The 576,716-nt window shown below is 43.7% G+C and overlaps 3 protein-coding genes and 2 long non-coding RNA genes across 7 annotated transcripts; 3 read left to right on the plus strand and 2 right to left on the minus strand.

Annotated features, from left to right (window-relative positions):
• The first annotated feature begins 23,516 nt into the window (after window positions 1-23,516).
• Window positions 23,517-76,939, plus strand: MMAA (metabolism of cobalamin associated A). Its single transcript, XM_040418515.1, has 7 exons — window positions 23,517-23,612; window positions 27,215-27,683; window positions 36,905-37,027; window positions 39,803-39,973; window positions 49,380-49,465; window positions 51,812-51,961; window positions 75,914-76,939. The coding sequence occupies exons 2-7, from the start codon at window positions 27,311-27,313 to the stop codon at window positions 76,199-76,201; spliced, it is 1,191 nt and encodes a 396-aa protein (XP_040274449.1). The 5' UTR covers window positions 23,517-23,612; window positions 27,215-27,310; the 3' UTR covers window positions 76,202-76,939.
• An 11,116-nt stretch (window positions 76,940-88,055) lies between these two features.
• On the plus strand, window positions 88,056-222,463 carry LOC120990016. Of its 2 annotated transcripts, none has more exons than XM_040418519.1 (7): window positions 88,056-88,360; window positions 95,638-95,714; window positions 98,370-98,437; window positions 98,630-98,699; window positions 102,130-102,221; window positions 103,453-103,525; window positions 222,098-222,463. In XM_040418519.1, the coding sequence occupies exons 1-7, from the start codon at window positions 88,104-88,106 to the stop codon at window positions 222,115-222,117; spliced, it is 657 nt and encodes a 218-aa protein (XP_040274453.1). In that variant the 5' UTR covers window positions 88,056-88,103; the 3' UTR covers window positions 222,118-222,463. The 2 variants fall into 2 exon arrangements, with proteins under 2 accessions (XP_040274453.1, XP_040274452.1); XM_040418518.1 differs by lacking the exon at window positions 222,098-222,463 and adding an exon at window positions 133,169-133,422.
• Window positions 157,229-430,864, minus strand: ZNF827 (zinc finger protein 827). 2 transcript variants are annotated; one of them, XM_040418516.1, is made up of 14 exons: window positions 430,441-430,864; window positions 373,063-374,058; window positions 356,145-356,317; window positions 354,131-354,587; window positions 292,224-292,448; window positions 228,802-229,035; window positions 227,800-227,854; window positions 226,612-226,709; window positions 190,925-191,062; window positions 189,988-190,159; window positions 181,488-181,654; window positions 174,112-174,303; window positions 166,435-166,612; window positions 157,229-158,718 (listed from the first exon to the last, which is right to left on the minus strand). In XM_040418516.1, the coding sequence occupies exons 1-14, from the start codon at window positions 430,481-430,483 to the stop codon at window positions 157,911-157,913; spliced, it is 3,936 nt and encodes a 1,311-aa protein (XP_040274450.1). In that variant the 5' UTR covers window positions 430,484-430,864; the 3' UTR covers window positions 157,229-157,910. The 2 variants fall into 2 exon arrangements, with proteins under 2 accessions (XP_040274450.1, XP_040274451.1); XM_040418517.1 differs by lacking the exon at window positions 292,224-292,448.
• On the plus strand, window positions 183,191-187,496 carry LOC120990018. Its single transcript, XR_005776356.1, has 3 exons — window positions 183,191-183,453; window positions 183,547-183,548; window positions 187,486-187,496. It is a non-coding gene; the product is annotated as an uncharacterized LOC120990018 (long non-coding RNA).
• LOC120990017 lies at window positions 260,459-278,207 on the minus strand. Its single transcript, XR_005776355.1, has 3 exons — window positions 278,196-278,207; window positions 277,027-277,028; window positions 260,459-260,790 (listed from the first exon to the last, which is right to left on the minus strand). It is a non-coding gene; the product is annotated as an uncharacterized LOC120990017 (long non-coding RNA).
• Window positions 430,865-576,716: the final 145,852 nt, after the last annotated feature.

Raw genomic sequence — 576,716 nt, forward strand, 5'->3', positions numbered from 1 at the left:
ACTTCAGACCTGAACTGGTCCCTAAAAATTGGGTTTTTGAAAATTTCTGAAAAATTTCAAGATTTGCTTCCAAACTTCTAAGCCTTGTAACATCCCTAAAATATAAAATATCATTCCCAAAATGATCCAAACATGAAGTAGACATATGGGGAATGTAAAGTAATAACTATTTTTGTAGGTTTTACTATGTATTATAGAAGTAGAGAAATTGAAACTTGGAAATTAGCAATTTTTAAAAAAAATTTGGTAAATTTGGTATTTTTTTATAAATAATTTTTTTTTTTTTTTACTTCATTTTACCAGTGTCATGAAGTACAATATGTGACGAAAAAACAATCTCAGAATGGCCTGGATAAGTCAAGCGTTTTAAAGTTATCACCACTTAAAGTGACACTGGTCAGATTTGCAAAAAATGGCCTGGTCCTTAAGGTGAAATAAGGCTGTGTCCTTAAGGAGTTAAAATTTTGGTGTGTTTTTTTTATTTTTAATATTTTTTATTTAATAACTATTTCCCCCCCTTAGGGGCTAGAACCTGGGATCTTTTCATCCCTTGTCCTAGTCACCCTGATAGACTTTACACTGTCCCTGCTGCCCTGTGCATAATGCACACAGCAGCAGAGAGCTCACCATGGCAGCCAGGGCTTCAGTAGCATCCTGGCTGCCATGGTAACCGATCGGAGCCTCAGGATTACACTGCTGGGGCTTCGATCAGGGACTGCCACTGCACCACCAATGAGGAGAGGAGAGGGGACTCTGACCACTGCCACCAATGATTTTAATACTGAGGGGGGTGCGCACTGCGCCACCAATGATAATTAACCTTTAATACAGGAGGCGGGTGCTGGCAGCACATCAGCGGCAGTTTAACCCCTCAGGTGCCACACCTGAGGGCTTAACTGCCGCTGATCGCAGCTCCCTGTCAGAGGCTGGGTCCCGGCACCTGCCTCCTGTATTAAAAGTTAAAGACGACCTTTCATGGGTCCGGATCATTGGTGGCGCAGAGCACCTGCCCCTCCTCCGCCCCTCTTTATCGGCAGCGCAGCCAAGTATCGAAAAAATGGAAATCCGATACCGGGACAAAAGTATCGATTGGGTATAGTGTGGTCAAGTCTGAAGGACTCAATGCAGTCATTTCACCTTGTGTGCGTAAGGATTGTTTTTGTCATCCTTTGTTAAACTTCATTTATTAACTTTTTAACCACTTCCAGATCGCCCATTGACTATAAATGTTTGACTGGTCCATTCTTATCTCTGCAAGGATATTCCTGAATGTTCTTACAGAGTTAGGGTCTATTCACACGTCCGTTTTTTCTTTCCTGATCTGTTCCGTTTTTTCAGGAACAGATCTGGACCAGATCTGGACCCATTCATTTTCAATGGGTCCTGGAAAAAGACGGACAGCTCAATGTCTTATTTTTTCCAGGACCCATTGAAAATGAATGGGTTCAGATCTGGTCCAGATCTGTTCCTGAAAAAACGGAACAGATCAGGAAAGAAAAAACGGACGTGTGAATGGACCCTTAGCAGCTGCATGCCAACCACGCAGCTACAGCAGCAAGGAACCCAATGTCAGTGACAGTAGTGCTCCACATAGAGAAGGCAGGACCTGACGAAATGCCGGGTGACCCAGATCAGCTCTGCAGTGAGGCTTTACAGCATTGCAAAACCTCAGGTCCAGTTATAAGAGAAATCAGCAATAAAAAAAAGTATAAAATAAGATAAAAAATAAAGACAAATTAAAAAAATAAACACTGCAACCTCTAGCCCCACCCCCAGACAACCTTATAACCCACACATCCCCTATAGCAAAACAACCATTATGGAAAGGAGATATTACTTTTAAAAAAAAAACATTTTTGTTGCACTTTGTGCTAGTAAAATAAAATTTTGTTAAAAACAGACAATTTTTCCATTTTCCCAGGTATAAACATGAAAAATAATAAAATAAAAATAACACAAAAATAATGGCCTATATATTACCGAAAAAAGGTGCAAAGGCAATTTACATAACTGAACAGGAAAAAAGATATGACTTTCAAAGACATATGAACTAAAAAAAGAAAAGTGTCAGGAAGGGGTTAAATTGTCCAGTCTTGAACTGGTTAAAGATGTTTAGAAAGTGAGAAATCGGAATCTCCAGAGATTAGTGGATAGAGAAGACAGCTGTAGATCACTAAAATAAATGCTGAGAAGCATATGAAGAGTTTGGCCTCCTTCGGGGGTGGGTTGGATAACTGGAAATCTCTACAGGAACATTTTGCACTTTACAGAGAATGCCTCGTGCACATTTAATAAAAATTAACAGGATATGGCTACATCCACACGAACGTTGTTTGTTTCAGTGTCCGTTTTTTTTTGCGGATAGCATGCGTTCCGTAGCCCCACAAAAAAAATAGAACATGTCCTATTCTTGTCTGTTTTAGGCATTGTTACAATGGATCCGCAAAAAAAAAAAACAACGAATGGCATACGGATGTCGTCCGTTTTTTTTTTGCGGATCCGCAATTTGCAGACCGCAAAACACATACGGTCGTGTGCATGTACCCTAAGGCTACATTCACACCACTGTATTTTTCTGTCTGCAAAATGCAGACGCATTTATTTCAGTGGGGCCACAAAAGATGTGGACAGCACACTGGGCGCTCCGCATCCGCACTCCTGTTCTGCGGCCCCGCAAAAAATATAGAACATGTCCTATTCTTGTCCATTTTTGCAGACAAGAATATGCATTTCTATGGTGGAGAAGGACATTCTGATGATTCAAAAACTGATACGGTTGTGTGAATGTAGCCTTAACTTGTAGTTAGTTAGTGTGTAATAAAAAAAGTTATCAGATTGCTTCTAAAGAATTAGGCCTCATGCACGCGACCATTTTGCAGTGTTTGCGGCTCGCAAAAAAAATATAATATGTCCTATTCTTGTCCGTTTTGCGGACAAGAATAGGCATTTCTACAATGGGCCGCCTGTTCCGTAAATTGCGGAAGGCACACAGGTGGCGTCCGTTTTTTGCGGATCCGCGGTTTGCGGACCACAAAAAATGGCACGGTCGTGTGCATGAGGCCTTATTCAGAGTAATTTGTGACCACCCTGAAGATCTGTATTGTAGTCCATGCACCATCAGTTGCCAGGTGCATTAGTCCTAACATGTCAGGTACTCTGCTTACTGAACTGAGGTTTTGGAAACACTTATAATTTGATTGTTGCCCCCCATTAGTTTCATCGCACACGATCGCTTTCCAAGGATCGTGCTGTGTATTGAATCCAGTATGTATCATCAAAATCAGTTGTCCTGCCATTTTCCTTTTTACTTTCTGAGGGTAGGTCTGTGGGACATGTATAGGTCTGACACCCAGGCTCCAGATGCTCTGTGCAAGTCATTTCCTCCACGCTCAGGCTTATTGCTGACTAAGGGGCCCAGCCATGTGTATGGATCCTGCTACAACAGATGTTCCCTTTTCAACATGTGGTTTTCGAAGTACAACATATTTCATTGTTCTTGTGATCCCCCCCGTCCGTCCCCCTTAACAATAAAATCTGTTGTTTTCTTGAGAGGCATATATGTCACTAAACAGCTGTATTTCCCCTCAGGAAAGAAAGAAAATTGCCAAAATCTCATGGCATGTCAGATAGACAAAGAGAGACTTTAGGGAGTCATTTATCAAACTGGTGTAAAGTAGAACTGGCTTAGTTGCCCATAGCAACCAGAGTCCACCTTTCATCTTCCAAATGAACTGTGAAAAATGAAAGGTGGAATCTGATTGGTTGCTATGGGCCAGTTCTACTTTACACCAGTTTGATAAATGACCCACTTAGAGCTTGATCTGCAAAACACCAACTTATTCAGGCGGCTCGACACCCACATACTCTCACAATACAGTCCTCTCAAAACTAAAAAAGAAACCGCAAAGGACCTGAATTTGTAAATCCAGTGTACTAACAAATTTTATATTGATCCTAAATGACAGCCTGTATTATATAGCAGAGCTGTACTCACAATACTGCTAATCACCACCGGAAACAATCCGCTTTAAAATGGTGTTCAGAAGTGCACACATTAACCCCTTAAGGACTCAGGACGTTCCGGTATGTCCTAACTTTAAATCACGATTGCGGCGCGGGTTAATCGCAACAGGATGTCTGCTGAAATCATTCAGCGGGCATCCTGTCAACGCCAGGGGGGGTCCCGTGACCCCCCCCCCAATTCAGACCTGCGGTTTGCGGCTTTTACTTTATCCGGCGTGCAGCGGGCGGCGGTGCCATCGGGTCCCCATACGGCTGTAGGGGGGACCCGATGGCATGGAAGGCATCGCGCTGCCTTCCGGTGACGAGCCTGTGAGATCCAGCCCCCTGGATCTCACAGGCCGGAAGCTGTATGAGTAATACACACAGTATTACTCATACAGCCAATGCATTCCAATACAGAAGTATTGGAATGCATTGTAAAAGGGATCAGACCCCCAAAAGTTGAAGTCCCAAAGTGGGACGTAAAAAAAAAGTTGAAAAAATAAAGTCCCCCCCCCCCAAAATTAAAAGTTTCAAGTGAAAATAAACAAAAACGTCATTTTCCCCAAATAAAGTTAAAAATAATTGGTAAAAAATAGACATATTAGGTATCGCCGCGTCCGTATCGACCGGCTCTACTTGCCCAACAAAATAGTACCAATCTAACCGTCACCTCATCCCGCAAAAAGTGAGCCCCTACCTGAGACAATCGCCCAAAAAATAAAAAAAACTATGGCTCAGAATATGGAGACACTAAAACATAATTTTTTTTTGTTTCAAAAATGATATTATTGTGTAAAACTTATTATTAGGTAAAACTTGACATATTAGGTATCGCCGCGTCCGTATCGACCGGTCCTATAAAAATATCACATGACCTAACCCCTCAGATAAACACCGTAAAAAATAAAAACTGTGCTAAATAAACCATTTTTTGTCACCTTACATCACAAAAAGTGTAATAGCAAGAGATCAAAAAGTCATATGCACCCCAAAATAGTGCCAATAAAACCGTCATCTCATCCCGCAACTATCATACCTTACCCAAAGTAATCGCCCAAAAACTGAAAAAATTATGGCTCTCAGACTATGGAAACACTAAAACATGATATTTTTTGCTTCAAAAATGAAATCATTGTGTAAAACTTACATAAATAAACAAAAAAGTATACATATTAGGTATCGCAGCGTCCGTAATAACTTGCTCTATAAAAATATTACATAACCTAACCCTTCAGGTGAATACCGTAAAAAAAATTAAACCGTGTAAAAAAAGCCATTTTTTGTCACCTTATATCACAAAAAGTGTAATAGCAAGCGATCAAAAAGTCACACGCACCCCAAAATAGTGCCAATAAAACCATCATCTCATCCCGCAAAAAATCATACCCTACCCAAGGTAATCGCCCAAAAACTGAAAAAGTTATGGCTCTCAGACTATGGAAACACTAAAACATGATTTATTTTTGTTTAAAAAAAGAAATCATTGTGTAAAACTTACATAAATAAAAAAAAAGTATACATATTAGGTATCGCCGCATCCATGACAACCTGGTCTATAAAAATATCACATGATCTAACCTGTCAGATGAATGTTGTAAATAACAAAAAATAAAGACTGTGCCAAAACAGCTATTTCTTGTTACCTTGCCTCACAAAAAGTGTATTATAGAGCAACAAAAAATCATATGTACCCTAAACTAGTACCAACAAAACTGCCACCCTATCTTGTAGTTTCTAAAATGGGGTCACTTTTTTGGAGTTTCTACTCTAGGGGTGCATCAAATAGGACATGGTGTCAAAAAAAACAGTCCAGCAAAACCTGCCTTCCAAAAAACGTATGGCATTCCTTTCCTTCTGCGCCCTGCCGTGTGCCCGTACAGCGGTTTACGACCACATATGGGGTGTTTCTGTAAACTACAGAATCAGGGCCATAAATATTGAGTTTGATTTGGCGTTTAACCCTTGCTTTGTAACTGGGAAAAAATTATTAAAATGGGAAATCTGCCAAAAATGTGAAATTTTGAAATTGTATCTCTATGATGTTCCATTAATTCTTGTGGAACACCTAAAGGGTTAACGACGTTTGTAAAATCAGTTTTGAATACCTTGAGGGGGTGTAGTTTCTTAGATGGGGTCACTTTTATGGAGTTTCTACTCTTCGGGTGCATCAGGGGTGCTTCCAATGGGACAAGGTGTCAAAAAAAACCAGTCCAGCAAAATCTGCCTTCCAAAAACCGTATGGCATTCCTTTGCTTCTGCGCCCTGCCGTGTGCCCATACCGCGGTTTACGACCACATATGGGGTGTTTCTGTAAACTAAAGAATCAGGGCCATAAATATTGAGTTTGGTTTGGCTGTTAATCCTTGCTTTGTAACTGGAAAAAAAATATTAAAATGGAAAATCTGCCAAAAAAGTGAAATTTTGAAATTGTATCTCTATTTTCCATTAATTCTTGTGGAACACCTAAAGGGTTAACGACGTTTGTAAAATCAGTTTTGAATACCTTGAGGGGTGTAGTTTCTAGAATGGGGTCATTTTTGGGTGGTTTCTATTATGTAAGCCTCGCAAAGTGACTTCAGACCTGAACTGGTCCCTAAAATTTGGGTTTTTGAAAATTTCAGAAAAATTTCAAGATTTGCTTCTAAACTTCTAAGCCTTGTAACATCCCCAAAAAATAAAATATCATTCCCAAAATGATCCAAACATGAAGTAGACATATGGGGAATGTAAAGTAATAACTATTTTTTACTTTCAATCATTTTTTATTGAATATTTTCAACACAAGCGATGATTAAACACCATCAGATACAGAAGATAATTGGTCAAACATATGAGTGTGCATAGATGGTGCTGCATTACCATCAGCAGTATGTAATTTAATACAAGTAAACAAGTGTATAGGGAGCATAGAAAATAATAAAAGAAACCAACGAAAACACAAAAGAAAAGCAACAGAAAATACTCATTGCCTTTATACGAGATAGCAATATAGTCATGCAGAATTTAGACAACATCATAGTGACATGTCATAGTGACATGTCATAGGGTTGGCCAAGGTCCCCAGGCAGGAACTGCGTCCACGACTCCCATTGGTACAAGAACCTATCCACTCTATGTTCCCTATAAGCCATAGCTTTCTCGTATGCACAATTATTATGAACTCTAGCTACTATTTCAGCCTCAGATGGGATAGAAGCTGATTTCCAGTATTTAGTTAGCGTTAATTTAGTGACTAACAATAAGTGCGCTACTGGAATTCTGCACTTAGGTGGGACTTCTTGTATATCCCTGAAAAATAAAGCCGTGAACACACTTTTATTGACCGTGCTACCACAGAACTTAGAAGCTATCTTGAAAATATCAGACCAGATTTTTAATATCAAGGGGCATTCCCAGAGAATATGCAGTAATGTACCAGAGTTACCACAACCACGCCAACAGAGATGTGACGTGCCAGGGTACATTTTGCTTAATCTGTCAGGGGTATAGTACCATCTCAAACATGACTTAACGGCCGCCTCATACAAGGACGTGCTCCGAAATGTCTTGGAGATAAATTTGAATGTCGCTATCCAATCTAACTCAGGGATAACTACTTTCAACTCCTTATCCCATGCCTGAAGTGGTGCAGATTTAGAAAAGGTGGATTTCAAGCCGAGAGCTTGATATAGAGATCCAATCCCTTCTTTGCGGTCATTACTAGTAGGACGGGCCCATATCTCAAATATCCCCTTATGCGCAATCACTTGGTAAGGTGGTTTTGATTGCAGGAGGTGTCTAACCTGCAAGAATTTAAAGAAGTCTCCCTTGGGGATTCCAAATTCTTCTTGTAGCTCGCTAAAGGATTTTAAAGCGCCATTGTTATATAGTTGACTAAGCGTGTCGATACCTAAGAGGCCCCATGATGATAGATCCAACTCAGAAATATGTAATTCTACTAATTGCAGAGGTGCCGTTTCTAACAGTGAGAGAGGAGTCGGATTACAGTTTTTATGAAATAGACACCAGTGATGTAGTGAAGTTTTCATTACAAGAGGTAAAGGCAGGGCCTTAGATTTGGAGACACTTAAGCTGTTAATCAAAAGAGCTTTGAGATGGCCACTTGGGGCTGATGCAGACTCTATTTGCACCCATGGAGTTTGCATTTCTAACGTCCACCATTTCTTTAGCACCTGTATCTGGGTGGCCAGGAAGTAATCCTTAAGATCTGGAAGATTAAGACCTCCATTAATTTTACTTTTTGTGAGAGTACTAGTAGCAATTCTAGGCCTACTTCCAGACCACACAAAAACGCTGAGCAGGCCTTGCGCCTTCTTAAAAAAGAAGTTGGGGACTTTAATAGGAACCATTCTGAAGATAAACAGAAGCTTTGGCAGGATAAACATTTGGAAGGTTGCTATGCGTCCAACCCAAGATATTTCATACTTGCTATATGAGGCAAAGTCACTCCTAATCATCTCCAGCAGAGGGAGATAGTTCACCTTGAACAGCTTTGGAAGAAACGGGGGTAAATTTATACCTAGGTATTTAATGCTATCTTCTCTCCAATCGAACGGGAAGGAGGCCTTTAGGGATTCTACCCGGTTGTTTGCCATATTTAAAGGGAGAATTTGGGACTTAGATTCATTTACCTTATAATACGATAACCGACCATATTCTTTTATTATAGAAAGTGTCACTGGAAGGGCAATTTGAGGTGATGAGAGTGTCAAGAGCACATCATCTGCATACATAGAGATGCAGTGTGTGCACCTCCCAATCTGTATCCCAGGGATATCTGGGTTAAGTCTAATGGCCTGGGCCAGAGGTTCCATCGCTAATATGAATATCAGGGGAGAGAGAGGACACCCCTGACGTGTTCCATTAGTTAAGGGAAATGACCCAGAAAGTGCCCCATTAATAAATACTTTAGCCGAGGGGTTAGAGTAAAGGGCTCGCACTCCCTCCGTAAACGCCTCCCCCAATCCCATTACTTTCAACACAGAGAAGGCGAATGACCAGTTCAGTCGGTCAAACGCCTTCTCTGCGTCTAGGGCCACTAGCAGCGCACTAGTCCCCTTACGATTAATAGTATCTATGATGTTTAGAATCCTGCGGGAATTATCAGTGATTTGTCTACCCTTGACAAATCCTGACTGGTCCGTAGATGTTAGGAGTGGTATAATGTCTGCTATTCTAGTTGCTAAGATCTTAGCATAAGTTTTCACATCTGTGTTTAACAGAGAGATAGGTCTAAAATTTTGGGGTCTGTCTGGCGTTTTGCCTGGTTTTGGCAGAGCTACTATGGTAGCAGATAGCATCTCGGCTGGAAGTGAACCCTCTGTGAATGCTTTATTAAAGACCTGTGAGAGATGGGGAATAAGTTGGTCTTGAAAGGTCTTATAGTAAATATTGGTTAGACCATCCGGGCCAGGGGATTTATGAGGCTGAAGGGAGGATATGGCTTTAGCAATCTCGGAGGTATTAATAGGGCTAGACAATTTATTCCTTTGATGGATGTTTAGGGCCGGGAGGTTTAGCTTCTCTAGATAAGTGTTGATCTCAAGGGGCGATATGGATTCTGTCTCGGGGGAGTCTTTTAGATTATATAGGGCCGAATAATATTCTACGAATTGATCTGCTATAGCTCTTGGGTCATAGATCTTATGCCCTTTGGTCGGGTGAACAAGGTGAGGGATTCTAGCTTTGGCAGCTCTCATTTTTAAGCGACGGGCCAATAGTTTCCCTGCTTTGTTGTCTTGTGAGTAGTAGCGGGCTTTAGAGGCCCTCAGGTTTTTTTCATATTTAAAGAGAAGACATTCCCTAAGTTGCGCTCTCAGGACACGTATTTGTGCCACCCTTTCCGCAGATAAGGAGGATTTATTTAGGGATTCTAGGGATGTAAGTTGGGATAGTATGCCATTTAGTTTCTGTTCTCTTAATTTTTTCGCCTGGTGGCCCAGCTTGATAAAGATACCTCGGATGTAGGCCTTATGTGCATTCCATAAGCTACATGGATTAGATACTGAGCCCACATTCAGTTCAAAATAGTTAGTTAGTGCCCTATTGATTTCTGCTTTATATTCTGGGTTAGAGATTATGTAAGGGCTACATCTCCAGAGAGTTTCACGTACATTATATGTTTCCTGGATGGATAGGGAGATAGCAGCATGGTCTGACCATTTTATGACCTCTACCGTAGTCTGAGTGGCTAATTGTAGGAGTGATCTGCTGATCAAGAAAAGGTCTATGCGGGAGTAAGAATTATGTACAGGTGAGAAAAAGGAGTAATCCCTTTCAGATGCGTGCTGAATTCTCCAAATGTCGTACAGCTCCTCTCGTCTCATAAGAGGACTCAGAGTGGGATAGGAACTTCTGTTCTTGGCCGAGGAGTCAATCTCAGCGTCGGGTACTAAATTAAAGTCTCCGCAAATCACTAAGTGACCTTGTCGTAGTTTCTCCGTTTTTGCTAACACTTTATTAAAGAAGTGCAACTGATGCTTATTTGGAGCATAAACGGCCACTATAGTGTACACTATATTGTTCAGAGTGCATGTTAGGATAATGAATCTACCGTTTTGGTCTATGAACGTATTGCTTATTGAAAAGGCAACAGAGTTTCTAAAAGCCAGAATGACCCCTCTTTGTTTTTTGCGATAATGAGACTGTACGACATATGGGAATAGATGATGTTTAATCCTATGCGCATCCTTACTTAGCATATGGGACTCCTGAACACATAAGATATCTGCATTAAGGCTAAGTGCTTCTGACCACATAAAGGACCTTTTCTGGGGGCTATTTAGCCCTTTAGCATTCAGAGAGACTAACTTAAGAACCATGGGAAATAACCATAAGGCTAAGGACACGCGCTGCAATCTTTTTGGGAGCAATAGAATGCCCCTCTTCATAGCCCCCTCCGTTCCATCTAATAACATTGTCTGATGCATGACTATGACTGTATAGGCAAATGACAAATAATAAAGAACAAGAACAACAAAAACATAATAATAATGATAAAGGAGGAAGAAGGAAAACAGACATCATTCAAACCGGAGTAAGTATTCACCCACAAAGGTGTAAATCCGGTTTTTAGGACTTAAAGGGGAACTAGTCCTGTTTGATGCCAAGCACTAGAGTGCACTCCTGTGCACAAATGAATAAGACATTATTAATGCTTGGTGCCCCTCTTAGCACCGACTGTGCGCCATTCTGCATTCAAGTGGCGCGGATGCGACGATGGGAGGTCTTCATCCGGAGGTAAAGGAAAGTTCCATAAGCTCAGCAGGCGTCGACCCTCCTCCACAGATGCGATGCTGTGTTGCTTGCCATTATGGGTGAGCAGGAGCTTCACGGGGAACCCCCATTTATAGGCTATACTATGCTCTCTGAATACGGTGGTAATAGGAGCCAGTAGACGCCTTTGCCGTAATGTGGCTGCCGATAAATCAGCATACAATTTCACTGGCTGGAAAGGCGCGGGCATCTCTGACAGCTGACGGGCCGCCATTAGTACAGCCTCCTTTGTGCGGAAAAAGTGTATGCGGGCCAGAGTGTCTCTGGGAGTGTTCTCCGGTAGGTGCCGGGGTCTAGGGATCCGGTGTGCTCTGTCTATCATCAGGTCTTGATCTGCAAGTGAGGGCAGTAGCTTTTTCATTAGGGATTTTATATAGTCCATCAGCTCCGAGGGACTAATGTCCTCTGGAATGCCCCGAAATTTAATGTTATTGCGCCTAGAGCGATCCTCTAGGTCATTTAACTTAGCTTGGATGCGGTCAATGTCCGCTTGCATGACCTCTTGGTTATCTATTAGCTGGTTGTGCGAGGTCGCAAACTCTCCCATCTTGACCTCTACATGCGCCACTCTCGATTCCAAGCCCGCGACAGACGATTTTAGCGGGGTAAGCAGAGAGGAAAAATCTGAGTGGAGGGCTGCACTAAATGCAATCAACATCTCCTTCAGGAGGTTGCCCGACGCAGGCTGGTCAGAGGTGGGTAGCCTATGTAGGATTTCTGTAACAGATTGGGTTCCCAGGCCCTCAGTGCTCACCGCTCCCTCTGTAGCCGTTTGGAGTTTAGGCCTCACCTGCTCCCGATTTCCCGCGCTTGAACTGCATAGCGGCTGTGCTTGTGCGATCCCGGATAAGGGCGACGAAGCAGCGGAGCTGTCCGACGATGTAGTCCGGTGCTCAGGCAGGTGAGGGCTGGAGTCGTTCTCCAACTGTGGTGTTCCTCGCTGACATGTAGGAGAAGATGCAGGATCCTTCTCGGCCTCACGAGGTAAAGATGGCGGGGCCGCTGGGCTCTGCTGAGAGGCGTCCGCGTCCTTTTCGAAGTAGAAATCTAACTTGCCCTGCTTGGCGGGTGCTCTCTTGCCCCTAGGCATCTTGTGGAGGTCTTAAGGCACTATGCGGTGTATGATACCAGGCACTTTAGAGGGTATACCTTGCTAGTATAGTCGCTTTGTGCAGGAGCAGCAAGTTTATGCGGCCATCACGTTCGGCTGCCAAACCACGCCCCAGTAATAACTATTTTTAAAGGTATTACTATGTATTATAAAAGTAGAGAAATTGAAACTTGGAAATGTGCAATTTTTTTACAAATTTTTGGTAAATTTGGTATTTTTTTATAAATAAAAATGTTTTTTTTTTACTTCATTTTACCAGTGTCATGAAGTACAATATGTGACGAAAAAACTATTTTAGAATGGCCTGGATAAGTCAAAGCGTTTTAAAGTTATCAGCAAGTGACACTGGTCAGATTTGCAAAAAATGGCCAAGTCCTGAAGGTGAAATAGGGCAGAGTCCTTAAGTGGTTAAATAAAATGACATTTGGATGGACACTTTCAGCAAGTAAAATATCACTGAAAGGTACACAATGATATTTTGAAGATCTGTCCTGGAGTAATTTTTCGTGAGGGGCGTTTTTAAAAGAAAGCTGTCACCATGATCTTGCACTATTATCTACGGTAATACATGAGTAGAATTGCAAATAAAGGAACCCAGATCACTATCTTTTATTTTCCTACTGCCCGACTCCCTTCTCCCAGCATATAAAAGGAATATGTCATCAGAAAATGACCCATTGTTTAAATCGTGTTTTTATTTGAAACATATTTTTAACGAGTTTTTGGTGAAGTTATTTTGAATTTTTCATGTCAATATCTATATTAATCCTGCGGGTTTTGTGCCAGCCACTAAGCCTAATAATAGGCGCCACTTCTTCATCTGTGCAAATCCCTGTACTACAATTATCGGCTTATCATTAGAGGCAGGATTAGAACAACAGACATCACCTGTATACAGATAACACAGGATCCACCATTCACAATAAGCGATTATTAAAGCTTAGATATTCTTTCCTTTCCCAATCACCTCTGCACTCCAGACACTTGTGACTATGGCCCATGTGCTTGCTGTAGTGTAAAGCATATCTCTAAATGCTGTTAAGAACAGCTCAAGCAAGATGGCCGTCTCTATAATTATGTTCAAACCTTATAAGAAAATATGCAATCGGAAAATAAAAACAGGTTAGAATAAAAGGATATGTGAGACTATATGGTTTTATCTGTTTACCCCCTTAATGACTCAGCTTTTTAATTTCCTCCCTGCCTTCCAATACCCATAACTTTAAAAAAAAATATATTTACAAAGACCTATGAGAGCTTCTTTTTTTGCAGGAAAAATTGTAGTTTTTAATGTCACTATTTAATTTACCATAGTTTGTATGGCCCCCCCCCCCCCCCCCCCCCCCATACAAACTATGGTAAATTAAATAGTGACATTAAAAACTACAATTTTTCCTGCAAAAAAAGAAGCTCTCATAGGTCTTTGTAAATATATTTTTTTTGTGGGGTGAAATTGAAAAAAAAAACACATTTCATGGTTGTCATGGGTCGTTTTTTTTTTACATTCACTGTACGCTAAAAATTACACAACCTTATTCTGCGGGTTAGTACAATTGCAGCAATACCAAATTTATATAGTTTTTATTATGTTTAACTACTCTAAAAAAAATGTAAAACTTTGAAAAAATAAACTTTTTATTTGCATCCCCATAATCTGACAGTCATAACTTTTTTTTTAATCTTTTCATCTATGGAGCTGAGCTGTGGCTTGTTTTTTTGCAGAGAAAAGGGGGTTAGTCAGCACATCCCAATGCGCAGGTGCACGCTGCCGTGGCTGAAAACATAAAGAAAAAAGACAATGCAACAGCATTCTGCAAACCATATAAAGTACAATAATGCCATAGTCACAAAAAATGTTATAGTGCTAATACTACGCTTATGAGATGCTTGGCAAATTCATTTTGTACAAAACCGTCTGCCGAACGTCAAGGCGATCTCTGTGTAAGATTGGAACCTAACACTAAATACTACCTGTTATGCGCCATAATGGCCGCCATAAAGTTCAGGGATCCACTCTGTCTTTTACCACTTTTGGTGCCAAAATGGCCTCCATTACTTCCAAGGAAGGCAGGTACCACCATGCAGGCCGAGCCCACTCCATATTCCAATGAATGTAGTGAGAGCAGGCCACAGCTTTATACTGAAACTAATTTAAAAAAGTATGCAAGGCCTTCCCTGAAAGAGACATTGTCATTGGCATTACAGGATGGTGGAGGGGGAGGACTTTACTGGCTGGAGAACACATTATAGTCTGGAGCACTACAGGAAGGTATTATAGGCTGAATCACTAGAGGGGGGCATTACAGGCTGCTGGAGCACTACTGGGGGGGCAATGCAGGCTGCTGGAGCACTAATAGCTGGAGCGCTACAGGAGGGGAATTATAATACAGGGGACACTAACGGAGGCATTACAATACAGAGGACACTACAGGGGGTTGTAACTGCAAGTGGGCATTATAAATACTGGAGGCACTACAGGGGACATTATAAATACTGGGGGCACTACGAGTGGCTTTATAAATTCTGTGGTCATTATGGGGGGGCATTATTACTACTGGGGGCTCTATACAGAGGAGCCTTGTTACTACTAGAAGCACTATAGGGGGCCTGGAGAACTACAGGGGGGAATTTATACTGGGGGTACTATGGTGGCATTATTACTATTGGGGGTACAGTAGGGGCATAATTATTGGGTACAATATGGAGGGCATTGCTACGGGGACACTCTTGGAGAGCATTATTGCTATTGAGGGTACTGTGGGGGCACTATTATGTTTGCAGTATAGTATTTGGGGGCATTGGGGAGCACAGTATATGGGGGTAGCAGCAGAATAACAATGTTGAAGCAGCAGGAGCAGGTGTGATGAAAAAGTGAGGAACCTCTGGAAAGTCTGTGTGCCAAAATCTCAGAGAGAGACACGGCTGAAAAAAGTCATCAAGGCAGTCTGGGCCGAATGGAGAAGATGAGGAAAGAGAACGTCTAAAGCAGAGGAGACATCACTGGATGCAATAGGTATGTGGTGCTGTATTCTTTTGTTTGTTTTGTAGTGCTGTACATAATTTTATCCACCCAAATCTGTCTTTAACAGTAGGCTTGGGCAGAGGCGTTGTGTGAGGAATATGGATTATCATACTGGCAGCCCTGATTGTCATTTGATTCACCTTTTGGCATGTACACAGTCAGTGTACATGCAAAATATGTTCTCACCCCCCAGCCATCTGCTGTCAGCTAGCAAGGGAGAAAGCCCCAGGGGTCCAGGCTTCAAGGAGGCCCCAGATAGATAAAGTCACACCTCAATGAGCCAGTTTGGAGGCAAGCTAATCCTGCAGGAAAACCCCCAGCAGGAGGTCTCAGCCCTTGCCCAGGATCAATGATACCTCCCAGACATGTTGGCACCTACATTTCATAAGGAATTATGAATCGTCAGTCCATCCCAGGCATAATTTGGTTATCTTTTTGCAATCCTGGGGCAAAGCCAAACATCCACGTGGTCCTGGCTTGATGCTAGGATGCCTGGGAGGGGAGATATACATATTTCTCCACAGAAACCAAATAACGGTACCATGCTTGGACTCTAGTTGTAGCCGGAACCCAGGCGGATCAATTGGGCCTGGAACCATCTTCCTGCGACATTCTGGTCTGGGGCTATGAGCCCTAAGGGGTTTTATGGGTAATTTTCTGCCAGGGCCAGAGAAGGAGGAGTGGACCCTACCCATGGGCAGGGAGGGGAGCGGCCGGCTACAGGTCATAAGCCCATGCAAGCCAGCGGGCGGTGTTTTTTTCTGAAAGGGGGTCACATCATGCAAATGTGTTTGGAGAGACCTGGAAACCGCTGACATCACCGCCCCCACATGACTGCAGCCAAGGACTATTTCACCATCATAACCCCAAGGAACTTTCATCTACCCGGTAACTGACTTTTGCTCTGCTTAACCCTGTTGTACCTATATAACCTGTATCTGTAACCTCGGACCGCTGTATATATTCCCTGTGTATATTGTGTCATCTAGTGTGCCCTTAAGGCGATTAAATATATAATTTAATCTTGTGCTATCTGGTATCTCGATCACGAATCCCCAAGTCCGTGTTTCAGCCTAGTTATAAGCTACCACGGGTTGGTTTCTCACCCTATATAATTCCGTTAGCGGACCGGGCTTATATCAAACGAGAAGCTGGTGGCATGTTACCCGGGCTGAGGAGGCGCTGTTTCACGGCGGCAGTGAAAAGGCTCTCTCAGCTTGTTGCCTCTCAATACCCGTGTGGACAAGAGGTGGCTGTGTAAACTACCAAGATGACCTTATGTGCTCCTCTGGAGGGCGTAACGTCACGCTTTGGTAACAAGTGACCATACAGCATCTCGTGAGCTCAACATAGGTGACGTCAAGCGGGCACGAGGCGTGGTATCCGTCACATGTTGGATTGCTGTAAGCTGTGATAAATTTATGAAATGCTGCATATTTGATACATTTTGTGCATATTTAAGTCTAATACTTTCTATAATATCCTTTTACTAGAGAAAGAGTGAAGCAATTTTAGCAGCAGATAAATCAGACAAATCAGCTTGACAGGCTAAACATGTTCACTTTCCCACCCACTTTTTAAAACTGGAATGGTCTAAAAATGCAAATATTGTAAAATATGTGGTGCGGAGGGATCACGGACCTATTCAAGTTGAATGGGTCTGCATCCATCTGCAGAGACCGCACGGGTTTTGCCTGTGCATTGGGGACTGCAAATTTCGGTCCCCAATACATGTAACAGCCGGGCTACAGCCATGTGCATGAGCCCTTACAGTGATTACCACTAGATTCCACCACAATGTGCTAACCTAAATCACGAGAATACATACCTCAGCCAATGCAAACCGGCACAACAATGCTAGTTGACCAGTGACTAAAGATCAGAATTGTTTATACCTTCTGTACGTTTTCTGTCTGGAGCCCGGAGATTATGGGAAAGCAACCAGCAGCAGTTCTGCAGTTTCTGCACCAGGATCCTTCACACTAGTCTGAGGCTGACCAAAATAGAAATGATCATTCTTTGAGTGTAATTTAAAGGGGTTGTCCCATTTGGTACCATTGGGAATAGAGAGTAGGACATGCATGTCTGGCTCTTTGCTATAGTACTTCCAAAAATACATGAGTACATGTGCACAACTTTATATATATATATATATATATATATATATATATATATATATTTTTTTTTTTAAGCCCCATAGAATTAAATGAAGACAGCTATGTGAAAGGTGGAATTTGCGCCTATCGGATATTTATAGCATATCCTATGGAACTGCCATAAAAGTCCATGGTGGGACAACTCCTTTAAATGTCAACAACTAACAATTTAAAGGTGTGGTGTCAGGGGTGCACCTTGCCTTTCTGCTGCCTGAGGAGAATATTGAAACTGTGTCCTCCCAACATGCCAGATTCTCAACGTTGCTAATTCTTAACGTAATAAAGCACCACATACCTCTACATACCGCTTACATCCAGTGATGTCTCCCCTGATGTAGATGTTCTCTTTTCTCATCCTCTCTATTCAAACCAGGCCACTATGATGGTTTCTTTCAGCCATGTCTCGTCTCTGCAGAGTCTGACAAACAGGCATATTAGTTTCCTACTTTCCCATCATCCTCCCATCTTCTGAACACCCCATCCTACCACCCCCAATACTGTGCCCACTGTGCTCCCCAATACTATACTGCAGAAACAGTACACCTGAAAATACTAGTACCAGAAAGATAGTGCCCTCTTCAATAGGCTACATGCACACGACCGTACGTGTTTTGCGGTCCTCAAATTGCGGATCCGCAAAAAAAATGGATGACGTTCCGTATGGCATCCGTTTTTTTTGCGGATCCATTGTAATAATGGCTATCCTTGTCCGCAAACTAGAAAAAAATAGGATATGCACTATTTTTTTGCGGAGCAACGCAACGGACATACTAATGCGTTTTTTGCGGACCCATTGAAATGAATGGGTCCGCATCCTATCCGCAAAAAAAAACGGAATGGACACGGAAACAAACAACGTTCGTGTGCATGAGGCCATAATTGGCACGCAGTATCCTAAAAAATAACTGCGCCAGCAAATAGTATACCTGACATCAATAGTACCGTAAACAATGTCCCCTAAAAACAATTGTGCTAAGCTGATACTGTGTCAGTGCCCTCCACAGCATTAGTGCTTCCAAAAGTCCCACCAATAGTAATAATTCTCTGCCAGAGTGCACTTAGTAGTAATAGTGCCCCCTATAGTGTTCCCTATAGTCTGTCAGTAGTAATAAAGCTCACCATAATTCCCCCAGTAGTAATAATTCTCATTATAATGTGTGACAGTAGAAAAATGCCACCTAATGAGTGCCAGTACAAAAAATACCCCTTTATAATGTGAGCCTGTACAAAAATACCCCCTTAGAACTCATACACAAATGTATTTTTGGTCCGCATCTGATCCGCATTTTTCGCAGGTCGGATACGTACCAATTAACTTTAATGGCAAAAGATGCAGACAGCACGCTGGTGTGCTGTCCGCATGCGTATGTCCATTCCGCGGCACCGCAAAAATATACAACCTATCCTATTCTTTTCCATTTTTACAGACAACAATAGGACAGTTCTGTAGAGGTTGGGACATTCCATTCTGCAAAATGAGGAACACACACAGCCGTTATCTGTGTTTTGCGGATCGCATAAACGGCTACGGCCATGAGCCCTTATAATGTGTGCCAGTACAAAAATGCTCCCTTATAATGTGGGGCAGTACAGAAAATACCCCCTTATAATGTGCGCTAGTACAATAAATGCCCTCTTATAATGTGTGCCAGTTCAAAACATGCCCCCTTATAATGCATGCCAGTGCAATAAATATCTTCTTATAATGTGCGCCAATGCAAAAAAATCATGTAAATGTGTGCCTGTAAAAAATAAAGACCCGTTATAGTGTGTGCCAGTACAAAAAATGCTCCTGTGCTGTGTGCCAGTGCAAAAAATACCTCCTCTTAGTGCCCCCAGTGACCCCCTTCTATGTGCCAGTACCTGTTAGTCCCCTCATAATGTGTGCCAATGCCCCTTGTGTGTGCCAGTACAAAATGCCCCTATATATTGACCCCAGTAGATGCCCCCATAGATGCTCCTCTCCCTCCCTCAAAGTGCCCCAACAGCATGTTGCCAAATAAATAAAAAAAACACTCATATACTTTGCAGGCCTCTTCTGACCTGTGTCCCTCGCTGTATGTTGCCCAGCTCAGACCTGCACCAGCCTCTGATAGTCTACAGCAGGGGTGGCCAACCTTACCGACACAAGAGCCAGAAAGAAAAAAAAACATATGACTGCCAGGAGCCACAAACTATACATTTACACAAAGATGCGTGCACACGACAGTATTACTACAATTGAGTTATCAAACATTTAAAAGTCCATTTAAACCACCTTTAGTACCTGTAGTGTAGACAGCTTTAGTGAGACTTCTGGCAACCTTTGTTTTTCACAATGTGTTTCAAGATTGCTCAGATGACACCCTCATGCTCAGATGACACCCTCATGCTCAGATGACACCCTCATGCTCAGATGACCGCCCATTCTCAGATCACTGCCCTATGCTCAGATGACTGCCCATGCTGAGGTGACGCCCCATGCGCAGATGACCGCCCATGCTCAGATGACTGCCCCATGCTCAGATGACCCCCCATATTCTGAGATCATGTGTGATTTGACATAGGGGAGATGTGAGCATGGGGTGTCTGATTTTTGGTGTCTTATGTGAGCACTGGGGAGGCTTATTTTGTAGGTCTGATGAGGATTTGGGGGTCTTATCTGAGCTCATACTACCCCCATGTCAGATAAGACCCCCATGATCAGTACTTTAATTTAAAAAAAATATGTAGGATGCTTATCCTACCTCTGCTGCCGCTGCTCTGAGGACTGTGGCGCCCTCTCCACAGTGACCTGATGTGCACAGCATCAGGTCAGAGCGGAGGCCCCCACGTATTAATGGGGGGGGGGGGGGGGTGCACTGCGCCACCAATGACAATTAACCTTTAATACAGATACAGGAGGCGGGTGCTGGCAGAATCACATAGCCGACACCTGGCCTCTATGACGTCGCTGCGATCCCCGGCAGTTAACCCCTCAGGGGCGGCACCTAAGGGGTTAACCTCCGCGGATCTCAGCTACCTCTCATAGAGGTCGGGTGCGGGCTATATGATTCTGCAGCCAGGACCCGCCTCCTGTATTTGAATAAATGAGTGAGTTAACTTTATTGGTGGCAGTGGCCACAGCCCCTCCCCTCCTGTTCCCCTCTGCGTTCTCATTGGTGGTGGCAGCAGCACAGGGGAGAGGGGGGGGGGGGGGACTGCTTCCTTCTTCCCTGTGCTGCTGATATTTAGATACCTGCGACATCCCTGGCCCGCTCCCCTGCGAGCCGCATATGTAGAGGAGAGCACACTCCTCTGAGAGCCACAAATAAAGGTGCGAGGAGCCGCGGGTTGGTCACCCCTGGTCTACAGGCACTAGGCCTAAAGCCTACCAAAGGGAAGGCCCCCGCCGCAGCATTCCTGAAGACAGTGGAATATAGAATTCTCATTTCCCACGGCCCTGCTGCTGCCCCCACTTATCTGCAGGGTTATACCTGAGGCGATTGCCTCCCCTTAGCTAATTGGCAGTGCAGCCCTGCGTGGTGTCTCAGAAGGGACCACCTGGGCACTGAAATGCCATATCTGTGGAATACAATTTTTATTTTGCACAGTTCCCTGCTCAATCATTTCTGCAAAATACCTGTGGGGTCACAATGCTAACTCCACCACTTGAGGGGTGTAGTTTCCAAAATGGGGTCATTTATTGGAGGTTTCTGCTGTATGGATACTTCAGGGGCTCTGTAAATGTGATGTAGCACCTGAAAACCATTTCAATGGCTCTGCTTCCCTTCTGAGCCCTGCTGTGTGCCCATACAGCAGTTTAAATCTACATTTATTCACAGAGGAAATCCACGGCACACCATTACAATTTTCATCAATAAATGGTTTTTTAATTCATGATAGTTCATACATAAATTTTTTTGTTCCATCCAGAGTAATTATTCAAGCATTATAATTAATTCAGTAATACACCCAACGTTTCGGTCGATGTCGACCTTTATCAAGTGATCTGTGACTCAGGATATGTAAGAGATTCTCTGGAGGTCCTCCAGAGCATCTCTTACATATCCTGAGTCACAGATCCCTTGATAAAGGTCGACATCGACCGAAACATTCGGTGTATTACTGAATTAATTATAATGCTTGAATAATTACTCTGGATGGAACAAAAAAATTTATGTATGAACTATCATGAATTAAAAAACCATTTATTGATGAAAATTGTAATGGTGTGCCGTGGATTTCCTCTGTGAATCAATTGACGTTTGTCCTTCACGAGCACTCAACATCTAGGGTGTGCGGATCTCAAACCCTTTTTCTGTAAATCTACATTTATGGCATTTCCGCACCTGCCTATTAATTTAAGTAGTGTGGTGTGAGTCTCAGATGGCACCAGCTGGGAACAGCATATTGAGCCCTGTGAAATAATTGCAATTTTCACTCTGCACCATCCGCTGCGCTTTCATTTCTGCAAAATACCTGTGGCGCCAAAATGCTCAATCCATCCCTGAGGCTGGGTTCACACCTGAGCGTCTTTGATATGCGCGTTTAACGCGCGTTTTTGACGCGCGTTTTTGACGAGCGTTTTTTGCAATAGTAAACGCGCGTTTGACGCGCGTTTGTGTGATTGACTGCAATGTCCTATGGCCACAAACGCGCGTCAAAACGCCCCAAAGAAGCTCAAGTACTTGTTTGAGCGTAGGGCGTTTTACAGCGCGTTTTTCAGCGCTGTAAAACGCTCAAGTGAGAACCAGGGCCATAGGGAAGCATTGGTTTTCATGTGTTGAGCGTTTTACAGCGCGTTTGAACGCGCTGTAAAACGCTCAAGTGTGAACCCAGCCTCAACACCTTGAATGACATCAGTTTTGAATAATTTGAGTGGTGTAGTTTCTAAATAGGGTCATTTATGGGTGGTTTCTATTATGTAATCCCTCAAAGTCACTCCAAAACTGGCCCTTAAAAAGTCGGTTTCGGAAATTTTCTTAAAAATTTTGAAAATTCTAAGTCTTCTGACGTCCTAAAAAATAACATGACATTTACAAAATGATGCATATGGGGAATGGTAATTAATAACTAATTAATAACTATTTTATGAGGTATTTTAGAAAATTGCTAATTCTTTCACATAAATTTAGGATTTTTAAAAAAAATAAAGGTAAAACATATGCCCCCCAATTTACCACTAACATGAAGTACAATGTGTCACGAATAGTGTTGAGCAAACTTGTGCTTTCAAGTTCGGCGTACAAGGTTCGGGTTATCTAAGAATTCCGTCATGGATTCCGCTTCCACGGACCATAAGTTATGGTAGCGTAATCCATAACGGAATTCTTAGATAATCCGTACCTTGTACGTCGAACTTGAAAAAACTAGTCACGAAAAACCAATCAATGGCTTGGATAAGTAAAAACGTTCCAAAGTTATTACCACCTAGACACGTCAGATTTGCAAGATTAGGCTGTCAGGAAGAGGTTAAAAAATCCTGGCGAACCCTTAGTAAAGCAGCGATCAGCAACCTTCTGCACTCCAGCTGCTGTGAAACTACAACTCCCAGCATATGCACTTACTCAGCTGTCCTTGTAACTCCTATAGAACTGAAAGAAGGATTCTGGGAGTTGTAGTCTCAGAACAGCTGGAGTGCCGGAGTTTGCTGATCCCTATTTTAGGCCATAAAGCTTTTCCCTGAGAAGAAGGCTGCAGGACTCCCAGGACAATATCCTCCTCATGAGATGGCTATGCCTTCTGAACACCCCCCCCCCCCAAAGCGCCCTGTTGTGGGCGGAGCTTACAAATACAGTTTCCTGGTGTGCAGAAGGCGCATTCTCATAAATTACTGAGCCGACAGGAGACTTTCAGTCACGTTACACGTGTTGGCTGTGTCAGTGCATCATGGGAGATGTAGTTTTGTGTGCGGCAGAGGCACTATGCATTTCCTCATCTAGAACTACATTTCCCAGGAGCATAGACCGGCTTGCTGCGCCCGGGGCCAATCGCTGCTGTCAAGTTCCTTCGAGGGCATGGTAGAAAGCAGGAGGGCAGGCATGGAGGAGAAGGGGTGTCCGGGCTTGTCATATTGGAGCAGGTAACTGGTGCAAGCATGATGTGCCATGGTCAGATGTGTGTGTGGCGTGCGGGCACAGGTCACCAGTCTCGATATGACATGTATTACACATAGGGGCTAATAACTGTACATGGAGGGGTTGTTTGCCTGTGGAGCGTGTATATAGAATAGATCTATAGAAATACTCCCTCCATAGATGAGGAATGTGAAGGAGATGGATCTCAAGTCCAAATCTATAATATGTGTGTGTGTAATATATATATATATATATATATATATATATATATACATATATACCGGTATATAGTGTTTATATATATATATATAATGTCCTGTACTAATGGCGGTGCAAACCCCAATAACACAGAAATCAATGGTGATCGCGATGCCACGGGTCACCAGTAAAGTCTCTGAGAAGCCTGACTTGCCATCATACAGGCCTGTCATAGTGCTGCTTAGGCTGGCTTATGCCTATGGATATTTGTTGGTGTATAGACACGTCAATATATTATATTGGGAGGATCACAATTAAGAATCTATTATGGCGACTGAAATATTTTAAAAATATATAAAAAAGTTGTTTTCATAAAGCGCGTGTGATGGTTGGGGGTCCAGGTACTGACATGCCCCAACATTTCAGCATGCTGGAGGTTGTATTATTTTTTATTCCCTGAGAGACATGCATGCTCTATAAAATATATAGAGCCCATACACAGACCTCCAAGGGTGTATTCACACACAGCAGATTGCCGCAGGAATTTCTTGTATACATCTGAATGAGGTTGCTTCCGTTGTAGGTGGATGGATTTCTACAAGACCCCATATGAATGGGAAAATCTGCCCTTCGCTGAACAAGTGAGGGTAAGGCTGGCCATACACCTAGGATAGCTGTTCACTGGACACTGTCTCTCCTGACCCCTCCATACACTTGCATGCTCTGCTCAGCCTACATATACAGTACAGACCAAAAGTTTGGACACACCTTCTCATTCAAAGAGTTTTCTTTATTTTCATGACTATGAATGCATCAAAACTATGAATTAACACATGTGGAATTATATACCTAACAAACAAGTGTGAAACAACTGAAAATATGTCATATTCTAGGTTCTTCAAAGTAGCCACCTTTTGCTTTGATTACTGCTTTGCACACTCTTGGCATTCTCTTGATGAGCTTCAAGAGGTAGTCCCCTGAAATGGTCTTCCAACAGTCTTGAAGGAGTTCCCAGAGATGCTTAGCACTTGTTGGCCCTTTTGCCTTCACTCTGCGGTCCAGCTCACCCCAAACCATCTCGATTGGGTTCAGGTCCGGTGACTGTGGAGGCCAGGTCATCTGGCGCAGCACCCCATCACTCTCCTTCATGGTCAAATAGCCTTTACTTTCAAAGTATTCCCAATTTTTCGCCTGACTGACTGACCTTCATTTCTTAAAGTAATGATGGCCACTCGTTTTTTTTTCTTTACTGCTTTTTTGTTGCCATAATACAAATTCTAACAGTCTATTCAGTAGGACTATCAGCTGTGTATCCACCTGACTTCTCCTCAACGCAATTGATGGTCCCAACCCCATTTATAAGGCAAGAAATCCTACTTATTAAACCTGACAGGGCACACCTGTGAAGTGAAAATCATTTCAGGGGACTACCTCTTGAAGCTCATCAAGAGAATGCCAAGAGTGTGCAAAGCAGTAATCAAAGCAAAAGGTGGCTACTTTGAAGAATCTAGAATCTGAAATATTTTCAGTTGTTTCACACTTGTTTGTTATGTATATAATTCCACATGTGTTTATTCATAGTTTTGATGCCTTCATAGTCATGAAAATAAAGAAAACTCTTTGAATGAGAAGGTGTGTCCAAACTTTTGGTCTGTACTGTATATATATATAAAAAAAAAGGGAATAAAAGGAAGGAAGGAAAAGAAAGAGGACCGCGAAATGGCTCCAAAAGCTAGTAGGCGTTCGGCAGACCTCTCTGGCCAGAAATTGGCCATTAAATCCTTTGAAGGGACAAAAATAGATCAATTCCTAAGGTCCCCAAGGGTTAATACGAGAGGTGGACAAAAGGACACTAGTTCCAAAAGAACTGACAATTTTGAGGTGATGGAAGCAGAATCACAAAAAGTTCCTGGGTACCCTCAAGGGGAAGAGGGAACAGAGGGAGAAGATGTGTCTAATGTCAACTGTTCCCCGCTAAAAGAAATACTATTGGCAGTAAAACAGAACGGGGATCTAATACAAGGTATCACAACCCAACTCGGGTCTATCCAAGCTGATGTGGAACTGATTAGAAAGGTGGCTACTTTGAAGAACCTAGAATATGACATATTTTCAGTTGTTTCACACTTGTTTGTTATGTATATAATTCCACATGTGTTAATTCATAGTTTTGATGCCTTCAGTGTGAATCTACAATTTTCATAGTCATGAAAATAAAGAAAACTCTTTGAATGAGAAGGTGTGTCCAAACTTTTGGTCTGTACTGTATGTGTCCTGAGAGGAAGAAAGCAGCTGCCAGACTCCTAGTAGTGGCTTATCTTCCATCCTGACTACTCAAGGACTGGGCAGTTGAAATCCAATTGCCTTATCTTTATTTCCTCCAATATTTGCTGTCGGGGAGAGTCGGGAGATCCCCATACACATTGGCGGGTTTGGTCGACATTTATCTGATGCGTATGGCCATCTTAAAGTGGTTGTCCAGTCTCATGATATTGATGACCTATCCACTGGATGGGTGGGCGTCTGACTCCTGTCAGCCCTATAGATCGGCTTTCTGAAGAAGATTTGTTGCCTGTGCAAGTGCTGCAGTATTTACATGCACACTGTCACCGTTGTAGTGGCGGTACAGTATTATGGGGCGCCGGGAGTCAGACCCCCCACTGATCTGATATTGATGACCCATCCTGAGGATGGGTCATAATTTTCATGAAACTAGACTATCCCTTTAAGTTTATATGCGGAAGATGTGCTGCACAAATGTCTACGACTGTCCCTTTCACCTGAATAGAGCTTGCTGAAATCCATATGCATGATGCAGAGCGACTTCATTCACCAAATCTGCCAAATGTGAACAAGAGCCAAGGCTTTACACAGACTTGATGAAGTTGTAACAGTGGGAATGGGTGACACAAAAAAAATCTTCTGATTCTTAAAGGTTATGTACACCTTCAAGAGCAATTTCTTTATGATTGCATTTTACTCATTTTTGTCTAAAAATCTTTTTTTTAATTGGTCTTTATTAAAAATATTGAGCCTTTCTGTTACAAAGGGTTAACTGTTTATCTAGCTGTTTGAATAGTACTTAAAGGGGTTGTCCGGGTTCAGAGCTGAACCCGGACATACCTCCATTTTCACCCAAGCAGCCCCCCTGACTTGAGCATCGGAGCAGTTCATGCTCTGATGCTCTCCTTTGCCTTGAGTCTTGATGGCACATACCACATTAGACCTCTCAGAAACATGGTTACTACCAACAGATCATATGCCTTCTTTTGATCATATCACAGCTTCCAATTTCTGTGTATATCCTCTACCTAGTTTCTTCGTCATTATTAGATTATTATGTGATCAGTGAGTAGTAACGTTTTCAGCCAGTATTTTAATGACACTGCTTTTTGATTTGCATTTACAGCTGAAGAGCTCATCTGAGCAGATCCCTGTCCATTCTTCTCGTGGAGAGTTGTCATCTAGTTCATGATCAGACTCTCTCAAAGAGCAATTTGCTAATATGTCCGGGTTAGCCTTTTGCCAGCTCCGCACGTTACATAGGACTGCTTTGCTGCTAGCATCTACACAGAGATCAGGCCCTGAACGATGTCCATCCCAAAGAGACTGTTTTGGTTCTAGAAGGACCGTGTGTATTTCCGCCATATCACAGCCAGAAGGCGAGCCTCTAGCAGGGAAAGAACAGAGACTGCTGAATAACATTTATGGAGGTCTAGTAAATGGACAAAGAGCCTGCCTGGCTGAAGCTATAACACTAATCGAGTCTACTCATCTGCGGAAAAGGCAGATAGCCCAAATACTGTTGCAGAAGGTACTATCCCATCACCGGGAACAGGAGCGATTAAAGAACGGAAAACCTCTAGCGTTTAGAGTGGGTCAGTGTTGTGTTCTGTGCTTACATTTATAATCAGCCATTCGGTTTGCGTGTTATCAATGTTACCCGTATGTGGTACGGTTGAAAAAAGACATATCCATCAAGTTCAACCAAAAGATGGGAGGGGATGTGGATGAAGGGAAGGCCGTGGGAACCAGAATTCTACCCATTTTCATGAGCATTATTAAGGGCATCTGTCCTTGTACCTATGACACTGGCTGACCTCTTACATGTGCGCTTGGCAGCTGAAGGAATCTGTGTTGGTCCCATGTTCATATGTGCCCGCACTGCTGAGAAAAATGAAGCTGTAATATATGTAAATGAGCCTCTAGGAGCAATGTGGGCATTGCCGTTACTCCTAGAAGCTCTGCGCTTTCTACAACTGCCACGCCCTCTCCACTTTGACTTTAGGAGAAGTCAGGTGCTGTCAAAGTGCAGAGGACGCAGCAGTTGTAGAGAGAGCAGAGCCTCTAGGTGTAATGGCAACGCCTCCATTGCTCTTAGAGGCTCATTTACATATAATAAAACATTGTTTTTCTCAGCAACGCTGGCACATATGAACATGAGACCAACACAGATTCCTTCAGCTGTCAAGTGCACATGTAACAGGTCAGCCAGTTTCATAGGTAGAAATCAGCTGACAGATGTCCTTTAAGATTATTCTGTTCTAAGAAATCATCTAAGTCTGTTCCTACCGCATCCTGAGGTAGACTATTCCACAGATTTACAGGTCTTACAGTAAAGATGCCTTGATGCCTCCCTAGACTGAACTTTATATTCACCAGTTGGAGGCTGTGACCCCCTTATTTTTTTACGGGATTTTACATGGAACAGCTTTTCACCATATTTTTTGTGCGGGCCATATAGGTTATTCATGTACCCAATTAGATGTCTGGTTTCAAGACTAAATCAATTAAATTCCTTTAGGCCCCATGCACGTGATCGTATGTGTCCGCAAATCGCAGATGCCAGCAGAGTGCTTGTTGCCATTTTTTTAACTCCTGTAGAAATGTCCTATTTTAATAATAGATAATCTGCCTGTTTAGCCACAGAGTTGTATTTTACAGCATTGTGCATAAATTATTGCTAGGAGTTAGTGTTTCCAGAGATGGGCATCATCTATTAGGGTTCTCTGCTATGTATAATGTGTTTTTCATTACACTTTTCTACTTTCGTTGTATTAGTGCATATCTAACAAAAACTTCATCCAGTATTACTCCTCACTTATGAGACGTTATTGGTTGAGTAGACTAAAGGTGGCCCTTTATAAAACAATTTGCTCCCAATATTCCTATATTTTTCATTACTGCATCTCAATGTTGGTTCACAGCTCCAGTTAACTGATCCAGCAGGCTGTTCCGGCAGAGTTCACCGGGTCTGGCTGAGACAGATACTGCTGTTCACCACTGGACCCTATTGACTATAATGGGGGCTGGCAGCAGAGGCAGTATCCAGCTAGGGCTTATCCAGCGAACTCCGACAGGATGTTCTCTGGCCAAATCCGTTAAACAGAGGTGTGAACCTACCCATAGTCATTAAAGAGGTCGTACATTTCAACATGGTGGTAGCAATCATTAAGAAAGGGAATCTGTCACCATGAAAATACAGTGCAATCTGCAGGCAGCATGTTATAGAGCAGGAGGAGCGGAGCAGATAGATATGTAGTGGGAAAAGATTCAGTAAAACCTGTTTCTCGTACATTCCATTGGGGGACATAGACCATGGGTATAGCTTAGGGCTCTTTCACACTTGCGTTGTTCTGTTCCGGCATAGAGTTCCGTCGTTGGGGCTCTATGCCGGAAGAATCCTGATCAGGATTATCACCATGCATTCTGAATGGCGAGAAATCCGTTCAGGATGCATCAGGATGTCTTCAGTTCCGGACCGGAACGTTTTTTGGCCGGAGAAAATACCGCAGCATGCTGCGCTTTTTGCTCTGGCCAAAAATCCTGAACACTTGCCGCAAGGCCGGATCCGGAATTAATGCCCATTGAAAGGCATTAATCCGGATCCGGCCTTAAGCTAAACGTCGTTTCGGCGCATTACCGGATCCGACGTTTAGCTTTTTCTGAATGGTTACCATGGCTGCCAGGACGCTAAAGTCCTGTTTGCCATGGTAAAGTGGAGTGGGGAGTGGGGGAGCAGTATACTTACCATCCATGCGGCTCCCGGGGCGCTTCAGAGTGACGTCAGGGCGCCCCACGCGCATGGATGACGTGATCGCATGGATCACGTCATCCATGCGCATGGGGTGCTCTGACGTCATTCTGGAGCGCCCCGGGAGCCGCACGGACGGTAAGTATACTGCTCCCCACTACTACTATGGCAACCAGGACTTTAATAGCGTCCTGGCTGCCATAGTAACACTGAACGCATTTTGAAGACGGATCAGTCTTCAAATGCTTTCAGTTCACTTGCGGTGTTACGGATCCGGCGGGCCCTTCTGGCAAATGGAGTACACGACTGATCCGGACAACGCAAGTGTGAAAGAGCCCTTAGAGGTATTACTAGGAGGGACACTATGCAAATACAAAAGAGAGCTCCTCCTCCTCGGGCTATACCCCCAGGCTCCACCAGGAGGAAGTCAGTCTTTGCTTAGTGTCCGGTGAAGGAGGATGACACTTTATTGATTCTACTCCATTTTGTTATTTTCTTTCTAGATGGGGACACAGGTCAGCATTGTGCTTTCCTGGTCCCCCGTGGAGTGCCCGCCGCCATCTTTTGGACGCTGCCTGGCTGCCTCCATTTTCCCCCCAAGAAGACAAGTGGATCCAGGCTCGACCTGTTAGCTCCGGCATCCCACCAGCTCCTGGGTCACCTGCTGCTGCCCTCCTTCAGAGGTCTGAAGAGGTGAGCCCTGCTGGTAATGAACAGAGGGAGAAGACTGCAGGAGCAGATAAGTATGACTTCCGCTCTGCGCCCCCCCCCCCCCCTTTGCCCTGACACCGCTACCTATGGGCCGCCGGTGAGCTGGGGAATGGGTGTTCGTTTCTGGAGGTACTGGGGCATCTGGAGGCACTATACCATGACGGTATCTTCCCTGCTGGGGCTCTCATCTCCCATCGAGATCTGGTCTATGGGCACGGCTGTTCTCAGCACTGCGCCGGTATCGGCACTGCTACTACCTTCTCCCCGGCAGCACCCGCCAGTGGCAGGCCCCCCGCTTTTTTCTGGGGCCTCCGACATTAGGGGACAACCACCAGCCCTTCATTAACCCCCTCATGCCGCGTTCGGTGCCGGGGGACATTTATTCAAAAGCGCGCGCACGCTCCTTTCGCGCTTCTATGACGCTTCCTGGGGGCGGAGCCCCAGCGCTTCGCTCTGGCGTCTTCCTCTGCTTGCTGCAAAGCTCCCCACATGCGTGGCTGCTCCTCTGGTGGACTTCTGTGCTGTTGCCTGGGTGGTAGGAATTTTAGCCTTCTTGCTGCAGCTAGTTGTGGTTGCCATCATGCCTAAGCCTGGGGCCCCCCTTAAGTCTGCCAAGACCTCTTCTCTGACTGCCAAGACCTCTTCTCAGATCCCAATGGGGTCCTGTATGAAGTGTCTTCTACCACTTTCTGTCACTGGTATCTGTGCCTCCTGCCCTGTTTCTGGACAGGATCATCCTTCTCCTCCTTCTCTTGCCCAGCCCAGTCCCCCCCCGTCCCTGCGGAGCCTGCGGTTCCCGCTTGGGCATCTGCCATGTCTAGTGCGGCCGCTGATTTGGCCTTAGTCGCCAAGGCAGCCATGTCCTTTATGGAACGTGTGGCAGTTTCCAATACTGTGGCGCCAACCACTCCATCTCCTCTCAGTGGTTCCCACAGAGGACGCTTGACCGCTAAGAGGCAGCGTGAGCGGCAGCATCCCTCCTCGGATGACTCTGTTTCCCCCCCTCGTCTAGAGGCACGTTCGGACGACTCTCCCCCCCCCCCTAGGGAGCGCAAGTCTGAAGGGGAATTGTCCGGCTCAGACGAGGTCATGGAGCGGGACCCCTCGCCTAAGCTCTCCACCATGGTGGCTGACTTAGTGGCGGCTGTCCGTGACACCTTTAATCTCCAAGGGGATTCTCCTCCTTCCACTAGTCGGGAGTTCGCCCTTTTCCCGCCCAAGAAGCCGGAGGCTGCCGTGTTTCCTGTCCATGAGGAATTCTCCGCGGTCATATCCAGGGCCTGGGACCGTCCTAATCAAAAGTTCTCTGCCACCAAACGCATGGATACGCTTTATCCTTTTCCGACTGACGGTGTGGAGAAGTGGTCTTCTCCCCCCAAGGTGGATCCCCCGGTGGCCAGGTTAGCCAAGAACACGGCCCTCCCTGTCTTAGACGGCTCCTCTCTGCAGGACGCTGTGGACAGGCGCCTAGATTCTCTTTCCAAAGCCATTTTCTCGCTGGCGGGCACGTCCCTGCGGCCTGCTTTTGCCTCGGCATGGGTGGCCAGAGCCCTCTCGGTGTGGTTTGGTTCTCCAGATGTCTCAGGCTTCCAAGTTCCTTTGCGAGGCTTCCATGGACATTGCTTCCCTCTTTGCCTGCATTTCAGCCCTCTCGGTCATTCAGCGCAGAGAGGTCTGGTTAAAGGTGTGGGACGCCGACGCCTCTTCCAAACGTTCCCTTGCTAACCTCCCCTTTGGGGTTCCAGACTTTTTGGGGCTCAGCTGGATGAGTTCATCTCTGCCGCTACAGGGGGCAAGAGCACTCATCTTCCCCAACCAAGGTCCAAGCGCCCCTTTCGGACCAGGTCTTCCGGTACCAGTCCTTTCGCCGCTTCTCTTCTAGCAGGACGTCGCCTGCTTCCTCCGCTGGGGGGTCTCAGGACTCCCGCAAAAAGCCCTCCTTCAAGCCCCAGCCTTCCTTATCCCTCGGGCACAGTCGGACCGCCCTGCTGCTCCCAAGCAGTCTTCCGCATGAAGGGGCGCCCCCACCCCTCGTGGTGGGGGTCGCCTGCTCTCTTATCAGCAGGTTTGGAGGGCTCATGTTCAGGACGCATGGGCTCTAGAAATTGTAACGTCAGGTTACAAGATAGAATTCGCGTCCAGACCGCCCTTCCTTTCGGGTTAGCAACCGCCCCTCGGGTCTTTACCAAGATCCTGGTGCCGCTCATGGCGCTTCTTCGCACCAGGGGCATTCCTTTGCTACCCTACCTGGACGACATCCCGATAAAGGCCCCCTCGCTTCCGCAGGCAGAGGACAGCGTCCGGATCACTGTTCAGACTCTGGAACAGTTCGGCTGGCTGATCAACTTCCCAAAATCCTCTCTCCTTCCTTCCCAGAAGCTCTCCTTCCTGGGGATGGTTTTGGATACCTCGGCCGCCAAAGTTTTTCTTCCAGTCTCCAAGTCCTCCCAGATCCAGGGGGCAGTGTCGCACCTGCTGCGCTCCCCGTGTCTCTCCATCCGGGAGTGCATGCGGGTCCTGGGTCTTATGGTAGCCTCTTTCGAGGCCGTACCATATGCCCAGTTTCACACTCGTTCGCTACAAAGGGAGATCCTTTCCCTCTGGGACAAGACCTCTCGTGGTCTACTCTGGACGCTGGCATCCGCCTGTCTCGGCGGGTTCGGGTAGCTCTTCCTTGGTGGCTGTCCCCTATGAACCTCACTTCGGGAAAATCTTTCCTCCCGTTCTCCTGGACGATCGTCACCACAGATGCCAGCCTCCTGGGTTGGGGTGGCGTTCTGTCCCGCACGGTTCAGGGGATTTGGTCGGCGGCAGAATCTCGCCTCCCGATCAACATCCCGGAGCTGAGAGTGATTTTCCACTCCCTCTCCCATTGGACTCCTCTCCTTGCCGGCCGCCCGGTGAGGATTCAGTCGGACAATGCCACGGCTGTGGCTTACATCAACCATTAAGGCGGGACCCGCAGCCGGGCGGTGATGCAGGAGGTGAGGAGAATCCTGCTGTGGCAGAGTCTCATGTTTTGGTGTTGTCAGCGGTATACATTCCGGGAGTAGACAACTGGACAGCGGACTTTCTAAGCCGCAACAAGGTGGTTCCAGGCGAGTGGTCTCTGCATCCGGATGTATTCGAAGACGTCTGCCGCCGGTGGGGCCGTCCGGATGTGGACTTGATGGCGTCAAGGCTCAACAACAAGCTCCCGGTGTTCCTGGCTCGCGCCCGGGATCCGAAGGCGTACGGGGTGGACGCGCTGGTGTCTCTGTGGCAGGACTTCAGCCTCCTCTATATCTTCCCTCCACTTCCTCTGCTGCCGAAGGTTCTATGCAAGATCGAGACGGAAGGGATTCCGACTGATCGCCCCGGATTGGCCTCGCCGCGCATGGTTCTCGGACGTGGCTCGGATGCTGGCGGACGCCCCATGGCCTCTTCCCGACAGAGAAGATCTACTGTCTCAGGGCCCGCTTTTCCACCGGAATTTACGGTCACTTCGTTTAACGGCGTGGCTGTTGAAACCGCCATCCTGAAGAAGCGGGGGTTCTCGTATTCGGTGGTTAGAACCATGATCAGAGCGAGGAAGCCGGCTTCTTCCCGGATTTTCTATTGTACCTGGAAGGCCTTCCTTGCCTTTTGCGAGAACTCGGGTTTCCCTCCCCTTCGTTTTTCCATCCTGATGGTGCTCTCGTTTCTTCAGTCCGGCCTCGAGATGGGACTGTCGCTGAGCTCCCTGAAGGGTCAAGTTTCGGCTCTGGCCGTCTTTTTCCAAAGGTCCCTTGCTCTCCTGGGTCCTGTGAGGACTTTCCTGCAGGGGGTGGCGCATTCGGTCCCTCCGTACTTCCCCCCCTTTACCTCCTTGGGATCTCAACTTTGTCCTGTTCGCCCTTCAGACAGCCCCCTTCGAGCCTCTGAGGGAAGTCTCCCTGATTTTTCTCACCTGGAAAGAGGTCTTCATTGTGGCCATAACTTCCATCAGGCGGGTATCGGAGCTGGCCGCACTTTCCTGCCAGGAGCCTTTTCTGTTTTTTTCACCAGGATAAGGTGGTGCTCCGTCCGGTTCACTCCTTTTTGCCCAAGGTGGTCTCCCCCTTCCACCTTAACGAGGATCTTGTCCTGCCCTCCTTTTGTCCTTCTCCGGCAAACCCCAAGGAACGCGCTCTCCATTCCCTGGATGTCGTCAGGGCCCTGAAGGTGTATCTGGCGGTTACCGCCTCCGTTCGCCGTTCAGACTCCCTCTTTGTGATTCCCGAGGGACCTCGTAAGGGTATGGCGGCTTCCAACGTCACTATGGCGCGATGGATCCGCTCGACTATCTCCGCGGCTTATCGTGCTCGTGGCAAGATTCCCCCGGCTCGGATTACCGCTAACTCCACTAGGGCGGTGGGAGCTTCCTGGGCTAGGTGCAATCGTCCCTCTGCGTCTCAGCTGTGTAAGGCGGCCACCTGGTCATCCTTACATACCTTTACGAAGTTTTATCAGTTGCATTCGCTAGCTTCGGCTGATGCTGTCTTTGGCCGCAGGGTTTTGCAGGCGGTGGTTCCTGTTTGACAGTTGGACGTTCCTCCTGGCGGTGCTGTTGTTTTTTCCCACCCCATGGACTGCTTTGGGACGTCCCATGGTCTGTGTCCCCCAATGGAATGTACGAGAAAAGGAGATTTTTTGTGAAACACTCACCTGTAAAATCTTTTTCTCGTCTTTCCATTGGGGGACACAGCTCCCACCCATTCTGCCTGTTGCAAGAGGGGTTCAGTTCAGTTCAGTTCTGTTGGTGGTTGAGCCTCATGGTTTTTGGTCCGATGGCTTCCATTGTTTTGGCTTTTCTCCTTCTCCTACTGCTTTTGCAACGCCTAACTTCCTCCTGGTGGAGCCTGGGGGTATAGCCCGAGGACAAGGAGCTCTCTTTTGTATTTGCATAGTGTCCCTCCTAGTAATACCTCTAAGCTATACCCATGGTCTGTGTCCCCCAATGGAAAAGACGAGAAAAAGATTTTACAGGTGAGTTTCACAAAAAATCTCCTTATTTCATTCATTAAAATTCCTACTCATTCTTGGCTTTGAAGTCAAGGAGGCGGTCCTATCAGTGATTGACAGCTATCTATGTATACACAGTCATAGAGGGAAGGCTGTCAATCTCTGATAGGACCGACTCCATGACTTCAAATCCCAGAATGAGCAGGAATTTAAATAAATAAAATAAAGTTTTACTGAATCTTTTCCTTTAAAACTAGATATCAATCTGCTCATCTCCTCCTGCTCTATAACATCAACAGCTCAGACACTATGTTCCCTTTAATATACATTTTCTTCTACAATAGCTGACACTCTGGCTAAATAACACACTGGGCGCTGGTAACCAGGCCTGACTTGTAGATCTTCTGGTTTGTAGACATAGTTGATACTATGGAGAAATTAGTCATGAGGGGCATATCTGAAGTCAGGTTTACCTGAGTCTTTGTTGGATTATTGTGAGCCAAATTTATCAAATGTCACGTTATTTGTTACATTTGGTCTTTAAAGATGACCTTTCATGGGTTCGGACTTAACTAAGTAGCAGGACATTTAGGCCATACATGGGGGATGTCCCTGCACTTATTATTATTTCTGGGCGCCGCTCCGTTGCGCCGCTCTGGCCCCCATTACCTTGTCCCGTGCTGTATGCTAATCACTAGCATCGGAACACCAGGGAGGAGACATCAGCTTCTCTCCTGGTCGTTCCTTCTCCCTGGCTGTAGCGCTGCGATTGGACAGCGCTACAGCCAGGGAGAAGGAACGACCAGGAGAGAAGCTGATGTCTCCTCCCTGGTGTTCTTATGCTAGTGATTAGCATAAAGTGTGGGACAAGGTAACGGGGGCCGGAGCGGCGCCCAGAAATAATAGTAAGTGCAGGGACAACCCCAATGTATGCCCTAAATGTCCTGCTACTTACTTAATCAAATCCGGACCTATGAAAGGGCCTCTTTAAACCTAACCATTTGTCTAGAAATGCTACTCCAGTTTCTACACCATCACACTACTGGACAGACTATGGGACTTTTTTTTGCAGTTGCAGTGATAAATCTGGAGTGAAACTCATTGACATAGCTAACCACAACCACTTTTCCACCTACTTTTCAAGTCTAGAGTGAGTGTATAAAAATGCAAAAGGTAAAAAATGTTGTGCAAGTGACCTCAAAAAATTGTGAAGGCCCTGTTTTGTGACTTTTAGAAGGCAGAATTATTTCTGGAGTTCAAGCGTGATAAATCCACCCTTTAAGTCCAGTGAAGGAACTGCTGCAGAGCTCTTCATGTCTTTCTCCATGTCTCAGTAACTGTGTGCTGATGTGTATACCAAGTTCATTTTGTTTCTTATCATCTTGGCCTCAGGTCTGTCCGGTCCTCCAGGTGCTGGAAAGTCCACGTTTATTGAATACTTTGGTAAAATGCTGACCGGAGAGGGCCATAAAGTTGCGGTTTTAGCTGTTGACCCTTCCTCAAGCACCAGTGGTGGTAAGTTGAAGGATTTTTCTCTTTCTCAGGTGCTGCTCATTGATTTTAAAATTTAAATAAAGTTTGACCGTAGGAGTGGTATGTATCACTATTTGGCGAAGCAGTAGCACTATAAATACAGCATGTTCTTGTTCACACTAGCACTAAACTGTGAGAGGAACAGCCTGCTCGAGATTATAGCATCTGAAAAAATGCCGTAACCGCCAGGCGTAGCAACCGGCCTGTTTCCGGCATTAGTGGCGAGACTCGGCTGAACAAATACAGCTGCAAGAAGCAGTTTTTGTCCGGCACAAATACGGGAAACAGGCCTGGATCCCTGCCGGGCCCCATTATAGTTAATAGGCTCCAGCAGGGAAATCTATTTTCCAGCTATGCCGGATGCGATGAACTCCAGCATGCTGTTTTCTCTACCTGAACAGTTTAGCGCTACCTTAAGGCTGTATTGAAATACTTGTAAAATATAGTGCTAAGTCCAGATTGTGTCCATATTGATTAAACTTTTAAATTTGAAGTGTTTTGTCAGGGGCTTTCAGCCCTATTATATCCTGTTTTGTGGCCATAAGTTCAGACATAAATATGGTTAAAAAAGGAGACTTTATACATGTTGTATCGCCATCTAGGAGACCATAGGCCCAAGTATGTAGTAACTTCAAGCAAGGGATGCCCCACCTATGACACATGGTTATCACTTCACATCCCAGCGGCACCCTGGTGGGTCATATTCCTGCGTTCTCCTAACTTCAATTTGGGGAAAAGGGAGGCTGCATTTCATAGAATATCGCTGCACACAAAACCTTGTATAGCTTGTATAGCTGACATCGTAGATTTGGCGCAGAATTCAGTACAAGCTTATTATTCTTATACATTATTGTTCCTTGACCGGCCTCCAAATATCTTGTACTTTGGGGAAAAGGGAGACTGCATTTTATAGAATATCACTGCACACAAAACCTTGTATAGCTTGTTACGCTGACTATCAATGGTTTTGCCTGGCCGTGGGGGCAGGTTACTATTAAAGGGGACCTAAACCTTTGGTGATGTCATGATGGTGCAGCAGCGATTCTCTCTGCACTGATGAGTTTACCTGCTCTGCTCGGTGTTTCCAGAGTGCGAAGTATGGATCCGATATATTTTTATTTTCTGTGCATCCGTACTCATGCTGGGAATGCTGAGTAGAGCCGAGGAAACCCAACAGTGCATAGCGCTCTGAGAAGTGCTGCTGCACGATTATGATTTCACCAAAGGTCCCCTTTATTTGCCAGGCTGGACCTGCAGCGGTTATCCACCTGCGGGTCCTGCATCCAGACCCCACAGCCGGGCTGCACCGTGTACACACAGATTGAGTACGGATCCACAGAAAATATATGGGATCCATACTTCGCACTCTGGGAACACCGAGCAGAGCAGGTAAACTCATCAGTGCAGAGAGAATCGCTGCTGCACCATCATGACATCACCAAAGGTTTAGGTCCCCTTTATTAGTAACCTGCCCCCACGGCCAGGCAAAACCATTGATAGTCAGCGTAACAAGCTATACAAGGTTTTGTGTGCAGTGATATTCTATGAAATGCAGCCTCCCTTTTCCCCAAAGTACAAGATATTTGGAGGCCGGTCAAGGAACAATAATGTATAAGAATAATAAGCTTGTACTGAATTCTGCGCCAAATCTACGATGTCTTGAATGTGTGTGCCGGGGTATCTCTTTGTACTGTTTATACCCCTTGCTGTGGATATCAGTTAGTTTCTATAGTGTCCCTACCTACCAGGCAACAAAAAGGTAAGTCATAACTTCATATGGTGTGTATTCAGGGGCGTAGCTATAGGGGGTGCAGAGGCAGCAGTCGCTACTGGGCCCAAGAGCCTGAGGGGGCCCAAAGACCCTTGTGCCGCGTAAGAAGACACCAGTGTTTTGCACTGGGGCCGATAATCTTCAAGTTAGTCCTCTGGCTGGAGGGAAGAGGTTAGGTCAAGAATTTGGTTGGTTTAAATTTTTGTCTCAGGCAACAGGAAGTCTATGTGCTCCCTCTGCCCCTTGCCATAAAGCACTGAGGGAAGGGGGGGCCCAAGATGAATTCTTGCACCAGGGCCCATGAACCTTTAGCTATGCCTCTGCGTGTATTTCTACATTGACTAACGCAGACTACATATCCAGAACCTTCCAAAGAAGGAGTCAACAAAAACAATTGTGGAAAATTAGACGTACTTACAAGGGAAGCTGCAGCACCAGTAATAAAAAAAAATCTGAGGCTGTATTTCATTGTGTCTTTGTGGGGGAAGTTGTGACACGTCTTGTGGTTCTGTAGTTTTCTATTGTTGTTTACATTCCAGCGTTAGGTTTCAGTGTAGTCCTGCTGCCAAAATATCCTCATTCATAGATAGCAATAATGAAGAGGGTCATGATATTTCTTAGATATTATTTTAGGGGTGGGGGTAGGTGGTTTTCCTCACAGCTCCCATAGACTTTGTTACCCAACTTTCTGGTAAACCTGCCCTGTCTTGCAGAATTACAGGAATGATGGACCTAACCCCGTATTTGTTGCCAGATTGGCCTTCGAAGTCAAGGATGGCTGAATGAAAGCGTCTCTAGGAGCTATTATAACCTCTATACAACCAGCTTTTCTAGAAAAATAACTATATTTGAAAAAAAAAAGTGTTTTAATTTTTCAGTTATCGGGAAAATTGATCTTCATACTGTATTGGGATGCTAGGTAGGTGGGCAGGTAGGCTGGAGCTGCAATGCTAAAGTTCATGAAATCCTTTTCATGTGGATTTTAGGTTCCCTTCTTGGAGATAAAACCAGAATGACCGAGCTGTCTAGAGATATGAATGCTTACATTAGGCCCTCTCCAACCAGGGGGACCTTGGGAGGAGTCACCCGGACAACTAATGAAGCCATTCTACTGTGCGAGAGTGGAGGCTATGACATTGTCCTTGTGGAAACTGTAGGTAAGGACCAAATTTATAGCTACTTGCTGTTGGCAAGGGTATAATCATATTAACCATGCTGGATTTCTTATGGCAATAACGATATTTAAATGCTTCCTCTCACTGCAAATAATCATGGTCTACTGCTACTGTACCACTATCCAAAACAACCATCATCCTCTCACAGCATTCCAGTTCTTCTCACTTCCTCTGTCTCTTTACTGATATTAGCCACTGCCTACACTTTGATACCAATCTGTGATCACCTGTCACGGATGAGGATTAGGAGGAAACACCAAACTGACAACCAGGAGGGAAAGGGAAAGCCACTAGGCCTCAATGCTAGAGACAGGAAAAGGTCACCTCCTAGTAACCCTACTCCTGGCCCTGACTCCTAACTGTATGGGAACCCCTTGAAGGTAGAAATGCCCATAACCTAGGACCCTGAAGACCCTAGAGAGCCCTAAGAATATTGTCAGGGCTGAGGCACCCCGTTCCTTCCCCGATGAAGGAACAGGCGTCTCCCTGAGGCCTAGTAACAACAAGCAAGGACGGGAAAACAAAACAAACGCAAGACTTAACTTCTGTAGTGACGAATGAGACGTTCTGTAGAGACGACCTCACACCAGCTCAGCCAAACCCAAATGAAGCTATCTACCGCACAGTCAGAAAGGTGGGGCAACACTAAATAGGGTACAGTAATGAGTACTAAGCTACACCTGAAACAGGGGATGAGGTCACAAACAAACACTGAATAAAGAGTAATCAAAGAGGCTGTTACATTCCTCCACGCTCCGCCAGTCTCCTTGATCTCTTGACATCTGTCACAGAAGGGACCGTGACATCACCATGATTAAACCCTACAGTGCTGATCAAAGCGCTTACAAATGGATGGGGCAACGCTTATCACTTTTTTGCCAGCCTCATCATTGGGGTTTGCTGGATATAATAAATAATCGAATACAATACATTTTTTTTATAAGAAACAGAATAAAATACAATGATGGACATGCTTTCTTTTGCTTTTATATAAAAAAAAAATCATAAATATTTAGCACTAACTTATGTGCACCCCCAAAATAATGCCTACAAAATCTCCAACTTGCCCCACAAAAAAGGTCTCAAATAGCACAGTAAAAATAAAATCATTGACTGCAGCAGTACGTGTGACCCCATCCAGGGGTGCACCTAGCCTTTCTGCTGCCTCAGGCGAAAATTAAAAAAGCAACCCCCTCCCATACCAAATTCTCAACTTAACCCCTTCCCTCCTAACATTACATATATCACTACAGAACATACGGGGTAATACAGCGCCACATACCTCTTACATCCAGTGACGTCTCATTTGATGTAGATGTTCTCTTTTCTCATCTTCTCCTTTCAGACTAGACCACCATTTTGCAGCCATTTCTTGTCTTTGCAGTTTGACAAAAAAAACCTTAGTTTACTACTTTTCCATCATTCTCCCATCTCCTGGACAAATCATCCTACCACCCCCAATACTGTGCTGCTGTGCTCCCCAATATTATACTTCAGAAACAGAATAACCCCCTGATAATACTAGTCCCACCCAGATAGTGCCCTTCAAAAATTATTGGCACGCAGTGTCCTAAAATAACTGAGTTCAGCAAATAGTGCCCCTGGGGACTCAAATCGCTGTGACCCTGTATTCTGCAGTCTCAAAGGCTCGGGAAAATAGATGGGTTTTTAGCTTTATCTTAAAGCTGTCCACAGAAGGGGCCTCTCGCACTGATTGTGGGAGTGAGTTCCACAGAGTAGAGGCTGCATCGGAAAATGCCCGTACCCCAAATGAATTTAAGTGGATCCTGGGAATAACCCAATTCATCCTATTGGCGGAGAGGAGGGGGCCCCAGTAGATTCCCTCAGTGTCCCCCATAATTTGCAAGTATAAAATACTCCTTCTTAGTGCTCACGTCGATGACCCCATAGTACTCCCCTTCCCCATAGTACCCATCATAATATGTCCCAGTATAAAATGCCCCAATACAGAGCCCTCTATATAAAATACCCCTTCTTTGTGGCCTCAGTAGATGCCCCCATAGTGTTCCTCTTACCCCTTCCCCTATAGTGCCCCCCATATAAAATACCCTTTCTTTGTGGCCTCAGTAGATGCCCCCAATAATTTTCCAGTAAGAAGTGCCCCCATAGTGCCACCCAATAATGTGCCAGTAAAAAGTGCCCCCCAATAATGTGCCAGGAAGAAGTGCCCCCATAGTGCAACCTAATGTGCCAGTAAAAAGTTTCCCCCAATAATGTGCCAGTAAGAAGTGCCCCTATAGATGCACCCAATAATGTGCCAGTAAGAAGTGCCCCCATAGATGCCCCCCAATCATGTGCCAGTAAGAAATGCCCCCCCCAATCATGTGCCAGTAAGAAGTGCCCTCCCCCCAATCATGTGCCAGTAAGACGTGCCCTCATAGAGCTCCTCTCCTGTATTGTACCATATAACAAAAATAAACTCGCATACTTACCTCCATTGGGCTGGCAGCGATGTGATGCAGGCCTCTTCCGGCCTGTGTCCCGGCCGCCTGCATCGGCCTCTAATAGGCTGCAGGCCTAGTGCCTGCAGCCTATCAGAGGAACGGGGAAGGGAGACACCTCTCCCCTGCCCCACAGCATCCATCTGTATCACTGTCCTGAGGACAACAATACAGATGACTATGGAGATGAGCGCTTCCACAATGGAAGTGCTCATCTCCCTGTGCCCTGCCGCTGCCCCCCCACTTGTTACCAGGGCCGCGCCGCCTGAGGCGATGGCCTCACCTCCCCTGATTGGGTGTGTGGCCCTGACCCCATCTGTCTGGAAGTTTCCAGAATTGGAACCAGAAGCCAGCTGAAGGGAACTGGAATGGAGCGGTGGGAAGCAGGTAAGTATAATTTTTTTAGTAGGTGCAACACGGTGGTGGGAACAGTTAAAGTCCAGAAGGACAACCCCTTTAAGGGATTATTTACACTTCTTGCTAATTACTACAGTGGACCTGACCTTGAGAAGCATATTTTCCAGGACGTCCCTCCATGACGGCACCACTGGAGGATGTCCTATTGATCTCTGTAGGGACAGGAAGCAAGAGAGATTAAAAGGCCCCTCCCCGCCCCCGCTCTCCAGTGTTCTTCCTGTCCCTACAGGGATAGGGAGCAGAGAAGGAGTCCCTGCTTAGGGATGAAGAGGAGAAGTACCCTATTTAGGAAAAGAAGGCTGAGGGCGAGTCGGGGGATTTATGCCTCCTCACAGTCTCCGGTAGCCTAAGCTAGCACCCCTCTGGGAAGGGGTCCCTTAGCTCTTCCCCGATACCTGTAGGGAGCTTGGTGAAGGGTCCGATCTAAAACTCCTGCATCATCTCTGTGGAGGAAGCCACGGTATCGGGGAAGTCGATGCCGCTTCTCCTGAGGGAGCTCTGGGCTCGGCTGCGGCTCCTCTGGGCTTGCGTCTGTGCACGCGATTGCCGATCAGGTCACGTGGGCGGAAGTGTGGGCGCATGCGCTGGAAGAGTAAGTCCATTTATATGACAGCAGCTGAGGGGTTCAATCTGTGCATCATGGAGGTCCAGGTATCTGGAAAGCATGAGCCTAGTACAGATTGCCCTGCCCAGGTTTATGTAAGTTACTTTCCCTGTCCTGTTTGTCCGGCATAATGTATGGACTATAGGAATCTCTTGTTCTCTCTCTCTGCTCCCTTTAGGTTGAGAAAGAGATAGGACACAAGTCCCATGTAGAAACAAAAAAGAAGGCTAGAAAGTGTGCGACCTGTTCTAAAAGACAAACAATTATGCCCTGAATGCCTTCCAAAAATTCTTAGAGGAGCAGCCTTCTTTTTTGTCAGACTTGAGAGTTATGATAAGAGAGGAAGTTCAGGCGTCTTTGTCTAACCTGGTTCCATCCCCAGTTCCCTCTCCGCCACCGTCTACGAGACCCAGGTTTCAAATGGGTTCCGACTCTGAAGACAATGGCTTATGTTATTCAGAGGGAAAATTGGAGGAAGATGATCAGCGTTTCCCTTCATCCTTTTAGGAAGAATCGAGGAGGTACCTATTTTCCTGCGAGGATCTAGATCCCCTTCTAACTGCAGTAAGACAAACTATGGCGGTAGAAGATGAGGAACAGGCCCGAACTATTCAGGATGAGGTGTTCGGGGACCTGAGAGCGGAAAAGAAGAAACTCTTTCCAGTAAACTCAAATTTTAAAGAATTAATAAAGGAGGAGTGAAAAGTAACTGTATTTACCGCATGAATTTAAATGCAGACTTCTATTCAATCTAGAAGAGACAAAATTATGGGAAGAAATCCCTAAAGTCTACATTCAAGTAGCAAAGGTGACAAAGAAAACTACGATTCCCTTTGAAGACTCATCTCAGATTAAGGATCCGATGGATCGTTAGAGAGATGGATTATTAAAGAAAGCGTAGGAACACAAATATTGTTGCCACATCAGTAGCCAGAGCAATGAACCTTTGGCTAGAGCAGCTTGAAAACCATCTCAAATTCAAAACCTCTAGAGATGAGATATTGGCGACTTTACAGAACAGTCGTAAATCAGTAACTTCGGCCATATACAAAAAGATTTGGAAGAAGTTTAAATCCTGGTTGTCTCTTAATCATCCAGATAATGCTTTCCCCTCAATAGGTAACATTCTGGATTTTCTTCAGATGGGATTTGATATGGGACTAAAACCTAGTACCCTAAAAGTTCAGATTTCGGCATTAGCCTGTTTTCTGGACACTCCGTTGGCTGAACATAGATGGATAAAAAGATTTGTAAAGGCAGTGTCTAGGATGAGACCTACATTTAGACAGACGTTTCCAGCATGGGATTTAAATGTAGTCCTAAATGCCCTTTGTAATACAGAGTTTGAACCAGTAGAACATATATCTGATAAGCTTTTGTCCCTCAAAGCCTTGTTCCTGGTAGCTATAACTACAGCCCGTAAAATAGGAGAGATTCAGGCCTTGTCGATTGCTGAACCATACTTGAAGATCTTAGACGACCGTATAATACTAAGGCTGGCTCCGTCTTTCTTACCAAAGGTGGTCTCTCCTTTTCATAGAAAACAAGAAATAATTCTTCCTTCCTTTTGTGCCTCCCCCAAAAAGCTGCAGGAGGAGCATTTCCATTGTCTTGACGTCAGAAGAATAATCCTGGCATATCTTCAGAGAACAGAATCCTGGAGAAAATCGGCTAATCTTTTCATTCAGTTCGGTGGAAGGAACAGAGGCAGCAATGCCTCAAAACAGACCTTGGCTAGATGGATAAAAGAGACAATCATGGAATCCTACAGACTTCAGGGTGTATCCTGCCCTTTGACTGTGAAAGCCCATTCGACCAGGATCATGGCCGTCTCGTGGGCAGAGAAAAGGCCTCTGTTGATCAAATTTGGAAGGCAGATACTTGGTCTAGTTTTCTTACATTCGCTAAACATTATAGGCTAGACATACTAGCCAACCAAGACCTGGCATTTGGACGGAAAGTCCCCCCTAGTTCTGTCTAATTTGATAGTTCTCCAGTGGTGCTGTCATGGAGGGACGTCCTGGAAACTAAGATTGTCTAACCGGTAAATGGTTTTCCAGGAGTCCGACATGCCAGCACGCGGTATTACCCCGCCTTATTTCTTTTTGTTCTGACTTTATGGATCAATGTGATTTTAAACATTGTGAGTTCAAATAAATAAGTTGGATTCTATCCAGTGTAGTAATTTGGAAAACACTGGAGAGTTGGGGCGGGGAGGGGCCTTTTAATCTCTCTAGTTTCCTGTCCCTACAGAGATCAATAGGACATCCTCCAGTGGTCCTGTCATGTCGGACTCCTGGAAAACCATTTACCGGTAAGACTAAATCTTAGTTTCACTTATTTTACCTATTTATTACCTATTTCTACTCCTCAACATTGAAATTGCAACACCAGGAAAAGTCGTAAAATTAAGGAAATCACAGGATCAATTAATAATATGCAAATGATGAAAATGGAAACAAAACATATGGTTGCTGGTGCACTTTGGAGAAATGGCCGTACCACTGGTTCCACGACCAAATCAATGTAACATAGTAACATAGTACATAAGGCCGAAAAAAGACATTTGTCCATCCAGTTCGGCCTGTCATCCTACAAGTTGATCCAGAGTTCAGCATTCAGCATTTCATCTGACAGTTTATTTTCCTCAGTGAATACACTGGAGAAAAAAATATTTAACAGCTTTGCTTTCTCCTCGTCGCTCTCTGCGACTCCCCCCTCATTACTCTTTAAAGGGCCGACACCTTCAGATTTAAACTTTTTAACATTTATATAATTGAAGAACATTTTAGGGTTAGTTTTACTCTGTTTGGCAATTAATCTCTCGGTCTCTAGTTTGGCCGCTTGTAATGTAACACCGAGCTGTTAGTATACCTAAAATATGAAGACTTGAGGGGTCTGGCATTATGCCTCCCCACACCATAATTCCAGGAGTAGGACCGGTGTGACATTCACTTGTAAAGGCCTCTTCATGGTTTTGCCAACGTGGTCTCCAGACTCCAGTCTCTAGCTATCATTGTGCCTGAGACCAAAAGGGAACTTATTGCTGAAGAAGATAGACCTCCATTGCAATCCTGCTGTGTACCATGAAAGCATTTGAGAGTGGTAGCATGAGCTCAGTGGAACACCTGCAGCTGGATGTCTTTTATGCCCCTCCTATATGCTACGGATTGGCGCTAGGTGCTTGAAAACTTGATAATCTGCAGATCTTAGCGACACCTGTTACTTCCTTGATTTGCATAACCTTACAGCTTGTCCTTCTTGGTGTATATAGCGCCAGCATGTTCTGCAGCAACAGATATTGTCATCACTTGAGAGTGCAGGAGGAACTGGATTACCCAGAGGTAAACCAGGCAAACACAGGCGGAACATACAAACCTCATGCATATGTTGCCCTTGATTGTCCATGTAAAAGGACTGTTAGGCCATCAAACTATTTTATTCTTCAATTATTATTATCTCCAGGTTTGATTTAAGTTTGCATATATTTTTCACACACATTTTGAGATTTGTCTTTCAGGCCCATCATTGTCTTAGCACCAACTGCAGATTTTTATTTATTTTCTCTTCACAGTTTTTAGACTGTCAGTAGAAGGTCAGTTATGGGTTTTGGTAGATTGTATGCCATCAGCTTCTCTGAGTGCTCTTGATTTTGGGAAGTTAGATCACGAGAATGACATCCTTCACCTTCACAGCTTCCCTGATGTGCTGAGTAATATAGAAAGTCTCATTTCCGTGTAGACGATGAGAGTTCCCAGCATTTTGCATTGGTCTTTTCAACAACCATGTTAACTACAGGAACAAAAATCAATAATTCTAATATATATCTTAGTGGTGTCATCCAATAAGCGTTTATTGTCACTGGTGAAGCCACTGGCTCAGGGCTGACTGGATTCCATTATATTTTGGTCTTGAGGCGTATTGCAATTTATTTGGAAATTAACTTTTAGTGGTCATTCAGACTTCTCCCTCTGTCTTTTCATGTAATGATTGGTTTTACAGTATTCTATTCACAAACTGTGGTATTGCACCATGTGTTTGGTTGGGTTTCTTAAAGAGGTTTTCCGTGACTCTTATAGTGATATCCTATCCTCATGATAGCTCATCAATATTAGATCAGCGGCGGCCCGACTCTAGGAACCCCACCGATCATATGTTTGAGGAGGCCACATTGAGCAATGCAGCCTCTTCACAGCTAACCAAGCACAGTGTTGTACATATCCCCCACCCCTTGCTTGGGCAGCAGGAACTGCTAAGCATGGACCCCCTTGTGCTTGCTAGCGCTTACATCACGCTGTACATTCCTGTACAGCGCCTCCATGTTGGCACTTAATGCGGCAGTAGCGGCCACCCACAGGTTGGATGAAGCAGGAGAAGCTGAGCCAGACGCATAAGTTAGTGCAGCAGTAGCTTCTACTGCTACACTCCTGAGTACAAGACATAGTGGAGTCCCCCGCCTGGTACCACTCACACCATGCTGCACAGTGCTTCAACATGGGCACTGACTGTGAGTGTAAAAGGAGCTGCTCTCTGCTACACTGGTGAGTGGTTGGCACAGCATCGTTTTCCCCCTTCCCCTGGTTGGTGAGTGCAAGACACAATGTCAACAGTATAAACAATTAGGTGTCAAGTCCCCATCTGTTGGCGCACATATATACCTTATCTTCCAGATTATAAGATGCACCCCAGGTTTAGACAACAGAAAATAAGAAAGAAAATACTTTTAACTTTTTTAAACCTTCCCTGGTGGTTTAATCAAGTGGAGGGCTCAAGGTCAGTAACTTACACACATACAGCACTGCTACATACACACCTGACAAACACAGCTCTTCTACACGGCTGACTTACAAACACAGCACAGCTGCATACACCCCATGACAAACACATATCTGTAACACAGCTGACTTACAAACACAGCACAGCTGCATACACCCCATGACAAACACATATCTGTAACACAGCTGATGTATACATGCACACCACATTTGCATACACGCCGTGACAAACACATATCTGTAACACAGCTGATGTATACATGCACACCACATTTGCATACACGTCGTGACAAACACAGCCTGCTAAATGCTATAGACACCTAAAAACACCACTCTGCTGCATATAAATCTTTCTCTCAGTTGCACTTTATTATTTTTATTAAAAGATCTCATTTCTCTGCACTTACACCATAGTTTTCTCTTCCTGGTTCTGGCCCCTCTGACTCATGACATCATCAAAGGTCTTTTAGCTTTCAGTGATCAGAGTTTTTTTTTCTCTCCTTTCACTGTATCTGATGACTTTTCAGCATGGAGATGGCTGTGTTCTTCAACACTGTGCACCCTCCTGCCTGCACTGATCATACAGATCGGTGTCAGGCAGGGAGAGAGAGAGAAGTGTGCAGACGCACACCTCATACAGCACTTTCAGTGAAAGAGTGCTGTGTCAGATCATTAAGGAAGCAGTCAGGGAGGTCTGCCACTGCTGGACCAGCCTGACTGCGGTAAATGCCTTAGTGTGTCATGTGGTCATCCAACCACATGGTGGGAGTATTTCTGTTTCAAACCAACACAGGACAACACTAATACATATGTGTGTATGTATATTTATATATATATATATATATATATGTATATATTCAGTGTATCTCTCTTTCTCTCTCTCTCTCAATATATATATTTTATTACTTGACTTTCTCGTCTTCATCTCATTACCACCTCTCTAGGGTGCTCGATCACTTTCCTCCATCCTCACTCTACTAATCTTCATCTATTACGGTACCTCTTTTACTTACCCCTTTATATCTTCTCCTCTAATGTATGATCTGAGCATCTCGCAGACGAGTTTCCTATGTGCCCGGTACACAAACCAAGAATCTTGACATTTATTGTTGTATTTTGTCATCCTGCAGGAGTGGGGCAGTCAGAATTTGCAGTGGCGGACATGGTCGACATGTTTGTGTTGATGCTGCCACCAGCAGGGGGCGATGAGTTGCAGGTATATTACTCCTTTTCATTTATAGGGAATCCCGACATTTACTAAAGAATGTGCCTCCCTTTTATTATCGTACAGGGTTTACTATATATTACATTACCAAGAAAAAAAATAGAACATATCCTGTAGCAATGTTGTTAATCTGCATTGGTTCTAATAAATTCTCTCTGTTGTCTCCTCTTTAAATATTTATCCAGCGGGTTAGCCAAGGAATATAAATCAGCTGCTTTTGCTCCAGAAAGCTGACCATATGGGAGCAATCACTTAGGTTCCATGTGAGTTAGGCTCGATGACTTGTAATTTGCATTAGCGTTCACCTCTGTCTGCTTCCTGTAGTGCACAGGAAGTTTTATGTGGCATTAGTTTGGAAATGATCTTTTAAATCACTGTAAGTCACAGACGCTGTACAAGTGAGTATGCAAATCAAGCCCATGCTTTAGACCTTCATCTGGATTATCGAGGCTCCTGCTTTCTCCTCTGCCTTCCTGTTGCAATCATGGAGGAACTGAAATGTGTGCCGCAGATTGGAACCAGGTGTTGGCTTGTTTGTATAATGTACAAAGAGAGAACATACATTCAGGCAAAGTCCGTCCCCGTACCTCTCCCCAACTGGAGGGAGTCCATTATGTGTGGAATTAGTTGTTTTCTGTAATGTTTCCTAGATAGATTCCATAGGGCAGGGGTACTCAACTGGCGGACCACGGTCCAAATACGGACCGCCGACGCCAGCTGTCCGGACCCCTGCCATGCCTTCCGTAGGAAGCGCAAGAATGGGAAAAAGATAGGTGCGTGTGTTCCCCTTGAAAGCTCAGATGGTATCAGAGGGGGGGGGGGAAGAAAAAAAGAGGACGCAGGGGCGCCAGGAGAGCGGTGTAAACAATGAGGTGGAATATATTGAGTCAGAATGATACAAATTATTCAACAACAGAACGAACTTTGAGGACTTTATGGTCAATTATGAGATATTAGGACAAGTAAATAATGATGGTGTAGCAATGGAATATTAAAAAATAAATAAATTAAAAGGTATAGCAATGATACATCGAGTGGGGGACTTACTTCACCAGGGAGGGAGGTATAGGATAAGCATAATACACCTAATACACCTTCTCCTCCCCCGCCGAGAACGCTCGTCAGATCAGGTGGTATCAAGGTATCTGAGCAGTCATTTACAGTCATTGTGTTCCTGGTGACAGAATGGCTTCCCCACAATGAAATTGTGGGAGATGTTTAGTTGTTTTGGCAGCTTTGGGGCTTTTGAAGGCTCTTATGCCTGTTGAAGTGTAGGGGTGACCTATATAATTGAATGTACCGTAACTGCACCAGCTGCAGCAGGGTGTGTCTACTCTGACCTCATATGAGACACACCCTGCTGCAGCTAGTGCTGAGACAGGTCCCTCCACATGCAGGCACCGGGACTTGTCTCTCTTATGCCTCATTCACACGTCAGTGTTTGGTCAGTGATTTCCATCAGTGATTTTGAGCCAAAACCAGGTCCGGCTCTAAACACAGAACAGGGGCAGATCTTTCCCTTATACCTTATGTCTGTGGAGGCTCCAATGCTGGTTTTGGCTGACAATCACTGACAAAAACACTGACGTGTGAATAAGGCTTTATCGCTTTCATCCGTCGCCTGCACGTGGAGGAAGCTGTCTCTCTCAGCGCGCTCAGTCCCTCCTCTCCTGCAGCAGCGACATGTAAGGGAGCTTCAAGCTCCAAAGGACACTTACGTGCTGCAGGAGAAGACATTGCCACTGCCAGCCTCAAAAGAGGTACTATAAAACACCGGCTCTGCTAAGCCACGCCCAAGATCGGTTAGGCCACACCCCTCCCATGCCACAGCCGACCGGTATTAAAAACTCAAGGTAAAATCAACTTAGGGGGTGTGGAGGGGACTGAGGGGTACAGACAGGGCAGGAACGCATCGCTGACCGCAGGAAAGGACTCCACAGTGTCAGTGGCATGTTCCCATCTTGCCTGTGCCTCTCTCTGTAAGGCTACTTTCACACTAGCCTTTCTGTTTTCCGGTATTGAGATCCGTCATAGGGTCTCAATACCAGAGAAAAATGCTTCCGTTTTGTCCCCATTCATTGTCAATGGGCACAAGACGTAACTGAACAGAGCGGAATGCTCCAAAATACATTCTGTACCGTTTGGTTGCGTTCCTATACCGGAGAGGAATGGTATGAGTATAGCTTCTCTATACTCCTGAGTGGCAGATAAGTCTAGTTATGCAGTGACACATCGCCTTTATTATCTCTGCGTTACTCTGCAGTTTCCCTGAATATTTTTTAAATGCAATGATTTTTGATTAAGATTCCACGTTCATAATGATCTGTCTTTCCTTAGGGCATAAAACGGGGAATAGTCGAAATGGCCGACCTAGTTACTGTAACCAAGGCTGATGGAGATCTGCTTATTCCTGCACGCAAGATTCAGGCCGAGTATGTGAGCGCATTAAAGTTACTTCGCAAGCGATCCAAGACTTGGAAACCTCAGGTAAACATTGAAGATCAAAGTGATGTTTAAATGTGCTTTTTTTGTTCCTATTACCTGAGCATTATGCATTCCGCGTTTGCACCTGCCCATATTCAGGTTACTAGGTCTTCTGCTATGCATGGTCATGATGACATGCCTCACCTGCAGCCATGTTCTTTACATCTGGCAGTCAGTATTGGCCTGACTTTATAATAAATCCTTAAAATCCTTTTACTGAACTGTACTAGAACTGATTTAATGAGGCTTTTTATTATGGTGTGGCGTAAAGTCCACACAACCAAAAAAGTACCAAAAATGTGGGAGAAAAGGACGTAAAATGCAGTTTTGCCAGAATGAAGTACCACATGTGAAAACTGTGGTCATGGTTTTCATAGGTGATTTTTGACCAAATGGGAGATTGAGAAACATTTTCCACTGTGGCATCAATACAAAAACCTGTTGGTGGTTCTGATATTGGATGCAATGTAGGGAGTTTTTCTGACACATTCTGTTAGATGACATGTGATGTTCTCCTCCTCTGCTATGGGTTACTACTCTTTGGTTAAAGGGGTTGTCCGGATTGTCCCTGAGGCTAGCATCGGAGCATCTCGTGCTCCGATGCGCTCCCTTGCCCTGCACTAGATCCCGCAGGCAAGGGCTCTTTTGTTTATCAGTGTTTTCGGTGACATCACCGGCTCTGATGGGCGGGCTTTAGCGCTGCCCTAGCCATTTTACTGGCTAGGGCAGCGCTAAAGCCTGCCCATCAGATCTGGTGATGTCACTGGGCTTCCTGGCAGCCCCATGGAGAGCCCGGTATGTCACTGGAACTCCTAAAAATGCCTTTGCCTTGTGCGATTTAGCACAGGGCAAAGGAGAGCATCGGAGCATGAACTGCCTCTATGCTCAAGTCAGGGGGGCTGCCTGGGTGAAAATGGAGGTATGGCAGGACGCGTATAGAAGGAGCTCCGCTGCCAGCACTGCAGACTTGGATAAATCCTGGCTAAGTCATAGCCATTTATAGTGGACACAGACCCCTGCTCGTGCCCTGCAGCATACAGTGTCCAGCGCAGAACAGATTTGTCTGGTGGAGGCACGGAGGGGGCCGCATTGAAAGCCACGCCGGGAGTCGGGAATGGCGAGCCACATCGGAGGTCTGGGCGGAGGACCTGCGGCATACCCAGACGCAGCAGATCAGTGAGGAGTAAAGGGGGAACAATTGGGAGGCAGCGGGCATAATACCTGAGGTGGAGAAGCGGGGACCGGCCACACACGCAGGTCCCCTCGGTTTCCCGCCAGTCGGCCATTTTGGCGACACCTCCGCAGCGCTGGCAAGGAGCCCAGACAGTTACAGGTTCCTGCCTAAGCAAACTGCGCAGCATCCCTCCTCACTATACTACGCAGACACAATCTTTTGCACAAAAGCACCAAAGAGGTGATTATAGACCAGGCATCCTCAAACTGCGGCCCTCCAGCTGTTGCAGAACTACAACTCCCAGCGTGCCCGAACAGCCTACAGGTATCAGCCTACAGCAGGGCATTGTGGGAGTTGTAGTTTTACAACAGCTGGAGGGCTTCAGTTTGAGGATGCCTGTTAAGATAAGATGCCTTTATTGTCACTGTACAATACAGTGTAATACAATGTACAATACAATGAAATGTTGTTATAGACTGTCTGACAAGATAACCAGATCGCTGCTTTCGCATAACAGTATAAGACAACTCGAAGGCGCATACTCTGAACTTGCCAGCATATTTACTATAGTGAAATACACTGTACCTCCTGGATTCTGCCTCCTCAATTGCTCGCCGGTTACTATTTTAATATAACAATGGGGCCACAAAAAACGAAGAGCGCCACTGAAAAATTACGTGAATTCGCAAGACAACCTGAAGAAGGTGCGCGGTCACCACTACCGCAGCGGATTGTGCACACCAGAGCAAGTACAGCATCGGAATTGCCAACTACTATAACCTCCTCTGAGGAGGACCATGAAGAGCCAACCCTCAAACAAGCAACTGCACAAGTCCTGGAAGCCATTACTGCATGTAAGATGTCCCTTACAGGAAAATTGGATGAAGTCAAGATTGATCTGGGACTGCTACGTCAAGACCTGCATAACCTGCGAGAAAGAGTACAGCATACCGAGGAGCATATTTCACGCATTGAAGATGCTACTGCCACTGTTTCAAGATCTATAGCTGACCTCAATACTAAAGCGGAGATCTTAAAACAGAAAGCAGATGACCTAGAAAATAGGCTCCGTAGAAACAACATTAGAATCATTGGCTTGCCCGAAAGAGCAGAAGGTCGCACACCAGATGAGTTTATAGAAAAATGGATGAAGGAATTTTTTCCAGATGGAGACTTCTCCTCGGCATATGCGGCTGAAAGGGCTCACAGAGTACCAGCAAAACCTCCTCCACCGGGAGCCCCACCGCGTCCCATGCTTGCTAGGTTTCTCAACTGCAAAGACAGGGACCGCATACTGGCTTTAGCCAGAAGACGGCAAGAAATTAAATATGACAACGCCAGGGTATCCATCTTTCCAGACTTTTCCATGGAATTACAGAAACAACGTGCCACTTTCATGGATGTCAAGAGGCGGCTGAGAGAATCCAACATTCCATACTCCATGGGATACCCTGCAAAACTCAGAGTGGTGGACGGCGACAGAGCAGTCTTCTTTACCTCTCCTGGAGAAGTCTCTCAATGGCTGATCTTACGGCGATGGCTGACCTTGAGACTTTCAATATGCTTAAGGACTAGTCTCCAGATGACGTCAACAAATTGGTTTGATTTACTTTATGTTGGGATATATTTCACTGCAGTTTCTTGATTACACTAGCTAATGATATAGGGCATTAATGACTATACACAAATACTTAAATGGACACACCAATACTGTAGATGCAGCCCGCATGCTTCTACCAATCACTATCGTAGGCAGAGGCATCCCAGTTTTACTGGCCTACAGTCTGGAGTAAGAAATTACTCCAGACATACTACTACACTTGCAGTTGCATAATGTTAGGAATTTTAGGTTGTTTTTCTGGTTCTACAACTATGTTTTATTGGTTTATTACTGTTATATATATGATACTGTCACACATTAATACACCCACAGCGCTATTGTCCACTCCTGATAACACATGTTTGCTTTGGAGGATATGGCTGAGCTAAAAATATTATCGTGGAATGTCAGGGGATTGGGTACACAGCAAAAGAGATCCATGGTACTGACCTTTGTCAGAAACTCTAGTCCACAGATCCTGTGTCTCCAAGAGACACATCTTACTGCCAATACATCGCAGGTCTTAACGTTCCTCTCCTAATACATAAACAATTACGCTGGGAGGTGAAAGATCTAGTCACTGATTCAGAAGGCAGATATGTCTTTGTTCACTCTCTTATTGATAATGTACCATATACACTATTAGGCCTTTATAATCCGCCTCCCGGCTCTATGCAGATTTGGCACCTAGCAGCTACTTTTGCTGCTACCTATCCACAGGCCAGGGTAATTTGCATGGAAGACCTAAACATGATGTTAAACTCCTCTCTAGATCGCTTTCTGGATATGGCAGACCCGGCAGATGCTGGGAACCCCTCGCGACTCAACAGATTACTAACTGAATTTAGATAGCTAGACCTCTGGAGAACTAAATACCCCAGAGATAGGGTATACTCCTGCCACAGTGGTGGTCAAATTCCCTAACCCGAATAGATTATATGTTGGGCAACGAGATTGCAAAGCTAAATCTCTGATCTATAATATAACTACCTAGGGGGATATCAGATCACCCACCGATACTAGGTACCCTAATGCATGGCACTCCTTCAGTAATGTATAGAATGAACATCCATCCATTTTGGCTGAACCTTTTAGGTTCAGCAGATGTGACCTCTTGCCAGCTAAACAAGTTCCTCAAAATACATGCAGATGAACCCAATTTAGCTCTAGTGTGGCACACTTTAAAGGATAAAACTTACCAGGAAAGGTTAAAGGACCTTAATATGTATAGCTTGGAAGAAAGAAGAGACAGAGGGGATATGATAGAAACTTTTAAATACATAAAGGGAATCAACTCGGTAAAGGAAGAGAGCATATTTAAAAGAAGAAAAACTACCACAAGAGGACACAGTTTTAAATTAGAGGGGCAAAGGTTTAAAAGTAATATAAGGAAGTATTACTTTACTGAGAGAGTAGTGGATGCATGGAATAGCCTTCCTGCAGAAGTGGTAGCTGCAAATACAGTGAAGGGGTTTAAGCATGCATGGGATATGCACAAGGCCATCCTTCATATAAGATAGGGCCGGGGGCTATCCATAGTATTCAGTATATTGGGCAGACTAGATGGGCCAAATGGTTCTTATCTGCCGACACATTCTATGTTTCTATGTCTATGTTTCTATGTTTCTTCGCGGGCTCCTACATTCCAGTATATCCTATATAAAAAAAGACACTAAACGCTTGGAATTGGAGCTGGGAATCTCAGTGTACTACACTGGAGCAGAAATATATCCAACAGACACCAATAGGAATAATTGGCTCTAAGCAGGGAGACAATATCTGACCATACTTAAAGATAAAGCAGATAGAAAACTATTTTTTATAAAACAGGCAGTGTTTGAGCTGGGCAATCAGTCAGCCAAACTACTGGCCCAATTAATCCATCATAATTCACCCTCTTCAACAATTTAAAAAATCAAGAATTCTGCAGGACAAGAACTCTGCACGACAGAAGAGATTCTTCAAACTTTTACATGTTTTTATAAAGAATTAGCTTGGAAGAAATAAATCAAGCCATATCAGACCTTAATAATGGGAAGTCTCCTGGCTCAGATGGGCTCCCAAAAGAAGTATATGCCAGGTATACAGAGGTACTGGGCCCTCAATTGTTAGCCACCCTGCCAGAATCATTTATGGAAGCCATTATTATACTTCTACTCAAACCAGATAAAAGTCCTTTAGAATGTAGCTCCTATAGACCCATAGCATTGCTTAATGTAGATTATAAAATTATGACCAGAATTCTGGCTACTCGTCTAAATCGGGAAATCCTGTCATTGGTCCACCAGGAGCAAACGGGATTCATGCCAGGGAAGTCTACTACTGAAAATATTAGACGGGTTCAGGTAATTACGCAGATGGGATACTCTTTGAATATGGATTGGGCCTTGGCCTCACTAGATGCAGCCAAGGCATTAGATTCTATAGAATTGGCCTACCTGAATAACTGGCTGAGAGGATTTGGGTTTAGTCCACAGTTCCTCAGATGGATTGCTATTCTATACAGTAACCCGTTAAGAAGGCTATTGATAAACTTGGAATTATCGGAAAGTTTCCCTCTTTACAGAGGAACAAGACATGGCTGCCCCCTATCCCTGCTTTTGTTTGCACTGGCAGTCGAGACGCTAGCAATCAGGATTAGAAGCAGCAACAATATAACTGGAATAGCCATGGGAGAAAGAGAAGTCCGTATAGGACTATATGCGGATGACATGATTTAATATTTATCTTCACCTGACACATCCCTTAGTAATGCAGTGGCTCTGATTGAGAAGTTTGGGGAGTTCTCAGGTCTACGAATCAATTGGGAGAAATCAGTATACATGCCATTGGGCCGGGCAAATTGGACTGGTCCCTCCCACGTGAGACAGTTGAAAGTGGTAGATACATTCAAGTACCTGGGAGTAGGTTTATTTCGATACCAAAATTTTGATTCGGTTTCGATACCATTAAAAAAGTATTGCGATACTCGATACCACGCGAAAAAAATAAAACGCCTAAAAAAGCAGCGTGCATTCCGCATTTTATGGAATGTCCGGCCCATAATCGAACAGTCCTATCCTGTTTTTTGGGGGGACAAGGTGACTAAAAAAAAATTGCGAATTGCACAGTTTTTATTTTTATTTTTATTTTACGGCGTTCACCGCATAGCAGATATTTTTTAATATTTTAATAGTTTGGACTTTTCGAACGTGGCGATATGTATATTTTATTTATTGTTTATATATTTTATATGTAAAATTGGGAAAGGGGGTGATTTATACTTAATATTTTGGTGTGTGTTTTTTTTAAACTTTTTTAACGGTTTATTTAACCACTTCCCGCCACGCTAACGCCGAAAGGCGTCATTTCTGCGGCGCTCCCAGGTCACACTAACGCCAATAGGCGTCATCTCGCGTGAGCCGAGATTTCCTGTGAACGCGCGCACACAGGCGCGCGCGCTCACAGGAACGGAAGGTAAGAGAGTTGATCTCCAGCCTGCCAGCGGCGATCGTTCGCTGGCAGGCTGGAGATGTGTTTTTTTTAACCCCTAACAGGTATATTAGACGCTGTTTTGATAACAGCGTCTAATATACCTGCTACCTGGTCCTCTGGTGGTCCCCTTTGTTTGGATCGACCACCAGAGGACACAGGTAGCTCAGTAAAGTAGCACCAAGCACCACTACACTACACTACACCCCCCCCCCCCGTCACTTATTAACCCCTTATTAGCCCCTGATCACCCCATATAGACTCCCTGATTACCCCCCTGTCATTGATTACCCCCCTGTCATTGATTACCCCCCTGTAAAGCTCCATTCAGACGTCCGCATGATTTTTACGGATCCACTGATAGATGGATCGGATCCGCAAAACGCATCCGGACGTCTGAATGAAGCCTTACAGGGGCGTGATCAATGACTGTGGTGATCACCCCATATAGACTCCCTGATCACCCCCCTGTCATTGATTACACCCCTGTCATTGATCACCCCCCTGTAAAGCTCCATTCAGACGTCCGCATGATTTTTACGGATGCACTGATAGATGGATCCGATCCGCAAAACGCATCCGGACGTCTGAATGAAGCCTTACAGGGGCATGATCAATGACTGTGGTGATCACCCCATATAGACTCCCTGATCACCCCCCTGTAAAGCTCCATTCAGATGTCCGCATGATTTTTACGGATGCACTGATAGATGGATCCGATCCGCAAAACGCATCCGGACGTCTGAATGAAGCCTTACAGGGGCATGATCAATGACTGTGGTGATCACCCCATATAGACTCCCTGATCACCCCCCTGTAAAGCTCCATTCAGATGTCCGCATGATTTTTACGGATGCACTGATAGATGGATCGGATCCGCAAAACGCATCCGGACGTCTGAATGAAGCCTTACAGGGGCATGATCAATGACTGTGGTGATTACCCCCCTGTAAAGCTCCATTCAGATGTCCGCATGATTTTTACGGATGCACTGATAGATGGATCGGATCCGCAAAACGCATCCGGACGTCTGAATGAAGCCTTACAGGGGCGTGATCAATGACTGTGGTGATCACCCCATATAGACTCCCTGATCACCCCCCCTGTCATTGATTACAGGGGGGTAATCAATGACAGGGGGGTAATCAATGACAGGGGGGGTGATCAGGGAGTCTATATGGGGTGATCACCACAGTCATTGATCACGCCCCTGTAAGGCTTCATTCAGACGTCCGGATGCGTTTTGCGGATCCGATCCATCTATCAGTGCATCCGTAAAAATCATGCGGACATCTGAATGGAGCTTTACAGGGGGGTAATCACCACAGTCATTGATCATGCCCCTGTAAGGCTTCATTCAGACGTCCGGATGCGTTTTGCGGATCCGATCCATCTATCAGTGCATCCGTAAAAATCATGCGGACATCTGAATGGAGCTTTACAGGGGGGTGATCAGGGAGTCTATATGGGGTGATCACCACAGTCATTGATCATGCCCCTGTAAGGCTTCATTCAGACGTCCGGATGCGTTTTGCGGATCGGATCCATCTATCAGTGCATCCGTAAAAATCATGCGGACATCTGAATGGAGCTTTACAGGGGGGTGATCAGGGAGTCTATATGGGGTGATCACCACAGTCATTGATCACGCCCCTGTAAGGCTTCATTCAGACGTCCGGATGCGTTTTGCGGATCCGATCCATCTATCAGTGCATCCGTAAAAATCATGCGGACGTCTGAATGGAGCTTTACAGGGGGGTAATCAATGACAGGGGGGTAAAGCTCCATTCAGACGTCCGCATGATTTTTACGGATGCACTGATAGATGGATCGGATCCGCAAAACGCATCCGGACGTCTGAATGAAGCCTTACAGGGGCGTGATCAATGACTGTGGTGATCACCCCATATAGACTCCCTGATCACCCCCCTGTAAAGCTCCATTCAGATGTCCGCATGATTTTTACGGATGCACTGATAGATGGATCCGATCCGCAAAACGCATCCGGACGTCTGAATGAAGCCTTACAGGGGCATGATCAATGACTGTGGTGATCACCCCATATAGACTCCCTGATCACCCCCCTGTAAAGCTCCATTCAGATGTCCGCATGATTTTTACGGATGCACTGATAGATGGATCGGATCCGCAAAACGCATCCGGACGTCTGAATGAAGCCTTACAGGGGCATGATCAATGACTGTGGTGATTACCCCCCTGTAAAGCTCCATTCAGATGTCCGCATGATTTTTACGGATGCACTGATAGATGGATCGGATCCGCAAAACGCATCCGGACGTCTGAATGAAGCCTTACAGGGGCGTGATCAATGACTGTGGTGATCACCCCATATAGACTCCCTGATCACCCCCCCTGTCATTGATTACCCCCCTGTCATTGATTACCCCCCTGTAAAGCTCCATTCAGACGTCCGCATGATTTTTACGGATGCACTGATAGATGGATCGGATCCGCAAAACGCATCCGGACGTCTGAATGAAGCCTTACAGGGGCGTGATCAATGACTGTGGTGATCACCCCATATAGACTCCCTGATCACCCCCCTGTCATTGATCACCCCCCCTGTCATTGATCACCCCCCTGTCATTGATCACCCCCCTGTCATTGATCACCCCCCTGTCATTGATCACCCCCCTGTAAGGCTCCATTCAGACATTTTTTTGGCCCAAGTTAGCGGAATTATTATTATTTTTTTCTTACAAAGTCTCATATTCCACTAACTTGTGTCAAAAAATAAAATCTCACATGAACTCACCATACCCCTCACGGAAACCAAATGCGTAAAATTTTTTAGACATTTATATTCCAGACTTCTTCTCACGCTTTAGGGCCCCTAGAATGCCAGGGCAGTATAAATACCCCACATGTGACCCCATTTCGGAAAGAAGACACCCCCAGGTATTCCGTGAGGGGCATATTGAGTCCATGAAAGATTGAAATTTTTGTCCCAAGTTAGCGGAACGGGAGACTTTGTGAGAAAAAAATTAAAAATATCAATTTCCGCTAACTTGTGCCAAAAAAAAAAAATTTCTATGAACTCGCCATGCCCCTCATTGAATACCTTGGGGTGTCTTCTTTCCAAAATGGGGTCACATGTGGGGTATTTATACTGCCCTGGCATTCTAGGGGCCCCAAAGCGTGAGAAGAAGTCTGGTATCCAAATGTCTAAAAATGCCCTCCTAAAAGGAATTTGGGCACCTTTGCGCATCTAGGCTGCAAAAAAGTGTCACACATCTGGTATCGCCGTACTCAGGAGAAGTTGGGGAATGTGTTTTGGGGTGTCATTTTACATATACCCATGCTGGGTGAGAGAAATATCTTGGTCAAATGCCAACTTTGTATAAAAAAATGGGAAAAGTTGTCTTTTGCCAAGATATTTCTCTCACCCAGCATGGGTATATGTAAAATGACACCCCAAAACACATTCCCCAACTTCTCCTGAATACGGCGATACCACATGTGTGACACTTTTTTGCAGCCTAGGTGGGCAAAGGGGCCCACATTCCAAAGAGCACCTTTAGGATTTCACAGGTCATTTACCTACTTACCACACATTAGTGCCCCTGGAAAATGCCAGGGCAGTATAACTACCCAACAAGTGACCCCATTTTGGAAAGAAGACACCCCAAGGTATTCCGTGAGGGGCATGGCGAGTTCCTAGAATTTTTTATTTTTTGTCACAAGTTAGTGGAAAATGATGATTTTTTTTTTTTTTTTTTTTTTCATACAAAGTCTCATATTCCACTAACTTGTGACAAAAAATAAAAACTTCCATGAACTCACTATGCCCATCAGCGAATACCTTGGGGTCTCTTCTTTCCAAAATGGGGTCACTTGTGGGGTAGTTATACTGCCCTGGCATTCTAGGGGCCCAAATGTGTGGTAAGGAGTTTGAAATCAAATTCTGTAAAAAATGACCTGTGAAATCCGAAAGGTGCTCTTTGGAATATGGGCCCCTTTGCCCACCTAGGCTGCAAAAACGTGTCACACATCTGGTATCCCCGTACTCAGGAGAAGGTGGGGAATGTGTTTTGGGGTGTCATTTTACATATACCCATGCTGGGTGAGAGAAATATCTTGGCAAAAGACAACTTTTCCCATTTTTTTTATACAAAGTTGGCATTTGACCAAGATATTTATCTCACCCAGCATGGGTATATGTAAAAAGACACCCCAAAACACATTCCTCAACTTCTCCTGAATACAGAGATACCAGATGTGTGACACGTTTTTGCAGCCTAGGTGGGCAAAGGGGCCCATATTCCAAAGAGCACCTTTCGGATTTCACTGGTCATTTTTTGCAGAATTTGATTTCAAACTCCTTACCACACATTCGGGCCCCTAGAATGCCAGGGCAGTATAACTACCCCACAAGTGACCCCATTTTGGAAAGAAGAGACCCCAAGGTATTCGCTGATGGGCATAGTGAGTTCATGGAAGTTTTTATTTTTTGTCACAAGTTAGTGGAATATGAGACTTTGTATGAAAAAAAAAAAAAAAAAAAAAATCATCATTTTCCACTAACTTGTGACAAAAAATAAAAAATTCTAGGAACTTGCCATGCCCCTCACGGAATACCTTGGGGTGTCTTCTTTCCAAAATGGGGTCACTTGTGGGGTAGTTATACTGCCCTGGCATTCTAGGGGCCCGAATGTGTGGTAAGGAGTTTGAAATCAAATTCTGTAACAAATGACCTGTGAAATCCGAAAGGTGCTCTTTGGAATATGGGCCCCTTTGCCCACCTAGGCTGCAAAAAAGTGTCACACATCTGGTATTGCCGTACTCAGGAGAAGGTGGGGAATGTGTTTTGGGGTGTCATTTTACATATACCCATGCTGGGTGAGAGAAATATCTTGGCAAAAGACAACTTTTCCCATTTTTTTATACAAAGTTGGCATTTGACCAAGATATTTATCCCACCCAGCATGGGTATATGTAAAAAGACACCCCAAAACACATTCCTCAACTTCTCCTGAATACAGAGATACCAGATGTGTGACACTTTTTTGCAGCCTAGGTGGGCAAAGGGGCCCATATTCCAAAGAGCACCTTTCGGATTTCACAGGTCATTTTTTACAGAATTTGATTTCAAACTCCTTACCACACATTTGGGCCCCTAGAATGCCAGGGCAGTATAACTACCCCACAAGTGACCCCATTTTGGAAAGAAGAGACCCCAAGGTATTTCGTGATGGGCATAGTGAGTTCATAGAAGTTTTTATTTTTTGTCACAAGTTAGTGGAATATGAGACTTTGTAAGAAAAAAAAAAAAAAAAAAAAAAATCATCATTTTCCGCTAACTTGTGACAAAAAATAAAAAGTTCTATGAACTCACTATGCCCATCAGCGAATACCTTAGGGTGTGTACTTTCCGAAATGGGGTCATTTGTGGGGTGTTTGTACTGTCTGGCCATTGTAGAACCTCAGGAAACATGACAGGTGCTCAGAAAGTCAGAGCTGCTTCAAAAAGCGGAAATTCACATTTTTGTACCATAGTTTGTAAACGCTATAACTTTTACCCAAACCATTTTTTTTTTTTACCCAAACATTTTTTTTTTATCAAAGACATGTAGAACTATAAATTTAGAGCAAAATTTCTATATGGATCTCGTTTTTTTTGCAAAATTTTACAACTGAAAGTGAAAAATGTCATTTTTTTGCAAAAAAATCGTTAAATTTCGATTAATAACAAAAAAAGTAAAAATGTCAGCAGCAATGAAATACCACCAAATGAAAGCTCTATTAGTGAGAAGAAAAGGAGGTAAAATTCATTTGGGTGGTAAGTTGCATGACCGAGCAATAAACGGTGAAAGTAGTGTAGTGCCGATTTGTAAAAAAGGGCCTGGTCTTTAGGGGGGTATAAACCTGTGGTCCTTAAGTGGTTAAAGGGGTTGTCCTGGTTCAGAGCTGAACCTGGACATCCCTCCATTTTCACCCCGGCAGCCCCCCTGACTTGAGCATCGGAGCAGTTCATGCTCCAATGCTCTCCTTTGCCCTGTGCTAAATCGCTCAGGGCAAAGGCATTTTTTGGAGATCCGGTGACATACCAGGGCTCTCCATGGGGCTGCCAGGAAGCCCGGTGACGTCACCGCCAGTGATGGGTGGGATTTAGCGCTGCCCTAGCCAGTAAAACGGCTAGGGCAGCGCTAAAGCCCGCCCATCAGAGCCGGTGACGTCACCGAACACACTGCCGGGCGGAAGTTTCCGCCCGGCAGTGTGTTATGATAAACAAAAGAGCCCTTGCGATTTAGCGCAGTGCAAGGGAGCGCATCGGAGCATTAGATGCTCCGATGCTAGCCTCAGGGGGGCTACCTGGGTGAAAATAAGGGTATAATAATAATATTAATAACTATTTCCCCCCTTAGGGGCTAGAACCTGGGATCTTTTCATCCCTTGTCCTATTCACCCTGATAAAGCTCTATTAGGGTGAAAAGGACTTCACACTCTCCCTACTGCCCTGTGCATAGTGCACACGGCAGCAGGGAGCTTACCATGGCAGTCAGGGCTTCAGTAGCGTCCTGGCTGCCATGGTAACCGATCGGAGCCCCGGGATTACACTGCTGAGGCTCTGATCAGAAGCTGCCACTGCCACCAATGAGAGGAGGTGAGGGGACTCTGTGGCCACTACCACCAATGATTTTAATAGTGGGGAGGGGCGCACTGCGCCACCAATGTTTTTAATACTCTGGAGGGGGGGCAGGGCGCACTGTGCCACCAATGTTTGACACTGGGGACGCACTGCGCCACCAATGATAATTAACGTTTAATATACAAATACAGCCGGCGGCAGAAACACATTGCTAGCACCCGACCTCTGACAGGGCGCTGCGATCAGCGGCAGTTTACCCCTCAGGTGCCGCACCTGAGGAGTTAATTTCTGCGGATCGCAGCGCCCTGTCAGAGGCAGGGTGCCAGCAATGTGTTTCTGCCGCCGCCTGCATTTGTAATGTATTAAACGTTAGTTATCATTGGTGGCGCAGTGGCCACAGCCCTTCCCCTCCTCTGCGCTCTAATTGGAGGCGGCAGCAGCAGCACAGGGGGGAGGGAGGGGCTGCTTCCTTCTTCCCTGTGCTGCTGAGGGAACATGACGCACGCTGAGAGCAGCACGATCCATATTCTCTGATACTGGGCTGTGCAGTAGCACAGCCTAGTATCGATAAAAGACAAAGTATTGATTGGTTATCGAAAGTTCGATACCCGAAACAACCCTACCTGGGAGTACATATCACAAAAAAATATCCCCAGGCCCTGTCACTCAATATTCATCCCTTAAAGGGGTATTCCCATCTCAGACAATAGGTGCATATCGCTAGGATATGCCCCCATTGCCTGATAGGTGCGGGTCCCACTGCTGGGACCCGCACCTACAATGAGAACGAATCAGGGAGCGCTGTGGCTGGAGGACCCCGGATTTCCCGAGTTCCATCCACCACCAAGCGCTGCTCCCATAGAAGTGAATGGGAGCGCACCGTGCATGCGCGGCCCATGCTCCCATTCATTTCTATGGGGCGAGCTAGTGCTCGGCTATTTTTGGCGGCCCCATAGAAATGAATGGAGGGCGGCTGCACATGCGCAGTGCGCCCTCTGTTCATTTCCCCTCTCCGTTCTTATTGTAGGTGTGGGTCCCAGTGGTGGGACCCGTACCTATCAGACAATGGGGGCATATCCTAGCGATATGCCCCCATTGTCTGAGATGGGAAGACCCCTTTAACTGAGCAGATCAGGAGCAAGCTTCAAAGTTGGAAGACATTGCCTATCTCGGTAGCTAGGCGTATTCATTTAATTAAAATGATAATTCTTCCCAAGGCTCTGTATGCCCTTCAGCACTCAGAGGTGCACATACCCAAATCGGTATTTAGAGAAATAGATTCCTTCACTAGAATTTTTATATGGGGTAGACCCCGCATTAAAGTAAGCCTTGATACACTAAAGCGCCCCAAAACAGAGGGAGGCATGGCTTTACCGAACTATTATATCTATTATCTAGCGGGCCAGCTGAAGCTCATTAATACCAGCTGAAGACTTACCCACTTCAGAGTACTTTTTAAAGTGCTACCTAAATTGCTACACACTATGGTCAGTTCTGGAAATATCTCCTAAATTCCACAAACCCAGGGCTCTGGAGTCGGTAGATTAATGCTCTAACTCCGACTCCTCAGTTTTTGGTACTTCCGACTCCTCTGTATTTAATATGCAAATGTATTTTATACATTCCTTGAAGGAAAGAAAGGCAACATACAACTGTTCCACCAAGTTCTTCTAAGCTCTTATAGCAGAGAGAGGTAGTTGGGCAGAAGCTGCTGCCTTCTCCTTTGTGTGCTGATCTTCTGCTGAAGATAGGGTAGTGGGAGGATCCAGGAAGGGGCAGGGGAAGGGGCATTTATTTTAAAACATGATTTCCCTAGTAGAATCTCATAGTCATGTTTAAAGGTTAAGCTAACAATCTGAGTTTACAAGTTTTTATAGCCTTAGCTGAATGACAGCAGTTTTTCAAATGGTTTACAGCTTCAGTCTTGAGCTATTGACTATCCATTCCCTTCACTTATACAAGTGTCTAGTCCTGCAAAAAACATATTTACTTAAAGAGGACCTTTCACCGATTATTACACTATGAACTAACTATACAGACATGGAGAGCGGCGCCCGGGGATCTCCCTGCACTTACTATTATCCCTGGGCACCGCTCCGTTCTCCTGCTATGCCCTCTGGTATCTCCGTTCACTAAGTTATAGTAGGCGGAGTCTGCCCTTGTTCTTCTGTAGCGCTGGCCAATCGCATTGCAGAGCTCACAGCCTGGGAGAAAATAACCTCCCAGGCTGTGAGCTCTGCGCTGCGATTGGCCAGCACTAGAGCAGAACAAGGGCAGACTCCGCCTACCATAACTTAGGGACTGGTATCTCCGCCTACTATAACTTAGTGAGCGGAGATATCGGAGGGCATAGCAGGAGAACGGAGCGGCGCCCGGGGATAATAGTAAGTGCAGTGAGATCCCCGGGCGCCGCTCTACATGTCTGTATAGTTAGTTCATAGTGTAATAATCGGTGAAAGGTCCTCTTTAATCAGTTATCAGTGAGAGGCTTGGTTAACTATGGGCGTTGCGTTCCCTGTAACAGCGGAACACAACACAATGGAAAGTATAAGTATTGCCGCTCCTTAACTGTGCGTTGCGTGCCATATAGTGAAGCATATGAAAAGCATGCTTCTTCATGGTCACTTAACGTGTTTGTTTTGCGGTAACGTGACGCACTGCATGCATTGGCCTTTATTCTTAGGCCTCTTTCAGACGACAGTATGGCTTTTTCAGTGTTTTGCGGTCCGTTTTAAACGGATCCGTTGTTCCGTTTTTGTTTCCGTTCCGTTTTTCCGTATGGCAAATACAGTATACAGTAATTTCATAGAAAAAATTGGGCTGGGCATAACATTTTAAATAGATGGTTCCGCAAAAAACGGAACGGATACGGAAGACATACGGATGCATTTCCGTATGCATTCCGTTTTTTTGCGGACCCATAGACTTTAATGGAGCAACGGAACGTGATTTGCGGCCAAATATAGGACATGTTCTATCTTTAAACGGAACGGAAATACGGAAACGGAATACATACGGAACACATTCCGTTTTTTTTTGCGGAACCATTGAAATGAATGGTTCCGTATACGGACCGCAAAAAACGGCCCGCAAAACGGAAAAAAAAAAACGGCCGTGTGAAAGAGGCCTTACAGTAGAGAAGTAATTAAAGGGAATTTGTCACCTGCTTTTAGCATTTTAAGCTTTCAACTTTGCCATGTTCAATAAAGTACCTTATTTCCTGCAGTGGTCTTCTTACTTTATTTCGTTGTCATTTTGATAAAAAAAAGCTCTTTTTCTGATATGCTAATGAAGCTCCACGGTGCCCAGAGGGGCGTTTTTTTCCCTCTCTGGAGCCCTGTGACGCCCTCCTGCAGTGCCCAGCCCGCCTTAATTTGAAGCCCAAGAACGCCTCCTGATGCTGAAATAACCTCCCACAGCCCCAGCAAACGGTTCCGCCCCCTCGCCACGTCATCTTCGACCTTCAAGAAATGCCCCGTTCTTCTTCCTGTCGGTCGCCAGAAATCTCGCGCAGGCACAGCACCGCCTGCGCGATCATCAAGCACCTGAGGGCAGCAGCCTCAAAAGTCTCACTGGGCATGCGCCGAGCCCAGTGACATAATCCTGGGCATGCGCTGTTGCCTCAGGAGCTTGATGATCGTTCAGGCGGTACTGCGCCTGCGCGAGATTTCTGGTGGCCGACAGGAAGAAGAACAGGGCATTTCTTGAAGGTAGAAGAGGGGGCGGAACCGTTTGCCGGGGCTGTGGGAGGTTATTTCAAGATCAGGAGGCGTTCTTGGGCTTCAAATTAAGGCGGGCTGGGCACTGCAGGGGGGCGTCACTGGGCTCCAGAGAGGAAAAAAAACGCCCCTCTGGGCACCTTGGAGCTTCATTAGCATATCAGAAAAATACCTTTTTTATCAAAATGACTAAATAAAGTAAGAAGACCACTGCAGGAAATAAGGTACTTTATTGAACATGGCAAAGTTGAAAGCTTAAAATGCTAAAAGCAGGTGACAAATTCCCTTTAATTATAACTTTTTGTGAATTGGGACATTTAAACTTGCTTTTTTAGTCCAATTCAAATTTAGTAGGAGTCGGAGTCGGTTCATTTTTGCCGACTCCAGGTACCCAAAATTGCCTCCGACTCCTCGACTCCACAGCCCTGCACAAACCGCTGCTGCCGCTGCATAGACGGCACAGACGGTTTGGAAAGAAGCTAAATTATTGACCTAATTTACTGACATATTCTCCGAAATACCTCTGTGGGCTAACCAATCACGGCCACATATGCAGGTGGTTATGGGAGTGGACAGATGGCAGTCGGCAAAGGTCAAAGCCATTGGAGATATATATAACCAGGGAGTGGTCACTTTTTTCATACTTACATCAGCCATACAGAGTAAATTCCCGCCCACCAACACCACAGTTTCTAATACCCACTCATAGGAATCGTCAAAACTCAAGGACCCAGAGGACTAGTTTCAGTAATCTACTCACATTTAGTACAAGCAAAGGTCAGAGCTAAACCCCTCACGGTCATAGATAAATGGAAAAGACTGATACCCGCACTCACAGATGAACATATCAGATTTTTTATTTTATTTTTTTAAAGAAATTTTAATTTTTTTTCCAAAGGAAAGACAAATATAAAGTACAATTCAAAGCAATGTATGTCGGTTGCAAATCATTTTCATAAAACATACATTGATGTCTAGTTAGACAGCAAAGATTCAAAACAATTTGACCCTCAAAGTCAATTAACTCAAAACCCTTCATTTAAGTGTCTTCCCCCCCACCCAGATCTGAGAAGACCTAAACACCCCCCCCCTCCTCCCAACCCTAAACCATAAAAAAATAACTTTCATCCTGCCAGAACAATTACCATACCTCTTGACAGACATGGGCTAAAGGTATTATGTCGACATACGAGTAACGTCTCGAACGGTCATAATAAACATGTCATTGTGCCAAGCGACCTAGCGTCCCTTTCAACTGCTCCTCTAGATACCACTTCGTTAGTGCAAAAGGTTTCATGATATTCTCAATTTCGGAATCAGAGAAGAACTGTGTCAGGAAGCCTCTCCATTTCTTGAGAAATTTGCCTCCCTTCCCTTCCTTATGTTTTATTACATCCCCTCGCTCCAAGGTCAGTAACTCTTTGAAACAGGTTAAAATGTCATCCCTAGAGGGGACTGAAGGCTGAAGCCAGTGTTGCAATATGCTCCTTTTGGCTACCATACAAAGTGCATGGAAGAGGGTCGGCAACCTACGTTCCATAGGGACCCCATCCTTCAGTTCCTCCCAGTAATGAAACAAGAAGATCACAGGGCTCAACGGGACCGTCAGATTCCAACTATCCTTTAAAATCTGGGCTACCTGGATCCATAGGCTTTGTATTTGAGGGCAGGACCATAGACCATGAAATAGGTCGGTGTGCATTACCTTACATTTTGGGCAACTAGTGATCCTGTCCGACCTATTAGGAGCTGCCGGGAGATTGAAAGCATAGATGGCATTATGCATTATCCTGAAATGCGTGTCCCTCCAAGTTTCATTTATGACTGAGTTCCTCAAAGCCCACCATCCTTTCAAGATCTTCTCCCCTGCCTCATCGTCCTCTAAGATACGGGCCCATGGGCGAAAAGCCAGGTGTGGCAGACCGTCCCCCAAAGTCTCCCGTAACTGGGAGTATAAGAGAGATATGGATTGTGGGCCTGTGCCCTTTAATACTATCTTGTCAAACTCATTTTTCGTTATTTCCTTAGAAACATCTCTCAACCTATCGGTCAGGAATTTACTGACTTGGGTGTATTGTTGGGTGTATATAGTTTGAAAAGGACTCAGGTGAAAAATGTCCCTAACTTCCTGACATGACAGCCATCTATTCTCGGTCTTATGCAACAACTGCTGGGCCGTTAGTATTCCCTTCTGTTTCCATTCTTTAAACAAGGCATTACTCCTTCCCTGCTCGAATTCCGGATGTCCCCACAAAGGCAAAAATTTCGAAACCCTCTGACAGAGTCGCAAATTCCTCCTAATACTTCGCCACGCTGCCCAAGTGTGACGGAAAATAGTCGAATTCCGCAGGTGCATGGGGAGGGCTCTCAAGGCCGTGTGTAACAGGGTGCAAGGATCCCAAGGTGCGCAAAGTTCCTTCTCTAAAGCATAGTCAGAGTGAAAACTTGTGTGACGCAGCCAGTCAATAATGTGTCTGAGAAGACACGCATGATTATATATTCTAACGTCAGGCATATTCATTCCCCCTTTAATTTTAAGGGCCATCAGCTTCCTCAGACTTATTCTTGGTCTCTTCCCTTCCAGATAAAACATGCCACCTCACCATGAAGTTTGCTGACGTCCACATGTTTAATCAGCAAGGGCAACGTTTGGAGAGGATAAAGAAGTCTGGAGAAGCTGATCATTTTGACTAAATTAATTCTGCCTAGTAGGGGTAGATTCTGCCACTTACGCAACTCAGAAGTCACCTTGTTTAGTAGAGGGGTGTAGTTTAGACCATACAAGGATTCTGCTCTGGGACCTATCTTGATTCCTAAATATGTAATGTGGTCTTTAGCCACCGGTATTCCACTTATATCACTCCTCGAGTTCAATCTTGTCCCCCCCCCCCCCCTCCCCAGTTGTAAAAGAGCACACTTGGATGTATTTATCTTAAAACCTGAGAACTGACCAAATTCTGCTATGCTGTTCAATACCACCTGTAGATCTGAAATGGGGTTTTCCATAAATAAGAGTATGTCATCAGCGAAAAAAATAGCCTTCAGTTCAGAATTCCCTATTCTAATACCCTCAAAAATCCCACCCGAGTTTAGGAGACGAACCAGTGGCTCCACAGCCAGGTCGAACAGCAAAGGGGATAATGGACAACCCTGCCTGGTTCCCCTATGTAAGCTAAAAGGGTCAGAAAGAAAGCCCTGCATGCCTATCCTGGCCATAGGAGTTGTGTATAGCTGAGAAAGGTACTCCCTGAAAGAGCCCCTTACCCCAAATTTGTCCAACACCCTCCATAGCCACTCCCAGTGTATTTTATCAAAAGCTTTCTCAGCGTCCAAGGTGACTATGGAGGGTGTCGATCCATCTCCCTTTCTCCGACCCACCTCGTCTAAGACCGCCAAGACTCGACGTATGTTGGTGACCGCTGATCGATTTCTTATGAAACCAACCTGTAGTGGGCTGATCAGACTCGGGAGGATGCGTGCTAATCTGTTGGCCATAAGCTTCGATAGGATTTTAACATCCTGATTGATGAGAGATATCGGTCTGTACGACGCGGGGTCCTCTGTTGGTTTACCCTCCTTAGGGAGCATGCGTATATGTGCCATGTTCATTTGAGCGGATAGTCTTCCCCCCTGTAAAAGGACATTACCCAAACTAGATAGTACCGGTGATATTTGTACTTTTAGGGCTTTATAGAAGTCACCCGAATAACCGTCAGGTCCCGGTGCCAGGTAATTGTGATATCGTATTCAGAATTTCCTCTTCCGTGATGGGCATATTAAGCTGGGCCAGATCCTCCTGTGTGACCATTGGGAGATTTAAGCCATCTAATAAACTGGAGTCTGTCACTACATTATCAGGTGGTCTACTATACAGGTCAGAGTAGTAACTTCTAAAGATTTTCAAGATGTCGGGGGGTTGGGACCTCAAATTTCCTACGGAGTCCCGTAAATGGGTAATTGGGGTTGTTTGTCTACGCCCCCTTAGCCAAATTGGCCAGGAGTCTACCAGCCTTATTACCAAACTTGTGCAGCTCCAATTCCCACCTAGCTTTATGAAAACTCTCCTTTCTCGTTGCCCAGAGCTCAAAATCCCCCCTAGCTGCAATCCATTTGTCTTTGTTCTCTAATGTTGGAGATTGCACAAAAGCCCTGTAGCAACTCTGCAGCATATCCTTGGATCCTATGCACTAAATTCTTATGTACTAGAGTGACTACACCCGCTTTGCCCTGTACTGCTGGAGACCCATAGACATTTCCTACCCATAGCCTTGACATTCTCATAAAATCCGCCTCTAGGAGATGGGTTTCCTGCAGAAACGCAATATCTGCCCCCAAGCGCTTCAGATGGCGCAGCACCATTATGCGTTTCTGCGGGGAGCGCAGGCCCTTGACGGTCCAAGTTATAATCTTAATCATTACCCCACATTTTTAGTAGGTTCTTCCCCCCCGCTGTCACATGTATAAACCTTGAAGATTGGCAGGACAATTCTAACATAACTGAAACATGAAAAAAGAACATAAAAAAAACATCCCCGAGTAGCCTGTGAAGGCAAGTGAACAAAACATCACATCCTGGGCTTCACTTTTTTCTGGTACCATATTACATTACCACAAACTTCCCTCTGGTTAGTTGACATCGGAGGATTAAAACTACCAGATCAATCAGCCCCCTCATTAATTTCTTTCTCCCCCCTTTATGGAGGTGTTCATGTATGATGCATAACGTCCCTCACTTTCGCTGGTTGCTAGACGAAAAATGCAGGACCTCTTCCTTCCGTTGCGACTTGTCACGAGAAGTCCCTTGCGAACCAAATTGTGGACTCTGTGATCCTTTTCTCCCCTTTTCTGCCGGATCCTCGGGTTCGGGGATATATGGGCCTTGTGAAAAAAAAGCTGTAGCATCTGATGCATTATTAAAGTTCCTATAGACTCCGTCTGCGCACTTCACTTTTAAAACTGCCGGATACAGTAATTGGAAACGGATTTTCCTCTGGAACAATGACGTGCATATTTCACTGAAACCTCTCCTTTTCTTTGTGATCACTGCCGAGTAATCATTGAAGAGCATGATTTTTTGCCCCCTATAGGTCAGAGGTTCTTTTCGCGCCCTAAAAGCACGTATAATGTCCTCCTTGTCAGAGAAATCGAGGTACTTCATTATGACCTGTCTGCCCCTCTGCGGATGATTTGATACCTCCTTGGATCCCCCAGGAGGGCTTTGTAATGACCCCAATCTATGCGCTCTTTCCACTTTGCTGGGAATAGACAGTCCCAGCGCTCTGGGGAGTTCTGACTCGCATATGTGTTTAAGTTCTGAGCCCGGTATTTCCTCTGGGAAACCCACTAACCTGAGGTTACTGCGGCGTGAGCGGTTTTCAAGGTCATCTACTTTATCTTTTAACTCATTCACCGTCTGTAGCAGCGTTTTCATTCGCGATTGTGTGCCTTGCATATCTTCTTCCACGCAGGACGTCCTCTGTTCAAGTTCGTCTATGCGGTACCCCTGCTGGCTGTAGGCTTCTTGCAGCTCTGTAAGGGATTCCTGTATCGTCGCTGCTAGCGTGGATTTGAGATCAGGTGCCAAGTGGGCCGCAACCTCTATTGCCAGCCTCTTGAGATCCGCAGCTGGTAACGGGGTATGCTGGAACAAGTCCTCCTGTGAGGATAGCAGAGGCTGATTCAATTCAACAGCCCGCGGCGTGGCCTCAGTCTCGGCCGCCATCTTGGCCTCTTTATGCAGCCGCTTCGGCCGCGGCTCGTCTCCGTCCTCCGGCTTCTTCCCGCTACGTAGCAGGTACCTCTCCATACACGGTATGCTGTCTTCCGACACTTACCACACTTCGTGTGGTTAATTGAGCCCGTAGGTGGTGATCAGAGGGTGAAGTTGTCCGGGAAGGTGGCGGAGCTCCGCTAAGCGCGTCTCCTCATACCAGCGCCGGAACCCCATATATCAGATTTATTCGAATCGCATTTACAAGTATCGCCAGCAGTTAATAATAAAATGATTCAACTATATATTATTCACCAAACATATCTCACACCGACCAGACTGTACAGAATGGGCAGAGAATCATCCACAGCATGACCAAGGTGTGGGGAGCTGGAGGCAGATTTCTGGCACATGATGTGAAGATGTAGCCCGATTGCCGCATTCTGGGGGGAAGTGACTGCTTTTCTTTCTAACTTGCTGCCGGTCCAAGTGGCCTGTACCCCCGAAGTTTGCCTGCTGGGAATATTGAAAGAAGATAACTGGGATCACTAGATGACAATATTCTTAAGAGAGTCGCTAATTATGGCACGTAAATGTTTTGCTTTAAGATGGTACAACCCCAATACACCGACCTTGTCCATGTGGAAATCACAGGTGAATCAGATTCTACCATATAATGTTGGTGTTTAAATACCGCAACAAACCTCAAAAATTTGACAGGGTTTGGGCCCTTTGGAGCCACACGATGTACTCAACCTCGAGACTGTGACAAGCATTGAAAACAGCTCGAGGGTCCATGGCTCAATCGGTTTGATGGGGTCACATATTTGTATTATATATTGCAAAGACAGTCAAGGAGATAGAGGGTTCGCAGTGGGTGATTGGAGCAACGAGATTAAAAGATTTGCTATTCCTGTTTGTATAATGATATGTAACAAGAGTGTATAATGTCACTGTTATTTCTTTGATGTTAAAGGGGTCGTCCGGGATTGAGGACTTTGTTACATTAGTACAAGACAGACATACATATAACATACATCCATGTCCTACCTTTTCACATGTTTCTGAAGCCCCGTTTTCTTATAGAAAATTCTTTGCCGGAAGTGAACTTTTCTTAGACTCGGTGACGTACCGGGTCCCTTGCAGGAGCGCTGAAGCCTCTTCTTCCGACTGCTCAGGGAGCCCGGTGACATCACCGACACTGATTGGCGGGCTTTAGCGCTGCTCTAGCCAGTAAAACGGCTAGGGCAGCGTTAAAGCCCGCCAATCAGAGCCGGTGACGTCACTGAACACACTGCCCAGCGGAAGCCTCCGCCGGGCAGTTTGTTATTGTAAACAAAAGAGCCTTTGCCCTGCGCAATTTAGCGCAGCGCAAAGGAGAGCATCGGAGCATGAACTGCTCCGATGCTCAAGTCAGGGGGGCTGCCTGGGTGAAAATAAAGGTTTGTCCGGGTTCAGCTCTAAACCCAGACAACCCCTTTAATAAAAGAGTTCTAAAAAAAAAAACTGTGTGGCAGTTTTTGACCCTACCCTCAGTCACAGATGAATGACTTTGAAGATGGTCGGTCAAAGTTGTGTGCTGTAGGCCTTTCGTGGTGCTAGGGAACTACAGTCTTTCCATTCCATATTCTTGACCAACTTTAACCATTACTGAAATTCTTTCTGTTCCAGGTTCTACGTATTTCTGCTAAGACAGGAGAAGGTATTGCGGAGCTGTGGAAGATGATGGCAGAGTTCCAGAACAACATGCTTCACAGCGGGGAACTTCTAGCCAGGCGCAGGAATCAGCAGAAGGTCTGGATGTGGAGCCTTATTCAGGAAAACGTTCTCCTGCACTTTAGGAACCATCCTGCAGTTAAGCACCAGATACCTCTAATGGAGGAGCAAGTCCTCGCTGGAGTCTTGTCACCAGGCCATGCAGCAGACATGCTACTCAGAGCCTTTTCTAAAAGCAGCTGAAATATCAGATACATTCTTGTAAATAAAATGACCACATTAATTATAATTGAATGGCAAATGATGATTACCAGTGCATTCTGGAAGGCTCATAAATCTGAAAAAAATTCTAATGAACATTTTTCATGTTTTTTTTTTCTATTAACGCACAATAACTAACGTATTTTAAGTTGAAGTAAATATAAGGAGATGATTACATAATGCCTCTTATTCCAGTTCAAAACAGTTACAGTAAGGCCAGGTCTAGAAGTTGCGTCAATTTACAGTACAATGCATGTGGATGGGGTTTTTAAAATCCTATTTGCAATTAGTGGAAAAAATCTGTGGAAATATGAGCATGCTGCAGATTCATCACAAGTTTTCATTTCAGATTTCATCCTTTGCAATGCATGGGGTGAGATCCACAAGCAGTCATGCAAATTTTGTCACAGACTCTTGACAAAATCCTATCCGCAGCATAAACTAGCCGTTGCACATTGGCATGGTCAACATGAGGGTAGATCACGCCACTGCTATAGGGGCCATGATGAGAAGGGGTCCGGCACTGAACGCTTCCTGCTTCCCAATGTAGAGCATTTTCTAGCAGCTCAATGCATACAGATTTTTACTAATTCCTTTGAGTTCAATGGTAGTTGATTAAATTCATATGCACTGAGCACCCCCAAGTGATGGCTGCAGCCTGACAATTATATCAAGGGATACAAGTTAAAAATTGTGTGGATGAGAAATATTAACATATTTATATCAGTGGTTTGGTGTAAATAAACTGAAGAAAATGTTCAGACGGAGCACCATATTTATGAAGTCAGTGTGGTACTGAATGCTATCCAGAAAAGTGTTGGAGAATATCTGACCTGGCATTTTGAGTCTAAGCCAGATCCATCAACAGGGCGTGCAACCTGCTGATAAATGTGTTATACGTTGCACAAGGTAAAGATATTGGCGCACAGGTATTGACAGAGCTCTCTCTATTGCGAACATTAAAGGGGTTGTCCAATTTATTTTTATGGATGACCTATCTTCAGGATAGGTCATCAATATAAGATAAGTGGGGGTCTGCCACCCCCAGAATTAGCTGGTTGAAGAGAAGGCACATGCCATGCCAGTGCTGCCTTCCCTTCATTGTTTATCTGCTCGCAGTCACAACAGCAGCGGGGAACAGGTGTAATTACACCTATACACTTGAGTAGGAACGAGCCATCCTATTAAAGTGAATTGACTTAGGTGTAATTACAGCTGCTCACCGCTGCTGTTGTGACAGCGAGCAGATAAACAATGAAGGGAAGGCAGCGCTGGCATGGCATGTGCCTTCTCTTCAACCAGCTAATCCTGGGGGTGGCGGACCCCCACTTATCTCATATTGGTGACCTATCCTGAGGATAAATAAAAATAACTTAGACAACCCCTTTAACTTATTTGTCTGGGCTGTTGAGAAGGGGGGCATAATAAGTTTTGCTATGGGGCTGTATTATTTCTGTGCACTCCCCTGTCACAGCATCTAGTTATATTTCTTATAGTTTAGCTGAAATCCCACATCACACACCAAACCAGCAGATGAAGAGCACAAGAGTTGCATACAGAGCTGACTACTTTTCTAAATTAACATCCATTAAATATTATGTATAATCTGCAAACTGTTCAAAGGGGTGGCTTTGACAATATGATTATTTGTAATTTCAGGCAAAAGTGTACCATCTATTGGAAGTAGACACTTGAGGTGTTTATTACACAATAAAAGCACACAGAGCTATGGGTACTGGGTATTGCGGATGTGCTAGCGGCCATCTAGCAACCCATGTCCTCAGCTCTATACCCAAAATCCCGGTGACAGGTTCCCTTTAAGGGGTTGTACGGAGCATGCTCATATACTGAGCTCACTCGATATATGGCAGGTGACGGCTGTCGATGACTCCAATCCCTGTCATTTGTACCCCCAGATGCTGCTGTCAATAGTAACCATGGCATCTGTGGGGTTAGACAGAAGGAGGGGGCTCCATCTGTCATCCAGTGGGATCCTACCAATAAAATCTACAGCTCATCCTGCTAAAAACAAGCCCTCACACAGCTCAGTAGATGGAAATATAAAAAAAAGGTATGAGTTTCAGAAAATGGCAATGCAAAGAATTTTTTTTTTTCAATGTTTTTTTAAAAAAAGAAGTAAAACAATAAAAAATGCTAATTTGGCATAAGGACATTGTCATTTTTAGCACAGTAATAATATCAAAATCCTTAGTGGAATTGTTATTTTTTTTTTTTCTTTTCAGTTTCACCCCACAATTTTACCCCATTCCCCAATACAAGATATGGTAAATGAAAGGCTGCAATTACAAAATATAACTTATTATATAGCTATGTGAATGGAAAATTTTAAAAGTTATGGTTCTTGGAATGTGGGGAAGTAAAAAATGAAACCGCAAAAAGGAAACTTGGGTCCCTAAGGGGTTAATAACCAGTATGTTGTTTATTTTTATTGTAATGCCACTAGTTTCCTTTTCATGGTTGCATACCGACAGTCTCCCATTGTTCCTACCTTACTGCTGTCAGCCGTGCACAGGTAATGTTTTATCATTTTCCTTATACATGAGAGAAGACCGCATAAAGCTGGCACAGACTTTATCGGAGAGGTGAGGGCAGTCACGTATACAGGTGGAACAGAAGGGAGCCATCAAGGTACACTAGTTTGGGGAGAACTGAATTGAGTTTTTTAAGTGGAGTAGAACAGCTATGCTTGGATGCAACTACAAAATAAAAGTCTCACCTGTTGCTTTTCACACGTATGTACATAGGAGAATTCACACCCAGTGAATTAGTGGCAGGTTTACAGAGGGAGCTCATTCCACCATAAACATGCCAATCACTTCTTCTGTATTATTACACTGCCAGCACAAATGACCGTCAGAGGCAAACAGAAAGACAAATTAAATATACATATAACCACATCTTGCAAGTTATACCAGATTTGTTGGCTGCACTTTTACAAGTACAGAACAACCTGTGAAAATACAGTGAAACGGTAGCTTAAAAAATGTAAGACCTAATCAAAAGTGTGAGAGATCAGTGAGAAAGAGAGCTTGGACCCCCGCTGACCTCCGACAGAAGGACCTTGTGCCTTTTCAGACTTTCCTTGGAAATCTATTTGTCTGCAAAGATCTCCAAGCAAAAAAATAAGTTTAGGACTTAAGGGCCCTTTACACTGGCCAAGAATCCTAAAGATAATCGCTAACAAGTGTGTGGCGGTGTAAATGTACACCCGATTACCCGACGAACGAGCAAAGCGCTTGTTTATTGGATAATCCTACGTTTGTGCACACACAAAAATTGTAGTTTGCCGGCAGCAGATCGTGCTGTGTAAACAGCGAATCATTACGGGGGCGAACGATAGCATTAGTTATCGCACCTCCCCATACTCTGGAGGAGATCTCTGCATGTAAATACAGCGTTCTCCTCCAGCGAGCAGCAGATTGTCGGGAAGGAAGTGTCGTCCCATGTAAAGGGACCATTAGGGGGAGGACAAGGTGTGGACCCATAAGGGGTGCCGTGTGCCCCTTCAAGCTTTAGTAGGAAGATTATGGGAAGACGGTTCTGGCCACATGGTTGGAGATGTCAGCAAGGCTAGAGGCTGTTTGGTGAGGTTTTGTCTCAACTAGGGAGTGGGAGAGAGACAGATGGTGATTGCGGGATTAGGAGTCAGGAGGGCCCTGGTGGGATACAGGAGAGGATTTGTCAAAACTGGTGTAAAGGAAAACTGGATTAGTTGCCCATAGCAATTAATCAGATTCCACCTTTCATTTTCCAAATGAGCTCTAAAAAATGAAAGGTGGAATCTGATTGGTTGGTATGGGCAACTGAATCAGTTTTCCTTTACACCAGTTTTGATAAATTCCCCCCCCCCCCCATAGTGTGAGCTTAGTATCACACACAGCTCAGCTGTGACTGAGAAATCGCTTCAATACGTGGGAAGGGATTTCTATAAACCCATTCAGATGAATGAAAGTCACAGAAATGCTTGCAACAAATCTGCCACATGTGAATTTGCCTTAAAAAAAAGTTGCAAAACCATGGTTTTGTGACTTTTTCCATGCCATTGCAACTTTTTCATCACAGCTAGCATTTTATGCCAGAAACTGGCATAAATAATGACCGAAATCTACAGTAGCTCTGAGCTGCCATAGATTTTAGTTTGGCACATGGACTGCCCGGAGGGGCCATGTAATTTACGGTGAGGACTGCGCCAAGTCATTAATTACACACCTTCTCCAGCAGCGCTGGTCTTGATAAATCGGGGCCACGGTAGTCATTTTATTATAGCTAGCCACATAACATGTTTTCCTGTATGTTATACTACTGGACAAAGCTTTACCTCTATAGGTCTGCAAAAGAGGTACTTATTTATTACAAGACCAGTAGTAAGAAGACTATAGCAGTCTATTCCGTCCCTCATTTTCAAGCTCTGCTTCCGTATATATGTGAAAGGCGTAATAAGTAAATACAGACAATATATACATAGAACTAATAAAACCTTTACAAGAACATCGAAATCAATAAAATCTTAATTGATATGAAAAATATAATATGACTCTTGGGACCCATTATGGTGAATTTTCAGATTCTGTTTATTTTATAGCATATAGTTTTAGCATTTATAATGATACTAGCTGAAGGAACCGGCTTTGCTCGGGTATATTTAATCTATTTCATTTAATGTTTGTGCGTGTCGTTAAAAGATATCAACACTATCCATCTACGGCACCCTGCCCTAAAAACAGTGACCTCCACAGCCCCCCACCCCTTAACACTGACCCCCCCCACAGTGCCCCATCCCTTAAAATGGGACCTCCACAGCAGCCCACCCCCTTAATTTTGACCTTTATAGCAGCCTTCCCCTTTAACAGTGACTTTCACAGCATACCACCCCCTTGACAGTGACCTCCACAGGGGTCCGCTCCCTTAACAGTGGCCTTTACTGGATCGGGGGGGGGGGGGGGGGGTCCTTTTGAACAGCTCACTCTAAGACTGCAGCACTGTGCTGTCTGAGTGTAAGCTGCAGGGAGAAAGTCACCCTCCCTCCCACCCCTGCAGCTGACAGAAGTTGATTTTTACCTTCATTTTTTCAATCCCCGTTGGCTCAGGAGTGGAAAGGAGCCTGGCCTAACCGGATCAGGGGCATGGCTTAGCGGGACCTGGGGGTGGTTTTAAGTCTTTTGAGGGTGGACACATTGTGGCAGGGGGCTTGTCTGGGGTCCTTCCTGCAAGAGTGACGCCCTTCTAGGCACCTTACTGGCTCATTTGCATACCAAATAAATTGGATTTTCAGAGGATAAAAACATCTATTGCTGGAACAAAGGCACATCTTGAAATAAGGTACTAAGGCTCCATTCACACGTCCGTGGTGTGTTGCGGATCCGCAACACACCCGCCCGGCACCCCTATAGAAATGCCTATTCTTGTCCGCAAGCTGCGGACAAGAATAGGACATGGATATGTAGAGAGAATCTCTAAATCGCACATCCTCATACCTATGCTTCTGATATACAACTGTTTTCAATTATCAGCATTTCTTATGATAAAACATGGCTATACAGCGATGCTATCAATCATTTGCTGTGCACTATAAAGAGACAATTAGTATACAGTTTGATCAAAGCGCATAGGCCCACTTACCGCGACAAGGATGCCTCTTGTTTAAGTGGGAACCTACTCTAACCATGGCGCAGAGCCGTGCGGCGACCAACACGCCTCCACACCGCTCCAGCAGGCAATGGGATCCAGCAGCCGCACAGCGGCCCCACTGTACAGTGAGGCCACATGGGCCCCGGGTCCCATCACTCCACCAGCACGGCACAGAAGCAGAGACGGCCGCCGTCCAGCGCCGCATGTGAACTGGTGCAAATGGCTCACCTGTTCACAGCCTCTCAGGAACTCCAACTGAGATGTGGTAGGAATTTATAGACCCTTTGCAGACTTCTGCTAATTAAAAAGCACCTGAGCCACATGGGGAGGAGTGCTCATTCAGGGGAGGGGGGAAAAGAAGTTTATAGCATAAATTGTATGGATATGTAGAGAGAAGTCTGCAAAGGGTCTATAAATTCCTACCACATCTCAGTTGGAGTTCCTGAGAGGCTGTGAACAGGTGAGCCATTTGCACCAGTTCACATGTGGCGCTGGACGGCGGCCGTCTCTGCTTCTGTGCCGTGCTGGTGGAGTGATGGGACCCGGGGCCCATGTTGCCTCACTGTACAGTGGGGCTGCTGTGTGGCTGCTGGATCCCGTTGCCTGCTGGAGCGGTGTGGAGGCGTGGTGGTCGCCGCACGGCTCTGCGCCATGGTTAGAGTAGGTTCCCACTTAAACAAGAGGCAACCTTGTCGCGGTAAGTGGGCCTATGCGCTTTGATCAAACTGTATACTAATTGTCTCTTTATAGTGCACAGCAAATGATTGATAGCATCGCTGTATAGCCATGTTTTATCATAAGAAATGCTGATAATTGAAAACAGTTGTATATCAGAAGCATAGGTATGAGGATGTGCGATTTAGAGATTCTCTCTACATATCCATACAAGAATAGGACATGTTCTATCTTTTGCGGAGCTGCGGACCTGAAGATCGGGGTCGCGCTCCACAAATGCAGATGCTGACAGCACACTGTGTGCTGTCCGCATCCATTCTGTCCCCATAGAAAATGAATGGGTCTGCACTTTTGCGGGAACAGATGCGGACCCATTTGCGGACGTGTGAATGGAGCCTAAGTGCTATTAGGCCATGGCTTTACTTCAATAGCAATTATCCTGGTGACAGATTTCCTTTAAAGCTCTCCTACAGCAGTGAAGAAAAATGGCTGGGTTGTTATGAAAACCTGGAGTAAAACTGTTTATGTGAAGGGTGGAGGACCTGCGAGCTTCTATTGGCTGATAAGGGTCATGTGACCAAGCTTCTATTGGCTAATGCATTTTTTGGGAATATCTCAGGAACTAGAGAGCTGAGACTTGGTCTAAAACCTTTCCGGACACCTGATGTACCTGTGTGCCAAATTTCGTGATTGCAAATGCGACGGTGCGGATTCCTTTAGCGGACATACATACACAAACACATACACTCAGCTTTATATATTAGATATACTTGGGGCAGAGATGAACAATAAATGATTCATAGTTTATTATTTAACACCTTTAGGCCTCTTGCACACGGCCGTTGTTGGTCCGTTCCGTGCATTGGGGACCGCAATTTGCAATTCCCAATGCGCGGGCAATGTCCGTGCAGCAGCCGGGACGGATCAAGAGCCATTGAACTTGAATGGGTCCGTGATCCGTTAACGCCGCAAAAAAAATGAAACAAGTTCAAATTTTTTGCGGCACGGAGGCATGGACAGAAACACCACGGAAGCACTCCATAGTGCTTCCGTGGGGTTCCGATCCATGCTTCCATTCCGCATCTCCATGATTGCGGACCCATTCAAGTGAGTGGGTCTGCATCCATGATGCGGAGTGCACACGGGCCGGTGCCTGTGTATTGCGGACCTGCTGTATGCGGGCCGCAATACGGCTACGGGCACACAACGCCCGTGTGCAAGAGGCCTTAGAAATACATTTTTAGAATTTAATATAATTCTTAAGATTTCTTCAGGTAAAGGGCCCTTTATTTGAATGTACTTGTTCTGAAAAAGTATTACAAGAGTAGTCAACTAGTGGAAGATCAGAGTTCTGTAGCACCACCTGCTGGTCATATCAGGATATACACAACATTGTTATTTATGGTAAAGGAGGGCTCCAGAAAATGTATAATTAAATCATAAAAGTAAAAAAAGAAACAAAGTTCCATCTCACCGATGCAACCAAATATCCCTAGACAATAGAGAAACAAAAATTGATCCGGCACATATTAAAATCCGCTGTAGTGTATTCGTTATGGCATGTCTGATGCTCTCAGCGTCCTTAAGCTACAATTAAATTCTGACGTGGTGTTTTGGCCTACAATTGCTATCATAACACAACGTTTCTGTGTTTAAGCCCTTCAAGACCCTGCCATTTTTCACCTTAAGGACCAGTCCATTTTTGCATATCTGACATGTGTCACTTTATGTGGTGATAACTTTAAAACGCTTTGCGATAAATATGTTGGTTTTGGGTTGCAGTTTGGGCAATCATTCTCGTCATCACTGGTATAAACCTATGGGTGACCAAATAAGTATTTATATAATCTTAAAAAATAAATAAATGATTAAATATATATATATATATATATATATATATATATATATATATATATATATATAAAAACACAGTTAAATCACATTATTATGACCACCAGCTAATATCCAGAGTAACCGCCACGTGCAGCGCGGACAGCAGCTAGACGGGCTGTGATGCTTAATTGGGCTCAAGTCTGGAGAAATAGAGGCCAGGGTAGTAGTTGGAAGTCTTGGTCATGGAAGTCTATCGTATACACCAATATACGATATACCATACAGTATATAAATTACACATAGGCTACACTTACAGTAGATTTACCTACTCCATATAAATTTTATACACATTTTGTACCTAGCGCTAAAGACATCTTTGCATACACATTATATTTAGTGCTATCAAACATACAGGAGAATACAGCACCACATACCTCTTACATCCAGTGACTTCTCCTCTGATGTAGACCTTCTCTTTCCTCATCTTCTCCTTTCAGATCAGACCGCCATCATGATTTTTCACCCATCTCTCGTCTCTGCAGTCTTTGACGAAATGACATCTTGGGTTCCTATTTTTCCAATTCTGTACTTGCTGTTTTCCACAATACTATACTACAGAACCTGTACACCTGAAAATACTAGTACCACACAGATAGTGCTCCCAATACTGTGTCCACTGTGCATACTACCCAGCAGAAACAGATAAACCCCCCTGATAATACTAGTACCACACAGATAGTGCCCTTCAATAATTATTGGCACACACTGCCCTAAAATAACTGCACCCAGTATTATGTCCCTGAATTACTACTGGGGGACCATGGGGAGCATGATTACTATTATGGGCACTATGGGAGCATTATTACTTCTTGGGCACAGTGGGGACATTATCACTACTAAGTGCACTCTGGAAGAGAATTATTACTATTGGTGGGACTTTGGGGAGCACTATTACTGTGTGGGGCACACTGGCAGACTTAAAATGCTCCGTCCCCTTCCCCATAGTGCTCCCATAATGTGCTTGTATGATATGCCCCCATAGTGTTCCCCCCCCAACCCCATAGTGCTCGATAATGTGCCAGTATAAGATGCCCCCATAGTGTCCCCCATAATGAGTCAGTATAAATTTCCCTTCTTAGTGCCCCCAGTAGATGCCCCCTTAGTTTGCCAGTATAAATGACCCTACTTAGTGCCCCAGTAGATGCCCTCCATAATATGCAAGTATAAATGAGCCCAGTATATGCCCCCATAATGTGCCAGTATAAATGCGCCTTCTTAGTGCCCGCAATAGATGCCCCCCATAATCTGCCAGTATAAGATGCCCCTTCTTAGTGCCCCCATAATGTGTCAGTATAAGATTAAGACACCCCCATAGTGTCCCCCCCGGGGCGTAACTACCATAGCGGCAGACCATGCGACTGCTATGGGGCCCAGGGCAAGAGGGGGCCCAGTCTTAATTGGAATTATCTCCTCATCTACTGGAGGTGAAAACTTGGTCAGGACTCTACCGTCTAAAGCAGGCATCCTCAAACTGCGGCCCTCCAGCTGTTGTAAAACTACAACTCCCACAATGCCTTGCTGTAGGCTGATACCTGTAGGCTGTTCGGGCATGCTGGGAGTTGTAGTTTTGCAACAGCTGGAGGGCCGCAGTTTGAGGATGCCTGCTCTAAGGGAGCACATTTTAGCAAATAAGGCAGTGGAAAAATGGCCCAAGTGTTATTTAAAAGGGTTTAGGCAGAAACCCTTCTGTCCTGCGTGATGGGCCTGGTTTGATCCTTGCTATGAGGCCCTTACTTCTCTGTGTATGCCACTGTGTCCCCCATTATGTGCCAGCACACAATTCCCCTAATCAGTGTCCCCATAGTGCAGTATGCTGCCCAGCTCAGGCAGTCTATCACAGGAACAGAGAAGGGAGACGCCCTCCCTTGCCCTGCTGCAGCATTAATTTGTATCACTGTCCTGAGGACAGCCATACAGATGAATCTCCCATTGCCCTGCCGCCGCCAGAGCACTGGATTGGGACTTAGGCCTCTTTCACACTTGCGTTGTCCGGATCCGTCGTGCACTCCATTTGCCGGAAGTGCCCGCTGGATCCGTAACACCGCAAGTGTACTGAAAGCATTTGAAGACGGATCCGTCTTCAAAATGCGTTCAGTGTTACTATGGCACCCAGGACGCTATTAAAGTCCTGGTTGCCATAGTAGTAGTGGGGAGCGGGGGAGCAGTATACTTACAGTCCGTGCGGCTCCCGGGGCGCTCCAGAATGACGTCAGAGCGCCCCATGCACATGGATGACGTGATCCATGCGATCACTTCATCCATGCGCGTGGGGCGCCCTGACGTCACTCTGAAGCGCCCCGGGAGCCGCACGGACAGTAAGTATACTGCTCCCCCACTCCCCACTACACTTTACCTTGGCAACCAGGACTTTAGCGTCCTGGCAGCCATGGTAACCATTCAGAAAAAGCTAAACGTCGGATCCGGTAATGCGCCGAAACGACGTTTAGCTTAAGGCCGGATCCGTATTAATGCCTTTCAATGGGCATTAATTCCGGATCCGGCCTTGCGGCAAGTGTTCAGGATTTTTGGCTAGAGCAAAAAGCGCAGCATGCTGCGGTATTTTCTCCGGCCAAAAAACGCTCCGTCCCGGAACTGAAGACCTCCTGATGCATCCTGAACGGATTTCTCTCCATTCAGAATGCATGGGGATAATCCTGATCAGGATTCTTCCGGCATAGAGCCCCGACGACGGAACTCTATGCCGGAACACAACAACGCAAGTGTGAAAGAGCCCTTAGCCAGTAACACGGTTCTCCAATCCGGCTGTAATTTTAACAACCGGATCTGGAGAACCGGCTGAATTCCATGCCTGCTTACACACCTTTATAGCTGAAGTTCACCTCTCATATCAATGGCACATGGTGCTCCACAGTTTCCACGTTGCTTATTCTCAATGGTGCCATTTGTCCACCCACGATACACTTTAATCACAGCAGCATGGGAACTATTCACAAACTGCGCAGGTTCAGAAATACTGCCAATAATCATCCCTTTTTGTAACTCTGATAAATCGCCCCTTTTACCCATGACAGCAATGAGGGATGCAAACAGCCTACATATAATCTTGCAAAATATAGTAAAACCAGTGTAAACAAGTGGGTATGGAAATGTGCAGCGGTGCAGTTATAGGCCTATATACAGCTATATAAAAGAAGAAAGACATCATAAGTGGGTACTGTGGAGGCGTAGCATAAATGTACCTGGGGCCATGTCACTATGTCAGTGAATAAATTAATACTGCACATAAACCCTATAAATGTTATGTTAGTCTTATATAAACTTTGCACTAGTGCCGATGGGTTTCAGGCTTGCTTCCTGATGCCAGGATTTTTCTAAGATTTTCTAATAATTACTTTGTTCTTTTAGAATATTATTGCTTTCTCATTTGACATTTCTTTCTTCAGGACAGTCTGGATTCTGTGCATTAGTCATCTGAGAGATTGTTATTCCATTTTGTTCTCACTCTGCATAGTAATTGATATGTAGTGTTTGCTCGGGTACACCTTTTGATGTGAAAGCCACAGAGGAACAAGGGTCAAGTAGCGTGCAATAGGAGTGTTGCTAAGCAGCAAGGGACAACAGCACAGAGCTGCTCCGAGAGGTGAGTGTCCTAGAGACGAGGACATACAATTGTCACGTATTCTCTCTACAACTTCTCAGCCCGACAATGGCAAAGTATTCCCTATACCACAATGCCAACTTTCAGTCATTTGTTAGGTTTAACTACCCCAGTAAGCCCGCCAAAGAAAAATACGATGAGATTAGGGTCGAAGCACAGCTACAGCATATCCATGAAGGAAGAAGGAAAGAGAAAAGTGCCACAGCATATGCTGGTGACTACAGGAAGAAAGAGCTGGATGAAAACTGCCGGTCATTAATACGACCAAGCTCCCCCACCAGGATGAACAAGCCTCACCCACCAGAGTAAGGAGAGAATGTGTGTGACCTGTGGACCTAAGGCTACTTTCACTCTTGCACTTTCCTTTTCCGCTATTGAGATCTGTCATAGGATCTCAATAGCTGGGGAAAACGCTTCCGTTTTGTCCCCATTCATTGTCAATGGGGACAAAACTGAACTGAACGAATCAGAGTGCACCAGAATGCATTCTGTTCCTTTTTGTTGCGTTCCTATCGCGGACAGAATAACACTGCAAGCAGCATTTTTCTGTCCGCCATGTAGTGCGGAGCAAGACGGATCTGTCCTGACTCACAATGTAAGTTTATGGTGGTGGATCCGTTTTCTCTGACACAATAGAAAACTGATCCATCCCCCATTGACTTTCAATGGTGTTCATAATGTCTTGGTTATTTTAAAGATAATACAACCGGATTCGTTCATAACGGATGCAGGCGGTTGTATTATCAGAAAAGAAGCGTTTTTGCTGATCCATGACGGATCCAGCAAAAACTTTTGTGTGAAAGTAGCCTTAGATATACTGTATCGGGAAGTGGCCAACAGTAATCAATATTGGGTTTGTCTTAATTTGCAATACTGCCCCAACATTGCCCACTATAACCAGTTCCCAGCTAACAAGATCACTGGCTCATACTAAAGGTCTTGAAATAAAGCCTCAGTGCGATAATGTATCCCCTGAGGCTGTGCCACATCATGCTCCAGTATGCCAAAGCCTTTATAGAATCTCATATCATTGCTATAGATACTATTCATTATTAACCAGTTCAAGACCAAGCCATTACCCCACAGCAGTCCTGACCAGACGCATTTTCTTAGTACATGCGTCTTTTAAAGTCATTTTTTTTCTGTTTGCTTATGTAAATAATTTTCTACGTTTTTTAAAATTATTTTTTAGAATATATATTGTCATTTTTATATATCAGATGTGTGGTTAATGCTTATGGCTTTTTTTAATTTTAGTTAACACTTTGTGTCCCCCTTTACCACTTCCGGACCAGGCCATTTACCCCCTTCCTGAACAAGCCTAATTTTGCGAATCTGACACGTGTCATTTTATGTGGTAACTTTGGAATCCTTTTACTTATCCAAGTCATTCTGAGATTATTTTTTGTAACAAATTGGGGGAGATTTATCAAACTAGTGTAAAGTAGAACTGGCTTAGTTGCCCATAGCAACCAAACAGATTCCCCCTTTCATTTTTCACAGATTCTTTGGAAAATGAAAGGATGAATCTGATTGGTTGCTATGAGCAACTAAGCCAGTTCTACTTTACACCAGTTTGATAAATCTCCCCATTGTATGTCATGTTAATGGTAAATATGAGCCAATATGTTTTACCTTTATTTAGAACAAAAACAAAAATTTACTATTTTCTAAATTTGAATCTGCTTTTAAGACAGATAGTGATACCTCATAGAATAATTATTAACATTTCCCATATGTCTACTTTATGTTGGCGTAATTTTGGTAATGTTATTTTATTTTTTAGGATGTTAGAAGGTTTAGAATTTTAGAAGCAAATTTTAAAACTTTCAAGAAAATTTCCCAAATGAACTTTTTTAAGGACTAATTCAGTTCTGAAGTCACTTTGATAGAAACAACCCACAAATTACCCACAAATACCCCTCAGACTATTCAAAACTGATTTTAGAAAAGTTGTTAACCCTTCAGGTATTTCAAATTTTTTTTTGCAGATTTTCCATTTGAATCAATTTTTTTTCCTGTAACACATCAAGGCGTAACAGCAAAACAAACCTCAATATTTAACCCTGAAATACCCCTACAGTGGAAACCCCCAAAAAGTGACCACATTTTAGAAACTACTCCACCCAAGGAATTTTTAAGGGGTGTAGTAAGCGCTTTGACCCAACAGGCATTTCATAGAATTGATAACACTTGGCTGTGAAAATGAAAAATTACCGTATTTCAATGTCCTCTGATGAACATCTTGTATAGTATTATTCATTAGTTGAAATCAAACATGAGAAAATGTATCTAAGGATTTGTTATACACATCTCTTGCAGTCTTCCAGTCCTCTCCCTCTCTCCACATCTAGAATCAAGTCTTTAGAGGGGTTATTTGATGGGCATACTTCATAATCTAGATCAGGGATGCTCAACCTGTTTCCCTCCAGCTGTTGTAAAACGACAACTCCCACCATGCCCTGCTGTAGGCTGATAGCTGTAGACTGTCCAGGCATACTGAAAGTTGTAGTTTTGCAACAGCTGGAGGGCCGCAGGTTGGGCATCCCTGCTCTAAAGGTTTGTCTATATTGTATTCCTCCTTATGTACCACAATGTCTTACAATAAACTGGATTTTACATTAAAATGGGAAGAACTAAGAGATACTTTTCCCGTGGCGGACTGGCATGACAAATTTTTTTTTTGGCTGTATTTAGCTCAAACTGCATTAACCATGCAGAACAAAATCGTAATATTAAAGGGCATCTGTCAACAGATTTGTACCTATGACACTGGCTGACCTGTTACATGTGCATTTGGCATCTGAAGGCATCTGTTTTGCCCGCATTGCTGAGAAAAATGAGGTTTTCATATATGCAAATGAGCCTCTAGGAGCAATGGGGGTGTTGCCATTACACCTAGAGCCTCAGCTCTATCTTCAACTGCGCACACCCTCTGTACTTTGATCAACAGGGCCGGGCAGTGAAAACATCATCACACCTGGCCCTGTCAATCAAAGTGCAGAGGGCGAGGCAGCTGCAGAGCTTCTAGGTGTAACAGCAAAGCCCCCGTTGCTCCTAGAGACTCATTTACATATACTAAAACATCATGCGGTCACCTATGAACATGGGAACAACATAGATGCCTTCAGCTTCCAAGTGTACATGTAACAGGTCAGCCAGTTTCATAGGTAGAAATCTGCTGACAGATGCCCTTTAGGCCTCATGCACATGGCCGTTGTTTAGGTCCGCATCCGAGCCGCCGTTTTGGCGGCTCGGATGCGGACCCATTCACTTCAATGGGGCCACAAAAGTTGCGGACAGCACTCTGTGTGCTGTCCGCATCCGTGGCTCCGTTCCGCGGCACCGCTAAAAAAATATAACATGTCCTATTATTGTCCGCAATTTGCGGACAAGAATAGGCATTTATATTGCCGGCGCCCGTTCCGTTCCGCAAATTGCGGAAGGCAACACGAGCGGCTTCCGTTTTTTGTGGATCCGCGGTTTGCGGACCGCAAAAAACGGCATGGCCGTGTGCATGAGGCCTTAAACTCAGATGTATCTGACCCTGGTCAGACTGGCTCACATAATTCCAGGTTATGATACTCTGTTAGTGTACTTTTGGAGTGAGGGGAACCATAGCCCATATGTGGTGGTTATACTCCCTTATCCTTCCCTACTGTAAAGATGTATTTGACCTTTTATCTTGCATTTTGAAAATATGGCTTACACCCTCACCAGTGTTGGTGGTACAGTGTTTAAGCTTCACCTCAATTTTTTACAAATCTAGATTGGTAGCTGCTCATATTCTTACCACTACCCAGGAGGTCATTGTGTGAACATGAAAACCTTCTATTACACCAAATATTTTGGATGTGCATAACTTGGTCAACCGACATATGCAGCACAAACGTATTTATGCTTCCAACCTTCATCTAGGTCTAAAATTTATAAATGATTCTAGTTTGTAGTTACCTGTTGCTAGTTTGTGATTATAACGATCAGCTCCCTTTACATCTGCGTGCATTGTACTGTGGGTCCCTCTACCAGTTTTATATCCGCTGGTATGGTCATCCTGCTTTGCATATTGTCCCCACAAGCCATTTATGGGAGCTAAGTATCCATCATATCTATTATTTTGATTTTCCCCTACAATTATTTTGATCTATCACCCCCTGAAGAACCGCCGGGTGCGGGTGAAATACGTCGGTGTCTATACTTAGTTTATTTATTTCTTTTCATTAGGTGTCTATATTTATTAAGGTATACAAAAAGGTTTTGGCAGCACTACTGATCCCATTTGGGAAAATCATTAAAGATACCTTTAAAGGTGGTAGTGCACACAGATGGGGATCTTGGCCAGTGGTCCCAACGTTTAGGTAAAATACAATAATCCGCAGCACTCGCCAGTGTGGAAAATCAGAGTGGTGATTTATTCACAAATCAGCATGGTACAAGCGACGTTTCGACCTTCATAGGTCTTTCTCAAGCAGTCCTTTATATTTTTTAAGGGCTATTTTTTTTGTCTTATTGGATACAATATGTACACATTATCAATGTACATTGATGTAGGGCCATAACAGGGTCAAGCTTATACTTAGGTACGAGGACAGGGTGCCTCCACCATCAGGGGGTATCCCTGGGCAAAGGATATTCCAGGGTTCAATAGGGACAGTTCCCTTCCCCCTGACCCAGTTTCCTTTGATACCTTTAGTAATATCTACTTTATCCCTGTGAATATCTTTGTAATCCTTTTTGTTTCTTTTGTGGTTGGAGTCCCTAAAGGATCTTCCTTTAGATATTTGTTATCACTAGGGCATTATTTGCTCAGTTTCCCTTGAATATAATTAATAAAGGTAGTTTTAATAAGCACATTTTTTCTGATACATATAACTTTGTGATTATAATGACCAGATCTATAAAAGGATCACTTTACTTTTCCTGCACGGTGAACAGCAAAAAAAAAACTATGGTGGAATTGCAATTTTGCCCACTTCACTTCCCAAAAAATGGTATAAAAAAAGTAATAAAAAAAAAGTAGGGTGCATCAGGGGGGCTTCAAATGGGACATGGTGGCTAAAAACCATTCCAGCAAAATCTGCCTTCCAAAAACTATAAGCCGCTTCTTGCCTTCTGAGCCCTACCGTGTGCCCATACAGCAGTTTGTGACCATGTGGGGTGTTTCTGTAAACTGCAGAATCAGGGTAATAGATACTGAGTTTTGTTTGGCTGTTAACCCTTGATGTGTTACAGAATTTCTTTTATTAAAATGTTAAATCTGCCAAAAAAGTGAAATTTTGAAAATTCATCTCCTTTTTCCTTTAATCCTTGTGGAACACCTAACCGAAGAGTTATACTTACCTGCACTCTGCCACTCTCGTCCTCTGCACTGCCCCGACTGCCTCCATCTAGTGGTCTCTGAGCTGTTTACACCTGGTAGTGCATAAGCATAGTCACATGCACCACTCCAGCCAATGACTGTTTTTTGTGGTGATGTGGCCACAAGTAGCGTGTCAACGCTGAAGCTAATCATTGACTGGAGCTGTGTATGTGACCAGGTCTATGCACTACTAGATGTAAACAGTGCAGGGAGTGGAAGATGGAGGCAGCAGGAGCAGTGTAGAGGACTGGAGCGTTGGGGAGAAAGTCATTCAAAATCTTCTATTTCAGGGGCCATGCTGCGTAAAAAATCTTTTTTAACAGAAAAACCCGGAAAAATGGCGACATTTCCTTCCATGTTGCCTCCTATTCATAAATCAGCCCTTTCCGTCACTGCAGAGGACTGTGCAGTATTAGTGACTGACAGCTATCTCTGTATACACACTTACACAGGGAATGCTATCAATCACTGATAACACCTTACACGTGTACAGCAATCTCTGTATACACACTTACACAGAGAATGATATCAATCACTGATAACATCTCCACTATAGACAATTATCTATGTATACGCACTTACACAGAGAATGCTATCAATCACTGATAACACCTCCCCTGTGTACAGTTACCAGTGACTGACAGCTATCTCGGTATACAGACTCACACAGAAAATGCTATCACTGATCACATCGGCTCCGTGTACAACTATCAGTGACTGACAGCTATCTGTGTATACACACTTACTCAGAAAATGCTATTAATCACTGATAACACCTCCCCCATGTATGGTTATCAGTGACTGACTGCTATCTATGTATACACACTTACACAGAGAATACTATTAAATCGCTGATAACACCTCCCCGTGTACAAGTATCGGTGACTGGCAACTATCTATGTATACCCACTTACACAGCGAATACTATCAATCACTGATAACACCTTACACATGTACAGTCAGTGACTGACAGCCATTTCTGTATACACACTATTTTAGTATACAGACTTACACAGAAAATGTACAGCTGTCAGTGACCAACAGCTATCTCTGTATACTCAATTACACAGATAATAATATCAATCACTGTTAACACCTCCTCTGTGTACAGTTATCAATGACTGACAGTTATCTATGTATACACACTTACACAGAGAATGCTATCAATCACTGATAACACCTCTCCTGTGTACAGATATCAGTGACTGACAGCTATATATGTATACACAATTACACAGAGAATACTATTAATTACTGATCAAAACTCCCCCATGTACAACTAAAGTCAGACAAAGCAGAGATTTCTCTGTATAAGTTACAAGTTTTACTGAATCTTTTCCCACAAAATTATATATCAATCTGCTCAGCTCCTTCTCCTAAGGCCTCATGCACACGACCAATGTGTGTTTTGCGGTCCGCAAATTCCAGATACGCAAAACACGGATGGCGTCCGTGTGCGGAACGGCACAGACAGCCATTGATATAACGGCCTATTCTTGTCCGCAAAACGGACAAGAATAGGACAGGTTATATTTTTTGCGGACCATGGAACGGAGCAACGGATGCGGACAGCACACAGAGTGCTGTCCGCATCTTTTGTGGCCCCATTGAAGTGAATGGGTCCGCATCACAAAAACTGCAGCTCGGATGTGGACCAAAACAACGGTCGAGTGCATGAGGCCTAAGACTGTAAAAGGAGCAATCTGCCAGCTCTGGCATGGACAAGAAGATTTGGCATAGCTTTATCAGCCTACAAAGGTGCAGATGCTGGAAGCTCTGTACTTGGCCCTGACTTGAAGATTTTTTGGTAGCAGTAATAGTAGAAACATAGAATGTGTCGGCAGATAAGAACCATTTGGCCCATCCAGTCTGCCCAATATACTAAATACTATGGATAGCCCCTGGCCCTATCTTATATGAAGGATGGCCTTATGCCTATCCCATGCATGCTTAAACTCCTCCACTGTATTTGCAGCTACCACTTCTGCAGGAAGGCTATTCCATGCATCCACTACTCTCTCAGTAAAGTAATACTTCCTGATATTACTTTTAAACCTTTGCCCCTCTAATTTAAAACTATGTCCTCTTGTAGCAGTTTTTCTTCTTTTAAATATTCTCTCCTCTTTTACCTTGTTGATTCCCTTTATGTATTTAAAAGTTTAGTTCCCTTTAGGAGAAGATTAGGATGTGTTCAAGTATATATGTTTTCTTTGTCTTCATTAGAGTATTCCTGGTTACTACACTACATAACATCCCGGGTCACTACAAATGTAAGGAGAAAATCTCTTCAGAAGGAAAAGGTAATCATAATCAGGAAATGTTGAATGCATAGACACACATCAAGGTTCACAACCATTTTATGTGCCTCCGACACCCCCCCCCCCCCCCACACACACACAAAAAATAAAAAAATTAGAACGATATTGGTGAAGTTCTCTATATGCATTGCATGTGTTTCCATCTTGCTTCCATTGCACATATTGTTTCAGTCTATGACAAAAAAATACATAATATAAAAATAAAGCCTTATATATTATACTGGGAAAACATAGTTTATGTCCATTGTATGTGTAATAAAACTCCATAAAACAGAATTCCATATGGCTATGGACTACTGATAGACCAAGACATCGACTGGGTGAGAATGGCATCCATCTATGTTATATCTATTTTCACGCTAATATCTATTGCTCAGCTAGTCACATTTTCTGGTCTCTTTTAAATCACATTACATTTTTTGCTTTAGGGACAGCATCATTTATTTAATTTTAGGGAATTGGATCTAAAAAGTTAGCATCACTCTGTATCTGTCCCCCCCCCCCCCCTCCCATATAGAATCATATGTAAAATGATCCAATATCACATATCTGTGAGGGGCAAACATATGCGAACCTTTGCTTTTAGTTAAACTGATCACTTTTTTGTTTCACCTTAACTAAAGCAAAAAACGGTGTGAAAGAGCACTAAAGTAAGATCAGTGCAAGGTTTTGCCTTCCTTCTGTAGATATTCGATCACGGGTAGGCAACCTCCGGCACTCCAACTACAACTCCTAGCATGCATACTTGCTCTGCTCTTCTAAGAACTGTCATAGAAATTAATGGAGCATGCTGGGAATTGTAGTTTCACAACAGCTGGAGTGCCGAACATTGCTGAAGCCTGTACTAGATGGTAGGACATATTGCAGCATTTTGGTGTCCGTCTGACGAAACTGAGCCAATCGGATCCGTCCTGACACACAATGTAAGTCAATGGGGACTGCTCAGTTTTCACTGACACAATATGGCACAATAGAAAACTGATCCATCCCCCATTGACTTTCAATGGTGTTCAAGACAGATTCGTTTTGGCTATGTTAAAGATAATACAAACGGATCGGTTCTGAACAGATGCATGCGGTTGTAATATCTGAACGGATGTGTTTGTGCAGATCCATGACGGATCCACACCAAACGCGAGTGTGAAAGTAGCCTCACATTGTGTTTAAACGTGACCAAACTTATACTTACATACCTTGACCTTGGAGTTCACCTCTAATCTCTTTGGAAGTTGTTCTTGACTCTTTGGTTACCATTTGTATTATCCATCTCTTCAATTTATCATCAATTGTCTCTTGAGGCCACGTCCAGGGAAGTTGGCTACAGTCCCATAGACTTTCAAATTCTGTTCTAAAAAATATGTGCAACTATAGTAACAGGAACATCATGCTGTTTGGAGATGTCTTACAGTCTTTACCATGTTTGTCTATAATTTTCTTTCTAATCTCCTGAGACATCTCTCTCCTTAGCTTTCTTTGGCACATGTTCACTGTGGTATCCACCATGATACCAAACAGCACAATGACTACTTTTAATCAGACTGATTACAAGTTTGAAGACACCCGTGATGCTAATTACAGGACACACCTTAGTTTAAAATATCCCTGTAGTCAAATTATTTTCAATCTTTTTTTAGGGCTACCATCAATTTTGTCCAGGCCAGTTTCATTAGTTTGTAAAATTAGAGTGTTGAACCACAATTCAAAAGCAATGTCTGATTTTCATTAGCTGATTTTCAGTAAATTTTATATATATTTTTTAGAAGCACAGAGCCCTGCAATCAAAGGGGTTGTCCGGGAATTTATATTAATGGCCTATCCTCTGGATAGGTCATCAATATCAGACCTGGGAATCAGCTGTTAGAAGAGGTTGGCTCTACACGAGCGCCATGGCCTCTTTCTGGGCCATGTGATGTCGCCGTACATCGGTCACATGGCCTAGTGGCTGCTCAGCCCTAGTCAATGGGGCTGAGCTGCAATACCAAGCACAGCCGCGATACAGTGTACGGCACTGTGCTTGGAAAGCTAACGGGAGGCCGCGGCGCTCACCAGAGCTTCGGTGAGCGCAGCAACTCCCTGAAACAGCTGATCCTATGCTGAGGATAGGTCATCATTATCAATTGCTGGATAACTCTTTTAATTAATGCTGTGTAAAAATATATAATAAAAATAAATATTAATAATTATTAATAAGGGGCTATTCATACATTGTCTCTTTAGGGCTGTTCGCAGCTGTTTTTACTGTACGACAAGCGGATACATTAGTAAACCGAACAAAAAAACGTACAGAAATGTATTGCTTGACATACCTTTAGACTATAATTAGGCAAACCTAATTCAAAAGTGCATAGTTTTGACTATGTGCCCGCAGTTTATTGCTGTGACCACACCAAGAAAGGACCTGTAATTTCCTGGTGCAGTAGCAGCCATAAGCCACGGCCTCCCACTGAAAACAATGGAAGGCAGCTTCTGCATGGCCCCCAATGCTTTTTGGTACGGAATCATGTGAATAGCTCCTTACTGCTCTCTCCCATCAAAACAAACGTGGATGCACGGCTGGACTGAGTATACTACAGCGTTGCCAGATCTAGATGTGATTTTACCAGATGGGATATTAACTAAAACAATGGTTTCTTGCAGGTAAAGCAAAAAATGTTACTTCGTCTCCCAGTAGACCGAGAAAAGGCCATTATGGGGACAAAAGCCAGGTATAGTATGATGGACGCAGTCATCTATAAATCACACTGTTTTTTGTTTCTCACACCGAAACGAGGGTTTTGATAATAATGCTTCTTCAAATTCAGCTAAGCGTAACATAGTTCTTAATAATATACATTACTTTTACTACAAAACCTGTGGGAACATGACACCAGAAACATCAGTCCTCTGTATTTTCACAGGTACACGTATTCAGTGATGTCAGCTCCAATGTAGCAGCTCAGGCTTGGCTCAGACTTGCTAATAGTGAAGGTAAGAGGAATATATATGCAACTGACACTGGGGTGTGCCTAGAAAAGGGTCTGAGGGAATGGTAAAAACCACAGAGATTTTCTCCGTAGTGTTTTTTAAATCTTTGTGTCATAGACCACTCCATGGTGCAGAACAGTGCCATATACAGTCAGGTCCATAAATATTGGGACATCGACACAATTCTAACATTTCTGGCTCTATACACCACCACAATGGATTTGAAATGAAACAAACAAGATGTGCTTTATCTGCAGACTGTCAGCTTTAATTTGTGGGTATTTACATCCAAATCAGGTGAACGGTGCAGGAATTACAACAGTTTGCATATGTGCCTCCCACTTGTTAAGGGACCAAAAGGAATGGGACAATTGGCTTCTCAGCTGTTCCATGGCCCGGTGTGTGTTATTCCCTCATTATCCCAATTACAATGAGCAGATAAAAGGTTCAGAGTTCATTTCAAGTGTGCTATTTGTATTTGGAATCTGTTGCTGTCAACTCAAGATGAGATCCAAAAAGCTGTCACTATCAGTGAAGCAAGCCATCAATAGGCTGAAAAAACAAAAAAACAAACCCATCAGAGAGATAGCAAAAACATTAGGCGTGGCCAAAACAACTGTTTGGAACATTCTTAAAAAGAAGGAACGCATTGGTGAGCTCAGCAACACCAAAAGATCCGGAAGACCATGGAAAACAACTGTGGTGGATGACCGAAAAATTCTTTCCCTGGTAAAGAAAACACCCATCACAACAGTTGGCCAGATCAAGAACACTCTCCAGGAGGTAGGTGTATGTGTGTCAAAGTCAACAATCAAGAGAAGACTTCACCAGAGTGAATACAGAGGGTTGACCACAAGATGGAAGCCATTGGTGAGTCTCAAAAACAGGAAGGTCAGATTAGAGTTTACCAAACGACATCTAAAAAAGCCTTCACAGTTCTGGAACAACATCCTATGGACAGATGAGACCAAGATCAACTTGTACCAGAGTGATGGGAAGAGAAGATTGTGGAGAAGGAAAGGAACTGCTCATGATCCTAAGCATACCCCCTCATCAGTGAAGCATGGTGGTGGTAGTGTCATGGCGTGGGCATGTATGGCTGCCAATGGGACTGGTTCTCTTGTATTTATTGATGATGTGACTGCTGACAAAGGCAGCAGGATGAATTCTGAAGTGTTTCGGGCAATATTATCTGCTCATATTCAGTCAAATGCTTCAGAACTCATTGGACGGCGCTTCACAGTGCAGATGGACAATGACCCAAAGCATACTGCAAAAGCAACCAAAGAGTTTTTTAAGGGAAAGAAGTGGAATGTTATGCAATGGCCAAGTCAATCACCTGACCTGAATCCGATTCAGCATGCATTTCACTTGCTGAAGACAAGACTGAAGGGAAAATACCCCAAGAACAAGCAGGAACTGAAGACAGTTGCAGTAGAGGCCTGGCAGCTGCATCACCAGGGCTGAAACCCAGCGTCTGGTGATGTCTATGCGTTCCAGACTTCAGGCTGTAATTGACCGCAAAGGATTTGCAACCAAGTATTAAAAAGTGAAAGTTTGATTTATGATTATTATTGTGTCCCATTACTTTTGGTCCCTTAACAAGTGGGAGGCACATATGCAAACTGTTGTAATTCCTACACCGTTCACCTGATTTGGATGTAAATACCCTCAAATTAAGGCTGACAGTCTGCAGGTAAAGCATATCTTGTTTGTTTCATTTCAAATCCATTGTGGTGGTGTATAGAGCCAAAAAATGTTAGAATTGTGTCCATGTCCCAATATTTATGGACCTGGCTGTAGTAATACCTCTATGACAGGGATGCTCAACCTGCAGCTCTCCAGCTGTTATAAAACTACAACTCCCACCATGCCTGCTGTAGGTTGGTAGCTGTAGGCTGTCCAGGCATGCTGGGAGTTGTAGTTTACAACAGCTGGAGAGCCGCAGGTTGGGCATCCCTGCTCTATCAGATGACCACCAAAAAGTACATTAAAAAGTGGTTTCTGAAGGAGTGGTGGAACTAAAAATCTAGCCTGGATGGGTGGTCTAGGGAGTGGTCTTTCGGAGAGGTTTCACTGTATATAACTAGGAGGTGTAACGTGTTCCAGGTTTGGTGCAGCACAGTAAGGAGCCGAATAGCTTAGATATTGTAAAAATACTGTATCAGTACAGGTATCTCAGAGGTTGCAAAGAGAAATGTCATGTTTTTTAGTTGTTGTAGATTCATGTGTCTTAAAGGGACACTATAATTTTTTTTTTATCACAAACTGTTTTACCAATATATGTGAATATTATATGAACATTTTTTCCACAAAAAAACTGGTGAATGGTTTACTGGATATAATATTTTTAAGTAACTCCATGTATTCCACTTCCTCTATTGTTTGGACTTTTTCAGTCAGACCATTCACTGTGGCAAAAAGAGAGAATTTTTTTTGCGGTGCGGAGGCACGGACAGAAAACCCACGGAAGCAATCCGTAGTGCTTCTGTGGGCTTCCGATCTGTGCCTCCGTTCAAGTGAATGGGTCCGCATTCCGTGATGCGGGGTGCACCCGGCCGGTGCCCATGTATTGCAGACCCGCTATTTGCGAGCCGCAATACGACCACGGCCGGGCAACGGCTGTGTGCATGAGCCCTCAATCAGAGCATCACACTGACAACTGTAATGCTGTTTTGTGGGCATCTTGATCTAGGCCTATGAAATGACAAATAAAGCTATCATACGTTTATCCTAATTTTACTAACCTACTATTTTACTAGCAGATGATATCTTTCCCTGACAGCAGCAGTAAGCTACAAATGGGTTCCCTATTTATATAGGAGTTTTACTTCTCTATGCTGACTTCTAAAGAGGGAAAACATTTTGGGGGGAATTTATCATTTATTCCCTGAATACCAGTTTTCTGATGTAAAAAATTCAACGTGTTTGTGACTTTTTCCTGCAACCTGTCCTATTTTTTTTACACATTCCCAAAAAGCAGGCATGGTGAGGTCAGGAAGGGACAGCTGGTCCAGTCCATTTATCTTCTTTTAAGCTAGGGGCTGGCACAGATTTCAGTTTAGGCACATGGACTGTACGAGGCTGCACCTAATTTGGCTATTCATACCATTTGTTTGATAACATAACCTTTTTTATCCTATCTGTTTCTATCCATTGCTATGTGCTCCATTCCTGTCTTATCCATTCAGTTCTTGTCTTTTCCTATCCATTCTGCATCCGTAACTATTTTTATCCATTCTTTTCTATCTGTTGCTATCAGTTGAGTTTCTATCCCATCTTATCCATTTCTATCCTATCTTATTATTAGTTGCTCTCTGTTCTTATCCTATCCATACATGCCCTATCTGTTCTGTACACATTCTATGCTCTTAATTTGAATTTATTATTTCCATATTTACTAAACTGTTCTTTGTTCTTATGATAACGTCAGACTATTCTGCTGTAAAGAAAATGATACAGTTTGTAAATGACAAACAAGCTATGAAGGAGGATACAAGTGCAATGAAGAGTACACTTTACCAAGTAAGGGTTTTCATACATTTTTTACATTTTGATATATTAGTAAAAACTATTAAACATTAGATTTGCATTCCAGATACATATAAATGTAATTATAACCATCTAACAGCTAACCTACCTTTTAGCTTACTGTTACAACGGGTGCATTATCCATGAGGGATGTAGGGCTGTTGGGATATTCAACCCAGGCATTGCTTTTAACTGATTGCATTGAAGAAACCTTTTTAAAGCTAAGGGTTGCCTGGAAGTGGGAAATATGTTCTTTTAGTAAAGAAGGAGGCACTAACAAGTCATTCTGCTTTGGTAAAGGTTACAGACACAAAACTATATTTGCTAATTAAACCGTAGAGGAAACAGCTATCCTTGTAGATATACCATCCTAGCAGAACCTAGTAGGGTATTCTAGTGCATCCGTCTCTTGTGTAACTTAAAATTCAATCCTTTATTTCATCTATCCATTAAAAATAGATCTTCAGCATGGAAGACCTACGTGTTTTGGCCGATTGTAGCTGTTTTAGTCATGACTAGGATTGAATCTTAGTTACATGCTGGATCCTCCTTTTTTCAATGTGGACTTCTTGAGCCTGAATCTGCTTTGGATCTGTGTCATGGATTGAATCATTGCATGTGAGCAAGGTGTTTCCTTTTGTTACTGATCCTTCTCTTGTGCCAGTCTCTGACCTCATTGCAAGGCTGCTGGTACTATGATGAGTATTGTCAGGAATAAGGGCCCATGCACACAAACGTATTTTCTTTCCGTGTCCATTCAGGTTTTTTTCGCGGACCGTATCTGGAACCATTCACATCAATGGGTCCGCAAAAAAAACAGAAGTTATTTCATGTGCATTCCGTTTCCGTATGTTCGTATTTCCGTTCCGCAAAACAATAGAAAATGTCCTATTATTGTCCGCATTACGGACAAGGATAGTAATAGGGGCCAGCTGTTCCGTTCCGCAAAATACGGAATGCACACGGATATTATCCGTATTTTTTGCAAATCGGTTTTTTTCGGACCGCAGAATACATACGGTCGTGTGCATGAGCCCTAACTATAAGGAATGGAAGGGCTTTCAAAGGTGGAGATTGCATCCAAAACACTAGTCTAGGCATGGTGTGTGCCCTTTCCTATGTACTTTTTTTTTTGGGGGGGGGGGGTGCACTTTTCCCTTCTGGTTGTAGAAAGAAAGTGGGTTACCATCGTTCTATAAGATATAACATTTGATCTTTCAAACAGGTATTGAAACAATATATGAAACCTAAATACCTTCCCTCAGCCCAGCGGTGGCTACTGAATGCTCGGCCTGAAGGTAAATAATATTACGGTTGACATGATGACCTCTATATAGAGTTCGTATGATAAATCATACAGAGGCAGCTCACTCATGTGTAGATAGGACATGAACGCAATCACACGTTTCAGTATCAGTTTACCAAGATTGCAGTTATTTATTCTTAAATATGTATCTCTGTACGAGATATGAACATTTTGTAAATGACCCTTCAGAAGTGTGCCTCACACCTGTGATTTTTACATAGTAAATATAATATTAAGTACTGTAGCTAATATATAGTTTCTAGTGTCATTTGCAGGAGGGAGATGATGCAGTGTGTTGCCTGAGGCCTTCATGTATTTTTTTTCATGCAGTTTACTACATAAAAAAACTGAAACAAGCGGTAGCACTCAAGTAAAAAAGTGGCACAAAATCTGTCACAGAAGCTAAAGCCAATTTTGTGTAGTACCATGGTAATCTGCCAGTAGGCCATCGCTGATTTTGCATTTGTAGATCGGTTTAAAATGGCTTATATATAGTAAAGTGAACTATGATAAAGAAGACTATAAGCAGCACTCCCCAAAGGCACATACAGTTGCAAGAAAAAGTATGTGAACCCTTTGGAATGATATGGATTTCTGCACAAATTGGTCATAAAATGTGATCTGATCTTCATCTAAGTCACAACAATAGACAATCACAGTGCTTAAACTAATAACACACAAATAATTAAATGTTACCATGTTTTTATTGAACACACCATGTAAACATTCACAGTGCAGGTGGAAAAAGTATGTGAACCCCTACACCAGGCATGCTCAACCTGCGGCCCTCCAGATGTTGCAAAACTACAACTCCCAGCATGCCTGAACAGCCTACAGCTCTCAGCCTACAGCAGGGCATTGTGGTAGTTGTAGTTTTACAACAGCTGGAGGGCCGCAGGTTGAGCATGCCTGCCCTAGACTAATGACATCCCCAAGAGCTAATTGGAGTGAGGTGTCAGCCAACTGGAGTCCAATCAATGAGATGAGATTGGAGGTGTTGGTTACAGCTGCCCTGCCCTATAAAAAACACACACCAGTTCTGGGTTTGCTTTTCACAAGAAGCATTGCCTGATGTGAATGATGCCTCGCACAAAAGAGCTCTCAGAAGACCTACGATTAAGAATTGTTGACTTGCATAAAGCTGGAAAGGGTTATAAAAGTATCTCCAAAAGCCTTGCTGTTCATCAGTCCATGATAAGACAAATTGTCTATAAATGGAGAAAGTTCAGCACTGCTGCTACTCTCCCTAGTAGTGGCCGTCCTGTAAAGATGACTGCAAGAGCACAGCGCAGACTGCTCAATGAGGTGGAGAAGAATCCTACAGTGTCAGCTAAAGATTTACAAAAGTCTCTGGCATATGCTAACATCCCTGTTAGCGAATCTACAATCTGTAAAACACTAAAACAAGAATGGATTTCATGGGAGGATACCATAGAGGTAGCCACTGCTGTCCCAAAAAAACATTGCTGCATGTTTACAGTTTGCACAAGAGCACCTGGATGTTCCACAGCAGTACTGGCAGTACTTTGGAAGAAACACACAACACTATGTGTGGAAAAAAAGGTAGGTCACGCACGCTCCTCCCTCCGGGCGAACTCCCGGCCCGATGTGAAATCGTACCCGAGTGAAGCTCCTCTGGCCACTGCTATACCCTCCCCCCCTCCCCTCTTGCTCACCGCCTTGACACGCTGCTACAACGCGGACGCTGTCATCTTGCGGACCTGCCGCTCGGCTGCTTCTCATCTAGCTGCCCCGTTCCTTTGAGGACATAGAAGGATACAACAAGTGGAGTCGATTGCGGGGCTGAGAAGCGACGGGAGAGGCAAGCTGATTCGGTGGTGTGGGGATGCTTTCCCCCCCCCCCCCTCCCCCGCTGCAAGGATGAGGTGAGATGTATTGTGCCTTTTTCTTCTCCTCTGGAAACCTGAGAGCAACAAGCTGAGACAACAGCGGTGAAAGGGCGCAGGCTGAGGGGTGTTGGATCGGGGGCCATGAGAACTGGTCATATAAGTATAGCAGGCTGGATTCCCAGCCTGCATTTGTGGGAGGGGCATAGGGTATTTAGCCGGCACACGCCCTCCCTCTGGTGTCGGCATCGCACAGTGCCTCTCGTATTCCGGTGATGTCATTCGAGTGCGACTTCCGGTTCCGGCTAGACTGACGAGGCAGAAGCTGCGGCGGTACGCTTCTCCCGGGCGGCGGTCCCTCGTGGTAAGTTACTCCGGGCTGCTTCGCCGCCGCACTCCATCTCCGGCGGCCCACCTCCGGCTCCGCTTCCCCCACCGACGCGTCTCCTCTGCTGCGCTCCTCTGGCCGCGCCATCTAACTCCGCTCGGCCGCGGCCATCGCGCCCGGTCTGGGGGAGCGCGCATTCCTGGCGTGGCCGGCGGGGGAGCGGTGCAGCAGGAGACGGGACGCCTGGTGGTTCGCTCAGGCAGCGCTGGGGCAGATTTCGCTGGGGCACACCGAAACTGGCTGCATCACGTTCCCCGCGTCCGGTCTCCACAGCACGCCATTTCTCCCAGCGTCGCCTCGCGGGGGTCCCGCGCGTCTCCCCCCCCCCCCCGGGCTGATTACTTCTCCTTGTTCAGGCCTTGGGGGGGCAGCAGGCGGGGACGCTACTCCACGACTTCCCCGATGCGTTCCACGGTGGAACGCATCGGCATGCACACTTCCGCCCATCTCCCGGAGCTCCACCACTTCCCCGGTGCGTTCCACGGTGGAACGCATCGGCGTTCATGCATCACTTAGTCATGAGGAAGCCTCCCATATTCCCAACCTTCCCTGCGCTCCACCGTGGGGGCACCCAGGGGGAACCCCATCAGCCATATCCTGGGCTCCAATATGGAAGGCTACCACGCCTACTCCTGGTTCCTTGACCACATTTCTATTTCTCCCATGTGTTCAAGGAAGTGTCACATGAAAAGCCCAGAATAAGCTTGGGCAGGCACGTTGCAGGGATGCCGTGGCCGGGCGGCTCGGTCTTGCGGTGCGGCCGGGCGTCCCGGGAGCAGCTGCGTGTGCCGGTTGCCAGGCACGCCGCGGTTCCGCCCTGAGAAAGAGAAAAAAAAAAAAAAAAAAGGTCTGCTCAGATATGTTCCGTTTTCTTTCACCTGGAAAATGCAAATGTGATCGCACACTACATCCAGCACTCTGCCCTCCATGCTGGATGAGACATTGGTTTATATTTTGGCCAAAGCATAGTAAGCCACTCACCGCGTCAAGGCTGTCTCATGAGTGGTCCCTAACTCTTGTTCCTACCTGTTCATGGGCCATGACAGCCACATTACTATGCTTTGGCCAAAATATAAACCAATGTCTCATCCAGCATGGAGGGCAGAGTGCTGGATGTAGTGTGCGATCACATTTGCATTTTCCGTTTGTATATGTATTTCGCCATAGTGATGTGCACCTGCAGCAGGTTGTGCTGACCCAACCCCTTATTTTTTTCTTTGTAGTATATATTGGAGGCGTGGCGATCTCCTTGGAGTCATTGCACACCTGACCAGTTAATCTGTCCTTGAGGCTGGTTTTAAAGTCAGTATAAAACTGAGTCTGCTTGTATAGAACCTACCATTAGCCATCTGGCTCCAGGAGAAGTATATGGTAGGTTCAGCATGCATGTTGGTACTTGCATCCCTGGATCCGACGAAAGCTGTAATGGCACCGGACGGGGTTACAAGCAAAGTGTACTTGGCTTGCATGCTGACCTGCATTCCCTGGATTTTATGTGGCTGTCATGGCCCATGAACAGGTAGGAACAAGAGTTAGGGACCACTCATGAGACAGCCTTGACGCGGTGAGTGGCTTACTATGCTTTGGCCAAAATATAAACCAATGTCTCATCCAGCATGGAGGGCAGAGTGCTGGATGTAGTGTGCGATCACATTTGCATTTTCCGTTTGTATATGTATTTCGCCATAGTGATGTGCACCTGCAGCAGGTTGTGCTGACCCAACCCCTTATTTTTTTCTTTGTAGTATATATTGGAGGCGTGGCGATCTCCTTGGAGTCATTGCACACCTGACCAGTTAATCTGTCCTTGAGGCTGGTTTTAAAGTCAGTATAAAACTGAGTCTGCTTGTATAGAACCTACCATTAGCCATCTGGCTCCAGGAGAAGTATATGGTAGGTTCAGCATGCATGTTGGTACTTGCATCCCTGGATCCGACGAAAGCTGTAATGGCACCGGACGGGGTTACAAGCAAAGTGTACTTGGCTTGCATGCTGACCTGCATTCCCTGGATTTTATGTGGCTGTCATGGCCCATGAACAGGTAGGAACAAGAGTTAGGGACCACTCATGAGACAGCCTTGACGCGGTGAGTGGCTTACTATGCTTTGGCCAAAATATAAACCAATGTCTCATCCAGCATGGAGGGCAGAGTGCTGGATGTAGTGTGCGATCACATTTGCATTTTCCGTTTGTATATGTATTTCGCCATAGTGATGTGCACCTGCAGCAGGTTGTGCTGACCCAACCCCTTATTTTTTTCTTTGTAGTATATATTGGAGGCGTGGCGATCTCCTTGGAGTCATTGCACACCTGACCAGTTAATCTGTCCTTGAGGCTGGTTTTAAAGTCAGTATAAAACTGAGTCTGCTTGTATAGAACCTACCATTAGCCATCTGGCTCCAGGAGAAGTATATGGTAGGTTCAGCATGCATGTTGGTACTTGCATCCCTGGATCCGACGAAAGCTGTAATGGCACCGGACGGGGTTACAAGCAAAGTGTACTTGGCTTGCATGCTGACCTGCATTCCCTGGATTTTATGTGGCTGTCATGGCCCATGAACAGGTAGGAACAAGAGTTAGGGACCACTCATGAGACAGCCTTGACGCGGTGAGTGGCTTACTATGCTTTGGCCAAAATATAAACCAATGTCTCATCCAGCATGGAGGGCAGAGTGCTGGATGTAGTGTGCTATCACATTTGCATTTTCCGTTTGTATATGTATTTCGCCATAGTGATGTGCACCTGCAGCAGGTTGTGCTGACCCAACCCCTTATTTTTTTCTTTGTAGTATATATTGGAGGCGTGGCGATCTCCTTGGAGTCATTGCACACCTGACCAGTTAATCTGTCCTTGAGGCTGGTTTTAAAGTCAGTATAAAACTGAGTCTGCTTGTATAGAACCTACCATTAGCCATCTGGCTCCAGGAGAAGTATATGGTAGGTTCAGCATGCATGTTGGTACTTGCATCCCTGGATCCGACGAAAGCTGTAATGGCACCGGACGGGGTTACAAGCAAAGTGTACTTGGCTTGCATGCTGACCTGCATTCCCTGGATTTTATGTGGCTGTCATGGCCCATGAACAGGTAGGAACAAGAGTTAGGGACCACTCATGAGACAGCCTTGACGCGGTGAGTGGCTTACTATGCTTTGGCCAAAATATAAACCAATGTCTCATCCAGCATGGAGGGCAGAGTGCTGGATGTAGTGTGCGATCACATTTGCATTTTCCGTTTGTATATGTATTTCGCCATAGTGATGTGCACCTGCAGCAGGTTGTGCTGACCCAACCCCTTATTTTTTTCTTTGTAGTATATATTGGAGGCGTGGCGATCTCCTTGGAGTCATTGCACACCTGACCAGTTAATCTGTCCTTGAGGCTGGTTTTAAAGTCAGTATAAAACTGAGTCTGCTTGTATAGAACCTACCATTAGCCATCTGGCTCCAGGAGAAGTATATGGTAGGTTCAGCATGCATGTTGGTACTTGCATCCCTGGATCCGACGAAAGCTGTAATGGCACCGGACGGGGTTACAAGCAAAGTGTACTTGGCTTGCATGCTGACCTGCATTCCCTGGATTTTATGTGGCTGTCATGGCCCATGAACAGGTAGGAACAAGAGTTAGGGACCACTCATGAGACAGCCTTGACGCGGTGAGTGGCTTACTATGCTTTGGCCAAAATATAAACCAATGTCTCATCCAGCATGGAGGGCAGAGTGCTGGATGTAGTGTGCGATCACATTTGCATTTTCCGTTTGTATATGTATTTCGCCATAGTGATGTGCACCTGCAGCAGGTTGTGCTGACCCAACCCCTTATTTTTTTCTTTGTAGTATATATTGGAGGCGTGGCGATCTCCTTGGAGTCATTGCACACCTGACCAGTTAATCTGTCCTTGAGGCTGGTTTTAAAGTCAGTATAAAACTGAGTCTGCTTGTATAGAACCTACCATTAGCCATCTGGCTCCAGGAGAAGTATATGGTAGGTTCAGCATGCATGTTGGTACTTGCATCCCTGGATCCGACGAAAGCTGTAATGGCACCGGACGGGGTTACAAGCAAAGTGTACTTGGCTTGCATGCTGACCTGCATTCCCTGGATTTTATGTGGCTGTCATGGCCCATGAACAGGTAGGAACAAGAGTTAGGGACCACTCATGAGACAGCCTTGACGCGGTGAGTGGCTTACTATGCTTTGGCCAAAATATAAACCAATGTCTCATCCAGCATGGAGGGCAGAGTGCTGGATGTAGTGTGCGATCACATTTGCATTTTCCGTTTGTATATGTATTTCGCCATAGTGATGTGCACCTGCAGCAGGTTGTGCTGACGCAACCCCTTATTTTTTTCTTTGTAGTATATATTGGAGGCGTGGCGATCTCCTTGGAGTCATTGCACACCTGACCAGTTAATCTGTCCTTGAGGCTGGTTTTAAAGTCAGTATAAAACTGAGTCTGCTTGTATAGAACCTACCATTAGCCATCTGGCTCCAGGAGAAGTATATGGTAGGTTCAGCATGCATGTTGGTACTTGCATCCCTGGATCCGACGAAAGCTGTAATGGCACCGGACGGGGTTACAAGCAAAGTGTACTTGGCTTGCATGCTGACCTGCATTCCCTGGATTTTATGTGGCTGTCATGGCCCATGAACAGGTAGGAACAAGAGTTAGGGACCACTCATGAGACAGCCTTGACGCGGTGAGTGGCTTACTATGCTTTGGCCAAAATATAAACCAATGTCTCATCCAGCATGGAGGGCAGAGTGCTGGATGTAGTGTGCGATCACATTTGCATTTTCCGTTTGTATATGTATTTCGCCATAGTGATGTGCACCTGCAGCAGGTTGTGCTGACCCAACCCCTTATTTTTTTCTTTGTAGTATATATTGGAGGCGTGGCGATCTCCTTGGAGTCATTGCACACCTGACCAGTTAATCTGTCCTTGAGGCTGGTTTTAAAGTCAGTATAAAACTGAGTCTGCTTGTATAGAACCTACCATTAGCCATCTGGCTCCAGGAGAAGTATATGGTAGGTTCAGCATGCATGTTGGTACTTGCATCCCTGGATCCGACGAAAGCTGTAATGGCACCGGACGGAGTTACAAGCAAAGTGTACTTGGCTTGCATGCTGACCTGCATTCCCTGGATTTTATGTGGCTGTCATGGCCCATGAACAGGTAGGAACAAGAGTTAGGGACCACTCATGAGACAGCCTTGACGCGGTGAGTGGCTTACTATGCTTTGGCCAAAATATAAACCAATGTCTCATCCAGCATGGAGGGCAGAGTGCTGGATGTAGTGTGCGATCACATTTGCATTTTCCGTTTGTATATGTATTTCGCCATAGTGATGTGCACCTGCAGCAGGTTGTGCTGACCCAACCCCTTATTTTTTTCTTTGTAGTATATATTGGAGGCGTGGCGATCTCCTTGGAGTCATTGCACACCTGACCAGTTAATCTGTCCTTGAGGCTGGTTTTAAAGTCAGTATAAAACTGAGTCTGCTTGTATAGAACCTACCATTAGCCATCTGGCTCCAGGAGAAGTATATGGTAGGTTCAGCATGCATGTTGGTACTTGCATCCCTGGATCCGACGAAAGCTGTAATGGCACCGGACGGGGTTACAAGCAAAGTGTACTTGGCTTGCATGCTGACCTGCATTCCCTGGATTTTATGTGGCTGTCATGGCCCATGAACAGGTAGGAACAAGAGTTAGGGACCACTCATGAGACAGCCTTGACGCGGTGAGTGGCTTACTATGCTTTGGCCAAAATATAAACCAATGTCTCATCCAGCATGGAGGGCAGAGTGCTGGATGTAGTGTGCGATCACATTTGCATTTTCCGTTTGTATATGTATTTCGCCATAGTGATGTGCACCTGCAGCAGGTTGTGCTGACCCAACCCCTTATTTTTTTCTTTGTAGTATATATTGGAGGCGTGGCGATCTCCTTGGAGTCATTGCACACCTGACCAGTTAATCTGTCCTTGAGGCTGGTTTTAAAGTCAGTATAAAACTGAGTCTGCTTGTATAGAACCTACCATTAGCCATCTGGCTCCAGGAGAAGTATATGGTAGGTTCAGCATGCATGTTGGTACTTGCATCCCTGGATCCGACGAAAGCTGTAATGGCACCGGACGGGGTTACAAGCAAAGTGTACTTGGCTTGCATGCTGACCTGCATTCCCTGGATTTTATGTGGCTGTCATGGCCCATGAACAGGTAGGAACAAGAGTTAGGGACCACTCATGAGACAGCCTTGACGCGGTGAGTGGCTTACTATGCTTTGGCCAAAATATAAACCAATGTCTCATCCAGCATGGAGGGCAGAGTGCTGGATGTAGTGTGCGATCACATTTGCATTTTCCGTTTGTATATGTATTTCGCCATAGTGATGTGCACCTGCAGCAGGTTGTGCTGACCCAACCCCTTATTTTTTTCTTTGTAGTATATATTGGAGGCGTGGCGATCTCCTTGGAGTCATTGCACACCTGACCAGTTAATCTGTCCTTGAGGCTGGTTTTAAAGTCAGTATAAAACTGAGTCTGCTTGTATAGAACCTACCATTAGCCATCTGGCTCCAGGAGAAGTATATGGTAGGTTCAGCATGCATGTTGGTACTTGCATCCCTGGATCCGACGAAAGCTGTAATGGCACCGGACGGGGTTACAAGCAAAGTGTACTTGGCTTGCATGCTGACCTGCATTCCCTGGATTTTATGTGGCTGTCATGGCCCATGAACAGGTAGGAACAAGAGTTAGGGACCACTCATGAGACAGCCTTGACGCGGTGAGTGGCTTACTATGCTTTGGCCAAAATATAAACCAATGTCTCATCCAGCATGGAGGGCAGAGTGCTGGATGTAGTGTGCGATCACATTTGCATTTTCCGTTTGTATATGTATTTCGCCATAGTGATGTGCACCTGCAGCAGGTTGTGCTGACCCAACCCCTTATTTTTTTCTTTGTAGTATATATTGGAGGCGTGGCGATCTCCTTGGAGTCATTGCACACCTGACCAGTTAATCTGTCCTTGAGGCTGGTTTTAAAGTCAGTATAAAACTGAGTCTGCTTGTATAGAACCTACCATTAGCCATCTGGCTCCAGGAGAAGTATATGGTAGGTTCAGCATGCATGTTGGTACTTGCATCCCTGGATCCGACGAAAGCTGTAATGGCACCGGACGGGGTTACAAGCAAAGTGTACTTGGCTTGCATGCTGACCTGCATTCCCTGGATTTTATGTGGCTGTCATGGCCCATGAACAGGTAGGAACAAGAGTTAGGGACCACTCATGAGACAGCCTTGACGCGGTGAGTGGCTTACTATGCTTTGGCCAAAATATAAACCAATGTCTCATCCAGCATGGAGGGCAGAGTGCTGGATGTAGTGTGCGATCACATTTGCATTTTCCGTTTGTATATGTATTTCGCCATAGTGATGTGCACCTGCAGCAGGTTGTGCTGACCCAACCCCTTATTTTTTTCTTTGTAGTATATATTGGAGGCGTGGCGATCTCCTTGGAGTCATTGCACACCTGACCAGTTAATCTGTCCTTGAGGCTGGTTTTAAAGTCAGTATAAAACTGAGTCTGCTTGTATAGAACCTACCATTAGCCATCTGGCTCCAGGAGAAGTATATGGTAGGTTCAGCATGCATGTTGGTACTTGCATCCCTGGATCCGACGAAAGCTGTAATGGCACCGGACGGGGTTACAAGCAAAGTGTACTTGGCTTGCATGCTGACCTGCATTCCCTGGATTTTATGTGGCTGTCATGGCCCATGAACAGGTAGGAACAAGAGTTAGGGACCACTCATGAGACAGCCTTGACGCGGTGAGTGGCTTACTATGCTTTGGCCAAAATATAAACCAATGTCTCATCCAGCATGGAGGGCAGAGTGCTGGATGTAGTGTGCGATCACATTTGCATTTTCCGTTTGTATATGTATTTCGCCATAGTGATGTGCACCTGCAGCAGGTTGTGCTGACCCAACCCCTTATTTTTTTCTTTGTAGTATATATTGGAGGCGTGGCGATCTCCTTGGAGTCATTGCACACCTGACCAGTTAATCTGTCCTTGAGGCTGGTTTTAAAGTCAGTATAAAACTGAGTCTGCTTGTATAGAACCTACCATTAGCCATCTGGCTCCAGGAGAAGTATATGGTAGGTTCAGCATGCATGTTGGTACTTGCATCCCTGGATCCGACGAAAGCTGTAATGGCACCGGACGGGGTTACAAGCAAAGTGTACTTGGCTTGCATGCTGACCTGCATTCCCTGGATTTTATGTGGCTGTCATGGCCCATGAACAGGTAGGAACAAGAGTTAGGGACCACTCATGAGACAGCCTTGACGCGGTGAGTGGCTTACTATGCTTTGGCCAAAATATAAACCAATGTCTCATCCAGCATGGAGGGCAGAGTGCTGGATGTAGTGTGCTATCACATTTGCATTTTCCGTTTGTATATGTATTTCGCCATAGTGATGTGCACCTGCAGCAGGTTGTGCTGACCCAACCCCTTATTTTTTTCTTTGTAGTATATATTGGAGGCGTGGCGATCTCCTTGGAGTCATTGCACACCTGACCAGTTAATCTGTCCTTGAGGCTGGTTTTAAAGTCAGTATAAAACTGAGTCTGCTTGTATAGAACCTACCATTAGCCATCTGGCTCCAGGAGAAGTATATGGTAGGTTCAGCATGCATGTTGGTACTTGCATCCCTGGATCCGACGAAAGCTGTAATGGCACCGGACGGGGTTACAAGCAAAGTGTACTTGGCTTGCATGCTGACCTGCATTCCCTGGATTTTATGTGGCTGTCATGGCCCATGAACAGGTAGGAACAAGAGTTAGGGACCACTCATGAGACAGCCTTGACGCGGTGAGTGGCTTACTATGCTTTGGCCAAAATATAAACCAATGTCTCATCCAGCATGGAGGGCAGAGTGCTGGATGTAGTGTGCGATCACATTTGCATTTTCCGTTTGTATATGTATTTCGCCATAGTGATGTGCACCTGCAGCAGGTTGTGCTGACCCAACCCCTTATTTTTTTCTTTGTAGTATATATTGGAGGCGTGGCGATCTCCTTGGAGTCATTGCACACCTGACCAGTTAATCTGTCCTTGAGGCTGGTTTTAAAGTCAGTATAAAACTGAGTCTGCTTGTATAGAACCTACCATTAGCCATCTGGCTCCAGGAGAAGTATATGGTAGGTTCAGCATGCATGTTGGTACTTGCATCCCTGGATCCGACGAAAGCTGTAATGGCACCGGACGGGGTTACAAGCAAAGTGTACTTGGCTTGCATGCTGACCTGCATTCCCTGGATTTTATGTGGCTGTCATGGCCCATGAACAGGTAGGAACAAGAGTTAGGGACCACTCATGAGACAGCCTTGACGCGGTGAGTGGCTTACTATGCTTTGGCCAAAATATAAACCAATGTCTCATCCAGCATGGAGGGCAGAGTGCTGGATGTAGTGTGCGATCACATTTGCATTTTCCGTTTGTATATGTATTTCGCCATAGTGATGTGCACCTGCAGCAGGTTGTGCTGACCCAACCCCTTATTTTTTTCTTTGTAGTATATATTGGAGGCGTGGCGATCTCCTTGGAGTCATTGCACACCTGACCAGTTAATCTGTCCTTGAGGCTGGTTTTAAAGTCAGTATAAAACTGAGTCTGCTTGTATAGAACCTACCATTAGCCATCTGGCTCCAGGAGAAGTATATGGTAGGTTCAGCATGCATGTTGGTACTTGCATCCCTGGATCCGACGAAAGCTGTAATGGCACCGGACGGGGTTACAAGCAAAGTGTACTTGGCTTGCATGCTGACCTGCATTCCCTGGATTTTATGTGGCTGTCATGGCCCATGAACAGGTAGGAACAAGAGTTAGGGACCACTCATGAGACAGCCTTGACGCGGTGAGTGGCTTACTATGCTTTGGCCAAAATATAAACCAATGTCTCATCCAGCATGGAGGGCAGAGTGCTGGATGTAGTGTGCGATCACATTTGCATTTTCCGTTTGTATATGTATTTCGCCATAGTGATGTGCACCTGCAGCAGGTTGTGCTGACCCAACCCCTTATTTTTTTCTTTGTAGTATATATTGGAGGCGTGGCGATCTCCTTGGAGTCATTGCACACCTGACCAGTTAATCTGTCCTTGAGGCTGGTTTTAAAGTCAGTATAAAACTGAGTCTGCTTGTATAGAACCTACCATTAGCCATCTGGCTCCAGGAGAAGTATATGGTAGGTTCAGCATGCATGTTGGTACTTGCATCCCTGGATCCGACGAAAGCTGTAATGGCACCGGACGGGGTTACAAGCAAAGTGTACTTGGCTTGCATGCTGACCTGCATTCCCTGGATTTTATGTGGCTGTCATGGCCCATGAACAGGTAGGAACAAGAGTTAGGGACCACTCATGAGACAGCCTTGACGCGGTGAGTGGCTTACTATGCTTTGGCCAAAATATAAACCAATGTCTCATCCAGCATGGAGGGCAGAGTGCTGGATGTAGTGTGCGATCACATTTGCATTTTCCGTTTGTATATGTATTTCGCCATAGTGATGTGCACCTGCAGCAGGTTGTGCTGACCCAACCCCTTATTTTTTTCTTTGTAGTATATATTGGAGGCGTGGCGATCTCCTTGGAGTCATTGCACACCTGACCAGTTAATCTGTCCTTGAGGCTGGTTTTAAAGTCAGTATAAAACTGAGTCTGCTTGTATAGAACCTACCATTAGCCATCTGGCTCCAGGAGAAGTATATGGTAGGTTCAGCATGCATGTTGGTACTTGCATCCCTGGATCCGACGAAAGCTGTAATGGCACCGGACGGGGTTACAAGCAAAGTGTACTTGGCTTGCATGCTGACCTGCATTCCCTGGATTTTATGTGGCTGTCATGGCCCATGAACAGGTAGGAACAAGAGTTAGGGACCACTCATGAGACAGCCTTGACGCGGTGAGTGGCTTACTATGCTTTGGCCAAAATATAAACCAATGTCTCATCCAGCATGGAGGGCAGAGTGCTGGATGTAGTGTGCGATCACATTTGCATTTTCCGTTTGTATATGTATTTCGCCATAGTGATGTGCACCTGCAGCAGGTTGTGCTGACCCAACCCCTTATTTTTTTCTTTGTAGTATATATTGGAGGCGTGGCGATCTCCTTGGAGTCATTGCACACCTGACCAGTTAATCTGTCCTTGAGGCTGGTTTTAAAGTCAGTATAAAACTGAGTCTGCTTGTATAGAACCTACCATTAGCCATCTGGCTCCAGGAGAAGTATATGGTAGGTTCAGCATGCATGTTGGTACTTGCATCCCTGGATCCGACGAAAGCTGTAATGGCACCGGACGGGGTTACAAGCAAAGTGTACTTGGCTTGCATGCTGACCTGCATTCCCTGGATTTTATGTGGCTGTCATGGCCCATGAACAGGTAGGAACAAGAGTTAGGGACCACTCATGAGACAGCCTTGACGCGGTGAGTGGCTTACTATGCTTTGGCCAAAATATAAACCAATGTCTCATCCAGCATGGAGGGCAGAGTGCTGGATGTAGTGTGCGATCACATTTGCATTTTCCGTTTGTATATGTATTTCGCCATAGTGATGTGCACCTGCAGCAGGTTGTGCTGACCCAACCCCTTATTTTTTTCTTTGTAGTATATATTGGAGGCGTGGCGATCTCCTTGGAGTCATTGCACACCTGACCAGTTAATCTGTCCTTGAGGCTGGTTTTAAAGTCAGTATAAAACTGAGTCTGCTTGTATAGAACCTACCATTAGCCATCTGGCTCCAGGAGAAGTATATGGTAGGTTCAGCATGCATGTTGGTACTTGCATCCCTGGATCCGACGAAAGCTGTAATGGCACCGGACGGGGTTACAAGCAAAGTGTACTTGGCTTGCATGCTGACCTGCATTCCCTGGATTTTATGTGGCTGTCATGGCCCATGAACAGGTAGGAACAAGAGTTAGGGACCACTCATGAGACAGCCTTGACGCGGTGAGTGGCTTACTATGCTTTGGCCAAAATATAAACCAATGTCTCATCCAGCATGGAGGGCAGAGTGCTGGATGTAGTGTGCGATCACATTTGCATTTTCCGTTTGTATATGTATTTCGCCATAGTGATGTGCACCTGCAGCAGGTTGTGCTGACCCAACCCCTTATTTTTTTCTTTGTAGTATATATTGGAGGCGTGGCGATCTCCTTGGAGTCATTGCACACCTGACCAGTTAATCTGTCCTTGAGGCTGGTTTTAAAGTCAGTATAAAACTGAGTCTGCTTGTATAGAACCTACCATTAGCCATCTGGCTCCAGGAGAAGTATATGGTAGGTTCAGCATGCATGTTGGTACTTGCATCCCTGGATCCGACGAAAGCTGTAATGGCACCGGACGGGGTTACAAGCAAAGTGTACTTGGCTTGCATGCTGACCTGCATTCCCTGGATTTTATGTGGCTGTCATGGCCCATGAACAGGTAGGAACAAGAGTTAGGGACCACTCATGAGACAGCCTTGACGCGGTGAGTGGCTTACTATGCTTTGGCCAAAATATAAACCAATGTCTCATCCAGCATGGAGGGCAGAGTGCTGGATGTAGTGTGCGATCACATTTGCATTTTCCGTTTGTATATGTATTTCGCCATAGTGATGTGCACCTGCAGCAGGTTGTGCTGACCCAACCCCTTATTTTTTTATTGTTTTCTTTCACCTGTTTTATATTTCACCTGGCCGCCATGTTTTTTCTTCCAAGGATGTCCAGGTGGTCTTCTTTTCCTGTCTTGCATTAATATGGTTCTCTCCGTGTCCTGTAGCCTGATACGTTCAGGTTCCTTTTCGGGGTCTCGCCCGATTCATCCAGGCTCACTGCCTGTCCAATCACCTGATACGTTCAGGTCCGGTTGCCTGATACGTCCAGGGTTTTGCTTTCATCATGTCCTCCCACCTGATCCGTTCTAGTGTCTTTTCCGATGTGTCCAGGATTGGCTCCACGTCCCCCTGCCTGATACGTTCAGGATGTTCTTTGTGCCTTCGGCCTGATACGTTTAGGTTTCTATTTTTCATGTCTGTTTGCCTGTTACGTCCAGGTTTCCGTTTTCATGTCCGTCTACCTGATACGTTCAGGTTTCCATCTTCGTCACTGTCTGCCTGATACGTTCAGGTTTTCCGTTTTCATGTCCGTCTGCCTGATACGTTCAGGTTTCCATCTTCGTCACTGTCTGCCTGATACGTTCAGGTTTTTTCGTTTTCGTGTCCATCTGCCTGATACGTTCGGGTTTTCTGCTTCTGGTTTTTCTGCCTGATACGTTCAGGCCCTCGTCATGTCCTCTTGCTGGTCAAGCCTTCATCATGTCCTCCCTCCTGTTACGTTTGGTTCATGTCCCGTCTGGTCAGTCCTGTTTGTGACTTTTCATCTTTTTCAGGGTCATTTCTTGGGCTCGCCTTCTCACTCCGTCATTTTTCTCTCTTACTGTCCTGTTGCATCTTTCTCCTTCCCCAGTGTACCTATCACGGTCAGTTCAGGCTTCTTTATCTGTCACGCTTGGGGCCTGTTGCTCGCCATTGCCATCACGCACGGGTCATGTCTCCTCACTGCCTGCCACACTGGTCAACTCCATGCTGGCAGCCAGTTGGGGCCTCGTTTCCAGACGCGTCTCGGCTCTCGGTTTGTTCAGGGCCCGGCGTTTTCATTCACTTGTTCACGTCAGGTCCTTTTCCTCACTACCTGACACGCTCAGGCCGCTCGGTTTTCGTGTTTTCTTTCAGGTTGTCCTCCCATCGCCTGATATCGTTCAGGATTTCTTGCGTTTTCGGCCTGCCACCTTCAGGGTTCATTTTCGTCCTGTTTCATCATCACGTAAGTTTCGTCTTGTCAGCATATGTTGGGGTACATCTCCCCGCAGGTACCAGTAAAAATTTCCTCCTCACTTACCAATCCCAGATTCGCAGGGTGAAGTTCACTCTATCCGCGGACATTTCCGAGTTTTGTTCGTTTCCAGGTTTCCTAACTTTTTCCATCCTAAACTTTCTGAGGCTCCAGGTAAGTAAAAAAAAAAAAAAGAAAAAAAATTTTTTTTGGGGGGTTGTCAATTCACGTCAGATCCTCCCACAGGGTCCGGTCTTCTTCGTGCAACATGTCTCACGTCTCGGATATTGAGGACTCACTGTCCATCCCTGAGTCAGCGGTCTCGGAGGCAGCCAGCCGCGCATCTTACAGGCATTGGACCATCCCCAGGATGCTCGCTGAACTGAAGAAGAAAGGGATCCGCCATTCGGCATCCGCACGAAAGGCAGAACTATATCATCTGCTCTTCCCTGAATCTCCCAGGACTCCCGAACCACCCGGAGCCTCCGAAGATCTGGTCTCCATGTCGACCATTCAGCTCTCCCTGACCCAACTCCATGCGACCATCAACAACATGGCGTCTTCGATATCACACATCGACTCCAGGCTCCAGGCCGTCGAGAGCAAGATTGCTACGCCTCCTCCTCCGCCAGAGGCCGAAGCCGTGCCTTCTACTTCCCAGGCCAACGTCCCAGGTACAGGTCTGGCCTCTCCCGACATCGCCCCAGCGTTCTTCGTACCAGAGAACATCAGGCGGGATATCCTGGCGGGAAAGGATATCAATTTGGCCGCCATCCTAATCTCCACCCATGATACGGTCGAAAACCAGACAATCGCCTGCGGTGATGTGTCGGTCGTGCTGAGGTCTAAAGACGTCCGCCTCAACAAGAAGCTGTCCATCCCCGAATTCATGCTGACCTTCAGCCTGTACAGGGACATAGTGTGCTCCATTCATCCCCACCGCAGGGTAGAATTGGACACATACATGTACAAGGTCACCGAGCTGGGTTACAGATATGGCGGTACCGCCTTCTATGAGTACCATTGGTCTTTCTCTGCCAAAGCTGCAGCGGCTTTCCTCCAGCACCAGCATGTCACCAACTGGGCAGTGTTGGACATGGAGATTTTTAGCAGGCACTTCGCCGGGCAAAAATCCCCAGCCTGTGCCGGTTGCCAATCAGTCCTCCATTCTTCTGATTGGTGCCCCCATGTCACCAACCCATCTCCTGCCAGGCCAACGTCCAGCTCAGGGGCGCAGAAACCCAACCCCGCCACGGACAAACTCGGCCGTCCCATCACCTTCTTAGGGAAGAATCAGCTCTGTAACAACTTCAACCTGGGTTTTTGCAGTTATGATAAATGCAAGGCTTTGCACATCTGCGCCATCTGTTTCAGGGCCCATCCTCAGTCCTCCTGTTCCCAACGGACGGCAAAACGCTCATGACTAGGCGGGGTCAACGTTGACCTGTTACTCTCCCTCCTCCAACAACATCACGACCCCAGTTTTGTCCAGTTTCTCACACAGGGTTTCTCGGAGGGTTTCCATACCGGGCTAGTCACCCTTCCGCAGGTCACTCATGAGTGCCCCAACCTCCTCTCTTCTCTAGCGGATCCCGGGGCGGTGGACGCTCTGCTGGAGGCGGAGTTGCAGAAGGGCTTCATGATCGGTCTTTTTGCGGAATCCCCTTTCCCTCTGTACCGGGTCAGCCCCATAGGTCTGGTGTCCAAAAAATCTTCCAATAAAAAAAGATTAATCTATGACTTGTCTGCTCCTCATGCATCCACCACCCCCAGCCTAAATTCCCTGGTCCCGTCGGACGAGTTCTCCATGCAGTACTCGTCCCTGGATGAGGCCGTGGAGCTCATCTTACAGGTCGGGGCAGGAGCTTGGTTGTCAAAAGCGGACATTGCTGATGCCTTCAAGTTGCTGCCCATCCTGCCTCACCTGTGGAAGTTCTACGGCATCAAATGGAGGGCAAAATATTACTTTGCCACCCGCTTGACGTTCGGGTCAAAGAGCAGTCCCTGGCTCTTTGACCAGTTCGCCCAAGCACTGCATTGGCTCTTGGTCAATCATGCCCACTGTCCGAGGGTCATACATTACCTGGATGACTTCTTGCTCATCGAGCAGGCCGAACGCGCCCCGGACAGGTTGGACAGCCTCCTCAGCCTGTTCAGCCGCCTGAATGTTCCGGTGGCTTCAGCCAAGGTCGAGGGCCCCTCCAGGGTAATCACCTTTCTGGGCATCACCCTGGACACAATCAGAATGGAGGCCAGCCTCCCCCTGGACAAATTAAACAGGTTAAAGGACTCCGTGGCCAGGCTCGTGGGCACCCGCACGGTGTCAAAGTTGGAACTCCAGTCTTTATTGGGGTCTTTCAACTTTGCCGCCAGGATCATGCCCCAGGGCAGGTCTTTCACCGCCGGCCTACTCAGACTCCTTCCAGCAGCCTCAGATCAGCATGCCCTCATCCACCTCGGGCGCGACGCGCTGGCGGATCTGGCCATGTGGTCTTTGTTTTTGTCCAGCTGGAATGGCATCTCCCTCTTCGTTCCTCAGTGGAACGAGGCCTCTCCCTTGGTATTCTCCGATGCTGCTGCTTCCCTCGGTTTCGGGGCCATCTGCGGGGATCAATGGTTTGCGGGTCCTTGGCCCGCGCAGGTCTCCTCAGACCAGGAGGCTGCCAGGTCCTCCCCCCTGCTCGAGGTATACCCCATCGTCGCAGCCGCTCTTGTCTGGGGACAGTCATGGAGTAACAGGCCAGTGTGCTTCATGACTGACAACCAGGCGGTTGTTGACATCCTCGCCAGGGGTAGGTCCAGCTCCCCCAAGGTCATGCGTCTGGTTCGCAGGCTCACCTGGCTGTCCCTTCAAAGCAACTTCCGCATCATTTGCAGGCACATAGAGGGCAGGAAAAATACTGCTTCTGATGCTCTGTCCCGTTTAAACTTTAATTTGTTTTTCCAGGTCATGCCGGGAGCTCGGAGAGTCGGGATCAACCCTCCGGGGTTCGAAGCCCTGATCATGGACTAGAGGAGTACGTTTCCGCAGCCCACGGTCTCATCCGCGAGTCTCTCTCGGCTAATTCTGCCCGGAACTATTTAACAGGGTGGAACACCTTCAGGCGGTCGCCCACCTTCACCCCAGGGGAGTCTCCTTCGTCCTGGCCTTCCTGGCGTACTGCCACAAGGAGCTCCACCTGTCCCACAACACCATCAGACTTTATTTAGCGGGCATCCAGCACCACCACATGATCAGTCATCCCAGTCATACCTCCTTCTTTTCCTCCCAGGCGGTCAAGGCGGTTTTGAGGGGCATTCAGAAGCTCTCTTCCCCTGCCATTCCCACCAGACAACCAGTCACAGGGGAATTATTCCAAAAAATTTCTGCCGCCCTAGATGGTAATCCCTTTGGCCCTTTCAGAAGTTTGATCCTCAAAGCCGCTCTCTACCTCAGCTTCTATGGGTTTCTCAGGCCGGGGGAATTCTGCTGCACCTCAGCCCGGAATCCAGGGCCAGTTATCAGCCAGCTCCTCCATAGTTTAGACCACTTCACCTTCTCTCTTCCTTCCTCCAAAACCTCCCAAGTCGGTCCACCGGTACAGATCGAATACTTTAAGTCGTTCAATCCTTGGTGCCCAGTGTCCGTGTTCAATCAGCTGCTCTCCACTCTCCAGGACAGAACTCCCGATAGCCCCCTACTGCCATTTCCCGTGCTGTCACTGAAATCCGCGCAGTTCCTCAGGCACATTCGTTCCATAGCTTCGGGTCTGGGGTTCCACGCTGCTTCCATTTCCGGACACTCCTTCCGAATCGGGGCCGCATCGGCAGCCTCCAAACATGGCGTCCCCGCTCACGTCATACGGAAGATGGGACGATGGCAATCTTCCTGTTTTTCCCGTTACATCCCTCATCCACGGGTCGAGATTGCCAAAGCGTTTTCCAGTCTGGTTTTGTAATCTCCAAATAATAAACTGCCTAAATTCATGTTTTGCCCCCTTTTTTGGCTACCCGCGTCACGTGGCTAAAGGCACACCACTAGCCAAGTTAGGTCCTACCGTGTCCAGTGCACACCCTCTTCCCAACACTCCCCCCGGAGCCTTGACCACAAGTATAGCAGGCTGGATTCCCAGCCTGCATTTGTGGGAGGGGCATAGGGTATTTAGCCGGCACACGCCCTCCCTCTGGTGTCGGCATCGCACAGTGCCCCACCCGACCCTCCCTCTTTTCCAGCTTCACTCAGCTCAGACTCCCTGGGTTAGCCCCCTTTTTTGGCTACCCGCGTCACGTGGCTAAAGGCACACCACTAGCCAAGTTAGGTCCTACCGTGTCCAGTGCACACCCTCTTCCCAACACTCCCCCCGGAGCCTTGACCACAAATATATATGTATGACATGGGTGGTGCACCCACCCCCCATGGAAGCCTGCGCAAAGGTTGTAGGAGGATAGAGAAGAAGAAAGGCTACTAACCCTGGAAGAGGACAGCGCAGTGGTCTAAGTTGGAGGGCCGTATCAGCTTGATTCATTTACAGTTCATGAACTTTGGGGTTGGGGGGGGAGAGCAAAAATTGGCTCCCTTTGAAATGGGGTTGGTGGCGTGTGGCTTATTGCATTGCCTAACACCAATGTCTGAGAAGGCTGGTTTTGGAAAACTGGAGGTGGCCTGGCTACGTTAAAGGAAGATCCGCTAGCCCTTCAACAATTGCATTTCTTGGTTTTATATATTGCTCAATGGTAATTGGTTGGAAGAACTGAGTCTATAAATTAACTTAACTAATTCAACTAACCAATTAAGGGACTGTTGCTAACCTTAAGCCAGTAACTGTACCTGTATTAGCATTATAACCACGCAGCTCTTTAATCAACTAACCGACTATAATGTATAGAGGCAGAGATGGGTATTCAGTGGTTATATGGACGCATGAAATAATGGAACCAGCTGACTATTTATATGAATGTGGACTAATGTATTGTTGTTTTGGATTTATATGCTGATTTTCCTCTTTTGGCGGTTTATTTTGATAGAATATAGCAGAGGCGGTTAAGGTGAGGTGGGCGGGGAAAGGGGGAAAATGGGGTTTGAGGAAAGTGGGGGAAATTCTAAGGATGGCCATGCAGGGGGCGGGGAAAAAGGCTAAGGGCCAAGTGGAGCTAAATACTTCAATTTCCCCTATGATAAAAAAAAAAACAGAAAGAACCAAGCAACTACTCTTGACTAACATGCGTGGACAAAGGAGTCCCTCCAAAAAAAAAAAAAAAAGAGGAGGTGCTTCTTTGTCAAGAGGATGAATCCATCTTAGAGGAAAATTCCGGCTTGAGGGTGTCCGAGGTGAGTTTACATTCTGGAGAAGGGGGAGGTAAACAGTTAAAGGCGTTGGAGGAAAAAGACACTAAAAAAGAGGAGCAGGTTCCGAGCTTGCAGGATATATTTAAAGAAATAAAAAAATGTAGCTTGGCAATTCAGGACCTCTCTCTCCAGACTGGAAATACTAGGGAGGCGGTGGGACTCCTCAGAGCGGACGTTCAAAAGTATAAAGAAAGGCTGATAGAAATAGAGAAAAGAACGTCTGACTCTGAGGACCTCTTGCAGACAATTACTGAAGAAAAGGATTCCTTTAAGGAGGAAAACAGGGCATTGAAAAATAGAATACTGGATTTAGAAAATAGGTCCAGGAGGTTTAATCTGAAATGTCTGGGAATCCCAGAGGGGGTGGAGGGGCAAGACCCCTCCGCTTTTATACAAACTTGGCTGATGGAACAACTAGGTCAGGGCATCTCGGATGATAAAAACTTTGTGGAACGAGCCTATAGACTCCCGTCAAAGAAAGCCCCACCCGGAATGAGACCAGAACCTATAATCCTTAATTTGTTATCGGTTAGGGATAAGGATGAGATAATGCGCAGGTCAAGGAGGAAAGGGAAATTAGAATATTTAGGTGCAACTGTAATGCTATTTCCTGATTATGCAAAAGAAACGGTAAAGGAAAGAAGCCGGTTTATAGATGTGAAAAAAACCTTACGTTTAAATAATGTCAAATACTCAATGAGGTTTCCAGCTAAACTGAGGGTTGAATGGGAAAATAAAAATTGTTTTTTTGATACAGCGGAAGCGGCCAGAGCATGGGCTAGAGAAATGATAAGGAGTTGAGGGGTACTAAGCTGGGGGTCGGCTGGGAAGGGGAAATGCTAAGATAGAGAACCAGGATTAGTGTATCCTGGCTCATTCAGAAGGGAGGGGAGGTGGGCAGGGGAGGGAATTTCGATGTGCTGCTTGGTTTTGTGTTTTTTTTTTGTTTGCTTTTTAAAAAAAATTATAATAATTTCTCCTCTTCTCTTCTTTCTTCCCTCTCTCCCCTCCCCCCCGGGGGCTTTCCAAATACATTTTGGAAATGGGCAGATATATAAATAGGCTTCTATGAGAATCATCTCTTGGAATATTAGGGGCTTGAGTAGGGGTGTAAAGAGAGTTGCAGTTTTCGATGCAATACACAGATTTTTACCTGCAATAGTTTGTTTACAAGAGACACATTTGACAGGAGAAACGATAAATGGATTGTTTAGATCGTGGATACAGCACTCCTTTCACTCAGTTTACTCATCATATGCCAGAGGTGTGAGTGTATTAATACACCGGGATGTGGATATTAAAATAGGGGAAACAGCTATAGATGGGGAGGGTCGATACGTTTTGATCGACTGTTTTTTGGAAGGAAGACCAAGGGTAATTGAAAATGTTTATATACCGCCACCTTTTAAGCTGGAGGTCCTATTAAAAATTCACGATTTTGTACTTAAGGTAGGGGATAAACCACTTTTAGTTATGGGTGATTTTAATAATGTTATGGATAGTAAAATAGATAGATGTAGAGTTGGGAATGCTCAAATTCTTAGCACAGGATCTAAATTAAAAAACATTACAGAGGAATTGGGTTGGATAGATATTTTGAGGGTTATGCATCCCAAACTAAAAAAATACTCATGTTTTTCAGACCCATAGGAGCCTATCACGGATTGATTTAGTTTTCACCAATAATAAAGGTTCATCTGATATCGAACAGGTTAAATATAGACAGAGTGGGATTTCTGACCATAACCCAATTATTATAAATATAAAAGCAAGAAATAAAAAAAGAAGAGGGATGCACATAAATATTGGGTGGATAAATATAATGGGGATACATGATACAATTTTGAAAGAGATAAAGTTTTTTTTATTGGAATAAAAGGTTCAACAGCAACCAATATAGTATGGGAGGCCGCAAAGGCCTATATTAGAGGGATTTTCCCAAAATACACAGCAGTATATGAAAAAGGGGTAAGGAAAAAAATAATGGACCTGGAACAAGAGGCGGGAAAATATGAAAATAAGTATATTGGAAACCCTATAGATAAAAACTATAAAGAATGGATAGAAGCAGTATCTAAATTGGAAGATGAGCGGCTCTTACTGGCACAACAACAAAAAGAAAACTATGTGAGGGATAATTATATTTATGCACATATACAGAGCAAAAAGTTAGCGGCCTTGGTGGTGACCCAGATTAAAAAAAAACAACTATATTCATTGTTTAACAGAAAAATCAGGTCATAAAATTACTGAACAAGTGGCTAAAATAGAACTGCTTATAGAATATTTTCAAGATATGTATAGTAGTAGGATTAATAAGAACTTGACACAAATTCAACACTTCCTGGAGGATATTACTATCTCTAGGCTAACAATAGAGCAAGTGAAAAATTGGAGGCCCCCTGGAAGTGGATAAAATACTGTCTAGGATCACAAAAAATAAGGCCCCAGAAACAGATGGCATCCCGTTTGAAGTCTATGCTCAATATAAAGAAATATTTATTCCAAAACTATTGACAATGTAGGAGGACTCGAGGAAGGCAGGGAAGCTGTCAGACTCATTGAGAGAAGCCCTAATTACACAGATTCTAAAACCGGGGAAAGACCCAGCCCTTCCGGACTCATATCGTCCCATTTCACTAATTATTACCGATAACAAAATACTGGCCAGGATTTTGGCAGCTAGACTCAGAAGTGTTGTCTCGGGACTTAATCATGAGGATCAGACGGGATTTATGTCAGGCAAAACTACAATCGATAATATTATGCGTTACTTTGTGAACACCCAGCTTGAACCCACGAATTGCGGCAAACGACTAATTGTTACCATAGATGCCTCAAAGACATTTGATACTATAGAATGGCCCTCTCTGATTATAACATTGAAGAAAATGGGATTCGGCGATAATTTTATATCATGGGTAAGGCTGTTATATACTGAAATCTCAGCAAAAGTTATATTAAATGGGGAATATTCTGATAACATTGATATTGGTAGGGGGGTTAGACAGGGATGTCCCCTTTCCCCCCTGCTTTTTGCCATAGCTATGGAGCCGTTGGCTGATATGATCAGGCAAGATGATGAAATCATGGGGTTCAGGTTTGGTGAGCACGAGGAAAAAATTGCTCTATATGCGAAGGATATTATGTTGTTTGTAGGTTCACATAGATCACTTATGAAGATTTTTTAGGTATTTGATCAGTATGGCAAACATGCCGGGCTCAATATAAATTGGTCTAAATCGGCCTGTGTCCCGATTGATCCTCTGAACAATTTTATACCAGGAGCACTGGAAATTAAGAAGAGTAATGAACCCGTTAAATATCTGGGTATTCAAATAACCCCAAATCCTAAGGAATATGTCCAGCTGAATGTGACTCCCAAAATACAAGAAATGTCTCGATGGCAGGTCGGATTTCCTTAGTGAAAATGTGTCTACTACCTTCCCTGAACTTCATTCTGTGGAATGCACCGGCAACAATCCCTAAAAAAATATTTAAAATAATAGCTAGTCTTTTAATGGACTTGATATGGCGAGGGAAAAAACCAAGGATAAAAGCACAAATATTGTGTATCCATGAGGGAGGGTGGACTATCAGTCCCAGACTTGGAACTTTATTTTATCTCTGGCCATATAAAAAACATGATAACGTGGAGTAACACGCAAAGATATAAGTCCATGATAGTAGGGATAAATGAAAGGCTAGAGAACTGTACTATCTTCCAGCTTATAGAAGAGGGTGTTTTGGCACAACAGGGAAGTAGAAAGATACCACTATTTGAGCTGATGGAAAGGGTTTGGAAGGAATTAAGGGCTTTGTGGACCCAGGCTGGACTCCATGCTGACACCATACTGTGGGATAATACCCACCTAATAGAACTAAAGGCAATTGAACAAGAGTTTTGGTGGAAGCATTGAGTCTATAAACTGGGCCAGGTATGGAGACATGGGGATATAATACAGTCCTGATCAAAAGTTTAAGACCACTTGAAAAATGGCAAAAAATCATATTTAGCATGGCTGGATCTTAACAAGGTTCCAAGTAGAGCTTCAACATGCAACAAGAAGAAATGGGAGTGAGACAAAAAAAAATTTGAGCATTCAATTTAATGAAAACAACGAATAAACTGAAACAGGCTGTTTTTCAGCTGATCAAAAGTTTAGGACCACACAAAAAAACGAAACCCCCCCAAAACAGAAATCCAACTTCCAAACATGAACTCTGTAATGAGTAGCTCCGCCGTTATTGTTTATCACTTCCAAAATTTGTTTCGGCATGCTTGATGCAAGCGTTTCCATGTGGGGAGTGGGAACATTTCTCCAAGTGGTGAAGACGGCCGCACGAATGCCATCTACTGTCTGGAACTGTTGTCCATTTTTGTAAACTTCCCTTGCCATCCATCCCCAAAGGTTCTCAATTGGATTTAGATCAGGGGAACACGCAGGATGGACCAAAAGAGTGATGTTATTCTCCTGGAAGAAGTCCCTTGTCCTGCGGGCATTATGTACTGTAGCGTTGTCCTGTTGAAACACCCAGTCGTTACCACACAGACGAGGGCCCTCAGTCATGAGAAATGCTCTCTGCAACATCTGGACATAGCCAGCGGACGTTTGACGCCCCTGCACTTCCTGAAGCTCCATTGTTCCACTGAAGGAAAAAGCACCCCAGACCATTATGGCGCCCCCTCCACTGTGGCGCGTAGAAAACATCTCAGGTGGGATCTGCTTGTCATGCCAGTAAAGTTGGAAACCATCAGGACCATCAAGGTTAAATTTTTTCTCATCAGAGAATAAAACTTTCTTCCACCTTTGAAAGTCCCATGTTTGGTGCTACTTGAGTCCCATGTCCCCGGGCTACTTGAGAAACCTTGGCGTGGTGCCCGGGCTTAGACATGTTCTACAACGTAGAACATGTTGACTAATCTCTCAATTTTAAAATCAGTTTGAGGGTTTAGTGAGACTACAGAGTGCACCTGTGTTTGTTATTATTTTGTTATATTGGTGCTCTCTTGCAAAGTCCAAACGAGCAGTTCTGTGGCGTTCAAGGAGACGAGGTCTTTGAAGACGTTTTTTGTTTTTGAAGCCCTTCAGTCTCAGATACCATCTGATGGTTATGGGGCTGCAGTCAGCACCAGTAAGGGCCTTAACTTGGGTCGAGGATCATCCAGTGTCTTGACGGACAGCCAATTGGATCCTCCGGCTCAGTGCTGATGAATTTTTTTGGGGTCTTCCACTTGACTTTTTTTTGTTCAATAACCCTCAGGATCATTTAAGAAATTACAAATGACTGTCTTACTGCGTCCCACCTCAGCAGCGATGGCGCGCTGTGAGAGACCCTGCTTATGCAGTTCAACAACCCGACCACGTTCAAAAAGAGAGTTTTTTTTGCCTTTGCCATCACAACGTGTGACTACCTGACAGAAAATGACAATGAATCCACATCTTTGTACAGATTTGGCCTTTTAAAGGCATGTGGTCCTAAAATTTTGATCAGCTGTTTCAGTTTAATCGTTATTTTCAATTAATTGAATGCTCAAAAAATGTTTTGTCTCCCTCTCATTTCTTCTTGTTGCATGTTGAAGCTCTACTTGGAACCTTGTTAAGATCCAACAAAATAAGATTTTTTGCCATTTTTCAAGTGGTCTTAAACTTTTGATCAGGACTGTACTATACGAAGATCTTAAAAAAGGAGTATGGTCTGAGTAATACAGAACTATGGTTTTTTCATCTACAACTAAAACAAGTATTGAGAATGCTGCTGGGGAGGGGTACACAAATTGTTGCCCTTCCACAGCCGCTAGTTGATATTTCTGGATTAATAACAGGGGGGAAATTAGTTTCTAAAATATATCAATGTCTGTTACAACAAAAGACTAAGAAAATAGCAGCTAACAGGTTAATGCATAAATGGCAGGATGCTATAAACCCCCAGCGAGAAGAGTTCTTGGATTTGGCTATACAGGAAAAAAATAGGATCTCAAAGAACTTTTCCCATACAATTATCTAATTTAATATACTATATTGCCTTTATTATTCCCCCAAGTTTTTAATGAAGTGCTATAAACCTAAAGTCTTTAGATGCTTAAAGTGTGGGGAGATAGGGGTTGACGATGTTCACATACTTTGGACATATCTAAAGATCCAAGAGTTCTGGAGAAAGGGTAGGGATAGAATAGAGCAATACCATCGGATTAAAGTCCCTAGCCAATTTGAGATATGTATATTGGGGGTGATGGATAAAATGGACATCCCTCAACATCGATAAATAGCTTCCAAATTACTTTTTCAAGCTAGGAAGTGTATCATTCGACACTGGGGAGGTAGTGTTGTACCCACGATCAAGGAATGGGAGAAGCTTATTAGAATTTCACTTGTTTGCGAGGAATCTCATCTGGTAAACAATAAGAAAAATATAGATTTTCTAGAATATGGCAGAAATGGTTGGCATAGCGACTTTCTCTGAGAAGATGGGAACTATCATGAGTTGGGGCCAGGGGACGGAGGTGAGGGAGAGAGGATGATTAGAGGAGCGAGGTAAGAGGAGGGAGAGACTTGTGTTTTTATTTTTTTTGTGTTTTTTTATCTCTCTTTGAGAGAAGCAGCCAACGAATAAGGGTGAAGGGTGGGGTATGCTATGGATTATTAAATGTTACTAAACTAAAAGATTGTAAAAATTCTTTTTGTATGTTAAATAATAAAGATTTATAAAAATAATTTAAAAAAAAGATGCTGTGGCATCACTTCAAGATTTACACCAGACATCCGAAGAATATTGCTGAACTGAAACAGTTCTGTAAAGAGGAATGGTCAAGAATTACTCCTGACCGTTGGCCACGTCTGATCTGCAACTACAGGAAATGTTTGGTGGAAGTTATTGCTGCCAAAGGAGGTTCAACCAGTTATTAAATCAAAGGGTTCACATACTTTTTCCACCTGCACTGTGAATGTTTACATGGTGTGTTCAATAAAAACATGGTAACATTTAATTCTTTGTGTGTTATTAGTTTAAGCAGACTGTGTCTATTGTTGTGACTTAGATGAAGATCAGATCACATTTTATGACCAATTTGTGCAGAAATCTATATCATTCCAAAGGGTTCACATACTTTTTCTTGCAACTGTATATACCAAATGCAATACCTCTACCGGTCACAGACTATGACCGTCAAAATAAAAAAACAGAAATGGTAGGCAGCACTCCAGCTCAAGTGAAAAAGTGGACTTCTCTATTCACTCATGCTTCTGCAACGTTTCAGCTCAACTCAATGGCCTGACACTTGAAAAAATCTCCATTGAATTGAGCGGAAACGTGATCCTGAACACTCCTTAGCGCTAGTTTTTCAAACGACAGTTGGCCGGAATGGCTGAAATCTGCCATTCCAGCCAACTTTAATCTTATGTGTGTGGGCATCTTAAGTTTAGGTTTCTGAGAACACATGGAGAGGTGAGCTTTTGAGATCTGTTCACAAAGTGCAGAGCTGCATGGTGGCTGTTGCTGCTCGTTGTGCTGTGCCTGTGGTTTGGTGGGGCCCAGTGCTTTGGGGGCTTAGCCTGATAAAAAGAGGTGTTGCTGGGTTGCTGGGTCTTGTCACGTGCGGGTGCTGTGTTGCACCAGTGATGTTTAATATGTGGTGCTGCATCAAATTAGAGTAGGGACCCACTCATAAGAGGCCACCTTGACATGGTGAGTGGGCCTATTCATTTTGATCAAAACGTGTGCAAATGCTAAAAGCTGTGTGTGAACAACCTTCAGGGCTAATTTACATGACTCTGCTCAGTAGGGAAAACACAGCCCATGTGTCGGCCGCATCTACCAAACTGACTGCATCATAGTAATTTATGACACAGTTTGTATCTGATCGCGGGACTATTGTGCTGAGCTCACATGATGATGTGAGTACAGTACAATAGACCAGTAATCAGATAGGAACTGACTGTATCATAAATCACTATGATGCAGTCAGTTAGGGTCAAGGGAGACTTAGTCGGTCTGGGAGATGTGGCTGACACACAGGCCTAGTTTCTTGAGTGTGGTCATGTGAATCAGGCCTTACAATCAGTTTAGTTTTATATTCTTACAGATCTCCTTTTTAATTTTAATTTGCTTTTTGCTTTTCCTAATACTTACAATAAGGAGTACATAGATTGTGTGCTATTGTAATAGTTATATTCATATTTAACACATAATTATACTTCATTTCAGAAACCAAAGCTGTGGAGAGATTGCTTTGGACCTTATCCACGGGACCTCAGACAGGAGACCTGAAAGAAACTTCTGGAACCTGCTCAACTGTTTACCGACCACAAAGAACAGAATATCTTATACACCCAGACTGGAGGTCTCAGAGTTAAACTGTATTGCTATAAGTTAACCACTGTGGGGTTTCACTCTGGTAGATAATGTAAGCGGACGCAGTACAGAGGCAAAAGACAAGTTCTTAACGCAAAACTTCAGTGTTTTATTCACACTTGAGGCAAATGCACAAAACAATGCGTTACTTTGCAGTCTTGGTGTTTATTTCAATGGAAAGTACATCTTGGTGTTACTTCACACAAACCGGAAAGTTCATATAAGACAACTCACCTTGATATCAGTTCTGCCTCCAGCAGTCCACAGCAGGCTTTAGGGGGCCTGTATCCTCGGTCCATGGGTCTCAGCCCTCCAACCTGGCACCAAGCCTAAGATCCCAACACAGAGATCCTGCTGCTGAGCCCAGCTGCCTATTTAAGAACAGCCAGGTGCTGCCAAAAACCCAGACCGGCAATTAAAATCCAGTCCGGTATTTGACCCCACCTGGAGGCAAATCAGCCCAGCAGCACATGCTGGGAGGAAAATACCTGTTTTCCCAAACCATTACCCTCACTATGTCACATACCATCTCCCCTCCCCCCCCCCTTTGTTCAACCCTGAGGGGGTGAACACTCGCCAGACAATGTACTCGGGACAGGGCATCCACGTTTCCCTGCAACCGGCCTGCCCTGTGTTCCACTGTAAATTTAAAGTTCTGTAGGGAAAGGAACCATCTGGTGACCCAGGCATTTCTGTCTTCGGCCTGGCTCATCTACTTGAAAGGAAAGTGGTCGGTTACCAGGCAGAATTTTCTCCCCAACAAATAATAACGGAGAGACTCGATAGCCAGGCACTCTCTCTCCAGTATACTGTACCTGGTCTCGGCTGGGGTGAGCTTACGGCTGAGGAAGACAACGGGATGCTCCTCCCCGTTGTTTTCCTGAGACAGTACAGCACCAAGGCCTACTTCGGAGGCATCGGTCTGTACTATAAATTCCTTTTTGAAGTCGGGCGTCACCAAAACTGGGGACCCACACAGGGCCGACTTCAAAGCGGAGAAAGCCCCTTCCGCCTGATCATCCCAGTGAACCATCACCGACCAGCGTCCCTTCAAGAGCCCAGTCAATGGCAAGGCCACCGTAGAAAATTAGGGGATAAACCTCATGTAATAGCCCACCATTCCCGAGAACGACTTTGCTTGCCTAGCAGTGACAGGTCGGGGCCAATTCTGTATCGCCTCGATTTTGTTCACTTGGGGTTTGAGGACTCCGCGCCCAATGACATACCCCAGGTATTTAGTCTCCTCTAACCCTATCACATCCAAAGGGAGTCCACTACGGCCTGCACTTTGGGTAGGTGACTTTCCCAGTCGGTACTGTGGATGACAATATCGTCCAGGTAAGCCGAAGCGTACCGACGATGTGGACGAAGCACAATGTCCATAAGTCGTTGAAAAGTGGCGGGGGCACCATGCAGACCAAAGGGTAACACCTTATATTGGTACAGCCCCTCTGGTGTGATGAAGGCAGTTTTCTCTTTGGCAGCCTCCGTCAAGGGTACTTGCCAGTACCCTTTGGTGAAGTCCAAAACAGAAAAATACCAGGCTTGTCCTAATCTCTCGATAAGCTCATCCACCCGATGCATGGGATATGCATCGAATTTTGAAATCTCGTTTAGTTTACGAAAATCGTTACAGAACCGTAAAGTTCCGTCTGGTTTGGGTATTAAAACTATAGGACTGGCCCACTCACTTTTAGACTCCTCAATAACGTCTAGTTGCAGCATTAGCTGCACTTCCTCTGAGATGGCTTGTCGCCGAGCCTCGGGCACCCTGTATGGTTTTAATCAGACTTTTGCCTGAGGCTCAGTGACAATGTCATGCTGGATTATGGACGTGCGTTCAGGAAGGTCTGAGAACACACCTGTGTTCCGACTAATGAACTCCCTGGCCTCCTGAGTCTGTTTAGAGGAGAGGCTGTCAGCAATTTTTACTGTGGCAGCCGCCTCTCTTGCAGCAGACAGAGGGGCCGGTACCTCTTCTCCTAGAAAACCCGGCCGTGGGCTGTCTTCTGTACAGGTTGCCCTATCTTTCCATGGTTTGAGTAAATTCATATGGTAAACCTGCTCCGGCTTTCACCGCCCTGGCCGGTGTACATCTCCAATTTTCTTGAGTACCTCGTAGGGCCCCTGCCACCTAACCAGGAACTTACTGTCGGCACCAGAACCAAAACCCGATCACCCGAGTCTGCCGAATATAGACCCGACTCTGAGCTCGCTGAGCTGCCTGCATATGCTCCCTGACAAAGGCAACACTGTTTCTATCCGATCTTGCATCTGGGTAACGTACTCAATGACACTTTTATATGGGATGGGTTGTTGCTCCCACGCCTCTTTGGCTATGTCCAACAGACCACAAGGATGTCTGCTATATAGCAGTTCGAAGGGCGAGAACCCAGTAGAGGCCTGGGGCACCTCTCGCACTGCGAACATAAGATAGGGCAGAAGGAGGTCCCAGTCCTTCGCATCCCTAGACACCACTCTTTTTAACATGTTTTTTAATGTTTGGTTAAACCTTTCTACCAGGCCGTCAGTTTGCGGATGATAAATGGACGTCCGTAGCTGTTTGATGTGCAGCAACTTACAGAGTTCCCTCAGGACCTTGGACATAAAAGGTGTCCGCTGTTCAGTCAGAACCTTTTTAGGTAGCCCCACTCAGGAAAACATCTCCATTAACTCTTTAGCTATAAGTTTGGCCAATGTATGTTGCAGTGGCACTGCCTCCGGATAACGAGTGGTGTAATCTAGGATGACCAACAATTGTTGGTGTCCTCTAGCGGAGTTCGGTACTAGACCTATGAGGCCCATAGTGATTCGCTCAAACAGTACCTCGATGATCGGGAGAAGTACTAAGGAACTGCGGAAAAGGTGCTGGGGGGTAGTTGTTTGGCAGGTCGGCAAGACTTGAAAAACTCGTTCACCTCTCTAAACACACTGGGTCAGTAAAACCGTTGTAATATCCTGTCCTGTGTTTTCTGCATTCCCAGATGACCCCCGAGAACATGTTGGTGGGCTAACTCTAACAAGCGTTTGCGATAAGCCTGGGGCACCACCAACTGTTCAATATGTTCACCCCGCAGCTGGTTTATCCGATACAGCATATTCTGATGAACCACAAAATGGGGAAACATTGACTTGGCCCCAGGTTGTTGTGGTTCACCATCAGTTATTGCCACATTCTCCCAGGCTCGGGATAGGGTTGGGTCCCGGTGTTGTGCTGTACCGAAATTTTCCCTGGAGACGTTGAGGTCTGCCAACTCAGGGACATCGATGTCTCCAGCGATGTCTCACTAGGTGGCCCTCACACTGGAAGATGGAACAACCAGACAAGGAGCATAACTCCAGCAGACACCAAGGCTGGAGTACAACTGACTCCTGGCCTTAAAGGGAACCTGTCACCAGTTTTATGGTGTCCTAACTAAGGGCAACATAAATAAGTGACTGATTTTCTAAGCAAAATGCTGGGTCACTTTCTTTAATTGACCCAGTCAATCTGCCAACATCTTGTATTGAAAAGCTCCAGCTCATAATGATGAGTCCTGAATATTCACGAGCTCCTGACTCTTCCCGCCTACCTGCTGCTGAATGACAGTTTTTTTCCATATGAATCTGCAGCAGGTAGGCAGGGGAGTGGCTATAGCTCTGAATTAAATAACCGCTGGACTCAATGACATCACGCTGGACTCAAATCAGCTCATTAGCATGCGTCATGCAGCATCTTTGTGTGTATATTATGAGGTAACCATCTGTCACACCAGTAAGTGAATACATCTAAGGTACTTTTTAGTAGTTAATGATTGTATATAATTAGTTAGGTATAAGAAGCACCTAGTGACCACACCCACCAAGGTAGTTAACCCCTCCAGCACCAGACAGAGGAGGAACCAGGAGAAGGGGAGCAAAGCACACACATGCAGACAACCACGTGTTGCCCCTGGCAACCGGCATGTACGGCAAACGTGTCACAGCGCACAACACCGAGGCCGTGACAGGTGAAATAAGTCATAATACTGGGGTCTAGCGGGCTCAGCCGGGTTAAACCCCCACTGATGTACCCTCTGGGCCCGGACCAACACATTCACCCCCAGTCTTGACAGAATCTATCTCTTTACTTTCTGGTAGTCAGCCACTTGATCGTCGAAATACACCCGCTGAGAATCGGATGCCAGGAACAGAGAGACTACCTCAGCCCACTGGTCTCGGGGTAGTTTCTCCCTTGTGGCCACCTTCTCGTACATCGCCAGGTAGGTTTCGACGTCATCTAAGGGTGTCATCTTGGGGATCTCTGCACGGACCGCTTTCTGGAAATCATGGACGCATTGGGATATTCCTGCCCGATTGTATAGCCATCAAGTGTTGTAACAGCAGCTGGTTTGTTTCTTGCTGCTGCCTGTTAGCCTCCCGTTGTTGCAGGTTGGTTTCTCGCTGCATCTGGTTGCCTCCACAAGAGCCTTCATTATGGCCTCCATTTTGTCGAGGGTCACGGGTTGAAATTTATCGGGTTTAATGCAAGACATACAACCGTTCCCTGAGCAAAAATAAAAAACAACAATACTTCGGCGATCACGCCTGCCTCCTCCACCAATTGTGGGGTTTCGCTCTGGTAGATAGGGTAAGCGGACGCAGTACAGAGGCAAAAGACAAGTTCTTAATGCAAAACTTCAGTGTTTTATTCACACTTGAGGCAAATGCACAAAACAATGCGTTACTTTGCAGTCTTGGTGTTTACTTCACACACAATGGAAAGTACTGGTGTGACTTCACACAAATTGAAAAGTTCATATAAGACAAGTCCCCTTGATGTCAGTTCTGCCCCCAGCAGTCCAAAGCAGGCTTTAGGGGACCTGTATCCTCGGTCCATGGGTCTAAGCCCTCAAACCTGGCACCAAGCCTCAGATCCCAACACAGAGATCCTGCTGCTGAGCCCAGCTACCTATTTAAGGACAGCCAGGTGCTGCCAAAAACCTGGACCGGCAATTAAAATCCAGTCTGGTATTTGATGCCACCTGGCTGCAAATCAGCCCAGCAGCACATGCTGGCAGGAAAATACATGTTTTCCCAAACCATTCCCCTCACTGTGTCACACCACATAGAGATTGTATTTTTAGACCACACTTTTAAACTGCCAAGAGGTTGCACAATATGTTTGATGTCCCTATTGCTTTCACTATTTTTAGTCAAATTGCAAATAGATGACAATAGAGCGAAAAAGGAGAACATTTCCAAAAGAATGGTTTTCCATATTCCCTGCTGGAATCCTTTCCTATGTGTGGAAAAAAATGACTTATGAACATACCTGTATGGGCACCAAATACACTAGTCCTAAAGTACAGAATATACTTTATAGTATATAGCTCATATGCTTATACCTGTACACAGCTACACAAGCTTAGGCTCAGAACTTATACACGTCTATCTGTTCCTGAAATCACGATTTTTCTAGCGTGAGCTGAAGAGCAGGGTGGGTCTCCTCCTCTTAATATTACTTTACACTCTGGCCTTACACTTAATGCTATCACTGGATATTTACACAGCTGTAAGGAGGTGGTGATGGAATTAGAAATTAGTCTACATGGACCTGTGTCAAAGTTTGTCTTTGAGTTTCCCAAAATTTCATTTCACTAATTCTCATGGTATTGCCAGCAGACATGACATAGGCTTAAAATACTGTTTAAGAAAATGATCAGACTGTGGGTGGCTGTTTATAAGGTCCAGAAACTGGAAACCATATCACACATAAATACATAAATATAATGAGCTTTCCGCTTCATCGAGTTGTAGTTTGATACAGTAATATTGCTTTAAAGTGCTTGCCCAGGATTAGCAAAATATGTATGGCTGCTATCTTCCAAAAACAGTGCCACACCTGTCCAAAGGTTGTGTGTGGTATTGCAACTCGGTCCCATTCAATGACACCAAGCTAGAATACCAGACACAATCCATGGACAGGCATGGTGCTGTTACTGGAAGAAAGCAGATGTTTTTCTAAACCTGGACAACCCCTTTAAAGCAATCCTACTATATGAAACTACACCTCAGTGAAGAGACCTTTACACATCAGGTCATGCAGCCTACATTGGAGCTTCTGCCTGGAGGGAGCAGAGAATAAGACTGCACACGATTGGAAATACAAATCATAGAAAAAAAGCTATTTTGTCCAATATCTTTGACAGAATCTGCAACAAAGGCCTCTAAGGAGCCCTCCAACACAAATATGAACAAAGCATAAACTAAAACAAAAAACGTGATGTGAACAAGGCCTAATACAGGACGACTACTTTAACTCTAGCATCTAGTAGAGAAATCATCTTTGCCCTGGAATGTTCAACATTAAAATAATGAAACTACATCAGAATTCTATTCTTCTGTCAGGCTGCAGCCATGTATTCTCCCCCTCCCTCTCACCCCTCTGATGCTAGCGTACATGAGCCAGGAAGTTTGTATTTAGTCTGGATAGTTTCTTGTCTACACAGTGAACATCACCATTTTATTGGAAGGAATCTCCTAGTTACAGTACCAATAGTATAAAATAAAAACTGTGCTAGCTGTAGTACCAAAAGTAACAGGTGCAGTATATACACAGAACCAGGCATAGTACATAAATAGCTAATCTGTTGGCTATAATCGTAGTTATGCAGTGATAATTCCTCCCTACACTGCATAATTGAGCAAATTTGTCTTTTATCAGCTTTGGAAAGCAGGGTAGCCTGTGGTGGTATACTGGAGACCAAACAACATATATAGTATATACACATGACTGTCCTGATACTAAGAATCCTAGTGACAAATCCTCTATACTGTAGCAGACAGATTTGTCACTCAGGGTCCCGGGTAACACATTATGTGGAGCTGTAATAGGGACTGCTAAATACTAAAGGGGAGATTTATCATAGACCGTGCTTTTACACTGGTCTATGATATCCCCTGCACTGCGAAAGGATACGCCTAATTGATGACGAGGTGCATACCTAGTGATGAATTAGGCGCATCCTCCGGCAGCTTGTAGATGCCATAGGTTTGCCTCATTTTATGGCAGAAACCTGGCGTAAAATAAGATAAATTCACTGGGCCCACTGGCCCTGCCCCCTTCTTTGCCAATCCCTATTTTTGTGAAAGTGTCGAGGACAGCATAGAAATGCCACTTATGACAATATTTTGTCACAATTTCATTTAAAAAAGTTGCAAACACAGTGTTTGCAACTTTTTTTCTTCCAAAAACTGGCACAGTTTATACTCTACCTAAATAAAATCCCCTCCTCACTCCTAAATAATGCTATAGCTAGGTAGGTTTGCCTTCCGGGGCCCTGGGAAAGCTGGGTCACCACCATGTGGAGCTGTAACAAACCACAGAATACCAAATCTACTAAGATAAATCCCCTTCCCATTGCTAAATAGTGCTATAGCTAGTCGGATTCGTCTTCCAGGGTCCCGGGTCACCTAGGTTACCACCATGTGGAGCTATACTGGAGAATACAGAATACTACATTTTCCAAGGTAAATCCCCCTCCCCACACCAAAATATTGCCATAGCTAGGAAGATTTGCCTTTTAGGGTCATAAGAAACCTGGGTTCCTACCATGTGGAGCTATAATAGAGACTACAGAATAGCAAATGTACCAAGATAAATCCCCCTCCCTATTCCTAAACAGTGCCATAGCTAGGGAGATTTACTTTCAGGATCTAGGAAAAGCTAGGTTACCATTATGTGGCACTGTAATAGACTGCAGAATACTAAATCTACCAAGAGAAACCCCCCTCCCATCTCTAAATAGTGAAATACCTGGGCAGATTCAGGATGCTAGAAAAGCTGGGTTACTTGCAAAGTGTAAGGATAACACTATATGGACAGTGTGTACAGCTCCACACGACTTGTAATCCAGCTTTCCACCACTAATGAATTTCTCTATCACAGTGCTCTGAGTGTCTATTTAAGTATATTGGCGTTAAGCTCTGCCCCTTTCCCAAACTTAATGTTTTACTTGTGAGGTCACAGTAGTGTACAGGAAGAGATAACAGCCTGTCTTCAGCAGCAGAAGGAGGCACTGGGAGGAATGAGGCACTTGTCTGACTGCAGGAAATCTCATTAAAAAAAATTCTGTAGCACCTTGCCAGTATCCACAGAGAAAAAGATGAAGACAAACTTTTTTTTTTCTTGATTTTTAGGGTTTAGTGTCCCTTTAAAGACAATCTGTCACCAGATTTCACTGTACAAAATGCAGCAGCAGCAGGGGAGGAGGTACACTAAAAGAAGCTTGTCAGGCTAAGTGGGTGTAACGGTCACGTCCACACACACACAGGGGGAAGGATAGTGACCACTGCGCTCCACCCTCACCCCTGGCCCTGCCTACTTGCCTCACGAGTCCTGATGACAGGGGACAACTGGACGACAGTCCCTAACTTAGGATATGTGCAGGGAAGACAGACAAGACCAAATACGGAACATGAACGGACCGGGTCAGAACCAAGAGAGCTACGCAGTACAAAGGATTAAACAAAGAATGGTCAGGAGAAGCCGGGGTCAAATACCAGGAGAGCAGAGAAGTACAAGAGGAGTCCTAAGAGAGTAGTCAGGTGGGAGCCGAGGTCACAATACCAGGATGGATGCGCAGTACAGGAGGAGCAGGCAAAAGGATGGTCAGGGAACACGATCAGGTAAGTATTCAGCAGTCCAACAAATAGCCAGGAACCTAGAAATTAACAGGCAACCTGTAGCCAGCAGGCTGCCTGTATTTATAGTGGGGAGTGAGGGTCATGTGATGTGGCCAGCGTCACATGACCGACAGACCAACCAGTCGAGCAACGAGTGATCAGCTCGGCGCTCAAGGCAGACTAGGAGCAGGGAGCCACCCAGCTAGTAAAGCCGCCCTGGGAATGAGGTCAAACACAGATCCTTATTCCCAAAGCTAAGCAACAGGTCCGCGGGCAATGGGGGACCGAGTGCACCTTCGGAACCCCGTGACAGTGGGCAGAGATTGAGTTTAGCTCATAAATATGCTTGGACTCATAAGCACTGGCAGGCTGTTGCTGTTCTTTTAAAATGAGGTACACAGGTTATACAGCCTTAAAATAGATTAAATTATTTTATTGTGAAATATGGTGACAGATCCTCTTTAATTAAAGCTATGTACACTGTTGGGGGCAATTTTATTTATTAGTGCATTGTACACATTATGAGCTAAAATAATTTTTTTCAATTGGTCTTTATAAAAAATTTGGAGTCCTGTATGGAGCTGAGATACTCTACTAGCAAGATCTGAATTTCCTCTCTGCTCCGTCAAACAGGGAGCTGAAGGGCTCCTAATCTCTGCTCTCAGACCTTATAAATACTCATCAATGCTCAATCCTTATTTTAATGATAAGAATGTGGCTTAAATAAGTATTTATGACCTCTTGGTAATTTAGAGATGACAATTATTATATGACTGGCACAAAGTGAACGAGAAGTAACCTAGAAAAGCAGTTAACCCTTTGTGACAGAACGGCTAAATATTTTTAACGAATACCAATTGAAATAAATGATTTTATCCCCAAATAAAAAATGCCATCATAAAAAAATTGCCCCCAAAGGTGTACACAACCTTTAAGCTGATACCTTATGAATATATTTCTTTAGTGTTGATGCTTTTAGCTCAGCTCCATTGGTGCACAGCGATCTGTGAATCTACAATTAGCTGCATGGTAGTCAGAATACCCTTCATATGCAATGGAGCACAGCCAACCTTGTTTCCACAGCTCCTATTCAATTCTTTTGGAGTTACAGAATGCCACAGTTGGCTCTTAGTTTAACCCTAGCCATCTCTTACCACCACATGAATAGCTGAGGTGGGAATATTCATTTAAAGGGGTTATCCAACCCCTATAATGCCCCCAAAATGTCTGGGCACACAATACAGGTTATGCTTACTCCGCTCCCCAGCACACGCATCACTCCTGATGCCTGCACGGCCGCTGCATCAAAACATCCGAAGACAGGGGGTGCAGCCAATAGCAGGCCGCGACGGGGACGGGCCTCCCTAGCGTCGCGGGCGATGCTAGGGAGGCTTGTTCCCATCACGGTCTGCTATTGGCTGCCCCCAGCAAACCCCCACCCTTGTTGACGGATGTTTTGATCTGCGCGACGGGGAAATGCAGTAGAGGCCGTGCGGGCATCAGGAGTAACGGGGATTGGGGCTAGTTATAACCTGTATGTGGTGCCCGGTCATTTTGGGGGGCAGCAGAAGTAAGGCCAACAGCGTGGCTCAGTGGTTAGAATTGTTAACTTGCAGCTCTGGAGTGGTGAGTTTTAATCTAAAGACAACATTTACATTTTTATGTTCTCCCAGTGTTTTTCTTTAGCATTCTAAAAACACACTAATAGGTCAGTCTGAAATGTAACTGCACAGCAGTGTGGAATTTGTTTTGCTATGTAGATATATACTGGGCAAGCTCCAGTTGCATGTGACTAAACATTTTCCAGACACAAATATAGATATGACGATGTTTGTGGTATATAGTGACTTACCAGTACATGAGGAATAAAGCTTGGGTGCAGTTCCCACTGTGTCCTGCAGAGAGCACCTACACTACATAAGAGAAAGCTGGTTGATTTCACTGGTTTTGGCTAGCTGAAAAACTCTTATGGCTCAATGCAAGCTATTAGGAGACAGCGGAATATATCCACCATCAAGCTGTAAGCTCTGAAACCAAACACTGTCCCTACTCTGCATGGCCTTGTCAACCTAGGGCAGTGATGGCGAATCTTTTAGAGACCGAGTGCCCAAACTGCAACCCAAATCCCACTTATTTATTGCAAAGTGGCAACACGGCAATTTAACCTGAATACTACAGTCCAATACAGTATATCTTCCATGTACATTATCATTTAGCTATAATAGCCTGCCTACATTTAATGCGCTGCCTGTGCTGTTCATAGCGTACCCTGATGAATAACAGGAAAGGTCACATTGGCATACCTTAAACTTTTTTCAGGGTGTGGGAGCCCACAGAGAGGGCTCTGAATGCCGCCTCTGGCACCCGTGCCATGGGTTCGCCACCACTGGCCTAGGGAATAGAGGACGGAGAGTCAGTGACAAAAAAAAATGGGTAGATGTAAGTGCAGTGGTTAACAATACGGACCATTTACACAGCCCAAGGCCTCATGCACACGACCGTGTGCTGTCCGCATCAGTATGTCCGTTCCGTTGCTCCGCAAAAAAAATAGTGCATGTCCTATTTTTTTCTAGTTTGCGGACAAGGATAGGCATTATTACAATGGATCCGCAAAAAAAACAGATGCCATACGGAGTCATCCGTTTTTTTGCGGACCGCAAAACACATACGGTCGTGTGCATGTAGCCCAAGGATGAGGAAATTATCATGAATGAGCATTCGTACGTGATAGTTTGTTCCTGATAATTGGCCCATGTAAATATTCTGCCGATCACTTGACGAATGCGAAAACACTATTTGGTGATGGCATCTTTTATGACGCAAAAAAAATAGTGCATGTCCTATTTTTTTCTAGTTTGCGGACAAGGATAGGCATTATTACAATGGATCCGCAAAAAAAAAAATCCACAAAAAAAACGGATGCCATACGGAAAGTCAGGTTTTTTTTGCGGATCCGCAATTTGCGGCCCACAAAACACATACGGTCGTGTGCATGTAGCCCAAGGATGAGGAAATTATCATGAATGAGCATTCGTACGTGATAGTTTGTTCCTGATAATTGGCCCATGTAAATATTCTGCCGATCACTTGACGAATGCGAAAACACTATTTGGTGATGGCATCTTTTATGACGCATAAAAAATTCGCATTCATCAGTAGCATATCGACCTGATTGACAAACAAGAAAACTGTATGGGGTAAGATGATCGTAGTAATGATCGTCCTTTCCCTCATCCCCAATCATTGCTTCAAGCAAATGCAGCTAACACATGGGCAATGATCAGGAACAAACATTCATAGGAACATTCAGTCCTGATCATTGCCTGCTCTCTTGGTCCCTGTAAAAGAGCCTTTAGTGTGAACTTTCATTAAGTGTGCAAGGTTGGCAAGTTCAGCCAATGTTCTTACTGAAGAGGCCTCCTGACATTTGCTGGATTTCAACTTGAACGATATGTTGCTCCCAGGAAATATAATCTGCTGCCAGCAACCCATTTGCCTCTCACCTTTGTAATAAATTTGGACGTCTTTGGGGGAATTGAGATAGACAGCTATTTATCAATTTTTTGACAAAGAACTATAGTGTGTGGTCAGCTTTAAAGGGAGTCTGTCACCTCCATATGGCCATATACAGTGCTTACATTGCCCTATAGCACACCTATACATGAATGTAATGGTACCTTTGTCTTTACACTTGCAGAAGCTGGAAAAACGAACTTTGATTGATATGCAAATGAGCACTCGCAAGTGCCCCGGGGGCGGCGATCACTGTGTTGGAGCCCAGGCTGCTCTGCCTTTTTTCATTGTTCCGCCGCCCCAGCCTCTGCATATGCCCGCCCTCCTATTCCCTTGCGTCATCCTAAGGTCCGGCCGAGATCCCGCGACAGTGCACTGCCTCGCCGGGCTGGAGAATGCGCACTGTGATGCCCATTGTGGGCACAGCATCGCTTTAACTACTGCGCATGCTCCGGCCAACGGCGCAAAACCAGCCGTTCGCCGGAGCATGCGCCGTAGTTAAAGCGATGCCGTGCCAACAATGGGCATCGCAGTGCGCATGCTCCAGCCTGGCGAGGCAGTGCACAGTCGCGGGATCTCGGGCCGGACCTTAGGATGACGCAAGGGAATAGGAGTGCGGGCATATGCAAAGGCTGGGGAACAATGAAAAAAGGCAGGGCAGCCTGGGCACCAACACAGTGATCGCCGCCCCTGGGCACTTGCGAGTGCTCATTTGCATATCAATCAAAGTTCGTTTTTCTAGCTTCTGCAAGTGTAAAGACATAGGTACCATTACGTTCATGTATAGGTGTGCGATAGGACAATGTAAGCACTGTATATGGCCATATGGAGGTGACAGACTCCCTTTAAGATGTGAAAAGATACAATGCCCCAGACAACAATGCTGATGCCTATCAGCATGGGCATTTTACTGGTAAAACACCAATACTACCTGTCTAGTATCTCAGTACTAAAATAATTGCCCTCTGTCTGTATCAAGATAAGTTGCTCTTTTGGACGCCAGGTGAGGGCAGCTCCATTTTATTTTTCTGGTACATGTGTGTATTGTACAGGACCCTTATGAAGCTCCTGTCCTCATCACAAATAGTGATGTGTTTCGGATTGTTAAATTAAGTATAACAACTGTCTGTTTATCTGCTTATTTTCCTTGAAGGCTATTAACAATTTTGGGGGCAATTTTTTTATGATTGCATTTTACTCATTTTGGGCTAACAATCATTTTTCAATTGGTCTTTATTAAAAATGTTCATGAGTTTTTGTGTTACAGGGTTAAATTTCAGTCTATTTGCAGACTGTCAATTTCTGTTTTACACTAAGTCTAATCAGATGATGGCTACAGTGAGGAACATAAGTATTTGAACACCCTGCGATTTTGCAAGTTCTCCCACTTAGAAATCATGGAGGGGTCTGAAAATCACATTGTAGGTGCATTCCCACTCAGAGACAGAATAAAAAAAAATAATCAGGAAATCACATTGTATGATTTTTAAAAGAATTTATTTGGCTTGCACTGCTGAACATAAGTATATGAACACCTGAAAAAATCTGTGTTAATATTTGGTACAGAAGCCTTTGTTTGCAATTAGAGGTCAAACGTTTCCTGTAGTTCTTGACCAGGTTTGTACACACTGCAACAGGGATTTTGGCCCACTCCTCCACACAGATCTCCTCTAGATCGGTCAGGTTTCGGGGCTGTCGCTGAGCAACACAGAGTTTCAGCTCCCTCCAGAAATGCTCTATTGGATTTAGGTCTAGAGACTGGCTAGGCCACTCCAGAACCTTGATATGCTTCTTACGGAGCCACTCTTTGGTTATCCTGGCTGTGTGCTTCGGGTCGTTGTCATGTTGGAAGACCCAGTCACGACCGATCTTCAATCCTCTAACTGAGGGAAGGAGGCTGTTGCTCAAAATCTAGCAATAAATGGCCCCATTCATCCTCTCCTTAATACAGTGCAGTCGTCCTGTCTCCTTTGCAGAAAAGCACCCCCAAAGCATTATGTTACCACCCCCATGCTTAACAGTAGGGATGGTGTTCTTGGGATGCAACTCCTCCTTCTTTTTCCTCCAAACACGAGTGAAGTTTAGACCAAAAAGTTCTACTTTGGTCTCATCTGACCACATGACTTTCTCCCATGCCTCCTCTGGATCATCCAGATGGTCATTGGCAAACTTCAGACGGGCATGGACATGTGATAACTTGAGAAGGGGAACCTTTCGTGCAATGCATGATTTGAAACCATGACGGCGTAGTGTTCTACTGACAGTGACCTTTGAAACTGTGGTCCCAGCTCTCTTCATGTCATTGACTAGCTCCTCCCATGTAGTTCTGGGCTGATTCCTCACCTTTCTTATCATCAGTGATACCCCACGAGTTGAGATCTTGCATGGAGCCCCAGTCCGAGGGATGACTGATAGTCGTCTTTAGCCTCTTCCATTTTCTAACAACTGCTCCAACAGTTGATCTATTTTCACAAAGTTGCTTGGCAATTGCCCAGTAGCCCTTTCCAGCCTTGTGGAGGTCCACAATTTTGTCTCTGGTGTCTTTTGACAGCTCTTTGGTCTTGCCCATCGTAGTAGTTGGTGTCTGACTGACTGTGGGGTGGACAGGTGTCTTTAAAGAGCTCAGACAGGTGCTACTAAGTTAGATTAATGAGTGGAGTAGAGGTGGACTTTTTAAAGGCACAGTAACAGGTCTTTGAGAGCCAGCATTCTTGCTGTTTCTCAGGTGTTTAAATACTTATGTTCAGCAGTGCAAGACAAATAAATTCAATCATACAATGTGATTTCCTGATTTTTTTTTATTCTTTCTCTCAGAGTGGGAGTGCACCTACAATGTGAATTTTAGACCCCTCCATGATTTCTAAGAGGGAGAACTTGCAAAATCACAGAGTGTTCAAATACTTCTGTTCCTCACTGTATGTATAGCCCTTATCTCTAAATTCATGAAAGCTCAAACACTCATTATAGCCATTATAGCTAAATTTGTATCAAACTGATACGAATTTAGATTAAAAAGTGTTTACAAGCTATTAGGAATTCAGAGATAAGAGCTATACATAGCAGTCACCTGATGGAACGCAGTGTAAAACAGGAAGTAACAACCTACAAATAGATTGAATTTCAAGCCTGTAACACAAAAACTGCTGAACATTTTTAATAAAGACCAATTGAAAAATGATTTTAGCCCAAATTAGTAAAATACAATCATAAAAAAATCCCCCAAGGTGTTCATAGCCTTTAATCCCCATTACCTGTTATTTTGGGATGCCATTTTGGCGCTTTGGAACCAATTTTAGAACCATAGAGTTATAATCTCAAGTTGCAATGGTTTCAATTTACAATGGTCTGGACAGAACTAATTAATATTGTAACTTGAGGGACCACTGTAGATAGTGTATAATGCCAGTGAATGTGCGTCATTGATAATTCAGAAAATAGGTACACTAAAGTGTACGCATGTAGTAAATGTGTTTTATATATGTTTGGATTGTATGTACAAAGTTTGTTAAAATGAATTATTGCATGTCGTGTGTATATACTGTATAATTTATATGAGACAAGCATGAATAAATATTACTTAGGCATTTTATAGTAAGTGGGCAGTGTTTCTATAGAGTATGATAACAGTTCAGTGATTCTGCCAAAGAGTGTATGGATATAGTGCGTAATAAGAGCATAATTAGTGAGAGTTGTGAGGGATCCATGAATATATAATGTTCTTGGACTATATATGATTTGTGAGTTATGTATGATGTGGGTATAATATTGGATGTCTGTCATAGTTATTATATATACTATAACACTATATACCAGTGGTGGCGAACCTATGGCACGGGTGCCAGAGGCAGCACTCAGAGCCCTCTCGGTGGGCACCCACACCCTCGAATAAGTCTATGGTGTACCAATATGCCTTAGACTTTTCATGCCATTCATCAGCGCAGGGCGCACTATGTACGGCACAGGCAGCACACTGAATGTAGGCAGGCTATTATAGATAAATGATAAAGTACATGGAAGTTATACTATATTGGACTGCAGTATTCAGGTTTAATTTCCGTGTCGGCACTTTGCGATAAATAAGTGGGTTTTGGGTTGCAGTTTGGGCACTCGGTCTGTAAAAAGATCGCCATCACTGCTATATACTATAACAATAGGGTGGCCATTTTGGCACAGTTGAGCAGCTTGCTGTGCATTCCAATTTTACTTCTATTTTTTTCATATTCAAAAATGTGAAGCTGTGTATACATAAATAAGAAGCTCAATAAGCCTGTCCGGCTCTCTTGGTGAAGGAGTACTGCTCATATCTTGCACTTTTTTTTTCAATTCACCCGCCTGTTCTCCCGCTACGGCTCCCAGTCTGTTTTGGCACCCAATATGTAAATCTGTAGTAAAGATACAGGGAGCAGGAGACCTCAACTTTTCTCAGTGGGCAATGCCTTTAACTTTGCTGTAAGGCTAGTACTTGAATTTTTTGCGACCTGCGCTGTGATCCCATTAATTTCTATGGGATCACCTCTACTCTGCGATCCTGGCAGCGACAGCTGTCTTGCAATTAGTGTAGCCCTAAGCCTAATGCTGTCCAATCAACTGGGTGCAAAAACTGAGCTGAAGCTGTATCGGGAGAACAGCGGAGCCGACTGAAAAGTTAAAACAAAAAGGGGCTGGAATCCAGAGACCATCAGAAACAACAAAAGGTATTAGATTTAAAAAATAATGATCACATTTCCTCTTTAAGTATGTGGAGAAGTATATTTGAAAGTTTTTGTTAAATATATTTGGAACTCAATAACTTGTAAGAGGATATAAATGATAATCCAGGTTGACAGCAAAATGAGGGAATAATCTAATATAACATAAGCTTTCCTGATGCCTAGCACCAAAGCCAAGTTCTAAACCACGTTGCGTGATGTCTAATTTAAATCCCATAGTCTTATTTCTGCCTGTAAAGAAACCGTCCAGTTCAGGAGAAAAAATAATAACACTAACTGGGGAATTAAGAGAACACTTATGGTGCCCTTTTCATCCTTTTAGTTGCAGATCCACTCTTCACATGAGCACTGCTGTCCAATCCAAGGGTAGCAGGAAGTACCTTGGACTACCAGAAACACAATATGCAAAAGGTAGTCTGAAAAGCGGTGCAGCCACCTTAGAAGGAAGAAGAATGGTAGTTGGAGAAGCGGTGCAGCCACCTTAGAAGGAAGAAGAATGGTAGTTGGAGAAGCGGTGCAGCCACCTTAGAAGGAAGAAGAATGGTAGTTGGAGAAGCGGTGCAGCCACCTTAGAAGGAAGAAGAATGGTAGTTGGAGAAGTGGTGCAGCCACCTTAGAAGGAAGAAGAATGGTAGTTGGAGAAGTGGTGCAGCCACCTTAGAAGGAAGAAGGGTTCTGTTTGTTCCCCAATGAATATGAATTTTCTTTCTTGAACCGGAGGGTCACTTTAATGAATGATATGCAGAGCCATTATATTGAAGACACAATAAATACAGAAAACTGAAAGCTTTAATTGTAAACATATTTGCTGCTTTATACCTAGTCAGGTAACCATTCTCCCAGAGAAAAGGCAAAAAAAAAAACAATGAACCATTTTTAATATACCCAGTCTGTTCCATGCTCGAAGGTGAGCAGAAATAAAAGGACACAGTGCTGTGAATAGCAATAATATCATATAGAATAATATCATATAGGAAAGCATTCATATACACCAAAGTGTTTATGGTATCAGATGGGGAAAAAAGTCTCAGTTCATAATACATTACAGTTCACTTTTTGAGCAACATACATAATATTGTCAAAGTAATTTCAGGCTTTCTGGTCTGTTTAACAGAAGACAAAGTATACTTTATTAAAATCCTCAAAAGTACTGCTAAGTTTTTTTTTTCCAGAAAAAACATTTTTATTTCCTTTTTTTAAGGTTACGTATCAATACTAATAAATGTTATGCAACCGTTGCTGCCTCAGCTAGCAGTAAAGTGCAAGAAAGTTGCCACATTTAAGTTATAACCATGCTTTTAGCATCACTTACAGAGGTTTAATCTCACACCTCAGTACAGGTAGAGTAGGGTATTCACTTTACTAAGAAATAAGTATCAGTTGTCAGAAAGCCAAGCTTGTGAGCTTATCGTTGAGTCCCTTTCTTATCATATATCAAAGTGCCTTGTGGTTAGCCAGCCTCACACAGCCTCGTTTTCTGTAGGATGTATCTAAGCGTATACACTATTTGCAACTTGCAATTTCCCTCTGTGTGTGTCTATCCAATGACGTGTGAAATGGTGCCTGAGAGATTACAGTGGAGTGCAACAAACACAACTGCTGCTAAAAAATGGTGGTCTGCAAGCGTCATCACACAGTATAAGTACATGCTGCATGTAACAATGGGTCTTACCAGCAAAGTGACGTCTCTGACGGATGTGTTTAATGAGAAGCTATACCGACAACAAACAATGCTCACATTTCTAAGACATTTCTATTCAGTGGAGCAGGGGCTCTGTTGCAGAGGTCTAAGAGTTAAATCTCTATGCTTACAGTGCGGTGACATTATGTAGAGAGTTAATGCTCTAAAGAGGAAACCCTTTGAAATATTCGTAAGAAATTGTGAAGTAATAGAGGTGGAACCCTCACAATTCATCTACTAGCTAGAGTGAAGAGCGGCGACATGAACCTTTGTTTACCTTGTGTCATACCCCCAATCTCTAATGTTGAGGACTTCAGCAGGGACCGGTTCTGTTTATATCTGTTACCATTGGGAGTATATTATAGCAATATAATCTATTGCCCTCTAGTATCAGTCACTTCATGATAGGAGGCTATCTTTGCTATTCTTCCATGGGATTACTCACATGGTGACTAGATTAATTTCTACAACGTGATCACTACTTCACCTCATATCTAAAGTGTTGAGAACCTAATGATATTAGCAGCTCTTTCCAGAAGACTTATGAATAAAAGGGAAGAGCCATCTTAGCATAATGGAGATTGCCATACAGTATACAGTAAAATAGAATAGTAAGGTTGAAAAAGATGCAAGTCCATCTAGTTTAGCCTATATTACTGCAGTACTCTTGATATTGGTGGAGACAATGTTCTAAGAACCCTATAGCTCTGGCTATTGAGGTGCCAGAGAACCCTTTTAATGTATTACAGCAGGATAAAACTTAGTTGTAACTAGCTTTACAGCTTCGCTTCTTTAGAAAGCCACGACACCTTCTGACAGATAATACAGATACTGTATTAGCATTTTATGTTTTTTAGTTTTCAAGCACATGACTACTGCCAGCACGGCGTCTGTTATGGATGTCCAGGCTGCTCCAATAGTGCCCCTTAGGACTTTCCATATTAGCTCTGTATGCTTCTGTTTCGCATTGAATAATTTCCGTATGCTCTTAGTATGCCTTAGTTCAGAATAACCCCTTAATCAGCACCCATTGTCTTTTGCAGATCCTCAGTCTGTAGTGACATCTTTTGGCGTCGTTGCAGTTGAGGGTTGTTAAGGACTGCCGGAGCACTCCTGCGCTAAGAACTGGCTGTTAGTCACAGCCTGAGTTCTTAGCGCACGCTCCGATTTCACAGCCTGGCTCGGACAAAGCTGCATTTATGGCTGTTCATGCTGCTCTCCATACTGCTACATGATCAAGGGGGACTCCACCCTTTCCCTGTGATTGGTTCAGCGGGTTTCCGGATGACTCAATCATAGACTGGTGGAGTGATCAGCAGTTAACCCTGAGGACCTATGAAGGACCCCAGAGCTGTCTGTGCAGTAACCCTGCTGTTTGTGCACACTAGTGTTGCCCTAACAGCAGCCTGTGTCATACAAGAGTATGTTAATATATCATGTCTGAAATAAAGTTATAAAATAGTAATCCAATAGTGGGATTTAAAAAAATAAAAAATGTTCTAAACAATGTAATAAAAGAATAAATAAAAATGCAAACCCCCCCCCCCCCCCCTGGAAAAAATATTGTCAAATACACTTCATGGTGCACACGTTAAATAAAGCTAAAAATACACATATTAGTTATCCACATGATAATTATCAGGTTATTTCTAAAAAAACTAAAATAACTTCTATTTCGGCAGCAAAAAAAATTATATAAATTACAGTGAAATTTATATATATATGTACCCCAGAACAAAGCTAAAAAATAACATTTCTGCTACGCACAACAAGGCCTCAAACTGCCATGCCGATCAAAAACAAAAAAAAAAGCTATGGCTGCTAAAATGCAGAGAGGAAAATACTAAATAATTTAAAGGGGTTTTCCAGGCTCCTGAAATTGATGACCTATCATTAATATCCAATCATTGAGTGTCCAACATGCTGCACCGCCACTGAACAGCTGCTCCCTGCTGCCTCTGGAACTAGCACTGTGAACGGAACAGGAAGCACAGAGATGAGAGAGTTGATTCTACACAAATTTTTATGAATTTCCCAAATGATTCTACTTTTGGCGAACTTTTGTGATTGCTTCTGCATAAATCACTAAAAATGGCATCCACCGTTTTACAAGTCAGAAGACAGAAAAGAAGGTATCTACCACCAAAAATGGATAATTTTTTAACCCTTTTTTATTAAAAAAAAAAACAGGCTGTTTGTTACCATTCATCTGTTCATATATATATATATATATATATATATATATATATATATGTCACTTTGACATTACTAATGCGGTCTTAAAGACCTTGAAAAAGGTAAGATACAGTCCTGTGTCATACATGATTTTTCAGGAAAATTGGAGCACTTTCGATTCAGGCCGAATATATCTGAACCAAACTAAATCTGACCGAAAACGAATTTTGAGAAATTTGCTAATTTGTAATCCCAAATTTATTCATGTGTATGAGTGGTTATATGAAATGTTATGTTGTTATTTCAAATGAAAAAAAAAAACAAAACATATATTTAAGAGACCATTGCAATACTATCTGAATGATAAATAGCTAGATATAAAGACAAAATGCCACATTTACCGTCAGGAGACTTTAGAAACATAAATGTGTGTGCAATTAATTGTAAAAGTGCTAAAAGTTGTTTAATAGCCAGTTACTGTCATTTATCGTCAACGTAATGAGCAGTTTAGCAGCTGTGAAGCAATCTATGATTGACAATAATTGTAGCAGAAGAAGAATTGCAAGAGGTTATCTATTCAGAAATACTAATGGCGTCCAAAGTAATTTACTCCGCCAGCTTAAAAAACCCTGCAGAGAAATGCACGTCCCATGGACCTGAATATTAATCCATCAGCTTATGAATACTGCATGCATCATGCAATGTATTGCTCCCACTACTTTCCTGGTATGACCAGTGTTGTCTGGGCAGCTCACAATGTCGTCCCAGCGGTTTTCCCTGCACGATTCAATCTGGCCTTGTAATGAATCTGAACAGGGCTTTGATGGATGGGGAGAGTTTTCCATAATGAAATGAGCAAACATCAGCCAAGGTTTGTGAATTACCAACTTTCGGGGACATTTATCAAAACTGGTGCACAAGAGAAGTAGAGCAGTTGCCCATAGTAGCCAATCAGAACAAAAGAACCTGCATTTGACCAGTTGCTATGGAAACTTCTCCACTGTACACTAGTTTTGATACATCTCTTTTTGGTATTTAAAAAGCCAAAGGAAAATCACATCCATTCATAGCTGGCTACCACTACATATGGAAACCACACAGCTGTTTAATATAATGAGGGACATTTACCAGGACTGGAGTTCCAATACACCAGAGTAAGATGCGCCTAATTTATTTAGAGGCAGATGACTCTTTAATAAATTAGTTGCATCTCTGGCAGTCCCAGCTAGGGGCTGGCGGAGACTTCAGCTATAACTTACACCAGTTTTTGTGTGAGTTGTAGCAAATCTGGCGGACCGCGCAAAGCCCTGCCCCTCCTACAAAGCCCCACCCTTTTAATCACTACTTAAAAAAGTATCGAGAAGCTCAAAAAGTCACACACTATGGAGAAAATATGGAGTGCACCATAATTTGCGACTTTTTAATGTGTAAACACTTTAGTACATTCCCCTCAGTGGGTTTAAGAGCTCTTGTTTGCTGTACATAAGACCACTTCTCATTAAATGTGTTCCGTCAAATCATCATGAACAAATATACCGTATATGTCTAAAAAGATACAAGCTTTGATCCACATACGGGAACCACGTGGAATTCATAAAAACAAAATGTTTAATTTGTACATCTGATGTATATCTGGACTGTAATTTCAAGTCGGAAGCTAAATCATTTCTATCAAAGGTATTTTATGGTTCAGTAAATGAGATCCATGAAAAAGTGCAAGGCAAAGCACTGTGCAAAACTGCCTTTTTAACCTGGGTGCACCAACCAGCCTGCCTCCGACTCCCTTTACTAGATGGAATGACACCGATTTCTACTGATAATATACACTTCAGTACAAAAAGGCACCCACTGCATACTCACCATATTGAACTCATTCTAGTGAGATGAAGATTGCAGACAACCAGGGGAACCATGATTGGGCTAAATTATTTGCCCCAACACCACTGTAACCATGAATTCCACACAAACATCTTAAGACAATAGCAGTACAATGTATTCTTCAGACCCGCTGGATGGGCCCTTGACCTGTTTACCAGCAGGAAGATGCTTAGGCAAGTGCATTTAAAGAAAAAAAAACGCATGCAATAGTATGTCTGGATTTATGTACACAGCGTACACAGCTGCCAGTTCAATATCCGGCATTGTCTGTCAGTCAGCAATCTCTGCACGTTTACATTTGTCTTACAGAACTAACATCGGTAATTTACTCAAACTGAAATAGCAGAGCAGCAAAGGGTTAACTGGATCTTTTTTTTATTTAGACGTGCCGTGAGGTGTGTAGGTAATAGGAATAAATGAACAGAATAGACTGCAAATCAAATGTGATTTTCCAAAAAACAAACTATATATAGTAGTGTACGTGCATGCAGAAGCACCCAAGGACAACCACTCTGACCTACTGTTCTGTATATACGCAGCAGATGAGTGGACTTTCTCTGTAATGTACCCTGTATATTAAGGGATTTTTCAATTCCTAAATTGCTATACAAGGTAAGCAGTGATTTTATGATCAATGGTGTCATCAATTCCTAGTGAACTGCAATTTAGGTTGCAAAATGGCAGCCTCCAGCGCAATTACCAGAGAAATAAATAAGCTACCACTTTCTGGCCTGTATTTTTTAATGTGAATGAAACAAGAAAATGCTAAATGTGTGGCAAATCACAAGCATCTCACATCTTAAAGGGGTTTTCCAGGATTACTGTGGTTTTAAAAACAAGGTATGCTCATGAAATCCCTTCCCTGTGCTAATTTTTTTAATTTAGACTCCTCTGACCAGTTTTCACCATGTAAACGAATCGTTCTGGTTTGTTTCCACCCTGTATGTAGCACTTCCTGTTGATGTGTCCAACCAAACCCATGATGCACTTCTCCTTCCCCTGCCACAGCTCCAGCACCGCCCCGAACACCCAGCTATAGTTACTTGAACAATTTGTTCTCATTGCCCCTGTTTCTGCGTTGACACCCCCATGGACATAACAACACAGGACATAGTCCTGTGACCACAGCCCAGAACCGAAGATAGGAGCAATAAAGGTAAAACAAATATATTACACCAGGCATACTCAACCTGCGGCCCTCCAGCTGTTGCAAAACTACAACTCCCATCATTCCCTGACAGCCTACAGCTATCATCCTACAGAAGGGCATTGTTTTACAACAGCTAGAGGGCCGCAGGTTGAGCATCCCTATATTACACAATTACAGCTACCTTCAGAAGTGATTTTTTGTAAAAGGATGTTGAGATGAAAACAGGAAAACCCCTTTAAGTTCTCCATAACCAGGAATGGATAGATTTGCGATACCTTTATCTGCAGGAAATATGTATCGCAATTACGTGAAAGGTCTTTATCACGGAATCCTTGGATGATTATTTTAAGTTCCCCATGAAGCACCAATGCAGATGCACTAAAGACAGGGGATAAAAAAAGCCCATAATAAATATCAGGAGTGGTGCTTGACGGAATAAGAAAATATAATGTATACAATTCCATACATGATACTGAACTGGTTTTGGCTATGTTCAGCGTGCACATAAAAAGACATCCCACAGTACTTAGATTGTGTGTGTTACCTGTTTATCTCTCAGGCAGACAGATACTTGTATACAACGAAACACATGGAACTATGGTTTTATAAGTGCAGAAGCCTTCACCGTAAGCAGAGGCATAGGTGTGCCAGCCCCATGATATGCAGTAGTTTCCCTCTGTGAATATGTAGGTAAGCAGCTTTATGTAAATGCAGTAAGTATACACACAGAGCCCAGTAACTAATCTTGCTATTGATATACAGTACATGTTTCCATACCGTTCAGACTTCTATTTTGCAGCAATGTGAACCTGCCAGGTTGCGGAGACAGGATAAGGGCCATTCTTAAACAGTTTTTGCCCTTTCTGTCAGTCCAAGGTAAGCAAGGAAGGAGTGCTTCGGTGTGGTGACACCAGGGGGTGCCGTCTGAGGTCTGGGAGGATGGAATGTGACATCGTAATGGTTCTTAGGAAAGAGCATTGTTAAGGGAATGAGATGAGCAAATTCTGAGTTCTGGTACCTATCCAAGCATGATAAGTTACCATTTACTGCAAAGGCTTTAAGTGCTAAATGTGTCTCCATGCCACTGCTTTGAGCAGCAGACATAGCCACTGTTTGGAGAGCCTGCGAGGCAGACATGACAGAGAGAGGTGACAAGAGGCTCCTAGTGTCATTGACGGGGAGCAATAGGGTAGCCTCTTTCTGGTTTGTGGTCTGGGTTTTCTTCTCTTCTTCCAAGAATTCACCATTTTGGTGCTTCTTAACATGACGGCTGAAGACAAAAGGGTGGGTGGTCTTAAACAGGCACTCCTCGCAGCTGAAGGTCTGGCGGGGAGAGTGCTTGAGCTTTTTGTGCAAATTGAGATTGTCTTTGCGCTTGCAGCTATAGCTGCACTGGTCACAGTGAAAGGGGCGCTCTCCGGTGTGGACACGCACATGCTCAATCAGCTTATTGGCCGTCTTTGAGAGGTAGCCACACTGGTCACACTTGTAATGATTCCCGAGCCGATGCTCACGGATGTGCACTTCCAGCTCCAGCTGGTTAGCCTTGACCGTCTTGCAGATCCGACACTTGTACTCCATCTTGTAGTGCGTTTTCAAGTGACATTCGATGGCTGCAGGGCGGTTTGTGGAGTAAATGCAGAATGGACACCTAGCGAGGAAGCCAAAAAGAGCATATTGACAGTGTTATTCTTACCAGCTTGTGTATAACATCATTACATAATGAAGACACACATAGATACACATTGACTGTGCTTTCCTATGGTGTAATACTGACAGTTTACCGGAAACTTACTGACATCTACCACTTAGCTGCTACAGCAACCCAATAATACCATTTAATGTCTCAAGGAATTATCTGCAGGAGCCTGTTTCTGGAAGCCTGTAGTCTGTGACTGCATACTAGTTGGAGACTGATCTGCAAGTCAGCCTTAAATTACATACAACCCCTAATGTTAATGGACTGTTCCTGAAGGTAAAAGCGTTGTTCAGGAGTAGGAAATATATCTACTTTCTTTCACAATCAGTGCTATACCTTGCTAAGGGTTGCATCTGATATTGCATCTCAGCTCCACTGTGAGCAGTGCCCTGACTCCCTTTAAGAAGCCGTGAGACGAAACCAGACAAGCGAATTGGGAATTTTGGGCTTATAAAATGTTTTTAGAAAAGTTTTTATCTTGTAAGTATAATTAATAAAAGGAAGCATAGCAGTGCCACTCAGATTTTACACAGGGCGTCTGCTCGTTGTTTCCTGATTACCAACTCAGGTGGATCCTGTGGTGGGTAAGGAGACTCACAACCGTAAGTCTGAAGGTGGATTTAAAGCTAAAGCAGAGTGGTGAAGTACTGGAGCAGTGTAAGAGCTCGGCTTCTGGAAAGAGAGATACACCACACGTGGATCAAGACCCACTGTTGAGTTCAGCCATCACTAATGGAAGCTGATCAGACACATCAGGTTACAAAGAGAGATCATTGAGGAGAGGAAAATAAAACGGCATAGGGACTAAAAGCTTTTATTCACTCTGAGTTTCACAAACACTTTTTATAAGTGAGCAGGTTGAACTGTGGACAGGTGTGGCACTGTTTTTTAAAAAAATCCTGGACAACTCCTTTCAAGTAATTCTAGTCTACATTAAGGGCTCTTTCACACGAGCGGAAGCTGTGCGGGTAATCCGCTGCGTTTAAGAGTGCCAAGCCCCGCTCTGGACAGCAGAGACAGGGAGCATTAACATGATTGATAACGCTCCGTGCCTCTCTGTAATCTTTTTGCTACAAAATCACGGTGACAACTTTATCTCACTGTGATTTTGTAGTAAAAAGGTCACAGAGAGGCACGGAGCATTATCAATCATGTTAATGCTCCGTGTCTCTGCTGTCCAGTGCGGGGCTTGGCTCTCTTTCACGCAGTGGATTACCCGCACGGCTTCCGCTCGTGTGAAAGAGCTAAAGCTATAACACTATATTTGAGTAATTGGCATTTGAAACTATTTCAGATCTTCTGTGCTATTCTACATGAGAGCAGAATAGTGTAGGAGAGTTAAAGCTTGGGGATATAGATATTCATTAGGGATCGACCGATATCGATTTTTTAGGGCCGATACCGATAATTTGTGAACTTTCAGGCCGATAGCCGATAATTTATACCGATATTCTGGGAATTTTCATTTTTGGAAAAAATTCCTACACAAATCTGCTGAAAATTAATATGTTTATTGTTAACGTGTATTTTTATTTTTTGTAAATCTTTCTTTTTCATTCATACTTAATATTTTTGTGTTTTTTATTTTTTATTTATTTTTTACTAACTTTTAGAACCCTTGTCCTATTCACCCTGATAGATCTCTATCAGGGTGAATAGGATCTCACACTGTCCCTGCTGCTCTGTGCTTTGTGCACACAGCAGCATGGAGCTGAACATGGCAGCCAGGGCTTCAGTAGCGTCCTGGCTGCCATGGTAACCGATCGGAGCCCCAGGATTACACAGCTGGGGCTCCGATCGGAGGAGCAGGGGAGAGGGGATCCTGTGGCCACTGCCACCAATGATTAATACTGAGGGGGGGGGCTTGGGTGGGGGGCGCACTGCGCCACCAATGATTAATACTGGGGGGCTTGGGGGGGGCGCACTGCGCCACCAATGAAGAGAAATCTCTCATTAATTCATATACAGGAGGCGGGAGCTGGCTGCAGAATCACATAGCCGGCTCCCGACCTCTATGAGCGGTAGCTGCGATCCGCGGCACCTAAGGGGTTAACTACCGCAGATCGCAGCTACAGATCATAGAGGTCGGGAGCCGGCTATGTGATTCTGCAGCCAGCTCCCGCCTCCTGTATATGAATTAATGAAAGAGTTATCTTCATTGGTGGAGCGGTGGCCACAGCCCCGCCCCTTCTCTTGTCCTCTCTCCTCTAATTGGCGGCAGCAGCAGCACAGGGGGAGGGAGACACTGCTTCCTTCTCCCCTGTGCTGCTGAGGGAACACAGGGAGCGCTGAGAGCAGCGCGTTCTGTGTTCCCAATATGTTATCGGTATATCGGCAAAATAGTTGCCGATACCGATAACTGTAAAAATCCTCAATATCGGCCGATAATATCGGTAAAACCGATAATCGGTGGATCCCTAATATTCATTATATTTAGTATTTTCCTGCGTAGATGCTGGAAGGGCTCATAGAGAAAGCTTGTGAGTCCTGCTCCCCCACCCGTGCACTGCTGATTGCCAGATTTTCCTTTATGAGTTTGTATACAGGGAGAACTGTCTATCACTCTGTGTAAGTGAGGGAAGCAGGAGTCACAAGCTTTCTTTTAGTCCGGCCAGCATTTATGCAGCTTTTCGCATGACAATTTTAATATATTAAATCAACTCATTGAAATGTATGTATCTCCAATCACACAGCCTCACATGTACAGGGGTACTTGAACATAAAGATAGATGAGGATAACCAAATAAAACAAATGAGTCAAAAATATTAGACTTGTTCAAATCATTTATTTGAGGAAAATTATCCAATATCACGTCTGTGAGTGGCAAAAGTATGTGAGCCTTTAGAATTAGGAGATAATAATTTGAAGGTGAAATTTAGAATCAGGTGTTTTTCAATGGGATGACAATGAGGTGTGAGTGGGCAACCTGTTTTATTTAAAGAACCAGGATCTATCAAAGTCACAACACATTTGTGGAATAAACAAAGGAGATTTCTGAGGATCTCAGAAGAAGAGTTGTTGATGCTCATCAGACTGGAAAGGGTTAAAAAACCATTTCTAAAGTCTTATGTCTCTGGAGTCTGGACCCCACCAATCCATAGTCAGACAGATTGTGTATAAGACCTTTATTACCCTCCCCAGGAATAGTTGACCAACAAAGATCACTTCAAGAGCAAGGCGTGTAACAGTCTGTGAGGTCACAATGGAACCCAAGGTAACCTGTAAGCAACTAAAGGCCTTTCTCACATTAATTAAGCAGGAGGATAGAAATTTCTGGTTTAAATGAGAAGAGTTGTGTTTGGAGAAACTCAGGAACGCAGCTTCAGATCCACAAAAGAAAACAGTGTTTTAATCAGGTGAACTACAGCTATTTGTGTAAGCAGTTGGACAGGGAGACCTGACATTCGCTTTATTGTTTTGGAATGGCCAAGTCAAAGTCCTGGCCTCAATCCAATAAAAATGCTGTGGAAGGACTTGAAGTGAGCAGTTAATGGGAGGAAACCCACCAATATATCAGAGTTGAAGCTGTTTTGTACAGGGGAATGGGCTAATTTATTCCAAACCAATGTGCAGAATTAATCAACAATTAATGGAAACGTTTAGTTGCAGTTATTACTGCACAAGGGGGTCACACCAGATACTGAAAGCAAAGGTTCACATACTTCTGTCACTTACAGGCATGTAATATTGGATCATTTTCTTCAATAAATAAATGACCAAGTCTAAAATGTTTAATCTGATTATCTTTATCTACTTTTAGGACTTGTGTGATGTTGTTTTAAGTCAAATTTATGCAGAAATATAGAAAATTCCGAAGGTTTCACAAACTTCCAAGCACCACTGTAGGGCTGCATTTACAGTACAGACCAAAAGTTTGGACACACCTTCTCATTCAAAGAATTTTCTTTATTTTCATGACTATGAAGGCATCAAAACTATGAATTAACACATGTGGAATTATATACATAACAAACAAGTGTGAAACAACTGAAAATATGTCATATTCTAGGTTCTTCAAAGTAGCCACCTTTTGCTTTGATTACTGCTTTGCACACTCTTGGCATTCTCTTGATGAGCTTCAAGAGGTAGTCCCCTGAAATGGTCTTCCAACAGTCTTGAAGGAGTTCCCAGAGATGCTTAGCACTTGTTGGCCCTTTTGCCTTCACTCTGCGGTCCAGCTCACCCCAAACCATCTCGATTGGGTTCAGGTCCGGTGACTGTGGAGGCCAAGTCATCTGGCACAGCACCCCATCACTCTCCTTCATGGTCAAATAGCCCTTACTTTCAAAGTTTTCCCAATTTTTCGGCTGACTGACTGACCTTCATTTCTTAAAGTAATGATGGGCACTAGTTTTTCTTTACTTAGCTGCTTTTTTCTTGCCATAATACAAATTCTAACAGTCTATTCAGTAGGACTATCAGCTGTGTATCCACCTGACTTCTCCTCAACGCAACTGATGGTCCCAACCCCATTTATAAGGCAAGAAATCCCACTTATTAAACCTGACAGGGCACACCTGTGAAGTGAAAACCATTTCAGGGGACTACCTCTTGAAGCTCATCAAGAGAATGCCAAGAGTGTGCAAAGCAGTAATCAAAGCAAAAGGTGGCTACTTTGAAGAACCTAGAATATGACATATTTTCAGTTGTTTCACACTTGTTTGTTATGTATATAATTCCACATGTGTTAATTCATAGTTTTGATGCCTTCAGTGTGAATCTACAATTTTCATAGTCATGAAAATAAAAAAACTCTTTGAATGAGAAGGTGTGTCCAAACTTTTGGTCTGTACTGTACATATATAACCACTGCCACTATTTCTACTTTTGTGTCAGTCATTAAAGTTTGTTTTGGATTTGAAGATATTGAAGATCAGATTGGTGGGGGTTTAACACCCACCTATTAACGCTTTTAAGCTGCCACTGGCAATGGAAACAAAACAGTAGATGAACCAAATGCATAAGGCCCAGTCCACTGTGTAGTGACTGTACAGTTGCACTGCCGCCAGTGCTGGACTGAGGTTCCTGGGGCCCCCCAGAGGAAATTATTCTTGAGGCCCAACCACTATATCATCAATAAAGTTTAATATGTTTTGTATCACAGAAATAGAGGAGTGATTGGCTCCAAAGGCAGCCAAATGTTTTATTTTTTATCTCCTGGATCTTTGGGGCCTATTATGGTATCAAAGCCTGGGCCCACTGGATGATCATTCGGTACTCTGGTGGGCCAGTCCAAAACTGATTGCAGCTAAGCTCCCATTTAAGTGATCAGTGCATTTCATTCCCCATCATTGCAGATTGATGCGTGATATCCCAGAAGCCTCTATTGGTAGTTGGAGACTGTCAGTAAACAGATGATGTTGAAGGCTGCCTGTCAACAGTGCAAATTGCTATGTGAATGAGTCTAGAGAGTTATTCACACTGTGCTCGCACTAGGAAGCAAATAGGATTGCTTTCTCTGTGTATTATTGAAGCTCTGGGGTACATCAGGATTGCTAAGAGATTAGAAAATGATCCCATTTTGTAAAGTTTTGAAATGAAGAAAACTAACATTCATTATATGATACAGAAAGAAAAACACTTAGCAAATAAGAGCTTGTGTGTATGTGTCCTATATCATTGTTATTAAAATATGTGTGATTATTTATTAACTTACATGTGATAATATACATACACATGTGCACTTTTTTTCTGAACTTATAATTGTTGCCTTCAATACACAAACTACTGCATTGTGCTTCAGCAGTGCTGGTGCTCACACAGATAGGAAGCTGAATGTCACACCGAGGACAGATACATCCCATGAGTGCTCTCTGGCTTGCCAAATACTTGGGATTATGGAAGACATTTTTAGCATTTAAAGTGAACCTGTTCAATCACATCAGTGCTGGATCAGTGGTGGTTTAACAGGTGAGTACTACTGCAGCCAGATTTTTTTTTTTAACTCCTGGACAACACCTTTACTGGCCTTATCCCCCCTAGCCAGCAATTGTCATAAATAATACTCACCCATTTTATCCACCACCACTTCCAGCGCCCCTCTGATCCTGCAGCCATGATGTCATCTTCTGAGACCTGACCATGAGGACTTGAAAGATTGTGCTGAAAGCAGCAGGGGATAAACTGGGCGAGTACACACATCTTTATTATTAAAGGGGTACTTGAATACTTCCCATCTGGGGCATTTATGACATATCAATAGGATATGCCATAAATGTCCAATAGGTGCAGGTCCCACCTCCCCTATCTCAAAGATGGGACTCTGAAATGAATGGAGAGCAAGCGATGCTATAAAACTTCTGAGAATAACTGGCTTGGCTGGCTACTGCACATGTGCCACATGCTCTCATTTTTACAAAGGGGGTCTGTTCTTGAGAAAGCAGCAGATTCCCAAGGTGGGACCCCACCTTTCAGACTTTTATGGCATATCTTATCAAAATTACAGCCATGCCGTCCCATTCATTTCAATTGGATGGCTCGTTCCTATACACTTCTATAGGAGTGATCCGTCCCATTGAAATGAATAGGACGGCATGGGTGTAATTACACCTGCTCACCGCTGCAGGTGCAACGGCGAGCAAGTAAACAATGAAGAGGAGGCAGCACTGGGACAGCTGATCAACGGGGGTGCCTGGTGTTGGACCCCAGCCATTCTGATATTGATGACCTATCCAGAGGATAGTTGAAGTAGAAAAGTCGCAGCAGCATCTCCGTTTTTTCTTTTTATTGCGAAAACTTCACAGCATATACACAAATAAAGTGCAACGTCTCGGCTGTTACCAGCCTTTATCAAGCATGTTAATGCTTGACAAAGGCTGGTAACAGCCGAAACGTTGCACTTTATTTGTGTATATGCTGTGAAGTTTTCGCAATAAAAAGAAAAAAAAACAGAGATGCTGCTGCGACTTTTCTACTTCAACTTTCTGGTGTGACCGCTGTGGATCCGTGGTCCTCTTGGCGGCTGTTGCATTCTGGTGACCCGATGAGACCGTGTGTGCTGCTTTCATTCCTTTTTCTACTATCGAGAGGATAGGTCATCAATAAATATAACTTGGACAACCCCTTTAGGACTTTTGTAGTTAAGCACCCCTTCATTATATAGCAGGCTCCCATTCTTAAAACAGATGCTTTGGAAAAAGAGCTCTTTGGTGATGTTGGCACCTTCACCTCAGAATTTTCTAAGTAATCAGTTTGTTACATAGAGAATATGGTGGCAGAAAAATACCACGTGGTCCATCTGGTCTGCCCTTACACTTCCTTTTAATTTTTCTTCTTAAACTCATTGAATGTGGGTTTCCAAACCAAATCTGCAGAAAATGTATTCTAAGCATCTACTGCTCTTTCAGTAAAATCTGATTTTCTAACATTGCTTCTTATCCCCCTCCCCCCAGTGTATGACATGTTCCTTGTACTAAAAACTATGCCAAGACAAACTGAAGTCCTGCTAAAACTACATGAACCATGTTTAGACAAGTGTAAAGGACAGAAAAAGTGGGACAAATAACATAGTACTAATTTTATAAGAATTTACCTTAGATTATAAAAACACTGTGACTGATGATAGTTTAGCAATAAGAAGTAAAATCAAGCAATAAAATAATCATTAAATACAACAGGATGTTACATATGCTTAACACAGGAAAAGTTTTTGTACTTGCTTTCCTTACTTGAGCCCACCGGTAGGGACTGTGTGGCATTTCTTGTGTTCTACCAGCTGTTCCGGTGTCTTCATGAACTTATGGCACACGTCACACTCGTACATTCGAGTAATCAGGTGAATCTGCAGGTGTCGTTCAAACATTGGTTTTGTTTTGCAGACAAAATTGCAGAACACACATTCAAAACCTGCAATAAGAAATTACATTAGTGTAGGACCAAAGTAAATTCTGATACCTTGTTATGAAAAAATGAAAAGAACGCTGGGTGTGGAGAACATGGTGTGGAATGAGGGGCATTGTAGGGCTGTAGTGGCAATTTCTGGACGGGGTTGCCCTGATCAGGATGGGTGCTCTATATTTAGGCTACTTTCAAACTGGCGTTTCTGGGTCCGCTTGTGAGATCCGTTTCAGGCCCAAAACGGATCAGTTCAGCCCCAATGCATTCTGAATGGATAAGGATCCGTTCAAAATGCATAAATTTTGCTGCGTTTGGTCTCCGTTGCGTTTTTTAGACGGTCACTAAAATGCAGCTTGCAGCGTTTTGGTGACCTTCTGACTATGCGGAGCCTAACGGATCCGTCTTGACTTACAATGTAAGTCAATGGGGACGGATCCGTTTTTCACTGACACAATATGGTGCAATTGAAAACGGATCCGTCCCCCATTGACTTACAATGTAAGTCAAGACGGATCTGTTTTGACTTAGACTTTTTTTTTATGAATAATGCAAACAGATCCGTTTTGAACGGATACAAGCGTTTGCATTATTGGTGCGGATCCGTCTGTGCAGATACAAGACAGATCCGCACCAAACACGAGTGTGAAAGTAGCCTTAGATTGGCGGGTTACATTAGGGTCCCTGGCTCATAACGTAGGTACTTTCAGGGACAGTCCTATCTGCTCAGCACACTGTTGGGAGATACAGTCCTGATCAAAAATTTAAGACCACTTGAAAAATGGCAAAAAAATCATATTTTACATTGTTGGATCTTAACAAGGTTCCAAGTAAAGCTTCAACATGCAACAAGAAGAAATAAGAGTGAGACAAAAAAAATGTGAGCATCCAATTAATTGAAAATAACGATTAAACTGAAACATGCTGTTTTTCAGCTGATCCAAATTTTAGGACCACTTGCCTTTAAAAGGCCAAATCTGTGCAAAGATGTGGATTCATTGTCATTCTGTCGGGTAGTCACACGTTGTGATGGCAAAGGCAAAAAAACTCTCCCTTTTTGAACGTGGTCGGGTTGTTGAACTGCATAAGCAGGGTCTCTCACAGCGCGCCATCGCTGCTGAGGTGGGACGCAGTAAGACAGTCATTTGGAATTTCTTAAAGGGCTTCTGTCACCCCACAAAAGTCATTTTTATTTTTTTGGATAGTTACATTCCTTATAGCGCGATATAGGAGAATATAATCTTATCACTTACTTTCATGCGGCCGTTTCTTTAGAAAACGAAGTTTTATAATATGTAAATCCGGTCTCTACCAGCAAGTAGGGCGTCTACTTGCTGGTAGCCGCAGCAGAAAACCACCCCCTCGCCGTGTTGATTGACAGGGCCAGCCGTGATCTCCTCCTCCGGCCGGCCCTGTCAGTATTTCAAAAATCGCGCGCCTCTGTTCATTCGTCGCAGGCGCTCTGAGATGAGGAGGCTCGTCTCCTCAGAACTCCCTCAGTGCGCCTGCGCCGATGACATCACCTAAAGAGCAGACGTCATCGGCGCAGGCGCACTGAGGGAGTTCTGAGGAGATGAGCCTCCTCATCTCAGAGCGCCTGCGCCGAATGAACAGAGGCGCGCGATTTTTGAAATACTGACAGGGCCGGCCGGAGGAGGAGATCACGGCTGGCCCTGTCAATCAACACGGCGAGGGGGCGGTTTTCTGCTGCGGCTACCAGCAAGTAGACGCCCTACTTGCTGGTAGAGACCGGATTTACATATTATAAAACTTCGTTTTCTAAAGAAACGGCCGCATGAAAGTAAGTGATAAGATTATATTCTCCTATATCGCGCTATAAGGAATGTAACTATCCAAAAAAATAAAAATGACTTTTGTGGGGTAACAGAAGCCCTTTAAATGATCCTGAGGGTTATGGAACAAAAAAGTCAAGTGGAAGACCCAAAAAAATTTCATCAGCACTGAGCCGCAGGATCCAATTGGCTGTCCGTCAAGACACTGGACGATCCTCGACCCAAATTAAGGCCCTTACTGGTGCTGACTGCAGCCCCATAACCATCAGACGGCATCTCAGACTGAAGGGCTTCAAAAACAAAAAACGTCTTCAAAGACCTCGTCTCCTTGAATGCCACAGAAATGCTCGTTTGGACTTTGCAAGAGAGCACCAAACATGGGACATTCAAAGGTGGAAGAAAGTTTTATTCTCTGATGAGAATTTTTTTTACCTTGATGGTCCTGATGGTTTCCAACAATACCGACATGACAAACAGATCCCACCTGAGATGTTTTCTACGCGCCACAGTGGAGGGGGCGCCATAATGGTCGCTACAGTACACAATACCCGCAGGACAAGGGACTTCTTCCAGGAGAATAACATCACTCTTTTGGCCCATCCTGCATGTTCCCCTGATCTAAATCCAATTGAGAACCTTTGGGGATGGATGGCAAAGGAAGTTTACAAAAATGGACAACAGTTCCACACAGTAGATGGCCTTCGTGCGGCCGTCTTCACCACTTGGAGAAATGTTCCCACTCACCTCATGGAAACGCTTGCATCAAGCCTGCAGAAACTAATTTTGGAAGTGATAAACAATAACGGCGGAGCTACTCATTACTGAGTTCATGTTTGGAAGTTGGATTTCTGTTTTGGGGGAGTTTAGTTTTTTTTTGGAGGTGTGGTCCTAAACTTTTGATCAGCTGAAAAACAGCCTGTTTTAGTTTATTCGTTGTTTTCATTAAATTGAATGCTCAAAAAATGTTTTGTCTCACTCCCATTTCTTCTTGTTGCATGTTGAAGCTCTACTTGGAACCTTGTTAAGATCCAGCCATGCTAAATATGATTTTTTGCCATTTTTCAAGTGGTCTTAAACTTTTGATCAGGACTGTACATGCAACCTGACCCAGTCCTGGAGCTACATTCCATGAGTGGATGAACTTGCACAGGTAACTTATCATCAAAATCCTTGGTTACTGGTAAGACCTCTCCTCCATTTCCTATGATTCTGATATATATATATATATCTGTGATCTTTAACGGGGTTGTCTCATTTCAGCAAATGGCATTTATCATGTAGACATGACAAGTTAATACAAGGTGCTTACTAATGTATTGTGATTGTCCATACTGCCTCCTTTGTTGGCTTGATTCATTTTACATTGCATTATACAGCGCTCCTATCCAGGGGTTATGTTCACACTGCAATCCAGCAGTGGTGGCCGTGCTTGCACACTGTTGGAAAAAGCGCCAGCCTAGGCACACTCCACGGTCCCAGCCACCAGAGAGACCAGCGCCTTTTCCAATGCTGTGTAAGCATGGCCAAGCATGGATAAGAGGAGTGTATAAAATGTGATGGAAAAACAAATCAAGCATGGACAATCAATATACATAGCATTAACTTTCTCTACATGATAAATGCCGTTTGCTGAAGTGACACAACCCCTTTAACCTCCTCACAGTCACATTAAAATTGGAAAAACCCTCCAAAAAATTTAACTTTTTTTTATTGTAGATTTTTAATATGTGTCTGAAGTAAATATTGTTGGTGCACAACTCAGGGGACACAATTGTATTTTTAACTCCTTAGTGACAAAATTAATTTTAGCCTTAAAGGGAACCTGTCACGTTGAACATGGTGTTTGAGCTGCAGGGAGCATGTTATAGAGCAGGAGGAGCTGAGCAGATTGATATATAGTTTTATGGGAAAAGATTCAGTAATTCTTATATTTCAGTTATTTAAGTTTCTGCTCATTCTGGGCTTTGAAGTCAGGGAGGAGGTCCTATCAGAGATTGAGAGCCTTCCCTCTATGACTGTGTATACATAGATAGCTGTCAATCACTGATAGAACCACCTCCCTAACTTAAAAGCTCAGAATGAGCAGGAATGTAAATGAATGAAATATAACTTGTACTGAATCTTTTCCCACAAAACAATATATATATCTGCTCAGCTTCACCATCTCTATAATGTGCTGCCTGCAGATTATTTAGAAATTTCATGGTGACAGGTTCCCTTTAAGGACCAGTAACATGTTCCCCCTTTGTGTTCCAGCAGTCATAACTTTTTAACTTTTTCTTCTAATTTAGCATTTTATTTTGCAGGATGAGTTGTGTTTAGAACCATTTTGGGGTATATTTAGTGTATTAACCTCCCTGGCGGTATGATTATGTCAGGAATTTTGTACCAAAAATGGTACAAATTTTTGCATGGAAATTTGGTGTTATGTATTGTAGGACTGCAATTCTTAGTAATTACTTACTTAAACCTGACCAAACAAGACTCTAGTAGACATCCCAGATGTGATAAAGTTTGAAACGCAAAATCATGAATTATAATCTAATAAATATTATAATTTTATTCAATAATGTAATAAAAAATTATGAAATTTGTCAAACAAAGAAAATTCAATAAACATCCTGAGTGCGATAAATTTTGAAACATGGGACTGCACAAAGTCCAACGTCACAATCAGGACAATGGAACCTGGTTTCTTTTCTGACTTTCTTTCCATTGCCATCTCTCTTTGAGCAGCAAACCACGCACATCCTGGTAGGTGCTGCCTTTTTTGCGGTTGGCGGGATGTAGTCCATAAAGTGATGACCAGTCAGGCGTTCTGGTTTGACAACGTCAACAGCACGATGTCCAGGTCTGTTCACAGCTGTTTACAGCTACTGATGGTTGATAAAAATCCGGTCAACCACCTTCCATATAAACTCAGAAGGAACAAGAGGCTTGTCACTCTTTGCTCTGTGCAGGATATATGCATTCCAAAGGCATTGTTCCAGAAGATGCCTGAAGATCTTCCTATAATATTTTTTTTTGCTGTTTGCACATAGCCGGATAAAATGTCATTGCCTGATCGGCTCTGTCGACACCTCCCATGGTGTTATTATAGTCTATCACGACTTGTGGCTTCAGCACATCTTTCCCACCTTTTGTGTGGACCATGGCAGTAGAGGTATTGTGCACAGTACTCATGAGACACACGTCCTTCTTGTCTCGCCAACGCATTGCCATCATCTTACCCTTTTGCCAGGCAACCTTTTATCTGGTTTTGAGTTTTTTCTTGGCAAACATAGATGGCATGTCACGTCGGTTAGGCCTAACGGTACCATATGCATCAGTCTTGTTTTGTAGCAAAACCTCAGACAGTTCCGGAGATGTGTAGAAATTGTCCGTGGTCACACAATACCCCTGGTTCAGCAATGGCTCCAGCAGTGTAAGGACAGATGATGTGGCCATCCCATAGCCGCTGTACCTGGGGTTGAACTTTGTCCCTTTACCGGTGTAAATGACCGAATTCCAGATGTACCCAGTGGATGACTCGCAGAGCATGTAGGATTGATGCCAAACAGCGCTCTTTTGGATGCAATGTACTGTATCCAGCTTAGGCATCCCTTGTGGGCCATCAAACTTTCATCTACGCTGATGTCCCTTTCTGGCACGTAGGTCCGCTAGAAATTGGTCACAATAATTTGGCATACCTCCCAGATTTTTTTTTGTTTGGGCGCAGGATGCGTGGCCTCATCAAATTCTTTATTGTTCGTGAAGTGGAAATACTTCATGGTGAGGGAAAACCGGTATTGTGACATCACGGTGCCAAAAAATGGAGTGGCCAGTAACTTATTGGTGGTCCAGTACCATTTCTGGAGCGGTTTCCCCATCACCCCCTGAAGAATGATGAGTCCCAGAAACTGCCAGATATCCTCTTTGGTCACCGGTTCCCACTTTCTGCTTCTGGAAAACCTGGCATGCAGCATAGCGGATTGCTGCTCTTGGTAGCAATTTGTCTCCGTGACAATAGGGCACCAAGTGCGCACATCGCTGAGGTTAGGTGCAGGATCATCGCCGTTGTCACTTGCCAGATCAGTGTCAGACGACAAATCTCCCCGCAACTCACTATCGCTCAGTTCTGCGAGCACCTCCGTGTCACTGTCACTCAACTGGTCCAAAAGCGCTTTTGTAGTAAAGTGGCGCTTTTTTGATGCCATGTTATAAATATTTTATGTGCACAAATGACAGTAAAATGGCAGTAATCAAGTGTCAGATCTGAGGTGATACAGTGTAATCCTCTCAGATTACAATGTATCACCTCTTTTATGTGTGTGTGTCACTTTTATGTTTAAACTTTTGAATTTACCGCCCAGTTCCGCTCCCATGCGCCGCTGCTGCTCGCAGGGAATGTAACCGGGAAGTCAAATGCCAGCCGGCGCTCTCAGTGGAGGACATCACTGGATCGCCAGGAGAAAATAAGGGGACTCCACTGACAGCTCTGCAATGTTACCCCGAGCGTGACTCGGGGTTACCGCTCCTGGCAGCGAAAATTAACCCTGAGTCACACTCGGGAATACCGCCAGGGAGGTTAAATGGCTTTCATTATTTCATTTTTGGGGGAATAATAAAAAACATTAATTTTTTCATTATTTTGTGGAATTAATTTATGGCATTCACTGTGTGGTAAAAAAAAAAAAAACATAACTTTATTATGTGTGTTAGTACAATGATAATAATGCCACATTTCTATATGTTTTTACTATTTTTCCTTTCCCCTTGCAGACTGTCATCTCTGCAACTGCTCCCCCTCATCCTCCAGACTGAAGGGGAGGCTGGCTGCTTTAGCTGCTCATATCTCTGGATTGGTAGCAGCTAGATTTATTATATTGTTTGAAAGCTGGTATTGCAAGCTTTTAAACTATACAAAAATAACAGAATTATCTTCAGTACATGGGAAGATATGGCTGTTAGAAATCGGTATGCAGTGAATGCAGCAGATAGTGAAAGTAAAAGCAGGTTTTACCCGCGTTTATTCCCAACTCAATTTCTAACAGCGATATCTCCTGGTGCTGATCTGCTAATGCTGAACTCAGGCAAAACATTTATATGGTTAAAGCTGGGCACAGGTATGTATGTAGTTTAATTTGCTATTGTACTGGATTGGTTATATTGTGCTCTTTATGTTTATCTATTGACGGTTTTTATACCTGGATTGTTGGTGTGCTATACACACAGGGGAAGCAGTGACTACTTTATACCCCCTTCTTTTTTTAAATAATATTTATTAAAAGTTTTATTTTTATTTTATAGCTCTCATTTTTGTTAATATGCACAACATACTGTTGTCATAAGGGATTAGACAATACTTTCAAATAATAATCTGAGAATTAAACTTTACATCTTGCAAAAACATATTAGCCTTCCAGAGATGGCCTAAAGTTGCAATAAATGAAACAGATAAAAAGAACCACTGTGGTAAGGGAGATCTCACTTTGAGCAATGCAAGATCACCATCTTACCGTCCTATTATTGTAGCTGTTATATAGCTCACAATTACTTGTATATAAATGGTAGTAATGTAGAATATACATTTTATATGAACATGACCCCAGTCTATACTACATTATAGAGCTACCTACAGATTATGTGTGCACAAGCAGGGCTGCGAATGACCCTGTCACTAGACATACAGATAATAATTGTGTAATTTTTCTTTCAGTCTATGTGAACAACAATTACCTTTGTCAGATTTCTCTTCACTGCTAACAAAAGGCTGGGAGCTGTGTCCTACAGAAATGACCAACAGGCTGTTTGAAGTCTGGTTTCTTAGTGGGGTGTCCGAGTCTTCTTTACTGTTGGCTGAGTCACTAAGTGCTGACAATGAGGAAGAAGAAGGGCTTATGGATTCACTGGGGGTCTTTCTTTCATCTCCTATAGAAAGGAAAACACCCATATAAGTAGCACAATTATTTTGAATCATGTTCCCAGTTACAGGGTTTTATATGTCAGACATGGACTAGATACACAAGTTGATTTCCATAATGGCCAAGATACAACAGTATTTCCTACGTTAGAAGCTGTTATGACTTCAAAATAGACTCCAAACATGCCTGCCTTGTATTCCCCATGAAATAATGCTGGAGAACCTTTTCTCTGCATTGTGCCATTCCTGCTGGAAATGTATGAAAACAGTGAGTGTTACCATTCCAGTTGTACACTGTCAGCACTGAACGGAAAAGGAGAAAAAAAGAACACCTGTGTGTCAATTTATTCGTACATTTCCAGGAAGAGTACAAGAGGAATGGCACAATGCAGGCTATTGAGAAAATATTTACCAATACTGACTTACGATAATTTTATTTTTTTTTTTGCATTTTAACAATTGCTCAGGAATGAATGAATCATGGATGATTGTAAATGGCTCACTAAGGCTACTTTCACACTAGCGTTTTGGCTTTCCGTATGTGAGATTCGTTCAAGGCTCTTAGAAGCATTCCAAAACTGATCAGTTTTGCCCTAATGGCAGACACCAAAATGCTGCCTGCAGCGTTTTGCTGTCCGCCTGACGAAAGCGGAGCCAAACGGATCCGTCCTGGCACACAATGTAAGTCAATGGGGATGGATCCGTTTTCACTGACACAATCTGGCAAAATAGAAAACAGATCCGTCCCCCATTGACTTTCAATGGTGTTCATGACGGATCCGCAAAAAACGCTAGTGTGAAAGTAGCCTAAGGAGCATCTGTCAGAAGGATCAACCCAATTAAACCAGGCATAATGCCTGGTTGAGTTGACTGCTGATTATTTTAGCCGATTCTTTGCGCCGCTACTGAATAATACTTGTTTTAACCCCTTCAGGACCCTGCCATTTTTAGCCTTAAGGACCAGGCCATTTTTTGCAAATCTGACATGTGTCACTTTATGTAGTGATAACTTTAAAATGCTTTTACTTATCCAGGCCATTATGAGATTGTTTTCTCGTCACATATTGTACTTCATGACAGTGGTAAAATAGAGTCAAAATTTTTTATTTAAAAAAAAATCCCAATTTACCAAATATTTAGAAAAATTAGCAAATTTCCAAATTTCAATTTCTCTACTTTTATAAAAGAGATAGTAATACCTCCAAAACTAGTTATTACTTTACATTCCCCATATGTCTACTTCATGTTTGGATCATTTTGTGAATGTCATTTTATTTTTTGGGGACGTTAGAAGGCTTAGAAGTTTAGAAGCAAATCTTGAAATATTTCAGAAAATTTCCAAAACTCACTTTGTAAGGACCAGTTCAGGTCTGAAGTCACTTTGTGAGGCTTACATAATAGGAACCACCCAAAAATGACCCCATTTTAGAAACTACACCCCTCAAGGTATTCAAAACTGATTTTACAAACTTTGTTAACCCTTTAGATGTTCCAAGAGAATTGATGGAAAATAGAGATGAAGTTTCAGAATTTCACTTTTTTGGCAGATTTTCCCTTTTAATAAATTTTTTCCAGTTACAAAGCAAGAGTTAACAGCCAAACAAAAGTCAATATTTATTGCCCTGATTCTGTATTTTACAGAAACACCCTATATGTGGTCATAAACTGCTGCGGCATTGCGCAGAAGGAAAGGAACGCCATACGGCTTTTGGAAGGCAGATTTTGCTGGACTGTTTTTTTGATACCATGTCCCATTTGAAGCCCCCCTGATGCACCCCTAGCGTAGAAACTCCAAAAAAGTGACCCCATTTTGGAAACTACGGGATAAGGTGGCAGTTTTGTTGGTACTATATTAGGGTACATATAATTTTTGGTTGCTCTACATTACACTTTTTGTGAGGCAAGGTGACAAGAAAAAGCTGTTTTGGCGTCGTTAAAATTTTTTGTTATTTACAACATTCATCTGACAGGTAAGATCATGTGGTGTTTTTATAGAGCAGGTTGCTACGGACGCGACAATACCAAATATAACTTTTTTTGTTTGTTTGTTTTAGATTTACATAAAGCATTTTTGAAAAAAAAAAGGATTTTTTTGTGTCTCCACATTCTGAAAGCCATAGTTTTATTTATTTTTTGGGCGACTGTCTTGTGTAGGGGCTCATTTTTTTCAGGATGAGATGACGGTTTGATTTGTACTATTATAGGGTGCATATGACTTTTTGATCACTTGCTATTACATTTTTTTGTGATGTAAGGTGACATAAAATGGATTTGTACACTTTTTTTTTGCGGTATTCACCTGAGGAGTTAGGTCATGTGATATTTTTATAGAGCAGGTTATTACGGACGTGGCGATACCTAAAATGTCTACTTTTTTTATTTATGCAAGTTTTACACAATGATTTAATTTTTGAAACAAAAAAAAAAATCATATTTTAGTGTCTCCATAGTCCAAGAGCCATAGTTTTTTCAGTTTTTGGGCGATTGCCTTAGTTAGGATATGATTTTTGCGGGATGAGATGAGAGTTTGATTGGCACTATTTTGGGGTGCGTATGACTTTTTGATCGCTTGCTATTACACTTTTTGTGAGGCAAGGTGACAAAAAATGGCTTTTTTACGGTATTAATCTGAGGGATTAGGTCATGTGATATTTTTAAGAGCAGGTTATTACGGACGCGGCGATATCTAATATGTCTACTTTTTTTAATGTAAGTTTTACACAATGATTTCATTTTTGAAACAAAAAAAAAAATCATATTTTAGTGTCTCCATATTCTGAGCCACAGTTTTTTTTATTTTTGGGCGATTGTCTTAGGTAGTGGCTAATTTTGTGCGGGATGAAGTGACGGTTAGATTGGTACTATTTTGGAGGGTATAAACCTTTTTGATCGCTTGGTGTTGCATTTTTATTTATGTAAGGTGACCAATTTTTAAAAAAATTTAGCACAGTTTTCATTTTATTTATTTATTTTTTGACGGTGTTCACCTGAGGGGTTAGGTCATGTGTTAGTTTTATAGAGCTGGTCGATACGGACGCAGCGATACCAAATATGTGTAATTTTCTTTTTTCCCCTATTTTTTACAATTTTTTTTCCTTTATTTTCTCAAAAGGATATTTTTTTTTTTTTTACTTGAAACTTTATTTTTTATTTTTTAAACTTTATTCATGTAAAAAAAAATTCACTTTGTTTTTTGTCCCACTCTGGGACTTCAACTTTTGGGGGTCTGATCCCCTTTACAATGCATTCCAATACTTCTGTATTGGAATGCATTAGCTGTATGTGTAATACAGTGTGTATTACACATACAGCTTCCTGCATGTGAGATCCAAGGGGCTGGATCTCACAGGCTCTCCCCATGAAGGCAACCACGATGCCTAAGGAAGGCATTGCGCTGCCTTCCATGCCATCGGGTCCCTGTCACAGCAGCACGGGGACATGATGACAGCTCCGATATCCACGAGGACATCGCATGTGCCGCGATCAGCGCTGACCACGGCACATCAAGGGTTAATGCACCGGCATCAGTGCCGCGGATCGGGCGGGCGCATCTCCTGCACCTGCACGATCACAGCGCCGTACATGTACGGCGCGGGTCCTCTACGTGTTTATAAATATGAAAATAAGGGCTTAAAGAGGACCTTTCACTAGAATAAAACATCTAAACTAACTATACAGACATGTAGAGCGGCGCCCAGGGATCCCCCTGCACTTACTGTTATCCCCGGGCGCTGCTCCGTTCGCCCGGTATAGCCTCCGGTATCTTCATAGTTAGGCTCCACCCAGTTGAGCCTGCCGGCGTCTCATTCTCCCATGCTGTAGCGCTGGCCAATCGCAGCGCTCAGCTCATAGCCTGAGAGGCTTTTTTTTTCTCTCAGGCTATGAGCTGAGCGCTGCGATTGGCCAGCGCTACAGCATAGAAGATTAAGACGCCGGCAGGTTCCCCTGGGTGGAGCCTAACTATGAAGATACCGGAGGCTATAACGGGAGAACGGAGCGGCGCCCGGGGATAACAGTAAGTGCAGGGGGATCCCTGGGCGCCGCTCTCCATGTCTGTATAGTTAGTTTAGATGTTTTATTCTAGTGAAAGGTCCTCTTTAAAAGGGGTTTTCTGAAATGTTATTTACCGATTACCTATCCTCTGGATATGTCATCAGTATCTGATCGGTGGGGGTCCGACACCTGTGACCCCTGCGGATCAGCTGTTTAAGAATGCACCGGCACTCCTGTGAGCGCCACATCCTTCTCTCTGCTCACCAAGCACAGAGCCATACATTGTATAGCGGCTGTGCTTGGTATCGCAGCTCAGCTCCATTCACTTGAATGGGGCTGAGCAGCAACTATGCCATGTGACCGATGAATGTGTTGTCACTTGGCCTAGGCAAAGCTGAGAGAAGGCCACAGCACTCACAGGAGCTGCCTTCTCAAACAGCTAATGGGCGTGGGTCCCGAGTGTCGGACACCACTGATCAGATACTGATGACCTATCCTTAGGATAGGTCATGAGTAAAAAAAATCTCAGAAAACCCCTTTAAGTGCACCAAGTACAGGCCCTAGTCACTTGGTGCATCTTAACACCCCTGCCTGTTATACAGAGGTATGTAGAAGAGACATAGTGTGTACAGAGCCTTATCTGTGTGCATATAGTCTTGCTATCCTACCTTATCTAGTGCTCAAGCAGTACAAGCGCTCGACTATTTCTAGCAGCGCCAGCACACACTCGTGCCCACCGCTGCATTCAAACTGGGGAGCACAGGCCCCTGTCCGGGAACAGGAGGAAAGTTGTTTTAATGGGCCAACCCGCTTAAGAGTACTGCATTTTTATGGACTTGGTTGTAACTTTCTGGGTGAACAATGTTCTATTTTTGGACTTCCAATTTGGAAAAAAGATTCTGAAAAAATAAACTGCTCTGATTCTTTAGGATTTTACTAGTCTGCTCATTCTTCTCCATTCTATACAGAGAAGCCAGGGGCATACACAGTATGCGTGCATCAAATGTTTTTATTGAACACACCATGTAAACATTCACAGTGCAGGTGGAAAAAGTATGTGAACCCTTGGATTTAATAACTGGTTGAACCTCCTTTGGCAGCAATAACTTCAACCAAACGTTTCCTGTAGTTGCAGATCAGACGTGCACAATGGTCAGGAGTAATTCTTGACCATTCCTCTTTACAGAACTGTTTCAGTTCAGCAATATTCTTGGGATGTCTGGTGTGAATCACTTTCTTGAGGTCATACCACAGCATCTCAATCGGGTTGAGGTCAGGACTCTGACTGGGCCACTCCAGAAGGCGTATTTTCTTCTGTTTAAGCCATTCTGTTGTTGATTTACTTCTATGCTTTGGGTCGTTGTCCTGTTGCAACACCCATCTTCTGTTGAGCTTCAGCTGGTGGACAGATGGCCTTAAAGGGACACTGACAGGGCCAAAAAGCATATTAAGGTATATATATGACCGTACAGGTCTTATAAAGTGTATAAGAATCATGTAAGTATCCCCCCTGTCCACCTTATAACTACAGTAATGTGAAGTTTTATAACCTGCTGGAATCTGGTTCAATCTGCCCAAGGGGCAGTGTTTCACCTCAGCTTGCGCCCAGCCAGCCTCGCCACAACTGCCGTTTGAAGCGCCGCCCAGCTCATCAATATTCCCTTCGCTGGGCGGCTACTAGTGTCCCCGGCTATCTTCAGCGCATGCGCCCAGCACCCTCACTGGCCGGGATCGCATCGCGCCTGCGAAGTGAATATTGATGAGCTGGGCGGCGCTTCAAACGGCAGTTGTGGCGAGGCTGGCTGGGCGCAAGCTGAGGTGAAACACCGCCCCTTGGGCAGATTGAACCCGATTCCAGCAGGTTATAAAACTTCACATTACTGTAGTTATAAGGTGGACAGGGGGGATACTTACATGATTCTTATACACTTTATAAGACCTGTACGGTCATATATATACCTTAATATGCTTTTTGGCCCTGTCAGTGTCCCTTTAAGTTCTCCTGCAAAATGTCTTGATAAACTTGGGAATTTTTCCTTCGATGATAGCAATCCGTCCAGGCCCTGACGCAGCAAAGCAGCCCCAAACCATGATGCCCCCACCACCATACTTCACAGTTGGGATGAGGTTTTGATGTTGGTGTGCTGTTCCTCTTTTTCTCCACACATAGTGTTGTGTGTTTCTTCCAAACAACTCAACTTTGGTTTTATCTGTCCACAGAATATTTTGCCAGTATTGCTGTGGAACATCCAGGTGCTCTTATGCAAACTGTAAACGTGCAGCAATGTTTTTTTTGGACAGCAGTGGCTTCCTCTGTGGTATCCTCCCATGAAATCCATTCTTGTTTAGTGTTTTACGTATCGTAGATTCGCTAACAGGGATGCTAGCATATGCCAGAGACTTTTGTAAGTCTTTAGCTGACACTTCTTCTTCACCTCATTGAGCAGTATGCGCTGTGCTCTTGCAGTCATCTTTACAGGACGGCCACTCCTAGGGAGAGTAGCAGCAGTGCTGTACTTTCTCCATTTATAGACAATTTGTCTTACCGTGGACTGATGAACAGCAAGGCTTTTGGAGATACTTTTGCATAAAGCTGGAAAGGGTTATAAGTCAACAATTCTTAATCGTAGGTCTTCTGAGAGCTCTGTTGTGCGAGGCATCATTCACATCAGGCAATGCTTCTTGTGAAAAGCAAACCCAGAACTGGTGTGTGTTTTTTATAGGGCAGGGCAGCTGTAACCAACACCTCCAATCTCATCTCATTGATTGGACTCCAGTTGGCTGACACCTCTCTCCAATTAGCTCTTGGAAATGTCATTAGTCTAGGGGTTCACATACTTTTTCCACCTGCACTGTGAATGTTTACATGGTGTGTTCAATAAAAACATGGTCACATTGAATTCTTTGCGTGTTATTAGTTTAAGCAGACTGTGATTGTCTATTGTTGTGACTTAGATGAAGATCAGATCACATTTTATGACCAATTTGTGCAGAAATCCATATCATTTCAAAGGGTTCACATACTTTTTCTTGCAACTGTAGATAGCCGCATTACAAAAATATGCACCAAACTATTAAATATATGTTTAGAATAAAAAAAATTAAATAATATGTAAAAAAACAATCAGAGGCACTGTAGTATTCTTAAGTTTTTGCTCCTTTGCTTTTATTGCTCACAAGAAAAACCTCCTTTCCTTACCTGAGTGTTTGGCGCTGACGTGGGTCCTCATATCAACTTCCTCCATGGTGACAAAGTCACAAGCACTGCAGCAAATTGAATACATCCATTGTTCCTTGTCTACATGAAGAGACATGTGGCTCACAAACTGGACATTCAGCTCGGTCTCAAAGCCACAAACATGACAGCTATAGGGGATGTAGAAAAAAATTGTCATGTCCCTCACATCCCTAAAACCACAAATACTCCATAAAATAGTTCCAATTCGAAATGCAAAATGAAGCTATTCTGACAATATTTTAAGGGAATCTGTCACCCCGATTTTAAACCATTATCTACAGTAATACATGGATAGTGCTGCTGATATGGAGTCCAGATCACTATTTTTTATTTTCCTACTGTCCCCCGTTCCCCCTGCTGTCAGTGTTCAGAGCTGGGTTGAAATACATTGTCAGGACTGCTGTGCATGCGCTCATGACTCCTCTCCATTAGGTTAGAACAGCGGAGCAGTCCGGACTGTGTATTTCAGTGCAGCTTTGAATGCTGACAGCGGGGTAATGGGGGGCAGTAGGAAAATAAAAAACAGTGATCTGGAGTCTTCATCTGCTGTACTACACATGTATTACTTTAGCTAATGGTCCAAAATTGGGGTGACAGATTCCCTTTAAATGTGTATTATTTACAGACAGTGCATAATACAAGGAAATTATTTTTTATACTGAGGGATGGAAATGCTTCATGTTTTTGACAATCTATGGATCAACTGCAATATCTGTAGTCTTGAAAAGCAATAGCATTGACACAAAGCCAGAATAGACAAATTCCATGAAAAACACATAAAATGGTCCTAAGGATTCTTGGACATTATAACAAAGGATTAATAATGCTGCTTGTTAACCCGTGCAGTACTAGAGGAATAGACAGTACTTCAAAGAGGTGCCCTCTTCCAAGTATATAATTTTCAGGATGTGTATAATGGCATTATACTGTAGAGTATAATGATGATGTTAATTGGGAACTACATGTTCCAGATGCTGCACATCACCTAGCGGATTCCTCTGGGCAACAGAGAAGCAATGTAGCCCTGCCAAATACAGTTGTAAAGGCTGGTTTGTTGCTAAGTAGAGAGCACACGACACCTCAGAAACCAATTCAAACATTCTGGACAGATTCCCAGGTTACGCTGCACTAGTGCACAAGCTTCCAGGAACTTCATGTCCCAGTCAGTGCTAGATCATGAGCACAATGCTGCCACCGGCTGTTATTTAGTGAACAGGACATGCATTGTGGAAGAATCCAGTTCATTGTGCTGCAGAGCAAATGGACAGGTTCATTGCTCATTATTAACCATGGACACCGGGCAAAAGATATTAGACTTCCGGGAAGTCTTAATTACAATGATGTTTACTAAAAAGTAAGGGTTATAAAACATAACCCTTACAGTGGACCTAATGTGCAGTGTCTGGACAGTGCCCGCGCTGTGGAATATGTTAGTGTTATTTATATATGCACCACAAACAATACAGACGTTTACACCGGACAGCAAGATTTCCACAACACAAGACATTTTACTGAATAAAGTAACTGCATGCATTTCAATTAATATTTATGGGCTAAGATTTTTTAATGTCAAGTTGGCAAGGGTAAATGCACACGTTCAGGATTTATGTGCAGACAATCCGCACTGAAATCTGAAGGCGTTCGCAGGGAAATCCGTCAATTGGTGAGGATTTGCAAGTGGATTTGGTGTGGATTTTACTGTCCCCATTGAAGTGAATAGAAAAAATCCGGACAGGAAAAATAAAATTAATTGACATGCTGTGGATTTTAAAATCAGCACCGTAGGTCAAAATCCGTACGGAAAAAAATCTGTATCGTGTGCATGAGAATTTCAAATTCTCATAGAATACAACATACATGACCTATGGTGCGGATTTTCTGCACGCAAATCTGCATGCAATCCTGATCGTGTGCATTTAGCCTAAGAGTTTTAGTATCAAAGGCAACTTGATTTCGATAAGCAATGTCACATCATGGAACTACCTGCAGTTAACCAATTGGCAAAAGGCAGAGAAAGCAGCAGTCAGAGCAGGACAATTGCCAATAGCCATTTCCTGGAGTACAGTGCCTTCTACAAGAAGTATCCACAACCATAACCCTTTCCTTTCTAAGGACATATTTCATATGCCCTTCACAGAGTGGCACTTCAGTAGCCAAGAGCACATCTCATATGTCTCTGATACTGATCACTAGATCTCAGGTTGCCTAGCAGCTATAGATATGAGCTAATCTAAGCTTTAAAACAACAATGAGAATGTATTACTAGCTGCAAAACTTACCAGGATACAGTGGTTAATGCCGAATGCACACGGCCGTGTTCCGCGGTATGCCGGGCTGGATTCCTGTTCAGAGCAGGAGCGCACGGCGTCATTGGTTGTTATGATGCCGTGCGCTTCATGCCGCCGCTGCACTACAGTAATACACTCGTATAGTGTATTACTGTAGTGCAGCGGCGACATGAAGCGCACGGCGTCATAGCAACCAATGACGCCGTGCGCTCCTGCTCTGAACAGGAATCCAGCCCGGCATATCACGGACCGCTCTCGGCCGCGGAACACGGCCCTGTGCATTCGGCCTAAACATGGGTCTCAGTAAGAGCTGCATAAACCTGCAGCTTCCACTCCCAACGCAATTTATAATCAGCTGTATCTTGGGCACTATGGTGGCTAGCACTGCAATTCTGGTCTTGTTTACTTACATTGTCTGCTTTAAAACAAGATCTAGCTCATATCTCTAGCTGCTATACAGTCTGAGATATTCCAGGATACAGCAGTCTCTCTTTTCAGACTGCGGTGATCTCAGCCAGCATGGGTAGGGGGAGGAGTAGTGGTGGACATGCTGTAAGGCTGCATGGAGAAGACGAGATAATCAGATCCTTTTTTTCCTGTCTAACTGAAAATGGGGAGGGTAACATTATCAATCCACCTCTTCAATCAGAGAATATACATGCTCTCTGATTATACAGTATATTTGGAGGGGTCTTTTTTTCAGAAAAGGAGTGAGAAGATGAAAACTCATCTAATCACCTCTCTCTGTCTAATTAGTCTATTTACTGATGCCATGACCGACCAAGACATTTACCAGCGGTCAGATCACAGCATCAAATTAATTGTTAGAGTAAAATATGCTGACCACTTCTCTAGTCATACCAGTTATATACTACAGTAATAGTTACAATGATTATCACTACAGAATGATATCTATTTCTGATGGATGGAAAAGATTTCCAGAAAAGACATGATAATCATGTAGATTGTAAGCCCTCATGGGCAGGGCCCTCTCTCCTTCTGTACCAGTTTGTAACTCGTCTTGTTTATGATAATTACATACATCCGAAATTCCATTCCGCATTTTGCGGAACGGAATTGCAGACCCAAATATTTCTATGGGGCTGCACGACGTGCGGCCCCGATCCGGAATTGCGGACCCGCACTTCCGGACCCGCAATTCCGATCCTGAAAAAAATAGAACATGTCCTATTCTTGTCCGCAATAGCGGACAAGAATAGGCATATTCTCTTAGTGTCGGCAATGTGCGGTCCGCAAAATGCGGAACGCACATTGCCGCTGTCTGTGTTTTGCGGATCCGCGGATCCCTTACAGTCAGGTCCATAAATAAATCGACACAATTCTAACATTTTTGGCTCTATACACCACCACAATGGATTTGAAATGAAACTAACAAGATGTGCTTTAACTGCAGACTGTCAGCTTTAATTTGAGGGTATTTACATCCAAATCAGGTGAACGGTGTAGGAATTACAACAGTTTGCATATGTGCCTCCCACTTGTTAAGGGACCAAAAGTTATGGGACAGAATAATAATCATAAATCAAACTTTCACTTTTTAATACTTGGTTGCAAATCCTTTGCAGTCAATTACAGCCTGAAGTCTGGAACGCATAGACATCACCAGACGCTGGGTTTCATCCCTGGTGATGCTCTGCCAGGCCTCTACTGCAACTGTCTTCAGTTCCTGCTTGTTCTTGGGGTATTTTACCTTCAGTTTTGTCTTCAGCAAGTGAAATGCATGCTCAATCAGATTCAGGTCAGGTGATTGACTTGGCCATTGCATAACATTCCACTTCTTTCCCTTAAAAACACTCTTTGGTTACTTTTGCAGTATGCTTTGGGTCATTGTCCATCTGCACTGTAAAGCGCCGTCCAATGAGTTCTGAAGCATTTGGCTGAATTTGAGCAGATAATATTGCCCGAAACACTTCCGAATTCATCCTGCTGCTTTTGTCAGCAGTCACATCATCAACAAATACAAGAGAACCAGTTCCATTGGCAGCCATACATGCCCACGCCATGACACTACCACCACCATGCTTCACTGATGAGGTGGTATGCTTAGGATCATGAGCAGTTCCTTTCCTTCTCCATACTCTTCTCTTCCCATCACTCTGGTACAAGTTGATCTTGGTCTCATCTGTCCATAGGATGTTGTTCCAGAACTGTGAAGGCTTTTTTAGATGTCGTTTGGCAAACTCTAATCTGGCCTTCCTGTTTTTGAGGCTCACCAATGGTTTACATCTTGTGCTGAACCCTCTGTATTCACTCTGGTGAAGTCTTCTCTTGATTGTTGACTTTGACACACATACACCTACCTCCTGGAGAGTGTTCTTGATCTGGCCAACTGTTATGAAGGGTGTTTTCTTCACCAGGGAAAGAATTCTTTAGTCATCCACCACAGTTGTTTACCGTGGTCTTCTGGGTCTTTTGGTGTTGCTGAGCTCACCGATGCGTTCCTTTGTTTTAAGAATGTTCCAAACAGTTGTTTTGGCCACGCCTAATGTTTTTGCTATCTCTCTGATGGGTTTGTTTTGTTTTTTCAGCCTAATGATGGCTTGCTTCACTGATAGTGACAGCTCTTTGGATCTCATCTTGAAAGTTGACAGCAACAGATTCCAAATTCAAATAGCTGAGAAGCCAATTGCCCCATTACTTTTGGTCCCTTAACAAGTGGGAGGCACATATGCAAACTGTTGTAATTCCTACACCGTTCACCTGATTTGGATGTAAATACCCTCAAATTAAAGCTGACAGTCTGCAGGTAAAGGACTTGTTTGTTTCATTTCAAATCCATTGTGGTGGTGTATAGAGCCAAAAATGTTAGAATTGTGTCAATGTCCCAATATTTATGGACCTGACTATATAATTCCCAATATTTTGCATTCCAGCATTTTTTCAAATTGTAGACATGTGTGGTATGTATGAACTATTCACATCTTACAGTCTTTTTGCAGAGTATATTTTAATTGGACAAGGACCCTGCTAGGCTTCACATTTTAGGCTACTTTCACACTAGCGTTCGGGGTTCCGCTTGTGAGTTCCGTTTGAAGGCTCTCACAAGCGGCCCCGAACGGATCCGTCCAGTCCTAATGCATTCTGAGTGGAGGCGGATCTGCTCAGAATGCATCAGTCTGGCAGCGTTTGTCCTCCGCTCCGCTCAGCAGACGGACACCTGAACGCTGCTTGCAGCGTTCGGGTGTCCGCCTGGCCGTGCGAAGGCAAACGGATCCGTCCAGACTTACAATGTAAGTCAATGGGGACGGATCCGTTTGAAGTTGACACAGTATGGCTCAATTTTCAAACGGATCCGTCCCCCATTGACTTTCAATGTAAAGTCAAAACGGATCCGTTTGCATCATCATGAACAAAAAAAAATAATAATAATAATTTTTTTCTTTTTTTTCTTCATGGTAATGCAAACGGATCCGTTCTGAACGGATCTAAGCGTTTGCATTATAGGAGCGGATCCGTCTGTGCAGATACCAGACGGACCCGCTCTGAACGCAAGTGTGAAAGTAGCCTTAGCTGCAAATTTGATTTTTTGGTTTTGTTTATGATCACTGTTTTCTGCAAAGCTGCGTGAAGATGGTTGTGTGCCATAAATTACTAGTTTATCGTTTTATACATAGTATTTTGATAGCATAGCAGCTGTTTGCCATGTACAGTACATATTTTTAACACATATGTGGTTGATGACCATGAATGACACGGTCTCTGTTTCACTATTTTTAAGAGCACAACTCTTGTTGATGTATATGCGTGTGGTATATATGAGTTTTGCACACCTTAAAATATTATTTTTACATTGTTTTTATGTATGAGCTTCTGCTTCAGTGGGAGTTTTAGGTCTAAATGTTTGTGTTGATGCATTTTTTTTTATTCCTGTTTGTCACAAAGTCACATGAAAGTGGACATGGTTGTTAACAGTTCGTCAAGGCAATGGCAACCATCTGCTTTCAGGAAATATACAGGTTTTGGGGTGCACTTACTTTTTAAGGGATGTAGTCCCTGTAATTTATAGGTTGTTACTTTATTTTTTCATCTTAAAACCAGATGAAGATATGTGCATCTAAATTTATGTCTAAACAGTATGTATGAACTCTGCACATGGGAGGTGTGCTACGTATAATTATCTACTTGGGTCACACTTTTACCCATTAATATAAACTTTTATGCAATTTTTATGAAAATAAAAAAAATTTGATTTAAAATGCCATGAAAACTTTAAGAAAATATATGGGTATGGGGTGTTAATATGATTTTTATTTAGCAATTTAAGCTTTATTTGTACATGTCAAAACTGGAAAATTGTCCTGGCTATTAGAGGTACAAAATGTCCAAACACCTACCGTATGGCAGTGAAAGGGTTATAGACTATGGACATGCTTCACAGCATTTTTTTTTTTTCATTAATGCATTCTACTTATTCTGGACTAAAAATCTTTTTTTTTCTGTTGATCTTTATTTAAAAATTTCCTAAACTTTTTCCTCTAAAACTTTCAGTTTCAATGCATCTGTAGACTGTTGCTTCTTCTTCTCAGTAATCTGTAGACCTTATCTCCACTGACAGCTCATTAACACTCACTATGCTAAATTCTTAAGGCTCTATTACATAGGCAGATTATTATTAAGAAAGCTTGTTAGTGTAATACTGCCGCCATTGGGTAATCGGGACCTTTTAACATGTTAGAAAATCCTGATTTGCCGGTGGCAGATCACGCTGTGTAATAGACGCTCTGCTGCCAGCAAACAATGAGACAGTATAGGGACGAGCGGTGCATTAGCGATTGCTCGTCCCTTTACCGAGGAGGAGATTGCTGCATGTAATAGCCGCAGTCTACTCCTCTAGCAAACAGACTATTGCCGGGAGGGAAGGCTTTGCTCCCGACAATTGTCTGCTCTATCTGCCTGTGTAATAGAGCTTTTACCAATTTGATAAGTATTTAGCTTAAATGAGTGTTTATGAGCTGTTAGTAAAGATAAGGGCTACAGATCAAGCCATCAGAGCAGCTCTCTGACAGATTCACTGAGAAGGAAAATAAACAGTCTGCAGATGCAGTAAGACTGAAGTTTTTAATTGTTTTTTTACCTTTAATTCCATAAAGTTATTTAGTTATGTTTATACCTGGCCATATTTCTGCAGTACGAGGTAACTGTACATGCATACTAACTAGGAGGGACCAGGAGAGTAGAAAACACTTAGGGGGTCATTTATTGAGACCAGCGCCGGCCCTTACATAACTTCGGCACATCCACCACCGGTCTAATTATAAGCCAGCTTCGTTGCTGGCTGAAATTTAGACAATTTTCTATGCCTAAAACAGGTGTAGAAAATGATAAATGAAACAGGCCTGCCAGCCCGTCCCCTTCCTAACATGCCACCTTTTTTTGACCTGGCGTGAGCAGGGAAAAGTCGCAGATTGCGGCGCAAATAACCTTTGCGCCGCAATCTGCGACAGATATACACCAGAAAACTGGCATATATCTGATAGTAAATGACCCCCTTACTTTTGGAACAGAGAGCTCAGCTCCATTGAACACAAACTTTTGATCTCACGATAATACAACTGAAGAGAAAAAAGTTTTGCAATTTTTTTTTATTAAAGACCGACTGAAAAATTATTTTAACCCAAAATAAGTATAATATAAAAAAAAAATTGCCAGCAAAGATGTCCATAGGGTTTATGTGATTTGGGGGAAACCCCGCCAACCCACAGCGGTCCATGGTGACACAATTTTGCAGGTAAAACCAAGGTATTACCTACAAAATCTTGCAGCATTTGCCCTCAAGGGAGCCCCATGTTTTGGCCACATGTGGCATAATAGGGTGTCTTACTACAGGGACTCCAAATAATTAGCTGCAAGAGGTACTTTAATGTATGACTTCATGAACCCAAAGGGCTGTCCTTATCATGAACAGATTTTGTGGGTACTATAGACTTCAGATGCTCTTCATTCTATATAATTCAGAGTAGTTACGAATGGAGATAACTTTCTACAAATTCAAATAGAGTTTCCTAAACCACATAATCCCCAAACATGAATATCAATTTAACATTTGACATTAGTAATCCATTAATCAATCGTTGACTTCATGGTTGAAAACATATTACTTCAGAGTATATGCAGTACTGAGAAGAGCACACAAGTATATCAGTGTGTCTCACCTATAGTAGTATGGGTTCTTCTTCTTCTCATTGGTATCACAAATGACTGCACTGACGATATCTTCAGTATCAGTGCTTACCAACTTTACTGCATGAACAGTTAGGTGCTGGTTCAGGTTTGCCCGGCACTTTGCAGCATATGGGCACAAATGGCACTTATACTTCCTCTCTTCTGTATAGGAAATACAAAAACAAGAATAATAAGCAATATAAGCTACAATAGGCTATGGAAATCAGTTAGGTACTTTTCAATTTTTAGTCTTCCACCACGTGTGCAATATTATATACGAAAAGTTAAAACATCTACCCAATAAAAGGATGAGAGAAATCCTATCTATTGCTGTCCATGTACACTCTGGTATCACAAAATACAGAGATGGTACAAATGGGATGTTCACTATTACGCATTTTTTTCCGACAGGAAGCTAAGGGGAGCACTATGATTTTTTACAGATATGCTCATGTAGTTGCTTACTTCATGTATATCTTCCCCATGCTTTTTCTTTTTTCAATGAGTACTCTCCTTACCTGTTTTCACCATGTAGAGAAATAATTTTGGTTTGTTTCCACCCTGTATGTAGCACCTCCTGTTGCTGTATCCAACCAAACCCATGATGCACTTCTCCTTCCCCTGCCACAGCTCTAGCACTGCCCCTAACAACACCCAGCTAGTTTTTAGCTTTTCCCCTCCACTAGTTACATACACGCTCTCCTATCACTGCCCTTGCTGTTGCTTTGACATGTCCATGGATATAAGATCACAGGAAGTAAGAAAGACCTACATGGACATGGTCATGTGACCACAGCCCAGAATGGAAGATAGGAGCACTAAAGGTAAAAGAAATGCATTACAAAATTACAGTTACCTTCATAAATAATTATTATATTAACATTTTAATAGTGTTCATTGCAGAATTCAAAATAATAAAAGCTGTACCTGTGTGCAATAACAGATGTCGAGATAAAGTCTGCTGTCGACCAAATACTTTTCCACAAACATCGCATGGGAAGAGCTGTTCATTCAGCTTCCAGGCTGCTATCCCACTGCCTGCATCTAGTCCAAGTATCTCTGTATCTGAAACAACGGGGGGGAAAAAATAAAAGGATATATGTAGGTGTAGACTGGAAGTAAGAAAAAAAAAAATCAGGCAGTAATTGCACTGCTCATACTTTACTGAATATCAGGTAGAGCCAGGAGAAATACTACATACAGTGGAAAACCAGAGCAATAACACATACCGGCTTCTGCTCATCGTTAATATCAGAAAAGGTATAGCATTTGCAAAATATTCTGCAGAATAAAATCACATTATGATCATAAAATTTTCAAGGCTTTGCTATGAGAATGGATGCCAAGTCCTATGTTTTTATTGGGGCCCAATTGTCAAAGGACACATAATTTATAAGAGGATCCATGAGATCTGGCCGGCACATGTACAGTTCTCATGTCTGAGAGACATACCACCTGGACAGTCATCAAAAGAAATGGTTTCTGGTTCAAAAACAGATGTTCTTGGCCAGAGAAGACACCAAGCATTTTATGTGTGTAATCAGCTTACAGAGGACATCAAAGACACAGCAAGAACAGCTTCTGAAACACCATTGTTCAGGCACTGATACCAAAAATACACCACCACTGACATTCCAAGATACCGTATGTCAGGCAAATCGATTCCAAGACGGTTGATGAAACCTTTTTTTACATATCAAGCCATCATACTAATGTAAAATACTGTCAAGTTATAAAACTATTCTCAGAAGTGGTACATCATTCCGGCATGATATAAAATGTGCAGCTTTACTAGAGAAAACTCTGACTGTAAGCTTCTTTAATCAACCCTAGCAGAAGTGGCAATAAATTTTAATGTATCAAGTTGACATTATGAACTGGTTTAGCTCTGATTCTATCAGTGCTATACGGAGTGTAAACTAGCATTGTTAATGCAAGAATACAGGAATGAATGTCAGCCATAATGTATGACGTATGCTTTCCAATGAGTTTTTACACTGTCAAAAAATTTAAAAATTACTATTTGTGGGAAAGATGTGACAAGCTCTTATCTTTAGAGGAAAAGGAGTGCTACTTCTATTACTGAAGGAATCATGTTTGTCAGTTATAGAGCATTAAAGGGGTTCTCTGTTTTCATAATGATTTTTTCATATCTCTCAAAAATACTGCAGATGTTTGCCCCATATAACTGTTTTCCATGTCAGCACTTTACTTCTGTCACGGCTGTATGTGAGCAACAAGAGTATACACAGTAAAAAGAGCTACTGACCGGACCCAAACTAGGGAGGATAAAGGGTGACCCCTGTCAGACCCTCAAAGCTCTCCCTATGCTGCTAAAGCACATGCCCGGATCCAAATGGCGGAACGAGGCATGCCCGCGTACCTAAGACTGATGACCACTGTAACCCCTACAATAGTGGAAGGGGCACGGCCACCGGTGCCCTGCTCAGTATATGGAGGGAACCGTGGCCACCTCAGATCCAGTCAGAAAATAACCAGGTACACAACAATGTCTGCACACTTAGCTGAAGGAGCTGCAGCCGCAGAGAAGACGGATCCAAGGACAGCTGGCAATATCCGGAGTGCTTGCTGCAGCAGAACACAGGTCCAGTGAACTGATAGCTACAAGTGAAGATACTCAAGCAAGAGCTACAACTGAAATGAGAAATATAATCCACGCCCTACAATAGGAGGAGGGGTGATTTAAAGGTAGGGAAATCAAACGCAGGAGGAACAGCTGGGAGGAAGGAAACAGAAAGTAAAGACTTCATCACAGGGGCGGAGAAACAGAGCAGTGAGAACTCCTCCAAGCTCTAGTAGTGACATCATCACAGGGGTGGAGAAACAGAGCTGTGAGAACATCTCAAAGCTCTGGTAGTGACAACTTGTCCTTTTGTCAGCATCACTGCATCCTGGCAGAGAACTTCCTGTTTTCATCAGATTCCTGTTGGCTTCTCTACCTAAAACCAGCATTCTTTAAACTGTACTATCTCAGAGGGCTTGCTCCACTTAGCTAATATGGAAAGGAGAGGTGCAGTGGGCACGAGTACTGCAGAGAGAACAGTGTGGCAGGTGGAGCGAGTCCTGTGATACATTACAGAACTAAGCATGTTGACTTTGGTTGAAAGCCCTGCAGGAAGCTGATGAAAACAGGAAGTTCTGCCTGTAAACATCCTACCAGAATGTAGAGATGCTGACATAAGGGTACGGAAAGTGCTGACATGAAAAACAATGGGGGGCAATAAAATGCAGTGTTTGGGGTACTCTGGGCAGACAAAAAAAATTTTATTATGAAACCGGCGATTAGCTTTAACAATTTGATTTTGGACACAGACAAGGTATTGTTCAAACATGATGCTAAAATCAACTAAATGTCTCCACTAAAAAGTTATCCCTAGAAACAATAAAGCGAATAGTCACCATACAATATATGGATCCTGAGTTACAGCCTGTGTTATAATTCAGAGCTGCATTAAAGGGGTTATCCCATCAAAAGGATCATAGTTTAATTTGTCCACGCTGTGACAATGATCACTTTCCTAAATATAATGTTTAAGCCAATTCCTACCCTTCACTAAAAACCTCCCCCTTTTACCTCATTGTTGTACCGTGTCCTCCCTTAGTTACGGCCACCTTTCGCCGGCCGAATGCAATGGCCGCGCATGCGCGGCGAGCGAAACCACCTTGATCCAGTGTGTGGCTGCATTTCTTCCATGAACGTGCACGCCGTCATTCCCTTGTGCCGCTTCTGAAACAGAGCCGCGCATGCTCTGTTTTTAGCGCAACACAAGTGCGGTAGTAATTATTGTGCCAGCAAGTCGGGAATGCAGGACGTGAGAGGGTAGAGAAAGCGCTGCAGCGTTTCCCGGAATGAAGTTCGGCTGTAACGGGAGCGTGCATGCAGGTAAGGGAGGCGGAGTCAACTGATCAGCAGAGCGCTGATGAGCTGCCCATCAATAGAAAGGACAACTCCCCAGGAAATAGGCGTTAGTACAGAGCGAACAGGAGACGCTGCGATGAAATTAGAAGGTGGGATAACCCCTTTAACATTCCTTCAGGCTCCAGCGCTCAGAACTCAGTATTTATTGTTGGTGCAATGTCTGCTTAAGAGAAAAAAAATTAGAGCCACTTTTCTACTGCAAGCTACCAGTTACACCTAACTCTACTTGCCTTTTGTCCCAAGTACTTTGTTTTCCACTGTAGATATGGTACCCCCTATATGTAGCTGGTTGCAGTGATGTTATTGTCAAATTGACACAGAAACAATGGATATTTAAGGGCCACTGTTCTTTATTCTCAGTATGTGGATATTAGTCACAGAAAGGAGATAAATGTTTCACAAAAAGGCTAAAGGAAGCAAGAGAAGACTGTGCAAATGATGCAGTGTAGTGACAAGTCTCTGAGACCAACCTCTAGCAGGGATTTCACATAACGTTTCACATAACATTGGCTTGCTTGGAACTTTGTTCCCCCCCCCCCCCCCCCCCGTCCGTCCGTTCCACCCCCCTCCCTTCCGTCCCAGAAGTCCCACAACACATCGGAGAAACTCCAAAAGTCTCTTAGGTGAAAAGTCCAAGCAAGAAGAGCAGAAACAAAAAACAATTTTGAGTCGTTATCTTTCAGATACATATTCTGCAATGGTATAGTATAGACATCAAATCATCCGGTCAACTCTCATGACAGCATATCACAAGAATATCATAAGAATAGGTACTGAAGCACATGTACCACAGCAACCTCTCAGAAGATGATTTCTTCCCACCCAGAAACCCTAGCGTCCCACCTGCTTCCCATGAATATATTCTCCTAGATTCCTGAAGAATAACGCCCAAAAGTTTGCATGAGACCAGGGTGTTGTGATCCGGAAATCATACTCCAATGCAACTACAACCTCCAGATTAATCCTCAATGTTATAGTGCTGTTTCCAACTGCCCCAGATCTTTTCAAACTTTTTAAGGTTATTCCTTTTTTGATATACAAATCTCTCCAGTTGCAGCAGGGTATGAACCTTGTTAACTAGCTCTTGAACCTTAGGAGGGTCATGATCCACCCAATGATATGCAATCACCTTTCTTGCCTGATACAGTATACGAATAATCGCCAATGTATGTTCAGAAGATATTGAATAACTGTCAACACAGCCAAGTACACACACCTCTTTCCTTAAGAGGGCAGGTGTCCTATAGACCCTATGTAGCAATAGCAGCTGTGACATTCTTTGTGCTTCACCCACCGCTATATCCGTAAATCCTTCCAGCACTTTGTGCCACTGGTCTTCCGTTAAATCAGTTATATCATCCCATTTGTCATACAATCGGAGAGGCTGCTTTTTAAATTGTGTTTCCATAAGACTGCTATAATGCAACGATATAACCCCACTAGTGGTACCCTTAGAACTTGCCAAATCTATGATCGTATGTTTAGAGGCCGGTTTAATCCTTTACACTTTACCCTGCGAGTGCATAGCATGTCTAAGCTGTAAATACATGTAAAATTTGTGAGTGCGGAAGCTGAAACTCACGTGGTAGTTGAGCATATTCTTTTAAAGTCTCCCCATCATAAAGTTGATGCATGTGGGTAAGTCCGTATCGTCCCCACGTCTGAATAGCGGATATTTTATGGAGTTCTGCATACATGTAATTGGACCATATTACGGTAAACTTCGTGTACCCTTGTATCCCTGCTACTTTCCTCGCTTTCCACCAAACTTTGTGGATTACCCGAAGTATCGGAATGTCATTCCCTGCTTTATCCAGGGATCCATCCTCTAACGCTGTTATTAATTCCCCCCCCCCACTAGAATTTGCGCGATTCGCCCGTCTTATTAATGTCCTCCTCCATCCCCCGCCCGCGTAAATGCTGTAGTTGGGCAGCTAAGTAATAAATCCATGGGTCTGGAGCCCCAAGTCCCCCATCAGTTTTTGGTCGACAGAGCGTAGCCAGTTTTATACGCGGAACCCCTCTCTTCCAGATTAAATCTCTAAATATGGCATTAACCGTGACAAAAAATCAGGCAGGAACCCATATAGGTGCATTATGCAACAAGTATAGGAGTTGTGGCATCAGTATCATTTTTAGATTAACCCTCCCTATTACCAAGAGTGGCAATTTGGTCCAAACCTGTACCTTCTGTCGGAATCTCTGCAGCAGCGGAGTCAGATTCAGTCTTTCATCATCTCTGACATCAGCAGTAACCTGGACACCTAGATATTTAAAAGAAGTAACAAGTTGCAGGCCCTCCGTCTGGCAGCAACTTTCTCCATTGTCTTCTGAGAGCAACATCAGAACAGACTTGGACTAGTCTGTTGTTCAACCCTGACAGGCCACTAAATTCATTAATGATGTTCATGGCTGCCGGAAGAGAGGAGCTCCATTCATCTAGGAACAAGAGCATGTCATCGGCATAAAGAGCTACTTTTTCGACTAGCTCATTATACCTAAAACCCTGAACTGCCTGCGCTTCCCTAAGTGCCGTCGCCAGGGGCTCAATTGCTATTGCAAAGAGTAAGGGTGTCAGAGGGCACCCCTGCCTCGTCCCTCTATGCAAATGGAAAGATCGGGAGAGAGCTCCATTCACCCTAATTTTAGCTGTAGGAGTGTTATATAAGAGTTGGATCCACTGGATAAAGGTTGCCCCGAAGCCCATTTTCTTCAACACCGCCCACAGGTATCTCCATTCCACGCTGTCAAAAGCTTTGGCCGCATCAAGAGACGCGACCGCCGCTTTCAAACCGCGATACCTTCCTGCCTGTATGTTTAAGAATAGACGTCTGATGTTAACCGCAGTCGACATATTTGGCATGAAACCTGCCTGGTCTGAATGTATAAGCGACGTTATTACTGTATTAAGTCTATTCGCCAGGACTTTCGTTAATAACTTCACGTCTACTTGGAGAAGAGATATAGGTCTATACGATTCTGCCTTTAGGGGATCTTTGCCCTGCTTGGGAATGCCAACTATGATCGCCTCAGTCATACTAAGTGGCAATTTACTCTGACGCTGTGCCTCCTTAAGCACTTCCAGCAACTGAGGAAGTAAGATAGGGGCAAATGTTTTATAAACCGGCAGGCAAGCCATCTCTCCCAGGGGCCTTAGGCTGGGTTCAGATCTGAGCGTATTTTATATGCGCGTTTAACGCGCGTTTTTGTCGCGCGTTTTTATGCGCGTTTTTTGCAATAGTAAACGTGCGTTTGTGTGATTGACTGCAGTGTCCTATGGCCACAAACGCGCGTCAAAACGCCCCAAAGAAGCTCAAGAACTTGTTTGTGCGTAGGGCGTTTTTCAGCGCGTTCAAACGCGCTGTAAAACGCTCAGGTGAGAACCAGGGCCATAGGGAAGCATTGGTTTTCATGTGTTGAGCGTTTTACAGCGCGTTTGAACGCGCTGTAAAACGCTCAAGTGTGAACCCAGCCTTAGTGTTAGACATATTACTCAGGGCCGTTTCTAATTCCTTGAGGCTGGGTTCAGACCTGAGCGTCTTTGATATGCGCGTTTAACGCGCGTTTTTGACGCGCGTTTTTTTGCAATAGTAAACGCGCGTTTGACGCGCGTTTGTGTGATTGACTGCAATGTCCTATGGACACAAACGCGCGTCAAAACGCCCCAAAGAAGCTCAAGTACTTGTTTGAGCGTAGGGCGTTTTACAGCGCGTTTTTCAGCGCTGTAAAACACTCAAGTGAGAACCAGGGCCATAGGGAAGCATTGGTTTTCATGTGTTGAGCGTTTTACAGCGCGTTTGAACGCGCTGTAAAACGCTCAAGTGTGAACCCAGCCTGATTGTTATGGGACTATCCAAAATCGACACTTGATCAGAACCCAATGTAGGAAGCTAGAGCCCATCCAAGAAATGTGTAATCTCTGGATCCCCTGCCCTAATTTTGGATTCATATAGGGATGAATAGAATACATGCATAATATCTAACAATTTGTCTGGAGCTGTACACACAACCCCCTCGACGTCGCGAAGAGCTGCGACATACGCAGAGGGCTGCTGCGCTTTGGAGAGCAATGCCAGTAATTTACCTGTCCTCTCCCCCTCCTCAAAATACGATTGTTTCTGGAAAAAACATTAGATTTTTACTTTGAGAAGGAGTTTATCATTCAGTTTACGATGTGCTTCCTGCCACTGGGTTCTATACCCTTCCGTGGGTTGTATGACATATTGTGTTTCCGCCTCAATCATCCGTCGTTCTAGTGTTTTTACTGTTACTCTGTATTCATTACGCTTTTTATTAACCTCCGCAATAAGTATTTCCCTCAAAAAGTCTTTCATGGTATCCCAGACTATCAGCGACGAAGCTCCAGTAGATTAAGGGCAAAAAACTCTTTTAACATGTCACTAATATTTGAGACTGTGGGTAGAACTGACAGCTAAAATGGATTGAATTTCCATAATGACCTCCCTCTGGTTCTGGGGGGTAGAAAGTTAGCAGACACTAATATGGGAGAATGGTCTGACAGTTGCCTAGTTAAATATCGGACATCGCAGATACGGCAACCCATTGCCTCATTCCCAAGAGCCAAATCTATTCTGGACAATGTTTGGTACGTGCTGGAGCAACAAGAGTACTGATGTACCCGTGAGTTGCGCAGCCTCCAGAAATCCATCAGGGACGCTTCATCTAGAAGTCTCCCAAAAGGGGTAAGCAGCCCCTCCGATTGTGACGCAGAAGTGGATAGTCTATGCTTAAATAGCACCTGGATTTACACTTTCCAACAGATCCCACCAATACACCTTAGTACAAAAGGTCTGTGGGCAATTAAACTGTCTATTGGCAGAGAAAATTCCTTAACCCCCGCAATCCCTGGTTGGGCGGAAATTAACGCTTCCGAGATTCACAACTTGAAAGATAAACTGTTAAACAGTGAAAAATAGTGATACGAACAGCATGAATAACATCCTGCACTTGACCTCAGTTATTGTTGATATGGACAATATTAGCAATGTAAGAAAATCTATGCATTTTGCATTTCGCTGGCATCTTAGCTCCCATCCTTAACTTAACGCTGGAAGGGGCTGAGTATAGATGCTCACAACCGTCTATATACTGCTACACAGCCGGCAATCAACATCCAAAATATACAATGTCAGCCTGTATCATAGACTTCTCAGTCGCCCTGGTTCTTTTCCGCCCGAAGTTGTCTTTCATGACGGTCCAGCCATTTAGATGCCTCCTTCGGATCTTCAAAGAAGCTTGTGGATCCAAGAGCCGCTATTCTAAGCCTGGCCGGATACAGCATAGAGTACATTGCTCCCAGCTCCCGCAGATGTCGCTTTACATCCAGGAATCTTGACCTCCTCTTTTGAACTTCCATAAAGAAGTCGAGGAAGAAGAACACCTTGTGGCCGTCGATGGAAATATCAGGCAGGTCTCTGGCCTTTCGCAGAATAGAGTCACTGTCCCTGTAATGAAGTACTTTCATGAGAACCGGTCGTGGTGGCGGCGCCACTGGTGGTAAAGGCCTGGTGCGCACGTTCAATGGCAAATAAAGGGGTCAAGACACCTCCTGTAAATTGTTCTTTGAGCCAGTTTTCGAAAAATTCAGTGGGGTTAGAGCCTTCCACTTTCTCAGGCACTCCAACTAGCCGCACATTATTTAGTCTCAGCCGATTTTCCAGATCGTCTTGTTTAGCAGAGATTACATCAATTCTGTGGGAATGATCTGCATAGTCTCTTTTAAGAGGGTGCACTGCATCTTCTATTTCTCCCATACGATCCTCTAGAGACGTAGTACGGTCTGACAGTTTTCACAGATCATGCCTGACAATAGATATATCTTCCTTAATGGCACCCATCTGCATGGACATAACATTAAGTGACTTGCCCCACTTAGAAATGGCTTGGAGAACGTCCTTAATAGTCAGCTCTTCCATATCAGAGCAAGGGACATCTGGGTCCTCAGCCCCCTCTTGATCCTGTATGGCGGCAAATCTATTAGGGTGCCTTTTCAGACCCATCACCTCTCCGGCCTCCTCCCCGTCTGAATCCCTTCCCCCATCCATCAGGGAGGACTCACAGTTGGCGTCCGAGGCATGTCTCACACTGGGGAGTGCCGGGGTGTGCACATACTGACTAAGCCTCTCGGCCGCATCTTGTTGTAGGTCACTCACGCGGTCCCGGCGTTTCGGCGTGGCGGCCCCCGGCGCCATCTTGCAAATATTTTCCGGCACCTCTCCTGTCTCTCTTCCTGGACATGGCAGCGGAACACAGGTGCGTGCAGGCAGAGGAGAGGTCCCTGGACCTTCAGACGTGACTTAGTCCACAATATACCCCAATTCAGGCTGTTTGTAACGGATAAATGTCTGAGGCAGTGCAGGAGCACTGCAACTCACGTCCGCTCACATGTCCGGCTACTCTACAACTTTTTCCTAGTGGAAAGCCGAAAAGATAAAGTATAGTTGAGCTGGTTTCGTGCAGTGGAAAGTAGGCTTGTGTTGGAGGCCTAAAACTTGAGCTTGCATCTCTATATAGGTGAATTCACACAATGGCTATTTTTGCAGGTTTTTTTCCCACTGCCTTTTTATGAAAATGTTTTTCTTTCATAGCATTTTTTCCTTGCATTTCTGCATCTAAGCCTATTTTACAAAATACAGTATGCTCTAGGTATGTAGTTTTTTTCTGGCATTTTTTCCTATAGGAGCTTTGAAATTGTCACAAACACTAAAATGTTACAATAAAATGAAGCAAAAATGTCAACAAAAAATAATATGCAAAGACAGGTAAAAAAAAACAACATTTTTTTCCACTATAGAAAGACAGAAATGGAAGGAAGGCTTTGAGTGGTTTTGGAGTTTTTATAGTTTTTTGGCAGTAAATAGACTAGCTCTAAGGGTAAAGACACTGGTAAAGCAGGATGAGGAGTTTGTGTAGTGTGGAGTTTTGCTCTGGTAGACAGGATTAGTGGACGCAGTATAGAGGCAACAACAAGTTCTTTGGATCAATCAGTTCAGTGTTTTATTCATACTTTAGCCAAGTGACAAAACAAGCAGTCATAAACAAGCAAAAAGTCACCTTGCGGTGTTGGTGATAATTCACACCATGCGGCAATTCTGCCTCAAAGAGTCCTTGAACATAGCAGCACCAACCTGTTTTCACACCAAACAGGCAGCAAGCCTTCATCCAGACACAAGGCTCCCAAATCCCAACACAGAGACCTCACTTCTGAGCCCAGCTGCCTATTTAAGGACAGCCAGGTGCTTCCAAAACCCGGACTGGCACTTAAAATCCGGTCCGGCATTTGACCTCAACTGGCTGTAAATCAGCCCAGCAGCACTGGGAGGAAAATACCTGTTTTCCCAGACCAAACCTCTTACTGTGTCATAGTAGGTAGAACACATGAATATGTGCTGCAGCGAGGAGTGGTGCCTGCCACCATATAGAGACAAATCTTAGCAATGAAAAGCCATCATGGTGGTCTGGAGAGGAATAGAAAATGACTCCAATTTTGTCATCTGAGAGTCACTACAGGGAGTGCAGAATTATTAGGCAAGTTGTATTTTTGAGGATTAATTTTATTATTGAACAACAACCATGTTCTCAATGAACCCAAAAAACTCATTAATATCAAAGCTGAATATTTTTGGAAGTAGTTTTTAGTTTGTTTTTAGTTTTAGCTATTTTAGGGGGATATCTGTGTGTGCAGGTGACTATTACTGTGCATAATTATTAGGCAATTTAACAAAAAACAAATATATACCCATTTCAATTATTTATTTTTACCAGTGAAACCAATATAACATCTCAACATTCACAAATATACATTTCTGACATTCAAAAACAAAACAAAAACAAATCAGTGACCAATATAGCCACCTTTCTTTGCAAGGACACTCAAAAGCCTGCCATCCATGGATTCTGTCAGTGTTTTGATCTGTTCACCATCAACATTGCGTGCAGCAGCAACCACAGCCTCCCAGACACTGTTCAGAGAGGTGTACTGTTTTCCCTCCTTGTAAATCTCACATTTGATGATGGACCACAGGTTCTCAATGGGGTTCATTTCAGGTGAACAAGGAGGCCATGTCATTAGACTTTCTTCTTTTATACCCTTTCTTGCCAGCCACGCTGTGGAGTACTTGGACGCGTGTGATGGAGCATTGTCCTGCATGAAAATCATGTTTTTCTTAAAGGATGCAGACTTCTTCCTGTACCACTGCTTGAAGAAGGTGTCTTCCAGAAACTGGCAGTAGGACTGGGAGTTGAGCTTGACTCCATCCTCAACCCGAAAAGGCCCCACAAGCTCATCTTTGATGATACTAGCCCAAACCAGTACTCCACCTCCACCTTGCTGGCGTCTGAGTCGGACTGGAGCTCTCTGCCCTTTACCAATCCAGCCACGGGCCCATCCATCTGGCCCATCAAGACTCACTCTCATTTCATCAGTCCATAAAACCTTAGAAAAATCAGTCTTGAGATATTTCTTGGCCCAGTCTTGACGTTTCAGCTTGTGTGTCTTGTTCAGTGGTGGTCGTCTTTCAGCCTTTCTTACCTTGGCCATGTCTCTGAGTATTGCACACCTTGTGCTTTTGGGCACTCCAGTGATGTTGCAGCTCTGAAATATGGCCAAACTGGTGGCAAGTGGCATCTTGGCAGCTGCACGCTTGACTTTTCTCAGTTCATAAGCAGTTATTTTGCGCCTTGGTTTTTCCACACGCTTCTTGCGACCCTGTTGACTATTTTGAATGAAACGCTTGATTGTTCGATGATCACGCTTCAGAAGCTTTGCAATTTTAAGAGTGCTGCATCACTCTGCAAGATATCTCACTATTTTTGACTTTTCTGAGCCTGTCAAGCCCTTCTTTTGACCCATTTTGCCAAAGGAAAGGAAGTTGCCTAATAATTATGCACACCTAATATAGGGTGTTGATGTCATTAGACCACACCCCTTCTCATTACAGAGATTCACATCACCTAATATGCTTAATTGGTAGTAGGCTTTCGAGCCTATACAGCTTGGAGTAAGACAACATGCATAAAGAGGATGATGTGGTCAAAATACTAATTTGCCTAAAAATTCTGCACGCAGTGTAGAAGGAAATGATCACTTCAAGGTGGCTGAAAGGCACCTAGGCCATGTGACCTCACAAGGCTAGCGCCGGTACTTTCTTAAATAGCTGACTGACATGAATCCTGGGTGTTGGATCCCACCGATCAGATACTGATGACAGATAATAGATCATCAGTTAAAAAATCTTAGAAAACCTTTTAATTTTTGTTAACTCCTTCCTCCTCTGCATACATAATAGCTCCTCACATATAACCCCAGAGACACAAAAGATATGTAATGCCCCCATAATTTCCTTCTACACTGTCTAGAGATATATACCGGTAGCTATGTATTTCTATGACTTGAGAAGTAAGGATGAATGAATGGTATCTGGGCACCGAGGGGTGGGGAGGGGATCAGGGACACTATTGACCATCTTAGTCCAACACTGAATCCACGACAATGTGGACCAGAAGGATAAACAGAACATGGTGCTATCAAACAGCTAAATGCAATGTGCATAAAAAAGATACAATATGTTTACTGCATGTACATTGCAATAATATTTTATTTGAAATTACCTGTTAATTGCATTAAAAAAAAAAGAAGTGTAGCAGCACAACGGAAAACAGGGGTAAATACCGTTCCTTCTTGTGGTGGTGCCTGCCATGTCGGAAGACAGTCTCGAACTCCCCCAACTTTAGATGCACTTGTAAAAAACCGCAGCACTCTCCAGTCTTGATTCTCTCAAAGGTTTATTCACCAACACTAGTGTTGGTGAATAAACCTTTGAGAGAATCAAGACTGGAGAGTGCTGCAGTTTTTTTTACAAGTGCATCTGTTCATTGCATACTAATACTTTTTGTGGAATAACCCCTTTAAGATATATACAGATACTAGAAGAGATGTTCCATGTACCCATTGTGCATTAGATTCCATTCACACAACCATATTTTGCGGATTGGATGCAAACCCATTCATTTCAATGCGGCTGCACAAAACACAGACAGCGCACTGTGCAGGAAAAAGATAGAATATTTAAGAACTCTATACTGACAGGGAGTGTTCCACAGGATTGGCGCATAGCAAATGTGGTGCCAATATTCCAAAAAGGGTCCAAAAACAGAGCCCAGAAACTGTTGTGGGTAAACTGTTTGAAGGTTTTCTAAGAAATGCTATCCTGGAGCACCTCAATGAAAATAAGCAAATAACGCCATATCAGCATGGCTTCATGATGGATCGGTCATGTCAAACTAATTTAATCAGTTTCTATGAGGAGGTAAGTTCTAGACTTGACTGCAGCAAATCAATGGATGTCATATATCTGGACTTCTCCAAAGCATTTGACACTGTACAGCATAAAAGGTTAGTATATAAAATGAGAATGCTTGGACTGGGGGAAAATGTCTGTATGTGGGTAAGTAACGGGCTCAGTGACGGAAAACAGAGGGTGGTTATTAACAGTACACACTCAGATTGGGTCACTGTCACTAGTGGGGTACCTCAGGGGTCAGTATTGAGCCCTATTCTCTTCAATATATTTATTAATGATCTTGTAGAAGGCTTGCACAGTAAAATATAAATTTTTGCAGATGAAACTAAACTGTGTAACGCAATTAACACAGAAGAGGACAGTATACTGCTATAGAGGGATCTGGATAGATTGGAGGCTAGAGCAGAGAAGGGGCAGATGAGGTTTAACACTGACAAATGTAAGGTTATACAAATGGGAAGGAATAATGCAAGTCACCCATACATACTAAGTGGGAAAAACACTGGGAAACACTGACATGTAAAAGGACCTAGAAATCTTGGTGAACTGCAAACTAAGCTGTAGAAACCAGTGTCAAGCAGCTGCTGCCAAGGCCAATAAGATAATGGGCTGCTTCAAAAGGGGCATAGATGCCCGTCATGAGAACATAGTCCTAACACTTTACAAATCACTAGTCAGACCACACATGGAGTACTGTGTACAGTTCTGGGCTCCTGTGAACAAGGCAGACATAGCAGAGCTGGAGAGGACTACAGTACCATGAAAGATTATCAAAATTAGGGTTATTCACTTTAGAAAAAAAGACGACTGAGGGGAGATCTAATAACTATGTATAAATATATCAGGGGAGATCTCTCCCATCATTTATTTATCCCTAGGACTGTGACAAGGGGACATCCTCTGCGTTTGGAGGAAAGAAGGTTTGTACACAAACATAGAAGAGGATTCTTTACGGTAAGAGCAGTGAGACTATGGAACTCTCTGCCTGAGGAGGTGGTGATGGTGAGTTCACTACAAGAGTGCAAGAGGGGCCTGGATGTATTTCTGGAGTGTAATAATATTACAGGTAATACTGTAGCTACTAGAGATGGGTCGTTGATCCAGGAGGTTATTCTGATTGCATGATTGGAATCAGGAAGGAATTTTTTTCCCCTAAAGTGAGGAAAATTGGCTTCTACCTGACAGGGTTTTTTCGGAAAATGCACGGCACACAGACTGTATTTGGCAGAGACCACAGGGCCATTTGACCACGACCTAAGAAAGATGTCAGACCAGAAAATTTGCCAGGATTAAAAGAAAAACCCACAACCATTTAGTAGTTAAATATAGTTTCTTGTGTGGGTTGCATTGTGGACTTGCCCCAAAAATGGCCATTGCTGCACTAATGTGACAAAATAGCTGCTTACAAAACACCAAACAGCATCTAGAGACGCCTTAGAAATTCTGGAACTAAATTTGCAGTGATGAGCCCAAGAAAAATCTTTATGGTCACGCTAAACAAGATCTATATAGAGAAGAACACCATCTCATTGATGGTGTGAGATAAAATGGTAAAGGGAATTACTGCTAAATGGGTAATCTCATTTTTTGCATATGCACAGGATAGATATGTCATATACTGTATGTCTGAGACAGGAATACCAAATTGAGGTCAGGATAGATGCAGCATTTTTAAAGAAGACACCGGAGAAGAATTTACATTCAGTAGCCAGGTGCACTTGGGCCAACATGATAGGCATTGGGCGAGGTTGACCTTCAGGTGCTGCAGCAGAAGAAAGTCAACGTTTTAGAGTTGCCACTACAGTCTCCTGACATAAGCATCATTTAGATGCTTTGAAGAGAACTCAAACATGCAGTTCCTGCTAGAGAACCCAATGTATGCACATAACCTGGAGGCTGTTTTCCAAGAGGAATGAGAAGCTTTAGGCCTCTTTCACATGGGCGTTGCGGGAAAATGTGCGGGGGCGTTGCGGGAAAATGTGCGGGTGCGTTGCGGGAAGACCCACGATTTTTCAGAGCGAGTGCAAAACATTGTAATGTGTTTTGCACTCGTGTGAAAAAAATTGCGCATGTTTGGTACCCAAACCCGAACTTCTTCACAGAAATTCGGGCTTGGGATCGGTGTTCTGTAGATTGTATTATTTCCCTTATAACATGGTCCACTTGATCGCGATGCCGGCATCTCCTTCTGTCTCCTTTACTGAACAGGACCTGTGGTGAGCGTCCATTACAGGTCAAGGACCTTTGATGACGTCACTCCGGTCATCACATGATCCATCACCATGGTAAAAGATCATGTGATGGATCATGTGATGACCGGAGCGACATCATCAAAGGTCCTGTTCCTGTATTTAATGCTCACCACAGGTCCTATTCAACAAAGGAGACAGAAGGAGATGCCGGGCTACGCGATCAAGTGGACTAAGGTGAGTTAAATTTTATTTTTATTTTTTTAACCCCTCCAGCGCTTTTTTACTATGCATTCTGTATTCAGAATGCTATTATTTTCCCTTATAACCATGTTATAAGGGAAAATAATAATGATCGGGTCTCCATCCCGATGGTCTCCTAGCAACCGTGCGTGAAAATTTTCTTAGCCTTAGGCCCCTTTCACACGGGCGAGTATTCCGCGCGGATGCGATGAGTGAGGTGAACGCATTGCACCCGCACTGAATACCGACCCATTCATTTCTATGGGGCTGTTCACATGAGCGATGATTTTCACGCATCACTTATGCGTTGCGTGAAAATCACAGCATGCTCTATATTCTGCCTTTTTCACGCAACGCAGGCCCCATAGAAGTGAATGCGGTTGCGTGAAAATCACAAGCATCTGCATGCAAGTGCGGATGCGGTGCGATTTTCATGCACGGTTGCTAGGAGACAATCGGGATGGAGACCCGATCATTATTATTTTCCCTTATAACATAGTTATAAGGGAAAATAATAGCATTCTGAATACAGAATGCATAGTAAAACAGCGCTGGAGGGGTTCAAAAAATATATAAATATTTTAACTCACCTTCGTCCACTTGATCGCGTAGCCCGGCATCTCCTTCTGTCTCCTTTGTTGAATAGGACCTGTGGTGAGCATTAAATACAGGAACAGGACCTTTGATGACGTCACTCCGGTCATCACATGATCCATCACATGATCTTTTACCATGGTGATGGATCATGTGATGACCGGAGTGACGTCATCAAAGGTCCTTGACCTGTAATGGACGCTCACCACAGGTCTTGTTCAGCAAAGGAGACAGAAGCAGATGCCGGCATCGCGATCAAGTGGACTAAGGTGAGTTAAATTATTTTCTATTTTTTTTTTTTTAACTCCTCCAGCGATGTTTTACTAAGCATTCTGTATTCAGAATGCTATTATTTTCCCTTATAACCATGTTATAAGGGAAAATAATACAATCTACAGAACACCGATCCCAAGCCCGAACTTCTGTGAAGAAGTTCGGGTTTGGGTACCAAACATGCACGGTTTTTCTCACGCGAGTGCAAAACGCATTACAATGTTTTGCACTCGCGCGGAAAAATTGCGGGTGTTCCCGTAACGCACCCGCACATTTTCCCGCAACGCCCGTGTGAAAGAGGCCTTAATGAAGGGTATGTAAACTTTTAACCAGGACAATTTCATTTTCTTCTTGCCATAATTTAATAAAAATATTTATCCCACAAACAGCATTTATCAGTTAACCACAGGATACGTGAAAAACATTGAATTGCTGGGGACCCCAGCAATCACAAGAGTGGGGGCCCCCAAGTCGTCTGTCTGAATGGAGTAGTAGTGATCATGCCCGTATAATAATTGTGCTACCCATTGATATGTTTTGTAATATCACTGTTGCTTTCTTAAGAAATGATGCATAGTAAAAAGTCTGCCTGAGGTAGGTATGAGCACTACTGAATGTGTAGCTACTGTACAGTGTTACGGCAGATAGACCACTAGCTCCAACAAGATCTGCACCACTGATGAACACTCTTATGATCGGGCAAGTTCCTCTATCCCATCCCCCATATTATTGCAAGATTCACACAGATAGATGATGATGAGGATGAGGACTGATAGCACACATTTTGGGGCCTACATCAAATGCACTTGACAAAGACAGTTCACAAACATTTAACTGAACTGATGTTGCGCTTAAAATAGCTAAACGTCTGTCTAGTAAACACATAAAACCCCTCATTTTCTGCCATATTCTAAAGATCCCTTTGTCTCAAATTTCCCTGTCATTATACTGAAGGTGACCTTCACATAAAAGACAACATTGGCATGGAGAAGACTCTAAATTAGTTCTATGAATTCTACTGTCATGTGCACGTTATTGAAGCGCTCACTTATGCCACCTTGTGGTCTGTTGAAAACTGGGACATGATAACACTGCACTGACTATAAATAAGCATACCGAGACCATTATCTGCAGTGACAAATGTCAAATTCTTAGAACATACACACCATATAAGGTTACACAAAGTAGAAGACTACAACAAGCAGATTGAATAAATGACAGCAAATTGTTAGGGTTCTTACTCTGTCAATCCACAAAAATTACTAGATTGGAAAATTCATACAAATCATGCCACGATCTATTATATGTAAATATATTTATACATATTTTCTTTAAGAGTAGGACATAATTCAGATGGTGTTAATTCAATGAGACAGTAGCCTCGAGTGAGAAAGAATAATTATGCTGCTGACTCCATAATTTGCGTTTTATTTATTATTTTACACTAGTTCACATTTGCCACCGTTTTACTGCTTAGGTAGCCATTAGGGCCCACAGTGGACATGAGGTTTTCCCCCACAATAGACATTTATTACCAATCCACAGGATGGCTGATACATATCTGATTGACGAGAGCCCCTTCCATGACTAGACTTGGGGTCTTAAACCTGTAACACCTCACTGCACAACCACAGTGAGAAGTTTGAATGCAGCAGTGGTTGTTTACTACGGGGTTAACCAAAACAGCCAAACAAAGTACCTGGCTGTCTCCATCACTCACATTGACTTTGAAAGAAGCAGCACCACACACCCTTGACCTCTGCTCCTCTCAAAGTGGTTGGGCAGTGAGAAGGACTAGGGCAGGGGCTAGTCATTGGTGTTGGTCCAGGCAGTGTACCCCAAGGCATCCCTTGGATTGGTGAGAAATGTCTATTGTGAGGAAATCATCTTTAACTGCTTGTGGACCACCAAACAGGGGTGCACCACCAATGAGGCCAGATGAGGCGAATGTCCAGCCTGACCACATACAACTCTGCAAGGATATTTCTGAGTGCCCTTGCTGAGTCTATAGCTGCAGGTAAATCATGCGACTGCAGGAGAGGGGAGCCAACTGACTCCCCACAGAGGGTGCTGTCCCTTCCTTTTTTGATTGCTGTACACATGGTGCTCAATGAGCACTGTGTATACCATTCAGGATGCGTCCTTAACACCATGATTAGCTATGGAGAAATTCTAATGTTCAACACACGGCATCATCTATAAATATTATTTTAATGATTTTTAATTATCTTTAAGAAAATGGTGTTTAACATGATAGCTTATAGTTTTTTGTAGGTTATATATATCGTAGGAGTTCAATCTCATAGTTTCCCGTGAGTATAACACTTTTTGGATTAAAACTGCAAATTGAATACATTTCTTTCTTAAGGTCTCTTTCACACATCCTTGTCTCGTGAAGACATCCATGACAAGATGGTCACTAGTTCTCCATAAAGATGTTCATGAAGGATCTGTGTTTGGTCCATGTGTCATTCATAATCCATGGACACTGCTAGGCTGAAAATTAATAGCCAGAGCATCTCCAGATGGCGTCTGTGTTGTATCCATGGTTTTCACGGACAGATAGACTGTGATGTGCATGAGAGATCCATAACAACAGACAAAGCTCACTTTCGTGGTGTCACCACAGAACCACGGTCAGTGGAAAACCACTGACGTGTAAATAGACACAAAGTCAATGGATAAGTGAGGGGTCTGTGGACACCATGGGCAGCACACAGCTGCGATTCACTGACATGTAAAAGAGGCCTAACTTGGGCCACTTATATATCAGAGGCTTACTGGTCCCTTAATTTATCATTTCAGAGATTATGAACAATCAGGTAGGAAGTCAGGCTACAATATAAAAAAAATACATTTAACTAGGAACAAATATTTGCCAGAAACGTCCATGAACATAAGGGTCAGCTGGCAATTACAAATACATTTGAGCCATATATCTGAACATTTGCAGCATTACAGTGGAATAAAGAACCTGTAATGTGTAATATGGAAGTACTATAGTGCTAGGCTGATTCTGAAGAAGAAGCCGCTGCCATAAAAGTATCTTGGTGGGAGTTTCACCTTTGCCACAGTTTTCTGCGGTAGGTTCACTAACAAGGGAGAGGCGCATCTGCACAATGATTAATCATGGACTGTTCCTCTGCAAGAGCCCAAACTTTAATGACTCGCTGGACTTAGAATAGCTTCACAGCAACTGTGCGCTGGGTACAAATTTAGCATGAGAAATATAGTGCAAGAGAGGGCAAGATCAGACACTGACGGAGGTTACACTGTTTAAATCAGAGTTCAGCTAAGGGTTCGCAAAGCTTTATTACAGTTGCATGATGAAAGGAAGAAATTTAAGATTTAGTAAGTCAGAAATGACTTGTTTTCTGAATACAGTAGAACAACCACTTCAAATAATGGCTAGTAATAATTAAAATATAATCTAAATTATATATATATATATTTTCTTATTTTGTAATACTAAAACATTCATGTCTCTAAATCTATTTGGAATATGTATTTCATGCATTGGTTTTAATGGCGTTTTCCGGTACTTAGAAACTGGTGACCTATCTTGCAGATAGATCAATATCAGATCGTTGGGGCTCCGACAACCGGCACCCCCACCAATCAGATGTCTCTCCACTGTTTGGGCCAGGGTACCGCAGTTTGGCTCCCATTCAAGGAGATGAGCTGCAGTATGCTGGTGCTGGAAACTACACAGTGAATGGAGCCTTCCGATGCTGTCGAGTTTTTGGTGTGATTGTCACACCGATCTAATACTGATGACCTATCCTAGGGATAGGCCATCAATATTTCAATCCCAGAAAAAATCTTTTAACACTAAAGGGGATTATTCCATTAGAACAACCCCTTTCCGTAAGCTATTTTATGACATTCAAATGTCATAAAAGAAAATAGAAAATGGAACCCTGAGTAACAGGCAAAGTAGGACCCCCGTTCTACTTTAGAAAGAAATACACACAGTCCTAATTTATGTCCTGTCAACCTCCCTTCTTTATTTCTGCCCTGAGTTTTAGTGGTAGTTTTGAATTTCTGTTTTGCACTGAAGACTTGAGCTGTCTATGACAGACTGGTTTCTAGGGATGCCCTGCCTCGCAACCCCACAGAAAAAACGACAGTGGTCATGCAATGTTTGACTAGCATCCAATCTGTTTACAAAAAATCTAAGAATTTAGCTCAAAGCTTGACAGACATTGTAATGACAGCAGTGAAAGTAGTAATTCCTAACCTCAGGTTGCTGCAGGTTTTTCTGGAACACAAATTGTCCGAGTACATTAATCAGCTACTTATGGCTGTATCGCTAGAGTTAAAGGAGCAGCATTGTGCATGAGATAGGGCATAGGACCCCCATTTTTGTGATCAGAAGGGGGGTCCCAGCGTTAGACCCTGGCCCCTCCCCCCATTCTTATCACGTATCCTGTGGATAGGGAATACTTGTATTAATTCATCATAACCTGTATTGAAAAATGGGGAAAAAAATCTTTGTGAAGTGAAAAAACAAAACAAAAAACAGCTATTCCACCACAGTAGCTGTTCACTGTGTGCTAAATTTGACATTTAACTTTTATTGTGCGGGTCATTACCATTACAGCTATAAAAATATAAAAAAATGACATTGTGGTGGTCATGCTTGCACATTATAGGAAAGAGCTCCGGCTATTCCAGTGGCTGGGACAGTAGGAGGGCGCATAGTCTACATGATAAAGGCCTTTGCTGAAGTGAGACAACCCCTTTAAGGCTCTGTGCACAATGTGTCTGAGCCTTTGTGAGATGTAAGTTTGGAAGATGTATACAGCTCTGATATATGCCACTGTACATCCCAAAAGCTCTTATACCATACAGTATACTTTTTATTTTTTTTTACTTAGTCCACCATATAGGAAAGGGCGGTCTGCTGTTCTTTCCTATGCAGTTAAAAAAAATACTGTATTTATATTTTTGACCTCTGAAAGGTGAATAGCACCATATGAATACGTTTGTGCGTGTATATTGGAAGCCGTTTCTGGCATGTAGACCGGATTTAGAATTGTGACGTAGTGTGCACAGAGCCTAATCAGACTTTTATTTTACTACCGTAATTTGTTGTACAACAAACCTCTATAACCTTTGTTATTAATCTATTTCAAATATAGTGTTTTGATTATGTTATGCACAAGAGAGGATGTACTTAAAGGGCATCTGTCAGCAGATTTGTACCTACAGTGAGGAACAGAAGTATTTGAACACCCTGCGATTTTGCAAGTTCTCCCACTTAGAAATCATGGAGGGGTCTGAAATTCACATTGTTAGTGCATTCCCACTCTGAGAGACAGAATTAAAAAAAATTATAAATCAGGAAATCACATTGTATGATTTTTAAAGAATTTATTTATCTTGCACTGCTGAACATAAGTATTTGAACACCTGAGAAAATCAGTGTTAACCACCTCAGCCCCCAGTGCTTAAACACCCTGAAAGACCAGGCCACTTTTTACACTTCTGACCTACACTACTTTCACCGTTTATTGCTCGGTCATGCAACTTACCACCCAAATGAATTTTACCTCCTTTTCTTCTCACTAATAGAGCTTTCATTTGGTGGTATTTCATTGCTGCTGACATTTTTACTTTTTTTGTTATTAATCGAAATTTAACGATTTTTTTGCAAAAAAATGACATTTTTCACTTTCAGTTGTAAAATTTTGCAAAAAAAACGAGATCCATATAGAAATTTTGCTCTAAATTTATAGTTCTACATGTCTTTGATAAAAAAAAAATGTTTGGGTAAAAAAAAAATGGTTTGGGTAAAAGTTATAGCGTTTACAAACTATGGTACAAAAATGTGAATTTCCGCTTTTTGAAGCAGCTCTGACTTTCTGAGCACCTGTCATGTTTCCTGAGGTTCTACAATGCCCAGACAGTACAAACACCCCACAAATGACCCCATTTCGGAAAGTACACACCCTAAGGTATTCGCTGATGGGCATAGTGAGTTCATAGAACTTTTTATTTTTTGTCACAAGTTAGCGGAAAATGATGATTTTTTTTTTTTTTCTTACAAAGTCTCATATTCCACTAACTTGTGACAAAAAATAAAAACTTCTATGAACTCACTATGCCCATCACGAAATACCTTGGGGTCTCTTCTTTCCAAAATGGGGTCACTTGTGGGGTAGTTATACTGCCCTGGCATTCTAGGGGCCCAAATGTGTGGTAAGGAGTTTGAAATCAAATTCTGAAAAAAATGACCTGTCAAATCCGAAAGGTGCTCTTTGGAATATGGGCCCCTTTGCCCACCTAGGCTGCAAAAAAGTGTCACACATCTGGTATCTCCGTACTCAGGAGAAGGTGGGGAATGTGTTTTGGGGTGTCATTTTATATATACCCATGCTGGGTGAGAGAAATATCTTGGCAAAAGACAACTTTTCCCATTTTTTTAGACAAAGTTGGCATTTGACCAAGATATTTATCTCACCCAGCATGGGTATATATAAAATGACACCCCAAAACACATTCCCCACCTTCTCCTGAGTACAGAGATACCAGATGTGTGACACTTTTTTGCAGCCTAGGTGGGCAAAGGGGCCCATATTCCAAAGAGCACCTTTCGGATTTGACAGGTCATTTTTTTCAGAATTTGATTTCAAACTCCTTACCACAAATTTGGGCCCCTAGAATGCCAGGGCAGTATAACTACCCCACAAGTGACCCCATTTTGGAAAGAAGACACCCCAAGGTATTCCGTGAGGGGCATGGCGAGTTCCTAGAATTTTTTATTTTTTGTCACAAGTTAGTGGAAAATGATGATTTTTTTTTTTATTTTTTTTTAATTTTTTCATACAAAGTCTCATATTCCACTAACTTGTGACAAAAATAAAAACTTCCATGAACTCGCTATGCCCATCAGCGAATACCTTGGGGTCTCTTCTTTCCAAAATGGGGTCACTTGTGGGGTAGTTATACTGCCCTGGCATTTTCCAGGGGCCCTAATGTCTGGTAAGTAGGTAAATGACCTGTGAAATCCGAAAGGTGCTCTTTGGAATGTGGGCCCCTTTGCCCACCTAGGCTGCAAAAAAGTGTCACACATCTGGTATCTCCGTACTCAGGAGAAGGTGGGGAATGTGTTTTGGGGTGTCATTTTACATATACCCATGCTGGGTGAGAGAAATATCTTGGCAAAAGACAACTTTTCCCATTTTTTTTATACAAAGTTGGCATTTGACCAAGATATTTATCTCACCCAGCATGGGTATATGTAAAATGACACCCCAAAACATATTCCCCAACTTCTGCTGAATACGGAGATACCACATGTGTGACACTTTTTTGCAGCCTAGGTGGGCAAAGGTGCCCAAATTCCTTTTAGGAGGGCATTTTTAGACATTTGGATACCAGACTTCTTCTCACGCTTTGGGGCCCCTAAAATGCCAGGGCAGTATAAATACCCCACATGTGACCCCATTTTGGAAAGAAGACACCCCAAGGTATTCAATGAGGGGCATGGCGAGTTCATTGAAAAAAAAAATTTCGGCACAAGTTAGCGGAAATAGATTTTTTTGATTTTGTTCTCACAAAGTCTCCCTTTCCGCTAACTTGGGACAAAAATTTCAATCTTTCATGGACTCAATATGCCCCTCAGCGAATACCTTGGGGTGTCTTCTTTCCAAAATGGTGTTATTTGTGGGGTGTTTGTACTGCCCTGGCATTTGAGGGTCTCCGCAATCATTACATGTATGCCCAGCATTAGGAGTTTCTGCTATTCTCCTTATATTGAGCATACGGGTAATGAGATTTTTTTTTTCCGTTCAGCCTCTGGGCTGAAAGAAAAAAATGAACGGCACAGATTTCTTCATTCGCATCGATCAATGTGGATGAAAAAATCTCTGCCAAAAAAAGAAAAAGGAGGGGAAAGGCGTCTGCCAGGACATAGGAGCTCCGCCCGACATCCATACCCACTTCAGCTCGTATGCCCTGGCAAACCAGATTTCTCCATTCACATCAATCGATGTGGATGAATAAATCATTGCCGGGATTTTTTTTTTTTATATATACAAAGTGTTTGCCAAAGTATATGAACACCGCCACCTCCTCAGCTCATATGCCTCGGCGAACGTATCTTTTACTGCAGAGGAGAAATCTCGTCTTGCAGCGCCGCATACACCGACTTGCGTGTAATCTGACAGCAGCGCAATGCTTCTGTCCGAATGCACATCAGTGCTGCAGCTAGTCGATCGGTTGGTCCACCTGAAAGGTAAAAAAAAAAAAAAAAAAAAGAAAAAACCAGGCCGCAAAGCAATAACTTTATTAACTGTTGAACAGAACATAGAAACTTTTTTTAAACTTTTTTAACTGAACATTTAACTTTTTTACTTACCGGTATTTTTTTTTTTGTTTAGTTTTTTTTACCTTTTATAGAACAAACCTCTCCTTCCCCATGGGACAATGTGCAAAGCGCAAATCGCCCAAAGATGTGGCGAAGTACATTATGCACTTTATCCCAGGTGAAAGGAGAGGTTTGCAGCAGCTGTGAGTGAATGGGCCCTAATAGCCCTGTGTGCCTGTCCTGGTGAGATGTGATCCCTATGCTAGGTGTACCTGTGTGTGGTACTTCCGGAAACACTCTCCATAGCATAGGGCAGGGTGGTCAGCACAGTCAGGACAGAAATAGCGGGTGTCACGCCTTATTCCACTCCTGCTACAGACACGACATCTTTTTCGGGGTGACGGTTGGGTTGAGGTACCAGGAACGACACTGGGGAAATGTCGCTCGTGTAGACGGCTAACTACACTGGTGGATGGGGCCACGGAACCTCCTGGGTAAAGGAGGTTCTCGATGATCTCTTCCTGGAATTTGAGGAAGGATCCTGTTCTCCCAGCCTTACTGTAGAGAACAAAACTATTGTAGAGCGCCAATTGAATTAAATATACAGACACCTTCTTATACCAGCGTCTGGTTCTGCGGGAAACTAAATACGGAGACAACATCTGGTCATTGAAGTCCACCCCTCCCATGAGCGCATTATAGTCGTGGACACAGAGGGGCTTTTCAATGACACGGGTTGCTCGCTCAATTTGGATTGTCGTGTCTGCGTGAATGGAGGAGAGCATGTAAACGTCACGCTTGTCTCTCCATTTCACCGCGAGCAGTTCTTCGTTACACAAGGCAGCCCTCTGCCCCCTTGCAAGACGGGTGGTTACAAGCCGTTGGGGGAAGCCCACGCGACTAGTTCGCGCGGTGCCACAGGCGCAAATCCGTTCTAGAAACAAATGCCTAAAGAGGGCCACACTTGTGTAGAAATTGTCCACATAAAGATGGTACCCCTTGCCGAATAAGGGTGACACCAAGTCCCAGACTGTCTTCCCACTGCTCCCCAGGTAGTCAGGGCAACCGACCGGCTCCAGGGTCTGATCTTTTCCCTCATAGATCCGAAATTTGTGGGTATAGCCTGTGGCCCTTTCACAGAGCTTATACAATTTGACCCCATACCGGGCACGCTTGCTTGGGATGTATTGTTTGAAGCCAAGGCGCCCGGTAAAATGTATTAGGGACTCGTCTACGCAGATGTTTTGCTCAGGGGTATACAAATCTGAAAATTTCAGGTTGAAATGGTCTATGAGGGGCCGAATTTTGTGGAGCCGGTCAAAAGCAGGGTGGCCTCTGGGACGGGAGGTGGTATTGTCGCTAAAATGCAGAAAACGTAGGATGGTCTCAAATCGTGTCCTGGACATAGCAGCAGAGAACATGGGCATGTGATGAATTGGGTGCGTTGACCAATATGACCGCAATTCATGCTTTTTTGTCAGGCCCATGTTGAGGAGAAGGCCCAAAAAAATTTTAAGTTCGGAAACTTGGACTGGTTTCCACCGGAAAGGCTGGGCATAATAGCTTCCCGGGTTAGCGGTTATAAATTGTGTGGCATACTGGTTGGTCTCTGCCACGACTAAGTCCAAGAGCTCCGCAGTCAAGAACAGCTCAAAAAATCCCAGGGCCGAACCGATTTGAGCCGTCTCAACCCGAACTCCAGACTGGGCGGTGAAAGGGGGAACTACTGGTGCGGCTGAAGTTGGTGACTGCCAATCAGGATTTGCCAGCACCTCAGGGACTCTAGGGGCTCTACGGGCCTGTCTTTGCGGTGGCTGCGACGGGGTAACTATTGCACGTGCCACCGTACCAGCTTCAACTGCCCTTCTGGTGCTCGCTACTTCACCAGGTTGTACGGCAGTGCTGGTACTAGGTCCAGGAAGGGCTGCGCTGCTGGTGTATGCCTCACCACGTGATCCGGCAGCGACAGCCCCACTCTGCTGCTCTTGAAGCGGATCCTGCGTAACCTGTGGTCTAGCGACATGGGGCCGGGTACGCCTGGTGCTGCCAGGGACCTCCACCTCCTCGTCCGAACTTTGGGTCAGAGAGCCACTGCTTTCCACAGGTTCATATTCTGACCCGCTAGATTCGTCAGATGAGGGTTCCCACTCCTCATCCGACTGGGTCAGAATCCTGTAGGCCTCTTCAGAAGAATACCCCCTGTTTGACATTTTGGACTACTAAATTTAGGGGTATTCCCTGAGACTACCAAAGAAAAAAAGCAAACCTGTCTTACAAAGGGGAGGCTAGCGAAGTACCGGAGGCTGCTGCGGTTGATAAAAAATATCAAAACTGATTTTTTTATCGCCGCAGTGCGTGTAAAATGAATGTGCAGTGATCAAAAAATATATATTTTTTGTCACTGCGGTGGGGCGGGCGTGGGTGAACGCACGTGTGGGCGACCGATCAGGCCTGATCGGGCAAACACTGCGTTTTGGGTGGAGGGCGAGCTAAGGTGACACTAATACTATTATAGTTCTGACCGTGATCAGTTTTGATCACTTACAGATACTATAAAAGTACAAATGCTGATTAGCGATACGCTAAACAGCGAATAAAAGTGACTGCGGTGCGGTGGGGTGGGCGCTAACTGACGCTAACTACCTAACCAAGGGGCCTAAACTATCCCTAAAACCTAACAGCCAATACCAGTGAAAAAAAAAAAGTGACAGTTTATACTGATCACTTTTTTTCCTTTCACTAGTGATTGACAGGGGCGATCAAAGGGGTGATCAAAGGGTTAATTGGGGTGCAGGTGGGTGATCTGGGGCTAAGGTGTAGTGTTGGTGTACTCACAGTTCAGTCTGCTCCTGTGCTGGATCCAACCGACGAAAAGGACCAGCACAGGAGCAGACAAGCCATATAACAGATCATATTTACTAATATGATCTGTTATATGACTTTGGATTGGATTTTTTGAAAATCGCCAGCCTGCCAGCCAATGATCGTTGCTGGCAGGCTGGTGACGAAATACTTCTTTTAATTTTGCCGGCCCGCGATGCGCATGCGCGGGCCGGCTTTGAGCGAAATCTCGCGTCTCGCGAGATGACGCGTATATGCGTGACTCTGCGCAGCGCTGCCACCTCCGGAACGCAATCCTGCGTTAGGCGGTCCGGAGGTGGTTAATATTTGGTACAGAAGCCTTTGTTTGGAATTACAGAGGTTAAACGTTTCCTTTAGTTCTTGAGGTTTGCACACACTGCAACAGGGATTTTGATCCATCTCCTCTAGATCTGTCAGGTTTCGGGGCTGTCGCTGAGCAACATGAAGTTTCAGCTCCCTCCAAAGATGTTCTATTGGATTTAGGTCTGGAGACTGGCTAGGCAACTCCAGAACCTTGATATGCTTCTTACGAAGCCACTCCTTGGTTATCCTGGCTGTGTGCTTCGGGTCGTTGTCATGTTGGAAGACCCAGCCAAGACCCATCTTCAATGCTCTGACTGAGGGAAGGAGGTTGTTGCTCAAAATCTCACAATAAATGGCCCCATTCATTCTCTCCTTAATACAGTGCAGTCGTCCTGTCCTCTTCGCACAAAAGCACCCCCAAAGCATTATGTTACCACCCCCATGCTTCACAGTAGGGATGGTGTTCTTGGGATGCAACTCATCCTTCTTTTTCCTCCAAACACAACAAGTGAAGTTTAGACCAAAAAGTTTTCTCCCATGCCTTCTCTGGATCATCCAGATGGTCATTGGCAAACTTCAGACGGGCCTGGACATGTGATGACTTGAGCAGGGGAACCTTCCGTGCAATGCATGCATGATTTGAAACCATGACGGCATAGTGTTCTACCGACAGTGACCTTTGAAACTGTGGTCCCAGCTCTCTTCATGTCATTGACCAGCTCCTCCCTTGTAGTTCTGGGCTGATTCCTCACCTTTCCTATCATCAGTAATACCCCACGAGGTAAGATCTTGCATGGAGCCCCAGTCTGAGGGAGACTGACAGTCGTCTTTAGCCTCTTCCATTTTCCAACAGTTGATCTATTTTCACCAAGCTGCTTGGCAATTGCCCTGTAGCCCTTTCCAGCCGTGTGGAGGTCCACAATTTTGTCTCTGGTGTCTGTTGACAGCTCTTTGGTCTTGCCCATGGTAGTAGTTGGCGTCTGACTGACTGTGGGGTGGAAAGGGGTCTTTAAAGAGCTCAGACAGGTGCTACTAAGTTAGATTAATGAGTGGCGTAGAGGTGGACTTTTTAAAAGGCACAGTAACAGGTCTTTGGGAGCCAGAATTCTTGCTGTTTCTCAGGTGCTCAAATACTTATGTTCAGCAGTGCAAGACAAAAAAAATCTTTAAAAATCATACAATGTGATTTTCTGAATTTTTTTAAAAATTCTGTCTCTCAGAGTGGGAATGCACCTACAATGTGAATTTCAGACCCCTCCATGATTTCTAAGTGGGAGAACTTGCAAAATCGCAGGGTGTTCAAATACTTCCGTTCCTCACTGTATGAAACTGGCTGACCTGTTACTTGTACATTTGGCAGCTGAAGACATCTGTGTTTGTCCCATATTCATATATGCCTGCATTGCTGAGAAAAATGATGTTTTAATATATGCAAATGAGCCTCTAGGAGCAACAGGGGCGTTTTCATTACACCTAGAGGCTCTTCTCTCTCTGCAACTGCCGCACCCGCTCCACTTTGATTGACAGGGCCAGGTAGTGTAAACGTCATCATGTCTGGCCCTGTCAATCAAAGTACAGAGGGCACGGAAGGTCCAGAGAGAGCAAAGCCTCTATTTCTAACACCCACCAATTGTAAACACCGGGTCATGGAAAATTAATAATAGAGTAGAGAGAGCCTTCACTATACAAAAATTGATACCAAAACAATAGAACTAAACCTCCATCTCATGGTAAGAAAAATCTTTATTGAATAAATATTATCACAAATATTGACACATATAAAAACAGCAGTAGACAGGCATATTTCAGTAAGGAAAAAATCCGAAGGGGACTGGGGGATCAACACACATGGGCATACAAAAGTTTCGTGGAACGCCACATAAAGGCCAAAAAAGACAAGGAACCCTGGACAAAAATCCAATAGGAGCATATGTAGGCAATGTGGAATTCAAGAAACTAAGAAAAATACCCAACGCCGTTTCGCCAGCAACCTGGCTTCTTCCGGGGATAAGAAACTAATGAAAACTCCACCTTCTTATATATTTTCTTATATATCGCTCTCACAGGTGTAAGTTAATGAAATCATCCTCGTTTGGTGTGTGATGGAACTTGACTCACCAATGAGGGCTCACATCGTGGGTCAGGTGGTAAGGAGGAAGTCAATAGGGGTCATTGGAGTTCAGCATGCAGTCGTCATGACGCATAGGTCACGTGATACACACGTGACCGCTACGTCCGCACATCGTCACGTCGGCCACGCCCATCAGCGTTCGGATAATACATGCTGATAGGCCGCTCGGATATCACATTTAAATAGCTGACAGCAGCAATAATAGTCATCGTAATAGAGATCCAAATCAAAGTCCCTTAAGAGGGGGGGGGGGCAATCACCAAGAGTGTAGTATGGTATTATACACAATTATCCCTAAATACAAGAAAAGAACGGGGAAAGGAGGAAAGAGAAGGGGGGGGGGGGGTAGGACACATGATTCATGACGTGCTAAACCCTTAAGTCACATGATCGGAACATATACAAGACCTCCCCCATATATCGAGCAGCATAATAATACAGGATTACATAGATTAAATCAAAGGGACAGTATTTCTACTCCTAGAGGCTCATTTACATATAACACATCATTTTTCTCAGCGATGCGGGCATATATGAACATGGGACCAACACAGATGCCTCCAACTGCACATCTAACAGGTCAGCCAGTTTCATAGGTACAAGTCTGCAGACAGATGCCCTTTAAATAGTTGTGGACAACCCCTATTCATATGCCATATTAGGGAAACTGCTGAAAACTTGCTGTAAAGAGTTACTCTGACTCCAGTAGACTCAACAAATCCATGTAATACATGCTTTTAAGAATAATTTAATTTTCTTATTTTATCACAAGTTCCCAATTCTATTCATGATATGAGAAAGTAATAAATGAAGACCTAACAATAGTAATTTCAGTTATGATAAAGTATAAAGTATATTTCTTTATTCATGTGTAGTTCTGATTGGCCTTGCTAATTACTCCATTTTTTTCTCAATTAATATTCCTCCAGAATCGACCAAAACTGCTTAAATTTTGGCCTTTACGTTCCAGATGACACATCCACACTTAAGAGAATTGATAATGAGCATCACTTTGCTCATTAAAGATATTATTCCCACTTGTTTCTTGACCTCAGCATTGCATGCGACACAGATGGCAATTTGATTTTATGTGGACATCTGTGGTCTTCCTATAACCTCAGTTACGGGTCAAGCTCCCATAATTGGCAGTGCCTGGTCCTCAAAGAAGACATTCTTTCAAGCTATATATTTTTTGATGCTGTCAGGATCTATCCGAACAGTCTAATTTGCCCTGTATTTCATAGATTACATGGAATCTTCATTATCATCTTTGCTGAGGAGATCTGAACAGATGTCTCATGCTTCTACTGCTGCAATCGTTTCTGTTAGAAATCACATATTAGTGAGTTCAAAGTGCAAGAATAAACAGACTTAAAGGAAATGTGTCATCATTAAATGAACTATCGTTTAAATCACATTTGGTGTTAAATATTTTGTTTTTAGATTTTTGTGGTTTTTTTTTTCATTTGCAATGTCACTATATCTAAATATTTAAAAACCATGTATATATTCCTGCAATTTTAACACTGACCACTAGGTCTAATAATAGATCATGATTTACTCTTGTGTACAGGTAACTGTTCAGTAGCCATTATCATTATCCCCACAGACAGAATTAGAATGACAAGGAACACCTCTATATAGATAACACAGGATCCATTCACAGTAGGTGATGTCACAGCTTATCAGCTGCCTCCTGACCTCTCCATAGGTCACAGAGCATGCCTAAAAAACTCTCCTACATTGTGTCTATGGCCATATTTTAGGCCTAGTGGCCAGTGCGAAAACTGCAGGACTTTTTTTTTTTTTTTTTTTTTTAATATAGTTAGTGACCTAGAAAATAAAATAAAAAAATCATCATAAATTCTCATAAATTTAGTGTTTAGCATAAAAACGTTATTTAAACAATAGGTCATTTTCTGATAACAGCTCTTCACCCTTCAATCAGTACAGCTGTTTGTGGGGTTAGTTATACAAACGTATTGATTCATTTCTTATCTACTGGCTGCCATCATTAAAATATAAAATAAAATAAAGTATTTTCTGCACATAAAATCCTAGGTTTAATACATTCACTTGTTTTACTACCTGACGTATAACTCCATTGTCTGGGCAGATCATTCATGATTGGACAGAGTGCTCATGAAGCTGCTTTTCGGGCACACAGTCACCTTTTTCCCCTTTGTCTATGTTCAGGACACAGAAGAAAGAGGAGGTGGAAGGCAAACAGCCCATCATTTCACCTTCCTGTAACAAACAACAAAGGTCCGGGGAAGTAACTAACACTTTTACTGCACTTCAGCACTTGAGATGCAAGAATTAACCCCTCTAGTTATCTATACCACAGGGAGGCTGACATTAACCTTTTCACTTCCTTAGGACACAAGAAACTATGGCATTCAAGGGTCTGAATAGGATTACAAAAACATGGCTGCAGCACCGCACTTGTCCATGAGCTGCGTGTGGTTCCTGCATACTCTTACACGTAAAATGGAGCTTCGACCTCCATAAAAAAAATATTAAGAAGTTAATAAGAACAGATGTTTGGATAAAAAGTTGATTCACTTTAAGGCTCCCTCAGCTGACAGGAAACAGAAGATATTTATCTAGATATCTGGTAGAGCAGATACCTGTCTTCTGGAAAACATTTGCGTTGTTCCTTGTTAAGAAAATTAGGCCTTTGGTGCAATGGAGGCATCAACATTGCTCATGCTGCACACAAGCTCTGCTCATTTCGGTGGCCAGCCCCTCCGTTGCTGCTTTGCTACTTCCTCCATCTGTCATTCAAAGCAGCAAGGGAGGGACTGGCCACAGAAAGGAGAGGAGCTTGGGCACAACAAGGGCAATGGTGATGCCGTCATTGGACCAAAGGCCTAATTTGCATATTAAGAAAAAGTATCATAACTCAGGAACCAAGTCTAAGATCAACAAAAGTAAAAAAAGGGTTTTAATCAGGTGAACAAGAGCTTTGTGTCTATGCAAACAGTTTGATAAGGAGGTCAATTAATTGTAGTTAGTTAAGTAGTTAATTGTCTCCAGTTTCATGTTACAGACTTGTCCTTTTTTAGGCACCTGCATACCCATTTTGTTAAAGGGTGTAGATGCAGAGTACAGATGTGGAACCCAAAACTTTATCTGTGGGTTGCCTTGCTTGTGTATTATCAGCCTGTTTAATTGACCCAATCATTTTCACTACAACCAATATCTATAGTTGTAAGATGAACACTTTAGGCCCCGATTTATCAAGGCTGGCGTGTGCTACGCTGGACTTCATACGGCCTGCACTGCCAGAGGAGACTTGGAATTTATGACAAGGTACAGCACTCATCATAAATGACCTGCCTCCTCCGGCTCTCCACAACGCCCTCACTCTGCCACACACCCAGACTTGACGATGGCAGCGTAAAATGAAGATTTTGACTAGAAAAGTCACAAATCCAGTGGATTTGTGAATTCTGTACGACAAGAAAAGGTGTAAGGGGAATGATACATTTCCCCCTTAGAATGCTGCTCTTGTAATCATAAATTGTCTTTTCAAACTGGTCAAATTAAAATCCACTGTAGAAATCCCATTTTTTTTTATACCAGACTGATTTCCCACCTATGGCCATATATTACACACAGTGAATTCAATGGGTTGTCCCATAATTAACTATGACATTTCTCTGCTAGATTACACAAATAATTTTTCAATTGGAATCACTTTCCATTGGAAAAATGTTCCCGAGTCTAGATACTGCTGGTACAGACTTGGTATGGTGCCGAGGCAAGGCCCACAGGGGAACAGGTGAATCCCCCAGTGGGCCCCTGAGCAAGGTGGGCCTCTAGTCCCCCACCTCCTGCACAAGTGGCACATGGTACAGTAGACTGACATTTAAATAGGCTGGCTGTACAGTACATTTCCTATGTCCATATAAAAAACTGGATAGTGTGGGGAGGTAGCATGTAGCTTAACAGTGGGCCCCAGAGTGAATTTTACTGGTGGACCCTAGGCATCCCAATCCGACACTGATGGTGCCCCTTGGTGTTATTTTATTTCTTCTCAAAACAGCCACTTAATGGGTCCATACTGGTGAGCCAAAGTCACTTCTATTGTACTGACTGTTATTGGATGGCATGTACACTACAAAAATACACGACTCTGCCCATGTACAAGAGGATCCAGGTGGCCTATTTTAGCATGTGTAAGCAGAGGTACTGGACACATTAAGGGGGATTTATTAAGACAGGCATTTTCTATGTTGGTCTCTATTTATGATGATTGATTAGGAGCGTCCCCTGGTAGTCTGTGCGTCAGAAGGAAATTTATATACATTTCTGTTTTCATTTGTGCCAGACAGTTATATAGTACTGGAGGAACTACAGGGGTCATTATTAGAGGAAGTCCAGGCGGCATGCTGAAGGTAGGGTGGCTTGGTGTTGTGGCCCACATCTCGCCTCCTAAACCCCCTGGTCCATATGCATATTAGAGACAATTGGAAGAGGAGATGGCCACCACAGAGGGACAGCTTCTGGGGAGGTATTTTGTAATGCACTGTGGTATTTGGTTCAATGGTATGGTATTCTGCACTGTGGTATTACTGACCCTGCCAACTTGTATTGGCCCCATCTACTTGTGTTAGCTCACTTTCTGTCAAGTTCCCAATTGGCCCCTGGCTACTTTGTCGCAAGTACTGTTTAAAATGTCGCAAACACACAGTTTGCAACTTTTTTAAGCCAGAAAACTGGTGCAGGGAGATAATAAATCTCCCCCATTGTATGGCTGTTCTCAGAGGGAATCAAATGAGCAGCAAGGAGCAACATAACAAGTATGCAAGGATGAGTTCACACAGAGACCTAAAATCTGCACAGAAAATGCATTAATATCAACTAGAAAACTGTGTGGCAGTTTACAAGGCATGTTTTTGTTTGAGTTTTTAAAACCTGCGGCGATGACAAAAAACAAGTGACGTCATCAAACACTGCGCAGAAGTTTGAAGCGGACTCCACATCGGATTTGCCAAGTGCACAAAAAACTCGGTATGAACTTACCCTAAGGCCTCACGCGCACGACCGTATGCATTTTGCAGTCCGCAAAAAAATACAGATGACGTCCCTGTGCATTCCGTATTTTGCGGAACGGAACAGCTAGCCCCTAATAGAACAGTCCTATCCTTGTCCGTAATGCGGACAATAATAGGACATGCTCTATTTTTTTGTGGAACGGAAATACGGACATATGGAAACGGAATGCATACGGAGTAACTTCCGTTTTTTATTAAAATAAATGGTTCCGTATACGGTCCGCAAAAAAACCCCGGAATCGACACGGAAAAAAATTCCATTTGTGTGCATGAGGCCTAACAGAAACATTTATTTTTAATTAGTCCAATGGAACAATTGTCATGTTAAGGGTGATATTAAATCGTGGGACGTTCAAATAAAGGAGTATATACTACTATACCTGGCAATGACGGCCTTCCTTGTAGAGAAGCATCATTTTTAGGGAGATCTTTTGAGGTGAAGGGTGATTGTCTAAATTTATCTTCTGAAAAAAATGGGCTAAAAGTAGAGAACATAATTAGTGCATAAACAACTTAAGCTGTCTATACAGCATTTCTGGAGTTGTGCAAATGTTGATAATTGTATTGCTGTATTTGAATCCTGAAAATTACTAAAAGAACGGTATACTTAATTTTCCCTTAAATGTGTATCATAGTGTGCCGCTCCAGGAAATAGTATCCTGCGGGGCAGTCTGTGTATAACAACAAATATGTAGTAACCAGAAATAAAAGGGAACAGAAAGCGTGAACAATGTAAAAGTTGGAAAGACACACAAGTAGCAAGTGAGGGCTGATTATTCATTTTTGACCACAGGGGTCCTTTAATCACAACTTGGATACAGCTGAATTATACATATAAAGGGTATGTCACTATGTGACTGAAATGCTGCGGATTTGCTGTGGACAAGTAGTACCCAGCAAAGAGAAATTTTAGCAATTCTTATACACATGCCATAGAAAAAAATCTGTAGCAGAAATGGTACTTCGACCTGTGTAGATTTTAAGGGTACATCCAAAATGGAACACCAAACACCGCAGCATGCAATTCTGCTTTATTTTGAGTACAAATGCTGCAGATTTCTATTGCAGAAAATCTGCAGCATTTAGTCACGTGTGGACTTACCCAAAAGGGGCACTAAGTTATTCAGTATCATACATGTGTCCTACTGCATGGATGATGCTTGCAGGACTTCGGTTGGTTGCACGTCTGCACAACCCTTTAAGGCTACACGCACATGACTGTAGTTTTGTGGATCGCATGTGGACCCATTAATTTCTATGGGTTTACAAAAAATCTGGACAGCACATGGATGTCTTCCGTGTGCTATCCGCATCCGGGTGGCCATTCCGAAAAGATATAGAACATGCCCTATTCTAGTCCATTTTGCAGACAAGAATAGCCAGTTCTAGTAGAAAAATGTGGCATGCGGTATCTTTATTTTGCCGACACCGAAAAATGGATACATCTCATACGTGTAGCCTAAAAGTGTGACTTGATATGACTATTCTGTAAAGCACTGTCTGTGATATTTAGTACTTTAATTATGTTGGTAGATACAAGATATTTTATGTAGAAATAAAAGGATTACCTGCTTGTTCTAATAATATTTGACTTGTTATGATTGCTTTCTTTGCTGACTTTCTCTGTAAAATGAAACACAGAGGGTTAAAAGTTTTAGGGCTAATTCTGAGGCTTTAATCCCATACAGATTAGACTAATGTGGCTTGAACCCCCTTATATAGCACCAACATCCCTGTACATAGACCTATATAGAAAATGTTTTCTCTTAACATCTCCAAGTATTTGCTATTATTTTTCTCTTCTACTTGTTGTGTTGCACGCTCAAGCAAGTACCTATTGTTTGTGTTCATGGTTATGTCACCATTGAAGAATTTGTACTGATGTTCTGATCTATCGGCCTATCCATCTCCTTCTTTCAGTCTCTCATTCTATCAGTCTATCTATTGATCTATCAGCAGTAAGGGGTTGTATCACTTCAGCAAAAGGCATTTATTATGTAGAGAAAGTTAATACAAGGCACTTACTAATGTATTGAGATTGTCCATATTGTCTCCTTTGCTGGCTGGATTCATTTTCCCATCACATTATACATTGCTCGTTTCCAGAGGTTATGACCACCTTGCAATCTCCAGCGGTGGCCATGCTTGCACACTATAGGTAAAGGGGCCAACCTCTCTGGTGGCCAGAACTGTAGGAGAATGCATAGGCACACATGCACAGCAGCTCCCGTCCTGGCCAACTTGTACCTGCGCTGCGCTGGATATGAGCAGTGCATAATGTGATGGAAAAATGAATCCAGACAGAAAAGGAGGCAATATGGAAAATCACAATACATTAGTAAGTGGCTTGTTTTAACTTTCTCTACATGATAAATGCCATTTGCTGAAGTGAGACAACCCCTTTAACATTCACTGTCAGTAAGGCAACGGTTTAGACAATCGTACAAGATAATACCATGCACCAAGGAGGTATATTCTGATTTGCCACACCGCCAAATGTAATTAGAATCTTTATATCTGGATTTCTTGAGCTTGACATTAAAAATGCTGCTATAAATCTCGTATAATACCTGACAATTTGAAGAGAAGTTCTGAAGCCATCTTCACAGAAATGTCTTGGCTGAACAGGTTCCCCTCGGGAATAACTCTGCACTCTGGCATCTTTTGCAAGTGCTCGTTTTTTTCTTGCCTTAATAAAGTGCTGTAACCAATGTTTTGTCTGGGGGAGACGGAAGAGTCAGGGATGTCAACCTCCATGGGTTCTTCTTTAATCTTCACAGTCTGCGCATCCTTACAACTTTCAGCTACACAGGGATACAGAAAGAAATTCAATTACAAGCCGTACCATTGTGGAAAACAAAAACCTGAATCAGGTCTGATTTCAGCGGCTATATAGTATAAAAGACTCAATAAAGGCAGCTGAAGGATTATTGCTTACAATAAAGTTGGAAAAGTGAGATTAGGCAACTTAACCAGATAAACACAATTGGAATATCCTCTATTAGTGAAAATGATTTTTTAAAGTAAATTGTTACCTTTACATAGTTATATCTTTCACAGACTTTAGTCCTTTCTCTTGCTTAGTTTAACACACGTAACAATGATAAGTACAATTCCAAAAAGTGCAGAATACCAACAACTTCATTAGCAGAGTAATGTGCTTACTGCATAATTTATTACAAAAAGCCCCAGGCACTAAGGAAGACAATTTGCTGCAGACAAGATTTTTCTATTTCTATTTTTGGGAGTTTTCTTTTCTTCACAGCACACATTATTAGTGGTTACATAAATTGAACAGACAAAAGTCATACCTACTGAGAGAATTGATAAGTATACCTACATCCTAGATAAACAACATGTAACAGGCTTCACTGGGAAACAATGGATAAACCACAAAACACATCAGGTAACGGATTCGGAGTCAAATGGTTTGAAACCCCCATGTTTGAACCAAAAGCTCCAGTTCTGGTAGATTCATGCCATCCTTGTATTACTATAAATTACCAGAAATGATCATTTCCTTTTTGTCTACATAATCTGTAATAATGTCATAAACAGTGACGATGCAAAGAGATTTGTTAAGATTTATTTATACTTTTCCGGCAAGATGTTCCGGCGGGGGAACAGCCTGCTGGATCCGTGCTACCGCAAGTCCACAGTGCTGGCGGAAGTCCACTCCGGCCCCATTCACTATAATGGGGGCGGGCTGGAGGTCTGGCCGCAACACGGCAAACAAGCCGAGAGGCGGCCGGACAAAAACCGCAGCGTGCTGTAATTTTACTCCGGCCGCCTCTCAACATGTTTGCCGTGCTGCGGCCGGACCTCCGCCCCTATTAAAGTAAATGGGGCCAGAGCAGACTTCCGCCAGCACGGTGGACTTGCGGTAGCACGGATCCGGCAGGCTGTTCCCCTCGCCGGAACAGGCTTCCTCTTTCGTCAGTTGCAAAGGAAATAACCTGAAAGCTGACCGCTTTTGCATTTAAAGGAGTTGCCCAGCTTTTAGGCATTTAATAGATAGCGATTGGACTGTTGTAAGTTCAAATCCCCTGGTGGGACTGAAAAAGGAAAAAAAAAATGAAAAAAAGTTAGTTTTTTCAATAAAGACAAAATAGACAATTTTAGTAAAAAAAAATGCTCTCTCCCTCATATCTAGAAAGTTACCATTGTGTAAAATATAAAATAATATGCACTACAAATAACTGGTATCCATTACAATCTGATTTATAAAATGATCATGTGACTTATCTTGCATAATGAACGCTGTAAAAAAAAGATGGTATTAAGTGATTAAAAAGTCAAATGTTCCCAAAAATAGTACCACAGAATACTAATGCTATTTAAGCAAAAAAATAAGCCAACACAACTGCCTCGATGGAAAAATATAAAAGTATATAAAAATTTTTTTATATAAAAAAAAAAAATCACATCAACAGGTAGAATAAAGTTATTACAAATGAACTTCATAAAAAAATAATAATAATAACACTGACAAAATTGCTATTATTTGGCTGCCTAAAAATGGAATAAAAAGTGATCAAAAATTTTCCCCACTCACGCCAGGTCTATAAAAGTGGGCATGGTGTGGGCAGAGAAGGGGACAGGTGTAGAAAATTGTCTAAATGTAAGCCAGTAAGGAAGCTGGCTTACATTTAGACTGGCGCTGGAAGTTATGTAGAGACCAGCGCCTTTTCATAATGTTTGCGGATCCACCGCCAGATATAGGGATTATTAAGACCAGCGTCCTAGATGACTTAATAAATGACCCCCATAGTGTTATTCCTCATGTATACAAAAAATGGTTACCCGAATGTGTAAGGCACGCTACAATAACGTTAAATGGGCAAATGTAGAAATTACATTATTATTATTGTGCCTAATAAGTCACTGCCTAAATGTAAATAATGAAAACTAATGTGTACCAGTGTGGTAATCATAGATTCACATAGGGTACAGCAGCAGAACAGTTTGTGTTGCTGTATGTCGTTAATACAAAAAAATATCATCACAACAATCTTAAAAGCTATGTACACCTTTGGGGCTTTTTTTTTATGATTGCATTTTACTCATTTTAAGCTAAAATAAATAAATCTTTTTTTCAATTGGTCTTTAAAAAAAAAAAAAAAAATATATATATATATATATAAAAAAAGAAAAACAATGGCGGCACCGGAGGAACAACACAGAAAGGGTGCTAAGTCCAGGGATGTAGCAGCTTACCCCGTAAATAGTAGATGAAAAACGGACAGCACTCCAGGTAAAAGTAGATGGTGTTTATTCACCCATGTGGATGGCAACGTTTCAGCTCATACAAGAGACTTTGTCAAGCCTGACAAAGGCTCTTGTATGAGCTGAAACGTTGCCATCCACATGGGTGAATAAACACCATCTACTTTTACCTGGAGTGCTGTCCGTTTTTCATCTACTATATATATATATATATATATTTATATATATATATATATATATATATATATATATATATATATATATATATATATATTGAGCCATTCTGTCACAAAGGATTAACTGTTTTTCTAGCTGTGTGAATCCTACTTTCACTTTTTGCTGGTCATCGAATAACCCTCATCTCTAAATTTCTAAGAGGTCGTAAACACTTATTTAAGCCACATTATTATCAGTAAAATAAGGATTGAGCTTGCAATGAGTGTTTATAATGTCAGAGAGCATAGCTCCCTGACTGATGGAAATGAGAGGAAATTGAGATTCTGCTAATAGAGCATCTCGGCTATGTACAGAGAAAAGGACTCCATATTTTTAATAAAGACAAATTTAAAAAAATGATTGAAATAATAAAAAAATTGCCCCCAAAAGGTGTGCATTTAAGAGTTATACAGCCATGGGTATTTAGGAAATATACCTGGATCCACAAACCTCATTAACAACTGCAATGGTGTTTAAAAAAAAAAAAACACCTCCTAAAATTGAGCTTAGCATCTAATAATCAGTATAGGTGTGCTGCCCCTGCAGTTGCTCAACAACTTGTGATTGATAATGAATAACAATTCACTCTTAGAGGCCAAAAGGTACAAAGTATCAGAGCATCTGGTTGGAATTCAGCACCATAAATGTGTTAATCTTGGTAATCTATACCTTCCCACTGATAGGGCCTGCTAACTTACTTTAGCAGCCTTCCCCCCCCCCCCCAATAGGGATAAGACATACAGAACACTACTATCAGCACTGATTGGGGGGTATCAGATGGTGTGGAGACATGCTGTACTTATTAGGACAGGGATGCCCAACCTGCGGCCCTGTAGCTGTTGAAATCTACAACTCCCAGTATGCCTGGATAGCCTACAGCAATTAGGGAATGCTGGGAGTTGTCGTTCTGCAACATCTGGGGGGCCCCAAGATCAGGAGATTTAAGCCATCCTCTATGTAATACTACTGTACATTTCCCTTGCAGCAGATGTGGTTCCATACATTGCAGGGTACCCGTTTATGATGCTTCAGGCCAGGTGCAGAATTTGTGAAACTTTGTGGTAGTGCACATAATAAGATTGCATAATTGAAAAAACTGATTTTACAGTGGATTTCACACAACAGAGTATGAGACACCTACAAATCCTTTTTTCCTAATCCAGAGCATCTATGATGCTATAACTGTATTTCCATTTGGAACAAACATGCACTTTGTTTATATCAGAAGTCTCCATCCGGAGGTGCTATAACGCGCTATTCTTAATAGAATTTATAGCGAGTGATTTGCTGTTTTAACCTAGCAACGTGTAATTTAAGCATTCTTCATAACATGTTTTCTTCTTGTCACCTCCTATTCACTGGTGTAATCGGTATAGGTAAAATGTGTTCATCTCTTTATAAATATGGATAAACATTAATTTTCTGAAGACAGCATTCAAATAACACTGTACTTCGCTAGTCACTAATTAAATATAACGTAAGCCACAAAGCAAATACTGTACCTCTCATCTCAAAAATAAAAAAGCTTCTGATAACAAAAGAGCCACAGCATGCGGGTTCGCTCTCCTCATAACCGCCAAACGCTGTAATTTTCTTTTCTTGTTACAAGTGACAGTGTAATCAGTACTTTGCAAAAGACAACATAAGATAAGATAAGATGCCTTTATTGTCACTGTACAATACAATGTAATACAATGTACAATACAATGAAATGTTGTTTGGAGCAATCCTAGATGCCATGGACAGAGGAACAAGAACTGACATCTTAGGGTACTTTCACACTTGCGGCAGGACGGATCCGACAGGCTGTTCACCCCGTCCTTCTGCTATTTCGCTGTGCCATCGCTCCGTCCCCATTAACTATAATGGGGACGGGGGCGGAGCTCCGGCGCAGCACGGCGGTGGACGGCGAGAGCCGCCGGACTAAAAAGTCGGACATGCAGGACTTTTAGTCCGGGCGGCCTTTCGCTGTGCACCGCCGCGCTGCGCCGGAGCTCCGCCCCGTCCCTATTATAGTCAATGGGGACGGAGCGGCGGTCCGGCGACACGGCGAAATAGCGGCAGGACGGATCCGACATGGTGAACAGCCTGTCGGATCCGTCCTGCCGCAAGTGTGAAAGTAGCCTAAACTAAAGCATTACACTACAAAAAAAAACAAAAAACATTGCACTAGAAAGCATTACTATTCACAGTTCACAGCATATATATATATATAGCAAGAGCAAAGTAGGAAGTGCTTATGAGTATATATACCCACTGATCAGACACCACTGCAGACAAGAGATCATCATGGGTTCATGAATGCAGCAGTCACTTTCAGTCTGTGGTAGTTTCTATCCTAGGAAGGGGCAATAATCTCCTAGTATTTAGGAGACTGATTGTTTTGGGGTAAAAGCTGTTCTTCAGCCTAGTGGTGCGGGCATGTAGGGCTCTAAGACGCCTACCAGAGGGTAGGGGAATGAAAAGGCTGTGGCCGGGGTGAGTTGGATCCCCGCAGATAATCTTTGCCCTGTTGCTGCAGCGAGCAGTGAAGATGTCCTCCAGTGATGGTAACTGAGTACCAGTGATTCTGCCAGCCATTCTGATGATGCGCTTGAGGGTCTTCTTGTCCTCAGAAGAGCAGCCGGAGTACCACACTGTAATGCAGTATGTGATAACAGATTCTATGGTGCCCCTGTAGAAATTGACTAGCAGCTGTTTTGGGAGTTGTGCTTTCTTCAGACTCCTCAGAAAATAAAGCCTCTGAAGGCCTTTTTTGGTAATTTCTGTTGAGTTTTTTTTATCCATGACAGGTCCTGACTAATATGAACTCCCAAGAATCTGAAACTTTGAACTATCTCCACGTTTCCACCATTAATGCTAATGGGATGGTGTCCATTTCGTTTCTTCTTCCTAAAATCCAGAATTAGCTCCTTTGTTTTCTTGGTATTGAGTATGAGGTTGTTGTTCTTACTCCATCTCTCTAGGTTCTCAACCTCTTTCCTATAGGCTGTTTCATCATTGTTGGAGATCGTGTCATCTGCAAATTTTATAATGGTATTGGTATTGTGAATAGGTTTACAGTCATTTGTGAAGAGGGAGTAAAGGAGAGGGCTCAACACACAGCCTTGCGGTACCCCAGTGTTTAGTGTTAAGGATGAAGAGAAGTGCTTACGATTTGTGGTCTTTTTGTAAGAAAATCCTGTATAACAATAAATGATACTGTGCAACAAAGGCTTGCATCTGAACAAACACACAGACACATACACTCCTGTGGTGACCCTTTAACAGGGAGAAAGTGACCTACATTTCCCATGATGCCAAAGAATAGGAGGAATATGCTAAAAGGGTAAGGCCTCTTTCACACGAGCGTGACGGATTAAGTCCTGATGCGTTCAGTGAAACTCGCACCATTTTGCAAGCAAGTTCAGTCAGTTTTGTCTGCGTTTAGTTTTTTTCCACGCGGGTGCAATGCGTTTTGAAGCGTTTTTCACGCGTGTGATAAAAAACGGAAGGTTTACAAAAAACATCTCTTAGCAACCATCAGTGAAAAATGCATTGCATCCGCACTTTCTTTCGGATGCAATGCGTTTTTCACTGAAGCTCCATTCACTTCTATAGGGCCAAGGCTGCGTGAAAAAACGCAAAATATAGAACAGAACTGAATGCAGAACTGATGCGTGAAAAAAAACGCTCATGTACACAGACCCATTGAAATGAATGGGTGAGGATTCAGTGCGGGTGCAATGCGTGACGTGAACGTGGAAAAGTCGCTCGTGTGAAAGGGGCCTAAGGGTGCAGAGATGTGTGGCAGGTGCCATACGGTCGTCCAATGGTTGTAGACAAGGCAGTGTTCGGCGCTGCGCCTGAAAGGCTATGCTGTAGGGAAAGGGTGGCGGGGTTATTGGCCTCTCATGATGTACCTGGGGGCAGGGCAATGGCGCTGCTGAGGGCATAGTGTATGAGCAGAGGAGAGATGTGCTTGGGCTCTGTAGGGGGGGCAGCCGGGCAGCCTGGGCACCTTTGAATGAAAATAACACCCCTCTGGGCACCTTAATGCATCATTAGCATATGAATAAAAGTGGATTTTATGAAGATATAATACCAGCTCCAAAGAAAAAGAAAAACCTATGGAAAGAAGGTGTAAAGTACTATAAAGGACATCATTTTGGTTCAATATCGATTCTCTAGGTGACAGATTCCCTTTAAGCTTTGTAGGTTTATAACACTTTGTATATGTCAGCCTGGCTGTTGTTAAATACACATGTAAAGGGATGGTGAGGCACCTTTAAATATTACTGCCACTGTTTTGTTAAATGAATGTGCACCACTTGTGCCCCCCTTCTCTTACATACACTCTGTGCCCCCCTTCTCTTACATACACTCTGTGTCCACCTTCTCTTACATACACTCTGTGTCCACCTTCTCTTTTGCACACTGTCTCTGTGTCCTCTCATGCCTCTCTTCTCCTATACACACTGTCTCTATGTCCTCTGGTGTCTCTCTTCTCTTATACACACTGTCTCTACGTCCTCTCATGTCTCTCTTCTCTTATGCACACTGTCTCTACGTCCTCTCATGTCTCTCTTCTCTTATGCACACTGTCTCTATGTCCTCTCGTGTCTCTCTTCTCTTATACACACTGTCTCTACGTCCTCTCATGTCTCTCTTCTCTTATGCACACTGTCTCTATGTCCTCTCGTGTCTCTCTTCTCTTATGCACACTGTCTCTACGTCCTCTCGTGTCTCTCTTCTCCTATACACACTGTCTCTACGTCCTCTGGTGCCTCTCTTCTCTTATACACACTGTCTCTACGTCCTCTCATGTCTCTCTTCTCCTATACACACTGTCTCTATGTCCTCTGGTGCCTCTCTTCTCTTATACACACTGTCTCTACGTCCTCTAGTGTCTCTCTTCTCTTATACACACTGTCTCTAAGTCCTCTCATGTCTCTCTTCTCCTATACACACTGTCTCTATGTCCTCTCGTGTCTCTCTTCTCTTATGCACACTGTCACTACGTCCTCTCGTGTCTCTCTTCTCCTATACACACTGTCTCTATGTCCTCTGGTGCCTCTCTTCTCTTATACACACTGTCTCTACGTCCTCTCGTGTCTCTCTTCTCTTATACACACTGTCTCTATGTCCTCTGGTGCCTCTCTTCTCTTATACACACTGTCTCTACGTCCTCTCGTGTCTCTCTTCTCTTATACACACTGTCTCTACGTCCTCTGGTGTCTCTCTTCTCTTATACACACTGTCTCTATGTCCTCTCGTGTCTCTCTTCTCTTATACACACTGTCTCTACGTCCTCTCATGTCTCTCTTCTCTTATGCACACTGTCTCTATGTCCTCTCGTGTCTCTCTTCTCTTATACACACTGTCTCTAAGTCCTCTCATGTCTCTCTTCTCCTATACACACTGTCTCTACGTCCTCTAGTGTCTCTCTTCTCTTATACACACTGTCTCTAAGTCCTCTCATGTCTCTCTTCTCCTATACACACTGTCTCTACGTCCTCTCGTGTCTCTCTTCTCTTATGCACACTGTCTCTATGTCCTCTCGTGTCTCTCTTCTCTTATACACACTGTCTCTACGTCCTCTAGTGTCTCTCTTCTCTTATACACACTGTCTCTAAGTCCTCTCATGTCTCTCTTCTCCTATACACACTGTCTCTACGTCCTCTAGTGTCTCTCTTCTCTTATACACACTGTCTCCAAGTCCTCTCATGTCTCTCTTCTCCTATACACACTGTCTCTACGTCCTCTCGTGTCTCTCTTCTCTTATGCACACTGTCTCTATGTCCTCTCTTGTCTCTCTTCTCTTATGCACACTGTCTCTATGTCCTCTGGTGCCTCTCTTCTCTTATGCACACTGTCTCTACGTCCTCTCGTGTCTCTCTTCTCCTATACACACTGTCTCTATGTCCTCTGGTGCCTCTCTTCTCTTATGCACACTGTCTCTACGTCCTCTCGTGTCTCTCTTCTCTTATACACACTGTCTCTACGTCCTCTCATGTCTCTCTTCTCCTATACACACTATCTCTATGTCCTCTGGTGCCTCTCTTCTCTTATACACACTGTCTCTACGTCTTCTCATGTCTCTCTTCTCCTATACACACTGTCTCTATGTCCTCTTGTGGCCGCCTTCTCTTATACACACTGTCTCTATGTTGTCTTGTGTCTCTCTTCTCTTATGCACACTCTCCCTATGTCCTATGGTGCCTCTCTTCTCTTATGAACACTGTCTCTTTGTCCTCCGATGTCTCTCTTCTCTTATGCACACTGTCTCTATGTCCTCTCGTGGCCCCCTTCTCTTATGTACACTGTCTCTGCGTCTTCTCATGTCCCCCTTATCTTATCTACACTGTCTTTGTTTCCCCCCTTCCCTTATGTATGCTGTCTCTGTCCTCTTGTGCCCCCCTTCTTTTATGTATGCTGCCTATGTGTCCTCTCGTGTTCTCCTTTTCTCATGTACACTGTCCCTGTGTATCTGTTTGTCCCCATTAGGTGCTGTACTCACTGGTGGTAGAGAAGCACAGTACAACCTAACTTGGCTGATGACTGCTGTGTTAAATCCTGCTGACTACTCCTCCCCAATAAGGGAAGCAAGCGAATCAGGAGAGAATAGGCAATCACCACTGGAATAATACACTATGGTGAGAAGAAACAGCTGGGTGTATGGTAAAATCAGCAGCTGGAGATTAGAAGTACCTAGCTAAGAAGAAAAGACCAATGACTGAGTGCAGGAAAAGCCTGACAAGGTAATAAAACACCCGCAGTACACTGCTTCTACAGTAAGGTTGATACAAGAATACAGAAATTGCCACAGTTCTGCTGTTTATAGCTAGTTCTAGCTTTGGATAAATTGTTTTGCAGGAATCATACAGGGACTGAATGTGAGAAGAAATCCAGCGGCTCATTACTTCTTCAGTAAAGTGGAGATTAACTCTCTTCTGTTGTTTAGAAAAACATCTAACTCTGGATAAACTGTTCTGCCGATAATAATACTGACAGTGACTTGATAGTTCCTAATACCAATAGAAAGAGGCTTCATTAAACATGGCCATATTCCAATGGAGACTCCAGAACCCTTTGGAATAACCTGGACTTCTGAATTAATTACAACTAAAATGTCATCTGATTCTTATCAATGTCACAACTATAGACGAACACAATCTAACAAGACACAAATAGTTTTCTGTTGCTGCAGAAAAGATTTTCTCAAGGTTGAGGAGGAATTCTAGAGCATTCCTCCCTGCCAATGTGTTTCAGTTCATCAATATTTCTAGGGTGACTTGCATGCACAGTGCTCTTCAGTTCATGTCACAGTATTTCAATAGGGTTCAGGGCTGTGACCTAGCCATTCCAAAAAAACAATAATTTTTTTTTCATCAGCCATTCTTTAGTTGATTGACTTATGTGCTCTATGTCATTGTCTTGTTGCATCACTCCACATCTCTTCAGCCTGAAGTCATGGACTGCTGCCCTTACGTTCTCTTGTAAAATGGTTCGATACACCTTAGAATTTATTGTTCACTCAAAAATTGCAACTTGCTCATATCCTGAGGCAGCAAAGCAATCCGAAAGGTTTTTGTTTTGGTGTGCACTTCTTATTAGCCTCCAAAAGTAGTGTTACTGAAGGACACAGCTGCAAGACCACATGGGTGTTGCACAATGCTCCTGGGAAAATATTCTATGCACAGGTGTGAGAGGAGTAGTCACTGCACAAAACGAACTTGCTACGTTTGGAGAAGAAAAAAAAGCACACTGCCCACCAACACCTAAACCTTATCCCAACTGTGAGGTTATGTTCACATGGCTAAGGACAGGTTCACGAGGCAATGCAGCAGCACTCTGCAAATCAGACAAAGTACAACAATGCTTACAAAAATTACAGAGTGGATCCAACATGCATGTGGGTCCAACACTCCCTGAATTTTATGGCGGTCATTATGGCGCATAACAGGTAGTATTTAGTGTTAGGACCCGTCTAACAGAGATCACCTTGACGTTCGGCAGACGGGCTTAGATGGTTTTGTACAAAATGCATTGTCCAAGCATCTCGCTTTTATAAATAAGCGTAGTATTAGCACCATAATTTTTGTAAGCATTGTTGTACTTTTGTCTGATTTGCAGAGTGCTGCTGCATTGTCTCTTTTTTTCCCTCTAGTTCTTTGCCATGGCAGCGTGCACCTGCGCACTGGGAGGTGCTGACTAACCCCCTTTTTTTGCATAAGGACAGGTTCACATCACCTACTTGTCATTTGTTTAACGTACATATAAAATGTATACATTAACGGACAGATGCCATATCCGTCATCATAAAGATCCATTGTAAAAAAAAGTTATCCGTTAATGTATACTATTTTTTTTACAATGGAACTATACGGTAATGGATGCCAGTGCCACAGTATGGCATTTATCTGAAGCATCCGTTAATGTAAAAGTTTTTTGTGTACATAATACGTATGACAAAAACGTGATGTAAACCCACCCTAAAATACACCAGATTCAAAACAGTGGCAGATCAGTAGGCTGATCTGCTTCTGGGAGCATTTTCTTGGTGGCGGAAAACTGTAAAAAAAAAAAAAAAAATACACTATTTTAGCCTTCCCCCACTGACTTCAATGGTAAATGCTGCTAAAGTATGCTTCAAAAAAGTAACACACCACTTCTGAGACAGACTGGAAATCAGTGGAGTAAAAAACTTCACCATATGCACATGGTGGCGTTTTCCCCATTGAAATAAATCGGAAGCCGTTGGCATTTTGATTGCAGATTAAAGGGTTTCTGTCATGGGAAAAATCGTTATGTAGCTGACTGACATTAGCGATGTGCTAATGTCAGCAGTACATAACTGTATGACTTATATCCCCCTGCCTGCTGCCGTTCTCTTAAAAAACAAACTTTTATAATATGCTAATGAAGCCTCAAGGTGCTATGAGGGCGTTGCTGCAGCACCTACAGGCTTAGTCTACTTGCCTTTTGGCACGCCCACGTCCACGCTGTCCTGTTTAGTATTCGGCGCAGGCACAGTGAGTGAAGGACACTCGCGCAGGCGCGGGATTATGAGGACGATGCGGAGAAGAAGGACGTGAATCAAGTGGACGTGGGCGTGCCAAAAGGCGAGTAGACCGAGCCTCTGGGTGCTGCAGCAATGCCCTCATAGCACCTAGAGGCTTCATTAACATATTCAACTACATAACGATTTTTCCCATGACAGAAGCCCTTTAAGCATGGAATAGGACAGTTTTCCACTATGGCATCCACAGTGGATTTTAGCCATGTAAACATACCCTGAAGCATGGTGGAGGGAGAATACATATTTGGGGCTGCAAAGTACACAAGTAAACCAACTAAAGAACAGTTTAAATGATGATTTGTGGTTTGTGTTGAGGAATCCTGGTTGAAATCCTATCCATGACCTGAAGAGCTCTGTGCTTAGAAGGTATCACAGACATACTGATAAACTGAAGTACATTCACAGTGAGGAATGGTTAAAAATTCCTCCCTAACATTATTTAGATGTTATTTGCAACTACAGAAAACATTTGGTGTAAGGGAAGGCTACTATAGGGGATCCTTTTTGTCTCTCAATAAAAACAAAGCAAAACACGAATAGTACAACAGTTTTGTGTTACATAGTGACTTACATAAAATCTGCATTAGATAACAATCAGGCTATATTTTATTGGTGAGCAATGCAGAAACCTAAGACTGTGTTCACATCACATTTTTGTCCCACGTTTAACATATATGATGGGAAAAAATGGTTGCAAGAGCACAGTAAACTATGCTTTAACATCCCACAGAAAATGTATACGTTAAACAGATACTTTTTTTATATTTACGATGTTACTCTATGGTGACAGTCGCCACTCCATCCATGTGTATAACTAAAATGGGTTATCCCTTAATTAATACTGATGACCTATCCCCAAGACACAACATCCTGCTGTCACTACTGCTGGCAGTGTGAAACAGGCCTAATTCCAAAGGCTTCACTGACATTTTCTTGCAACTCAAATAGTAAAGTACAAAGGATCCTTTTACAAAGGCAGATTAATTGCCCGTAACGAGCTCCAATTGACAATACAGCAAGAAGATCGATGCTCGTTTACTCAGTTTTGGTACAATGATTGTTCGATGTTTTGAAAATATGATCCTTTATATGATCCATATAGTTACACTATGAAGGACAGGGAGATGCCTGTTACACCAATTACATTTGTCACATAAATTACAGAAGAAATCTAGGTAGAGTAGAGTAGATTACAGTTTCTTGTACATGGACCTTCCCAGATGCACTAAAACTGTAAATTAGTGCTAATCTTTTAAAGGGGTTGTCCACCTTTTGGTGGCCTTTCAACCAGACCCCTCATGTCACCAGACCTTCAGAGGGAAGCAAACTTACCAATGGCTCCTTCAGTCCCTATATGCCACCATCCCCTGGTCCCCATCACTGGAAGATTACCAGCAGGGACCAGAGCACGGCAATGGCGGCAGACCAAAGGAGCCGGAACCCAGCGATAGGGAGAAGGTAAGTATGTTTCCCTTTGAAAGTCCAGCAACATAAATGAGGTTCTGGCCAAAAGGCCCCCCGAAGGTGACAACGCCTTTAATAAATTTGGTGCATCTGACTCGAAATGACTTTGTACTAGGATAAGTGTAACAAACGCTGGTCTTAATAAAAATTCCCCCAGTTTGCTCTAGGTCTTCCATGGTAGGAAACATGTACAGGCAGAGAGTGATTTGGGCCCTTGGGAAATAAAGATCATAGCCCTGTAGTAACCCCCAGGTAGAAGCTCAAGAGACACAGGGAGAACATGCAAGCGAACTCCAAGTAGATGTTGCCCTTTGTTAGATTTGAACCCAAGACACCAACTTCATTATTTATTTTGGTCATAATACACTTGAGGCAAGTTAAAGAAAAACTGTCACTAGTGTGTTTCATGATTATACCATTGGCATGATGCTATAGTGCTTGTGAATAATGTTATAATTATGTCCCTGTTTAAATTGTTACTTTTACCACACGGGAGAAAAAGAAATTCTAAGAAGAAAAAAAAGATGTCCCACTCACCAACATCCATCTGGGTGGTGGCAGAATGATGACTAGCCACAGTGTCCTAGTTATTAGCATGTCTAATCTGCCTTGATCAACATCCTGCTCATGTCTCAGTCTACCATTTGTAACACTGGTTATGTAAAGAATGAGAAGATTCACAGCTCAGCGAAGCAAAAGGGTACTTTTACGGTGAGAAATTCAGTATCTTATTTGTCTATGTTAACGTCAGCTGAAGGTTTAGAAACATACTTTTAATCATGTGGTGAAGAACACAGTTAGGCTGAAGCAAACCACCAACTGCATAGACCTTCATTCCACACTATTGCAGAGTGATTCATTATTTAATAGGACCTGTCAGCAATCCTGACATGGTCGACTTTTTTTGCAGGACACAATAGCATAGTCTGCCTCACTACAGTGTCTTGCAAAAAGAAAGAAAAACATTAACACAGAAGGAAAGCAGGTGAAAAAGAGTAGAGTCCAAAGCTTAATCTTTTGGATAGGATAGGTAGAAGAGTAGTTCACCCAAAAACAAATTACATACAAGGGGGTATATCTGTAAAAACAGAACAAACATCACCCACCGTTTCAAAGACCAATCAGTCCAGTGCCGCGACTCCTGTACCTTCTGGACTGGAAGTGATGACTCTCTATTCCCATTCAAGAGACTGCTGCATCCAATCAATGGCATCAGCAGTCACATACCTGCTACTTTTACACTTCATTGCCTCAGCAATGTGCACAAGTGGTCAGGTAACCATGAGTAGGACATCCAAGTTTTAAAACTTACGGTACTTGAACTTCAAAACAATATCAGGTACTCAAGACTGACCCAAAATATCCCAAAAAGTACTACAGTATCCAACTGTTGTGCCTTAGGTGGAGATCTAATTGGTCAACAAATGGAATCAGTATACTTTAAAACCAATGATTTCCAAATGATGCATTTCTATACAAAGTAAAAAATCTGATCACGTAAAAAATAATAATAATACATCTACAGTAAATCAGAAACAGTAGCTTTTGGGAAGAGCCACTTGGTACAATCCTATTTAACCACTTGAGGTTTCCAGATGCAGTAGACTGTTATCACTGGTGCTCATATAATTCTGAATAATGTAAGAGATCATTTTAAAGCAACAATGACAAAACAGTAAATATATATAAATGCTGGCACAAAGGAATCTACAGTCATGATTTGAAGCTGCTCTGCTAGTGATATCATATTAGTCTTTTATTTAAAAAAATAAAATAAAATGTTTACCCGAGGTACATCGACACATTGATATTCTAGTCTGGTTTGTGTCTATTTAATTTTTACATCTTGACATACAAAAATGACACACTATCTGTCCAACAACTGCCTGTCAGTAGGTGCCATGCTTGCTGAGCTGTATGATTCTTGCACCAGCCTGACCCCGGTGATGTAATAGTAGCCTTGAACATAACAATCAGCAGTGAAGTCAGATGGACAAACCAAATGAAAATTAATTCCTCTACTAGAAAACAGGCCCTCTCCAAATAAGCTTAAAATCAACATACAAACTGTTAAATTCAGTAGGTTACTAGTATTGCACAAAGCAAAAATAACATGAAATTGTTATCTAGTATAACACTTTAGTACTTGAATACCCAGCAAGGCTAGAACTGGTACTGATGCACTGGTATTTCTAGCAATACACTGAAACCAATAATATGTGCGAGTTGGCGCCTCTTATTAGTGGTTAGAGAATACAATTAGGAGTTAGCAGTCATGGATTAGGGCTAAAAGTTAATATGGAATATTTATATGCACACATACAAAAACACGTATACCAGTCGGACATAGCATTAAAGAGGACCTGTTACCACAAAGTGCAGTACAATCTGCAGGCGGCATGTTATAGAGCAGGAGGCGCTGAGAAGATTCAGAAAATTATTCAGTAAAACTTGTGATTTATACATTATGAGTGATTGACAGCTATCTCTGTATACTTATCCCCTTCCTGATCAGTGCCATAGATGTACAAGTCTTTAATCCCTTCCAGCATTATCACATACATGTACGTGAGCGAATGCGGCTCCTTGCCGTATCCTCATGTGCATGTACGTGATGGGATCGGGCAGGTGCAAAAGCTGCACCCGCCCGACCCGCAGCACGGGCCCGCCTGTTACTGATAGCCGGGCCCCTGCTGCATCCGCCGGCATCGGTGTGTGCGGTGATGCCGGTGGATTAACCCTTTCACGTGCGGCAGTCACGTGCTGGGTATACAGAGGGAGGGGGCTACCTCTGACTCCATCGCCCCCCTGTGCTGCGCTGGCAGGGGGTCGATGGTTGTCATGGCAGCTCCAATGCCTTACACAGGCTTCGGAGCTGCCAGCCTACGGAAGCCCAGGAGATCCCTGTGTGAGACGCTGACAGTTCAGTTCAGAATATATTATACTGAATTGAAACAGGGATCAAACCCTGAAAAGATGAAGTCCCACAGTGGGAGAAAAGTAAAATAAAGTAAAAACAAAGTGTTTTTTTTTAAATAATAATAAAGAAATTAAAGTTTCAAGTAAAAAAAAATAAAAAGTCCTTTTCCAAATAATTTTTGTTACCTTACATCACTAAAAGTGCAACAGTCACCTCATCCCACAAAAAATGAGCCCCTACCTAAAACAATCGCCCAAAAAATTCTAAATACTATGGCTCTCAGACTACGGAGACACTAAAGCATGAATTTTTTTTTTGTTTAAAAAATAGTGTATAAAACTTTAATAAATAAATAAAAAGTAAACATATTAGGTATTGCCACGTCCGTAACGACCTGCTCTATTAAAATATCACATGATTTAACCCCTCAGGTGAACACCGTAAAAAAAAAATATATATTTAAATAGTGTAAAAATAGCCATTACATCACAAAAAGTGTAATACCAAGCGATCAAAAAGTCATACGCACCCCAAAATCATACCAATCTATCCGCCATCTCATCCTGCAAAATATGAGACCCTTCCTAAGACAATCGACCAAAAAATAAAAAAACAATGACTCTCAGAATATGGAGACACTAAAACATGATTTTCTTTGTTTCAAAAATGCTGTTATTGTGTAAAACTTAAAAATAAAATAAAAGTATACATATTAGGTATCACCGCATCCGTAATCACCTGCTGTATAAAAATATCGCATGACCTAACCCCTCAGGTGAACGCCGTAAAAAAACTAAAAACGGTGTAAAAAAACCCCAATTTTTTGTCACTAAACATTACAAAAAGTGTAATACCAAGCGATTAAAAAGTCATACACACTCTCATCCCGCAAAAAATGAGGCCCAAAAATAAAAAAAATAAGCTATGACTTTCAGAATACGGAGACACAAAAAAATTAATAAATCATATTTGGTATTGTAGCGTCCATAACAACCTGCTCTATAAAAAACATTACCACATGACCTAACCTGTCAGATGAACACTGGAAATAACAAAAAAATAAAAATAAATAAAATGCTATTTTTTTGTTGCCTTACCTCACAAAAAGTGTAATATAGAGCAACCAAAAATCTGTACAACAAATTAGAGGAAGCTATACAGTAAAAACTGCAGGACTAGACAGTTTTCAAAACTACCAGAAAAATAGTGTACCCTAAATAGTACCAACAAAACTGCCACCTTATCCCATAATTTCCAAAATGGGGTCATTTTTTGGAGTTTCTACTTTAGGGGCGCATCAGGGGGTCTTCAAATGTGACATGGCCCTCCAAAAACCATATGGTATTCCTTTCCTTATGCGCCCTGCCATGTGCCCGTACAGCAGTTTACGATCACAAATAGGGTGTTTCTGTAATCTACAGAATCAGGGCCATAAATATTGAGTTTTGTTTGGCTGTTAACCCTTGCTTTGTTACTGGAAAAAAATGATTAAAATGGAAAATCTGCCAAAAAATTGAAATTCTGAAATTTCATCTACATTTTCCTTTAATTCTTGTGGAACACCTAAAGGGTTAACAAAGTTTGTAAAATCAGTTTTAAATACCTTGAGGGGTGTAGTTTCTAAAATGGGGTCATTTTTGGGTTGCTTCTTTTATGTAAGCCTCACAAAGTGACTTCAAACCTGAACTAGTCCTTCTAACGTCCCCAAAAAATAAAATGGCATTCACAAAATGATCAAAACATGAAGTAGACATATGGGAAATGTAAAGTAATAACCATTTTTGGAGCTAACACTGTCTATTATAAAAGTAGAGAAATTGAAATTTGGAAATTTGCTAATTTTTCCCAATTTTTTCTAAATTTGGTATTTTTTCTAATTAAAAATAAAAATTTTTGACTCAATTTCACCACTGTCATGAAGTACCATATGTGACGAGAAAACAGTCTCAGAATGGCCTGGATAAGTAAAAGCGTTTTAAAGTTATTACCAGATAGAGTGACACGTCAGATTTGCTAAAAATGGCCTGGTCCTGAAGGTAAAAACTAGCTTGGTGTTGAAGGGGTTAAAGATGGCACCTGCTCGTGAGCGCCATAGCAGCCAGGTGCCTGCTGTTTTAAATAACAGACATTCGGGAGTAATGTATGCGATTGACGATGCAATCAACGCATACATGTAACTCTTCAGGGAGTGCAAAGACCCAGAAGCATGCACTTCAGGGTGTGCACCAGCTCCCCCTAGCAGGGATCAGGGGAGCCAGATGGAGAGTGCGGCAGCTACGATGCTCTTGGATGATCCGAGGCTATCATACAAAAGTTTCCATGGAGGGCTCCATAGGAACATAATGCAATCCTCAGACTCACAAAATGTGCTGAAAGTGGTCCCCGTTCACATCTATGCATCTTTGGGCACGTCGGATTATATTGGTTGTTACTGCTTGCAGCTCTTCAGCAGTGATGCTGCTGATAGTGTCTGTGATGTTCTCCTTGAGTTCATCCAGAGTATGTGGATTGTTAGCGGACACTTTCTGGTTTAAATTTCCCCACAGATAAAAATCGCATGTGGACAAGTCTGGGGAACATGGTGACCATAACCCCTTGCTCACAGATCGCTCCTCCGTAAACAGTTCATAAACCCTTGGCAGTGAAGTCCGTGAGGTGCAGCATGTTTCCCCATCTTGGTAGAAAAAGTAGGAAATTTTTTCTTCTGGTGTTAGTTGGTTGTAAAACTGTTCATAGATGTCCAAGTAAATTGCTGTATGCAGGGCCGCCTTTAATATTGATTGGACCCTTGGCAAGAGGGAGAACACAAGTGCCACTGCCGCATTCATGGGTCCATACTTTATTAACTAAATAGCAGGACATGTAGGCCATACATGGGGATGTCCCTGCACTTACTATTATTTCTGGGCGCCACTCCGTTGTGCCGCTGTGGCCCCCGCTACATTATCCCGCGCTGTATGCTAAGTAACAGCATCGGGACACCAGGGAGGAGACCTAACCCCTCAGGTGAACGCCGTAAAAAAACTAAAAACGGTGTAAAAAAAAAAAACATTTTTTGTCACTAAACATTACAAAAAGTGTAATACCAAGCGATTAAATAAATAATTACTCTTACCGGTAATTGGTTTTTCCAATAGCCTCCACAACGGCACTTATTGGAGGAGTGTCTCTGCCTCGGACAGGAAACAACGACGTAGAAGCAGAAGATTTAAGAACCTCCTCCCCTTTACCTAGTCAGTCAATAAGAGAGGACACGGAAGTGATGCCAAAAAAAATCATGTATTAATAACCAAGGACAATTACATCATTAGAAGGAAAACAACAAGTCTTTACAAACTTAGACCCATGTAATAATATTTTAGGGAGGGAATCCCAGTGCCGTTGTGGAGGCTATTGGAAAAACCAATTACCGGTAAGAGTAATTATTTATTTTCCCTAACGCCTCCACAACGGCACTTATTGAAGGATTAACAGAGTAATAAGATCTAGGGAGGGACAGCAGCAGAAAGTACCCTGCGCCCAAATGATAAGTCCTGGTTCTTAAGGATATCCAGCCTATAGTGATTGAAAAAAGTCATAGGATTGGCCCAGGTTGCGGCTCTACATATCTGTTCTAATGGTACTGATGCTGCCTCCGCCCATGAGGATGATACTGCTCTGGTGGAGTGAGCCCTTATTCCAACCGGGGGTTGGAGATCTTTCTGCAGGTAAGCTAGCTGAATCATATTTTTTATCCATCTGGATATCGTAGGTTTGCTTGCCCCGTGACCTTTGTTGGGCCCTTGGTACTGTAAGAACAGTTGGTCTGAGTGCCTGAATGATGAAGTTCTGTTGAGGTAGCAGATTACCACTCTTCTTACATCCAAGTTGTGGTAATTCTTCTCCTTTTCCGAAGTTGGTGAAGGACAGAACGAGGGCAGCGATATTTCTTGTTCGCAGTGAAATCTAGACACTACCTTAGGTAGGAAGGCTGGGCAATGTTTCAGAATTATGCGATCATCGAAGATTGTCAGATAAGGAGGTTTATATGAAAAGGCTTGGATCTCCCCGACTCTTCTAGCCGTTGTAATGGCCGTAAGGAATACTGTCTTCAATGTTAGAAGTCTCAAGGATATATCTTCAATAGGCTCAAATGAGGGAGACATTAGTACAGACAGTACTAAGTTAAGATCCCAGGGGGCAATGGTAGGACGGGCTACAGGAGTCTTTCTCGTTGCGCCCTTGAGAAAACGCTTTATTAAAGAGGATTCTGACAACTTGACGTCCAAAAACACACTAAGGGCTGATACCTGCACTCTAAGGGTTGCTGGCCTGAGGCCTTTGTCAAGACCGGCTTGAAGGAACTGCAGAATTTGAGGAATGTTGGGCAAAATCGCGTCACCCGCGAATTTCTGAAAGGCTTTCCAGGTCCGCATATAAATTCTGGATGTTATGGGTTTCCGGCTGAGCATAAGAGTAGAGATAACTGAATCCGAGAGTCCCTTTTTTCTTAAAGTGTTGCGTTCAGTCTCCAGGCCCTCAGGTTCAAATTTTTGACGCTTGGGTGATCTACTGGGCCTTGATGAAGGAGATCCGGAATGGATGGGAGGACCCAGGACTCCCCTGCTGAAAGGTGAAGTAGCAAGGGGAACCAGGATCTTCTCGGCCAGTGAGGGGCTATAAAGATTACCTTGGCCTTCTCTTCCTGTACCTTTATCAGAGTCTTCGCTATTAGGCTGAAGGGAGGAAAGGCATAGAGAAGGCAGTTTGGCCATGGTCGGGATAGGGCATCTATCCATAGTGGCTGGTCCCTTTGGGAGAGGGAACAGAACTGTTTGGTCTGTTTGTTGGACTTTGTCGCAAACAGATCTATTTCTGGAGTCCCCCACTTGAGACACAATTGGTGAAATATTTGTGGATTTAGGGACCACTCTCCTTCTCTCAGAGTTTGACGGCTGAGGAAGTCGGCCAAAGTATTTTCTTCTCCTCTGACATGTAAGGCTGTAAGGGAAATCAGGTTGCTCTCTGCCCAGGAGAAGATTCCTGGTTCCTCCCTGTTTGTTTAAATAGGCGACTGCTGTAGTATTGTCTGAGAAGACTTATACTTTTTGGTGATGTAGGCGTAAAAAGAGCGACCATGACTTTGTATACCGCTGAGAGTTCTTTTAAGTTGGAGGAGGCTTGTAGTAGATCCGCTCCCCAAGTGCCTTGGACCACTTTCCCGCCTGAGTGACCCCCCCAGCCGATGCTGCTGGCGTCTGTGGTTATGATCATTTGATCTACTTGTCTCCAGGAAACACCCGTCTGAAGGTGCTTTCTGATTCTCCACCACAGAAGAGATGTTTTTACCGATTTCGGAATCAATACTCGCTTTTCTAGGGCCGAGGAGGTGCCATCCCAGGAAGATAGGAGGAACGCTTGAAGTGGTCTTGTGTGGTGTTGGGCCCACCTTACTGACTGGATCGTGGACGTAAGGATACCTAGAATGGTCATGAGGTTCCTTATCGTTGTGGATCTTTGACTGCAGAAAAGCGAGACTTTTTCCTGGAGCCCGATCTGTTTGATCTGTGGAAGAAAAGACATTAATCGATGGGAGTCAAATGTTACCCCTAAAAAGGTTTTGCTTTGTGCTGGATTTAAGTCTGACTTCTTGAAATGTATTATCCACCCTAGGGTGGTAAAAAATTTCTGAACGTCTGCTAGGTGCGACAGAAGGGTCTCTTCACAGGGAGCAACTACCAGGAAGTCGTCCAGGTATGGTATAATTTGGATGCCTCTTAGGTGAAGGGCTTTGACGACATCAGACATAACTTTTCCATGACTTAGGGTGTCCACTACCCAGGGAGATGCTCCTATATTTTCCCAGACGGCAGCAAAGTAGATTAGTCTGCCCCCCACTTGATGTTTAGCTTCATTGTTTTGAGGATGAAGCATTCTCGGGGTTAAAGAGAAACCCTCTACCCCTACCTCTGGAGGGCTGCCACCTCTTTGAACTTTCTCTTTTCTTAGGATCTCCCTTGGGCTTTCCTTTTTGATTCCGAAAGGAGCGCCTCTGATGGAAATAGCGGTTCTCTATAGGGAAGCCTTTCTTCTTGTCCGCCGCTTGATCTAGAATATCATCCAAGGTGGACCCAAATAGTCTATCGCCTTCACAGGGGATGGAGCATAGGCGATTCTTTGAGCTTGCGTCCCCTGACCAGGTGCGGAGCCAGACAGCTCTTCTTGTGGCATTAGATAAGGCTGCTGACCGGGCAGAAAACTTTACTAAATCTGCGGATGCATCGGCAAGAAAATTAGACGCCTTCTTTAGAGCTGGTAGGGAAGCCAGGATTTCCTCTCGCGGGGTACCCGCCGCTAGGTGATCCTCTAGCTGGTTCAGCCATACTGAGAGTGTTCTCGCAGTACAGGTGGAGGCTATACTTGGTCGCAGCATAGCTGTGTTAGTCTCCCATGATTTCTTTAGGAGGCTCTCACACTTTTTGTCCATGGGGTCTCTGAGGAGGCCAGTATCCTCAAAGGGTAGCGAGGTTCTTTTAGAGATCCGAGCTACAGGTGCATCTACCTTTGGGGTTTTTTCCCACAGGTTAGAATCAGCATCATCAAAGGGGTATTTGCGTTTAAAAGCACCGAATACAGCAACCCTTCTTTCTGGATCTTTCCATTCCCTAGCAATAAGGGACTTGACGTTATTATGAATGGGGAAGGTTCTTTTCCTTCTTTCCCCTAATCCCTGGTACATTCGGTCTTGTACAGAGTGAGCCTCCTTCACCTCCTCGATGTTCATAGTTGCTCGGATGATTTTTAAGAATCCATCTGTCTCTTCCGGCAGAAAGAGGGGTTTACCCGAGTCGTCTTCAGAGGAGGAGACTACCTCAGAAAAGATCTCCCCTTCATCCCATTCAAATCCGGCATCAGAGGTTAGGGATCTTTGAGAGGTGGATGGTCTTGGGGATGACGGCATTCTTAGGTCTACTGCCGCATTTACTTCTTCCTTAATTATTGACCTCATGGACTCAAGAAGGGAAGGGGACTCCTCAGAGACAATTTTTTCTGTGCACTTGGGGCACAGAGGTTTTTTTTTTGACTTGGAGGAGAGTGCTTTGCGACAAATGCCACATTTTTTCCGTGCCAAATCTCCACCAGGCGGTTTCAGGGTCGCGGTCTCTCTGGCCTAAGATCAACATAAAAGAATGGGGTATATTTAGAGAGACCAGTAGTGACGGCTGTTTTAAGAGACCAGACCCATCACCGGTGGTGGAAAGCAGCAGGCACCAAGTGTGTATATACTTTAGGTAAGAATAAGAAACACACATTTATAAGCATATTTCTCCTCTGGAGGAGGCTTACCGGGCTGAGGGCAGAAGCTGAAGGATCCACGGGTTTCCTAGCGGTGTCCATATCTCCAGGGCTTTGCATCGTTATGCGCAGCACGAGGACGCTGTGTATGAGGAACTCCTTTTTAAAAACCGCGCCCTGGAGCTCCGCCTTCTCGCGAGATCCTCTTGCCCAAGGAGAATCTCACCCGCTGACGTCATACGCCGGACGTCGGATCCCGCGATAGTTCATGGAAACTACCGCGCATGAGCCCGGGGACGCCTGCAACCAGGACTTACTCCAAGGAACGGGAAGGGAGGCGATGCGTCCCCGAGGGCCCGTTCCCTGCTCCAGCCCTCCCACATGAAAGTGGGGAGAACCCCAGGACCGAGGTGAGGCCGGGCGGAAGAAAAGATACTCCTGCTACAGGAGCGGCTTCCACGTCTTCCGTCGGACAGGAAACAACGACTGACTAGGTAAAGGGGAGGAGGTTCTTAAATCTTCTGCTTCTACGTCGTTGTTTCCTGTCCGAGGCAGAGACACTCCTCCAATAAGTGCCGTTGTGGAGGCGTTAGGGAAAAAAGTCATACACACTCTCATCCCGCAAAAAATGAGACACTACATAAGACAGTCGCCCAAAAATAAAAAAAATACTGTTATGTGAATGTAAAATTAAAAAGGCTATGGCCCTGAAAAGGCAGGGAGTGAAAAATGAAAATGCAAAAACAAAAAAACCTCCGGGGCTCAAAGGGATAAGGCACATTTACACAGCACTGATGTTTCTTCCCAACAACTACCTGCTTGTCAGTGGAGGTGAAAGCAGCATTTACATGCAGGGGTCACATCCACCGTATAAGGATAAGTGCATTGTTTACACAGCACAATCTGCTGCACAGAAACGATGACAGAAGTGGCTATCCAAAGAACCCAAAAAACGAGCGAAATATTTATTTGGGCCAATTATTGAGAATGAGCTCCAGTTTTGGAATGTATTGCATAACACTGACAATGCTGTCAGTGTTATGCAAAACATTCCAGACCTCGAAGGGTTACATAGCATAAATAAATCAATAGTTACATAAATCAATATGTTGCTATGTGACCCTAGCAGTGCTGGGAGTTTAGGCCAGGTGCTGCGCTACAAGTCCGCAGCGTGACACCCGCTCGTCTGAAAGGGGCCTTACACGGAGAATGCTATCAATCACTGATAACACCTCCCATGTGTACAGTGTTCATTTTAGGACATGGTCAGAAATCATTGTCAACTATCAGAAAAATGCCAGTGTGACATCTGACCCTGACATTTGACTCTGACATCCGAGTTTGACTTATCGTCTTCATAGGTCAGGGTCAAAGTGAGAATGAGTTATAGAGATACTGTGTATTTGTATGCTAAATCACACAACCAAGAAAATCCTTCAGTTTGCTTTCTGAAGCTATAGCTCAGTGGTTTAGATGCTTGCCTCACATGCAGTGTTCTTGGGTTCAAAACCCCTATCAGTCTTAAAAAAGAATTTACATTTTATTGAGCCTTAGAAAAGAGACAAATTCAAGTGATGTGCGACCCTTATGTCTGACTTTTCTCTTCTCACTAGTCAGTGTCGCATTGACTTTTAGCTTCATTGCACTTTTAATATGCTCAATCACATATATGAAGAAAATCTAAAGCTATAGCTCAGTGGTTTAGACACTTGCCTCGCATGCAGTGTTCTTGGGTTCAAAATCCCTATCAGCCTTTAAAGTAAATAGAAATTTTATCGAACCCTAGAAAAGAGACTTTTAGGTTTACTGTGTATTTGTTATGTGAATCACATAGCTAGATAGCTAGAGAAAATCACTACCTAACAATAGGTAGACCTGTAGCTTACTGGTGGGTTGTCTCACTCTCATGCACCTACTAATGGACAAGAAAAAAAAAAGAGCTTGGATTATTATTTTTTTTCTACATAAAACATGACAAAGAGCACTGTAAGTAGTCTTTTTTTTAATTTTATTAAAGAGTACATGGGCACCACTATAGTAAGGGGGGGTCACTAATTTACTGTATCTTCATCTAATTACAGGTGACTGAAGGCTATTTTGTTTTCTGCTGTCTTGAAAGAGTCACTGTACAATACAATAATGTATTTTTATTTCTGAGGAAGGGGTCTAATTATCAGATCTGTAAATTCACTTTATTGAAATTATTTGTCAGCATCCACCCAAACATAAGCTGCAAAGATATGACCACTAGCCCTCTGTGGTTAGGCATGGTCCAGCTCTCCCAACAAATACAAGCAGGAGGAAGTGTGGGAGTGTTCTGGAGTAGCTGATAAGGAGACTTGCCAGATTCACTGCCTCTTCACAGCAAACCAAATTATCTTACTGTAAGTGTGCTCTCCCTCCGCTATCTTACATGGCTTATACATTGATTCACCTCTCTCAAGTGTGTATCCAGTTAGGAGATACGGCATGCCTACCTACTGTCCCTCTTTTCGACCAAAGTCCTTCTATCACTTTTTGCAACGTAAAAAAGTTGTCAGAGTTCAGCTCTGAGCCCCTGTATTAATTCATATAGCCTGTATAGGGGGAGCATCAGAGCTCCCCCTTGCCCTGCACTGCATAGCGCAGGACAAGGGCTTTTTCTTTACTACTGGTGACGTACTAGCAGTGAGCCCAGTGATGTCACTGTCACAAATGGGCGATCTACAGCGCTGCTCTAGGCTGTTTTAGAACCTAGGGCAGTACTGTAGACCGCCCATTTGTGCCAGTGACATCACCGGGCTCACTGCTAGGTGGAAGTCTCTACCTAGCATACTCATGTGAAGCCCTTTAAGACCTGCGTGTAAAATGGCAGTAAATATCTCTTATGGTTTTTAGATTTTTGTTGTACTTGTGAAGCAGCATGGATGTGATGTGTAGCAACACCCTAAGGGTAAATGCACACTATCGGGTTTGCATGAGGATTTTCTGTGCAGAAAATCTGCACCATAGGTCATTTACATTGTATTCTACGAGAATTAGAAATTCTCATGCACACGATGAGGATTTTTGCCGTGCGGATTTTGACCTGCGGTGCAGCTTTTGAAATCCGCATCATGTCAATTTATTTTAATTTCCCTGACCGGATTTTCTCCATTAACTTTAACGGGGAGAGTAAAATCTGCATCATATCCGCAAGTAAATACGCACCAATTGATGTGTATTGACCGCATGGATTTCCCTGCGAACATCTGTGGATTTTATAACAAGACACGGAGGCTCGTATTGCATTACTCCTTCTTTACTGAAATTCCACAGCAGCAAAGAATTTACATAAAAAACCAAAGACAACCCCAAATAACCCCTCCCATTAGTCAGTCCATAAATAGGTCCTCCCCTGTCATCTCTTCCTCTTTCTTTGCTGCTGCCCACAGCAGATAAGTGTCTCTCTGGTTTTACTATTTGGGATTATTCTTAAATCGTATTATTGTTATGAATTTTCTCTCTCTAATAGCTTTATGAGATTATGATTGTTATTCTCATACGTATTCTGTCGTATTGTTTTTCATTTTTCATTGTGCCTGGGGGGTTAATGTTTTTTCCTTCCCTGACCTCTTTCGTGTGTGGAATGGAATTCTTCTGACCATTTTTCTTTGATTCGAGTCCTCCGTCCCACCCCCCCACCTTTCCCTTCCCTTTACCTACCCCTTCTGCCGGCGCCATTCCTTCCCTATTCGGCTAGCCGTTCGCGCTTCTTGCCGCCTGAAGTCTCGCGATTCGCGGGACTTCGCTGGCAGTCGCGCACGGGGGAGGCGCCGGGCCCGACATTCTCGGGCGCCATCTTGATTCTCGGCGGGCGTGTATCTACAGCCTGCGGCGCCGAGACTGGACATCTCGGCCGCCATACTCCACTGTGTTCCTGTTTGGGTGTAGAGGGGCGTTCTTGTTCCCTCCCCCTCCGCCCCTTTCCTTCATTCCGGCGGCGCCATTTTCCACCGCACGTTCGGACATCGGTGCCTGCTTCTGCCAGCGCTAGTTTATCACAGGTTCTTTTTGCCCGTTTTTTTCCCTGCCTTATTTTGGTACCTTAATTCTATTTTCACACTAGGTTTTACTCAGGAGTGACTAACTCCTTCTATCATGTCCCTGCCTGGCGATATCCCCTCAGTTCCCTCTACCCTGAGGGGCCCCACCACTAGCTCTACCCTGCTCCCTATGGAGTCAGATCACGGCCAGACTGAGCCCCAGGTTGTGGATCTGCAGCAGTATATTTCTGCAGCAATTGCAAACCCATGGGCAATGTATCTTCCATGATTTCGCAATCTATCTCCCAGGCGCTCAGAGCGCAAAATCCTGTCACTACCCCGGCTGTTACCCCGGTTGCTGTTACCTCCAGAAATGATTGTAATGATAGCTTAGTTCTATCAAAAGACAACGTGCCTAGGTCATGTAAGAGAGCCTGTCCGCGCCGGGCGGAAAAAGCGCGCCCCTGGAAGTTTGCTCAGGCTCGGCCTGAACCCAGTTCTGACTCGGAAATAGAGTCTGAGGAGGAGGTTTTGAGTGAGGATCATTATACCTCGGATGTAGACCTTGATGGGGTCCGGGTGGCTGATGACTTAAAAGGGTTTTCCCCGCCGCTTCACGCCCCTTCTAGCACGGGTCCAGATGCCAATACCCCGGGACCTGATTCCCTTATTGATCCACAGGGCGAGCCCCTGTTTGACCCAGACAGCCTCCACCACCCAAGGTCAGCTGAGTGGTTACCCATTCCACATGTGGCCCAATATTTAGAGAATAGGGTGAGGAAGCCACTTTCTAAAGAAACCCGCAATAAATTAAAGGCTGAATGCCCCCGTCCCTTAGTGCCGAATAACGTTGATCCAAAGATGATCCAGTTCCTCTCTAAGACAGGATTTAATCCCTGCAAAGGCCTAGACTCCGCTCTTCGGGCTTGTCAAGACAAGCTCTTAGACAGTCTAGGGCCCCTGACGAAAATATTTGAATTGGCTGAGACAGCCAGAACAGAGGGCACGGCCATAGACCCAGAAGAACTCAGTGGCTGGGCGCAACGCGCCATTTGTTTGGTAGGGAATGTCAATTCCTCGCTCTCCATTGAACGGAGGAAAGCGCTTCTCATGAAAATTGAACCCAAACTGTCTAACATGGCACTAAATGAGACGGGTAAGGAGGCTCAGGGGCTCCTCTTTGGCGACAGTTTTATTAAAGACTTAGGCAAATTTGTGGGAGCCTTTACTGCGCTCGATAAAGCTCAGAGTTCGATGCGCATGGTGTTCCATGGGCGTATCTCTAATAGGGCCGGCAGTTTCAGGGGCCGACTGTCCGGCCGTGTCCAGTTCCAGACGTGTGGAAACGGTCGAGGCCCCTATAATCAGCGCCCCTCGTTCCAAGATCAGAGGCAACAGTCCTCCTCCTTCCCATCCAGGGGTCAGACGTATCGCTCCAGAGGATTCAGAGGCAATCCTGGATCAAGACGTCCACTCGGTAAGTCCTCAAAACCTATGGTTTTCTTTCAACCCTTGTATCGGGGGCAGACTCCAACATTTTTTACCCGCTTGGAACCGTGTCACCTCCGATCCGTGGGTGCTAGCCACGGTCCAAGGATTTCGGATAGATCTGATAGTTTCCCATCTGTCACTTCCAGAATCTCACCCGCTAGTTCTAGCAAAGCCGGCCCGGTCTTGTATGGACCAAGAGCTCTGTTCCCTTGTGGACAAAGGGGCAATAGAGAGGGCTCCACCCCATTCTGTCGGGGTTGTCAGCAATGTGTTTTTGGTGGAAAAGAAAGGAGGCCAATTCCAGCCAGTAATAAATTTACGGAATCTGAACAGGTTTGTATGTTACCGCCATTTCAAAATGGAGGGTATTCATTTACTCAGGGACCTTCTGCTTCCAGGGGACTGGATGGTGAAGTTGGACCTGAAGGATGCTTACCTGACGGTTCCTGTGGCCCCCCAGTCCCGACTGCTCCTCCAGTTTCGCTGGCGCGACCACCTCTGGCAGTTTACATGCCTGCCGTTTGGCCTCTCGTCAGCTCCTTGGTGTCTTACCAAATTGATGAGGCCGGTGGTGGCGTGGCTACGCCGCCAGGGTATTCGTCTAGTGATCTATCTGGACGATATCCTCTTCATGGCTCAATCCCCATCGGAGCTTCTAACTCACCTGCAATCAGCTATGTCTCTTATTACCGGACTTGGTTTTGTCATCAACACCGAGAAATCCTGTCTGCAGCCTTCCAGGTCGATGAAATTTCTGGGTTTTGTGGTGAACTCCAGCGAACAGACCCTGTGCCTTCCAGGGCCCAAAGTCAGGTCCATACGCAAGGAACTACGTCACGCTCTGAGACTCCCTCAAATATCGCTGAGTCATCTGGCACGCATTATCGGCCTCCTCTCCTCCTCCATCCAGGCGATTTTTCCGGCACCTCTTCATTATCGAGCATTGCAACGGCTCAAGATCGCCCACCTGCAAGCGGGAGCATCCTATGCGGACGTGGTGACCCTGGATCGCGAGTCGAGGGACGAGCTCGTGTGGTGGATCTCCAACCTCGACGCGTGGAATGGCAAGGCCATCGTGGGGCCTCAACCGGACCTGATCGTGGAGTCGGATGCCAGTCTCCTCGGCTGGGGCACATACTGCAATGGGGTTTCCACCGGAGGACCCTGGTCAGGAAACGAGTCTCATCTCCACATAAACGCGCTGGAGCTGTTGACGGGATCTTTCGCCATCCGTAGCTTCACCAAAGACAGGATCTCGGCATGCATCAGGCTCAGGATGGACAACGTGTCAGCTGTGCGGTATGTCAATGCCATGGGGGGCACCCATTCATCGATCCTAACCCATCTGGCGAAGGAGTTTTGGTCCTTTTGCCTGGACAAAGGCTTCACGGTGATCACGGAATATATTCCGGGACTACGCAATACTTTCGCGGATTTGAGTTCTCGTCATTCATCGGACTTCAGCGATTGGAGATTAGATCCAGCGGTGTTCTCCTCCATCGCGTCGGTTTGGGGACCCCTCTCTATGGACCTCTTTGCCTCTCGTTCGAACGCCCAGCTTCCGCGCTTCTACAGTTGGAGACCGGACCCTCTGTCAGAGGCTGTGGACGCCCTACTACAGGATTGGTCGGGTCAACTGGCTTACGCCTTCCCTCCATTTGCGCTTATTCCGCGGGTGCTGTCGCAGGTTTGTCGTCAGCTGGCGGACTTGGTTCTGATAGTTCCCTTTTGGCAAGCCCAATCATGGTTCCCTCAACTTCTGGAGCTCCTAGTAGAGGATCCCCATCTTCCATCGTTTCCGGATCTCCTTTGCGGACCACTGGGCCAACGTCATCCGCTGGTGACAGACGGTTCTCTCAGTCTCCTCGCGTGCAGAGTTTCGGGGAGCGTTGGGACGTCACAGGTTTATCGGGAACGGCTCGGCACCCGACGCGCTTATCAGTCAGCCTGGAAACGTTGGTCTGACTGGTGCGTGGGGCGGGGTTTGGATTCCTTTTCAGCTCCTGTGAAGGACATGCTCGATATTTTGTCGTCCCTATATGACTAGGGCAAGGCTTATAGGTCCATTAACCTCTTCCGATCAGCTATATCTTCTCGCCACCAAGGTTTTGCGGGCTGCCCGGCGGGTCAGCACCCTTTGGTGTGTCGACTTCTCAAGGGGTCACGACTATCTCGGCCTCCTAGACTCCGTTTCACTAGCTCCTGGGATGTTATGTTGGTCCTTCAATTTTTCTCAGGATGGCCTGTCAATTCAAGTTTGTCTCTCCGCCAACTTTCGGCCAACTGGTCACCCTGCTGTGTCTGATTTCCTGCAAAAGGGTTTCAGATGTGCGAGCCTTGGATTTCGATGCGCTGTATTTCACCCCAAGTGGTGTCTCCTTTAACATATCTCGCCGCACAAAAACTAATATTCGGTCGGTGTCCTACCCGGCTTTTCCTGATAACCAAGCACTTTGCCCGGTGCAATGTTTGAAGGAGCACTTAGACCGTACGACCTCCTTATGTGTCCCTTCTGTTCCGCAATTGTTCATTTCCTTCCGCAGACCGTTCCTTCCGGTGACTAGTGTCACTTTATCCCGTTGGGTGAAGTGGATTCTATCTTTGGCCGGTGTTGATACGTCGGTGTTCACGGCTCATTCGGTTAGGGGAGCTTCGGCTACTTCCATGACCGTTGCAGGAGCCCGCCTGGAGGATGTTCTACGGTTAGCAGATTGGTCTAGAGCTTCGACGTTTAGGGAGTTTTATTTCAGGCCGCCTCCGCATGCTTTTTCTTCTGTGATTTTGTCGCTTTAAACTTGCACAATACGAGCCTCCGTGTCTTGTTATAAAATTGCATGATTTTCCTATTTTATAACGTAAAGTCATGATTTTATTAAAGACACGGAGGCGAGTATTGCCCACCCTACTGTTCCCTCCCTTCTTGTTTAGCTACTGATCAGATGATTGTATTATATGATATTTATACTTGATACTTTTATTTTCCACGTGATTGGATAAATTCAGATCCTGTGAATTACCTCGTATTATCCTGTTCTCTTTCCGGAGGTTGATTCCTGATAAACACCTAGTGATGGGTTCCAAGAAGTTCTTAGTTCCAGTTGTCCACTGCTCCGGTTGAGCTCTGGTTCCAGGTTCTCGGTTCGTGGTTTCCGGTTGGAGTTTTCCGTTGGAAGAGGTTCGGTCCAGTGTTCAAGTGTGTGTCTGCTAGTCACATCAAAGAAAGAGATGACAGGGGAGGACCTATTTATGGACTGACTAATGGGAGGAGTTATTTGGGGTTGTCTTTGTTTTTTTATGTAAATTCTTTGCTGCTGTGGAATTTCAGTAAAGAAGGAGTAATGCAATACTCGCCTCCGTGTCTTTAATAAAATCATGACTTTACGTCATAAAATAGGAAAATTATGCAATTTCAGTGCGGATTGTGTGCATTTACCCTTAGGGTACATTCACACCGTGTGCCCCCCATGGCCGTATTGCGGCCCGCATACAGCCCTGGGTCTTTTGTGTATGTAGAAAATGTTTCAGATCTTTGAGTTCAGCTCATGCAAAATGGGAGCAAAACCGAAAGTGTTGCCTTTTTATTTTGTTCAGTGTAAATAGATTTTTTTTTCCATTTTATTTTTGCCTGATGCAATAAACACCACCATTGTTGTATTATTGTACAAATGACATGCAGTTTGTTACATTACAGTCCTATAGTTGCTTGATTATTGTTTTTATTGTAAAATTTTTAAACAGACTTTGAAACCATGGATAGAAAATCAGATGTGTTATCAAAATACAATGAATTAAAAAAGGAACTGAAAGAAGGTATGTATTGCTTTTGTTACGTAGGGAAATAAAAGGAGAAGGAGGCAGCACCACCTGTGCGGTGTCAGAGCGTATGCTGAAAGGTAAATAAGGTTAGGGTACGCTTACCGTCGATGGTTGTGAGGAGCCTTGCTGGTATAATTGTTTTTAGCCGACCATCAGAACGGCGTATTTCAGGCTGCAGGAATATCAGGAGGAAAATAAAAACGAACGTTGACTGCTTTTTTCGGCGCTTGCTTGGAGAAATCCAGACTGATGTCACCAATGAGGTGAATAAGTGGCTTTATTTACAGAGAAGTCTACGCGTTTCGAGAGTAGGAAATCTCTCTTCATCAGGACAATCTGTTATGACAATACATTACAATGCTTGCTTTTAAAAACAGTTGTTTTGGCACGCAGGCCAATGGGGGGGGGGGGGGTTTGACTGGAGGCGTGTTTACTGTGAGTGACATTGCCTAGTAGGGATTCTGAAGGCAGTGTCGTGTGTGTTGTTCTCACGTGGATTGCAAGGGTAGTAGATGCCGGTATATGATCTATTGGCTTTGCACCTCTTTTTATTGTTACATGATGTGGAGTCAGAAGGAATGTGTATCATATTCTAGATACACATTGGAATGTTGCGGGCTGACTTATTTTTTTAAAAATAATTATAGAGTCAGTAGAGTGAGCCGCTGTTTTCGGGGAACCTAGTGTAACTTTATGGACTCAGGTGATCTACAGGGTGGGCCATTTATATGGATACACCTTAATAAAATGGGAATGGTTGGTGATATTGACTTCCTGTTTGTGGCACATTAGTATATGTGAGGGGGGAAACTTTTCAAGATGGGTGGTGACCATGGCGGCCATTTTGAAGTCGGCCATTTTGAATCCAACTTTTATTTTTTCAATAGGAAGAGGGTCATGTGACACATCAAACTTATTGGGAATTTCACAAGAAAAACAATGGTGTGCTTGGTTTTAACGTAAACTTTATTCTTTTATGAGTTATTTACAAGTTTCTGACCACTTATAAAATGTGTTCAATGTGCTGCTCATTGTGTTGGATTGTCAATGCAACCCTCTTCGCCCACTCTTCACACACTGATAGCAACACCGCAGGAGAAATGCTAGCACAGGCTTCCAGTATCTGTAGTTTCAGGTGCTGCACATCTCGTATCATCTGAAGGCAATCGTCTATGCTGTGAAGATACGAGATGTGCAGGACCTGAAACTACGGATACTGGAAGCCTGTGCTAGCATTTCTCCTGCGGTGTTGCTATCAGTGTGTGAAGAGTGGGAGAAGAGGGTTGCATTGACAATCCAACACAATGGGCAGCACATTGAACACATTTTATAAGTGGTCAGAAACTTGTAAATAACTCATGAAAGAATAAAGTTACGTTAAAACCAAGCACACCATTGTTTTTCTTGTGAAATTCCCAATAAGTTTGATGTGACACATGACCCTCTTCCTATTGAAAAAACAAAAAGTTGGATTCAAAATGGCCGACTTCAAAATGGCCACCATGGTCACCACCCATCTTGAAAAGTTTCCCCCCTCACATATACTAATGTGCCACAAACAGGAAGTTAATATCACCAACAACTCCCATTTTATTAAGGTGTATCCATATAAATGGCCCACCCTGTATACACTAAGATCAAACATATGTTTTGGGAGGAAATTATTTTATTCCATTTCTATCTCTGTCCTTGTGTTGCGGGAAAAAGAAGGTAGCGGTCGCGGGGTGACAGGTGCAGGAGGCACGATCTCTGGAGCACGTAGTGCGCATAAAGACGGATAGAGAGCGAGTGTGCCACTAGATGCAGAGTTCCGTATCTTGATCAAGAAGAACTTGTGGTGATATTTTGTTTTTTTAATTGAATAGGCAAAAGTGCAAGAGACTCTGTCTTCGGAGTTAATTGTGCGCGTGCAGGGGGGAGGGTGCTGATGTATGTATACGAGGGCTCCATATATTAGTTAGAGAGGAGTTTACTTGGTATTTTAAAATAATGGGACAGGAGTGCAGCTCCTAGTTGGGATTTTGGTATTGATAGTTGCTTGTTTCTAAGAAGGGGATACAGGTGTTATATAGAGAGTAATAGAAAAAGGTGTTGGGTCACTGTCATGAGGCTATCAATACCTTGCAGGCTAAGGGGTTAATGGAGCTGGGCATCTGGTTCCCGACAATGCTCTGGGGGGTGGGTCTCTTGGTGCCTGCTTGGCATTTTGTAGATTCATAACTGGAAAAAGGGTGGTCATGGGTCCATTGCGAGTATACAGTGTTTATTAGTTACATGGATGAATTTCTCCTTTTTTAAGGGTTATGAGGTGTATGTGGGGGCATGGGGGTTGGGAGATTGAGAATGAACTAGACATACAGAGAAGTGGTAAGAGTGGGAGCAAAATTTATCAATTAGTAATAATAATAGAAGTAGTGGGGAACAGGGTCAATGCCCCATTGGAGAGGAGGGATTGAGAGAGATTGACATTTAAAATTTCTATAGGGTTAAAAGAATACATATAAATATATGTGGTGACTAAAAGGAAGAAAAGAGAAATCCTTCTATGTGTGCAGGGATATATTTCTGCATCCTTGGGGCTGAAGGAGTTCTATGGGGGTGTCGATTTTAAGGATACCTCTACCCCTCTGTATTTTGGGCCTATACACTTTCCTACTGTGTATGTTCTGCCTTCCCTGTAGAAGGCATGTGGGATCATCCGTACAAGGACATCATATGTATCACCTGTAGTTCTGGTTTCTAGGGGCTAATAGGTTACTTGTGGTTCTGAGTACATACCCCAAAAGGAGGCTTTGTAATTCTAGGTCTGGTGTCTATCTGGCTTTATTGTTTTTTATATTAAAAATCGTATTCTCTTTTTTTATATATGTAGAGGATCGTCTAGTAGATAGGTTTGTGTATATATGGAGTGTAGATTTTACTGCTATTTGAGAAGATCTCGGTTTGTTACACAATTAATTCTTGAATTACATTTAAACTTTGTGGCATGAATGTGTTCAGTTGGTAGATCCAGTAAATCTAACCTTTTAGAAGGAGTCTGAGTCTATTCTATGGGCTGTATGGGATATGGTCTATGGGAGTAATCGTGATTGGATATTTCTCTTTTTCTGGTGTATTGGCACAGTGTCTTGAGACACTGTGTTTGGAATAGAGTTTCTGGATATTGTGTCTGTGTTGGTTTAATCTACAGTGTATTGGTTGGATGGTGCAGCCGACATATTGTAGGTCGCAAGTGCATTCAATTAGGTAGATAACATATGATGATTGACATGTGAGATTATGTTTAATTTGGAACATGGTTTTGCTGGTATTAGATGAGAAAGAAAATTTATTGTGTGTTATGGTTTGATAACAAAGGCATCGGGCAACCCTACATTTGTAGCTTCCTGTTTTACCTGTTTGTGTCGTTGAGGTGTGCGTTTTCCTTGTATGTTGTTTCGGTTTGCTGGGGGCTAAAAGGTTCTTGATGGTTGGTGCCCTTCTATAGGTAATTTTTTGTTTGATGGGGAGGTGTTTTTTTCGGATGGGGGTATTGAAGCAAGATATGCCAGTGTTTTTGTAATATATTGAGGATCACTTGGTTGGATGTACTACAGTCCTGATCAAGAGTTTAAGACCACTTTAAAAATGGCAAAAAATCATATTTAGCATGGCTGGATCTTAACAAGGTTCCAAGTAGAGCTTCAACATGCAACAAGAAGAAATTGGAGTGAGACAAAACATCTTTTGAGCATTCAATTTAATGAAAACAACGAATAAACTGAAACAGGCCGTTTTTCAGCTGATCAAAAGTTTAGGACCACACCTCCAAAAAAAAACTAAACCCCCCCCAAAACAGAAATCCAACTTCCAAACATGAACTCAGTAATGAGTAGCTCCGCCGTTATTGTTTATCACTTCAAAAATTCGTTTCGGCATGCTTGATGCAAGCATTTCCATGAGGTGAGTGGGAACATTTCTCCAAGTGGTGAAGACGGCCGCACGAAGGCCATCTACTGTCTGGAACTGTTGTCCATTTTTGTAAACTTCCCTTGCCATCCATCCACAAAGGTTCTCAATTGGATTTAGATCAGGGGAACACGCAGGATGGGCCAAAAGAGTGATGTTATTCTCGTGGTAGAAATCCCTTGTCCTGCGGGCATTGTGTACTGTAGCGTTGTGCTGTTGAAAAACCCTGTCGTTACCACACAGACGAGGGCCCTCAGTCATGAGGAATGCTCTCTGCAACATCTGGACATAGCCAGCGGCCGTTTGACGCCCCTGCACTTCCTGAAGCTCAATTGTTCCACTGAAAAAAAAAGCACCCCAGACCATTATGGCGCCCCCTCCACTGTGGCACGTAGAAAACATCTCAGGTGGGATCTGCTTGTCATGCCAGTAACGTTGGAAACCATCAGCACCATTAAGGTTACATTTTTTCTCATCAGAGAATAAAACTTTCTTTCACCTTTGAATGTCCCATGTTTGGTGCTCTCTTGCAAAGTCCAAATGAGCAGTTCTGTGGCGTTCAAGGAGACGAGGTCTTTGAAGACGTTTTTTGTTTTTGAAGCCCTTCAGTCTCAGATGCTGTCTGATGGTTATGGGGCTGCAGTCAGCACCAGTAAGGCCTTAATTTGGGACGAGGATCATCCAGTGTCTTGACGGACAGCCAATTGGATCCTCCGGCTCAGTGCTGATGAAATTTTTTTGGGTCTTCCACTTGACTTTTTTCTTCCATAACCCTCAGGATCATTTAAGAAATTCCAAATGATTGTCTTACTGCGTTCCACCTCAGCAGCGATGGCGCGCTGTGAGAGACCCTGCTTATGCAGTTCAACAACCCGACCACGTTCAAAAAGAGAGAGTTTTTTTGCCTTTGCCATCACAACGTGTGACTACCTGACAGAAAATGACAATGAATCCACATCTTTGCACAGATTTGACCTTTTAAAGGCATGTGGTCCTAAAATTTTGATCAGCTGAAAAACAGCCTGTTTCAGTTTAATCGTTATTTTCAATTAATTGAATGCTCAAAAAATGTTTTGTCTCACTCTCATTTCTTCTTGTTGCATGTTGAAGCTCTACTTGGAACCTTGTTAAGATCCAACAATGTAAAATATGATTTTTTTTTGCCATTTTTCAAGTGGTCTTAAACTTTTGATCAGGACTGTATATTGAGTGATTAGATTTTTTTTTTTTGTCCTTTTTTCTAAATATTCTGTCTGTTTTCAATTTCAGACTTTTCTTGTATGCATTCTGGATGCGTTTTTGGGGTATTGCCTGTTCTTTAAAGTCATCCGTCTTGGTACAGTTCCTGCAGATTCTTTTGTATTGACTGTACGGGATATTGTTTAACCATTTTTTTGTGGTGGAAACTGGAGAAATGTATATAGCTGTTCGTGTCGACTGTTTTGAAATATGTTTTGGTAGTTAGTTAGTTTTTTGTACTGGCGATTATGATATCTAGAAATTCGATGGCCGATTTATTGTAATTGGGAGTAAAAGTGATTCCCCAGTCAGTGGAATTGAGGGTCTGGCAGAAATCTATGGCAGTGTCCTCTTTTCCCTTCCAAATGATGAAAATGTAATCTATGTATCTCCTGAAGTATATTATGTGGTTTCTGTATAGCATGTGATTCCAAATATGGATGTCTTCAAATTCCCCCATGAACAGGTTTGCAGAGGACGGCGCTACCCGTGTCCCCAATGCGGTCCTTCTGCATTGGTGGTATGCTATGCCATTGTATATAAAGTAATTGTTTTTGAGTATGAAGTTGAGGCCTTCCATGAGGAACTCGATTTGTGCTATTCCCAGTGTTTTGTCCTTGAGTGAAGTGTTTTTACACACTGAATACCCAGTTCGTGTTCTATATTTGAATATAAAGCCGTGAGATCTAATGTGAGTAGAGCGTACTCTGGTTGCCAGTTTATATCTTCTAGTTCACAGATGAGCTGACTGGAGTCGTGTAGGTAGCTTGGGAGTTGTTTTACATAGGGCTGTAGGAACAGATGTAGGTATTGTGATAGGTTACTGGTGGCGCAATTTGTGTTTGAGATAGTTGGTCATCCAGGGGGATTTTGAGTGTTTTTGTGTATTTTTGGAAAATGGTAGAAATATTGCACATACAAAAGACAACGGACGCACTGAGGTACGAAACGGCCGTCGCCTAACTCAGCTGGTGCACTTGTGTATGTTGTCCGCTCCCTACCAGGAATAAAGGAAACTTTTCTGCAAGCATTGGTGAGTGCCGTCCATTGTCTTTTGTACGTGCAAGATTATTGAAGCAGTAACTGCCTGGTTACATGTTCGACAGAGCACCACCGGCAGCAGTGATGTTGCATATATACTCCCACTAAGTACCCCGGTGACGATTGTGTCAATATAAGGGAGTGCCACTCTTTCTTTACTACAACCGCTTTTTAAATGGTAGAAATATGGTGTACAGGTGGTTTTTGGCAAAAGGAGGTTTTTGTCTTTTTTCTTTATGTATTTTTGGGCAAACACATTTTTGAATAGTACATTAAGGTCTTTTGTTATCTATCGGAACGAGTTTGTATTGTTTTTTTCATAGTATAATGTGTCGCTGAGGATTCGTACTGCTTCGGATTCATAGTGTTTTCTGTCCTGTACCACTATGCCGCCCTCTTTGTCGGCGGGGCGTATCATGATCTGGCTGTTATTTCTCAGCTTATTTAGGGCTATTTGTTCCCTTTTGTTGAGATTTCCTTTATAGTTGAGACTGTCAGTGTCATTGGCTAATTGTTTTATTTTGGATAGTACCAAGTCAACAAATATTGGTAGAATGTGGCCTTGACTGTGCAACAGAAAAAAAGTTCGACTTTGGCCTAACGTCTAGATGTTTGTAGGTAAATTGTTAGGGTCCGAGGTTGTAGTGTCTGTCGTATTTTTATCTGATTGTTTTATATTCTCAATTTCAAACTGTCTTTTTATTGTGAGTGTTCTCCTAAATTTTTGTAGGTCAATGAACAGTTCCAGTGGATTGACTCTGTTTAGAGGGCAAAAAGAGAGGCCTTTCTGTAGGAGACTGATTTCATAGGCTGACAGTCTGTACTCTTTTTTTAAGAGCGGGAGCTCGGCAACCTCCTTACACCATCCACTACAGACGGCCTCTATGCCCCCTTCCCCTACATCTGGTGTACTTCTTCTGAATCTTCTATCCTCCAGCGGCACAGGTAAGTTAGAGATACTAACCATAGCACATTTTTATGCTTACTGAAAAAAGGGGTCCTAAAAAACTGTTTGAAGGCTATGTGAAAGTAATTGCAATACCTCTTGAAATTTAATTAGTGGCATTATCATACTTATATATTAAGCAACAACCTTTCACCACAAGGGACAATAAGTTACTGAGGAAATCTTATGTATTTTATTACCTTAACAATTGTACATAGATGACATGCTGTTGTTTTTCTCCGTTTTATTTCTCCAGGCATAGACATAAAATACTATTATATGACGGCATATCTTGAATGTATATGTGTTTCCCATGTGACTTTTTACGCTATATATCTGCATAATTTTTGATGTATGTAAACACAAACCTTACTTTGATTATATTCCAAGGAAAGCCGCATTTCAAGTTTTTTTGAATAAAAATCACAATCAACTTACACAAATTTTCTGGCTGTGATTTGTATTACGTAAGTTTGTATTCTGAGAGATTAAAAATCTTTACTGTCGATTGAGAGATAGGTGTGGAACTGTGATGTTTTTTTTTTTAAATGAGTTTTCCCATTTTTGGTCCCTCCTCTTTTACCTTTTGTCCTTTTACTATTACTCACTATATAACCCCTGTATCCCCTTATTAGAAGTACACCAGCAGCTATCAATACCAAAATCCCGTAACTGTATACCATTCCCCGGAGCCGCACTCCTGTTTCATTATTTTAAAATACCCACTAAACTCCTCTCTAACTAATATAAGGAGCCCTCGTATACATACATCAGCACCCTCCCCCCTGTGCATGCACAATGCGCTCCAGAGACAGAGTCTCTTGCACTTTTGCCTAATCAATCCAAAAAACAAAAAATCAGCATAGGTTCTTCTTGATCAAGATATGGAGCTCTGCATCTAGCGGCCCGCTCGCTCCCAATCCATCCATAAAGGATGGGCACACACACGCGCACAATGAGCTCCGAAGACTGAGTCTCTTGCAAAAAACTAAAAATCACCATAAGTTCTTCTTGATCAAGATATGGAGCTCTGCAACTAGCGGCACGCTCGCTCCCCATCCATCTTTATGAGCACACGCACAATGTGCTCCGAAGACAGAGTCTCCTGCATTTTTGCCCAATCAATCTAAAAAACAAAAAATCCCCATAAGTTCTTCTTGATCAAGATACAGAGTTCTGCATCTAGCTCTTTCCTCATCCATCTCTATGCGCACTACGTGCTCCAGAGATCGTGCCTCCTGCACCTGTCACCCCGCAGCCGCTACCTCCTTTTTCCCGCAACATAAGGACAGAAATAGAAATGGAATAAAATAATTTCCTCCCAAAACATGTTTGATCCTAGTGTATAGATCACCTGAGTCCATAAAGTTACACTAGGTTCCCCAAAAACTGCGTCTCACTCTGCTGACTCTATAATTATTTCAAAAAAATAAGTCAGCCCGCAACATTCCAATGTGTATCTAGAATATGATACACATTCCTTCTGACTCAACATCATGTAACAATGAAAAGAGGTGCAAAGCCAATAGATCATATACCGGCATCTACTACCCTTGCAATCCATGTGAGAACAACACACTCGACACTGCCTTCAGAATCCCTACTAGGCAATGTCACTCACAATAAACACGCCCCCCCCCCCCCCACATTGGCCTGCGTGCCAAAACAACTGTTTTTAAAAGCAAGCATTGTAATGTATTGTCATAACAGATTGTCCTGATGAGGGATTTCCTACCCTCAAAAAGCGGGAGGCACATGCCAAAAGACGTCCGGATAAAAACCACAGCATGGTTGCCGTGCGGCGGCCGGATCTCCGGCTTGTCCCTATTATAGTGAATAGGGCCGAAGGGGACTTCGGAAGGCACACATGGGCTAGCGTTAGTACAGTTCCCCTACAGTTCAGAAAAGACAGAACGGGAACCAGACAAGACACTGAACCAGACAAACAGATGCCTGTTCTCTATGCAGTGTTAGTCCATGGGCGAACAGACAGAGCTGCACAACAAGACACAAAACTGACAGATAACTAGACCCTATGAAGATGCTGTTACATAGAAGTCCTAGTCAGAGTTGCACACATGGACTAAAATGTCCTCCCTCTGGAGAACCAACATGACCAGGCTACAAGACAAGGCAGGCAAAGAATGTGCTACACCCTCTTACCGAAGGTAAAACATAAACAGGACAGGTTCAGAAGCAGTTAAGCACTACCAGGCTGACATTAACAAGGATACAGGCAAGACATGGTAAAACAGAGCAGACAGACATGAAAGCAAGGAAACATCAATACTTTAACAGGCGAAACCACTGATGGCAAAAAACCCTCTGGGACAGCAGAAAAGGTGCTGCACCTAGCAAGGCTCAAGGACACAAACACAGGCAACAGTGCACAAACAGAGGACCACAGCCCCAAGCAACCAGCATACACAGGAATCAGCCTGCAGCCAGTACGCGAGAGAGAAGGCAGCCAGCCTACACGGCCACAACTGTCCCAGCGAACCGCACTGTGACATCTCCATATAGAAGGAATGTAAATACTGCCTTTATCTCCGCTGATGATCATGCAGTTATCGTTTGGTTTCTTCTAAATAATCAGCAGAATCATCTGTACGTGTAAATTAACTGTCAATTTGTAAAACTCTTCAAGACAATGTTCCTGCACAGTTTGCTAGCTATTTTACCTTGTTAGAGGTCTCCCTACGTAACAAAAGCAATACATACCTATTTTCAGTTCCTTTTTTAATTCATTGTATTTTGATAACACATCTGATTTTCTATCCATGGTTTCAAAGTCTGTTTAAAAATATTACAATAAAAACAATAATCAAGCAACTATAGGACTGTAATGTAACAAACTGCATGTCATTTGTACATTAATACAACAATGGTGGTGTTTATAGCATCAGGCAAAAAAAATTAAGAAAAAAAAAATCGATTTAGTTGATGGTTTTTGGGTATGATTTTTAGCAGCATTTATTTTTTTGGTCATTTTTTAAGATAATAGTTTCTAATGCATTATTAAATGCAATAAAAATTTCTTGCTTTCTGTGGAATGATGTTCTATGGCACTTGTGCTTTATTATGGTTTCTCGCTGTGTGTTAAATGGGTTCTCCGGGTTCAGGGCTGAACCCAGATATAAGTTTTTTTATTCTTTTACTATACCGTATATATTAGAGGAGCATCGAAGCATTTGCAAGCCTGTGTTTCTTTTGAGCCGGTGACATACCTGGCTTCACATCACTATGCTAGGCAGAGACTTCCACCTAGCAGTGAACCTGGTGAGATCACCAGCACAAATAGTTAGTCTATAGCACTGCGCTAGGCTGTTTTGGAGGAAGAAAGTCTCCGACTAACATAGTGATGTGAAGCTCAGTGCATCACCAGCTCAAACACACAAAGCCTAGCACAGTGCAATGCAGCATGACAAAGGGGAGCATTGAAGCAAGGAAATGCTCCAGGAGCGCCGCGGCCTTCTCACTGTTTACCTCAGGCCCATAACTAGTATCACTGGCCTGGGTGCGGCTACGCCAAGTTCACTAGAATGGAGTTTAGCCGCGCCCAGGCCAGCGATATTAGTTGTGATGTCAATGGGCCTGAGGGAAACAGAGAGGAGGCCGTGGCACTCCTGGAGCACCGCTGCCTTCTCAAACAGATGATCTATTCAGAGAATAGATCATCAGTAAAAAAAAACTCCAAAAGCTCTTTAAATGCTATGTGTAAACCCAGCTTAAGGCTACAAGCACACGAACGTTAGGGCTCCGTGTAAACCCAGCTTAAGAGCAAATGTACACATTCAGGATTTATGTGCGGACAATCCGCACTGAAATCCGCAGATGTTCGCAGGGAAATCCATGCGGTCAATACGCATTAATTGGTGTGGATTTCCGTGCGGATTTTACTCTCCCCGTTGAAGTGAATGGAGAAAATCCGGTCAGGAAAATTAAAATAAATTGACATGATACAGATTTTAAAAGCTGCACCGCAGGTCAAAATCCATACGGAAAAAATCCTCATCGTGTGCATTAGAATTTCAAATTCTAATAGAATACAATGTAACGCACGCAAATTGGCACAAATCCTCACGCAAACCTGATAGTGTGCATTTACCCTTAGGGCAGTGGTTCTCAACCTTTCTAAAGCCATGACCCCTTAATACAGTTCCTCATGTTGTGGTGACCCCCAACCATTAAATTTTTTTCCTTGCTACGTCATAACTAATTTTGCTACTGTTATGAATTGTAATGTAAATATCTGATATGCAGGATGTATTTTTATTGCTACAAATTGAACATAATTAAAGCAGAGTAATTAATCACAAAGACATCCACAGATCCCCCCTAAACAGTGCCATCCGCAGATCCCCCCTAAACAGTGCCATCCACAGATCCCTCCTCCCCTAAACAGTGCCATCCACAGATCCCCCCTCCCCTAAACAGTGCCATCCACAGATCCCCCCCTCCCTTAAACAGTGCCATCCACAGATCTCCCCCCTAAACAGTGCCATCTACAGATCCCCCCCTCCCTTAAACAGTGCCATCCACAGATCCCCCCCTCCCTTAAACAGTGCCATCCACAGATCTCCCCCCCTAAACAGTGCCATCCACAGATCCCCCTAAACAGTGCCATCCACAGATCCCCCCCTAAACAGTGCCATCCACAGATCCCCCCCTAAACAGTGCCATCCACAGATCCCCCCTCCCCTAAACAGTGCCATGATGGCACTGTTTAGGGGAGGGGGATCTGTGGATGGCACTGTTTAGGGGGGGATCTGTGGATGGCACTGTTTAGGGGGGATCTGTGGATGGCACTGTTTAGGGGGGATCTGTGGATGGCACTGTTTAGGGGGGATCTGTGGATGGCACTGTTTAGGGGGGAGATCTGTGGATGGCACTGTTTAGGGGGGAGATCTGTGGATGGCACTGTTTAGGGGAGGGGGGATCTGTGGATGGCACTGTAGGCGGATCTGTGGATGGCACTGCGATCCACAGATCCACCTACAGTGCCATCCACAGATCTCCCTCCCCGACGCTCACAGCAGTATATTTATAAACTAATCAGTAACTACTTTAACTTTAATCATTGCTCATTGCTGAGCTCTTTACTTGGATTATAATTTATTTGGACATGGGATATCTTACTTTGTCTTAGCTCCGGTAATAGCAGGCAGTGCGGGGGGGCGGCGCTCACTCACTGACGTCACGCGCCTGCGCCGCCTAGTGGGAGGAGCAGGCGCGTGACGTCAGTGAGTGAGCGCCGCCCCCCAGACTGCCTGCTATTACCGGAGCTAAGACAAAGTAAGATATCCCATATCCAAATAAATTATAATCCAAGTAAAGAGCTCAGCAATGAGCAATGATTAAAGTTAAAGTAGTTACTGATTAGTTTATAAATATACTGCTGTGAGCGGCGTGGCCCTGTATATTCTAACCCCCAGGCGTTCCCATGGTGACAGGGACGCTTGCCTGGGGGTTAGAATATACCATCGGATTTGAGTTTTTACGATCTCACTGAGCTCGTAAAACTCAGATCCGATGGTATATTCTAACCCCCAGGCAAGCGTCCCCGTCACCATGGGAACGCCTGGGAGTTAGAATATACCATCGGATCTTCTGAGTTACTCAGCCGCAAAACAAGCACCGGCGACCCCCCGGAAAGGGCCGATCGACCCCCAAAGGGGTCGCGACCCCTAGGTTGAGAACCGCTGCCTTAGGGTGTTACTACACGTCACATCAATGCTGCTTCACAACAAAAATCTAAAAACCATAAGAGATATTTACTGCCATTTTACACACAGGTCTTAAAGGGCTTCACATGAGTATGCTAGGTAGAGACTTCCACCTAGCAGTGAGCCCGGTGATGTCACTGGCACAAATGGGCGGTCTACAGTACTGCTCTAGGTTCTAAAACAGCCTAGAGCAGCGCTGTAGATCGCCCATTTGTGACAGTGACATCACTGGGTTCACTGCTAGTACGTCACCAGTAGTAAAGAAAAAGCCCTTGTCCTGCGCTATGCAGTGCACTTATACAGGCTATATGAGTGAATACAGGGGCTCAGAGCTGAACTCGGACAACTTTTTTACGTTGCAAAAGGTGATAAAAGGACTTTGGTCGAAAAGAGGGACAGTAGGTAGGCATGCCGTATCTCCTAACTGGTAAAAAAGTGGCTTATATGATGCCTACGGTATTATTGCAACTGTACAACTAATTAGAGGAAGCTATACAGTAAAAACAGCGTGACTAAACAGTTTTCAAAACTACCAGAAAAATTGTGATTCTTGCTAATATGGAATGCATACTGTGATTTACAGATCTGATAATTAGACCCCTTTCTCAGAAATACATTATTGTATTGTACAGTGACTCTTTCAAGACAACAGAAAACAAAATAGCCTTCAGTCACCTATAATTAGATGAAGATACAGTAAATTAGTGCCCCCTTACTATAGTGGTGCCCATGTACTCTATTAAAATAAAAAAGGACTACTTACAGTTCTCTGTCATATGTTTTATGTAAAAAAAAAAAAAAAAAATCTTGTCTATTAGTAGGTGCATGAGAGTCAGAAAAGCTACAGGTCTACCTAGTGTTAGGTAGTGATTTACTCCAGCTATGTGATTTGAAAGACAAATACACAGTAAACCTAAAAGTCTCTTTTCTAGGGCTCAATAAAAAGTCAATTATTTTGAAAGACTGAGAGGGGTTTTGAACCCAAGAACACTACATGAAAGGCAAATGCCTAAACCACTGAGATATAGCTTTGGACAGCAAGCTGAAGGATTTTCTTTATCTATGTGATTGAGCATATTAAAATTACAATGAAGCTAAGTGTCAATGCGACCCTGACTAGTGAGAAGAGAAAAGTCAAACATCAGGATCACACATCACTTGAATTTGTCTCTTTTCTAGGGCTCAATAAAATGTAATTTTTTTTAAAAGACTGATAGGGGTTTTGAACCCAAGAACACTGCATGTGAGGCAAGCATCTAAACCACTGAGCTATAGCTTCAGACAGCAAACTGAAGGATTTTCTTGGTTGTGTGATTGATCATACACAGTACATCTATAACTCATTCTCACTTTGACCCTGACCTATGAAGACGATAAGTCAAACTCAGATGTCAGAGTCAAATATCAAAGTCAGGGTCAGGTGTCAGGGGTCACACTTGACAATGATATCTGACCATGTTCTAAAATGAACACTGTACATGTGAACAAGTGAGAAATAACAAAGCTAAAAAAATATATAAGTTTTACTGAATCTTTCCCTGTAAACTTTATACCAATCTGCTCAGTTCCTCCTGCTCTATAACATGCCGCTTCCCGATTGTACTGCATTTCGTGGTGGCAGGTCTTCTTTAACTTACTGGTTTTAGTAAATACTAGGGATCGACCGATATTGATTTTTTAGGGCCGATACCGATAATTTGTGAACTTTCAGGCCAATAGCCGATAATTTATACCGATATTCTGTGAAATTTCATTTTTGAAAAAAAATAAAAAATCCTACACAAATCTGCTGAAAATAAATATTTTTATTGTTAATGTGTATTTTTTTTTTTTAAATCTTTCTTTTTTATTTATACTTAATATTTTGGTGGTTTTTTTTTTACTAACTTTTTGCCCCCTTAGGGACTAGAACCCTTGTTTTATTGACCCTGTAAACTTTATACCACACAGCAGCAGGGAGCTGAACATGGCAGCCAGGGCTTCAATAGCGTTCTGGCTGCCATGGTAACTGATCGGAGGCCCCAGGCTTACACTGCTGGGGCTCCGATCGGAGGAGGAGGGGAGAGGGGACCCTGTGGCCACTGCCACTAATGATTACAACTGGGGGGGCTTGGGTGGGGGGGCGCACTGCGCCACCAATGTTTTTAATACTGGGGAGGGGGTGGGGGTGGGCGGCGCACTGCGCCACCAATGTTTTTCATACGGGGGTGGGGGTGGCGGGCGCACTGCGCCACCAATGATTAAAACTGGGGGGCTTGGGGGGGGGGGGCACACTGCGCCACCAATGAACATAAATCTCTCATTTATTCATATACAGGAGGCGGGAGCTGGCTGCAGAATCACATAGCCGGCTTCCGACCTCTATGAGCGGTAGCTGCGATCCGCGGCACCTGAGGGGTTAACTACCACGGATCGCAGCTACCGCTCATAGGAGGTCGGGAGCCGGCTATGTGATTCTGCAGCCAGCTCCCGCCTCCTGTTCAATTTGAATGAATGAGTAAGTTAACATCATTGGTGGCGCAGTGGCCAAAGCCCCTCCCCTCCTCTTCCCATCTGTCTCTTCACTGGCAGCAGCGGCAGCAGCATCACAGGGGGAGGGAGACACTGCTTCCTTCTTCCCTGTGCTGCTGAGGGAACACAGAAATCGCTGAGAGCAGCGCGATCTGTATTCCCCATACGTTATCGGAATATCGGCAAAATAGATGCCGATACCGATAACTGTCAAAATCCTGAATATCGGCCGATAATATCGGTAAAACCGATAATCGGTCGATCCCTAGTAAATACTTTGATTTACTGTGAAATAACAGTTCTGGAGCATCTTTTCTCATAAGTATGTTGTGCTGTTCCTCTATTCCTGTATAATTGTGAATACAGTACAAACATACAGGGTGTTACCATTCCTCATACAAACGCAAAAACACAAATGCAATAGCACTCTGCAACCAGCATTCTGCCCTGCCTCTATGCTGGATGAGGCATTGGTGTACATTTTGGTCAAAGCATAATAAGCCACTCACCACGTCAAGGTCGCCTCTATGAGTGGTCCCTAACACTAGTACCTACCTGTTATGGGCCATGATAGCCACACAAAGTCCAGGGAGCGCAGGTACAGCATGCACGCCAGGCACACACTGCTTTTAACCCCGTCCGGTGCCGTGACAGCTTTCATCGGATCCAGGGATGCAAGTACCAACATGCATGCTGAGCCCACTATATACTTCTCCTGGAGCCAAATGGCTACAGGTAGGCGCTGTAAAAGCAGACTCAGTTTTATCATGGCCCATAACAGGTAGGTACTAGTGTTAGGGACCACTTATAGAGGTGACCTTGACGTGGTGAGTGGCTTATTACGCTTTGGCCAAAATGTACACCAATGCCTCATTCAACATCCAGCATAGAGGCAGGGCAGAGTGCTGGTTGCAGAGTGCTATTGCATTTGTGTTTTTGCGTTTGTATGTGTATTTCGCCATAGCGATGTGCACCTGCATACAGGGTTGTGCTGACTGAACCCCCCACATTTTTTCTTTGTTACCATTCCTCCTCAGTTTTTACTCCTACATACCATATTTTTCGAACTATAAAATGCACTTTTTTCCCCCAAAAATGGGGGAAAAGTGGCAGTGCATCTTGTCTGATGGGTGTGATCTGAGGCTTAGTGGGGCTGGGGGGGTCCGATCACAGGCTGAGTGGGGTTGGTCTGATCTGAGTCTGATAAGGTCAGATTGGGAGTCTGATTTGAGGGGGGGGGGGTCCGATCTGAGTCTGATGGGGGCTGATCTGAGACTAATGGAGGCTGGGGGGTTCTGACGAGAGGCTGATCTGAGGCTGATGGAGGCTAGTGGGTCTAATCTGAGATTGATGGAGATTGGGGGTCTGATGAAGAATTTGGGTCTGATTTGGGGGTTTGATGAGGGTCTGATCAAGGATATGGGTCTGATTTTGGGTCCGCTCTAAGGTCTGATGGAAATATTTTTGTTCTCATTTTCCTCCTCCGATCAGTCTTATAGTCCGAAAAATATGGTAGTCTGATACTGACAGCAGTGACAGACTATGTATGGACACCCACAACTGGTAACATCAAGTAATGCAAGTATTTACTAAAACAGACATGTTGGGAGAGCTGTGCGGTTCTCGTTAAAGCCGATTGCCTAATATTGTGTAGGTCAACCCTTCAACAGCTCTGACCTGTCGAGATATGGACTCAACAAGACCTATGAAGATGTCTTGTAGAACCAGGCACCATCATCAACAGATCTCTTAACCCCTTCGCTACCAGCTATATACAGTTATCCCTCAAGATATAATGGCCTCAGGATACAATATTTTCAACACACAATGGACTTTTCTGGGCCATCGTAAGTTGGAACTAGACTCAACATACAATGCGCCAGACTCAGAGCCAACCAATCAAGTCCACTTCTTTGGTAAAGTGGATTTGTATTAGTTATAGTTAGCAGCTATTCCTGACTGTTATATGTAAAGACTTGTTTTATCTATCTTGATTATCTGCTTATTTTCCTCAAATATTCATTTTTTCTTATCTTGAATGACATTCTGGGGCTTTGGAACCGATTACTCAACTTACAATGGTTTCAACATACAATGGTTTTCCTGGAACCAATTAATATTGTTACTTAAGGGACCACTGTATGAACGGCCCTGGGAGGGTCTTTAAACATGGCGCCCGCTCGCGTGTGCAGCGGGCTCCATAGCCGGCAGGTCTCTGCTGTTTCAGTAGAGGCCCGCGGGTAATGTCCGTGACTGGCAATAAAGCAATTAAAGCCTTTAGATGCCATGGTCAAGCGAGTCCACGGGATCTAAGTGGTGAAAGACCCAAAAGCGGGCAGAGATTCCAGTCATTAATTTTAATATGCTGAGTCTCTCAGAAGAGACCCAGCGTATTAGAGCTGCAGTTCCTATGTTGGCCAGCAGGTGGCACGCAAACATATGAGATCAGTAATTTTACTATACTCCTGTGGGAGTATAGTAAATGTCTTAAAAAAACAAACTAGTGGACATTGTAGACTCCTAGAGGGGCTACAAAAGTATAAAAAAGTTGTAAAAATTTTTAAACATTTTTTAATTTTAAATCACTTTCCTTAGAATTAAAAAAACAACAACATATATAATAAAAAAGAAAAACATCCCAGGCATCAACGCGTCTGAAAACGCCCGGAGTATATAAATATTTACGTTGAATGGCGTACCGGAAAAAAAGTAAATGGCCGATTCCCCATTTTTTCATTGCTACTCTTACCCCAAAAAATGGAATAAAATGTGATCAAAGAGACACACACTTCAAAATGGTATCAACTACAGATCATCACGCAAAAAATGAGCCCCCACACAGCTCAGTAGACATGACTATAAAGAAGTTATGGGGGTAAGAATATAGTGATGTAAAAAAATTTTTTTACAATGTTTTAATTTTTGATTTTTTTTGTATTTAAACATATAAAACCTATACACATGTGGTATTGTCGTAATTGTACTGACCCAGAGAATGAAGGGCACAGGTCAGTTTTGCCGCATAAGGAACACTGTAGGGACAAAACCCATAAAACTGTGGAGGAATAGCTTTTTTCCTCACTTCCCACTACATTGTATGCCATATTAAATGGTGGCATTAGAAAGTTACAACTTGTCCCACAAAAACAAGCCCTCATATGGATATGTGAATGGAAAAATAAAAAAGTTATGGCTCCAGGAAGGCGGAAGAAAAATAAAAAAATGTAAAAAACTCCTAAGGGTTAAGAGTAACTGCACACTATGCAGTTTATATGAGGTTATTCTGCAGCACAATACAGTACCAGAGAAGTGAATGACATTTGACAAATCTCATGTACACTTTGCTTTTTTTACTTCAGTGTGGAAATTAACCTGTCATGTGGATTTTAAAACCTGCAGCATGTTAATTGTTGCACCTTATGTACAGTCGTGGCCAAAAGTTTTGAGAATGACACAAATATTAGTTTTCACAAATTTTGCTGCTAAACTGCTTTTAGATCTTTGTTTCAGTTGTTTCTGTGATGTAGTGAAATATAATTACACGCACTTCATACGTTTCAAAGGCTTTTATCGACAATTACATGACATTTATGCAAAGAGTCAGTATTTGCAGTGTTGGCCCTTCTTTTTCAGGACCTCTGCAATTCGACTGGCCATGCTCTCAATCAACTTGTGGGCCAATTCCTGACTGATAGCAACCCATTCTTTCATTGTTGTTGGATTGTTGGAAGAAGTTGCTGTTGGAGGGTGTTTTGGTACCATTCTTTATTTATGGCTGTGTTTTTGGGCAAAATTGTGAGTGAGCCCACTCCCTTGGATGAGAAGCAACCCCACACATGAATGGTCTCAGGATGCTTTACGGTTGGCATGACACAGGACTGATGGTAGCGCTCACCTTTTCTTCTCCGGACAAGCCTTTTTCCAGATGCCCCAAACAATCGGAAAGAGGCTTCATCGGAGAATATGACTTTGCCCCAGTACTCAGCAGTCCATTCACCATACTTTCTGCAGAAGATCAATCTGTCCCTGATGTTTTTTTTGGAGAGAAGTGGCTTCTTTGCTGCCCTTCTTGACACCAGGCCATCTTCCAAAATTCTTCGCCCTACTGTGCGTGCAGATGCGCTCACACCTGCTTGCTGCCATTCCTGAGCAAGCTCTGCACTGGTGGCACTCCGATCCCGCAGCTGAATCCTCTTTAGGAGACGATCCTGGCGCTTGCTGGACTTTCTTGGACGCCCTGAAGCCTTCTTAACAAGAATTGAACCTCTTTCCTTGAAGTTCTTGATGATCCTATAAATTGTTAATTGAGGTGCAATCTTATACCACAATATCCTTGCCTGTGAAGCCATTTTTATGCAACGCAATGATGGCTGCACGCGTTTCTTTGCAGGTCACCATGGTTAACAATGGAAGAACAATGATTTCAAGCATCACCCTCCTTTTAACATGTCAAATCTGCCATTTTAACCCAATCAGCCTGACATAATGATCTCCAGCCTTGTGCTCGTCAACATTCTCACCTGAGTTAACAAGACTATTACTGAAATGATCTCAGCAGGTCCTTTAATGACAGCAATGAAATGCAGTGGAAATTTTTTTTTGGGATTAAGTGAATTTTCATGGCAAAGAAGGACTATGCAATTCATCTGATCACTCTTCATAACATTCTGGAGTATATGCAAATTGCTATTATAAAAACTTAAGCAGCAACTTTTCCAATTTCCAATATTTATGTAATTCTCAAAACTTTTGGCCACGACTGTATATTTCACCACTTAACAGAAGGCATGGCACTAGAAATGAGATATTAATGGAAGAAAACTTCTCCAGAGCCTTAGAGGGGTATTCTGGTTGGATGAAGTTATCCCCTATCCCACAGAAATGAATGGAATGGCCACACGCATGCCCAACTGGCCTCTCAGTTCTTTTCAGGAGGGGCGCTGGGGGTCCCCACCAATTTAATAGTTATTCCCTATTATGCAATTTAATTTGTGATGGTACCAATGGCTGACAGAGGGAGCCCCCTCCCTCTGAATCCACTTAGATGCTGTGGTTGCTATTGACTGCGGCATCTAAGGGATTAAAAGGCTGGGATCGGCAATTCTGCCAATCCAGACTTAGACCAGGAGCTCAGCTATCATAAGAGAGCCGAGCTCCTGCTCTACGCTGCACTGGAGACCCGTGCAGTGCTAACACTAGGCAGCCATAAAAAAGTGGCAGTGGACTTAGCAGTGGTCAATAACAGGTTAATCCGTATCCTTTGTAAGTAAATCAGACAAGATGGCTGAGGATGATTAACCTACATTACTAAAGTACCATAACCACATATCAAAGGTTTTGATCAGTGGGTGTCTGAGTGCTGAGGGACCCTCAACAATCGTTAGAATGAGGAGAAGGAAATGCTCACATAGCACGCCTTTTTCCTCACTGCAGGAGACAGGCTCAATTAAACGTCTATGAGTCTGTCCTGATCCCATCGCTGCAGTGAGGAGAGAGAGTGCTCTGTGTGAGCGCTTCGCTCTTCCCGTTCTAGCAAATGGTGGGGTTTTCAGTACTGATGAGCAAAGCAGAGTTCGTTTTCCACTTAAAAAAAGAACAATGAAGGCACGCACAACTTTACGAATAACTGACTTCGGCTCAACGGAGATGGATCTCCGTACAGTATTAATCTGAAGTTTTGCTCATAATTAGTTCCCAGTACTCAGGCCCCCACCAATCAAAACTCTTGATATGATGCTGTGACATATCAAAAGTGTTTCCAAACTGTAGGTACACTTTAAGGTATATTAATAGAGATGAGCGAATTTCATATTTTGAAATTCGTTCACGCTTTGTTTGGTGGCAAAAGCAGAATTGCGTTATGGATTCTGTTACCACGGACCATAACGCAATTCTATGACGCAATGCATAACGGAATGCCTTTAGAGTCTTAATAGAAGTCTATGGGCTGCAAAACGGATCCGTCCCGTTTCCGTTATGCAGGGGAGTCCTCTCCTGTATAACGGAAACGGGACAGATCCGTTTTGCAGCCCATAGACTTCTATTATGACAGAATGAATAACAGAATGCCTCTAAAAGCATTCCGTCGTAGAATTGCGTCATGTTCCGTGGTAACGGAAACCATAACGCAATTCTGCTTTTACCACCAAATGCAGCATCAACGAAGTTCATAACATGAAATTCGCTCATCTCTATATATTAACGTGCAGCAGAAATGTCTGCAATTTAAATACATCTGAATAGAGATTCCTCTACAGCAAACACATGGATTACTACAAGCTCTATTTAGATGAATGGGACAGCTGCAGGAATTTCTGCCACAAACTCTCCAGTCTTTCTTCAAAGAAATGAACCCCAGCTTTGTCTGAAAGATTTCAGTAAGGCCGCATGCACACGGTCCGCATCCGAGCCGCAGTTTTGGCGGCTCGGATGCGGACCCATTCACTTCAACGGGGCCGCAAAAGATGCAGACAGCACCCTGAAACAAACAGCCTTAGGCTACATGCACACAACCGTTCTGCTTTTTGCAGTCCGCAAACCGCAGATCCGCAAAACACGGATGGCGTCTGTGTGCGTTCCGTGGCCCCGCAAGAAAAATATAACATGTCCTATTCTTGTCCACGCTTTGCGGACAAGAATAGGCAGTTATATTAAAGGCTGTCAGTGCCGTTCTGCAAATTGCGGAACGCACGCGGGCGCCATCCGTATTTAGCGGCTCTGCGGTTTGCGGACTGCAAAAAGCAGAATGGTTGTGTGCATGTAGCCTAAGGCTGTTTGTTTCAGGGTTGGGTCTAAGGTAAGGTCTAGGTTTTGCCCATTTAACTTGAATTGACTTTCTTGTACTTCTTGATTAACCACTTAAGGACCACAGGTTTATACCCCCCTAAAGACCAGGTCCTTTTTTACAAATCGGCACTCCACAAATTTAGCGGTTTATTGCTCGGTCATGCAACTTACCACTCAAATGAATTTTACCTCCTTTTCTTCTCACTAATAGAGCTTTCATTTGGTGGTATTTCATTGCTGCTGATATTTTTACTTTTTTTGTTATTAATCTAAATTTAACGATTTTTTTGCAAAAAAAAAATCACATTTTTCACTTTCAGTTGTAAAATTTTGCAAAAAAAACGACATCCATATATAAATTTTGCTCTAAATTTATTGTTCTACATGTCTTTGATAAATAAAAAATGTTTGGGTAAAAAAAAATGGTTTGGGTAAAAGTTATAGCGTTTACAAACTATGGTACAAAAATGTGAATTTCCGCTTTTTGAAGCAGCTCTGACTTTCTGAGCACCTGTCATGTTTCCTGAGGTCCTACAATGCCCAGACAGTACAAACACCCCACAAATGACCCCATTTCGGAAAGTAGACACCCTAAGGTATTCGCTGATGGGCATAGTGAGTTCATAGAACTTTTTATTTTTTGTCACAAGTTAGCGGAAAATGATGATTTTTTTTTTCTTTTTCTTACAAAGTCTCATATTCCACTAACTTGTGACAAAAAATAAAAACTTCCATGAACTCACTATGCCCATCAGCGAATACCTTGGGATGTCTTCTTTCCAAAATGGGGTCACTTGTGGGGTAGTTATACTGCCCTGGCATTCTAGGGGCCCAAATGTGTGGTAAGGAGTTTGAAATCAAATTCTGTAAAAAATGACCAGTGAAATCCGAAAGGTGCTCTTTGGAATATGGGCCCCTTTGCCCACCTAGGCTGCAAAAAAGTGTCACACATCTGGTATCTCCGTATTCAGGAGAAGTTGGGGAATGTGTTTTGGGGTGTCATTTTACATATACCCATGCTGGGTGAGAGAAATATCTTGGCAAAAGACAACTTTGTATAAAAAAAAATGGTAAAAGTTGTCTTTTTCCAAGATATTTCTCTCACCCAGCATGGGTATATGTAAAATGACACCCCAAAACACATTCCCCAACTTCTCCTGAGTAAGGCGATACCAGATGTGTGACACTTTTTTGCAGCCTAGATGCGCAAAGGTGCCCAAATTCCTTTTAGGAGGGCATTTTTAGACATTTGGATACCAGACTTCTTCTCACGCTTTGGGGCCCCTAGAATGCCAGGGCAGTATAAATACCCCACATGTGACCCCATTTTGGAAAGAAGACACCCCAAGGTATTCAATGAGGGGCATGGCGAGTTCATAGAATTTTTTTTTTTTTGGCACAAGTTAGCGGAAATTGATATTTTTTATTTTTTTCTCACAAAGTCTCCCTTTCCGCTAACTTGGGACAAAAATTTCAATCTTTCATGGACTCAATATGCCCCTCACGGAATACCTTGGGATGTCTTCTTTCCGAAATGGGGTCACATGTGGGGTATTTATACTGCCCTGGCATTCTAGGGGCCCTAAAGCGTGAGAAGAAGTCTGGAATATAAATGTCTAAAAATTTTTACGCATTTGGATTCCGTGAGGGGTATGGTGAGTTCATGTGAGATTTAATTTTTTGACACAAGTTAGTGGAATATGAGACTTTGTAAGAAAAAAAAAAAATAATTCCGCTAACTTGGGCCAACAAAAATGTCTGAATGGAGCCTTACAGAGGGGTGATCAATGACGGGGGGGTGATCAATGACAGGGGGGTGATCAGAGAGTCTATATGGGGTGATCACCCCCCTGTCATTGATCACCCCCCTGTAAGGCTCCATTCAGATGTCCGTATGTGTTTTGCGGATCCGATCCATGTATCCGTGGATCTGTAAAAATCATACGGACATCTGAATGCAGCCTGACAGGGGGGTGATCAATGACAGGGGGGGGTGATCAATGACAGGGGGGTGATCAGGGAGTCTATATGGGGTGATCACCCCCCCTGGAAGGCTCCAGGGAGACGCCTGTATGTGTTTTGGGGATCATACGGACATCTGAATGGAGCTTTACAGGGGGTTGATCAATGACAGGGGTGTAATCAATGACAGGGGGGTGATCAGGGAGTCTATATGGGGTGATCACCCCCCTGTCATTGATCACGCCCCTGTAAGGCTCCATTCAGACGTCCGTATGCGTTTTGCGGATCCGATCCATCTATCAGTGGATCCGTAAAAATCATGCGGACATCTGAATGGAGCTTTACAGGGGGTTGATCAATGACAGGGGTGTAATCAATGACAGGGGGGTGATCAGGAGTCTATATGGGGTGATCACCACAGTCATTGATCACGCCCCTGTAAGGCTCCATTCAGACGTCTGTATGCGTTTTGCGGATCCGATCCATCTATCAGTGGATCCGTAAAAATCATGCGGACATCTGAATGGAGCTTTACAGGGGGGTGATCAATGACAGGGGGGTAATCAATGACAGGGGGGTGATCAGGGAGTCTATATGGGGTGATCACCACAGTCATTGATCACGCCCCTGTAAGGCTCCATTCAGACGTCCGTATGCGTTTTGCGGATCCGATCCATCTATCAGTGGATCCGTAAAAATCATGCGGACATCTGAATGGAGCTTTACAGGGGGTTGATCAATGACAGGGGTGTAATCAATGACAGGGGGGTGATCAGGGAGTCTATATGGGGTGATCACCACAGTCATTGATCACGCCCCTGTAAGGCTCCATTCAGACGTCCGTATGCGTTTTGCGGATCCGATCCATCTATCAGTGGATCCATAAAAATCATGCGGACATCTGAATGGAGCTTTACAGGGGGTTGATCAATGACAGGGGGGTAATCAATGACAGGGGGGTGATCAGGGAGTCTATATGGGGTGATCACCACAGTCATTGATCACGCCCCTGTAAGGCTCCATTCAGACGTCCGTATGCGTTTTGCGGATCCGATCCATCTATCAGTGGATCCGTAAAAATCATGCGGACATCTGAATGGAGCTTTACAGGGGGTTGATCAATGACAGGGGTGTAATCAATGACAGGGGGGTGATCAGGGAGTCTATATGGGGTGATCACCACAGTCATTGATCACGCCCCTGTAAGGCTCCATTCAGACGTCCGTATGCGTTTTGCGGATCCGATCCATCTATCAGTGGATCCGTAAAAATCATGCGGACATCTGAATGGAGCTTTACAGGGGGTTGATCAATGACAGGGGGGTAATCAATGACAGGGGGGTGATCAGGGAGTCTATATGGGGTGATCACCACAGTCATTGATCACGCCCCTGTAAGGCTCCATTCAGACGTCCGTATGCGTTTTGCGGATCCGATCCATCTATCAGTGGATCCGTAAAAATCATGCGGACATCTGAATAGAGCTTTACAGGGGGGTGATCAATGACATGGGGGTAATCAATGACAGGGGGGTGATCAGGGAGTCTATATGGGGTGATCAGGGGTGATCAAGGGTGAATAAGGGGTTAATAAGTGACAGGGGGGGGGGGGTGTAGTGTAGTGGTGCTTGGTGCAACATATTACTGAGCTACCTGTGTCCTCTGGTGGTCGATCCAAACAAAGGGGACCACCAGAGGACCAGGTAGCAGGTATATTAGACGCTGTTATCAAAACAGCGTCTAATATACCTGTTAGGGGTTAAAAAAATCACATCTCCAGCCTGCCAGCGAACGATCGCCGCTGGCAGGCTGGAGATCCACTCTCTTACCTTCCGTTCCTGTGAGCGCGCGCGCCTGTGTGCGCGCGTTCACAGGAAATCTCGGCTCACGCGAGATAACGCCAATCGGCGTTAGTGTGACCTGGGAGCGCCGCAGAAATGACGCCTTTCGGCGTTAGCGTGGCGGGAAGTGGTTAAAACACTTTTGTATAAACTACAACATTATATACCCATAACGTTACAAACAAGCATTATAAAAATAACTGAGTAAAAAGATAGTTTTTATTTCATTGTCACATTTAATTGTGGTTGTACCAGTCCACAACTACGGTAAGTTTTTATCTTTTCTTGACTGTCATTTGCGATTCAGGCTTAGTATAACCATCACAAACAAGTTGAGATATTCCTAACTGATGCCTCGAGAAGATGAGAGGGCCCTGCAGTATTTATGAGCACTTCATACTTCATTGCTTTCAGAGAGCTTACTGTTTTGTATTGCACACAACTGCAGACATAGGATTGATTTCATAAAAAAAGATAACCGAGAAGAGACAATATATCACATAGGAGACAGAAGAACTTATAAAGATGCATTACTGGTACTTATTAAACTAGAGCTGGCAGAAGTTACCCTTCTCTGGTGATCTCCAACCTCTGACTGTCCAGCTTCAAAACTACAACTTCTAATATGCCACGGGCAGGGCCGGTATTAGCCAAAATGTGGCCCTAGGGAAAAGTACAAGCGGGGGCCCAAATTCTGAAGTATTGCACTATCCATCACATTCAGTTGATTCCAAAAAATATATGATGGTTGCTAGGAGATGTAGATTGTTATTCTTCAGGGTTTTTTTTTTTTTCACGCACCTGAAAAAACCATCACAACAGATTGCATCCGTGTGAAAAAAAAAATGAACCGCTGATGCAATTGCAGACAAAACGGACTACTTGCATGCAAACCCATCATCTTTTTCCTGAACAGATCTGGACACAATCCGTATCGTTTGTTTGAAAGGGGCCTTAGGAATCATTTTTTGTCCAGTGATGTGTAGTTTTTTTTTTGTATACCATTTGAGAGTGGGTATGCCTTTTGATCACTTTTTATTAAATTTTTTGGGGAGGTGAAGTGACCAAAAAACAGCAAATTGCCATTCATGGTACAGGATAAATTATCTTATATATTAATAGTTCAGGCATTATGGGACGTGTGACACTAATGATCTTTATTTTTTATTGTATTCTTGCTTATTATATTTTTAAAAACTTTTATTTTTTTTACCCCCTTTGGTTTTGATCATGCAATTTGTCTGATAGCTTCTCCCATAGACTGCAATAATTTACCATTGTAGCCTATGGGAGATTCAATATGGGGGTCATTTATTAATGCTGGCGTTTTAGACGCCGACCTTAATATCTCCTATATCTGGCGGTGGATCTTATAGAGTTACATAGAGACGCCGGCCTCTACATAAATTCGGCGAATCCACCGCTGCTTCTAAATCTAAGACAGCTTCCCCACTATTTTATACCTGGCGTGAGCAGGAAAAAGTCACAGATTGCGGTGAAAAGGACCTTTGCGCCGCAATCTATGCCAGGAATACACCTACTATAAGCATATTTCTGGTTAGTAAATGACCCCCAATGCTCCTATGGAGCCCTGGCAGAAACAGAAAGCTGAGGTTGCCATAGCAACCTAGCAGCTCCTGCGATCCCATTGTGGAGAGCCATTTGGTCACCGGACCGCAGCGCTCCCAGAATTTGGCTGCTTAGATGCTGTGGTCACAATTGACCACAGTATTTCAGGGGTTAACGGTCTGTGAACAGACTCTGCCACCAGGTGTATGTTGTATAAAACAGCAGGCGCTCGGTGGCTATGACGCCGGCTCAGCTCCTGAGCGGGCACCATTTTCAAAGAACTGACAACTGCTGTTAAGGTGGCAAGAGGTCCGGTTTTAGGCCGGGCAGTCTGGTTTTCAGACTCCCTGTCCTACGTTGGCCACAGGGTCTGGACGGACACAGGGATGTCCATTTGAACAGCTTACACTGAGCTGTCCGAACGTGAGCTGCAGGGAGAAAGTCACCCTCCCTCCCACCCTTGCAGCTGACCTGAGGTTCATTTTACCCCATCTGCTGTGGAGTGAGAGGGGCGTGGCCTAACGGAATCAGGGGCGTGACTTAGCAGAGCGAAGGTGGGGTTTTACAGTCCGTCTTTTCAGGGTGGCCTGAATGGCCAGCCTACCTGCGGTTCATATGGGGTTAAGGGCAACTACATATATATGTTCTTCTTAGGGCAGCTAGACCATTGTATATATTGATTTATTTAAAAACAATTGATACCTGCCCCACAGTGCTTCAGTGCACATTCTTACCCCTCCGTTCCTCCTGCACTGCTGCTCAGCACTTGACTTCTCCTTACTTCACTTCTGTTTCTCAACTTCTCCTGACCTGATGCTGCCAGCCTGGTCAGGCAGGTGATGCTGTGACCAGGAGTGCAGTCCTAGCCGGATATGGCTGGGCTGAGGTGATCCTGTCCTGCACTGCCTCTGCTGTGCTGAGGCTGAGCAGAGAACTTGAGCATGCTGGTGCCGTACTCTGCGCTCTGCCGCCGCTCCACTCGCTACCTATCATTGTGCCCTGCTCAGCTGCGGCCCGCCAGTTCTCTTCCATATCTGGCAGCTGGGCCAGCAGCTGAATGGCACAGTTGTGTGGTGGTGACTGTGGAGTGAGCAGGGGGCCCTTTCTGGGATTGCCCAGTTTGCCCCCCTAACGCCGGCCCTGGCCACGGGCCACAAATAAGTGGCATGAAAAGGTGTGTAAATTGCAGGCTGGATCACTTACATATTGCATGCAGGCTTTAAGGGGACAAGGACTGATCTGACAATCTCCATACAGAGCTGCGGAAGAACAAAAAAGGGTTGGCCACATACCTAAAATTATGTATACTGGATGGTATGCTTCAAATATTATAACAGCAGCCACAATAAAGCCCCTCTGCTGCCCATGGATGCTGTGTTTAAATCAGGCATGCTCAACCTGCGGAACTCCAGCTGTTGCAAAACTACAACTCCCAGCATACCCGAACAGCATACAGCTATCAGCCTACAGTGGGGCATTGTGGGAGTTGTAGTTTTACAAAAGATGGAGGGCCGCAGGTTGAGCATGCCTGGTTTAAACCCTGGAGCAGCAGTCAACATGTCCATAGCTTTCTCAACATGACTTACACACATGACTGCCTCCCAGACCACAGACCACCCTGCGCAAGTGCTTAAAGAGGACCTGTCATCTTTCCGGACATGCCTTTTTTAATAGTTTCATGCATTTCCCATGTAATAACAATTCTGGAGCCTCTGTTCTTATGGCTCCATGTTGTGCCATTCCTGTATTATTCCTGCTAGAAGTTATGAATGAATTGCTAGCAGTCGGCAGCAAGGGTACAGAGGGGAGGTAACCAGTTGGGGGTGTGTACCTGCACAGTCTGAAAATAGAAGCACTGATTAGATACAGCCAGACTGTGCAGGTGCACACCCCAACTGGTTACCACCCCTCTGTATCCTTACTGCAGACTGCTAGCAATTCATTCATAACTTCTAGCAGATATAATACAGGAATGGCACAACATAGAGCCATAAGAATAAAGGCTCCAGAATTGTTATTACATGGGGAATGCATGAAGATATTAAAACAGGTACTGTCAGGTGTGGTGAAAAGGTTCTCTTTAAAGTGTTCAGCATTTGGGCAGATATAGGTAGCAGAATCTCTTCTATCTGCCCACTGCACATTTTCAGCATTTAAACAGAAGAGAATGCAGTGACCGCCATCTTGTTTAGAGTATGGATGCCACATCCAGTGTTCCCTCATGGTAACCATGGGAAACAGGGGGCTGCAGTGCGGCTGCTGTAGTAGAGAGTGTGGCTTACTGTGATGTATAATGGCATAGTAAGTGTTTGCAGAAATTTCTTCAGTAAGTGGCCAATATATTAAAAGGGTTTTCCAGGACTAAAATAATGATGACCTATCTGTAGGATAGGTCATCAATATGAGATCGGTGGGGGTCTGACACCCAGCACCACCACCGATTAGATGTTGGCGACAGCCGCAGGTTACTAAAGTAAATGGTGAAGCGAGCTGGAACATCTCTGCTCTGTACACTGTACAAGGGTCACTCTCCAGTACTGCAGCTCGGCTCCCATTCACTTGAGCAGGAGCATTAATTGCAGTACTCGAGAATGGCCACTACACGGTGTACAGCGCTGTGGTGTTCCAGCTCCATACAGTGTGTACTTAGGAGAGCTGTGGCTGCCGCTAGAAGCTGATCAGTGGTGGTGCTGGGTGTGAAACCCCCACCATTGTCGTACTGATGACCTACCCTATGGATAGGTCATCAATATGTTAGTCCCGGAAAATGCCTTTAATTAATCGCAAATAATAAATCTACTTTTAATAACCATTATTACTGGACCATAATTAGAATTATCTGCATACTTTTGGCTTTAGGGGAAGAACACTGGGCTTTACTAGGTAACGTAATTACACCAGTATAGTTAATAAAACTAATGAGACTTGATAATGCGACATAAATACATTACCAGAGAGCTTCATAAGAAGTTCAGAGGCAGCCTTGACAGAGATATCCTGTGTTAGCAAGTTTGGCTGTGGTTCCTGGGATGTGGCTTTTTTTGGCGTGCTTGAGTGTCGGGCCTCAGATTCATGGCTGTAGTTATATCCAGACTGCGGGGACAAGGAGTTGCTAAGTTCTCCATCATTAGGCTCTTCTTTAACTTTGAGAGTCAGTGGATCTTTCTGATTTGCAGCTGTTTATAGAAAATACAGACTGGTTAAACAGAGAAAACACGCTGCCAACAAGATAGTTATGGTATCCTGAACCCTAAATATTAAATTATAACCTAGCTTTAACACATTAGTGGACTACTCACGTAATGGGACCAGATTAAAGAACATTGCTATAATAATTACGAGTGACGTCCTCTCATACTGAATGCTGTGGTGAGCATTTTCTTTGTCTTTTTTACCTTTCAGCAGATGTTTCAGAGCCATCGTAATTATTGCCCTTTGTACAAGAGACTATAAGGCTACTTTCACACTTGCGTTGTTGTTTTCCGGTATTGAGATCCAGCAGAGGATCTCAATACCGGAACAAAAACGTTTCCATTTAGACCTCATGCATTCTGAATGGAAAGAGATCCGTTCAGGATGCATCAGGATGTCTTCCGTTCCAGCAGCATTCTGTTTTGTGACCGGACACAAAATCGCTGCAAGCTGCGCTTTTGTGTCCGGTCATAGAAACGGAAAAAAAGCGGATCCGGCACTGAAAGCAATGTAAGTCAATAGGGACGGATCAGTTTTTTTAGGCGACTTTCAAACTCGCGTTTGTTGTGGATCCGTCATGGATCTGCACAAACGCATCCGTTTAGATAATACAACGACATGCATCCGTTCAGAACTGATCCGTTTGTAGTATATTTAACATAGCCAAGACAGATCCTTCTTGACCACCATTGAAAGTCAATGGGGGACAGATCCGTTTTCTATTGTGCCAGATTGTGTCCAGTGAAAACTACTTGCAGCGTTTTGGTGTCCGTCTGACAAAACTGAGCCAAACTGATCCATTTGGCTCAGTTTCGTCAGACGGGCACCAAAACGCTGCAAGTAGCATTTTGGTGTCCGCCTCCAAAGCGGAATGGATGCGGAACGGAGCCAAACCGATGCATTCTGAGCGGATCCTTATCCATTCAGAATGCATTAAGGGGAAAACTGATCCGTTTTGAACCGCTAGTCAGAGCCCTGAACGGATCTCACAAACGGAAGCCAAAATGCCAGTGTGAAAGTAGCCTTAGGAGCCTAAAAAACTGGATCAGTCACCCATTGACTTTCAATGTATTTAGTGCTAGATGCTTTTTTTTCCGTTTTGATTTTACACAACCACATCCTAACGGAACAGATGCATCCTGATGTGCAAAAACAAAACGGATCCGTTTAAGTCCAGTATTGAGATCCTCTGCCGGATCTCAATACCAGAATTAACAAGTGTCAAAGTAGCCTAAGATAGCAGTGTTTGCGAGGGGTGCAATGGACAGAGATAACAGAAGGGACTAACAGTCCAACACGAAAACCATGAAGGTCATGGAGAGAAAAATCAACCATGTGCACACAGGGAAGATTTATCAAGTGTCATAGGACCAAGGTTTTACGATGCATCGCACAAATATCTGGCATAATACATCACAACCAGCCTTTTTTTTTTGTACTCAAAAAACGACAGTAGGCGGCTCACCCCATCATAAAATGTGGAGCGTATATGTCGGGTGCACACACTTTCTCTGGTGCCCTCTGATCCAAAACAATATGGATAAATTAATATAAGGTTCCATTCACACACTGTGTGACGGCTGTGCCTGTTTTCCAGACCGCAAATCGCGGATCTACAAACCACTGACACATGCCGTGTGCACCCCGCATCAAGGCGCGGACCCTTTGACTTTAACGGGTCCGCAATCTGCAAGATGCAGCCAAAGATAGGTCTCATCCAATCTTTTGCAGCACGGAAGCTCGGACCTGGAAGCACACGGAAGCTGCGGTCTCCAAACGAACACGGCTGTCACACAGTAGTGTGAATGGGGCCTAGATATATACAGGGACATTAACTTGTTTGCCCCAGTATATGTCTACAAAGCCTACTGATATTGAGTTATCTATATACATTTTTTGTCATAGTCAAGGCAAAATACTAAATGGTGCAAATAGTTTATAAATTTGGTGCATGTCAGTTGCGTCATTTGTTTGATGTATATTACACTTTTGTATTAATTTTGATAAATGTGTCACACTGTATTTAAAAGGGTTTGTCCCAATAAAAATATTCTACAGTTTTTAAACCAGCACCTGGATATGGATACTTTTTTATTTGTAGGTAGTTAAAAATGTAGTTAGTCATTGAGTTATTCAATAAAGTGCCGGTTGCCATTTTCTTCTTTTTCTGATTCTTCTGTCCACTTCAGTAATATCGCTTAGGTGGACGCACATGCTCAGCTCCATTTTTCAACTGCCACATAGGGAGAGAGCTGCAATAGAAAATTCACTCCCCTTCACTGTGACAGGGAGAGAGCTGCAGCAGAAAAGACATGCCCCCCGGAGCAGTGACAGGGAGAGAGCTGCAGCAGAAAAGACATGCCCCCCCGAGCAGTGACAGGGAGAGAGCTGCAGCAGAAAATACATGCCCCCCCGAGCAGTGACAGGGAGAGAGCTGCAGCAGAAAAGACATGCCCCCTGGAGCAGTGACAGGGAGAGAGCTGCAGCAGAAAAGACATGCATCCCCCTCCCCCCGAGCAGTGACAGGGAGAGAGCTGCAGCAGAAAAGACATGCCCCCTGGAGCAGTGACAGGGAGAGAGCTGCAGCAGAAAAGACATGCATCCCCCTCCCCCCGAGCAGTGACAGGGAGAGAGCTGCAGCAGAAAAGACATGCCCCCTGGAGCAGTGACAGGGAGAGAGCTGCAGCAGAAAAGACATGCCCCCCCGAGCAGTGACAGGGAGAGAGCTGCAGCAGAAAAGACATGCCCCCCCGAGCAGTGACAGGGAGAGAGCTGCAGCAGAAAATACATGCCCCCCCGAGCAGTGACAGGAAGAGAGCTGCAGCAGAAAAGACATGCATCCCCCTCCCCCGAGCAGTGACAGGGAGAGAGCTGCAGCAGAAAAGACATGCCCCCCCGAGCAGTGACAGGGAGAGAGCTGCAGCAGAAAAGACATGCATCCCCCTCCCCCCGAGCAGTGACAGGGAGAGAGCTGCAGCAGAAAAGACATGCCCCCTGGAGCAGTGACAGGGAGAGAGCTGCAGCAGAAAAGACATGCCCCCCGGAGCAGTGACAGGGAGAGAGCTGCAGCAGAAAAGACATGCCCCCCCGAGCAGTGACAGGGAGAGAGCTGCAGCAGAAAATACATGCCCCCCCGAGCAGTGACAGGAAGAGAGCTGCAGCAGAAAAGACATGCATCCCCCTCCCCCGAGCAGTGACAGGGAGAGAGCTGCAGCAGAAAAGACATGCCCCCTGGAGCAGTGACAGGGAGAGAGCTGCAGCAGAAAAGACATGCCCCCCCGAGCAGTGACAGGGAGAGAGCTGCAGCAGAAAAGACATGCATCCCCCTCCCCCCGAGCAGTGACAGGGAGAGAGCTGCAGCAGAAAAGACATGCCCCCTGGAGCAGTGACAGGGAGAGAGCTGCAGCAGAAAAGACATGCCCCCCCGAGCAGTGACAGGGAGAGAGCTGCAGCAGAAAAGACATGCCCCCCCCAAGCAGTGACAGGGAGAGAGCTGGAGCAGAAAGGACATGCCCCCCCGAGCAGTGACAGGGAGAGAGCTGCAGCAGAAAAGACATGCCCCCCCGAGCAGTGACAGGGAGAGAGCTGGAGCAGAAAAGACATGCCCCCCCGAGCAGTGACAGGGAGAGAGCTGGAGCAGAAAAGACATGCCCCCCCGAGCAGTGACAGGGAGAGAGCTGCAGCAGAAAAGACATGCCCCCCCCGAGCAGTGACAGGAAGAGAGCTGCAGCAGAAAAGACATGCCCCCCCGAGCAGTGAAAGGGAGAGAGCTGCAGCAGAAAAGACATGCCCCCCCCCTCCCCCCGAGCAGTGACAGGGAGAGAGCTGCAGCAGAAAAGACATGCTCCCCCGAGCAGTGACAGGGAGAGAGCTGGAGCAGAAAAGACATGCTCCCCCGAGCAGTGACAGGGAGAGAGCTGCAGCAGAAAAGACATGCCCCCCCGAGCAGTGACAGGGAGAGAGCTGCAGCAGAAAAGACATGCCCCCCCCCGAGCAGTGACAGGGAGAGAGCTGCAGCAGAAAAGACATGCCCCCCCCCGAGCAGTGAAAGGGAGAGAGCTGCAGCAGAAAAGACATGCCCCCCCCCCGAGCAGTGAAAGGGAGAGAGCTGCAGCAGAAAAGACATGCCCCCTGAGCAGTGACAGGGAGCGAGCTGCAGCAGAAAAGACATGCCCCAACTTGGAATAAATCTAGAAGAGCAATGAATCAAAAGTGCACTGGATCTATGTGAGGTACAGAGCTAGTTCTGGCTTTGTTAGAAAGAGATTGTCATGTACTATATGATGTCTGATTTTCATTTTTTACATTAATCATGGGATAACCCCTTTAAAGCTCAATATGCGTCATCCAGAGTTTCTGCTATAGGTGTGTGTAGACAAAATACACCAATGTCCTTAAAGTCCTAAAGTGGTTTAACATTTATAGTCTACTCTTTTTATGCCAACCTACCATCCTAGGCACAGATTTGACTGGGGTACTACAATATTTACTGAAGGGGTTGTCCCATTTAGCCCCCTGGCAATTTAATGCTCTTAGAGCCACCTAATGCTCTTTAACCAACTCAGCCCCCAGTGCTTAAACACCCTGAAAGACCAGGCCACTTTTTACACTTCTGACCTACACTACTTTCACCGTTTATTGCTCGGTCATGCAACTTGCCACCCAAATGAATTTTACCTCCTTTTCTTCTCACTAATAGAGCTTTCATTTGGTGGTATTTCATTGCTGCTGACATTTTTACTTTTTTTGTTATTAATCGAAATTTAACGATTTTTTTGCAAAAAAAATGTCATTTTTCACTTTCAGTTGTCAAATTTTGCAGAAAAAACGAGATCCATATATAAATTTTGCTCTAAATTTATTGTTCTACATGTCGTTGATAAAAAAAAAATGTTTGGGTAAAAAAAAAAAATGGTTTGGGTAAAAGTTATAGCGTTTACAAACTATGGTACAAAAATGTGAATTTCCGCTTTTTGAAGCAGCTCTGACTTTCTGAGCACCTGTCATGTTTCCTGAGGTTCTACAATGCCCAGACAGTACAAACACCCCACAAATGACCCCATTTCGGAAAGTACACACCCTAAGGTATTCGCTGATGGGCATAGTGAGTTCATAGAACTTTTTATTTTTTGTCACAAGTTAGCGGAAAATGATGATTTTTTTTTTTTTTTTCTTACAAAGTCTCATATTCCACTAAATTGTGACAAAAAATAAAAACTTCTATGAACTCACTATGCCCATCACGAAATAACTTGGGGTCTCTTCTTTCCAAAATGGGGTCACTTGTGGGGTAGTTATACTGCCCTGGCATTCTAGGGGCCCAAATGTGTGGTAAGGAGTTTGAAATCAAATTCTGTAAAAAATGACCTGTGAAATCCGAAAGGTGCTCTTTGGAATATGGGCCCCTTTGCCCTCCTAGGCTGCAAAAAAGTGTCACACATCTGGTATCTCTGTATTCAGGAGAAGTTGAGGAATGTGTTTTGGGGTGTCTTTTTACATATACCCATGCTGGGTGAGATAAATATCTTGGTCAAATGCCAACTTTGTATAAAAAAATGGGAAAAGTTGTCTTTTGCCAAGATATTTCTCTCACCCAGCATGGGTATATGTAAAATGACACCCCAAAACACATTCCCCACCTTCTCCTGAGTACGGAGATACCAGATGTGTGACACTTTTTTGCAGCCTAGGTGGGCAAAGGGGCCCATATTCCAAAGAGCACTTTTCGGATTTCACTCGTCATTTTTTACAGAATTTGATTTCAAACTCCTTACCACACATTTGGGCCCCTAGAATGCCAGGGCAGTATAACTACCCCACAAGTGACCCCATTTTGGAAAGAAGACACCCCAAGGTATTCCGTGAGGGGCATGGCGAGTTCCTAGAATTTTTTATTTTTTGTCACAAGTTAGTGGAAAATGATGATTTTTTTTTCATACAAAGTCTCATATTCCACTAACTTGTGACAAAAAATAAAAACTTCCATGAACTCACTATGCCCATCAGCGAATACCTTGGGGTCTCTTCTTTCCAAAATGGGGTCACTTGTGGGGTAGTTATACTGCCCTGGCATTCTAGGGGTCCAAATGTGTGGTAAGGAGTTTGAAATCAAATTCTGTAAAAAATGACCTGTGAAATCCGAAAGGTGCTCTTTGGAATATGGGCCCCTTTGCCTACCTAGGCTGCAAAAAAGTGTCACACATCTGGTATCTCTGTATTCAGGAGAAGTTGAGGAATGTGTTTTGGGGTGTCTTTTTACATATACCCATGCTGGGTGAGATAAATATCTTGGTCAAATGCCAACTTTGTGTAAAAAAATGGGAAAAGTTGTCTTTTGCCAAGATATTTCTCTCACCCAGCATAGGTATATGTAAAATGACACCCCAAAACACATTCCCCACCTTCTCCTGAGTACGGAGATACCAGATGTGTGACACTTTTTTGCAGCCTAGGTGGGCAAAGGGGCCCATATTCCAAAGAGCACTTTTCGGATTTCACTCGTCATTTTTTACAGAATTTGATTTCAAACTCCTTACCACACATTTGGGCCCCTAGAATGCCAGGGCAGTATAACTACCCCACAAGTGACCCCATTTTGGAAAGAAGAGACCCCAAGGTATTCGCTGATGGGCATAGTGAGTTCATGGAAGTTTTTATTTTTTGTCACAAGTTAGTGGAATATGAGACTTTGTATGAAAAAAATAAAAAAATAAAATAATCATCATTTTCCACTAACTTGTGACAAAAAATAAAAAATTCTAGGAACTCGCCATGCCCCTCACGGAATACCTTGGGGTGTCTTCTTTCCAAAATGGGGTCGTTATACTGCCCTGGCATTTTCCAGGGGCCCTAATGTGTGGTAAGTAGGTTAATGACCTGTGAAATCCGAAAGGTGCTCTTTGGAATGTGGGCCCCTTTGCCCACCTAGGCTGCAAAAAAGTGTCACACATCTGGTATCTCCGTACTCAGGAGAAGGTGGGGAATGTGTTTTGGGGTGTCATTTTACATATACCCATGCTGGGTGAGAGAAATATCTTGGCAAAAGACAACTTTTCCCATTTTTTTTATACAAAGTTGGCATTTGACCAAGATATTTATCTCACCCAGCATGGGTATATGTAAAAAGACACCCCAAAACACATTCCTCAACTTCTCCTGAATACAGAGATACCAGATGTGTGACACTTTTTTGCAGCCTAGGTGGGCAAAGGTGCCCAAATTCCTTTTAGGAGGGCATTTTTAGATATTTGGATACCAGACTTCTTCTCACGCTTTGGGGCCCCTAAAATGCCAGGGCAGTATAAATACCCCACATGTGACCCCATTTTGGAAAGAAGACACCCCAAGGTATTCAATGAGGGGCATGGCGAGTTCATAGAAAAAAAAAAATTTGGGCACAAGTTAGCGGAAATTGATTTTTTTTATTTTGTTCTCACAAAGTCTCCCTTTCCGCTAACTTGGGACAAAAATTTAAATCTTTCATGGACTCAATATGCCCCTCAGCGAATACCTTGGGGTGTCTTCTTTTCAAAATGGTGTTATTTGTGGGGTGTTTGTACTGCCCTGGCATTTGAGGGTCTCCACAATCATTACATGTATGCCCAGCATTAGGAGTTTCTGCTATTCTCCTTAGGGCTCATTCAGACGGCCGTATGCTGTCCGCAAAAATACTGAATGCTATCCGTTTTTTTGCGGATCCGCAAAAAAACGGATCTGCAAAAAAACGGATAGCATTCAGTATTTTTGCGGACCCATAGACTTCAATGGGGCCATGTCCTGATTTTCACGAACAAGTATAGGACATGTTTCATTTTTTTTTGCGGATCCGCAAAAAAACGGATAGCATTCAGTATTTTTGCGGACAGCATACGGCCGTCTGAATGAGCCCTTATATTGAGCATACGGGTAATGAGATTTTTTTTTTCCGTTCAGCCTCTGGGCTGAAAGAAAAAAATGAACGGCACAGATTTCTTCATTCACATCGATCAATGTGGATGAAAAAATCTCTGCCAAAAAAAAAAAAGGAGGGGAAAGGCGTCTGCCAGGACATAGGAGCTCCGCCCAACATCCATACCCACTTAGCTCGTATGCCCTGGCAAACCCAATTTCTCCATTCACATCAATCGATGTGGATGAATAAATCATTGCCGGGATTTTTTTTTTTATATATACAAAGTGTTTGCCAAAGTATATGAACACCGCCACCTCCTCAGCTCATATGCCTCGGCAAACGTATCTTTTACTGCAGAGGAGAAATCTCGTCTTGCAGCGCCGCATACACCGACTTGCGTGTAATCTGACAGCAGCGCAATGCTTCTGTCAGAATGCACATCAGTGCTGCAGCTAGTCAATCGGTTGGTCCACCTGAAAGGTAAAAAAAACAAAACAAAAAAGAAAAAACCAGGCTGCAAAGCAATAACTTTATTAACTTTAGAACAGAACATATTAACTTTTTTTAAACTTTTTTACTTACCGGTAATTTTTTTTTTGTTTAGTTTTTTTTACCTTTATAGAACAAACCTCTCCTTCCCCATGGGACAATGTGCAAAGCGCAAATCGCCCAAAGATGTGGCGAAGTACGTTATGCACTTTATCCCAGGTGAAAGGAGAGGTTTGCAGCAGCTGTGAGTAAAAGGGCCCTAATAGCCCTGTGTGCCTGTCCTGTGAGATGCAATCCCTATGCTAGGTGTACCTGTGTGTGGTACTTCCGGAAACACTCACCAAAGCATAGGGCAGGGTGGTCAGGACAGTCAGGACAGAAATAGCGGGTATCACGCCTTATTCCACTCCTGCTACAGACACAACATCTTTTTCGGGGTGACGGTTGGGTTGAGGTACCAGGAACGACACTGGGGAAATGTCGCTCGTGTAGACGGCTAACTACACTGGTGGATGGGGCCACGGAACCTCCTGGGTAAAGGAGGTTCTCGATGATCTCTTCCTGGAATTTGAGGAAGGATCGTGTTCTCCCAGCCTTACTGTAGAGAACAAAACTATTATACAGCGCCAATTAAATTAAATATACAGACACCTTCTTATACCAGCGTCTGGTTCTGCGGGAAACTAAATACGGAGATAACATCTGGTCATTGAAGTCCACCCCTCCCATGAGCGCATTATAGTCGTGGACACAGAGGGGCTTTTCAATGACACGGGTTGCTCGCTCAATTTGGATTGTCGTGTCTGCGTGAATGGAGGAGAGCATGTAAACGTCACGCTTGTCTCTCCATTTCACCGCGAGCAGTTCTTCGTTACACAAGGCAGCCCTCTCCCCCCTTGCAAGACGGGTGGTTACAAGCCGTTGGGGGAAGCCCACGCGACTAGTTCGCGCGGTGCCACAGGCGCAAATCCGTTCTAGAAACAAATGCCTAAAGAGGGCCACACTTGTGTAAAAATTGTCCACATAAAGATGGTACCCCTTGCCGAATAAGGGTGACACCAAGTCCCAGACTGTCTTCCCACTGCTCCCCAGGTAGTCAGGGCAACCGACCGGCTCCAGGGTCTGATCTTTTCCCTCATAGATCCGAAATTTGTGGGTATAGCCTGTGGCCCTTTCACAGAGCTTATACAATTTGACCCCATACCGGGCACGCTTGCTTGGGATGTACTGTTTGAAGCCAAGGCGCCCGGTAAAATGTATTAGGGACTCGTCTACGCAGATGTTTTGCTCGGGGGTATACAAATCGGCAAATTTCTGGTTGAAATGGTCTATGAGGGGCCGAATTTTGTGGAGCCGGTCAAAAGCTGGGTGGCCTCTAGGACGGGAGGTGGTGTTGTCGCTAAAATGCAGGAAACGGAGGATGGCCTCAAATCGTGCCCTGGACATAGCAGCAGAGAACATGGGCATGTGATGAATCGGGTGCGTGGACCAATATGACCGCAATTCATGCTTTTTTGTCAGGCCCATGTTGAGAAGAAGGCCCAAAAAAATTTTAAGTTCGGAAACTTGGACTGGTTTCCACCGGAAAGGCTGGGCATAAAAGCTTCCCGGGTTGGCGGATATAAATTGTGTGGCATACCGGTTTGTCTCTGCCACGACTAAGTCCAAGAGCTCCGCAGTCAAGAACAGCTCAAAAAATCCCGAACCGATTTGAGCTGTCTCAACCCGAACTCCAGACTGGGCGGTGAAAGGGGGAACTACAGGTGCGGCTGAAGTTGGTGACTGCCAATCAGGGTTTGCCAGCACCTCAGGGATTCTAGGGGCTCTACGGGCCTGTCTGTGCGGTGGCTGCGACGGGGTAACTAGTGCACGTGCCACCGTACCAGCTTCAACTGCCCTTCTGGTGCTCGCCACGTCACCATGTTGTACGGCAGTGCTGGTACTAGGTCCAGGGAGGGCTGCGCAAGGGTGTATGCCTCACCACGTGATCCGGCAGCGACAGTTCCACTCTGCTGCTCTTGAAGCGGATCCTGCATAACCTGTGGTCTAGCGACACGGGGCCGGGTACGCCTGGTGCTGCCAGGGACCTCAACCTCCTCGTCCGAACTTTGGGTCAGAGAGCCACTGCTTTCTACAGGTTCATATTCTGACCCGCTAGATTCGTCAGATGAGGGTTCCCACTCCTCATCCGACTGGGTCAGAATCCTGTAGGCCTCTTCAGAAGAATACCCCGTGTTTGACATTTGGACTACTAAATTTAGGGGTATTCCCTGAGACTACCCAAGAAAAAAAGCAAGCCTGTCTTACAAAGGGGAGGCTAGCGAAGTACCGGAGGCCGCTGCGGTTGATAAAAAATATCAAAACTGATTTTTTTATCGCCGCAGTGCGTGTAAAATGAATGTGCAGTGATCAAAAAATATATATTTTTTGTCACTGCGGTGGGGCGGGCGTGGGTGAACGCACGTGTGGGCGACCGATCAGGCCTGATCGGGCAAACACTGCGTTTTGGGTGGAGGGCGAACTAAAGTGACACTAATACTATTATAGATCTGACCGTGATCAGTTTTGATCACTTACAGATACTATAAAAAGTACAAATGCTGATTAGCGATACGCTATTCAGCGAATAAAAGTGACTGCGGTGCGGTGGGGTGGGCGCTAACTGACGCTAACTACCTAACCAAGGGGCCTAAACTATCCCTAAAACCTAACAGCCAATACCAGTGAAAAAAAAAAAGTGACAGTTTACACTGATCACTTTTTTTCCTTTCACTAGTGATTGACAGGGGCGATCAAAGGGGTGATCAAAGGGTTAATTGGGGTGCAGGGGGGTGATCTGGGGCTAAGGTGTAGTGTTTGGTGCTACTCACAGTTCAGTCTGCTCCTCTGCTGGATCCAACCGACGAAAAGGACCAGCACAGGAGCAGACAAGCCATATAACAGATCATATTTACTAATATGATCTGTTATATGACTTTTGATTGGATTTTTTGAAAATCGCCAGCCTGCCAGCCAATGATCGTTGCTGGCAGGCTGGTGACGAACTTGTTCTTTGAATTTTGCCGGCCCGTGATGCACATGCGCGGGCCGGCTTTGAGCGAAATCTCGCGTCTCGCGAGATGACGCGTATATGCGTGATTGTGCGCAGCGCTGCCACCTCCGGAACGCGAATCTGCGTACAGCGGTCCGGAGGTGGTTAAAGGGGTTGTCCGAGTTAAGGAAAAAAAAAATTATAGCGCTGTAAATCTGATGGGCAGCAATATATAACTGAGCTAAGCAAGTTTTAGGTAAAAAAAAAAATAAAATATTTCCTCATTTCCCTGGTTCTCTTCTGGCCATTTGTTTACCTGCAATAACAACAATCTCTGCCCCTCCCCCTGCTCTGCAAAGGGAGTGAATAAGTCTGCCCTGAGTGACATGTCTGCCTGCTGGGAGACTCAGCAGCATGTTGTATGTGTAGGACTACAAGTCCCAGCTGTACAATGACACTGCTGATACACACAGGATCTTCTCTCTACCTGCTCTTGTGCAATGCTCTGCATAACTCCTTAGTCAGCTTCTGTGCCCAGTATTTGTCTCCTCACTACCTGCAGCTACTCAGTAAAGCCTTCAGCCCTGAGTCTGTACTCCTGAAGGGGTTAATCTTTCCTAAAGTATCCAGCAGATAGCAACAGCTCAGCCAGTGCAGGGCGGTGTGGCCAGCACAGTGACTTCTGGTCTACAGACTCATATCTGCTCTCTCAGGCTTGTGCAGGAAACATCATCAGAGCAGGGAGAGAAGCTAATATCACAGTTCATGTGACCTTCAGTGAAATCTGAGAAAGGGGCCACTACAGATGCAGTAAGTGCATGGTAAAGCTGTTACATTTGATTAGTTAGAAACATACAAAACAAAAAAATGACTCAGACAACCCCTTTAAGAATGGCTGCCCTTCTGGCGGACCCAAGCAGTCATTGCATTTCAAGAATGACCATTCAGCCAAATGGCAGTCATGTAATATAATATTGCCCCTATGAAGTTGAGCTTACGCCTCCCTTCTTTCTTCCTTTTATTTTAAAAAGTCATAGGTTAAATAGATTCTATTAAGAGGAATCTGTTTTATGCCAGAACTGAAATGGTAAATAAATGACCGACTGGTTGGCATTTTATCAGGCTGGCGTGGATTAAAGATATGCACCATGAATCCAACTTTCAAGAGCATCAATATATTCAATATATAGTCATATATCCAGATACCCTAACCAGGATTCACTTGCAAAGAATAAGACGAACTTACTAAATATAAACCCACTTCACATGCTGGATGATGAGGGATATTATACATACAGTAGGAATGGTTCATCAGTGATTTTTATGCCTTTGAATTTAAATATTCCATTGCTATAGTATTTGCTATATTTTGAAGTGTTATGTTGCAGGCAAACAGCGAGCACATCCAGAGTAAGAAGAATAATGGTGCAGCATCTGCAGGCCTAGGAAGAAGGTCTGATGCTGTGGAAATGAAAAGTCATTGTGACTTGGATAAGGCAAAATGTAAAGTCTAATATGATCTCTTTGGGCTTTGTCCAATGTAATATGTCACACAGAGTGTGTATTCAATTAGCAACAGAAGCCAAGGGTTGAAACACTAAATTGCAATAAAAGTCTCCCTGAACTATTTGAGCCCATGGCTTATAATCACGTTTGGACCACTGTCAGTATTTAATCAAATTCCGCCTATTCGATCAGCACTTTAATTATTAAAGCTCTTACCGTTTCGATCCGAATAGTGGATTCACAATATATTGGGATGGGAGGGAACAGACTTAAAGGGGGTCACTCAGTAACTGATATATGCCAGTTTTCTGGCTTATATCTGTTGCAGATTGCGGCGCAAATATTATCTGCTCCGCAATCTGCGACTTTTTCCTACTCATGCCAGGTCGACAAAAGGGGGGTGTTGGCGAGCCGGCAGGCCCATCTCATTTATCATTTTCTACACCTGTTTTAGGTATAGAAAATGTTTAAAATTTACGCCAGCAAGGAAGCTGGCGCAGATTTAGACTGTTGGTGCATGCGCCAAAGTTATGTAGAGGAGCTTCTACATAACTCCAGGACATCCACTGCCAGTGCAGGGGTTATTAAGACTGGCGTCTAAATAAATGAACCCCATAGTTTTTACCAATTAAAACCAGAGATTGGAACATATACTTTTTTTCTCTAAAGTGTGTACATTTTCTGATGAGATTTCTTTTTTTATTCTATTTTCTATATATGATTATAAAGATGGCCATCTTGCCTAAGCTGCTGCTCTATTCTCCTAACAGCAGCCACAAGGACATGGGAACTGTAGGAAGGCACAAGGGACCATCGTCGAAGTCACCGAGGTTCCTGGCCTCGGTGAAGTAGGAGCCAGTAGTTCAGCTGTGTCAGCGGCAGTAGGTGGTTGACATTTCATTTATTTTGTATAGCTGTGAATAGCTGTTCTGGGACAGCTCTTACTGGTAGTAGTCATAGTGCTGGGTGGGTGACTACTCTCCACGTTCCAGGCCGGGTCTTGACTGGCCTACAAAAAACAACCAGCAGTGTGAGGTGGGGGGATGATTGCCTCTCTCTGACAGTGGAGCTCTGTGGAGTGCTGTGTGGGATCAGAGTCTGAGCTGGAGTTGCAGTGCCTGAAAGACTAAGACTGTGTTGTGCTATAGATACGGGACTTTATCGTTTCTTTGAGGCCGGCTGGAGCAAGCCGGTCACTGCCTTATTGTTTCGTCAAGAATAAAAGACAATTGTTGCTCTGCTTTCACCGCTAAAATTCTGCTGTTGTGTTATTATCTGAAGGCTTCCATTGGGGTAGATCCCTACAGAACATATAGTCTTGAGAAGACTCTTTGGAACTGTGTTCTAGGTATGGCAACTAAAAATATTTCCCATTCAATAGTATTTAACCCATATACGTTGTATTTTTATGATATTTTGTGGATCCATATATTTCTATAGGTTGTGTGTTCTAGGTATGTTCTGACTTAGACCTGTGCAAAAGTTATTGTACAGGGAGGGAGGATGACGAGCTGTGTCCATCATCTATTATCAATGGTGGATCATTTGTTATCTGAATTCAGCTTTATAATAGAGGTGTTACACTTAATTGTAAACATGCTCATGGTGAGAAGTAATCTGTAAAGAAGAGGAAATGTCAAGTCTATTGTGAAGCTCAGTGAATAGTGCAAAAACTGCAAGATTTCTGGAATATTTTTCATATAGACAGTGGCAAGAAAGTAAAAAATACAAAACATTTTTAATCCCTTCCAGACAGCCAGTTTTCACCTTCCTGACAACTTTGGAAGGCTTTTACATTTCCAAACGATTCTGAGAATGTTTTTTCTTGACATATTGTACTTTATGTTAGTGGTAAATTTGGATTGATATGTTGTAACTTATTTATAAAAATCCAAAATTTACAGAAAATTTTTAAAAAAAATAGCAATTTATTACATTTGGATTTCTTTGCTATTAAAGGAAACCTGTCACCTGGATTTAGTGTATAGAGCTGGGGACATGGGCTGCTAGATGGCCGCTAGCACATCTGCAATTGTCATGGTCTTACCTGCTTGCTGCTCTCCTTCGTTTGACATGTGCTGGCGGCCATCTTGGGTCCTGGGTTTCTTGTAGCCTTCCACCCTGCGGCTCCTCCTTCCCCTGGGAGGAGCTGGATGCCTAGCTCATATATATAGGAGGTCTGTGGCTTCAGTTCCTTGCTTGGTCCTCTTGTGTTCACATGCTTCTAAGACTGCTGCTGCTTCTGGTTCCTGATCCTGGCCTCGTCTGACTACCCTGCTGGTTCCTGATCCTGGCTTCGTCTGACTACCCTGCTGGTTCCTGATCCTGGCTTCGTCTGACTACCCTTCTGGTTCCTGACCTCTGGCTTCGCAAAGACTCTGCTCGGTTTCACCATCCGTTTGGACTTTTGCTTTACAGCTTTATTTTTAATAAAGCCTTCTTATTTTCACTTATCTCTTGTTGTACGTCTGGTTCATGGTTCCGTGACATTAGGACCAAGCCATGAATTCTGACGGTACAGGGCCATCCTCGCTACCCACGCTGGTTGCCAGACTTGATCAGCAGGATCACCTGTTGGGTCGGTTCGCTGTGGCGTTGCAAACCCTGCTTGAACGCACGGCTCATTTCGCTCCCGTTGCCGATGGGTCGGTTGTCGCTCCTGGGCTCGCTCCTACTGCCGCTCCGGTTGTTGCGCCAGAGTCTACCCCGACACCTGTTGTTGCGCCTGCGGTGTTTCGGGGTATGACCGGTTCTGCCCCTCTTCCACAGCGCTTTGGGGGAGAGCCAACTCAGTGCCGAGGTTTCCTTAACCAGGTGGGCATTTATTTCGAGTTGCTGCCACATGCCTTTCCTACTGAGAGATCAAAGGTGGGCTTCTTGATCTCGCTGCTCTCGGACAAGGCCTTGGCCTGGGCCAGCCCTTTATGGGAGAACAACAATCCGGTGGTTGCCGAGTTTTCCGGTTTTGTTGCTTCTCTTCGGAAGGTATTCGATGTGCCGGCTCGTGCTGCCTCTGCTGCGAAGCTCCTTATGTCCATCAGACAGGGTTCACGATCCGTAGCTGAATACGCCATTGAGTTTCGTACCCTGGCAGCAGAGGTGGGCTGGAATAATGAGGCTCTGGTCGCTGCTTTCTCTCATGGTCTCTCGGATGCCTTGAAGGATGAGGTTGCAGCTAAGGACCTACCAGTTGAGCTCGAGTCTCTTATTTCTTTCCTGATTTTGATTGACACCAGACTCAGGGAGAGACCTTCCTTTAAGGAGAACCTGCGGAGGTCTTCTAACAGATTGGTGCCTACGTTTGCTGTCCCACCCGTGCCTCCCTCTCCTCCCACGCCTCCTGGGGATGACTTGTCTGGGGGTGAACCCATGCAGCTGGGGTTTGCTCGCCTGTCCGAGAGGGAGAGGGCACTCCGGAGACGCGAGGGCCGATGCATGTACTGTGGTCTCGGTGGGCATTTTCGGTTGGCATGTCCGAACCGTCCGGGAAACGCTCGTACCCTGAGATCCTGTCGGGGGCAGATCTTGGGTGGAGTCTCCTCGTCCCCGGTTTCCCGTGTTGACAAACCACTGATCACTGTTGTCCTTTCCTGGGTCGGGGGCTCGGTGACGACCCAGGCGTTGGTGGACTCTGGTGCTGGTGGTTTGTTCATTGATAGTGTGTTCGCTGCCGCCAATTCCATTCCTCTGCAGGCTCGAGGTTCCCCACTGGCTCTTGAGGCGATAGACGGCAGACCCCTTCTGCCGCCACACGTGACTCATGAGACCCTTCCAGTGGGAATAGCCATTGGTGCCGTTCACAGAGAGTCGGTCTGCCTCCAGGTTATTTCGTCTCCACACTACTCGGTGGTCTTGGGGTACCCCTGGCTCCAGAAGCATAATCCGACTTTCGATTGGAGATCGGTCGAGATCCTCTCGTGGTCACCGCAGTGTGGGGCTAGTTGCATCCATGGGTCTGTCAAGTTGCTGTGTACTTCCTCGGACTCTCTGTTGCCTCCTGAATACGAGGAGTACCGGGATGTATTCGATAAGGTGCGCGCGGTTGCCCTACCTCCGCACCGCCCATACGATTGTGCCATAGAGTTACAATCTGGTGCCGTTCCTCCTCGTGGCAAAGTCTATCCACTGTCGGTAGCGGAGAATGAGGCCATGGAGGAGTACGTGAGGGAGGCGCTTTCACGCGGACACATTCGCAAATCTTCGTCCCCGGCAGGGGCTGGATTTTTCTTTGTGAAAAAGAAGGGCGGTGAGTTGAGGCCTTGCATCGATTACAGGGGTCTCAATCGCATCACGATCAAGAACGCTTACCCGATACCCTTGATCTCCGAGCTGTTCGATCGCCTTAAAGGGGCCACGGTCTTTACCAAACTCGACCTGAGGGCGGCATATAACCTGGTAAGGATCAAGGCGGGCGATGAGTGGAAGACCGCGTTTAACACCAGGACCGGTCATTACGAATCCTTGGTTATGCCCTTTGGGTTGTGCAATGCGCCCGCAGTCTTTCAGGAATTCATCAACGATGTTTTCCGTGACCTGTTGCAGCAGTGTGTGGTAGTCTATTTGGATGACATCTTGGTATATTCTGAATCCATGGAGGCCCACATTCTGGATGTCAGACGAGTGTTGCAACGGTTACGAGAGAACAAGCTGTTCGGTAAGCTTGAGAAATGCGAATTTCACCGATCCCAGGTAACCTTCTTAGGTTACATCATTTCCGCTGAGGGGTTCTCCATGGATCCTGAGAAGGTTTCGGCTGTCTTACAGTGGCCCCAGCCCAGTGGTCTTCGTTCCCTGCAGCGCTTTTTGGGCTTCGCCAATTATTATCGGAAGTTCATCAGGGACTTTTCCATGCTGGCCAAGCCTCTCACGGATCTGACCAGGAAGGGCAGTAATTCCCAGGTCTGGCCGCTCGAGGCCATCCGAGCTTTTGAGGCCCTAAAGTCCGCCTTTGTGTCGGCTCCGATTCTGTCGCATCCCAACCCTGGGTTGCCCTTTGTCCTCGAGGTGGACGCGTCTGAGACGGGAGTAGGCGCCCTTCTGTCTCAGCGTAGAACACCAGAGGGTCCTCTGCTTCCTTGTGGGTTTTACTCCCGGAAACTGTCTTCCGCGGAGTGCAACTATCAGATTGGTGACAGGGAGTTATTGGCCATCGTGCAGGCCCTTAAAGAATGGAGGCACTTGCTCGAGGGTTCGGTGGTTCCGGTTCTCATCCTGACGGACCACAAGAATCTGACCTACCTTTCTGAGGCCAAGAGATTGACACCACGTCAGGCCAGATGGGCTCTGTTCTTGTCACGTTTTAATTACGTGGTCTCCTACCTACCCGGTTCCAAGAACATCAGGGCGGATGCCTTATCACGGCAGTACTCCGAGCTGTCCAGGGAGGAGTCGATTCCGACTTCGGTCATACCTCCGAATCAGATCCTGGCCGCCATTCGCACCAGCCTGACCTCTCCCCTGGGTGAGCAGATTTTGGCGGCTCAATCTGGTGCTCCCTCTGGGAGACCCAACGGCAGATGTTTTGTGCCTGAGGAGTTGCGCACTCGGTTGTTGCGAACCTACCATAACTCCAAGACCGCGGGGCATCCTGGAAAGAATCAGCTGTCCTGGGCTGTTTCACGTCTGTTCTGGTGGCCTTCCCTACGTTCCGACATCGCCGCATATGTAGCGGCATGCTCCGTTTGTGCCCAGAGTAAGTCCCCTCGGCACCTTCCGTTGGGCCTTCTGCAACCCATAGCCACCGGGGAGCGCCCATGGTCACACCTGGGGATGGATTTCATTGTGGACCTCCCTGCATCCCGAGGCCATACGGTCATTCTCATGATTGTGGATCGGTTTTCCAAAATGTGCCACTGTGTTCCTCTCAAGAAGTTACCCTCTGCACAAGAGTTGGCCACGATTTTTGCCAGGGAGGTCTTCCGGTTGCACGGTTTGCCTAAGGAGATTGTGTCGGATCGGGGGAGTCAGTTTGTGTCCAGGTTCTGGCGCGCCTTTTGCTCCCAGTTGGGGATTCATCTCTCCTTCTCCTCGGCCTACCACCCTCAGTCCAATGGGGCCGCAGAACGATCCAATCAGGCCTTGGAGCAATTCCTTCGTTGCTATGTCTCCGATCACCAAGACAATTGGGTTGACCTCCTGCCTTGGGCTGAGTTTGCCAGGAACACGGCGGTGAACTCTTCCTCTGGGACGTCTCCCTTCATGGCCAATTATGGGTTCCAACCTGCCGTGTTACCGGAGGTATTCTCTCCCCAGGATATTCCGGCTGTGGAGGATCACCTTTCCGTCCTACGTGCTTCTTGGGTACAGATCCAGAAGTCCCTTGAGGTCTCTGCGCAGCGCCAGAGATTCCAGGCTGATCGCAGACGAGCGCCTGCTCCTTCCTACCAGGTCGGAGACCGTGTATGGTTGTCCACCCGCAACCTCAACCTTCGAGTGCCCACTCCCAAGCTGGCGCCTCGCTTTGTTGGTCCCTTCCGAGTGCTTCGCAGGGTAAACCCGGTAGCCTATGCCCTTGCGCTTCCTCCTGGCATGCGGATCTCCAACGTGTTTCATGTCTCCCTGTTGAAGCCACTGGTGTGTAATCGTTTCACTTCCTCGGTTCCTCGGCCTCGTCCGGTCCAAGTGGGCAATCGTGAGGAATATGAGGTGAGCAATATCCTGGACTCACGCCTGGTCCGCGGTCGGTTGCAGTTTTTGGTCCATTGGCGTGGTTATGGTCCGGAGGAGCGTTCCTGGGTTCCCTCCGCAGATGTCCATGCTCCTGCCTTGCTCCGAGCCTTCCACGCACGCTTCCCTCAGAAACCGTTTTGTGCTTCGCGGAGGAGGGGCCCTTGAGGGGGAGGTACTGTCATGGTCTTACCTGCTTGCTGCTCTCCTTCGTTTGACATGTGCTGGCGGCCATCTTGGGTCCTGGGTTTCTTGTAGCCTTCCACCCTGCGGCTCCTCCTTCCCCTGGGAGGAGCTGGATGCCTAGCTCATATATATAGGAGGTCTGTGGCTTCAGTTCCTTGCTTGGTCCTCTTGTGTTCACATGCTTCTAAGACTGCTGCTGCTTCTGGTTCCTGATCCTGGCCTCGTCTGACTACCCTGCTGGTTCCTGATCCTGGCTTCGTCTGACTACCCTGCTGGTTCCTGATCCTGGCTTCGTCTGACTACCCTTCTGGTTCCTGACCTCTGGCTTCGCAAAGACTCTGCTCGGTTTCACCATCCGTTTGGACTTTTGCTTTACAGCTTTATTTTTAATAAAGCCTTCTTATTTTCACTTATCTCTTGTTGTACGTCTGGTTCATGGTTCCGTGACAGCAATACCCAGTCCCCACAGCTCTCTGCGCTTTTATTGTGTTAAAAAACCATGTTAAAAATGCAAATGACCTGATATGAGTCCTGTATCCGGAGATGAGTCAAGCGGAAAGGAGCCCGTCCTCCGAATCTCCTCCTTGCTGGCTGACGTCACAGAGCTGGAGCTCCGAAATCTCGCGATGCGCGAGCTAGCGCATGCGCAGTGTCGGCATCATGTTCATTCCCTGTGCTGGCATCAGCACAGGGAACGAACTACGCATGCACTAGCTCGTGCATCACGAGATTTCGGCGCTCCAGCTCTGTGACGTCAGCCGGCAAGGAGGAGATTCGCAGAGAGCTGTGGGGACTGGGTATTGCAGATGTGCTAGCGGCCATCTAGCAGCCCATGTCCCCAGCTCTATGCACAAAATCCTGGTGACAGGTTCCCTTTAAAGGGTTTGGCCCATCTCACACATCGCTGGGATATGCCACCAATGACAGATGAGCGCAGGTCCCACCACTGGAACCTCCAAACTATCTATAAAACAGACTCCCAAAAGTGAACAAGGGCGCACCAGACAAGCAAGGCCACCCTACTATCATTTCTATAAGAGTGGCGGAAATAGACGAGTGTTGGCTCGGCTATGTCCAGAACTCCAATAGAGGTGAATGGAGAGTTGAGTGCGCTTATGTTATGCGCTCTCCATTCACTTCTAGGGGAATTCTGGAGAGTACTTGTTTGGCTCTTTTTGGAACTCCCATAGAAGTGAATGGGGAGCACACCGCAGAATTCAATGCACAGTGCAAATTAAAAATTTCAATTTTTCCACAAATATGCAATTTCTGTGCTCAATATGTTGTGCCCTTCGAGCGTCAGTGTGAAACGTAAGCACTCCTATTATTATGCAGTGTTTACTGATTTTATAAAAACACTACACATGGCACTAATCTTTTGCCTCGACATACAACAGGGCTCAGGAGTAAAAGAACACCAGGTGTATTTGGGGCCAAAAGTGGTAATTTACACCGCTTGTGCTAACAACTGTAGAGGCTCGCTGGTGAAATAAAAATTGGGACCCCTAAGAAGTGAATCCACTTTGGAAATTCCACCCCTCAAGGTATTTATTAAAGGGTGGAGTCAGCATTATGACAGCAAGTGAATTTAGCAGTAATTAATGTGCTGGAGACTGTGCAAAGTGAAAAATGCATTTTATTTTTAGCAGATATGGCATTTTAGTGGCCACTATGTTGTGTACAGTTTCTGCCATCTGAGACTCACACCACATTCCTTATTAAATTAAATTACTAGGAGGGTCCTAGGTACATAAATTCCATAAATTTAGATGTAAACTGCTGTACACAGCGCTGCTCAGAAGGGAAGGAGCACCAATTGGCTTTTTGAGAGCAGATTTTGCTGGAATGGTTTCCAGGTGCTAAATCACATTTGTAGAGCCCCTGAGGTACCCATACAGTGGAAACCTCCAATAAATGGTCCCATTTTGGAAACCACACCCTTCAAGTTATTTATCAAGGGGTTATAATTGAAGCACTCACTAGCATTTGCTTTAACCCCTTAAGGACACAGCCTTATTTCACCTTAGGACCAGGCCATTTTTTGCAAATCTGACCAGTGTCCCTTTAAGTGGTGATAACTTTAAAACGCTTTGACTTATCCAGGCCATTCTGAGATTGTTTTTCTCGTCACATATTGTACTTCATGACACTGGAAAAATGAAGTAAAAAAAATAAATTTTTATTTATAAAAAAAATACCAAATTTACCCAAAAAAATTTAAAAATTGCAAATTTCCAAGTTTCAATTTCTCTACTTCTATAATACATCGTAATACCTACAAAAATAGTTATTACTTTACATTCCCCATATGTCTACTTCATGTTTGGCTCATTTTGGGAATGATATTTTATTTTTTGGGGCTGTTACAAGGCTTAGAAGTTTAGAAGCAAATCTTGAAATTTTTCTAAAATTTTCAAAAACCCAATTTTTAGGGACCAGTTCAGGTCTGAAGTCACTTTGCGAGGCTTACATAATAGAAACCACCCAAAAATGACCCCATTCTAGAAACTACACCCCTCAGGGTATTCAAAACTGATTTTACAAACTTTGTTAACCCTTTAGGTGTTCCACAAGAATTAATGGAAAATAGAGATACAATTTCAAAATTTCACTTTTTTGGCAGATTTTCCATTTTAATAATTTTTTTTACTTTTACAAAGCAAGGGTTAACAGCCAAACAAAACTCAATATTTATGGCCCTGATTCTGTAGTTTACAGAAACACCCCATATATGGTCGTAAACTACTGTACGGGCACACGGCAGGGCGCAGAAGGAAAGGAATGCCATACGGTTTTTGGAAGGCAGATTTTGCTGGACTGTTTTTTTTTTTAACACCATGTCCCATTTGAAGCCCCCCTGATGCAACCCTAGAGTGGAAACTCCATAAAAGTGACCCCATATAAGAAACTACACCCCTCAAGGTATTCAAAACTGATTTTACAAACGTTGTTAACCCTTTAGGTGTTCCACAAGAGTTATTGGCAAATGGAGATGAAATTTTACACCCCTAGAGTAAAAACTCCAAAAAAGTGACCCCATTTTAGAAACTACAGGATATGGTGGCAGTATTGTTGGTACTAGTTTAGGGTACATATGATTTTTGGTTGCTCTATATTACACTTTTTGTGAGGCAAAGTAACAAGAAATAGCTGTTTTGGCACCGTTTTTATTTATTTTTATTTATAACATTCATCTGACAGATTAGATCATGTGATATTTTTATAGACCAGGTTGTCACGGATGCGGCGATACATAAATAAATAAAAAGTATACATATTGGGTAAGTTTTACACAATGATTTCTTTTTTGAAACAAAAAAAAAATCATGTTTTAGTGTTTCCATAGCCTGAGAGCCATAATTTTTTCAGTTTTTGGGTGATTACCTTGGGTAGGGTATGATTTTTGCGGGATGAGATTATTGGCACTATTTTTGGGTGCGTGTGACTTTTTGATCGCTTGCTATTACACTTTTTGTGATGTAAGGTGACAAAAAATGGTTTATTTGGCACAGTTTTTATTTAATTTTTCTTTACTGTGTTCATCGGAGGGGTTAGGTCATGTAATATTTTTATAGAGCCGGTCGATACGGACGCGGCGATACCTAATTTGTATACTTTATTATTTATTTATGTAAGTTTTACACAATAATATCATTTTTGAAACAAAAAAAAAAAATCATGTTTTAGTGTCTCCATATTCTGAGAGCCATAGTTTTTTCAGTTTTTGGGCGATTATCTTAGGTAGGGGCTAATTTTTTGCAGGATGAGGAGACGGTTAGATTGGTTCTATTTTGGTGGGCAAACGCCTTTTTGATCGCTTGCTGTTGTAATTTTTGTGATGTAAGGTGCCAAAAAAATTGTTTATTTAGCACAGTTTTTATTTTTTATTTTTTACGGTGTTTATCTGAGGGGTTAGGTCATGTGATATGTTAATAGAGCCGGTCAATATGGACACGGCGATACCTAATATGTATACTTTTTTTTCCCCCTTATCTTTTACCAATTTTTTTAACTTTATTTGGGGAAAATGACGTTTTTGTTTATTTTTACTTGAAACGTAAATTTTTTTGAGGGAAAACTGTATTTTTTAAACTTTTTTTTCACTTTATTTTTTGTCCCACTTTGGGACTTGAACTTTTGGGGGGTCTAATCCTTTACAATGCATTCCAATACTTCTGTATTGGAATGCATTGGCTGTATGAGTAATAATGTGTGTATTACTCATACAGCTTCCGGCCTGTGAGATCCAGGGGCTCGTCACCGGAAGGCAGTGCGATGCTTTCCTTAGGCATCGCGCTGCCTTCCATGCCATCGGATCCCCCCTACAGCCGCATGGGGATCCGATGGCACCGCCGCCAGCAGCAAACCGCAGGTAAAGCCGCAAACCGCAGGTCTGAATTGACCTGCGGTTTGCGGCGATCGCCGACACGCATTTAGCCAAGGTGCCTGCTCAATGATTTGAGCAGGCATCTTGTTCCGATCACCGCCCACTGGCGGTGATCGGAAATACACATGACGTACCGGTACGTCATGTGTCCTTAAGTACCAGGACAACATGCCGTAGCGGTATGTCATGTGTCCTGAAGAGATTAAAAGATGCACTGACATTCCTCCCCCCCCCCCCCCCACACACACACACACACACTTTTGAGGGGAAAAAGTGTGTCTTATAAAGCAAAAAATACAGTATGTATGTATGTATAAAGTATGTATAAAAATTTGAATTGAAAATAAAAAAATTCTGTATGGTTCACTCTATTCATTGATATCTATTGAAAAAGAAAAATAAGCGCTTCATAAAGTGCTGTTCATTTATGCAGAATGCTAAAGTTTTCGACAGTAAAAATAGCAAAGCATGCAGCCCTATTTTTCTCATCAAAACTAACAACATCTCTGCGGAACCTGAACGACATTCTAAATCAGGTGCAGTAAATTGGGTATGTCAGGCGATTCTGGTGTCTGGCATGCTAAAGATTTCGAACACCTCAAATGTTGAATTTTTCTGGCAAATAATTGCTTCATAGAAACAAAATGAAATATTAGACTAGAAATATGTTCACTGTTGAATGTACATTGTTGTCTTTACAATTTTTAATATAGAATAATGCTTATGAAAATGTTTAGAAATCAGCCTCAGTTCCTTTCTGAGATTCATGTCCCCACCTATCCCTTGGTTGATCTTGATGGACATATGTCTTTTTTCAACCGTATTAACTATGTAACTATGTAATAACCCCCCAGAAATGGTGTGAACAGGGCCTCAAGTAAAGCTCCATTGTGGAGCCTGATGGTAATGTCCCTGCTACTACATATATTGAGTAGTTCAGTACTTCAATCTGATGAATGCAGAAAACTAGTTGTCACTTTCAGATTCAGGCTCCATTTGTCCCTGCAGATGTCTTCATACACTGCCAACACAACTGTTGTGTACTCCTGTGCTGGAAGAAGTAACTGCATGCAGAGGCCAGGAAAAATCTGCTCACATATAACTTCCAGCAAGTAGAGGGCAGTGGAGGTGCATACCTAAGGGGAGGAACGGTACTAAATATAAGTATTACAGAAGGGAAAGGGATAGCCATCTGCCAACACTGAGAGGGGAAGACTGTGCTCGGACTACTGGGGGAAGATGTAACTTGTGTGACTACTACAGGTGGAGCTTCTTTGACTACTGAGGGAAATCAAAGTGGTACCGCTGTGACTGTATGTGGAAACCATGGCTGGTGAAGCTCAGTTCGTTAGAACAGGTTAACAACGTATACATGGATCACTAAACTTAGATAGATTATACATTTTAAGCACATATGGGCATGTCTCCTGGTTCACTTGTCTGCACCATACTGTCTTCTACAATTGTTACAATGTTACCTAAAAATTAGTGGGTACGTGGAAGAAAGAAAAAAGTAAGGGGTTACACAAATGCTCCTGGGGTAGATATAACCCTGGAGGAATTACGGAACTAGAGGCGCCAACAGTGATGGAAAGAATAAAAGGAAAGCAGTGCATGGTAAGAAAAAAGTGGTTACTACGTAGGGATCAGGGTAGGCAGCTAGAAAGAGTGTTAGCATATGCTCAACACTTGATAATCTGGTATAAGGAACCGTTAAAAATCAGAGTAAGCAGCACTACATACCCCACATTAGGGAAAAGTCCAATTCATCTGGTACCGGCAATAATAGTCCAGGCATTGTGCTCGCAGGTCGAGATCAAGGCTAAGGGTCCCTTGTAATAATAATACGTGGAAAAATCCGCAGCACTCCTCCGTTTTTAGAGAAAATTCCAGTGACTTTATTTAACAAAGCAGCATACAATTGCAACAAGTCTTTATCGAGCTTGATAAAGACTTATTGCAATTGTATGCTGCTTTGTTAAATAAAGTCACTGGAATTTTCTATCAAAACAGAGGAGTGCTGCGGATTTTTCCAAGTACAGGTATAAGGAACCTACACAAAAATGATGACAGTCGGAAGAAGGTAAAAGAGTCTCAACAGACGTTTACCTACTGTCTCATTTGGTAAAGGTTAGGTTGGAAGAAAGAAAGAAATATAGCACCAATATTAATGGAACAGTAAAGTGAACGACACCCAAGAGGGTCGGATACAATATGATTCAAAAAGGTGTAAATGGATATTAACTCATAGGTATCCCATCTAATATATTATAGGAGTGCAAAAGAGTGCCAAATCTAAAGGGAAATCCGTAAAGAGATATACCAGTGTCCAACCAGTACAAGACAAAGCATTCAGAGGGTAAAAGTAATAATAATAATAATAATGGTCCCCATCATGAGACCAGATGGGGGACCTTATTATACCCCCTTCATTGCTTTTAATATATTTGCTCCTGATGAAGGGGGTATAATAAGGTCCCCCGAAACGCGCTGAGTCGCATATCATTGAATAAAGAGTTTGACCAGAAGCCCAGGACCTGTGTGCTGCCTTCAATCTCTACTATACTACATGCGATCCCGGCCGAGGGGTTCATTGTCCCAGGTGTCTTAAGTTTATCCTGGAGACAAACCCCCCAGTGAAGTGAGTGGATATTTATTTTAATCACCTTATTTACTATTTTTACAATTTTTTTTATTATTTTGAGTTTTATCTATATGTTATTTTTTACGTTATCCTATTAATCATCTCCCATCTGGTCTCATGAGAGGGACCATTATTATTATTATTATTATTATTACTTTTACCCTCTGAATGCTTTGTCTTGTACCGGCTGGACACTGTGGTATATCTCTTTACGGATTTCCCTTTAGATTTGGCACCCTTTTGCACTCCTATAATATATTAGATGGGATACCTATATATATTAGATGGGATACCTATGAGTTAATATCCATTTACACCTTTTTGGATCATATTGTATCCGACCCTCTTGGGTGTCGTTCACTTTACTGTTCCATTAATATTGGTTACTCAGAAAGTGGTGCTATATTTTTTTCTTCCAACCTACCCTTTACCAAATGAGACAGTAGATAAACGTCTGTTGAGACTCTTACCTTCTTCTGACTGTCATCATTTTTGTGTAGGTACCTTATACCTAAAAATTAGGCCATGTAAAGCTATTGGATGCTAGTGCTGCTCACAAATAAAAAAGTGTCAGCTTCGTCATGTAACTCAGATCAACACAATACATCTAGAGTACAGCAATGTAGACACAGAAACTTGACCTTCTTAACTTGGTTTCTGTACAGGCAACCCTGCTGGTAGAGAAAGCTCTGGAAGCTCTACTGTGACTACTGGGAGATGAGAGACTTCTAGGCTTGGTTGAGAGGCAGGAAGGGTGGTGTCACGGCGGACAGGATATAAGATACACAGATAACTAAACAAACAAGTTTTCTAGACGAGAAGCTGGGGATAAGGTCACCTCCTAGCAAATCCCTAACAGCTCTCCCTATTCTGCTTTGCCCACATTCAGACCCTAATGGTGGGAATAATGTGTCCTCGTGCCTGGGCTGAGAATACCCTAGAATTCCTGAGATGGTGAAAGGGGAAAAGGAGCAGCCTGCTCTCTCAGAACCAGGAGGGGACAGACGACACTCAAACAACCTAGACAGCAAACCAAAGAAATCAGAAACCAACTTATCTTATCGGAGCAGGAAAAGCCAAGCCTTCACTCCTTGCTTCCACAGCCTGACAGAAGCTATAACCCGCACGGAACACTGGGAGGGGAGTAATTTAAACCAACGACCCCACCCAGTGCACCTGAAGGGAGGCGGATCTAGCACGACTCCAAAACAAAACAAATGACTAGACACATGCTGCTAATCTGGCAGACCTCCGTACATAGTCTGAGCAGGGCATGAAAGGTGGTCTTTGGTAGTGGTAGAGACAGAGACACTGTTGTAACAACTTAAGGGTGAGAGCGAGGGCGCTGCTGTAAGAAAGAGAGGGGAAACCTTGTAAACACTTGGGGGCAGATAATGGAAAACACCAGTGTGAGCTAAGCTCCTACTACTGGGGAGCAGGGACTGACTGGGAACTTAGTGGCCCTGGAAAAAAAAATTCAAAAGGGCCCCCATCTTGTAGACATGTCCAAATGGACAGAAGGTGGGACAACACAAGTAGGCAGGGACAACAGAAGTGTGTGTGTGGGGGGGGGGGGGGGATCAATACAGCAGTCCAGCAGAAAATACTGCCCTAGCAAAACCAAATACCATATATGGCTAGTCCGTTCCTGCTGAAAAAGATGGGGTGCAAAATCTGACTCACACATTCAGGTTGTAATGTGGATGTTTCTTTTTGGATTTGATTCAAAAGCGAAGAGGTGCATGAAGGAAAGCTCTATAGAGGTCTTATCCACTGAACTCTGATTTTATAATTGGTATGTTTCATCTGAAACACTGTAAATGCATACTCTTCAAAAGGAAAACAGAATGTACATTGTTGGATAGTGTAATGTTATATTCATGCACTCTTATAGCCGATGCATGCATGACTAAAAAGGAACTTCTGAACATGACTGGATATTGACTGAGGCTATAAAAATAGATTAAGGGAACAAACAGAGGAAGGATATAACAATTACCAGAGAAAGCATCAGGTCATCTTTTAGGTCAAAGAGTTATGGAAAAAATATCAAGAGGGGATGGCTTCTTTAATTTAATTTCATGACATTCAGCAAGCGAAGCTATCTTTGGTAGTATGACAATCACATAGAATTCCAGCACTTCAAACAAACCACATAAGTATGGCCCCCAAAAAATGGCTAGCTCACTTAGCATGTTTTCACAATACTAACATGACCATGGCAGAGGTAAAATATGCTATATTCCAAGAAATCTAGAGAAAGCCGGACACAAAACACACAATTTGAACAACATAAAGTACTCACTGGCCTATGAGCAAACCTATAGAGTTCCGTTATCACAAGGGTTTATGACACATTTAATTTGAAGATGCCCAAACACGGGTACAATCCATTATTAACTCCCAGTTTTTGGACCATTCATAAACTAAACTAAGACCTGATCTATGCCTGATGAATAGGCTGGATGTTTCAAAACTTACCAAAAGATGACTCGTGTAGATATAGATGCTGTGTTATGTTTTGCTTTCCCTGTGGTACGCTATGTTCACAGAGCCTATAAAGGCTCTATAGTGGTACTTTTCCCATCAAAACAATGGACATCTTGGTAGGACCCAGCGGGCTACATTAAAGGTCTATCCAGTAGATGCCCAAAGCATTGTGGCTTCAGTTATAACCTGACACTATAATGCAGATTGAACAGAGCCCGAGGAAGCCAGCGGTGAAACACGCTGGACGTGCAATCACTGCTGTGGTTGGTATTTTCTTTTATCAACTTAGATTTGTGTATCTACTATGGAAAAATTAATGTATTACTCCGCTGCAGTGATGATATAACAAAAACGCATGTCCGCTGCAGTCACTCATTGTCCTCAACAGTCACAGAAGATTCTGCAGAACATCTAATCTCATATGGATAAACTAACAATTCTGCCTTCAGTGGCTGCAGCTCATTTTCCATCTCCTGTCGGAGTGCCTCTGCCATCACCCTTGCATTTCTGGGCCGCACTTGCCTGTACCTTCTTGCTATAATAACATCCTAAAGTCCTGCCGAGGATTTATTAATCAATGTACAATCCATTTTGAAGTTCTGGCATATAAATTTCCATCTGATAGAGTAAAGGTGGTGTGACCCTCATGAGTAAGGGTCACATTTTAAGATCCGAAACACGTAGACGCCAACGCTGTGTTTCTGTACTGTGTCATTGGATATTTTATCGCTTTAAAGAATAAAGGCCATACATTTTTTATGGGAAGCTGGACGTCTCTACTTGTTTTGGATTATACTAAGTGCCTGGTCCCAGGCTGATCCGTGCCTCCACAAGTGATTGCAGGTGAGCTGAGCACTTTACTGCTGTTGAACTTTGCACTGTTATGTGCCTTGGCTAGCTCCAAATGTCCAAAGACCTCTTCAGTCTTCTGACCTACTCAAGAAGAACTTATATAAGCATAATGGCTCAAGATCTCTGTAGAAGATCGACAACTTAAGCATAGTAAAAAAAAATATTTGCAATGTGGACAGGAGTCTCACTTTTTCTGGGACTGTCCCATAAACCTTGGAAACTTAAGTGGCTAAGGCCAATAGGAGATGCTACCCTAGGCAGAAACTCTTCCTTTAAAAAAAAAAAATCTTGATTCCAGTCATCCAGGCCATTTCTGGATCTAGCTTTACTCTAAAAGCCTTCTTGGATTCTGGGTCTGCTGTGAACTTCCTATGTCAATATGGGATACCTAAGTATAACATACCATTAACTCCTTTGAAAAGGGTTATCTCCATTCATTTTCTGAATGGCAAAGAGCTCCCTGAGGTAATCCAATTTGCTGACTCTTGCAAGTGCCTACAAATGGACCTGGAGACACTGCCCGCTCATTCTCAGGATCTATGTGCAATACAACACTTAATGGGATTTGCTAATTATCACAAGTTTATTCCCCACTTCTCTTCTCTAGTCACATCTATTACTGCTCTAACTAAGAAATGGGTTCACTCCAAGAACTTCAAGATGAAGTGACCTTTATAGAGAACTCACTGTCTGCCTCGGTTCTTCATCATCCTGACACTAAGCCCTTCATCCTGGATGCTGATGTCTCTTCTGTAGGAGTTGCTGCAGTCCTGTCACAAAAAGGAAATAATGGGAAAACCTTTACTTGGCTTCTTCTGCAAAGCATTTTCTCCAGCAGAGACGAATTACAATATTAGAGACCGAGAACTGCTGGCTATCAAGTTGGACCTGATGGAAGGAGCTCATCATTCAGTCACCATCTATTGAGACCATGAAAATGTATCGCCTACATGCCCATCAAGACTGTTGTTCCTCATTTTTTTCCAGCTTTGACTTATATCATTGTTTTAGCCCTTCAGATAAGAATGTCAAGGCTGATGCCTTTTCTCGATCCTTTTACTCTTCTGATATTGCTGTAGAACATCAGTATATGATTGACCCAAGTCAGATGTTGCTTGTCAACCCAGTACAAACCCATGACATCTCTCCAAGATAGATTTCCTTTCTGGAGTCACTTATCTAAACTTGCAGGTCACATGGGAGCACAAAATACCTTGGAGTTTGTCTGTTACCATTATTGGTGACCCTTCTTGCCTTGTGACGTAAAAGATTTTAGGGCAGCTTGCTCTATTTCTACGCAGAACAAGGGTTTACATAAAAAATCTGCTTGACTATTGCATCCTCTACCCGTTCCTAATTCCCTTTGAACTCATATCGACTTTAAAACTGACTTCCCAAATTCCACCAGCAATACTATAAATTTTGTAAGTCATTTGTTAAGACGGTGTTTTAGACGCCTTGACATAACTTTGGCGTATCAGGTGCCAGTCTAAATATAGGCCAACTTCCTTGATGGATTACATTTAGACCATTTTCTACACCTAAAACAGGCATAGAAAATGATTAATGCCACTCCCACTTTTTTTTTGACCTGGCGTGAGCGGGGAAAAGTTGCAGATTGCGGCACAAATAACCTTTGCGCCACAATCTGCGCCAGAAATACGCCTAATATAGGATAGTAAATGACCCCCTTTGTCTCCTCTTACCAAGCCAATTGGGTGAGTTTACTACCATGCCCAAATTTCTCCAACAACAACTACAGGAGAGTCCATTATAGCCTCACCATTTTTTATCATGTAGAACAGCAGCCAAGGGTTCCCCAACCTAATTCTTTGCTTTCTGAAATTCCAGAAGCTAACTCCACTGTCTCTGACTTTCTAATGATCTGGTAAGAAACAACATATTAATTATGTAAAGCCAACTCCCGCTTCAAATGATCATGAGTGTAGATCTCCTCCTTATTTTCTCCAGGAGACAAAGTCGGGCTCTCTTTGACGATCATTTAAAGACACCCTGCTACAAACTGGCCCTCAATTCTTGGGGTCACATACTGTTCTGCGACAAATTAAATCACATACTTAACAAACTTCACATTCCTACATCCTTGCAGATACCAAATTCTTTCCATGTCTCACTTCTCAAGCCTGTCAACCTTAATCGTGATTCTAAAGGTGGCCATACACATTAGACAGAAGTTGGTTGATGGTTGAACAGCAGATGAACAAACATATGGTGAGCGTGCCTTTCGTAGACACGACCATACACATTTTAGTCCATATTGGCTGTTACAATTGTTCAAATTGCCCACATACATTCACTGAAACCAGGTGATGGACAAAAAATCTTTCTGGAAACGTTCTTTAAAGAAAAGATTTTCGATCACAAACAACCTTCCTTTGAATGAAAGATCTTTTGTCTTATATTCAACATTGCCGGCTTCTTTTCAAAAAAAAATTCTCTGTCATCAGTCGGCTAAAACAATCATTCTTTGGTAAATTTCAACCGATGAACGATCATTTTGGTTGAAATTGCCCATTTTGATCAGCTTTAGACTAAACTGTATGGCTACCTTAAAATCCTAGCTGCATAGACTGAGCTCAATTTTGAAGTTTAGGAGATTCTTGACGCCAAAATATACAAGGAAACATTTTTTTCTATCTTGCGGCCTGGAAGAATTTTGATCCTGGGTAGACCAGATCTCACTTGCAAATTTATTCACAGACATAAGAACAGAAGCCAGATAGTGTGACAGTACCCCCCCATTTACAGCCCTTATTATTATAGCTGACAGGATGCCATGCTTCAAAATCAGCTCTGCTATCTGGGTTCACTGACTATGTTAACTGACCACAATCAGTTACACAACTAAAAAGTCCTTAACCTGTTCAGTACTGAACTTTATGGCTATTTGTGGACATCTCTCCCTCTGCTCCTTGCCTGAACAACAGGTTTTGTTTGTTTCTGTACTGTTTGGACTGACTTAAAATGCTTAGATTTGATTGCCCTGCCACTTGCTGAAGCGATGAAACGAGACAACCCCTTTAACCACTTCCCGATCGCCCATTGAATATAAACTTCCTGGATGTTCTGGAACGTCCATTCAGAGATCGCAGCTGCCGAGCGGGTGACCCACTGTCAGTGACAGCAGGACACCCCACAGAGAAGGCAGGGACCGTTCCTGGGTGTCCCTGGCTTCTAGATCGCTGTATACACAGCGCTCAACGAGAGCTGTGTATACAGATCTGGAAGTGCTATGCAGCTTCCTGTCCCGGCCCGGCAGTCATGTGATCGTCGGGGCCGGGTGGGTGCAGGAGCTGTCGGGTCTTACATAGACCTCGATCAGCCCTGCACGGAGGCTGTACAGCGCTATATTATGCTGTACAGCCTCTCTGGGGGGTGTATTTTCCCTGTAACTGGGGCTACTATGTCAGCTTCAGATACAGGAGAAATCAATCGTTAAAAAAAAGATATGAAGTTAAATGTCCCCCAGAGGTCTTGTATGAACTTATGGGGGACACAAAGTGTAAAAAATCAAAAAATTTAAAAAATAAAAAGTGTTTTGAAAAAAATAAAATAAAAAAAATTCACCCCAAATTCGATTTTTTTTTTTTTTAAATAGGCACTTTAACTGTGTAATGGACCCTGAAATGGACAGAGTCTATAACGCTGCCAAACAAAGGAAACTCGGGGAAAAACTCACCACTCTCTCCAATTTTTGTCAGGAAGTGGCGCTAATTGACATTTGGCGCGATATGTACGGGGATAGGACGGTTTACTCTTGCTATAGTAATACATATAAAGCCATGTCAAGGATTGACTTAACATTTGCCAATAGCGATATGATTGATCAAATTAGTAAAATAAAATATAAGGCCCATGGAGTCTTGGATCATTCCCCGATTCGGATATTCATTAAGGATAGGGACCTAAAGAACTGCCCTAGACCATTTAGGCTTAACCCACACTGGATATACAAAATAAAAGATTATTACTTGATCAGGAAAGAAATATCTGAATTTTGGTCTCAAAACATAGGATCAACTCACATCCACTTTGTGTCGGACGCGCTGAAAGCATTTCTTCGGGGTTTATATTATAGAAAAATCAGAGTGAAGAGATTAGAATTTTCCAAAAAAGAGAAATGTTTAGAAGAGAAGCTAAAGCATCTGGAGGCAGTAATCACAAAAAATAACGATGTTCAAACTCAGCTTCAGTTAAAAATAGCTAAAGAAGAATATAAAAACTTCATGATGAATAAGGCACAACACAAGATGTTCTTATAAGGCCAGAATCATTACTGTGAAGCCGGCAAACCGGGGAAATTACTCTCCTCAATAATCGCAAACCAAAGGAGCTGTAATAAAATTAGACAGATCAAAACAAGTTCCGGGCAGATAACTCATAATCCAGATGAAAATCGAGAGTAAATTTGTTAAATATTTCTAGACTTTATATAGATCAGAGATAAATGGCAAAGAGAAGTGTATAGAGTTATATCTGAAACAGATCGAGATACCCTACCTTTCAGATCAGGAATCAGCAATACTGAACTCCCCCATTCATTTGAAAGAGTTGCAGGAAGTGCTATCTGGTATCAAGGGGAGCTCATCGCCAGGTGCGGATGGTCTCCCTTTCGATATTTACAAATGCCATGAGTAAGTGTTACTGCCCTGCCTACTGCAAGTACTAAATGAGTCTCGAACAGCTGGGAGACTGCCGCCATCGTTAACGGAAGCAGTAGTTACTTTACTTTTGAAAAAAGGTAAAGATGGGAATGATATTGGATCGTATAGACCCATATCGCTACTTAACACGGATTATAAGATATTAGAAAACTGCCGGCGAATCGATTGAAAAGGGTAAAACTGTTTGGTACATGCAGACCAGACAGGGTTTATCCCTGGACGGCAAATTCAGGGCAATATACGTAGAGCATTTTTGAATATACAGATCGGTGGAGGGGAGGGCCGCTCCATCCTGTCTTTGGATGCTGCGAAGGCCTTTGACGGGGTGGAGTGGTCCTACCTCTGGCAGATAATGGACCGGATGAATAACAATTTTATTGATTTGACTCGGCTATTGTATCGTCAACCTATTGCTAGAATCGGCCATTTATTTACAGGGTGGCCAGCCATTTATTTACAGGGTGGCACTCGGCAGGGTTGCCCCCTCTTCCCCTTACTCTTCGCAATCTTTTTGGAACCTCTTGCCTGTAGAGTTAGATCGGAAGACGGGATAGAGGGGTTCGGGGGAAGTGGGGCAAAAGACAAAAATGGTCTATATGCGGATGATGTACTAATATATCCAGATAATTGATGAATACAGTGAATTGGCGGGATATGAAATTAACTGGTCCAAATCCGTACTCGTTCCTCTGAATCGGAGCGTCCCACATAAAGATATTAAAGTGCAGGTATTGTCGCCATCGGCTCACTTGGATTATTTAGGGATTAAAATCGGCATGAAATTACAATGCTATACCGGGTTGAGAGCATTTGGCGATGTCCCTAGTAATACACTGAATCCTAAAGTGACTTTATCAAATGCGCCTGTGGCTCTATAATCATAAAAAACAGGTTTATATCAGCTGTCACTCACGTCAGAAATGTGTCCAAGGGGTCGTCTCATGATGCAGGGGGCCCGGCTGCAGCCTTCTCCTTTCGGTGCCCAGCGCCGCCTTCTGAATTGAAATCGCCGCCCTCCCTTTCATTAGATCCGCCTACCTTAGTTCATCGCCGCTTCTCTAACGTCCGCTCTCTTCAGCCAGATCCCGCGTGTGCGCACTAGGTATAACCTGATGCGCCCTTGCGGACTACTGGCAGCGGCCTCGTTTAGCGAAGTGCGCATGCGCCGGCCCGGCGCACTTCGCTCGAACCTGCGGGATCTGGCTGAGGAGAGCGGACGTTAGAGAGGCGGCGATGAACTGAGGTAGGCGGCTCTAATGAAAGGGAGGGCAGCGATTTCAATTCAGAAGGCGGCGCTGGGCATCGAAAGGAGAAGTCTGCAGCCGGGCCCCCTGCATCATGAGACAACCCCTTGGACACATTTCTGACGTGAGTGACAGGTGATATAAACCTGTTTTTTATGATTATAGAGCCACAGGCGCATTTGATAAAGTCACTTTAGGATTCAGTGTATTACTAGGGACCTCGCCATATGTTTAGGTTATAGGCCTAAATTCTGATGACAGAATCCCTTTAAGTTGAATTACTGAAATAAATGAACTTTGCATGATATTCTAATTTTCCGAGTTTCACCTGTATACATCAAATGATCACAGTATACATATGAGACCCAAATCACCCCCTCCCTCCCAGCCCTCCCCTCCCAAAATAATAGAAGTAACAAACTTCAGCTAAGTTCAATTTAGCTCATTTCAGTTCAGTTCAATTCCATTCCACCTCTCCCTTGGTCACAGCTCCCTGTAGGTAACCCTTCCAGAATAGTTTGTAAGTGTTTAAGAAAATAAGATCAGATTTTCAAACTCCCCAGAATACTCTTCAGGTCCTCCAGTAGGTACCAGGACACCAATTTAAAAGGTCCCATTACCCTGGAATATTCCGACCCTGGAATGTACTCCAAAATAAAATAAAAATTGTGACTCAAGCCATTCTAAGTGAAATGTTTGGCTGAGTTGAACTATCACCATTGCTAAGGTCGGAGCCTCCGGTTTAAGCCATAACTTCAGTATGCACCTTTTGGCTACCATAAGCAATCTGTGTCCCACTGGAGGCAAGACTCTATTATCCCCCCCCCCCCCCCCCCCTCAGTCTTATAAGTTCCCCTGGTCCCCATCAGTATGCAGGATTACCAGAGACGGAGTGATATCATTCCGATATCCACTTATCCTACATAGCATCTGACCCACCTGCTTCCAGAACCTCTCTAACTTAGGACAGCACCATAGACCATGAAACATATCAGTCTTTGGCATTGAACATTTGGGGCATGCAGATAATCTCTCTAGATTTCCGGGGGTCTTAGGTAAATTAAATCCATAAATTGCATGGTGCAAGATTTTGACGTGGGTCTCCCTCCACTGCTCGTTTATTACGGCCTTATGTAGCGCTGCCAACCCTATATGTATATGCTTTGAGATCTTCTTTAACTCTAATAACTGCTCCCATTTTTTAAATATCTTTTTGGGGTCCCTAGTCCTCCATCTGTCTCTTAGGACCTGATACAACAAGGTTATTGACAGTTTGACTTTGAGATTCAGAAAGGAATCGAAATAGTCAGGGAACCATTCCTTAGAAAGGTCTCTGGCGAGGCTTTTACTATAGTTCCTTACTTGCAGATACGGAAGGTAAGTCGACCTATTATTTTGGATATCAAAGGGGGGGGGGGGGGGGGGGGAGTTTAACCGATATAAGGAGTGTGGTTTACTTTTACCCCCAAATAGGTGATATGCGACTTAGCCTGTGTAATGGTGAGTCGAGAGGTCAACTGATGTGTTCCCCTCTCTTCTGGAACTAAAGTAAGAAGCTCTCATTTGGAGGTGTTTATCCTATAACCCGAGTATGTACCAAAATGAGCAAGCGCCTCCAATATCATCTCAATATGCTCTTTTGGTTTGGCTAAAAATAATATAATATCGTCAGCGAATAAAGCTGTTTTAAATTGTTTGTTACCTAATATTATCCCCTCAAATAGATCTGAGTAGCATAAACTCCTGGCAAGTGGTTCAAGTGCTAAATTGAACAGGAGGGGTGACAAAGGGCACCCCTGCTGTGTTCCTTTTTGAAGCTTAAAAGGCCTTGAGAGCAAGCCCTGCATGTAAACACTTGCTTTGGGGTTATCATAAAGCCCAGACAGAAATACCCTAAATGTTCCTGTGAATCCCATTTTATCCAGAACTGCCTCCAACCATGCCCACCTGCCATTATCAAAAGCTTTTTCAGCATCTAAAGTGAGCATGGCTGGGGACTCGCCCTTTCTTGGTTGGTGTTTTACCCTATCCAAGACTGTCAGGACGGTTCTAATATTGGTCACAGCAGAACGACCCTGGACAAACCCTACCTGTTCTGGTGCTATCAGGGAAGGTAATATTTTTGCCAAGCGGTCTAAGATTTTAAACAGTATCTTTGTGTCCACATTAATAAGCAAAATGGGCCTATAAGACCCCGGTAGCGAGGGATCCTTCCCTGGCTTAGGCAACAATTTGATATACAGTACAGACCAAAAGTTTGGACACACCTTCTCATTCAAAGAGTTTTCTTTATTTTCATCACTATCAAAATTGTAGATTCACACTGAAGGCATTAAAACTATGAATTAACACATGTGGAATTATATACATAACAAACAAGTGTGAAACAACTGAAAATATGTCATATTCTAGGTTCTTCAAAGTAGCCACCTTTTGCTTTGATTACTGCTTTGCACACTCTTGGCATTCTCTTGATGAGCTTCAAGAGGTAGTCCCCTGAAATGGTTTTCACTTCACAGGTGTGCCCTGTCAGGTTTAATAAGTGGGATTTCTTGCCTTATAAAAATGGGGTTGGGACCATCAGTTGCGTTGAGGAGAAGTCAGGTGGATACACAGCTGATAGTCCTACTGAATAGACTGTTAGAATTTGTATTATGGCAATAAAAAAGCAGCTAAGTAAAGAAAAACGAGTGGCCATCATTACTTTAAGAAATGAAGGTCAGTCAGTCAGCCGAAAAATTGGGAAAACTTTGAAAGTAAGGGCTATTTGACCATGAAGGAGAGTGATGGGGTGCTGCGCCAGATGACCTGGCCTCCACAGTCACCGGACCTGAACCCAATCGAGATGGTTTGGGGTGAGCTGGACCGCAGAGTGAAGGCAAAAGGGCCAACAAGTGCTAAAGCATCTCTGGGAACTCCTTCAAGACTGCTGGAAGACCATTTCAGGGGACTACCTCTTGAAGCTCATCAAGAGAATGCCAAGAGTGTGCAAAGCAGTAATCAAAGCAAAAGGTGGCTACTTTGAAGAACCTAGAATATGACATATTTTCAGTTGGTTCACACTTGTTTGTTATGTATATAATTCCACATGTGTTAATTCATAGTTTTGATGCCTTCATAGTCATGAAATCAAATCTTATTGATGTCAAGGGCCCTTTAACCCCAATTACAGATCATCCTAATTTTCCACCTGGCAGCTCCGCCCGTCCTTTCTTGACAGGCACGAGCTTGCGCCCTCTCCGATTCTGTCATGTCCTACATGGGTCCTCGTTGAAACCTCTTAATCAGCTAATAGAGCCCTCTACTACTCGCCCCGGTCACACTTTTCAATATCTCCAGCTCCAACACTTTTACTCGTCCATGCGCAAAACCCACGCTCTGTCTAGATCCCTAACGTCATTCGAACAAATGTGTCTGGCCCCTTCGGCAGTGTTCAGGGATATTTCCACCATCTACAACCTGCTCACCCTCCAACACTCTACCCAACTCCCCCCTTTCTGTTAAGCCTGGGAACGTGACTTGGATGTGCAGCTCACCCCTTCTCAGTGGAGGAGAGCCTTCCTCCTGACTCACAAGGCGCTGATTCCCACAAAGGCGCAGGAGACAAATTATAAGGTCCTGTCTAGATGGTACAGAATCCCTGCTCTCCTACATAAATGGTTCCCGACTGTTTCCAATAACTGTTGGAGATGTTTGTCGGAAGAAGGCACCATGCTTCATGTCTGGTGGCAATGCCCCCTCCTGCGACCTTTTTGGGACTCAGTGCATAAAGTCACGCGGAGCGTGACAGGGATTCCTATTCCCAATACGCCTGAATCCCTCTTACTGTCCATATTTGACCTGACTATCCCAGCCTACAAAGCCTCCCTCCTGAAATATATGCTTCAAGCCGCTAGAACGGTCATCCCTCGTCATTGGAAGTCATCTTCCCCCCTGTACTCAAGGAGTGGTTTGAGGAAATTGCTCTTCACCAAAGAATGGAAGACCTGATCTGTGTTGCCCCTCCAGATGTTGCTCGTTCTACTAAAGTATGGAGCCCCTGGGAGCTGTTTCGCACTTCTGACGAATTTTGGGAAGCGTGTCTGTAGCAAGTGTTCGTATAGGGTTTCCCCCTTTCCTCCCCTCCTTTCTCCCTTGTCGTTTCTCTCTCTCTTGTCCGTGTCTTGTTTTTTCGTCCCTTGTAATTGTTGAATTTTTATTTTTTCTCTTTTTGGTACTATTCCTCTTTTGCGGTTATTACTGTTATTGGGATAGGCTCCCAATTGTATTGAAAAACTATTGTTGCCTTATGTATTCTACACTCACCAGTAAGAATCTTGTATCTACCTTGTAACCTTGTCAATACTTTTTCTGGAAAACAATAAACGTTTTGAATGAGAAAATAAAGAAAACTCTTTGAATGAGAAGGTGTGTCCAAACTTTTGGTCTGTACTGTATGAGATGTTATCTTTGGGTGCGCTCGGCCCTTCAGTACCTCATTAAACAGTTTCAGTAGAGCAGGAGACACTTGGGTCACCAACATTTTATAATACTCTCTGGTGAAGCCATCAGGTCTGGGAGCTTTTGCATTGCCTAGCTGTTTAACAACAGAATGAAGTTCCTCAATAGTAATATCTGCATTCATATGTTGTAGTTGTTCCGAACTAAGTTGTGGTAGGTTGACCTGATCAAGAAGGGTATCTGTGAAACTGGCCCCTGTTTCATCTTTATAGAGCACTTTATAGTATTTCCCAACTATGGAGTTTATAATTGCAGGATCAGTAACCACCCCGCCGTCTGGATCTTTTAGACTAGAAATAAACTGAGGCCTCCTCTGTCCTCTAGCTAAGTTAGCCAGTAAAAATCCAGCTTTATTGCCATATTTATGTATAGTCACTTCAAAATGTGTGTGTCTCAAAAGATTCTCTCGCTCTTTCACAAGTGTCAAATGCTTGACGTGCCTCCACCCACTTCCTCTTGTTTTCTCCTGTGGGATTCTTAGTAAATGCCTGATAGGTTTGTCTGACCCTAAGACTCGTCTGTTCTAGCTGAAGTTGAACTTTTTTCTTCATTCCAAAGACATAATTCATGATCTTCCCTCTCATAACTACTTTAGAGATATTCCAAAACAATTCAAGCGACTCTATGTGGATCAAGTTATCCCCCTGATATTCTTCCGACCATCCTATTAGTTTGTTTACGAAGTCCTCGATTGAGATCAAGTTGGAGGGGAATCTCCATAAATAATCTGGGCCTCTAGGTTATCTATCCCTCAAATCCAATAAGACCGGGGCATGGTCTGAAATAACCATATCTTCTATGTTCGCACTTTCCACTTTTCCTAGTAGGGAGTGGTGGACTAGTATATCAATATGGGACCAAGAATCCCTTGCATGTGAGTAGAAGGTAAAACTTCTCTCGTCTGGATGAAATTGGCACCAGGAATCTATCAACCCTACCCCCTCCATCATTGGGCCAAGAACCTTATCTTGAGATCCACAATCCTCCGATTTAATAAAACCGTGTTTCCTATCATCCGTCCCCTGCACTACCGAGTTAAAATCGCCTCCCACATCTTGTTGGGGCACTGGTCCATTAGTAATATACCTACTAAATCTTTAAAAAAAAAAAAAAAAAAAAAAAAAAAAAACAGGCGTTATTGGAGTTTGGGCCATATATGTTATAAACACTATACTGAGAGTCTTTAATCAGCAGTGAAACTCGCACCCAACTTCGCTGGTCATCCAACGTAGACCCTAAGACCTGGCTATTTAGATTCTTATTTATCAGGATCAGTACTCCCGCTTTCCGCTGGATCGACACAGACCCACATACCTGACCCACCCAGAGCTTTTTCATTAAAGCAAAATCCCCAGCTGTCAAGTGAGTCTCCTGTAAAAGCGCAACATCTGGGTTGAACTTCTTAAGGTGACGGAGCACCATCCACCTCTTCTGTGGAGATCTCAGACCCTTTACGTTCCATGAAATCACTCTCATATTACAATTTGTACCTAAGATCTGTTATCTTGTTAGAATAGAACATCATTATATCTGGACCCAGGAGAGGCTGGTAATTCTGTAACAAGAAACCCCCAACATAGAAAACATTTCCTCTCCCCACCCCCCCCCCAAACAGGAGCTACTCCTACTTTCCTAACTCTTCCTAATTCTCAATATTTTTCTCTTATTAACTTCCTTTATTCTAGGCTGCAAAACAAGACATCCCTCATCCTCTTGACTTTCTACAGGTCTACACATAATCAGCAAATTATGTATGTCCTCTAATACCAGATCTTTACACTGAGAGAAAGCTAAAGCTTCCATCCTGTGCTACTACACATTCTCATCATACAACATTCCTGACTTATAGAAAGGATATCAATGTCCCCTCTGCAGTAAGGTAGCATAAAGAGAGTCATCTCATCCTGGAATCCGCTTTTCTGGTGCGCGACATACGACTGCCGCCTGGTACAGTCTCCCATTCCCTTCTTTTGTGTTCTTGGCTCGGCGACTACTTCCACTCTGGGCTTCCAGCAGGATCTTGTTGGGAAGTTTTAGTGTACAACGACCCCTTATGATCCCCTTCTCCTCCTGTACCCAATACGGACTGGAGTGAGTCTTCAGCTGCTGATGGATCATGGTAGGTCATTACTGTGCCGTCCCCATGAGTCACTTTCAAAATAGCAGGATACTGCAATTGGAATTTGATTTGCTGCTTAAACAAAGCATAGTAGATGTGGCTAAATTCTCTCCGCTTTTTCACAACTTGAGCCGAATAGTCCGCAAATAGCAGAATTGTGTGCCCTCTTATTTTCAGAGGCCCTCTCCAGGATCTAAAGGTTCGGAGTATCTATTCCTTATCGCAAAAATCAAGGTACCGCATGATAACTTGGCGGGGTTTGGGTACGAATCCATGGGTACCATCTTTTTGTTGGCATTGTGCATCTGTCGCCGGGCCGACTCAGTGAGATCTCTCCACTTTGTGTCTGCCCTCCAGGCCGAGAGCTAATGGCAACTCCCTTTCACAAATGTCCTTGAGGGCTTGCGGTTTAATACTTTCTGGCAATCCCAAAAGTCGCAAATTGTTCCATCTGGAACGGTTTTCCAGATCCTCCAGACAGTCTTTCAGTATAACATTCTGTTTATACAAGTCTTGCAAGGCCTGACTAGATTTAGTTGTTTCATCCTCCACCGAGGCCACTCTCTGTTCTAATTCCTCCAAGCGTGCATCGTGCTGCGCTATTGCTTCATGCGGCTGCAGCAAAGACTGAGTCAGTGTCTTGGAAAGCGTCTCCTTAATATATGGAGCAAGGTGTCTTGCCACTTCAATGGCCAATGATTTGTAGTCAATCTTGGGCAACTCAGAGTTTTCTACCGGCTGAATGGGAGATAGTAAGCCTGTGTCTACAGCACTAACCGGAGAAGCAGGGCGGGAGTCCGCCATCTTACTTAACACAATGTCCTCGGCCAAGGCTTTGCTGCTCCGTATCTGTCTGCTGTCGCTCCAGAGTAAGTATCGGTCCATGGACCGTAGTGACAAGGTATGCATGGGTCCTTTCCCCACTTGGTGGGCCCCTTTACTGACGATCGATCGTTCGCGGAGCTAGGATTTTGATGAGGGAAGACCGGAGCCCTCTTACTCCACGTTCTGCATTCCAGTGCCGAAACCGGAAGTCCTCAAATAAGCTTTTGATTGCACGACCAATAAAAAAAAAATTCAGCATTCAGGGACAATCGTTTTGGGATTTTTGCTTCACTTCTTTTGGTAATAGATTTAAAATGTCACAAATTTATGTTAGATTACAAAAGGAATTAGTGAAGGTCACGAAGTTTAAAAGTGTGTTAAAATGGGAAGAGGATTTGGGGAGGAGTAATTCACTTCAGTGGGGAGAAATCTATCAAAATATCAGAAAAGCCTCGATCTCCAGTCATCATGGGTTAATAAATCGACTATACTACACCCCAGTACTCCTTTCCAAAATGTATAAAAATAAGGAGAGGGAATATTGTTGCCTGAAATGTAAGCGTCATGAGGCTGGATATATCCTTCTTTGGAACTGCCCAGCTATCAATAGATATTGGCAAAGTACATTTGAGGTACTGGGGTCAAGATCTGAACAAAAATTAGAACCCATGTTAGAGTTTGCCATACTAAGTACACTCCCCTCGGATAGAAAAATACCAAAAATTGACCTGCTGTTTTGGCTAAAAGGATTACTAATTGCTAAAGTTCTGATTCTCAAAAGCTGGGGATCTGATAACAGATTTACTTCTATGCTTTGGGTCGTTGTCCTGTTGCAACACCCATCTTCTGTTGAGCTTCAGCTGGTGGACAGATGGCCTTAAGTTCTCCTTCAAAATGTCTTGATAAACTTGGAAATTTATTTTTCCTTTGATGGTCGCAATCCGTCCAGGCCCTGATGCAGCAAAGCAGCCCCAAACCATGATGCCCTACCACCATACTTCACAGTTGGGATGAGGTTTTGATGTTGGTCTGCTGTGCCTCTTTTTCTCCACACATAGTGTTGTGTGTTTCTTCCAAAGAACTCAACTTTGGTTTCATCTGTCCACAGAATATTTTGCCAGTACTGCTGTGGAACATCCAGGTTCTTGTGCAAACTGTAAACGTGCAGCAATGTTTTTTTTTTTTGGACAGCAGTGGCTTCCTCTGTGGTATCCTCCAATGAAATCCATTTTTGTTTAGTGTTTTACGTATCGTAGATTCGCTAACAGGGATGTAAGCATTTGCCAGAGACTTTTGTAAGTCTTTAGCTGACACTGTAGGATTCTTCTTCACCTCATTAAGCAGTCTGCGCTGTGCTCTTGCAGTCATCTTTACAGGACGGCCACTCCTAGGGAGAGTAGCAGCAGTGCTGAACTTTCTCCATTTATAGACAATTTGTCTTACCGTGGACTGATGAACAGCAAGGCTTTTGGAGATACTTTTATAACCCTTTCCAGCTTTATGCAAGTCAACAATTCTTAATCGTAGGTCTTCTGAGAGCTCTTTTGTGCGAGGCATCATTCAGATCAGGCAATGCTTCTTGTGAAAAGCAAACCCAGAACTGGTGTGTGTTTTTTATAGGGCAGGGCAGCTGTAACCAACACCTCCAATCTCATCTCATTGATTGGACTCCAGTTGGCTGACACCTCACTCCAATTAGCTCTTGGAGATGTCATTAGTCTAGGGGTTCACATACTTTTCCACCTGCACTGTGAATGTTTACATGGTGTGTTCAATAAAAACATGGTAACATTTAATTCTTTGTGTGTTATTAGTTTAAGCAGACTGTGATTGTCTATTGTTGTGACTTACATGAAGATCAGATCAGATTTTATGACCAATTTGTGCAGAAATCCATATAATTCCAAAGGGTTCACATACTTTTTCTTGCAACTGTATATGAAGACATTTAAATGATAGTATATTTGCATCTTTTTGGAGAAAATAATAAAGAATAAAAAAATAAAATAAATAGACATATTTGGTATTATCACCGCGTCCGCAATGACCGGCTCTATAATATCATATGATCTACCCAATCAGGTAAATGTCGTAAAAAAATAAAAATAAACATTGCGCTAAAACATAATGTTAATCAATCAAAAAGTCGTATGCACCCCAACATGGTAGCAATAAAAAACGTCACCTCATCCCGCAAAAAATGAGCCCCCACACAAGACCATAGCCAGAAAATTCAAAAAATATGGCTCTATGAAAATTGCAACACAAAAACATGATTGTTTTTCTAAAAATGCTCTTAATGTGTAAAATGGAAAAAAACTAATAAAAAAAGACATATTTGGTATCATCGCGTCCTTAACAATTTGCTCTACAAAAATATCACATGATCAACAACATCAAGTGAACGGTGTAAAAAAATTAAAAAAAATATTATGCCAAAAAATAAAAATAAAAATCTGTCAAAAAAAAGTCGTATGTACTCCAAAATGGTAGTAATAAAAAAGTCACCTCGTCCCGCAAAAAACAAGCCCTTCACTCAAGACTAAAGCCAGAAAAATGAAAAAAATAAGGCTCTAAGAAAATGGCAACACAAAAACATGATTTTTTTTCTAAAAATGTTTTTATTATGCAAAACGTTAAAAAAAAAATATATATGTATATATATAAAAATATAAATAGAGACATATTTGGTATTGTTGCGTCCGTAATGACCAGATCAATCACATGATCTACCCCATCAAGTGGATGGTGCAAAAAAAATTATATATATATATATATATATATATATGAAAATGACACCAAACAACTTTTTTTGTGACTTCACCTCCCAAAAATGAGATAAAAAGCAACCAGAAAGCCAAATGTACCCCAAAATGGTGCCAATAAAAACTATAGCTTGTCTCGCACAAAATAAGCCCTCACACAGCTCATTCAACAAAAAATAAAAAAAAGTTATGGCTCTTAAAATCCATGACAGGAAATTCCATGTTAGAAAATCCAGATGCCACTCCTTCCCTTCTGAGCCCTGGTGTATCCCCAAATAACAGTTTACAACCACAATTGGGGTGTTACTATATTCAGGAGAAAGTGGGTACCAAATTGGGGGCGGATATTCTCCTGTTATCTTTTGTGAAAAAGAAAGATTGGGCCTAAAGCACTATTGTCTTGTAAAAAAAAAATGAAATTTTTCTTTTTCACACCCAAGTATTAAAAATTCTATGTACCAGATCTTGAGTGAAGTGCTCGCTACACCACTTAAAAATTCCTTGGGTGGTGTAATTTACAAAATGTGGTCACTTTTTTGGGGTTTTCACTGTGGGGCTACCTCAGGGCCTCTTCAAATGCAACATGGTGCTCAAAGACCATTCCAGCAAGATCTGCCCTCCAAAAACCATATGGTGCTCCTTGCCTTCTGTGCCCTGTGTTGTGCCCATACAGCGGTATACGACCACATATGGGGTGTTTCTTCAAACTGCAGAATCAAGGTAACAAATATTGAGGTTGGTTTTTGTTGTCAACCCTTGATGTGTTCCAGGAAAAAACTTGAGTCAAATGTAAAATCTGCAAAAAAAAGTGACATTTTGAAACTTCACCTCTGTTTTGCTTTAATTCCTGTGAAATACCTAAAGGGTTAACAACATTTCTAAAACCAGTTTTGAATAGTTTGAGGGGTGTAATTTCTAAAATTGGGTCATTTATGGGTTGGTTCTATTTTGAAAGCCCTACAAAGTGACTTCAGAACTGAATTGGTCCTTAACCCCTTAGGGACGCATGACGTACCGGTACGTCATGGGTTTAAACCGCGATTGCGGCGCGGCAGGGGTTAATCGGAAAAGGATGCCCGCTGAAATCATTCAGCGGGCATCCTGTCACAACGCCGGGGGGAAGGGGGATCATGTGACCCCCCCCCCCCCCCCCCCCGTATTGGCGATCGCCGCAAACCGCAGGTCAATTCAGACCTGCGGTTTGCGGCTTTACCTGCGATTGCGGCGGCGGTGCCATCAAGTCCCCATGCGGCTGTGGGGGGACCCGATGGCATGGAAGGCAGCGCGATGTTTAAGGAAGGCATTGCGCTGCCTTCCGGTGAAGAGCCTGTGAGATCCAGCCCCCTGGATCTCACAGGCCCCGGAAGCTGTATGAGTAATAAACACAGTATTACTCATAAGGCCAATGCATTCCAATACAGAAGTATTGTAAAGGAATATACCCCCCAAAGTTCAAGTCCCAAAGTGGGACAAAAAAATTAAGTGAAAAAAAAGTTGAAAAAATAAAGTTTCCCCCCAAAAAATTAAAAGTTTCAAGTAAAAATAAACAAAAACGTCATTTTCCCCAAATAAAGTTTAAAAAAAATTGGTAAAAAATAGGGGAAAAAAAAAAAGTATACATATTAGGTATCGCCGCGTCCGTATCAACCGGCTCTATAAACATATTACATGACCTAACCCCTCAAATGAACACCGTAAAAAATAAAAAAGTGTAGTAGCAAGCGATCAAAAATTCACACGCACCCCAAAATAGTGCCAATAAAACGTCATCTCATCCCACAAAAATCATACCCTACCCAAGGTAATCGCCCAAAAACTGAAAAAATTATGTCTCTCAGACTATGGAAACACTAAAACATGATATTTATTGCGTCAAAAATGAAATCATTGTGTAAAACTTACATAAATAAAAGAAAAGTATACATATTAGGTATCGCCGCATCCGTGACAACCTGGTCTCTAAAAATATCACATGACCTAACCTGTCAGATGAATGTTGTAAATAAAAAAATAAAAAAACGGTGCCAAAACAGCTATTTCTTGTTATCTTGCCTCACAAAAAGTGTAATATAGAGCAACCAAAAATCATATGTACCCTAAACTAGTACCAAAAATACTGCCACCCTATCCCGTAGTTTCTAAAAATGGGGCCACTTTTTTTGGGAGTTTCTACTCTAGGGGTGCATCAGGGGGGCTTCAAATGGGACATGGTGTCAAAAAAACCAGTCCAGCAAAATCTGCCTTCCAAAAACCGTATGGCATTCCTTTCCTTCTGCAACCCTGCCGTGTGCCCGTACAGCTGTTTACGACCACATATGGGGTGTTTCTGTAAACTACAGAATCAGGGCCATAAATATTGAGTTTTGTTTGGCTGTTAACCCTTGTTTTGTTACTGGAAAAAATAGATAAAAATGGAAAATTTAAAAAAAAAATTAAATTCTGAAATTTCATCTCCATTTGCCAATAACTCTTGTGGAACACCTAAAGGGTTAACAACGTTTGTAAAATCTGTTTTGAATATCTTGAGGGGTGTAGTTTCTTAGATGGGGTCACTTTCATGGAGTTTCTACTCTAGGGTTGCATCAGGGGGGCTTCAAATGGGACATGGTGTCAAAAAAACCAGTCCAGCAAAACCTGCCTTCCAAAAACTGTATGGCATTCCTTTCCTTCTGCGCCCTGCCGTGTGCCCGTACAGCGGTTGACGACCACATATGGAGTGTTTCTGTAAACTACAGAATCAGGGCCCTAAATATTGAGTTTGGTTTGGCTGTTAACCCTTGCTTTGTAACTGGAAAAAAATTATTAAAAAATTGAAAATCTGCCAAAAAAGTGAAATTTTGAAATTGTATCTCTATTTTCCATTAATTCTTGTGGAACACCTAAAGGGTTAACAAAGTTTGTAAAATCAGTTTTGAATACCTTTAGGGGTGTAGTTTATAGAATGGGGTCATTTTTGGGTGGTTTCTATTATGTAAGCCTCGCAAAGTGACTTCAGACCAGAACTGGTCCCTAAAAATTGGGTTTTTGAAAATTTCAGAAAAATTTCAAGATTTGCTTCTAAACTTCTAAGCCTTGTAACAGCCCCAAAAAATAAAATATCATTCTCAAAATGATCCAAACATGAAGTAGACATATGGGGAATGTAAAGTAATAACCATTTTTGGAGGTATTACTATGTATTATAGAAGTGGAGAAATCAAAACTTTATAAATAAAAATGAATTCGACTTCATTTTACCAGTGTCATGAAGTACAATATGTGACGAAAAAACTATCTCAGAATGGCCTGGATAAGTCAAAGCGTTTTAAAGTTATCAGCACTTAAAGTGACAGTCCTTAAGTGGTTAAAAAAGTTGATTTTGGAAATTTTCTTAAAAATTTCAAAAATTGCTTTTAAAATTCTAAACCTTTTAGCGTCCTAAAAAAAAAAAATTATATTACTAAAATGATCCCAACAAAATCTGGGAAATGTTAATTAATAAATATTTTATAAGAGATTCAAATTTAGAAAACAGTGAATTTTTTTCACATTTTTGTTAAATTTGGAATTGTTTTTTATAAATAAAAAGGTAAAATATATTGACTCAAATTTACCATTAACATGAAGTACAATGTGTCACGAGAAAACAAACTCTGAATGGCTTGGATAAGTAAAAGCATTCCAAAGTTACTACCACATAAAGTGACAGATGTCGGATTTTCTAGATTAGACCTGGCCCGGTCAGGAAGTGGTTAAACTAAAAAAAAAAAAAAAAAAATCTTAAAGGGTTTTTTGCATTTCAGAGACACAAAAATTATATAACAATCTGTGTTGCAAGCTTTTTAGTTCCCCTTTAAACAGCATTTTTGCCGTTGGAATTCAGTTGTGCAATATAAATAAAATATATTTATTCAAACTGAATGAAAAAAGCCTCTTTCACATTAAAGATAAGTGCATACGTTTACATTACCATCCAAATGCTGCATCTAAGTGACGAAAATATTACAGATACATCCTTCAACCACTGTGACTTTATATCCCGTTGCTAGGCAACAAAGCTTATAGGTCAGGTGCAGGGACCTTTAGTAAGTCACCATGAAATGGCTAGGCCTTTTGCATAAATGAAATACATTTGCATGCGTCTCCTGGCATATCAGTATTTCAATAGATTTCTCACTGTGCAATCTGATGTATAGAGTTTATTCTGACAGCTGGCTGTGACCTTTTGTATTGCACTATTGTACACACTATGAAGACCAATGTGATTTCAATTTCTTGCTTGAGGTTTACTGTATGCCAAGTTCATGGTGACAATCACTGTTTCGCACATATAGACCGGCAAGCTAAATAATCACGTATCATAATCTTTAAAAGAAATATAGTACATTTTCGGGCTGTTACCATTTGTTTTGTAAGGTTTCATGGGCTTAAAAGGATATTCCAACAATGCAAACTTATCCGATATCCACAAGATAAAAAATAAGTATCTGATTGGTGATGGTTGGACCCCCACCAGTCCCAAGAATGGAACCCCCATGTCTTTGCATGAATGAAGCGACAGGTCAAACAAACGCATTGCTGCGCCATGCATTCTCTATGAGACTGCCAGACGTTGCGGGCATGCTCAAACTCCCGCTCCATTCAGATGAGGACATGGGATTGCTGTTTATCAGGTAGATTGATTTAACATTGTTAACCATTTATATAAACTGCCTGTCCACTTTTCCCCCTCCATGGAGACAGAACATAATCCAGTTTCATTTCATGTGTCACCTCCGGCAAACCCTAATAAGTGCTGGAATACACGTAGAGAAGACCTGCAGCAGACTCCGGATCAGTCATTTCTAGGTCGATACACACCCCTAGTGACAAATACGTGACATTTGTAATGGACTCTGTGTGTTTCTTTAGTGTTTCAAAGAGTTAAAGGCCAAATTGTAGTGTGTGGCCAGTTGACAACCCCTGCTGGTTTATGGCTTCACATTCCTTCTCTGAAACTGGGCAAGGAGAGTGGAGGATTATGAGATTGTTGGGCTCCATCTTGCCTTTGTTTGAAGAGACTGAAAATGAGCCTCAAACCTGTTTAGCTCTGGTCACCAAATGAATTGGCTGGAGGGCAGGATGCATCTGCTAACATTACATGTGAACCATCCATGGGCAAAGTAAATTTAGGGTGTGTTTGCCCAAGGAAAACTTTTGAAAAAACCCACCTGGATATGTGTGAGGGAAAGTGTGTGAGAGTGGGGCCATGCCATAACATCAGAAGTTGAATCACAGCTCAATGGATAAAAGAACAAGAACTGAATGCCAAGCTCCACTGACTGGACCACTTAACCACATCTTTTAGAGACTGAGTTTAGTTTTATGGACTCCTCATTTCTTTACCTCCCTTTGTGTTGTCCTTCTGTAACTTGTATGCAGTTTTGCTAAATCATAATAAACCGTAAAAAGGGTTTTCCGAGATTTTTATACTGATGATCTATTCTCTGGATAGGCCATCAGTGTATGATCAATGGGGGTCCGACACCCAGGACTCCCGCCGATCAGCTGTTTTGAGAAGGTAAATGGCCTGAGCTGCCTTCTCGCAGCTTACCAAGCACAGCGCTGTACATTTTATAGCGGCTGTGCTTGGTATTGCAGCTTAGCCCCATTCACTTGAAGGAGGATTAGCTGCTCCTAGGCCACATGATTGATGAACGTATCGTCACTTGGCCTGGGAAAAGCAAAGAGAAGGCCGCTGCGCTGCTGCCTTCTCAAACAGCTGATCAGTGGGGGTCCCGGGTATCAGACACCCACCTATCAGATACTGATGACCTATCCAGAGGCCAGGTCATCAGTTAAAAAAAAACTCTAAGTTTAATAGCTGCTGTGTTGCCCTGTTGATTGAACCTGGCTATATCTAGTATTGCAAACTTACTTATTTACTGTGTGTAAAGCAGTGTATTTAGGTAAAAAGAAAAAAGGGACAGGAGGCAGCGCCTCGTGTGTAGGACCGTTTTGCAATTTAGAAAGCAGAAATACACTGATTGTGCTTACCGTGTTGGGTTGTGGTGAGTCACAACTCCTTTGGATCGCTTGTGCTGGTATAAACCCGTCCAGCCTGCGGGGGTCTCTGCTGCTGCTGCCCAGGTCCTTGCCCGTTGCCGTGGGATACGGTTTCAGGGATATGGAGCGTAATGGATGAAGGGAAGAGATGGACCACTATTGTCCTGATGAAGGGGGCCGTTCGCCCCTGAAACGCGTAGCCCTACTAGTAATAAAGATCCTTTTTTACCTATCAACCGAGTCCTGACTTCTTCTGCAGCAGCGCAGTCTCCAAAAAGGTCCATCTCTTCCCTTCATCCATAAAGCAGTGTATTGCCACAGCTGCAGAATACCTGAGAGTGGTACCCTCTGCAGTCGCTGTGCAGTGGGTAGGGGTCCCAGCAGGTAACAGTGGGGTCCCACAGAATATAGTTCGGTATCCGTCTTTCTATAGCCTAGGATAGTCTAGGTATAGGGAACTTGATGGCTGCAACGCACCTCAAAAACATTGGGAAAGGGGCAACAACAGGCTGGAAAATAAGTTGTACTAATAAAAAAAAAAAATAGAGGAGAAATTAGTAACTAAAGTAAGTATAAAAAGAGCATGCAAGAGAGGCAGAGTCTCTCAGAAGCAAAAATGGGCAGAGGCTCACCAATCTGTGAAAAAATAGCATCAGAAAAATGTTCAATGTAAAATTGTGAAGAGTTTGATTGTCCCACTATATACAGTACATATTATATAAATATCAATGATTTGCAAAGGAAAACATCATGAAACAAAAAATCTGGCAAAGAAGACCCTGCACTGTTCAGAAGCTAAAATCCTACATCCCACAAGAATGGGACAACGTTCTTCTGCCAAACTCCAGCAATTGGTCTCCTCACTGCCCAGATGTTGACAGACTGTTGATAAAAGAAGAGGGGATGCTACACAATGTAGACATGGTCCCCTACCAACTTTAAGATGCATTGCTGTCAAGTTATAAATGAGGTTTTTTTTTTCATGAAATTGTAAAATGTCTCACTTTCAACATCTGATAGGTGTTCTATAATCTATTGTGAGTAAAATATGGGTCTAGGAGATTTGCAAATCGTTGCATTCAGTTTTTATTTACATTTTAAAAAGTATCCCAATTTTTTTTGAATTTGGGGTGTATAAGAGGAACAAAACTTCTATATTGCAACACAAATTTCTCATACATTGAATAGAAGTATTTGAACACTGCGATTTTGCAAGTTCTCCTACTTAGAAATCATGGAGGGGTCTGAAATTCACATTGTAGGTACATTCCCACTTTAAGAGACAGAATAAAAAAATAAAATAAAAAAATTCAGGAAATCACATTGGATGATTTTTAAAGAATTCATTTGTCTTGCACAAGTATTTGAACACCTGAGAAAATCAGTGTTAATATTTGGTACAGAAGCCTTTGTTTGCAATTACAGAGGTCAAACGTTTCCTTTAGTTCTTGAGGTTTGCACACACTGCAACAGGCATTTTGGCCCACTCCTCCACACAGATCTCCTCTAAATCTGTCAGGTTTCAGGGCTGTCGCTGAGCAACATGGAGTTTCAGCTCCCTCCAAAGATGTTCTATTGGATTTAGGTCTGGAGACTGGCTAGGCCACTCAAGAACCTTGATATGCTTCTTACGGAGCCACTCCTTGGTTATCCTGGCTGTGTGCTTCGGGTCGTTGTCATGTTGGAAGACCCAGCCATGACCCATCTTCAATGCTCTGACTGAGGGAAGGAGGTTGTTGCTCAAAATCTCACAATAATTGGCCCCATTCATCCTCTCCTTAATACAGTGCAGTAGTCCTGTCCCCTTCGTAGAAAAGCACCCCCAAAGTATGATGTTACCACCCCCATGCTTCACAGTAGGGATGGTGTTCTTGGGATGCAACTCCTCCTTCTTTTTCCTCCAAACACGACAAGTGAAGTTTAGACCAAAAAGTTCAACTTTGGTCTCATCTGACCACATGACTTTCTCCCATGCCTCCTCTGGATAATCCAGATGGTCATTGGCAAACTTCAGACGGGCATGGAAATGTGATGACTTGAGCAGGGGAACCTTCCGTGCAATGCATGATTTGAAACCATGGCGGCATAGTGTTCTACCGACAGTGGACCTTTGAAACTGTGGTCCCAGCTCTCTTCATGTCATTGACCAGCTCCTCCCTTGTAGTTCTGGGCTGATTCCTCACCTTTCTTATCATCAGTAATACCCCAAGAGGTGAGATCTTGCATGGAGCCGCAGTCCGAGGGAAACTGACACTCGTCTTTAGCCTCTTCCATTTTCTAACAATTGCTCCAACAGTTGATCTATTTTCAACAAGCTGCTTGGCAACTTCCCCGTAGCCCTTTCCAGCCTTCTGGAGGTCCACAATTTTGTCTCTGGTGTCTTTTGACAGCTCTTTGGTCTTGCCCATGGTAGTAGTTGGCGTCTGACTGACTGTGGGGTGGACAGGGGTCTTTAAAGAGCTCAGACAGGTGCTACTAAGTTAGATTAATGAGTGGAGTAGAGGTGGACTTTTTAAAGGCACAGTAACAGGTCTTTGAGAGCCAGAATTCTTGCTGTTTCTCAGGTGTTCAAATACCTATGTTCAACAGTGCAAGACAAATAAATTCTTTGAAAATCATACAATGCAATTTCCTTATTTTTTTTATTCTGTCTCTCAGAGTGGTAATGCACCTACAATGTGAATTTCAGACCCCTCCATGATTTCTAAGAGGGAGAACTTGCAAAATCGCAGGATGTTCAAATACCTCTGTTCCTCACTGTATATCATGAAGAATGCATAAGCATGAACTAGACGAGAACCATTTAGAAAAGTGTACAATCATATCAGTAATAACAATACATGAGAAGTGCCAATTTTCTGCCATTGCTCTGCCAACCCAGTTTAGATAAATTTATGAAATATACAGTATATACTATATATGTATGTTTTTTAAAGGAACACTAAATATAGTAAATGCACAAAAAGAGAAAATATCCCAGCACTTCCTTGTCTTAATCTCTACCTTTATTTGATCTAATTGTGTCTTACATGGCAATTAAAACTGCAAAATAAATAAATAAATAATTTCTGTGCGTCCAGTAGCAGCCATGTGCCCTCCCCATCCCTTGCAATACTGTGTGGAAGGGGAGCCTCCAGCTGGCTGAAGTTAGAAACTCTGTCTACAGTAGGACAAAAGTTTATTTGTCCCATCCCTTGGCTAAGCTGCACCCCCTCAGTCGTTCCTCAGCCAAAAATGGAACAGACCATTATGGTCCACATGGCTCCTGTAAAGCATATTTAAATGCTCTTGACAGCATATCAAGCAAGATGGCTGCCCCATAATTATCTACAGAAAAAAGAATACAAAAACTAGAATCAGGATGTAAAAAAAGACTTTCAAAGACATATTACTGTGCAACTATGACAAAACACAAAGCAAAGAGAAGTATTTCAGGCTGGTATAAGATGGAGGCTGTACACTAAGTGGGTACAGTAAGAAAATGCCCATTAGTGCTGGCAGTTTATTTTTACCAGGAACAATGCTTATTTTTACATTGATAAAACCCATATCACTGTACAACCTTATATGAACAGACAATATGAATCTTGTAGGCAAGAGAGCCTGATAGAGACATTTTACTGTGCAGTGTAACACTCCAACGATTTGTCTACACTGGATATAATTGCTGTAAACCCTCAGATTTAAGTGGTATTAGGAAGTCTGTATAGGCTTTCAGTCTCTGGGTATAAACAAGAACGTCTTCATTCGCTCACAGAGTCACAGTTAGAGATCTTTATGAGTAACTGCCCAACTCTGAATTTTTGATTTGAAAATGGTGACAATCTTGACAAAAATTTGTTCCTGGTATTGATGCTCATGCTAATTCACTTGCTAAGGGCAAGCTACAAAAGCAAACACAGTATAAGACTGGCACGTGATAAGATTAGTCCTCCTGTTTGTGGGCTAAAATGCAGCTAATGGACTAGCCTTTGGAGAGAGGAGCCTGGAGAGGAAGAGCCCTGCTGCAGCATCTAGTAAGTTTTCTATCGCACCCCAGTGCTAGATTCACAACTACACTGCTCAGTACAGCTGTGTAATGTCTTACTTGCTGCTGCTGCTTCTCAGGGGGAAGACTGAGATATAGGGGAGCAGGATGTGTTATTCCTGATGTACACAGAACAGCTTATTCTGATAAGTCTCCTGAAACAATAGGTACTTTTATAAAAACTGTCTCTCCCCCTTGATAATATCATGTTATGGAGGCAATAACCCTGTATTGCCCAAGGCCTAGCTGAAGAAAATGTCAAATGATTAAGGGCAATATCTAATCACAGTTCATCATCTAGACAATTACCTCCTTTTCTCTGGCTTTTTTCTCTGTGTTTAAAATGTGATCTTTATAACCAGTGAATCCTCTCTCCAGCCTGCATTCAAAGGTCAAAAGCGCCACACTCTCTAAGGAGCAAGGATCAAGGGACATGAGAACACTAAGCTTTTCCAGGAACACATCGTAAGGCATTAAAGAAAAATGCAGAGAACAATATACTGTAATATTTTTATCTACCAGTCATTTCGATATGACATTTAGGAAAATGCAACTTGTATTTTTCAGTGGCCAATTACCATCCATTTAAGAGCACTGTCAATCTCTAGTGGCTTCTAATGGCATTTGTAATCATCACAGTAACAAAAAAAAAGTTAAATTCCAAAAACACCAAAATAGATTTATTTTAACTAGAAATGTGAGTTCATTACTGTTCTGCTGCTTTGCAGACTAAACTCTGCCAGCTCATAATTTCAGTAATTTGCTGGAATATGGTTGGTCAAAGGGTAAATGTAAGAGAGATAGGAGGATATTATAGAGCTGCACAATGATCTAGCTTTGAATGGAGCTGGACTATTATTCACAGATGTACGGTGGCTTTTATAATGGCATATCGGTAATTTAACAAAGTTTTAGTGAACCGTCCCCAGCTAGCTAGCCTTTGTCTCCTGACAATGATGCTTTAAAGCAGCTGAATGGTTATTGCATTTCGTGATGTCCAAATTTGAAGTATAACCTCTCGACAAGCTTTTACATTTGAGATTTATATATTTATATATTACTTTTCATTTAAGAATTGAAACAATGTGCATTACTTTTCCAGACTATTAGGGACATTGTCAACTAGAGAAACAAGTATGACGGTGGTAGTGAAACAGCAGGTCAACACTGTCTAAATTGTGAAGCATTGGAGACACTTATCTCCTAAATCTTTTATATAAAGGGTCTCATGCAGGTATACAGCATGAGACCACCAAGGCCAGTGAGAGGCTGCAGCGGTCGCATGCTGTATACCTCTATGTTACCACTGGGGCTTTGTAGACACACCTTGAAGAAGACAGGAGCTGTAGGGGATCAAGTGGGTGCAGGCTCATTATTTATGAGATTTAGTGGCATCAGGATGCTTTAAATTAACTCGCAACCCCTTTAAATTTTGGGTTGATATTTTGAAGGCTTTACAGCCAGTTACTAGTTTTTCATAGAGACTCAATTTACAATGGTCATACTGGAACAATATTCTAACTGGAGGGAGCACGTACATACCTTAAAGTTACAATCTTCAGGAAACAACTGCATTTTACTAACTCAGTCCCATCTTCTGATCAAACATATACAATCTCACTATCCTGTCTACTGTATTTAGCTTAAATGCCAATGTTCCTCGTAGAAATCAACATATCAAGAGGAAACAAGCCTTCTTACTCGGCTTTAGCAATGTGTCGAAACAAACAGACTCACAGCACCAAACATAAAGGGATTGGGCAAATCAACAGTGGTCTCATACGCCCATATGAATGAAGCATCTGTTTCAGCATATGCATTGCCATTCCATTCATTCTCTATGGGACTGCTGAAGATGGCTACGTACAGTGCTCTGCTATCTCCAGCAGTGAATGAATGGAGAGGCAACAAGCAAGCTTGACCTGCCACTCCGTTCATACCAGCACACAGGACCAATGTTCTTGTGATGGCCCCAGTGGTTATTCGGTCGATAGGGGGTAAGCTGATTTCATGGAACAACTGTTTTAAATTTGATTTCCAGATAAGACCTAAATAATTACAATTTTTTTGTAAAACAGATGTTAAGGCGAGTTTGATAATCATTTTTGTTATGCTTACAAAGATACACTATATGGAGAAAAGTATTTGGACACACGTCTTAATTAGAGATGAGCAAATTTCATATTTTGAAATTCGTTCACGCTTGGCGAATTGCATTACGGATTTCGTTACCATCAGCCATAACGCAATTCTATGACGGAATGCATAACAGAATGCCTTTAGATGCATTCCGTTATTCATTCCGTCATAATAGAAGTCTACGGCCTGCATAACGGATCCGTCCCGTTTCCGTTATGCAGGTGAGGACTCCCCTGCATAACGGAAACAGGACGGATCCGTTTTGCAGCCCATAGACTTCTATAATGACGGAATGAATAATGGAATGCATCTAAAGGCATTCCGTTATGCATTCCGTCATAGAATTGCGTTACGGTCCGTGGTACCAACAAAAGAAGTGTGAACGAATTTCATAAGCGGAAATTCGCTCATCTCTAGTCTTATTCATTGAATTCAGGTCTTTCATTCAGCCTCATTGCCACAAGGGTATAAAATCCAGCCCCGAGCCATGCAGTTGGCCTTTACAAACATTTGTGAAAGAATGACTCGTTCTATAGAGTCCACTGAATTCGAGCATACTGTAATAATATGCCAACTACAATGACAAGCGTCAGATGGAGAAGTGTAAAGCACACCACCACTGGCATGAAGAGCAGTTGATTTGAGTTCTGTGGAATGACAACTCTATCTGGCAGCCTAAAGGCTAGGTTTGGCCGGGAACACATTACCAGCCTGACTGCTCTCTGCCAAGTTAAAGGGGTTCTCCCACTAAAACAGTTCCTAGATCTGAATACTTTTGTAATTGCATGTAATTAAAAATTTTGCATAGCCACCGATTTATTTAATAAAATGTATCTGTATAGCGCCACCTGCTGTTTTTTTCTTATTTCTTTGACCTGCTCACTAAGATGGCCGCACATGCTCAGTTTCATCCTTTAACTGCCTCCTGAGCTGTGATTGGGAGAACATGGACACGCCCCCTTAGCAGCAGCAGAATAGACACTCCCCTTGAGATAAACAGCAGAAAAAAGTTCCAGCACTATTGAAGATTCTGTTGCTTTGTAACAAATTACATCATGTAGATACCATCTCATACCCCGGCACATTGAGATGCCAGCCTGATATAAGTCTAGTAGAGCAATGAATGGGGAGATCTCTGGATCCATGTGAGGTACAGGGTTGGTTCTAGCTTTGTTATGGTCCAATCACACATCCGTATGTGTTTTACGGATCCGCAAAACACAGACACCACCAATGTGCGTTCCGCATTTTGCGGACCGCACATCGCCGGCACTATAATAGAATATGGCTAATCTTGTCTGCAATTGCGGACAAGAATAGGACATGTTCTATTTTTTTCGGGAACGGAATTGCAGACCCGGAAGTGCAGGTCCGCATTTCCGGATCCGGGCAGCACTTCGTGCGGCCCCATAGAAATTAATGGGTCCGCATATCTGTTCCGCAAAATGCGGAACAGAATTGCGGACGTGTGAATGGACCCTTAGACAGAGGTTGTCATGTGCTATATGAGGTCCGATTTGCATTTTTTACATTAGTCATAGGATAACCCCTTTAAGTTTGGTAGACATAGAATAATAGTATGGGAGTGTTTTTCAGGGGCTGGTCTAGGCCTTTTAGTTCCAGGAAGGGAAATCGTAAAGCGTTACTAACCGTCAACAAACTTTGCATTAACCCTTTCCAGACAACTGCTGTACATGTACGATGGAAGTCCAGTTCAGTACTTAAAAATAGCATTCGCATCACACACATTTAACACTGCCGATGCCATGGCCAAATGTGACCACTGCATATGAGAATGCTAAACCCAGGAGCTGTGCGCTTCCAGGCCCAGAACACCTCCTCCTTGCTGCAATCAGGGAAAAGGTTCTGTAGTAGACTTCCAGGCCTTTTACTAATATATTCCAATGCTGGCCGCAGCAGCACTGTACTGGAATATACTGAATTCTGTAATGGATAAAAATCCATTAAAGAATACAAATTGCAATCTAATAATTGCATGTTGTAGTCATCTAGGATGACTTTAAAATTATAAAAAAATGAAAAGAAAAGTTTTTAAAAGTTTTTAAAAATATATTAACAAAATCATTCCCTTTTCCAGAGCTATGGCTCTGGGAAGGCGGGAAAAGAAAATGTATAAAAAAAAAAAAACGAAAAAAATTAATAAAATTAATAAAAAAAAATCGCCTGGTCCTGAAGGTGTGAACCAATAGTAAAGTGTGAGTACATGAGGAATAACATTATTACTCGCTATGACAGTATATCACTTGTATCTGCCATTTTTAGCTTTCCTCTGTGCATAGTGAATATATAGGTTGTATAGCTTGCAGTTCTCTCAGAGATGGTGAGTAGAGACTAGCTGCCATCCATGGCACACAGAAAATAGAGGAGAATCTGTTTCCTAACCTTCTCTTATGCACTTAGAAACAGTCTGAAGATCATGGAGGACTTTACAGAGAAATACCGTTCCGTACGGTCGTGAATAAAGCACTTAGGGAGTTTATATCTCATCCCATGTAGCTCTGGTAGTCTGCTTGTCTGTGTTTTTTCCTTCTCACTCTCCATAGACTTGCATTGACATGTGTTATATGAATATTATGTTCTGCTTGGTTGTAGAGATTATTTTAGCAAAAGTGACAGTCATGTTGGTTTCAACTTTTGATCTTACTTCTCAAAAAAAAAAATAGATTATCAACTGTAGATTTGTTAGCATGTTCTATAAAAATTGTAACATGTTTACCATCTGTTGCTTAAAAGCTAAAGCTGTCCATATAAATGAGGTAACTGTCGACAAAAGGCTTGCTTCTACAACCACAACATCTCCTGATCCCCCACACACATGCATCTTAGCTTGGAAAAGCATGTATGTATTGTAAATAGGAGAGGAGAGCACAACACCGCCAGACCGCTATGGCAGGCAGCTTATCTCCCCAAAAACAAAATCCAACATTCTCAAAATCTTCTCTGCCCCAATATCTGTCATTGCAGCAAGAGTCAGGAGGTGTCCATACACATTAGAAGGTTGGCCGATCCTGCCAAAATCAGCAGGCTGGGTTGAGATATATCAGTTATGCCTCACTGTTTTATTGCAAGTGTGACAACAAATATGGTCATTTTTGCAAAATGTAAAAATGCAAATATCCCTTCACTTTGACTTTTCAAATATTCTATACAAAATGTGAATGGAAATAATTCATACCTGATAACTTCATCAGAAAATCAGAAGCCATTTTGACAGAGATATCCTGACTGAAAAGAGATGATGGGCATGTAACAAAGTCCAAAGCATCTTTCAGCTTCATGCTGCTGTTGCTGCTAGGTCTATCAGGGAAGGGCATCATGGAGGGACAGTCATTGTCTTTTGGTTCCTCCTTGATGGCTAGTGAACTCACAGCTGAAGAACTGATGTGACTTAGGTTTTCTGGAAGCTGAGAACTTTGTGCAGGTGAAGCACTCCCTTCATCGTGGCTGCCCAAGGAATTATTAAAAGGTGATCCCTTATTGTCAGGATCACTAGGCTCTTCCTTCACCTTGGCTTCAGCCCGAAGAAAGTGCTGATGACAGCGCATGTGAAGTTTCAGGCTGAAATGGCGTGAAGAGGTGAAAGGGCAGAGCTGACACTGGAAGGTCTCTCCTCTGTCTTGGTGCTGGTGGACCTGATGGTGGAATCAATAGTAATAAACATTAACGTTCTTTCCTTTATATCACTATGTTTGGAGATTCTTCCTAGTAGTATTCAGCTTTACAACAATCCCATAAAATGTTACAAATGGACTGACTTAGATTTGTAGTAGTTCTAATACAGAGAATTTTTTTTTTCTTTTTTCATATAAAAACTACATATTACCACATACAATGTTTCATCATTCGTGTTTTCCTCTTAACGGGGCTTTCAGAGATTTTCATATTGATTGCCTATCCTCAGTTTAACATGTGATCGGTGGGGGTCCTTCTCCCAACACTGGCGCGGATCAGCTGTTTGAAGAGGCTGTGGCGCTCTGGTGAGTGCTGCAGCCTCTTTCTAGGCATGTGATGTCACGCTCATCGGTCACATGACCATGGTGCTGCTCAGTCCCATTCAAGTTAATGGGGCTGAGCTGCAATACCAAGCACAGCTGTGCTATCCTATGGATGGTGCTGTGCTTGTTAATTTATGAGGAGGCAGTGGCGCTCACAGGAATGCTACGGCCTCCTCAAACAGGTGCCAGAAGTTGGACCCTCACCGATCACATACTAATGGCCTATCCTGAGGATAGACCATCAATATGAAAATGAATACCTGACAGAAATTATCCAGCGTGGAATGGCATGGTGAATTTTTCTAAATGTCTCTATTCCCTGGCCACATTCCTTGAAGCCATTCTGTTCACTTTTACCATTAAAGCATCCATCTAGCCAGAGGGACACTTTTCTTAAACTGCATGGTAGTAACTTCAGGCTATTGCAACCCCCCCCCCCCCCCCCCCCAATGGTCCCAGAGAGAGGAAGTAGTCTGAAACAATATCCATAGAATGTGCTAGTGCTTAGCACCCCTATGGAGTGGGCAAGCAGAGGTAGGAGATATTATTCACAAGCTTCTCTCTGCCTACTACCCGCAGCAGTCATAGGGGGAATGAGAAGGGTGAGTCTTTATGATGACAGAGTATAGTTGTTGTTTTTTAAGCATTTTCGACAATGGCTTTAATACATATCGAAAAACTATGTTATATAGACCCAAAATAATAATGCTATCTATACCATGGCAAAATAACAGTGGCATATTATAATACTAGACATGATGCCACAAAATGAGAGCTATACAGCACATGGCTACTGAAGCAAAGTAAACTAAGACCTGTGGGGACCACCAGAGCAGTGGGGGATTTAACATGTAAGTAACTGGTTATTTTTTTTATTTCCTCATATTCCCTGATGTTAGATATTTTTTTTTAAATCCCGTCAAATATATAAGAAGCTTGTAAAATGTTGCTTGAAGAAAACGGGTTAATATACAGCCTGATGTCAGTGCAATCAAGCTGGCAAGAAACAGATTTAACAACGTGAAGCATCTACTTGCAATAACAAGGTAGGATACAAGATTTAAAAAAAACAAAACCTTTCAGGGTTGCAAGGCAATCATCGTCCACTTCCAATTTCATATCAAAGGCATTCTGTATTGCTAGCACAAAGCAGTCTTTATTGTTCTATGTAGGTTTATCAAAACATAACCTTACCTTCATGTGTGATTTCAGATTGTCCTTGCGGGCACAACGAAATGGACATAGTGGACACTGATGGCTTTTTAAACCCGTGTGAATCACCATGTGCCTTTTCCAATAACTTTTCCGCTTTATTACTAATCCACAGATGGGGCATTGGAAAGGCTTTCCAACTTCTTCTTCTGGAGCTTTCACATAAAATAACAAGAGGAATCAAGAAAGTTAATTATGGTGTGTGAACCTAAAACTAATAGAGTTATCCTAAATTTATGTTACCTTATTAGAAAGAAGAAAATAAGGAGGCAGATTTTTCATTGACAATGTTCTGGCACACAATCCTTACATCACATTTATTACGTGTCCTGGACACTGATGTGGTCAACAAGTAAAGTGCATTAGCAGAAAATGGGCATGGCTCAGGGGTTTTCTGGGTGTTCGATTCTGATGGCCTAACCTCAGAATAGGTCATCAATATCTGACTGGTGGCGTACATTGTATAGTGGTTGTGCTTGGTATTCCAAGCAAGGCCCATTCCCTTGAAAAAGACTGAGCCGATGAATGTGATGTCTCTGTGGCGCTCACAGGAACACTGTGGCCTCTTCAAACAGCTATTTGGGAAGGAGGGGATGAGTAGTGTCAGCAGTTGGACCTCCACTAATCAGACATTGACGACCTATCCAGAAAACCCCTCTAAGACGCTCCAGAATTTTGGCAGAAATTAAGTAAGCCAACTATTAAGTGGTATAAACGTGGACCGTATAAAGATTTATCAGATCAGCCGCTGTAATAAATCTGGAGGCATTTTAGGATGTCTAGTCTAAATCTTAGACAGTACTAGTAAATCTGCCCATATGTCTAAAAGTATACGTTTTGTGCAATACTGTATATACAAAGACATGCAGGACGTCTCCTATGTACATCCAAGACATTCTCTACTACAGATCCCCTGCTGTGCTCCACAAGGCCCCAACCAGTGCAACACGACGACTACTAATAAGGATGAATAGACTGGTCTTTATAAAGCAGCCGGGAGAGATCTACAGATTCTAGGCAAGAGCACAGTCAGGCCTCATTTTACCTGCACTGAGCACTAGTGATTTTAATATATGGTGCACGACTTGGGCATTCAATTTATCTAATGGTCTGGAAAATTCCTTATGCCAGTTTGTCATCCTGTCCCCTTCAAAATGTGCCACATACACAGACCAGATACTGTATTCTAGCAAAACTAGCCACAAAGAGTGCTGTAGTGACCGACTGATGCTGTCAATATACGGGACCAGTACCCAATGATAACAATATTGCTGCCATTGATCAGACAGGGATCACATGCGGCAAAACTGGAAAGAAATAAAAGCTGTTGTCAGGCTATGTATTTCTACTGACAGCAGGGAGGGGCTGCACAGACATCCATTTTTTGAGGCAAACTTGAATATTAGTTGTCATCTTCAGATAAATCACTGACTGCATTCTCTCCTTGACAGGCTACTGTGTCCTCACGTAACCTCACAACTCTCATTCTGAGGTTTCCCAATGTCCTGCTGAATAATTCATATACAAGGGCATTTTATTTGCAATATTTAAATATATTTTATACACCTACTAGAAACGGCACTAGAGACCACACGAACACTGCCGTGGCAGACAACTAAAATCCTGTAGCATCTGCATGTTACACAAAGCACTACTGCATCGGACAACCATTCTGTTGGGAAGGTTTTCTCTATGTCATGTAACCTCTAAGTGTGATCTGAATGAGTGATTACATCAATACAGTTATTTATCTATAGTCCATTATTATACCCACAGTCCTTACATCATGTACCATTTAGTAATCTGAAATAGAAAAAAATAACAATTCCCCCCAGAGGGCAGTGCTGCAGAGAGCATCGCAGGATCCCAGCACAGGAGCTGTTCACGTCACATTTTTGTGTTTTCTAACACACACACACAGGGAAAAGAGCACAAAGTACGCAATAAACTGAGGCTGTAACAGATGCCTAGAACTGGGACCTTACAGCGATCTTGGCTGCGGCACCCGCGGCAACCTGCAAGTCGCACTGCGACCCCATTCAGGTAAGTGGTGTACACAGCATCGGTGTTGCAGCCAAGATCAGCCTTGGCATCCTTTCAATTGATGTCACATGTCAGATTTTTCTATAGTTTTTCCAAATGTATCCGTTAAACAGATGACATAAGTCTACAGAATAGATGCCACTGTCATAGACATCCATTTTACGTCAGAAAAATCCATTGAAAAGCTCATGACATATACTTTTAACGGATGCCTGTGACGCATGCCATATGGTGGTTTTGTCACCCGCTGGGTCTCACATTCGACATATACTTTTTTTTAAAATTGGCATAGCGTTGTCTACTCTGCTATTCCATACTTTTTGTTTTATAGTATACTGGCACACACCAAACAGATGGCGTCTAGAAAAGAGGAAAATAACTCTTATTGGTAATTGGATTTCCTGTTAAACTCCCCAACGGCACTGACAAGAGGGTTTCCCCGCCTCTCAAGGGACAGAAACAATGTAGAAGCTCAAAATAAAAAGGCCTCCTCTTATTCCTAGATTGGTTCAGTGACAGAGAAACTACAAAAATATGCAACATGTGCATAAACAATATCCAGTAAGAAAAAAAAAAAAAATACATTTACTTTTTTTTTTCATTGGGGGGGGGGGGGGGGGGGACTCCGTGCCGTTGTGGAGGTTAATAGGAAATCCAATTAAAAGTAATTTTCATCTTTCCCTAACACCTCCACACCGGCACTGGAGGATATTCAGAGAAGTCCCATTAGGGTGGGGACTGTCGCAGAAAGAACCTGGAAGCCAAAAGCTAAATATTCATTAGTTAGAACAATCAGCTTAAAGTGTTTAAAAAAAATTGACGGATTGGACCACGTAGCACCTCTACAGATCTGCTCCAGGAAGCCAAAGCCCCTTCCACCCAAGAGGTTGAGACTGACCTAGCTGAATGTGCTTTAAGACCTGTAGGAGGAGATAGATGTTTTTCTTGATAGCATAAAGAAATAGTCAATAGGAACCAATGTGCTATGGTAGCCTTGCTCACTGTATGACCTTTGTTTGGATCCTGATACTGAAAGAGAAGGTGGTCAGATTTTTTGAAGGTCTCCATGGCATGTAGATGTTCCAGGATACACCTGCACACATCCAAGGTATCACATTTTTCTCTTGCTCTGATTTTGTCTCTGCACAAAGGGACGGAAGGGATACTTCCTGCTTACAATGGCATTTCGACACTACCTTAGGAAGAAAAGCAGGGGAGAATGTTTTAGGATGACTATCTTCCAAAACTCTGATGTAAGGTGGTCTGCAAGAGAATGCCTGTAGCTCTCCCACCCTATTTGCTGTAGTAACTGCCAAAAGAAAGGTTGTTTAATACGGTATGTGAGCAGTCTTAAGGCAATATCTAACAATAGTTCAAATGAGGATTCCAAGAGAACCGTTAACACCAAGTCTTAGGGCTCTTTCACACCTGCGTTCTTGTCTTCCGGCATAGAGTTCCGTCGTCGGGGCTCTATGCCGGAAGAATCCTGATCAGGATTATCCTAATGCATTCTGAATGGAGAGAAATCCGTTCAGGATGCATCAGGATGCATCAGGATGTCTTCAGTTCCGGAACGGAACGTTTTTTGGCCGGAGAAAATACCGCAGCATGCTGCGCTTTTTGCTCCGGCCAAAAATCCGGAACACTTGCCGCAAGGCCGGATCCGGAATTAATGCCCATTGAAAGGCATTGATCCGGATCCGGCCTTAAGCTAAACGTCGTTTCGGCGCATTGCCGGAGCCGACATTTAGCTTTTTCAGAGTGGTTACCATGGCTGCCGGGACGCTAAAGTCCTGGCAGCCATGGTAAAGTGTAGTGGGGAGCGGTATACTTACAGTCCGTGCGGCTCCCGGGGCGCTCCAGAGTGACGTCAGGGCGCCCCAAGCGCATGGATCATGTGATCACATGGATCACGTCATCCATGCGCATGGGGCGCTCTGACGTCATTCTGGAGCGCCCCGGGAGCCGCACGGACTGTAAGTATACCGCTCCCCTGCTCCCCGCTCCTACTATGGCAACCAGGACTTTAATAGCGTCCTGGGTGCCATAGTAACACTGAACGCATTTGGAAGACGGTTCCGTCTTCAAATGCTTTCAGTACACTTGCGTTTTTCCGGATCCGGCGTGTAATTCCGGCAAGTGGAGTACACGCCGGATCCGGACAACGCAAGTGTGAAAGAGGCCTAAGCCCGCTTGTAAGAACTATGGTATGATAAGTACATCCATTTGTTTTTGAGGATCCCATTTGCCCCACTCATACTTTAGACATTTTGTTTCAGATTCTGTGGCAAATATTGGATGTGATTTTCTTCCTAATATTTAGGATAGTGACAATCACTTTATTGAAAAAAATTCTAGGAGGAGAGGAAACCATGATTATTTTGGTCAATATGGGGCTACCACAATTAGTTGTGCCTGCTCCTCCAGTACTTTCGTAATCACCCTTGGGATTAATGATTCTTCCCATGTGGCAAAAAAAAATCCAGTATCAACAAGCCCTGTCTCTGAGTTATTTAAAGAAAAAGTCTCTGTTCAGGGTTTACTCTCCCTCCCTCAAAGTGCGTCTGCTGAGGAAGACAGCAATCCTGTTTTCTTTCCCTCTGAGGTGAACTGCAGATAAGGAGGTCAGGTTGTTTTTTTCCTATACAAAGATCTTGGTTGCAACAGGGTCCAGGGAATGGCTCCTTGTACCACTCTGATGGTTGCTATATGCCACAGTGGTCGTGTTGCACGATAGGATCTTCACGTTTTTGGATCTTACTGAAGATTAGTCTCTTCAGGGCATACAGAACTGCTGTCAGCTCTCTCAAATCTGAAGATGCTTGACTCATCTGTTTGTTCCATAGCCAACTGGACTACTGCACTTTCCCATCCCCTGATGTTAGCATCGGTAGTGATCACCAGCTTATGATGTGTTGGCCATAGTACTCCTCTCTGAAGGTTCCTCCTTAGTAGCCACCAACTGAGGGAATTTTTGACAACTCCTGGGACTACAGTCGTGGCCAAAAGTTTTGAGAATGACACAAATATTAGTTTTCACAAAGTTTGCTACTAAACTGCTTTTAGATCTTTGTTTCAGTTGTTTCTGTGATGTAGTGAAATATAATTACACGCACTTCATACATTTCAAAGGCTTTTATCGACAATTACATGACATTTATGCAAAGAGTCAGTATTTGCAGTGTTGGCCCTTCTTTTTCAGGACCTCTGCAATTCGACTGGGCATGCTCTCAATCAACTTCTGGGCCAATTCCTGACTGATAGCAACCCATTCTTTCATAATCACTTCTTGGAGTTTGTCAGAATTAGTGGGTTTTTGTTTCTCCACCCGCCTCTTGAGGATAGACCACAAGTTCTCAATGGGATTAAGATCTGGGGAGTTTCCAGGCCATGGACCCAAAATGTCAACGTTTTGGTCCCCGAGCCACTTAGTTATCACTTTTGCCTTATGGCACGGTAATCCATCGTGCTGGAAAATGCATTGTTCTTCACCAAACTGTTGTTGGATTGTTGGAAGAAGTTGCTGTTGGAGGGTGTTTTGGTACCATTCTTTATTCATGGCTGTGTTTTTGGGCAAAATTGTGAGTGAGCCCACTCCCTTGGATGAGAAGCAACCCCACACATGAATGGTCTCAGGATGCTTTACTGTTGGCATGACACAGGACTGATGGTAGCGCTCACCTTTTCTTCTCCGGACAAGCCTTTTTCCAGATGCCCCAAACAATCGGAAAGAGGCTTCATCGGAGAATATGGCTTTGCCCCAGTCCTCAGCAGTCCATTCACCATACTTTCTGCAGAAGATCAATCTGTCCCTGATGGGTTTTTTTGGAGAGAAGTGGCTTCTTTGCTGGCCTTCTTGACACCAGGCCATCTTCCAAAAGTCTTCGCCCTACTGTGCGTGCAGATGCGCTCACACCTGCTTGCTGCCATTCCTGAGCAAGCTCTGCACTGGTGGCACTCCGATCCCGCAGCTGAATCCTCTTTAGGAGACGATCCTGGCGCTTGCTGGACTTTCTTGGACGCCCTGAAGCCTTCTTAACAAGAATTGAACCTCTTTCCTTGAAGTTCTTGATGATCCTATAAATTGTTAATTGAGGTGCAATCTTATACCACAATATCCTTGCCTGTGAAGCCATTTTTATGCAACGCAATGATGGCTGCACGCATTTCTTTGCAGGTCACCATGGTTAACAATGGAAGAACAATGATTTCAAGCATCACCCTCCTTTTAACATGTCAAGTCTGCCATTTTAACCCAATCAGCCTGACAAAATGATCTCCAGCCTTGTGCTCGTCAACATTCTCACCTGAGTTAACAAGACTATTACTGAAATGATCTCAGCAGGTCCTTTAATGACAGCAATGAAATGCAGTGGAAAGGTTTTTTGGGGATTAAGTTAATTTTCATAGCAAAGAAGGACTATGCAATTCATCTGATCACTCTTTATAACATTCTGGAGTATATGCAAATTGCTATTATAAAAACTTAAGCAGCAACTTTTCCAATTTCCAATATTTATCTAATTCTCAAAACTTTTGGTTACGACCGTATTACCTTCTTGTCTAAGGAATATTTTATTTTGTCCCATGCCAATAGAAGGAAGGATTGTAGAACTCGAGTAGGCCTGAGACCATCTAAATGAGGGGATAATTCAGGTGAGTAGCTGCAAAACTGTCATGATGTTTCTTATAGATGAGGTTCTCGTCTGCCAAAAAACTAAAATATTAATGATCAATGACTCCTGTTTTCCTGGGGAAGAAAAGAAAAAAGTTGTCTGGAATCCAGGACTCCCCCAAAATTTTTTTGTTGACTTGCTGTTAGGTCAGCCAATCCAAGGAGGAGAATGTTGATACCACAACCTGAAGATGATCCTGTAGAATTCTCTCTGATGGAGCCACCAGGAAGAAGTCATCCAGATAAGGAATTATTAGGATGCCCTTTTGATGAAGAAAGCTGGACACCTCTACATAACCCTTGCAAACACCCTTGGTGCGGCTGATAGACCGAACGGAAGAACTCTGAACTGGAAATGAAAGAGCACTCCTCCCATATGAATGGCGAATCTTATTCCCTTTTACGAGGACTCTCAAAAGTATCTATGATAGAAGGCGTCTGCCAAGTCCAATGTTATCATAAAATAGTTATTATTTAGGAGATCTATGGCTGACTTTATGGATTCCATCTTGAATCTCTTGTAGATGATGTACTTGTTTAAGAGCTCATGCACACGATCGCGCCGTGCTTTGACGGTCCGCAAATTGCAATTCTGCAAAAGACGGATGCTGCCCTTGTTCATTCCGCAATTTCTGGAACTGGTCGCCCATAATAGAAATGCTTACTCTTGTCTACAAAACGGACAAGAACAGGATATGTTCTATTTTTTTTTTCCGGCCCCACGGATGCGGACAGTACACGGAAGTGAATGGGTCGGCATCCGAGCCGCCAAAAATTCGGTTCGGATGTGGACCCAAACAACGTTCGTGTGCATGAGCACTAAGGCTTTGAGATTTATGATTGCTCTGAAGGATCCACAGTTTTTTTTTAATCAGAAACACTGGGGAGAAATAACCCTAAAACTGTTGTAAAGCGGGAACTGGAACTATGGCTCTATTTTCTAGCAAAATGTTTACCTCCTTCTGCGATGCTAATTGTTTCTGTATATTGAAAAGGGGAAAACCTGTCTGAGGGCTGACTGACAAATTGTATCCTGTATCCTAGAAGAATTATAGATAGAACCTATGGAGACACGGTGACATTTTTGCATGGTTGGTGGAAGGCGCAGAGCCTGCCCCCCCCCCCCCCCCCCCCCACTGGAAGACTGGCATCATTAGGTTTTCTTGGCAGAGTTGTCTGGATTAAACTCTGTCTCTGAAAGCCTGTCATCTATTACTACCTAGTCTTTCCTCTTCTGATCTTGCTTGCCCTTACCTTGTGCCCAAAAGGAAAGTCTTTGTTGAAAGAAACGTGATTCAGATGGAAATCCCTTTTTCATACCAAAAGCCTTCCCTAAGATGTCATAAGGCTGAACCGAACAATGCATGGGATGGAAGAGAGTCTACTTTTTGATTCCACGTCCCCTGACCAGGGCCTGAACCAGACAGCTCTATGTGTAGAGTTTAATAAGGCTGCCATTCTAGATGATCATCTTACCAGGCCCGCAGAGCCATCTGCCATAAAGTTAGAGGCCTGTTTCAGAACAGAAAGACGAAATGATCTCCTCCCTAGGGGTGCCTGGCTGCTGCAAGATGGTTCTCAAGCTGATCTAAACATAGAGAGAGAGATCCAGTAGTACAAGTAGCAGCTATGCTTGGTCTTAACATAGCTGTACTTGTCTCCCAGGTTCATTTTAACAACCCCATGCACTTTTTGTCCACAGGATGCTTAGGGAAAGACACTCCTTTGGACTCCTTCTGACTAATGGACCTTAGACAATTTTGGCATCTACAATGGGAGCTTTCCCTGAATAGATGAGCAGTTTCTAGAACGATTGTTCACTTTAGATGCCATGCACCCTCTCACAGTTTAGCTCCATTAAATGCCACTATGGTTTCAAGCGGTGGCTGGTCGCACACAACACCATATGGGGGCATATGCCTCCCTGGTGTGTTCACGCTAAAATTCTGCCATTTGAACAGGCCCCAAAGAAACAAGAAAGGTGAAAGTGTGTCAAATGATTCCAGAACTGTGAAAGCAGCTGTAGCTACACTATGTGGTAAGTAAACACAAGTAAAGCAATATATCTACACAAAAAATGATTAAAGAGTTGTTCCCATCTCAGACATTGGGGGCATATTGCTAGGATACTTAGAACGGAGCCCGCAAAGTCCAGGAGGAAGCACCGTGCATGCATGGCCACGCTCCATTTATTTCTATGGGACTGCCGAAAATGGACGAGCTGGAAGCCCCATTGAAATGAAACAGAGGCACACATTTTCACACATTTGGTGCCTGTTGGCGTTTATTTTTGGGGATTGAAAAACCTATGTATAGAGGTTGCCCGGAATTAGAAAAAATGGTTTTAATAGTGCCAAGTTGCAACACAAGACACAAATTATGGACAGGGGTGCTGAGGTTTCTGGAAGAAAGCAGTCGTTTTTCACATGGCATCTTTTGAAAGCAGAATTTTGCATGGAGTATGTACTAAAAAGCCACAGGTATCCACACAGAATCTTCTTGACAAAGTCACGGCAAAACCGTGACCTCCAATAAAAAATTATGGGAGGTGGATTCCATGTGACCTCCCGAAGGCTTTTTGGTATAGAATCTGCAAAAATTTCTTCCTGCAAAAGATGCCACATGAACAGGGCCTTAGGAAGGGCATCCAGTTTCAGGTTTTCAAGCCAAAACCAGGAGTGGATCATAAAGGGAGATTAAGTATAAAGAAAAATAAATAAATAAAATAAAATAAAAAATAAAAACTCGATGCTACCTTACTTCCTTTTTTTTTATCCACTTCTGGTTTTGTGTCCAAAAACTACAACAATTCTGGAGCATCAATTCTTATGACTTTATGTTGTGCCATTTCTACTAGAAGATTATGAATGGTCACCAGTTTGCAGTAAAGGTACAGATGGGTGTTACCAGTTGGAAGGGTGTCCCTTCTAGTCTGACACCAGCAGCACTGATTGGACAGAGTTAGACACACCTCTACTGGTAACACCCAGCAGTAGCTTTACTAATTGCTGCTGGCAATTTGTAATTATATGTTTATAATGCAGAAATGGCACAAAACAGAGTCAGAAGAATAGATGCTCCAGAATTGGTATTACAATTAGTTGCTGAAACTGACATATCTGAACAGGAGTCAAGTCCTCTTTAACCGCTTCACGTCCGCCCATAGGATATAAACGTCCTATGGGTGGACGTCTATTTCTGAACGGACATTTTAAAACGTCCTTTCAGAAATCGCAGCTGCACGCTAATCGTGCAGCTGCTGATCGGGTTGCCCGCTGTCAGTGACAGCAGGGCAACCCTAAGACAAGGCAGGGACAGTGCCCAGGTGTCCCTGCCTTCTAGATCGCTGCAGACACAGCGCTCACCGAGCGCTGTGTCTGCAGAGAAGGAAGCGCTGTGCGCTTCCTGTTCCGGCCCGGCGGTCATGTGACCGCCGTGACCGGAGTGTGCAGGAGCTGTGTGAGGTCTCTGAGACCTCGATCAGCCCTGCTGTGAGGCTGTACAGCGCTGGATTGCTGCTGTACAGCCTCTATAGGGGTGCATTTGTCCTGTAACTGGGGCTACTATGTCAGCCCCAGTTACAGGAGAAATCAAATGTGAAAAAAAAAAAGTGAAGCAAATGTCCCCCAGAGGTCTTGTATGACCTTAAGGGGGACGAAAAGTGTAAAATAAAAAAAATAAAAATAAAGGGTTGAAAATAAAAAAATAAAAAAAAGTTTCACATGTAAAAAAAAAAAAAGTCCCCAAGTAAGGAATGAAAAAAAAAAATTAAAAATAGAAAAAATTAAAAAAGTATACATATTAGGTATTGCCGCGTCCGTAAAAACCCGCTCTATAAAAATATCACATGACCTAACCCCTCGGATGAACACCGTAAAAAAAAAGAATAGTACTAATAAAACTGGCACCTTATCCCCTAGTTTCCAAAATGGGGTCACTTCTTAGGAGTTTCTACTGTAAGGGTGCATCAGGGGGCTTCAAATGGGACATGGCATCTAAAAACCATGTGGAGTTCCTTTTCTTCTGCGCCCTGCCGTGTGCCCATACAGCAGTTTATGACCACATGTGGGGTGTTTCTGCAAACCGCAGAATCTGGGTAATAAATATTGCGTTTTGTTTGGCTGTTAACCAACGATGTGTTAAAGAAAAAAATTGATTAAAATGGAAAATCTGCCAAAAAAGTGAAATTTAAAAATTTGATCTCCATTTTCCTTTAATTCTTGTGGAACGCCTAAAGGGTTAACAAAGTTTGTAAAATCCGTTTTGAATACCTTGAAGGGTGTAGTTTCTACAATGGGGTCATTTATGGGGGTATCCACTATGTAAGCCCCACAAAGTGACTTGAGACCTGAACTGGTCCTTATAAAGTGGGTTTTGGCAATTTTCTTATAAATTTGAAGAATTGCTTCTAAACTTCTAAGCCTTCTAAAGTCCTAAAAAAATAAAATGACATTTCCAAAATGATGCCAACATAAAGTAGACATATGGGGAATGTTAAATAATAAATATTTTATGAGGTATCACTTTGTTTTAAAAGCAGAGAAATTGAAATTTAGAAAATTGCGAATTTTTCAAATTTTTGGGTAAATTTGGGATTTTTTCATAAATAAAGGTGAAATATTTTGACTCAAATTTATGATTATCATGAAGTACAATGTGTCACGAGAAAACAATCTCTGAATGACTTGGATAAATAAAGGCGTTCCAAAGTTATTACCACATAAAGTGAGATATGTCAGTTTTGCAAAATTTGGCCTGGTCAGGAAGGGGGCAAATGGCCCAGATGGGAAGTGGTTAAGAATATTCTGCACTACATGCCTTCCCAACTAAAGTGTATCTATGTATACCCTTCTTCCTTACTGAAATGCAAAGGTACACAGAAGCATAAAACGTCATCCCAACAAAAAATTATGATTTCTGCCCAAAAGGCAAATTAATCTACATAACCAAGTGATGTCCTCAAACACGGAAATACAGTATTAAGCCCATAAATTTCTTTTAAGACTTGGAAACACATGTCACAGGTCTGATTCTTCATTATGTATTATGTGCTCAGTAACAGAGTCTTACTATTATTCAGTCTGTGTAAAAATGCAGCTAGTGCTCTGAACTATCAGGAATGAGCAACCTTCTCATCATCATCCTAAACACACCGTGGCCTGGAGTTCACTTATCTTGCCATGTGTCTAGTGCTCATATTTAGTAAGGCACCCTTGTTACAGACACATCTAATCTCAACAAACACTTCACAAGGAACATGGACAAGCCGTACGTTATGCGACTAAATAAATGGCACAAGGGCGCATGTTAGGAAAAGGGAGATTTTTCTTGGCTCCTGCACCGGAAAGGTTACCACAATAAGATAAGGTGTTGTGTTCTGCATACCTAATAAGCAGGTGTGTTAAAAAGGTATCACTATACAATTACTATGTATTTTATCTTGACACTGGATGAATTCACATATGCATCAGAGGCTCCATCAAAGATTCTGTCATATTTACCAGAAAACAGCCCCCAATGCACCTTGGCAGAACCGACAGACCCCATCGTCCATGAAGCCTGTTGGGAACTGATGTGCGATGGATCCTGTTGGGCACTGTGACTTCCATTAGAAATGAACAGAGCCTTAGATGGTGGCAAATCTGGTTGCAAGACGTATATGTAGTAACTAATTGCACATCGACTTACAAAATACAGAGTACAGGTGCGCCCATGTTATAGTACCAGCGCCCATGCTTTCACAGCTATTTATTCTGTAGTAGACTATAAGATCCAACAGACTACAAGACGCCCCTAGGATTTAGAGGAGGAAAACAAGAAAAAATAAATTTTTCATCAGTCCTCAGAGCAGACCCCCAAATCAGACCTCCATTCTTCATCAGACCCCCATTCTTCATCAGACCCCAGGCTCCATCAGCTTTAGTCGGACCCCTCCATCAGCCTCAGATCAAACCCCCCAGCCTCTTATGAGATCCTCCATTAGCCTCAGAACAGCTTCCCATCAGATCTCCCCAGCCTCCAAAAGCCTCAGATCAGACCCTCCCAACCTCCATTAGCCTTAGATCAGCCCCCACAGCCCCCATCAGACTCAGATCAGACCCCTTATAAGCCTCGCATGGGACCCCACAGCCTCAGATCAGCCCCCATCAGACCCCCAATAAGACCCCATCAGCCTCAGATCAAGCCCCCAGCCCCACTCAGTCTCAGATTGGACCCCTCAGCCCCAGATCAGCCAGCATCAGACCCCCCCCAACACCCATCAGACTCAGATCAGAACCCCAAACAGACCATATTAGCCTCTGATCCGACCCCCACAGTCTCAGATCGCACCCCAGTCCCCATCAGACATTTAAAAAATATATAATAATAATAAAAATAATAATAATAAACTTACCTTGCTTGCTCTGGATAGAGTTGCATATCCAGGACTCACCGCTCTTCTGGGTCCCGCTGTGTACTGTGACTTGACATGCACAGTGTCAGGTCGTAGTGAGTGCCTACGTGCACTATGTCCTGCTGCTGTGCGTGGTCACCACAGCGGGACCAGGAAGAAGACCAGGGAAGCTGGCTACAGCCAGTGCAGCGCTGCCCTCACCTCCCCGTGCCTCCCGCATGCTAATGGAAGCGGTCATTAGAATTCAGACTATAAGACGAACTGCCACTTTCCCCATATTTTTTGGTCTTATAGTCTGAAAAATAAGGTAAATGCATTTCCACAAATTTTCTATTAGTAATAACAATTCATAAATGCAAAGCCTGACAACCACAAATCTGTTTTGCTCTGCTTATTCTGCTTTTGTCACTGAAGGTCAATGAAGGTGAAGTAAGGCTATTTCCAACCATTCATGACTGCCCATCCATGTAACAGGCTGGAGTTTGCTCACTGCCTGCTGCATGGTGGCCATGACGCAGTATGCCTGTGCATTACCATATGCCTCAACTATCCTGTTCAAGTTTTGGTGTAAGGAAAATTATTTGAGCTTCTGATATCTGTAAACTGGCCACAACTCCCTGTGTCACACCTGAGCAAGACATTATGGGACATGATTGGGCCTGCACACAGTGATTTCTACAAAGCTGGTTTTAAAGTTTTATGCCACTGCTGTGGCTTAAAAATTCTGGGGCACGCCATATATGTAACTTAGCAGAAGGAACGGAGCATATCATGGCCCGCTGAATTTACTATAACTTGCTCCAGAAAGTGGTGTAAGTTATAGCTGGTGTACTTTTCAGTTTCTAGAGCACTAAGTGCCAGAGATGCACCTCAAAAATGCATCTACATCCCCCAGCAGTACCTTGACTAGAAGCAAGGAGGCCGCTGCCCCCTTGACTGCAAACTGGCCGGCAATATAGCGCTGATGGAGAATAAAACAGCGTTTTTTGAACTTATGCAGCATCGGACTACAGGATGAAGCATATGATTATTAACAGGCTGCGGGCTACTACGAGGTACTGCTGGGGGATGTAGATGCATTTTTGAGGTGACCGGTTCCCTTTAAGAGGCATCTGCCTCTTATTCTGGATGGGTATGAACAAGGTCACCTGCACCACTACGGCCAAGCATTGGCAGCACAGGTGCACATGACCATGTCCATGCCCACCTTGAAGAAAACAAACCAGGGAGTGGAAGATGGAGGAATGAGAACCAGCATGTAGGATGGAGTGGCAGAAAGTAGGTAAGCATGAATCTTTCAATAGATGATGCAGGCTACAGGACATAAGTAAAATGAGTATAATTATCAGAAAACCTCTTTAACCCCTTCAAGGCATTGTGATTTTCTTTTTTTTTTGCATTTTGTTTTTTTACCTGCCTTCCCAGGTAGACGTACGAGGGCTTGTTTTTTGCAGTTTCTAATGTAATATTGCATACAAAGTAGTGGGAAGCTGGGAAAAAATCCCAAAATGGGCAGAAATGGAAAAATAACACAATTCCACCACAGTTTTATGGATTCATTTTTACAGAGTTTCCAATGCAGTAAAGCTGACCTGTTCCTTTTATTTTCCAGGTCAGTAGGATTACAGTGATACCATATTTGTATTGTTTTTCTTGTGTTTGAAAATAAAAAAAATTAAAACAATGGAAACATTTTTTCTTATCTTTGCATTGCCACATTCTGATCGCCATAGCTTCTTTTTTTTACATTTATGTCTACAAAGCATCTGTAGTTTCTACTAAAACCATTTGGTAGTGTGTATGACTTTTTGATAAAATTTTGTTCAAAAATTCATTTTTTGAGGAGGTGAAGCAATAAAAAAAATGGCAAAAAGGCCATTTAGATTTTTTCACGGTTAAAGAGGACCTTTCACCGATTCTTACCCTATGAACTAACTATACAGATATGTAGAGCGGCGCCCGGGGATCTCACTGCACTTACTATTATCCCCGGGCGCCGCTCCGTTCTCCTGCTATGCCCTCCGGTATCTCCGTTCCCTAAGTTATGGTAGGCGGAGATACCAGTCCCTAAGTTACAGTAGGCGGAGTCTGCCCTAGCGCTGGCCAATCGCAGCGCAGAGCTCACAGCCTGGGAGGTTATTTTCTCCCAGGCTGTGAGCTCTGCAATGCGATTGGCCAGCGCTAGGGCAGACTCCGCCTACCATAACTTAGGGAACGGAGATACCGGAGGACATAGCAGGAGAACGGAGCGGCGCCCGGGGATAATAGTAAGTGCAGAGAGATCCCCGGGTGCCGCTCCACATGTATGTATACTTAGTTCATAGGGTAAGAATCGGTGAAAGGTCCTCTTTAATGTATTAACTGTATGAGAAAAATGCATTTATATTGTAAAAATATGGGCATTTTGCCACATGGTGGTGCTAATGATGTTTCTTTTTATCTTAAAAAAAAAATTTTATATAAAATTTTTATTATTGCATTGTACTCAATTTGAGCAATTTATTTTTAATTTTTTTCAATTGGTCTCTATTTTGAAGTTTTCCCTGCACAGCTTTGAGTTTATTTACTAGCAATATCTGTATTTTCTCCCTGCTATCGAGGGGCTCCTTATCTTTGCTCTCTGACCTTATAAACACTCATTAAAGCTAAATAAGTGTTTATGACCTTTAGTAATTTAGAGATAAGGTTGATTATATGACCTGAAAGTACCATTCACATAACTAGAAAAACAGTCATTTGGGACAGAACGGCTCAATATTTTTTATAAAAACCAATTTAAAAAAAAGATTTTTAGACCAAAATGAGTAGAATGCAATAATAATAATAAAAAAAAAATTGTCCTCGATGGTGTACATAGCTTTTAATGTGATATACACAGTGATGTGCATGTGTACAGCATGCCACCATAGTTGCAGCCAATCTTCAGTGTTAGACCGCTGAGGACAACCACTGGCTGTAGCAGCCACGTGATCTTTACTTGTACATCATTGCTGCAGTTTATAAAAAGGCAGCAGCAGCAGGAGGACCTGTTGAGTATAACATTATTTTTTTGAATTTTAGGCCTTTCACACGGGCAAGTATTTTGCGAGGGTGCAATGCGCGACGTGAACGCACTGCACCCGCACTGAATCCTGACCCATTCATTTCAATGGGGCTGTGTACATGAGCGTTGTTTTTCACGCAGAACTTGTGCGTTGCAAGAAAATCGCAGCAGGTTCGATATTCTGCATTTTTCACGCAACTCAGGCCCCGTAGAAATGAATGGGGCTGCGTGAAAATCGTATAGCATCCGCAAGCAAGTGCGGATGCGGTGCGATTTTCACGCATGGTTGCTAGGATCAAGTGGATGAGGTGAGTTTATTTATTTATTTATTTTAACCCCTCAATGGACATTTTAGTTAGCATTTTGTATTAAGAATGCTATTATTTTAATAAAATAATAAATAATAAAATCAACAGAACACCTAACCCAAACCGAACTTCAGTGAAGAAGTCCGGGTTCGGGTCTGGGTACCACATTCATTTTTTTATCACGCGCGTGCAAAATGCATTGCACTCGCACGGAAAAAACTGAACAACGGAATGCAATCGCAGACAAAACTGAGTGAAATTGCATGCCTACTCACGAAGGTTTGCCGCAATGCACCTGCAACGCATCCGGACAAAAACCGTGACGTCCGTGTGCAAGGGGCCTTAGAAAATTGGGGGACTTGTCTGACATTTATATTTTTTCAGGAAACCAACCCCTCTAAGGACATCTGTAAAAGGGAAAATGTATATATTTGTACCTTGACTTCCAGATTTGGATGTCCTTCCTTTTGGTGAAGGGAGTAATAACAGTTCTAAGGACTGTACAGTAGTTCCCTTTTCTTGTTTGTCTTCTGGCAGTGGTAGTGGGTCTTCTGAAATGTGGGGCTTTTTTTTCTCTGCCAGCATACTGCCGGCAGCACGTGCAGCAACTTCCTTAAGTAAGGCTGCGGACGAGGTCATTGATGCCAAAGAAAGGAATGGGCCAGCTGAAGAATGACGCTCTTGACCTGATGTCATACCTCGCTCACTAACTTTTTTGGACAAAGCTGCTAATGTGGAACTAGCTGACTGGGAACTGAATGGTGAAGTAAAGGTCTCAAACCTTAGGGTTTCTTCAGTTCTCATTTGAGATTGGTCTTGGAGGACAGCATTAGCAGCAGCTTTCAGTTTCAGGATTGCAGAATCAGGTGACAGACCACAAGTGTTATTTGAGTTCTGTAGCCATTTATCCTGGCTCCATATAAACCGGCTCGCGGGTGCAGCCCCATATTGATCACTATTTTCCTGTTTTTCAGCTAGTTTTCTAGCAAGAACACTCAACTGCTTTGCATGGTGAGATGAGGGAGAAAACTGTAGACCTTGTGTATCTTCCCTGCCATTTGTAGACACTTCTGATCCCAGCTGAACAGAGCCAGCTTCTAGTAACCGCCGAAGATTACTACTTAATGGCTTATTCACACTGGCTTGATCATCCTCATCCACTGAAGATGCTGAAGTGGACAATTGTTCCTTACAATGAGAGACATCTTTAAAAACTTCATTTTCAAAAAATCCAAGGTCAGCATTCAAACTTGGAGTAGCACTTCCTAAAGAAGTATCGGGAGATGTGGGTGACTCTCGACCCCTATTAGTAGGAGACAATTTAAAATTTTCTTGTACATCACCAAAGGAATCTTCGGATGGGGTTTCTGAGTTTGTCCCAAACCAATTTTCTTCTTCACTAGCTTCTCCAACTTCCTCCCTTCTTGCACCATCTACAAGAAGAAGAATTAATGAATATTAAAGCAAAAACAAAAAACACTATAGTTGCTTTTAAAGGGAATCCCTCAGCAGGAGATTAGCAGACTGATATATAATTTTTTGGGAAAAGATTCAGTTTCATTTATTTATATCCCTGCTCTTTCTGGACTTTGAAGTCAAGGAGGCAGCGGTATACAGTCATAAAGTGAAGACCTCCTCCATGACTTCAAAGGTCAGAATGAGCAGGAATTTAAATGAATAAAATACAAAGTTTTACTAAATCTTTTCCTATAAAAGTACCGTATATATATTAATCTGCTCAGAATCTCCTGCTCTATAAACGTAGCAGTGAAATGCCTATTTTGATTGGCTGGATCTTCAAATCACATGTACAGCAGATCAGCAGTATCTGGGGCACTGTATGTTGACTTCAGTTTCAAAACACAGTGCCAAAGAAAGAACATTGTACGTTGAGAATATCACAATCAAAGGCCACTGTAACATGCCGATCACTAAAGGGAATACAGTTATTAACTAAAGCAGACATATCATGAGATGTGATAGGTCCCCTTTAACCAATCTTTTAATTGTGGGCGATGCAAGTCCAGAGTCTGCAGCAACATCTTTGGGCATCACTGATTTAAATCTCCTGCAATTGAAGACTGTCACAACAGAGGGCTGTCATCCCCTGTGACTGGATCTAACCAGCTGTGGTGGAAAACTGCAAAATAGTGTTTTTTTTAAAGGAAATGTGTCATCGGAAAATGACCTATTGTTTAAATCATGTTTTTATATTTTTAATTTTCCATTTCAATATCTATATTTTAATAAAATCCATATAATTCTGCAGTTTTAGCACTGGCCACTAAGCCAAATAATTGCCAACACTTCTTGGTCTGTACAGATCACTTTACTGCAGTTACCTGCTTATCTATGAGGTGATATCTTTACAGGCATAATTAGAATGACAGATAAGACAGGATCCACCATTCACAATAGGTGATTGTCAAAGTTTCTCTATTCTTTCCTTGTACAATGACCTCTGCACAGGTCACAGAACATTCCTAGAAATCTCTTCCATAGAAGTCAATGAGGTCCCCTCCTGATCATTGTGTCTATGGCCCATGGGGCTGTCGTAAAGCAATTTGTTTAATGCTGTGCAAATGCTGTTAAGAACAGCTCAGGCAAGATGGCAGCTCCCATAATCATGTTCAGGAAATAGAATAAGAAATCTGCATTCAGAAAATAAAGAAAGACTAGAAAAAAGTATGTGTACTATCTGGTTTTAACTGGCAGAAAACATTTTTGGCGACACATTTCCTTTAAACTTTTTACATAACTAAAAAGTAAAAAAAATATATAAAATACAAATAAAAGAAAAAACCACCATCGATACAAACACACAGCCACCCCATTTACCCAAAATATTAACCCTTTAGGGTTAAAGGGTTTCACCAAATTCTGCAAATCTGATATGTCACTTTAGCTACTTGCAGCGTTTTGGTGTCCGCCTGACGATGCGGAGGCAAACGGATCTGTCCTGACACACAATGTAAGTCAATGGGGACGGATCCGTTTTCACTGACACAATGCAAAACAGATCCGCCCCCCATTGACTTTCAATGGTGTTCAAGACGGATCCGTTTTGGCTATGTTAAAGATAATACAAACGGATCCGTTCTTAACCCCTTAATGACGCAGGGCGTATCGGTACGCCCTATTTCCCGAGTCCTTAAGGACTCAGGGCGTACCGGTACGTCCTAACTTGAAATCAGTATTCCGGCGCCCGAGGGGTTAAACGGAACGGGATTTCGGCTGAAATCCTTCAGCCGGCATCCTGTGACAACGCCAGGGGGGGTCATGTGACCCCCCCGTGTCGGCGATCGCAGCAAACCGCAGGTCAATTCAGACCTGCGGTTTGCTGCGCTTTTTGCAGTTTCTGATGCCCGCGGTCCCTGACCGCGGGGATCAGAAACTTTTGAGTGCCTATAATCAATATTTTTCACCCCCCCCTGCACCCCTGCACGATTTTATGCCGGCGGGTGGTGCGGGGGGGGTGTCGCATGCGGTGGGGGCGGTGCGGGAGGCGGGCGGTGCGGCAGGCGGGATCGCGATCCCCCGCCCGCCTCCCCATGAATGATCGTTGGCTTCTAGTGGTTATACCAGGGTGCCAGCACATTGCTGGCACCCTGGTATAAACGGCTGACATCTGTGCAGATGTCAGCCGTTTAACCCTTTCCATACCGCGGTCCGTACGGACCGCTGTATGGAAAAAGTTAACTGTCGTCGGTCAGGGAGCTCCCTCCCTCTCCATCGGGGGGCTGCTGTGCCTTTGCAGCCCCCCGATGGAGAGGGAGAGAGCCCCCAGAGAGCCCCCCTCAGCCCTGTGCTTACCCTTCCCCGTCTGCGAAGTTCTGAGCAGACGGGGAGGGTTCCCATGGCAACAGGACGCCTGCTCAGGCGTCCTGCTGTCCATGGTGCTGAACAGATCTATGCTGAAAGCATAGATCTGTTCAGTGTAAGTAAAATACAGTACAGAACAATATATATTGTACTGTACTGTATTATACAGACATCAGACCCACTGGATCTTCCAGAACCAAGTGGGTCTGGGTCAAAAAAATAGTTAAAAAAAGTGAAAAAAGTTAAGATAAAAAAAAAAACATTCATCACTGAATAAAAATTAAAAAAATAAAATACACTACACATATTAGGTATCGCCGCGTCCGTAACGACCTGATCTATAAAACGGTCATGTTACTTTCCCCGCACGGTGAACACCATAAAAATAAAAAAATAAAAACTATGAGAAAATTGAAATTTTGCCCACCTTACTTCCCAAAAAAGGTAATAAAAGTGATCAAAAAAGTCACATGTACGCCAAAATAGTACCAATAAAACCGTCATCTCATCCCGCAAAAATCATACCTTACCCAAGATAATCGCCCAAAAACTGAAAAAACTATGGCTCTCAGACTAAAGAAACACTAAAACATGATTTCTTTTGTTTCAAAAATGAAATCATTGTGTAAAACTTACATAAATAAAAATAAAGTATACATATTAGGTATCGCCGCGTCCGTATCGACCGGCTCTATAAGAATATCACATGATCTAACCCCTCAGGTGACCACCGTAAAAAATAAAAAATAAAAACGGTGTAAAAAAAGCCATTTTTTGTCATCTTACGTCACAAAAAGTGTAATAACAAGCGATCAAAAAGTCATATGCACCCCAAAATAGTGCCAATTAAACCGTCATCTCATCCCGCAAAAAATGAGACCCTACTCAAGATAATCGCCCAAAAACTGAAAAAACTATGGCTCTTAGACTATGGAGACACTAAAACTTTTTTTGGTTTTAAAAATGAAGTTATTGTATAAAACTTACATAAATAAAAAAAAGGTATACATATTAGGTATCGCCGCGTCCGTGACAACCTGCTCTATAAAATTACCACATGATCTAACCTGTCAGATAAATGTTGTAAATAACAAAAAAAAAAAAAACGTGCCAAAAAAGCTATTTCTTGTTACCTTGCCGCACAAAAAGTGTAATATAGAGCAACCAAAAATCATATGTACCCTAAACTAGTACCAACAAAGCTGCCACCTTATTCCGTACTTTCTAAAATGGGGTCACTTTTTTGGAGTTTCTACTCTAGGGGTGCATCAGGGGGGCTTCAAATGGGACATGGTGTCAAAAAAACCAGTCTAGCAAAACCTGCCTTCCAAAAACCGTATGGCATTCCTTTCCTTCTGCACCCTGCCGCGTGCCCGTACAGCGGTTTACGAACACATATTAGGTGTTTCTGTAAACTACAGAATCAGGGCCATAAATAATGAGTTTTGTTTGGCTGTTAACCCTTGCTTTGTTACTTGAAAAAAAATATTAAAATGGAAAATCTGCCAAAAAAGTGAAATTTTGAAATTGTATCTCTATTTTCCATTAAATCATGTGCAACACCTAAAGGGTTAACAAAGTTTGTAAAATCAGTTTTGAATACCTTGAGGGGTGTAGTTTCTTAGATGGGGTCACTTTTATGGAGTTTCTACTCTAGGGGTGCATCAGGGGGGCTTCAAATGGGACATGGTGTCAAAAAAACAGTCCAGCAAAATCTGGCTTCCAAAAAACATACGGCGCACCTTTCACTCTACGCCCCGCTGTGTGCCCGTACAGTAGTTTACGGCCACATATGGGGTGTTTCTGTAAACGGCAGAGTCAGGGCAATAAAGATACAGTCTTGTTTGGCTGTTAACCCTTGCTTTGTTAGTGGAAAAAATGGGTTAAAATGGAAAATTAGGCAAAAAAATGAAATTCTCAAATTTCATCCCCATTTGCCAATAACTCTTGTGCAACACCTAAAGGGTTAACAAAGTTTGTAAAATCAGTTTTGAATACCTTGAGGGGTGTAGTTTCTTAGATGGGGTCACTTTTATGGAGTTTCTACTCTAGGGGTGCATCAGGGGGCTTCAAATGGGACATGGTGTCAAAAAAACAGTCCAGCAAAATCAGCCTTCCAGAAACCAAATGGCACACCTTTCCCTCTACGCCCTACTGTGTGCCCGTACAGTAGTTTACGACCACATATGGGGTGTTTCTGTAAACGGCAGAGTCAGGGCAATAAAGATACAGTCTTGTTTAGCTGTTAACCCTTGCTTTGTTAGTGGAAAAAATGGGTTAAAATGGAAAATTAGGCAAAAAAATGAAATTCTCAAATTTCATCCCCATTTGCCAATAACTCTTGTGCAATACCTAAAGGGTTAACAAAGCTTGTAAAATCAGTTTTGAATACCTTGAGGAGTGTAGTTTATAGAATGGGGTCATTTTTGGGCGGTTTCTATTATGTAAGCCTCGCAAAGTGACTTCAGACCTGTAGTGGTCCCTAAAAATTTGGTTTTTGTAAATTTCTGAAAAATTTCAAGATTTGCTTCTAAACCTTGTAACATCCCCAAAAAATAAAATATCAATCCCAAAATGCTACAAACATGAAGTAGACATATGGGGAATGTAAAGTCATCAAAATTTTTGGGGGTATTACTATGTATTACAGAAGTAGAGAAACTGAAACTTTGAAATTTGCAAATTTTTCTAATTTTTTGGTAAATATGGTATTTTTTTATGCAAAAAAATTAACTTTTTTGACCCAATTTTAGCAGTGTCATGAAGTACAATATGTGACGAAAAAACAATCTCAGAACGGCCTGGATAAGTCAAAGCGTTTTAAAGTTATCAGCACTTAAAGTGACACTGGTCAGATTTGCAAAAAATGGCCAAGTCCTTAAGGTGAAATAGGGCAGAGTCCTTAAGGGGTTAATGGATGCATGCTGTTGTATTATAGGTGCGGATCCGCACCAAAACGAGCGTGTGAAAGTAGCCTTATGTGGTAATAACTTTGTAATGCTTTTACTTATCCAAGTTTTCTTGTGACACATTGTAATTCATGTTGTTAGAAAATTTGAGTTGATATGATATTTCACCTTTATTTACGGTGTATATATAAACAAATGCTATTTTCTAAATTTTAATTTCTCTACTTTTAAGACAGAGTGATAACTGTTTTTAATTAACATTTCCCATATGTCTACTTTATGCTTGCATCATTTTGTACATAAATGTCATTTTATTTTTTAGGACGTTAAAAGGCTTAGTGTTTTAGAAGCAATTTTTTAAAATTTTAAGAAACTTTCCAAAACCCACTTTTTAAACACTAATTCAGTTATGTCACTCTGTGGGGCTAACATAGTAAAAACCACCCATAAATGACCATATTTTAGAAACTATACCCTCAATTATTCAAACTTTGTTAACCCTTTACATGTTTCTCAGGAATTAAAGGAAAGTGGAGGTGAAATTTCAACATTTCATTTCTGATTGATTTTCCATTCTAATCCTTTTTTCCTGTAAGGCAGCAAGGGTTAACAGCGAAACAAACCTCAATATTTATTACCCTGATTCTGCAGTTTACAGAAGCACCAGGATAAAAAGCACACCAAATTTTGTTAAGTATTTTCTCCTGAACACGGCAACATCCCATGTGCGATTGTAAACTGCTGTTTGAGCTCATGGCATGGATCAGAAGGGAAGGAGCACCAAATGGTTTTTGGAGGGCAGATTTTGCTGGAATGGTTTTGGGTGCCACGTCACATTCAAAGAGACCCTGAGGTACTGATAAGAGTGGAAACCCCTAAAAGTGACCCCATATTGGAAACTACACCCCTCAAGGAATTTATTAAAGGGTGTACTGACCGCTTTGGACCCCCCCCCCCCCCCAGGTGTTTTCATAGAATTTAGAAACACTTGGCTGTTGAAATGAAAAATTCTATTTTTTCCAATAATATGCTTTAGTCCCAGACTTTTCAGTTTCACAAGGGGTAACATGAGAAAAAAAAATCCCACAATTTGCCATTTCTACTGAATATGGCAGCACACTATATGTAGTCATAAACTGCTATATGGGCACACCGTAGAGCTCAGAAGAGAAATGAGGCGTAGATTGTTGATTTATACAGCACTGGCCCACAACTGCAGAGGCTCAGAGGTGAAATTAAAAAAAGAAACCCCCAAGAAGTTACCCCATTTTAGAAACCATACCCCTGACAGAGTTTACCAAGCGGTGTAGAGATTATTTTGTCCCCACAGGTGTTCTACAAAAATGAATTCACATGGTACAAAGTGAAAATTTTTACACTATTATGCCACTTTAGTGCCCAACATATTGTGCCCATTGTGTGCCATGCGAAATGCACACCCTTGTATTATTATGCTGTGCTTCCTAGTTTTATAAACACCCTAGATGTGGTTCTATTCTTGTGCCTTGACATACACCAGTGCCCATGAGTATAACAGCATCATGCACATTTGAGGCCCAATGTGGTGATTTACGCATGACAATTCCTTGCCTTTTAAAATGTTAGGCAGGTTCTACTGCTGTTTGGGTACACTGCAGGGTTCAGAAGGGAAAGACCACCTTTTGGCTTTTGCAGCGCAGATTTTGATGGATTGGTTTACGAGCGCCACGCTGCTATTGAACAGCCTCCGGGGTAGTAGCACAGTCATTCTCTGAGAACCATACGTTTTTTACATTTTCTTTTGACACAGCAGTGTGAGGGCTTATATTTTGCGGGATGAGTTGCCATCAGCATTGGTTCTATTTTGGGGTACATACAACTTTTTGATCACTTTTTATTTAGATTTTGGAAACAGGATAAACAAAAGGCAGAAATTCTGTCACAGATTTTTGGGTTTTGTTATTGTGGTGAACATTGTGCGGGAAAATGACACACTCTTTGTTCTGCTGGTCAGGGCGATTACAGAGATACCAATTTTATATAGTTTATTTTTTAATGTCTTACCACTTTTACACAAACCTTTTTTTTTTTAAATCCTGTTTTTATGTTCTGAGAGCCATATTATTTTTATTTTCTGTCCAATTACCTTGTGGTGGGGGCTCATTTTTTGTGGGATGAGTTGATGTTTTTATTGGTACCATTTTGGGGTACATGGTACTTTTTGATCACATGTTATTACACTTCTTGTAAGACAAGGTGACAAAAAAAATGGCTATTTTGACTTTTTTTTTTTACAGCACACACCTGACATGCTATTTTAATAGAGTCAGTTGTTACAGACGTGGCAATAACCACTGGGGGACATTTATTAAGCATGTTGTACCAGAATTATGGCGTAAATGTGCTAAAAAAAATGTCGTTTTGATTTGCACCAAATATATCAACAGTTTTCTCCAGAATTCTCACCGTAAAGAATGCCTCACGCCAGAATTAAGTTATAAATGTCAAAGTGGGCAGGACTATCAAATTGGCGCATATTTTGCCTCATTTATCATCCTCTTATGGGCAGAAATGGCTCAAATTGTTGTGGACAATTAAGCCAGCTTATGTGGTGGTGTTTTGTGTAAAAAGTAGACTTTTCGTCAAAAAGTCGCATTTATAAAAAAAATAAAAATAAATAATTGTCGTAGGAACAAGTGATAGGTAAGTGTTAAAGCAGGATGCCTTTTTTTTCTAATATGAGCTAAACAACAGGGTTTTGTCAGTAAACTGATCTCCAACAAAAACAAGACAATAACAAAAACATTGCGTCTGAAGTAAAAAAATAATTAAAAAACGCAATTTACCAAAGGAAATCTCGCAAATATGCTTTAAAAGTCGCAAATATGTTTCAAAGGTCTCAAGTGTGGTCTGGCAGGGGGGAAGGGGGGGTGGCTGAAATGGCGCATTTTGGTTAAAAAAATTCGCATTTTAGTGCCATTGGTGTTAAAATGTAGCAAATGAAGAGAAATTGGCGGATAATCAGGTTTATATTTAAAAAAGTCACATTTTAAAAGTGGTTTGTGCCTTTTCATATGAGGTGAAATAAATCACCACTTTTGATTTGTAATGTTAGTATTTTTTGGTGCAAATTACACCATTATTAATAAATGTCCCCCATTATGTATTTTTTATTTTTTTGCAATATTACACAATAAAAGCTTTTTTTTTTTTTAAATACTGTTTTAGTGTTGCCATTTTTTCAGAGCCATATTTTTTTTATTTTTTCTGCTAATCATCTTGTGCAGGGGCTCGTTTTTTGCGGGATGAGGTGATGTTTTCATTGGTACCATTTTGGGGTACATAGTACTTTTTGATCATTCGCTATTACTTTTCAATAAGACAATGTGACCAAAAAATGTCTATTTTGGCAGTTTTTACGGCGTTCATCTGACGGTAGATCACGTGATATTTGAACTTTATTTATGTCCTATCACTGGGCTTCAATATTTCAGGGTCTGATCCCTGTTTTAAAGCAGTACAATACATGCTGTATTGTATTGCATTGAGTGTCAGTGTATAGGCCTCCGTAGCTGCCGGGCCCCAAGGCCTTTGCAAGGCTTGAGGCTGCCATGACAACCATCGGGACCCTGCCATCACCGCGCGGGGACCTGATGAGGTAAGAGAGGGAGCCCCCTCTCTCTGTGAACCTCCTATATGATGCGGTCAGAATTGATCGTGGTATATGGGTGGTTAATCCGCCTGCATCGGTAATTTTAGTGATGCTAGCGGATACAATAGGGGAATGTGCTGTCTGCATCGATATGTCTGCAAAAACAAACAGAACATGTCCTATTCTTGTCTGTTTTGCGGACAAGAATAGATATTTGTAACATAGAACAGGACCTCCTGCGGAAGGGAAATTGCGAAAAGCAAATTGCTGGTATCAGTGTTTTGCGGACCGCAAAAAAAGGATACGGTCGTCTGCAGGAGGCCTTAAATGGAAGGATCAAGATCATGGTAACGAGGTTATTCACATGAAAGCATAAGTAATAAGACAGCACCAGGCAATCAAAAAAGTCTCACAAAGTACCATAAGATTCTTACATCATCGATGTACTTGTGTAATGGAAGTGATCCATACTTTTCCTCTCCAATCCCAAAAAAATAGCAGCACCAGCATCCAAATTCCAAGGTTTTTACAGTAACAAGCAACGGTTTGACCCATAGTTACAGTCGGGTCCTTATCAAGCTTGGTAAAGACCTGACTAACTTGGGTTGAAACGTTGAAACGTTTCAACTTAATAAAGAAGAACTTTGGAATTTGGATGCTGGTGCTGCTATGTCTTTTGGTAACAAGGTTACTGTCCAAGTCAAATAGGGAGTTAGTTTTTTGGGGGAGGGGAGAGTATTTAGTTTAAGGGTTCAACATATATCATTTCCATTTAAAGCCTAAATATGCAAACTATTTTGTAAAAGTACACTGGCTTTTGTAATACTGTACTTTGTTGTTCAAATACTTTTATTAGCAAGAGCCAAAATAGTCACTTTACATTGAGGACAACCCGAATACAAATCGGGACTGTTTACAATATCAGCATACAAGTATGTGGTCACAATAATACTGTACTTTGTGCCTATTTGTCAGGCCACTATATACCTTCTGTAAAACAGTTGAGAGGCGCTGGCCTCTCCATAACATCCATCGCCAGTTCTAAATGTGAGACAGCTTCCGAGCGGTCTCACATTTAGACCATTTTCTACGGCTTAAACAGCCCTTCCCCACCCACAATTTTAGAACTGGCGTTAGCGGGGCACAGTCACAGATAGCGGCACAACTAACTGTTGTGAAGCCATCTGTGCCTTAAACACGCCTAATTTAGGCATATTTCAACTTAGTAAATTGTGCAAATTTGCTAAAAGGTATCTGAAAGGTTGCACGCTCTGAGCTTAGTGGGCATTCCCTGTGAAGCATGTTCTCTCTCCTGCTCTTCGCATGGTAATGTAGTGGGTTGCGACACGATTTCTCTGCAGTCCAGTACCATGCAGCTCTATAGGTCAAAGCGGGCTCTAATCAAACTAACGAAGACTGCACTGTTTAGTCAGTCTGCATTGTTAATGGCCTCACAGCACCTTCAATACTACACGGCCATTAACAAAGTGGATTGACCAATGTGGTCCTCATTAGTTTATTTACAGCAACCATACCATGTGCTGTAGTCCATTTCTCTTCCTTTTCCATTCTGCAAACCGTGATCTCTGTGAGCAAATGCAGTTAAGAATTCTCCACAGAGATACAGATCACATGGTGATGGCACGTGTGCGTTATCTGAGCATTACAACAGTCTTAAGTCATGTCTTATGCAAATAGGGCACTCAGTAGAAATAAAATGCACCCGTACACTTACACTCTATCATTCTCAAGCACTTTCACCTTAGGTGCCCTACAGGGGTGCGAACAATAAATGACATTTCTAATAGGGACACTCAGGTAGGGAGCAGAAAGAGTTTTCCCATGTAAATATTCATTAGCAAAAAATATTCCCATGGAGATCAAAAGCCTTGTATAGCTTTAGGACACTGACAGTAAGATGGCCACAGCAAGGGTGGACAGCTGCACAAGTCCAAAGGAAAGGGGCCTCGTCCACCTTCAGAAAGCTTCAATAATTATCTCTCCTCTGTTTGAAAGGAGAGATGATTATTGTGGCCAGCAGGTGAGAGCATCATACTACCATTCAGTCAAGGGCAGGCTAGTGAAGATGGAAGAACAGAGCACTTTCCTCTGTCCTTCCCTTATGCCTGCAGAAGGTTCTGCTCTGCTGAGTGGTTCTTCCGCGGAGCTTGGGCTACCGATTTAGGTTTCAGTCTTTCCATATGTTGTACAGTGCACTGAACCAAGGATGAGGGGTAGTTTATTTTAGAATCTGGATGCTTTTCAGGACTGTCCATTGTAATGCAGGGGGTCAGCATCCTGTGCCCCTGTCTACCATCCCGTGTTGTCTTCTACCCTATCTTCTGTTTGTGGTCCAAGTGTTCTCTCTGTGCTCCCCTATGTGATAGTCTACCCTCCCGACAGGCCATCAATATCTGCACCCCACAGATCAGCTATCTGAAGGGCACTTATGCGAGCGCGGCAGTCTTTTCAAATACATCACTGTATAGAGGTTATTCTGAGTAGTGCAGCGTTGATTATATATATTTTATTTTTTTCAGAAGCAGAAATCCACAATATTCTTATAGTGAACCGAGGTGGACTGAGGATAGACAAATGGAGAGATTTCGAAAAAAAAAAAAAAATCTGGTAAATGTCACATCAAATTGTTATGTGTTTGCTGAAATTCACCTGCTACTTGTAAAGTTCACATTTTATTTTCCACAAGACAAGATGTTATTTGTGTCCTCTGTCTGGTATTCGGGTTTTCTCCTTTAAAGCCTATTAAAACTGTTGAAAGAAGTCAATTACATTGTAAATTGGACCTGCTAATTAAAGATCAGAGGATTAAGAGTGTGTGTGCAGAGAATGAAAAGTGATAAGTCACCTATGTACTCTGCCCAGTGCTGTAATATGCATGCATTTTTGGTAAAGATACAAATACATACATGCAATCTAGTAAATAATGGCGGATTTACAAGGCCCAATTTTCAGGAAGTTTATCGGGAACGAATGTTCATACGAACAGCTTGTTCCATCAGCCCATGTACAGGTGCCACAGATCACCTGATGAATGAACAAAAAACTCATCATTGTCATCATCGGGTGAAATGATCTTTGGTGAAGACCCCTCAATCATCATTTCTGGGCAGCAGATTGAGCTGTGTGATCAGCACTCTACTGCCCAGAAACAAGGACTAGTAACAGCAGCAGCCATGGCTCAGTCTCCTACAGTGGAGGTCATCGCTGCATGTAAGGCTTCACATCAAGGTTATTAGTTCCAGGAGGCAGAGAATAGCCTGCCAGAGCTCTCTGGATCCGGTACTGCCCACCGACACTATTGACGGGCATAAACCACTGCGTGCATAGGATCACCTTTGATGGATAACAGGCTGAACTGGATGGACGTATGTCTTTCTCCAGCCTTACAAACTATGGGGGAGATTTATTAAACTGGTGTAAAGTAGAACTGGCTTAGTCGCCCATAGCAACCAATGAAATTCCACCTTTCATTTTCCAATGGAGCTGTGAAAAATGAAAGGTGGAATCTGATTGGCTGCTGTCACCCGATGAACAAGAGTTTTCTCGTTCATCAGGGGACTGCTGGCACCTTTTACACAGGACAACTGTTCAGTGCTCATCCCAAATAATCAGGCAGATCATTAGTCCATGTAAAAGGATCTTAAAGAGGACCTTTCACTAGAATAAAAAATGTAAACTAAGTATACAGACATGGAGAGCGGCGCCCAGGGATCTCCCTGCACTTACTATTATCCCTGGGCGCCGCTCCGTTCTCCCGGTATAGGCTCCGGTAGCTTCATATGTTCAGTTCAACTGGGTGGGGCCTGCCGGCGTCTCTTTCTCCCAGGCTGTAGCGCTGGCCAATCGCAGCACTCAGCTCATAGCCTGAGAGAAAATAAAACATCTCAGGCTATGAGCTGAGCGCTGCGATTGGCCAGCGCTACAGCCTGGGAGAAGGAGACGCCGGCAGGCTCCACCCAGTTGAACCGAACATATGAAGCTACCAGAGCCTATACCGGGAGAACGGAGCGGCGCCCAGGGATAATAGTAAGTGCAGGGAGATCCCTGGGCGCCGCTTTCCATGTCTGTATGCTTAGTTTACATTTTTTATTCTAGTGAAAGGTCCTCTTTAAGTTGCAAATATTACACATTTCCCTTGCGGCAGCCTACCATGTATCTCATGATCAGTGAAGTCCACTAGGACAAGAGCCACAGTTTAAAAAAAAATAATAATAATAATAATAATTGACAACTGAAAAGTTACCATTCCTCTTTTCAATGTCTGTCTGACACTATCAAATCAGTAATGAAGGTATCAGACAGGGACGGAATGGGAACTTAAAGCGGCCTTGAAAAAACCCTAAAAGTGGCCCTCATGTTGTAGGCAGGTCCAAATTGATAGAAGGCAGGGCAACACAAGTAGATGGGGTCAGCAATACTATAGTGCAGCACAAAATACCTCACAGCAGAACTAAATACCACTAGAGACTGCCCCAGAAGAAGATGCTCTGTGGTGGCCATCAATAGCTGCATGTTCTGTCCTCCTCCAGTTAAGATATGGAGCCATCAGCTCCCATGCCCTAATGCCGTATTCAACTGTATCACTGTCCTGAGGACAGCCATACAGCTGCAGTCTTAATTACCACTAAGACTTAACTTACCACTAAATGTTAATTACCACTCAGAGTGTCAGCTCATTATGTACTTGGCCAGCAGTGGTAAGGAGGGCTTGGGTGGCCTCCTGGGAAATTTGCATGTAGGGCCTATGGCCAGTCCAGCCCTGGTGTCAGACCATGTAGAGACATATCCTATGGACCAAGGAAATATCAATGTCTAACATTTCTAAAAGAGGAGAAGAGTTCTATTTAGAGAGAATTTGTCATAAGAAAATTACCTAATATTTAAAACATGTTTTTAGGTCAAACATATTGTTAATTTTTGGTGATGTCATATTTCATTTCCCATGTCACCATCTACATAAAAAAAATCTAAAATCTTGCAGTTTTTGCACTGGTCACCAAGCCTAATAATAGGTGCCACTTCTTGTTCTAAATCAGCGTCCCTTTAGATGAGACGACACAGTAGGCGATTGTCGGGAAGGAAGCGTTCCTTCCTGGCGATCGCCTGCTCATCTGCGGAGGGTACTGCTGCGTTTACATGCAGAGATCTCCACAGTTTGGGGAGGAGCGATCACTAATGTCGTCGCTTGTCCCCATACAGACTCGTTTGCCAGCAGCAGAGCGTATTTACACAGCGTGCTCTGCTGCCTGCAAATGACTATTTTTGTGTCTGCACAAATGATCTATTACCCGATGAACAATCTTTTCGCTTGTTTGAGGGAGCTTATCAGAAGCAGAATTAGGGCTTGTTCACACGACCGTTGTGTGGCCGTTCCGTGCATTGGGAACCGCATTCAACTTGAATGAGTCCGTGATCCGCCCGCACCGCAAAAAAAAAAGAACAGGTTCTATTTTTTTGCGGTGCAGAGGCACGGTGAAAAACACCACGGAAGCACTCTGTAGTACTTCTGTGGGGTTCTGATCCGTGCTTCCGTTCCGCATCCCCGTGATTGCGGACCCATTCAAGTGAATGGGTACGCATCCGTGATGCGGAGTGCACACGGGCCGGTGCCCGTGTATTGCGGACCCGTCATATGCAGGCCACAATACGGCCACGGGCACACAACGGCCGTGTGAACAAGCACTTAGAATGATATCAATTAGATTGATAACACAGGATCCACCAGTCACAACAGGTGATTGTCAGAGCTGATCTATTCCTTCCTTGTACAATGACCTCTGCACAGGGCACAGAGCATGCCTAGAAAACTCTCCCGCAGAAGTCAATGAGATCCCATCCTGTCCATTGTGTCTATGATCAGTGGTAGTTGCTGTAAAGCATATCTCTATCTGCTGTTAACAAGAGCTCAGGCAAGATGGCTGCCCCATATTCATGTCCAGGAAATATTAAAACTTGTCCAGGAAAAGAATACAAAATCTACAATTGGAAAATAAAAATAGATTAGAAAAAAGGATGTGTCTCACCATCTGGTTTTAACTAGCAGAAAGGAATATAGGTGACATATTCCCATTTAGAGGATTTCTACCAAGAATATAAAATTGTCTATATATTAGAAAAATCATAACTTACAATAACAGCTAATGTTTGGTAATTCGATTTTACAATTTACTGAGTGACATCTGTATTGCCGTAGCGTCTCTTTTTGCAAATGTGATAATCGCAAGTGCAGCCATATTGGTTATCACCTCTAACTAGGCTTCTCAGCAACAGATTGTAAAATGATGCTTGTTAAGCCTCATGCACACGACCATTGTTTAAGTCCGCATTCGAGCCGCCGTTTTGGCGGCTCGGATGTGGACCCATTCACTTCAATGGGTGACTCCGTGTGCTGTGCGCATCCATGGCTCCGTTCCGCGGCCCCGCTAAAAAAATATAACATGTCCTATACTTGTCCGCGCTTTGCGGACAAGAATAGGCATTTATATTGCCGGCGCCCGTTCCGTAAATTGCGGAAGGCAACACGGGGGCTTCCGTTTTTTGCGGATACGCGGTTTGCGGACCGCAAAAAACGGCACGGTGCATGAGGCCTTATCGATAGGACAGCATGAGAATGACCTTTCAGAGAGGCTAATTCAACAGTGACAATCAAAATGGCTGAACTTTCTGTCCACTGCAAAAACATGCATGTCAATGTAAGTAAATAACAATTAGCAAATTAAGGCTGCGTCTCTATTTTCTCATTTAGATTGTAAATACTCAACGGATCCGGCATTTCAATGCATTTGTCAGAAGGATCAGCATCCGGATCCGTCTGACAAATGCCAACAGTTTGCATACGTTTTGCCGGATCCGGCAGGCAGTTTTGGCGACTGAACTACCTGACGGAATCCTCTGCCGCAAGTGTGAAAGTACCCTAACTCTTTCCCTGTCATACATTCTTGCAGGGTAGAACTTCAGTAGCCAAGGACATATCTCATACATTCTTGCAGGGTAGAACTTCAGTAGCCAAGGACATATCTCATACGTGCTTGCTACTGATGACAAAATCTCAGGCTATCCAAGATACAGCCCTTAGAAACAGGTCCCAGTGAAAGTGCATATACCTGCAACTCTCACTCCCAACCAGATTTCTAAAGGCTATTATCTCAGGCTCTAGAGTCTTGTTTTAGAGCTTAGTTTGGCAGATATTTCAAGCTAAAGCAGCTCCCCTCTTCAGCCGGCTGTTACCTCTGCCAGCATAGAGGGTGCTGCAGGGGGGAAAGACATAGATCCTCCTCTCTCCTTCAGTAACTGTGCATGTACCCAGGGGGAGAGTAACATAGATTTCTGTGCATATTATCAATCCCCCTTTCCCATCAGAGAGCATTACTTGCTCTTCAATTGTCTTTTTGGTGATGTTATATTTGAGTGCTCATTCATCTAATCAACCCACTGTGCCTAATTAGGCCATTTATTGACACCATAAGGGCTCGTTCACACGAATGTTTTTTTGCGTTCCGTATACGGGCCGTTTATTGCGTTCCGTATACGGAACCATTCATTTCAATGGGTCCGCAAAAAAAAATGGAATGTACTCCGTGAGCATTCCGTTTCCGTATGTCCGCAATTCCGTTCTGCTAGATTTTGAGTCTTGTCCTATTCTTGTCCGCAAATCACGGTCCGTGGCTCCATTCAAGTCAATGGGTCTGCAAAAAAAACGGAACACATACGGAAATGCATCCGTATGTCTTCCGTATCCGTTCCGTTTTTTGCGGAACCATCTATTGAAAATGTTATAATGTATATGCCATACGGAAAAACGGTACGGAAAAACTGAACCGAAACGGAAAGAAAAAACGGAACAACGGATCCAGAAAAAACGGCCCGCAAAACACTGAAAAAGCCATACGGTCGTGTGAAAGAGGCCTAACCCAGATGTTTACCAGCATCTATTCTAGATCAAAGCAAATACAAAAACAAACACCCAAAAGTCAATAAAGTTAACATTTTACACTCTCCCGATCCTGTCCATACCCAGTCGATAGTAAAATATACAGACAGCTTCTCCAACAATACCCGTCACACACTGCAGTGAAAAAAATATAAAAAAATAAAGACACTTCACTCACAGACTGTTGCCATAACGGTTTTCAAAGACCGTAGTTTTTTTGTTTGTTTGTTTAAACAATCCTTTTTTGCTCACATTATGGACATCTGGACCTCCCACTGTTCATCACAACTAGAGTTGTAGTGCTCAACTTATTTTCGGATGAACCATAGACGTTCAGGTGCTGTGTCCGAAATGAAGCACCCTGATTATACCTGTTTAAGCAGCCTTTGTTAATGCATTATATGAGGTTTATGAATTTGCTAGTTTAAAATAGGATTATAGTTTGTGTAGGGACATGGAAAATTATATAGCATATACCGTATTTTTCGCCCTATAAGACACACTACCCCCCCCCCCCCCCAAAATAAATTGGGGGGGAAAAATAGCACTGCGTCTTATGGGGCGAATGCTGCAATTTTACTCGGATACGCTGCACAGCGTGTTCGGCGTGTGTATCAGCGGGAGGGGGGAGGGACTGGGGGTCTCGCTCACTGTAGTAATCATATAGGCAATGTTAAACTGTAAATTCATTCATCCAGGCTGTACTACGGTACTTACTACTAACTTCCATAGAAGGCAGAAGGCCGGGCGGGAGCCGGCAGCGTAACTCACTACGTCACACGACTGCTTCGCCCACTTTATGAATGAAGCAGGCGGCGCAGGCGGTGACGTAGTGAGTTACGCTGCCGGCTCCCGCCCGGCCTCCTGCCTTCTATGGAAGTTAGTAGTAAGTACCGTACTACAACCTGGATGAATGAATTTACAGTTTAACATTGCTTATATGATTACTACAGTGAGCGGGGCCCGGTGTAGCAGAATACAGTGAATGCACCGGGCCCCACTGCCATTACAAAACAAGATGCAGACCCCACCCCCTGTATTGGGGGTCATTCACTACACAGGGACACTGTTATGGGGGGGGGGGGATCTGTGGATGACACATAGCATAAGATGCTATGTGTCATCCACAGATCTCCCCCATAGCAGTGTCATGCCATCCCCAGACACCCCCATAACAGTGTGTCATCCCCAGACGCCCCCATAACAGTGTGTCATCCACAGACGCCCCCATATCAGTGTGTCATCCACAGACGCCCCCATAACAGTGTGTCATCCACAGACGCCCCCATAACAGTGTGTCATCCACAGACGCCCCCATAACAGTGTGTCATCCACAGACGCCCCCATAACAGTGTCATCCACAGACGCCCCCATAACAGTGTGTCATCCACAGACGCCCCCATAACAGTGTGTCATCCAGACCACCATTAGTTCAAAACCCACCAAAAGCACACCTTTTGGTTCAAATAGTTTTTTTCTTATTTTCCTCCTCAAAAACCTAAGTGCGTCTTATGTGCCGGTGCGTCTTTCTTATAGGGCGAAAAATACGGTAATGGCCAATACCTGCATGCAGAAGTTAGTTGGGGTATTCTTGCGGTTTTTGAATTTCTTTAAAACATGCAGCATTGAATTTAGACATTTGTTGTATGTATCTACACTTCAGAGTTTATATTTTTTACAGACTATATTTTATTTCCATAAGGACTCTGCTAGAGTACACCATTTAGTTGTAAATTTGAATTTTGTCAAATTTTTTTAAATAATCATTATTTGTTGCAAAGTTGCATGAAGGTGGTTTTGCGTATTAATTATTAGGTTATAATTTTATACACAGTATGTTTTGCACTCTCACAAAATGTAGATTTTGGTAACATAAAGGCTGTTTGACATGAATAGTACACATTTTTAACACACGTGGATGATGACCATATATTATATAGCCTCAGTTTCAGTGTTTTAAGAGCACAAGCTCTTGTTGATGTATACACTGGTGGTGTGTATTAGCTTTCCACATCTCAGTATATTATTTTAAAATTGTTGGGGGAGGGGGTAAACAGCTTAGATGTGAGTTTTAGGTGCAAATGTATGTTTTGATGCATTCTTTAAATAACTCCTGTTGGTCACATTAAGTTGGACATGTCAACAGTCCATCAGGGTAACTGTAATTATCAGGGTGCTTGCTTTTAGGAAATATACAGTGTAGTGATGTGTACAGTAAAGTGCTGGAGGGAGTGGATATCTCACCCAGATACCCTAGCTGGGTAAGATAGATGAAATCCAGAGGGCTGCATTTAGCTTCATCAGAGCTCTTTGTTTAAGTTTGCATTGGCTGGATCTCTTTGGACTGGGAGATGGGATTGGTAGAGGAATTTTCCAGTCCACACCCTTCCATCACAGGTTTTTCCCCTAGCCCGAGGTGATCTCAGGTGAGGCCGGCTGGGATCATCACCAGGGGAAAAAAGAAGGCCTCAGAATATCAGTCTAGGGGGAATAAAGACTGGAGAGCTGAACTATGTGGTCAGAGCCTAGAGACTGGCTGACCATGAGGCAGAGTGAAGCCTTATCTCCCCTGGTGTAAACAGGACTCTATAGATGAGACAGGAATCGCCTGTGTATTAGGTAGAGCCCAGACGGGCAGGTATTTATTTTTGTTTTAAGTTATGTTAGGCTGGTGCTGTAACTTCACCTCACCAAGTGACGCTATAAGGGCTCTTGCACACGACTGTATGTATTTTGCGGTCCGCAAAAAATACGAATGATACCCGTGCGCATTCCGTATTTTGAAGAACGGAACAGCTGGCCCCTAATAGAACAGTCCAATCCTTATCCGTAATGCGGACAATAATAGGAAATGTTCTATTCTTTTTGTGGAAAGGACATACGGAAACGGAATGCACACAGAGTAACTTCCGTTTTGTTTGTGGACCCACAAAAAAACCGAATGGACACGGAAAGAAAATACGTTCTTGTTCATGAGCCCTAACTTGAATGCTAATCTGTTATGCTGAAGTGACCAAATAAAACACGGTTTAGATTTTAAAACCCGCTGTCTCTGTGGAAATCTGTCATTGCATACCCCACTGTGAGTACAGATCCCTATAATAGGTTTTGATGGTACATACAGTGTAATTCCTATATTTTATAGGTAGTTACTTTTCAAAAATTTCCAGCTTAAACCATATTTTTGGTCATTCCAGTTCTGGTGATTTTATGAAGATATGTGCATGTGAATTAAGTCTAAATGGTATGTATGAACCCTGCATGTGTTGAAATTTATTTTCAGGGGGTGTTGTGCATGTAACTTTCTATTTCGGTCACACTTTTACCCATTCATATCACCTTTAATAAAAATTACTGTATTTTTCACTCTGAGAGCTTCCATCATTTTTTGGTGGATAAAAGTGTGTCCCATAAAAAAAAAAATATGGTACATTTTAATACACATTGTTTAAAGGAGTTTCCAAGTTTTTTTTTGTTCTTTGTACGTTTCTAACTAACCAAATATAAGGGGTTTTCACTTCACTTACTTCATCTACAGTGGCCCTGTTCTCCTAGTTAACTGAGCGTCACATGACATGTGATGTCAACTTCTTTCCCTGCTCTGATGACGTTCCGTGCTTAAGGCTGAAGGAGCAGAAACCTCACTGTGAAGGCTGTGCTGGTTGGAGTGAAAAGCCACACCCTCTGCACTGCCCAATCTGCTGGCTTAGCCATCTTCCCTGTGTATCCCCTCCCACTGGATTCTTCAGGAAAGTTTAACCCCTTCTACCAGTAGTACAGACTCGAGGTTGGAGGCTCTGCCTCAGGCACTGACCAGCTGCAATGCTTCCTCTTCTCCAAAAACTGAAAAGACAAATGCTGTGCTCAGGATCTTCCCTCCCTCATCACCCTGCAAACACAGAGCCGACAAAGACTGGAGGAGTTCTCTCCTATGTACTCTTCTGCTGGCTGTAAAGTAGCGTCTGCAGGGCAGGTAGAGGGAAGATCCTGTGCGTATTAGCAATGTCATTTTACTGTACAGCTGGGACTTGTAGTCCCACACAAACATGAGTACCTCAGCAGTCAGACTGCAGACAGGGAAGCAATTTTATTCACTCCCTTTGCAGATCAGGGGGAGGGGAAAAGCAGTCTTTTTTGACACCCTCAGAGATTGTTGTTACATGCCCCCACAGCTCTGCAACTGCATGTAAACAAAGGGGCCAGAACAGAACTAGGTAAATGAGCAAATTTATATATTTTTTGCCTAAAACATGCTTAGGTTAAGCATATATTGCTGACCATCAGATTTACAGTGCTTTATTTCTTTTTCTATAACTCGGAAAACCCCTTTAATGCACATATATTGTATATGTCAAAACTGTGAAAATTGTCCTGGCTATCAGAGGTAGAAAATGTCCAAACGTCCCTTGCATTGAAAAGGCTAAAGGATCCTGTTATGTTGAACATGGTTTGTGAGATGCACCATGTTAAAGAGCAGGTGGAGCTGAGCAGATTGATATATAGTTTATGGGAAAAGATTTAGTAAACCAGTTGTCCAGTTTTTGATACTGATGACCTATTCGCAGAATAGGCCATCAATATCGGCGGCAGATCGGATCAGCCGTTTAAAGAAATCGCAGTGCTCCAACAAGAAATCATTGATCATAGGCGTACTGTGATCTCTTCAAACAGCAGATTGGTGGAAGTCTGACCTCCGCAGACCTGATGTTGATGACCTATCCTGAGAATAAGTCATCAATATGAGAAAACTGAACAACCCCCTTAAATTCCTGCTCACTCTGGGCTTTGGAATCAAGGAGGCAGTAACTGACAACATTCCCTGGATAACTGTGCAGACAAAATAATGAATTACGAATAAGGGTGAATTCAGACGACCGTATTTCTTGGCCCACGTCCGTACAACAATTTTACGGAGCGGTGTAGACCCATTAATTTCAATGGGGCTGCAAAAGATGCGGACAGCACACTGTGTGCTGTCTGCATTCATAGTTCCGTTCAGCAGCCCCACAAAAAAGATAGAGCATGTCCTATTATTGTCTGCAAAAGCAGACAAGAAAAGGCATTTCTACCATGTTTCCCCGAAAATAAGACATCCCCCGAAAATAAGACCTACCTCTAGTTTCGCCTATCGCTGTAATATAAGGCATCCCCCCGAAAATAAGGCCTCCCCGATAATAAAGCATCCCCAGAAAATAAGGCCTCCCCGATTATAAAGCATCGGCCGAACATATCGTAATGCCTCCCCGATTATAAAGCATCCGCCGAACATACCGTAATGCCTCCCCGATTATAAAGCATCCGCCGAACATAGCCTCCCCGATTATAAAGCAAGCCACCCCAGAATGTAAGGAGCTCACTGATTGGCCGTCCGCTGCTCACTCTGCCACTGATGGAGTCTCACAACTTGGCTGGCACAGACACACAGGGGACGGGGTGACAGGTAGAGGGGGGAATATCTGATGGAAGGTGGGGGATATCTGGTGAAGATGGGGGGGGGGGGGAGACTAAAAACGGTAATCAAAATGACACAAGGTGATCAGGGTGGGGAGGGGGATCATTTAAAATGACACAGGGGGATCAGGGTGGGGAGGGGGATCATTTAAAATGACACAGGGGGATCAGAGGGGGGAATCAAAAAGACACAGGATCTGCCATTTGCAGACCACAAAATACATACGACCGTGTAAATGTATCCTTGACTACCCCAGAATGAACAGAAACTGAAGTTACATTGACTCTTCTTCCACAAAACTACATCAGTTTGCTCAGCTCCTCCTGCTTTATAACATGTGTCCTGCAGACTGGACTAATTTTCGTGATGACATGTTTGAGTTTCATGTATCTGTGTTTCATTTATTTTCTTGCAAACTGGGCAGTTGCACGTGGCATGCCCACGGAGATGGGCTATTTGCAGATGAGTACATCTTGCACAAAGTAGAGTCTGTTCTCGGCGATTCTTTGAGCTGTCACTTTCATCAAGTTACCATGGATGACCCTGTATCCACATATCACCTGTTCCATGTCTTTGTGAACAATCATTGATATTCACACACTGTCATTTTTTTTCTCCATTTGCAGAGTCATAACTTTTTCCATCAACTTATTTCTAATTTGAGGGCAAATTTTCCCATCTCTGCAGCTGTCAATGCAAATGGGGTGTGTTTTTACAGGCAAAATACTATACTGCTACTGATGGGTTCTGTGAAATGACTACATGTCAAGAGACTGGAGCACACTATACTTTGATTAAACCTTCCCATCAGATCAGAGCAAGCCTAGCGGCTCTTTTGTTCTAAGTTCTTAGCAATATAAAAGGGAAGAAAATGGGAGTATTACAAGAAAAAGGTTTCCTCTACGGTTACCCAGACAGCAGCCACATATGCTCTTCAGAAGATTGTTTAGGTTAACAAGGAAAGCCAAGTATTAGAGAATTTGAAAAGCACTTTACACCAGCCTCTGTGAAGGTAAGGAAATTGTCTGGATAATTAACCATTTTATGCCGTGCATGTTATTCAGAGAATGCAGCATGGTAATTATATGACGATAGCAAAAAGTGAAATAATAGAGCATCTGAAGTGTATCAAGAAAGTAAGGAGCACTCAAACATGAAGACGGTGTACAACATACCTTCTTATGTGCTAGCAGTGGTATAACATACGGTACCTTGTTATGTTCTAGCTGCGGTATAACATACCTTTTTATGTGCTGCCTGGGGTATAACATACCTTCTTATGTGCTAGCTAGCAGTGGTATAACATACCTTCTTATGTGCTAGCAGTGGTATAACATACCTTCTTATGTGCTAGCAGTGGTATAACATACCTTCTTATGTGCTAGCTAGCAGTGGTATAACATACCTTCTTATGTGCTAGCAGTGGTATAACATACCTTCTTATGTGCTAGCTAGCAGTGGTATAACATACCTTCTTATGTGCTAGCTAGCAGTGGTATAACATACCTTCTTATGTGCTAGCTAGCAGTGGTATAACATACCTTCTTATGCGCCAGCAGTGGTATAACATACCTTCTTATGTGCTAGCTAGCAGTGGTATAACATACCTTCTTATGTGCTAGCTAGCAGTGGTATAACATACCTTCTTATGCGCCAGCAGTGGTATAACATACCTTCTTATGTGCTAGCTAGCAGTGGTATAACATACCTTCTTATGTGCTAGCAGTGGTATAACATACGGTACCTTGCTATGTGCTAGCTGCGGTATAACATGCGGTACCTTGTTATGGGCTAGCTGCGGTATAACATACCTTCTTATGTCCTAGCTGTGGTATAACATACATAGTAAAAGAGTAAATAATAGGTTCAGGGTATCAGGGTTCAGCTCTGAAACCAGAGAACTACTTTAGGAACTGAGCCTAATCTGTCCTGTCACTTTATGTGGTAATAACTATGGAATGCTTTTACTTATCCAACTGATTCTGAGACTGTTTTGTAGAAAGACACTGTACTCCAAGTAAGTGTTACATTTGAGACAGATAGTGATACCTCACAAAATAGTTATTAACTTTCACCATTGCTGTGTTTCCTGGTTTTAGAAACACCCTATTTTTTTTTTGCCTGAATTTATGAGAGGCCTCAGGAGTAAAAGTGCACCATACACATTTTGAGGCCCAATGTTGTGATTTAAACCGCTTGTGGTGACAACTGTAGAAGCCGTGGGGCAAGATAATAAATGGGACCTTAAGAAGTTTTGGCAAATCTGCCCCTCATGGTATTATAGGAATGGAGCGTGCATTTTGACACAGTGGACAGCGGAATGCGCAAACGCTTTGCTCACTGCACCATACATGTACAGCACTCATCTTTAATGGGACTGTGTCATCAGAAAATGACCTATTGTTTAGACTAAGTTTTTATGTTAAACAGATTTTTTTAAGATTTTTGGATGTTATTTTTAATTTTCCATGTCAATGTCTGTATTTTTTTTTTTTAACTGCAGTTTTCGCACTGGCCACTAAGCCTAATAACAGGGGCCACTCTCAGTCTGTACATATCACTTTACTGAAGTCATCTGCTTACCTGTCATTCTAATCCTGCCTGTAATGATATCACATCTGTGTTTAGATAAAACAGGATCCACCATGCACAATAGGTGATTGTTAAAGTTTCTCTATTCTTTCCTTGTACAATGACCTCTGCACAGGTCACAGAACATTCCTAGAAAACTCTCCCATAGAAGTCAGTGAGGTCCCCTCCTGACCATTGTGTCTATGGCCCATGGGGCTGCTGTAAAGCAATTCTCTAAATGCAGTTAAAGGGTTTCTACCACCAGAAATACTGTTATGTAGCTGACTGACATTAGCGATGCGCTAATGTCAGCACTACATAACAGTATGTTTCTAACATTAGTCCCTACAGCCGTTTTTGTTAAAAAAGCACTTTTATAATATGCTAATGAGCCTCTAGGTGCTATGTGGGCGTAAAATCAGCACCTAGAGGCTCCGTCTACTCACGCTTTATCCCGCCCAGGTCCCCTGTTCTGCCCGCCCAGCTCCTCTTGATTGATGCCACTGTTCCCTGCATCGTTGGCGAAATCCCGCGCCGTTCACTTCTGTCTTCGGCGCAGGCAGTGAAGGCCGCTCTCCTGATGCCGGCTTCCTCACTGTGACGTAGTCGGCGCAGTGAGGAATCCGGCACCAGGATTGCATCATTCACTCACTGCGCCGAAGACAGAACGGCGCAGGCGCGGGATTTCGCCAACGATGCAGGGAACAGTGGCATCAATCAAGAGGAGCTGGGCAGGATAAAGCGCGCGTGGACGGAGCCTCTAGGTGCTGATTTTACGCCCACATAGCACCTAGAGGCTCATTAGCATATAATAAAAGTGCTTTTTTAACAAAAACTCCACACTGTTATGTAGTGCTGACATTAGCGAATCGCTAATGAGCGCAGTGACGTCACCACAGGTCCTTTTCCTCCTGATCATCAAAGAAGAAGACAGAAGAGAAGCCGGGCTGCGCAAACAAGTGGATTAAGGGGAGTTTAATTTAATTAATTTTTTTAACCCCTCCATCACTATTTTACTAAGCATTCTGTATTAACCTCCTCAGGACCGCCGTACGCAGGATTGCGTCTTTGCGGCGGCCCTGCTCTTCTGGGTGGACGCGCCGAGAGATTTCCTGTGAACGCGCGCACACAGGCGCGCGCGCTCACAGGAACGGAAGGTAAGAGAGTTGATCTCCAGCCTGCCAGCTGCGATCGTTCGCTGGCAGGCTGGAGTTGTGTTTTTTTTAACCCCTAACAGGTATATTAGAAGCTGTTTTGATAACAGCGTCTAATATACCTGCTACCTGGTCCTCTGGTGGTCCCCTTTGTTTGGATCGACCACCAGAGGACACAGGTAGCTCAGTAAAGTAGCACCAAGCACCACTACACTACACTACACCCCCCCCCCGTCACTTATTAACCCCTTATTAGCCCCTGATCACCCCATATAGACTCCCTGATCACCCCCCTGTCATTGATTACCCCCCTGTCATTGATTACCCCCCTGTAAAGCTCCATTCAGATGTCCGCATGATTTTTACGGATGCACTGATAGATGGATCGGATCCGCAAAACGCATCCGGACGTCTGAATGAAGCCTTACAGGGGCATGATCAATGACTGTGGTTATCACCCCATATAGACTCCCTGATCACCCCCCTGTCATTGATTACCCCCCTGTAAAGCTCCATTCAGACGTCCGCATGATTTTTACGGATCCACTGATAGATGGATCGGATCCGCAAAACGCATCCGGACGTCTGAATAAAGCCTTACACGGGCGTGATCAATGACTGTGGTGATCACCCCATATAGACTCCCTGATCACCCCCCTGTCATTGATTACCCCCCTGTAAAGCTCCATTCAGATGTCCGCATGATTTTTACGGATGCACTGATAGATGGATCGGATCCGCAAAACGCATCCGGACGTCTGAATGAAGCCTTACAGGGGCATGATCAATGACTGTGGTTATCACCCCATATAGACTCCCTGATCACCCCCCTGTCATTGATCACCCCCCCTGTCATTGATTACCCCCCTGTAAAGCTCCATTCAGATGTCCACATGATTTTTACGGATGCACTGATAGATGGATCGGATCCGCAAAACGCATACGGACGTCTGAATGAAGCCTTACACGGGCGTGATCAATGACTGTGGTTATCACCCCATATAGACTCCCTGATCACCCCCCTGTCATTGATCACCCCCCTGTCATTGATCACTCCCCCTGTCATTGATCACTCCCCCTGTCATTGATCACCCCCCCTGTCATTGATCACCCCCCCTGTCATTGATCACCCCCCCTGTCATTGATCACCCCCCTGTAAGGCTCCATTCAGACATTTTTTTGGCCCAAGTTAGCAGAATTTTTTTTTTTTTTTTCTTACAAAGTCTCATATTCCACTAACTTGTGTCAAAAAATAAAATCTCACATGAACTCACCATACCCCTCACGGAATCCAAATGCGTAAAATTTTTTAGACATTTATATTCCAGACTTCTTCTCACGCTTTAGGGCCCCTAGAATGCCAGGGCAGTATAAATACCCCACATGTGACCCCATTTCGGAAAGAAGACACCCCCAGGTATTCCGTGAGGGGCATATTGAGTCCATGAAAGATTGAAATTTTTGTCCCAAGTTAGCGGAACGGGAGACTTTGTGAGAAAAAAATTAAAAATATCAATTTCCGCTAACTTGTGCCAAAAAAAAAAAATTTCTATGAACTCGCCATGCCCCTCATTGAATACCTTGGGGTGTCTTCTTTCCAAAATGGGGTCACATGTGGGGTATTTATACTGCCCTGGCATTCTAGGGGCCCCAAAGCGTGAGAAGAAGTCTGGTATCCAAATGTCTAAAAATGCCCTCCTAAAAGGAATTTGGGCACCTTTGCGCATCTAGGCTGCAAAAAAGTGTCACACATCTGGTATCGCCGTACTCAGGAGAAGTTGGGGAATGTGTTTTGGGGTGTCATTTTACATATACCCATGCTGGGTGAGATAAATATCTTGGTCAAATGCCAACTTTGTATAAAAAAATGGGAAAAGTTGTCTTTTGCCAAGATATTTCTCTCACCCAGCAAGGGTATATGTAAAATGACACCCCAAAACACATTCCCCAACTTCTCCTGAATACGGCGATACCACATGTGTGACACTTTTTTGCAGCCTAGGTGGGCAAAGGGGCCCATATTCCAAAGAGCACCTTTAGGATTTCACAGGTCATTTACCTACTTACCACACATTAGGGCCCCTGGAAAATGCCAGGGCAGTATAACTACCCCACAAGTGACCCCATTTTGGAAAGAAGACACCCCAAGGTATTCCGTGAGGGGCATGGCGAGTTCCTAGAATTTTTATTTTTTGTCACAAGTTAGTGGAAAATGCTGATTTTTTTTTTTTTTTTTTTTTCATACAAAGTCTCATATTCCACTAACTTGTGACAAAAAATAAAAACTTCCATGAACTCACTATGCCCATCAGCGAATACCCTAGGGTCTCTTCTTTCCAAAATGGGGTCACTTGTGGGGTAGTTATACTGCCCTGGCATTCTAGGGGCCCAAATGTGTGGTAAGGAGTTTGAAATCAAATTCTGTAAAAAATGACCTGTGAAATCCGAAAGGTGCTCTTTGGAATATGGGCCCCTTTGCCCATCTAGGCTGCAAAAAAGTGTCACACATCTGGTATCTCCGTACTCAGGAGAAGTTGGGGAATGTGTTTTGGGGTGTCATTTTACATATACCCATGCTGGGTGAGAGAAATATCTTGGCAAAAGACAACTTTTCCCATTTTTTTATACAAAGTTGGCATTTGACCAAGATATTTATCTCACCCAGCATGGGTATATGTAAAAAGACACCCCAAAACACATTCCTCAACTTCTCCTGAATACAGAGATACCAGATGTGTGACACTTTTTTGCAGCCTAGGTGGGCAAAGGGGCCCATATTCCAAAGAGCACCTTTCGGATTTCACAGGTCATTTTTTACAGAATTTGATTTCCAACTCCTTACCACACATTTGGGCCCCTAGAATGCCAGGGCAGTATAACTACCCCACAAGTGACCCCATTTTGGAAAGAAGAGACCCCAAGGTATTCGCTGATGGGCATAGTGAGTTCATAGAACTTTTTATTTTTTGTCACAAGTTAGTGGAATATGAGACTTTGTAAGAAAAAAAAAAAAAAAAATCATAATTTTCCGCTAACTTGTGACAAAAAATAAAAAGTTCTATGAACTCACTATGCCCATCAGCGAATACCTTAGGGTGTGTACTTTCCGAAATGGGGTCATTTGTGGGGTATTTGTACTGTCTGGGCATTGTAGAACCTCAGGAAACATGACAGGTGCTCAGAAAGTCAGAGCTGCTTCAAAAAGCGGAAATTCACATTTTTGTACCATAGTTTGTAAACGCTATAACTTTTACCCAAACCATTTTTTTTTTTTACCCAAACATTTTTTTTTTTATCAAAGACACGTAGAACAATAAATTTAGAGCAAAATTTCTATATGGATCTCGTTTTTTTTGCAAAATTTTACAACTGAAAGTGAAAAATGTCATTTTTTTGCAAAAAAAAATCGTTAAATTTCGATTAATAACAAAAAAAGTAAAAATGTCAGCAGCAATGAAATACCACCAAATGAAAGCTCTATTAGTGAGAAGAAAAGGAGGTAAAATTCATTTGGGTGGTAAGTTGCATGACCGAGCAATAAACGGTGAAAGTAGTGTAGGTCAGAAGTGAAAAAAGTGGCCTGGTCTTTCAGGGTGTTTAAGCACTGGGGGCTGAGGTGGTTAAGAATGCTATTATTTTCTCTTATAACCAGGTTATAAGGGAAAATAATAAAGATCGGGTCCCCATCCCGATAGTCTCCTAGCAACCGCATCCGGACTTGCTTGCAGATGCTTGCGATTTTCATGCAGCCCCATTCACTTGTATGGGGCCTGCGTTATGTGAAAAACAATATAGAGCATGCTGCGATTTTCACGCAACGCATAAGTGATCCGTGAAAATCACTGCTCATGTGCACGGCCCCATAGAAATAAATGGGTCCGGATTCAGTGCGGGTGCAATGCGTTCACCTCACGCATTGCACCCGCGCGGAAAACTCGCCCGTGTGAAAAAGGCCTTACTTGAAAGTCTTGAAAATACTATCAGATCGACAGGGGTCCAACACCCGGGACCCCCGCCAATCAGCTGGTTGAAGAGAAGGCACGTGCCGTGCCAGCACAGCGTTCCCTTCAAAGTTTACCTGCTCACCGTCGCAACGGCATCAGTGAGCCAACGAAATTACACCTAAGGCTACTTTCACACTAGCGTTTTGGCTTTCCGTTCCTGAGATCCGTTCAGGCCTCTCACAAGCGGTCCAAAACGGATCTGCAAAAAACTCTAATGTGAAAGTAGCCTAAGCCTTCACCATTCACTTCAATGAGGCGGCTCGTTTTTTCGTTTTTATACACTCAAGGAACGAGCAGTCTCATTGAAGGCTGCACTGGCACGCACCTTCTTTTCAACCAGCTGATCGGCGGGAGTGGCGGGTATCTGACCCCCTATAATCTGATACTGATGACCTATCCTGAGGATAGATCATCAATAAAAAACTTGGACAACCCCTTTAAATATGTAATCATCTTGGTTAAGGCCAAGCTGAAGATTCTAACATGTGGGTACAGTCTATTGCATATGAGCGTGGGGCATTAATGGCAGCGCCTGACTGGGATTGCCAGGTATTTGTTTAGTGTAACAATTTAGAATAGGCCACAAATTTGCATTAGGGAGCATGCCAAGAACACTCTGCTTATTGGGAGTGATTAATTGCTGCCCTGAATTGAATGTTATTAGTCTCCTCATGCTCCAGTGATGCGCAGCCTCTTATCCGATACCCATTTTTGCTCTGGTTACTATGTCAGACCTTCTCACAGCAGGTTTAAAGTCAGGTACGGGATAATGGAACTGTGGCTACATTTTTATACATGCTACATGATCTGGAGAGAACTGTACCTAGAAAAAAATAAATCCATCATGGGTGAAGTCTCAAATTAAAAAATACACCTAAACTATACAGTGGTGCTTGGACGTTTGTGAAGCCTTGGTTGTTTTAGAGTGCGGCATTATCAGGTTTCCTGAAGCAGTTCTGGAAGCCAAAATCATGTGGATCATAAAAAGGAGATTAAGTATGAAGGTCAGATACGACTTCCCCTTTTTGAATTCGCTCCTGGATTCTGCACGAGTCTCATCAGAGGCCATATGTATGGAGCTGTTCTCCCCCTTAAGCAATGTGATGATAATCAATAAGTCACACTGAAGAATCATTTTCAGGATGTCACAGCGTGCGCAGTGTGGACGCTTTATGATGTCAAGTCTCCAGACGCTTGTAGTTTCACACTATTATGCTACAACAGAATTAGACTAAACACTGACTGTTCATTTGACATTCATGTTACAGGGAGAGCGAGCAGATCCAAAGGACTCGGCGCAAACAGGAAGCTGACCTCCATATTTGCAACAATGTGTATATACAAATCCTGCTCGCTGGGTAAAGGAAACCGAGCATTTCTTTCTGCTACACTGTAAACTGAAAATGTCAAACAGATGAGATTCCTCCCAACGCAGCACTTTGCAGTGGAAAGGCAGGAGGAATGTCACTTGTGTAATCTCATGAACCCAGGCAGAGAGGAAGTGAGGTTACAGTGGGAAAGGTGAGCACAGAGCCGCTCCGCAGTCAGTTAACCCATAAACCGCCAGTCAAAACAAGGGAGCATCACAACAGGCGGATTTATTATAGTGACAATCCGGCTGCTCATGGCCCGAGATGACCGATGCACGTCACACATTAAAAATTCACATCATTCATCTTTTCTCCTAACTGCATGGCGATGCCGATTTCCAGAACACATCCCTGGGTCCCGCAGGTACAATCATATGAAACTTTTCCCAGTTGTTGGATAGCATTGAAACAGTCCACAGGAATCATGTAGTCGTGATGCGATTAGGAGCATCTCATTTCCAACAGAAGTCAATGGGGAAATAGGTTTCTGAGACAGACCTGCCACTTTCAAAGTTGTGATGGCTGCACCCGATATACGTGCGGCTGACAGCACGTAATACACCGCATGGGGTATACAGTGATGGCTAACCTCCAGCACTCCAGCTGTGGTGAAACTATGACTCCCAGCATGCTCCATTCATTTCTTGTCACGCTTTGGTGTGGGAGGGAAACACTACACCGAGTATAGGAGGGAAGGGAAGGGGGGGGACAGCGAATCAGGCCTGAGAACTAGAGAAGGAAGATGGACACCTCCTAGTAAAACCCTAACCAAAATCTTGATTATCAGTATGAACAGACCCGAGAGGTAGGTGAGTTCATACGCAGGAATACCTAGAGTCCTATCTAGCCCTATAGGACCCTGATACTAATGGCAGGAACGAGACTACCTGTTCCTCCAAAATGAAGGACGAACAGGCGTCTCCTTGAGTCCTAATACAAACAATAGGGAAATGCAACATACAGAACCCAAACAAAATACAAAAAGGGAAAGGAAAGACTTAACTTCAAAGGAGTAATGGAAGCACCAGGAACTCTGCGAAGATCCACACACCAGCAATCCACAACTGAGACTGAAGCTATAAACCGCACAGCATTGTGGGAGAAGCAAGAATAATTAAGGAAGGTTAAATTACCACATTAGCAACACCGGAGTTCTCAGAACAGCCAAGCAAGTGTACATCATGGGAGTACACTTACATCATGGGAGTACACTTACATCATGGGAGTAGTTTTAGAACAGTTGGAGTGCCGGAGGTTAGCCATCACCAGGGTATGCAGTTGAGTAGCCACTTGCAGTATATGTTTAAACATATTTTGCCACTTGTTACTATTTGAAGTTAGAAGAAGAACTACAAACATTCACAACAGTTCATAAACGATCACGGAGAAAAAAAATGCACCCTAAACACATGATTATGCAGGCAGGAACTGCATCACAACAACCACGCAACGTGGACACAGCTAATACAAAACACATTAGGAAGAACAACATGATGACAAAAGTTACTCCTAAGTCTCTGTTAAAGGGAATTTCCTGAAGGGCTGGATGAAATGATACCTTTCACATAGTAATCCACTGCTTCTTCTTTTTTGGAGGAAAAGTACTTTTAATCCATATACAAATGTAGAGTAAAGTGCACCGAGGGCAGGCCAAAGCCATTCTGTGCACCCATGCTCTTCCTGCTTCCTCTGCCAACCTCTCCCTGGGTTCCTGCCTAGTCATCTCATCTGGCCCTGTCAATCAAAAAGATAGAGGGCGGACAGAGAACCCAGGAGGAGAGAGTGCACAGAGTGGCTTAGGCCCACCCCCAGTGCACTTTACTAGTCATTTGCATATGGATTAAAACTCCTTTTTCTCCAGAATGAAGCGACAGCTCTCTAAGTGAAATGTATCCTTACATTCAGCCGAGCTAGCCCTACAAGGCCCTGTGTCTGGTTTACCAGTGAAATTCCAGACTCCCTATTGTGATAGTGCTCATGGATCAGTTGTCACCATGCATGTCCACTAGGTTTCTGTAAAGTACCTGTCTGTACAATATGCTCAAAAACTATTTATTGCCTGTCATTGTGGTCTGATTAACCTTTATCAGGCCTTGACCTTCAGGCCAACTGTCTAATGAGCTTTTTTATCATTACACATATTTTACAATAAATTACCATTAAGCGTATTGTTTCATTTTTCAGGTCATTAACATTTTACTACAGTTTAATAAATATATATGTAATTATTATCTGTCATTTCACACAATTATTACAGTACCGATTCTTTGAAGACTATCTGAATACCACTTCTATTCCAGAGAGCCACGGAATAATATTCTACAACACGCCCGGGTTGTTTCTCCTCCCGATGCTCTTCATCATGGTCAGTGACCATGATTAAATGCCTTATTGAGCTGGTGGATCACTGAATATGCCACTGTAAAAGACAATTCCAGGAATGTCTGAAACCTAGATTATGTCATCAGAAGGTCTCCCTGCTAGAGGAATGCCAGTAGGGTCTAGTAAGAACAAGAGCAGCTGGCCCCAGTACCCACAGTGTCAGGTCTGCCTTACTGGATTGGACCCAAACAGAAGACGCGTGGCACTCTCACCTTTAGCCCTCTTTCACATAAACGTAAGGGCTCCATGCCCATGCTGCGGACCGCAAATTGCCGTGGGGCAGCCGCATGCAGATCGCAGACCCATTCACTTGAATGGGGTCCGCGATCTGTCAGTTCCGCAAAAAGCTAGAACAAGTTCTATCTTTTTACGGAACACCACAGAAGCACTCCGTTACGTTCCGCACCGCATCTCCGGATTTGCGGACCCATTCAAGTGAATGGGTCCGCATCCGTGATGCAGAATGCACACGGCTGGTGACCCATGTATTGCGGAACCGCCGTATGCGGCCCACAGTACGGGCACGGAGCACTTACGTTCGTGTGAAAGAGGCCTTAGGGTGCCTGCAAACTATGCACGTTACACGCATTTTTTCCGTGTGGAAAAACTGCAGCGTAATACAGTCCCAGCAGAGTGTATGAGATTAGACAAATCTCATGTACATATTTCTTTTTTTCTTAGGTGCGAAATTGACCTGCCGCACGTCAATTGTGTTTTTCTTGTGCAGATTTCACCCTTTTTAATGGAATGGTGAGATCTGCAAAAAATCGGCATCAAATTCGCACCAAAACCCGCATTAAAAAAAATCCACCAAAACTGCAACAGTTCATCCGGTGAAACAGTCGTTCGTGCAGGAAAGTAAATGATCATTTCTGGGCAGCAGATCTTGCAGTCTAAACAGCGATCTGCTGCCCAGAAACCATGATTCTGTATGGGGACGAGTGACAGCAGTAGCAATCGCTCATTCTCATACTGTGGAGGAGACAGCTGCAGTAAATGAGCAGCCAGTTGTAGGGAAGGAGTGCTTCCTGCTGCTCCTCAGAGCATCTTTCGCTAAAGGGTTTAATCCCAATCTTTTTATCCAAATAGGATAAGAAATACCTATACCTAGGCCATACAAACATGCAGCCTATGGCACCCACCCAGAAAAAAACAAAAAACAGAAAATACTAATCAAATACAGATGCACAACACATTTTTTGTTTAATTTTTGTATACTGTATATTCTAAGTTGTCCATTTTTCATCCATGTTTTTTTTTTAAATAAGTAAAGGGGCTTGCAAAGTTTAGAAGTTATTCCCTATCCAAATGATAGGGGATAATTAGCTGATCGCTGGGGGTCTGATCACTGGGACCCCCACAGATCCTAAAACGGGGTCCCATTCACTCTATCTGATGGAGTGGCAGGTCATGCATGCTCCCTGCCACTCTGTTCATTCTTGACTGGCACTGGAGATAGCTGAGCACTGTATATCAGATGATACAAATAAAAAAATAAAAAAGGACAAATATGTGAAAAATGCAAAAGGAATGTGTGATACATTTAACCCATTGACTAATGGCTCATGCCCACAAACATAAGGGCATTGGCCATGTACACCATATTGACTGGAATGTGTCCGTGATCTGCAAGATACGGTAAAAGATAGGACATGTCTTGTCTTTTGCAGTGCGGAGGCACGGACTCGAACGCCCTCGGAAAGCAGCCCCGAGTGCACACGGCCATTGCCAGTTCCTTGTGAACCGCTATTTGTAGTCTGCAGCATGGGCACAGAGCCCTTATAATGGAAATAACTGATTAAATAACTGAACTCAGCCTAAGGCCTCTTTCGCACTACCGTATGCCCTCCGAGATATACAGTCCGTGAGCGGGCCATATGTCCCGGAGCGGCATTGATCGTGCGCACGGGAGTACCGTACATAGCATCATAGGTTACAATGATGCTGTGCACGTCGGGCCGCCCGCGGGGCTATTGTCCCACACTCATATGATCATATGAGTGCGGGACAATAGTGCCATGGACGGCCTGTCGTGCACAGCATCATTGTAACCTATGATGCTATGTACGGTACTCCCGTGCGCACGATCAATGCCGCTCCGGGACATATGGCCCGCTCACAGACCGTATGTCTCGGAGGGCATACGGTTGTGTGAAAGAGGCCTTATATGGGCAAAAAACAGGAAGATGTTACGAAAAAAAATCACCAAGCACATTAAAATAACAAAAAAAAGCATATAGGAACGTAAACGTGAATAATATAACATACTAATGTACTGGCAACATGTTTTTCAATAAGATGTTTCTTGTTTTTTTGTCAGGTATTTCTTTTTTTTACATAACAAAGCCATTGTTAAAGGGGTTCTGCCAAATACGAATGCTATCATCTATCCAAAGGACGCTGACCTATCTGACATTGGTGGCATGTCCTAGCAATATGCCAGAACAGCCTGCTGAAAACGTTTACCAAATAAGTGAATGTAGCCTTACTGTGTTAACCGTACTGGATAAACATTTTTATATTTTAATAGTTAAGGCATTTTCAGATGTGGCAATAAAAAAATTATTTTTTAGTTATTAATTTTTATTAGTAAAATAGGGAATGGGAAACTTTTTTTTCAGTCCTCTTAAGGGACTTCAACAAGCAATCAGTAGATCACATATACTCTAGACTGCAATGGTTTACCACTGCAGTCTATGGTAAAATCACAGTGGTGTTGTGGATATGAGACTGAAAGATCTGAAGCCATTACAAGATGGCGCTAGCATCCAGGACCACTCCGCACTTATCCATAGTTTACATTCCTTAACTATGCTAATTGCGCAGAATTTTTTTTTTTTGTATAATGACCAATGGAACAATGCCCTGAGCCTCAGGGGGGACGCCCCCTCTGATGTACATGTATACTGCTTAACTTCCTCTAATAAACGAGAGTGGTGATGGATCATGTGATTGGACCATGTGATCTGACATCACCACAGGTCCTTTAGCCAGCAGCTCATGATTAAAGAAGTAAGAAGAGACCGGCAGCTACGCGATCAAGAGGAGAAGGTGAGTGTCATACTCTGCTCAGGCTATGTGCGGAGGTCTGCTAGATTAGCAGCACGTGTCTAGTCTTTTGTTTTGTTTTGGAGTCTAGCTAGATCCGCCTTCCTTCAGGTGCAATGGGTGGGGTCGTTGGTTTCAGTTTAAATCACACCCACTCCCAGTGTTCCTTGCGGGTTATAGTTTCTGTCAGGCTCTGTGGAAGTAAGGAAGGAAGGATTGGCTTTTCCTGCTCAGAAAAGATAAGTGTTTTTTCTGTTCTCTTGTGGTTTGCTTTCTAGGCTGTTAGAGAGACACCTGCCCCTCCGGGTTCTGAGGGAGCAGGCTGCCTCTATTCCCATTTCACCATCTCAGGGATTCTAGGGTATTTTCAGCCCAGGCACGAGTACACATTATTCCCACCTTAAGGGTCTGAATGTGGGCATAGCAGTATAGGGAGAGCTGGTAGGGATTTATCAGGAGGTGACCTTGATCCCTAGCTTCTCGCCTAGAAACTTGTTTGTTTGTTTTTCTATGTATTTGATATCCTGTCCGCCATGACAGTGAGTTAATTATTTTTTCTTTTTTAACCCTCAATTGACCACCTACTAAGCATTCTGTATTAAAGAATGCTATTATTTTCCCTTATAACCATGTTATAAGGGAAAATAATACAGTGAATAGACTGTCATTTTAGCAACCATGCGTGAAAATCGCACCGCATCGGCACTTGATTGCGGATGCTTGCGATCTTCACTCAGCCCCATTCACTTCTATGGGGCCTGTGTTGCGTGATAAACGCACAATATAGAGCATGCTGCGATTTTCACGCAACGCATAAGTGATGCGTGAAAATCACAGCTCATGTGCACAGCCCCATAGAAATTAATGGGTCCAGATTCAGTGCGGGTGCAATGCGTTCACCTTCCACATTGCACCCGCGCGAAAATCTCGCCCGTGTGAACTCAGCCTTATGCACACTGCAAGCAGCTGAGCCAGCACAATGTTTAAAACCTCGACTTCCACCACACAGGTATGGTGGATGTCAAATGGGTTAAAGCTATGTCCACCTTTGCAAGCAATTTTTTTATTGCTTTAGTACAATTAATAAAATGAAAAATAAATCAACTTTGCAGTTTCTGGTGTAAATAATGATGAATGAGGCAGGGTCGGAGAGGGAGGTGTAAAATGCAAAATGCGACTAGAAAAGTTGCAATTGCATAGAAAAATGTAAAGCCAGCCTAAAGAATGCCTCCTACTTTAGGACAAGAGAGACTCTTGTAGTGCAGATCTGATGTACACCGCAATCCAAATTATAATGCAAATTGGATTCAAGTGCCATAAAGATATAGGGGGAGATTTATCAAACTAGTGTAAAGTAGAACTGGCTAAGGCAACTTTCACACTAGCGGTTTTGATGGATCCGGCAGGGATCAGCAAAAATGCTTCCGTTACTGATAATACAACCATCTGCATCCGTTATGAACGGATCCGGTTGTATTATCTTTAACATTGCCAAAAACGGATTCGTTTTGAAAGTCAATGGAGGACGGATCCGTTTTCTATTGTGCCAGAGATAACGTATCCACCCCCATTGACTTGCATTCGGGGTTCGTTTTTCCATTTTTCCCAGGACGGAAAGCAAAATTCAACATGTCGCGGTTTGCTCTCCGGTATAGAAACGCATGCATTTTGGAGCATTCCGTTCTGTTCAGTTTTGTCCCCATTGACCATGAATGGGGACAAAACGGAAGCGTTTTTTCCGGTATTGAGCTCATGGATGGCTTTGGGTCTCAGGGCTCTTTGGATCACACACCCGTGATAATTAGTTTGCAGGCAAGCCCAATTAAGGCCTCATGCAGACGGCCGTTGTTTTGGTCCGCATCCGAGCCGCAAAAATGCGGACCTATTCACTTCAATGGGGCCACAAAAGATGCGGACAGCACTCCGTGTGCTGTCCGCATCCGTTGCTCCGTTCCATAGCCCTGCAAAAAAAATAATATATAACCTGTCCTATTCTTGTTCGTTTTGCGGACAAGAATAGGCAGTTATATCAATGGCTGTCTGTGCCGTTCCGCAAATTGCGGAACGCACACAGACGCCATCCGTGTTTTGTGGATCTGCAATTTGCGGACCGCAAAACACACAACGGTCGTGTGCATGTAGCCTAAAGGAAAACTACTGAAGGGACAGTTCACGCGACAGATTTTTGAAAAACACAGCAGAATACACGTCTTTTTTCAGAGCGAAAAAAATCATGTTTTTTGTGTCGCTTTTGACTAGGCTTTTTTTTAACTAATGGGTTCAATACAAAGCTAAATTTTCAGCTTGTGGTTTTTCAATCAGATCTGTGCCAAAAAAACACGCTAGAAACACACACAAAACGCATGGACCCATTTGGAGCTGTTTTTTTCATCTTCCTATTCATTTCAATGGGAGATTCAGCGCTGATTCTGCCCCAAGATAGGGCATGATGCTTCTTTTTTCAACCCTTCCTTTTTACATGTGTTGAGGTGTTTTTTGGAGCACATTTTGAGTCAGAAACACTCCAAAATCAGTGCCAAAAAACTCTGTGTGAACTGGCCCTGTGAAGGATGTTCCACATTATTAAGCAGGTCACAGGTTTCAAGCAATATGGGAAAGAAAAAGGATTTCTCCGCTACCAAAAAGCATCAAATACTGCAATGCCTTGGACAAGGTACAAAAACATTAGATATTGCACGAAAACGGAAGCCTGATCACCGTACTGTGAACAAAGTGGGGGGGGGGGGGGGGGGGGGGAATGCCCCTGCGTCTTATGGGGCGAATACTAATGAGCACTTCCATTATGGAAGCGCTTATTTGTACCGGAGGACCAGGAAGCGGTGAAGGCTCTGTACTCACCGTTTCCAGCTCCTTGGCTGTCGGCTGTGAAGGCTGCGCACAGCATGAGGGCGCTCTGTGACCTCACGCTGTGTGCGCCAGTTCACAGCACAGCCGACAGCAGGAGGAAGAGGATCGCGATGTAGGTGAGGAGTGGCGGCGTCCAGGAGCAGGAGAGGTAAGTGTTCTTTTATTTTATAAAACATGAGGCTGCTGGGGGCTGAGAGGCATAATGGCTGATGAGAGGCATGGGGCTCTTATCAGAAGTCTGATTGGGGGTCATTTACATTAGGGTCTGAGCTGAGGTCTGATTGGGGGTATGATTTGAGGTCTTATTAACATTGGGGGTCTGATTGGGGCTGTCAGCTGAGGTCTGATTAACATCAGACCACCTGATTGGTGGTGTGACCTGAGGTGTAATGAAAAATATTTTTTTCTTATTGTCCTCCTCTAAAACATAGGTGCGTCTTATGGGCCGGTGCGTCTTATAGGGCAAAAAATACAGTACTTGAAGACTAATTTTCAAACAGCCTTGCTTACTGATGAGTGCCGTGCAAATCTGGATGGTCCAGATGGATGGAGAAATGGATGGTTGGTGGATGGCCACCATGTCCCAAGGCTGCAACGTCAGCAAGGAGGTGGTGGAGTCATGTTTTGGGCCAGAATCATGGGGAGAGAGCTGGTAGGCCCCTTTAGGGTCCAGGAAGGTGTGAAAATGACCTCGGGAAAGTATATAAACCGCTTACTTCCATGGTACAAAAAGAAGAACCGTGCCTTCCATAGCAAATTAATCTTCATGCATGACACTGCATCTCATGCTGCAAAGAATACCTCCGAGTCATTGGCTGCTATGGGCATAAAAGGAGAGAAACTCATGATGTGACCACTATCCTCCCCTGACCTCAACCCTATTGAGAACCTTTGGAGTATCCTCAAGCAAAATATCTATGAGGGTGGGAGACTGTTCACATCAAAACAGCAGCTCTGGGAGGCTATTCTGACAACCTGCAAAAGAAATTCAAGCTGAAACTCTTGGATGCAAGAATCGTGAAGGTGATATCAAAGAAGGGGTCCAGCTAAGATTGAAATACCTTGTGATTGAAATACCTTGTGATTTCAGTAAATATGACCTATTAAAACTGCAAATTCAACAAATGACTATTTTCAGTTCTTTACAACCTATAAAATGTTTGGAAACTCTGTTTTGCATAATAATTTGGAATAATTAGTATTGAGTTTTTTTTAATTTGTGAAAAAATAAAATACTGTTATCATCGGGAGGTTTGTTCAATAAAATGTGATTTATACTGTAACGGTTGATGACTTGAAAATGATACTGCCTGCCATTGGCATCAACCATTTAGGAAAATCAGAGAAAGATATCATTTGCATAATAATTTGGAATGCAGTGTATGTATTAGCAGTGATGGTCAGATCGCAGTGTTCGCCAGCGAACACATGCGGGCTGCCATCTTTAGTAAGGTAGACTTACCCGTCCGGCGATGCACAGGTAAGCCTCTTACTTGTGCCTGTGTCGGGAGCCAGTCTGAAATGAAATGCAGTCACCGGGAGCAGGCAGTTCCGAAAACAGCCGCCGGGGGCCTTCATCGGGCTGTTCTCGGAACTGCCTGCTCCCGGTGACTGCATTTCATTTCAGACCGGCTGCCGACACAGGCAAGGGCTTACCTGTGCATCGCCGGACGGGTGAGTCTACCTTACTAAAGATGGCAGCCCGTATGTGTTCGCTGGCGAACACTGCGAACTGACCATCACTGTGTATTAGTGGGAGATCACATCACCGTTATTATTCCATTCTTCTGAGCCGTCAGAAGAACAGAAAAATAAAGGAAAAAACAGATCCTGTGTGTCAGGTAGGCCTCATGCACACGACCGTGCTGTTTTTTGCGGTCCGCAAACCACGGCTCCGCAAAAAATGGAAGCCGCCTGTGTTGCCTTCCGCAATTTACGGAACGGGCGCCGGCAATATAAATGCCTATTCTTGTCCGCAAATCACGGACAAGAATAGAAAATGTTATATTTTTTTTAGCGGAGCCACGGATGCGGACTGCACACGGAGTGCTGTCCGCATCTTTTGCGGCCCCATTGAAGTGAATGGGTCCGCATCCGAGCCGCCAAAACGGCAGCTCGGATGCGGACCCAAACAACGGTCGTGTGCATGAGGCCTTATGCACATTTTGCATCCATTTGAGCCATTTCTGTCTGAGATCTGTTTTTTTTAGATGGAAAAAAAAAGTACAGCATTGTGACGGATCAGAAGAACGGAAAATGAAACGATGCTGTGAACTCCCCCTAACTGATGCACATGATAAAAAAAAATTCAGGATCCGTTTTCGTGAACTCTCCCTTAACCACTTAAGGACCACAGGTTTATACCCCCCTAAAGACCAGGCCCTTTTTTACAAATCGGCACTACACTACTTTCACCGTTTATTGCTCGGTCATGCAACTTACCACCCAAATGAATTTTACCTCCTTTTCTTCTCACTAATAGAGCTTTCATTTGGTGGTATTTCATTGCTGCTGACATTTTTACTTTTTTTGTTATTAATCGAAATTTAACGATTTTTTTGCAAAAAAATGACATTTTTCACTTTCAGTTGTAAAATTTTGCAAAAAAAAACGAGATCCATATAGAAATTTTGCTCTAAATTTATAGTTCTACATGTCTTTGATAAAAAAAAAATGTTTGGGTAAAAAAAAAATGGTTTGGGTAAAAGTTATAGCGTTTACAAACTATGGTACAAAAATGTGAATTTCCGCTTTTTGAAGCAGCTCTGACTTTCTGAGCACCTGTCATGTTTCCTGAGGTTCTACAATGGCCAGACAGTACAAACACCCCACAAATGACCCCATTTCGGAAAGTACACACCCTAAGGTATTCGCTGATGGGCATAGTGAGTTCATAGAACTTTTTATTTTTTGTCACAAGTTAGCGGAAAATGATGATTTTTTTTTTTTTTTTTTTTTTTCTTACAAAGTCTCATATCCACTAACTTGTGACAAAAAATAAAAACTTCTATGAACTCACTATGCCCATCACGAAATACCTTGGGGTCTCTTCTTTCCAAAATGGGGTCACTTGTGGGGTAGTTATACTGCCCTGGCATTCTAGGGGCCCAAATGTGTGGTAAGGAGTTTGAAATCAAATTCTGTAAAAAATGACCTGTGAAATCCGAAAGGTGCTCTTTGGAATATGGGCCCCTTTGCCCACCTAGGCTGCAAAAAAGTGTCACACATCTGGTATCTCTGTATTCAGGAGAAGTTGAGGAATGTGTTTTGGGGTGTCTTTTTACATATACCCATGCTGGGTGGGATAAATATCTTGGTCAAATGCCAACTTTGTATAAAAAAATGGGAAAAGTTGTCTTTTGCCAAGATATTTCTCTCACCCAGCATGGGTATATGTAAAATGACACCCCAAAACACATTCCCCACCTTCTCCTGAGTACGGCAATACCAGATGTGTGACACTTTTTTGCAGCCTAGGTGGGCAAAGGGGCCCATATTCCAAAGAGCACCTTTCGGATTTCACAGGTCATTTGTTACAGAATTTGATTTCAAACTCCTTACCACACATTCGGGCCCCTAGAATGCCAGGGCAGTATAACTACCCCACAAGTGACCCCATTTTGGAAAGAAGACACCCCAAGGTATTCCGTGAGGGGCATGGCAAGTTCCTAGAATTTTTTATTTTTTGTCACAAGTTAGTGGAAAATGATGATTTTTTTTTTTTTTTTTTTTTCATACAAAGTCTCATATTCCACTAACTTGTGACAAAAAATAAAAACTTCCATGAACTCACTATGCCCATCAGCGAATACCTTGGGGTCTCTTCTTTCCAAAATGGGGTCACTTGTGGGGTAGTTATACTGCCCTGGCATTCTAGGGGCCCGAATGTGTGGTAAGGAGTTTGAAATCAAATTCTGCAAAAAATGACCAGTGAAATCCGAAAGGTGCTCTTTGGAATATGGGCCCCTTTGCCCACCTAGGCTGCAAAAACGTGTCACACATCTGGTATCTCTGTATTCAGGAGAAGTTGAGGAATGTGTTTTGGGGTGTCTTTTTACATATACCCATGCTGGGTGAGATAAATATCTTGGTCAAATGCCAACTTTGTATAAAAAAAATGGGAAAAGTTGTCTTTTGCCAAGATATTTCTCTCACCCAGCATGGGTATATGTAAAATGACACCCCAAAACACATTCCCCACCTTCTCCTGAGTACGGGGATACCAGATGTGTGACACGTTTTTGCAGCCTAGGTGGGCAAAGGGGCCCATATTCCAAAGAGCACCTTTCGGATTTCACAGGTCATTTTTTACAGAATTTGATTTCAAACTCCTTACCACACATTTGGGCCCCTAGAATGCCAGGGCAGTATAACTACCCCACAAGTGACCCCATTTTGGAAAGAAGAGACCCCAAGGTATTCGCTGATGGGCATAGTGAGTTCATGGAAGTTTTTATTTTTTGTCACAAGTTAGTGGAATATGAGACTTTGTATGAAAAAAAAAAAAAAAAAAAAAATCATCATTTTCCACTAACTTGTGACAAAAAATAAAAAATTCTAGGAACTCGCCATGCCCCTCACGGAATACCTTGGGGTGTCTTCTTTCCAAAATGGGGTCACTTGTTGGGTAGTTATACTGCCCTGGCATTTTCCAGGGGCCCTAATGTGTGGTAAGTAGGTAAATGACCTGTGAAATCCTAAAGGTGCTCTTTGGAATGTGGGCCCCTTTGCCCACCTAGGCTGCAAAAAAGTGTCACACATGTGGTATCGCCGTATTCAGGAGAAGTTGGGGAATGTGTTTTGGGGTGTCATTTTACATATACCCATGCTGGGTGAGAGAAATATCTTGGCAAAAGACAACTTTTCCCATTTTTTTATACAAAGTTGGCATTTGACCAAGATATTTCTCTCACCCAGCATGGGTATATGTAAAATGACACCCCAAAACACATTCCCCAACTTCTCCTGAGTACGGCGATACCAGATGTGTGACACTTTTTTGCAGCCTAGATGCGCAAAGGTGCCCAAATTCCTTTTAGGAGGGCATTTTTAGACATTTGGATACCAGACTTCTTCTCACGCTTTGGGGCCCCTAGAATGCCAGGGCAGTATAAATACCCCACATGTGACCCCATTTTGGAAAGAAGACACCCCAAGGTATTCAATGAGGGGCATGGCGAGTTCATAGAAATTTTTTTTTTTTGGCACAAGTTAGCGGAAATTGATATTTTTAATTTTTTTCTCACAAAGTCTCCCGTTCCGCTAACTTGGGACAAAAATTTCAATCTTTCATGGACTCAATATGCCCCTCACGGAATACCTGGGGGTGTCTTCTTTCCGAAATGGGGTCACATGTGGGGTATTTATACTGCCCTGGCATTCTAGGGGCCCTAAAGCGTGAGAAGAAGTCTGGAATATAAATGTCTAAAAAATTTTACGCATTTGGTTTCCGTGAGGGGTATGGTGAGTTCATGTGAGATTTTATTTTTTGACACAAGTTAGTGGAATATGAGACTTTGTAAGAAAAAAATAATAATAATTCCGCTAACTTGGGCCAAAAAAATGTCTGAATGGAGCCTTACAGATGGGTGATCAATGACAGGGGGGGGGTGATCAATGACAGGGGGGTGATCAATGACAGGGGGGTGATCAATGACAGGGGGGTGATCAATGACAGGGGGGGTGATCAATGACAGGGGGGTGATCAGGGAGTCTATATGGGGTGATCACCACAGTCATTGATCATGCCCCTGTAAGGCTTCATTCAGACGTCCGGATGCGTTTTGCGGATCCGATCCATCTATCAGTGCATCCGTAAAAATCATGCGGACGTCTGAATGGAGCTTTACAGGGGGGTAATCAATGACAGGGGGGTAATCAATGACAGGGGGGGTGATCAGGGAGTCTATATGGGGTGATCACCACAGTCATTGATCACGCCCCTGTAAGGCTTCATTCAGACGTCCGGATGCGTTTTGCGGATCCGATCCATCTATCAGTGCATCCGTAAAAATCATGCGGACATCTGAATGGAGCTTTACAGGGGGGTAATCACCACAGTCATTGATCATGCCCCTGTAAGGCTTCATTCAGACGTCCGGATGCGTTTTGCGGATCCGATCCATCTATCAGTGCATCCGTAAAAATCATGCGGACATCTGAATGGAGCTTTACAGGGGGGTGATCAGGGAGTCTATATGGGGTGATCACCACAGTCATTGATCATGCCCCTGTAAGGCTTCATTCAGACGTCCGGATGCGTTTTGCGGATCGGATCCATCTATCAGTGCATCCGTAAAAATCATGCGGACATCTGAATGGAGCTTTACAGGGGGGTGATCAGGGAGTCTATATGGGGTGATCACCACAGTCATTGATCATGCCCCTGTAAGGCTTCATTCAGACGTCCGGATGCGTTTTGCGGATCGGATCCATCTATCAGTGCATCCGTAAAAATCATGCGGACGTCTGAATGGAGCTTTACAGGGGGGTGATCAATGACAGGGGTGTAATCAATGACAGGGGGGTGATCAGGGAGTCTATATGGGGTGATCACCACAGTCATTGATCACGCCCCTGTAAGGCTTCATTCAGACGTCCGGATGCGTTTTGCGGATCCGATCCATCTATCAGTGGATCCGTAAAAATCATGCGGACGTCTGAATGGAGCTTTACAGGGGGGTAATCAATGACAGGGGGGTAATCAATGACAGGGGGGTAATCAGGGAGTCTATATGGGGTGATCAGGGGCTAATAAGGGGTTAATAAGTGACGGGGGGGGGGGGTGTAGTGTAGTGTAGTGGTGCTTGGTGCTACTTTACTGAGCTACCTGTGTCCTCTGGTGGTCGATCCAAACAAAGGGGACCACCAGAGGACCAGGTAGCAGGTATATTAGACGCTGTTATCAAAACAGCGTCTAATATACCTGTTAGGGGTTAAAAAAAACACATCTCCAGCCTGCCAGCGAACGATCGCCGCTGGCAGGCTGGAGATCAACTCTCTTACCTTCCGTTCCTGTGAGCGCGCGCGCCTGTGTGCGCGCGTTCACAGGAAATCTCGGCTCACGCGAGATGACGCCTATTGGCGTTAGTGTGACCTGGGAGCGCCGCAGAAATGACGCCTTTCGGCGTTAGCGTGGCGGGAAGTGGTTAAATGTGTCCAAAGACCTCTGCAGGCTCTACGTATGCCAAAAGTTTTTTTTTTCTATGTCTGTGTGTGTGTGTGACTGGTATGTTTGAAACGCATAGTCAAACACTGTACTCTTCAGGACAAAGGGATCCTGCAAAAAAAAAAAAAAAAAAAAACATATATGTTTCTGCATGTGCTGGTAATTTACAAGTGTGGTCTACAGCACGGGCCAGGCTGGCACACGGTCGTGTGTATGAGCCCTTGAAGGAACATTAAAGGGGGTGATCAGCGGGGGTGCCCTCGCTGATCTGATGTTGATGACCTATCCTGAGGATACGTCATCAACAGAAAAAGTCCGGACAACCTCTTTAAACAAAAAAAATATATAATAATAAAAAATTCTGAGAAAAAAATATCCCAAGGCTACTATTACTATCGATTTTTCTCCTTTCATCCTATTTTGTCTCATATTACAATCAAAACTGAGAAATATCTAAAGAAATCTGCCCTAAGAAATCCCCACCGATAGGATAATGTTGACCAATCCAGAGGATAGGTCACCAGTAAAAAAAATATCTCGGGAACATCTCTAGGGTCGTCAGGAAAGAGGGGCACTTCACAGAGAATTCGATTTTTCACCTTAGGCTACTTTCACACTCGCGTTTTGGGTGGATCTGTCATGGATCTGCAAAAACGGATCCGTTACATTAATACAACCGCATGCATTCGTCATGAACGGATCCGTTTGTATTATGTCTTCTATAGCCATGACGGATACGTCTTGAACACCACTGAAAGTCAATGGGAGACGGATCCGTTTTCTATTGTGCCAGATTGTGTCAGTGAAAACGGATCGGTCCTCATTGACTTACATTGTGTGCCAGGACGGATCCATTTGACTCAGTTTCGTCAAGCGGACAGCAAAATGCTGCAAGCAGTGTTTTGGTGTCCACCTCCAGAGGGGAATAGACACTGATTGTAGGCAAACTGATGCATTCTGAGAAGATCCTTTTTCATTCAGAATGCATTAGGGCAAAACTGATCCGGTTTGGACCGCTTATGAGAGCCCTGAACGGATCTCACAAACTGAAAGCCAAAACGCTAGTGTGAAAGTAGCCTTAGTGCTGCTACTAGATACCTGCTTGAAGATTCAGGGCATCCTGGTTCAGTCACACCAGAAATGTCCTACAACACAAGCGGAAAGTTCAGCAATGCACCCACCCCTGTGCAGCTTCAGTGTAACAGTTCAGTCCGTACTGGTATTTATGACCCTGACCCCAGGAGCACCTTCTTCTTCTGCTCAGCTTGTTCTTTCTTCCACATTCCTCAGTCTCTGGAGCAGAGCCACCGGGTGTAGCTGCTGCTGTGTTCAGCTTGATGGTCATTTCATTCACACATCCGTGTCCTTGCTTAAATCTGTGAAAAGGTGGTCAGTGATGCCTCCGTGAAGATGCCCGTGTGTGGTCCATGAGACAGTTTTTTGCTGTCCATGTGTCACTCATGTTTCACGACACCGTGCAGCTAAAAAATAACTTTCAAAGCATCTCTTCCTAATGATACATGAAACATGGATGACATCCGTGGTTTTCATGGACCCATGGACTATAATGGAGATGACGGACAAAATAGAGCACGCTTCTGTGCTGACCACGGACCGTGGTGAAAAAAACTGATGTGTGAATGCACCATTAAAATGAATGGGTAAGTGGGACACTGACATGTGAATGAGGCTTTATAGTGCTGTAGGTCCTGAGTTATGTTCTAGGACTCCTTCAGCTTCTCCAGAAGGTATGTATATTGTGGTTTATGAGCATATTTCCCAAGTAAGGCTTCGTTCACATCAGCGTTCAGCCTTTCCGCTCTCCTGCGCCGTATAGGAGCAGGAGAACGGAAAGGACGGATTTGGCACATAACTGAGCCGAATGGAGCCTACGGACCCCATAGACTATAATGGGGTCCGTTAGGTTTCCGCTCAGAAGATGATTTTGGAGCGGAGACAAAAGTCCTGCATGCACTACTTTTGTCTCCGCTCCAAAATCATCATCTGAGCGGAAACTTAACGGACCCCACTATAGTCTGTGGGGTCCGTAGGCTCCGTTCGGCTCAGTTATGTGCCGAATCCGTCCTTTCCGTTCTCCTGCTCCTATAACAGAGCAGGAGAGCGGAAAGGCTGAACGCTGATGTGAATGAAGCCTAAGGATGGGTTCACATCAGCGTTATTATACCACATATGTATAGTTTTTCTTGCGTTTTAATACTGAACATTTTTTTTTCTTTTCATCGCCATATTCTGAACCCTATAACTTTTTTGTAGTTATGTGTATGGAGCTGTGTGAGGGCTCATATTTTGCGAAGTGATACCATTTTGGGGTGCGTATGACTTTTTCATCACTTTTTATTTTTTTGTGGAAGCTACCAAAAAACAGCAAATCGGCAATTTTGACTTTTTTTTCTGTTTCGCCATTTGCCAAAAATATTTTTAGATTTTAATAGCATGGGCACGATTGTTTGTTTTTTTTTGGGGGGGGGGGGGGGGGGGGGGGGGGGGCGATTTGAATTTTTATGTATGAGAAACACACTATGGGGGGTCATGGCAATGGCAGGGAAGGGGACAGGCTGGCAGTTCTGTCTCATTCATCATTTTGTAGGCCTGGTCTAGGGGTAGAAAATGGTCTTAAATGTAAGAACACAATGAAGCTGTCTTACATTTAGAATCGGCAGTGGATACGTCAAATGTATGCCTCTACATAACTTCGCTGATCGGTCTTAATAAATGTGCTCCTATGTTCCTATGGAGCTAAGAAGGCTGCAGGCACCCAGCAGCTATGGCACCCGCTCAAGAGCGGGCCCCATTTTTAAATGCCCGGCCCCCAACGTAAATTTACTTTGGGTGGTCGGAAAAGGGTTAATTATATACGTTGGAGAGAAAAAAAGGATGCAAAAGTGCAGTACAAAAAGTCAGACAAAAATAATGTATAAATTAACGTATATATTTTTACATACTCTCACTGTATGGCATCCATTTAACATATACGTTTTTTGCATACGTTTAACGCAAGACAAACACGTGATGTGAACCCAGTCTAAGGGTCCATTCAAACGTCCGCAATTTCATTCTACATTTTGCGGAACGGAATTGCGGATCCGCACTTCCGATCCCGAAAAAAAATAGAACTTGTCCGCAATTGCGGACAAGAAAAGGCATTTTCTGAGAGAATGCCGGCGATGTGCGGTCCGCAAAATGCGGAACGCACATCGCCGATGTCCGTGTTTTGCGGATCCACAGATCCGCAAAACACACACGGACGTGTGAATGGACCCTAAGGGGGAGATTTATCAAACTGGTGTAAAGTAGAACTGGCTTAGTAGCCCATAGCAACCAATCAGATTCCACCTTTCATCTTCCAAAGGAGCTCTGAAAAATGAAAGGTGGAGTCTGAAGTCTGATTGGTTGCTATGGGCAACGAACCCAGCTCTACTTTACACCAGTTTGATAAATCTCCTCCTAAGGGCCCTTGCACACGACCGTATGCCCTCCAAGATATGCGGTCTGTGAGCGGGCCATATGTCCCGGAGCGGCATTGATTGTGCGCACGGGAACACACAGCGTCATAGATTACAATGATGCTGTGCATGTGCGGGACAGTAGTCCTGCCGGCGGCCCGACGTGCACAGCATCATTGTAACCTATGACGCTGTGTACTCCCGTGCGCACAATCAATGCCGCTCCGGGACATATGGCCCGCTCACAGACCGCATATCTTGGAGGGCATACGGTTGTGTGCAAGGGCCCTAAGTCTTTACCTTCAGCTTATTTTAGTCATATCTGTGTTACAGCGCCCATATAGGCTGCCACCCAACTCTCCTAAAATCCAGAATAAAAAACTTGCCTAACAGGCAGGCTTCACAGAGGTATCTGGGGAAGCTGGGTGGCAAGGGATAGAGGCACCATTACTGCGCCCACAGAGGTAACCAGCTTTCCTACAGTCCTATTTAACTCCTTTCCTGTAATTAGTACTATTATAAAATTGTAATATTAAAATGTAACAACTTTTGTATGTTTCTACACCTGTATAACCACACACAATCAGTAATGCCATAGATGCATACAATATGACTGTAATATACAATCAGCATTGCATCTGTGGTGCCAAAATGATCAGACTTTATAAAATGCTCTGGAACATTTTGGCAAAGTTACTGAATGTTATCAGTCACGGCATGGCGGTGTTATCCAATCACATTGAGGTGGTGTTATTCAGTCATGGTACGGTGGTGTTATTTACCCACTGTATGGCGGTGTTATCTAATCATGGTACGGTGGTGTTATTTACCCACTGTATGGCGGTGTTATCTACTCATGGTACGGTGGTGTTATTTACCCACTGTATGGCGGTGTTATCTAATCATGGTACGGTGGTGTTATTTACCCACTGTATGGCGGTGTTATCTACTCATGGTACGGTGGTGTTATTTACCCACTGTATGGCGGTGTTATCTACTCATGGTACGGTGGTGTTATTTACCCACTGTATGGCGGTGTTATCTACTCATGGTACGGTGGTGTTATTTACCCACTGTATGGCGGTGTTATCTAATCATGGTACGGTGGTGTTATTAACCCACTGTATGGCGGTGTTATCTACTCATGGTACAGCTGTGCTATTAACCACTGTATGGCGGTGTTATCTAATCATGGTACGGTGGTGTTATTTACCCACTGTATGGCGGTGTTATCTAATCATGGTACGGTGGTGTTATTTACCCACTGTATGGCGGTGTTATCTACTCATGGTACGGTGGTGTTATTTACCCACTGTATGGCGGTGTTATCTACTCATGGTACGGTGGTGTTATTTACCCACTGTATGGCGGTGTTATCTAATCATGGTACGGTGGTGTTATTTACCCACTGTATGGCGGTGTTATCTACTCATGGTACAGCTGTGCTATTAACCACTGTATGGCGGTGTTATCTAATCATGGTACGGTGGTGTTATTTACCCACTGTATGGCGGTGTTATCTACTCATGGTACGGTGGTGTTATTTACCCACTGTATGGCGGTGTTATCTAATCATGGTACGGTGGTGTTATTTACCCACTGTATGGCGGTGTTATCTAATCATGGTACAGCTGTGCTATTTACCCACTGTATGGCGGTGTTATCTAATCATGGTACGGTGGTGTTATTTACCCACTGTATGGCGGTGTTATCTAATCATGGTACAGCTGTGCTATTAACCACTGTATGGCGGTGTTATCTAATCATGGTACGGTGGTGTTATTTAGTAATTGTATTAATTATTTGGTGGCATGGTTCCCTATTGTATACTGCACTATGAGCGGTATAAACATTAATTAATAACAGCTCCAATAACATTAATTTTTAAAGCATGGCAACTGATAATATCGAGTCTCCTTGTTAATCTACTGCTTTGACAACACTGACTATGACCAATTATCATGGAGATAGTTGTTGAGTGTAAATGGGCCTTTAAATGGGGTGCATTCAGGCTTAGTGGGGAGGGCAGTGTGAATAGGAAATACAGCCCTGCCGGTGACCCTATGGATGACGGGGAGGGGGTGTCCCCTTTAATCATGGTCCCGGCCGTTCATGGAAGAGGGCACAATGATATATTCCCACTCCTCCTACTATAGCAATAGCAAAAGACGACTCTGTAGACTGAGGACCGCTGACACCCATTGTCAAAAGGCAGCGTGCAGATGGCTGTTAGAGGGAACCTGTCCCCAGCGACCTCCTTATCACACTGTCTGCGTAGACACATAGCTCTGGTTCACCTGAATTAAAGGTTTGTTTGATCCGAGGCTCTGTTCCCGAGCTACGATACTTTTTCTTAGGCCTAGTTCACACAAACGTTTTTTTTTGCTAGTGTACGGGACGTTTTTTTTGTGTTCCGTATATGGTCCATATACGGAACCATTCATTTCAATGGTTCCGCAAAAAAAACATAATGTGTTCCGTATGCATTCCGTTTCCGTATTTCCGTTGAAAGATAGAACATGTCCTATATTTGGCCGCAAATCACGTTCCGTGGCTCCATTAAAATCAATGGGTCCGCAAAAAAAAACGGAACACATACGGAAATGCATCCGTATGTCTTCCGTATCCGTTCTGTTTTTGCTGAACCATCTATTGAAAATGTTATGCCCAGCCCAATTTTTTCTATGTAATTACTGTATACTATATATGCTATACTGAAAAACGGAACAGAAACGGAAACACAACGGAAACAAAAAACGGAACGGATCCGTGAAAAACGGACCGCAAAACACTGAAAAAGCCATACGTTCGTGTGAACTAGGCCTTAAAGGGAACCTGTCACCGGGATTTTGGGTATAGAGCTGAGGACATGGGTTGCTAGATGGCCGCTAGCACATCCGCAATACCCAGTCCCCATAGCTCTGTGTGCTTTTATTGTGTAAAAAAAAACTATTTGATACATATGCAAATTAACCTGAGATGAGTCCTGTCCCTGACTCATCTCACGTACAAGACTCATCTCAGGGTAATTTGCATATGTATCAAATCGGTTTTTTTACACAATAAAAGCACACAGAAAGGAAGGAGCTTGTGTGCAACAAGAACAACGGCGGCGACCTTATTGCACCAAAAAGCCTCATTTGCATATTAAGATAAAATATTACTTGGATCAACAAAAAAAAAAACATTTTAATCAGGTGAGACACTGCTATAGGTCTATGCAAACAGTTTGATAGGGACAGTTTAAGAGGTTAATAACGTCGCTATAACACTATCAACTTGTGCTTTCATTTCCAATCTGTTACTTTCAATACACAAAATAAGTTACAAAATGTCTTTTGTCCATTTTTTCTAGGCACGACCACCGCTGCTGGACTGCAAGGTGGTCGTGACTCCTGGAGACGAGCAGTGTATAATGTGATGGAAAAATTTATCAAGCCAGCCAAGGAGGCAATATGGACAATCACAGTACATTAGTCAGTGCAGATGACCCCTTTAAGTACACCGCAGGAAACGGGCGAGTCACTATAAAGGGTCCATTCACACGTCGGCAATTTTTTTCCGGATCCGTTCCGGATTTTGCGGACCCATTCATTTTCAATGGAGCCAAAACGGATGCTATGTGCTGTCCGCATTTCCAGATCCGCAATTCCGTTCCTGAAAAAAAAAATTATAATCGAAAATGTCCTATTCTTGTCCGCAACTGCGGACAAGAAAAAGCGTTTTCTATTATAGTGCCAGCGATGTGCGGTCCACGAAATGCCGAACGCACATTGCTGGTGTCCGTGTTTAGCGGATCCGCAAAACACTTACGGACGTGTGAGTGGACCTGAGAAACAAAGAGCTGGACACACAACCATCCGTATATGTCCCAGGGCCGAGAAACGGAAGCAAGAGGTTTCTTTAACAGACACGGTGCGAGCACAAAGGGACCTTCCAGGCCACAGTGACTGAGCTAAAATGGAGAATGAGTCAGAGCCGGAGGGAGTAGCTGAGGTCGGGGTCAAGGTCACGTGGTCTGCGTCTCCTGCTCAGCAGAGGTCGCCCGGATCCCGCTCACTCCGATACAGCTCCGCGGGGATTAACCCCTTCAGCGCCCCCCTCACCCGACTGCTGCCTGTGACACAGAGAGCTGACACTCCATGCTACAACGCAAAACCTCTCCTCGGGAAACTGGCACAGTAAGAAAAAAAAAAGGGATAAATGAAGAAAATCTTCATGTTGTGGGTGCAGACGGGCACCTCTGCCTAATGCCAAGCACTGGATTCGCCCTGTAGACGCAGGAGCCCTCCGTGCCAGTGTGAGGTGATCGGAGACATGCATCCATATATTTATGTTATGGATATTGATCGGGATCTGTCTGCAGAGAGCAAATGGCTGCAAATGGAGAGCAACAACCTGACCCCTCCCTCCCCTCCCCCAACCTTGTGAACTTCAGGTGACCGACTGGGGCTTTACATCCACAGGCAGCGACAACAGACAGGTCCAGATCCTCAGCTGAACCATACGTGGAGCCTGCAGACCCTGGCACAGGGCAGAATGTGATACTAAGGGCATCTGCCAGTCTAGAAATGAGGTGTGCTGGTGAGGACCCCAACAACCCCTGTGCCCGCAACACCACACTGAGCCTTCCCAGCCTGTCCAAAGAACCAAGGATCGCCTGGTATAATGCAGGAAGGGCACTGCACTTGTCAGTGGGGTATCAGGGGTGCCCGAAATGAGAGCTGGTACTGGATTTATAGAGCACGGGCCAGATCTACCCCATCAATGATTGGGGCAGTTTACAGGGTACAATACACCCACTACCTCACCACTAATGCCCTGGGCTAGATCTACCCCCTGGCAGTCTAAAAGGTATAATACACCCAGTATATCACCTCTATAATGCCCCAGGCCAGATCTACCCCCGTCAATGATTGGGGCAGTTTACAGGGTACAATACATCCAGTATATCACCTCTATAATGCCCCAGGCCAGATCTATCCCATCAATGATTGGGCAGTTTACAGGGTACAATACACCCACTACCTCACCACTAAAGCCCTGGGCTAGAGCTACCCCCTGGCAGTCTAAAAGGTATAATACACCCAGTATAATTATCACCTCTATAATGCCCAAGACCAGATCTATCCCATCAATGATTGGGGCAGTTTACAGGGTACAATACACCCACTTCCTGACATCTATAATGCCCCAGGCCAGATCTACTCACTCAATGATTGGGGCAGTGTAGGGGTCATAATACACCCCTGATGATGGATGCCCTTTCAAAGACAATCATGATATCTCCCAATGAACCCACTGTGCCATTAGCATAATGAAGCCTTGTGACAATGTACAGGCACCAAGGACTGTGACAATGACACGTTACTGACATTTCATGGGATTCCTATGGATGCTGACAATTGCCCTCCTGCCTGTGCCCACACTGAGAGTGACAGCCTGGCCAGTGATCCTGGGCTGGAAGTAGCAGGAAAAGTTGCATGGAGCAGAGAGTGGCAGCAAGGCCAGTGCTGTGGAAACTGTTGGCAGTCTAGGAGGGCACCGGCTGACTCATGTGACCCCTTCCTGTACCCAGGGATTCCTATACACAGCAGACACCCCCTGTTCTCCCTCCTCTGCTCGGCCCACCCCTTGGGTTTCTTGCACAAGCCTCCTCCTCAGCCTCCCTCCCCCTTGCATCTGCCGCTGCCTCTCCTCCCGGGGCCGACAGGCTCAGCAGCCGGAGCTGGCCGCAACCTTTACCCGGGGACAGAGCCCTATTGATTCGGCCAGAGCCCAGCACAAGCCCGGGGAGCAGCCTGCGAGGGCCAGGTGGGGTGAAGGCTGAGGGGAGGGGGCGCTCCGTGCACAACACCCAGAGACTCTTCTGAATAAAATGCTGAATAAATAGCCAGTACAGGACGGCGGCTCTCCACAACATGGCTGCCCTGCTCGCCAGCACACATAACCCGTCACCTCTGTAACCCTAAACTAAGGCACCAAACGAGGCAGCCAGCCGCCCACCACCCCGGCACTTACGTGAAGGCAGGCGCTTGGGCTGCTCCTGCTTCCTCCTGGGCATTGTGTCCCCTCACGGTGGGTGCTATGTGGAGACAGCCGGGGGGTTCTCCGCGTCCATCACATTCTCCTCCTCGGTGCACATGAGACGAGAGGATGAGGGAGCAGCTCCTGCGGGCTCCGGGAGTCAGGGCGCTCGGTCGCTGCACCTGGCTTGTCCTCCCCTTCACCTCCCTCCCCCAAGTCGTAATAAATATTCCTCAATGGATGTGATCTATACGTGTGTTGTGTGTATGGAGGGGCGACATGATGCTGAGGAGCCGCGGCTGCCGTGTCTATGGCTGCTCCCTGCGTGTCTTCAAGCCCCTAACACTAGTGCAAGGATCAAAGGGCAGCAGTGGCGGCGGTAGAGCGCACACACACATGGAGGGGCAGCCTCCCAGCCTCAGACATCCAGCAGACAAGCTCACAGCCAAGGCTGGGTCACAGTGCAGAGCTGCCCTAGGCTCTCTCCTCCTCCTCCCCTTGCACTTTGCACACCCTGCTCCCCTCAGCTCCTGGAGGGAGGAGGTAGACATGTGCGGGGACTGCAGTAAAACCCTCTTAAGGTTACTGCCATTCACAAAGCCCAAACTTCTCCCCATCCAGACACTCTCCTCAGGGGTCAGCAGGGAGGACAACATCCACTGCAGAGGTCTGCTCATGGCCAGGAGCACCTGTTGATACATTGTTCTGTGTCTGTCCTTTGTTTCTGGACCGTATTAACCTCTTCACCGCCACAGCTGGCCCTATAGGACCAACATATCCCCACCCGTTCAGGACGCCAATACGTTCCCCAAGATATGAGGGGGGAAAAAAAAGATGAAATATGGGAAATGTTGCAGCAGATTTCCGTTGCTTGAAAGTAATAGTTTTAGACAGTACCATACAATTGACAACAATTGCAGCCAGTTTTAGGAAGTAATGGGTCGCCCCTTAGGGTACTTTCACACTAGCGTTGTTAGAACTGCCTACCGGATCCGTAAATCCGTATGCAAACAGATATCTTTCTTTCCGGATATGGATCCGTTAGACTTATTCAATGAAATACAGGATCCGTCTTTCCAGTATCATCCAAAGCTAGAAAGAACTGCGCATGCGCAGACCAGAGAATCGGATCCAGCGATGCGGCAATTTACAGAACACTTGGTACCGGAATTAATACATTTCAATGGAAATTAATGGCAGATCCGGCAAGTGCGGTAGCGTTCCGGAATTTTTGTACATACCGTACAAGGGACAGAACGGAAGACATCCTGATGCATACTGAAGGGACTGCTTTCCATTCAGAATGAATTAACCCCACCAGAGCGTTTAGCTTGGGGGGAAGCATGGGGGCAATGACACCATAGGTATTATTTAATTAGGGTCTGTAGGATCCATGTTTCTTTCCCCTGTTTGTCTTTTCCCGCCCTTTTTTCTATTACAGGAGAAGTTACCTCAGAAATTGTCTTACCTGCGGTCTAGAAGATTCTAGCTTTACAAGTGAAGAGCGCAGCTGATTGGTTGCTGCCCGTTGCTGAGGGAGATTTCCAGCCCTCTGATTTGTTGTTTGTTTAGTGGCGGGAATCTGTTCCCCTTTATATTTACAGGTTCGGCGGAGCTGGCTCAGATGTGCCTGAAGAACTGACCAGCGTCCCACCCACCCTTCCCTTATTTTTCGCACTGTGTCACCTATCGCTGGGCTTTATTAGAGGGGTAGTGTCGCTCAGCTCATGCTGAGTGGATCTTGGTCTTTATATGGTTCATTTATTATTGGTCTTTTGGTATCGGTTATGATGGTATTTTAAAATTAATTTATTTATTTATTTATGGTTGTAAAATATTTTAAGTGCCCCTTAACCACCTCCGGACCGCTGTACGCACAGACGCGTCCTGGAGGTGGTTGATTCATTCCGAGTGGACGCGCCGGCGCGTCCTCTCGCGAGACGCGATATTTCGGTCACAGCCGGCCCGCGCATGCGCATCGCGGGCCGGCAAAAGTTCGAGGACAATTGCATCAGCAACCTGCCAGCCAATGATCGTCGCTGGCAGGTTGCTGATTTTAAAAAAATCGAATCACAAGCCATATAACAGATCATATTAGTAAATATGATCTGTTATATGGCTTCTCTGCTCCTCTGCTGGTCCTTTTCGTCGGTTGGATCCAGCAGAGGAGCAGACTTCACAGTGAGTAGCACCAACACTACAATTTTTGTACTTCCCCTTTAAGAGCAGGGATATGGTGTGTTAACCAACATACTACTACTAATGTCCATTTGGACTGAATATCACCAGTTTTCCTGCACCTACCTACTTAACTAAGACTTAACTTTTAATTCCTATTGTTTAATATTACTGGTGTGAATGACTAATTGGTTTAAAACTTTCAGTGATCACTGGCCTTTATATGTCACATAGACCACCTTGTCAGGGCTGTCACTTGACTGGGTTAGTAAGGTTGATGCACACTTGTGCCACCAGGCTGCGCGCTGCCTGTGTTTAGATATGCACTGTGCGATTCATTTCCCTTATACTAATAAGCCTCAGTGATTTACTGCCATAAAATCAGAGCTTCACGCTGCCCCCCGACATGTTTCGCCGTTACACGGCGTCTTCAGGGGTTAGGGCAGAGAGTTAGCACCAACACTACACCATAGCCCCAGATCACCCCCCTGCACCCCAATTAACCCTTTGATCGCCCCTGTCAATCACTAGTGAAAGACAAAAAGTGATCAGTGTAAACTGTCACTTTTTTTTTTCACTAGTATTGGCTGTTAGGTTTTAGGGATAGTTTAGGCCCCTTGGTTAGGTAGTTAGCGTCAGTTAGCGCCCACCGCACCGCAGTCACTTTTATTCGCTGATTAGCGTATCGCTAATCAGCATTTGTACTTTTATAGTATCTGTAAGTGATCAAAACTGATCACGGTCAGATCTATAATTGTATTAGTGTCACCTTAGCTCGCCCTCCACCCAAAACGCAGTGTTTGCCCGATCAGGCCTGATCGGTCGCCCACACGTGCGTTCACCCACGCCCGCCCCACCGCAGTGACAAAAAATTATTATTTTTTGATCACTGCACATTCATTTTACACGCACTGCGGCGATAAAAAAATCAGTTTTGATATTTTTTATCAACCGCAGCGGCCTCCGGTACTTCGCTAGCCTCCCCTTTGTAAGACAGGTTTGCTTTTTTTCTTGGGTAGTCTCAGGGAATACCCCTAAATTTAGTAGTCCAAAATGTCAAACAGGGGGTATTCTTCTGAAGAGGCCTATAGGATTCTGACCCAGTCGGATGAGGAATGGGAACCCTCATCTGACGAATCTAGCGGGTCAGAATATGAACCTGTGGAAAGCAGTGGCTCTCTGACCCAAAGTTCGGACGAGGAGGTGGAGGTCCCTGATAGCACCAGGCGTACCCGGCCCAGTGTCGCTAGACCACAGGTTACGCAGGATCCGCTTCAAGAGCAGCAGAGTGGGGCTGTCGCTGCCGGATCACGTGGTGAGGCATACACCAGCAGCGCAGCCCTTCCTGGACCTAGTACCAGCACTGCCGTACAACCTGGTGAAGTAGCGAGCACCAGAAGGGCAGTTGAAGCTGGTACGGTGGCACGTGCAGTAGTTACCCCGTCGCAGCCACCGCACAGACAGGCCCGTAGAGCCCCTAGAATCCCTGAGGTGCTGGCAAACCCTGATTGGCAGTCACCAACTTCAGCCGCACCATTAGTTCCCCCTTTCACCGCCCAGTCTGGAGTTCGGGTTGAGACGGCTCAAATCGGTTCGGCCCTGGGATTTTTTGAGCTGTTCTTGACTGCGGAGCTCTTGGACTTAGTCGTGGCAGAGACAAACCGGTATGCCACACAATTTATAACCGCAAACCCGGGAAGCTATTATGCCCAGCCTTTCCGGTGGAAACCAGTCCAAGTTTCCAAACTTAAAATTTTTCTGGGCCTTCTCCTCAACATGGGTCTAACTAAAAAGCATGAATTGCGGTCATATTGGTCCACGAACCCGATTCATCACATGCCCATGTTCTCTGCTGCTATGTCCAGGACACGATTTGAGACCATCCTGCGTTTTCTGCATTTTAGCGACAACACCACCTCCCGTCCCAGAGGCCACCCAGCTTTTGACCGGCTCCACAAAATTCGGCCCCTCATAGACCATTTCAACCAGAAATTTGCAGATTTGTATACCCCTGAGCAAAACATCTGCGTAGACGAGTTCCTTATACATTTTACCGGGTGCCTTGGCTTCAAACAATACATCCCAAGCAAGCGTGCCCGGTATGGGGTCAAATTGTATAAGCTCTGTGAAAGGGCCACAGGCTATACCCACAAATTTCGGATCTATGAGGGAAAAGATCAGACCCTGGAGCCGGTCGGTTGCCCTGACTACCTGGGGAGCAGTGGGAAGACAGTCTGGGACTTGGTGTCACCCTTATTCGGCAAGGGGAACCATCTTTATGTGGACAATTTTTACACAAGCGTGGCCCTCTTTAGGCATTTGTTTCTAGAACGGATTTGCGCCTGTGGCACCGCGCGAACTAGTCGTGTGGGCTTCCCCCAACGGCTCGTTACCACCCGTCTTGCAAGGGGGTAGAGGGCTGCCTTGTGTAATGAAGAACTGCTCGCGGTGAAATGGAGAGACAAGCGTGACGTTTACATGCTCTCCTCCATTCACGCAGACACGACAATCCAAATTGAAAGGGCAACCCGTGTCATTGAAAAGCCCCTCTCAGTCCACGACTATAATGCGCTCATGGGAGGGGTGGACTTCAATGACCAGATGTTGGCTCCCTATTTAGTTTCCCGCAGAACCAGACGCTGGTATAAGAAGGTGTCTGTATATTTAATTCAATTGGCGCTGTATAATAGTTTTGTTCTCTACAGTAAGGCTGGGAAAACACGATCCTTCCTCAAATTCCAGGAAGAGATCATCGAGAACCTCCTGTATCCAGAAGGTTCCGTGGCCCCATCCACCAGTGTAGTTAGCCGTCTACACAAGCGACATTTCCCCAGTGTCGTTGCTGGTACCTCAACCCAACCGCCACCCCGAAAAAAATGTTGTGTCCTTAGCAGGAGTGGAATAAGGCGTGACACCCGCTATTTCTGTCCTGACCACCCTGCCCTATGCTTAGGAGAGTGTTTCCGGAAGTACCACACACAGGTACACCTAGCATAGGGATTGCATCTCACAGGACAGGCACACAGGGCTATTAGGGCCCTTTTACTCACAGCTGCTGCAAACCTCTCCTTTCACCTGGGATAAAGTGCATAACGTACTTCGCCACATCTTTGGGCGATTTGCGCTTTGCACATTGTCCCATGGGGAAGGAGAGGTTTGTTCTATAAAGGTAAAAAAAACTAAACAAAAAAAAAATTACCGGTAAGTAAAAAAGTTAATATGTTCTGTTCTGAAGTTAATAAATTTATTGCGTTGCGGCCTGGTTTTTTCTTTTTTGTTTTGTTTTTTTTACCTTCCAGGTGGACCAACCGATCGACTAGCTGCAGCACTGATGTGCATTCTGACAGAAGCATTGCGCTGCTGTCAGATTACACGCAAGTCGGTGTATGCGGCGCTGCAAGACGAGATTTCTCCTCTGCAGTAAAAGATACGTTTGCCGAGGCATATGAGCTGAGGAGGTGGCGGTGTTCCTATGCTTTGGCAAACACTTTGTATATATATAAAAAAAAAAATCCCGGCAAAGATTTATTCATCCACATCGATTGATGTGAATGGAGAAATCTGGTTTGCCAGGGCATACGAGCTAAGTGGGTATGGATGTTGGGCGGAGCTCATATGTCCTGGCAGACGCCTTTCCCCTCCTTTTTCTTTTTTTGGCAGAGATTTTTTCATCCACATTGATCGATGCGAATGAAGAAATCTGTGCCGTTCATTTTTTTCTTTCAGCCCAGAGGCTGAACGGAAAAAAAAATCTCATTACCCGTATGCTCAATATAAGGAGAATAGCAGAAACTCCTAATGCTGGGCATACATGTAATGATTGCGGAGACCCTCAAATGCCAGGGCAGTACAAACACCCCACAAATGACCCCAATTTGGAAAGAAGACACCCCAAGGTATTTGCTGAGGGGCTTATTGAGTCCATGAAAGATTGAAATTTTTGTCCCAAGTTAGCGGAAAGGGAGACTTTGTGAGAAAATAAAAATCAATTTCCGCTAACTTGTGCCAAAATTTTTTTTTTTCTATGAACTCGCCATGCCCCTCATTAAATACCTTGGGGTGTCTTCTTTCCAAAATGGGGTCACTTGTGGGGTATTTATACTGCCCTGGCATTTTAGGGGCCCCAAAGCGTGAGAAGAAGTCTGGTATCCAAATGTCTAAAAATGCCCTCCTAAAAGGAATTTGGGCCCCTTTGCCCACCTAGGCTGCAAAAAAGTGTCACACATCTGGTATCTCTGTATTCAGGAGAAGTTGGGGAATGTGTTTTGGGGTGTCATTTTACATATACCCATGCTGGGTGAGATAAATATCTTGGTCAAATGCCAACTTTGTATAAAAAAATGGGAAAAGTTGTCTTTTGCCAAGATATTTCTCTCACCCAGCATGGGTATATGTAAAATGACACCCCAAAACACATTCCCCAACTTCTCCTGAATACGGAGATACCAGATGTGTGACACTTTTTTGCAGCCTAGGTGGGCAAAGGGGCCCATATTCCAAAGAGCACCTTTCGGATTTCACAGGTCATTTACCTACTTACCACACATTTGGGCCCCTGGAAAATGCCAGGGCAGTATTACTACCCCACAAGTGACCCTATTTTGGAAAGAAGACACCCCAAGGTATTCCGTGAGGGGCATGGCAAGTTCCTAGAATTTTTTATTTTTTGTCACAAGTTAGTGGAAAATGATGATTTTTTTTTTTGATTTTTTTTCATACAAAGTCTCATATTCCACTAACTTGTGACAAAAAATAAAAACTTCCATGAACTCACTATGCCCATCAGCGAATACCTTGGGGTCTCTTCTTTCCAAAATGGGGTCACTTGTGGGGTAGTTATACTGCCCTGGCATTCTAGGGGCCCAAATGTGTGGTAAGGAGTTTGAAATCAAATTCTGTAAAAAATGACCTGTGAAATCCGAAAGGTGCTCTTTGGAATGTGGGCCCCTTTGCCCACCTAGGCTGCAAAAAAGTGTCACACATCTGGTATCTCCGTATTCAGGAGAAGTTGGGGAATGTGTTTTGGGGTGTCATTTTACATATACCCATGCTGGGTGAGAGAAATATCTTGGCAAAAGACAACTTTTCCCATTTTTTTATACAAAGTTGGCATTTGACCAAGATATTTATCTCACCCAGCATGGGTATATGTAAAAAGACACCCCAAAACACATTCCCCAACTTCTCCTGAATACCAAGATACCAGATGTGTGACACTTTTTTGCAGCCTAGGTGGGCAAAGGGGCCCATATTCCAAAGAGCACCTTTCAGATTTCACTGGTCATTTTTTACAGAATTTGATTTCAAACTCCTTACCACACATTTGGGCCCCTAGAATGCCAGGGCAGTATAACTACCCCACAAGTGACCCCATTTTGGAAAGAAGAGACCCCAAGGTATTCGCTGATGGGCATAGTGAGTTCATAGAAGTTTTTATTTTTTGTCACAAGTTAGTGGAAAATGATTTTTTTTTCTTTTTTTTTTTCATACAAAGTCTCATATTCCACTAACTTGTGACAAAAAATAAAAACTTCCATGAACTCACTATGCCCATTAGCGAATACCTTGGGGTCTCTTCTTTCCAAAATGGGGTCACTTGTGGCGTAGTTATACTGCCCTGGCATTCTAGGGGCCCAAATGTGTGGTAAGGAGTTTGAAATCAAATTCTGTAAAAAATGACCAGTGAAATCCGAAAGGTGCTCTTTGGAATGTGGGCCCCTTTGCCCACCTAGGCTGCAAAAAAGTGTCACACATCTGGTATCTCCGTATTCAGGAGAAGTTGGGGAATGTGTTTTGGGGTGTCATTTTACATATACCCATGCTGGGTGAGAGAAATATCTTGGCAAAAGACAACTTTTCCCATTTTTTTATACAAAGTTGGCATTTGACCAAGATATTTATCTCACCCAGCATGGGTATATGTAAAAAGACACCCCAAAACACATTCCCCAACTTCTCCTGAATACGAAGATACCAGATGTGTGACACTTTTTTGCAGCCTAGGTGGGCAAAGGGGCCCATATTCCAAAGAGCACCTTTCGGATTTCACTGGTCATTTTTTACAGAATTTGATTTCAAACTCCTTACCACACATTTGGGCCCCTAGAATGCCAGGGCAGTATAACTACCCCACAAGTGACCCCATTTTGGAAAGAAGAGACCCCAAGGTATTCGCTGATGGGCATAGTGAGTTCATAGAAGTTTTTATTTTTTGTCACAAGTTAGTGGAATATGAGACTTTGTAAGAAAAAAAAAAAAAACATTTTCCGCTAACTTGTGACAAAAAATAAAAAGTTCTATGAACTCACTATGCCCATCAGCGAATACCTTAGGGTGTCTACTTTCTGAAATGGGGTCATTTGTGGGGTGTTTGTACTGTCTGGGCATTGTAGAACCTCAGGAAACATGACAGGTGCTCAGAAAGTCAGAGCTGCTTCAAAAAGCGGAAATTCACATTTTTGTACCATAGTTTGTAAACGCTATAACTTTTACCCAAACCATTTTTTTTTTACCCAAACATTTTTTTTTATCAAAGACATGTAGAACAATAAATTTAGAGCAAAATTTATATATGGATCTCGTTTTTTTTTGCAAAATTTTACAACTGAAAGTGAAAAATTTCATTTTTTTGCAAAAAAAATCGTTAAATTTCGATTAATAACAAAAAAAAGTAAAAATGTCAGCAGCAATGAAATACCACCAAATTAAAGCTCTATTAGTGAGAAGAAAAGGAGGTAAAATTCATTTGGGTGGTAAGTTGCATGACCGAGCAATAAACCGTGAAAGTAGTGTAGGTCAGAAGTGTAAAAAGTGGCCTGGTCTTTCAGGGTGTTTAAGCACTGGGGGCTGAGGTGGTTAATAAAACTCAGCGGCCATTTCCTCCACTATATTGTTGGTGTCAATTATTTATTAGCGATAAGTTAGTATTAAAGTGTGTCATTTGCCCCCATGCATTGGGACAAAACAGAAGCATTTTTTTCCGGTATTGGGACCCTTCACCGGATTTCCATATCGGAAAAGAATAACGCTAGTGTGAAAGTACCCTAAGCTATTAGATCAAGGGCACATTTTGGGCTGACAATGGAGCAATGGATATTAGACGACACCGGTCACAATGTAGGGGTGATCCCACGGAAATAAATGGGGTTGCATGTGTGCTGTGAATACGACCCTTGAATCACATAAAAAACCAGCAGAGTTGGATCATTCACGATTCAGCGGTCACGGTTGCCACACTGGTGCAATTTGCGGTGCGATGCCACTGCAATCCTGGCCGCAACCAGTGTCGCCATATCGTAATACAGGGATCAGCAACCTCCGGCACTCCACACAGCTCCCAGAAAGCTCATTTCACTTCTACGGGAGTTCTAAGAACAGCCGAGTAAATGTGCATGCTGGGAGTTGTAGTTTCTCAGCAGCTGGCATGCCGGAGGTTGCTGATCCCTGCCCTAATAGATGACTGCAATCGGCCAAGCTGATGACATCAGCATCAACATGAAAGAAAGCCAATGGTCGCATTACAGATGGTTCACTCTTCAAAAATACAGCGTGCAGTGGCTTTTGGCGTTTTTTCAGGTGTTTTGCCTACAGGGGAAAAACGGCATGAACAAAATGTTACAGGTAGGACACCCTCCACTGTGCGCAAAAACAGAACAAAATGCTGCAAAAACTGCTTACAGTTAGGGCTCATGCACACAAACGTATTTAATTATTGTTCGCATTACGGACAAGGATAGGACTGTTCTATTAGGAGCCAGCTGTTCCGTTCCGCAAAATACGGAATGCACACGTATGTCATCCGTATTTTTTTGCGGACCGCAAAATACATACGGTTGTGTGCATGAGCCCTAATTCTGCCATTTTTTTACAAATAAAATAACGCCACAAGCAACTTCATGTGTAAGGACTCTTAGGCCCTTTTCACACGGGCGAGTATTCCGCGCGGATGCGATGCGTGAGTGGATCATGTGATGAGCGTAGTGGATCATGTGATGAGCGTAGTGACGTCATCAAAGGTCCTATTACTCACAGCACAGATGAAGACAGAAGAGAAGTCGGCTGCGCGAACAAGTGGATTAAGGTGAGTTTAATTAGTATTATTTTTTTAACCCCTCCAGCGCTATTTTACTATGTATTCTGTATTCAGAATGCTATTAGTTTCCCTTAAAACCATGTTATAAGGGAAAATAATACAATCTACAGAACACCGATCCCAAGCCCGAACTTCTGTGAAAAATCGTGCATGTTCCCGCACCTTTTCCCGCAACGACTGTGTGAAACCAGCCATTGGAAAAATCCACCATTGAATCCGAAGTAGAAATCCAAAGTTGACCCTCGGATTTCTGGTGCAGATTTGTAGCGTCTCATGGTATGGATCCACATGCAGATTAACCCCATTCGGTTTCCACACTGAATTTGCGCACGTTCCTTGTCAAGAAATGACACATCACTTAAGAAATGTTAACGTGGTGGGGTTAACAGCAGAAATCTAAGGCTACGCATTTCAGGACATACAATGCTTATAGACTTTACCACGGTGCACAAAGCACACATTCTAGGGAGGCCTTTATCCCACAATGAACGGGAAGCAGAGAAAAACGCCCTGCGTTCATTTCTATGGGATTCCAAAACTAGCCAAGCTCTGGCTCAACTGCAGTCCCATAGAGGTGAATGGAGCGGTGGCCATGCTTGTGTGGAGCACTCTCCATTGATTTCTATGGGACTTCTGAAAATTGCCAAGCACGCTTGCGCTAGTGTTTTCGGAACTCCAATGGAAGTGAATGGAGAACACAGTACACTCTTGTTGACTTTGGGGGCCAGAGGTGGGACCCGCACCCATCTGACATTGGTGGCATATCCTAGCCATATGCCAGCAATATCTGAGGTGACACAACCCCTTTAAGCCATGTGAACATACCCTAAGACTTGTGTGTATAGGTTACACTTTTGTATGTTTTTTTTTAAAATAATTGGATAATGGCAAATATGAATGCAGACTAGTTCCACATCAGCCAGAAAGCCCAAGAATATCTGATACTGAACAACCAAAGGCTCAAACACTCCAAGTTCTTCTATCCATTTCTTGGAAGATAACTGTCAGGTGATGGATTTGGAAATGTTAGGCCTCTTTCACACGACCGTATGGCTATTTCAGTGTTTTGCGGTCCGTTTTGCAGGGATCCGTTGTTCAGTTTTTTTGTTTCCGTTCCGTTTTTCCGTTCCGTTTTTCCGTATGGCATATACAGTATACAGTAATTACATAGAAAAAATTGCGCAGCCGGTATCGCTTCTGTCTTCACCTGTGAGCAATAGGACCTTTGATGACGTCACTGCGTTCATCACATGATCCATCACCATGGTGATGGATCATGTGATGACCGTAGTGACGAAATCAAAGGTCCTATTGCTCACAGCACAGATGAAGACAGAAGAGATGCCGGCTGTGCGAGCAAGTGGATTAAGGTAAGTTAAATTTTATTTTTATTTTTTTAACCCCTCCAGCGCTATTTTACTATGCATTCTGTATTCAGAATGCTATTATTTTCCCTTATAACCATGTTATAAGGGAAAATAATACAATCTACAGAACACCGATCCCAAGCCCGAACTTCTGTGAAGAAGTTCGGGTTTGGGTACTAAACATGCGCGATTTTTCTCACGCGAGTGCAAAACGCACCCGCACCTTTTCCCGCAACGCCCGTGTGAAACCAGCCTAAGGCTTTTAGACACTTTTTCCTCCAAGCTCGATGAGGGAGCATGGCTCAGCGAGAAGTGGGCATGGATAGTTTATGCTACACATGGAACAAAACTCTAATGGCCAGCAGCCTGCCTCCCCTACTGAAAGGATCATATTCACCTGCTGTCTTCCTCGTGGCTCCCGAGTCTCCATCTTCTGGTCTGGGGTTCTTACTAACTTACATGGTCAGCTAGTCCTCTTTAGCCAGACTCTGGCTGCAGCTGTGACATGTCAACTGAAATTGCATGCCTGCACACACAATATCTGGGCGTGGGCATGGTCCATACAATGCCGACTGCGGGCAATGGCATCGATGAAGGAACTATGCATACACCAGTGACATCAGGAGGATACTAGGCTGGCTTATAGCCAGACTGGGAAGGAGTTATCACTGAATAACACCTGCGGGCACTGGCAGCAATAGACAAAGGCCCTGGGCACTTGCAAACCCATTTGCACATGGCTTCAGTTTATTTTTGGACCATCAGAGCAACAGACAAGGTAAGAAAAGGTACCATTTGGCAGCTGTGTGTGACCTACAGAGTTATTTGAGAGTTTTACATGTGTAAAATAGATGACAGACTCCCTTTAAGAATATCTTGTACTTTACTTCATTCATCTTTCCCTCAACTCTGACCAGTCTTCCTATCCATGCCGCTGAACCCCCCCAGCATGATTCTTCCACCACCGTGCTTCACTGTTGGGATGGTATTGGGTAGGTGATTAGCAATGCCTGGTTTCCTCCAGACATGAGTCTTAGGGTCCATTCAGATGGCCGTAGTGCTTTGCAGATACGCAAAACATGGATACCGGCCGTGTGCGTTCCGTGTCATGATTAGACAGCACGATCTGCTGTCAATAAACGATTATTTTTAAATTTGCTAAAAGATTACATTGCCACATCATCACTACCAAGCCATGATCTTGAGGATTATCTGCCTGTTTAATATAAGCTTTAGAATTGAGGCCAAAAAGTTCAATCTTGTTTCCTATAGTCTGAGAATCATTTAGGTGCCTTTTTTCAAACTTCAAGGTGGGCTTTTAGGTGTCTTTTACTGAAGAGAAGCGTCTGCAGTACCCCAGACTTGGGAGTATCTGCAATTGCTGTTATTGTATTATGTAATATTATATATTTTTATGTTTATGCCATTCAGTCCAGCAGAGAAGGAATGGTTGTCAGGAACAGGGCTAACCACCCTGTTCCTCCTCTCTTGGTAGGAGTGGGCTGGTCCTTCTCCCTGCAAGAAGGGGGAGTTTCAGTCCAGATAGCAAGAAGTGAGGAAGCGCATGCAGAGCTCCTAGTCCTAGGAACTGTATACTATTCTCCTGTGAGACCAACACTCCAAAGAGATCTTCAGTATTCAAAACACAGCCTCAAGAAAGCATCAGTGTCTCATGATTGCAGAATGATCAGCGAAATTACAGCTCTACAGACACTGCTGCAAGGTGAGGGACTACAGCTTACACACCATCACCTACCTAAATAACCACTAGGCCAGAATAACAGCAAGCCTGAATCTTACAGTGGACACCTATATCCAAAAGTGCCTGCTAGTGCCAATTAAATAGCCATGCAACCAGCCACCTTATCTCCCCATCTGGTGCCAGAATCTACACTTTGTATTCAATATTGCTGGATGTGCCACACGTTACAGTATATATTGCAAGTAAAGAGAGACTTTTATACATTTACTTATGGCCTCATTCTTCAAACTACATTTTCACTGCACCGATCCCCAGGGAGCAATGGCCTGAGGGAGTACACCATGATACAACACTTCAGCAGGGCCACTACCATTTCCATACTCTGCTCTGGCTCCTCAGGGGATGTCTTCACTTCCTTCTCGACACTCTGCCATAAAGCATAGATTGGTGGAGTGCTGCAGTGATGGTTGACCTTCTGGAAGTTTCTCCCATCTACAGATAGGATCTTTGGAGCTCAGCCAGAGTGACCAATGCATTATTGGTCACCTGTCTTACCAATGCCCTTCTCCCCCAATTACTCAGTTTGGTGGGGCGGCCAGCTCTAGGAAGAGTCCTGGTTGTTCCAAACATCTTCCATTTAAGAATTATGGAGGCCACTGTGCTCTTGGGAACATTCAGCAGAGCAGAATTTTGTGTACCCTTCTCTAGATCCGTGCCTCCACACAGTCTTGTATCTAAGCTCTACAGGCAGTTCTTTCCTCCTCATGGCTTGGTTTTTGCTCTGATATGCATTGTCTCCTGTGAGACCTTATATAGACAGGGGGTGTCTTTCCAAATAAAGTCCAATCAACTAAAATTACCAGAGTCAGACTCCAATCAAGGTGTAGAAACATCTCAAAGATGATAAAGAGAATTGGGAGACACCCAGAGCTACATTTCAAGTGTCATAGCAAAAGGTTTGAATACTAACGTTCATGTGAAATTTTAGTTTTTACATTTTAATAAATTTGCAAAAGTTTCAAAAATTTTGTTTTCACTTTCTCATTATTGGGTATTATTTTTTTTTCTTTTAGCACAAAGCCTCAACATAACAAAATTTGAGAAAAGTAAAAGGGTCTGAAGACTTTCTGAATACATTGTAATTATGCTAAAAAAAAAAATAGAGACCATAGCAGCCTGTTAGACATTTTATTGCATTATTTGGATCACGAGATGCCAAACTTTTTCTGCTTTGTATCTACTGTACTTTGTGCAGGTCCTGAGTTAGGTGACCAGCTTAGGGACCAAGTACAAGCTAATATAGAGATCCTGCTACATTTATATGTAGGTACATTCTTCAGGTTCCCCCGCTGCCCCCATAGCAGTTAAAGCAGTTGCCCAACAACCATGTCTTTCATGCCTTCTTTATTTGTGACTAATTGCAAGTGCCCTGCTCTGTGCTAGAGTGCATATTAGCATATCAAAGTCAGTTAGGGTACTTTCACACTAACGTTATTCTTTTCCGGCATAGAGTTCCATCACAGGGGCTCTATACCGGAAAAGAACTGATCAGGCATATCCCCATGCATTCTGAATGGATAGAAATCCGTTCAGGATGCATCAGGATGTGTTCAGTTCAGTCGTTTTGACTGATCAGGCAAAAGAGAAAAACGTAGCATGCTACGGTTTTATCTCCGGCGAAAAAAACTGAAGACTTGCCTGAATGCCATCCGTCCTTCCGGCCTGCGCATGCGCAGACCGGTAAAAATGTGAAAAAATCCGGATCCGTCTCACAAATGCTTTCAGTCACATCCAAATCGGCCGATCCGGCGGGCAGTTCCAACAATGGAACTGCCCGCCGGATCACACTGCCGCAAGAGTGAAAGTAGCCTTAGCCACACAAGCTTGAAGGGGTTGTCCAAAACCCTGAAAAGTTTTGGGGATGGCTAAGCATAGCGTGTGAATTTAAAAAAACAAAGCTCACCTGGTCTGGTTGTCCAGATTCCTGTGGTGTGGCTTCATCCACATTGCTTCCGATCCCTGCCTGGTCTACTCCCTGTACATTACCACTGCCAGCCAATTAGTGACCTCATTAGTGTGCTGTCATTATAGGTGCTGGGGGGAAATATGAGCATACCCAATCCTTTTTTCTCAAGGGAGATAAAGTACTAGATGTGTCTGGCAGCCCCACTGAAAATACATGTGTGCATTACCAATATGAGCACACATGTGTATGGAGAGTTTGCTGCCAGCCGAATGCTCATTGAAAGTGTATATACCACTGCCCAATCCTCAGAGATAATACTGGTCCTAACACAAACCTGCAAGAAGGCAATGTTCCCCCTTCTGCAGGAGGAAAGCCTGCACTATGAACTCCATAGGTAAAATATAGTCCATTGTGTAATCTATCCTGACAGTGGCCATGCTTGCTGCATATCATGTACTGTATGTGGCTCACATGTCTCTTTTACTAGTATGACGTTCTGTAACAATAAATAAAAAAGGTCTACTCTTTTTTTACCTGAAACGGCAGCTCTCCTGTCCACGGACTGTGTCTAGACCTGCAATACCAGACACAGCCAAGGACAGATGTGTCTCCTCCTAACAATCCCTTTATGTCTTTCCTGTCTGTCTACTGGACAGCAGTTACACGTCATCTCTTAGGCCACTGATTGCAACAGTGACGTGCACATAGATGGCAGCTCATACTTCTGGGGGAGACAGGAGCTTGACGCTGGTCCAGGAACAGGTGTTTGTTTTTAACTCTTGCACCATGTCAGCCCCATTTCTTTCCAGTCTTGGTAAACCCCTTTAACTTTAACCTGTAAAGCTGGCCCTAGACATGACATTTATACCGTCCTGCCAGACACACTCCTATAAGATCCTATCACCCTATCCATGAGAGATTGAAATGATGAAAGACCGTCTGCACAAATAATTGTGATAAATTGTCTGACGGTGGGAAAAAAATATGGAATTTCCATTTCTGTTACATGGAACTGTGAAAAAAATAGATAAAATTTAAAGAAAAATGTATATGTCTTTATTTTTTATTTTTTTGCATTTTATCAATCTTTTAAATTTAGGTTCTGCATACAAAATAGCTTTTAATATATCATGTATCCCAACCATAACTGATTCAACTGAACAGTCATAATTGATGGGAATTGCTGTGGCTGCCTCTATTGTGTGAGGGGGTTGGTAATTGCTGTTAAATTACTATATAAGAGAGAGAACAGTATGGACACCATATAACTATGTACTGTAGCCATGGCGGCACAAGGTTTGTCAGTGATTCAGACAACCCTCGATTCCAGTCGCTGTCCTGGAACGCAAGACTTTAATAATCCTTGCTGCCTAACTTGTCTTCTCTAGTGCTGATCTCTAACTGCTGTGACTGGCAAAGGAAGAAACAGTGACATAGAAGTGGCTGCTGATTGACTGCTCACGGGTAGGCTTCAGTTAGAGAAGTAGACAGTGTTGCCAGAACATAAAGAGGATCGGAGTGCTGCTATATGATCTGAACTCATTTATGGACAGCACTAGGATAATTCTGTGTTGGTACTGGCTCGCTCAGGCAATCACTGTACATAGCAGTGGGCATTTAATAAAAATGGAGTTTCCCTAGAAAATGCCTTTAATTCACATAGTAGCTGTAAGTTGGTACCACTGTATAGTTGTGTAAGGGCTGGATAATCAAGGGTGCAGTTAGAGCTCTGCTATACCCTAGGCCTCTTTAACCATCTTAGGCTACTTTCACACCAGCGTTTTTGCTGGATCCGTCATGGATCAGCAAAAACGCTTCCGTCAGGATAACACAACCGTCTGCATCCGTTATGAACGCATCCGGTTGTATTATCTTTAAAACAGTCATGACGGATCCGTCATGAACACTATTGAAAGTCAGTGGGGGACGGATCCGTTTTCTATTGTGTCCGAGAAAACGGATCCGTCCCCATTGACTTACATTGTGAGTCATGACTGATCCGCCTTGCTCCTCACCACATCGCGGACAGAAAGACGCTGCTTGCAGCGTTATTCTATCCGCGATGGGGACGGAACCAAACGGAACAGAATGTATTCTGGTGCATTTCATTTCGTTCAGTTCAGTTTTGCCCCATTGACAATCAATAGAGACAAAACGGTAGCGTTTTTCCCAGCTATTGAGATCCTATGACCGATCTCAATAGTGGAAAGGGAAAGCGCAGATGTGAAAGTAGCCTAACTCGTCTTGTTCATGCTTAGTGCAATTCTCTGTATTATGTATGTATACCCCTTTTTTACATGTACAGCGCCATGAAATGAATGGCGCTTTAATAATAATAATAATAATCTATAAAAAAGCTTTATTCACTCCAGTGCAAGTTTCAATGAAATAAAATGCAGAATGCAGAGAAAGATTGTCACATACAGTATTCTACAAATTGTGGATGGCAGACACGGTACCAGTGTGTATGTAGTCTGTCCTCTCTGATTTGCTGTCAAATTGGATGAGCGGCTACACTTACAGTGAACCAGAATGAACAAACATCACTCTGATTGGGTGCTGGCCTAGGGGCTATGGCTCTATAAATTTAGCATTGGGACACACACTTGCGTGACAGTAATGATGGCTGTGATGGCTCATTCTGTAAGCGTGGTGTACCCTTTCACCTTTAAGGCACCATAGTGGATGATGACACTGTTGTTATGACATCTTTGGGGGCTGTAGTCAATGCCTTGGTGATATCCCTGGCAATGACTGGAGATGACAAGGACCACAGTGTGATAGGTTCCCCTGTAGGATATCAGTCTATGTGAAGACTTTATATGGGTGCTGTTGTGACATTGCCTGAGGCCCAAGAACAGGTAGTGATGTCATAGGTGGGGTGTGGCTAAAAGTGATGTCACAAGTAGTACTGACCCTACAATTTTAGCTTAGGGACTCTCATCTACCAGACAGCTGAACTGCCACTCAGGAGAAAGTTGGCTCACATTAAAGGCATGGCATAGTCCATTTATGGCTTCATAGTGAGTAATGATATGTGGGCATCTTTATTCCATAATAAGATGAATTAAAGGGGTTGTGCCACTAATAAAAATTAATCCTGCCCAACAGATATCACTGTTATATCACTTTCCCTAAATACCACAATTTATTAAAACTGCCTTTTTCAAAAGTTGTTAGCCCACTATCGCACCCTGCGGCAAATCAGTTAAAATTTTTAGTTGCTTTGGGTTACATCCTGCTATGCTCTACAATTATATAATGGGGAGGTCTGTAAAGGCCAAAAGCACTACAAACAATGCTGTTTATAATTCTGGTATTGGGACCCCGAGAGCAGCAATTTCTTAACACAGTTGTGCTTGCCATCTAGTGGCTCGATGGTGCTGGGAAACTGAACCGCTTCCAGCAGGGGCTGGAGTGGCCATAGACCCTACTGGGAATCTTACCAATTACCAAGGTCCCTCTCATGCCCTCCTCACAGCCACTGACCATGTACATAACGACCTGATGCTCCCAGCGTAAATTAGTGCTTAGAGAATCAGGTATTTATGTACTTGGCTAGTGGCTGCAGGTGCCCTCTTGAATTCAACAGGGTGGCACCAACAGAAGTAACATTAAGTAAACAACGGTAAGAAAATAATACTGTGACGTGTTATCACAGTTCCGTTTAGTTCTGGTACATCTGTAGTCTATGAACGGTGTTGGCAGTGGCCTCCACTGGGTCATAGGTGCGACCTTCAGTACTGGTAGGCAGGCATCTCTTATTACTGGTGGCATAATAGGAGACCTTATTATTGTTGGAGGCACTATAAGGGCATCATTAATGCTGGGACACTATAGGGGCATTAATATTACTGGGGCCACTGTAGGGGAAGTGTTATTACTGGGAGCATTATAGGAGGACACTGTTATTACTAGGGCACTACAGTGGTCATTATTAATACTGGAGCCACTATAGGGGCTATAGGGGAACTTCACAACTACCGGGAGCATTCCAGGCGTTTTAATTTCTATTGGAGACACTCTGGGAAACATATTACTACTGAAGCCACTATAGGCATCATTATTATTACTGGAAACACTGTTTTTTCTTCAGTATAGTATTTGCAGTCATTGGAGAGCACTACGGGCACAGTATTAGGAGTGGCAGCAGGATGAAACTGTTGGGGCACCTGGATGGATAGTTTGTGTTAATAAGGTAGGGTGGATAATGGAAAAGTAAGGAATCTAAAGGCTGCCATGCACATTCAACAGCTGGTGTTTTTGGCAGATTCAACTAATGTGTTTGGTGGCCTTAAGATGGCAAACTCTGCTGAGATGAGATGTGACTGAAAGAAGTTGTCATGGCAGTCTGAGCCAAATGAAGAAGATAAGGAAACAGAACTTTTTCATCAGAGGAGACGTCACTTGATTTAATAGATATGTGGTGCAGCATTCTCCTGTAAGTTTAGTAGCACTGAAACATAAGGCAGCATGCTGCAGGTAGGGTTTGCTTGGTGCTGTGGCCTGCATCTCACCTCACCAGCCCCCTTCTCTATATCTTAGTTAGAGAAAACTAGAGGAGGAGGAGGAGGACAACAGTAAGTGAAAACTGGCACTGGCTACCATGGAAAGGCAGCTTCTTGGTAAGAAAGTGGCTCTTGTTGTTCTTTTGTGAGATGATGGAATGAACCAGGTTCCTGCAACATCTCACATTGCTCTCCAAATATCCAAGAGACCAGCCAGATCTAGAGCACATGGTTTGCATTAGTCCAAAAGCCAAGAATAAGCTGAAAACCAATCACAACTGATCAGTGGCTTAGACAGTCTCCTTGGATGGTATATGGTTATCGAAAAAACGGGATGTGGATGCTAAAAAACAGACATACAGACATTATACTTGAAGACAGAAGACATATGCAGAAATGGCACACACCCAATGCATAGCAAATAGAAATAAACCTTTATTAAACAGGCCACAAAAACACACAAAAAGAACACCTTTTGGGGCCCTGCCAATTTTCAAATTGTGGTTTGGGAGAACCCCAAACCACATCACTTACCTGAATATGACTACAGTACAACATGGGTCACAAGAACTGTAAAGCACAGATACAAAATATATGAAAAAATATAAACTGTACCCAAACAGATATCATTGATGAGAGAAATAGTATTGATAATAGCCAAAGAAATAAAAAATTAAGCTACCTAATCTAAGTTATACATACTAAAATAGTAGCATCCAACAATATAATAATTCGACACTCATAGAGAGATTAAAGGGGTTGTCTAAGATAAGTAAAAAATCTCAGACAAGCCCTGATATATCTTAAAATAAAAATAAAATCATCTTACCTCTTTCTCCAGTTCTGTTGTCCGCATGCTGCTGCTTGTTTACAACCCGCTGGTATACTGCACACAGAAAATGGTGCTGAAAAGAGTTTAGTATAAGATGATTTTTTTTTTATTGTAAAGGGGTTGTTCACCTCTGGGGGCCTTTTGGGCAGGCCCTCCTATGGCTGGACCTATGGAGGGAAGCATATTTACCTGCTCCCATGGCCGCTGCAGCCAATGATTGCCCCCCGTGCGTCATGTGACCAAGTGTCATACTGCATGGGGTACACGTCACCCGGTGATCAGTCATTGGCTGCAGTGGTCTTGTGGCTTATGTCAAACCAGATGTTGACATGGGGAGACTGGAGATAGGTGGCAGGGGAATGAATAAGCTGGAACTCAGAGGCGATAAGCAGGGAAGTATGCTTACCTCCACAGGTCTGGCCATGTGTGTGTGGGAGGGTGAACAACCCCTTTACACTTTTGCAGGACTTGTCTGAGATTTTCAATCATCTAGGACAACCACTTTGAGGCCTCAATAACAGGGGTGCAAAAAATTAGCAGATAAATTTGGCAAAATTCAGCCTGAAATTTGGAAAAAGTTCTGAAATGATTTATCTTTGTCTCATTTTTTTACAGCACAGAAACCTAACATTTTAACAGGGGTGTGTAGACTTTTTATATCCACTGTATATCAGTGATTATCAATTATGCCTGCAAGTTGTCAAAATATTTTGCATAGTCATGGATGCATTGATAATAGAATGGATATTTATATATTTAGTTTTTAAATAAAAGCGTGTCTGTTCGTGTATTTATTAATATTAATCTATTATCTATTAACGATCAGCAGAACATATTTTTACAGTACATCATTTAGACCTGGATAGGTCTTTCTGGCTTGAAAATATAATTAAAAAATTGATACATGTGATGAGAATATTGGATAACTTTCAGAGGCTAGAGAACAAAAAGAAAGCAGGATCACTGCCTCTGTTGGTCCTGGTGGTCATGTGACTGGTCCCAGTAGAGCCCCAAAAGTGACAACTGCCATTGCACATCTGCAGCAGGTCTTTTCTAACATTGAAAGGACAGAGTATAAAAATAAAAAACAAAAACAAAATAAATAATACAGAAAAAATAAACCAACTCCGCCCTCCACAAAAAGTTCCCCAACTTAATTGCTCTCCTAGTCAAGACTCAATTTCCCAATATTGAACATCTAATATATTAACTTGAATAGTAGACAATGACAAATGTAAAATAAAAAGTCTATTTACATTATTCCTGAAAAAAATCACATTGCTAGCAAATAAAAAAAATAGTTATAGCTATTAAACTAATGCATGCAAAAAACTGCTGTCAGGTCCTGAAAACCAAAATGGTGCTGAAGTAGTCGATACAAGTCAGAGTCCACACACCTACTAAACCTGTGCAGGAACGGCATGTGACCCCTGAGGCTATGATTGGCTAGCAGCAGTGATGTGCATGTAGATGGCATGTCACACTTCGAGTCCTGCGGGGACCAGAAATGATGAAGATGGGAGCTTTATGCTGGACAGGAACTATCTTAAGAGGTGAGGTTTTTTTTCACTTTGAGACCATGCTCTGCCCCTGGAGATGGGTTAAGATGCCCAAGTAAAAAAAAAAAAAAACTTGGGCAACACCTATAAATGTGGTAAAATAACAATAGAATCAGTACTCACCGCTTTTCTCCCCGCCATGTGCAGGGCTGAGCGCTGGTCCTCCCAGCCACTGAAATCATCTTGCTGGCTGCACACAGGTCATCGCTGCAGCCAATCACTGGCATCAGCAATAGACAGAACACGACTGCAGCCACGAAAACAAACAGCAGTTGGGAGGACCCGAGCTCAGCGCTAGAAACAGCAGCTAGAAAAGGGGTGAGTATTGACGCTATTGTTATTTTACCACATGTACAGGGGCAGTACAAGTTTTGATTTAACAGTCTCTGGCCCTTTAAGGCCTCTTTCACACAAGCGTGACGGATTAGGTCCGGATGCGTTCAGGGTGCGTTCAGTGAAACTCGCACCATTTTGCAAGCAAGTTCAGTCAGTTTTGTCTGCGATTGCGTTCAGTTTTTTCCGCACAGTGCAATGCGTTTTGATGCGTTTTTCACGCGCGTGATAAAAAACGGAAGATTTACAAACAACATCTCTTAGCAACCATCAGTGAAAGACGCATCGCACCCGCACTTGCTTGCGGATGCAAAGTGTTTTTCACTGAAGTCCCATTCACTTCTATGGGGCCAGGGCTGCGTAAAAATATAGAACATGCTGCGTTTTTCATGCAACACAGAACTGAAATGAATAGGGCAGGATTCAGTGCGGGTGCTATGAGTTCACATCATGTATTGCACCCGCGTGGGAAAACTTGCTCGTGTGAAAGGGGCCTAAGTCCTATTTTTTGCAGTTTGTATATACTGCAGTTCCTTCCCTTTTTGCTATATACTTTTTTTTTTTTTTTACAAAAAAAAAAGAAAGGGCACAGGCCTGATGTGAATAGCTCCTTAGTCTTGCAAAATAACAGTTATTGGCCTCAGTGCCTGTGTTAATATAGTCAATTGGCTGGTGCAGGTGCTAATATATAGAATTGGCCACTGCCAATGTTAATATATTCTTTTGCTTAATAATGTAACACTAACTCTGTGTAATCAAATTAGCAAAATCAGCTTATGTGTTCCTGTTAATAGGTGCTTACTGTAAAACTAGATTTTCACTGATCAAGCATTCTGTCTCCAGGATAGTGTCCGACACTTGTTTGAAAATGGGCTTTGTCTATATTTTATTATTACTAATGTAGATTTCATTTTAGATGATTTCTTCTGTTAATGACAGTAATAATATAGGGACCAACATATTCTGTAGACTACGATTCAGAGAGCACATGCAAACAGAAAATCAGACATTACCTAGTAACCAGCTAAATAATGTTCAAGAGGCGTGAGGTCCCTACGAGAGGGGGGCATAAAATCTGGAGATTGGAACAGGCTTCCTGAGAGCAGGGATACAGGGAGAATGGGGAATGCGGGAAGGGGAATAATATACCACATGAGTACAGTATAAGTCATTATATATTGAAATTGAAGTTGTTTGCTGAAAATAATAGTAAATTACAACAGAAAACAAGAAAATGGAAATGCGAAGCTTCATTATCCAGGGCAATATATCCAGAGCTTGTTGAGAGCACAGCCCTGGAAACTACAGTGCATGTTTTGCTAATAGACTGTATTCATAGCAAACTGAAAATCAATGATCTTGCATCACCTGCAGAGGCACTTCATGGTGAGAAGCTATAGCACAATGCACTGTCAATGTATTTTCCTACCAGTCAGCATGGCCATGAACCATGTATCAATATGTCACACTCTGTAAAATGACAAGTACTTTAGATTAGAATAATTATGAATAAATTAGGCCATTTGTTGGTACATTTAAAACATATCCCTTTTCCCTTTTTAGTCTTATTTAAAGTAATGCGTAGCAGAGTGACATGTGGGCACATTAATAGTGGCAGCAGATTGCCAGCTGACACTTTTATGATCCCCCCCCCCCCCCACAATATTAACCGCCTTTATTAAACAACTGAAAAGACAACACCCAATGATACGAAAATGTCGCAAAAACTGTATTAAAAACTACTTAAAATAAGCAATCATACAGAGGGTAAAGCCCAAAGGATATGACCAGCAACAGCACTGCCCCCCAAATAATACCCACAAGACTAAATAATATGCAATAACTTTATCAATAACTCCTGTGTTAAACAATAACATTCTTTAACAACAAAATACATAGATAAAGTGCAAGTGCTCAGAAAATTTGGAGAATATAAATATAAATGCAATGAGGCATCAAATTTATGTGAAACGTGACAAAAAAAAAAAAAAATACCCCAAAAGAGGTGCAAGGGAAAGTGACAATGGAAAAGAATGTGCCTAATGCAGGCACATATAAGTAACATAAGCCTCCACAGGGTAAGTATCAAATAGCAAGGTCAGACGAAAGGTGCTGTGGGCTAGAAACTCCATGCATATTGCTGCAAATGCAGCTTCCTCAGGGGTATATAGTCATTGATGCTATATATATATTAAACTTATGATAGGCCAGGAAAAAACCATATTACTGCTGATGTGCATCGGTGTTTAGGTATGCAAGCTGCGCATGTCAGCTGACATCATACAATAGCCACTGCGCATGTCAGCTGACATCATGCAATAGCCACTGCACATGTCAGCTGACATCATACAATAGCCACTGCGCATGTCAGCTGACATCATGCAATAGCCACTGCGCATGTCAGCTGACATCATGCAATAGCCACTGCGCATGTCAGCTGACATCATACAATAGCCACTGCGCATGTCAGCTGACATCATACAATAGCCACTGCGCATGTCAGCTGACATCATAGAACAGCCACTGCGCATGTCAGCTGACATCATACAACAGCCACTGCGCATGTCATCTGACATCATACATTAGCCACTGCGCATGTCAGCTGACATCATACAATAGCCACTGCGCATGTCAGCTGACATCATACAATAGCCACTGCGCATGTCAGCTGACATCATACAATAGCCACTGCGCATGTCAGCTGACATCATACAATAGCCACTGCGCATGTCAGCTGACATCATACAATAGCCACTGCGCATGTCATCTGACATCATACAATAGCCACTGCGCATGTCAGCGGACATCATACAATAGCCACTGCGCATGTCAGCTGACATCATACAATAGCCACTGCGCATGTCAGCTGACATCATACAATAGCCACTGCGCATGTCAGCGGACATCATACAATAGCCACTGCGCATGTCAGCGGACATCATACAATAGCCACTGCGCATGTCAACTGACATCATGCAATAGTCACTGCGCATGTCAGCTGACATCATACAATAGCCACTGCGCATGTCAGCTGACATCATACAATAGCCACTGCGCATGTCAGCTGACATCATACAATAGCCACTGCGCATGTCAGCTGACATCATACAATAGCCACTGCGCATGTCAGCTGACATCATACAATAGCCACTGCGCATGTCAGCTGACATCATACAATAGCCACTGCGCATGTCAGCTGACATCATACAATAGCCACTGCGCATGTCAGCTGACATCATACAATAGCCACTGCGCATGTCAGCTGACATCATGCAATAGCCACTGCGCATGTCAGCTGACATCATGCAATAGCCACTGCGCATGTCAGCTGACATCATGCAATAGCCACTGCGCATGTCAGCTGACATCATACAATAGCCACTGCGCATGTCAGCTGACATCATACAATAGCCACTGCGCATGTCAGCTGACATCATACAATAGCCACTGCGCATGTCAGCTGACATCATGCAATAGCCACTGCGCATGTCAGCTGACATCATGCAATAGCCACTGCGCATGTCAGCTGACATCATGCAATAGCCACTGCGCATGTCAGCTGACATCATGCAATAGCCACTGCGCATGTCAGCTGACATCATGCAATAGCCACTGCGCATGTCAGCTGACATCATGCAATAGCCACTGCGCATGTCAGCTGACATCATACAATAGCCACTGCGCATGTCAGCTGACATCATACAATAGCCACTGCGCATGTCAGCTGACATCTACAATAGCCACTGCGCATGTCAGCTGACATCATACAATAGCCACTGCGCATGTCAGCTGACATCATACAATAGCCACTGCGCATGTCAGCTGACATCATACAATAGCCACTGCGCATGTCAGCTGACATCATGCAATAGCCACTGCGCATGTCAGCTGACATCATGCAATAGCCACTGCGCATGTCAGCTGACATCATGCAATAGCCACTGCGCATGTCAGCTGACATCATACAATAGCCACTGCGCATGTCAGCTGACATCATACAATAGCCACTGCGCATGTCAGCTGACATCATACCATAGCCACTGCGCATGTCATCTGACATCATGCAATAGCCACTGCCCATGTCAGCTGACATCATGCAATAGCCACTGCGCATGTCAGCTGACATCATACAATAGCCACTGCGCATGTCAGCTGACATCATACAATAGCCACTGCGCATGTCAGCTGACATCATACAATAGCCACTGCGCATGTCAGCTGACATCATACAATAGCCACTGCGCATGTCAGCTGACATCATAGAACAGCCACTGCGCATGTCAGCTGACATCATACAACAGCCACTGCGCATGTCATCTGACATCATACATTAGCCACTGCGCATGTCAGCTGACATCATACAATAGCCACTGCGCATGTCAGCTGACATCATACAATAGCCACTGCGCATGTCAGCTGACATCATACAATAGCCACTGCGCATGTCAGCTGACATCATACAATAGCCACTGCGCATGTCAGCTGACATCATACAATAGCCAATGCGCATGTCAGCGGACATCATACAATAGCCACTGCGCATGTCAGCGGACATCATACAATAGCCACTGCGCATGTCAGCTGACATCATACAATAGCCACTGCGCATGTCAGCTGACATCATGCAATAGCCACTGCGCATGTCAGCTGACATCATGCAATAGCCACTGCGCATGTCAGCTGACATCATGCAATAGCCACTGCGCATGTCAGCTGACATCATGCAATAGCCACTGCGCATGTCAGCTGACATCATGCAATAGCCACTGCGCATGTCAGCTGACATCATGCAATAGCCACTGCGCATGTCAGCTGACATCATGCAATAGCCACTGCGCATGTCAGCTGACATCATGCAATAGCCACTGCGCATGTCAGCTGACATCATACAATAGCCACTGCGCATGTCAGCTGACATCATACAATAGCCACTGCGCATGTCAGCTGACATCATACAATAGCCACTGCGCATGTCAGCTGACATCATACAATAGCCACTGCGCATGTCAGCTGACATCTACAATAGCCACTGCGCATGTCAGCTGACATCATACAATAGCCACTGCGCATGTCAGCCAGCTGACATCTACAATAGCCACTGCGCATGTCAGCTGGCATCATACAATAGCCACTGCGCATGTCAGCTGACATCATACAATATCCACTGCGCATGTCAGCTGACATCATACAATAGCCACTGCGCATGTCAGCTGACATCATACAATAGCCACTGCGCATGTCAGCTGACATCATACAATAGCCACTGCGCATGTCAGCTGACATCATGCAATAGCCACTGCGCATGTCAGCTGACATCATACAATAGCCACTGCGCATGTCAGCTGACATCATGCAATAGCCACTGCGCATGTCAGCTGACATCATGCAATAGCCACTGCGCATGTCAGCTGACATCATGCAATAGCCACTGCGCATGTCAGCTGACATCATGCGATAGCCACTGCGCATGTCAGCTGACATCATACAATAGCCACTGCGCATGTCAGCTGACATCATACAATAGCCACTGCGCATGTCAGTTGACATCATACAATAGCCACTGCGCATGTCCATGGCTCACAGTGCTAAAGCCCCACTGTGCATGTCAATAAATGTCTACACTGGGCAAATGAAATTTGCATGCACCTATCGCAGGGATTTTAGTATTGTCAGCAAAGAACAGGATGTGTACTTTTAAAAGGAAACTGTTACATTAACTACCGTATGTTGTTTTAGCTCCAGGCAACATGTTATAGAGCAGGAGAAGCTAAGTATAGTTAATATAGTAATATAGTTTCATGGGTAAAGATTCAGTATAACTTGTATTTCATTCATTTAAATTCCTAGGAGACAATCCTACCTGTGATTGGCAGCCTTCCCTGTACCAATGTTCATACAGATACAGTGCCTTGCAAAAGTATTCATACCCCTTGAACTTTTCCACATTTTTTCACGTTATACCCACAAACTTAAATGTATTATATTGGGATTTTATGTGAACAGCAATTTTCAAATTTTTCCACAGATTCTCAATGGAATTTGTTTGGACCATTCCGAAACATGAATATGCTTTGATCTAAACCAGGGATGCTTAACTTGCGGCCCTGCAACTGTTGCAAAACTACAACTCCCATCATGCCCTAATAGCTGTACGCTGTCCAGCCATGCTGGGAGTTGTAGTTTTGCAACAGCTGGAGGGCCGCAGGTTTGGCATGCCTGATCTAAACAATTTCATTGTAAGGCTCCTTGCAGACGAGCGTGAGCGGATTAGGTCCGGATGCGTTCAGTGAAAAATGTGCGGTTTCGCAAGCAAGGTCATTCAGTTTTGTTTGTGATCACGTTCAATTGTTCAATCGCGGGTGCAATGCGATTTAATGCATTTTGCACGCGCATGATCTCTGTAGCTCTTCCAGAGTGACCATGGGCTTCTTGGCTGCTTCTTTAATTAGTGCTCTCCTCTCCTGGGCTGTCAGTTTAGGTGGATGGCCATGTCTTGGTAGGTTTGCAGTTGTACCATACGCCTTCCATTTTTGGATGATGGATTGAAGAGTGTGCAGCAACCCGGCTGCAGGGGTGTGTGTAAGTGTGGGTGACCGGATGGGTGCAGTAGTGGTACTAGGACCGGCATCAGCACCCGGCATAAACCCGGGCAAGTGCCGGGGCCCACTGCTCCTGGGGGGGCCCACTGCACTGAGAACATGGCAGGCGCTGCTCTCAGCGTGCACCATGTTCTTCTGAGCCGGGAGAGTGGAGAAGGAGGGAGTCTCTCCCTCCCCACTGTGTCGCGGGTGCCGCTGCCACCAATGACAAGAGCGGTGAGCAGGAGGGGACCCTTTGGCCACTGCCACCAATGATTATAATACTGGGGTTGGGGGGGTGCACTGTGCCACCAATGATTATAATAATTCATCCCTAAATACAAATGTATGCAGAGGATGCCAGCCATATCACATACCCAGCACCCAGGCTCAATGACAGGACATGGTTATCCGCCGAACCGTGTCAATTAACCCATCAGGTGCCACACCTGAGCTGTTAATTGCCGCACCATGTCATTGAGTCCGGGTGATGGGTATGTGTATGTGTGTGTGCCTCCCCCCCATTATTATATTCATTGGTGGCATTGGCCACAGGGTCCCCTCCCCTCCTCCTCAATATTCTCATTGGTGGCAGTGGCAGCATCCGATCGGAGCCCCAGCAGTGTAATTCTGGGGCTCCGATTGGTTACCATGGCAGCCAAGATGCTAACGAAGACATCCATGGCTGCCATGGTAAGCCCCCTGCTGCTGTGTGCACAAAGCACAGGGACAGTGTAAATTCCTATTCGCCCTATTCACCTCTCTCTATTAGAGTGAACAGGACAAGGGTTCTAACCCCTAAGGGGGCTAATAGTTATTAAATAAATAAAAGGTTTAAAAAACACCAAAATATAAAAAGTTTAAATCACCCTATTCCCAATTTTACATATAAAAAATATATACAATAAAAAAATAAACATATTAGGCATCGCCACGTCTGAAAAAGTCCAACAAAAATATTTAAAAGTATCTCCTATGCGGCGAACGCCGTGACAAAAAATAAAAGACACGCAATTCACCATTTTTTTGTCACCTTGTCCCCCCAAAAAATAGTATAGGACTGTTCTATTATGGGCCAGACATTCCATAAAATGAGTATCGCAATACTTTTCTATGGTATCGAAATCAAATCAAAATTTTAGTATCGTGACAACTAGAGATGAGCGAATCGAAGCTGACGAAGTGGAATTCGAACCGAATTTAAAGAAAAATTCGATTCGCACCGAATCCGAATTTCCTCACGCTTCATGGTAACGAATCGCATTTTTTCCTAAAATGGCTGCTGCAGGACATGGAGCAAGGAACTCTGGGAAGGCGGGATCACTCATAATGCCATGCATGCAGCCAGTCAGCAGCCAGCCATCCATGTGATGTCACAGCCCTATAAATAGCCTCAGCCATCTTGGATTCTGGCATTTTCCAGTGTACTTAGTTCAGGGAGAGATGTCAACAGGCGCTAGGGACAGTGCTAGAAAAAACTTCATTGTGCTAAAAAATCGATTTACAAGTGCAGGGAAAGATTATTCAAGGTGTAGGGAAACGATAGAGAGGAATCATTCCACAGCATTTCTGTTGAACAGGGTTGAGTAGGGGAAGTGACAGCCTGGGCACCCAAATTGCCATTATACAGCTCTGTAATTCCAGCAAACCATTCTTGTTGTTGGGGTGTTACAGCCATTAACAGGGTTTATTACAAGGAAATATTTCTACGTCTTATTTGCCCTTGTGCGGTGCAGTTATATGTTCTAAAGCATTTTTTGGGTTGTATTAGTGGGAAAAAAAGGACTTATTAGCCGTTGTGTGGTGAAGTGAGAAAATTACAGCCTTTTTGTGGCGTGTATTTGTGGCAAAAGTAAAATATATTTGCCGTTCAGCGGTGCATTTACACTCACCTAAAGAATTATTAGGAACACCATACAAAGGCGTAACTAGAACTGACTGGGCCCCACAGCAAATTTTTGTACGGGGCCCCCCACACACACTTACACACTTCTTCACAAACCGCCTCCTCCTGTGCAAACCCCTCTTATACGACTATTTTGTGACTTTTTATTTACTGTATTTACTGTCATTTTTAGCACGACTTTGAATTTTAACATTTACAGTTGCTGACGGAGTTTATATTCAACTCAACCCCTTTAAAACCTGCGCTGCAATTGTAATAGACCCGTCTGATTTAATTTACATATCCACAAGTATTTTAGCCTCTGTACCTTTCATACTGCAGCCATGGACGCAGTCATACACGCACTCTCTCCGCAGCCATGGACGCCGTCATACACGCTCTCTCCACATACATGGATGCAGTCATACACGCACTCTCCACATACACGGACGCAGTCATACACGCACTCTCCACATACATGGACGCAGTCATACACACAATCTCCACATACATGGATGCAGTTATACACACACTCTCCACATACATGGACGCAGTCATACACGCACACTATCCACATACATGGATGCAGTTATACACACACTCTCCACATACATGGACGCAGTCATACACGCACTCTCCACATACATGGACGCAGTCATACACGCACACTATCCACATACATGGATGCAGTTATACACACACTCTCCACATACATGGACGCAGTCATACACGCACTCTCCACATACATGGACGCAGTCATACACGCACTCTCCACATACATGGACGCAGTCATACACGCACTCTCCACATACATGGACGCAGTCAAACACGCACTCTCCAGATACATGGACGCAGTCATACACGCACTCTCCACATACATGGACGCAGTCATACACGCACACTATCCACATACATGGACGCAGTCATACACACACTCTCCACATACATGGATGCAGTTATACACACACTCTCCACATACATGGACGCAGTCATACACGCACTCTCCACATACATGGACGCAGTCATACACGCACTCTCCAGATACATGGACGCAGTCATACACACACTCTCCACATACATGGACGCAGTCATACACGCACACTATCCACATACATGGACGCAGTCAAACACACACTCTCCACATACATGGACGCAGTCATACACACACTCTCCACATACATGGACGCAGTCATGCATGCATTCTCCACATACATGAACACACTCATACACACACTCAACATATACATGGACACACTCATACACACACTCAACATATACATGGACACACTCATACACACACTCAACATATACATGGACACACTCATACATGCACTCACCATATACATGGACGCACTCATACACACAGTCACCACATACATGGACGCACACATATACAATACACATATATAGACACCCAGCTTTCCTGCTGTGCCTCTCCCCCATACTCTAATGCCTCTGCACTTGTGCCATGCAGGATAGCAGGGAAGCTGGATGACATTTTATTATATAATTCACCCAGCTTTCCTACTGTACTGCATGTCACAAGTTCACAGTCTGGGAAAGCTGAATATAACCCCAGTTCCCCTGCCACTCACATCACTGGTGCAGTTGTGGCAATGCAACTGATGTTCAGCTTGCCGGGCATGGAGGGTTCACTTCCTTCAAGCTGCAGGAATCGCGGGTAGAAAAGGGGGCGGGGATATTATAGCTCCGCCCACATCGGGCTGTTGCTGGTCAGTGTCCATCATAAGAACTGAGGAGGGGAGAGGTGGAGCGAAGTCCCTGATGTCAGGTCAGAGGTGCAAGTGCAGGAGAAGTCAGCTGCTCTGACAGGGGCCCGGGGTGAGGAAGTACAGTGACTGGTCCCGGGCCCCTTCTGAGCTCGGGCCCCGAAGCAGCTGCTTCCCCTGCTCCCCTGATAGTTACGCCCCTGACACCATACTAATACGGTGTTCGACCCCCTTTTGCCTTCAGAACTGCCTTAATTCTACGTGGCATTGATTTAACAAGGTGCTGATAGCATTCTTTAGAAATGTTGGCCCATATTGATAGGATAGCATCTTGCAGTTGATGGAGATTTGAGGGATGCACATCCAGGGCACGAAGCTCCCGTTCCTCCACATCCCAAAGATGCTCTATTGGGTTGAGATCTGGTGACTGTGGGGGCCATTTTAGTACAGTGAACTCATTGTCATGTTCAAGAAACCAATTTGAAATGATTTGAGCTTTGTGACATGGTGCATTATCCTGCTGGAAGTAGCCATCAGAGGATGGATACATGTTCTCATTCTGTTTACACCAAATTCGGACAGATGAGTGGTACCCGGTGGGGTCTTCTGCTGTTGTAGCCCATCCGCCTCAAGGTTGTGCGCGTTGTGGCTTCACAAATGCTTTGCTGCATACCTCGGTTGTAACGAGTGGTTATTTCAGTCAGCGTTGCTCTTCTATCAGCTTGAATCAGTCGGCCCATTCGCCTCTGACCTCTAGCATCCACAAGGCATTTTTGCCCACAGGACTGCCGCATACTGGATGTTTTTCCCTTTTCACACCATTCTTTGTAAACCCTAGAAATGGTTGTGCGTGAAAATCCCAGTAACTGAGCAGATTGTGAAATACTCAGACCGGCCCGTCTGGCACCAACAACCATGCCACGCTCAAAATTGCTTAAATCACCTTTCTTTCCCATTCTGACATTCAGTTTGGAGTTCAGGAGATTGTCTTGACCAGGAGCACCCCCCTAAATGCATTGAAGCAACTGCCATGTGATTGGCTGACTAGATAATTGCATTAATGAGAAATAGAACAGGTGTTCCTAATAATTCTTTAGGTGAGTGTATATGTTCTAAAGCCCTTTTTGTCGTGTATTAGCGGAACAAAAAAAGTATTTGCCGTTGTGTGTTGAAAATTACAGACTTTTTGGGGTGTTTTAATTTCCTATTTATTTATTAGATTTTTTGGGCATTAGCAATACTGATGGATTACTGACCAAATGCTGATCGAGTGAAGGCGGATTCTTAACAGAAAGGATCCATTTTTTGGGGGTTATTGTTCTGACGGATCAGAGGAAGGGCAAAATAATCTGTGAAGTCAACACAAACTTACTGCTCACTCCCACTTGTATAAGCGTTTAATAGAACAGGTTCTGTAGACATCTATGTGGAATCAGCTGACAATGGTGTAAAAGGACTGCGCTTCTTCTTGGCGCTAACATCATACTTGAGTTATTTGGTCAGTTTTGGCCCCGTGACTGCCCAAATAAGTGAAGTGAGCAGTGATTCTAAGAGCGACGCCTGTCATCTGAATGTCATACTGACTCACAGTATAATCACTACCACAGCAGACTCCCTATGTGTGTTACTGCAAGGCACAGTGTTTTACACCACTTTAAAGGCTCTCTGCAGCCAGGAAATAGACGTTTTTTACCCGATTCGAATTTGGATCTAACCAAATTTTGTCAAAAAATTCGGCGAACCGGCCAAATCGTATTTTTTTAAAATTCGCTCATCTCTAGTGACAACCCTAGTGCCAAGGGGGGTTGGCCCAGCTCTAAGGGTACGGGGCCGGCTGCTATGAGCGCTTCCATCAATACAGATGATGCTCTTATTGCTGGAGCACAGGGGAGCCGGCGGTCCTTTCATTCACTAAGCGCAACTCCTTCTCTCCTCCAGGCCCAGCCCAGCAGTGACATCATGACGTGAGTCTCACTGCTGCGATGGGCCGGAGGAGAGAAGGAACACAGAGAGATCAGCTCCAGTTAGTGAATGAAAGGACCACTGACTCCCCTGCGCTCCAGAAATGATAGGTTTGTGAGGGGGCCACTAAAGGGTCATTATACTGTGTGGGGGGCCACTGAGGGTCATTATACTGTATGGGGGGCACTGGGAGATTATTATATTGTATGGGGGCACAGGGGGTCATTATACTGTATGGGGTACACTGAGGGTAACTATACTTTCAGGGTCATTATATGGTGTAGGAGCCACAGGGGGACATGTAAATGTAAAAAATGCCACATTTACTGAGATTTATCGCCCAAGGGACCACATGAATCTGGAGCCAGCCCTGAGTGGTAATCACGGTTTCCTGAAAGGTATATAATCAAGTGCCCTTTGTGATATATTTTTATACTACCTTCATTTTTTAGATATAACACCCATACGAGACAATAGATAAAAGGTCCTAATAACAATATCACAAAGGGGATTCCCCAAAGAAAAACTGCAGCAGCACTCCAAAAAAAATCTATGGGAGAAGCACACACATATATAATTAAATATTTGATAAATAACATTTACGCAAGAAAAATCATCAATAAAAACCTAAATTTCTTTTTGTTTTTAATTATATTTCTTTTCTTGAATATCGGTTATTAATTAATTATATATGTGTGTGTATTCTCCCATATATTTTTTGGTAGTGATGCTTTATTTTCTAGTCTTGCTAATTATAGGGATTGTCCAGTTGATAGCCTGTCCAATACATGATTGGTACTGGTCTTACCCACAGGCAAAATGAAGGGGCTGCTGTTCTCGGTGGTATGACTGTTGTTAAAAGGGTTTTCTGGGATTTTAATATTGATGGCCTATCTGTCACGGAAATTCCCATGACAGGTGGCAGGAGATCGGTGAGACTGGCAACACGTGGCTTGATCTGACATGTTTTCCATTTGGATCTAATCAGGGGTCAAGTCCTGGGAAAAAAAATGTGGGAACTCACCCAAGATCCACTGCAAACCCCCCCCCCCCCCCCCCCCCAAAAAAAAATATATATTTCGCTGAAAATTCAGTGCAACATTTATTGTAAAGTGCCAGTTTACACAAACAACTGCAAAATTAAGATGAAATAAACAAATATATATAGGGACCTTCACCTATCAGACAATGGGGGCATATCCTAGCAATGGAAAACCCCTTTAAAATACAATACATGTGAATGGGCTTTTGAAAGCTACGTGTAGCCGGGGAAAAAAAAGCACAGAAAATCTAGCATGCTGTAATTTGTGTCGCTGCGGACTGAGCCAAATGTACACATTGTGATCAAAACAAAACAAAAACTCCCCTTATATATAATTTACTTACAGTTCTGAAGACTCAGGGGTGCTGGCTGGTTTTGCCTCAGGGGTGCTGGCTGGCTTGGCCTCAGGGGTGCTGACAGGCTTGGCCGAGCAGAAGGAGTGTGGGACTGTGAGGCCTTTTTTCTCCAAGCTGCTCCGGATCAGTGCTCTAGGCAGCTGGGCTCAGGGCTGGAAGTGGGCACCGCACAATAAGAAAAAAATATTTTTCATTACACCTCAGGTCAGACCACCAATCAGACCCCCAATGTTAATAAGACCCCAATAATACCCCAATAAGACCTCAGATCAGAACCCAATATGAATGACCTCAGATAAGACCCCCATGCCTCATAGCAGCCCCCAGTGCCTCTCCATCAGCCCCCCGTCAGTGCCTCTCCATCAGCCCCCCGTCAGTGCCTCTCCATCAGCCCCCCGTCAGTGCCTCTCCATCAGCCCCCCGTCAGTGCCTCTCCATCAGCCCCCCGTCAGTGCCTCTCCATCAGCCCCCCGTCAGTGCCTCTCCATCAGCCCCCCCGTCAGTGCCTCTCCATCAGCCCCCCCGTCAGTGCCTCTCCATCAGCCCCCCCGTCAGTGCCTCTCCATCAGCCCCCCGTCAGTGCCTCTCATCAGCCCCCCCCTCAGTGCCTCTCATCAGCCCCCCCCCGTCAGTGCCTCTCATCAGTCCCCCCCGTCAGTGCCTCTCCATCAGCCCCCCGTCAGTGCCTCTCATCAGCCCCCCCTCAGTGCCTCTCATCAGCCCCCCCGTCAGTGCCTCTCCATCAGCCCCCCGTCAGTGCCTCTCATCAGCCCCCCCTCAGTGCCTCTCATCAGCCCCCCCATCAGTGCCTCTCATCAGCCCCCCGTCAGTGCCTCTCATCAGCCCCCCCGTCAGTGCCTCTTATCAGCCCCCCCGTCAGTGCATCTTATCAGCCCACCCCGTCAGTGCCTCTCATCAGCCCCCCCGTCAGTGCCTCTCATCAGCCCCCCCCGTCAGTGCCTCTCATCAGATCAGCCCCCCCCCCGTCAGTGCCTCTCATCAGCCCCTTCCCCCCCGTCAGTGCCTCTCATCAGCGCCTATAGTATAAATAAAATATGAAAAAAAAAAAACACTTACACTTACCTCTCCTGCTCCTGGACGCAGACGCTCCTCTTCTACTGCTGTAGGCTGCGCATGGAGTGACGTCACAGAGCGACTCACTCGGCTCCTGTGCGCAGCCCTCACAGCCGACAGCCGAGGACCAGGAAGGCAGGGGTGAGTACAAAGCCTTCACCGCTTCCTCCTGGTCCTTTTGCCCTGAAAGGGAACGGCGTTCCTGCCATGAAAAAAGTGCAGGAACGCCGTTCCCACGCGTTCCCCCTCGACTCGACCCCTGGATCTAATGATGTCTGTGTTGTTTCTGGTGCTTGCCACATCTTCTTTCCCCAGGTGTGGCTATTAGGGTCATTTAACCTTCTCTATTTATTGTTGTTTCTCCCACTATGCTATTCGGTTTATAGCTTCTGTTGGAGTTGTGGATAACTGGTGTGTGGATCTCGGCTAAGTTCCTGGTGTTTTCATAGCCACTTGAAGTTAAGTGTTTTATTTTCTTTTTGTATTTTGTTTGGGTTATTTTGTGTGTTTCATTTCCCTGTCATGTGTATTAAGGCCTGAGGGAGTCTCCTGTTCGTCCTTCCTTTTGGAGAAACAGGTTGTCTCAGTCCTGACATTAGTACCAGGGTCCAATAGGGTGAGTTAGGACACTAGGTATTACTGTGTATGAACTCACCTACCTCTGGGGTCTGTTCATACTGGTAGTTAGTCAGGGTAGTTAGGGTTTTACTAGGTGTCCATCACCTTTCCCTAGTTTCCAGGCATTATTTCCTCACCCCTTTCCCTCCTATGTTTGGTGTGGTTTTTCCCTCCTACACCTGAACGTGACATTATAAACTGCCAAACCTGTCTTTTTTATTTTGCTTGTTTCAGTACAGCCATGGATCCTATTGCTGCACTGGCCAGACAGCTGCAGGGGCTGTCTTTGGAGGTAGCTGACCTCTGCATGACCGTCTTGCATATCCAGAGACCACAGGCTTCTGGTCCAAGTGGTGGTGGTGGTTAACAGGTCTGTCTCGAGCCTAAAGTTGCCCTCCCGGACAGATTCTCTGGGGAAAGTGATCATTTCATTTTGTTTAGGGAGGCGTGCAAATTGTATTTTAGGCTACGTGTAAACTCATCTGGGGATGAGATTCAGAGAGTTGGTGTGATTATTTCGTTGCTTAAAGGGGACGCTCAGTCATGGGCTTTTTCTCTGCTGACCAGATCACAGTCTCTCTGGTTGGTGGATGAATTTTTCAAAGCTTTGGGCCTCATCTATGATGACCCGGATCGGACCTCCCTGGCCGAGACCAAGCTATGTGGCCTTCATTAGGGAGAGCAGATACTGAGTGGAACGATCTGGCTCTCCGTAGTCAGTTTTGTCAGGGATTATCAGAGAGGCTGAAGGACGCTTTGGCCTTTCATGAGAATCCTGAGTCTCTGGAAGCCGCTATGTCTCTTGCAGTATGCATTGATAGACGCCTGACAGAGAGATCTAGGGGCCCCCACTCTCAGGACGTACTATCACATAACGTATCGTCTTCCTCTGACACTTTGGGTGAAGATACTCCTGGGTTTATGTCTGGGGACGAAACCATGCAATTAGGGGGAGCTACTCTTGGTTCTGCTTTTAAGCATATTATTCGTAGGAAGGGAGTGTGTTTTTTCTGCGGACAAAAGGGACATTTTATCGATGTTTGTCCATGCATTCAGCGTCAAAAATAAAAAAAGGGACGTCTAATTCTCATCTGACTCTTGGAGGGGTGAGGAGAGTCAGAGAACGTGCATTTGTCTTTGACTGGTAGTACCCGATGTCTCCTGACTGCCGAGGGGGCGCTGGAGTCCAAGACTGTGTGGATTGAGGTGTTTATCGACAGTGGGGCAGGGGTGAACCTGATTGATGCTCAGTTTGTCCGTATGCATGGGTTGTCACCAAGTGCATTAGAGAAAAACATATACATTTTTTACTATTGATTCTGCACCTCTAACTCAGAAGTGTTTATCTCAGATGGTGCATGACATCCGATTAAGAGTGGGTGACTTTCATCAGGAATTGATCTCGTGTTTTGTGTTGGGGGGGTCTCCCTGCTCCGTTGGTTCTGGGTTTACCGTGTTTAAGCAAGCACAATCCATCCATTGATTGGCAAGCTAGACAGATTCTGGATTGGGGTGATTATTGCATTGACAATTGTCTGAATACATCTTTTTCATAAATCATTACCCTCTTTTATATCTGATTTTGCCGATGTATTTTCTGAAAGTGGATGCCAGGATTTACCTCCACCTCGGGAATATGATTGTCCTATCAACCTTTTTCCCGGCGCTAAGTTGCCCAAATCTAGTTGTATAACCTTTCTGGACCCGAAAGAACGCCATGAGAGAGTATATTACCGAGAGTATGGCTAAAGAACACATAAGACCTTCCAAATCTCCTGTGGCAGCAGGGTTTTTCTTTGTTAAAAAAAAGACGGAACTCTTAGGCCATGTCTGGATTTCTGTGAGCTCAATCGGATTACTGTCCTTGTAACTTACCCCCTTCCTTTGATTCCTGATTTGTTTAACCAGATTGTTGATGCCAAGGTGTTCTCCAAGTTGAAGACGGCTTTTAATACCCCAGAGGGTCACTTTGAGAACCTGGTCATGCCTTTTGGGTTGGCCAATGCTCCTGCGGTTTTCCAGCATTTTGTGAATGACAGTTTTCATCACCTGAGGGGGAGGTTTGTTGTCGTGTATTTGGATGACATACCAATTTATTCTCCAGGCAAGGAGACTCATCAGAATCACGTTAGACAGGTGTTACAGATCCTAAGAGATAATAAATTGTACGCAAAATTAGAGAAGTGTGTTTTTTCTGTACATGAGATGCCATTCTTGGGCTACCTGCTGTCATCTTCAGGTTTTCGATAAAAAACAGATAAAGTCTGTGCTGTATTGGACTGGGATCGACCCAAAAATCTGAAGGCTCTTATGCTTTTTGGGGGTTTCTAACAGAAATAGCGTGGTGTTCAACAGGTAGGAAATGCTCAAACCCATATGCAGTTATGCACGTATATACAGGGGAGAAAATCCTGCACTTGTGGCCCGTTGCTAATGGCGATCCCCAGCAAAAATGCATACAGTGGAGGATGCCTGCAGCGGACCACAAGTACCACAAGAGACATCCTACACAAGATAGCAATTGTGTGGATGTGATAAACAGTATAACAATCTAAAAACAAGGACAGGTGCACTCTGCGATCTTACTAAGCCCTCAAACTGGTGTTAAAATTGAGAGATTAGTCAACATGTCCTACATGAGGACAGGTCTGAGCCCGAGCACCGCACCAAGGTTTCTCAAGTAGCTCGGGTCCTAACACTCACCTACCTGAGCCGTATGGGCAATACCATGGGCCAGTGGGCGAATTACAGGAGTGTGAGGACCGACTCACAGACCACTCACCAGTTAACTCCAGCATATACCATGCCAGCAATGGGAGGAGGGAGGAGTCTGCAAGTCCCACTCAAGACTGACTGGTATAGACCAGGCTTCACAGGTGCACCTAAATGTAGCCTGTAGATGGAAAACAGGCACATTTAAATTGGAGTTTATACACCTCCATATACAAGCAAACTAACAGAAATGGCACCTGAGCCATATGGGCAATACTAGGGGCCAGTGGGCGAATTACAGGCGTGTGAGGACCGACTCACAGACCACCTGTCTGGCTTACCTGGAGTGGGCTAAATGACTGAACCCAAGGCAGGCCAGATGATCTTTATTTTTCACCAGATTCAATTTCATTGTCACTTATCGTCCTGGGGTTAAGAACGTCAAGGCAGATGCCTTGTCACGTAGTTTTCCTGGAGGCGGTGATTTTGAAAATCCGAGTCCGATACTGTCAAAGGGTATGGTGATATCCGCTCTAAAACCTGATCTAGAGGTGAAGGTGTTAGATGCTCAGGGAGATGCACCGGAGTCTTGCCCCTTTGGGAATTTGTTTGTTCCATCAGAATTGTGTCATAAGGTGTTTGAGGAACATCACTGTACATTTCTTACGGGACACCCTGGGAGTAGATCCACTGCCGACCTCATCTCTTGTAAATTCTGGTGGCCGGGATTGTGTAAGCGTGTTGAGGACTATGTGTCGGCCTGTAGTATCTGTGCACGCGCTAAGGTGACACATACTCGACCTTCTGGATCTCTACTTCCGTTGCCTATACCGTTCAGACCATAGACTCGCTTGTCTATGGATTGTATTACTGATCTGCCTAATTCGTCTGGAAAAACAGTTTACAGTGGTAGTTGAACGTTATAGTAAAATGGTGCACTTCATAGTATTGTTTGGCCTACCTAATGCTAAAACACTTGTGCAAGTGTTTGTTGACAACATTGTAAAATTTCATGGCATTCCCTCTGACGTGGTCTCGGATCGTGGGACTCTGTTCTCGGCTGGGGGTACAACTGTCTTTTTCTTCTGCTTTTCATCCTCAGACGAATGGACAGACGGAGTGCACTAATCAGAGTCTGGAGACTTACTTAAGATGTTTTGTCTCTGAGAACCAGGAGGAATGGTCCTCGTTTTCGTCTTTGGCAGAGTTTGCCATAGACAATCGTAGACAGGAGTCCACTGGTAAGTCGTCATTTTTTGGGGCATATGGGTTTCACCCACAATTTGGCACAATCTCTAGTTCGGATACTTCCGGTATCCCTGAGGAGGAACGTTTTTCGTCATCATTGTCTTCTATATGGTGGAAAATTCAAAAATAACTTGATGAATATGGGCAACAAGTATAAACGTGTGGCTGACAGGAAACGTATGAATGGTCCGGACCTAAGTGTGGGTGATTTTGTGTGGCTGTCCACAAGAAATATTAAGTTAAAGGTTCCTTTTTGGAAGTTGGATCCAAGGTTTATTGGTCCATATAAGATCACTGCCATTATTAATCCTGTAGCTTTTCGTCTTGAAGTTCTTCAGGCTCTGAAAATTCATAATGTGTTTCACAAATCTTTGTTGAAGAGATATGTTGAACCTTTGGAGTCATCCCCCTTGCCACCCGCTCCTGTCATGGTGGACGGCAGTTTGGAATTTCAGATCACCAAGATTATTGACTCTCGAGTTCTCCGTAGATCTCTTCATTATCTTGTTCACTGGAAGGGTTATGGACCAGAGGATAGGATTTGGATACCGGCATCTGACGTGAATGCTAGTCGTTTGGTGAAAGCCTTTAACAGGTCTCATCCGGATAAGGTTGGTCCTGTAGGTCACCCGTAGAAGGGGGGGTACTGTCACAGACGTTCCCGCGACAGGTGGCAGGAGATCGGTGAGACTGGCAACACGTGGCTTGATCTGACATGTTTTCCATTTGGATCAAATTATGTCTGTGTTGTTTCTGGTGCTTGCCACATCTTCTTTCCCCAGGTGTGGCTATTATGGTCATTTAACCTTCTCTATTTATTGTTGTTTTTTCCACTATGCTATTCGGTTTATAGCTTCTGTTGGAGTTGTGGATAGCTGGTATGTGGATCTCGGCTGAGTTCCTGGTGCTGCCATAGCCACTTGAAGTTAAATGTTTTCTTTCCCTTTTGTATTTTGTTTGGGTTATTTTGTGTGTTTCATTTCCCTGTCATTTGTATTAAGGCCTGAGGGAGACTCCTGTTTGTCCTTTCTTTTGGAGAAACAGGTTGTCTCAGTCCTGACATTAGTACCAGGCAGTGCAGTTTCTAGGTAAAATTTCTCTAAGGATGTGTGTCAAAAAAACTCCCCCCCCTGTCAAAAAAACTCCTTCCCCCCCTCAAAACTGCTCGATGAAATAAGTGTCTCCCCATTGTAAAAAATGTGTAACCACATTGCACGGACGGTCACAGTGACGCACCCAGTGACCCATTGTCCCACAGACTCAGGCTCTCACTCACAGCAGGCTTTTTTCTCAGCACTGCTCCGGTCGGGCGGTAACAGGCAGGCAGTGCGGGCGGCGGTGCTCACCTCACTCACTGTTTGTCACGCGGCGCGTGACGTACAGTGAGTGAGCGCCGCCGCCCGCAGAGCCTGCCTGTGGGGGGACATTATTTTTAATAAGGATCACTATGGACATTATTTAGAATGGAGGCTGCTGTGGGTGTCATTATAACTGTATAATGTCTGATAGGCCTAGTCCTGAGTTATATTACCCTGCCCTGTATAATAATGTACCCTGATACCCCTTAGTTATATTACCCCAGCGGGGTAATATAACTAAGGGGTATCAGGGATGGGTACATTATTATACAGGGCATGGGCAGGGTAATATAACTCAGCTCAGGACTAGGCCTATCAGACATTATAGTTATAATGAGTAATGACACCCAGCCTCCATTCTAAATAATGTCCATAGTGATCCTTATTAAACTTAATGTCCCCCACAGTGACAGTGGCCCCCATTTTCATGTCTCCCACAGTGCCCCCCCCCCCTTCCACAGACCATCCACAGTGTCCCCATTGTAAAAAATTTGTCAGGCTCGCCTCACAGTAGGATTCTTTTCAGAAATCAGCACTGCTCAGGGGCTCAGGGCGGGCGGTAACAGGCAGGCAGTGCGGCGCTCACTCACTCACTGTACGTCACGCGCCTGCGCCGCCTAGTGGGAGGAGCAGGCGCGTGACGTCAGTAAGTGCCGCCCGCACGTCCCGGAGCTGTGGACACTGTCTGTAGATAAGAGTGAGAGGACTCGGCACTCGGGCGCAGGTCGCAGGGCAGGCGAGATCTCAGAGGGAGGGAGCCAGGGCGCACGGCACGACAGTAATAACAGGCAGAGAAACGACAAGAGGGCGCCCCTGCCGGCGCCCCCCTTTTGGCGGCCGCCCGGCCCGCCCGCCCCTAGAAACGGCCCTGGTACCAGGGTCCTATAAGGTGAGTTGGACAGTAGGTATTCCTGTGTATGAACTCACCTACCTCTGGGGTCTGTTCATACTGGTAGTTAGTCAGGACTTTGATTAGGGTTTTACTAGGAGATGTCCATCTCCTCTCCCTAGTTTCCAGGCCTTATTCTCTTACCCCTTTCCCTTCTATGTTCGGTGTGGTTTTTCCCTTCCACACCTGAACGTGACACTATCCTCAGGATAGGTCATTAGAATCTGATTGGTGGAGGTCTCACTCCTGGCACCCATGCCGATTAGTTGCTTGAAGAGGAAGTGGTCCTTCATCGAGTGCTGTGGTCTCCTCACAGCTAACTAAGCACAGTGCCATCCATTGTTTAGTAGCTATGCTTGGTATTGAAGTTCAGGCCTATTCATTTAAATGGGACTGAGCTGTGCCTAGGTCATGTGACCAACCAATGAATGTGATGTCACTGGCCTAGTAAAAGGCTGCAGCACTCACTAGAGAGCCCAGGCCACTTCAAACAGCTGATTGACAGGGGTGTCAGGAGTCAGGCTCCCACTGATCTGATATTAATGACCTATTCTGATAATAGACCCTCAATATCAAAATCCCAGAAAACCCCTTTAATCCAATGTGCCCTTTCCTCCTTGTTGTGTTTACAAGTGTCCTGGTAGCTGAGATCTGAGGAGCTAGCTACTTGGTGGAGTCTTCTCATTGATGAGCTGCTTTAGCTTTTCTGTGCATACCAGAAACTCTAAAGTTAGAGAATTTCTTTTCCTGACATATTTCACCTGGTTCTACAGGGTTAAAGAATGAAACAATGTTTTAAGATTTTTTGTACTAATATTTTGAGTCAATAAAAAAAATGGTCACATTATTACCAGTCACCAGCACAGCCCTACAGTGTGAGGATGCCACCAAACAGCTACCTATATCCTAGCTTCTTATATTTGGCATTATTTCCTAAGAAATAATACTAATATTCATGTCTTCATTATACATCCTTGCCTCTCCCTAGAATACTATGACATCCTTGTTGATAAATTGGTAATGAAATGCCAGAATTATTTTTGAAGCCTTGCTGTGTCTCACATTCAATACCAACCTTGGCCAATTGTTGATGTTAATGAACAAGTATGTACAATGTTCTTTACATCTTCTATGCTATTTCATCAAAGTAAAAACCCAGCATAAGAAGAAAAAAAATGTGAAAGATCTGGGTCTCCCTAAAGCATAAAAGGTAGTGTAGGACTGCGATGGCTTCTTTATGCAGTTTGCAGTCATTTGGATAAAAGTTCATTCCAAGGTTGTTAATGATTTAAGCCCCAGAACCTGCCACTGCTATTGAATTGGAGTGGATTGAAGCATGGCTGTGCTCTGCGACTCTTTTTGTCTAGCACATCTTTGTACTAAACCTGAATGCGTAATACAAGTCTGGAAATTGTGTTCACGTTCATTTATATACATTTTTTTCTTATTTTGTGATCTATTTCAGTTGTTTTAAGGCATACCATTTATTTTATTTTTGCCTGCTGCTTTTCTATTGCTGCTTTATTGTCTTTTACTGAGCCTAGCGATATATACAGAGCAGCAGATTTTTTTTTTTTTACATTATTTATCTGACTCCGCTCTGGAGCATTTGGTGATAAGTAATAATTATAGAAAGAACTTTGTCAAGTAATGTTCTAAACATAGCACTAGGTGCATGGTTTGTATTGTAGTCAAGTGTCAAATGTTTACTGTGCTATCTTCCGATAAGTGCATTCTTCATGTATATGTTGTCTAGCTTGCTGAAATCAAAAGATATTAATATTCTGAACACATATATAAGTAGAAGGAGGTGTGGTTGGTTAATGTCTGCAGAGGTACAAATTGAATCTCATGCCTATTGTTCTTTTCCTCTACTGTTTTATGGTTGAGAGTTGAGACTTTCAATTTTGGAGATTCTAGTGGAGATTTATCAAACTGGTGTAAAGTAGAACTGGCTTAATTGACTATAGCAACCAATCAGATTCCATGTTTCATTTTTCAAAGGAGAAAGGTGGAATCTGATTGAAATGAAAAATAAAATTAGCTCAGAAAAATCCTGTAATACAGTTTGCTACAATCACACTAAGGGTCTATTGATACGTCCGCAAAATGGTCCGCATCCGTTCCGCAATTTTGCGGAACACTTGCGGACCCGTTCATTTTCAATAGGGCCGTAATGTACTGTCCGCATCCGCATTTGCGGATCTGCACTTCCGGATCCGCACTTTCGTTCTGCAAAAAAATAGAACATGTCCTATTCTTGTCCGCAATTGCGGACAAGAAAAGGCATTTTCTATGAGAGTGCCGGCGATGTGCGGTCCGCAAAATACGGAACGTACATTGCCGGTGTTCGTGTTTTGCGGATACGCAATTTGCGGATCTGCAAAACACATACGGACGTGTGAAAGGACCCTAATTATGATTAACAATGTTTTTATTTTAGATAATTTTAGGCATGTTAAAAAAAATTCCAATAGGATAGATTTTTATTGGCCAGATACAGTTTGTATTGCCACTATAGATGTGAAGATACAAGTATAATTATATATGTCTTGTAAAATGGCAACATGCATGGAGCCTGTATGGCAGTATATGAGGGCTGTACGGTTCTCTAGCATGGAGCTACACAGGCTCCATATGCTGTTGTACAGGCTCCATTGGGTGCCACTATTGTATACAAAGCCACGGTATTCTTAACTAGTAACAATGCTTTTCGGGGAGAATACCTCCGTACCTACCTAATCCAATGGAGCATACCACTTTTTTTTTTCTGTTGGATATCATACGTATGACATTAGAAGCATGTAAAAATACTGTAGAATTATGCATCTCTATGGAAACCGTTTATGTGAATGATCCTGTATCTCTGTGATTACATTCTCACTAATTTCTATAAGACATAACATCATGGTATACACGATGGCTCTTAAGGTTTGTGCAGTCAGTATATATTGATGACCTATCCTTAGGATAGTCATCAATATCAGATTGGCGGGGTCTGACATCCGACAGCTGTTTGAAAAGCAGGCACTGCTCCATGCGAGCGCTACTTCCTCTTCATTACAGTTACCAGCGCCAGAAGTAATCAGAGGAGCAGCGCTGGTTCAGGCAAGTAGGCAACCATAGAACAACAAAACCGCTGCACTCTCTTGTCTCTTTGTATCCTTTATTCCATCAAAATCATGCGACGTTTCGACCTGAGCGGTCTTTTTCAAGCAACTGATAATAGATCATTACCAGAAGTAATCAGAGGAGCAGCGCTAGTTCAGGCAAGCAGCCACAGTTTCCAAAAGTCCAGAATTTGCAGGGCTGCCCCTAGTTTTCAGAGACAGTCCAGGCAAATTCATGTTGTCCCTGGTTAAAATGGGTTGGGCTTATGAAAGCTCCATCCATAAGTGGGCATTCTCGATGGGTTTTGGTTGTTCTCAGGGATGGGGCTTAGACGCTCCAAATATACTAACTACAATGTTGGTAAGTATGCAAGTAGCTAGTTTTAAATGTTTAAACTGGTGACATGTTCTTTTTAAGAAAATACACCATGAGCTCTGATCAGTTGCTATGGGTAACAAGGATAGCCTTTACTGTTCTGACAGTTTTGATAAATTAGGCCCAGATAGCCAGAACTCAACTTTCTTTTTTTCAGAGCAGTTTAAAAATTAAAGGGGTTATTCCATGATTAATATAAAAATGAAAATCAGACAAAAAAAAACCTGACAATCTCTTTATATCAAACCTCGAACCAGCCCTGTACCTCACATGGATCTAGAGATCTCCCCATTTATTGCTCTGCTCTGCTAGATTTATATCAAGCTGGCAGCTCAGGAGGTGTGTCTTTTCTGCTAGTGCTCTCTGCCTATCGCAGCTCAGCAAGCAGTTAAAGGATGGAACTGAGCATGTGTGTCCACCTCAGTGTGGTGGTGTCACGGCTGAGGATGGGGGAAACCCTCAGCCGTGCGATGCCAGAAGATGGAAAGGTCGCTACTTGGCCAGAACCACAGAATTAGGGAGCAGGTCAACTCCTAGAGCTTCCCTAATCTGACCCTGACTCCTAGCTGCATGAGCCGCCCTTGAAGGTAGGAGGGCTCATGCTCAGGAACCTCGGATCCCTACTGACCCTCCGCCAATCCCTGAACTAGGAGCTGAGTAGACAGCCCGTTCCTCCTGGACACGGAGCAACAGGAGTCTAAAGTGGCCAAGTTATAAAGAAAGGGGAACAGAAACAGACATATGGCAATGGCAGGTAAGTGCAACAAGTACCACACCTACCTGCCACAGACAAAGAGCCTGGAACCCAAGTACAGGGAGTGCAGAATTATTAGGCAAGTTGTATTTTTGAGGATTAATTTTATTATTGAACAACAACCATGTTCTCAATGAACCCAAAAAACTCATTAATATCAAAGCTGAATATTTTTGGAAGTAGTTTTTAGTTTGTTTTTAGTTTTAGCTATTTTAGGGGGATATCTGTGTGTGCAGGTGACTATTACTGTGCATAATTATTAGGCAACTTAACAAAAAACAAATATATACCCATTTCAATTATTTATTTTTACCAGTGAAACCAATATAACATCTCAACATTCACAAATATACATTTCTGACATTCAAAAACAAAACAAAAACAAATCAGTGACCAATGTAGCCACCTTTCTTTGCAAGGACACTCAAAAGCATGCCATCCATGGATTCTGTCAGTGTTTTGATCTGTTCACCATCAATATTGCGTGCAGCAGCAACCACAGCCTCCCAGACACTGTTCAGAGAGGTGTACTGTTTTCCCTCCTTGTAAATCTCACATTTGATGATGGACCACAGGTTCTCAATGGGGTTCAGATCAGGTGAACAAGGAGGCCATGTCATTAGATTTTCTTCTTTTATACCCTTTCTTGCCAGCCACGCTGTGGAGTACTTGGACACGTGTGATGGAGCATTGTCCTGCATGAAAATCATGTTTTTCTTGAAGGATGCAGACTTCTTCCTGTACCACTGCTTGAAGAAGGTGTCTTCCAGAAACTGGCAGTAGGACTGGGAGTTGAGCTTGACTCCATCCTCAACCCGAAAAGGCCCCACAAGCTCATCTTTGATGATACCAGCCCAAACCAGTACTGCACCTCCACCTTGCTGGCGTCTGAGTCGGACTGGAGCTCTCTGCCCTTTACCAATCCAGCCACAGGCCCATCCATCTGGCCCATCAAGACTTACTCTCATTTCATCAGTCCATAAAACCTTAGAAAAATCAGTCTTGAGATATTTCTTGGCCCAGTCTTGACGTTTCAGCTTGTGTGTCTTGTTCAGTGGTGGTCGTCTTTCAGCCTTTCTTACCTTGGCCATGTCTCTGAGTATTGCACACCTTGTGCTTTTGGGCACTCCAGTGATGTTGCAGCTCTGAAATATGGCCAAACTGGTGGCAAGTGGCATCTTGGCAGCTGCACGCTTGACTTTTCTCAGTTCATGGGCAGTTATTTTGCGCCTTGGTTTTTCCACACGCTTCTTGCGACCCTGTTGACTATTTTGAATGAAACGCTTTATTTGTTCGATGATCACGCTTCAGAAGCTTTGTAATTTTAAGAGTGCTGCATCCCTCTGCAAGATATCTCACTATTTTTGACTTTTCTGAGCCTGTCAAGTCCTTCTTTTGACCCATTTTGCCAAAGGAAAGGAAGTTGCCTAATAATTATGCACACCTAATATAGGGTGTTGATGTCATTAGACCACACCCCTTCTCATTACAGAGATGCACATCACCTAATATGCTTAATTGGTAGTAGGCTTTCGAGCCTATACAGCTTGGAGTAAGACAACATGCATAAAGTGGATGATGTGGTCAAAATACTCATTTGCCTAATAATTCTGCACGCAGTGTATAAGTGCTGCTGTCCACAAACACAAGAGACAGAGCACACACCACACAGGAAGCCAGGAAACCATACGCTGCAATAAACAAGCATAACACAAACACATCTTCATAACATCGGGTATCACATTCTATGACCACAAGGGTGGCCCTCACTGGCAGATGGTATCTGAGACCAGGAGGGTGCCTCCAGCCCACTACAAGGCTGGAGTACCCCTCAGCTTCTGAAACACAACAGAAGCTATATATGCCCAAGTAGCCACACCCACACAGACACACCCAGTGGACACACACTAGGAAGGGAATTAACCCTTCACACACCAGGGATAAAAAACAAACAGCAGGTAGCGCTATAAATAACTCAGTGGCAATACTACATTTTGAATTACATGCATTTCCAAAAGTATTGAGATCTAGGTGCTGGTTTGAAAGCCGCAGAATATTTTTCTTGGGACAAACCTTTTAAAGTAGGAGCTCTGATTGTTTGCTATAGGCAACGAGGACAGTCTTAACTGTATACATTGTATTCATGTACTATGAAGGTGTGTTACTGACATGTTAAATTAAAGATTTATGTGCCATTCTCTTCTTTTGTTGCTTTTAAAGTGAACTTTAAAGGGGTTGTCTGTCCAGTATTTTTTTTATTAAGAAAGTGGCAGAATGACTGGCTGGTGAGTCACCTCTGTCTTCATTATGTCATTCTGACCCTTTAATAAATGCTGGGGGAGATTTATCACACTGGTCTAAAGTAGAACTGGCTTAGTTGACCATAGCAACCAATATGATTCCACCTTTCATTTTAAGAAATTGGATACAGCCATGTGTACGAGGCTAATTGTTATAAATTAGACTGTGGTGGCGTCATGCCCTGTTCTAACTATGTGCGGAGGTTGGCCAGAATAGCAGCACGTGTTTAGTTTTTGTTTTGTTTCGGAGTCGTGCTGGATCTGCCTCCCATCAGGTGCACTGGGTGGGGTCATTGGTTTAAATATCACTCTAGTCCAGTGTTCTGAGCGGGTTATAGAAATCAGTCTGGCCTTGGAAGCAAGGAAGGAAGGTTGTCTGTTCCAGCTCAGAAAAGATAAGTGTGGTTTCAGTTTTTGTTGATTGCTGTCTAGGTTGTGTTTGTGTCATCTTTCCCATCCAGGTTCTGTGCGAGCAGGCTGCTCCTTTTCCCCTTTTCACCATCTTAGGGAATCTAGGGTGTTTTAGCCCAGGCACGAGGACACATCATTCCTACCTTCAAAGTCTGAATGTGGGCTGAGCAGTGCAGGGAGAGAGGTCAGGGTTTAGCTAGGAGGTGACCCTTCCCCTGCTTCTCGCCTAGAGCCTGGTTGTTGGTTTATCTGTGTGTCTGAGTTCCCCGTCCGCCGTGACATTATAACCCGCCATACTGTGACTGCCATTACTCAGCGGTTTTCTGATGGCGTCAATTGATGCACTGGTTGACCGCATGCAGGGATTATCCATAGAGGTTGCGGATCTGTGTAGTTCGGTCACACGGTGTCAGAATGCTCTGGCATCAGGTGCAGGTCAAATTTGTGTGGAGCCAAAAGTGGCTCTTCCTGATCGATTTGCAGGGGGTACGGATGACTTTATCAGTTTTAGAAAGTCTTGCAAATTGTATTTTCGGCTGCGTCCATCGTCGTCAGGTGATGAGAGTCAGAGGATAGGTATAATCATTTCTCTGCTTAAAGGTGACGCACAATCCTGGGCCTTTTCTCTGCCGCCCGGTTCTCGGGCCCTCCGGTCGGTGGAGACATTTTTTAAGGCCCTGGGATTAATCTACGATGACCCAGATCGGGTCTCGATGGCGGAATCGAGATTACCAAATTTAGTTCCGGGTGAACATACTGCAGAGGCTTACTGTGTTGAGTTTAGGAGATGGGCTACCGAATCAGAGTGGAATGATCCCGCGTTACATAGTCAGTTTTGTCAGGGGTTATCTGAGAGATTGAAAGATGCCCTTGCTTTTCATGAGTACCCAGATTCTTTGGAGAATGCAATGTCTTTAGCAGTACGGTTAGATAGACGTATAAGAGAAAGGTGTAGGGCTCCATCCGCGCAAGGGATCCCTTCTGTGAGTGGTTTCGTCTCTACTGCTTCCCAGGGTGATGTTACAGGTAGCTCTGGGGTAGCGGAGGAACCCATACAGCTGGGTCAGGTTTCTTGCCGTTCTGATAGTAGAGACTTTAGGAAATTGCACAAACTGTGTTACTACTGTGGGAAAAGTGGTCATTTTATTTTTGCTTGTCCTTTTGTTAAACCGCAGGTGGAAGAGAAAAATAAAAAAAAAACTTTCCTGACTCTTGGTGGCGTGAATGGTGTGGTGGAGCAGGCAGGTATGCAAGCTCCCTGCAGTTCCCGTTTTCTCCTTCCAGCTGTGGTGGCGCTAGAGTCAAGAAAGATTTTTGTTGAAGTATTCCTTGACTGTGGTGCTGGGGTAAACCTAATTGACTCTCTTTTTCTTCAAAATCTGGGTCTAAGTACTTGCACTTTAGAAAAAGAGATTCGGGTTTTTGAAATTGATTCTTCCCCTTTTTCTCAAAGGAGTCTTACTCACATTGTTCATGGTATTCACTTAAGGTTGGGTGATTCACATGTTAAGATTATGTCTTGTTTTGTCATGAAGGATTTGCCAGCTCCTATAGTTTTGGGGTTACCATGGTTGACTAAACATAACCCAATTATAGATTGGCAAGCGAGACAAATCATTGGTTGGAGTGAGTTTTGTTTGGATAATTGTCTTGGCACATCTATCGCTGGTGTGTCCACTACGGCTTTACCTCAGTATCTCTCAGATTTTGCGGATGTCTTTTCGGAGGGTGGGGCTCAGGAATTGCCCCCTCATTGTGACTATGATTGTCCAGTTAATCTCATCCCAGGGACTAAGTTGCCAAAGTCTCGGCTTTACAACTTTTCTCAACCCGAAAGAGAGGTCATGCGACAGTATATCGCCGAGAGTTTGGCAAAAGGTCATATTAGGCCATCTAAGTCTCCGGTGGCAGTAGGCTTGTTCTTTGTAAAAAAAAAAAGGATGGATCGCTGAGACCGTGTTTGGATTTCCGGGAATTGAACCATATTACGGTCCGGGATCCATATCCCCTGCCTTTGATCTCTGACCTTTTTGATCAGATTGTTGGAGCCAAGGTGTTCTCCAAGTTGGATTTGAGAGGGGCCTACAATCTGATCAGAATCAAGGAGGGGGATGAGTGGAAAACGGCCTTCAATATGCACGAGGGTCATTTTGAGAATCTGGTTATGCCTTTTGGGTTGACGAACGCGCCAGCAGTATTTCAGCGATTCGTCAATGACATTTTTCATCATTTGGTGGGGAGATTCGTGGTGGTTTATTTGGATGACATTTTAATTTACTCTCCTAATCTGAGACCCATCAGGATCATGTGAGACAGGTCTTGACGATCCTTCGGGAGAATACATTATATGCTAAATTGGAGAAATGTTGGTTTTCGGTGCAGGAGCTTCCGTTCTTCGGATATCTGCTTTCTGACTCTGGTTTTCGTATGGACCCCGAAAAGGTCCTGGCGGTTCTGGAGTGGGACCGACCAGAGAATCAGAAAGCTTTGATGAGGTTCCTGGGGTTTACTAATTATTATAGAAAATTTATTTCGAACTATTCTACCATTGTAAGACCTCTCACTGATATGACTAAGAAGGGCGCCGACGTGTCTGTCTGGTTGGATGAGGCATTGCAGGCCTTTTCGGCTATTAAGGAGCGTTTTGCGTCTGCTCCCATTCTGGTGCAGCCTGATGTGTCCCAGCCATTCGTAGTGGAGGTTGATACATCTAAAGTGGGGGTTGGAGCAGTGCTGTCGCAGGGTCCATCTTCTGGCAAATGGGTCCCGTGTGCTTTTTTCTCCAAGAAGCTCTCCGTCGCCGAGAGGAATTCTGATGTTGGAGATAGAGAGTTGCTGGCTATCAAGTTGGCCTTTGAGGAATGGCGTCACTGGTTGGAGGGGGCGTCTCACCCCGTTACGGTATATACAGACCATAAGAATTTGGCTTACTTGCAATCTGCCAAGCGTCTGAACCCTAGACAGGCCAGATGGTCACTGTTTTTTACCAGGTTCGATTTTGTGGTTACCTTTCGCCCAGGGGTTAAGAACGTCAAGGCGAATGCCTTGTCTCGCAGCTTTCCTGGGGGAGGTGATTCAGAGGATCCTGCTCCGATTTTGGCTGATGGGGTGGTGGTCTCCGCTCTGTACCCCGAATTGGAGATGGAGGTGTTGGGAGCTCAGGAGGGGGCTCCTGGTTCTTGTCCCCCAGGGAGGTTGTTTGTTCCTGAAGGCCTGCGATACAAGGTATTCCAGGAACATCACGATACTGTCCTTGCTGGACATCCTGGTGGTAAGTCCACCTGTGATCTGGTGTCTCGGAGGTTCTGGTGGCCAGGGTTACGTAAGAGCATTGAAGATTACGTGGCAGCTTGTGAGACCTGTGCTCGGTCAAAGGTTGCTCATACTCGACCGGCTGGTTCACTTCTTCCATTGTCAATTCCGTCTCGTCCTTGGACACACTTGTCTATGGACTTTATTACGGATCTGCCGAGTTCCTCCGGGAGAACAGTAATTTTGGTGGTAGTTGAACGTTTCAGTAAAATGGCTCACTTTATATCATTAACTAGTCTGCCTAACGCCAAGACTCTTGCGCAGATTTTTGTGGATAACATTGTGAAATTGCATGGTATTCCTTCGGATGTGGTGTCTGATAGGGGCACGCAGTTTGTCTCCAGGTTTTGGAGGGCGTTCTGTTCTCGGCTGGGCATTCAACTTACGTTCTCTTCGGCTTTTCATCCGCAGTCGAATGGACAGACAGAGTGTACTAATCAAAACCTGGAGACCTACTTGAGGTGCTTTGTGGCTGAGAATCAGGAGGACTGGTCCTCATTCTTGTCCCTAGCAGAATTTGCTTTGAATAACTGTAGGCAGGAGTCCACGGGTAAGTCGCAATTTTTTGGTGCATACGGTTTTCATCCTCAGTTTGGTACCTTTTCTGGGATTGGTTCCTCTGGGATGCCAGAGGAGGAGAGATTTTCTTCTGCCTTGTCCTCTATCTGGCGGAGGATCCAAGGGAATTTGGAGAAGATGGGTGAGAGGTATAAGCGAATGGCTGACAAGAGACGTGTGACTGGTCCAGACCTATGTGTGGGTGATCTGGTGTGGTTGTCCACAAAAAATATTAAATTGAGAGTGTAATCTTGGAAACTGGGTCCAAGATTTATCGGTCCGTATAAAATATCTGCAGTGATCAATCCAGTAGCGTTTCGGCTGGATCTTCCGCAGACTTGGAGGATCCATGATGTGTTCCACAGGTCTTTACTAAAAAAATACGTGAAACCGGTGGAACCATCGCCATTGCCTCCTCCTCCACGTTCTCCAGGGTTCTCGACTCTAGAGTTCTTCGGGGTTCCCTTCAGTACCTGGTACACTGGAGGGGATACGGCCCTGAGGAGAGGACATGGGTTCCGGCGCTGGATTTCAGTGCCAGCCGACTAGTAAGGGATTTTCATAGATCCCATCCGGATAAGGTTGGTCCGGGGTGTCCGGAGGTCACCCGTAGAAGGGGGGGTACTGTCATGCCCTGTTCTGACTATGTGCGGAAGTCAGCCAGAATAGCAGCACGTGTTTAGTTTTTGTTTTGTTTTGGAGTCGTGCTGGATCCGCCTCCCATCAGGTTCACTGGGTGGGGTCATTGGTTTAAATATCACTCTAGTCCAGTGTTCTGAGCGGGTTATAGAAATCAGTCTGGCCTTGGAAGCAAGGAAGGAAGGTTGTCTGTTCCAGCTCAGAAAAGATAAGTGTGGTTTCAGTTTTTGTTGATTGCTGTCTAGGTTGTGTTTGTGTCATCTTTCCCATCCAGGTTCTGTGCGAGCAGGCTGCTCCTTTTCCCCTTTTCACCATCTCAGGGAATCTAGGGTGTTTTAGCCCAGGCACGAGGACACATCATTCCTAACTTCAAGGTCTGAATGTGGGCTGAGCAGTGCAGGGAGAGAGGTCAGGGTTTAGCAAGGAGGAGACCCTTCCCCTGCTTCTCGCCTAGAGCCTGGTTGTTGGTTTATCTGTGTGTCTGAGTTCCCCGTCCGCCGTGACAGGTGGTACTCTCATCAGAAGGAAAGAAGAAAGCAGGCCTGATAGTAAAAAATGGCTAATATAAAATAAATAGCCAGGGGAGTTTTATACCAGATGGTCTCTCAAAGTAACCATCCAGGGGTTCAAGAATGATAAAACAAACTCGGACATGCATACCCTGCGACATTGCATTAACCAGCTAATAAAGCCCCTAGCACTGAACACCTCTCTCTGCAAGGACATTTTCCTGAGTGATTTCATTATGATACATATAGAATGACACCGCGCTCAGCCAATTACTGATAGCCCTTACTGTCAGATTTTAGGACATTGTTGTACCATTCCACATCAGCCTTAACGTCAAGATTACCTTGTTTCTGATGTATGGATTTACTGTACGACTTTGTCCAGGGTATAATGTGCGGATTCTTGTGCGCAAAGGGTTTTTGCAGGTAAAAGGCTGTTCGGAGTTCGCCCTGGCCGGTAGCGAAACTCCGATGATACTCACGCTCACGCTCGCAAAGGGAGCCGGTGATGTCACCACTATGAGCTACGGGCTCCTGTAAGCACCAAAATACGTCCAACGCGTTTCTAGCAGTACGCTGCTCTTCGTCAGGGAATCATTCGGGTACTATCGATAGCCTCCTTTTATTATCCCCGCCTTCGATGTTAATTATCTCCAATGTCACAAGTCCGATAGTTTGTTATTATTTAAAACCAAATAACTTGATTTCTGTATTTAAGCCCTTTGGAACTAAAGTGTCCATGTTGAAAATCCATTGTGTTTCTTTTTTCGACATATTTTTAATGTAGTCTCCTCCCCGTGTATCCATTTTAACTATTTCTAGCCCAAGAAATGAAGATCCCTCAAATTTCCCATTATGTTTTTCTCTATAATGCCTAGAAAGAGCATGCCCTTCAGATTTTTTATTAAGATTATATAAATGTTCGCTCAATCGTTTTTTTAACTGTCTCTTTGTGCGACCAATATACAATTTTTCACATGGGCACTTTATTGCATAAATAACTCCTTTTGTACTACATGTTATATAATCTCTGATGTAATTATATGTGCCGTCTCTGTTTTTTATCTGGGTCTGTTTAATGGTGTTTTTCTGTGATTTTTTTACAAGCCATGCATTTTTTGCATGGAAAAAATCCTTTTAATGAAAATTTATCATTTTCTTTTTTATATAACGTTATGGCGACACATTTTTTTGTGGGTGCAACTATGTTCCCAATGTTGGCTGCTTTTTTATATACAAAAGATGGGGCCTTAGGAAATAAGTTCCCCATCAATTTATCTTCTTTTAAAATGTCCCAGTGTTGCCTCACAATATTCCTAAAAATTCTTGTTTGCGCATTATACGAGATAATTATAGGTGGAATTTTTTCTTCATTTTCTTTCTGTTTCCTTAACATTATTTTTTCCACTGTTACATTTTTCAAAAGTTGTTCCCTCTCAATTTTTGGGATTTCGTCTTTTTGTTCTACAAGCTTGTTCACATTATATCCCTTTGACTCAAATTTATTTTCTGCTTCTCTTTCATATTCTGTTATCTCTGTGCAATTCCTCCTAATGCGCAGGAATTGACTCCTGGGTATATTATCCAACCATCGGGGTAAATGACAACTGCCCTTTAAAATATAACTATTGGAGTCTGTTGGTTTCTCATATGTTTTTGTGCATATTTTTCCCCCCATTGTATAAATAGTAAGATCTAAAAAATGTATTTATTTTAACCTATAAATAGGGGTAAAATCCAAATAAAACAAATTTTTATTAATTTCAGTTAAAAATTATTTTAAACCAAACTCTCCCCTTCCCAAATAAAAATCACATCGTCTATAAAACGCCGCCAGAGGACGAGGCCCACTCGGAGATCGTTGTTCGATTGTATGGCTTCTTGTTCCCACCGACCAACGTATAAATTTGCGAACCCCGGTGCGAACCTCGTCCCCATTGCGGTCCCCACGTCTGCAGGTAAAAATTATCATTGTGTTTTAAAAAGTTTTTGTAAAATAAATTAAATACAGTCCCCAATAAATTCTATCTGGGTATTTGGCAACTCTCCTTTTTGGTGCAAAAAATATTTCGCTGCCTCACAGCCTTTTTCATTTTCGATAACCGTACACAATGATTTTAAGTCTAATGTTCCCATTATATAGCCTTCTTTCCACTTAATGTTCTCCAAAATTTGGAGTATATGCTTTGTGTCTTTAAGATAGGTGGGCAAGGACTGTGCACTATGCACAGTGTCTTCAACATGGAACTGTAATGTATACACAATAAGCCATGTTACCACACTGCTGATACCATCATGCACCAAAGCAGTCATTTTACTGAGGGCGCTTTAAAGAGTCACTGTACCTTCACACAATTCCATCTCATTTAATAGAAAATGGTGTAAATAGCAAATTAGGGCTTCAGGTGCAAATTAGAACATAAAGGGGCACATTTATTAAGACCGGCGTTTTAGTCTTAATTTTAGTCTTAATACGCCCTATAGCTGCCGGTGGATTGCGGAACTTATGTGGATCCACCGCAGAGACAGAATCTGCAACAGATATATCAGCCACAAAAGTGATGTATATCTGGTCATAAATTACCCCCAATGTGTCCTTTCCCCCTCTCTCTTATTTTGCTAGATTTATCAGTGACTAAGCTCAGAAGAAGAACGGTCCCAGCTTCAACTTTATTGAACCTACTCCGCTAGCTTCACCATCATCCTGAAGGCAAAACAAATTAATCACAAAGACTTAAAGGGAATAGTTACTGTTAGAAAGACATTCTACTTAACACACCTTCCACCACTAAAAGAAAGGGACCCCAGTCGCTCTTAAGAAAAGGGACCACAGTCGCTCGTAAAGAAAGGGACCCCAGTCGCACGTGCACTATCCACAAAAAAACTCACCCTCTTAAAAAATGTTGTGGGCTCAGGGCCAAGTGTTCCACCTAATCAAACCACATTGCAAAGGACTGTAATACCGCCTTTAACCCCTTAAGGACCGGGTCAATTTTCACCTTAAGGACCAGACTGATTTTTGCAAATCTGAAATGTGTCACTTAATGTGGTGATAACTTTAAAACGCTTTTACTTATCCAGGCCATTCTGAGATTGTTTTCTCATCACATATTGTACTTCTTGACAGTGGTAAATTTGAATCAAAATATTTTATTTTTATTTAAAAAAAAAAAAACAAATTTACCAAAAATTTTGAAAAATTCGCAACTTTCCAAATTTTAATTTCTCTGCTTTTAAAACAGATAGTGATACCTCATATAATAGTTATTACTTTACATTTCCCATATGTCTACTTCATGTTTGGATCATTTTGTGAATGCCATTTTATTTTTTGGGGACGTTAGAAGACTTATAAGTTTAGAAGCAAATCTTGAAATTTTTCTGAAAATTTCCAAAACCCACTTTTTAAGGACCAGTTCAGGTCTGAAGTCACTTTGTGAGGCTTACATAATAGAAACCACCCAAAAATGACCCCATTTTAGAAACTACACCCCTCAAGGTATTAAAAACTGATTTTATAAATGTTGTTAACCCTTTAGGTGTTCCACAAGAATTAATGGAAAATGGAGATGAAATTTCAGAATTTTACTTTTTTGGCAGATTTTCCATTTTAATTATTTTTTTCCCGCTAAGAAAGCAAAGGTTAACAGCCAAACAAAACTCAATATTTATGGCCCTGATTCTGTAGTTTATATAAACACACCATATGTGGTTGTAAACTGCTATATGGCCACACGGCAGGGCTCAGAAGGAAAGGAACGCCATGTGGTTTTTGGAGGGCAGATTTTGATGGACTGTTTTTTTTACACCATGTCCCATTTGAAGCCCCCCTGATGCACCCCTAGAGTAGAAACTCCAAAAAAGTGACCCCATTTTAGAAACTATACCCCTCAAGGTATTCAAAACTGATTTTACAAACATTGTTAACCCTTTAGGTGTTTCACAAGAATTAATTGAAAATGGATATGACATTTCTGAATTTCAATTTTTTTTGGCAGATTTTCCATTTTAAGAAAAAAAATTCCGCTAACAAAGCCAGGATTAACAGCCAAACTAAACTCAATATTTATTTCCCTGATTCTGTAGTTTACAGAAACACCCCATATGTGGTCGTAAACTACTGTATGGCCACACGGCAGGGCGCAGAAGGAAAGGAACGCCATATGGTTTTTGGAGGGCAGATTTCACAGGGATAATTTTTACTTGATATTGTCACATTTGAAGACCACCTATTGCACCCCTAGAGTAGAAACTAAAAAAAGTGACCCCATTTTAGAAACTATGGGATAAGGTGGCAGTTTTGTTGGTACTATTTTAGGGTACAGATGACTTTTGGTTGCTCTATATTATACTTTTTTAGGCAAGGTAACAAAAAATAGCGGTTTTGGCACTTTTAATTTTTTTTATTTACAACGTTACAACGTTAGATCATTAGCTATTTTTATAGAGCAGGTTGTTACGGACGCGACAATACCAAATATTACTTTTTTGGTTGTTTGTTTCAGTTTGACATAATAAAGCATTTTTGAAAAAAAATATTTTTTTAGTCTCTATATTCTGAAAGCCATAGTTTTTTTTATTTTTCTGTTGACTGTCATATGTAGGGCTTCATTTTAGTCAGTATTACGGTTTGATTGGTACTATTTTAGGGTGCATATTTTTGTGATGTAAAGTGACAAAATAGCTTTTTGATACCATTTCACCTGAGGGGTTAAATTATGTGATATTTTTATAGAGCAGGTCATTACGGACATGGCGATACTTAATATATCTATACATATATATAATATATATATACTTTTTTTATTTATTTAAGTTTTATACACTAATATCATTTTTGAAACAAAAAATCATGTTTTAGTGTCTCCATAGTCTGAGAGCCATAGTTTTTTAATTTTTTGTGTGATTCTCTTAGGTAGGGTATCATTTTTGCGGGATGAGATGACGGTTTTATTGGTACAATTTTGGGGTGCATATGACTTTTTATTTTTTTTTAAACCAAATTGATTTATTTTATTTTTTCAAAAAGTTGTTACATTGGTACATCATAAAAATTCCATCACATATTTCTTGTATCCAATGCAAATACAAATGTACAGTTATAACAGTAATGCCATTACCCTGATGCCATCCCTGAGTATGTTTTGTTTAATAGCGTCAGGGCATCCATTACATTCTGCAACCCTTTTAAACAAACAGTTTTATTCAGTGAATATTAAAACTACCCCCCCCCCCCCCAACACATGCTACCTCACCTCTTTTTCCTGTGGTTTCAATTATTATTATTATTATTATTATTTTTTCTCTCACAGTAGGGCACCGTAGAATGCTTAAGTTGTATGTCTCATTTATTCACAATGTAGGCTGTTGGCGTTGTTGTTCAAGGAACAGCGAGTGCCAGGTGTCTGATGGATACAATTTCAGAAACCATTCCGTATGTTGGAATGGCCGCCCTGTCTCCCGTGTTTCATCTGCTGAAAGAAAGGCCGCAATATAAGGTCTCCATTTCCCAAAAAATGCGTTTGTTAATTTGGACTTCTGATATTCTGCCTCTATTTTCTCTAGGTTTAGGCATTTTTTCATGTCATTTAGAGTTTCTGAAATCGAAGGTGTGTTTTATTTCAACCAATGTCTTAATAGACTTCTCTTAGCTGCTATTATCAACATATGCAGTATTGAGGGAAATGTCTCTTTGCTTGTGTTTTTTCGTCTATGGAATAGAAATAAGGTTGGCTCTATTGGGAGCGTCACCTTCATTTTGTGTCTAATCTCAGATATCAACGTCTCCCAAAAAATTTTCGTCTCCGGGCAAGACCACAGACCATGCAAAACATCCGTATTCGTCAGTTGACATTTTGGACAGTGCGTGATCCTGCCCGTGTTCACAGTTCCCTGATCTCTAGGAGTATGGAAACCATATATTGCTTTATGCATTATTTTGTATTGTGTCTCCCTCCATATTTTGTTGTTTACCCATCTGCATACTTTGTCCCATCCCTCCATTATGTTCCCTGGAAGATCCAACTCTGGAAATTCCCTGGCCCACCCTTGGAATAGTGATCTATCTCCCTGATGTGATACTCTTTCATTCATTGCTCCGTATATGTGAGCCAGCGAGGATACTGATGTGTTTGTTCCTATCAGGGAATCAAAGGGTTTGGTCTTCTTTTCATTTGTGATATCTTGTACTCTGGGTCTCAGAAATGCTATCAGTTGATGATATGCTAAAAAGTGTGATTTCGGGATGTTATATATTGTTTGTACCTCTTCAAAGCTTAAATATCTGTTTTCTCCTTTGTGCCAGAGGTGCTTCACTTCTTTAACCCCTAACTTGTTCCATTTTGCAAATTGCTCGTTTATTGAGAATGCCTTAAATTCTGGGTGTGACCAAAGTGCCATATGTTTAGATAGAGTTACCATATGACTTTTTGATCGCTTGCTATTACACTTTTTGTGATGGAAGGTGACAAAATGGCTTTTTGACACTTTCTTTTTATTTATTTTTTTACGGTGTTCACCTGAGGGGTTAAGTCATGTGATATTTTTGTAGCGAAGGTTGTTACGGACGCGGCAATACCTAATATAAATACTTTTTTTTATTTATTTAGGTTTTTTAACACTAATATTTTTGAAACAAAAGAAAAATCATGTTTTAGTGTCACCATAGTCTGAGAGCCATTTTTTTTATTTTTTGGACGATTCTCTTAGGTAGGGTATCATTTTTGCGGGATGAGATGGCGGTTTGATTGGTACAATTTTGGGGTGCATATGACTTTTTGATCGCTTGCTATTACACTTTTTGTGATGTAAGGTGACAAAATAGCTTTTTTGACACTTTTGTTTACGGTGTTCATCTGAGGGGTTAGGTCATGTGGTATTTTTATAGAGCAGGTTGTTATGGACGCGGTGAAACCTAATATGTATACTTATTTTACATTTAACACAATAAAAGCATTTTTGAAACAAAAAAAATCATGTTTTAGTGTCTCCATAGTCTGAGAGCCAAACTTTTTTTATTTTTTGGGCGATTGTTCTATGTAGGGGCTCATTTTTTGATGAGGTGACTGTTAGATTGGTACTAGTTTTGGGGGCATACGCCTTTTTGATCGCTTGGTGTTGCACTTTTAGTAAGGTGACAAAAATGGCTTTTTTTGACACAGTTTTAATTTTTTATGGTGTCTGTCGGATGGGATAGATTATGTGATATATTTATAGAGCCGGTCATTACGGAAGCGGCGATACCTAATATGTGTGTTTTTTTCTTTTCTTTTCTATTTTTTATTATAAAATCAGTGGAAAGGGGCGTTTTTTTTTTTCGTTTTTTTTACTTGAAACGTAATTTTTTTTTATTGAAAGCACTTTTTTAACTTTTTTTTTTTAACTTTATTTCTGTCCCACTCTGGGACTTCAACTTTTGGGGGTCTGATCCCCTCTGCAGTGCATTACAATACATCTGTATTGTAATGCATTGCCTGTTTGTGTACTACAGTGAGTAACAGGTTGCCTGAGACTGGATCTCCTGGGCACCCGTAGAAGGAAAGGCATTGGGCAGCCTCTGCATGGCATGGGGCTGCCTTCTGACACATCGAGTCCCCGCCACAGCAGCGCGGGGACTTAATGCGCTCCTTTACCCTCCGCAAACCACTTCTATGTCTCAGTCCTCGCGGACTGCGGCATAAAAGGGGTTAATCACTTTTTACAGCGATGCTGGCGGATACAGCAGGGGCCCGGCTACTAGGGACTGCCGGGCTACTAGGAACTGCCCTGCAGTGATTGGATGTGCACCGCTCCGGTGCCCGCCCGATCAGCCCGCCGTGGATGTACGGCGGAATGCATTCTGGCAATGCATCCCCCGCCGTATATGCACGGCGTTTTGCGTTAAGGGGTTAAAGGAAATGTGTCACTAAAATGTTATCTGCCAGTTAAAACTAGTAACATACATCCTTTTTTTCTAATCTGTTTTTATTTTCTGATTGTAGATTTATTTTATTCCCTGAACATTATTATGGTGGCTGCCATAGACACAATGGTCTGGAGGGGACCCTATTGACTTACATGGGAGAGTTTTCTAGGCATGCTCTGTGCCCTGTGCAAAGGCCATTGTACAAGGAAAGAATAGATAAGCTTTGGCGCCAATTATTGGACATAGTGGCACTGCAAAAACTGCAGGATTTGGGGCTTTAGTTTATATATAAAAAGTGACATGGAAAATTAAAAATAACCATCAAAAATTATATAAAAATATGTTAAACATAGAAAAGTGATTCTGATGACACATTCTCTTTAAGGCCTCTTTCAGACGGGCGTTGCGGGAAAATGTACGGGAACACCCGCGATTTTTCCGCGCAAGTGCAAAACATTGTAATGCGTTTTGCACTCGCGTGAGAAAAATCGTGCATGTTTGGTACCCAAACCCGAACTTCTTCACAGAAGTTCTGGCTTGGGATCGGTGTTCTGTAGATTGAATTATTTTCCCTTATAACATGGTTATAAGGGAAAATAATAGCATTCTGAATACAGAATGCATAGTAAAACCGCTGGAGGGGTTAAAAAAAATAAAAATATTAACTCACCTTAGTCCATTTGATCGCGTAGCCCGGCATCTCCCTCTGTCTTCATCTGATCTCTGTGCAGCAACAGGACCTGTGGTGACGTCATTCCGGTCATCACATGATCCATCACCATGGTAAAAGATCATGTGATGGATCATGTGATGACCGAAGTGACGTCACCACAGGTCCTATTGCTGCACAGAGATCAGATGAAGACAGAAGGAGATGCCGGGCTACGCGATCAAGTAGACTAAGGTGAGTTAAATTTTATTTTTTTTAACCCCTCCAGCGATGTTTTACTATGCATTCTGTATTCAGAATGCTATTATTTTCCCTTATAATCATGCTATAAGGGAAAATAATAATGATCGGGTCTCCATCCCGATCGTCTCCTAGCAACCGTGCGTGAAAATCGCACCGCATCCGCACTTGCTTGCGGATGCTTGCGATTTTCACGCAACCCCATTCACTTCTATGGGGCCTGCGTTGCGTGAAAAACGCAGAATATAGAACATGCTGCGATTTTCACGCAACGCAAAAGTGATGCGTGAAAATCACCGCTCATGTGAACAGCCCCATAGAAATGAATGGGTCGGTATTCAGTGCGGGTGCAATGCGTTCAACTCACGCATCGCATCCGCGCGGAATACTAAGTGTGCCAAATGCAGTAGTGACAAACATGTTACAGCTATGCATCCTACTCCACCTCCTGACAACTCCCAACTTTCAGTGGCATTATGGTGGGGAGCAACAAATTCAAGAATCGGCTACAACCACTGTTTCCTCTTTAGCTACTAGAGGACAGTCAGCAGCTACTGGCCATCCAAGATGTGGAGGAGACATCCGCCACTTTCTCCGGTAGGCGGGAAAGTAGTGATGAGGAGAGTGGCTTGGGAGCTGTTGTTGTGAGCGGTCAGGCTCCTGACCCAGAGATGGTTGAGGAGGACATCAGTGAAGTGCAGACAGTACTCGATGATGATGATGTAGCTGATCGCACTTGGGAGACGGGTGAATTAGGAGCTTCATTATCATCAGGAGAAAAGGGTGGCAGGTTTCCAGTGAGGCAGTGGTGGAGCCAGTAAGTCACTAGCGTGGTCGGGAGTCAGCAGGGTGGCAGCAGTGGGAGGTCAGGAGCCAAATGTGCCCGGGGTAGACTACCTGCTACGCAGTAGCCTACCTGCCCGGAAAGTAGTGGTGCAGGGGTTCACGGAAGCAACGTCGGTAGCAGTCAGTCAGTGTGGAGTGTTGGAGGTAAAATTACCTACTCGGCAGTGTGGCAGTTTTTTATTAAGTTGCCGGAGAAGGTTACCATGGCCATTTGTAGAATCTGTGGGCAGAAGGTGAAGCGTGTCCAGGGTACCAATGTTGGCACCACGGCCCTGCTTCAACATATGCAGCGTCACCATAAAGTAGGCTGGAAGAACTGTGGCTCCGATGTGGTGGTCCAGCCTGCCGAAGCAACCACTGCATCACCCAATGGCAAGCACCCGATTTCAGGCAGTCAAGGCTCCACCACCTCAGCAGAATGGAGCAGTCTGTCCTTCCCATCATCTGCTGGTCCTGATGCTCCTGCTCCTCCTCCTCGTTGGTCTTTCCGTCAGCAATGGATCCACCGAAGCGATTGCCAAGAGACAACACTCATCCAACGGTGCAGAAGCTGAATGTGCTCCTGGCCAAGTTGCTGGTGCTGCAGTCCCTCCCTTTCCAAGTGGTGGACTCTGCACCTTTCAGAGAACTGATGGCTTGTGCCGAGCTGAGGTGGAGAGTCCCAAGCCATAATTTCTTTGCCAAAAAGGCAGTGCCAGCCCTGCACACGTATGTAGAACAGAAGGTGGGCCAGTCCTTGAGCCTGTCGGTGTCTGCCATAGTGTACGGCAGCGCCGATGTGTGGAGCTGTAACTATGGTCAGGGACAATACATGTCCTTTACGGCCCACTGGGTGAATGTGGTTCCTGCACAGCCACACCAGCAACTTGGCCAAGTGATGCCGCTTCCGCCTCCACGTTCTCACGCCGTTGGTCCTGTGACAATGTCCGCTTCAGCCTCCTCAATCTCCACCGTGTCCTCAGCCTCCCCTGCAGGGACAATTCACAGGGCCCCTCCAGCATACCACATGTGCACGGCAGTGTCACGCTGTTCTGCACCTCGTTTGCCTGGGCGAACTGAGTCACACAGGGGAGGAACTGCTTCATGTCCTTCATCAAGAAATCAAATACTGGCTTTCTCCTCGACAACTCAAAATCGTAACCATGGTGACCAACAACAGTAAGAACATGGTGTTTGCGCTGCGTCAAAGATGGCTGAGCCATGCGACCTGCATGGCACACGTGTTCAATCTGGTTGTCAAGCAGTTAGTGAAGTCTTCCACCCATCTGCAAGACATCTGCAAGAAACTTTGCATGCACTTCAGCCACTCGTACACCGCAAAGCACACCCTCCTTGAGTTGCAGCAGCATCCCCCAACATAGGCTTATATGCGACGTTTTCAACCATTGGAATTCCACCCTCCATATGTTGGACCGATGAACAGAGAAAGGCCATAAACGATTTCTTTGTGTAACTTCAATGTCAGCCAGTGACAGCTAATGTGTGACACCTGCCATTTGCTCAGGCCCTTTGAGGAGGCCATGTTATTTGTCAGTCGCTAGGACTACGGGATGAACGACGTCATTCCACTGCTTCATGTCCTGGAACAGATGCTGGTAAATCTGGCTGGTCAGGGGACTGAAGACGTGACTGGAGGAGGAGGAGGACATTGGAGCACAAGCAATGTGTAGCGAAATGGGTGGTTTTTCTACACAGGTGACAGGAGAGGAGAAGCAGGAGCAGCCAGAGGAGCTACAGGGCGATGAGGAAGACGAGGCAGAGGACCCAGACACACCGTGGCAGTTTGCAGTGGAGATGGAGGCAGGGAGTCCCTCCGAGTCACTTGCACAAATGGCCCGATGCATGCTCACTTGCTTGCGTAGTGACAGCCGAATTGTCACCATTCATCAGAGGGATGACTTCTGGCTCTCCACCTTGTTGGACCCTCGCTACCGGTCCAAAATGGGGGCCTTTTTTACTCCCGCTGAGAGGGAGGACAAACTGAACTACTATAGAGACATCCATCGTAGTCAGTTGGCCGCTGCCTATTTGCGCCATCGTCCATCCTCTCGCAGGTCTGACTGGGAGGGCCCTCTGCGCTCACGTTCGTCTGCCATGGCTGCTGTGGCAGGGTGTGGGGGTAGGAGCAGTTCCAGCTCCATCAGCAGCAACTTGATTCTAGAGTCGCTGATGACCAGCTTTCTTCACCGCCTAGTGAAGAAATTACTTACCGGTAGCAGCAGCAGCTAGACCTGGAGCAGGACCTGAACCAGCAGGTGGTGGCATACTTGGACAGCACCCTTCTACCCCACATTGAAGATCCGCTCGACTACTGGGCAGCCAAACTGGATTTGTGGCCACAACTGGCAGAGTTTGCCCTGGAAACGCTGTCCTGCCCGGCCACTAGTGTGGCATAAGAGCGGGTGTTTAGTGCGGCGGGGGCCATAGTTACCCCAAGAAGAACTTGCCTGTCCACCCAAAATGTGGAGAGACTGAACTTTGTCAAGATGAATCAGGCGTGGATCAGCCAGGATTTCCACCCACCAATGCCTGATGCATCAGACTAGATCATCCATGGTGCCACACCAACACTTTGACAAAAAAGACCGGTTTCTTCTGGCTACCTGCCTCAGCTTCTATTCTGTTACTGCCACCCGCCTGATGCCACACATCTGATGCCAAGTGCTCCTTCTTTCACCCATCATCTTCAGCTGGTACTGGTATTGCCACCCACCTCCCCACTCTGTCGCCGGGTCACTCTGTGGTCTCCTGATGCTGCTGCCACCTTCACACTATGTCGTCTTGCCACTCTGTGTTCTCCAGGTGCTGCTGACACCTCCACACTGTCATTGTGCCACCCTGTGGCCTCCTCCTGATGCTGCTGCCGTCACCTCCACACTCAGTGATTGTGCCACTCCGTGGTCTCCTGATGCTGCTGGGGAAAAAAAACAATGCAGCAGCACTCTGCAAACACAAATAAAGTACAATAGTGCCATAGAAAACCTTCTGCTGCTAATGCTACACTTATTTAGCAAATTTGAGATTCTTGGCAAATACATTTTGTACACAATTATTTGGGCCCGTCAAACGTCAAAGCGATCTCTATAAGACGGGAACCTAAAACTAAATCCTACCTATTATGTGCCATAATGGCCACCATAAAATGTAGGGAGTGCAGGTTCCACATGCATGCTTGGTCCACTCTGCTTTTTACCATTTTTGGTGCCATAATGGCCTCCATTAAATCCAGGGATGCAGGTACCAACATGCATGCTGAGCCCACTCTATACCTCTCCTGGTGCCAAATGGCTTCCAATAAATACAATGAGAGCAGGCTACAGCTTTATACTTACTCTAAATAAAATCAGCCTATAGGTCAGACAGTCTAGTCAGGGGTGCAAGACCAACAGGAGTCAGCCACACCTCCAGCTCCAGTACAACTGCTAAAAAAGGGGGTCAAATAGCACATACCAATGTTCAGGTGCACGCTGCCAAGGCTAGAATCATACAGGAAAAAAAGACAGGCTCCTGATGCTGCTGCCACCTCCACACTATGTCACCTTGCCACTCTGTGGTCTCCTGATACTGCTGCCACCTCCACACTATGTCACCTTGCCACTCTGTGGTCTCCTGATGCTAATTCAACCTCCACACTATGTCACCTTGCCACTCTGTGGCCTCCTGATGCTGCTTCTGCCACCTCCACACTCTGTCATTGTGCGACTCTGTGGCCTCCTGATGATGCTGCTGCCACCTCCACACTCTGTCCTTGTGCCATCCTGTGGCCTCCTCCTGATGCTACTGCTGCTGCCACCTCCACACTGTGTCATGGTGCCACTCTGTGGCCTCTTGATGCTGCCACCTCCACACTGTGTCATTGTGCCACCCTGTGGTCTCCTCCTGATGCAGCTGCTGCCGCCACCTCCACACTCTGTCATGGTGCCACTCTGTGGCCTCCTGATGCTTCTGCTGCCACCTACACACTGTCATTGTGCCACCCTGTGGCCTCCTCCTGATGCTGCTGCCGCCACCTCCACACTCTGTCATTGTGCCACTCTGTGGCCTCCTGATGATGATGCTGCTGCCACCTCCACACTCTGTCATTGTGCCATCCTGTGGCATCCTCCTGATGCTGCTGCTGCTGCCACCTCCACACTGTGTCATGGTGCCACTCTGTGGCCTCTTGATGCTGCCGCCACCTCCACACTGTCATTGTGCCACCCTGTGGCCTCCTCCTGATGCTGCTGCCACCTCCAGACTCTGTCATTGGGCCACTCTGTGGTCTCCGCATGCTGTTTCCACCTCACCACTATGTCATAGGGCCACTCTGTGGACTTCTCATGCTGTTCCCACCCTCCCCACTTCATGACTGGGCCACTATTTTACCTTTTGGCCTGGCTGACATCATCATTTATTCGACTCTTCCTCTGATCTGTCAGAAGGAAGGAAAAATGAGACGCACACCGGATCCTGTCTATGTAACAGCTGTAAGGCCTGCATGACATGGTCCCTATTTTGAATCAGAATTGGCTTATGATTTGGTAGCCAAAAGCAGGAGTGGGTACAAAACACAGAAGACATGCAAATATTCCATTCACGTGTCATCTCTGTTTTGGATCCACTCCAGTTTTTTGGGCTTTAGCAATACTGATGGATTACTGACCAAATGCTGACCGAGTGAAGACGGATGCTCCACAGATAGGATCCGTTTTTTGGGGGTTATTGTTCTGACAGATCAGAGGAAAATAATCTGTGACGTTAACACAAACTTACTGCTGACACCCTCTCCACTCTGTCGGGGGGCCACTACTTGTATAAGTGTTTAATAGAACAGGTTCTGCCGACTGTGAAAAAGGAGTGCACTTCTTCTTGACGCTAACATTGACCTGTAAGGCTGTGTTAACACTTGAGTTATTTGGTCAGTTTTGGCCCCGTAACTGCCCAAATAAATGAAGTGTGCAGTGATTTTAAGAGCGACGCCTGTCATCTGCATGTCATACTGACTCACAGTATTGTTTCACTTCCACAGCAGACTCCCTATGCATGTTACTGCAAGGCACAGTGTTCTACACCACTATATAGGCTCTCTGCTGCCCGGAAATAGCAGTTTTTTTTAATGCAATTTGCCGCAAATAAATTAGTAGTTAGCACAGATGCCTTGCAGCGCTGGGGTCCTGGGTTCAAATCTGACCAAGGACAACATCTGCATGGAGTTTGTATGTTCTCCCCATGTTTGCATGGGTTTCCTCCAGATACTCCGGTTTACTCCCACACTCCAAAAGACATACTGATCTTAGATTGTGAGCCTCATTGGGGACAGCGTGATGCTAATGTCTGTAAATCGCTGAGGAATATAGTAGCGCTATGTAAATGCATAAAATAAATAAAAATAAAAACCTGATCTCAAAATACAAAATAAAAATAACAATAGGATTCCTTGCATTACCACATATACCACACAGAGTTCAGAAATCAGGAAAATTATCTACAAACACTGGTACATACTACAGAGGCGCCTTCTCAACATTTCTTAGATGAACCACTGATGTCCTACAGATGAATGGAAGGAAAATTGGAGATGGATTGGTTAAATCAGACTTGGGTCCTAGGAAGATGAATATCCAATCAACCATCACAGGTAGACCAGACACAAGCACCTTTTCTTGTTTTGGATGGGCCCAGTGCGGCAATGTAACAAAAGGCCCTACATTTTCCCACCCATCCACAGGTAAAAAATTCACCATTAAAGGACATTTCTCTTGTTTAACCAACTATGTAGTCTATTTAATAAAATGCCCCTATGGACTTGGAAATGTAGAAGAGACCACTCAAAAAATCTAAGACTGCATTGGTCAACATAAATCGAACATCTGTACTGGTAAATTAGAACCCCCTTTAGTTGAACTCTTCATTGAATGCACACATACAATTAGCCAAATACACCTACAGGTTATTGATCGGATTCCTCCGCCTAGAAGGGGAGGAGACTGGGAAGAAGTCCTTCATGAATGGGGGATGCAGTGGATTCAGCTCCTCTGGACTTTATATCCTGGTGGCCTGAACAAGGAATATAAATGTATGTGAACAATAAGGACATTTATTGTATTGTTGAATGAATGGACAAGTGTTGTACTGATGGGGACACCCAAAAAGCACTGGCATGGTCCTTGGAACCACATCATGGTATTAATTCTTCTCTCCCATTATTGATTATGTTAACTACTTCAACCTCTAGAGTTAAATTGTACTTATCTATACAGTAATATTTGCCACACAATATGTTACACAATAGATCCTCTTGCTTTCATGTCATACTTCATATTTGTGTTTAGTCCACTTATATGGCAATAAACAGTGCACACAGATAGTCCCATATTTAGGTATTTTCAAGGAAGTCCTAGACCCTTCTGACCTTCTTCTCCCTTGACAATTAAAAAATCGATAGAGCCAGATTGCAAATGTGTCATTCCACCTCACATCTGGTTAAGATATGACATGAATCATTTCACATATAACTCGAGTCACATGAGGTATCCAAAAAGCTGTGCCCTATGTCTATTGGTCTACAGAATTTATCGAATTTACCAAAATCCCTCCCCACCTTTAGGGAAAGTGGTGTTGGTCCCAAGATGACCTTTCTATTCGGACGTATGTAAATTCCCCAAGATGACCAAAATCAGCCCCTTACAATAGAGGATCCTCGTAGCAATGTCCTCCTTAATAATGGCATATAGTCTTGCCTCTGACCAATACACCTATTGCTCATTTACCACATTACCCGCTTTAAAGATGGCCAATACTCACCTTGATTGGAATGCATATGCCCCTGGGGTCAGGCATTATCCAACCCTAATTGCTGGATATGTGATGATGACCAATGGCTTTCATTGTGCCCTGATACATCACTGTTACCTCATCTCCACTCCACCTGTCGTGGTGATGACAAGGTCTATAATTGGCTGCTAGATAACCACATCATTAGGGAGAGTAATTTAACCTGCACCATTTTCCCCATGCACATGTGGCAGCCTGATCATACTTTGAGTGCTCTAGACTTGGTAAGCTTTACAAATTGCTTGTACTTTCCTTATGGACACGCTGCCCTGAATCTTCCTCTTGCTCTAATAAATCACCAAACGACTCCCAATATATCAAATATAATTATATACTTGGCATAAAGGCAGATATAACTATCAGCGATGGCTGTTACATGTGGTTATATGCTTCACACATTTAAATCCTATCATAGTAGATACACCGACCAAGGAATGTACCATTTAATCTGGACATCTGCCCCTGCTTTCTCCCCATTCCTTCCTACTGTTCTGTCCTACCGTGGTCATAAATCTATATACACTGCACTACTCTTCAGTTATTTTACCTACAGATATCATTTATGTATGTTTTGATCACGTTCTCAATTATTCTGATTAAAGGGTTTCTGCAGTCTTTTAAACTGATGATCTATCCTCTGGATAGATCATCAGCATCTGATCGGTGGGAGTCCGACACCCGGGATCCCAGCCAATCAGCTGTTTGAGAAGGCAGCGGTGCTGGCAGTAGCGCCGCAGACTTTTCACTGTTTACCGCATGCCCAGTGACATCACGACTAGTATCACTGGCCTAGGCGCGGCTAAGCTCCATTCAAGTTAACAGAGCTTAGCCTCGCCCAGGCCAGTGATACTAGTTATGACGTCACTGGGCCCGAGGTAAACCGAGAGAAGGCCACGTCGCTCCTGGAGCGCCACTGCCTTCTCAAACAGCTGATCGGCAGGGGTCCCAGGTGTCGGACCCCCTCTGATCAGATTCTGATGATCTGTCCAGAGGACAGATCATCAGTTTAAAAGAACTGCAGAACACCTTTAAATTCCATGTCAATTGATCTATTGTGCTTGCACTACACTTGTGTTGTATAGTTCAGACAAAATTCCACTGCAATTGATTTATTGTATTTATATTCTATTCCTAATCATGTTTATTATACTATAGGGTGGCCCATGAAAAAGTAGTCCACCTACAGCGATAGTATGACAAGATGAATGAGCAAGTAAATAGTTTTTTTTAATTAACTTTACTATGTGGAGGGGGAATGTATAATAAACCTTAACTTTTACTAGGTATACAATAAAACATAAAGATACAGAACACCAACAAATATAAAGACGAAGCAATTGGGGTTATTCTAAAAGATACACCCCCATGCTGGTAATAAATATTTCACCCAATGGTAACAGGTGTCAGTAATTAACAATGTTTAACTGAATGGTCCACAGGATCCGGTAAGACCGTTCAGTTATACATTTACATTAAGTTACGAATTATACATTCCCCCTCCACATCGTGAAGATAATTTTTGATTTCTCGTTGGGAGTGTACCTGGGTGTCACAACAATGTGCCCACTTATTGCTCTTTATTTCATTTTTTTCTAATTGCCCACAAGTCACAAAACATGCTGAAAGTGGATCCCGTTCACATCTATGCATCTTTGGGCATGTCGGATTATGTTGGCTGACACTGTGATGCTGCAATAGAAAAAATGTCCTGCATTTTCCAACAAGATGGGGCAACATGCCACACCTCATTGAACTCATTGGCCCTGGTTCATGAACTGTTTACGGAGGAGCGAACTGTGAGCAAGGGGTTAGGGCCACCACGTTCCCCAGACTTGTCTACATGCGATTTATTATCTATGGGGAAAAAATTTAAAACAAAAAGTGCACGCTAACAATCGACATCCCCTGGATGAATTCAAAGAAAACATCACAAACACAGTATCAGCCAACATAATGCCCAAAGATGCATAGTCCTGAACGGGGACCACTTTCTGCATCTTTTGTGACTTGTGGGTAATTAAAACAATATTCACTTGCTCTTTCATCTTGTCCTACTATCACTGGATGTGGGCTACTTTTTCATGGGCCAACCTTTATAGTGCTATAGAATCATGGTTATTTGATCTATTTCTCATTTATGAATTATGTGATTTAATATATTGCTATATTGTATTTCTGTAATTAGCTTGAAAAAGGACCATCTAATGTAGGCCGGAATTGTCGCTGTTCTGATGTCTGTACTACTTACTTGCTGAATAAAATAATGATACGCATGTTAAAACTTGAATATGTAAGTGTGCTGTCTGTAATTATATTTTGCTTATCTTCGGATCCCTAGGTGGAGAAGGACCAACAAGGGATGTGCACCTAACAAAAGCCAAATCCTTTGATGAGTGCTGTGGCCATTGTTTGATTCAACCTTCATTTACTTACAGTATGTCATCCTTGACGTCTCTGGGCCATGGGCAGTCACTGCACATAGTACCAGAGTCGTTATGCAGAGATCATGCAGGTTTGTTCACATGCATGAGTGTATGAGATATACACATAAAAGTGATATTATCCATGAACACTTCCAGTTTCATTAAACGGTTTTCTAAGACATGAATTCTGATGACCTATTCTTAGGATAGGTCATCAGTATCTGATCAAGGGGGTCCGACAACCGGGACTCCCTGCCGAACAGCAGTTTGAGAAGGCAGCACCGCTTTCACAGCTTTCCCTAGGCCAGTGACGACATGTTCCTCTGTCATGTCACCTATGCGCAGCTTAGCCACATTCAAGTGAATGGGGCTCAGTGCGATACCAAGCACAGCTGCTATACAATGTACGGGCGCTGTGCTTGGTAAGCACAGAGAAGGCCACAGAGCTCATGGAGGCTCACAAACAGCTGAAAAGCAGGGGTTCCGGGTGTCTTAAAAAACCCTTTTAATGCTTTAAAACGATTTCTTGCCATTAGAGGACCAGTAAAACGTTTGAGATCTGACTGTGGAATCAACTTCATAGGTGCCTTGCAAATGAACTGTAAGCTAGTCCAGGATTACTTGGCTGACAATGGTTACACATGGATCATTAAAGGCTATGTACACCTTTGGAGGCAATTTTTTTTTTAAATTATTGCATTGTACTTGTTTTGAGCTAAAATCATTTTTTCAATTGGTCTTTATTAGCAATATGGAATCCTTTTTTCTGTACAAAGCTGATATGCTCTACTAGTCACCTGTGGATTTTTGTGTCTTTTCCATCCTCTGAGGAGCAGACAGACTTCTTATCTCTGCTCTCTGACATTATAAACACCTGTTAAAGCTCAATCCTTATATTACTGATAAGAATGTGTCTTAAATAAGTGTTTATGACCTATCAGTAGTTTAGACATGAGGGTTATTACATAGGCACAAAGTGAAACTGAAAGTACTGGCCATTCAGTTAGAAAAACAGTTAACTCTTTGTGACAGAATGGCTCAACATTTTCAATAACGGCCAATTAAAAATATGATTTTTAGCCATAAATGAGTATAATACAATCTTAAACCTAAATTGCCTCCAAAGATGTACATAGCCTTTAAGCCTTCCCATGGGCAGATCGTGGGAAAGGATGATAGGCATCACTCGTAGGATACTGGTTTCTATGCTCATGGATTCAAATTTCTCAAGGTGTACTTCAAAAACTTTAACCACCTTCTTAACTAAAGTGTCTGCTATTGTCAACTCAAGGCCTCTTGTTCTTCTATCCATGGATCCAGAATCACCTGAGTAGTTTGGAACTGTTCTTAGTCCACCCAAAAAATCTACATCTGGTATCCTACATCAAAGATAGTGGAGAAGTTTTCAACATCTGGCTGTTTCTGGAGTAGATGGGAAAAAAATTGCAGCACGCCAAACCGAACTTACAGGAAGATCTTGTTCTCATGAAGGAACAGAAAGTGGAAAGAAATAAATGGCCATGGAAATTATGTCAAAGATCTTTCCAAGTGAAAATGGCACAGTTCATAAGGTATAAAGATGAAGAGTGTGTTATGTCTGTTAATCCCTTAGTCTACTTTGCTGCAATCTAGTGGCAATTGTTATATTTGGTTAATAACGTTATCTATGCTGTAATTTCAATGTTATTTATCCTGTAACTCCTCCTCCTCTGTGCGCTCATATCCTGTGTCCTTCAGTCTTTTCAAGTTTGTCATACATGCTCCACAGAGCAATGATACCTCTCTTATCATTTCTCAAATTACATTAAAAAAATTACCTTAACGCATATTCCTCACTAAAAATCTACATGCAACTGGTGTTGCAAGGGGAATGATTATATCAAGTTCACTAACTGTCATTGATTGTACAAAAGATGGCCACTCACACTCATCAGACTTCTCTCACATACATCAGGGGCAGAGTATGCTTGCTTTCTTCTTTCCTTTTGATGCTATTTAATCATGCTATTATTGTGTTTAAAATAACACATGATATGATGTTTCTAAATAATATGAGAACATCATAGTTTTGTTTTTTGGTTGGCTTTATGTAGTCATTTTTCTATGTGCTCACTGTTATCTACCTAATATTTCTGGTTGAGGTTTATTGTAGGATATTTATAATTGTCATAAGTAGTTCATTATGAACAACTTGCCATTTGTAATCAAGTTAGAGAAAAAAGAACAGATTTTTGAACCCACAGGAAACTGTTGAAATGTATATAGTAAAAGTGATGAATTTTTGATGGTATATCCAGGAACAGATGAGCTAGAAAGCGCCTTATTAGCAGGTTAAGACCGGAACTTCAGGAATGCCTTTGGCGTTATTTTTACTTTTATATTTGTATAGAAATCAGTGTATCCTGCGTACTATAGAGAGTACATGAGAAGGTGTGTTGTAACTAAGTATACAGATCACAATAGGAGTGCTGTGCATCACCACCTACAGTTCAAAAGCATTACTACACTTTATTTTTTGCAGTTCTTTCATACATCTTGGGTGAGTTATAGGTAAAAGGGATACATGTAGCAAATAATATATATCAAATGCTCAAAGGGTAACAAGGCCTTTTTGCTCTCCACAAATAAATATGCTTGTGCCATTTGCTTCATAATTCCTGAATACACCAGAAGCCAATTTAACATGTGAATTATTATTAATATTATTCTTTTTAAAGCGCTATTAATTCCATGGTGCTGTACATCCAGCTGGGGTTACACAGAAATAAGAAACTTTTAACAGACTGGTACAAAGGGGTAGAGGACCCTGTCTGCAAGAGCTTACAATCTATAAGGGAAGGAGAGCACAGTAGGTCAGTGTATAGGCTGCTCTTGTGGCTGTGTGGTGGCAGCATGCTCATTGCAGATGGTAGGCTTTCCTGAAAAGGCGGGTTTTCAGGTTACTCTTGAAGCTTTGGATGTTGGGTAGAGCCTGATGTGTTGGGGTAGTGAGTTCCAGAGTAGGGGAGAGGCACGTGAGAAATCTTGTAGTCGATTGTGTGAGAAACAGATGAGAGGACAACTGAGGAAGAGGCCCTGTGAGGATCTGAGATTATGTGTGGTGATGTATCGAGAAAGCAGGTCAGAGATATAAGGAGGGGACAGATTGTGGACGGCCTTATATGTAGTTGTAAGTATTTTAAACTGAATTCGCTGGGCAATGGGGAGCTAGTGAAGAGATTGGCAGAGGAGAAATGAGGGGAGAGGTGGATTAACCTGGCAACAGAGTTGAGAATAGATTGGAGCGAGAGTGCTGGATGGAAGGCCACAGAGGAGATGTTGCAGTAGAATTTGCATGTTGTTTCCTTTTTTCGAAGATGGTGTTACCAATCAATAGTGGAACTGGCCTATCTGCAGATGGTCAGCAGCTGTGTGTTATGTGAATGACTGATGTGACATACATACAAATATGATCAACGCTTTATGATGTGAATGAGGTGCAGCTATGCCTACAATAAATATAATCACCAGTTGGAGAGTGTGGACATTTAGGACTGTATTTCAGTAAAAGAATATATACTATATCTGTTGTGAAACTCAGTTTTAATCCTCTTTGCATCACTTTAGGATAGATTTTAGGATATTTTTACACTGCATTTTTTCCATTAGTTTTTTTTGTCACCTATACTTATAAAACCACGTTTCACAAAAAAGTGACTGAAACTGGCTGTACACAGATAAGTCCATTGCAGCCTCACATTTCTGCCTCAGATTCCGTGGCAAATAAATGTCAGATATTTCCAACATGTATTTTGTCCTGTGAGTATACCCTTAAAGAGAAAACAATAATGGATTAATTTTAATATTTTTGGATATTTTGTATCTGCATGAAGTTTGTATGTTCTCCCCTTGTTTATGGGGGTTTCCTCCCACACTCCAAAGACATACTGATAGGGAGCTTAGATTGTGAGCCCCATTGGGGGCAGTGTGATGCTAATGTCTGTAAAGCTGCGGAATATAGAAGAGCTATATAAGGGCATAAAATAATTACCTCACACCTACAATGAGTTTGTTTTTATTATTTCATTGGTCAGCAAATCAGCTCCCTCACCTGTTGGTACATAATTAATCTAATTAGTGGGGCCATGTGTTTTTTTTAATTTATTTTTATTTAAAGTGGTTATCCCATGGTTCTTGTTAAAAATGAAAATTAGACATCATATAGTACATCACAATCTCTTTCTAATAAAGCTAGAACCTGCCATGTATCTCATGTGGATCCAGAGATCTCCCCATTCATTAAATAAGAAAAAATCTGTCCTATCCAGATACATTTTATTGAATAATTCCATGGCTGTACTAAATTTTTAATTACATGCAGTTATAAAATTAGGTGCTGGTTTGAAAACCAATGAATATTTTTTGTGGGTCAACCCCTTTAAATTGAATAAGAGAAACCTTCATACATTGTTTTACTAATGTTATTGTCTTAAACCAATATCTAATAGTGAATTTATTAAACCTGACATTCTCAAGTATTTCAGATTTAATTTTAAACATAATATTTGGGGCTGCAAAATCAGACGGTGAATGTAAATTTTCTACACAAAAGTATATTTAAGGCCTCATGCACACGGCTGTATTCATATTTCAGTCCGCAAAAACAGATCCATAAAAATGGATACCTTCCATGTGCATTCCACAATTATCTCTCACTACCATTAATAGAAATTACTATTTGTGTCTGCAAATATGGACAAGAATAGGGCCTGCTCTATAATTTGTGGAATGACCACATGGGTCCGCAAAAAATATGGATGTGTGCATAGCCCCATAGGAATGAATAGGTCAATGTGCCATCTGCAAAAAACATGCATAGCACATTGAAGTAATAGTGTAGTGTGCATGAGCCCTACGGCTAGGGCTACACGGTAACTTTGGCCATGCAACAATAAAATAATGTTGCAATGCTATATTATGCTATATTATATATAACTAATGATAATGAATATGGTCACTTTGTGACATGCATGTTAACAAAGCCATGTCATAACAGTTGCAAAAAAATTCAAACCTGCTGGATTTCAATGCGACCACATACACTGCCATTTAGCATTGGCGCATTGCCACTTTTGATACCAACAGTTTTTGGTTATACAATATTTTCTTTTCTAATCATAACTAAAGGATAATCCAGAAGTCACCTCCCTTTCTTAATAAATAAATAAATAAAGTGTATCACCTCAGTACCAAGCCACTTTTCACCTTAAATCCCAGGCCTGTTTTTGCAAATCTGACATGTGTCACTTTTTGTGGTAATAACTTTGGAAAGCTTTTACTTATCCAAGACATTCTGAACTTGTTTTCTCGTGACACATTGTACTTAATGTTAGGCCTAATGCACACGGCCGTGTTCCGTGGCCGAGAGTGGTCCGTGGTATGCCGGGCTGCATTCCTGTTCAGAGCAGGAGCGCACGGCGTCATTGGTTGCTATGACGCCGTGCGCTTCATGCCGCCGCTGCTGTACAGTAATACACTCGTGTAGTGTATTACTGTAGTGCATTCGGCCTTAGTGATAAATTTGAGTCAATATGTTTTAGCTTTATTTATTAAAAAATCCTAAATATTTTGAAAATTTTGAAAGAAATCGCTATTTTCTAAATATGAATTTCTCTGCTTTTATGGCAGATAGTAATACCTCACAAAATAGTGATTACTTTACATTTTCCATATGTCTACCTTATGTTGGCATAATTTTGTAAACGTCATTTAACCTTTTTAGGACGTTAGAAAGCTTAGAATTTTAGAAGCAATTTTTAAAATTTTCAATAAAATGTCCAAAACCATTTTTTTAAGCACCAATTCAGTTATAAAGTGATTTTGAGGGGTTTTCTAATGGTAACCACCCAAAAATGACCCCATTTTCGAAACTACACCCCTTAAATTATATCAAATTGATGTTACAAAAAATGTAGGTGAAATTAAAAAATTTCATTTTTTTGTAGATTTTTTACGTTAATCAATTTTTTTCTTGCAACGCAGCAAGGATTAACAGTAAAATAAACCTCAATATACATTACTCTCATTCTGCAGTTTACAGAAATACCCCACATGTTGTGGTAAATTGCTGTAGGGGCGCATGGCAGTGGTCAGAAGGAAAGGAGCGCCATATGGTTTTTGTAGGCAGATTTTGTTAGAATGGTTTTTGGGTACCCCATATGCCACATTAATTTTGACAAAAGTTATGTTTTGTACACTAATGGAGGACAAGTTTGTCTGGGTGTGATGACACCACCCGCCTTGCTAAAAACCCTCTCTGAGATGACACTGGATGCTGGACAAGACAGTATGGCAAGAGAAAACTGGGCCAGTTATCGCCACTGTTCCAGTCTGCCTCCCCAGAAGTCAATGAAAAAAGGAAACAGGTCATGTGTTGGGTAAAGACCTTCTCCTCTGATGCAACCTCCTCTTTAGCAGCCCAATCCAGCTCCTAGGTCCTGTCCAACACACAATCATCATCATCACTTTTATCAGACTGTGATATGTCATCGTGGGCTTCTTAGCCCCCTTATGATTCCCTCCTCTGTAATTGCCCCAAGTGCCACTGCTCGTTATCTTTGTGACAATGTGTTTGCAGGAGTATGTATGCTATTGACGCAGGGGGTGGAGGTGCTGGCGATAAGCCTATAAAACACTTATGAACTGTGGAAACAGAAACAAATGAGGTTGCAGTGGGATTTTGATGGTAGAATTTGTAGTGCAACATGAACTTCTCAATTGCCCGCAGCTGTATGACATCTGAGTGAACAGTCTCTCCTTCCCTATCTTTTCCATGATAAAACCCTCATCTGCCTTACTATATACAGTACAGACCAAAAGTTTGGACACACCTTCTCATTCAAAGAGTTTTCTTTATTTTCATGACTATGAAAATTGTAGATTCACACTGAAGGCATCAAAACTATGAATTAACACATGTGGAATTATATACATAACAAACAAGTGTGAAACAACTGAAAATATGTCATATTCTAGGTTCTTCAAAGTAGCATTCTCTTGATGAGCTTCAAGAGGTAGTCCCCTGAAATGGTTTTCAGTTCACAGGTGTGCCCTGTCAGGTTTAATAAGTGGGATTTCTTGCCTTATAAATGGGGTTGGGACCATCAGTTGCGTTGAGGAGAAGTCAGGTGGATACACAGCTGATAGTCCTACTGAATAGACTGTTAGAATTTGTATTATGGCAAGAAAAAAGCAGCTAAGTAAAGAAAAACGAGTGACCATCATTACTTTAAGAAATGAAGGTCAGTCAGTCAGCCCAAAAATTGGGAAAACTTTGAAAGTAAGGGCTATTTGACCATGAAGGAGAGTGATGGGGTGCTGCGCCAGATGACCTGTCCTCCACAGTCACCGGACCTGAACCCAATCGAGATGGTTTGGGGTGAGCTGGACCGCAGAGTGAAGGCAAAAGGGCCAACAAGTGCTAAGCATCTCTGGGAACTCCTTCAAGACTGTTGGAAGACCATTTCAGGGAACTACCTCTTGAAGCTCATCAAGAGAATGCCAAGAGTGTACAAAGCAGTAATCAAATCAAAAGGTGGCTACTTTGAAGAACCTAGAATATGACATATTTTCAGTTGTTTCACACTTGTTTGTTATGTATATAATTCCACATGTGTTAATTCATAGTTTTGATGCCTTCATAGTCATGAAAATAAAGAAAACTCTTTGAATGAGAAGGTGTGTCCAAACTTTTGGTCTGTACTGTATGTCCCTATACTCTTCCTACCACACCAAGATTACTGGCTGGTGTCTGTAATAACCTTTTGGCAGACACAAGATTTTAGATTGCAAGCTGCTCTTAGAATGGATCTCTTCATCCCGGAGGTTGAAGGGCCTTCCAAAATCCTGCCCCTGATTGTCCCAGAGGCTGTATATGTCAGCCTCTGGGACAATCAGGGCAAGCCCCCTCTCTCCCAGGGTCATGTGCTCCTCCATCTTCACTTTTCCTGTTGTCTCCCCTGCCAATTTCCACTGTAAAATTGCACGGGTACCGTTTTGGGGAATTCGTCCGAAGTGAAACATCAAAACTTCTAATTCGCTTGGCAGTAGAATTTTTGTGAAATTTGCAACAAATATGATTAATTTACAATCACTTTGCTTATCTCTAACATAGAGACTTTACCTTTACCTAATATATATACTTTACCTGTTGAACGCCTATGAAGGACAGTATCAAATGTCTTTGCAGAGTCCAAGAACACTACATCCACAGCTGCCCCTCTCTCCAGAATTCTACTCACCTCCTCATAAAAACAAATCAGGTTAGTCTGACAACCTCTGTACTTGGTAAACCTATGTTGGCTATCACATATGATATTTTTATAGTTATGAACTCCTTTATATAGTCCTCTGAAAGCCCTTCAAATATTTTTCCCACAATGTAAATTAGGCTTAGTGGTCTATAATTTCCTGAGGAAGACACAGAGCCATTTTTGAATATGTGCACCACATCTACCTTGCGTCTATACCATTCTAGGGAATCTCTAAAAATTATGAACAGGTGCACAGCAATAACTGAAATCAGTTCTTTAAAGGCTATGTACACCTTTGGGGGCAATTTTTTTAAAATTATTGCATTATACCTATTTTGACCTAAAAATCACTTTTTCAGTTGGTCTTTATTAACAATATGGAATCCTTTTTTCTGTACAGAGCTGACAAGCTCTAATAGCTGCCTGTGGATTTTTTTTCATTTCTGTCATCTGAGGAGCAGACTGACTTATTAGATGACTGGCACAAAGTGAAAGTGAAAAGATATAAAGACCAATTGGAAATATGATTTTTAGCCAACAATAAGTTAAATGCAAATATAAAAAAAATTGACATCAAAGGTGTACATAGCCTTTAAGAACTCTTGGGTGTAATCAGTGGTGTAGCGTGGGTTGCCAGCACCCGGGGCAAGCCAAAAATTGCACCCCCCCCAGCCTGTGGGCACGCCCCTTTTAACAGATAATGTAGTAGATCACTTGCAGTCCTACGTAACTCCACAGATAACACAGTGATAACTCTCTGAGTACAGATAATGTGGTAGATGGGTGTGAGGACCCAGAATTCAGAACACACGGTGACCTAAAGTCTGGGGCCGGGCCTCTGTATTATTATTATTAATATTAATAATAATGGCCTCCTCTGTATTATTATTATTAATAATATTAATGACCCCTCTGTATTATTGTAATTATTATTATGGCCCCCTCTGTATCATTCTTATAATGGCCCCATCTGTATTATTATTATAATGGCCCCTCTATATTATTATTATTATTATTATTATTAGAATAATGGCCCCTCTATATATTATTTTTATGGCCCCCTCTGTATTATTATTATAATGGCCCCCTCTTTAATATTAGTATAAAGGCCCCCTCTGTATTATTAGTATAATGCCCCATCTTTATTATTAGTATAATGTCCCCCTCTTTATTATTAATATACTGGCCCACTCTTTATTATTAGCATAACGGCCCCCTCTGTATTATTAGTATAATGGCCCCCTCTGTATTATTATAATAATGGCCCCTCTTTATTATTATTATAATGGCCCCTCCTTATTATTAGTATATATAAAGGCCACCTCTGTATTATTAGTAGATATAATGGCCCCCTCCTTGTTATTAGTATAATCAGGGGAGCATTAAGTGCATCATAGGCCTGGGGCTGTTTCCCGAACTCGGACCCCTTTCCTCTATTTATCAATGACCCAACCCCCATTCTGTGTTCTGCCCCATAGTTATTTCTATTTATAGTAAATATTTAAGAAGAAATATACAACATAAAATTCTTTCCAAACTTCAACCCTTTATTGAAGTTTTTATAACAATGGTAAAAGGTCATTCAAATCATATATTAAATAGATTTTTTTTATTAGAGGGGAAGATTTATCAAAACTGGTGATAAAGGAAAACTGACTGGGTTACTTATAGCAAACAATTGAATTCCACCTTTCATTTCCCAAAGGAGATCTGAAAAATGAATGGTGGAATCTAATTGGTTGCTAGAGACAACTAAGTAAATTTTCCGTAGAACCAGTTTTGAAACTTCTCACACATGCCCAGCCCAGCGAGTGTTTGAATATCAAAATGGTGGATTATTAATCCCTGTATCATACAGGGATTAATAATTCACCATTTTGATGTTCAAAAACTTGGTGTGCTGGCCTGGGCATCTGTGAGGAGCTTTGGCCGCAGTGCTCACTCTGGCATTCCTGGCTGCACACAGACCCAAACCACGGCCTGATGAAGCTGGCTGGCGCTGAGAAGGAGGGGCGGGCATTAGTGAGGTCACAGATGGGGTGGGCATGTCGGTGGCTGGCGAAGATAATCAGCTTTGACTTGTGTGCCGGAGGAGGTGCAATAAGTTCACATGCCCCGCTTCGAGACCTCTCTCTTCTCACTCTTGTTCATGTTCTCACTCTTCCTTACTCCTGGATTCCACCGCTGACGGGGACCGGGCCCTGCTGTTACTGCAGCAGGCAGCGCATCAGCGTATTGCCAACTGCAGAGTGCAGACATATTACATCATGTGGGCTGTGTTGTTGATTTTTGTGGTGCAAATGGGGCGTTAGGGATGGCAAATTGGCGATGGGCCCTTCACTCACCCTGGGCCCGGGGCTGCCGACCCAAACGCCCCTATTATAATCCATCACTGAGTATAATGTCCTCCTCTGTGGCCCCCCATTTTTATTAGTATAATGTCCCCCTCTTTATTATTAATATAATGGCCCCCATCTTTTTTATTAGTATAATGTCCCCCTGTTTATTATTAATATAATGTCCCCCTCTTTGTTATTAGTATAATGTCCCCCTCTTTACACTACGTGCAGAATTATTAGGCAAATGAGTATTTTGACCACATCATCCTCTTTATGCATGTTGTCTTACTCCAAGCTGTATAGGCTCGAAAGCCTACTACCAATTAAGCATATTAGGTGATGTGCATCTCTGTAATGAGAAGGGGTGTGGTCTAATGACATCAACACCCTATATCAGGTGTGCATAATTATTAGGCAACTTCCTTTCCTTTGGCAAAATGGGTCAAAAGAAGGACTTGACAGGCTCAGAAAAGTCAAAAATAGTGAGATATCTTGCAGAGGGATGCAGCACTCTTAAAATTGCAAAGCTTCTGAAGCGTGATCATTGAACAATCAAGCGTTTCATTCAAAATAGTCAACAGGGTCGCAAGAAGCGTGTTGAAAAACCAAGGTGCAAAATAACTGCCCATGAACTGAGAAAAGTCAAGCGTGCAGCTGCCAAAATGCCACTTGCCACCAGTTTGGCCATATTTCAGAGCTGCAACATCACTGGAGTGCCCAAAAGCACAAGGTGTGCAATACTCAGAGACATGGCCAAGGTAAGAAAGGCTGAAAGACGACCACCACTGAACAAGACACACAAGCTGAAACGTCAAGACTGGGCCAAGAAATATCTCAAGACTGATTTTTCTAAGGTTTTATGGACTGATGAAATGAGAGTGAGTCTTGATGGGCCAGATGGATGGGCCCGTGGCTGGATTGGTAAAGGGCAGAGAGCTCCAGTCCGACTCAGACGCCAGCAAGGTGGAGGTGGAGTACTGGTTTGGGCTGGTATCATCTGGAAGACACCTTCTTCAAGCAGTGGTACAGGAAGAAGTGTCACGGAACCATGAACCAGACGTACAACAAGAGATAAGAGAAAATAAGAAGGCTTTATTGAAAATAAAGCTGTAAAGCAAAAGTCCAAACGGATGGTGAAACCGAGCAGAGTCTTTGCGAAGCCAGAGGTCAGGAACCAGAAGGGTAGTCAGACGAAGCCAGGATCAGGAACCAGCAGGGTAGTCAGACGAAGCCAGGATCAGGAACCAGCAGGGTAGTCAGACGAAGCCAGGATCAGGAACCAGCAGGGTAGTCAGACGAAGCCAGGATCAGGAACCAGCAGGGTAGTCAGACGAAGCCAGGATCAGGAACCAGAAGCAGCAGCAGTCTAGAAGCATGTGAACACAGGAGGACCAAGCAAGGAACTGAAGCCACAGACCTCCTATATATATGAGCTAGGCATCCAGCTCCTCCCAGGGGAAGGAGGAGCCGCAGGGTGGAAGGCTACAAGAAACCCAGAACCCAAGATGGCCGCCAGCACGTGTCAAACGAAGGAGAGCAGCAAGCAGGTAAGACCATGACAAGAAGTCTGCATCCTTCAAGAAAAACATGATTTTCATGCAGGACAATGCTCCATCACACGCGTCCAAGTACTCCACAGCGTGGCTGGCAAGAAAGGGTATAAAAGAAGAAAATCTAATGACATGGCCTCCTTGTTCACCTGATCTGAACCCCATTGAGAACCTGTGGTCCATCATCAAATGTGAGATTTACAAGGAGGGAAAACAGTACACCTCTCTGAACAGTGTCTGGGAGGCTGTGGTTGCTGCTGCACGCAATGTTGATGGTGAACAGATCAAAACACTGACAGAATCCATGGATGGCAGGCTTTTGAGTGTCCTTGCAAAGAAAGGTGGCTATATTGGTCACTGATTTGTTTTTGTTTTGTTTTTGAATGTCAGAAATGTATATTTGTGAATGTTGAGATGTTATATTGGTTTCACTGGTAAAAATAAATAATTGAAATGGGTATATATTTGTTTTTTGTTAAGTTGCCTAATAATTATGCACAGTAATAGTCACCTGCACACACAGATATCCCCCTAAAATAGCTAAAACTAAAAACAAACTAAAAACTACTTCCAAAAATATTCAGCTTTGATATTAATGAGTTTTTTGGGTTCATTGAGAACATGGTTGTTGTTCAATAATAAAATTAATCCTCAAAAATACAACTTGCATAATAATTCTGCACTCCCTGTATTATTAATATAATGGACCCCTCCTTGTTACTCGGATAATATCCCCCTCTTTATTATTAATATAATGGCCCCCTCTTTATTAATAATATAATGGCCCCCTCTTTGTTATTAGTATAGTGGCCACTCTTATTAGTATAATGTCCTCGGTCCTCCTCTCTCTGCTCCTCCCCCATCCCCATAGTGCCCCCAGTACCTCCGCAATTAGGGTAGGGTACATACATAAAAAAAAAAATACTTACCTCTCTCCATCACAGCTTATGGCGTCTTGGGGCAGGTGGTCACGAACGCCTCACTGTGCCTTCCCGTGCCACGTCATCACGTCATTTTGTGAGACTCGACGCAGGAGGTCACAGTGAGGTAATCGTGACCTAGTGGCCTAAAGTCTATGAGGCATAATGGAAGGGACGGGAGCAATAGGCCTGGTGCCCTCTGCAATTTGGCGCCCGGGGAAACCACCCCCCCTGCCCCCGTGTTTGCATGGGTTTCCTCTGGGTTCTCAAGTTTCCACCCACACTCCAAAGACATACTGAAAAGGGAATATAGATTGGGATCTCCACTGAAGACAGCAAGTAATGATAATGTTTTAAAAGCGCTGCAGAATATCTCAGCGCTATATAAATGACTAAAATAAAAAATTTATTAAAAAAATGTGCCTCTTCATAGCCTATAATAGAACATCCAATTATTTATCTCTAATTTACCAGTAATTGTGAACCATGAAAATCATAACCTACAAGCTAATAGATAGTAAAAAGCTGCTTTTATGGTGGCAGTGGGTCCCACTTACCTAATAGGTCCTTGAGTAGCTGCTAAAGTCACATATGGTATGTCTGCTCCTGACCTGTTCTCTTCTTCTGTACAGAGATCATCATCACGCACATTAGTCCCTGTTTCCACTGGTGTTCACAATCTAAAGTGCAATTTTGGTGTGTGGGAGAAAAGCAGAGTGGAACCCTGGAGCCCCATGCAAGTGTTGCTCTTGGTCAGCTTCTAACCCAAGACCCTGGAACTATGCAAGGCGACAATGTTAACTCCTTGAAAACCAAGTAAGTTAGTCGCTGTGATTTTCTGAAGTCTTCTCCTGCCATTTCCTGTGTGTCAAGCCTGGATGAGGAAGTGAAGACCTGATATGCATCAGATTGATGAGGGTGAGTATCAACTATTTTATTTTTTTACAGCATTATGAGCACTTTACTACAAATTTTGTGTCACTGGATAACAGGAATGTATTCTTACTACTACCAATGTATGCTATTACTAAAATCTCTGGATTCTTCCATTCCTCTTGCAATTTCATGACACAGCTTTCGTGATAACCCCGTCCTCACTGGTGTGTACAGCGTGTAATTTAGTAAAGTGTCTCATTGAAATATGGTTATGAATAATGTTGAGGGAGATTAAGAAGAATGTGTTGTGCATCCTTCTGCAAACATACAGCACCTATTTCTACAAAGACATAACGAGAGAAAAAAACAGCTGAAAAGATAGGTTAACCCCAATGTCAGAAAGAAAACAGCTTTTAGCTGCACCTTGGCTTTTATCCTATAATTACATCTGATCTGCCCTTTCGATCCCAAATGGCACCACTTTTTAAGTAATATATCATCAGTCTACAGCACAGTGATAATCTATTTCACTCATATATCAAGAGAGAAACAGCTGCATTAGTGTAATACATCATCAAAACAAAGCACTCTCATCATGATGTATTTCTCCGAGATGGCAGCACCAGAGAAAGATAGAGGTCGGAGAGCAAATTTAACTCTAAGCAGTGGGCCCTCATCAAAACTCAACTTGAGAACAGCTAGCAATAAATGTGTAGGTTGGAAATCATAGGGGCATTTATATTCATCTATGATAACAGCTTACCTCCTAGTCCTTTTAGGCCGGTGCCGTAAATTTCATCAACACATAGAAAGTACTTCTGTTAGGGACTACGTCAGTCTTTGTACCTTATATTATCCCTTATCCTATGCTTGGTGTAGACAATAAAACCCTGATGATAAACCAGGCAGTCACTCGGCACTACCCAGGAAACTGTATACTGGTTCGCAAACTGAATCCATGGACATTGTTGATGAAGCTGAAAACATATGTTAAGAAAAAGGGTTGTTGTAGAATCTGCTGAGTTGTGGGGTGCCAGTTAATAGTAAATTACAAAAATAGGGGGATTTATTAACGATACAGAGAAATAGAAATGAAAGGTTAACTATGTAATTAATGAATAGGAACAAGGTGAACATATAGGTAATGGGTAGGGAAGGAAGTGCCTAACTAGCTATGTACATATATATATATATATTATAATATATATATATATATATATATATATAAAATCAAGAATGAATTCACAGTCACACCCACATACATCTGCAACTCCTTCCGCTCCTCAGATATTTTCCGTCCTTCTTGCTGACTTCTCTCCAATCAGCTTCCAGCAACACAATAAGACTGTCCTTGTTGTAATGATCCTATCTTCCTGTGTATAGCGTTCTTGCACTTAAAATAAGTAATTTAAGTTGTATCCACTACCTCAGGGCCATTGTACACCATTCTCCAAATGTACACCACATGGGTACACACAGGCAATTTCTAAGACCCTTCAAAACAATTGCTGTCCATTGTACACACAGCTGTGCTCTCCATTGGTATCAGCTTGTTGACACCACAAAGACAGTTTATATGGCTTTCACGGGGTGGACAACAAAGGCAAGCAAAACCAACTTGTTGATAACCAAATGACCCTTGAAAAAGGCTGCTGTTTGTAGTCCAGTAACTGAGTTGGAACTATATTTATTTATTATTTCTGATATTATCATGAATGATTAAAAAAGATGAAAGAGTTTACCCTGGAAAAGATAATGATGACCTATCCTCACTATCGGTTATCATTATCACATTGGGGGGGTCCGAATCCCAGCACCCCCACTGATCAGCTGTTTCAGTAAGCCACGACGCTTACCGGCGCTACATTGAGTGTTGTGGCTTTCCGGCAGCTTTCCAAGGATAGCGTCATACATTGTGCTTGGTATTACAGCTCAGCCCCATTGATGTAACACTGGGAGGGTCACTTTTATAGAAGGATTTGGGTGTCCTTGTAGATTATAGGTTAAATAAGAGCTTACAATGTCAATCAGCTGCTTCTAAGGCTAGCAGGATATTGTCATGTATTAAATGAGGCGCAGGGCAGGGATGTAATATTACCACTTTACAAAGCGTTGGTGCGGCCTCATCTGGAATATCCAGTTCAGTTCTGGGAACCAGTCCACAAAAAGGATACTCTGCACCCGGAAAAAGTACAGAGGAGAGCGACTAAACTGATGGGGGACCTTAGTTATGAGGAAAGATTAAAAGAATTAAATTTATTTAGTCTTCAGAAGAGATGTCTAAGGGGGGACATGATTAACCTATACAAATATATAAATGAATTTGGCATGAAATATTTATCTCATAAGCAAAGCAAAATTGTAATCACTGCATGTTAACAGGAGTCTGTCGTCAGTTTACAAATGTCTGACATCTCAATGTCAAATGGTGTTCAGTGTTAGAAAGGAATTGCTTGCATCCTACTGAAAAACAAACAGTGCATGTAAACACAATGGTTCGCAATTATAATCGGATTTCAAGTCTGATGTTCACAAAATAGTACCATCCAAGCCCATTTTTAACAATTAAAACAAACTTATAGAAGTTTATTCATAAATTTCTAGTACTAAAATAAAAAAAATGCCACAAAATTCAGTCAGTATAGTCAGAATAGTTTTTATTTTAATTTTTTATTGTTTTTTTTTTCTTTCCCCACAAAACTATGCATCAAGATTCAAGACATCCTTATACTGAAGATGAAACAATGAAACAGAGGTTGTGTTGAAAAAACATACTGATAGTATGAATAAAAGACAGACAATAATTCTAAAATAAAATTGCTTTCTATGTATATTGAATTAAAAACAACAAAGACGCCAGTCTGATTCAAGTGTCCCTTTACGCTAATGATCTCAATATGACTCCACATGTCAAAGATATCTAAGCAGAAAGCAAATTTATAAAGGTATATTTATGTATTGTATTTTACTTACAGCTGTGCAGTCTGTTACTATTCATCTTAGTACATATCTAATGGTGTTTATAATCTGATAGGTAAAAATAACCATTGGTAATATATATTGTGGGAGTTTTAACTCTGTCACTGTGCACACATACACGCGTGTCAGTTCAGTCTTCACCACAGGCAGTGTTTATTTCAGCAAACAAAGGTAAACATGTCCAAGCTTTAGCTTTAAGCTTTCTTCAGCCCACAAACATTGCATAACATAAAGTCCCACATTCTGTGTTCAGTCCAAATCAGGTAACAACAATATGGTCTCACCACTCTCTGGGGTCTTTCAGAAACCAAGTCCTCCCTCTTAGCTTGTTCAGCTTTCCTTTAGCCTGTGCACACTTGATCTCCTCAGCTGAGATTCCCACACCCTTTTTAACCACACAGTAGGAAAACCCGGGATGGAGTACGGGAGTGACCTGTCCCACCCAAGCTCTCTGGTCACTCCTAAAACCCGGACCCAAAATCCACTTTAACGAAAACCTCCCAGCAACCTAATGTTACTGGTATACTTATTTCCGGGAATTATATCACTGAGGCATACATTCTCAGTGAGACGTACTGACCATCCACGATTCTCCCCTCTAGGTTACTACATACCCTCCCCCTCTGCCTAAAGCCGAGGGGCTGGGCACCTGTTACCATCAAACAATGTACCCTTGATAAGGCGTCGGCATTCCCATGCAACTTCCCGGGCCTGTGTTCTATATAAAAACTGAAATCCTGTAACGTCAGAAACCATCTCGTTACTCTGGCATTACTCCCCTTTTTCTCAGACATCCACTTTAGTGGTGCATGATCTGAAACTAACCTGAACCTCCTACCCAGTAGATAATATCTAAGGGAGTCCAATGCCCACTTTATCGCCAAACATTCTTTTTCCACAATAGAATAATTTTTTTCGCAGGGGGTAAGTTTTCGGCTCAGGTATAACACCGGGTGTTCTTCCCCCCTAACTTCTTGGGACATCACAGCGCCTAGACCTACCTCTGAGGCATCTGTCTGCACTATGAATTCCTTACTAAAATCTGGGGCCACTAATACTGGCTGCTGGCACAACCGTAGCTTAAGCTCGTTAAATGCCTGTTCAGCTTCCGGGGTCCATCTAGCCATGACTGACTTTGTACCTTTTGTAAGCTCCGTTAGCGGGGCAGCTATCGTAGCAAAATTTGGTACAAATCGTCTGTAATAGCCGACTATTCCCAAGAAAGCTTTTATCTGTTTTCTTGTAAGTGGACGTGGCCAGGTTTGAATTGCTTCCACTTTGTTAATCTGGGGTTTAATTAGACCTCTCCCTACTACATACCCGAGATATCTGGCCTCTTCCATACCCATGGCACATTTTTTGGGGTTTATGGTGAATCCGGTTGTTCTTAGGGAATCTAGTATGGCTTGAACTTTACCCAGGTGACTCTCCCAATCTGGGCTAAAGATGACGATATCGTCCAGGTATGCAGCTGCATACTTTTTGTGAGGGCCTAAGATCCTGTCCATAGCCCTTTGAAACGTAGCTGGGGCACCTTGTAAACCGAATGGCATCCTTACATACTGGTAACACCCTTCAGGTGTGGAAAAGGCAGTCTTTTCTTTAGCATCCTTTGATAGAGGGATCTGCCAATACCCTTTTGTTAGATCTAACGTAGTAATATACCGCGCTGGACCTAACCTCTCAATGAGTTCGTCTACTCTTGGCATAGGGTAGGCATCGAACTCCGAAGCCTCATTGAGTTTTCTGTAATCATTACAGAACCGCCATTCCCCAGATGGTTTTGGTACCAAAACTATTGGACTGGACCACCCACTTCGGGACTCCTCAATCACTCCTAGCTCTAACATCCTTTTGATCTCTTGTGATATTACTTCCTTACGAGCCTCAGGGATTCTATAGGGTTTTATGTTTACCCGAACATGTGGTTTTGTTCGAATCTCATGCTCAATACAATTAGTGAGACCTGGCAAATCTGAGAACAAATCCCTATTCTGTTGTAGCAGTTCCTTGCATTGCTGTTTTTGGGATTTGGAGAGGGTCTCCGCAATTGTGACATCCTGACTGTTAGTTTTAGCCTCTACCACCAAACAAGTCATTTCCAGGGAGTTTCGATCTTTCCACGGTTTTAACAAGTTCACATGATACAACTGGATAGGTTTTCTTTTCCCAGGCTGGTGAACTTTGTAGTTAACTTCCCCAACTTTCTCAACCACCTCATAAGGCCCCTGCCACTTAGCTAGGAATTTGCTTTCAACTGTGGGTACCAAAACTAGCACTCGGTCCCCTGGACAGAACTGCCTAACCTTGGCTGCCCTGTTATACACTCGAGCTTGGTTATCTTGAGCCCTCAGAATATGTTCTTTTACTATGGGCATGACCTTAGATATCCTCTCTTGCATTTGTGCAATGTGTTCCACTACACTCTTATATGGGGTAGTCTCATTTTCCCAGGTTTCCTTTGCCACATCTAGTAACCCCCGAGGGTGCCGAGCATATAATAATTCAAAAGGTGAAAACCCAGTGGAGGTTTGAGGAACCTCTCTAATAGAGAACAGTAGGTACGGTAGCAGACAGTCCCAATCCCGACCATCCTTCTCTACCACCTTTTTTAACATATTCTTAAGTGTTTTATTGAACCGTTCTACCAGACCGTCTGTCTGCGGATGATATACTGAGGTTCGCAGTTGTTTAATTTTTAACATCCGACATAACTCTTTCATGACTTTAGACATAAACGGTGTTCCCTGATCAGTTAATATCTCTTTTGGTATACCAGTTCTGGCAAACATCTGGAACAACTCTCTCGCTATGTTTTTTGATAACGTATTTCTTAAAGGGACTGCTTCCGGGTATCTGGTGGCATAGTCTACTACCACCAAAATATACTGATGACCTCTAGCTGATTTTACTAGGGGTCCTACGAGGTCCATTGCAATCCGTTCAAATGGAACTTCAATGATTGGCAGAGGGACCAAAGGACTTTTGAAATGAGGGACAGGGGCTGATACCTGGCAGGTGGGACACGACTGGCAATAGTCAGCTATTTCCTTATAACACCCCGGCCAATAAAATCGCTGCAGAATGCGTTCTTGGGTTTTAGCTGCCCCCAAGTGCCCCCCTAAAACATGCGAGTGGGCCATCCTTAATACCATTTGTCGATAAGGACTGGGTACCAGCAGTTGTTCCACTACTTCATCCCCCCTTTTGGTCACTCTATACAACATATCATTGTTTATGGCAAAGTGGGGAAACTGATTATCAGCCCCTGGACTTTGAGCAACCCCATTCAGAACTGATACATTCTCCCGGGCACCTTTCAAGGTAAGATCCCTGAGCTGGGCCTCTCCAAAATTGTCCCGAGACACCTCAAGATCCAGGACATCAGTCTCAGGGGTTAATTCCTCGTCATCCTCACCTAACATCACCGCTAATGGAGACCCTGATATAGCCCCAGGACACTCCAATACCTCTCCCACCACATCACAACTAGAATGCTCATTACTTGACAGTTTCATTGGGACCTTAGCGTTAGCCCACAGGTCCCAAAACAGTGGGAAGTCTCTTCCCAGTATCATCGGGTGCAGTAAGTCCTTCACCACTCCCACCTCATGCAGTACAGTACCACACATAGTGTTTATGGACACCTGAGCGACAGGATAATCCCGTGTGTCTCCATGGATGCACAACACTCCCACATGCTTTTCAGGATTTAATACGTGAGGCACCATGGACGTCATCAAAGTGACCAAACTGCCGGAGTCCAAGAGGGAAGTCACTATAACACTGTTCACGGTCACTTGGCACATCTGGGGTCCTTCCTGGGCTTGGGTCACTGCACTGCACACAGGATGTGCAAAAAGAGAATATTGTTGGCCGACACCGCACTCCATGGGCTCGGTAGACAAAGGGCAGTGCGCTGCTATATGTCCAGGAGCCTGACATCTCCAACAGATGATGGGGCCGGTCTGGACTCGGGTTCCAGTCTCCAACTTTTCCTTAACTGGGGTTTTCCAGTTGGGTCCGGGTTGTGGTTCTTTCTTGGGGAACCCAGTCCCGTTCTTAGAGCTGCGATATGGCCGTCTCAATCCCCCTTTATTTTCCAGGGAGTCCTCCACGCTGATATACCTTTCTACGAGGCCCACCAATTCGTCCGCAGTCTGGGGGTTTCCCTGGGCAACCCAACATTGTATGGGTTTTGGCAGCGTATGGAGGAACCGGTTCATCACCACTTTTTCCACCATTTGAGCTGGGGAGGATGATTCTGGCTGTAACCATTTTTGTACCAGGTGGAACAGATCGAACATTTGGGACCTGGGAGGCTTATCTTGGCAAAACTCCCAGCTGTGAACACGCTGCGCTCGGACTTCATCAGTCACCCCCTGCCGAGCAAGAATTTCCGCTTTTAGCTTGCCGTATTCTTTAGCGTCTTGCAAGGTTAAATCATAATAGGCTTTCTGAGGTTCTCCTGTTAAATAGGGCGCCAACACTTCTGCCCACTGCTCGGGTGGGAGACTCTCCCTTTCTGCCACCCTTTCAAATACGGACAGGTACGCCTCAACGTCGTCCTCAGGTGTCATTTTTTGCAAAGTTTCTCTCACATTTTTTCGGGCTTTAACACTGCCATTTTGACGGGGAAGGCTCACCTCCTCCTGAGATTTGACGGCCTCAGTCAATACAGACATCTGTCGTATCAGTAGCTGATTTGTCTCTTGCTGGGCTTGCATAGCCTCCATGTGGGCTTTCTGCTGTTGAGCAGTAGCCTGTTGCTGCAGCAAGTTAGCCTGCACCAATTGCTTTACTAAATCCTCCATGGTTAGATGTTCAGACTGTAATTTCGCTGCAGTTTTTACCCAGGACATTTACCTCCTACAACTGCCAGTGGCTGCGATTTCTAGGAGCGTTGTGCCCGCATCCGACCACCAATTGTGGGAGTTTTAACTCTGTCACTGTGCACACATACACGCGTGTCAGTTCAGTCTTCACCACAGGCAGTGTTTATTTCAGCAAACAAAGGTAAACATGTCCAAGCTTTAGCTTTAAGCTTTCTTCAGCCCACAAACATTGCATAACATAAAGTCCCACATTCTGTGTTCAGTCCAAATCAGGTAACAACAATATGGTCTCACCACTCTCTGGGGTCTTTCAGAAACCAAGTCCTCCCTCTTAGCTTGTTCAGCTTTCCTTTAGCCTGTGCACACTTGATCTCCTCAGCTGAGATTCCCACACCCTTTTTAACCACACAGTAGGAAAACCCGGGATGGAGTACGGGAGTGACCTGTCCCACCCAAGCTCTCTGGTCACTCCTAAAACCCGGACCCAAAATCCACTTTAACGAAAACCTCCCAGCAACCTAATGTTACTGGTATACTTATTTCCGGGAATTATATCACTGAGGCATACATTCTCAGTGAGACGTACTGACCATCCACGATTCTCCCCTCTAGGTTACTACAATATATATATATATATATATATATATATATATATATAAAAAAATAAAATGTGTAACAGAATCTATCGAATTCCAGTAATTCCACCATCTGGGTAAGGCAGTGGGAATATAAATTATAGGATTGACCACATTTCAATAACAACAGAATGTGACAGGATGTGAACAAGTAATTTGTCAGCAATCCACAAAGTATAGTCAGTTTATAGTTTCATCTATCCTTGCCTAGTGTGTTAATAGGCTTTCTCTATAATTAATCTAATAGCATATCATTGACCATAAGATTGTATCAGGGTGCAGATATTGGAAATCATTTTCCTCCTGCTGATGATTGTTTTCACCATTTCCAAGTATACCACTCTAGACTAGAGACTAGATGACTATATTTCCTTGTGGAGACCATGATATGTGGCATTACTGTTGCTAGGTGATCTGCTAGGATGTTAGATAGCTGCTTTATGTATTGATTTATGAAATATATTGACTGACATGAGCCAGGGTATAGTGGATTTAGTGTTTTTTGTTATAAAATTCTTCCTTTGAGAAGTCATACTCTTTGTATTGCATGTTTGTTGTTTTTTTAACTGGCCTCCGTATGAAAAAGTAAAAACATTTTTTTAGGCCAAGTTTACACAGTGCAGTTCAGTGCCATTTTAAGTTAACTTTCCTTCAAAAAAGAAAGAAAAGACTGGATACAAATAAGACTCCTCTTATTTGTATCCAGTTGTAGCTGAAAACTGTGAGGAAATACTATGGCTGGGAGTGCAAAAAGTAGTAGACAAACAGGGTTAAAACCAGGAGCGGCATACAGTGCTAAAACATCAAACAAGGGGTTAATCCAGAAACAAGCTATTGTCAAAATACCAGCAGAATCAGTTGAAGTGAAATCCGCACACGACAGGTTAATCCAGAAAACAAGCCACAGTCTTATGGTCAGGAGAATTGGTAGAAGCCACATTAGCAGATGAGTGATTACTCCAGAAAACGGGTCACAGTCAGAAAACAAGATATGGTTAGATTACCAGGAGTTCAAATGCAGTAGTAGTAAGTAGCACAAACCATACCCTGCACTGCCACTATAAGGGAGACTTCATTAGCTTAAACTCTGAAGAGAACGCAACACTTGCACAGGCCCTGTGATCTCTTGAAACAGCTGAATGGCAGGAGTGCTGGGAGTCAGACCACCACTAATCTGATATTGATGACCTATCCCGAGAATAGGTCATCAATTTTATACCACTACCCAACCCATTTAAATCCTCTGCCTAGCTCTGAGATTAGATGCTGAGCCAGAACCCTGACGGGCGTGGCTTCCAGTCTCACTGATAAGCCCACCAGCTGGAGTTTGACTGGTCAGCATAGCAACCCTCCCAAACACAGCCGTGCACAGTATCTTCACTGGGTAATCTCCTGACAAAACATTGCATCAAAACTGCAGTTGTGAACAATGAATAAGGGTATGGACAGACATTATGTAAAAGTTATCTGTGGGAACTGCGGTAATCTATGTAGCTGGCCAGCTAAGACCTGTCCTAGGTTGCTAATAAAGCTTATATGTTTATACAGCTAGACCTGCCAATAACCTTAATACAGTTCCTATGTTTGTGTGTTAAAGACAAAAGCAGAGTTATTTAGAGTGACGTCATGTTTGAATGTCATATAATTGTAACATATATTGTGTTCACAGAAGCAGAAAAGATAATATGCCTTTAAGATTCATTATATGGATTTAAGGTAAGCTCAATGACACAGCAGAAACAACAGAAAGCATAGTGTTAAACTGTTGTTGCTGGGCAGGAGTCTAGACCAATCACAGCCAGCCTCACACACAGCAGGAGTCTTGGCCAATCACAGCCAGCCTCACACACAGCCTGTGTGGGAAATTCCCTAGCAATTATTATTCACCAGAGAGAGAAGCTGAACAGACATTCACTCCACTAAGAGCTGTGTTTTATGGAAGCATAGAGGCCAAAATAGGTATTTAAAACAGTTATATAATGTTCCTACTGTTAATATAGTGATTAGAACTGTATACTGAACCAGTTATATGTGTGTTTACTCACAGTACCACCAATTGCAAACTACAAATTCATACAAATTACAACCATACAATACAAACAAATTGCATACAAATGCGAACTGCTCATACTATATCATAAGCAATTGTATGGAGCAAACTGCAAACCAAGTAGAGCAAGTGAACTATTGGTTAACCTCAGATATACCTCTCAGAGAGATCATAAAGTGCTTAAATAACTTAAAGTGAGAGTACAGATACTGAAGAGAGAAATATATCCACCATTTTATGTTGAATGACAAGATTGAACAGTTGAACCAACCATCTTATGCATGCCGTCATTTGATACTTTATTCAACACGTGTTTTGTACATAGACTATCTGCTGCGGAGGCGGCAGTGTTATATATGAAGAAAAGTTGAAGTTAATAAAGAAGTTATTTCAAGCATTTGGTGTGCTCTTTAAGCCTACTGTTTCCATAGAACGGCGCTAGAGGAATTACTGAGTAACAGACGAGTCAGAGATATCAGAATTCATCTAAAGCCACAGCACAAAAGGCACTTCATAGGGCTGCGCCTGCCACAATCTATACCAGAAAACTGGTGTAAAGAATTCACAAAGTTTGGCAAACGCCATGGTTTTGCTAAATCTTGTGACTTTTTGGAGGTTTAGAGCCCTGCTCACCACTTTTCTTGACAGTGCAGGGGCAGCTGTAGCCTGCCTGTCACATTTATTGTAATATACCCCAGAACTAATGCAGATGTTGTTATTTAAATGTGCTTTGTCATTTCTTTCCACTCTAAAATTAAAATCCCTAAAACATTCAACTGCATCTGTTAGTAGGATTCTGTTGGGCCTAGAACAAAGTTTTATGCAAATCGACTTCGAATGTTTCATCCAAAGTCGATTCGCTCATCCCTAATTACGTGCGCCAGTACAAAACTACAAAAATGCCCCCTTATAATGTGTGCCGGTACAAAAAATACCCCCTTACAATGTGTTCCAGTACTAAAAATACCTATTTACAATGTGCACCTTTAGAAAAAAATCCCCCCTTATAATATGTGCCATTACAAAAAATACCCTCCTAAAATGTGTACCAGTACAAAAAAAATACTGCCTTAGGCCTCATGCACACGACCGTTGTGTGCACCCGTGGCCGTTGTGCCGTTTTCAGTTTTTTTTCGCGGACCCATTGACTTTCAATGGGTCCGTGAAAAAATCGGAAAATGCACCTTTTTGCAGCCGCATCCGTGATCCGTGTTTCCTGGCCGTGAAAAAAATATGACCTGTCCTATTTTTTTCACGGACAACGGTTCACGGACCCATTCAAGTCAATGGGTCCGTGAAAGAACACGGATGCACACAAGATTGGCATCCGTGTCCATGATCCGTGGCCGTAGGTTAGTTTTTATACAGACGGATCTGAAGATCCGTCTGCATAAAAGCTTTTTCATAGCTGAGTTTTCACTTCGTGAAAACTCAGAACCGACAGTATATTCTAACACAGAGGCGTTCCCATGGTGATGGGGACGCTTCAGGTTAGAATATACTAACAGAACTGTGTACATGACTGCCCCCTGCTGCCTGGAAGGTGCTGCCAGGCAGCAGGGGGCAGCCCCCCCCTGTAGTTAACACATTGGTGGCCAGTGTGGCCGGCCCCCCCTCCCTCCCCTGTAGTTAACTCATTGGTGGCCATTGCGGCTGCCCCCCCCTCCCCTGTAGTTAACTCATTGGTGGCCAGTGGGCCCCCCCCTCCCCTGTAGTTAACTCATTGGTGGCCAGTGGGCCCCCCTTCACCTGTAGTTAACTCATTGGTGGCCAGTGCGGCCGGCCCCCCTCCCTCCCCTGTAGTTAACTCGTTGGTGGCCAGTGGGCCCCCCCCTCCCTCCCCTGTAGTTAACTCGTTGGTGGCCAGTGGGCCTTCTCCCCTCCCTCCCCCTCCTAATTAAAATCTCCCCCCTATCATTGGTGGCAGCGGAGTGTACCGATCGGAGTCCCAGTTTAATCGCTGGGGCTCCGATCGGTAACCATGGCAACCAGGACGCTACTGCAGTCCCGGTTGCCATGGTTTCTTAGCAATTTGTAGAACCATTATACTTACCTGCGAGCTGCGATGGTCTGCATCCGGTCGGGAGCTCCTCCTACTGGTAAGTGACAGGTCTGGCCGGGAGCTCCTCCTACTGGTAAGTGACAGGCCGCACTGGCCACCAATGAGTTAACTACAGGGGAGGGGGGGCCCACTGGCCACCAATGAGTTAACTACAGGGGAGGGGGGGGGCCGGCCGCACTGGCCACCAATGAGTTAACTACAGGGGAGGGAGGGGGGGCCGGTCGCACTGGCCACCAATGAGTTAACTACAGGGGAGGGAGGGGGGGCCGGCCACACTGGCCACCAATGTGTTAACTGCAGGGGGCAGTCATGTACACAGTTCTTTTAGTATATTCTAACCTGAAGCGTCCCCATCACCGTGGGAACGCCTCTGTGTTAGAATATACTGTCGGATTTGAGTTTCACGATGTAACTCAAATCCGACAGTATATTCTAACATAGAGGCGTTCCCATGGTGATGGGGACGCTTCAAGTTAAAATATACCATCGGATTGGAGAAAACTCTGATCCGATGGTATATTAACTCCTGACTTTACATTGAAAGTCAATGGGGGACGGATCCGTTTGAAATTGCACCATATTGTGTCAATGTCAAACGGATCCGTCCCCATTGACTTGCATTGTAATTCAGGACGGATCCGTTTGGCTCCGCACGGCCAGGCGGACACCAAAACGACTTTTTTTTCATGTCCGTGGATCCTCCAAAAATCAAGGAAGACCCACAGGACGAAAAAACGGTCACGGATCATGGAAAAACGGAACCCCGTTTTGCGGACCGCAAAAAAATACGGTCGTGTGCATGAGGCCTTATTATTTGTGCCAGTACAAAAAATACCCCCTTAGGCTACTTTCACACTAGCGTTCGGAGCGGGTCCGTCTGATGTTTCATCAGACGGATCCGTTCCTATAATGCAGACGTTTGCATCCGTTCAGAACGGATCCGTCTGCATTATAACGTAGAAAAATTTCTAAGTGTGAAAGTAGCCTGAACGGATCCGTCCAGACTTTACATTGAAAGTCAATGGGGGACGGATCCGTTTGAAGATTGAGCCATAGTGTCATCTTCAAACTGATCCGTCCCAATTGACTTACATTGTAAGTCTGGACGGATCCGCTTGCCTCCGCACGGCCAGGCGGACACCCGAACGCTGCTGAGCGGAGTGGAGGCTGAACGCCGCCAGACTGATGCATTCTGAGCGGATCCGCGTCCACTCAGAATGCATTAGGGCTGGACGGATGCGTTCGGGGCCGCTTGTAAGCCCCTTCAAACGGAGCTCACAAGCGGAGCCCCGAACGCTAGTGTGAAAGTAGCCTTACAGTGTCTGCCAATACAAAACATACTCCCCTTTAGTGTATACCAATACAAAAAATACCCCCTTATAATGTATGCAAGTGCAAAAAATACTCCCTTATAATGTATGCAAGTGCAAAAAATACTCCCTTATAATGTGTGGTGGTAAAAAATAATAATAATAAGAAATATATATATACCCCCTATGTGTATGTGTACAAAAATACTACCTTACTGTATAATGTGTGGCAGTAAAAGAAATGTCCCCTAATAATGTATGCCAGTACAAAAATTACCCCCTTACAATCTTTACCAGTACGAAAAATACCCTTTTATAATGTGCACCAGAACAAAATATCCCCCTTTTTAATATGCGCCAGTATAAAAATATCCCCTTATAATTATTATATGCACTTATATAATGCTACTACATTCCGCAGAGCTTTACAGACATTAGCATCAGGCTGTACCCAATGGGGCTCACAATCTAAGGTCCCTAGGGAAACCCACACAAACACGGGGAGAACATGCAAACTCCATGCAGATGTTGCCCTTGGTTGGATTCAAACCTAGGACCCCAGTGCTGCAAGGCAACACCACTGAGACACCTTGCTGCCTTATAATGTGCACTAGTACAAAAATTCCCCCTTCTAATGTATGCCATTAGAAAAATGGCCACTTATAATGTGTGCCAGTACAAAAAATATCCCTTACAATATGTGCCAGTACAAAAAAATACCCCATTACAATGTGTGCCTTTAAAAAAAAACACCCCCTTTTAATGTGCGCCCTTATGATGTCTGCAAAATATGTACAAAATATGTAATTTATAAAATGTGGCAGTACAAAAAATACTCCCTTATAACATTTGCCAGTATCCAAAATACCCCCTTACAATGTGTGCCTGTACATAAAAAAAAAACTTTGAATGTGTGCCAGTACAAAAAATGACCCTTATAATGCGTGTCAGTACAAAAAATGGCCCTTATAATGCGTGCCAGTACAAAAATACCCCCTTATAACGTGTACCACTTCACAAAATGCCACTTATTATTTGTGCCAGTACAAAATGCTCCCTTATGTGGGCTAGTATAAAAATACACCTTTTATTTGCCAGTACAAAAAAATACCTCCTTTAGTGCCTCCAGTAGTGTCCTTATAGTGCTGCCCCTTATAATGTGTTCCAGTTGAAAAAAATGTCCCTTTTAATGTGTTCCAGTACAAAAAATACCCCTTTATAACATGTGTCAGTACAAAAGAAAATGTCGTGCCTCCAGTAAACCCATCTCCCCATCTCTGTGCCTGATTCTGCCTGATTCTAATAATGATCCCCCATAATGGCCCAAGAACATGCTGCCAAATAAAAATAATAAACTCAAATATGTACTTCTATGCCATTGTCAGCGAACTGTATGCTGCCCGGCTCAGGCAGTGCGATGTTGATGATGTCATTGCACGGCTTCTGATAAACTACAGGCACTAGGCCTGAAGCCTATCAAAGGGAACAGCAGGGCATGGAGACATTGCTCCTGTGCCCCGCCGCAGCATGTGCAATGAGCAGGACACTGGGTCAGTTGGGGCTGCTATGCAGTGGGTCAGATTTTGGTGTGAATAAGTTCGTGACGCCAGTTGCAGCTTGCGCAGGTACTGTAAAAGGGCCCTTTAAGATGGTATGAGCACACGTACTAGGTGAGGAATGCCAGAGGGGGAGATTGTCTCTGTATAGTGTCAACGGTGTCTCCTACCTGTAGTACGGCTGGACTCCTGTATCCTGGCTCACATGCAACAAAATTGAGTGCTGTAAATAGGAGAAATGTAGGAATGATGGAATTCCACACAGAAAAGAGGGTCCAACTTGTCTTTACTTGATGTTATAAGAGGCAGCTTTAGATCCATACAATATTACAGCAATAGTCTTTAGGTCCCAGCAGGTATTGGCAATATGGGGCAGGAATTATATATATATATATATATTCTGCATCTAATACATACGCCTTTAAGAATCTGGCAGGTATCTGTCTTCTGCTCTGTCTGTGTTCTGCTTGGTTTGGGCCTGACTAGCTATGGAGGTACTTATCTTCTCCTTGTTCTGGAATCTGTACTTACAGGACTGCTCGCAGGGAATGATGGTGGCGTCCTGGAGATCTGATAGTTCTGAAGTTTGCTGCTTTCTTGGTCCACCAGCTGAGGTAAGGAACTCAGGCTGGGAAAGTTGATCTTGGGCCTCAGCAGAGGCTTGGATCCCTGGTTGGGGTCCCTGTTTCTGGGAGCTCCTATTCACACAGCCTCCCCCAACAGGGGGTGGCTGGTACACTGCCTAGAGCTTTCTATCCTCCTCCTGAAGTAGGATGTGGGAACATTCCACTCCTCCTCAGACAGGGGGAAGCTAGCCTGGAATGGTCTATTCCAGTCTAGATATACTAACTGGCTTGGTTCTGCTACATACTGCTGCCACCTGCTGGTGTACATGGATATCACAGCATAAATACAATGCAACAGACCTGGAAAATACACATTGTAGAGGAAATGATGCAAACATTTACCAGATGACATTATGCATATACCTAACATTATGAAGCAGGGGAACAGAAGTTTAGTGACATACTTCAGGATGTTACACATGCTGAGGATGGTGATACAGTTGAATATAGAGAGATGAGTGCCTCCACAATGGAAGTGCTCATTGCCCACGTCCCTGCCACCGTCCCCCACCTGTGGCAATTACCCCTCCTCACCTTGTTAGCGTTGCGCCTCTGAGGCCCCTGAGCAAAAGATTTATTGGGGCAAACTGTGCAATTGAAAGGAGGCTATTTTTCCGGTATCTGCCGGATCTCAATACCGGAAAATAACAACACAAGTGTGAAAGTAGCCTTACAGGGCTCCAGACTAAAAAAAATATCAAGGAGTCATTGGCTCCTAACGTGAAAAATATAAGAGCCAAATTTAAATTTTTAGTCGCCAAATTTAAAATACATATAATTACAGTATAATAAAAAAAAAAACACACACGTCTTACCTAGGGTTGTCACGATACCAAAATTTTGACTTGATTTCGATACCATAAAAAAGTATTGCGATACTCGATACCACGTGAAAAAAATAAAACACCAAAAAAGTAGCGTGCATTCCACATTTTATGGAACGTCTGGACCATAATAGAACAGTCCGATCCTAATTTTTGTCGGGACAAGGTGACAAAAAAAAAAAGGCAAATTGCACTTTTTATTAATTTTTTTCTGTTAGGAGATATTTTTAAATATTTTAATAGTTCACACTTTTTCGGGCATGGCGATATGTCATTTTTTTATTGTTTATATATTTTATATGTAAAATTGGGCATGGGAGTGATTTAAACTTAATATTTTTTATTTTTTTTGTACTTTTTATTTAATACCTATTTCCCACCTTAGGGGCTAGAACCTGGGATCTTTCATCCCTTATCCTATTCACCCTGATAGATATCTATCAGGGTGAATAGAACCTCACACTGTCCCTGCTGCTCTGTGCTTTGTGCACACAGCATCAGGGATGTTACCATGGCAGCCAGGGCTTCAGTAGCGTCCTGGCTGCCATGGTAACCGATCGGAGCCCCAGGATTACACTGCTGGGGCTCCGATCGGAACTGCCACTGCCACCAATGTTAATACTTGGGGGTTGGGGGTGCACTGCACCACCAATGATAATACTTGGGGGGGTGGGGGCGCACTGCACCACCAATGAATATAATACTTTGGGGGGGGGGGGGTTGGGGGTGCACTGCGCCACCAATGATTCTAATTTATGATACTGGGGTTCGGGGTTCGGTGCACTGCACCACCAATGAATATCGTTTTTATGCTTAAAGGGGTATTCCCATCTTGCTACTTCATCCTCAATTGCTGCCAGCTAGCTGTTCACTTCCTGGTTTCCTGTAGCTAAGGCTGGGCGGGCTTAGGCTGTTTGAGTGAAGGCCGACCACGCCTCCTTATGACATCACACTAAGAACTCATTCCTTGCGTGCTAGTTCATGTGAAGAGTATGACTCATCAGTCTGGCAGCCTGCAGTGTCTGTGATGCCCCTCCCCCTGCTGGGGAATCATCAGAGAGCCATGTGAAGTGAGCTCAGTAGACAGTAACACGTGGCTGTTCTGCAGTTTTACACACAAAATCTCTATCTGATCTTTTACAAACCCATTCTGTGCATCAAAAACTATAATTCCATATTATACATTAGCTCAAAAGCTTGACCATCCCCCACCCACCAGCACTGATGCAGATTTGTTTCCATTACAGCTGTACTCCAGTTGCGTCTAAACCTTACACTATGTATCTTTATAGATGCATATACAGCTCAGCTACATGTGTCTTCTCCAGTCCCCTAACATCACTTTGGCTGAATGGCTTCCTATACAGCCCTGCTACATATTTATTCTACTCCCCCACTAGCATTGTGTCTGAAAATGTTCATATACAGCTCTGCTTCATCTGTCTGTTTATCTCTTCAACCAGCACTGTGTCAGAACAGCCTCATATACAGCCTGCTACATCTGTTTCTCTCTTCCACCAGCATTGATGCTGACCCGCCACATATACAGCTCTGCTACATCAGTTTCTCTCTTCCACCAGCATTGATGCTGACCCGCAACATATACAGCTCTGCTACATCAGTTTCTCTCTTCCACCAGCATTGATGCTGACCCACAACATATACAGCCTGCTACATCAGTTTCTCTCTTCCACCAGCATTGATGCTGACCCGCAACATATACAGATATGTGCCCCCTCACAGTATTTATTGCCATCTGTGTGCCCCCAAAAATTATTTTGCGCCAGATATGTGCCCCCTCACAGTATTTATTGCCATCTATGTGCCCACAAAAATTATTTTGCGCCAGATATGTGCCCCTCACAGTATTTATTGCCCTCTATGTGCCACCTAAAATTATTTAGCGGCAGATATGTGCCCCTTCACAGTATTTATTGCCATATATGTGCCCCCTAAACTTATTTTTCCCAAGATATGTGCCCCCTCACAGTATTTATTGACATATATGTGCCCCCTCACAGTATTTATTGACATATATGTGCCCCCTTCAATCATTTATTGCCAGATATGTGCCCCCTCACAGTATTTATTGCCAGATATGTGCCCCCTCACAGTATTTATTGCCAGATATGCGTCCCCTAAACTTATTTTGCCCAAGATATGTGCCCCCTCACAGTATTTATTGCGAGGTATGTGACCCCTCACAGTATTTATTGCCAGATATGTGCCCCGTTCAATCATTTATTGCCAGATATGTGCCCATATTGTTCAATAATAAATATAAAGTATTCCCCCATTGATGATTCTCTTGATTGATTGATAATATTATCACTTTATTGTAAAATATTATTATAAATCGTTGGTGGAATTGGTGGGGCATTTACAAATAATACTTACCCACGTCCTCCGCTGGCTGTTCAAACGACGTCCGACTCTTCTCTTCCTCCACCGAAGTTTTCTGGCGCCCGCGCATGCGCAGAGGTATATTCCTTTGTTTGGATCCGCGGCACGAAGTAAAGTTGATCTGCGCATGCGCGGCCGCCCGACGTGCGCGCTCACGACAGACTTACTGACAAAGATTTACTGGACAGTAGTTAGGGTACTTTCACACTTGCGGCAGGACGGATCCGACAGGCTGTTCACCATGTCGGATCCGTCCTTCCGCTATTTCGCCGTGCTGCCGGATCGCCGCTCCGTCCCCATTGACTATAATGGGGACGGGGGCAGAGCTCCGACGCAGCACGGCTAAAGCCGCCGGACTAAAAAGTCGGACATGCAGGACTTTTTAGTCCGGCGGCTTTCGCCGTGCACCGCCGTGCTGCGCCGGAGCTCCGCCCCTGTCCCCATTATAGTCAATGGGGACGGAGCGGCGGTCCGGTGGCACGGCGAAATAGCGGAAGGACGGATCCGACATGGTGAACAGCCTGTCGGATCCGTCCTGCTGCAAGTGTGAAAGTACCCTTACACAATTCCACCTTTTTACCTTTATTAAATGTTGTTACTAGTGTTAAGCGAATCAGTCAAACGAATTGACTTAAATGTGAATTTCAGAAAAAATTTGATTCGCCACAAAGCCAAATTTCCTCATGCTTCATGGTAACAAATTTATGTTTCCTGAAATGGCGGTAAAAAAACATACGGTACTCACCTCATCCATTTGCTCGCGGACAGGCCGTCGTGGTCATCTTGATTAGAATCTCATATCAGTGATGACGTCACTGTGTCTGGCCAGAGTGGTGACGTGATGATCACTGGGCAAGATTTTGCGCGGCGTCTTCAATCAGGATGGCTGCAATCACCTCTCGCGAGCTAATGGATAAGATCAGTATTTATTTTAACCTGACCTCAATTGTAGCATCAGATACCGCGATAAGCAATGAACGGTGGTGGTGGTGGGGAGGGGTGTGTGTGTGTGTGTGTGTGTGTGTGCAATCGCTGTTCCCCCTCATTGTGCCCGTTACATACAAAGGAGTGCGCTTTGTGACAAAGTAATTTGTCATCAATTGAATTGAATATTGAAGCCGAATTGAATATTTCATAATTTCACTCATCAGTAGTTGGTATCACATCAATCGTCCTCCAGTCCTTGGCACTGACCCAGAAACAAGAGAGTTTAAGAAGAATGGTATATCAGTTAGTGAGCTAAATTCCCTCAGTACCCGTGGATGTATGCCATGTGGGTCAGGGGCTTAATCAATATTAAATTTTCTCCAACTTAGCTGTAATTCTTCTTGTGTTAAGACAGTGATATTTGACAGAGATGCTTGTTAACTGTCTCCTGAATGATATTTGACATTTGACAGGTTGCTAGTGAACACAGATGAAAAGTAAGGCCCCTTTCACACGGGCGAGTTTTCCGCGCGGGTGCAATGCGTGAGTTGAACGCATTGCACCCGCACTGAATCAGGACCCATTCATTTCTATGGGGCTGTTCACATGAGCGGTGATTTTCACGCATCACTTGTGCGTTGCGTGAAAATCTCAGCAAGCTCTATTTTGTGCGTTTTTCACGCAACTCAGGCCCCATAGAAGTGAATGGGGCTGTGTGAAAATCGCAAGCATCCACAAGCAAGTGCGGATGCGGTGCAATTTTCACTCACGGTTGCTAGGAGACGATCGGAATGGGGACCCGATCTTTATTATTTTCCCTTATAACATGGTTCTAAGGGAAAATAATATGTAACGGTCGCGTACTCACACACACAGGGGGGAGGGAAGTGACCACTGCGCTCCACCCTTACCCCTGGCCCTGCCTACTTGCCTCGCGAGTCCTAATGACAGGGGACAACTGGACTGAAATCCCTAACTTGGAATAAGTGCAGGGATGACAGACAGACAAACAACAGGACGTGAACGGACCGAGTCAATACCAGGAAAGCTACAAAAGTACAAATGGAGCAAGCAGAGAATTGTCAGGAGAAGCCGGGGTCATAAATACCAGGAGAGACGTGAAGTACCAAAGGAGTCAGCAGAGGATCATCAGGAGGAGGCCGGGGTCAGAATACCAGGAGAGCAGCAAAGTACACAAGGAGCAGGCAGAGGATCGTCAGGAATTCAGCAGGAGGTAAGTACGCTGGGAAAGACCAAATCACAGGTGGAACCTAAATTAACAGGCAACCTGTGGCCAGCAGGCTGCCTGTATTTATAGTGGGGAGTGAGGGTCATGTGACGTGGCCAGCGTCACATGACCGACAGACCAACCAGTCGAGCACCGAGTGATCAGCTCGGCGCTCAAGGCAGACTTAGGAGCAGGGAGCCACCCAGCTAGTAAAGCAGCCCTGGGAACGAGGTAAAACACAGATCCTCGTTCCCGAAGCTAAGCAGCAGGTCTGCGGCTAATGGGGGACCGAGTGCACCTTCGGAACCCCGTTACATAAAAGCATTCTGAATACAGAATGCATAGTACAATAGGGCTGAAGGGGTTAAAGAAAATAATAAAATAATTTAACTCACCTTAATCCACTTGCTCGCGCAGCCCGGCTTCTCTTCTGTCTTCTTTTTTGCTGTGTGCAGGAAAAGGACCTGTGGTGACGTCACTCCGGTCATCACATGGTCCGTCACATGATCTTTTACCATGGTGATGGTAAAAGATCAAGTGGATTAAGGTGAGTTAAATTATTATTATTTTTTTTTAACCCCTCCAGCCCTATTGTACTATGCATTCTGTATTAAGAATGCTATTATTTTCCCTTATAACCATGTTATAAGGGAAAATAATACAATCTACAGAACAACGATCATTACAATGTTTTGCACTCGCACAGAAAAATCGCGCATGTTCCCCCAACGCACCCGCACCTTTTCCCGCAACGCCCGTGTGAAAGGCCTAAGGCTCAGTTCACACCTGAGCGTTTTACAGCGCGTTCCTACGCGCTGTAAAACGCTCAACAAGGAGAAACCAATGCTTCCCTATGGGAATGGTTCTCACCTGGGCGTTTTACAGCGCGTACGATCGCGCTGTAAAACGCCCGACGCTCACACAAGTACAGGAGCGTTTTTTTGGGCGCTTGTCGCGCGTTTCCGTACATAGACTTTCGGGAACGCGCGACACTGTGTGCACACTTGTCTCTGTATGCGCGCTTGTAAACGCCCGTACAATCGCGCATACAGAGCGCTCCTTTCAGAACGCTCAGGTGTGAACTGAGCCTAAGAGTTTACTATCTCTCTTTGTCCTCTGCAATTCCCATATTCTATATTCTCATGGTTATCATTTAGAGGGCCAGTATTTTTATTATTTTTCTATTTGGTATTTATCTGCAATTTGTATTTCTGTGAGTAATTTCGCCAATTTTGTTTCATTTTTATATTTCCTATTGAGCCCTTTGTACGTCTGAAATGCTTTTTATGAACTCTCAGCCTTCAGTGTTTAACCCCTTCACGCCCAGTGCAGTACATGTACAGCGCTGGACGGGTGTTTAAAGATGGCGACCTGCTCCTGCCTGCTGTGGACGCCATAGCCACGGGTGGCCGCCTGCTTCATATAGCAGACACCCGCAGCTAATGTCCGCAACTGGCAGTAATGCCAATCACGGACATTTAACCCCTCAAATGCCGTGGTCAATCCTGACCACGGCATATGAGCACGCTGAAAACCGAAAGCTTTCGCTTTCAGTTGTGCTCCGGCTCCCCTGTGTGGCGATCGGAGGAGTCAGAGCGTGTATGCAGCAGCCCCTGGCTTTATGAATGACAGGAGGCTGCTGCATAGTATTTCCTATGGAGCCCTTGCCTGCAATAGGGCTCCATAGGAAACTAATAAAATCATCATAGATTCCAATGCAAGTGCATTGGAGTCTATGATAATAGCAATCCCTATGGGAACTATAAAAAAGTAAAAAAAAAAAAAAAGTTTTTTTTTTTACAAAAATATAAAAATTCTAATCACCCCCCTTTTCCCAAAATAAAAAAAAGAACTAAAAATAAAAAAAATACACATCATGGGTGTCGCGATGTGCAAAAACACCCATAGTATAAAAATATATTCCCCATACGGCAAACAGCAAAATGGAAAAAAGCGTCCAAATGGCCGATTCGCTGTTTTTGGTCGCTCCAGTTTCTACAAATTTTTTTTATTAAAAGTGATCAAAAAGTCATACACACCCCAGAATGGTATCAATGAAAAGTTCCGATCGCCCCGCAAAAAATCAAAACCCATACAGCTCCGTACACATAATCACAAAAAAGTTATAGGGCTCAAAATATGGCGACAAAAAAATAAAACAGATTTTTTTCCCACTTTTACATTTTTTTGTCACTATCAAAACGCAAGAAAAACTATAAATATAAGGTATCACCGGATTTGTACTGACCTGTAGAATAAAAGTACCCAGTCAGTTTTATTGCACATCGAACGTCGTAAATAAAAAACCTGCAAAACTGTGATGGAATTGCATTTTTTTTTAATTGCAATTTCACCCCATTTGGAATTTTTTTCCCGCTTTCCACTACATCATATGCAATATTAAATGGGTTGGAAAGTACAACTTGTCCCGCACTAAACAAGCTTTCATATGGCTATGTGAACAGAAAAATAAAAAAGTTATGGCTCTGGGAAGGCAGGGAGCGCAAAACGAAAAAAACAAAAACCTCCGGGCCTTAAGGGGTTAAAATGTTCTTTGTTTTTCTGTTATTATGTCCAATACATCCCTTTTTAGCCACTTTGGTTTCCTTATATTTCTGAACATTTTGTTACCCATGGGTATAAACTTACTAGAGGAGTCTTACAATATTGCATTAAAACTCCCCATTTAACTTCAGTAGCCCTGTTTACCAGAAACTGATCCTAGTCTATAAGGCCCCCTGCACACGAACGTGTGCTTCCCGTTACCGTATTGCGGACCGCATTTGCAGATCCGCAAAACACAGGTGCCGTTTCGTGGGCATCCTGGAATTTCACTTGAATGGGTCCGCAAATCCGGAGATGCGGAATGGTACAGAACGGAAGCACGGAACGGAACCCTACGGAAGCACTACGGAGTGCTTCCGTGGGGTTTCGTCCCGTACTTCCGTTCCGCAAAAAGATAGAACATGTCCTATCTTTTTGCGGAACGGCCGGATCGCTGACCCATTCAAGTGAATGGGTCAGCGATCCGCTGTGGCTGTCCCACGGACTGTGTTCGTGCATTTCGGCCCGCATTAAGACTGAACTTTTTTCCTAATCGACTAAATTTATCTTTTCTAAAGTCCCAGTTTTTCTTAGCTCCTTTTTGTAAGACATTATTGAATATTATTTTGAAACTCACCATATTATGATTGCTGTTACCCAAGTGCTCCTGGACCTGCACATCTAATATCGTGCCTGGTCTGTTTTACAAGATTGATAAAAAAAATGGCTGCACAACATTTCACATACAAACAATAGAGCTGAGAAATGGGGATCATTCTAAATTAAAGTGGTATTATACCTACTATAAATGGACCTTTGTACCCCCTTACAGTAGTTATGCCCACCTTGTGCCCCCTCATAGTAGGTATGCCCACCTTGTGGCCCCTTCACTGTAGTTATGCCCACCTTTGTGCCTGCTCATAGTAGTTATGCCCACCTTGTGCCCCCTAACAGTAGTTATGGCCACCTTTCTGCCCCCTCACAGTAGTTACGCCTACCTTTGTTCCCCTCAACGTAGTTATGCTCACTTTTGTACCCCTTCACACTAGTTATGCCCTCCTTGTGGCACCTCAATGTAGTAATGCCCACCTTTGTGCACCCTCATCCTAGTTATGCCCACTTTTGTGCCCCTTCACACTAGTTATGTCCTCCTTGTGGCCTCTGTGTAGTCATGCCCACCTTTGTGCCCTCTCACAGTAGTTATGCCCACTTTTGTTCCCCTTCACATTAGTTATGTCCTCCTTTTGGCCCCTCACTGTAGTTATGCGCCCCTTTGTGCCCTCTTACAGTAGTTATACCCACTTTTATGCCTTTTTCACAGTGGTTATGTCCTCCCTGTGCCCCCCTTTGGCCCCTACGGCCCTCTCCAGCTCCAAGAAAAAAAAAACATTTAACAAAAACAAATACTTACCTGCTTCCCTGATGATCAGCACATCCAGCAGCACAGTGCACTCCCACACACATATCACGGCTGTGCAGGAAGCAGATTCCCAGGCTTTCAGCTCTCCTTCCACACAGCCAGCAGAGCGATTTGTGGCCTGCGGGGGAGTGCCGGAGCTCAGCGGAACAGTGAAGCAGGATGGCTCCCACCTTCACCATGTAAAGGAACTGCCAGTGAGTGCACCCTCCTCCAGCCTCTGCGCCCGGGACATGTACCCCGTATGCCCCCTCCCCTTGCTACTCTCGTGCTGTGAGACCAAATTTTCTTCTGCTAAGTGCCTGGAACAATAAAACTATGGGAACTGCTTGTGCTTGTTAGTGGATTCAATTCTCCTCTCTACTGGTGGTCTGTCTAGGCTTTCCAGAGACTGTTTGCTGTGATGGGTGCCCTCATGTAACCACTGCTTCCAACACCTGCTAACAGTTAGGTTAGAACAGCCTAGATGGACGGCAATTAATCGAAAGGACCATCCTGCTTCACTCAGTCCAATGATGCAGCCCCTCTCTCAAAGTCTGTGAACTGGGCAAAATGTCTTAGGGTGCGTCATAGAGACATGTCTAGCAGTTAATGATCTCTCATCGAGAGACTAACCAAGAATAACCTCTCATAGCCTTTTTATAGGGTGGTGGGAGAAGCACTTTTATGCCCTCTTGTGGCAAGACCCAGTGTCTCATCAGACCACACCTGTAATCATCTATATATCTGCATGAGACTTAACTGCTTGCCAAGTTCTGCAGCAATCCAACATTGCTATTTGGGTACATTGTTTTTTTTAATTAGCGTACTTACCATGTTCCTTTTTCATATTGCTGCTTAAAAAGTTCACAGACTTCCATTTGGACAAGGATTTTAACAATGAACACTAAACAACCCACAAATCCGCTAAGTCTTCCTGATTGTTTTGCTTATTACCGTATGTTACTACCACCATAAAAACAATCCAACTTCCTTTTCACCAACCTGTTAAAAAACTTTTGATTGCATTATTATTGTTATTTTATTAATTTATACAGTGCCAAAATGTTCAGCAGTGCTATACAGAGATTGTCATTACATCAGAACCTGTCACAATCTAAATTCTAAATTAACCTATTAGCATGTTTTTGGAAAGAAGGCGGAAACCAAAGTACCCAATGGAAACCCACAAACTCCACACAGACATTTTCCAGAGATGCAAGATGACCCTACTAACTACCAAACTTTCCTCTTAGACTTCCCCTGCAAACACACTTTGGCAGTCTGCAAAACCCTCGGGGTTTCCATAGACCATGTCCCACCAACAGCTCTCCAACCCCTATCTGTTGCAGCAATTCCTTCTTATCAGAATTGGCCAAAACATGTTTTCTTAGACATGTCTACACAGAAAACTTGCCAACTATAGTAACTCCAAATAGCCCTGTTTCAGTATACTGTATATACCACCTGCACATATAGACCTTCCCTATACCATTCTCTTAAACCATTTTCTCTAATTTAAAAAATGTTGTCCTCCCAGTCCCTACTCCACTCCTCTTAACCAAAATTGAAGGGATTTAAACCCCAAACCTTTTGTGTGGTAGGCCTTCTGTGTGGTAGGCAGAAGATTTATCATTACACTATGGACTTGCCATATTGGCTCACATGCATGCTCGGACAGCTCACACCTGGGACATTTGTGCACTCGGACAGTTGATATCTAAGGCACATGCACACTCGGACAGCTGACACCCAGGACACATGCACGCTTGACAACCCACAACCGGGACATATGCACCCTTGGACAGCTCACACCTGGGAGACATGCACGCTTGGACAGCTCACACTCGGGACACATGCATGCTCGGACAGCTCACGCCCAGGAGACATGCAGTCTTGGACAGCTCACACCTGGAACAAATACAAGTTCGAACAACATGTGCATACTTGGACAGCTAACACCCAGGATACAGGCACACTTGGACAGCTCACACTTGGGACACATGCACTCTCAGACAGCCCACACCCAGAACACATTCACGCCTGGACAGCTCACACTCGGGACACATGCACGCTCAGACAGCCCACATCTGGGACATATGCACGCTCAGACAGCTAACACCTAGTAGACATGCATGCTGGGACAGCTCACAACTGGGAAACATGCATGGGCAGACACCTGTCGCTTGGGACCCATGAATGGGCAGACAGCACACATGTGGGACACATCCACACTCGGACACCTCACCCATGGAACATCCCTGCACACACTGACACCTGTATTATCAGTGCCTGGCATATGGCAGCCATGACCTCAAACAGTGGCTTACTCCATTACACATTATAATGACGGCGCAGCTCATATTCCAGGCAGTGACAGTTGTGCAGGCTCCTCTTCCTGTCTGACTCCCAGCATGTGACTTGATTCCATTAGCAGAACCTCACACATGCACTTTCTGATGATGCGCACACCCGAGGACCCGATGTAGGGGAGTGGTTGTTGGTAACTAATCAGGTGAGAGATTATCATTAACCTTTAGGATTCCAGGGCCGTATATGTACGGTTCTGGGAACTGGGTCAGAAATCCCAGCGCCGTACAGCTACGGCTCGCTGATCAGCAGCAGGGGTCCGGCAGTCACTGATAGCCGGACCCCTGCTGTATGTGCCGGCATCAGTGAAAACACCTATGCCGGCACATTAACCCTTGCACTGCCGCGGTCAGCGATGACCGCGGCATGTGCGGTATCCTGACGGGTCCGCGTGTCCATTGGGTCCCCGCGCTGCTGTGACAGGGAGACGATGGCTTGGACGGCAGCCCAATGCCTTCCTTAGGCAGGAAGGCTGTAAGTGTATTACTCTGGTAATACACTTACAGCCAATGCATTATAATACAGAAGTATTGTAATGCATTGTAAAGGGGATCAGACCCCCAAAAGTTTAAGTGCCAGAGTAGAAAAAAAAAATAAAGTTAAAAAATATGTAAAAAGGTTTTACCAAAAAATTCAAAGTTTCAAGTAAAAAAAAAAAAAGCATCCTTTTCCCAAATTAAAGTAAAAAAAAAAATAGGGAAAAAGTGGACATATTAGGTATCGCCGTGTCCGTATCGACCGGCTCTATAAAAATATCACATGATCCACCCTGCCAGGTGAAGGCCGTAAAAAAATAAAATAAAAACAGTGTCAAAACAGCCATTTTCTTGCCTCACAAAAAGTGTAACACCAAATGATCAAAAAAGCGTATTTAGCCCAAAATGGTACCAATCAAACCGTCATCTCATCCCACAAAAAATAAGATCCTACCGAAGGCAATCGGCCAAAAAAAAAAATAACTATGGCTCTTAGAAAATGGCAATGATAAAAACAAAAACACTAAATTAATGGGTCAAGAATGATAAGTGTAGGGCAACCCTATAAACAGAATATATAACAACAAAAATGGGTGGCCTTGTTTGTTTTTTATTAACTCGTTTTATTGAAGTTTAACAAGTAAGGCATGTTAGAATAACATCAGAATAACTCAGGGATACATCCCACGCAGGGGATACATTGAAACATAATGCAGCTCTGAATAAGAGCACATAACTGGTCTAGAAGACATGTAATCTCAAACAGTAACAGGAATCGGTAGAGTAATTTAGGCATTAGATCCGGGTCCAAAATCCATTCATTATTCCGCATCAGCCACAGAATACATACATGCATTATGTAAAGTCCAGAGGAGATGCGCACCACTCACCCCACACCTTGTGGAACTTTTATGGACATTTTCTATGAATAAATACAATTTTTTCCGTACTAACAGTGTGGTTGACCAATGATTTCCATTGACCAAGCGTGGGTGCCCTATCAGCCATCCATCTCAGAACGATGGCTTTTCTGGCAAGGAATAAAGTTTCACCTAAGAAAATCCTATGATGATGCCCCCAAATCTCCTCATCTATTATTCGGAGAACACAGCTTTTAGGATATAACGGCACTTCAGTTAAACCATAGTCAACAGCACCTCTATTGCTACTTTCCAGAAACTTTTTATATATGTGCAGTCCCACATGAGATGCCAGAAATCAGCACCGTCCTGAAGGCATCTATGGCATCTGTTGTGTGATAATCTGCCCATTTTTGTAGTCTGGTTGGTGTGAGATAACTTCTGTGCAATATAAACAGCTGAATCAGACGGTTGTTAATTGATGGAGAGACCCTTGTTGGAGCCATCAGGGCTTCATTCCAATCATCAGCCGTTAGTGAAGGTATTAAAGTCTTCCACTTCCCCTCAACAGCAAAAGGAGTCATCAGCATTCGGTTATTGAGCAGATGTGTATAAAGCACAGAAATAATACCTCTGGGACCCTGCGATCTGAGAACCCCTATCAAAGGGTACTTTGAGATTTTCCGGCCACATGCCCAAATTGAGCTGTTAACGCGTGTCTTAATTGCAAGTACCTAAAGAAAAGACTTTGCGGCAATTCAAATTTCTCCTATAATTGTAAAAAGGAGCATAGACTGCCGTCGACATATAGATCCCTCAAGGTGAGGACTCCGCGGGCCTTCCACAAATTCACTCCCTCCAAATCTTTCAGGTGGGGAAACATGGGATTGTCCCATACCGGAATATCATCCGTGAAATCCCTAAACGACTTCATTTTGGCAGCACTCCACACCTGATGAGCTAGTCTATGTATGGGAAGCAAGCGCATGGGAACGAAGGGTGGACCCTCCAGCACCGGCCACAGGGAGGTAATGCTCAAATAGTCCCTGAGGTAGTATTCTGCATTTGGCAATTTTGATGTTAGGATCCAGGGGATTAAGAATTTCAACTGCCCAGCTAAATAGTATAGGAAAAAATCAGGCAGGGCAGCCCCACCCTCTAGCTTGGATCTCTGGAGGACATTAAGGGATAATTTCCATCTAGATTCCCCCCAGATAAAATTGGACACCAGAGAATGAATGCGACCAAAGAAGCCCTGCGGTACTGGCGTGCATGCATATGCTAGGAGGTAAAGCCCTTTGGGTAAAAGGATCATCTTAACCAAATTTAATCTAATCATGATTGATAACGGCAGGGTCCTCCATATTTTGAATTTTTCAGTGAACAGGGGGTTCCAGGGGTGCTATATTCAATGAAAATGCCATTTGGGGGTCCCTGGTAATCACAATTCCCAGGTATTTGAAATGGTCTACAACCGGCAAGTTACAGTGCTGCGAGGGCCACGCATGCGTCCACAGAGGCATAAGTGCTGATTTCGTCCAATTTATGTGCAAACCCGAGTATTCCCCAAACCTTTCTATTATATCAATTGCTCTAGGAAGCGTATTCTCAGGTTCGTCCATAAAGAGAAGGAGATCATCCGCGTATAGTCCAACTTTATCTGTCCTGTCTCCCATGCTCACCCCTTTAAAAATCTGATCCTGTCTGACTCTTAGAGCAAGATGTGCTATCGCTATGGCGAACAAAAGCGGCAACAGGGGACACCCTTGCCTAGTGCCTCTATGGAGTTCAAAGGACTCAGAGAGCGATCCGTTCACCAGTATGTTAGCTTTGGGAAGTTGCTATAAAATCTCCACCCATTTGATGAACTTGGGGCCAAATCCAAAACTCCTTAACACTTCTATCAGGAACATTGCTTGTTCCCTGCCACTCCTATCTGCGCTATGACTTGCGCCCTTCTGATGTTATCAGATGTCGACCTGCCCGGTATAAATCCAGATTGATCTTTGTGTACTATAGTGGTGATTACCTTGTTTAACCTAGTAGCCAGTAGTCTTGTGAGAATTTTATAATCTAGGTTCAGGAGCGATATCGGTCTGTAAGACCCACACTCCAAAGGATCTTTGTCTGGTTTCAGGATCACCACTATAGTAGCATCATACATAGATTCTGGCAGCCTATTTCTTTCTGAGCAGCCAAGTATAGCCTAAAGGGACACTGACAGGGCCAAAAAGCATATTAAGGTATATATATGACCGTACAGGTCTTATAAAGTGTATAAGAATCATGTAAGTATCCCCCCTGTCCACCTTATAACTACAGTAATGTGAAGTTTTATAACCTGTTGGAATCGGGTTCAATCTGCCCAAGGGGCGGTGTTTCACCTCAGCTTGCGCCCAGCCAGCCTCGCCACAACTGCCGTTTGAAGCGCCGCCCAGCTCATCAATATTCACTTCGCTGGGCGGCGCTGGGCGGCTACTACCAGTGAGGGTGCCGGGCGCATGCGCTGAAGATAGCCGGGGACACTAGTAGCTGCCCAGCGCCGCCCAGCGAAGTTGTGGCGAGGCTGGCAGGGCGCAAGCTGAGGTGAAACACCGCCCCTTGGGCAGATTGAACCCGATTCCAACAGGTTATAAAACTTCACATTACTGTAGTTATAAGGTGGACAGGGGGGATACTTACATGATTCTTATACACTTTATAAGACCTGTACGGTCATATATATACCTTAATATGCTTTTTGGCCCTGTCAGTGTCCCTTTAAGAAGTTCAGGCCCCAGTACCTCAGCATATTTAGTATACACTTCAACCGGGATCCCATCAGGGCCTGGCGCCTTGCCCGCTGGCTGCTCCGCTATTGCCATTTGGATTTCATCTAGTGAGATGTCAGCCTCTAGTAGGTTCCTGTCCTCGTCACTGAGCTGGGGATGTACTACCTGCTCTAAGTAAAGCCTCAATTCCTGAGTTGTGTAGTGAGCCGCAGATCTGTAAAGGTCTTGATAGAACCCCTGAAAGCTCGCCAATATACCTCCCACTGATTCTACCACCACGCCTTCAGAGTTCTTTATTCTAATGACCGGAGGGGACATATTATTACTACGCGCAATGTGAGCTAGTAATTTGCCTGCCTGATTGCCTGTCTCAAAGGATTGCTGCTTCAAAAAGAATAATTTGCGCTCGCTCTTTTCCCTTAGGTGTATCATATAAAGCCTACCTTTAAGCATCCAGTCCTGCCTATTCGATTCAGTGGGGTCAGACCTAAAATTGTTCTCCGCCTCCTTGCAACTAGCATGTAATTCCAATTCTTTGCGTGCTGAATCTCTTTTAACATAGGATATGGATGATTTAATGCCTTTAATGTCTCCCAGAGTAGCAAATCATCTGTCATCTCATCCTGTACTTCCAGGAACACCTGAAGCTGATCAAGGATTCTATCATTCGTGGACAGAAGGGTTAACCAGAATGGGTGAATACGCATTTTAGTCCTCTGTTTGATACCATTGCATAGCTTAAACTGGGCGTGCACCGGTGCATGGTCCGAGGGCCCCTGTAATCCATATCCAATATCTTTGAGATCTGTGTATACTGCAGCACTACCGAGTATATAATCTATTCTGGACAGAGCGCCCCTGGCTGGAGTGAAGCAGGAGTACTCCCTCTGAAGTGGATGCCGCAGTCTCCACATATCTAGCCATCCAAGTTCTGTAATCATTCTAGATAGATTAGTGGCGCGCTGAGTGTGTTCACCCTCTCTCACCTCTGGGTGAAATCTATCCATGTCTTCATGCATCACTAAGTTAAAATCCCCCATACACAGGAGTTTAGCATTGGGATACTGCGCAGCAAAGCTCATCACCACCTGGAATATGGCAAAAGTGGCAGGGGGAGGATTATAAACATTAACTACAACATATGGAGCACAATTGATGAATGCATACACCAAAATATATTGCCCTGCAGGATCTGATTGTTGGACTTCCCATCTAATGTTCTTGTGGACAAGTAAAGCTACCCCTTGGAGTGGGTGGATTCGAACGCATTTAAAGACCATTGAACCCATGGCTTCTTAATTCTATTCCCTGTTTCAGGAGTCAAGTGAGTCTCCTGCAATCCCAAAATGTGAGGGCCATATTGCCGGAGATGAGAGAATACAGCAATTCTTTTTCTAGGGCTGCCCAATCCCCTCACATTCCATGATACAACATTTAGGTCTGTCATCTTTGTCTTAGCAGCCTAATCTCCTGACAAGTCCACCCCCCATCCCTAGGAGGGCAAGGGCCCATTGCCTCAGACCTTCTGTTGCATGCTCCCTGCGCCACATTATTATACTTAGCGTACCATGCCTTTAACAGTATAAACAGTACATAACTTAATAGTAGAGTAACAAATGGTTAAGTAAACCTGTAAATGATGACATTTCTGCCATCCGGTAATATGGCTGAGTTACCGGAGACCTGCATAGTGCAAAATGATGTTAATCCTATGCAGGTATCTGCTCAACCCCGTAACAATGGGATAATACTGGATAAAACTTTTACATGTGACATTACTGAAGAGGAGGGGAAGGGTAAAGGATGGGGAAGAAGGGGTAAATCAATGGGGGGTAATAGACAAGGGAAAAGAAAAACAGTGATGTCTCCACCAGCACCACACCATGAATGCTGCAGGCTCAATCACATCTCCAGCGTAAAATGAGGGAATTCCTCCCTAGTCCCGGACCATAATTTTAAAGTCAGCAGGACGCATATGTCAGATGAGCATAGCATTGCAAACAAGATACTTGCGGCATCAGTGGTGTTAAAAGTATCAGCGGGGGCCTGGGCGAGTAGGTCTCTTGGTAATCCACTCTTCCACTTCCTTAGGATCCAAAAAGAAAACCGTCTTCTCTCCATCTATCACCCGTAGACGTGCCGGATAAACCATGGAGTATTGTAGATTCAGGTCGCGGAGTCGTCGCTTAACAGAGATGAATGTGGCCCTTTTCTTTTGAAGCTCCGCTGAGAAATCAGGCAACAACGATGTATTCGCGCTTTCATGCTTAATGTCAGGATAAGGTCTCTATCTTTCCAATTAAGCATTCGCGCCAGTAGAAGCCTTGGGGGAGCTCCTGGGGGGGGGGGGGGGAGGCCTGGCGGGAACCCGGTGCGCTCTTTCAACTGCGTATGCGCCAGAAAATGGCGCTTCAGGGAATTGTGCCTTAAACCAAAGTTCCAAGAAAGTAGCCGGATCTGAGCCCTCCGCTCTCTCTGGTAGCCCCAGGATCCTGACGTTGTTGCGTCTGGCCCGATTCTCGAGGTCATCGCACTTTTGCTGCCATAAGCTTACAGACCTCTCAACATCCTGCACTCTGTTAGCAAGCGGCCTAGTGAGGTCTTCAAGCGCCGAGACTCTGTCCTCTGTATGGCGCACACGCTCCCTGAGATGCTGCACCTCATGCCTCAGCAGGCCCAAATCCACCTTCACTTCCTCTATCTTGCAGGTAAGTGATGTCTGACAGGTGGAAATTGCTGATAGCAGCTGTTGAGAAACAGTTTTTAGGGTTACCTCTGGCTCCCCCGACCCTTCCGCCTCTGTCTGCTGGGCAACTTGATCTCGCGTTACCGCCGCTTGCGGTGTAGCAGGGGCGGCGGCGCCATTTTGGGCCTTTTGCCTCACATATTCTTTAAGCTTTTCAGCCGCTGACTGCGCCTTGTTGGGATCCATTGTCGTCTTCCCAGATCTCCTCTTCCTCCTCTGCACCTGCCACTCGTTGCTCTGGTCGGCCAGTATGTCAGGATGTTGCAGGATTCAGAACGGGGTACGGAGCAGACTTCAAGTGCGTGCGCTCATGTCGGCAGTTAGCCACGCCCCCGGGTGGCCTTGTTAAAGCTTATTTTTTAATCAACAATAGATATAAGATAATAGCCCATAGGTACAATAATATTCAAAAATATGTGCTGCACAAGTGTGCCTTGATTACCAGTGCTCAGTAAAAAAGGAACAGTCTTACCACAGGGTCACAAAGAGGTGCCACCATTAGGGTTTCCAGGATCCAAGTGCTGAGTCTCTGACCCATATCTCGCCCTACTTGGCCTGGACTTATACCTATCAAAGGAGCACCACGATCACCCTATTGAGGGTGACCCCAGTGGACAAAAATAACTCACCTACCTGGGTATCCATACCAATTCCCCTACGCAGCCTAGTGACTGCCCAGCTTCGTCAGTAGAGGTGGAGGGAGACCCCAATGTCGGACATGTTCAGCCCTACGCGTTTCACTGGCCGTCGCCAGATCATCAGGGGGACATCAATACAGGTACAGTATACTGAAGTTGTAGTGAAAAAGACATCAGACATATAGTGCAAAACTTGGAGGCCAGCAACAGACACAGGTTCGCTTGGTGTCACTGGCAGAGGTTAGAGGTGCGTATGGCATCCTAATTTTACTGGCGTCCCACGTGGGTTTATAAGGACCCAGACTCCTCCCCCCAGCGCGCTCGCGAGACGGTCACATGATGCGCGCACGTGACCGGTCACATGACTTGTTCCTTGACCTCAGAGGGTGGCGTTCTTTTAGGTACAGCGCACCCAGGCTACTCTGGATCCTGGACAGTAGGAGGAGAGGAGGGAAGCGTCACAGGGGTCGTGCAGGCTCAACCCCGCCCCTCTCCCAGCTTAACCCTTGCTGCGCCGATACCACGCAGTATCATATCGAACACTAATCTGGCAGGTGCGCAAGGTCAGTATTCATGGGGCTTAATTATGGCAGACTTAAAATAAAGACGCTCTGTTCTGTGCCCACGTTACCTAAACACAATATTTCCACAAAAAACTTTCAATAGAATACTTGGTGAGAAAAATGTGTGTGTATGGAAGATAAATAAATGAATGGAGAAGAAAGAAAGTATCCTAATGCCCATACTATGACATCAGCCTGCTATAGATACAGCAGTAAAATGTGTGCATCCATAAATATATGCATTCATATCTAATCAGATCAGATGGATGACATATAAAACATATAGCCATAAACTTATCGACATGCAGGGAAATCCACCCCTAATTGAAGTGGGTATCAGTTTAGGACCTAGAGATCTGATGCCTTAGGCGTCTCCCCCATGCTCCCTTTCAACATGTTTGGCCAATGGCTTATCCCTCCTGTGTCGTATGTCCGACAGGTGTTCTCCGACCCGAAATTTGCAGATAGTCTTTCCTACATATTCCATTCCGCACCCGCAGGTGGCTTTGTACACAACACCTCTCGAATGACAGTTGATGAAATGTCTAATAGTGTATCCTTTATGCGTGACATTACTGTCGAATTTCTGGCCCTGTGTAATGAAAGGACAAGCTACACAGCCCTTGCAGCGATAGCAGCCCTGCACTGGTTGCAGCCAAGACCCCTGCACTGCAGACTGTCACAGCCTGTGGGGGGCGCCGTGACATGGTGGCCACTCATGCTTTTGCCTTCAGCAACATGGTGTTGTGGTTGCATGCGGGGGCAGTGTCACAGCCTATGTTGTTTGTGCCTTGACACGTTTGCCACTCATGCAGTTCCCTGTGGCAATGTGTTGTTTATGCATGTGTGAGCGATTTCCCTTTTAGTTGTTTCCCTTCCCTGTCTGGTGTGCGTGGGGTTAATTCACTGGCTGGTTTGGAGGAAAGTGGTGAGTTGGTTGTGGTCTCAGGCCTCTTTATATCATTTGGTTTATCCTTTGGCTTGGAGACTGAGATCAGTTGGTTTGTCTGCCTTGTATGTGAGATGCTTGCTCTGTGCATGGATGAGATCTGAGGGCCATCCAAGTTTAACATCGATGTTCTCAGCAATGTCATCTGCGATGACATGCTGCGTGTTTCCTCCTTGTTATACTTCTCCTCCTGGTGTGTAGTTTATGGTGTGGGTTTCAGTTGGAGGTTTGTTACACGTCTGGGTGTAGGTTTCATGTAGGTGTGTACTGGCCTGCATGGACGTTTGACGTTTTCCCCTTTTGTGTGTGTCCTCCGGAAGAGGGTTGGTTCTTGGAGCTTCCGTGCATCCGGTGTTCGCATGGAGGTCCGGGTAGATGTTGGTGCCATATTTCCATCTCTGCTGCGGCAGGTAAGTGTTGGTTGTTTTTAGTGTTCTGTTGTTACACTGTGTACTTACCTGCTGTGCAGTTGCTGTATTCTGTCTTTCTCCCTGTCAGCTACTGGGCCTCTGGAGACGCCTGTCATCCGTGGTGATGGATGAACAGGAGGTCTCTGCCCTGTCACGATGTTGAGGGCGATGCAGGTATTCCTAGACTTCTAGGTTCATGGGTATGAGCCCCCTTACCATTGAAGGCGGCTCATACAGCCAGGAGACTAGGGCTATTTGAGGGAAGCTTTAGGAGGTGACCAGCTCCCTTTTCCCTGCCTATGGCCTAGTAATCGGCTACATTGTACGCTGGGGAGTTTCCTCCACTCCCTACCGTGACACAGACTTATCAGAGAAGTGACTATGGACAAGGGGATCCCGCAGGCTCCATCCCCTGCGGTATTTTATTTGTGGGCTATCCATATTCACATCTCTGATGTCTGGGTCTAGCTGCAATGTGCCCCAGTGTTTGGCAATCACTTCTTTTACTTCTTGTGCTGCTGAGTCAAAGGTGCCTATTAGTCATATGCATCTCTTATTCTCACGCTGTTTCTGGGGGTGTAGTAATTGTGTACGATAGCTACCCAGGGCCCTTGTAACAGATCCCTGCCACCAATTGTAGCGATACCCCTTTGTAGCAGAAGGATTTCACCGCCAGAGACGTCCTTTTCCCAATGGTGAGAGGTGCTGCAGGAACTCCAGGCTCATCCGTGAGGGAAGCAGGAACAGCTCTTACAAGAGCTAGTGAACTGTGATATAGCATTTTCCCCAATAAGAGACAGAACCCAGTATTGAGAGTGAAGATGAACTATGCAGCAGTGGAAAAAGAATGTTTGGCGTTGGTATGGGCTTTGAAAAAACTTACTCCATATTTGTAAGGAGCGTGAATTCACCTTGATCACAGACCTGCCTTATCCCTTCATGAAGTCTTGACTCTTGTTTGGGGGATGGGATAACTACACTCTTGGGGATTACTATATCGCAATACTCTAGAAAAGAATTGTGATGGCACACTCGCATTTGGATTAAATAAGGGTATATTTATTATTATATAATGTAAAATGATTGATGGTATTTATTTAAATTATATAAATGATGGTATAAAAAATATAAAAAATAAAAAAATATATATATATATATATATATAATATACGTTAGGGTAGAGTATAGAGTCTATTGGACAGAGGTATATATTTCAATGGGTATTGTTGGAGTAGGGTTCCCTAAAATTACAATTAAAAATAAAAAGTAGTGTCCAAAAATATTGGAAAATGTTCAAAGAGTTCTTCAAAAAGGTCCTGGAATCAATAAGTATACAGTCCAAAAAGTCCTAATAATAGATGTTGCCTGTCTTCAGTAAAATAGTGATGTTCTTGAGAAGGGTGCAGTATATACGCATATAAAATCCAATTGGTAAAGTAGGACAAAAGTGCCGTGCAAAAAAATTTAAAAGATTGAAAAAATTGAAAAAATAGAATAGAAAGATATGTGCTCAATTGAGTATAATATGTTGTGCACAACAAATCAATGTTGACTTTTAGCATACAAGTGATCTAAAAATGTGTTATAAAATGGTTATAAAATAGTTGCTGGTACAGATACAGCAATATTAGGTCCTGTATTCACCGGATTTCCAAGTGTTGGTGTCCGCCTTTTAAAGAGAGAGCGACTCTCCTAGCAGTTTTCCAATTCACTTGGATTTGGATATAAAATGTCCCGGTATTATTATTACATATGGCCGTTATTGCGGGCAAAGTACATATGTTGTTTATGGAGGAATAGTAAAAAGATGAAATTTACTTTACCCCTCTTCAGTTAGTTACGGTATCTTCCGTTCTGCAAGGACCTGCGTGGCGTCCCACGTGATCGCTTGCCTTACCATGTGATGCTGCACATGATGGTGATGCAGAAGAAGCAGTGAGGACCATAAGCAAATCAACTATATCGAACTAAAAATCATCGGAAGAAAATACCTGCCACCGTGATATTCTTTTAAATTTCCCGCAGCTAAGAAGATTGGCCAATCAGAAAGCATCACCATCATGTGCAGCATCACATGGTAAGGCAAGCGATCACGTGGGACGCCACGCAGGTCCTTGCAGAACGGAAGATACCGTAACTAACTGAAGAGGGGTAAAGTAAATTTCATCTTTTTACTATTCCTCCATAAACAACATATGTACTTTGCCCGCAATAACGGCCATATGTAATAATAATACCGGGACATTTTATATCCAAATCCAAGTGAATTGGAAAACTGCTAGGAGAGTCGCTCTCTCTTTAAAAGGCGGACACCAACACTTGGAAATCCGGTGAATACAGGACCTAATATTGCTGTATCTGTACCAGCAACTATTTTATAACCATTTTATAACACATTTTTAGATCACTTGTATGCTAAAAGTCAACATTGATTTGTTGTGCACAACATATTATACTCAATTGAGCACATATCTTTCTATTCTATTTTTTCAATTTTTTCAATCTTTTAAATTTTTTTGCACGGCACTTTTGTCCTACTTTACCAATTGGATTTTATATGCGTATATACTGCACCCTTCTCAAGAACATCACTATTTTACTGAAGACAGGCAACATCTATTATTAGGACTTTTTGGACTGTATACTTATTGATTCCAGGACCTTTTTGAAGAACTCTTTGAACATTTTCCAATATTTTTGGACACTACTTTTTATTTTTAATTGTAATTTTAGGGAACCCTACTCCAACAATACCCATTGAAATATATACCTCTGTCCAATAGACTCTATACTCTACCCTAACGTATATTATATATATATATATATATTTTTATTTTTTATATTTTTTATACCATCATTTATATAATTTAAATAAATACCATCAAACATTTTACTTTATATAACAATAAATATCCCCTTATTTAATCCAAATGCGAGTGTGCCATCACAATTCTTTTCTATTTTAATATATTCTTACGGTCTTGGGTGTACCGGTGATTGAGCACCGCTATCCATACTGACCGTCTGGTGAGCCACAGAAACCCTTCTATTTATATCGCAATACTCCCCTGAGTATATGCTCTTGTAAGAGCTTGTCCCTGGTTCCTGCTCTCTGGATTTAGGAGAGGTCTTGGGTCCAGCGTGGGTGGAGGACGGCGAGACCCCAACCAAGCTGCGGCGGTTAGTGGGGTCTGCAGTGCTAATGGTGTCAAGCGGAGTACTTGGAACCCTCGGGAAGCACTAGGAGCATCCATCAACGGAAGTACCCAGTCGGGGTGCTAGGAGATCCGTTAAAATTGTTGGCAAGCGGTGAGATGGTCCTTTCTACCCAGAGAGAGTGCTACCCTGATGGAGAGTCAGTATGACAAGTTGAAAAGGCTAACACTGAAGGATCTACTCGAGAGTCGGGGAGGGTCAGCTAGCAATCGCCTATGACGGGAACTGATAGCCGAGCTGATCGAAATGGATCATGAAGCAGTGATGACCGAAACCATATAGAGATTGATGAAGACGCCGCTCTCGTTCAAGCTGTTCAGAACAGATTGACAGTCTACGGCCCGAATCCATCACGGGAACTAATCGACCAAGTCTTCACCGCAGCTGAGGCAGAGACCGGTAGGCGCAGGGAAGATCAACGACTTGCAACCCAGCAGCCTCTCAGTGCCCCTGTGTCCCCGAGCCTCAGTTACACTGAGGGGAAAAAGATTCCATTCGCAGCATTTAAGTCCTTACAGGAAAGTGACGACGAGCTCAATGGATTTTTGGCGGATTTTGAACGGCAGTGCGCTTTACACAGGGTACCCGCGGAGTAATGGATCACCATATTATCTGGGAAATTATCTGGAAAAGCTTCCGATGCTTTCCGTGCCATCCCTGATGCGGACATACCACGCTTCCATCTGGTAAAAGAGGCTTTGTTAGCCCAGTCTGCTGTCACCCCGGAAGCCTACCGGTGACGATTTCGGGAGTCCAAAAAGAAATGCGGATTCCTACACGGAGTGGGCATGTCGACTCCACTGTAGAGCATCGCACTGGGTCACTGGATGCAAGGTCATGACCGCGTGAGGATATACTACAGTTGTTTTTACTGGAACATTTTCTCAACGCCTTGCAACCAGAGCTAAGAGAGTGGGTACGTGACCGGAGGCCCCTAACTCTACCTGAGGCTGCTCGTCTAGCCGACGAGTACACCGATGCCCGCCGCATAGAACAGTCAGCACCAAAACCCTTAGGATTCGATCGGGATACCCCCTTTCCTGAAATCTCCGATGGAGATCAGTGGCCTGTTGTCTAAGTCGTGTGCCCCGTAGTATTCAAATTTGTCCCTGGGCTGGTGGGAGAGGACACGTGTTTTGTGAGCCTCAGCCTCCACATGTCACGAATGTTGTCATGTGGGCAAGATTCATTGATGACGTGTTTTTGATTTGGAGAAATGATAAAAGTTTCAGAGAATTGGTGGCACTTTTGAACATCAATGATGTGGGACTGGGGTTCACATGTGAAAGTGATTACACTTGGTTACCTTTTCTCAATATCATAATTGCAAGGGGCCATTGGGGCGAGATTATAACCAGTATTTTCCGTAAACCCACAGCCACAAATTCTTTGCTAAAATGGGAAAGTCATCATTCCTATCCCATGCGACGTGGCATCCCTGTTGGCCAGTATCTCCGTGTCAGCAGAAACTGTTCTTCTGAATTTGACTTTAGACAACAGGCTGCTGATCTCCGTTGGAGATTTCAGGAAAGGGGGTACCCAGATCGAATCCTAAGGGCGGCCTATCAAAGGGCCCTGGATAGCGATCGGACACAATTACTACACCCCCAGAAACAACGTGAGATTAAGAGATGCATACGACTAATAGGCACCTTTGACTCAGCAGCACAAGAAGTAAAAGAAGTGATTGCCAAACACTGGAGCACGTTGCAGCTAGACCTAGACATCAGAGATGTGATTATGGATACCCCGAAAATAACATACCACAGGGGACGGAGCCTGCGGGATCGCCTTGTCCATAGTCACTTCTCTGATATGTCTGGAGTGCAGGGGTCTTGGCTGCAACCAGTGCAAGGCTGCTATCGCTGCAAGGGCTGTGTAGCTTGTCCTTTCATTACACAGGGCCGTAAATTCGACAGTAATGTCACGCATAAAGAATACACTATTAAACATTTCATAAACTGTCGTTCGAGAGGTGCGGTTGCGGAATGGAATATGTAGGAAAGACTACCCGCGAATTTCGCAGGCAGATCGGAGAACACCTGTCAGACATATGACACAGGAGGGATACGCCATTGGCCAAACATGTTGAAAGGGAGCATGGGGGAGACCCCAAGGGCATCAAATTTCTAGGTCTTGAACTGATACTCACTTCAATTAGGGGTGGAGTCTGGGATAGGAAGATATTGCAGAGGGAGTCATGGTGGATTTTTGAGTACACCCGAGGGGACTTAATGAACAACTATTGTATGGTTGTTATATCTAGGTGATTACTGTGGCAGGCGCAGCACTATGAAGGGCCTTTTGCGCTGTGGCATTAGAAGAATTTTGATATCTCTGACTTTTAGTCTAACCAGACTGTCTATTACTCTGTAATTTCTCTAGCGCCGTTCTATAGAAACAGTAGGTTTAAAGAGTACACCAAATGCTTGAAATAACTTCTTTATTAACTTTAACTTTTCTTCATATATAACACTGCCGCCTCCACAGCAGATAGTCCATGTACAAAACACATGTTGAAAAGATATCGCAAAATGGCGGTATGCATAAGATGGTGGTTCAACTGTTCAATCTTGTCATTCAACATAAAATGGTGAATATATTTCTCTCTTGAGTATCTGTACTCTCACTTTAAGTTATTTAAGCACTTTATGATCTCTCTAAGAGGTATATCTGAGGTCTAACTAATAGTTCACTTGATGAAATTGGTCGCAATTTGCAATATGCAGTTAACAGTAACTATTTGCAGATTGGTTGAGTATGATCTGATATGGTTTTATGCAATTTGGATTGCAATATGGAATTTGAATTTGTATGTGAATTTTGTAGTTTGCAATTGGTGGAACTGTAAACACACGTATAACGGATTCAGTATACAGTTCTAATCATGACATTATTAATAGGAACATTATATAACTGTTCTAAATACCTATTTTGGCCTCTCTTCTTCCATAAAACACAGCTCTTAGTGGAGTGAATGTCTGTTCAGCTTCTCTCCTCTGGTGTAATGATTCTAGCAGCTCCTGCTAGGGGAATTTCCCACACGGCTGTGTGTGAGGCTGGCTGTGTTTGGTCAAAACTCCTGCTGTGTGTGAGGCTGGCTGTGATTGGTCAAGACTCCTGCCCAGCAACAACAGTTTAACTCTATGCTTTCTGTTGTTTCTGCTGTGTCATTGAGCTTACCTCACATCCATATAATAAATCTTAAAGGCATATTATCTTTTCTGCCCCTGTGAACACAATACACAACAGTTATATGACATCCAAACATGCAGTCACTGTAAATAACTCTGCTTTTGTCTTTAACACACAAACATAGGAACTGTATTAAGGTTATTGGCAGGTTTAGCTGTATAAACATATAAGCTATATTAGCAACCTAGGATAGGTCTTAGCTGGCCAGCTACAATTACTGCACCCGTCATACATATATCGACAACTTTTGTATGCCTGCTATATTGGGGTATCACCGCACCGGTCAAATACACAAGGGCCCAATTTAATTCTGCATTTTACTAGATAGCCCCCCATCCCCCTCTCTCTCTTTCCCTGCAAGTCCATAAGTGTATGGCTATATGTTTTATATGTCATCCATCTGATCTGATTAGATATGGATGCATATACACTGCTCAAAAAAATAAAGGGAACACTTAAACAACACAATGTAACTCCAAGTCAATCACACTTCTGTGAAATCAAACTGTCCACTTAGGAAGCAACACTGAGTGACAATCAATTTCACATGCTGTTGTGCAAATGGGATAGACAACAGGTGGAAATTATAGGCAATTAGCAAGACACCCCCAATAAAGGAGTGGTTCTGCAGGTGGTGATCACAGACCACTTCTCAGTTTCTATGCTTCCTGGCTGATGTTTTGGTCACTTTTGAATGCTGGCGGTGCTTTCACTCTAGTGGTAGCATGAGACGGAGTCTACAATCCACACAAGTGGCTCAGGTAGTGCAGCTTATCCAGGATGGCACATCAATGCGAGCTGTGGCAAGAAGGTCTGCTGTGTCTGTCAGCGTAGTGTCCAGAGCATGGAGGCGCTACCAGGAGACAGGCCAGTACATCAGGAGACGTGGAGGAGGCCGTAGGAGGGCAACAACCCAGCAGCAGGACCGCTACCTCCGCCTTTGTGCAAGGAGGAACAGGAGGAGCACTGCCAGAGCCCTGCAAAATGACCTCCAGCAGGCCACAAATGTTCATGTGTCTGCTGAAATGGTCAGAAACAGACTCCATGAGGGTGATATGATGGCCCGACATCCACAGGTGGGGGTTGTGCTTACAGCCCAACACCGTGCAGGACGTTTGGCATTTGCCAGAGAACACCAAGATTGGCAAATTCGCCACTGGCGCCCTGTGCTCTTCACAGATGAAAGCAGGTTCACACTGAGCACATGTGACAGAGTCTGGAGACGCCGTGGAGAACGTTCTGCTGCCTGCAACATCCTCCAGCATGACCTGTTTGGCATTGGGTTAGTAATGGTGTGGGGTGGCATTTCTTTGGAGGGCCGCACAGCCCTCCATGTGCTCGCCAGAGGTAGCCTGACTGCCATTAGGTACCGAGATGAGATCCTCAGACCCCTTGTGAGACCATATGCTGGTGCGGTTGGCCCTGGGTTCCTCCTAATGCAAGACAATGCTAGACCTCATGTGGCTGGAGTGTGTCAGCAGTTCCTGCAAGACGAGGGCATTGATGCTATGAACTGGCCCGCCCGTTCCCCAGACCTGAATCCAATTGAGCACATCTGGGACATCATGTCTCGCTCTATCCACCAACGTCACGTTGCACCACAGACTGTCCAGGAGTTGGCAGATGCTTTAGTCCAGGTCTGGGAGAAGATCCGCCACCTCATCAGGAGCATGCACAGGCATTGTAGGGAGGTCATACAGGCACGTGGAGGCCACACACACTACTGAGCCTCATTTTGACTTGTTTTAAGGACATTACATCAAAGTTGGATCAGCCTGTAGTGTGTTTTTCCACTTTAATTTTGAGTGTGACTCCAAATCCAGACCTCCATGGGTTAAAAAATGTGATTTCCATTTTTTTATTTTTGTGTGATTTTGTTGTCAGCACATTCAACTATGTAAAGAACAAAGTATTTCAGAAGAATATTTAATGAATTCAGATCTAGGATGTGTTATTTTTGTGTTCCCTTTATTTTTTGGAGCAGTGTAGTTATGGATGCACACACTTTACTGCTGTATCTATAACAGGCTGATGTCATAGTATGGGCATTAGGATACTTTTTCCTCTCCATTCATGTATTTATCTTCCATACACACACATTTTTCTCACCAAGTATTCTATTGAAAGTTTTTTGTGGAAATATTGTGTTTAGGTAACGTGGGCACAGAACCGCGTCTTTATTTTGAGTCTGCCATAATTAAACCCCATGAACACTGACCTTGCGCACCTTCCAGATCAGTGTTCGATATGAGACTGCATGGCATCAGCGCAGCAAGGGTTAAGCTGGGAAAAGGGCGGGGTTGAGCCTGCATGCCCCCAGTGATGCTTTCCTTCTCTGTTCCTACTGTCCAGGATCCAGAGTAGGCTGGGTGCGCTGTACCTAAAAGAGCGGCACCCTCTAAGGTCACGGAACGAGTCATGTAACCGGTCACGTGCGCGCATCATGTGACCGTCTCGCGCGCGTGCCGGGGGAGGAGTCTTGGTCCTCATAAACCCACGTGGGACGCCAGTAAAATTAGGATGCCATACGTACCTCTAATCTCTGCCAGTGACACCAGGCGAGCCTGTGTCTGTTGCTGGCCTCCAAGTTTTGCACTATATGTCTGATGTCTTTTTCACTACAACTTCAGTATACTGTACCTGGATTGATGGCCCCCTGATGATCTGGTGACGGCCAGTGAAACGCGTAGGGCTGAACATGTCCGACATTGGGGTCTCCCACCACCTCTACTGACGAAGCTGGGCAGTCACTAGGCTGCGTAGGGGAATTGGTAGGGATACCCAGGTAGGTGAGTTATTTTTGTCCACTGGGGTCACCCTCAATAGGGTGCTCCTTTGATAGATATAGTCCAGGCCAAGTAGGGCGAGAATTGGTCAGAGACCCAGCAATTGGATCCTGGATACCCTAATGGTGGCACCACTTTGTGACCCTGTGGTAAGACTGTTACTTTTTTACTGAGCACTGGTAATCAAGGCACACTCGTGCAGCACATATTTTTGAATATTATTGAACCTATGGGCTATTATCTTATATCTATTGTTGATTAAAAGTTAAGCTTTAACAAGGCCACCCATTTTTGTTGTTATATATTCTCTCAGAAAATGGCAACAAAAAAACAAGATTTTATTCTGTTCAAAAAGGCTTTCACTGTGTAAAACTTAACAAAAATAAAAATAATAGACACATTGGGTATTGCCGCGTCCATAACAACCTGCTCTATAAAAATATCACATGAGATGGCCCCTCAGGTGTATGCTGTAAAACAAATTAAAAAAAAATTATGCCAAAACATTTCTGGTCACCTTGCCTCACAAAAAGTGTAACACCAAGCTATCAAAAAGTCTTATGTACCCCAAAATGGTACCAATCAAACCGTCATCTCATTCCGCAAAAAATGAGCCCCCACATAAGACAATGACTTAAAAAATAAAAACTAATGGCACCCGTAAACCAATCCATCAAAATCTGCGCTGCAAAAGCCATATGGCGCTCCTTCCATTCTGAATCCTGCCATGTGCCCCCACAGCAGTTTACCACCACATATGTGGTGTTGCCGTATTCAGGAGAAAATGGGTAACAAATTATGGGGTGCTTTTTCTCCTGTTACCCCTTTGTGAAAATGAAAAATTTGGGGCTAAGGCAAAAATTTTTGTGAAGAAATGAAACTTTTCATTTTCACAGTCAAGTGTTTTCAAATTCCGCAAAATGCTTAGGGGGTCAAAGTGGTCAGTACCCTCTTAATATATTCTTTAAGGGGTGTAGTTTCCAAAATGGGGTCACTTTTTGAGGGTTTCCACTGTAGGGGTATGTCAGGGTCTCTTCAATTACAAAATTGTACCTAAAAACCATTCTAGCAAAATCTGCCTCCAAAATCAATATGGCGCTCCTTTCCTTCTGACCACTTCCACGTGCCCATAGAGCAGTTTACCGCCACATATGGGGTATTTCTGTAAACTGCAGAATCAGAGTAATATATATTGAGGTTTATTTTGCTGTTAACCCTTGCTGTGTTGCAAGAAAAAATTTAGTTTGTCAGTTTTGAATAATTTGAGGGGTGTCATTTCTGAAATGGGGTCATTTATGGATGGTTTCCATTATGTAAGCCCCTCAAAATCCCTTTATAATTGAATTGGTGCTCCAAAAAATGGTTTTGGAAATTTTGTTGAAAAATTGCTTCTAAGCTTCTAAGCCTTCTAACGTCCTAAAAAAATAAAATTATATATACAAAATGATGCCAACATTAAGTAGACATATGGGGAATGTTAAGTAATATATTATGAGGTATCACTTTCTGTTTTAAAAGCAGAGAATGTGAAATTTTGAAAATTGCAAATTTTTTATAATTTTTGGTAAATTTGGGATTTTTTCATAAATAAAGGTGAAATATATTGACTCAAATTTATCACTGTCATGAAGTACAATGTGTCACGAGAAAACAATCTCAGAATGGCTTGGGTAAGTAAGAGCGTTCCAAAGTTATTACCACATATAGTGACACATGTCAGATTTGCAAAATTCGTTCTGGGATTTAAGGTGAAAAGTGGATCGGTACTGAAGGGGTTAATACGAGCTGAGCAGCTTGCTGGGCATAGAAAGTAAACAAACTTTCTAACTCAACTAGAGATGAGCGAATCAATTCATTAGAAACAAGATTTGACACAATTTTTTTTCCTAGTATACAGATTCGCTAGATAAAATTTGGGCATATTTATTGATATAGAGACACCATGGAATAGGGGGAAAAAATACATTTCGATTGTAATCAGTTTCATAGTTCTTATTCTATAACCAGGTTTTGACCTTATGACCCCATGTTCAGGTACTAGCTAGTAACAGAAAAAACACTGAAAATAATGCACTAGCACAGTAGATGCAAATATTATATATAGACTAAGCCCTCACTCTGATATGATAAAATCTGAGATTCTTAGCTAATATATTTTGATCAAAACACATCTGTGCCTGTCTACCCGCGCCAAGGTGGTCTCAGTTAGGCAGGTCCTACTCTAAGCCCATCTACTGTATGTGCAAGTAATGTCTCTGTCACCAGCGGCTAATAGAAAATTACACTGAATGAATGTCACTGATGTTGAGGATGCGCAAACGTTATACAGGAGGCAGGGGCGTTGCTAGATTAAAACATTTGGGGCCTGGCCCCTGATGTTTTGTCCCAGGCCCGAATGTCCTGCCTGCCTGCTAGATAAAACTGTATTGCCATCCACAGGATGGCAATACAATTGAATCTAATGCAGTGGAAGATCTGAAGGGCCTGTGGTGACATCACAGGTCATGCGACCAGTAAAACAGTCAGTGGTTGAGAAGGACCTGCGATGATGTCACCATCATGTGACCAGTGCAGAAGAGGGCGGCAGTAAAGAGGGGAAGAAGCTAAGGTGATGTCTGCTACATCAGGAAAGGTAAGTGACGGGAGAGGCAGAGCAATGCTGGGAGTTGTGGTTATTTAACTGGGACTGTATTTTAGGCCTGAAGTGGGTGGGGGATGTTATTTACATGGAACTGTGTGTTGGGGGTGGCTGAGGAGGGGCTCATGTTATTTACATGGGACTGTATGTTGATAGTGGCTGTAGGAGGGAGTGATGTTATTGACATAGGACTATATGTTGGAGGGGCTGGAGCAGGGTGATGTTATTTACATAGGACTGTATGTTGAAGGCGGCTGTGGTAGGGGATTATATTATTTACATAGGACTGTATGTTGGAGTGGGCTGGGGCAGGGGGATGTTGTTTACATGGGACTGTATGTTGGAGGCGGCTGTGGGAGGGAGTGATGTTATTTACATGGGATTGTATGTTGGAGGGGGTTGGGGAGGCAGTAATGTTATTTACATTGGACTAAATGTTCAGCGGGCAATGGTATTTACGTGGGACTGTATGTTGAAGGTGGCTGGTGGGGGCAATGATGTTATTTACATGGGAATGCATGTTGGAGGTGTCTGGGGAGGTGGTGATATTATTTACTTGGGACTGTATGTTGAAGTCGGCTGGGGAGGAGGTGATGTTATTTACATGGGACTGTATTTTGGAGGGGGCTGTAGATAGAGAGAGGGATGTTATTTACATGGGACTGTATATTGGATGGGGCTGAAGAGATGGTGTGATGTTATTTATATGGGGCTATATGGAGGAGGGGGGGAAATAGCGTTATTTACATGGGACTGTATGTTGGAGGGGCTAAAGGGAGGGGAGTGATGTTATTTACATAGGAATGTATTTTGGAGGGGGCAGGAGAGATGTGTGATGTTATTTACATGACCAACCGACCTCTCCCCCCCCCCCCCCACCCGCAAACACTAGCACTGAAGACATTTTACTGTACTTGTTATAAAGTTGTACAGCAGCACCTACCTCTCAGATCCAGTGCCACCCAGGTGACGTCTCCTCTGATGTAGATCTTCTCATCATCTTCTCCATTCGGTCCGGACAACTTCTCTCAGCCGCCTCGTCTCTGCAGAGTGTGACACACAGACATCTTAACTTCCTCACTTTTCTGTACCCCCAAATACTATCCTGAAGAAAAATGAATGCCCCCCATAGTAATAGTGCTCCTCCAAGTCCCACCAATAGTAATTCCCTTCTAGAATGCCCTCCCTCATTAGTAATACTGCCCCCTACAGTCCCCCCAACAGTGATAATGCTCGCCAAGAGTGCCTCCATTAGTAGAAGAGCCCTCCAGTATTAATAATGCCCTTACAGAGCCCCTAGTAGTAATAAAGCCCCTCATAGTACTCTTAGTAGAAATAATGCAGATCTATAAATACCTTCTATAGAGCCCCCAGTAGTAATAAGAACGCCTAATGTCCCCTGGATTTAAAGTGCCCCCAGTATTTATAATGCCCCCTACTGTTATAATGCTCACCCTGAAGAGCCCAAGTATTTATATCGCCCCCTACTGTTATAATGCTCGCCCTGAAGTGCCCCCAGTATTTATAATGCCCCCTGCAGTGTCCCCCGTAGTTATATTCCTCTGTTTACTGTCCTCAGAAATTATAATTCCTCAGTCCCTCCACATACAGTCCCATGTAAATAACATTATTTTCCTTCTCTGCCAAATCCCATGTAAATACCATCACACCATCTCTCCAGCCCCTTCAATATACAGTCCCATGTAAATAACATCCCTCTCTATCTACAGCCCCCTCCAAAATACAGTCCCATGTAAATAACATCACACAATCTCTTCTGCCCCTCCAATATATAGTCCAACGTAAATAACATTACCCCCTTCTCAACCGCCTTCAACATACAGTCCCATGTAAATAACATTACCCCTCAACATTCAGTCCCATGTAAATATCACTCCCTCCTACAGTCACCTTCAACATATAGTCCCATGTAGATAACATCACCCTTCCCTAGCTACCTCCAACATGCATTCCCATGTAAATAACATCACCCCCTCAACTTTCAGTCCCATGTAAATAACATCACTCCACCCCACTGTCCCATGTAAATAACTTCCCTCCCTTCAGCCCTAACATACAGTCCCAGTTAAATAACTACAACTCCCAACATTGCTCTGCCTCTCACACTGAGTAATCTACCCCTTCACTTACCTCTCCTCATTTATAGACATCACCATAGCTTCTTCCCAGGACTTCTCTTCACTGCTGAGCCCTCCTCTCCTGCACTGGTCACATGATAGTGACATTATCACAGGTCCTTTTCAGCTACTGCATTTAGCACCGGTCACATGACCTGTGATGTCATCACAGGTCCTTTAGCTCTTGCATGGCATTAGATTCAATTGTATTGAACACAGTTGGATCTATCTGGCAGGCTGCACATTTGGGGCCTGGGACAAAACATCAGGGGCCCAGGCCCCGAATATTTTAACCTAGCAACGCCCCTGCCCATTACTGAATGTCACATGTCTACTCATATTTGAAATATCACTTTCTGTTTATAGTGTTCATCTGAGAATTTTGGATTATTTTCATGAGTATTGTTTTGTCTTCATACACGTTTACAGTGTGTAGTCTGACATTCAGCATAAACCATTCCTGTCTTCCAAATAAGAGGACTGTTTTCTGTAGTCTATCTTGTTTATTGGTCAACAGGATTGTGAATTGGTAAAACTACAAGAATACAAAAGGCTTGTATAAGTATAAGGCATAACACGTATCAGCAGAAAGCATAGAACAGCATGTATTATAACATTTGCATAACCCTGAGCACAAGTCCAAAATGGCTGCCTATACATAGATTGCATGTCTAGCATCTAACAATTACAACCTCTTTCCCTAAGTAACACTTACATCTAGCTAAACAGCTCTGCATAACATACTGTCCCTAAAACAAAGGTAGATGTCACTCACCAGATATACTTGCACAAAGATGGTGGAGTTTAAGAAGGAGAACTGCATGGAACAGCTCTGCTGTTGTCCTGTAGTCTGTATGTAGACTGGAGACTGGCTTCTCCTTCCTAGAATGCCTTGCACTAGCCACAAAGCCTAGCACCTCTCACAAAGCAATAATCTTTATTAACAAGAAAACGAGATGCAATAAATTTTTACCACTGCTAGATGGTGCGGTTGCCTAACTAATAACTACAGGAGTACAGAAATTGCAGCAGAATAAATTAGAAATTAAATAGATGTGAACTGAAATGAATCTCCCTCTGCTGGAGGCAGAACACTCCCCGTCTGGCTTCAACAGACGCCACCACTAAATACTTCTTCTTAGCAACCTATTTAGGTCAATGGTGGGACCAAGCTTTTCCAAAGTGTTGTCTTTGAAGACTGTTTGGCTTTTGCTGAGGTAGTCTATTTCCTTAGCATGACATTCACGTTGTATCGTGCGAATTATTATGTTCTTGGACCTTTCCAGATTGGGAGCAGTAAAGGCGTGTTTGCAGTGATGCCAACATTTGCAGGGCTTCTGGCTCACAGGTAATGTCTGAGCTGTATGAACTACACAGGCTATAGCCCAAAATAGCAACATCCAGGTGGAGAACCTGTTGAAACTATGGGATTTGCGTTGGTGGTTCGAAGTCACTGTGCATAGAGCAGATACTTCAGGTAGGATTTCTTTATTGGCATCTGGGTCTACCGATTCGAATGTGTTGGATCCGATTTTGCAAGATGTTGAACCATACAAGAATGCAGGACTCGTAAACCATGTTGTGTCCTTAAGGTGGCTTGCTGCGACGGATCTAGTCGCATGGTCTGAAGGATTATGCTGTGTAGGCACTAGTGCCACTGTTTAGGACAAGTGGATCTCCTGGTCCTTAGCACCCGATTGCAGACGTAGACATAAAAATGTCTGGTTTCATTGCAGATATATCCTAGGACTACCTTGCTGTCCATATAAAACTCGACTTTTTCAATTTCTAGGTTAATTCCTGAAGTTATAAGCTCAGCCAACTCCACAGCAAGCACAGCAGCGCAGGGCTCCGGTCTGGGAATAGTGTGTTCGCGGAGTGCCGCCAGTTTGGTCCGGCTCATGACAAATCCTATATGGCATTGTTCTTTGATGTCAATGGTCTTTAGGTATGCTATGGCTGCAATCGCCTTGACTGAAGCATTGCAGAAAATATACAGTTTTTACATCTTGACTTCAGTTTTATAGCACAGAAGCATATGGTCATGCCACATGAAGGCTGGACAAAGCTTCAAGAGACTTCTTCCAACCTGTCCATAGGTTCTTTTTTTCCATGGGAAGCGGATCAGACGTCTCTGTGGTGAAGTCCCTTAGCATTGTTGTAGAAAAATTAATAGTTGTAATCCGCTCCCATCAAAGTTTGTGTAAGGAAAAAGGTAAATCCCTTTTCCCTCAGCCGCAGTCAGAGACAGACCCAGGTGCTACCATCTTGATTGAAATTCTGAGCAACTCCTCCCCTCCCTGCTCAACCTGTGTCTTTTATTTACTCACAAAAGGTGCAAAAAGGGGCTGGCCCAAGACAAGGATACAGGAAGTGATAACATACAGGAAGGGATGACATGTCAAAGGACAGGGAGGGGCAATCAATGTGGCTGGACAGACAATGCACACACCCCATCCCTGTATAAGGAAGGATGAGTCATGTCCATTGTCTGACCAGCCAGGTGGCCGCCCACCCCCCATCACTGTCAGCATGGACCTCATTCAATACTGCTCAAAGGTAATCAGTATCTAATAAAGATCATTCTACTGGTTCTTATAGGTTTGAGATTATCTGCGAGACATTGCTACGGCTATTGTCAGTATACGGTACGAGTATACCGACAAGGCAGATATGCATGTCTTAAAAGCAGATATGTATCCAGAAAGAGATAGCGAAGCCGCAGAGGTATAATATGTATCTCTCATTATGCAGACTTCACTTCTCTAATATGTATAGACATTTGGAGGGAAGAAGCCCAGTGCTTGCACTTAGTGCTCACAAACCAGCAAACGCCCCTCTACACACTGAGAACACGTCTCCAAGTCCATGAGAAGGTTTTCATACTGACGGTTTTACCACTGGTCCCGATTCAGCCAAAGTACCCTCTGCTAGAGTGTTCTCTGGCTAAATCCAACACAGGGAGACAGATGACAATCTATAAAAACACACACACACACACACACATCCTAAAGTAAAATGTCTGCATAATAAAATTTCCACAACAGCATCATTATACCTTGGATGGTAACTGAATCTCAGAGGATCATATAAGCTGTTTATGGTGGACAGAACTCCTCTCCGTGTAAAGGGCTTTTCTTCCTTGCTGATTTTGAAGGTGAATGTATCTGCCTTTAATTCCCAGAGCAAACCGAGGCTCCGCTGCATAGGAAGGTAGTGGGTGCTAAGATTCAAGTCTTTTATATCACTTGAATGGTCTTGGGGTGAGAAGGCCTCCATTATCTCACAGCTGTTAGATAGATTTTTGAACAGGACTTCCCTCCTGCGAGTATGTTACAGATCTCTATACAGTGAGAAGTGACTACTGTGGTGTCTATGTCGGTGTCTATCTGCTTCCCGTTATGTTCCTCTGCTTGGGATGATACCTGAGAGGGTGGTCCAGGGTGTTAAGCCGTATTGTGTTCTGTGCTACCGCATTCTGTGCATGTCACACTGACCTTACAGTTCCTGGCGAAGTGCGATGTTGTAGTGCAGCACCTGACTTCTCCTTCCCAGAATACCTTGCACTACCCACAATGCCTAGCACCTCTCACAAAGCAATAATCTTTATTAACAAGAAAACGAGATGCAATACATTTTTGCCTAACTAATAACTATAGGAATACAGAAATTGCAGCAGAATGAATTAGAAATGAAATAGACATGAACTGAAATGAATCTCCCTCTGCTGGAGGCAGAAAAAGTACAGTTTGCAATTTGTCCCACATAACACTTTACCTTATCAAGACTGCTCTCATGTTTAAAGTTTTTGTTAATCCAAGATAATGGTTTATAGTTTATTGTTTCCACTTGTATGTATATGTTCTTGAAAATAATAATTAGAGATGAGCGAATTTTTTAAAAATTCGTTTCGGCCGGTTCGCAAAATTTTTGAAAACAAATTTCCTTTGATCCGAATTTATTTGCTACGAATCGCATTAAAAAAATGGCTATTTAATGGCTGCAGAGAGCCTTTATAGTGGTGCCTTGCTGTAACACGCATAGGGAGTCTGCTGTGGTAGTGAAATAATACTGTGAACCAGTATGACATGCAGATGACAAGCGTCGCTCTTAGAATCACTGCACACTTCCCTTATTTGGGCAGTCACTGGGCCAAAACTGACCAAATAACTCAAGTATGAACTCAGCCTTACTGGTCAAGGTTAGCGCCAAGAAGAAGCGCACTCCTTTTACACCGTCGTCAGCTGATTCCACAAAGATGTTTACAGAACCTGTTCTATTAAACGCTTATACAAGTAGAGCCCCCCCGACAGAGTGGAGAGGGTGTCCTCAGTAAATTTGTGTTGATGTCACTGATTATTTTGCCCTTCCTGTGATCCGTCAGAACAATAACCCCCAAAAAACGGATCCTGTCTGTTGAGCACCTCTGAACGGCAAATAGGCCCTTATTTTTTTCCACCTATATACGCCACAGAAGGCTTTAGAAACACATAACTGCACCGCTGAACGGCAAATATATTTTACTTTTACCACTAATACACGGCAAAAAGGGCTTTAGAACATATAACTGCACCGCTGAACAGCAAGTATATTTTACTTTTGCCACCAATACATGGCAAAAAGGGCTTTAGAACATGTAACTGCACCGTTAAACAGCAAATATATTTTACCTTTGCCACTAATATACAACAAAAAGGGCTTTAGAACATATAATTGCACTGCTGAACGGCAAATATATTTTACTTTTGCCACTATTATACGGCAAAAAAGGCTGTAGAACTTATAACTGCAGCGCTGAACGGCAAATAGGCCCTTATTTTTTTCCACTTATACACGCCACAAAAGGCTTTAGAACATATAACTGCACCGCTGAACGGCAAATATATTTTACTTTTGCCACTAATACATGACAAAAAGGGCTTTAGAACATATAACTGCACCGCTGAACGGCAAATATATTTTACTTTTGCCACTAATACATGACAAAAAGGGCTTTAGAACATATAACTGCAACGCTGAACGGCAAATATATTTTTCTTTTGCCACTAATACATGCCAAAAAGGGCTTTAGAACATATAACTACACCGCTGAACGGCAAATATATTTTTATTTTGCCACTATTACACGACAAAAAGGGCTTTGGAACATATAACTGTACCCCTGAACGGCAAACAGGCCCTTATTATTTTCCACCTATATACGCAACCAAAGGCTTTAAAATATATAACTGCACTTCTGAATGACAAATATATATTTTTTTGCCACTAATACACACCAAAAAGGGCTTTAGAACATATAACTGCACCACTAAACTGCAAATATTTTTTTTTTGCCACTAATACACGTCACAAAAGGCTTTAGAACATATAACTGCACCGCTGAACATCAAATATATTTTTCTTTTGCCACTAATACACGCCAAAAAGGACTTTAGATCATATAACTGCACCGGCAATAAATATATTTTTTTGCCACTAATACACGCCAAAAAGGACTGTAATTTTTGCGCTTCAACACACAACGGCTAAAAAGCCCTTTTTCCACTAATACATGCCAAAAAATGCTTTAGAATAAATTACTGCACCGCACAAGGGTAAATAATAAACCCTGTTACTGGCTGTATCAAACAGCACTTGCACCCCAATAACAAGAACGGTTTGCTGGAATTACAGAGCTGTATAATGGCAATTTGGATCCGCAGTCAGTGCAGCAAGGTGTAATAGGATTGTTCCTATTATCCAGACTGTAAATTCCCCTACTGAACCCTGTTTTGCTTCAATACTGTGTAATAATTCCTGCATATCCTTTCCCTACACTTCTACTAATCTTTCCCTGAACTTGTAAATAGTTTTTTCAGCACAATGAAGTCTTTCTTAGCACTGTCCCTAGTGCCGCTGATGTCTCTCCCTGCACTAAGTACACTGGAAAATGGCAGTATCCAAAATGGCTGAGGCTATTTATAGTGCTGTGACATCACAAGGCTGGCTGGCTGCTGATTGGCTGCATGCATGGAATTATGGGTGATCCCGCCTTCCCAGAGTTCCTTGCTCCATGTTCTCACACGTGCAGCAGCCATTTTAGGAAAAAATGCGATTCGTTACCACGAAGCATCAGGAAATTCAGATTCAAATTTTTTCTTAAACTTCGATTCGCACATCTCTAATAATAATCCTTATACTACCTCATTTAATGGATTTTCATAAATTCTTTGTACTTCATGTTTTGGCCAGATTGCTAGAACTGTGCGGTAAGCCATGTGGCACATGAATTTTATTGTACAGTATGCGTTGTAGATGCCGAAAATTTTAA

Source organism: Bufo bufo, chromosome 2 (genome assembly GCF_905171765.1).
Source record: "Bufo bufo chromosome 2, aBufBuf1.1, whole genome shotgun sequence".
Classification (NCBI taxonomy): domain Eukaryota; kingdom Metazoa; phylum Chordata; class Amphibia; order Anura; family Bufonidae; genus Bufo; species Bufo bufo.

Coding starts and splice junctions, on each gene's coding strand:
- MMAA (XM_040418515.1), top strand. CDS start 27,311: ATGTCCGGGTTAGCCTTTTGCCAGCTCCGCACGTTACATAGGACTGCT. Junction 37,028..39,802: donor TTCCTCAAGCACCAGTGGTG/GTAAGTTGAAGG, acceptor TGTGGATTTTAG/GTTCCCTTCTTGGAGATAAA. Junction 39,974..49,379: donor TGTCCTTGTGGAAACTGTAG/GTAAGGACCAAA, acceptor GTCATCCTGCAG/GAGTGGGGCAGTCAGAATTT.
- LOC120990016 (XM_040418518.1), top strand. CDS start 88,104: ATGGCAAAGTATTCCCTATACCACAATGCCAACTTTCAGTCATTTGTT. Junction 95,715..98,369: donor AATCTCTTCAGAAGGAAAAG/GTAATCATAATC, acceptor GGTTTCTTGCAG/GTAAAGCAAAAAATGTTACT. Junction 103,526..133,168: donor ACTGAATGCTCGGCCTGAAG/GTAAATAATATT, acceptor ACTTCATTTCAG/AAACCAAAGCTGTGGAGAGA.
- ZNF827 (XM_040418516.1), bottom strand. CDS start 430,483: ATGCCCAGGAGGAAGCAGGAGCAGCCCAAGCGCCTGCCTTCAC. Junction 191,063..226,611: donor AGGAAGGCCGTCATTGCCAG/GTATAGTAGTAT, acceptor CCGTTGTTTCAG/ATACAGAGATACTTGGACTA. Junction 181,655..189,987: donor AAGAACCCATACTACTATAG/GTGAGACACACT, acceptor CATCCCCTATAG/CTGTCATGTTTGTGGCTTTG.